This window comes from Micropterus salmoides, unplaced genomic scaffold (genome assembly GCF_014851395.1).
Source record: "Micropterus salmoides isolate LMB-PRFRI ecotype aquatic unplaced genomic scaffold, ASM1485139v1 Ms_hic_scaffold_21, whole genome shotgun sequence".
Taxonomy (NCBI): domain Eukaryota; kingdom Metazoa; phylum Chordata; class Actinopteri; order Centrarchiformes; family Centrarchidae; genus Micropterus; species Micropterus salmoides.
Genome location: NW_024041262.1, coordinates 16,287,267 through 16,863,982, shown reverse-complemented (window position 1 = coordinate 16,863,982; position 576,716 = coordinate 16,287,267). Strand labels below are relative to the sequence as shown.

At 40.2% G+C, this 576,716-nt stretch overlaps 10 protein-coding genes and 2 long non-coding RNA genes across 24 annotated transcripts in view; 6 read left to right on the top strand and 6 right to left on the bottom strand.

Annotated features, from left to right (window-relative positions):
• Positions 1-347, bottom strand: part of star2 (steroidogenic acute regulatory protein 2) — a 4,403-nt gene extending 4,056 nt beyond the window's left edge. The window contains exons 1-2 of the mRNA XM_038735718.1: positions 195-347; positions 1-67 (exon numbers count right to left, since the gene is read on the bottom strand). The exon at positions 1-67 is cut by the window's left edge and continues 41 nt beyond it. Of these exons, the coding sequence (XP_038591646.1) occupies positions 1-67; positions 195-258 (131 nt within the window). The 5' untranslated portion in view covers positions 259-347. The remainder of the gene's footprint in view (positions 68-194) is intronic.
• A 32,470-nt stretch (positions 348-32,817) lies between these two features.
• On the bottom strand, positions 32,818-42,006 carry tbata (thymus, brain and testes associated). The gene is made up of 9 exons (XM_038735025.1): positions 41,944-42,006; positions 41,433-41,661; positions 38,131-38,301; positions 37,923-38,011; positions 36,409-36,558; positions 36,044-36,125; positions 35,350-35,515; positions 35,218-35,258; positions 32,818-33,182 (listed from the first exon to the last, which is right to left on the bottom strand). The coding sequence occupies exons 2-9, from the start codon at positions 41,623-41,625 to the stop codon at positions 33,091-33,093; spliced, it is 984 nt and encodes a 327-aa protein (XP_038590953.1). The 5' UTR covers positions 41,626-41,661; positions 41,944-42,006; the 3' UTR covers positions 32,818-33,090.
• Positions 42,007-63,567: 21,561 nt separating this feature from the next.
• On the top strand, positions 63,568-89,878 carry LOC119915449 (pyroglutamylated RF-amide peptide receptor). Its single transcript, XM_038734987.1, has 6 exons — positions 63,568-64,086; positions 65,507-65,665; positions 79,980-80,041; positions 83,653-83,888; positions 85,394-85,491; positions 86,362-89,878. Exons 1-6 carry the CDS (start codon positions 63,720-63,722, stop codon positions 86,757-86,759), a joined length of 1,320 nt encoding a protein of 439 aa, XP_038590915.1. The 5' UTR covers positions 63,568-63,719; the 3' UTR covers positions 86,760-89,878.
• A 3,677-nt stretch (positions 89,879-93,555) lies between these two features.
• On the bottom strand, positions 93,556-118,971 carry polr3a (polymerase (RNA) III (DNA directed) polypeptide A). Its single transcript, XM_038735784.1, has 31 exons — positions 118,928-118,971; positions 118,251-118,386; positions 117,805-117,942; positions 117,213-117,384; positions 116,941-117,095; positions 116,215-116,454; positions 113,324-113,486; positions 112,826-112,962; positions 112,632-112,735; positions 112,402-112,543; positions 111,543-111,683; positions 111,324-111,393; positions 110,862-110,989; positions 110,646-110,784; positions 109,957-110,121; positions 109,600-109,772; positions 108,187-108,298; positions 107,970-108,088; positions 107,345-107,482; positions 105,990-106,160; positions 104,391-104,504; positions 102,823-102,909; positions 102,640-102,722; positions 101,451-101,621; positions 100,945-101,038; positions 100,732-100,824; positions 99,248-99,412; positions 97,929-98,093; positions 94,740-94,871; positions 94,520-94,652; positions 93,556-94,431 (listed from the first exon to the last, which is right to left on the bottom strand). The coding sequence occupies exons 1-31, from the start codon at positions 118,969-118,971 to the stop codon at positions 94,283-94,285; spliced, it is 4,173 nt and encodes a 1,390-aa protein (XP_038591712.1). The 3' UTR covers positions 93,556-94,282.
• Positions 118,972-170,018: 51,047 nt separating this feature from the next.
• On the top strand, positions 170,019-283,382 carry LOC119915600 (zinc finger MIZ domain-containing protein 1-like). Of its 3 annotated transcripts, XM_038735203.1 has the most exons (24): positions 170,019-170,205; positions 202,087-202,185; positions 221,910-221,965; positions 243,115-243,234; positions 248,510-248,623; positions 252,457-252,562; positions 270,899-271,034; positions 271,746-271,860; positions 272,419-272,636; positions 272,783-273,014; positions 273,420-273,695; positions 273,785-273,967; positions 274,078-274,155; positions 274,261-274,429; positions 274,515-274,656; positions 277,226-277,436; positions 277,687-277,792; positions 277,893-278,053; positions 278,164-278,231; positions 278,346-278,414; positions 278,512-278,756; positions 278,882-279,045; positions 279,472-279,750; positions 279,861-283,382. In XM_038735203.1, the coding sequence occupies exons 4-24, from the start codon at positions 243,166-243,168 to the stop codon at positions 279,966-279,968; spliced, it is 3,249 nt and encodes a 1,082-aa protein (XP_038591131.1). In that variant the 5' UTR covers positions 170,019-170,205; positions 202,087-202,185; positions 221,910-221,965; positions 243,115-243,165; the 3' UTR covers positions 279,969-283,382. The 3 variants fall into 3 exon arrangements, with proteins under 3 accessions (XP_038591131.1, XP_038591130.1, XP_038591132.1); XM_038735202.1 differs by lacking the exon at positions 221,910-221,965; XM_038735204.1 differs by lacking the exon at positions 221,910-221,965 and having other exon boundaries at positions 170,020-170,205; positions 272,783-272,984.
• A 1,336-nt stretch (positions 283,383-284,718) lies between these two features.
• Positions 284,719-288,488, top strand: LOC119916040 (peptidyl-prolyl cis-trans isomerase A-like). The gene is made up of 6 exons (XM_038735891.1): positions 284,719-284,975; positions 285,199-285,229; positions 285,539-285,627; positions 285,713-285,809; positions 287,069-287,144; positions 287,990-288,488. Exons 1-6 carry the CDS (start codon positions 284,823-284,825, stop codon positions 288,123-288,125), a joined length of 582 nt encoding a protein of 193 aa, XP_038591819.1. The 5' UTR covers positions 284,719-284,822; the 3' UTR covers positions 288,126-288,488.
• Positions 288,489-289,038: 550 nt separating this feature from the next.
• Positions 289,039-303,245, bottom strand: LOC119916039 (zinc finger CCHC domain-containing protein 24-like). Its single transcript, XM_038735890.1, has 4 exons — positions 302,818-303,245; positions 301,442-301,642; positions 291,978-292,142; positions 289,039-290,690 (listed from the first exon to the last, which is right to left on the bottom strand). Exons 1-4 carry the CDS (start codon positions 303,028-303,030, stop codon positions 290,577-290,579), a joined length of 693 nt encoding a protein of 230 aa, XP_038591818.1. The 5' UTR covers positions 303,031-303,245; the 3' UTR covers positions 289,039-290,576.
• A 2,087-nt stretch (positions 303,246-305,332) lies between these two features.
• anxa11b (annexin A11b) lies at positions 305,333-313,757 on the top strand. Its single transcript, XM_038735812.1, has 15 exons — positions 305,333-305,478; positions 307,405-307,786; positions 307,874-307,911; positions 308,088-308,231; positions 308,339-308,426; positions 308,566-308,660; positions 308,767-308,880; positions 309,113-309,203; positions 309,669-309,748; positions 310,507-310,563; positions 310,673-310,766; positions 310,930-311,025; positions 311,492-311,550; positions 312,371-312,493; positions 312,599-313,757. The coding sequence occupies exons 2-15, from the start codon at positions 307,414-307,416 to the stop codon at positions 312,656-312,658; spliced, it is 1,512 nt and encodes a 503-aa protein (XP_038591740.1). The 5' UTR covers positions 305,333-305,478; positions 307,405-307,413; the 3' UTR covers positions 312,659-313,757.
• A 4,796-nt stretch (positions 313,758-318,553) lies between these two features.
• LOC119916054 (disks large homolog 5-like) lies at positions 318,554-350,799 on the top strand. 2 transcript variants are annotated; one of them, XM_038735915.1, is made up of 33 exons: positions 318,554-319,309; positions 324,783-324,851; positions 325,484-325,637; positions 325,972-326,115; positions 328,688-328,871; positions 330,541-330,797; positions 331,136-331,448; positions 332,077-332,307; positions 333,590-333,774; positions 333,922-334,047; positions 334,292-334,424; positions 334,517-334,641; positions 334,872-335,047; positions 335,180-335,283; positions 335,696-335,788; positions 336,099-337,061; positions 337,176-337,299; positions 337,430-337,574; positions 338,294-338,415; positions 339,332-339,409; positions 339,505-339,664; positions 340,444-340,606; positions 340,691-340,824; positions 341,233-341,400; positions 341,586-341,769; positions 342,234-342,382; positions 342,813-342,983; positions 343,476-343,663; positions 344,659-344,802; positions 345,028-345,155; positions 345,641-345,750; positions 347,694-347,803; positions 349,734-350,799. In XM_038735915.1, exons 1-33 carry the CDS (start codon positions 319,012-319,014, stop codon positions 349,835-349,837), a joined length of 5,937 nt encoding a protein of 1,978 aa, XP_038591843.1. In that variant the 5' UTR covers positions 318,554-319,011; the 3' UTR covers positions 349,838-350,799. The 2 variants fall into 2 exon arrangements, with proteins under 2 accessions (XP_038591843.1, XP_038591842.1); XM_038735914.1 differs by having other exon boundaries at positions 325,469-325,637.
• An 869-nt stretch (positions 350,800-351,668) lies between these two features.
• On the top strand, positions 351,669-457,477 carry LOC119916055 (calcium-activated potassium channel subunit alpha-1). 10 transcript variants are annotated; one of them, XM_038735924.1, is made up of 32 exons: positions 351,669-352,568; positions 367,878-368,021; positions 402,320-402,381; positions 407,355-407,448; positions 407,554-407,665; positions 415,576-415,651; positions 416,683-416,758; positions 416,862-417,032; positions 418,981-419,072; positions 423,243-423,353; positions 423,497-423,602; positions 423,717-423,799; positions 424,552-424,621; positions 424,879-425,034; positions 425,326-425,435; positions 426,112-426,180; positions 426,682-426,768; positions 427,605-427,681; positions 429,713-429,886; positions 432,542-432,574; positions 435,932-436,025; positions 444,994-445,117; positions 445,488-445,712; positions 446,162-446,354; positions 447,317-447,430; positions 447,651-447,743; positions 448,670-448,800; positions 449,520-449,714; positions 450,164-450,282; positions 450,412-450,633; positions 454,225-454,253; positions 455,116-457,477. In XM_038735924.1, the coding sequence occupies exons 1-32, from the start codon at positions 352,335-352,337 to the stop codon at positions 455,265-455,267; spliced, it is 3,828 nt and encodes a 1,275-aa protein (XP_038591852.1). In that variant the 5' UTR covers positions 351,669-352,334; the 3' UTR covers positions 455,268-457,477. The 10 variants fall into 10 exon arrangements, with proteins under 10 accessions (XP_038591852.1, XP_038591844.1, XP_038591847.1 ...); XM_038735919.1 differs by lacking the exons at positions 429,713-429,886; positions 454,225-454,253 and adding an exon at positions 428,606-428,614 and having other exon boundaries at positions 351,670-352,568; XM_038735916.1 differs by lacking the exons at positions 432,542-432,574; positions 454,225-454,253.
• A 100,876-nt stretch (positions 457,478-558,353) lies between these two features.
• Positions 558,354-562,918, bottom strand: LOC119916053. Its single transcript, XR_005447064.1, has 2 exons — positions 562,576-562,918; positions 558,354-558,931 (listed from the first exon to the last, which is right to left on the bottom strand). It is a non-coding gene; the product is annotated as an uncharacterized LOC119916053 (long non-coding RNA).
• Positions 562,919-576,469: 13,551 nt separating this feature from the next.
• LOC119916052 overlaps positions 576,470-576,716 on the bottom strand; it is a 41,012-nt gene continuing 40,765 nt past the window's right edge. The window contains exon 3 of the long non-coding RNA XR_005447063.1: positions 576,470-576,716. This exon is cut by the window's right edge and continues 11 nt beyond it. This is a non-coding gene — a long non-coding RNA (uncharacterized LOC119916052).

Genomic DNA, 576,716 nt, shown 5'->3' with positions numbered 1-576,716 from the left:
ACCTGTCCCCATCTCTGCAGCTGTGTGATCTCCTGGCCTATCACTGCCACAGCTGTGCGTTGAAGTCCTGCATGATTGAACATTTAAGAGATGCAAAAGGAAAACAAAACCTCAGTACTCTTATCTAGAATGCAGCATTTGCATGAAAAGAATAAAGAAGAAACATCTTTCCTGACATTATTAGGAGTGTTTACCTGCCATACTCCTCAGATGTGGGTAGGAGATTCCACAGCAGAGCTTTACAACAGCGGGCAGCATATTGTCTGTCTTCGGCAGTGACAGCAAAGTAACAGAGTGTGTCTCAGGTCTTTATAGGGCTAGTGAAGGACACTTCACTGAGATAAGGGCCAGAGGAGAAGATAGGACCTGTTCCGAATTCTCTTCTGAAGGCCGCGCTACTTGAAAAGAGTTTCATAAATCAAAACACAGCATTGGATGCAAGACAGAGAGGGGAATTTAACAGTAAAAGCTTATTTAGTGTTTGAAAATCACACTTTTAAACCTAAACTACATGTGCTACTACTAGAATATCCTAATTTAAGAGATTCGCAGACTCTCAAAACAATTCTGCTTTCCAAATTCCATAATGATGACAGAGTAAGCATTGAGTAAGAGGTTTATACTGTATGCAATCAGCATGGCTGAAACTGTTATATCTGTAGTTTTTCTATCAATTCAGTTAGATCCGGGCCCCTATTTATCAAGCTTCTCAGAATTACTCATAAGAACACTGCTAAGAACTGACTTAAGAGTAGAAAAATTCTTGGCTGAAAGCTGTGTTTGAACGTTAGTTATCAAGCATCATAGTTCTAATTTAAGTGAAGTGTAGGACTAAATCTTAAGTATCAGTCTTAGTGCTGATTTAAGACACTTGACGATGTAGCCAAGGAACAATCACTGAATAGATTTCCTTATTTAAGAATATTCTCATTGAATGGTGAAATTCCTGAGAGGATTTATATTCAACAAACATCTAACAATAAAGCATTTTCAACATAATACATTATGATTATGTCAGTTGGTCTGGTCTGCCTAATTTAATCGGTAGCAAGGTGCGGGGTATAGGAATTAAGTGTATTAGTGTGTCGATTAGTATGTTTATCAGTATGTCTGATGGTTATCTCCGTGCTGTATGATGCAATGCCTGCTTGATTGTGCAGCAAACTAGTTTCCCTATGGGGACAAATAAAGATTGATTGGCGGGAAAAAAATTATTTCTTCACTCGACAAAAGAAGGCCATGTTCTTTTACTTTATTATGTGTCCATCTGTATCCATAACATGTTCCAGAGCCCCAAAGCTCAGTTTTTATAAACTGGATGACATCTGAGGTATCATCAACATTTTTACACCAAAATGGTCTGTTATCCTGTAAAGTACATCTACAGGAACTCAAAGATAACACATATAGCCACATATTATGCTACTTAAGGCAGTGGTGGAATGCAACTTTTAAGTACATTTAGATACTGTACTAATGTACATTTTAAGGTACGTGTGTTTTTACTGAAGTATATCCAGTGCTACAGACATATCAGAGGGAAATATTGTACTTTTTCCTTCACTACATTTATTTAAATGCTACTTGTTACTTTGATTTTACATATGTAACATATGATAAACTTGTTCAAGTTGATGCATTTCCCCACATACCCTCACAGGTGTTTTCAGTTAAGTTGCTGAGTAGACCTACTTGGTTGGAGTTGTGCAAAGCTATGCAGGGATTTATGGGAGGTCATCATGCACTTATAAGAATAAATTGCATTTTGTTGTACTGGTACTTACTGTGTGCATTGATCATTATAAAGTTGATTCTAAATTGTAATATCTCAGTTCAACTTCAAAACTAAATTGTATTAAATCCAAGAGATCCATCATGACATGATATGTGTCTGTGTATTTATTAGGGCTTGAGCATGAAACATGTGAGGCCCCTTTTGGAACTGAAGGAATTATTTTTCTGCAAAGTAATCTCATTTTTGAGGGCCTAAATATGCTCAAAAACTCACCAAACTTTTCACATAATTCAGACGGGCAAAAAATTTCGTATTTTATGGGTCTCGCACATGGGTGTGGCAAAATGGCTTGGTAGCACCCCCTACAGAGCAGCCCCCACGGCACGTTTCACCTACATATATGACATTTCTGTGGTACATATATCATATCCAGACGTACAAAAAAGCCTCTTGGAACGATGCCCCACACCCAACTGGAAGTCGGCCATTTTGGATTTAATGCTCATTTCTGGCGATTTACACACTTCGTACTTTAACAAACTCTCCTAGAGAATTAATCCAATCAAATTAAAACTTTCCCGGTCTACTCTAATCCCATTGACGATTAAAGGTTGTACAAAGTTGTTGTAACTTCAGTCTACATATTCACATCTGCACCAAACATTACGTTTGATAAGAGTCCTGCCCCGAACACATCGACAAGCCAAAATTCACCCATAGTCATAGCGCCACCTGCTGGCAACAGGAAGTCACTACTTTCATGCTGTGATGAACCACTTCTTGCAGGTTGGATATATCTACTTCAAAACTATCTCAGAAAACTCAACACATTGATGATGTCAAGTTGTAAAGCATGTGAGTTTTCCTTCAATGGCGTATCCTTGGCGGGGTGGCGAAGTACCATGCTTTACCTTGAAACAGGAAGTCGTCGTAACTTCACTGTACATGTGCTCAAACCTGTACTAAACTTTACGTGCTTGATAACATCTACATGCCGATATTTATTTACAGTGGTAGCGCCACCTACTGGTAACAGGACGTAAGCTCTGTGTGACATTTATGTGATTTAAATAAAATCTTTGACGTACTGAGAAATAACGTATATTTAACAGATGGTCTCGAGGGGACACAAAATGTATCTGGTGCTTCCTTCAGTGGAGTGAATTCACAGGATATATTATCATTATCCTTTCACCCTTGGGAATGTTAGGCCAGCATGATATGCATGAGTGGCTCAGAGATATCAGAGTAAATATTTTGGCTAGTTACCATGATCTGTGTGAATAATAATGACCCTGAAACGTTTATCATTGCAAAGGTTAGTTACACTGTCTAAGTATATTATAATTGAAAAATATGATTCAAAAGTACATCACTTCATTTAATTCAACAAATTCAGACAATTGTTCATTCACCCACCTCCAAATTAACTCTTTTCATGGTAGTGGCTTGTTGCCATGTTTGTTTTCCTTAAGCACAATCATAGTTTATCTGCTAATTTCATTTTATTCATTCATTCTACTCCACGGCCTCTTTTTCACAGTAGTTGCTAGTTAACACATCTATGTTAACTATGACCCATAGACACTATGCAGGTTTGTAACAAATTTTTATAAAATTCAGCTAATTTCATTAATTCACTCATTCCTTTGTTTATGTACTAATTTTCATGTTAGTGGTTAGTTACCATGTTTTCGGAGCTTTGATACAGACACAATTATCTTTTCATTAAATATTTTGACAGAGTAATCATTCATTCATGCATTCCTCTGCACTGTCATCTGTCTACTTACCATATATATATGTACTGATTTTCATTGTAGTGACCATACACAAGGTCTGTGTGGACTTTGATTCTAATTATTGATTCACCCTGAATTGACTCACTTGTCAGGGTAAACTGAGACTCTTCCATCCACCTGAGTTGTATCTTTGGAATGTGAACTCCACCTTCTCACTCTGGAGGGGCTATACATCTCTCTCTGCATATAATATGAGGTATACAAGTGAGGCATGTGTATGTGTAAAGGGGGGTTACTGTCATAACTGTAAAATATTTGGTAGAGGGCCAAGTGCCGCCTTCTCTTCTCAATGCTGCCTTGCAGAAGCGTTACTGATAGAGCACCAGCAAACAGCTGCCTCTTATCGGCCACAGCCAACAGGTGTCCTTGTAAGAAGGATTCATGACGTGAATGCTGAACTTGCTCTACTGACCAGGCCAGCAGACCTCAAACTGCGGTCACGCCGCCAGGGAAGAGGCATGGCAAGGACTTATTTATGGAAGGCAAGGAGGTGTCTATGGCCTCTGAAGCCAGAAAGCTCTGCATGAACATGCTAATGTGCAAAATATGCCTTCATTACAATACAATATTCTGGCTCCAAAGTGTGTTTCATCCACAAAATGCAGGTAAAAGCGTTTTATGCATTTTGTCCATGAAGTGCTGGTCAAGTGTCACATGATTTCAACTCTGTTTTATTGATTGTGTAACAAGTAATGCATTCTGTGGCACGAAGGGCAATACTTGAATTTTCTTTCAGACAAATTAATTTTGTGCTCAAGGCAAGGCAGTGTTTTTGTACTTTTGTACAAAACTTCGCTTGTCATAAAAAGGGTTGTTCAAAGTGGTTTCACACTCAACCAACAACAACAGGAAGACAGGAAATGATTAGAAACTGCCAAACTAAAAGAAAAGCAACTGAAAAGGTGGTGCAGAGGAGCTCTTGTCAATGTCATATTGTAACATACTGTGTAACTGGATTATAATTACTGTTGCATTAATGTGTAAGAATGTTTTACTATTGTAAACTGAGGTTGAGCAAATAATGTATACTGTTGGGTAACTATAGCCATACATCATATTATATGCTCATCATGCTGTAAGTTTTGCATGTAATCTACAAAGTAATACAGCTGTCAAATAAATGTAGTGGAATAAAATGTACAGCACTTTCCCTCAGAAACATTGTGGAGGAGGGGCAAGTAGTGCAAAATGAAAATAAGTACTTCAAATTTATACTATTTGTACTGTAAATTTGTTATTTGAGTAAATGTACTAGTTACATTCCACCACTGAGTTACAGTGCCTCAAAGTAATGTAAAAGAAGTGAGAATGAATGATGGGAGCCAGACTGAAGTTTGCCGGTCTGCCCTTTTCTGTTATTTTCTAGTTGTGAATTGTTCTTTCTTGTTGTGCATACCTCCATGTCAACACATAAATTCATGTTTTGTTCAGTGATTCTAGTATTGACAGCAATAACTCTACACACACAAACATTATGGAAGAACACATTACCAAAGCATGAGCAAGGAATCAACCATAAAATACTTTATTTTTATTTTTTTTACCATTATTGGTCACAGTAAAGAGAGAGACGGGAAAGGGAAGGGAGAGAGGGGGCGACATCTGTAAAGGTTCCAGGCTTGATTTGAACTAAAAGTTACTGTTGATGCTGCAGTATGTAAGTGCTAAAAGACAAATAAATGCATTTGAGTAAAAAAACAATCATCATTCCTTAAGCATGACCTTTGTTGTTTAATTGAATTTCCATTTCACAGCTAAAGCTAAAAGCTGAAAATAAGAATAATCCTCACCCAGAGGTTTACAACAATCAATATAAAAACATATCAAGTTCGAAATAATAATAAAAAATATAATAAAAATAGGCATCACACAGTAAAGGCTTTTTTTTTTTTTTAAATGTGTCTTATGAAGTGAGATAAAACAGGGAACGGACTCTTCAAACCTTCAACAAAGTTGTTATGAAGAGATCCAGGGGAATCCAATCACTCATTTCTCGTCGGCTATTTCAAAGGTTCCGAAATAGCCGCCAGTGTATGTGTGACCTTAAATGGATTCCCCTGAATGAGAAGCACAGCAGTTTCCTCTACCTGTGAATGATGGGGAAGTGAAAAGTCCATAGGTTGATGGATGTGGACCAATCACCGGGATGCACACACTGACCCCTATGTTAAACTACTGTTTTCTCTTGAGATCACAAGAAAATGATCCCGTTATCACGGGAAAACATTAGTTGTTATCTCGAGATCATGGGAAAATGGATGGCCGCTTAGGGCTTCCGTAAGAAGGTAAATTTGGGGTGATAGTTTTTGAGAATAAATATTACTACACATTTGATACATTTTACAGAGCCCCTCTGGCAAAATAGAAATAAATTTCTTGTGTTTAAATTTCCTGTGTCTAAGAGAATGTGTCTGGTGCTCACGAGATACAGTTTGTACAAATTGTATTTATATCTGTCTTTTTGCGCATGTCGCCATAGTAGCTCCGTAACATTTGGTAAATACTTAATACAATAATAGCAATAACAATAACAACAACAACAACAACAACAACAACAATAATAATAATAATAATAATAATAATAATAATAATAATAGCCCTGCGATGGATTGGCAACCTGTCCAGGGTGTACCCCACCTTTTGCCCGATGTCAGCTGGGACTGGCTCCAGCCCCCCGAGACCCTGATAATAATAATAATAATAATAATAATAATAAAGGCTGTTATGGAAGTAAAATAATAGCCCAATGAAGAATTAGTAAAGAATAACAACAATAACAGAATCACGATGCTCCAGTAAGTTTGATAAGTTTCGTTGTTTGGTAACAGTTTGTTTGGGCTAAACCGAGAGATCATTCTCACTGCTCATTATTGAATGTTGAAAATGTATGTCTCATGCATTGTTAGAGTCAGTCCTGTTTATTAAAAGAAGTGTTTTATTGTTGCCAATATAGGACTGCACATACATTTTTATTATGTTGTTTTGTAAGTATGAAAAATACTCTCCCCATAGTGAAGACGAACTGTGAGTACGATGCCATGCTAGCGGCTCCGTGAGGCTATACTTTAGACACAATGGTGCTTTGAAAACATAATGGTGTCACCACAGTAATCAACAAGTCATTAGGATAATTTTGTCTGGGCACAACAATTTCCATCTACATCTGTAGTAGATGTTGCATTGAAAACTTTGACCTGCTAGTGGCAGCAGAGCCAAGGTCAGTGGATCAACCAAAGCCTTTAGGATCCATCCTATGGGGACCTTGAATGAGCAAATTATTTTCTTCAAATTTAAGGGAAAGTTTGTTTGCTATATTGAATTATGAGAGGCTGAGACAAAAAAAAGGTATTTTCTTTCTACACTGATTTGTTTCACTAACAACCATAAACTTTTTGTTTGTTGTTGACAAGAAAGTCAAAATGACAAGAAAAAATAATAATGACGAGAATAAAGTACCATTTCAACTTTAATCTTGATATTTGGGCTTTATTCTCAAAAAATCTTAATCCTCAATTTTTTTCCCTTAATGTGGCCCTAATACTCCGTCGTAGGTCTGTGCTTGGGCAATAAACCAAATTTAAATTTAGTGTCATACATTGTTCTTTTAGGAAATGTATTATTCAAGAGACTCACTGACCTTTCCTGTGTTTTTTTATTTTTCCCATCCGAACTGAGAGTCCAAGGGGAGAGGGTGTTGTATTGTGGAGTACACAGTGTGAATGAAACTGACTTGACATGAGCTGATCAAGCTGCTGTATTTTAAGTTTTGAATTACATGCATTGAGGATCAGGTTGAGCTGTTTTTAAATGGCTTATTGACATTTCTTTGAACTGTACTACATTTTTTGCCCTAATATGCTGTGAGAACTACAAGGGCTTCAAGTTTTGCTTTTACCTCTAATTATGTGATGGAAAAATCTAGTGCATTGTGACTATATTTGGCAATTTCTACAAGCTCCTATTATTTGTGCTGGGTTCTTGGGTAGGCTATCGGTGTTGTTGTTTACAGGTGGCTCAAAGCGCTTTGAAGTGATTAATTCATATCTCTCCATCTTGAATGCCTGCCTGCTCTGCTATGTTTATCTATGAAGCTATGTTTGAGGGTATGGAGTCCTCAAGCGCTGTTTACAGATATGGAGTTGATGGTAATCTTGTCATGTTTACATGTGCAAGTGTCTGATGTTACTGTCAACTCATCTGGGTTTTCTTATTTGTGTTCAAGGTTTTTGACATTATGGACCAACTTGGAGATATATCTTTAAGGTAATGTGCAGTTCAGGGAGGCATAGTGGTCCAGTGGATAGCGCTCACAACAAGAAGGTCGTTGGTTCAAACCCCGTTTGCCCTGGCCTTTCTGTGTGGAGTTTGCATGTTTTCCCCATGTCTGCATGGGTTCTCACCGGGTCCTCTGGCTTCCTCCCACCATCCAAAGACATGCGGCCTAGGATGATTGGTGACCCTAAATTGTGACTGGTTGTTTGTCTATGTGTGGCTCTGTGATGGATTGGCAACCTGTCCAGAGTGTACCCCGCCTTTCGTCCTATGTCAGCTGGGATTGGCTCCAGACCCCCGCGACCCTGTACGCAAAATAAGCGGTTTACGATGGATGGATGGATAGTGGCATGGCTCTAGGGATGGTAATGAGGATTTTCGTGAACATTGGTTATTCATGTTTCTGTGGTAATATTTTTGTACTGTAATTATCATAACTTCAGTGATACCCTCACTTTTCATCTAGTGCCACAATCAGCTTAAAATTTAAATTTTTCCAATACTTTGATTTATTAGCAAAACTGATGACATTCCCATCAGCCTCAGCTGTACTTTGTTTTTGATGCTAATTTGCAAATGTTAGCATTCTAAAATAGTGAATATGGTAAAAATGGTGATGTTTCACATCAGCATGTTAGCATGCCAACAAGAGCATTTAGCTCAAAGTCCTGCTTTGTCTAAGTATAGCCTCACAGAGCCGCTAGTGTGTCTGTAGACTGTTAAGGACTTTGCACACCAAGTAAAATGTTAACAGTGACTTGTTTACTTTACTAACAAAAAACAAAAACTCTATTCCTAACCTTAAACTAATCACTTTTACTGCCTAAGGATGCAAACATGTGTCACAGTCCTGCACCTTGTACACTCACCATCCACCCTGACCACTCCCTATGACTTGCTTGCAGTGCAAAAATGCACTTCCTTCACTCGAATAAAAGTGGCCTGTGAGTATAATCCAGGCTGCAATTTTGTTTTCCATTACATAGTAATTGGGGGAAAATAGATGTTATATAAATGTAATAGTTTCATATTAATGTTTTGGTAAGTGACATAAATGATAAAGCAGATTTGGGGTTATGTCCTGTTGACAGACACAGTGACTATGGACTGTGAAAGCACTAAAAAAGGCAGGGTCCACGATGTAGGTCTTGGTTATTGCACAAGAAAATATATTTGTCTGATGTCCCATCTTTCCTGTTTTCACAATTTTAATCTCTAATCTTCGGGGACATTGTGTTCTCAACTGTAATTTACACTAGGAATCATCATGCTATCAGTGATTATCATTATATCTATTCTGGTGATACGCTGTCTGGGTGCTTGCTCTTCCATGTGTACACTGAGGAGATGACCATTGCGTATTAATGTCATGGTCGAGCTGGACCTCTCTTTCTCTACCTGTGCTTTCCTGCTGTTTTTCTGTTCCGTGTGTTTTCTTGTTTTATTTTCCCTGTTTGTCTCTCTCTGTCTGTGCCTGTGTCCATGTCTGTCTGAGCATGGAGCTCCTCGACTGCTTGGTGGCTACCCTGCCTCCTGCACATCTAAGACTCATCCCACTAATCATGACTCTATATATCAACCAAGGCTCTTCACCAGTTTTTGCCAGACAGTTCGGTTCACCAGTGTGGCAAATACACTGATGGTCAAGCCTCCTAGTTCCTTCCTGTTTCCCTTGACTTTTTTGATTTGTGTGTTGTTTCCCTGTGTTCATATTTGTCTACTGAGACATGAACAGCTGTCTGCCCAGCTCTCCACCATGCCAAACCAACCTACCAGCACCCAGATCAACTCCCACTGCCTGCCTTGCTCTCCACTATTCAACACCGCTCATCAAGTAACTTTATTTAACCCTGTTTCACTGTAAATAGCTGAATCTCCTCTGTTGAGTCTTGCATTTGGGTCCAGACTCTGTAAAGCAGGGGGGTCTCAAACTTTGTCACATCAAGGACCCCTAAACCTGAGACAAATTAGACCACAGACCCCCATTTGAAAAGATTTTATCCCTTTGGTTTTAGATGTTTTATTACAAAAAAGTGTATGAAACCCATGACCCCAGTAGTTATACATACTGTCATTGTGTTACTTATGGATGGAATCATAAAAAAAATAAATTATTCCCCTTTTTGCTGGGGACCACCTGGAACCTCCTCAAGGACTCCTGGGGGTCCCCTGACCCCACTTTGAGAACCACTGCTCTAAATGTCATAACAATTAAGTTGATTATTTCACAAAATGTAACTTGCATTTCTTTCAGCTCTTCAGTGCATAAAGCGTGGGTGCTGGACAGTTATTTTTCTTTCCAGTGATTAAAGACAAAATGAGGTCAAGTTGCTAAGATGGTGAGGGATTTACCATCAAGATTCTTAGTTGTTTTAAAAAAAATGAAGTAGACAAAAGCAGGCTTACTCATAGCTAGCCCTCTAGCTAGCCCTCAATTTTGCTGGCTGAAATGACAACTGTCGCTAGCAGATGTTATCAGCTATAGCTAGTAATTATTCACAGTGGCTGTGGGTTGGTGTTCTTTGCTCCATGTTTCAAGAAGAATGATTATGTCTGGAATTAATTTAAAAAATGTAGAAAGTCTGCATAGGCGGTCCATAGGCAGAACAGAACATGAATATTTCAGCTGTTTTCTGTGAACATCCAACTTTGTGCTGAGAGATGCCCAATCTCCAAACCACTGCTATTACCCACACTGCCACACCACTACTGTAAGAAATTGTTTACTTTTTTCCTGATTTTTTTGTATTTTGTTTTTTTGGGGGTGGTGATGGCGCATAGATAAGATGCTTACCTTTGGTGTGGGAGACCTGGGTTCGATTCCCACTGTGAGACATCCACCATTGTGTCCCTAAGCAAGACATTTAACCCCTAGTTGCTCCAGAGGCATGTGACCTGCATACATGCATAGCAATTGTAAGTCACTTTGGATAAAAGCGTCAGCTAAATATATTGGTATTGTATTGAAAGGGATGGGAGTCATTCTTCCAGGAATGGGACCGGACAGGATTATTTCCTTCAAAAATAAACTCCTAATGTTTACTAGTTATAGCTACTAACTTTGTGTGCTGTTTGGTGCTGGAGGGTTGGCTGCAGCGTATCATTCGCTTCAGGACCTGTACGCCTCCAGGAGTCTGAGGCGTGCAGGAAAGATTGTGGCTGACCCCTCCCATCCCGGACTGAAACTATTTCAGACACTCCCCTCTCACCACAAGAACAGTTTCTTTCCAATGGCAGTGGGCTTCCTCAATGAGGCCCGGGTCCCCACTGTCACTGATTCTCATGCCCCCCTCACCAAACACTCACACACACACACACACACACACACACACACACACACACACACACACACACACACACACACACACACACACACACACACACACACACATACACACTCCTGACCCCACACTTTACAACAACGCTCAACTGTGCTTTATGCTCATGTTGTGAACTTTTGCACATACTTGTCAGCATTGTATTATAGTATTATTGTAATTTTTGTATACTTGTACATTTTTTGATCTCCTTACTTTTTAGATATTTATATTTCTATTTATGTTCATGTGTACTCCAAGCACCAATAATTAATAATAATAACGCAAATTCCTTTTATGTGAAAAGGTACCTGGCATTAAACCCGATTCTGATTCTGATTCTGGACAGGTAGTCTACTGATGTTTTGTGAATTATTTTAGAACATTATAGCCTAAATTGTTATCATTAATTACTAGAGCGATGGTGGTCTACATTGTCATTATTTAAAGTGTTATTTTATAGTGTAAAGTTAAGATCACAGTGTTAAAACTCTATAGCTCTGAGTGTGTGTGCTCCTCTCTGTGTCAAACTGCTCAGGCTCAGAGAGTGTGTGTGTAAGCAAGCACGTGTGCTTTGGGAGCACAGTGAGCACAGCAAGGCACATCAAAAACACCAGCAAAGGAAAATGTAGAAGCAGAATTAGTGAAAATTGTGTTACAAAACATACATCAATATAGTCCATCACAGTAAGAATGTCCTGTCTCTAGCACACAACACAAAAGACACCAGCTTATTCCACAAAGTCAGGTTATGGTTAAAATAGCATGATCAGCAGAGAGCATGCCTAGGATACAGAGAGGGGGAGCATTGCAGACAAAAAACAGACATCAGTCAAGAAACAGTCATCAGTGATTATCCTTAATCAGTATTAATAATCATTCTTAATCATTTTTATTATCTTTAATCAGTATCAATAAGTAATCATTCTTAATTCATCATTTTTAATCATTTTATTATCCTTAATTAGTATTAATCACTAATCATTCTTAATCATTTTCTTTTTACCTAGATGTGCCTTGTTTTTTACTTATAAGTAGTGAACTGTAGCCATGAACACAGAAACAAGCTCACTGTGGTTAGATCCTTGAGGGAAGAGGATGCAGGTGTTTCACCTTGTCCAACTGTCATCTACTGTAGATTATGACTGTAGGAGAGGCTGCAGGTGTGCAAAATCTGCTGATACTGTGACAGTGCAAGCTTTGTTCTGCTGTTATCTACTGTTGTTTTGATTACATGAGGAACTGCTGATGTGTTAGTCTGCTGATATTAAGACTACATGCTTAATTACTGATTAAGAGGTTGATTGTCAACTTCTAACCTCTGATGCTTATAGCATATGTGAACTTTGAGTGAAGTTGCTGAAGGAATTTTTGCTTAGCTTTGCACGACAAGAGAGGGTGAACTTTTCACAACAGAGAGGATTAACTTTTCGCGACAGAGAGAGGATGAATAGATGATGATAAGCAGAAAGTAGAAAACAGCCAGCATAACAGCAAGATTACTGTAAGAAACCAAGCATTAATGAAAGACACAGCACTACATATGTTATTCTTGTAGTAATTTTTTAAGAAATATAATTGTGTGTCAGATTATACATGCATAACTTTTGAAATGTAAATGATGAATTTCTTATCCAGTAGTATAAAAATATAGAAAGTCAACAACACAGAATGATGAATGAACATCTGGAAAATGTTGTTAATTGGTAAAACAACACGTGTAAGCAGCATAAAGCAGAGAATAAGAAATTCACCATATGGAAAGGAGGGGGCAAACCAGCCCAGAAGGGATATACTGTATAAGGCTGTCTGCAGACCATAGGATTGACACCATCCTCCGGCCTGCTGGGATGTTGTACGGGTTTATCTGTCCTGTATTGGAATAAACTCTTTTGTACCGACTCTTGACCGTCTCCAGGGAAGTTTTTGTCTGCAAAGTTATTGACTATAGTAGAAAGTTAATAGAGTATTTTTTGACAAAGTTTAAAAAGCTGGTGAAGGTGGGGACCAGGCTTCAACTGGCCCAGCCTGGTCATACATCTGACCCAACAGTACCACACATAAATGTCTGTGAAGATTCTTGGTCATCCAGGTCTTACAGTACTTATCCAAGGAGGATTAAATCAAGGGTTGATTGAAGGTACTTGAAGACATTTTGCCTCTCATCCAAGAGGCATATTTAGTTCTAACTGACTGATGGGATAATCATGTATTTAACCTCTGTGGGGTCATTATCAAGGTAATGAAAGCTCTTAGCACTAGTGTGCCTGGCTGTTGTAATGACATGTCGTTATAACGTTTTGTTCTGACAGAAGTCTCAGATGTTAATGGACTCTTCAAACCACTTATCCTGTGGTTGTGTTTACTTTTGTATTTATTTCCCCTTTGATATGTGATTTGCCTCTTTACTGGCTTCTTATAAGACAATATTATGTAAATATTTTTTTCTAGCTGTACTGACAGTATTACATTCGTACAGGAGAACATTTTCAGTTATCAGCTAGTTTAGAGCAGATTCTCTGGGGCTTATTTCTGCCTTTGTATGAGGATGTCACTGAGGTTAATTGTACTGTCCTTGACTTTTTCAGATGGCAGACCTTCAAAGCTAGCAGTGAGCTGGTGAACATAGTGGAGCATTTGGTAAAAAAAAAACCCTGTGCAAATTCAGAGTGAATATTGGACTGAGATTCTCACAGTGGGCAGAAACACACCTCCAAATCAGTGATAATTGTTGTTGCTCCTCAACTGCTGGATGTGTAAATATGTAATATTTAAGTAATATAAAAACTGTTTGCTAACATCAGTTATTGCAATTTAATTAAAAAAGAGAGAACAAAAAAGGGAAGATAATTAAAAATGACAATTAGACACTGAGACAGTGACATGATCATGTGACATCAAATTCATTCAGATTGATTTTTGCAAATTTATTGCTCATTTTTTTTATTCTGTCAGCTCTTGTATTGGCTGTTTGGGGAGGAAGGCTATGTAGCAGCCTGTATTTTTCAGGTGTCCAGAATTTCACTGTTCTACTTTCACTTTGTATTTCTCTCAGCTCAGGGCTGTGTCCCTGAGGATTTCAGTGAAGACTCTCATTTCCTTCCTGTTTAATGTGTGTACGCATAATGGACAGAATTTATGATACATAAAATACATATTTCAAATACAAAATAGGATTTTGTCATTTTTGTTTGATTGGGTTGATGAAAATGGCTTAATATCAGTAATTTTGTGTTTTGTATTTTGTAGTTTATAAATACTGTAAAATACTATGAAATCATAAAATTGCTCAGTAATTTGCCCAGACTTGTTGATCAGAACAGAAAATTGATCCAGACCCAAAGAAGAAGGTCTAGGTGAGAAACGTGTACGTTGCCAGCTATCCATCCATTTTTAGCATAACTTGCTACAATTCTTGTTTTAATAGCCTAGGCTTACCAATTTACATAATGTTCTACCTAACTATTTAACCTGAGTAGCAGCCCTCACAGTTAACGTTAGCTTGCTACTTTCAGCCTATGTTAAAATTTTATCGATTGTGCAAGAAAATGTTATAATAAAGCATTGCATAGTCGTTGTACAATATTATTTTTTAAAGCTACATGATGGTATTACTTGTTAAATCCACATGTGTGCCTTATTGTGATTAATAACAATGTCATTAAACTTTAGCTTGTCAACCTACCCACCACTTGTGTTTATTGTAGCTCAGATTATACAAAGTATGGCCTTCATTACCAAACACCAAGTAACCAAACTACGAAACAGTTAGCAGTCATTAGCAAATTGTTTGGTAAACATTAAACTGTTACTTTAAAACTAACCTTCATCTGGGTGATCACAGGGATATATAAATATTTGATCTGTTAACTGGTTGCATATGTTGGATTTATTGCATGACTCATTGCAAAAGCTGTTGCTCTCAAAAATTGTCAACTTAATCACTGAGTCAGTGTACTGGTGAAGAAATAGATCAAATAGACTAATAGAATGTTGTGTGGTGTATAATATATGTGCATTTGACGCATAACAGTTTAGAATAGCACTGTAGCAGCTGGATAGAGGATTAGTGACCTTTTAAGGGGAGAGCAGAGGTTAGTGGTTATGTGGAGACTCAGACCCTTATATGGTGTCTAACAGATGCCTGCACATATCCTATAGCACTGTACCCTTATATGGGTTGGAGCTTTCTTTTGCAGACTCAAACCCTTCTATGGTATCTAACAGATACCTACACATATCCTATATAAGCTATGTTTGATGTGCAGAGAGACAGAGTGGTCATCGGGCTGGGTCACTCTCCAAGCTGCTGTAGAGCTTGTAATTGATGCTGAACTCCTTGATGTAATAAACTTTTATGACAGTGTCAAGCGGATTTCTTCTCAACACATCATCGGAGCATTATTGTTTGGACACCACAGAACACCACAGTTGCAAAGGCATTTCATGGTACCTTAGAAAAGTATTTTTGAAATAAAAAAATACAGTAGTTTAGTTAGATACATGCCGTGACTGCTGTAGGGTATTTGGTATCTTATTCTAAAATACAGAACCCCTTCTATTAATCATATTACTCCTGTCTTTCAGCAGCTTCTTTGGCTTCCAGTTAAATACCGCATTCATTTCAAGATTCTGCTCCTGACCTTCAAGGCCATTCACAACCTCGCTCCTCTACTGACCTCCTTCATATTAACACACCCATCCATACTCTTAGGTCTTCTTCTTCTATTCACCTCACTGTACCTCATGTTCGTTTGACCACCATGGGGTTCAGAGCCTTCAGTTGCTCTGCCCCTCGTCTCTGGAACTCTCTTCCACCAGACATCCGCAACATTGACTCGCTTTCCATTTTTAAATTCTGCCTGAAAACACATCTTTTTAAACTGACATATCCCATGTGATCTATCAGGTCTTCTATCTTTGTTTCCAGTTTGTTCATTTTATCGATTTATTGTACTGTTTTATTATTATTTTGTGAGGTGACCTTGAGTGTTCAGAAATGTATTATTATTATTATTATTATTATTATTACATTTATGCACTTGCACTATAAAACGGTTTTTGTCATCCAGGTAATTGAATAATGGTCATTTTGGACTCCAGAGAACACACAGTTGAGAATTAATGAATTAATGCCCGATAGACTTCCTTTTTGGTTTAAATAATAGAATTATATCTTTATTTTATTATTACTAAAGTAGCACAATATTGTACATTTACAGACACTACATGGTTTAATCGGCCTTTCTGAATGGCCAGACCCTGGAGCTCTTGTGCTTCAAATGTATGGATCAATTGACCAGCCATGACGTGGGCACGGGACATAAGCATCAAACCACCGGTCAATTTTGCCCATTGAAAAATGTGTCAAACAACAGAAAATGTGTCAAACAACAGAAAATGTGTCAAACTGACAGAGTCTACTACTCCTACTACTACTAGGAGAAAAAGAAAAATATGGAGCTGGAAGATGCAGACAATATACTGTGGTCTGTCTGTTCTACAACTAAGTTGAGTTTAAGAGCAGCATTTTATTTAAAGACTTAATTTTTATTTAAAGACTAGTTACAATGTATGAAATACTACTTAAGTAATATTTAAACAAGCTCACAACAGTACGCTCAATAACCTAATTGGTGATTGTGACCCCGCCAAAACAAACGGCTTGTCAACAAAATAAAAACTCAATTGATCCTAGTAACAGATATTGTTGGTGTAGCCAAAGTCTGATATAGCTTGATAATCTGTGCATCCATTTGTTGTTAAAACTATTCAAAACATGTAAATGTTACTTGATTACAATGTATTAAATTCTCATTAGCACACCAAATGCGTATTAATCCAAAGCAGAAATTGTCCCCAAAATTCACTATTTCCCCCTGTGGGAATCGTGTTTTATAAAAACTATATATTAGCTTTATACTTTAATCTACTGCACATCATCAACCACACAAGATAAACTTTAGTGCCATTTTAATGTGTTGATCCCACATGTGTTGCACTTAAAACTGGGGCATTTGGTTACTGAGTGGTCCCAGGATTGAGCAGATTGTGGCTGTCCCCATCTAGGTCCTTGCCAGAGACCAAAACGAGAGGACTAACAACAACAACACTGCGATAATCAGTTTTGGAGAGCACACTAACAATTATCCATCAGCCTGGTGATGTGGCCTTTTGTTGGCTTCATCAGAATACATTATTTGAGCATTGCCCATAGTGGTGTGCTGTGATTGATGTAATGGCATTTACCTGCTCTGTAATCTTCCCCATGTTGGCTTTTTATGTAGCTTTAATCACACTGCAGCAGCTGTCCAGCTACAGCAGAGTATGTATTTTTAATCCAACACAACAGAGTGATGAAGCTTCAAAATGCAGCTTTTTAATGTTTGCTACATACTGGCAAACACCCACACGGTCACTTCAAACACATACATCATTTTCCACAACATGTCGTGGTTTCAATAGAGCATTTGCCTTCCTCTAAAGTGTATCTTTGTTTTACATTTTTGACAAAATTACTGCTCTATCAAGACAAAGCTTAAAGTGGTTTATATTTTGGGAAAATATCATCTAGATATTTACCTAATTCATTTCCAGTAACTCAGATATTGCAAAGTTAACAAGACTGTCCTCCCAAGAAGAACAACAACATTGCTTTGTTTCAGCAAGAGCCCCAAAACAACATACTGTATGTTTATGTTCAAGTGACAGCACCCTCTAGCTGCCATAGCAAATATAATGGGAGCAACAGAGGAAGTCAGGTGACATTCCTATAGCATGACTGAAACATTGGACTTTAACACAGGAAACCGCGTCAGTCAACATTGTTTGTTTTAAAACATGACCACAATCATTCCCTATCCTCAATTACGTGTTTATTTTTGTACCATAATGATGAAAATCCTCCATTGTTGTTACTAAACCTGAAATTGTAAACATATAGTTTCTATGCAATAAAAAGAAACATTAAAATCTATATTCCAATTAAAATCTGGCTTAAAATTTTCCAATTTGTACTAGAACAAATAATTCTATATGGTAGCAAAATTTGAGGGCCAAAACAATCTTAGAATCTTTCCATACCGAGTTCTGTAAGAGCATCCTGCAGGTGCAGAGAAAAACACCAAATAACCTGTGCAGAGCAGAGCTCGGCCAATACCCCCTTTTACTAAAAATACAGAAAAGATCAATAAAATTTTATAGTCACTTCAAATCAATTCACCCCCAGACATACTATCACAAAGCCCTAACATACCAGAAACTGAAACCAGAGAAGAGTCCCCTCAGCCAGCTGGTCCTGAGGCTCTCTGCAGTAACAAGTCCCCAACAGCCTCAGGACAGCAACAACAACTCAAGCAGACCAAACCAAAATATCAACAAGCAGAAAGAAAAATATATTGACTACTGGAAAGAAACGACCAAAACACAAAGTAAATCACAATGTTATCTGACCCTAAAAAGAGAATTCACACTGGCAAATTATCTGAGCACAATAAAATGTCCTAAACTAAGAAAAATGTTGACAATATACAGACTGAGTGAACACAGCCTGGCCATAGAAAAGGGTTGCCACAGACAGAGACTCCCAGTGTGGACACAGGACAAGTGGAGACAGAGCTGCACTTTCTAACCTCATGCCCTAAATATAAACACTAAGACAAAAACAAGTTTACGGTATTATCTATTTATTTATTTTAATTTTGAATATATTTTAATTTTTTAACACACACACACACACACTTACAGTTTTATTTATTAATTATATTTTAATTTTTAATATTTTTTTATTTTTTTAACACACACACACTTACTGTTTTATTTATTTATTTATTTAAATTTTTAATATATTTTTATTTTTCTAACACACACACACACGCTTTAATTAATTTATGCGTATACTACTTGTTTAATAAAAAATGTATGGGGTTGATTGTTGATTTGTATGATGCTTTGGCAATATTGTTGTTATACATTCATGCCAATAAAGCTAATTTGAATTTGAATTTAGTTGTTACATGATAAAACAGATTTATTTTTCAGATTAGAAAATGTCTGTATGCGTTGACATGGACAAATGTAATGTAATGTAATAATGCCAGGAATGTCAAGAATGTTTGGACTTTTGTTTTGCATTCTACAGCATCTTATCGCTGCAATGTTGGCCTTGGTTACCATGGCTAACATGCCTGGTTGCTACAGTGTGTCTTCATTAGCATGTGTAAACATAATTGTTGCTACAAGGTTACCACATTCAGGGTTTATATTCCAAAACTATAGACTGTATATTAAAAGTGGACATAGTCATCTTGACGTTACCCGTTGGTTTGTGGACTGCCGTTTTGAAGCCTCGAGTTTGGCCAATAGGGCGCCATGTTGAGTTTTTGCAACCAGCAGCACCGGACGTGACCATATTTGGACTAGCTTGCTTAGCTAGGTGCATCTGTAATTCACGTTAAGTCATTTTAACAGGACAATTTTGTCTAGCAAAACTAAAACTAAATGTACTCACCACAGAAAGTGAACAGCCAACTCCTAATACGCTTTTTCAACGCGTGGCTTAAATTTACACAGTGCCGTGGGTACGAGTCATTGACAGGTCACCATGGTAACGACTTGTCAATCATAGATAATCCCGCCCTGAAGCATATTCTGCTCTGTGGTGTATTTTCTTCTAAATGGGTCCATAATTTACTAAATGAATCATGTTGTATTGAAGAAGACATGAAACTAGCGGTCGAGACCATAAACTCATTAGGAAAGTGTTCACAGGTAGTAGGATCATTTTGCCATTATTTCTAATGGACAGGATTCGCATCAGTTCTCTGACCAGAAGCTTCCTGCTTGTCCAAAACCCTTGTTGCCATAATGGATTATGCACTGTTGTAATCCTTTATCCTTGAACGTGAATACAGAAAGAAATGCCTTCAACTTTTATAACTTTATATAAAAATAATACTAGATTTTTTGCACCTGTTCAGTGGTAATAACTGCTGTGTAAACAAAAGCAATCTGCATTAAAGGTAGGGTAGGAAACGTTTGAGAAAGTAGAAAGTGACAACCAGACTTTGAAAGTATTCCGCCTCCTCCCTTAAGGCCTCCCTCCCAAGCCACTCCCCCCCAATTTTTTTTTTTTGTGCAATGAGTGCACAGGTAGAGTGAGCGCAGGTTGGTAGGTAGGCCAGCCAGTCATTTCATTCAGAACAAATGAAATGATTGGACGTGATTATTAGAGTCCTGCGATAGCCACAGACACTGGATCATCACTATTTTTGTGCAGAGCATTTTATTTATTGATTGTTTTTGGAATGTAAAGAGAATTTAAAATAAATAAATTACCTACCTTATCTTTAGCAGTGATCAGAGCTACAACAGTCCTGAGTTTGGTGTGAGCCGTGTTTGTCTATGATTCAAAATGTTCAAAATGTCAGACACAAGATTTGTATATAAACGGGGAATAAATGTGTCAGATAAGTGAATGTGATTAGCTGCATTATTCATAAGAGGAATTATAACGATCTGCAACTCTACTTACATATTTTGGGGGCTTCATTAAATTGATGAAATTTAAAAAAACGTTTTAATATCCCACAAGAATAAAAAGATGTGAATCTCCCAAATCAATATAAATAATTTTATGAAAACAAACAAACAAACAAAAAAGTTGACAATTTACTCTCCAATGTCCGACTGCAGTGAATGCAGAATGCGATGATGCCAGAGCGGCAAGAGACTGATTTGTTTGGAAAACTGAGTGGCACAAAGCTCTCCTTCTCTCCATCTTCTAGACATATCCAAGTCCAGGTGTGAGGTGCGCGAGAGTTTCCCTAAGACCCTCCAGGAAGGAGCCAGGAGAAGCTTCCACAGCGACTGGTCCAAATCTCATGCCTGGTTAGAATACTCGCAATCAAAAAATGCAGCTTAATGTTTTGTTTGTAGGCATTTTTCCCTCCCCGATGCTCCAAGGACTGTTTTCACCTCATTCGAGGGTTATCGTAACTGGAAAAAGGCTACATTGAAAGACAGTGGTTTCTGTTCTCATGCCAGATCTGAAGGCCATGTAAAAGCAATGGAAAGAGAACAAGAAAATTATGGATTAAAATACCTCAATGTTTGGACTAATGGATGAACAAAAAAAGAAGCAGGTGGCTGAAAATCAATACTACATTAGCTAAACTTTTAGTTCTAACAGCCACAGAAAACATAGTACAGTGGGGTCACATAAAGTCTCTCGACTCTATGTTACTCTACTTGCTGATTTACCCCCATCATTAATAAAATGCAAAATACAAGATTAAAACAATACAGAATGAAATACTTGAGTGCTTGGCTGCAATGGTCAAAGAGGAAATCATTCATGAAGTTAAAACGAGCAAGCAGTTTTCAGTTATTGTTGATGAAACTACAGAAGTTCAGAAAAAAGAGCAAATCATTTTTTCTGAAATATTTTTACAACAGTGTGTTTCATGAAAGCATTCTGGAGTTTGAAGTGGCAGAACACCTGGATGCTGCCGCCTTAAATGACAAGATTATATTCTTCCTTGAGAAGCATGGGCTGGAGTACAAGAAAAACCTTGCAGGCCAGGGCTACAATGGTGCACCAGTGATGCGCGTGGCACATGTGTTCAAGCAAAATTAAAAGAAGTAGCCAAACATGCCTTATCTGTTCACTGTAGTGCACACTGCTTGAACTCAGTTATAGTAGATGCTGTAAAAAGTGTGACAGATGCAGGAAAGTTCTCATTATTGGAACGACTGTATTGTTGTGTACCAACAGTGTGGATTTATGCATTTTATATTAAATAAATTTGGACTGCCCCAAATTCCTCTTCTCTCCCTGGGAGAAAGAAAGGAGGGGGTTGAGATATCAACTTTCAACAGACGGCTGAAGAGACCCCAAAGGAGAGGGGTTGAAATTTTCCCTCCCTAAGTGCTGTCTCTGAGCAGCCTGATCGTAAAACTGGCCACCTTTTGATGCTGCAGCCAGATAACGCGGTAGAGAGAAAATATAGATGACATTCCATCAAACTAATTTCGACAGCTACTTCTGGTCCCGCCCCCAAACCGGATATGTGTATGTAACTGATAAGAGGGGTGTATCCAGTCCTGCCCCAACCGTAAATATGTGTATGTAACTGATAAGAGGGGTGCGTACATCCTTATGTTGTGTGTTTTTGACTGATAATTGGAGGAGATTTTTCATTGATTTAAAGACTTTATTAAGTAACAAAACATGAACTTGAATGAATTAACTAGTAGGTGTTTATGGCAATAAATTTATCATTAAAAAAAAGTATAGCAGTGAGTAAAGGAGGAATCTCCGGGGCCAGCAAAGGATGGGAGGTTTCTTCATTGATTTGGAATCAAGTCAGTCTTTATTATTAAACAAGTAAAGAATAAATTGAAATAATTACAGTAAAGCAGTAAAATGGTATAACGGTGAGTAAAAATTAAACAGCATTATAAATTACCTTCAACAGCATGCAGCAAAATAAGAGAGAGTTCCAAAATTAAACTTTGTAAAATCTTTGCTAGTGCTTTGTCTTACAAACTTGCCATCATTATCACTCTTGTGAAAAGCTGTAGCCTAGTCTTAAACTTGTGAGTCTGTGTCTCTTCTTCTCTGTCCTCTCTCTTTCTGGTGTAGCGTAGGCTGTGCAGGGTGAATTGAGGAATGTGCTCCACCCCCCGCACCTCCTTCCATCCCTCCCTCTGTTTTCTCAATGAGCCGTGTTGTGTGTTTTAACTGTCATTAGCATCTTCAGGTAATCTTGTAGACCAGTTATGGAATAGAGTTATCTATAACCCTAGACTCTGGTTGTTAAAAACGGTCTGGTTTTATCAGACAGAGTTTGTTTTTGAAACAGGAACCTATTTTTATTAGCCGGAGACAAGAGTTTGGAACTACAGACTATCTAATAATCTGGTTGTACCAGAAGTAACGGTCCCCAGCCCCTCACCAGTTATCTCCCACATGCAGTCACATACAAAATAAGAGGATGGGCAGAGTTACCCGTGAGCCAATGATAAGAGACTAGGAGGGGTTACCATAGACCAATGATGGAAGTCCATGAAAATAAAAGGAGTCCATTTAGTCATTCAGAAACATAAAACAAAACTATTCCAAAACAACCTAAACATGAGCAAGAGAGCAGCCAATTCGAAGATGATCAGCCACACACCTGTAACGAGTTATCAAAACTCAACCCCGAGAGGAGCCCCCAAGAAACGAGTGTTGTATTTGAGCCGGATCCAGACGCCGCCCCCCGATACACTTCATGAGGAATGGAATTTAGATTCAGGATGTGTCTGGGGGTATGCGTTCAATTATGATGTAAACGAACTTTGTTTTTACCAGTTGGAGAAAGGTGAAACATTTGGACCCCTCACAGCAAAAGCAACGCTCACATCAACGGACTGGGATGTGCTCAGTCTGTTGATTTTAAATGAGCCCTCAAAAATTACAAACAGATGCGGGTAAAGAATTCTTTAACAAGACTTAAGGTTAAAGGTTAAAGGTTAATGACAAAACAAGGTATTAATCATTTTGCAACGGCCAGTGACTTAAAAGCATCAGTGGTTGAAAGATTTAACCGTACACTAAAAACGTGTTTTTTTACAGCTACAAACACCCGTAGATACTTGGATGTCTTACAGGAATTGCTTGAAAGCTATAATAATAGCTATCATAAAAGTATAAAAATGACGCCTATGCAGGTGATGTCAGAATATACCTCTCAAGTGTTAGAAAACCTGTACGGCACATTTCCTGTTCGGCGCAAAAATGATTTAAAGATGAAATTTAATGTGGGGGATTTGGTAAGAATATCAAAACTGAGAGGAGTGTTTGATAAAAAATATCAACAGAGTTATACAGATGAACTTTTTACAGTGACGGAATGCATTCCTTGTCAACCCCCGGTTTACAAACTGAATGATTATGACAGAGAACCTATACAGGGTACGTTTTATGAAGCAGAGTTGCAAAAAGTAAAGGTTGCTAAAGACAAAGCATTTCAAGTGGAAGAAATCCTAGAGGAACGCAATATCAGGGGGACAAAAGAAATGTTGGTGCATTGGAAAAACTGGCCTGAGAAGTTTAACAGCTGGGTCAAAGCAAGTGACCAAAAAAATATATAAAAAAACAGATACATTGTATTTGTAGTCATTAAAACATGGATCAAGCCTCTGGCGAGGGGTTTTACGTGACTTTACCTTCCAACGCCAGTCTCGATGTATTTAAAAATAATACGAGCTCTAGCTACCATGTAGATTTAGCACAGCACCTTAATTTAGAGGGTCGGTGGCAAGTGGCCTTGACAGAGATTTCATATCCACATATCTGGTTTAACATATCTAATGGGGATGCCTACTTTGATTGGAGGAAGAAACCTTCAGAAGGAGAGTCAGAGAGTGAGGGCCACCGTCAGAGGTTTAGGGGAGGATATTATAACAACATAGAACAGCTCAGGCTTGAGCTGCATGAATTTCTTAGAAAAATTGGCTCTGATATTTATTTTAAAAGAGATTTGAATTTCAGGCAGGGGGGCAATTTCATCTCCGTTTTTATCCTCCTGTTGCTTACATGTTGGGGTTTGAACCGGGGAAATGGTTACAGTTCAGTCAGAGGATGGCACCCTACCCAGCAGATATGTAGCAGCAGGTATGTCCCATCTATATGTCTACAGTGATCTGGTTCGGCATCAGCTGGTTGGCGACACATACACTCCGCTCTTCGAACGATCGATATACAAGGAACATATGGGGACGTCATCACAGAATATTTTAATCCCCCCTGCTACCTTCCAGTGATCAAGAATCACATTGAAAACATTCACATAGAGATTAAAACGGATCAAAATACACCGGTGAAGTTTACCTTTGGAAAGACTATTGTGAAACTCCATTTTAGACCTTCAAAAAACTTTGCATCTTCTGTGACAAAATGATACATCATACCCGAGATCCTCACCGTTTTGTGAGCTATTATGAAAATCAAGTAGGGGGCGCTCTCTCTGGTTTTAACGGGGCTCCCGTCATGTACGGGAGAGGCATAGGGTCTATATTCTCAAAATTATTTTGTTTTGTTGCACCGCTGATGAAAAGAGGTTTTGCCATTGCTAAGCCTCATCTTAAATCAGCAGCTAAAATCATAGCCTCAGAGGTGATAACCCAAGCCGTTGGTAAATTAGGTGATCGATCGGACCAAGGTGTTCAAGAAGGATCAGGCAGCATGATGGTGTTGGCTCGAAGAGCAAGGAAGAGACCGCCAGGGCGGCGTGTAAAGGCGGGGCAGACAAAAAGAAAAAGTAAGACCAAGAGGAAGCACACTAGCAGAAGAGCCTCTGATATATTTTAGAAAAGATGGCTCTTTTACATCACAAATCGGCCAAATGCACTATGGGGGAATTGGATTTATTTTCAGCTCCTATGAAGCAGCTCTCCATCGATGAAAAGATTTTCACAGAAGTCATGCCTCTGTCAGCCATTACTGATGGAGGTCCCGTTGAATTTTTTATCCCCGGTGATGGGGGAAAATATTTGGATTTGAACGACACCCTGTTACACCTGCGCTTGAAGGTGGTAGCATCTTCAAAACTTTCTAAGAAAAAGGCTTTTCGTCCGGGAAATATTTATTGAGCTAATATACTCATCTGTAATCTATCTCGGGGGGTTTTAAACAACACCAAATAGTTACTATTTAAGCTAATTGTCCTACTGTGCTTTCCACGGTGAAATACATTTTGAGTCAACATGATAACACAAATTTTTTTGTGATGCCTGTATTGTGTGAACATTTTCACAACTTCAGGGTGATCAGAGGCCTGGAAAATGCCATCATCCAAAATTATAAGATGATTTTGATCAGGTGTGAATAGGATTTCATCATCAAAAGAATCAGGCAATCATCCAACGAAGGTTAAAATCAAGGGCAACTGGACTTGGTTGAAGATACTGGAAGACGTTTTGTCCCTCATCCAAAGGACTTCTTCAGTTCTGACTGACTGGCAGGGAAACGCAGCTATTTAACCTCAGTGGGGTCGTTGGCCACAGGTAGTCTTAACGACTGTAACGACTGTCGTCACAGCAACAAGGAACACTAACGAACCAGCGGTATCGATGACCCGGGCCAACGACCCCACTGAGGTTAAATAGCTGAGTTTCCCTGCCAGTCAGTCAGAACTGAAGAAGTCCTTTGGATGAGGGACGAAACGTCTTCCAGTATCTTCAACCAAGTCCAGTTGCCCTTGATTTTAACCTTCTCTGGATAACTATGACCTGGATGACTGAGAATCTTCATAGACAATCAGGCAATCCCTCGACAAATTTGATCTTTTTATTCTTCTTTTGCAGTTCAGTGTACATCGGTTGATAAGAAGTAAAAATCCAAACAATATTACTAGGCATGTTGTCTATGACATGATTACAGGATTCCAACACAGACTTACAAAATAAGTTTTACCCGACCCGCTTGGCCCCACGATTTCACAGGAGAAAGGTGTTCTTAGTCTAGGGTCAAACTCAATTTCATTGGACGAAAACATTTTTATTTATTTAAAAAATTTTTTTTTTCTTCTCTTCAATTCATCTCTTGTCATACACCAAGGAAAGGAAAAAACCCCTTTTATCTCGTACAATATTGTGCTGAGGTGTTTCAATGACACCCACATCATCAGAGTTTAACACATAATTCTCCACCAACTGTTTGACACTGTTAAAGTTAACTTGTTCACAACAATCATGCGTTTGAGCGATACCCTTTACACAAAGTACTACTTTGTTGTTTTGAGTTTGGTATGCATAACTTTTTGGACCCACAGCCGCAAATTCTTTTATGCTATCACCGTCTAACTCATCAGTCAAATCTCCCATGTAATTACCCAGGTCAAGCCGTCTCTCCCCCTCTTTTGTGACATAGATAATACTGTCTGTATCATAATACAAGCAGCTATAAAGACGTTGTCTACTTTGTTTGGAGGGGCAATACATTGCTCGCCATAAGTCCACTGCAACAATGCTGTTTTGTCGTTGACAAAGGAAAAGTATTTAATTTTATATTTTCCAGAAAACATAAAGTTAAAAAACTCTTCAGGGTCAGTGATTAGTTTAGTCTGTGTCTGATTCGAGCGTTGTGCAAATTTCCCCCAGAATGTGTTGAGACATAATTTGGAGACTTGTCTTTTTGCAGGATTCGGATGAATTTTAGCCGCATCCAGCAAAATACCCTGATTGGTCTGATTTCTCGGGCTGCCTGATCTTTGGCTTCAGGGGGGTAAACTGAAGCTTCCTGTTTACCCTTCAGAAGAGTGTGCATGTACTGAACAAAAATCGAGTCGCACTGTCTATCAAATTGCCATACCTCTGTGATCTCAGCTACCCGATACCCCATCTCCAAGGCATTGTTAAATTCAGGAGTGACCCAGACCCCTGTCAACGCTCTGTCCTCATCACTGTGTTGACATGGACCCTCCTGAAAATTAACGTTCGGCAGAGTGTGAAGACAAGCTGACCAGCGGTAGTTCTATATGGCAAAACAGGAAAAAATAACCCCTGTGGCGGACAGATTTTGGTTCTGATTATTCCAAAGTAGCTTTCGGGTTCTTTGAAATCTTTGTAGATTATTTTAGGGTGCCCTAAAGGATAGGGAAAGCTACAGTTGACATAGGGATACAGCGATGTCACATCAAAGTAGTCTACCGTTTCATTAGCACCCGCAGTGTGTCTCAACTTTACTGCACAGGTTCGACCACCATACAAAGCTTCACGGGGTGAGAGAGGTTGAGGTGCTTTATACTGATTGAAAAAATCTTTTAGCCCCTGATGTGATTTTTTCATCTCTGTCCATGTGTGCTCTCTCATGACAATTGTGCATGGCCCGTAACTCACGTAATTTCTCCTCACACCTCACATGCAACTCCTCAAAAGGGCAGCCAGTCAAAGGATTGGTCTCATGAGCTTTGAATCAACTCGGACAGCCATGAAAAAAACATCCCAGAAACTCCCATACGTATTTCACACCTTGGATCTCTGCAAAACTATCTACAAAGTATTTTCCCAGTTGTTTTTCCCCCTCATTTAAAGCATGTTGAATGAAGATGTTTTCGGTGCTCGCCACCCATTGCAACCACTGAATGCCTGCGTTTGAATACGTTTTGAACTGGCGTGTGTAGTTATCGGGGTGGGGGTTGGCTAAAGATTTAGGAGGAAGGAAGTTGGTCACAAACACTTTCATGCATGCAGATGCTATAGTCGCACGGCTAAACGGGTCAACCGCTGTTTCATCAATATACTGTTTTCTGAACAGCTTGCACCCCTCTGCAAGAATCTCAACATCATTTTCACAATAGAGGCGGGCCTCTCTCATGAAATCAAATGTACCGCAGCGCGCCGTACCAGGAGTTAAAGTCTTTCAGTTGTACCGTCGTCATGCGTTCTGTACCGTACATTTTTGGCTCTGGGTAGGGGCCTATGTAGGTTAAATGGGCAGGTGAGCTAAAATTATGGGGAAAATAGCCTTTAATGTACATAACAAATAGCTGGAAGTGCAGCGGGAGATGTTTGGTGGTGCACCAAGGGAACTCAGCTAGGTGATACACTTTGGCCTGTAGGCACACAGCATGTAGCAATGTTATGGACAGGTTGCCTGCAATAGTACAGGTGTTTGAAGAGATCGCATCTGAGAACCATCCACAAAGAGCTGCATAGCAAGAGGGATATTGGCTCAAATTGTATTTTGCTGCCCTTTTGTAGTGAGATAACTGATCAAATTCAGTATATATACGTCTGCCATATGTTGCCACCCCTTAAAAATTACTGCCCCCCTTTCACCACCCCATAAATATTTTTCCTGATCCGCCCCTGCTCCCTAACTTTACTTACTTTGTAGATTACTTACAGTACGATAAGCATATAAACTATGATGTACTGCAATAGTTACCCAACAGTGTCATTTGCTCCACCTCAGCTATTAACAAACCTGCTTGCACATTAATGCATCAGTAAAATTAATCCAGTTACATTGTATTTAACAATATGACATTGACTGGCACTCCTCTGCTCCATATTGAGTACTTTTGATACATTTAGTATATTTTGAAATAATACATGTGTACTTACAAATGCAGGAGATTTTTTATGGTATTGTTTACACACATTTTCTGAAAGAATGCCTCATTCTCAGAACTCTACACACAAATCAAAAAACACACAATGGGCAAAACCCCTCAATTCTCCTGCAAAATGAAACTTCAAAACAATGTTATTTCTTCTCAAAATGTTTTTTTTTTCAAATGACACACAAACCATCATATGAATAGACATTCATAAGAACCAGTTGAACACTAATGTGCTCAATGTAAAACACTGATGAATGGAAAACACTTCTTCTCCATTCATCATAATGACTTAGGCCTTTTTTTTTGTTCAGTGTTACACTTACTACAGACAGTACATACATGTACCTCACAAAAAGAAAATGAACTGGTGCTCCACTGCAGCCACCTCTAGCTCAAGGACTCTCTGAAACACACATGACAATATCAGAAATAGACATGGAGTGGTCACTATTGTGAAGCACAATCATTATGATAACAATATTGAAATATGTATAATTTACTGTATACAGTGTTGAGAGTATGCATCAATTGTGGGACTCACTTGCACATAGTTATATCGCAATTCTTTGACTCTTTCTGAATTGCGTTCAAATGGCACCCTGTAGACCTGCTTCATCCTGAGATGATTTCTGCGCAAGACACGGTCCAGTGTTGATAAGCTTACCCCATCAATATTTTGAAATAGGTCATTGTTTTCTATTATTTTTCTTTGTATTTGCTTTAATGTTATGGCATTTTTTCTCTAGGACCATGTTTATGATTTCAGTTTCCTGTTCAGGAGACAGAAGACGTTCCCGACCACCTTGTGTTGGTAATCTTTCAGTTCTGCCAAACAAATAGGTAGGTATACATTTCCTAAATACTTGAAACATACTTTACAGTATTTTTACAGTCCTACAGAACAGTCCACAGGCAATACTGTACTACTGTACTCACTGAGTACTGTATTGATATGCAGTACTGCAATTTGCTAGTGAGAGTAGATTTCTTACACATTTTCATTTCAGAAAGTCCGGATGATGGATGCTACAGTGTACCTGCTCAGATTTGGCTGTACTCTTTGCCCAGCCTCCCTCATTGTTAGACCATGGTTGACCACATGATCAACCATGGTGGCTCGGATCTCATCAGAGATTACGGTCCTTGGCCGTCTTCTCACTCTCACTCTCACTCTCACTCTCACTCTCACTCTCACTCTCACTCTCACTCTCACTCTCACTCTCACTCTCACTCCTCTGGCTCTGCCTCTGTTTCCAATGTTGGCATCCATTGCTCCATTGAAGAGCTCACCTGTTGCCCTTTTATGCTAAAGCTCTGATTGCTAATTGGAAAACTGTGTGACGGGTGTTTGCCCTTGTGATGAGTCAGTGAGCATATTTGAATGGCAGTGTGTTCCTTGTGAAAACAAGATATTTTCTGCATGAAACTTGTGCCAAAAGCAGAGAATTGTGTGTAGTGTTTTGAAAAAAGTGTGTTTTAGAGCAATTTGAGTGTAAAGCAGGAATTGTGCTTGTAGTTGCAGTAGCAGAATTGGTTCATGGGGTTGGTGAATGAGTTACATGTTGTGGTCATTGTGTCTCAAGTACCAGAATTTGTGTGTAAACAATTGCGAAAAACTGTAAGTAAAGGATCTGAATACTTCTCCCACTGCAGAAAGCTACTGATCACATATATATACATATCATAATATACTCTATAAATCTGACTCTCCAGCTTCCTTGCTATCCTTCCTTGCTGTCACAGACTTCACTTCTCTCTGCCTGTTTGTTCCACCATGGTGATGATGCTAATATCGGGCATGCATTATTGATGAATTCAAGTTCAAATAATTTTTCAGTCCAACCCTGTCCATAAAGTCATATAAGTATACCTTTTGGCACTAGTGTCGTCAACTCTTGAAAGGAAAGAAGTTAATCTGGTCTGCTGGCGATTTATAGACAGTTAGCAATGGAGGTTTGCTACACTCATAATACCAACAGTTGGTATCAGAAGTGCTACTTTGTTGCTAAATATATAGAGGAGAGCGGGGTGATTTGAGCCTGTGTGGAAATTGAACTACCCTTTGTTTCTCGGCAACCACAGACAAAATTGGTCATGTGACAACACATTTTTGAAGAGTCATCCATTTTACTGACACTGTGACAAAGAGAGGCCCATGGAACAAGAATTGTTTTTTCAAGTTTTTTGCCTCATTCAACAATTACAGACAGGTTTGAGAAAATCTTACGCATATGTTAGTGCTTTAGGAAGTTACAATATGAGGCTATACTGTTGATGTGACCCTTAAACAGTTGGATGACACAGTTTTGTTAAAATGGCAGAAATGGGGTAATTTCAGCCAAATATTTGACTGTAATTTTACATTACATTCTTATGCATCACTGAAATTATGTGACATTATATATATATTTATATATTGGGACCTGGTATCTGAGTTTGCACTATGAAATTACATTGATGTCCCTAACACCCGTGTGGCTCAACCTATCCTCTCCCTTGGCTGAACTTACCCCTCATATGGGGCAAGATGAGCCAAGAGTCAACTTGTATTTGGAGAGACATAGTTTGAAAACAGTTTATTTTAGATCCAAATTGATAATTCCCAGGGATGCACCACATCCTCAAATACTTCACTTTAAAGACACCTCAAGTAAAAACTGGCTCAACTCACCCCACTCTATGTGAAAACAAAGTCACCATGCAGTGTGTCAAAACAAGACAGTACAGACAGCCCAGCTGTGCCAAAGTCATCATAGGCAAGTCAAGCCACTCGGCCTATGGAGGACTGATCCTGAGAGATCTTTTAATTAGCTTCTTTATTTATTCACCTTTATAATAATTACCTTATTTATTTATTGTCTGTTATCATCTTCCACTCTTTTTTTTATTAATTACTAAAATGTATTTATTTATGTGTGTGTTTTATTATTTTTGTCTGTTTTATTCTTCCTTTGCATTTCTACCCTATTTATTTCCCAAATGCAATGGTATTTATTTCTGCCTGTCCTTTTTACGTTTCTATATGCATTTCTGCCTCATTATGCAAATGAGGAGGGGCTGTATCTCAAAGGGGTCAACTTCCCCTATTGGTGGACCAGTCAAACGGACATCAACAAGCTTGCTCCTCACACAGTCAGATGGCTTCCTTCAGTGAACTGAGATATTTAGCAACTCTCTTTTTATATTAGCATTTAATAGGATGCTTGTTTATTTTTTGAGCATTTATTTATTTATGTGTTTATTTCTTAATCTGTCAGGATCAATCCTCCATACTCGGCAGCCATGTTGGCAACGCCTCCGGGCAGCTATTTCGGACTAACAAGACCAAGCTCCTATCTGAATGAATGGGCAGAGAGCCAGAACTGCACTTCTACTGGTCAACGGGACATAAAAACTACATGAATAGAATCAGCAGTAAAATCTAATAAAAATCACTGACAAAGTTTGGCAACTTTGCCCGAAAAAATTAAGGTCTGTTCTGTTCTTGACTGGTTATACTAGTACTAGTATTTTTATAGCTTTTTTTTCATCAACACTCTATTGAATAGTGTTGATGTGCAGTAAGTCACGTGCACATGTCCATCAATGATTTAAGTTTTATTTTCCTGCAAACATGTTTCAAAACATGATCCTTCAGACAAGTGATACGCAATTATGTGAAATCACCCACACTAATTTCAATAAATTCAATCTTGAGAATTCCTCTCTAAATTGGATTGTGTTTCTAAGAAACATCTACAAAGGAAATATGCTAAAGAAGACTTGTGATATATCATGGGACAATAAACAAGGGAGTCAATCAATTCTCATAATAATAATACAGTTATCGCCATGATGAAAAGCAGGGAGCTCTATACACTCTCTGTGTGCTGAGGTAGATTATCTTGAAGATCATTCTGAGCTCCTGGGTGGATTTCAAGGACCTCTGCATCTCCAATCCTCTCTGCAGAAGAATACTCAAGTCAGAGCCATTCAACTGTACTGCACATTCCCATAGTTCCATCTGTTCTATTCAGAAATAAAAAGTGTTATGCAACAAGATTACAAAAGTGTTTACTCTGAATGTTCTGGTTCCCGCTGTTTTTACCTTGTTGTGAAAATAGCTGCTTGATCAACATATAGACAATTTGAGGATAGATAAACCCTTTCCTGGTGTATGGCTTACTTCTACAACAGATGTAACATTTCATCTATTTAAAAAGGTACACTTTTACCCAAGAATAAAAAAGAAAACTACAGTAATACATTGAAAGGACCACAGGATTAAACAACTTCCCGTTTAATAACGTCCCGTTGCCCTGACCTCTGTGGTAATGAAGTTCTTTGAACGCCTTTTGTTGTCCCACCTTAAATTCATCACAGACCCACTCCTGGACCCCCTGCAGTTTGCCTACAAAGCCAACATGTCGGTAGATGATGCAGTAAACAAGGTCCTTATCTACATCCTCCAGCACCTGGACTCCCCAGGAACCTACGCCAGTATCCTGTTTGTGGATTTCAGCTCTGCCCGGCCCTGCTACAAGACAAGCTCTCCCAGCTGAATGTGCCTGACCCCACCTGCACGTGGATCACTGACTTCCTGGCGAACAGAAAGCAGCACTTGAAGCTGGGAAAACATCTCTGATTCCAGGACCATCAGCACAGGTTCCCCTCAAGGCTGCGTTCTTTCCCCTCTTCTCTTCTCCCTTTATACCAACAGCTGCACCTCCAGTTCAGCCTGCCAAAGACATGGATGGATGGTGCACTTCTACACCGCCATCATTAAGTCCATCTTCACTTCCTCCATCACCATCTGGTACGCTGCTGCCACCGCCAGGGACAATGGCAGGCTGCAGTGTATCATTCGCTCTTTAGAAGTCCCTTTAGAAGGTGATTGGCTGCAATCTTTCATCACTTCAGGACCTGTACGCCTCCAGGACTCTGAGGCGAGCAGGCAAGATTGCAGCTGATCCCTCTCAACCTGGGCACAAACTGTTTCAGACTCTCCCCTATGGCAAGAGGCTGCGGTTCATCAGGACCAAAACCTGTCTCCACAAAAACAGCTTCTTCTCGTCTGCAGCTAGCCAGCTAGACACTCCCCCCTTGCAAATAATACAAATGTCTCTGCACATGTAAGTATTATTTCATTTCATATCATGCATAAACCTGGCACATTGCACATATTTGTTGTTAATTGTTAATCTTTGTTGTTGTATATTGTCAATTTATATATTTATGTACACATACTCTCTTCCTTTGCAATACGTCTGCACAACACAAACCCAGAATAATGCACATGTAAATATTTGCAATGTTGTTCTTTCTCTGCAAATAGTTGTATTATTTTTCTGTATTTTTTTTATTATTATTATATAACTTGCATTGTCTATTCCATATTTATATATTTCTACATTTCTTTATGCCAGCTGTATGTTCCTCATGTCCCTCATCACCAAAGCAAATTCCTCGTATGTGTGAAACACTTTTTGGCAATAAAGCTTCTTCTGATTCTGATTCTGAAAGACTTCAAAATCACTGCTTTGACTGCAATTGATTACACCAAAAGAACAAGCATTTCGTGCAAAGTTGAATTTGTATGCCAATAGATTAGTAAAAAACACAATATTTTTATAATCACTTTATCTTCTCTAGAGTATTTGTTTTAATAGCATATTAGTCTACAAGCATTTATGAAAGAGAACAATTCAAAGACATCCAGTCACCCACTCACCCACTCTGGAGGAGGAGGAAAAAAGCACATTTTAAAAAAGAACATTTCTAAAGAGGAGATGGCAGATTTCAGGTTTTAATGACTTCCAGGACCTCCTCCTGTGCCATCAAAAAAAGTGTCTGCCACTGCCAAATGAAAAGAGTTTTGGTTGATGTATACTGTATCCAGTCAGTGATTTATCCACTTTTAACAGGTGGCATGGCTCAATGGGAGCACCCCACGATTACAAGTGAAATGCGAAGACTGTCGGATGACACAAATTAGTTACCTGGTTTGTCGCCGCTGAAAGCTCGGTTTACTCCGTATGAGCTGTGGAGGAAAATAAACAATGTTAGACACATTGAGCTTGAACCGTTTATGAACAAAAGAACTAGATAAAACGTAGAGAGACCTCCCCAACCTCATTCTCTGTGGTTTTCTCCATGACTGGTCAAATGATGGACCATATACCGGTGGAGATGTACCAGGATGAAAAGCTTGGAGCTCCTGGAGGTTCTGCTGATGATGGCCTGAGAGGTAGACCCCATCCAGTGCTTGTTTGATCATTCCCATCACCAGGTCTTTCTCTGAGAGTACACCACAACACATAATACCAGGAAAATAGTTAAGTGATTATTTTCAGTAGCAGTGCAGTGTGCCATCAATTCTACAATTTATAAAGTTAAATAAACCTATAAGAAAATGGAAATTGTAAACACTAAAGCAGCAGACGAATGGCTTGTGTAATTGGATATGACAGGAAGACTTAAAAACCTTTCAGAAAGTATTTAGAAAACCAATTCAAAATTAATTAATTAATTCATCATTTAAAAAGTAAAAAATTAAATCGAATTAATAAATGGAAAAGATAATGATACATTTCTGTAAATGTAAATGTTTTTTTTAAAGGCATCACTTAATAATGAGTTAATAAAGTTTAGAATCATCATATCAATCATCAAAGAACCTGCCAGTCTTCTGTTAACAACAATGCAACATCAGCAACATCAGTGTTATAAGTATATAGGATACAAATTTGAAAATCTGCTGTCATTATGCACAAAGTAACTATCAAAGTAAAGTCACTGTCGAAGTGAAATTAAGATGGATTTTACCTCTTTGACCTGCAAGCAGAAGCCACTGCTGGACGGTGGACAGGGAATCTGTCTGTAAGATCTGACAAAGTAGCTCCAACACCTGACAAGAAAGGGACATTAAAACCTATGTCTATGTTGTTAGTGAAATTCTCAAGGTGCCTGGTGACAGCTGGGCCGGGGGGTATTTTCCAACAACAAAGCAAATGCAGTGTAACCTTGGGCAAAAGCTTCTCTTGTGATTTTCTATGATGTTGGAAAGCTCATTTTGATCTGTCACTAATCCTTTTTCTCTAGAATGAATTACATGGTTGTGCCCCAAACAACGCCAAATGACACATTTTCTAACTGCGAAAGGGCTAAATATAAGTGCAGGAATATTTCACCATAAGTTCTTGATCATGGAAGGGCTGGGGATACGCCTGGCGCTGGGAATGGGATCTGCGTTGGTAAGACTTAGTGGCTGGAGGGATAATCCTCCCAGTTTCAGCTGAATATTGGGTCTTTCGGCGGACAAATTCTTCCTCAGGGTTGTCCTGGAACACATCGACAAAATCATGCTCTTCAGTACAAAAACATCACTTAATAATATGTCCCAGTATCTCCTTTTTTAATTAGTTACTAAGAGTCTTCTAAGGCCATGCTAGTAGCACTGTGAGGCAGGCTGTATTTAAGCACAGTGGTGCTTTGAGATAAATGCCAGTCAGCATTCTAACATGCTCATAGTGACAATGCCAACATGCTGATTTTTAGAAGCTACTGTTTACCATTTCAATCATTATATTTTGGCGTGTTAGCAGGCTAACATTTGCTAATTAGCGCTGAACACAAAGTACAGCCTTTGTCAATAAAGATCAAATCACTCTCACAAAATTATTCCCATAAACTCTACCTCACAGCACCCCATACACCCCATACAAAATACCACTGCTTCCTACCTCCCTCTCCCATCCTCTCTGAATCTCAGTCAATTGTCCCATCCGGCTTCCTTACAATCAAGATAGCAGCGAAAATGTATTCATCTGGTATCGTGTCTAACTTTAGCGGATCATAATATATTGGGTATTGGTAGTTTGTATTTATGAAGAATTCACAAATTGTTGAATTGTTAATATCAGAAATATACTGACATACATTTGTTACAGTACATTTGTTTCAGTAGATGGAGATAAACACTGGGGAATAATAATGAGAAATGATAATGATGTGTTGTAATTTAATTGTGAGCAGTGATGTAAAACTTTTGGTCAGACAGTTTCATCAATATCTTGGGGTAAAAACTAGCAATGAGTGCTTAGCTCGATCTATTGGCAAGTCGTTTCCCATCAAGCATTTGGCTTCTCCATCTTGTGAACATGGATGTATAATAAGACCTGGATAGGGTGCTGCCACTCAGCCTTGTATCAAATTTTTTCCAGTGGCCACTTGCGGCATTGAAACAAAGAATTCCCTCTGTGGCCTAAAAAGCATTTACACTTGACAGGGTCAGTGATGAGTCTTTGATCCATGGAGGTTATATTTGTAAAACTTTCCTTGAGCCAAATAAAGCAATGTAAATATTTGTGACATTATCACAATGAAGAGACTAAAGCATTCAAACGGTTGTGCATGTTCTGGGTTTGTACACAACCTGGGAAGACGTGCTACCTCCGAAACTCAATCAGGGGCAAAAGAGAAGTCTATTTATCCCTTGAAATAGCAAATAAGTCATAATTTACCTGAAGACGATGAATGCCTTGAAAGTGTGACGTTAGTTATTGTTTTACATTACTATTCTTTCAATTTGTCATTGTTAGGCACCAGTATGTAATATATTCTGTTTATTGATTGAAATTTGTATGCAAAAAAAGTGTTGTGAAGGATGAATTTCACAGTTCCATTAGCATATCAATACACGTACCTCTTTTTTGTCCTTTTGTTCTTGAGACGACACACTGACTTTTGTAACAAGTTCTTTGAGTTCATCTCTCCAGGCTTCCGAAAATAGTGCTGTGACATAATGAGGAAAAATTACTCCTGTTATTCTGAAGCTCGATAGTATTCTTTGAAGGCAGAGATTTAAAAAACAGTTATGAGAAAATGTATGTGCCATGTGTGAGTGAGTGTACCTGATTTATTTTTGTTGCTACTGGCTCCATAAAGATTCTGAGCAAGTGGAAAAGCAAAAGAAGGATATGTTGCTTTCCTGAGAACGTGGCTCTTGAGAAGTGGATGAGGAAATAATGATGAGGTGACAAACCAGTCATCTCTCACCATGCAAACGGGCCTCCCATTGAGTCCTGTTGTAAAGAGAAAGGCATTCACAGTAGACACATACACACACACACGAACAAACACTGTAAAGTGCTTCAGAAGGGATACCCTGAAGAAATAAAGTCAGTATAACTCCTGCTGGGACTAAAGGTGACAACTTCTTGAGAACCTCAGAGATGAAACTTACTTATCTGCATATAATGCTGTCATCTCTTTCATGTACCACATTGCTATTACTCCTGGACCTTAGCGCTGCTTTTGACAATTGATCACAACATCATGTTAGACAGACTGAGGCACTGGGTGGGGATCTCTGGTACTGCCCTAGAATGGTTTTCATCCTACCTGTCAAATAGGAAGTTTTGCGTGTCTGTAAACAACTATGTCTCCTCGTTCTGTCCAGTTAAATATGGTGTGCCTCAGGGGTCGGTCTTAGGACCCATTTTGTTTTCCTTGTATCTGCTTCCCCTTGGACATATTATCCATAAACATGGCATTTCTTTTCATATTTATGCTGATGACGCACAAATATACTTGCCCGTCAGATCCACAGACCCTGGAATGCTGAGTTCACTTAACAACTGCCTTTGTGAAGTTAAAAAATGGATGTCAAGTAATTTCCTCCAGCTGAACTCCGACAAAACTGAAATCCTGGTCATCGAGTCCCAGCAGATGGCAAATCAAATACTGCCATTTGCTGGTTCCCTAGTAAATCACATTAAGCCTGTGGCAAAGAACCTTGGTGTTTGGTTTGATAGTAATTTAAATTTCGAGCAGCACACCACAAAGCTTGTTCAATCATGTTTTTATCAACTTAGAAATATAGCAAAAATTCGATCTATGTTAACTTTTAAGGACACTGAGACTATTTTACACGCCTTCATCTCATCACGCCAGGATTATTGCAACAGCCTTTTCACCTGTTTAACCCAAAAATCTATTGATCGACTCCAGACTGTCCAGAACTCAGCTGCCAGGCTTTTAACCAGAACAAAGAAATATGACCACATTACTCCTATTTTAGCTTCATTACACTGGCTCCCAGTATGTTTTAGAATTGACTTTAAAATTCTATTGATTACTTTTAAAGCTCTTCATGGCCTCTCGCCTTGTTATATTTCTGAACTTTTAGTCCCATACACACCAGCACGTACCTTGAGATCCTCGGGCAGAGGTCTGTTGTCTGTTCCAGAGTCTCGACTGAAAACTAAAGGGGAGAGAGCGTTTGCTGTCAGGGCCCCGAGGCTCTGGAACAGCCTGCACGAGGAAATCAGGTCGGCCGAGTCAGTGAACTCCTTTAAGTCCCTTCTTAAAACATACTTTTATAGGAGAGCCTTTCCCGATCTTATTTGACTTTATTTTATCCCTTTATTTTATTGTATTTTACAAATTTTATATTTATCTTAAACGTGTATTTTAGTCTTTTCAATGTTTTCATGCTTTTATCTTGTATTGTTTTTGTATTATTGTCTCTTGGGTATTATTGTTTTTAAACTTGTTAAAGCACTTTGTAACTTGTTTTTGAAAAGTGCTCTACAAATAAAGATTATTATTATTATTATTATTATTATTATTATTATTATTATTATTATTACTACATGCACCCATAGAGCTACTCACTCTAATATTTCATATACAGTGTAGGTAACTTTTAATTATAACACAACTCAGGAAGGGATGCTTCTGTGTTACAGTTTTTCTCCATTGCTTAAACACTATAATCAGGCTAATGAACTAAAATTTCAAAACCATTTCTCCATTTTTCAAAAAGCACACCCATTTCTCTAAACTCTACACACAACTCCCTTCATTTCTCATTGCCTACACAATGTGGTCTTTGAGAAAACACTAACATTCAATATTGTCCACTCAGTCAACACAGGTTGAGCTCAATTAGCACACAGCTACCCAGGTAGAAACACAAACAGTCAGAATTGATAACACACCAATCAGAAGCTTCAATAGATAGATAGATAGATAAAAGGGCCACAGTCAGTTTATTCAGTTTTGAAGAGTGGATCCAGAGAAATCTGAAGGAAGAGATAGAGGACACCAGAGAGGAGAAGGAGGAAGAGGAGGAGGAGGAGGAAGAGCAGTAAGGAGAGGAGGAAGAGGTGAAGGAAGGGGAACAGTAGGAGTTGGAGGAGGAGATGGGATAGGAGGAAGATGAGGAGTAGGAGGAGGTGGAGGGAGGAGGAGTAGGGAGAGTAGGAGGTGAAGAACAACAATCTCTGGCCTGTCCCAGACCAAAGATGGGATGATATGTAAGAATAATTAGTTGTTTTGTGTTGTACTGTACAGTGCATTAAGGACTAAATAATGTGCAAAATTACATTTTTTATTTCTTTTGTTGTGTTCATCATGTCAAAATGTTATGGGGAGAATGGGAATAGTTTTTGTAGTACTGTTTTGAATTTATCTCACCATAAGGCTGCGTTGCAGTGTGTGTTTTTGAGGGCTTGTGTGTTATGTTTGAGGGCAAAGTTTGTTTTTTCAGCAAGATTGAATAGTTTTGAGTGGATTTGTATAGACATTCATGGACGCCAGCCGATGCATTTCAACTTTGGTGATCCCTGACTTTTCCTCTGACAATTGACAATTGTTTAATGTACTGGCATGAAATTTGGTTCCCAGGACCTTTTTGAAAGCCATTCATGGATCCCAGATGATGTATCCTGACAAATGGTGATCCCATGACTTTTCCACTAGCAGGCTGGCATTTTTGATTGGCATTGAAATATCTCCACAACTATTGAATTGTGGTGATGGCGTAATTTGATAAACACGAATTGCTCAATTAAATAGTCCAAGGAGACCAAACTGAAAGCTCTCACAGTTAAACACAGCTCCACTAAAATGTTATCAATCTTGCATATAATTATTTGAAAACAATATTGAGAACCTACATGGGAATCACTGTAATTTGCTGACTTTATTTTTCAGGGTACTCCTTATTTACCAGAGCCAAATACTCAGGGAAATCATGAAGGTTCAAAACACTTACTTCCATCTGTACTGCATAGATGAAGATGAAAAAACATTCATTTATTATAATTTAGGGAGGTATACTGTCAAATCATCTTCTTGTATACAATTTAAATTTTATAAAGCAAATTGATTTCTTCTGCTTCCCAGAAGACTACGTCTGCCTGCTCACCTTGAATATGCCGCACCCTGTGTGGATGAGGGTTGTGTCGGGAGAAGAATGAGTGATGACTCAAGGCACCAAAGCGCGGACTGCTTGTCGTCACCATCTTAGTAAATTCAGTGGTGAATGGCACCAGATTAGTTTGACTGCGGCTCTTTTCTCCCGTTGTCCCCGGGGAGTCTGGATCCTGTGCTATTGACATATCTTGGTATGACAGCTGGAGTTTTTTAAATCAGGACTAAGAGAAAAAAGTCAAGTAAAGTCTTAATGAAAAGTCATGTGATAGAAATGGCAAAACATTAACATTCTAGGTATTTGTGATTGCAAATTTCTGACCACACATGCTAAAACTAAGCATTTTAAAACTAAAACATCACAAGGAGCAAGACAGAAACTACTCACACTTGATTTACATCAAGAGTCCAAAGATAACTTTGCATTCCAAATGTGACCGATTAATTTATGTTTTGTGTTCTACCAGGAAGATTTTGAAAAAAATAACTTTGAAGAACCACTTTACCTCTGAAAACAGCCTCCAGCTGAAAACCTTTGGTACACAATGCTCTGTGTTGCTCATGTTGCTAAGCAACCTGAACTAAACAAGACACAATGGCATCTGTGCCCAATGAGTGTCTGGCATTCTCAACCAGTTCATTTAGACAGGATTTTCATATGCAAAGCAGAAAGTATTTAATGATGTTTAATTAACAAACTTTATCAGGTGAAGACTGCAGCTGTTATCTCAATGTTGAGAAGTTTGAAATTAAGTTTATGGAATTTAGAAAAAAGTCAACATTTGTTATTGAGACATCTTCTATCTCATTACAATATGTTTAAGTAGACCAGTTTGCTGCAGCATCTAGTGTGGCACATGGGTGTGAATACTGATATAAATGTGCTCTGAATTTGATGATTAATCCTTTAATGATCCTGCTGTCTATGGCTTGTGTCATTAATATTATCAGTTGAAAGTCTCATACTTGTCAGTCTAGAAGTTTTATTATTTACTTTTTGGGGGAAACACCAATATGCACACATTACATTCAATTATTTACAATTACAGTATTATATGCAGTACTGTGCAAAAGTTTTAGGTGTGGAAAAAATGCTTATGATGAAGATAGTTCTTAATGACTTTCACTGTATGTATGAGGTTGTTGTCATGTTGCGGAATATATTTTGGGCCAATCAGATGCCTCCCTGATGGTAATTGCATGATGAATAAGTTTCTGCCTGTACTTCTCAGCATTGAGGAGACCATTAATTCTGACCAAATCCCCAACTCCATTTGCAGAAATGCAAAGCCCCAAACTTGCAAGAAACCTCCACTATGCGTCACTGTGGCCTGCAGATACTCAGTCTTACACCATTCTCCAGCCCTTCTACAAACAAACTGCCTTCTGCTGCAGCCAATAATTAAAAATTTTGACACATCAATACAGAGCACCTGCTGCCATTTTCTGCTCCTATATGCTATGTGTTCATCTGCTGCAGTAAGTTTCCTTGGCCGACCACAGCATCTACTGTCCTCAATGTTGCATGTTTCTTAGTGCTTCTTCAAAAGAGCTTGGACAGTACATCTGGAAAAGCCAGTCTGCTTTGAAATGTCTGCCTGGTAGAGACCTTGCTGATGCAGTATAACTACCTTGTGTCTTGTTGTTGTATTCAGTCTTTCCATGGTGTATGACTTTTGACAGTAAACCGTCTTCAGCAACCTCAACTTGTTAGTTTGGCTATTCCTCATCCAGCTGTATCCTTGTATCACCATTTACACATGTTTGGTATAAATATTTAATCATACACCTGACAATATGCCTACAAAAATCCCTGACTTTGTGCACATGTACCTAAAAGAATGGATGCTATTTTGAATGCAAACGTTGGCTACTGATACTGTTTTGAAATGTGCTACCAGAGATAGGCAACATTGATGGCATTCACAGTATCAACACTATTGTTTTCTATGGCCAACTAAAATATCTTACCCTTTCCTTTACCTCAAGTAAACGTAGCTTAAGTTCAGCCAGTGACTTTCATTAACAACAACTTACAATTTCACTCTGTATCACTAACTATGTTGAATCAATCTTTCTTCACCATGTCTGTGTTTTTCTGTGTGTGTGTGCGCGCGCGTGTGTGTGTTTTAATGTTTCTCGGCACCTGGGCGGAGCAGCAACGAAAGGCAGCCTCCCTCAGGGTCCTAGTGCCCGACCACAGCAGGGATTTAAATTATGAAGCAGAGGAAAAAACCAGAAGGATTATTTTAAGCCAATAAAGACAAATTATATCTGTATATTTATATAGTATTTATCAATATTCTTGCTTCTCTTTGTTGAGTACAGGTCTGCACTGAAAAATTTTTTTGGGTGAGGGGGGTGGTTAGGACCATGTTAGGGTGGCTTCAGCCCCCCTGACATGACATGACATGACATGACATGACTTTTGTGGTGAATTGGCGCAATAGAAATAAAACTGAAGCTGAATACATTTGAAGCAACACAGCTTGATTTAACATTTACCTGGGCAGGTTGTACTTACTTACCTGTAATATTTACAATTACAGCAAGAAAGACTCACCTGAACTGTTGTTTTTGCCTTCTTTGGGGGTGTCCAAGTCTTAATTAGGAGAGACCCCCGTAATTCAAAACACTGACATATCACTGTCACAGTAGAATGTTTCCACTATCGTCCCTATACTTAAAGTCTACAGTGCCTAGTGTAAATGACGAAGATTAAGGTTTCCTGTAATGCTTTGTCTTTATTTCATGTTTCCTGTTTAACCGGAAGTTTATTTTGAAAGGACACTATACACATGTAAGAAATGGAAATTAACAAGAGAACGAGGACAATCTTGCAGAGCGGTGCACAGAGAAAAACCTACTGCTCAATATCAGCAAAACCAGTGGTGATTTCAGGAAAAAGGAGGTGAAGATACACACCCATGTCTACATTAGTGAAGCTGAGGTGGAATTTCTTTGCCATCTTCTTTTTAGATGTTAGAGAGCAGCTACAGAAAGCATCCTGAATGGAAACATCACAACCTGGCATGGGATGTGCACAGTCCACTACAGGAGGGCTCTGCAGTTGGTGATTAAAATCAATAAGTATAAATTTTTGGAAAATTGAAATTGAATGGAAAAACACCTTTAGTGATTTTAAACTAAAATAGCTGATTTACAGAATGTGCAAACCTTTTTTCCCCCAGACCTGGTACATAGCCAGAAGGGATTAAATCTATATTCCAGCAAAATCAATGTGGTTGCCATGAGCAATTATCCTTTGCAACAGCCCAAGCACTTATTTACATTTGGACTGAGCAGTATAGGCTCTTATAAAAATCCATTCAGTGGGGCTTAAGGGGGACGGTGCATTTTCCTAATTTTCCTTATCTTATCACTGTTTTTTGTTCCCTGTCTTGTTTGAATCTAAAACCACAAAACTTAAAGCATAACTTAAAGATTGTTTATCATCTTTCAGTCAGAGGCAGACTACTTGTTCAGACTTAATAATACATATTTTTCTTTCTTCCTTTTTTTCAAATTGAAATTGAAGGTTGCTGTAGTGTGATAAGGGGAGCTGTTAAGTCTTCTTGGCTTCTGCTGAATAATGTGTCTTGGTAGAATTTTGTCTTGCTCTAGTGTGCGTTGGTGTGTGTGTTAAGCTATAGGTCTTTGTCTGTCTGTGTGTCTCCAGATGCTACATTTACTGTTTTGGATCCATTCCAAAACCAGCAGGTTTATTTTATGTAACAAAGAACTTCATTTCCTTCAGACACATTTAAACAGATGCTCTGAAAAGTAGAATAATTTAAATATATGGAATAGTAGGGAGGTTTGTATTTCATTGTGTAATCTGTTATTGTATATGATAAAAGCTGAACTTTCAGCCTTGATGTGAGGATGTAATTGTATTATTTTATAAGACACACATAATGCCCTTGGAATTATTTGGTTCTATCTGTGATCTGAGTGGTTTTGCAATTCAAAGCTCACATCCCATATAGCAAAACTGATATTTTATTGGTCAAAATAGCAGGCACCCTCCATGTATTTTTAATATATTACAAATGTATTACATATTTAAATGTTTTAGATCAGCTGGATTCTGAGAACTTATTTTTCGTTTGGAAGTATAAAGTTCAAACTGCCATGAGCAATAATTTTAAAAGTTGACAGTTTAGTCTTACTTTGTTTAATTACACAGAAACATTAGTATGATCATAGATTTACACTGACAGATTTGAACCAGTAAAACAGTTAATACAGTTTTACACACCAGTCAGAAGCTTCAATAGATAGATGAAAGGGCCACAGTCAGTTCATCCTGTTTTGGAACAATGGATCCAGAGAAATCTGAAGGAAGAGATAGAGGACACCAGAGAGGAGGAGGAGGAGGAAGAGCAGTACGGAGAGGACGAAGAGGTAAAGGAAGAGGAACAGTAGAAGTTGGAGGAGTAGATGGGATAGGAGGAAGGTGGAAGGTGAGGAGTAGGAAGAGGCAGAGTAGGAGGAGTGTCACGCTCTGCCGGTTGGCCATCCTTTGTGTTGCACTTTTGAGTTTAGTATCTGCCTTAGTATGTTGAGTTTTGGGTTCTGTCCTGTCTAGTGTCCAGTATCTGCTATATAGTCTGTTGTGTTTTGAGTTCCTCTGAGTTATTGAGTGGTCAGTTCATTATCTGTTATTTAGTTGGTCTTTGATTCCATGTCATGTTCTTAGTCTTGTACTTTAGTTCATGTCATTAGTGTTTAATCCGGGTCTTGTGTTCTCTGTTAAGCTCTGTACTGTGTTATAGTTCTGTGTTCTGATATTTTGTAACATATGTGCGTTTCTGTGTTGTCGCATTAGTCTCATGTCTGTCACCTGTGTTGCTCCCGCCCTGCTCGTTAGTCCCTGTGTATATATACCTGGTGTTTCTGTCTTGTCTTTGTCTGGTCAATGTTCATGTTAGCCCCCAGTCTGTCGTGCGTGAACTCTCTGCCTGCCTGTAACCAGTCTTGCTTGTCTTGTCTCCCTGTACCTTTGGATTTCTGTTAGGATCACCTTGTTTTTTGGACTCTGTTAACCACCCACTCTGTCCGTAAGTGTGCTCGCCTTTAGTTTGTTTTCCCTCAGTAAACCCCTGTTGAACTATACCTGCTCCGCTCTATGTCCTGCGTTTGGGTCCTCCAACCTGCCTCCACACCACTAATCATGACAATGAGGGCGGAGGAGGAGGTGGAGAACAAGAATCTCTGGCCTGACCAAAGACAGGACGCTGGGCAGAATGATTTGTTGTTTGGTGTCTTGTACTTTACTGTACTGTACAGCACACTAAGGAATAAAAAATGTGTTTCTGTTCATGTGAAAAGGTTTTTGAGGAGGAGAACCACAAGCAACATTACTAATAACCAGTTTTTGTAGTATTGTTTTGAATTTATCTCACCAGTGTGTAAGACTGTGTTGTAGTGTGTGTTTTGGGGGGCTTATGTGTTATGTCTGAAGGCAAAGTATGGTTTTTCAGCAAGATTGAATGGTTTTGAGAGGAAAGCTTCATTTTGACCTGAAAATAGGATGTTTGGGGAATTGGGTAAGAAGTTGTGGATTTGTGTTTAGAGTTTCGAGAAATGTGTTTAAGCAATCGATAAAAACTGTAATAGGAGCTCATGCTTTGAGCTGGCCTTCTATTGCTATCCTACACTGAATGTCAGCCCTTTGTAACATTTTTTTGAAATATCCTTGCTGGTATCAGACTTGGTCACAATGTTGTTAATTGTTAAATATAATGAAATCCAGTCAGACATGGAAACTGAACTCGTTGGTGTTTTTTTAAAGGTTGTAGAAGAGTTGTTGTATATTGTCAAGCCTTCAAATGTAGCTGGTGCATAATCAAAGTGAGCTGACACCCAATCTCTCTTGCTCGTTTTGTATAATGGTCCCACAGAGCAACCAGCCCACCTGGATTTCTCCCAGGGCTCACTATGGCCAGTCTGACTATGCTTGGCACCCTGTGAGTTTAGAATTGATTTCGCTGATAATGGTAAATGGTCTGTATTTATAGCACCTTTCCAGTCTTCACTACCACTCAAAGCAACACTATCACATTCACCCACATGCATTCACCAATGGCAGAGGCGAAGGTGACAACTGCACATCAGAACGTAAATGACATTCACACACAGATGGTACAGCCACCGGGAGCAATTTGGGGTTCACTGTGTCTTGCCCAAGGCACTTGAACTTGCAGATTGGGGGAGCCAGGGATCAAACCAAAGACCTTCCGGTTAGTGGATGACTGCTCTACCCCCTGAGCCACAGCCGCCCCAATAACATTTAAGGCACTGCATGCAAGGGGGTAAGTGAGAGTTTGAAGCCAACCAAAGCCTGCATGGAGGGTTCCATGTAAGCCCACAAATGACGTCACAACCCTGCGACATCCCGTTGCACATGAGATGTAACCGTGTTGTTTAGATAAGAAGCTCTTGGGGAATCTAAAAAACCTTTTTGACCATCAGTGACCCTATGTTGGTGTTTGGCAAGTAGGCTTTGTAGGTGCGATAATTAAACAGAGTCACAATCCAACTCTTACCAGCCCCCAGCCCCTCTGCTCTCTGTTTCTTGCGTTGCAGGCCAAAAAATACATTCTTCAGACGGAGGCCGCCAAATGCATGAGTCTATGGAAAATAAACCGATTTGTTTGCTACCAGGCCTGCAGTAGCTTCAACATCAGCTTTTTATATACAGTCTATGAGCGGTAAGCATGGAGTAGCTCAAACTGTCGGGAAGGAGCAGGGAGGGAGGGTCATTTTCACAGGGGACACAGAGGACGTGTAGCCACCACTTTTTGAAAGCATTTGTTAAAAATGTCAAAAATAGCTTGCACCAAGAAATGTTTATTAACAAATAAAAATGCTATGAAAAAGGTTTCTTTGCACTTAAGAAAACCTGCAATGCAATGTAAATAGAAGAAACTTCTGCGCTGTCCAAAAAAAGTAACTTTAAGGGGCATTATGGAGTTTCCATCGGCCACTAGCGGTGCGGAGATTGCAACCAGGTGTGTGCTTGTACGTGTGCTCGCTTGAACTCATAAGCAAGCATAATCAGAAACACAACCACTTTCATACAGAAATACCACAATAAACACAGGAACACCTTTCATTCAGCGCAGCGCCAGCCACATATTGAGTGACTGCAGCTATAGACAGACAGGGAGAACAGACAGAGCTGGAAACTCAGGTAAACTCCCACTGCAACGTCAAAGTAATAGTTTTATCAACTGTAGGTTGAACTAATCCATGCTCGTTACATGATAACATTACATTTACTGCATTTAGCCGACATGATACATCGTTAGATGGCCTGCTGCTTTTCAGTAACGTTAACCATCTTTACTATCTGTGAATCTGTCTCCGGAGGCTCAGGAATGTCAGCACAGCTACATGTATTGGATGATAATGAAATGGTTAGTGAGCTGGAATGGATATTATAATGAGATTGTATCACACTTTATAACAATTAGACCGCAGTAAGTAGCGCGTACAGGGCAGAATCCGACCCGGAGACCTCACATTAAAAGCAGAATAGTGGCTGATGCAAGCAACGGAGAAAACAGGCGTGTGCTTCATTTCTAAGTGAGTTTTGAGCCCATTGACAATAAGGCAATGAAAATTTGATTTTTTAAAATCAAAAACTTACATATAGTCCCTTTAAGCAAAAAATAATAATAAGCTACTGATGACTGCTTTATATTTTATTATATTTGTTAATTGTCACTTGCCACCTGAATTTTGTGATTCCCTTTATAAAAATAAAGACTTTCACACCCTAAATTGGTGCAGAATATGTCTCCAGAATGCAGGAAATTAAGTGTTTAATGCTAGAACTCTCTTCGAGGAGAGGACCCCCAGACCCCTCTATCGAATATTTCATCAATAAATATTTTTTCTAAATAGGTCTATTAGAATATATTCTTGTCTTGTAGTTATGGACACCAATCTTGTGCAATGTCATGTCTCAGTGTTTCATCACACCCCTAAATGTAACAATGGTGTATTGGTGAGGGGTGTCTGAGGACTGATTTGGGTGGCCGCCTCGGCCAAAAATGCCAGGGCCAATTTTTTGTCCCAGTCCAGCCCTGAATAGGTTACAGCAGTTTCATTGTGGTAGGTTGTTCTCATTCATTAAATCCATGTGCTAGAAAAATGGTCTACAGTGTATCTAATCTGTTAATGCCAAGTGCCAATTTGTCAATAATTATAACCCTCCATGCAGAACAAGTTCAACATTTCGAAAGTTTGCCCTGACATCACAATAATAATAATATCATAATATCATCCCTCTCATTGGACCATGTTCTCCAATGAGAGAATGTGAGTCTGGGTCATAAGCACATACTTTTTTGCAGTCTAGGATAGAACGTGGACCAAAAACTAGACTTTGAAGGCAGAACAGGTATATAAACTATTAAATTGGCCAAAAGGGAGGTTTGTCAGCAAGGCAAAGGCCATCATACCAGAAAACAAATCTAGAGGGCGAGACAGGCACAGGTTATAACAACGTCTGGAACACATCAGGCAGAAAATAACTGCTATCTATGTAAGACTGTGTGGGAAGGTGACAAGTTCAAGTGACGTTCCAGACCAGGAAAACTCAGCAGCGACAGCTGGTGGGCAGGTGATAAATGAATGAAGTTACAGGTGAGGCTATTATGCAGATTGATCAGACAAAACAAGAGGCAGGAGGGAGCAGAGGAGTGTCACCATGACACACCAATTTTAAGGAGATGACCCACCAGTTCACTTCACTTGGGGTGAAATCAGGAGCACCATAAATACATATTTTAGATAACATTATCCATAACATCGTCATTGCATACAAAGTCTGCCTTGACCAGTGGCGATTCTAGACCAATTTTGTTAAGGGGGCCAGGCTGGGGCCAGGCTGGGGCCAGTTGTTTTGTCAGAGGGGCCCATTCAATCCGGGACAAAAGAGACAAAGGAAATGTATAAGCTTTCAGAATGTCTTGTTTAATATATAATGTAATGTTTTAGTAACTTAGTTATTTGTTTCAGTAACAGGATCTTCTCAGTAATTTAGTTATAGTTTTATTAAATTACAGTATACAAAAAAAAACATTCCTGTTATCTTTAGCTCAAGTTACTGTACATTCTTTGATGCAAACTTCTTTGTAAGGCTTAATGAACAGTATAAGCTCTGGTGTACTAGACATTCTCTGGATCCCAGTTTGTATTTTGTATCCCACTATAACTTTTGTTATGAAACAACAAACTTCTCCATATTCACCCCTGTTATTAGTCCTGATGTGAAGTATACACAAAATTAAATACTTGATAGTAGGCCATCATCTGTGCTTTATAAAGGGGATACATATTTAGGCAGACTGCACTGAAAAAAATAATTCATGGGATTTACTCAACTGAATAGTGGACAATGGTTGCACACAATTTTCTTGCTTTGGTAGCCACTTACACAATTATGTTCCATCAACACAGACTATTCACGTTCAAGCAACACAGACTATTTATGTTAAAACGACACAGATAATTTATGTTCAGTCAACACAGACCAACACAAGTTATTAACATTCAATCAACACAAGTACTTTATATTGATATAAAATTAATGGAATGTGATAATTGTAAATATTCTTTTTACATGAAATTAAATTATAATTTCTATGTTATAAATCTAGCCCGTTAAATTATGAAATTTTATTCCACAAATGAATATAATGCACAGTTGTGTGGCTAGAAAGAAATGACATTGATTTTCCAAAATTAAAAGTTCACCATACTGTGCCATGGGGATGTCATAATTTGTTAACAATGTATGATAAATATTAACAAGTGAACTAGTAAAATGTGCCTAGTACTGGACAGTAATCAAAACTGTAAAACTTTGTTGCACTAAAACCAGGCCTCAACAGTGCTTCCTGGGGTGTACTGCATACTGTAGCTAAGAGCCCAAAATAAGTATACAGTCATGGGCTTTTATCAAACTAAGTATAATAATATAATAATAATAATAATCTTTATTTGTAGAGTACTTTTCAAAAACAAGTTACAAAGTGCTTTAACAAGTGTAAAGACAATAATACCCAAGAGACAAAAATACAAAAACAATACAAGATAAAAGCATGAAAACACTGAAGAGACTAAAATACACGTTTAAGATAAATATAAAATTAGTAAAATACAATAAAATAAAAGGGATAAAATAAAGTCAAATAAGATCGGGAAAGGCTCTCCTATAAAAGTATGTTTTAAGAAGGGACTTAAAGGAGTTCACTGACTCGGCCGACCTGATTTCCTCGTGCAGGCTGTTCCAGAGCCTCGGGGCCCTGACAGCAAACGCTCTCTCCCCTTTAGTTTTCAGTCGAGACTCTGGAACAAACAACAGACCTCTGCCCGAGGATCTCAAGGTACGTGCTGGTGTGTATGGGACTAAAAGTTCAGAAATATAACAAGGCGAGAGGCCATGAAGAGCTTTAAAAGTGATCAATAGAATTTTAAAGTCAATTCTAAAACACACTGGGAGCCAGTGTAATGAAGCTAAAATAGGAGTAATGTGGTCATATTTCTTTGTTCTGGTTAAAAGCCTGGCAGCTGAGTTCTGGACAGTCTGGAGTCGATCAATAGATTTTTGGGTTAAACAGGTGAAAAGGCTGTTGCAATAATCCAGACGTGATGAGATGAAGGCGTGTAAAATGGTCTCGGTGTCCTTAAAAGTTAACATAGATCGAATTTTTGCTATATTTCTAAGTTGATAAAAACATGATTGAACAAGCTTTGTGGTGTGCTGCTCGAAATTTAAATTACTATCAAACCAAACACCAAGGTTCTTTGCCACAGGCTTAATGTGATTTACTAGGGAACCAGCAGATGGCAGTATTTGATTTGCCATCTGCTGGGACCCGATGACCAGGATTTCTGTTTTGTCTGAGTTCAGCTGGAGGAAATTATTTGACATCCATTTTTTAACTTCACAAAGGCAGTTGTTAAGTGAATTCAGCATTCCAGGGTCTGTGGATCTGACGGGCAAGTATATTTGTGTGTCATCAGCATAAATATGAAAAGAAATGCCATGTTTATGGATAATATGTCCAAGGGGAAGCAGATACAAGGAAAACAAAACTGGACAGAACGAGGAGACATAGTTGTTTACAGACACGCAAAACTTCCTATTTGACAGGTAGGATGAAAACCATTCTAGGGCAGTACCGGAGATCCCCACCCAGTGCATCAGTCTGTCTAACATGATGTTGTGATCAATGGTGTCAAAAGCAGCGCTAAGGTCCAGGAGTACCAGGACTGAGCACATGCCTTCATCAGCAGACATTAAAAGGTCATTGGTGACTTTAAGCAGGGCAGTCTCAGTGCTGTGGTACTTCCTAAAATCAGACTGAAACTTTTCAAATATTTTGTTATTTTCCAGTACAGTGAGCAGCTGTTTGGACACAGTTCTTTCTAGAATCTTTGCAATAAAAGGCAGTTTTGAAATTGGTCTAAAATTATGTGGGAGGGAGGGATCTAAACCAGGTTTCTTTAAAAGTAGGTTCACGCAAGCCGTTTTAAAATTATCAGGGACACAACCAGTAGATAGGGAGCTGTTGAAAACAGAGATCAAATGGGGCCCGACAGAATCCATTACTTTCAGTAGAAACTTTGTAGGTATTACATCAAGTGGGCTGGAGGACACTCTTATTTGTGATACTGTTTTTAAAAGCTCAGACAAGTCGATGGGATAAAACTGGTTAAAACTCTCTTGTTGCTGGTGAGGAACCTCTGAGTAAGAGGCCGTAATAGAGGCTCTGATTGACACCACCTTATTGGTAAAATAAGATAAAAACAATTCACAGTCATCATTACTTCCAGCTGAGGCACAAGGAGGGGTTGGGTTTACCATCTTATCCACAGTCTTAAACAGAAACCTGGGGTTGTGCTTATGTGTAGTAATGAGTTCAGAAAAATAGTGTGTTCTCACATCCTTAACCAAGTTATTGTATTTAATTAATAAATCCTTCAGACTGAGGTAATGGACTTGGAGACTGGATTTTTTCCATCTGCGCTCTGCTTTCCTGCATTCCCTTTTTAGGCTGCGAATGCAGTCATTTATCCAGGGTTGCTTACTAGCTTTAGACGTAGGCCTAACCTTTAGAGGAGCAGTACTATTTAGTGACGACAAGCAGATATCATTGAAGTGATCGACCAGATGTTGGTGTTGGAATCAGACAGGTGTTGGCTTTGGCTCTGAAAGAATGCGCAAAACTTTGAAACACTTTGTTCATTAAAGATGCGAGAACACACAGAGCTTGGTGAGGCGGCATGAGTAACAGGCGAATCGCAGCTAAAAACAATACATCTGTCCACTAATTCCACAGAGGAAATGCTGACACCCAGGGTAAAAACCAACTCCACTGTATGACCACGGTTATGTGTTTGCCCTTTGACATGTTGTTTGAAGTTAAAAGAAGTAGCCATATTTAAAAAGTCAGTTGCATTAACATTGGTGGGGTCATCAACATGAATATTAAAATCGCCACAAAGAACAATTCTGTCATGATTTAAAACCAGAGTAGATAAAAATTCAGGAAGTTCTGATAAAAATCCTCCAGGCGGTTTTGGGGGGCGATAAATTATAACAAATATGATAGGTTGCAGCCCTCCAAGTTTAATAGTGAGAACTTCAAAGGAGTTAAATTCACACAGTGTACTTGATGACATTTTAAATTTTTTAAATTACACTCACTAGCCCACCACCACGACCACTGACCCTCGGTTGACTAAAACAATCATATTGAGGCGGACACAGTTCAGCTAGCTGGCTATAGTCATTCATTTGCAACCAGGATTCAGTTAAAAACATAAAATCTAGATTTGCAGACAAGATAAAATCATTTCAGATAAAAGTCTTACTTGAAAGTGATCTCACATTGAAGAGAGCCATTTTAAATGAGTTTGTTCTGGGTGCTGGAGTTGGTGCAGTTGTCCTAATCCTTATAAGATTACTATTATTTCTGTGTGGGATGTGCACATTTCGGTTTACTGGTCTATGCGTGATGATGACAGGAATAGAAGTCTTTGGAACAACGCTGGGAGCAGACGGCTTTACATGCCAGCAGGTGGAGACAGTTGTTTGTGGCAGTGAGGCAGAGATCTGTTCAGTGAGCGGTGGTGTGTCCAGGTGTGCTGCATGAATGATTAGTCATTCACGTAAGTCATGTGTGGACCGCACCGCGTGCTGTATGTGCGCAGCTAACATTTCTGAGCACCGTTTGTTTGGGTGAAATCAGTCTGTCTTAAAAAGAGGCATTTTTTGCCAGAAAATATTAAAATTATCCACATAACACACACGATGAGCCCTGCAGGCGGACTGTCGTGGAGGCCAAGGAGTCTACTGAAGCGGCCAGCACTGCGACCAACTGTGGGAATGGGACCAGAGATAAAAACGGACTTTCCACACTGCTTTAAAAAGTTTAAAAGACGGTTTAAATCTGATTTTGTCAGCTCAGACTGCTGAAGAGCTGTGTCATTTGTTCCGACATGGACTATCACTCTTGTGATGGAGGACGGGAGCGATGGCATTAGGTCCTGGAGTTTTTTTAAAATGTCAGCCGTGGTGGCACCGGGGAAGCAGTGAGTGGTAGCGTTAAAGAAATGGATGTTTCTGGTTATGGAGTCACCAATTATTAGTGTGGTTGGAGATGCAAAAGTGTCGGCAGGCACTGTGCGCCGAAAGAGATCCGTATCAGGGAGACTCGAAGCCGCAGGTGCATCCGCTGGTTGGACCGGAGTGTGGTCAGACAGGGCTGCATAGCGGTTGGAGAGGCCGATGTGCGGAGGAGAGGCAGCCCCATCCGAGCCTCTCTTGCAGCCACGGACCACCACTTCAGCCCAGGTTGACTGATGCTTCGGAGTCGAGCAGGAGGAAAGCCTTGGAAGGCTAGAGGGGTCCCATAACACGGTGTCCTGGATGTTAGCGGTTGCGCTAAGAGAAACAATCTGTTTGGCTTGTACTGAAGCCACATCCATAAAGCCAGTCAGCAGGGAATCTTTCTCTTTGAGTTCCTCTGAAAGTCGTCGGATGTCTTCCATAAGGTCAGCAATCTTCTTGTTCGCTTTTTTAAGGAGTGTGCAGTCCTCATGGGGCAGAGTTATCTCGGCTAGCATAGTCACCGGAGCTTTGTTGCGATCAGTAGCGTTGATTGCGTTTTTACGGTCATCTAGCTTAAAATCCATGTCGGATGACTAAAATCCTTAACCCACGTAAAACTTAAGTTAAAAACTTAAGTTAAATAAAAAGGATATAAAAAAATGTAACGAAAAAGAGTGGATTAAAACTGGATAAGAGTCCGGTTTAAGACGCCAACGCATGAATAATGCACTCTCTTTCTAGACGTAGCTTAGTTTGGCCAAAACATGCCAGAGCTTTTCAAAAATACATCTGCATCAAAAAAACAAAAAACAAAACCAAAAATACACATTAAATGTCCTGTGGGAAGCTCAAGGTTTTTGAAAAATGCATTATATATTAGCACATTAAAATGCAATGGTTAAATTTAAATGTGCCTGGTACTGTATAGTAATCAAAACTGTACATCTTGAATAAAACTCAATTGGTGATAGCAAAATCAGGCTGCAACACCACTCAGTCCAAGAATGTAGAGGTAGAGATTATTAGTTTGCCAACAGCCATGTCCTAATCCAACCAAGAGCCAAGAACAATTAGCTCTCTTCACTGGTGGAGCTTAGTTTTCAAGCTTTCTTGACCGTTCCCCTGCATCTAGCTCCATGATGATCTTTTGAATTACCTCAAGGGTAGTGGAGCTTTGTAGGGTATTGCATGTTTAATGCATGAAAGAGTCCAAACAACATTGCAGACGCAATGGCTACATTCTCAAGATCTCAAAGTGCCCCCACACCACCTTCGATGACTATTTCGATGCAGAGGGTTCGCTGTTGACAGTGTCTTTCACAACAAAGATCCTCCCGTAGTCATGTAAGTGTTGTGTACAGCACTGAAGAAATGGGTCTCAGCCATTTCCTGGTGAAAAGAAAGGAGAAAATTATTTAAACTCAGACCTCATTAGGACATAGGACATCTTTTAAACTACAAAGTTACATCCAACATTACTTTTGTGCTTAAAAATACAGCACTGAGAAGTAGTTTAAAAATATATTCTAATGGGGTAGTCATTGATACTTTCAGCAAGGACTGTATAATTTATAAAACTGTATAATTTATGCGATGCCTCACATTCAATAGCCTAAACATCTGCGGAGAGCAGACAGGATAAGCGCTATTCCTGTATTGGAAAGTAACACGTTATTGTGCAAAATTCACTTTTATCATAGCCTACTAAATGTTCTTTCAAGTGCTCCCACACAGCTGAGGGCTTCAGCATTTTGTTTCCCCTTTAATGTGAACTGGAGCATTACTTAAACTGTTATGAGCAGAGGTCATGTGTGCGAACACCCCCCCCCCCCCCCCCCGTAATATTCGAGTCTCAAAATTGAAAATCGAAGACATACCCAACGATCGAATATTCGGATCCAGCCCAAGTATTATTACGACTTTCTTCTCAACTTCATAGAGAACACAGCAATGTGGGGAGATTTTAAATGTGCAGAAAATTGTGAATGTGAGCAGAAATGCAGCAAAGTCATGCCCGCATGTGTGTTTACTCAGAAGGAATGATATTACTTGAGCAAAGTTGCACAACAGGAGAAAACATAACTCAAAGCACTACATAATGCCTGAGAGCCTCACTGCATTATATTCTATTTTGTTTGAATTGTTCCCTGTCACCAGAATTTAGTGTTACCCTTTACATAAATAAAAACATTTTTACCATAAATTGTAGGAAATAAATTAATGTTCAAAATCTTCATATAATTCAGCATTGAAGATCTCTTAAAAGCAGTGTCAAACTCTCGTCTCGATCTTGTGAACCCAATTTCGTGTCTCGTCACACCCCTAGTTATAAAGACCCAAAGCCCTCTGGCATATGTACGTTTGCATACAGAAATAGCAGGTACACTAATGTTTTATAATGTTTGTTTGATTAACTGAAATTACAGTGTATTTGTTATTACAGAGACAAAAAACAGAGACGTGAAGTACTTTTAAAAAAAAGGTACAGTTTGGGTACTTGAACTCTAGCGAAAACCATAATCATGGAGGGGAGACTAGCCAGAGCAAGTTCTCTCTGCCCATCCATTTATTTTTAAGTAGATGTTTTTGGAGATCTGCAAGTTCACTAAATAACAAAATTATGGTTAAACTAAGGACAGCTAATTCAGTGGATGGAAAGCAACCAACCTGAGCAGGATATTGCTCTTCTTTTTTTTTTTATATAGTAGGCTTCAACAAAAAGGGCAGTACTGTCTGATCGGCACCTAACAATGTTACACTATAACACTATTACTTCTATATACACTCACCACATACTCCTGCACAACATGATAAGGATCCTCGTTGAGGTAGATGCAGAGTCCTTTGATGACACATTCCCATCCAGCATCAATGTCATCCTTAAAGAATAAAACAAAGCACATGGCTGTATTTTAACACAAAGCTATTCCAAGTTACACATGGCTGTTATATTTGAATGCAAAGGTAAAGACATTTCATCATCAATTGACTAGCAATGAACATAATACATAGGTTTGTTTGAATTGTTTGCCTATTCATAAAGTATAGGAGACAATTACAACACTTTTTGATTAATATTTACCGGCTTACTAAGGACTATAATATTAATTTAGTGTTAGTCCCTAGTGTTTGTTTGTTATTTATAACTGGATGCAGAAGTATATATTAAGCTTAACTCAAATAGTTATTTTCACTACCACATTTACTTGAGTACAGATTTTGGGTACTCTGCCTACCTCTGCCAACCTAATGCCAACATAGGCTTCTCAACACAGACTTATTAATGGTACGTATATTTGGCAGAGTGAAAGAGAAGAACACTGAATAGCCTACTGCAGATCCCTGCCCTGTCAATAGTGTGGCAAAAAATGTAAACATTACTAACCACAAAAACGTGAGCCCTCAGTGAAAGAGCTGAGTGTGAGTTTAGTGTCCATCTGCAACAACAAAGAGCAACAACATAAATTCATGTTACCATGAAATAATTAAAATCTAGACAAGAAATCATGAGCCTTTCAAGTTAAACTCTTCTTTCTTGTTTAAGATGAACTACTAAGATCCCCTTCATGATTTCATTGCTGTTACCAAAAGGGTCTTTGCAAAGCATACTTACAGAGTTGAGATGAGCGATGGTGGAATAGACCCATGGGCGAGTTGAGCTGGAAGAGTGCACGCGGTTGGAACGTGGAAAAAAGCGCGGCCTTTTCTTTCTTCTTCCCGAAATGCAGTTGCACCCATGTGTGGATATCACGAGATAAAATGAGAACTGATACATTCACTTGATTGACTTACTTAATCCCAACATGAGCTAAATATGTTCGCATATGCTTTCTGCATATAATGTGCAGTCTACACAATGCTGTCACTTTTTACTAAAGAACATAAAACCCTTTAGTAAAATATACTAAATATAATTTAATAAATCTAACAGGTGACCAGTCTCCCGTTTTTCAGTGTGTGTCCAGCCTGTTATGACCAGAAGGCTACTGTTATTGCTTTTTGTGTATGAAAAGTTCTGTTTAAATGCAATGCATTATTAAATTGCTATGATAATAATTTACCCTTTAAGGAGGGGGACTCCTTAATTTTCAATTTCCAGCAATCTCCAAAGGCTACACCCATGCAATGGAAACATGGATTAAAAGGACAAAATATTGTCTACAATTCTGCATTCAGTTTAATTTCATCGCAAGGAAGATATATTACTATGATCACTGCAGAGCAAGTTGGCCTACATACTTTGTGGTAAAAGTAAGTAGGCTACCCTACTTGCAGCACATTGCCTCCACGGAAATTATGTATCATAGCAACCACCGCGTCTCGAAAAAAAACACTGCGCCTCCAAAAAGCACCCTGGCGCTCCCAGCTAGGCGTTTACTGAACAGCAGGTGGCGTTTTCAGCTGGCAAAAACGCTTTGGTGGACACAGGCCCTAAGGCTCTACTTGGGTCAGCTTCTATGTCGTGTATGTTGTTGAATGAAAGACTGATTGGATGTATTTGTCCTCCTAAACCTTGGGAGTTACATGAAGGATGTCTTGCACATTTTCAACCTCAACTTTGAAAAGAGTGTCTGACAAATGTGTACTTTGAAATCTATTAATGTAGTCACTCTGGAGTTTGACCTTTCTTTTAACTGCACTTCTCAGTCTGTTTAAATTACTGGGATGAGTCACACAATAGTCTTTAAAGGTACATTGAAATCAAAGGCAAATAATCATGTTAGAGGAAATCCCACAAATGTATGCAATAATTTCTTTTAAGCATCCCATTTTATATGACGCAGGGAAGTGGAATGACACTCCTCTGTGGCATTTATGGATTGAAACAAATTGCAGTTTACAATGATGTTAAAGCTTTTTATATCTGACAAATTACAACCTAGCATTTATTCCTCTGCTGCACTTTCTTTAATCTTTCATTGGTTGAACTCCCATGCAGAGACATATGCAACCTGTTATGAGGGTTCGCAATTTTAAAATTGTGTGATACATACCGCAGGCCATTACACAGAATAGGTTTAAGGCACTTCTTCATTGGTTTCACTTTTCAAACCCGGAGGTTGCTGCTTGGTCTTGCCCAAGGACAGTCACGTTTTTCATTGCCCTCTCACTGTTCCCTCCCACTACCACAATTCTCCCTTATTTCTCCCAATTCATGATAATGTTCAACTTTTTGCCCTTCTCATTACCACAATCTGTTTCTGGCACTGTACAACGAGTATAAGCCCTACATCTCTCTCTCTCTCTCTCCCTCTTCTATTTCCACCCAGACAAAAATACAGCTGCAGATGTGGAGGCCTTGGAGTTCTCTAAAGGCACCTTTTAACAGAGCTGGGGCTGCATAACGAAAGTAAAATAATAAGTAACGCAGGGTCGTCCTTAAGAATCTGAGCAAATGTGAAGCCCTACCCAACCGTGTGATGAGGTTGATTGGCACAAATGCACAATATGACTTAAATTATGAATTCAATTTTAGAAAACATTTGCATACATTAAAACATATTTATTTTAACTGAGACCCTAATATTTCATTCATGGAATACTCTAACATAAATTATGTCAGAGAGTAAAAAGTGTGTCAACCAAAACCATATCCCCTGTAGGGACGGCGAGAGGTCAGTCTGTATAACAACGTCATACTAAATGGTACACAATAGTCATGTTTTTGTATTCATTTGAATGGCCAGGATAATTTATATCTAATAGTTATTATATATATTATAATTTACCAGAATTTGACAACATTTTACACCTCAGCAGACAACAGCTCCGCATCAACATACTGTAAGTCAAAGCAGCCACGGCAACTACACAGTCAACAACAGGAACTAATGTGGGACATTTTGCAAGGAGATGAAGAGGGAGAGACAGCACCTGGATGAGAGAAAGAGATTTATCATAGTTCATCATAGCTCATAATGATGCAGCGCAGTGAGGAGATGTTAGAGGAGACAAGTGTAACGTGGATCTATCTGTCTATCACTGTTAACATAGACTGCAGTCTGCAGTGTAGTTCAGACACTTCACTGATAAACCACAGAACTGCAGAGGAACATAAGCTTCATGATCGAAGAACGTTTTTAATCTCACATTTCTGTCCATAAGCCCTCTCTCACCTCTGAGTCTGCATCACACTATTTTTTGTATAAATTGATGGTTTTTATAAAGTTTCTAGGGGGTAGTGCAACCCCCTTTAGCACCCTCACCTTCAGTGTCCATGCCTGTGCACATTGAGTGAGTAGTAGTTACTTTAAGAGTGGGTGAATTATTCAATTTTTGCATGTCTGTCTGGGCCCTTTGCAGATCCAGGGTCGTTTCAATTTAAATGAATGAAACATAGCTAATGGAGTGACATAACTTAGTAATGTTACTTTTGCTGCTGAGTAGCTGCTGCTACTTACAGTTTTCAAGTACTTTACCAAATTAGCTAATTAGCCACAAAGCTACTGGTCATACCAGACCACATAAGGCTGCACCAGCAAAACCCCTGAGTGTAATAAATTGAGCAGTGGTGCATTTTATTGCTTATGAATTCGTGATTTTTTTTTTGTGAGAGGAATAACTGTTGCATTATTCTTTAATTAAGGGGTCACAACTTCCTAAAAGGTTCAACCACTCATCTAGATGATAAATTTAAAGCTCCAATTCTCATAGCCTATTACTGACCATATAGGATGAAATATTCATATTTCATCAGTCTGATGTCGCCTACATGGTCCAACCTCGTCAGCAGACTCACTGGTCTGTAAAGTGGTGGCTCCTGCCAAATGTCTCAGGGGAGGGGGCAATTGTTGCGATGATGGCTAAGGTGACCAGTTCAATGGTCTTAGTCTGCTATAAGACAAGGATTGTTCCTTAGGCTACATACTGTACAGTATTTGTGAACAGCTACATCCTTATGTTCATTGTCAATGTCTACAATGAATTAACAGTCCACAGTGAAGATCAACAGATCTTTAGACCTTTGGATGTAAAGGCAACTACTTTAGCAATATTGAAAAAAAGAATGACTGTCACAATCATCTGATTTAGCTGTGACAAACCTTTTATTTAGGAACAATAAATCCAGAATAAAGCGCAGTGGCACTTGGCTGATGATGTGCAATGAATAAAATTATTTACAATTAATCTTGTGTTGCAGCTAAGGGACCCGTCTCAAGTAATAGGCTACAGTTATGTAATAATGTCACATATGCTGTATATGAAGGTGGATCAAACATAGCTAATCTTAAATGTTTAATGGGCTACAGAGGAGCACAGTATTAACTTTCATTCTTTAAGTTACACACATTACACTAGTAACTAGAGACTAATAAGGTAAGCAGAGAGTAGTAAAAAATCCACTTGTTATCCTGTCGATACACAGTATTATTAGGACTGTGGGCTGTATTAAAGTATCCACTGTTCTCCTGTCCTCTATAATCACACAGTAACAACGAACTATGTGCTCTCTCACATTCTCACTCTGTATTTACACATAAACATCAAGGCGTGTAAGGGGAAATATGAAAGGTATATTCTATTATTATTATTGTTTTATTTTCTTTGTTGCTTTCCTACTTCTTCTTCTTTTTACCCTCCTCTGACAAGATGCCAGTGGTGGCCACATCATGCTAACGTTACCTCCTTATTCTTCTTTGGTTTCTGGCAATAAAAGAAAAAAACAACACATCAAATAATTGTTAATGGTTAAGTGCAGCTAACTTTAAATTGACTCCACCACCACACGTAAAGCAAGGCTTAATAACAATCACATTTAACATAAGCATAAAATTCGGCTTAATAATAACTATCAAGTTTATTAGCTTAGCCTCTGGCATTTTACGGAGCATAAATTAGCCTAGTGGCTAGCTTTCCTCCCCTCACAGCTTAACAAATTACATGTATTATTTATACTGTGTCTTACTCACCGCTGGTAAAGTTGCTGCATCTCCAGACACCACGGTTGAATTTTCAGCCTGAACGTACGTTTTCTACAGCAGCTGCTCGTAGTGAGAGCAACAACCTGAAGGACTGCCGAGTGGTTTTCAGGTGGCAGAAGCGTAGCTCTGCTGCTGGGCGCATGACGTAAACACGTTAGTGCGAGCCCTCCAGGAACCCATAGAGATTGCATTGCAGCGGCCGCAGCTCGAAAAAAAAACTGCCTTTACATGAAAGTCTATGAGAGAGATCTGGGCGATTTACAGCCAGACTGAATTCGCCCCAAAAGAGGCGGGACTCCACGGAACACGACTTGACGCTGATTGGACAGCGATATTCAGAGACAAACTGTCTGTCAAAAACAGTCACAGCTAAGTAACAGTGTGGTAGAAAGTGTGAGAAAAATCTCCTGCCTTTTTCCCGGCTTGGCGGTGCGTCGCCCGGTCGCCCTAATTAACAAGCTGCCCCTGGTCTGTACAGTATCTGCTACAGAGTCAGATGAGTAGCACTCTCTCTCTCTCTCTCTCACTTACACACACACACACACACACACACACACAGAGCAACAGCTGCTGCTGCAGCACGTTCTGCCGGGTGAAGGAGGCAGCGCAACATCCAGACGCACTTGTGGGTTATTAAGAGAGGTTTCGGCTCTGAACATTCACAGATTGATTCACCTTCTCCTCCCTGCAAGCAAGTCCCTCTCAGGATTGAAGACACGTCAGGATGGCAGCAGCCTCGACAGATTCGGGGCAGGGGTCCACCAAAATAACTCCTCAAGTGCTGCAGGAGATGCTTCAGTACTACAACCTGAGCCGCCAGGAGTTTATCAACACTTACAACATCCAGCCGCTCGTCTACATCCCCGAGTTACCGTCAAGCGCAAAGACCACCTTCGTGATCGTATATATGGTTATTTTCGTCATGGCTCTGGCTGGAAATAGTTTGGTCATCTACATAGTTTTGAAGAAACGGGCGATACACACGGCGACAGATATTTTTATTTGCTCTTTGGCGGTCAGCGACCTGCTCATCACTTTCTTCTGCATACCTTTTACTTTGCTGCAGAACATCTCCTCTGAATGGTTCGGGGGTGAGTTTTTAACCTCTAAACTTATAGTCTACTTCATACTTTTTAAGACCATGTCAGGCATGAGAATCAGTATCTCGAACAATTTGGAATCTTTCTCTATGTAGTGTGGAAAATAAGAAAAGCATAATATGAAATATATCTACCTAAATGTTTGCAAATTCTTGTTGAATTGGTCCTATACAGTCTTATTGTACCATGCATCAGTTTAACTGAGTGAATAAAGATATTAAAGTGAAATAAAAGTTGATGTAGTCATATACTCTAGATAAGCTATTGAGCACAATAACTATTGAGTAGGCCTGCTGAACAATGAATGAAACCAAATACAGCAGTGGGACGATGCCATGCCAAACAAATATGTAAAAGCAAGAAAACAACGCAAATTATGGCGGCCAGCAAGCAAACAAAACATTGATCCCTTCCAGAAATGACCTTTCAAAGAGAACCCAAATTATTGCAGCAATAGCTCTCAATGACACCTCTCCTGTCTCCTCAAGGGTTCAGTAGTAAACACAGGCTATTTATTTTTAGTCACAAACCTGAAGGGACTGAGACTTTGAGGTGAGGAGAGGAGGTAATGTGGAAAATACAGTATAGGCTATTCAGAGAAAAATTATAAAACATTTCTACACAGATGCAATGGGTGCATTGACGACTGCCACATGCACAATGTTAACTCATGAGCACTGGAATATTACAGGCTGTGCAAGATACACTCTAGCTTTTGCATTGGCCAACAGAAACTTCACAACAAATGATAATGAATGAGAGTTGTAATTATAACCTAATACAGTGCTTTGTAATACTGTTGTTGATTGAGCTTTTGAAGCTGTGACATATAATGAATTGTTATGTTACTGTTGTAAATTATTGCATTGCACGAAATTTAAAGGCTTGACAATATATAACAACTCTTTTACAGCCTTTAAAAAGCAGCAAAGAGCTCAAATGCCACGTCTTTGACAGGATATCATTTTATTTAAAAATTCACAACACTGTGACCGTGTCCAATACCAATGAGGACATCTCAAAGAAATGTAACCAACAGCTGACATTCAGTGTATCATAGCAATAGAAATTCAGTTAAAAGCAGATGCTCCTATTAAAATATGGTCACAATTAGTTAAGAATGAAGCAGGGTAGACTTAAAATGTGGGCCTTACAGTGCATGAGATTTAACCTAGGTTTCAGCTCTGTGCTTCATTAGCTGTGAAATATGTGTGAGTACCTATTCAAGTGTAATCAGAGATGGTCGTTTTGTCAATGAAACCCCACAGGCAGATGAAAAGGATGAGGAATAGCTCACCCCCATTTCCAGTCTGTTCAAACAAAGGGAGTGATGTTAACTTTAATAGAAATGCATGTTTTCTGCTTCTGTTTCTCAGTATCTCATTGTTTCATCCCTCTGTTTTTAATGCAGGGGTCCTGGTTTGCAAGACAGTTCCCTTTGTACAGACTACAGCCATAGTGACAGGCATCCTCACAATGACCTGCATTGCCATTGAGAGATACCAGGGCATTGTCTTCCCGTTGAAAATGAGAAGGCAGTACTCTTCCAAAAGAGCACACAAGATGCTAGGTATTATATATTTGCACAAGTGTCTTATTATGCTTTTAGGAGTGGATGTGTTTGTGCGTTCAAAGAAGCCTTTTTTCTGTGGCTATACCTCACATATTCTATGCTTTGTGAGATCCAATTAAAGCTAGAAATGTGCTATACCTACACAGAGAAGAGTGCTATGAGTAGTAGGTCAGAGGCTTGAAGAAGGGCCGATGCTCACCCCTCTCAAATCTCAACAAAGGCTGGTACTCTCCAGGCTTCATGTGGGCAAATACATATGGGGGTTGTTCATAGACGTGGCTGTTTGTTTTACACTAGTGTAGAGTTTGAGTGTAATGTTTACATACTTTTTCTTTTCCGTTTTGAACCCGCCTCCTAAACAGAGTTGGATTAACAAATCAGCTTACTTGACGAGCAGGTTTGCACAACACATTGTTGAGATTTGGTACCATAGGTGTGCACTTCAGATCAACGAGCCCAAATGTGGTTGGTTGATCTGACTTCCTGTCAGGGGGTCAGAGAAAACATCAATGTAAACGACTCTGAACAACACCTGTGTAAGTCCAATCAAATGAAGTGCATTTTTATTTATATACCCCAATATCACAAATTACAAATTTGCTTCAGGGGGCTTTACAATCTGTACAGTATACACCCCCTGTCTTTAGACCCTCGATTCGGATAAAAAAACACATTCGCATAAGTGCAAAAGGAAACGTCCCAACCTTTATCCCTTGTTTGGTGGGGAACAGTATATTGAGATGTAAAGGAAGTTCAGCAGCAGACAACAGCAATGACGGAAAGTTTTGAAGTGACAGTAATCTATGATGGCACAGCTGCAGCTCTCACTGCTGTGACTTCAACATAAAAAAGAATCAACCTCCTCGTGTCTCGACTCATTTAGTTATGTTTGTGCAGAATTGGAAAGTGTCAAGGAAGAGATTCCTTTGTTTACACAGGGATGATTTGACCCTGAATCTGCTTCCTAATTGTTTTACTTTTTAATCCTCCAGCTACACACAAAGTACACAAGCAAGGATGTGAACAGTGCCACTTGTGTCAAAGGCAGGTTGAAAAAAAGCAAATATATCACAAGCCTTGAGGGTAGAGCCAGACTGATATATCATGAAATCAATATTATTAGCTGAAATTGACTTGCACACAAAATAAAAATTATATGTGAGATTTTTTTTTTGTTCTCATATATACTGCTCAAAAAAATGTAAAAAATACCTAGGCTGAAAAAGTACAAAAACATTTTGTGAGTAGGTTCATACAGGCCGTTTCTGGACAGTTTTATACTGTATATACAAAAGAAGAAACATTAAAAAACAACAACAATAACAACACTCCTTCCTGTTTAGCAGGATTTACACCATTTAAACCAGGGTCACATTTTAAACTTTGTTTCTCACACTTTTGGTTTTATTAAAGGTGATTTCAGATTTTCTCAGTTTCCAAAACAAAGATATAATTACAGAAATTTAAAGTACAGATTCTGTTGAGGTCATCATTCTAACAGCTAATGCCTTTGTGTGTTTTGATTCAATGCTGAGTACAGCCAAACTCGAAAGTCTCTTTTCTGTCATTGACCACAAATAAGTCTTTATGAGCCTGAGAGATGAAAAACTTTGTTTACAGGATGTACTACTCACAGATAAAACAAACACTATTTTATGTAACCTGAACAACTCATAAAACACATCCTGGTATCGACTCCATTAGAGTGGTAGAACTCTAATTTTCCCCTTTTTTCTGTCTAGTACTCCTCGTCTGATGTAACTCGTGTTTGAGATCCTCAATATTTGAATCATAAGCTTCAGCCAATAACAGAACAGCCTCCTCTCTCAAAAAAGTTGTACTTGACGGATTTAGTGCCTGGACACCCTATGTTACAATTTGTGTTAGAAAATCTTCCTATTTCACCAATCATGTTATGCAGAAATGGATAGTACACAGAGACACAAAAAGTGTGTTTGCTGTCTGGAACTACATGCTGTCCCAAGGTGGAGTGGATAATAGTATCCTGAAGCATCTTTGTTGTCTGTCTTCGCCTCTTTGGTTTTCGCTGAGTTGTATCAATGTTACTTCGTTGACATAAATCAAGTGTTTCATTCCATATTTCCTCAAAAAAGGCTTGACTACGGTACTGGACCAGAGTCTCTTTAAGTGCTTCAATAAGTTCAACAGCCTTAGCATAGTCCACTGTTTTATACTGGAGCATGTCTGATAAATATTGGAGTCACTCAGGACCTTTCTGAACAGAACAAGAGATCCAGCAAAATTCAGATCAAGTTGAGCCAATATCACTCTTGCTATACTGCTCTTTGTTGATAGTTCTCAGATGCGATCTCTTCAAGCACCTGTACTATTGGAGGCAACCTGTCCATAACATTGCTACATGTTGTGTGCCCACAGGCCCAACGTGTATCACCTAGCTTTTGGAGTTTCCTTGGTGCACCACCAAACATCTCCCGCTGCACTTACAGCCATTTGTACATAAGACCCAGACATGAATACATATAGTTCCCCTTCGAGGGAACTCGAACTGCGTCGGTTACGACACTATGGGAACGCCTCTAGGCGAAGCAGGTCTGAACGTGAATGAAATCACTCCAATCCTATTGGCTTGTTGCTAGAACGGTAAGGTGTGACGGAATAACCGGAGGAGTATAAAGCACACCTGTACACACTCATCATTAGCTTTTTTCTATTCAGCAGGCGCTCTGTATGTTGTTTGAAGAAAGCTCCAATCCTACAAGCAGTATGTCTTACCTGAAGAAGAAGTCTACCAGCATGTCTGGCAATCAGATGTACAGAAGGTGTGTTTTTTTTTCTTGCCCTCGGTACATCACGGATGGAGATTCTCATGAGATGTGTGTCTCATGTTTGGGGATGGAGCACGCCCGGGCAGCTCTCGAGGGGGCTGCCTGCGCCCGTTGCGAAGCCCTTTCCGTGCGGTACAGCATGGCTCTCTTTTCCGAGGATGGCCGGATGTGTTTTCCCTGTGGTGCGGGCCCTGCGGCCGCTGAGGCAGCCCGGCGGCTTCACTCATGGGTTCACAGCGTGATCTGTCGGAGGATTTCGGGACGGCTGAGGCTTTTTCCCGACCTTCATCCGCTGGCTCCGACGCTTCCTTTCCTCGTTCGGGAGCCGGAGACGCTGCAGCAATCCGACTCCGAGGAGGCAGACGTGCTCAGCGTAGTGGACGATGACTTCCGGGTGTCGGGGCGGCGTCATCTGGCGGCGCCCGACTATGACGTGCTGCTGGAGGTGGTGACTAGAGCCGTGGCTAAGCTCAACATCAACTGGCCACAGGAGGAGCAGACACCACAGGCTAGTGGTAAGCTTGATGAAAGGTTTCTTAAGCACCACACACCACCTCCACGCCGGTCTCTGCCATTCTTTCCTGATTTACATGATGAACTGAGTAATCATGGGGCAGACCCTTTTCTACATGGCTTTCCACACCCCGATCACTGAACTACAGTAATGTGATGGGGGTTAGGGACCGTGGTTATGGGAGGATGCCTCGGGTGGAGGATGCGCTTGCGAGCTATCTCTCCCCTCGACTTGCGTCCTCCCTGGAGGAGCCGGCGTTACCCTCCAGCCATGTCGCACCACATCTACGCTCGTGGGGAAGGCGTACATGGCAGCGGGCCAGGCAGGTGCGAGCTTGCACACCATGGCGGTGCTTCAAGCCTACCAAGCCGACCTGCTACAGGAGATGGTTCAGAGGGGGGGTCCCTCTGAGGAAGATCTGGCGGAGCTTCGCAGAACCACGGAGCGTTAGACGCAGGGCGAAGCGTTCCGCCAGTACCTCCCTCGCCGGTCTGGACCCAAGGCAGCTGAAGCTGCCAGGCGTAGGTCCCTTCCCTCTACGAGCTCCTACGGAGACGAGAGGAAGCAGAGTGTCGCTTCTCGGGGCCCCCCCCGAGGAGCTGGGGCAGCGAGACGGCGCTCTCACCCTCAGCCTTCTGAGAGACGCGATCTGAGGACCGTCATCCAGTCCCGACGGAGCTGAGGGAAGACCGGGGTAGGGGAGTCTTTCTCCCCTCCCATTTCTCCGTGGGTCCTGCGCACTGCCATACATGGGTTTCGACTACAGTTCAAAACCCACCCTCCAAAATTTAACGGGGTGGTTGGGACAAGGTCCGGTGTTGGGACAGGAAGTTCGTACTCTGCTGAGGAAAGGGGCCGTGGAACGTGTCTCCCCCCCAGACAGAGACGCCGGTTCTACAGCCGGTACTTCATAGTCCCCAAGAAGGACGGAGGGCTGCGCCCTATTTTGGATCTGCGGGTTCTAACCGGTCTCTGAGGAGATTCAGGTTCAAGATGCTCATCATCCCCGCCATCGTGACGCACATCCAATCTGAGGATTGGTTCGTCACGATAGATCTAAAGGACGCCTATTTCCACGTCTCCATCCGTCCTTCTCACAGGAAGTTCCTGAGGTTCGCCTTCGGGGGTGTGGCTTACCAGTATCGGGTTCTTCCATTCGGCCTGGCACTTCCCCTCGCACATTCACCAAGTGTATGGATGCAGCACTGGCCCCGCTTAGGCTCCAGGGCATCCGGATTTCAACTACATCGACGACTGGCTCATCCTAGCCCAGTCTCGAGAGTTGGCGGTTCGGCATCGAGATGTTGTTCTGGCTCATCTGCGGCGTTTAGGGCTGAGGCTCAACGCAAAGAAGAGTGTGATGGCGCCCACCCAACGGACTACGTTCCCAGGGGTAGTAGGGAATTCGACAATGATGCGGGCACAATTGTCTCCGGCACGTGTCGACACCATATTGGCTGCCGTGAAAGGGGTGAAGTTAGGCCACGCCATCACTATAAAACGAGTGTTGGGTCTCCTGGCGGCTGCGTCCAGCGTAATACCATCTGGACTGCTGCACATGAGACCCCTGCAGTGGTGGCTAAGGACCAAGGGTTTTTCCCCCGAGGGGAAATCCTCTCCGTCTGATTTGGGTTACGCGCAAGTGTCTTCGTTCCCTATCAGTTTGGAAGAAAACTTGGTTCCTGTCCCAGGGGCCCGTGCTGGGAGGGTCTTGTCGCCGGCTGGTCATTTCGACAGACTCCTCCCTCACGGGCTGCGGCGCGGTCATGGACGGCCGCTTTGCAAGGGGATCCTGGCAGGTGCATCAATCCGAGTGGCATATCAACTGTCTCGAGATGTTGACAACACACGGTGGTGGCCTATCTGAATCACCAGGGCGGTCTGCGCTCGCGCCCTCTGTACAGACTGGCGCGTCAGATCCTCCTGTGGTCCCAGTAGAGGTTACTATTGCTCAGGGCGATGTATCTCCCAGGGACGCAGAATCAGGGAGCAGACCTGCTGTCGAGGCAGGGGCTGAGGCCCGGGGAATGGAGACTTCACCCCGAAGTGGTGGAGCTCTTGTGCAAAGAGTTCGGCCCCATAGACGTGGATCTGTTTGCGTCTGAAGAGACTACGCACTGCCCCTATGGTTTTCTCTCGTTCCTCCAGCCCCGTTGGGTCTGGACGCCATGGTACATTCGTGGCCGAGGCTACGTCTGTACGCTTTTCCCCCAGTCGCTCTGCTCCCGGGGGTTCTGGAGCGGGTCCGCCAGGACAATGTCGGCCTACTGCTCGTAGCCCCGTTCTGGCCAACCCGGGTGTGGTTCTCGGACATCATGTCGCTCCTGGACGGCCCGCCGTGGCGGGTCCCTCTGAGGAGAGACCTGCTGTCCCAGGCGCAGGGCCGGGTTCTTCACCCTTGCCCCGCCATATGGCGACTGTGGGTCTGGCCCCTGAGGGGGCACAGTACCTAGAGGCGGGTCTAACAGCCGGAGCAGTCGAGACCATCCTGAGCTCCAGGGCCCCGTCCACACGGAGGATGTATGGCCTGAAGTGGAGCGTTTTCTACACTTGGTGTAGGGAGCGGTCGGTGGACCCTGTTACCTGCCCGGTGGTTCAGGTACTTGAGTTCCTCCAGGACCGGTTCTCTGCTGGTCTTTCCCCTTCCACCCTCAAGGTGTACGTGGCAGCTATTCATCTTTCCACACCCCTCTGAGGGAGGGGTCCTTGGGGAAACTTCCCTTGGTTGTACGTTTCCTCCGTGGTGCCCGGAGGATGAGACCTACGACTCGGTCCAAGGTTCCCACTTGGGATCTGGCAGTGGTTCTTGGGGCGTTGGCTGAGGCCCCCTTCGAACCCCTGGAGTCAACTGAGGCTAAGCACTTGACCCTCAAGATGGCCTTTCTCCTTGCTATCACCTCTCTGGGGAGGGTGGGGGATCTCCAAGCGCTTTCGGTTCCCGCAAAGCCTGGAGTTTGCCCCGGGGAATATTAGGGCTATCCTGCACCCTTGTCCAAGATACATCCCTAAAGTGCCTTCTTGTGCGGCAGGGTCCACAGTGCTGCAGGCACTTCATCCTCCACCTCATGTGACGGCGGAGGACGGGAGACTTCATCTGCTCTGCCCTGTCAGAGCACTGAGTATTTACACTCTGAGGTCCTCCCGTTGGAGGAAGGCTGACCAGCTGCTAGTGTGTTTTGGATCTCCCAGGGCCGGGCTCCCTGCATCCAAAGATACTATTAGCAACTGGATTGTTCAGACTATTTCCCTGGCCTATCAGGTGCGCGGTTTGCCTTCACCTGTGGCTGTGAGGGCTCATTCTACCAGAGGCATGGCGGCCTCTCGAGCCCTCCTTTCCGGGGCCTCTTTGCAGGATGTTTGTTTAGCGGCTGGCTGGGGCACTCCGCACACATTCATTCGGTTTTACAGTCTTGACCTTCCTTCGGCACCTGGCACTCGTGCGCTCTCCTCTTGCCACTTTATTGCACACTGGGGCAGGCGGGGTTTTCGGCACGGTTTAGTGGGTATCTCGTTCCCATAGTGTCGTAACCGACGCAGTTCGAGTTCCCTCGAAGGGGAATGTCTCGGGTTACGTATGTAACCCTGGTTCCCCGAGAAGGGTAACGAGACACTGCGTCGGCCCGCCGCACCTCTCTCCCCGCCTGAAGCGCCTGCTTCATAGTTTAAGCTAATGATGAGTATGTACAGGTGTGCTTTATACTCCTCCGGTTATTCCGTCACACCTTACCGTTCTAGCAACAAGCCAATAGGATTGGAGTGATTTCATTCACGTTCAGACCTGCTTCGCCTAGAGGTGTTCCCATAGTGTCGTAACCGACGCAGTGTCTCGTTCCCCTTCTCGGGGAACCAGGGTTACATACGTAACCCGAGACGTTATTACAATAATGAGAAGAGGTTTCCTGCATCTGCCACACTTTTTACAGCGTCTACTATAACTAAGTTCAACTTACTTACAACTAACTGAAAACTGCTTGCTTGTTTTAACTTCCTGGATGATTTCCTCTTTGACCATTGCAGCCAAGCACTCAAGTATTTCATTCTGTATTGTTTTAATCTTGTATTTTGCATTTTTAGCTCAAGTCTTTGTTCAAGTCTTTTTTTAATTATTGGTTTATGGTTACCCAGCAAGTCTAAAACTGACAGAAAAACACCCTTTTTTTTCTGAGTCGAGAGACTCCCTGTGACCTCGCTGTATTATGTTTTCTGTGGCAAAATTTCAGCTACTCTTTTAATGTAGTATTGATTTTCAGCCCCCTGCTTCTTTTTTGCTCATCCATTAGTCCAAACATTGAGGTATTTTTATCCATAATTTTTCTTGTCCATGCGAACATTGCTTTTACATGGCCTTCAGATCTGGCATGAGAACAGAAACTACTTTCATTGTAGCCTTTTTACAGTTATGATAACACTCGAATGAGGTGAACAGTCCTTGGAGCATCGGGGAGGGAAAAATGCCTACAAGCAAAACATTAAGCTGCAGATTTTGATTGCGAGTATTCCAACCAGGGATGAGATTTGTACCAGTTGCTGCGGAAGCTTCTTCTGGCTCCTCCCTGGAGGGTCTTAGGGAAACTCTCGCGCACCTCACACCTGGACTTGGATACATCTAGAAGATGGAGGGGAGGAAAGATTCTTACTGAATTACATCTGAACTAGTTATACAACTAGTAAACTAGTAAACTATCAATTATGAACTGTCATTGATTAGTTTTAACCATTGAACTGTGTTAACACACACTCAACATTTTAGCCTGGGAGAGTATTTTTAGGTTCATTTGTTAAATTTTAAAATTTAATTTGAGCAATAGCTAAAATTCATTCTACACAAACTATAAAAACTCATCTCCCCATCTCATCACACTTTCACAATGACAAGTTTCCCCAATTATTCATATTTAAGCAAGCATGAATATTTATATTTATTTGAAGTCTAAGCAATGTCTCCTAAATACACCTTATAGCAAAATGTCTGTCTTTGTCATTTGTTGTTCTTATTCATATGTAACTTAGTATACTATGCAGCAACAATTTCCATACCATGTGGACCAGGCACTCTCCTTTCCCTTTCACTGGTTGAGCCCTGCACGTTATATTGGCTCTCGCTTTCTCCATCCTCATCTTGGTGATGCTCTCCCTCCATATCTTCACCCCTGTGGCGTTCTCCCACCTCCTCCTGTCCCTGGTCAGCTTGGCATTGTAGTCTATCTCTGTCACGTTTTCTTCCACATCTTTTCTCTCTCCTTCCACCTCACCCTCTCCGTCTACCTTGCTCAGTTGTTCATTTTCTATTTCTCTCACCTTTCTCTTTGGTGAGAAAAAACTACATAGGCTACCTTTCCTCTTAATTTCTGTGAGATTCAAAGTAACCTTACAATGTTTTCCTTGACAGATGTTGAATCAATATTAGCTAGCAATATTAGTAGCCTACTTTACACAGAATAAACATCACACCTAACTAACATTATATAGTTAGTGAAATAACGTTCTTCAATCTGATTTTTATCATCTCAAAATCAGCTTCGCAACTATGCTAGCACTGTGCCTTCATTATAATTTAATTTCTTGATAGATAGTTAATCTGTTTTTACCTCTTTCCTAACATGTCTCCTTTCCTTGCGACTCCTGGCTTCCTTGCTTTGCGCCACTCAGTTTGGGTATAGTGGTATGGTCAGTATGGTGATTAAAACAATCAGCTCAAGCCTTAACAACATGAAAACTAAAGTTGATTACTTGGAGAATCAGTCTTACTGTAACAACTTGATCTTCGACGGAATTACAGAGACTGTCCATGAGAAGTGGGCCGACTCGGAGGAAAAGATCAGAAAAACCATCTCAGAAAAATTTAAATTTGACGACAAGCAGAAACCACCTGGCCAGGGAGAAAAACCAAGGCCAATAGTGGTTAAGTTTCTCAGCCATAAGGACAGGTTAGCTGTTCTTGAGAAAGCTAAGTACCTCAAAGGGACAAAAAACTTTGTGAACGAAGACTTCTCGGAAGCTTTTCGGCTGAAATGCAAGGATCTGACCCCAGCAATGAAAGAGGACAGAAACAGAGGAGACATTGCTTACCTGAGAAATGATAAGCTGATTACTCACCGTCCCTCTACAAAACCTAGGGAATAAGGAAGTGATTTCCCTACAGTTTAGAGTGAGAGCGTCTATGAAACTATTTTACACACTTTGCTTGTCACAAATTTACATGAGTCAGAAATATATATGTTTAAAATACCAAAAATCTGTGGGCTCAGGCATTGACTGTTCCCTTTGTCATTTAAAATGTACACCAGTGACTAAAATGACAGCTGACATTTGGATGTCATGGATTTGTGAAAATTGTGCCCCAGTTCTCCTCCTCCTTTCTATTCACTTAATGATGATGAATTTAGTGTATGTCTGTCTGTCAGTCTTATTACAAAACAAAGGTTTACAGTTGATGATAGTATGTTATTTAATCCATTTGAACTCAACAGACATGAAATTGATTGCCATGATAAATTTTCTGACCCCGATGTTAACTTTTTTTCAGCTACTAACAATTCATACTCTTGTGAATACTACAGTGAACCCCAATTTAACTGCTTTATGGATTCATTTCCAGTTGATTGCAATTTATTTTCAGTTTTGCACTTTGCACATTCGCACTCTCCCTAAAAATTATGATCAGATGGTAAATTTTTTATCTTCATTAAATCGAATCAATATGAGTTCTATAATTGCTTAAAAAGATTCTAAAGGCCTAGGCTTTTACAAATTGCCATCATATAACTCTATTCACTTCATCAGCAGACAGTCCCGGTCTGGAGGAGGAGGAGTTTAGTTTATCAAAACTTTGTATTTGTTAATAGACAGGACCTTTCTAAATTCTGATGAAGAGGTTGAATCGGTCTTCATCGAAATTTTGTCTTACAAAAATAACAAAAATATGGTAATTGGTAGTATTTATCGATCACCAAATACCGACATTATTCGTTTTAATAATAGTCTCATTAACACTTTGGAGCCAGGGCCGGATTGGTAATCTGGCATACCAGGCAAATGCCTGGAAGGCCGACGAGCCTTTGGGGCTGGTGTAACGTAAATTATTTATTTATATACAGTAACTGTTTTTTTTTTTAAATGGGCCAACAATCGGCCCATAAAGCACGGACAGCGGCCCATTGGGTAGTTTTCTATACTGACATTGGGCTGGCCCAATCACATCTCTTAGTAGCCCCCACCCCCTCTGCTCTCTGTTTCTTGCGTCACGAGCCACAAAAAAAATCATTCATCTTCATGTTTGCTACCGGGGCTGCAGTAGCTTCATCAGCTGCGGTACCCTGCATAGAGCAGGCACAGGCACTTGAAGGAGTAAAAGAGCTGTAGCCACTGCCAGGCAGAGGAGGAGGCGTGAGACAGTGAAACAGAGTGACAAAGTGACAGGGCCGAGTGAGAAAGTGAGCAGGAAGAGGGTGGAGGTGAAGCGGTAAGCATGGAGCAGCTCAGCCTGTAGGGAGGGAGCAGGGAGGGAGGCTCATTTACATTGGGGACGCTGTGGAAATGTAGCCACCACTTTTTGAAAGTTTTTGAAAATTATAAATCAGTTACTTAAAGAAAAACTGCCTCCGCTCAATTTCCTTCAATCTTTATAGATGGATATTCTACTTTTACTGATCCATTTGATATAGCTTGTAGGCTTAATGACTTCTTTTCAAATGTTGGTGCATCTCTTGCCAAAAAGATAACTGATACAAAAGTTAACCCATTAGATTATATAAAGGATAGTTTTCTTTTAATAACTTTGATCTGCCTGACCCTAAGGAGGTGAATGATATTGTGGTGAATTCAAAAAATCATCTCCAGGTCATGATGGAATTTGTTCCTCCTTAATCAAAGAAGTCATTACTTATATTAGTGAGCCATTAACATTTATATTTGCATCATCAATGGAAAGTGGCTTAATACTGACCTGAAACTGGCTAAAGTTATTCCACTATTTAAATCAGGTGATCTAGGATCCTTTACAAACTATCGTCCAATTTCAATATTGGAAAAACTAGTGTATAATAGAATCCTGAAACAATTGAACACGTTCAATATTCTCTATAATCATCAGTATGGATTCCAGAAAAATCATTCCACTGAATAATGAATATGCATATTTTTAGACCTTTCAAAAGCATTTGACACACATGCTATTTTGCTTTCAAAAATATATAGATATGGATTTCATGGTAACATGTATAAGTGGCTTGTTAATTATGTTGTTAATAGAGAGCAATATGTTTTTATAAATGGTCAAGAGTTGAAATGTAATAAAATAATGTATGGTGTACCTCAAGGATCCATATTAGGACCTTTACTATTTCTTATTTATATAAATGATCTTGCTGCAGTATCTAAAACCACTTTCCTTTGCTGTTTGCAGGTGACACCAACCTTTTGGTCTCATATAGAGATCTGACAGCTCTTTGTAGAGAACTTAATCATGATCTGTATAATTACTGTATATGGTTTCAAACAAATAAGTTGTCATTAAATATCAAAAAATCTAACTTCATGTTATTCGCAGGAAATAAGAAATATGACAGTGAGCTAATTAAACTCTATATTCATAATGACGAATTAATCAAAGTTTCATCAACATCGTTTTTGGGTATCCATATGGATGATAAGCTCTCTTGGAGAGAACAGGTTGGTTTTGTCTGCAGTAAGATTTCTAAAGCTCTCGGGATTATGAGAAAAATAAGAGGTTTTGTACACAACGCATGTTTCTTAATGTTATATTATAGTTTAATTTATCCATATTTAACATATTGCAATATTGTATGGACAAGTACTTTTCCAACTTATCTTGACAAAATATTGCTGCTCCAGAAAAGGTTTATTAAATTAGCATCTCTTTCCAAACCTGTTGTACCACGTACACCTCTCTTTTTTAAAATGAAGGTGTTGACTATTTTTGACATCAACATTCTTCAAACTTGTACATTTGTTTTTAAAGTGAGATACATGAATACAGATTTACCTCATATGTTTAGATATTATTTTGCAAATAATTCACAGTTCCATAATTATCGAACTAGACAAGCTAAAAATCTTCATCGTCCTCTGTATAAAACATCAAGTGGAAGAGCATAGAATTGCTCTTCTATTAAACATCGTGGAGTTATCTTGTGGAATGAAAATGTGCATTTAATGGATTTTTCTGTGTCATTATCTGGGTACAAAAAGAGACTTAGAAATGCCCTGCTGTCAAAAAACATTTGAGTTCAAAGTAAAATGGTTACTTATATAAAAAAAAAAAAAAGAAAATGGCGGTTCATTCATTCTATACATTAGAAAATAACTCCTGCTTCTCTGTATTTTTTTTTATTTCTTTCTACTTTTAATTTATTATTACTTTAATGTTCACTGTTACTAATATTTAAAATGTATTTGTGATTTTGTATTGTGTCTTTACTGTATGTTATGTTTTCTGGGTATGGTTATTCGTATAAGCCATTATTGACTTCTATCACACCCTCACATGCATTTTTTTTCTTTTAAGATTTCCTTAATTTTTTTTGGTATCTATGTGTGTGAAATTTTAAATAAATAAATAAATTTTCCAAAGAAATCAGTCTCTTGCCGCTCTGGCGTCATCTCGTGCTGCATTCACTAGACATTGGAGATTAAGGCTCGTAAATTATCAAATTGGCCATAACTTTTAATTCGTTGCTGCCAACTGGGGTGGCAAGGCTTTCTTTTAGGATCTTTTGCCACCCCGGTAGATCCGCCCATGCAACGATGGATATTAGAAAGCAAGGACCACGTAAAGCAACAGTGAACACAGCTGTTGGTGACGATATCATTCATACCACGGTGGTCTCTATTGGTAATTAACAACAGGCCTCCTCTACTGTGAAATGGAATCGCGGGTGAAAAGTACGAAACGCGAGATGTCTTTTTGTAAAACTGCTAATAAATAAAGTCAGAGCAGATAGGTACAGGGTGGGAGGGAGAGAAAGAGACAGGTGTAGGTGTGTGCATATGTGTCTGAAGTGAAAAGCAAGGTGAGCAGATTATTGTTGTTTGTGATTAAATACTAAAATAAGGTGGAAAATTAATTAGAATTAAAATGCTGAGATTAGAAATAGGTTAAGGGATTCTTTCAAATATTTTTAAGTAAAATATATTTTAAAATGTCCCCTTCAAAAATTGCTCTTGAGAAATTTTATGTTTAATGTGCCCCTGCAACTGTTTTGAAATTTACGCCCATGCTTTGAAGAAGTTTCTCTTTTTCACGCGTTATGCAGCAGGATTGGCCGTTGTAATTTGGACCTTAGGAGGTGAGGTTGGCATGTTTAAGGTAATTTGCATAGTAATTTGTGGGGCTCATGCATGTGCACTCAATTTCTCAATTTCACGTTGATTGGGATGTATAAAGGAAAGGTGGACCCGGTGAATGCCTGCTTTTATACATGTGGATATTTCTGTGCGTACATACTTTTCAAATTCTGTGAGTACGGCATCTTTCAGTATGAAAGCTGTACAGTCTTTTAAACATGAGGCCCATGGACACTAGCAAAATGCAAAATCGGTCAGGAAGGATAAGGAGAGAGCAATTGCCTGTGTCCACCACATGCAAAACCAGTCTCTTTTTGGGCAGTTGTCTTGCTGCTGCCTTGTTACACCTGTTGTCACTTTTATTTGCACCAAAACAGGTGACATCAATCACAATGTCTAATCAAGTGAATACGTAGCATTCTGTGGTAAATCGGAGCATTGCATCCTCACGGTTGGAATTGAAAACAATGTTGCAGAGACTCATCATGATTGGCAGCTTGTGAATTATGTAAAAGAGAAATTAAATTGTGCAGCTGCTGTGAGTACTGTTTGGCATTAGTTGCACACAAGTTTTTCTGCTTGAATTATCTTGGCAGCTACTATACGTATCAAACTGTATGCCATGTATATTATTTGAACTAAATGTAATCAAGTTGTAAATATTTTATCTGTGTGCATCCTGCAGGGCTGGTATGGATCGTGTCAGTGATAGTGGGTTCACCAATGCTGTTTGTGCAACAATTAGAGGTAAGTAGTGCCCTTCAAAGCAATCCACCACAAAATTCCTTTCATTAGCATCCTTCAGCTGTGACAGCAAAGCAAAATCACACTCTTGTTGTACAGCGCAATAACTGATTCAGTACAGAAGAGCATAGAATTGCTGTAAATATCAAGAGTGTACCTAAAATACAAAGGAAATCAGACAGAGAAATTCAAGGATTGGGTAAAGTAGTAGATTCTTTTTAGTTCAAGTAGCGGAAGATATTTCAGAAAGAAAGTCTAAGATCATCTTGTTAACTTTCAGTCCTCCAGCACAGCCTCAAACTATGTGAACATTACATTGTTGCTTTTTAAGCTAACCTGCCACAGTTCTATTTCGTATAGGCTTCACCCTCTAAGGCTATCGCTATTGGGTTTGCGGCACTGAGAATTTTAGTCTATGCCCACCCACAGCGTGGGCCTCTCCTACGTCCGCACCTTGTATACATACAATGGTGAGGCCCTGCCATCAGCTCCCAAATGCCTTTTTTCCTCAGCACTGAGAACCGAGGTCCAGTGGGGCCTACAACTTAGAGGGCTGCGTCTATACTCATAGAATCCGGGTTACAGTACGTAAACCCCGTTCTATTTGTATAGGCTTCGCCCTCTAAGGCTATCGCTATTGGGTTAGAGGTGAAGCAGGATGAGTCAACGCCTCACTGGCCCATACGGTACCACCAAGCACAACTCACCTGCCCAGAGCCATAATGAACCACCCAGTCACCCGCTAGCCGCGGCACTGGTGTCGGCGTGCGCGCGAGCACCGATGGCGTGCCATGGGAGGCTGAGGGCCGACCCATGAGTAAGTCGGGAAACTGGGTGGGGGGCAGACATAGGAGAGGCCCACGCTGTGGGTGGGCGTAGACTAAAATTCTCAGCGACACGCAGGCGCGCGGAAGGGGTAAACCCAATAGCAATAACCTTAGAGGGCTGCACCTATACTCAGTTACTGTCTTACTTACAGTCTTACTGTGTATACACATACACAGTAAGAAGAGAGGAGTCTTGCATTAAGTGGCTGAAAACTGGTAGCTCGCTATGGCTCAACACAGAAGGGCTAACTCCTCAGGTCAAGACTCAGCAGTTTACTTTAATCTGAAGGATCAAGGACACTCGTTTGAGGACCATCAGGTGCATATTTTAGACAGAGAGAATGGATGGTTTAAAAGAAGTGTCAAGGAAGCTGAACAGAGGAGGGGCTCTACCCCACCACTTATCCCCAATCACAATGATGTCCTTTCATCACTTCCCAGGAAACTTAACAAGCGTTACCTCTTGGCCTCAGGTGAAGATGTCAACGATGGTCGTTCAGACTTGGCTGCAGATAGTCCTGCTAAATGCTGGCTCCTCTGTAATTTCAGACATGTTTTTGTATCCTGTCAGAAAACACTGGTATAATGCCATTCTTTCTGAATTGATAAGATTTGCTCAAAACATATTGTGAGGGTCAGCTTTGGGGATACCGAACAAAACAGGTCATGTCCAAGGAACACTACTGTAAGGACGGCACATGGTTACTATATTGTTTTAAAAAGTTTGATTAGCCATCAAAAAGTCTTGCCTTACAACCAGAATTAAAAAGACCAGAATATCAGGTTTTTGATATACAAGTGAAACAGTGGCTTAAACAATGATGTAGAAGTGAACACTGAATGATTTCACTATATACATTTATATTCACTTTCATACACACACACTCTTGCAAGTACAAATCAATGCATACACAGTCATGTAAATTACAAACACACATAGACACATGCATGTGAACATGGTCTCTTTTATCAGTTCTGTTGTTTTTATCCCAAAACAAACATAAAATACACAAAATTGGCTTAATGGACATCTGCAATATACACTATAGTGGGTTTTATGGGGTGGCGAGAAGGGCGGCAAACCCAGGGCCCACACTCACCAAGGGTCTCCATAAAAGGCCAGAAGACTTCCTTTTCTTTCTTTTTTTTTTTTTTACATAAATGTAATATTACTGTTTTTACTGATTTAAAACAGTTAGGCTACAACTGTATTCTGTAAGGCAGAAAATATATTCATATTTAATAACATGCAGTGGGCTATGCATAAACCATTGTCCTGGTACCCCTTGAAGGGATCCTTTGGCCTTTGCCTTGCTTTGTCTTGATGGACAAATAGAATTCAAAATGCTTAATTTTATAAGGAATGTATTTTGACCAAAATGTGTCAGTTATATAAGTTGCAGAATACATCTGGTGCAGCTGTGTTCCGTTTTAAATAAGCGCCGGCTGGATTTCTTTCCCTGGGATAGTTGGTTCCACTCTGCTGCAGTCTACAAGGACTAAGTTATTGTCAAAAACATCTGGTGCACAGATGTGGTAAGGCAGAGAAGTTTTTTTTTGGTTGTGTGTTCTTCTGACTAAAGTCATCGGGAGGTTTGCCAAACAGAAGGGTGGACAATAAAAACTGGGCATTAACTTGTAGTTTATTGTTTGTGAGTTAACTGAATAATTAATTATCTTGGAGTTGAACCAGGTATCTTTGACAAACACACAGAGCTAAGTAAGTAAGAAAAAACTGTTTGTCTGTGCTTAAGTGATGTTGGTGTTGTGTTTTAAAAATATATTTTTGGGGATTTTTAGCCTTTATTTGGATAGGTTAGAGAGAAGTAGGAAATTAAGGAGAGAGAGGGGATGACATGCTGCAATCTCACCCGGGGCCGCAGCTATAAGGACTGAGCCTTGCACATAGAGCAGGCGCTCAACCAACTAAGCCAACTGCGCTCGTGTGATGTTGGTGTTGTTGATACTTGGCAGATTACTATGTGGCTTATTGCCTTTCATGGCCTCTTTAATATAGTTTACCAAGAAGAGGCCATGAAAGGCAATAAGCCACACAGTAATCTGCCAAAAATTAACAATGTCAACATCCCAGAGTAGGCAGACAAATGGCTTCCCTGTTATCTGGAGAGACTTTGGACAGGATAGGCACTATATTTATTATACTGATATCAAATGAAAAAACGATCATACCCTAATACTAACACAATATTTGCATACGCCATGAGTCAAGAATCCTAAATTTCTTTATTTTATTTACAACAAGTTATATTAGGAATATCTTGCTGGAATTAGGTATTTTAAGTATTATATAATTTTAAGCTCATTATAAGGTACCAACAGAGATATTATAGTATTATAGTATATTACAATATCATACAGGGCTCAAGAAGCTTAACTGTGACCTAGTGTTAGGATTCAGTATCAGTAGATGTCATTTTGGCAATTTGTACACTGTGTTTATGAATAATATTACTCATATTATTCAGTGACTAGGGAAGAGAGAACTCAAGCAAAGCTTTTAGTGAAGCTCATCAAAGTGGCTGCAACATTATGTGACCATCAGCAAGAGGAGGGTTAGCAGTGACAAGGACTGCAGTCTATAGGAGACTGGGCACTCCAAAATTGTGAGAAGAGCAATCCAAGAGTTTGTGTGTCATGATGTACTCCGCAGAAGCTGTAATCACGTGTCACAGAGTCTCACATAATACCACCCTGTCAGTCAGGGCCACTTTATCTGTCTTGATTGTTCTTCCGAGAATAAAATGTGTTTCTCCCTCCCTCTCAAAGGTGAAGTACGACTTCTTGTATGATCACTATCACGTGTGCTGTCAGGAGAGTTGGCGCTCTCTGACTCACAGGCAGGCGTACACCACCTTCATCATGGTGGCTCTCTTCCTGCTCCCTCTGGCAGCCATGCTGTTCCTCTACACACGTATCAGCATTGAGTTGTGGATACGCAAGAGGGTGGGTGACTCCTCAGTACTCAACACCATGAACAACAGGGAGATCAGTAAGATCTCAAGGTAGGTTAAACAACAGAAGTGTACATTTTGACCACATAAAAAGGTTTATTCTAATCATTATGTCTATTGAGGTATTTTAGGCTTTTTTCTGAGTTCTAGTAAACAAAAATGGCAGTGGTTGAGGGTCGAAAGACAGTAAGGGATCATGCCCTTGTAGTTGCACAAGCAGTTCCTAATGGTTGGTCACTGTACCTGCAAGAAGGAGAAAGACAACCTGCACTTGCTTTGTGATTGCCTAAACATTTCAACTTTAGGCAACTTATTACATTAAACTTTTTGATGTTGTCTACCGATGGATGCTTGACAATGGAGAGTGCTGTTTGCATCTGTTGCCTACCAAAAGTTAATGTTGGTCCTTTCAACTTGTCAAGTTTAGGCCTCTAAAAGTAAGGAAAGATTGTCATGTCATATCAAATAAATTATAGTTATGTCTGGGGTAGGGAAAAATCTTTGTCTTTTTGGTCAAAGTCAAACATAGAGGCTTTGTACACCCATTCATCCAACTTCACCTTGGGTTTGCTACTTTCTGCTTTGCTACAGATAGTGTTTCGTCCGATGCAATCACCTGTAGTTTTAGACAGTATGAACAAGTTCCAATGCAGGAGATTTTGTGGAGAGGACAGGTGACAGGATGTCAAAATGTCAGATGTTACTATGTTAATGTCGGTGATTAAAGGGCAACACACCGGCAGCGTCTTTTTTTGTTGTTGTTGAACAACCATATCAGCCACACAGTCTTTTTTTATATGTCTTCAAAAATTATTATTCGGAGTCTTTAAGGCAATGCAAAGCTGTAGCTCCTTGACAATAAAAACCTTATGAAGCGCTGTTGTGTTTCCATGAACAGAATCTTAAATGCCTAACAGCTCTGAGCACAGAAATAGATATGGTACAGTACTGTTGTCTGATTACTGTGTTGTGTACTTGGTTGAGAGTTTGGCAGTAGTAGAGGAAACAAGGAGGAGAATCACAGATCTTTAATACTGCAAAACAGTATTTATGGCACACAGAATTTGTTGAAATTAAAGAAGTTTTCTGCTTATAACACATTTAGTTTCTTTGTGGGAAACAATAAACAGAGTGGGAATTATATTCAGATTTGGTAAACTCAGCAATAACCAACCCTTGTCAATTCTCAGGAAAACATAAACATGTGTCTTTTTAAGCTGTTTTTGGAAAGGACAACCTCTTATCACAAGAGACACGTGGTTGTCCTCTCTCCCCAGACCAACAGTGGGTTATAAGACTACAGGTCAGGGGTATTGGCATTTCAAGCCTGGGGAGAACAAGGGGGAAAATGACTGAAGTCAGTTCAGGTGTGTGGCTGCCAGGGTCCTGATATTTTACATGCCCACTCACTGTTGTGTCCATTTAAGTGGGTCAATGAGCTCACTGGCACACTTTAATGGAAAAGTGCCACAGGGCATCTGCTGTAACTCATGATTGTTGTATTCCGTTACCTCTGTCATCAGGTTTTCTATACTTTTTGTTTTTACCTTCTACAGGAAAAAGAAAAGAGCCGTTAAAATGATGATCACCATCGTTCTTCTATTCACCATTTGCTGGGCACCGTTCCACACAGTCCACATGCTGTTTGAGTACTGTAAATATTGCTGGAGTTTATATGAATTTTAATGTGAAATGAAAATAGGAAGTATTTCTTGATTTACACTACTGTTCAAAAGCATTATCTGGTACAGTCAGATGCCTGAGAGGACTATATATTTTTGAATGGACTTTCAGAAATCCCCTTTACAAATAGATTTTAATTTGCATGAAGTGTTTGCAGAAAAGGAATGTTTCATACATGGTTAACAAAATGCTGTGAAATGGTTCAACCAGATGAGAGAAAAAGAATAATACCTCTCAGCAACAGTTAAATATGAGTACAGGAAATCACAAGTCACTGGTAAAAGAAATTGGAATTTTATCTTTGCAGATTTTAACAGGAACAGGTACCGGTTTTATTGTCAAGTGACAATAATGCCTATAACAAGCTGTAATATGCAGTCATGTTGCTTTTAAAATAGAAATAGAAGGCTAGTCTAGGCTTAGAACTATTGGAATTGGATCTCAGAATATGAGCTTAACAGACTATGGACTTACAAATCACAGTTCAAACCTATGGACTCTAACCAATGAGAACCCAATTGATCTAGGGTCACTTATGCTTTTCTTGAATGGAAAACAACAATATTCTCCCCTGTCATGCAACACTGTGGGGACATCAACAAAATGGAAGTTTTAATAATATAATTATTCTTATTTTGGGACAAACTATTTTAAATGTAAATAATTCATTTGATGACTGAATTATACTGTTTTTATCTATGTTAAAATAACCATTATTGAAGGAAAACATCAAAAACAGGTGATTCCAAACCTTTGAACAGTAGTGTAGATTAAGTGCATATTGCCATTTATGTAAAGTCTCTGTTTGAGTTGTGACTTCTCTCTGTGTGTAATTTTCCAGATGACCTGGAGAAGAAATATGACGGAGTCACACTTAACATGATAATCGCCATTGTTCAGGCCATCGGGTTCTTCAACAGCTTCAACAATCCTATCGTGTATGCCTTCATGAATGAGAATTTCAAAAAGAGCTGCGTGTCCACCCTCTCCCATTGCATCCGCAAACCTAACCAGCAGGGTGGCGCTGCGGTGGGGCCCAGACTGAGCGTGCAGTTCATCAAACCCCAATGTAGAGAAGCCTTCCTGGAATCAGATGAAGGCAAGAGCTCCGAGCCGCACTCAGCAGTGAAAGGCCCTTCAAGTTCCTCGCATGGAGAGAGCTCACTGGAAATAATAGGAGAAAAAATCTCCTGCATCCAAACAGAGCTCCCTGCAAACAGCTCCTCTCAAGTCAAATGAGAAGCAACCGGCTCCAAGTTCAAGAGTTTAGCTGTTCATCTCAACCGTCCTGTTTGCTGTTAATCACTGGAACTTGATACTGCCAGCACCAGGTGAGTCAGATATGACTTCAAGTCTCACGGTTGCAGTTCAGAGACTCAAAAAGTCACACAGCTTGAAAACACATCTGCAGTGTTCAGTGCCAGAAGTGAGACAGTTTTTTCTGGTCAGGAGAGCAATAGGAAGGAAATTTAGCGATTTCAAAAAGAGGTAGTTTTCCTTTAAAGACTGCGCATGGGGCAATCTGGCCCAGCTGTCAGACACTGAAACACCTGTTTATGTAAACTGAGAAATAATTTCCGTTGACACTGACTTTAAAGAGCCATGCTTTTAGCAGTTAAGGATTACCTAGGATGACTCCACAGCTCTTATTGTACTGCCAAATTTGCATCAGTTCAAGTCAGCTATTCATGACACTCAGTTCACTGCAGGTTTGTTCAACAACAAACCTTTATTTCAATAAGGTAACAGAAAACCTTTTTTACCTGGAATGTAAACGGTCAAAGTTATTAAACACCATAAGGGGGCCACAAATTATTATTATTCCCATCTGAAAGCATTAGAGACAACTTTGGATGTGCAGCTTATTTTCCAGCTGAGATGCTTTGGTTGCTATGATATGGAATATCTGAAAGTACGTTCATTTATGTGTTACAAGTACGTAATTGTTTGTGTTATCAACAAATACTGAATGTAGAAATTGTCAGCACTACGAAGAGTACTTTTACTTTGTGCCACCTCATCTCCTTGCTCCTCCGTCCACCATCGATTTTAGCATGCCATCTTGAAGAAATCTCAATTCCCAACGCCTTTCTCATTTCTCAGTTTGTACCTCCGCGATTTCTCTCCTCGTCGCACGTCTTAGTGCCTCCTACCCCGAATTGCGAGCAGAGAAGTGTGAGGAGAGAGGAGCTCTTGCTTCTGAGCTGTCATTTTAAAGCAACGTAAATTAAAACTAGAACTGCAAGCAGTTGTAAGCAGGGTCAAAGCCTCCCGGCGCCAGCCGCCCCCCTCGCCCCGCGGAGGCTGCGTGAATCCACCCGGGCGCCCCGCTGCGGCTCTGGGGACCCGTGGTGAATAAACGGCCACAGTTTGAAAGCAAGTTGCGTTGACGGAGATATAAAATGAATGTATGTCTATAGGAGTGTTATTTGATATACGCTTAGTAGCGCTAACTAGAGGCCGATTGACACCAAATTTCCCACAACCACTTAGGAGGGCGTGCCAGACAAGGTCCCTGAGTTTGGTGTAGATCGGCCATTGCAAACCTAAGATATGACATCACATCCATTTTTTTGCGTTTTGGCAACAATTTGTTAGCCTGTAATTAGGTCATTTTTTGGCGAATCAAAATTCCCTCTACAAACTTTTATCAGCTCGGTCCAGAGATGTGGTGATCAGACTTGCGGTTTCGGAGGAGTTAATTAAAATAGGTTTTCCAGTTTTTGCAATTTAGCAAAATGAAAACGTCATTGCACAGAGGCGTGTCCTATACCATACGAATTGGCAGCATCCCCCAAACACGTAGACATACGGTTTATGAACGTGCGATGTAGTGGCGCATAGTTATGAGACAAAATGTCCTTTGGTTCAAAATCCCATTGAAATGAAAGGGATTTTCCGATGGTATCTGAGCTCCAATTATAGCGCCACCTATAAGCCGAATTGCACCAAATCTTTCAGGTGTGATCAGGGGCCCATAGGGAACAAATGACCCAAATTTGGCATGAAGCGGACTTGTGGTTATGGAGATATAATATGCATGTAAGTCAATGGGATTTTTTTTGGTCTTTAATCTGCAATAACAGCGCCACCTATGGGCATATTTGGGGCAACTTTGGTGCCTATAGTGAGGGGACCATGCTTAATAATTCAAAACAGGTTTCATGTCAATGTGTCTTGTTATAGAGGTTATAGAGGAACAAATTTTTCAGATTAAATAGCGCCGCCTAGGGGCTATTTGTACCAAATTTTGCACAGGCCCTCAGGGGGCATCCCACACAATTGTTCCATATTTGGTGTCGATCGGCCATTCCGAAGTGAAGATATGACATAACTTCCTGTTTATAGCGTTTTGTGCAAACATTTGTTAGCCTATAATTGCGACATTTTTAATCGGATCAAAATTTCCTCTACAAACTTTCATTAGCTTGGTCCAGAGATTATCCGTGCCAAATTTGGTGTCGATTTTGCAATTTAGCAAAAAAAAAGTTTAGGCGGAAATGGGGGTGGCCTATACCAGGAGATTCAGCTCAATCCCCTGAACGAGTGGACATAAGGTTTTTGATATATTGAAACACGTTGACCTTGCTTATAGCGCCTTTGTTTGCATTCGTAGGTTCCCAGCCCACTCGGGAAGAACATGTTTTGTTATGGCCAACCGCTATCAGATGAGCAGACCAGCATTAACATAAATGCTACAGATCGTATCTTCCCAATCAAGAAACATGTCTGTCAAAATATGATATGTAGACACATCTCAAAGTCATAGGCTGTGTCCGAAATCCCCACTCATTCACTACTCCCTACCCCCTATGTAGGGAGTTGTATGTAGAGCACTATATAGTGAGCTCACTCTCATTATAACACTATAACACTTTCGCACACTACACCGATCGTTATTTCGGCGCCGTTAATTACGTCATTGCCGTCAGACAGAAATTCGGTTTGCACGATCTAGGTCCACTACTTACTTCATGTAAAAAATTTGGTAATGATTGCGGAAAGTGGGCGTGGCTTATTGCAAGAAATGTACATTTCTAGACATTTGTCATTCCTAACTTCAAAAAATCTAAGAAAATCACCCGTATGTCCTAGAGAGCTGAATTTTTTTCAGCATATCCACTGATATATGACTAATGTTTGCCTCACTGTAACCTTTGGTCAATTCAGAAGTCAGTCACTCTATATTTTTCAGAATATATCAATTAACATCTGTATCTCCAAGTCTTTCTTCAAACGCAACCAAACTCGACAGAGTCGTTCTCCAGATGGCTGATATATACGTGTTTCAAAGCGTTTTCAGATCGGTCAAACAGTGAGTCTGTAGTGATATTCATTATCTTGCTGTAACTTGTACAGTATGCACAACATTTTCTTTTTAACTCAGTTTTGGATCAAATGCCACCAAAATAATTCCGAACACACCCAAAACCGGCAGAATGATCCGTGATTTTTTTCAGAATTTTCTCGCCACATCTCGACAGTTGTAAGCGTTTTAAGTTTAAACTGACAAAACTATCCAGGTCTGGCACATGTGACGTCACTACCTCAACTTGTTAGATGTGTCAAAATGACAAATGATGCGTTTTTCACAACTTGCTTGGATCCCGATCATTGCTGCTCGCGGCTATATTTATTTTTATTTTTAGAAAGTCTACCTGCCCTATAGCCTACTCTGCTGTGCATTACTTTATTGCTCAGCCGGTCATAGGCTGTCTTCTTTAGACTGTTTGACCGACACAGTTTGGGGCTGCATATGAAACAGAGACCAACCGAAAACACTACTGATCATGCAGAAATCTTGCCATAAATCCACACACGTGAACTTCAACAGCTCTGATAAAGTGTAGCTCACTGTCCCAAACAAACCTCAGTTTTAAGATGTTTATATTGTAAAACTCTACCAGTTACATCCGTCGTCACAACTGTCTGGGCTCAAAGTGCACTTGATTAGTGTCACGGCTTACGCCAGTGTCTCATCAGCTGGGCTGAGTTGATTAGTGCAGAGTCAAAAACTTTCTCTTGCACCACCCCCTGATATTTTACAGCCGAAGGCAAACACCAATGTCGCTTAAGCCACGGGCCGGGCCAGCTGTCCCGATGGTTGGCCCATACACAAAAAGTGAAGGGCAGAACGTTGGATCGCACATTTGATCATTTTAAATAACTAATACAACTGATGAATACATGGGAACCCCATAGAGTCATGGCTCTCTTAAACTTCACGACTGCCAAAAAGGCTTTGCAAATGATACTCCAGTGTATTCTCCAGTATTGGCGCGCTGAGATCGATTTCCGGTTCAGCAGCGGGAGGGTTAGCTTTTTTCTGATTCATTCCCATGTGAACCAAACTAGTGAAGCTTTTTACAATTACAATATTAATGTGTTTGCTTAATGGTGCTGTGGAATATTTTTGTAAATTTGATGTCTATATGTGATTTCAGTGAACATTATAATTTTGATGTATATTTAAAATTAGTTCTGTAATTTGTTTGGCAATGAAAGCTATTCACAGTAATGTGTAGATTGTTTAAAAGAAAAAAAAACAATCATTCATTTGATTGGTTTTGTCATTAAAAAAAAGATCAGGTTGCCAGTAGGCTCTACTTTCAGCATGTGTCACACAAGTTTTGACCTTGGATGATTGTTGTCAGTGGTGCTTCTTAAAGACTGTGCTCTTTCCCAAATGCAAGAACAGGCTTTTGAAGTGAATGAGGTCATTATCATGTTGGTATATTACATTTTACATTCAATAAAATGATCCATTACAACTTGTTTCTTTGTTTTGAGTATACATTGTGTTCAATTCAAATGGGGTCTTTTAATTTAGGGACTGCACAGAAAGTATTAGAAATTCATTTTCTTTGGACCCTCCTCTTGACTTATAAAAACTATAACACCCTCCCCGAACTGTAGCCTTTAACATTACCATGAACAGTAGGGCCACAACTACATACTGGCACTCTCCCACAGACACACACACACCGGAGCCTCTCAGCCTTTCCGCTAGCTCAGCTACAACACAGGTGGGTACCACACAGAAACTCTACAAAAGGGCCATGAATGTGCTTCTAGTGACATCAAAGCTCTCTGTGCTTCCAGCATGGACAGTCTGACAGCAGCTGCTCATGGCTAGTTGGCACTGACTACCAGATATGGATGCTCCTTCCCCACTGACTCATGGTCAGTCAGTCAAAGGCATGGGCCAGTAAAAAAAAATAAAGTTTTTAATTTGAATTTTTCTGTTTACCTGCCATTGGCAGATGAGCCAAACTGTTAACTTTGGACCCTGCCCTCCCCCAATTTCTAAAAAATTTTAACTGAATTGGTACAATTCATTTCATTACTAATAACTAAAAGAGACATGGTGCGCAGAAATTTTAATCTTAGTATGTTGCAGATAAAATAACTGCCCACCAATGGGCACATAAGAATTTGAATTATAAATTGCTTAATGTTTGACAAAATGTTGATTATTGCCACTCTTTGGAATGAAGAGCTTATACAGTATACAGATTGTTCTTACAGTCACTGAATGAATAAACTGATGTTATCCCTGTGGCTGCTGATGGACTTAAGCACCACAATACACCTGAAATTCAAAATGGTGAAAGTAAAATTAATGAATGAAATAATGACTGTGACTCTCCCCTGCTCTCACCCCAAAAATCAGACTACCCTCCTGTTAGCAAAAATAAATAAATGAAATGCATAACCATCCCTAAATTGGGATCCCTCTTCCCCCTAATAATTTCCTTAAAGTCCCTTAGAAATTTATATTCGTCTATGGATTTTTTTTGGTCAGGTAGGATGTGACCATTTGTCGGTTTTTACACTTCTGGAAACTCCAAAAATTTGATGTGATCGTGGTTGTCAGATTGCACAAAACTGTTCTATGTTTTATACTATATCAAGAAAATGTTTCTTGGTTACAAAAACAAATCAAAATGAACACTTGGTTCCCACATCAGCTGTAAGACAACAAGTATTTAGCAACAGATATCTAGTTTGGCAAAACTGATACTAATTCACTATTGCAATTACTGAGCTGAGAACTAACCAGAAACTGTATATGAAGTTCAAATACTGCATTGGACAAATGCTGTGTAAGCATCTGTGAGGTTAATTAATGAAAGCAGATGTTCTCAGACAAATAAATGTCTGCTATTAAACACTTAAAAATCAAATATGTATGTATTGCAGTCTTATATGAGATTTTAAAGGAATACTCCATATAAAATCTTTCATTTAAATAATACATACCGCATGTAGGCTTGAAAGTCGCCTCTGAAAAATCAATAAAGATATTTATATTCCAATCTGAAACCATATGGGAGCATCTGAAGTTCATAGCCGGTCTTCTAAATGATCAGGGAATCTGACCCACATACAATAACAGACCAAATTTCTTAAATGGTCAAATTTAGAGTGCAGTCTTTGGCTTGTAACGATATCTGAAGTCAGGTTGAAAAATGAAAAACAAGACTAACGCCTTGTGAGTGTGCCGTCAATGGACACTATTCTCCCACTTCTTACAGCCTGAAAACCTAAAATACATTGTGGCTGGTGGTGGAACTACTGCTAACATTTGCTAAGTAGCACTTTACACAAAGAACAGCTGAGGCTGATGCAAATGTCAGTAGCATTTACAGGTATTTGGTTAAGTACAAAAGGAATCAACTAAACTGTAACAGTTTCCCCTGTGGGAGACATGAATGTGCACCTAGTTAAAACATACGTGGAAATCCATCCAATAGTTGTCGAGACGTTTTACTCAAACACAAATATTGATCTCATGGTGGCACATGAGGAAATGTCCCAAGATCACCAAAATCATTAGGACTCATGTGGGAATCAAATATCTGTACAAAATATAATACATACCATAGATATTTAAGTCTAGACCAAAGTGGTGGTCCAATTGCCATCCCTAGCATGCTGCTTGCATGGCTCAACATTTGTAAATTGTATATATTCAAATTGATTGGCCAACAGGGTGCGCTAGAATAAATAATTCAGGCCTTCAAAGACTAGATTTTCTGGGTCATTTAATTTTATTACATATATACATTATTATATGAACAGGCTTCATAAGGGATTGAAGATTTCAATCTCAGGGAACCCCTGCAGATCTGAATCTTGTATCAAAACAAAAAAAAGATAAACTGAACTGGTTTTTGCAGTGTGAATGAGAAAAAGTCCTTATGTAAAAATAAGTGCCCGTACAGAAGAGATCAAGTCTGCTTTATGATTAAGAAGTATTCTCAAGTCTGCTGCACACGTTTATATAACTGAATTATGTTATACATACAAAATGCCGGCAAAAAGATTTCTCACAGTGTTCAATGTCATTACATTGAGGGAACATATTATGTAACTTCTTAATAACCGAGAAAACACAGTTTAATAAACAAGTAAAAAGCCAGAAAAGAACAAGCATCTTAAATTTTCTGTATTCTCCTCACAGATTACAAGATTGAAACTGAAATAATAAGCAACTCCACTCTCTCTGCAACTCTTGCATGCTAACAAACTTGCTTTGTAAAATTAAATGCAGCATTCTCAGAGTCTGTGGCGTCAGCAACAACATCGCAGCAAAAAAGAAGACAACCTCCTTTTCTGGTAATTCCCCAAACAGGAAATGATCCGACACTGTGGCAGGCACTTCTCTATTTGCTGAAGATAATCTTAAAATGTCTATAGACAACAGGCTCTGGGAAATTCACAAATTTCACACACCGCTGCCGTTTCTTTCCTTGATGCTATGTGAACAGAGGTATATGGAAGTCGGCACTATCAAAGAGGAGAGGCCTTTTGACAGGAGAGGGATCCTTGTCAGCCTTGTGTAGGAGTTTAAATAGTCCTGTTCCAATGTTCATTGGAATCCCCATAATGATGCACTCAGATACACCTAAACACAAACACACAGGAAATGTTAAGACCCAATTAAGTCAAAGAATAAAGTGCAATTTCATCACAGAAATGAAGCATCAGTTTACCACAGACAGAGTCCTTTTGTCCGAAGTAGGCGGCGTCAAAGAGATGATCAGCTGTTTTCTCGAAGGAGGCCAGCATGAGGACACTCTCCTTCATTTTGGCTAAACCGAACCTGGTGATTCCCAATATCTCCCCCTTTATGGACAGAAAACAGTATGAATACATGTGAAATTACTTGTAACTACGCAAACAATATGAAGACAAGATGTGTATTTATCATACCTTATAGGACATGAGATCTGCTAGAAGCATGACGTGACGCCGGTCAATGCTCATTCCGTGGTTCACCATGGTGTACTGAATCTCATTGATGATGGTGGATCTAGCAGCCTCAATACCCAAGGTCCTCTCAACCTAGAAAAATTCAACATAATTATAGTAGAGATGGGATACATTTCAAAATGCATACAGAGCCATCAGCTTCCACTCACCATTTTTAACCCTCAGAAGTGGATGTACTTGATAAAAAACACGTCTCACTTTACAAACGTGAAGATAAAAATCAACTGTCAACCTTCACAGACTAAACACAGCAGCAACAATAATTTTCTGTAAGTACAGCCTCTGACACAAAGTGCAAGTCGTGGATAAGTCTTTTTCTGTTGTCAGACGACAAGTATAAACGGTGAGTTGAGAGTCGGATGGCCTTGGTGAAGCAGCCCAGAAAATTCCTGCTATCCACCAACATATGAAATCATTACTTTTCAATTTGTTGTGGGATCTGACAGAACAAGAGGAACAAGAGAACAAAAGCAAATTCATAATAGCTGTGATCATTTACATTAATGCATCTACCCATGTGTGCATTAACACACACAATCTCACAAACACTAGACCTTCATGGCAAATTTTAACCTCATAGGTAGAAAGTTGCAATTGCTTTAGTGTGGGCACAGCTTTGTGGACCAATGAAATTCTTTCTTTACTCTATAAAGAAAGTGAAGAAAGAAAATGTTCTCTCTGCTGAGGGCAATTTTGTCTACAAAAAGTGGTTCGTGAGTTATGAAAGGCTGTGTGGTTAAAGTGGAGGGGCCGGGGAAAACCGTCACCAATGAAAGTGTCTGTGTGTATGTGTATGTCTGTGAGTTTAGGAAGAAGTGAAAGCCTTGAAACGTTTAACCAGAGGGGGCGGTAAAACACTGCTTTTCAGACTGGTGTTAAGATACTTTTCAAGGAAGAAGCTCTTAAAGGGATGGGGGGGCAGGGATGAAGACATCTGAGTTAGCATACAGCTAACTTTTGCAAACACCAGTTCAGTGAAAGGAACAACTTTGGACTGCACTGGAAAAATGTTTTCAGGACCGCCACCAACAGTCTGGATGAGTTTACTGATGCTGTGACGTCCTACATCAGTTTCTACGAGGACAGCTGGTTACCATCACGTACCAGGTTGAGTTATAACAATGACAAACCCTAGTTCACAGTTAAGCTCAGACAGCTTAGGTTGGAAAAGGAGAAGGGGGATCAGACAGATCACAAACTACAAACCCAAAGTCTCTGTCAAACCCTGTCGCTCTGACATCTGTGGTAACGAAGTCTTTTGAGCACCTTGTGGTGTCCCACCTTAAATCCATCACAGATCCACTCCTGGCCCCCTGCAGTTTGCCTACAGAGCCAACAGATTTGTAGATGATGCAGTTAACATGGCCCTTCACTATATCCTCCAGCACCTGGACTCCCCTGGAACCTACGTCATGAGCCTGTTTGTGGATTTCAGCTCTGCTTTCACATCATCATCATCATCATCATCCCGGCCCTGCTGCAGGACAAGCTCTCCCAGCTGAACGTGCCTGACTCCACCTGCAGGTGGATCACAGACTTCCTGACAGACCGGAAGCAGCCCATCAAGCTGGGAAAACATCGGTCTGACTCCAGGACCATCAGCAGTGGTTCACTTCAAGGCTGCGTTCTTTCCCCTCTGCTGTTCTCACAGAACATCTGTGGTGGGGATGAGTCCGCCTACAGGTGGGAGAGGATGTACCTAACCTTTTCATAGATTTTTATCAGCTTTTACTGGTGATTCTCTACATGTAGATTTTATATCCCAGTGACCAGTGAAAGTGCAGTTATGGCTCTCTCCCCATTCATTTGAATAAGAGCCAGGTCATGTTAGTCCAAAATAACCGCCCAGAGGAGTTACCAAGATGGCTGCCAAGTGGCGGGATGCCTATAAGGACTTTGCCGGAAGTCACGCCCATAACTCATACATCGTAGAGTAGGGCGATTGTCTTTATTTTCATATCGTCTGATCATACTTGAGATCACCGATTGCCGATCTGATTGGCAGTTATGTTGCAGAAAGTCAGTGAAATGCCAGCATGAAACAGACTTATTAGCTTCAATAGAAACCACCAGAAACATCTGTAAATGCACAGTACAGTGTTTCCCACAGAATTACTGTGTAACTGTGGCGCCGTACACTTGTAGCAGGGAGAAGGGGGGTGCAAGCGATAGCAGCCATGTGTGTCAACCTCGACAACGCAGCTGTATTCTAACGTTAACATATCTGTCTCCAACATTGACAGCGTTGTGTTAAGAAAATATATAGACTAACCTCTCAGAGTTAACTTCAATGCAATAGTTTTTCTATAAACACATGGCTCTGTTTCAATGTGTGTGTGTGTATGTGTGTGAGTGTGAGAGAGAGAGTGCAAGCGGAGGTGCTAAGTGAATCAATGAGCTGAACGTAGTTTACTTTTAAATAGTATATAGTCTGTGGCGGTGAGTATTGATATTGTGCGTGTCGTGTCGCCACAAATAAATCAATGAATGGGAAAAACTGCAGTGAGGTGCAGATTCTAGAGACTATTTATATCATCTTAGTTCTGAGGTGAGTTTGTTAAAATCGCCTTAATATCAGTGCACGAAAAACCAATCGCTGATCACCCCTGACAACCCTAATGCACGGTATCATGGAGCTTGCAATGATATAGATAGAATGTAACATCACAACCAAATACAGCCTCCAAAATTACTAATTAATAATTAAGTTGAAACTACACCTATCTAAACAGTTTCAACAAACATTATAACTGTCATGAAGTTCGAATTTATTACAGGGCTGTAGTATTAACACTGCTTTAGTTTTAGCTCGATGTACATAATAAACTGTATAATCAAACTGCATGACTAGCAAGTAACGTGTACATTTTCCTGTATTCTTTATCAAATTAGCCATTATAAAAAAATGTAAAAATAAAAACTACTACTAAGACTACTTCTTGAACTGACAACTCAAATTGTATTTATTGGTTTAGGTGCCAGTGTGATCCATGCAGAGGCACAATCTGTCATGGGTTTCTATTCAGTCTCAGAATTCATGTGACAGATGTGGAATCAAAATAAGGACTCATGCAGGGCTCTAATCCAAGCTACAGCACCACTGTCTTTTAAATCTCCCTTGACTGATACCTCATACGTATTGTTTGAAGTGGTCCTGCTTCCATTCACTCCGTGCGTTGCCATGACAGCTCTCAGGTTGTCCCCCTCCACCAGGAGTTTGTACTTGTTCTTGCCACTCTGTTCGTCGATGTGAATGACAGCTCGGGAAACCTCAGGTATGCCTTGAACCACCACCTTCCAAGTAGGAAGGAGAACAATGTCAGCAGATTAAAAAAATAAACTAACACAGGCCTCCAGATTTACTTTATAATACAGTGTACTAATTTAGGAGCATCACTTCATTCATACTCTTCCTTCTTACTAGTGTTACTAAGCAATGCTCTAAGTCAGTTTTCTAGGTTGCGATTAACAGTTACTCTAATTATGATTTTAATTTGTTGACTATTTTTTTCCCCGATTAATCTTATTTCACCTCGAAATGAAAATATAAATGCTCATCACAGGTTCCCAAAGACCAGGTAACCTCCTTAAAGCTGCACTAATTAACATTTTTATATTAACAGATAATCAAATGACAACATGTAACGTGAAGGGTGTCACTCATAGTGACAAACACACAGAGAATAATTAATTATTTACCCGACTCCGCAGTTCCCCTTATCTTTGAAGCGTTTCAGCATCTTTTTGCTATTTTGGTTTTACAGCCCACAACCTTACTGTTTAGTTCTGTCTCACCACTCTTATCTAATCCAACCAACAGAAAAAGTTAGTGACTAACTGGTGAATTTAGAAGAGCATTTAGCAATGGGAGTTGGTGGAGACGAAAACAGAAGTAAAAGGAATAATGAAGAATGAATACTGGGCTTACATTCGCCAGGTGGCTAAAAAAACCACTTCATTTGTTCCGTCTCTACTGAATATGTAAACAGACGATTATTTACGCATTCACCCCTGCTAGCAAATTTGTGGTTTCAGGAATGATGTACTGTTTATGTTTTTGAAGGCATTCAGGACAGGTGCAGAGAGACCTGTTACTCATTTATACTTATGTTTCTTATTTCCTTCATTTGTTGCCCATATTTTCTTTCCCAGTATCGTTAGAGCCCTCACCCTAAACCCTGATGCAGCATCACTTTGTAAAATTTTGTTTATCTATATTCTTGCCTTGCCATTGTTCTTTTAAAATATGAATTAGATGTAAAATAAACAATGTAAGATAGAGTGGAAACAAAAAGTTTCTAGAAGTCAGCGCACATATAATCCAATATCAGCCTGTTAAAGTGTGTGAAAAGTGTGTAAAATGTATCAAACAAAGTTAGGATGCACAAGAAAAACTCAATGTTTTCAGACAGGTTTTTTTAATAAACCAATACACATCAGGTTCTTACCTTAGGCAGTTCCTCTTTTAATGACTGCAGCACATAGTACATGGAGCTTTTACTGTTCTCTCGTGGAGACACGCACACCACCGCCTCGCCGTGCACAGCGATGTCTCCAGGTTTCACTCGTAGTTTAGACATGCAGATGGAGTAACGCACCGTTTCTGCATTTACCTGAAAGGAAAAAAAATAAATCAGAGGCAAAGCTATTATTGTTATTCTTACCACACAATGCAAGTCACTCATCTATATTGTAGCACTTCAAAAACAACAGCCAATAAACTGAGAGAACCTTCACATGTGATGCATTACAGGAACAATGTCTCCAGGGCTTCATCAATGGCAGGTTATTTAATCTTCAAAATTAAGAATGAGGGTCAAGAATGCCTATTTTACATCTGACCCAAATGCTAGGAAGATTAATTTGTAACTATGGCAACCACCCCCATGTTTCCTTCTAGCATCCACAGGATTTTTTTTCAATCCTCTAAAGCAAAACTATGGACGTTCGTTTGGACAGTTGGCAACAAGTGGTCTCACAAAACAGTTTTTATAAGGATTAAACAAACAAGATATGGAGTTTTAATTAGTGAGCTTTACATGTGCTGGTAGGCAGACTTCTTTACATCCGGACAGAACAAGCCAGCTGTTTTACCACTGTTCCAGTCTTTGTGCTAAGCTAAGCTGACCAGCTGCTGTTGGTACCTTCATATTTACCTTACAGGCATAACAGTGGTATCATTCTTCTCATTTAACTCCGGACTAGAAAACGACTGAGTCTATTTCCCTAAATGTACCAATTCACCATTAGGTGTCCAGGTGAGAGCGAGCAAAATGGTATCACACGGGGAAACGCGTCTCCTGGTGGGGTACGTGTCTTTACGTCTTGTTTTACTTTTTGATACTGCTACTAAAATGTTTATCTGTGACTTGCTAAAATGCAGTTTCACAGTAACACAAGTAGAAAATAGTCAAAAAGTCAGAAACTCAGTAATGTAAGTTCCACAGCAATATATATGGTAATTTTTTTTTTTATAACTTTTATTTAACCAGGGGTAAAGACCCATTGAGATAAAATCTCTTTTTCAAGGGTGCCCTGGCCAAGAAAGGCAGCGGGACAGAAAGTCCAACAGTACAAACAGAAAACAACACAATACAATCAAAGCATCTAACCGTTTACCTACTGTATATACATTCATTAATCAGCTAACAAGAACTACTGTCGGCTACTGGTCAAACCAGACAAAGTAAGTCCGTAGCAGCAAAGTGTATTAAATTTAGTAAGGATGTGTTTCATAGCTTATGAATTCAACTTTTAATTTTTAAGAGAAATAATTATTTCCAGTTTCAAAAGTTACATAGAGTTTTTTTTAAGGATTACTACAGTTTATTATAATTTTCTAATGAATACTTTCATAGTTTTGGCCATCATTCCTATTGATATTAATAGCAGCATTCACACACTATCAGTAACAAAAAGAAAGCAGTGGTACCTCCAGTCGCAGCAGCCTTATTCTCTCCAGTGACAATTTCACCAGAATGAAACAGTCATCTGGCAGAAACACCTCTTCAATGTACTCAGAAATCTGTGGAGGTGAGCAACATTGGCTAATTAATGTTCAGTACTTCAACTACTGATATCCTTCTATTTAATGCCATGGATTTATTGATATAAAGGAATAAAATATGCAGCGTAGTAGAAATACCTCTCCTAGAAGAGTTTTCTCTATCCTCCCCTTAACTAGCCTGGCAAAGTCAGCGTCGTCTTCCACATCCAAATGAGCAGTGATTATAGGCGTGCTGAGTGGTGAGTAGAGGACTTTCAATAGATTATTCAACACAAATTATAGATGCATTATTGCTGTGATACAAAGACAATTTCTGTGGATCAGCAGAGCTCATTCTGCTAAATGCACTATTTCACTGTCTAAGCCATGGATTGACGTTATGCTTCACTGAAAGTGGCAAAGGCCCTTTTGACCTGTGAAACTCTATAAAAATGACAACGTTGTCTGGAAGCAAAGGTCAAACAGGAGAAATCCTTCCAATTCAATGGTCATGAATGAGTTCGTGTTCTATCTGGCAGCAATAATTTCCAATGAATTCCCAGAGACATCCAGACAAAGCCTGAAGGATGAAAAGGCTTATCTTTGTCTACTCTGCTCATACGACAGAAAAAACAAAGGAACATCTCTGTTATTATATATCATACCTGATGTTCTTGGAGGCATTAATGATCTCTTTGATGCGAGGCACCCCCAGAGTGATGTTCATGGATGCTACACCAGCAAAATGGAAAGTTTTCAAGGTCATCTGAGTACCGGGCTCCCCGATGCTCTGTGCACACAGGGCCCCCACTGCTGAGCCTGGCTCCATCTGAGCTCTGTGCGAGAAAACACATGATTTCATCAAACTGACAATTAAGGGAAACATGGCAATAGGGTTCGGCAGATAGACGATGCCATCGTCCATCGGCGATTGCTGACAGACATCACCACGTTGAGCCGGCAGCATGATTGTAAAACCCCCACCCCCCCAGCAAGAAATTATCTTAATTATTATTCTTATTATTGTTTTTCAGTATGCTTTGCACCTGCCTCGGAATTCTCTTCTCCCTACACTGACCCCGGCCTCGCTCCATTTTCTCCATCAGCAGTATGTTTTATAAAGTCGCCTAAGACTGAGAACTCGTCTTTTTTCTGTATATTTCCACCCGCGATCCATTATCATGGCAGCAGGTGAGGCTCATGTCGGCTTATTAATGATGTAACCTATCAAACAACTGAACCAAACATCTGCGTGAGTAAAATATCCACCGCGACTTGTAACGTAAGTTAATAATATACCAATTTTTGTGAAGTGAATCTGTGCGAGAACACATGCAGATAATGACTGTTGCCACCCGGCGTCCATCCCGATGTTTCATTGTAGACATCGTCCAATGGAAATTTCGTAGACATCACCCAACCCTACGTGGCAGTTAATATGCAGATATATGATCATCATCTCAGGCCTCAGATGAGTGTATAGATGAGTGTGCATGTGGGAATAAAACAAGCCAATCACTAGATAAAAACTGACTACTAGCAATTTAACCCTGCAAGACCCCTTAAATTAGCCTAAGGCTAACTCTGATGTAATGCATCAAATGTTTACATTTATGTTATTAATTGCACATGGTCCCTTCTAAATAAAAATCAATCAATCAATCAATTATAATCACTGGAGAGCGTACTGCTAGTGGTGCCCAGGTCAAAATCTTAACAAGGAGAAGTGGCTTTTAGTCATGATACAGCACAGCGCTGGAACCGAATAGCTGACAGTTTTAGGAATGTCCCAACCACTACATTTAAAGCCAGACTGAAAACCTTTTTGTCCTAAAAAGGTAAAAAGTCTTATACCTCATGTACTTGTCTCTGCAGGTTTCAAGGAACTTCTCTAGCTGGGTGGGGGTTATGCGGTCCAGCTGATAGAGAACTTTTGGCTACAATACAAAGTAGAGAGACAAACAAAGTTTAGATATAGCTGAACCTATGTGTACTGCTGCATTCAGCACATTAATCCATGGTGTTTGTGGCGCCTACCTCGCTGGTGCCATTGTCATTGATGCCGTATTTGTCTCTGGTCTTCTTGATCCTTTCCGAGATGCTCTTAATAAATTTCTTTATCTCCTACAGTTTAGGGAAGAGAATTCAACAATTTTAGAGGTCAAAAGTGAGACCAAACTGTATGCTTTTTGACACATGACACACAGTCATGCAGTTGTTAGATATTACAGTAAAACTGTTAAGGTGGGGAGAATGCAGCCTCCCAGTAAATAAGATTGAGCAATTTCTTAAAAGAAAGCCTCAGCAGTGCTTCAGAGCGAGCAGTCAGATGTCAAAGAGTGATGACGAGGGTTTTTATTTTGTCAGAGCAACATTGGGGTTATTAAATAATTGATTAATCTGTTCCAACTCTCGCTGACACACCATTCTCAATTCAGTTAGACCACAATTCAGCATGCTCTGTCACTATACCTCCAGGTACTTCTCTGAGCCCGTGTCAGTTAACTCCTTCACAAAAGGGGGGAAAGGTTCACATGTATTGCTGTCTGCACACTAATTAACTGCATGTAACTGCCTTTGAGTTCATATGAGTGTTTCTCTATACTTTAATAACTACATACAAGAAAGTCTAATTGCCTTTTATATAATATGTACTTTATATGAAATAGCATTCCGTTAGATCAACAGGAGGTGTAATGATTTTCAGTCTGCACCATTAACCAACTTGTTACTGCATTAGTCCACAATGTTTGTTTTTCAGATTAACTAAATGGCCCATCAAGTTGACAGCTGCAGCGCTGTTAAGAGACACTTAACTTTCAAAAACTTAAAAGTTTTCATAGTTGTCCTTGAAACAGCTTAGATTTTTCAGGTGTTGTATTTACTCCTGTTTGCAAAATGTTTGGCCAGCTGTTGAAATTTAGGAAATTACTGACCATTTACAAAAAACAAACTATATCTCACTAAGCAGTTTACTCAGTAGCTCTCAACAGTGGGTAAGAAGCTGGAAAGTATTGGGAGACTTATTGTAGGTTTTGGAAATTCTTTATTGTTATCTTGACTAAAGAGGTAATCACCTTCTGTCTCTTTTGTGCATTTTCTGCTTGTTTACAAACAAGGAGTAGCTCTCAAAAACCTTTAATGAGATTTGGTGGAAAATTAAGCAGCGAGTTAAAGAAAGACAAATGAATGAAATTCAGGAATTTTGTTTAGATAACTTTGCAAGACACAATAGGTCTGTTTTAAAAGCATTTTCTCATGAACTACAGTGCTTACATAAAGTGTAAGTTGTTCTGCCTTGATAAAGGTTTTGTGATGTAAAGAGTGCTTTCTAGTTCTGGTAATTGTTTTCAGCTTCATTACAAAACATTAACCACTTAACCTTGGAAGTTCTATCTGATTTAAAAGTAAACAGAAATGTATTTTGCTATGTTTCTAACATACTTTTCAATTTGGCACACAGTGTCTACAACCACCTGCACTTCCACAATAAAAGGGAATAAAATTCAGAAGTTCAGAGCAGTCCTGATGAAGTGCTTTTCTTAATAAAAAGTTAAAGAAAAAATATAACCTTGATAGACACCACTGTATTGTGATGAGGTTACCTCCAAGAAGCTGTCTCTGCAGCACAAGAAGTCAGCTCTCTTCATGATAGCATCAGCAGTGAGGACCAGCTCGTTTTGACTGAGTGCAGGCTCATCTGGACATGTGTAGACCGCCTGGGGGAGGTGGGCAGAGAGGATCAAAGAAGTGATAATTGGGAGCCAACACGGCAGAGGCACTCACTCTCAGGGCAGCAGTTCCTGATAGTTCCTCTCACTCAAAAGGTTAACCGCTCCTGTTAGCTGATTTTTTCATCTTTTATGCAATTTGTAAAACACATTGAATTGCTAGTGTGTATCCTGCAGAGCACACCGTCTCTGGGATCAATCTTCTCTTGCAATCATGCTTCTGCTATTAATTACCACACCCACTGCAATAAAGAAGGTGGCATTTTACACTGATGAGAGACTGCTAATCACACTGTAATAGCAGGGAAATACACAAACGCATGGAGACAGTCAATCTAGTCTTGATTAGATATAAAAGGCCCAATTCTAACTGTTGTGAGTGACCATATAAATGTGTGCTAAATACACAAACAAAACTCAAGAGGTTGTCTTGATTAAAAAAAACAATTGTTTTCTGGGGTGTTACAGAGGTTCTTAACCTCAAGTGCCTTTAATGCAACAACAAAGTTAATAATGTCAATGATGCCCAATAGAGTGAGTAAACATGATACATGAATCTAAGCCTTTCAAATAACCTAGAAATCTGAACACCAAACCCTGTTAACTAGAAAATCTATTCTAAAATACTAATTAAATCTCTCAGCTGATAGATCACTTTCCTGCAGAGAAAATACATTTAAACTTCCTGAAATCTATCTAATTAACTGGGGTCTCAAATGCAGCTTCATCAGTGAAAACACACAATTTTCAACTATTCCGCTCTGGTGTGTTTTCACATGAGGAGCTTCTCTGCCAATGAGCACTGGTGTATAATAGTGTTATACACAGGCTTCGCTTAGGGTTACACTGAGACAATGCTAAGACATGAGAAGCTGGGATTTTTTTATAAATGTTCATTTTATTCTACAGGGCTGATGATGCATCTTTTTGGACATGCTTAAATAAAAATACAGTAAATGGCAATATAAGAATTGATTATATAAATGCATTAAGCTGCCATGGATATGTGATAAACATAAACTTGAGCCAGGACTACTCCAGCAAATGGTTCACCATTTTCTCTTTTTCCCCCCCTATTAATTCCTGCTTGTCTTCCAGACTAACCACCAGCTGAGCAGATTTACATTTCTAATTTTATTTATCCAGGTTGGCTGAGCCTGTATAAATCCTTCCTCTTAAACAAAATCACCCAGGGAAGTGAACGGATGACCTTCTAGTCACGAGAAGCCACCTCTCCATACAGTATAACAAACGCTAAGTAGTGTGTAGGGCATATTCACTGTCCAATAAATTTGAGATATAGATATGAGACTTAGTAAAACAAAAATGTAAGACAATTATGAAATTGGAATGTGACTACACTAACAAGAGGGCTTATTCAAGGGTTATATGTCTAAGGGCAGAGATGAAAACTTAAATAATAAATAAGAAGAAGAAAGAAAATATAAACTGTCCGCTCCAGATGTAACTCACCCGAATGTTGTCTAAAACTCTCTTAAACTCCAGCGGTTCATCCTTTCCCTCCATGGCAGCGGGGTCCAGACCATCTCCCCCATAAATAAACTGGATGATGTCGCCGGTAGAGCTGCGTACTGTCAGGTCGTACTGTGAGCACAAATCCTCCAGGGACTTAACCAGACGCCTCTGTCCAAACACAGGCAGGAACACAAAAAAATATTTCATACCGATAAACTCATTAAAAAGCACCTTTTCGTTATCTGGCTTCACTAACCCTAACAATCACAATCTGGCTAAGCAGTCACATGACACTGGTTATCAACTCGGTAAGTCAACCTAGGGTTACCCAATCCAGCCATGAGCACGTTCACATAAAAGAGGCATTGTTAGCAGCAGCCAATCACAAACATTGACAAGTGTACTGGCAGCAGAGAGTCATATATTACAAATGAAGAGCAACAAAACGAAATATGCCATAAAAAGTGCTCAAATAGTGGTCAAAAGACTGCATCTCAACCACAGCTTTATTTCCTCAACATGTAACTGAAAGCTCACCTGTGCCCAAATAGCAAAAGGTGGGGTGGTACATGACCAGTCTCTATAATAATAAGAAATAAATGCAACCTAAAGTTCTAATAAACAAATTCATATTAAATTTAATTAATATCAATTATATACTCATAATATTTAGTCTAACATAAAATTAAATGCAAAATGTTCTTTTAACTTCTGCTACAGAATGTATGAAGTGGACTTTAACAAACATATAAAAACATATTTCAAAGAGGTAAGTAGCTTAACTGTCATATCTTAAAAGTTCAACAAATATATATTACAGCTTTAGTGCTTCAATCAGTCTCTCTTGCTGGATGACATCGGTACACATTACTCCACATCACCCACAGCATAAAAGTCATAAAGCTCTGTAAAGCCAAGTGGAGCTGCAGATTCAGGTGATAACGCTCTATAGGTTCATCACTATGGAGGGACTCCCTTCATATTAGCATTTGATGCATTGTTACTATAAAAAGATTGACTATAGCCGCTTTAAGTTGTTGACAATGTTTCACTATTAAACAATTAATAGATTAATTAAAAACATAATTGCCATGATAAAAAAATTTCAAAAATCATTAGTCGAAGCCCTATATCTCTTTATTTGTCATTTCCCAGCATATCACATCAGATGTTAAAGTAACTGCTAAATATCTTGCTTTAAAAAACCTGCATTAATGCACACCGTAGTCTGCTGGACTAACAATTCAGACAAAGGACACGGTAGATAGGCAGCTCTATGATTTCATTCAGCTATGTGACATCAGCATGGCAACAGTAGTAACGCATTGGGGGGAGAAGTCCTCAGGCATTACCTGCATGTATCCAGTCTCTGCAGTCTTCACAGCAGTGTCCACCAGACCCTCCCGGCCAGCCATGGTGTGGAAGAAGAACTCTGTGGGCGTCAGACCAGAATAGAAGCTGTCGGCCACAAAGCCTTTAGCAGCGGGCAGCTGTTGAAAAATCGTTGTTAACCAATTAGGCAGGCACCTGAATATTGTAGAAACGTGTGAAACGTGACTACAGTTGTTATTGTTGGTATTCAGTTTCAATATTGTTATCCCATCGATTTTGATTGTTTTAGTTCTAGATACGACCCTAGGAGAAACAGAGTTATAAATACAGACATAACTAATGAAATGCAATGTTTAGATTTAGCCAATCAGAAGCTGGGGTAACACAATGAGGAACTATTGAAAATAATCAATGCCGATGCATTTCAGAGCTGATGAGTGTGAGGCCTGGATGTGACACATTATGTTTACAATCACACATTAATATATTAAATATAAACAGGAGACACTGGCTGTGTACATTATTGCAATGTGCAAGAGTTATTACTTTACATTAACTATTGCATATTCCAACACACACATTCAGAATACTATGTGTATGGTCCATTTGAGGAATATTTAGCAAAAAACATCAATTACATCTTACTTTTGAGTGCTTTTCAAAGTGAGGCAGGGAACGATTTTCAAAACCATCAGGCACTCGAGAGCCACTTATGGCCTGCTGGCCCACACAGGCAATCATCTGAGAGATATTAATGAAGGATCCTATATACAGAGGACATGTACACAAACAAAATATGAGTGCTACAGCCAAATTAATTATAATTTCATTATTAGTCAAGTTTCCTTTCCAGTTAGCTTACCTTTGGAGCCGCAAAGAGCCATGATCAGGGGGCTGTTGCTCTTGTCGAGCTCCCTGAGGCATGCACTGCCAGCTCGGTCTCTGATGACGGACAGCTCTCTCAAGATGAGAGCCTGTAGACACACAAACAAAATGAAACAACCTTGGCGGCTGACTCTTAAGTATGTTTGGAGGTGCATGTAAATATGGGACCCCTTGTGCAACATCTGACTTTTTTCTTCTTCTATGCACATAGTAAAGCATACAGTAAATGCCATGAGCAAACATTCATGTCATGCTGTGCAATGTCTACAATAATCACTTTAAATCCCATAGACAAAGACAAATCACTAGGCGATTTGTGTGTTGTACTCCTCAGCCACGGCACCATTTCTGCCATGACACATTCAAACCTGATGTACTTTCACTGACTGTAAAAGCATCAATGTTTGGATTGATAATGGTCGGTAATCGCTCTTCTGGCAGATGAAGGTAGGCTGTGAATGTAGATGTTATTCCGAGCAATCGAAAATTGGTTATGACATTGGACAATTAGGGTACCACCTTTGCCTGACCTCGAAAGTGCTGTGTAGTATTTAGGCCCTTGCCCGGAGTACTTTTCCGAACAGAAAGAAGATCAGGAAACCACATATAGCTATGCATGGTTTTCAGTTTTTCAAGGAAAAGCTTTTCAATGAAAATAATTCATGAACCAGGGGTTTGTGGATTTTGCGCTCCATTTTTTTTCCATGCTCAAGCTTTGTTGTTATCAAATTCAAATCAGCTTTACTGGCATGGATGTATAACAGTAAGTGTGGTTTTGGCAGTTTTTCAGTGAAGTGAAAGTGAGATCTCTTACATATACTGCAGGTTTCCTCACAAGATGTTACTGTAGCAGTGGTGACTTGCCTAAAATTAAGTTAGATTAATAACATCAGTCTTTACACTTTTGAGCGCAATGATTAACCGATTAGTTTTAACTATTAAATTCATCACCAACTATTAATTGGTTAGAGTCATTTTTAAGGGGGGAAAAGGTAAAACTTCTTTTTTTCTGGTTTCTTTCCTCCTCTGTGACAGTAAATTGATTATCCTTGGGTTGTGGACAAAAACAAGACATTTGAGGACGTCATCTTGAGCTTTGGGAAACACTGATCAACAATTAAATAATCATTAGTTCTGAGATGTAGCCATTGTGTAAACTACTATTGGGTCTATTCAAGATTTTAAAAAAACTGACCCCTTCCAAGGTTTTTTGAGGCTACTGCCACTGCCAATGCACACACATGGGCCGATAAGGACATTTTACAGTACTTTCAGATAAACAATGCAATAGAAGTCAGAGTCACACCACTGATGAGCTTATATGTGGTATGGTGCTGATTTAATGAGTTGTAGCAGTGACGATCTAGATGATGTATACTGTCACACCTACCTCCAGGGTCTCTTCTGCCGTGCAGCCAGGTTGCTGCTGCAACTTGCCCGTCTGTAGAGCTTCGATGTATTCGTCACACTTCTTGTAACCTTCATCTAAAAGGTCGTGTTTGGCCTGCAGCAGACCCTGGCCAGGTGTAACATCGCCAATGCCAATAGAAAAGCCCCGATTGGCTGAAAGTTGTGGGTTGAACAAAAAAAAAAAAAAACAACTGAAGTTCCAATTTAAAATTTTTAAATATATATATAAGTCCAGTTTGCAGAATTGATTACATTTGACCAATGATGAGATTGACAGATATCTCAGTGTTAAGTGCATTGTATGCTATAAGTTGTTAAAAGCCAGAAGACCACCTACAGAGGTACACCGGAGCTAGTCTAGCCAGGCGGGACATGGCGTTTGCAGCCTCCATCTGTCCCCAGTCTCTCAGCAGGATGTAGAAGATGTTGTTCTTGGAGCCAGATCCCAAGGTGCCCTTGTCCATGCTACCACACATCAGCTCACTGTTGTGGATCACCACGACTGAGAATGTGAAAAGAATTAACATCATTAGGTCCCAGAATAGAAATACGACGAAGGTGAATAAAACACGGTGTGTTGATCGCCTGGAGACACGTGGCATGGTGCTGTTTGAGAGGGACATACAGTTTGGGGAGTGGGGAGGTGGGGGCCTCTTTAGCAAGAAGAAAATTTCTACTATCCTTTCTATTTACAGTCAGCTAAGGATAGGCATTAATTCATTGTTATCATCGCCCTTCCCCTGAACCATTGTGATGACATTACATTTCACAAAATTATATTGCTCAAACTGATGATTCCAAGAAGTGTCATTTAAGTTTTCATTTTCAACATGTGAAAAGTTTTGTCTACTGCAATGCACGGCTTAGGAACACAGTTCAGTGCAATAAACTTTTGTGCATTTTATATGTGATATTGCAATACATTATAGTGCAAATTTGTAATAAGCATTATTTGTCATGACTTTGAAAATGAAATCTTTTCATTTGGTGTGTTCGGTGGACATTTTTACTCTTTAAGAAACTCACACGAGTCGTTGTGACAGAGATCCTCTCCCTTGCCACAGTACTGTTTGCCCTTGGTCCTTAGGTTTGCCTTGACTGGACATTCCTTACTCGGCTTCAGGATCATGCTGAAGATCTGTTTGCCCGTCCACAGAGCCATGGGCTGATGGACACACAGCAAAATATTAGAGGCAGCTCATGAATACAGAGTAATGTAACAAGCTCACCAGAGTGTGGTACCTTCATTATAGCTGGGCGTGGAAGAGAGATCCTGACTTTTTCATCTTTGCCCACAAGGATTGATGCCACTATTTGACAGGCTTTTGATCTATCAAAGAAGGTGTCCTTCAATGTCAAGAGGTAGGCCCCTGGAAAGTAGAAATATACTATAAAGTAAATGGAAATTAAATAGAGTCAAGTTATTTTTAAATATGGCTGAAGTGCTCCCCCATAAGGTAGAAAATAGTTATTCAATAGCTACCTAAATCAAAAAACAATATGTTATTTTAGCATGTAATGAAAATTAAATTATACCATCACTGACCTTTTTCTCCACATTGTACATCACATACTCCAGATACATGTATTTGCTGGAAATTACAGTTTTCCCCCTTTATCAACGGTACACAATTTTCCACCTGTGACTCAAAGCACCAGGAGCTTCACATCATAAAAAAACACTGCCATGCGTCAGCCACTGACCTGTCAGGAAGTCCTGAATAGCAGCAATCAGCGGTTCACCATTTCTTGGAGTGACAAGATTAGCTTTTGTCTGGTAGAAAACATAATCATTTGTGTCAAACTGCAGTCAATTTCGTGTGAACAATACATTTTCCGGAGACAGCTTTTCACTGTTCAACTTCAACACTGACGGGTATTCATGTATACTATAAAGATGACATGTATTGTGACGGTACATACCCCCATCAGGACGAGGGCCTCAGCCTTGGCCTCTTCAGTCTGAGGTAGATGAAGGTTCATTTCATCACCGTCAAAGTCTGCGTTGTACGGGGTGCACACACACTCATTGAACCGAAACGTCCTGTGAGGTTTGACTCTGGCCTGTGAGTTTGGGAACAGTAAAAATCAATGTCAAACATAAAGAAGCAACTATACTAAGATGTACTCCGTGATCACAATTAAAATAAAAAAAACTGTTAACTTGGAAGGAAAGAAAGAAAGACAGGAAGGAAGGAAGGAAGGAAGGAAGAAAGAAAAGGAAGAAGGAAGGAACGGACAGATGAAAGCAGTTTTAGGCACAGACAATTACTTATTTTATATCTCTGTCAAGCACTGTGCTTTTTTGGTGTACAACAGAAAATTATTTTTGTTCAGCAGACAATTTAAGTTATTATGGGAGCATAAAAGTGGAAGCAGATTCCACCTCTGCGTCAAATTCTCCTGTTTTCAGATAAAAGCAGTGACTTTTGAACTCTGCACTGAGCCGGAAAATTGTTTTTGCAAGCAAACTACGTGGGGTTCATTACGAGTAATAACAAGGTGTGAACCAAGAAAAGAAAACAAAAAAAGAGCAAAAGCAGAGCTATTTTAGGCAGACGAGGAGAACGTTAACAATACAGTTTAACAAAATGTAAAACTCATGCAGTTATTGTTGTCCTGTGTTGACCAGGAAAAGAAAGCTATGGTGAAGAACACATATTTTTGTGATGCTTCAGTTACAATTTTTAACATAACCTTACAAGCTTAAAATTTGTCTGTCTGGAACAAATTACAAATACATAAAACCAAGTCAAATTTTCTACTCAAAAACTAAACTTACAATGTGGGCCATGATACTGAGTTTGTGCAGCGAAGGTTGTCGATTGAAGAGGACGATGTCTCCGTCAATCATGTGCCTTTCCACCACATCACCAAACCTCAGCTCCTGGGCTATCTTCTCACGGTTTCCATATTTTAAGAACCTAAAAGAAAAAGAGGATTTGTTTTTTGGTGGGGAATCATTTTAGGCAAGAACTGGTTTTAATTTATGTCAGAAGCCGCCAGCATCACCTTTTCATCTGTGTGTGTCTATTCTGGATGAAGTTGGCTCCGGGGTGAACCTCAGGACCATTGCGGACCAGTTTCCTCATTAGCTCCAGATTGGCTTTGTTCACCTACAACATTGTATCACATTTAGATAACTTCAGTTCTGGCATGGAAGCAGTTGTTTAGTGTATGTGCTATAGCCACAGAGCAGGGCCTACCCTCTCTGGGTACGTCAGGATTTTGGCCACATGCACAGGGACGGCAACCTCATCAATCCTCAGGTTTGGGTCAGGAGAAATGACAGTTCTGCCAGAGAAGTCCACTCTTTTTCCTGAGAGGTTTCCTCTGAATCGACCTGAATTTGTACAGGAAATAAATAAGTCAGTGCAGTGTGTTGTTGTACAAGATGAGTACAAAATGAATGCCTGCCATATTACTGTAACATGTGTCTTGGGAGGATAAAGCAACTGATGTCACAACTCAACACAAGCCGGAAACATTTGAGAATCATTCTCTCTCTTTCTCTGTCGTATAGGGCATGAGCGAGCAAGTTTAAAATTAGTACCTAAAGCTGCTCCTTACTGAATGTTATGCTTACCGACTTAACAGGTCAGAATGTCAGGTAAATATTTGTGTAAATAATTATTTGTCACATAGAGTCCAAATTACAGAAAAAAAAAAAAAATTAAAATAACAGATTTTAATAAACACTATACCTTGCTTCCCCTTGAGTCTCTGCACAAAGCCTCTGGTCCATTTCTTAGGTGCCATGTTGAGGGGGATGCCAGAAAGCTCGCTGTTGATGTAAAGAGCACACTGCAGCTGGAGGAAGTCCCAGTCCTCCATGATCATCTGGGTCTTTGCCCCCGTCATACGATGCTACATGAGAAAAGAGTTTGTTAATGCCCTCCATTCAGGACATTTCCAGAGTCAGGAAACGGGCACGAAACATCACTGCAGATCCATCTCACCCTGGACACAACTTGTTCTAGCTTCTTCCCTGTGGTAGGCGCTACAGAGTACTGTACGCCAAAACCAACAGAAAAATTAACAGTTTCTTCCGACAAGCCATCACTCTGACGAACAGCTGACTTCTGACTCACATTGTCAGGAACAATTCCTGTGCAATAACCCAGTAACTCTGTCTCTAATCAGCCACCTGTTTACTGCTTACCACTTATTTAATCATCATTCTCTATTTCAGAGCTGTTGATACTGTTCATATTGTATATACTGTATACAGGGCTGGGCAATATGTCCAAAAATGTTATCACGATAAAAACATTTCATATCATTCGATGTCAATAATTATCACAATGTGTGTCAAATAATTATTTCTTTAAAGTTTAAAGGCTGATTTTTGCTCCTATGTGAAAACTGAAGAAACCAGATGGTTAATTGTGTGGTTAAACGTTAAATGTGACAAACACTTGAAGCCAAACAGTGGATCATTTAACAAATCTGACATAGAACGTTCAAAACTATTATTATAAAATCTTTTTCAACAAATATGATTAGTAAATGTTTTTTCAGTCCCTTTTCCTCAACAAAATAATTTTTTTTTAGAAAAATTAAAGGCTAATTTGTCTGTGATTCAAATGAATTAAACCAAATATTTAGTGATAATATATTGCACATTTATTATATTGAGCAAAATTATATTGATAATTATCATTATTTGTTTGCCCAGCCAAAACTGTATACCAAATCCACCTATCTCAAGTACATAATACCTGCCCATGCTTATTTTTTCCAGCATCCTTTGCACTACACTCCATCGCACTGTGTACATGTATGTGAACCTGTATATCACATCCACCTCTGACATGTACATAATTTACCCCTGCATCCTTTGCACTCTGCTCATTGCACTATATCGCACTATGCACACTCTCTCACATTATATGTGTGTGTGTTTGTGTGTTCTCTGTAGCCTGTGTCTGATTTTATTATTGTATGAGTAAGCTCATCATGAGCAATGTACGATCCTGAGTCAATTCCTCGTATGTGTACGCATACCTGGCAAATAAAGCTGATTCTGATAATTAGGATGATGTTGGAACCAGAGTTTGCCATATGGCTTTATTGTTAAGAAGCTGTATGCTCAGAAATATTATTTATTCTAGTTGGAGGCTGGTAGAATCTGAAATAAAGTAATGTTTTCCTTTCTTCCTTTCCATTGGTGGCCCACCACAGCTCATTATTATTAAATTAGATCCATATTTAAGTCCATCTTTGGTGTTGCAAACAGGAGAGCTGCAGAGTGCCCTCTGGTGGACAATCTACCTGTATGCAACGACAACATTCATACTACACTGCTCAAAAAAATAAAGGGAACACTTAAACAACACAATGTAACTCCAAGTCAATCACACTCCTGTGAAATCAAACTGTCCACATAGGAAGCAACACTGACTGACAATCGATTTCACATGCTGTTGTGCAAATGGAAAAGACAACAGGTGGAAATCATAGGCAATTAGCAAGACACCCCCAATAAAGGAGTGGTTCTGCAGGTGGTGACCACAGACCACTTCTCAGTTCCTATGCTTCCTGGCTGATGTTTTGGTCACTTTTGAATGCTGGCGGTGCTTTCACTCTAGTGGTAGCATGAGACGGAGTCTACAACCCACACAAGTCAGGTAGTGCAGCTCATCCAGGATGGCACATCAATGCGAGCTGTGGCAAGAAGGTTTGCTGTGTCAGCATAGTGTCCAGAGTATGGAGGCGCTACCAGGAGACAGGCCAGTACATCAGGAGACGTGGACTCCAGCATGATCGGTTTGGCGGTGGGTCACTAATGGTGTGGGGTGGCATTTCTTTGGGGGGCCGCACAGCCCTCCATGTGCTTGCCAGAGGTAGACTGACAGCCATTAGGTACCGAGATGAGATCCTCAGACCCCTTATGAGACCATATGCTGGTGCGGTTGGCCCTGGGTTCCTACTAATGCAAGACAATGCTAGACCTCATGTGGCTGGAGTGTGTCAGCAGTTCCTGCAAGAGGAAGGCATTGATGCTATGGACTGGCCCGCCCGTTCCCCAGACCTGAATACAATTGAGCACATCTGGGACATCATGTTTCGCTCCATCCACCAACGCCACGTTGCACCGACTGTCCAGGAGTTGGCAGATGCTTTAGTCCAGGTCTGGGAGGAGATCCCTCAGGAGACCATCCGCCCTCTCATCAGGAACATGCCCAGGCGTTGTAGGGAGGTCATACAGGCACGTGGAGGCCACACACACTACTGAGCCTCATTTTGACTTGTTTTAAGGACATTACATCAAAGTTGGATCGGCCTGTAGTGTGGTTTTCCACTTTGATTTTGAGTGTGACTCCAAATCCAGACCTTCATGGGTTGATAAATTTGATTTCCATTGATAATTTTTGTGTGATTTTGTTGTCAGCACATTCAACTATGTAAAGAAAGGAGTATTTAATGAGATTATTTCATTCATTCAGATCTAGGATGTGTTATTTTAATGTTCCCATTATTTTTTTGAGCAGTGTATTATTAAAGAATCTGTCTTCTGTCTCACTGTTTCTTTTTGAATTGTCACTTAAAATCAGCGTGCCCATTTATCGGTCGGGCTTTAATAGATACCAACCTTTTTGATGACATCGTTGAGGAAGATTATCTCGGTGAGCTTCATGGTGAGGTCGTCTTCATTGGTGCCTGACTTCAGGTCGCTGACCACAGAGGGTCGTATGCAGAGGGGAGGCACCAGGAGGCGGGTGAGAATGAGGTCTGCAGGTTTCCCTGCCTCAGGGTTCATCAGCAGCAGGGGAATGTCTTCTTGGGGAATCCTCTTGAACATGTTCAACACCACCAGAGGATTCAGGTTTTCCTTGGGAGGTAATGATAATCAAGGCAAAATTAGGCTAAACACAGGGTTGTACGGTGCTTCTATATAGGGCTAAATCTTTTAGATAAGACTTAATTCCATACCTTAATTTGAGGAATATAACTATGACCTTGTACAAAACCAATCAATTTGTTTTAAAAAATATCCATTTTCTTGAGGAAGGTGCATCTCAAAAATGTTCAACTGTGAGCGCCAGAACCAGACAAGAGATTAAAGGCTCAGGAAACGTTTGCAAGTGTTTTGAGTAAACTAGCTGATTAGAGCTCTTCTCAAGTCGACATTTCTGTATATTAAATTCTTGATCATTATATTTTTTGGAGATACTAAAGTTTTCCGTGAGCTACAAGCCATAATAATCAAATAATACCAAGGTCTAACACCAAGCCCTAATGCTGTACCTATTTATCTTAGACAGGCTCATTACTTGACACACCAGCTGCACAGTATGAAAGAGTGTACAAAGTTCACCTGTGCTCTGGTCAGCAGAGGCTCCATCACTTTGTTGTGCTCTATGGCGATGTCAAAGGACTGTATGAATTCTGACACAAAAGGATCCACCACCTTCTTGGTTGTTTTATACTTCTCATGGATGATCTTGAGCAGGCCGCACTTTTTCACCGGTCCTGAGGAGTAACAGACACATGACTCAGTTTCTCCCACTTATTACATCAATATGGTCAGCACAAAAACACAGTTTCAAACATTAAATATCAGAAATGATATATGATGCATCTTTTCACCATTGAATGCGGAACAATTAAGACAAATTGTCCTTTTGCGGCATTTATCAGAGATCTTCTTCTTCAAGCCTCGTTTCTGGAGATAGGCCAGGTTGGGCCTTTTCAAGAAATCCATGAACTGCAGTTTCTCCTCTTTTGTCAGCATAATGCTTGAGCACGTCTTGCAAATCATCTGTAGAGGAGACACGACAAAAACATAAATTAAAATGTGAAATTATGGCTGCATTATTTTATGACATAAAAATATACAATATAATCGTAATTCCAGAAATTGACATTACACAGAAGTGGGGTAAAACATTGATAAAATCTTGATTTACATTATTGTATTGGTAATGTATACACATATTTACTTGTTTAAGAGGTTGAAAACATTGAGCTAAAACACACAATTCTCAAAAGCAGTATATTCTACCTTTTTGATGCTCTAGTGACACCTAAAGGAAAATTATATTTCTGCTTGCTGCATTCCAACTGTATGCGAACCATCTGATATTGTTTTCCACAATTAGTGAGTCTCAAATTAATTAAGATATATACCATCATGTTATATGCTGTGTATTTGTAGTAACTGTTCAAGCATCCAACTTGCCTGTAAAATTCCTATGATGGCTTTGAAATAGCCAACATGAAAACACGGCAGCTCTAGATCCAAGTAGCCATAATGTCCCAAGCAATCTGCCAGATTCTTCCCACATGTCAAACAGGGTCTGTCTTTCTCACTGGTGCCCTGCAGGAAACATGAGAGCAGAGGCCCGAGACTGTAGTATGAGGATGGATTACAGCTACATGATGTTATTTCATGTGTGAAATGGGTGACAGCATGTGATTTAGTTCCACAAGACAGTTATGCCTGCATCAGTTTCATTACAGTGTATTGAAGTCTGACAGATATTGCACACAACTATTATCATAAGGACATCATCAGGACAACTCAATGAAACCACAATCCAGAGCACATCTGTATTGTGGTTTCCTCCCAAGTGTTTTCTTGCGTCACTGTAAACAAGAGTTAAAAAGTGTTTGTCCCTGTTGTACCATTCGGTGGTCCAACACTCCATAGGACAGCGGAGTGTGTTTGGTGTCTTGACTGTACAGATTCTTGCTGACCACCTGGATGTGGGCCTGCTGACGCATTTGTTCAGCAGATTTCATCCCAAAGCAGATGTGGCTTCTGCGAACAAGTACAAAGAGCAAGGCAAAGAAATTGAGAGGGTTAATACCTCAAAATCAAAACAGCATGCTAACGTTAGTGTTGGCTTATCAGCAGCACTGCTTGACCAGACTAATTGCTTATGGTGTACAAGAATTCCTCATGTGACACATTTTTCCACAGGCTTGTAAGCTGAGATGTGAACAGGAGTTAATTCTTTTTTAGAAGGTGTTTTATTGAGTCTACACCTAGCTAACGTTACTATGCCGATAATCAACAGAGTCATATTTGATACAAGTTAGTTTAACAAGAATTTCTCTTCATACTTAACGTTTGCTAACGTTAACTTGCGTGTCTGAACTACAACTAAGTTAGTTAACGTTAATACCACTGAATTGTTTTGCAGTTTGGTAGGGCCAGTAACTTATATCCTCTTTAATATTACGGACTAGACAACTAGTCAACATTAACGTTAACTTAGCCACATTGCAAACTAACTGACACTGGCTAACCGACGAGCTAACTAGCTGGCAGTGGTCCCCAGTCTACTAATGTTACTCACATTTTTTTGGCCACATCTGTCTCTCTGAACTGCTCCTTCACCATTTTGGCAGCTCTCCCTAAACAAATACCAACTGGACTAATTAAACTGTTATTCTGTCTTCATTCCAGCAGGCTAACTTTGGCTTTAACCAGCACGCTGTCACTTTACTTTCCCATGTTGTGGAGATGCTAGCAACAAGCTACATGCAGTGTTGATAGCATGTGTGTGCAGCAGCGCTGCCTTCAGGGTTAATCGGTTATGTAGCTTTTTTACTCCCATGTGGTCAAAAGGTTGACATAGGGAGCATGGAGGACCGCAGTTTGATGTCTCGCCGATGTTAAGTGTTCATCTTTTACTAATGAAATATTTAGAACATTAAGTAAATGGCATGTGCGCATTTCTCCTCTAACTACAGCTGTGACGAAACGTATGTCTGAGAAATTTATATTTAAGTATAAACGAATAGTCATCAGTAATTGTTTTTTATTTTGTTGTTGTTTTGTTTTTTTGCATTTTTAGACACTCCCCAGCGAACTGCTAAGCACACGAAAGCCCGTATTTATGACTGATCTTGTATATATTCCCGAGTTTACGAGAAGTACCTGAAAGCAGCACAAGCCTATGCCCAACAACAGCAAGGAAGAGAAGTCCCGGGAGCACGAGCACAATCAGGTTCAATTGAGTGCTGACACCTAGTGGCTAAATGTGTAATATTTCCAATGGGATTATGTAAGTAAGGTGACTAATTTTCGTCTATGATACTGTACAACAAAAATAACTGAAATAATTCGAACTAAAAACATTTATGGGAAGTTAATTATGTATGTTTATTACCCTATCTTCCCCTAAACCTCCAGTTTTATTCCTCAGCAGGTCATTCTGTACTCCGTAATATTAGAATAAGTGCCCAGTAGTTGAAGTAAGTTCTCTTTAAATTCCTCTCAAATACCATTTTTTTGCGAAGTAATTTTCATACTGTAGCTACTCCATAATTTTAGAGTAGGTACCTGTTAGTTAAACAGTATTTAAGTTCTCAGATTGTCGTCCCCTTATTCCCTAACTTCACATTGTGTTACCTTGTACAAACTGTTCTGGTAAAGAAAAGACATAGTAACATCCTGCATTCTTGTCCTGAGGTGGCCACTTGACCAGCAGAGTGCAGATGGATAAACTTTTCATTAAGAAATTTCCCAAGAAAATAACCCTAAAACCACAAAATGTTGTTTTTCATTTTTTTCTTTGTGTATGAACAAATCATACAACATGTTAGAGTTTTGAGCTTTTGACGGCGTGGAGTGTTGCCAAGATGCATAGCTGAAGAATGTATCATCCTTACTCACATTCACACAGTGAAGATGCCAGTGTAGTTATAATGATCCAGTGTTGCCAAGGGACAGGGGAGATATTCAATCTATTTGGATCACTGGTGTCAGAATAGAGCTGGGAGTTTGATTTGAAGTTGGTTGAAGTTTATTGTGAGGGTTGTGTTTATGCTTGAGGTGAGGATAAGGGAACGTATGTACTCTAGTAGAACAACATATGGATATGAATATCAGAATCAGAAATACTTTATTGATCCCCAAGGGGAAATTCCTTTGTTAAAATTGCTCAGCTTACATATAAAGATACTAAGGAAAAGAAATAACAATAGAAGTAAGAAATATAATGAAATATACAACACAAGTGTAAATAGTAGTAGTGAATTAGATACAAATAGTAATAAATATATATGGATATGTTTGAGCATGTGTGTCTGTATGTGTGTTACCATACATTTGATATGCATATGTCCCTGTGCTTACATCTGCATCCATTTTATTCAGCTGCAAAGTGACGCTAATAATATTATGAGGATTATTGCCAAACGGATATCTCCTCCTTCAAAAACACTGTAGTACTATGGATCATATATTTGTCACATCTAAACTCCTGCCCCCAGATGGCACCAAATGCATTCCCAAAAGCTGGAGCTGTAGATACAGAGGAGGTTCAGATACTGAACAAAACTGTTATACCTGTGTTGTTTGATGCATTAGCATGAAAGCGCTGATAGCAAATGATGACTTCCTGATGAGGATTTCCTCCTACAACACGCTTGTGCTGATTAATTGTTCTGTCAGCTTACCACCAACCACCAACAGTGAAAATTGCCTGGCTGAATCTGATCTTCCATTTGCTAATTCTGCTGCCACTTAAGATCTACAAAGGCCTCTAATTAAAGCTCTAATATAGCATTCAACATTGCAAGTGCTTTCTAACTCTCTCTCTGGAGGCAGCATATCCCCAAGGAGCTTGGTCTAGGGACACATACGTTAGGGATATATAGATCTATCAGTCTGTGTAAATATATGTAAACAGCATAAGGAATGATTTTCAAAAACACTTGAGGGGCTGCTGCTAACAATGTTTTTCAGCACGATGGGCTGTCCTCCCTTCAAGTGCCTCTTGAGCATATCTGTGTAGAAACTGTATCAAATACAGTGGGCTAATCGTCCAATCGTGAGCAGAGGAATTGTAGAAGAATTAAATATCAGACAGCTCAGAGTGAAGAAAACTAGGTCTCTCCTGGGGATTCAGGGATTTGGTCACTGTCCCTGCTCAATACCGTTTTAGATTTAGATTCAGAGAAATGCTCTCAGATGAATTGAAATTCCCCCTCACTCATACTGAAGCCCTGGGGGTATGTGATGGTCAGATCGTGTCGGTCATGGGGCTACCCCATGCCTTCATTTAAGCCAGCAGTAGTATTGGTCTTAGCATGCTAAGCTAACCTTAGCTGAGTATTAGCATAGGACGTTTAGCATTAGCATTACCTTTAGCATATGGGCTAGCATCAATGGACACCTGGCTTGTCATTTCATGTCATTTCATTTCAGTTAATTTAAGTACTAGTCGGAAGAGTTGAAATCATGGTTAGATAATTGCAGTGGGTGAAGAAGTATTCAGATTTTTGACTTATGTACTCATATACTCAGTTACAAGTAAAACTCCTACATTGACTACTAAGTATCTTCAAGGAAATGTACTTAAAGTATCAAAAGTATTCAATGCATAGAATTGGCCCCTGTCAGTATATGTAGTATACCTAATAATATCTTACATGTATGAATGTATACATACCATTATATAATATATTTTTAGATTATTAGACATGCACATATTTATTTTTGTGATTGAGATGAAACTCATTTAACTACCTTATAGTAGGCTGCAACTGATGATTATGTTTATTATGGATTCATCTGCAGGTTATTTTCTTGATCAATCCATTTATTTTGGATTATAGTGACAATTAAACAGAGCTGAAAGTGACACTTTCAAATGTCAGTTTACTGTAATTTAGGTGGCAAACTGTTACATTTGAGAAGCTGAAACTATGAAATGTTTCAGGCATTTTTTCTTGAGAAATGACAAACAATTAATCAAAACAGTTGCTGATTAATTATTTGATTATTGATAAATCAACTCACTGATATGTAGACTAATCATTAAGGCTCAATTTTCTATGTACGGTTCGGTAGTTACATACAGTTTAAAATGCATCTTGTTTGAAAAGCCCTTCATGTGTTTTATATGTAAAATCTTAACTTGGTTTGCACAACTAGTGACTAAAACTGACAGATAAATGCAGTGGATTAAAAAGTTGTCACGTCAGCCACCTGGCTGAACGCGGAGAACAGAGGATTGGACCCGATAGATAGATAGATAGATAGATAGATAGATAGATAGATAGATAGATAGATAGATAGATAGATAGATAGATACTTTATTTATCCCGAGGGAAATTCAAGTATCCAGTAGCATATGAAACATACATACATTAAACATACATTAAACCTATATTAAAATAGAATTAAAATAAAAATAACTTATAACACAGTAGCCACAGTAAAACAGTGCAAAAACAGTAAACAGTGCAAATGGAGTGCAGATGGAAGTAAAGAGTACAGATTGCGTCTCTCTTCTTGCCGCTTCCTCCCCAGCAAACTACAGCATAAAAGAGGACGCTGGCCACCACAGACTGGTAAAACATCTGCAGCAGATTTTTTGCAGATGTTGAAGGACCCCACTCTTCTCAGGAAGTACAGATGGCTCTGTCCTTTCCTGTGGAGAGTGTCCATATTTTCTGTCCAGTCCAGCTTGTCATCCTGCTGCAGGCCCAGATATTTGTAAGTCCTGACCACCTCCACATCGACCCCCTCGATGGACAAAGGTCGGAGATGTGGTTTCTTCCTTCTGAAGTCCATCACCATCTCCTTGGTCTTGGAGGTGTTCAGCTGCAGATGGTTGGTCCTGCACCACCTCACGAAGTCCTCTACGCTGGAGAAATCAAAAAACGCCATTCTCATAGCGCCGCTCTCCTTGTCCAGATGTGAGTAGGCCCTGTGGAGCAGATAGAGGATGGCATCCTCCATGCCCACCTTCTCCTGGTATCCAAACTGCAGTGGATCTTGTGCATGGTGAACCTGGGGTCTGAGGACATGTAGCAGTAGCCGTTCAAAGGTCTTCATGATGTGTGATGTCAGTGCTACTGGTCTGAAGTCACCCGGCTCGCTGGGGTGTTTTTTCTTGGGAACCGGGATGAGACATGAAGACTTCCAGAGCACTGGGACCCTCCCCAGCTGCAGGCTCAGGTTGAAGACATGCTGGATTGGCCCCAGTTCAGCAGAACAGGCTTGGACACACTCTGTCCGGGCCTGCTGCTTTCCTTGGACGGAGCCTCCTCAGCTCTCTGCTCACCTGGTCCTTGGTGATGGTGGTGGGGAGGGTTGTTGAACTGTCCATGTGTGTGGAGGGTGGGGTTAGTCTGCATTCTGAGGTGGTGATGGACATGGTGGTGGCATTGGGGGAGATGATGGACATGGGGGTGTGAAGTGGGCCATCGCTGGTTGTGGGAGCTGGAGTATCAAACCTGTTAAAGAACAGCTTTAGCTGGTTTGCTCTCCCAGCATCCCCCTCTCCTGCAATACTGCCCTTCTTCTTGCTGCCTGTGATGGCTTTCATGCCATCCCAGACCTCCCTCATGTTGTTGTGCTGCAGCTTCTGTTACCTTCCTTCTGTATTCCTCCTTCGCCTCTCTCAGGTGGACCTTGAGTTCCCCCTATACGCGCTTTAGCTCATCTCTGTCACCATCCTTGAATGCCCTCTTCTTCCTGTTCAGGATGTCCTTGACATTACTGGTGTAGTTTGGGATGCAGCAACGTCCATGCAGAAGTTCAGGTAGTCAGTAGTGCAGTGTGTGACCCCCTTGATGTCCTCACCATGTACTTCCCACAGGACGCTCCAGTCAGTACATTCAAAGCAGTCTCTCAGAGCCTCCGCTTCCTCAGGAGACCATTTCCTAAAGGAGCGTTTGATCGTGGACTGTCTCTGGATCTGTGGTTTGTACTGTGGCGTGAGCAGGACCAGGTTATGATCAGACTTTCCCAGTGGGGGCAGAGCAGTGGTAATGTAAGCTTCCCTCACATTGGCATACAGGAGGTCTAATGTCCTGTTCTTCCTGGTGGGGCAGCTTACAAACTGGTGAAAGTCTGACAATGTGGAGTCCAATATGAGGTGGTTGAAATCCCCAGACATGGCGATGAATGCGTCTGGATGTTGTGTTTGCAGTCTCGCGATGGTAGGGTGTATTACGTCACACGCGGTCTCTGCATGTGTACGCGGAGGGACGTAAACAACAACAGCAATGGTGTGGGAGAACTCTCTAGGCATGTAGTACAGTCTGAGACCTACCGCCAGCAACTCAATGTCTCTGTTGCACACGATCTCCTTCACCGTAACATGCCCCTGGTTGCACCATCTGTTGTTGATAAACAGCGCGAGTCCCCCTCCTTTGCTTTTGCCGCTGCGTCCACAGTCCCGGTCCGCTCTCACTGTAGTGAATCCAGGTAGATCCACATTAGCGTCCGGGGTGTTCTGGGTTAGCCAGGTTTCAGAGAGGCAAAGTAAACTGCACTCCCTGAACATCCTGTCCGTCCTCACAAGGGCAGCCAGCTCGTCCGTCTTGTTGGTCAGACAGTTCACATTCCCGACGGAACATCGACGGAACCGAGGGCTTGTACTTCCACCGCTTAGCCGCTAGCCTGGCCTTCACCTTCGCTCCGGCTCTGCAGCCTCGGTGCCTCTTCCTCAGCTCCACAGGTATGTGGTGGAAAATGCCGGCGCGTACCATTGTTTGGAGTGAAAGCAGCTTCTCCCTTGAATAAACAAGTTTTCCACTGCTATGTTGTCTGTAAAAAGTAATTGTATCCATAGGATATATAAAGTTTTACACAGCTAATGTTATATAGTTAGTAATCCACAAAAACACAGGAGGCACGAGTAACACTGGAGAACACAGAAAGAACACTGGAGAACTCTGGCATCAAAACCACTAGACTAGAACACATGAAGAAGACAACAATGAACTGGCAAGGAGTGAAAGATAGACAACCACTATACACACACAAGTGAGGGAGAAACAAATTAGACAAAGGTGAACCCACTTAAACAATAAGAGACAAGCACAGGAAGTAAAACATGACAACACACATTAGGAGCAGACTAAACTAGTAGTCCATGGGCACGGAAAAAAAGGAAACACAGTCCAGAGAAAACATGGGCAAAACAGGGGGTGGTCTGGGACAGAGAGGAAAGAGGGGACTTCAGGTGGGTGGCTCGAAGGCAGGGCATAAAGAGACCAGGGAATATCAGGCGGTTGGCCTGAAGGCAGGGCAGAGAGGAACCAGAGGATATCAGGAGGGTGAACTGAGGACTTAGCAGGTGGGTTAAACAGTTCAGGGGGACGACCCAGAGGTCGACCCAACAGGCAAGGCAGATTGGGGGGGAAACACTGTTCAGGAGGTCCTGTCAGGGATTGACAGAGGGAGCAGGGGCTCACCTGAGGCTGGGCAGGAGGGCGGGGATGAGTGCGAGACCTCTCCGGAGTCCGGGCACGTGGGTGACACCCACCAGGAAGCCATTGCCAACGGTAAAACCTCTCTGGCATTCGGCGCCGAAGGCGGGATCACTCTGGAGGCTGGGCAGAACCGTAGTCCAGCAGCGAAGCCACACCACTGGAAACCTGGGACAGAACTGCTGGGCTGAGGACCACTGACCGGACAGCACTGGGGTCTTGAGCTGGGTGGACCGACGGGGGCCGTGGAGCAGGAACCGGCGGGAGCACTGAGGGAGACTGTGTAGGAGATGGCTGGACCACCGACGGAGATGATATTTGCTGGTCCTCCGACGGGGCACAAGGAGCAGCGGTCAGCTCGACCACCTGGTACCGGTCGGACCACAGACGGGGGATCTGGTGCTGAAGTTGACTGGACCACCGGCTGGGTTCGAGGAGCTGGTGTGGGCCGGACCATGGACTGGACACGAGGAGCAGGAGTAGGCTCAACCACCGGCGAGACAGTTACCGGTCGGACCACCAACTGGGCACAAGGAGCAGGAGTTGGCTGGACCACCGGCGGAGTTGTTACCGGTTGGACCACCGTTGGGGAATCAGCCTGAACAGGAACCACCCCAGTGGTACTGGGGAAACAGTCTCTTGCGGGTTAGCCAACTGCAGTGCTGTAGGACTGGACCATATATACTCTGGGGCAAGGGTTGATTGAGGCAGCTGAGGGTGACGGGAACTATGATGCCCACGACTCCTCCTATGGCCACCAGGGAAGATGGCCAGATGAGTCCCTTTAAATGGATGCTGGTGGTCGGGATCATTTGCTGGCCAGGTAGCAGGCTGATTAACAGGTAAAGTTGCTGGCTGTGGAGCAGGCTTGGGAATGCTAGCTGTCATGACAGCAGCCTGGAGGTTAGCTGGCTGTTAGTGTTGTGCCGTTCAAAGAATGTTTTGTTCATTTGACCTAATCTTGTATGTGACTCAGGAGGAACGGTTTGTCTCAGTGAGTAATTCGTTCATTTTCACGCATGCGTGAATAGTCTTGGACTCTTACGTTCACTCGTTACACAGCAGCTGCAAGGTCTCCGTCAGCACAGGAAACAGAATTGATTAGTTCACGACTCTAAACTGTGGTTCTCTGGGTTTGAGTCGTTCATTTGTCACATGACAGCTGGCTACAGGGCTGTGGTTAGCAGGCAGCACAGGAAACAGAATTGATTAGTTCAGGACTCATAACTGTGGGTCTCTGGGTTTGAGTCGTTCATTTTTCACGTGACATCTCTGCTACTGTGGAGCAGGAATGAACTAATCGTTAAGTGCTCACATGGGTCTTCCTCTGAGTCTGTCTTCACTCAGCAGGCTGACTTACTGCCAGCACCGGGGAATGAGAGCCAAGTCTGTTGTCAGGTAACAGTCACTGGACTGACATATCTAATATCTATTTTGATAATTTTGTGAAATTTAATAAAGTATAACGTTATTACAGCGCAGTTATGTTGCGCTAAGTTATAGTTTTAACACAGCCGCACCGTAACTTTAGTCCTGCTAGTGTTTACAGCCAACAGCTGATGAGAGTTGTTCTGGGTCCGCTCCACTTCAGCGCCCTGACAGGGTTCTACCGGGAGCCGAATTACCACAGAGGTCGTCTCCACTCCAAAACAAACGGACCCGGATATTAAACCATTAAAACACAGCCACATAGCAACGTTAGCGTTAGCCCTGTGGTTTGTTTACAGCTAACAGCTGATCCGGTCCGCCAGACAACGCACCTTAACTTTGACTTTTTATTTATCGACAGAGCCGTGTTGTTGTTTCACCGCTCCTCACTGGTGAACAACCTGCAGTGTTTGAGATTATTATAAAATTTGTTAAATTTTAATAAGAGTGTTTTATTCATCTAGTGTGTCAAGCTTATTACTTCAACATTCCCTGTAAATCTGATGTTAATATATAGATTTTACTCATGGATTTGTGATGTATGAATGAGCACTTTAGAGATATAGTGATAGTAATTATAATTATATATATATGGCTGGTCTGGTAGTATACTCAGGAAAGAATATTGACAACATATTTCTGTGGTTTTTACATGGTTTGAATTTGGTTGTGGCTCCATGGGCTTTATAGAACCATGATAGAGAAAGAGGTGAATTTGTGCATCATACTTTGTCAATTAGAGCAAGCCAGGCAGCCTTCGGTGTTTGAGAACTGCGCTGTTTTGTTTTGTTTTTTTAAATCGCCCACTAGAGGGCTGCAGCCTAGTTAAAATGAACGAAATGACACAAAAAAAATAAAGATTAGTTCATTTAAATGAACAAGATTTGGTGACTCGAGTCTTTCAAAAGAGTGACTTTTCCCATCACTACTGGCTGTGGAGCCCTTGGAGAGCTCTCCATTGTAGCGGCACAGTTAGCCAGAAAGTCCAACAGGGGAATAAAAGTCTGAACAATCCCAAAACAATCAGCAGAGTCCAGAAAGTGCACCAATTCTCCTTTAAATTGACGGCTCAGCCAGGGGTGGTAAGTCCAACAGCCTGGGTTTTGAACAAAGTGTCTTTTCCAAGAGTTTGTACACAAATAGTCTGCGTTTAATGTCAATAGACTTCTGGATGGCAGAGTGTAGCCTTTTGAAAGTGTTGTCCCACTCGTCCAACTCCTCTGCCAACTGAGCAAAGTCCGCTGGGTCCATTTTTGGCTAGTTCATTCTGTTGCATTCAGCCTCCTGGCTTGAAAACAGAAGTTTAGGACCCAAATGACACTGAGACGGAAACTGGAGAATTGTCGAGGTTTATTGCAACTAAGGTGAAAACTTAAGGCCCATTTATACTCCTGCGTTGGGTCTACATGCGTACCTACGCCATAGGCTACGCACGCAGCCATGCATTTATACTTGTGTGTAGGTGTGTCCGTCGTTCTGCGATTACACCCCCAAACGCTAGTCGGCAGTAGCGCTGCAGCATCCAACGTGTTGACTTGTGTTGGCCGAGCAGGCTAAAGTAAATGGGGGTAAAATTGTATACTTGCGGTGTAGCCTTTTCAAATGTTAACGAGCGAATGGATCACATTCTGATAGCAAAACGAGTCATTTCACTCGGGTTGCGACAGTCAAATATATTGATTCACTGTGTTACAGCCGCCGTTTTGGCCGCTAGTAAAAGTTGGAGGCATTGCGAGGCTACCCAGCTGACCAATCACAGTGCTTACGGTCCGCGTCGACTCGACGTGTAGTTACATTTTTGAGGAGGTGCACGCCGGGCGACGGCATAGCCTCTGCGTAGCCCCGTAGCCTACGCCGTAAATTCAACGCAGAAGTATAAATTACCCTTTACAGCGCAGGTGAAAACAAAGTCCAAAAATCCAAAATGAGAGGAACCGAGAGACATGAAACTAAACAAAAGACTAAACTTGAGACTTCTGTAGAGACTAACTAACTAACTAACACTAGAAACACGGGAAAATACAGGAAATATCCACAGCAACATCAAAAGTAAACTGGCAACAAGTGAAAGACAGACAACCACTTAAATACACAGGTGAGGGAGAAACTAATTACACACAGATGAGACTACAAAGACAATCAAGGACACACACAGGAAGTAAAACATGACAAGAGACACTAGGGCAGACTAACTAAAAACTAAAACAGGAAGTAAAGCTAACTGAAACACTCAAGGAACAATGAAGCATAACAGACAACATAAGTGACTTATAGACAAAACCTACAGAAGTAAAGAACACAGAAACAAGACTAGAAACACAGATGAACTCATAACAAGTAAACCTAACTAATAAACAAAGTAACACATACTACAGAGAAGAGCAAACACAAGGGCAGGGAATGAAAACAGAAACAAATACAAAACACTCCCAACCAACCCAAGCCTGTAACAAAAGTACAGTGTTTCTCTGTGATATGTGATGGAGTAGAAGTATAACTGTCATGAAATGGAAATGTTCAAGTAAAGTACTGATACCTCAAATTCTACGTAAATGTAGCCTACTTCGTCACATTTCACCACTGATTAGTTGACTAATTGTTTAGTTATTAAGCCAAAAAATAGTGTCACATTTCTCAGTCCCACATAATGTCTTTACATTGTTTGCTTTGTTTGACCTACAGCCAAAACTCTAAAAGTATTCAATTTACAATGAAATTAAACAGAGAAAAGTGGCTAATCCTCACATTTGAGAAACTGGAACAAGGGAATATTTTGCATTTTTGCTTGACAAATGACTGGATTAATCAATCATCTAATACATTCTTCTGTTAATAGACTAATCGGCTGATGAACTAATTCTTTCGGCACTGCGCTGCAGAATAAATAAATCATTAGCATCCTCTCAGAGCAGAGAGAAGTGCTCCCCTCTTCTTCCCTCGTGTGCGGGCCGTACTTTTAAACACTCGAGTGCAACCCAGTGTTTACTCATCATACCATTTACATTATGCAAAACGTATTTGTAGATCAATGTGACCACCATCTTTGTGTAATTAACATGAGTAATTGCTGTGCTTAATTTACAGAGTCACCCAAGGTTCATAATGGGGCTGCAAAACATTGACCCATGACAATTGATTGATCCCTCCCTCCTTTAAAACCATGCCCCTGCTAATGACTAAGTAATGAGCAGATAGTGTGTAGCTAGGGTGGCTAATACAGCTTTCACTCTCCATATCCAGATTGGCTGATCCCCCCCCCTCTTCTTCCTCCTCCTCTTCCCATGTTTTCTGCAATGGTGTCAGCTCCTCGCTTAGAGGCCCCTCTCCCTCTTCCTGTGTGTGTTTGTCTGCATGCGTGTTGTGCGCAGTGCTCGGTAATCAGCCACACAGACTCGCCTTTGGTGGCTGGAGACTGATTCAATATTCCACTGGGTAATTTATGCAGAACTAATTCTCTGCAGGAATGGAAGGGCTTGGAGGAAGGCAGCAAGAGAGAGAGGAGAGAAATGCGGGGAGGAAGAAATCTGTGGTGAAATAATTATCCCCAGTGTCACTGTAGCAACATTCTGTGAAGTTGATGTCAATAAAATATTGAGCTACACAATCCATTTCAATTTCACCTCAAAAAAGATGCGGCAGAGGGTCGGCTGCAGGAATAAGGAGCAGTGTGCTCGTGGATGAAGCATGCACGTCAAATACACAGAGAGGCGGTGGCTGGAGACGTGTGCTGCTTACAGACTGGCTGGGAAGCACATCAGTGCCTGTAGTCATTTAACTTGTCAAAACAGCAGGGCTGCGTGTCTCCTCACATTTAGATTTAGTGGGTTTGAATTACTGGAAATAAAGTGAAAGAGGATGCGATGAAAAATTAAATGAGTGGAGCTTCCCCAGGAGAGCCATTGGGTGCTCAGTATAGATTATGGTCATTTATGATGGAGGGGTTTGCAATAAAAGCCCTGTGTCAGAGTGCATTTGTGGGTATGTATATGTATGTTCTGAGGGCAGCGATGGCGATGGGCTTCATTGTATACTTTACACAACTCATATTGATCAGCACCATGCACGTGTAGCTGCACACAGTTGGTTTCACTAGACAGTAGGGTTCCATCCCTGATTTGTCATCAATTAGCACAACCTGTTTGTGGTGTTATTCGCTGAGCTTTTTTAATGGATGCAACCCTACAGACAATAACAGAAGGCATAGATTCTGGATTATTGCTAGAATCTACCATGTGGAGGTGTTCACTTTGAAGGGCCGAGGATGGATGTTTCTTTATATTATTGGTATTTAGTATTTAGGTCAGCTCATGAGTTGATTCATACCAGTAGTCACTACGTAACTCCTCTTACCAGCATTCAGGGACTGTTGGCTAGCACGTGAAGGTCTGTGTGACCCCACAAGGATATGCCTCCCCAGACCATCACTGGCACTACCTCTGCTCTCTTCTGGGAAGAGAACCAATGGCAGACCTGCCAATTCTGGTGCACAGTGCTGGGTTGTGAGCACATATCCCACTAGAGGACAGATCGCACTGGAGGACGTCAGGCCGTCATGCCACCCTAATGGAGTCTGTGTCTGACAGTTTGGTCAGCAACGTACACGCCAGTAGCCCACTGGAGGTGTTTTTGTTGGCCTCATGGCAGTGCTCCTCCTGTTCCTCCTCACGCAAAGAAGCAGAAACCAGTCCTGCTGCTGGGTTGATGCCTTTCTACAGCCCTGTCCAGCTCTCTTTGTGTAACAGCCCGTCTTCTGGTATCTTCTCTATGCTATTGAGACTGTGCTGGGAGACAAAGCAAACCTTCTTGCGACGGCACATATGTATGTAGCTTTCTAGAGGAGCTGGACTACCTGTGCAACCCGAATAGTGACAAGGTAACTAGCAAAATGCAAACCATTTTCAAGTGGACCTGTTGTCACTTTAATTTGCACCAAAGGAGGTGACACTGATTCACAGTTGCTTATGCTTTCTAACTGGACAGATTGATATCCCTGAAGCTTAACTGACTTGATGTTGCACTCTCATGATGTAATTAAGTAGTGTATAACAATGTAATTAAACTAGTGATACTTTATCATTATATGCTCATATATAACTTAAAAAAGTTTTTGGTCATTGCAATCGTTCCTCTCCTCCACACTGGCACACCATTTTTAGTGGAAGAAATGGCCTTCACAGTCAAAAGCGCCCAAGCTAATATGAGGCTTTAGCAGTCTGCGTTAGATAAATCCAGTGGGTGTCTTTTTGGCACAACATTTCCTTTAAATGTGCACTGTCTGTGGAAACTTGTGGAAACACCACAGTAACTTTGGGAGCTCACCACTTGATTTGTGTAACTCAGGCTGCTGAAGCCTCACATTAGCTTGGACTGGGGATTTATTTTGTCCCCTGTCACTTACACATTTCGAAGGGATCTCTCATGGCCAGCATGAACTGCAACCAAAAGCTTTTTCAGTGTTGTCACCTGGGTATTGTATTAAGATAGGATTGACTAAAATGTGAACCTTTCCTTTAGACAATTCATCAGATATCAAAATTGTTTTGTATTGCTTTTCAGTTACTTGATTAGTTGACTAATTGTTTCAGCACAACACATAATGATGTAATAGATGTTGATTTAAAACCACCCAGACCACAAGTGACACGCCAGGCAAGAGGCTTACATGCTAGTGTATACATAACTGTGCAACCTTGCCTCGTTCCCCTTGACAATGAAAATAACTTCTGCTTTAGAGTCAGCATACACTGGAGAAGATGGGTCCAACCCAAATTTTGTTAACACTACAGATCTAAGGCGTCCAACTCGGGCTTATCCCTATAAGTAAGTAAGTTTGAAGGCATAGGTTTTAAGGATCAATAATGTGATTTCAACCTACTGGGACAGGTAAACATACATTGAATTTGTGACATAGGGAAAAAACTTTGCTGAGAACATAAAACCTTTTGAAAGGTTGATATGCGTCATATTAAGAAGATATAGAACTGTGGGAGTACAGATAGGTTCCCATCAAACAAATGAGAAAACTGTAACTAGTGTTGCAGTTACTGAAGTGAGTGAAATAATACTCTGGCACTTAGAGGAGTCCATAATTAAAAAATTATCATGACTTTTACTGATCCCTGAGTGCATGTTATGCTACTGAAACAGCAAAGACTGAGATATATATTAAACATAAAATATTTTCATCATGTCAGTACACTGTCCCTCCTGGCCACTCATGTTGACTTTGAACAAATAAAATAATTTACACAGTTATAGTTTAACAAATCCACACTCCATTTCAAGAGTGTGCATGTGTAGGAGCTGCAAATGTGCATTACTGGGTATTCATAACGATATAAAAATATGGCCGAATTCGCTGTAGTCCACATGCTGAATAATAATGTTATTGTTTCTCTCTGTTTCTCAGTGGACACCTCTCTCCTCCCAGACATCTCATTATTTTGCATCTTCGTCACTCTTATTAAAGCCATATATCTTAACTGGAGGCCAGAGCCCTTCGATGCAGTGGAATACACACATGTCAAAACATTAGCAACGTGTGTGAAATCGCGCTCTGTCCTGCACTCAGGAGAGCCATGTGCAAAATGAATAATTTATCCAAATGAATTATAATACCAGCATCTCCTACCAAGGCTTTTGTCTGAGTGAGATTCCTGCTCACATTTCAGCTCATACAGTTGGCCTTGCATAAACTAGATACCTCTCTGGACAGATTTGCATAGAACCACCCTGCAATGTGGTGAAAAGGGAGCAATTAGGATTCATGAAGGCAACTCCCCTCCGGATGCTATGCTGCCATATGAGACAGCAGTAGCTGATTGAAATGGAGGAGCATGGCCTTGTCCATGTGCCTTTGTCTTCCTTCTATCTCTCTGTCCTCCTGGGGGGGGGGGGGGGCTATGGTCCTCCTCTTCTCTTCCACTGTCAACCTTTTCATTGTCATCCTCCTCCACAGCACAGATTAGCAGTGGCTCAGGGCTGGTTGGAACTTTTGTAAGGAGCCTGAGGGAAGGAACCTCTCCAGCAGCGGGTTAACAACATCATCAAACGCGGTGTGATTAGTAGTTAACGGATGCAGCGGGTCACATTGTGCAGTTGTTTGAAACAGGTGATGGAGTCCTTGCTGTTGGTGTCTGGCTGCTCGGAGCATGTGGGAGGTGTTTGACACAAACGAGGCTTCCAGCTCACAGAACCAGGAACAGATGGTGCTGGAAAATGAGGCACCTCTCAGAAGCATTGAACCCCCCTCCAAAGACCCTCCCCACCCTTCTCTCTCTCCTCCACACACACTCTGTTTTTCCCTCCTGCTTTCCCTCTCTTCCATAAATGAACTTTTTTTTCTTTCTTGCCAAGATTACTTAAGTGCACTTGTAATTGCTCATACAGGTGTCATGTTTTTTTGAGAAAAAAATCTTAATCCACCTCCTAAAAGAAGGAGCAAAGCTGGGGATGTCGCACATCTTTTCGTCATAGTGGGAACACAGGGTGCTTTTGGTCATCTGCCGGTATGAGTTTTTGTTCACCTGGATGGAGCCAGCAGATGGCAGGGTTGGTTCTGGGCCTCCCCTGGGAAAGACTGCAGAGAGCCAAGTCAAAAAAGTCACATTTTATTGAAGCACTCTCTGGCTGTTATCCTTTAATCCACCACAAATATATAGCATAATGTAAAAGGAGGGATATACACGTTTTTCAGTGTATGTGATCTGTGTTAAATGGCAGAGTGCAACTGTAATGGTGATTTCGGTGATTTCCAGTTCTTTGTTATGCTGAAGGTTTATGGAGTCATGGTGAAGGAGTGAAGATATTCAGTACTGGGCTGTCTGCTATTTCCTGGACATAAACATGCACTAGTTTCAGTAATATCAGGAGATAAGAGGTGGGAGCCCTCTGTGGATTGTGGGTTATTTGATATGGATGATAATAGTGTGAGTAGCTAAATATATATATACTAAATCCCTTTACATGTATAATTTTTATGTGAATATAATATTATATTTTGGTTGTAGAGAAAATTGACAATCCCATTGCATATTGGGGCAGACTATGTGTTGCTTTCAGCTCTTTATTCCCGGTGGTCTGGGTTTGGACAAAACTGCTGCAGCACGGTGTAATCTATGATTCTACCACTAGGAGCCGCCAAATTTAGAAATGTTCAAATCCAACACATACAGTATATTAATGAGGAAGAATAAAGTAGTGGGGAAATAAATAAATGAGAGTTCTATGTTGCATAAATGTCCTTTGTTTTGGAAAATCTTTTGGAAATCTAACAACAATAATGAAAGATATAGATTATCAACAGTGACTTAAATGGTCGATTTAAATGAGATATTGAAATTGGTAGATTGTGTAGAGAGATGAGGAGCTGATGAAGAGGGTATACAATATTAATAAAGTGTGTGCGATTTCTTTGTTTGTGTATTCATCATGTATTTCTAATATTCAGTTCAGACTCCAGTGTGTGACCTGCATAGCTGGAAGCTGTTTCTTCCTCTGTACAGGGAAAATGGTGCACATAGAATATTATTAATGTTTTGTAACTCTCTTACTGTATAATCCCATGTGGGATAGCATGACAGTCACTGTAATGGCTTCATGTTTATATTTTGCAAATAATACTACAGTGGCAGATTACAGAATCAAAGATGCATATTGATTCACAGCTTATTGTGTAATTGGTTGACTTGTGAAATGTCTGCAATAAATGAAAAAGTATCGCATGTTCAGTTGTGTGGACAATCATGAAACACCTAAATGAGTCATGCTTATGAGAATAAAATGTTTCAGTTTAAAGTGGTCCTCTCATGAATCCTGGGGTAGCTTTATGTAAAGATTTAAAAAAGATTTATTGAACATGTTATTTTGGTTCGGCAAAAATGCAAGATGAGTGCAGCTTTCTTTACAGCCCGCATTGTGGTTGGCTTCACTCAGCAGACTATGGCTTGTGTTTCATTCCAGTCGTGTTTGCTCCCCTCCTGAGCTCCTGTCTCCTGCAGCAATCTGTCTGAAAAATGCATACATAACATCCTGTGAAAATAGCTTTCTGCAGGGACTCCACTAAAAAGCTGCGCTGCATCAAATGTTCCTGTCATTCTCCGCCAGGCCGAGTTGATGGTAAAACATTTGCATACTGCACAATCTGAGAGATCATAGTTGTGTGAAAGTGTGTGTGCGTTGAGTATCTGTGTATATTAATACACACCTCTCCTGTCATCCTGTTTTTTTTAAAATAAAGGGCCAGTTCAACTAAATCTTCTTAGCCCTTGTAGTATTTTAAGAGTTTTCAAGGGGAAAAAATTCTATTAAGGAAATAGCCCATATGATAATGGTTGACAGTGATGTGTGTGGAGTATCCAGTGTAACCAAGACTTTGTCTATGGAAAGACACATTGCTGTTGAGTTTTTCCAATAAAAATCTTTCAGCTCCATGGTACTGGGGTGGTGGCAGAAGCCAAGATACCAAACGTATGTATTATTTGGGTGAACTGACCCTTTAAAGAAACATATTCAGCATATTGGCACTAGCTGGTCTGGAGACCACCTGCTCATGCAATATCAAGCCTGCACTTTTTGGCTTGATTCATTAGAATCTTGATAATACACGCCCTAATTAAATAATTTTCATAATTCCACCAGTGAAAAAAACAACCCAACTCCTGAATCTGTAAGCCATTGGCCAAAAAGACAATTAAGGCAGAGAGGAGGGTTATTTCATTACTGACTCTTCTCCCTGGTGGAACAGAAGTGTGGTAGATTCGATTCTCTGGCTGTGATTACCCAGCCCTCGGCTATGAGATAGATGACTATGAATCAATTGTTTTCAAGGGGACTCTCACTGGGGTGCTGTAGTAGTTAAAGACGAGAGGGAGTCTAGTGAAAAAGCAGCCGGCCTTGGTTAAACAGACCATCAGGTAGTCTCATTGACTACGTGCAGCACCTTAAATATTCATGCATACTTAAGGGAGAAATGAAACCAGCCGCGGTGCTCAAACAAACGCCCCTTAGCCTCAGTATCTGTTACGGTTAAATGAGCAGTCGCCATGAGTGGATGGGAAATGTTTAGTCTTGCTCTGTGTCATCCAATCAGGACTTAATATGTGCCCAAGACAATACAAAACACACCAGGCTGCTCCTCATTATGGGTTTACGTAATGCCTGTGAGAGAACTCCCCGGCCGGTCTCTGCCATGTTAAAGACCAGAGAACAACATATAACATCGCTTCTACCTGTGCGAATGTGCAAAAGGTTTGCTGCAAGGTACAAGGTCTGTCTGCTGCTGTGTGGTAGCGGGAATTATTGTTTGTGGTGTATCATGAACAGTGCCATGTAAAGGAGAGTCATGCTTTGGATAAATCTTTGCAACAGAGTCTTAAGTGTTTGACATTTGAGGCTTGAAAGATGCTTTTATAAGGAGACCTAGAAGCAGCATTTTTCCCACAGTGTGAACTTCCCTTTACAGTAGGATGACTCTATAAATATGAAGCCACCACTTGACTCATCTATACAATAGACACATTCTTAGTCTCTCCTGCCAAGCTGGTCCCATCCTCGATCTTTTATTTCTCTCTGCATGGATCTGTTCAACTCACAGAGACCTGGATGCCGTCATCCCCTCCACCACCAACCCACCTCCCCGAGTAAAGTTCTTTTCTCTGATGCATTCAATACCACCCAACACTATTGACCTGACATATTGATGTGGAGGGGTCTGGCTGCTAAGAGGCATCTGGCCACAGCATATTGAGCATGCAGTTGGCAGTCTAGGAGAGAAACTGCACGGCAAAAAAAAACAAAACCAGCAAGATTCATTTCAGAATCAAACAATACATCATATAACACTTGCAGTAGGTCAGTCAGCCAGTATGTGTGCAATAACAACAGGTGGCGCTAGTTCATCATGTTCAAATCGGGGCTTAAAGCTGACACATTCACTGGCATCAGTGTGCTATGATGACACAGAGTGAATGAAAACGTGGGCTACTACACTGGGTGCAGTGACAAATGACATATTTTCTCCCTTGCTGACGTACAGAGGCTGACACTGAAATGAGCCATACCACCCCCAACAAACACACACACACACATATGCGCACATGCACACTACCACCAATCCCATCATGCTCTCTCCCTCCCCCATCCCCTTGAGGAATAAGAGGGGATTATGTCAAAGCAATTCAATTGTATGAGCGGAGGTAATGAACTCTTCCTTTTATCTATTCATTTGCATTAAAGTATTTATTTGTACCTGTAGTCTGTAGATATTTTGTAGATATTAATCAGAAATGCGAGGATGTAAGGATAAGACACTTTTGATGACAAATTGGCAGACATTTCAGATCAAGGGGCTTTTCTTACGAAGACATTTTTTTATTGATGTAACTGTTGCTTCTTTTCTCACATTCTATTAAAGATTCCGTCTTAGAGGTGGAGACACATTTACAGTGAAGTATTTTAATTGTCCGGACACATTGCACACATATTTTCCACTCCAATGATAAGACCTCGCCTTGTTTAGAGTTGGCCCTTTCCTATTTAGGTCAGTGGTCTCCAGTCCATTTCATGTTCTGTTGCCTCTACAGTGCCTAAATTGCCCAGCAGGCAGGCACCATTAGAGCAGTTTGTTTGCAAGGTAAGCAGCTATGAGAAGTGACAGCAGTAGAATTACTAATGCACTTTGGCTGTCATTTCTCTCTGAAAGCCCCTGCAGGGAGGGCCTGATTAAATTGATATTCAACCTCCCGCATGTTGTGGGCCCAGGCTTCATTAGCATAGGGTTTAGATGACACAGAGAGAGGGATGGCATTAGTGTTGTAGGAAGCAGTTAGACACTGTGCTGTAACTAATTTTCCAATTATAATGGGTGCCTACAATCTAGTGTATTAATGATTCAAATCACATTATTAACAGAGCATGTATGTTTAAAAATCAAGAGAGAATGTGTGAGAAGAGGAATCATTACGCACAGTGGTGGTTCGCAGGAAGTGTCTACACATTTAAAGGGATCAAAACAAAAGCAAGCCTTGAGTAAGCCAAGTGCTGTGTGATAAAAATAGCTTCCTGTCAATGTTCCTCCATTTTAGACCTTGTTCACTCAAATATCAGCATTGTCAAGAGGGTTTGCTACTGGTCAACAGGGCAAACTCGTGTCAGAATTCAACTAAGATGCATGAAAAATATATTTTGCCCTTGTGTGCAAATCCACTGATTGTAGAGATTAAATGATCTTGGCAATTGGCATTTTAATTCTTGTGTGTAATAATGTAATGTAATATTATCGCAATACTCAAATATGACATTGCATTGTGGAGCCGAACATTGAATACACCAAAATCTGATCAGGTCTGACTCCTGAAATTTACTTTTTTTTGTTTTATTTGCAAAAGAACAGAGGAGTGAGGGCTAAAATGGCAAGTTCAGAAATTTGCTATTTATCTTCATTAAGACGTTTTCAGACATTTTTATTCGTTTGTGTAGTTAATGTGTACTTACACAAAATGAACTTGCATGAACTGCATTTTCAGCTACAGCTTAAACCGGTAAAAATTGTAAGATTAGTGAAGCATAGAAAAAAAGTTTTTGCAAATTATAGGTAAGGATGAATAATTATCATTTTGTACATTCCAACTGTTAAAATTAACGTGAGAAAGAATATTGAACATAGTGAACTCGTGTACACTTGTGTATTGAACGTGACTATACCACTACCCCGTGTCAGTATGTAAGTATGTAAGTAATGCAGTGGGAAAACCCATTGCTCACTGACCTCTCTTTAACCTGAGTGGCTGTTTCCCCGGCCACACACTGGGACAAGCTGTCCATCAAGTGTGCACTCACTGAGGACAAATGCAGCCTGAAAAGAGCTGCTTTTATGGGTGGACAAAGTGCAGGTAAGACTGATGTTGTTTACAGAAGATTGAGTGTACTGTTTATCCAGTTTTCCGGCTGCATGGATGTACAGATTAGATGATTTATCAAGAAATAGAAGCAAAAAAGCACACGGGTGTTAATTTGCATTAGATATTTCATGTAAATGAGCTTAAATTCTGTTTGCTTTGTTGATGTATTTTATGTTGTGTGGCATGTAAATAATATTGTTGACAGCATCCTCCTGTACACATCCAGTAAACCCCTAAAAAAAATCCTGCTCCCTCCAGCATTAACTGCGTGTTAACTTCACAAAACTGTGGTGAAAGCTGTGGTTAGCACAGAGCAAATATTTAAAATCACTGCTAAAGACATCATCACCACTGCAAATAAATGAATTGAATTCTGCTTATAGCCTCCCCCCTCCTCTTACCTAAATGGATATTTGATCCCTGGGGAACACCTAGTGCTTTGCAATCTGCGCTGGCTTCCTGGTGGCGCTTCCCCATCTCTTTGAGAAGCAAGCACTGACTTTGAAGTCTGTGAAGCTGATGATAAATATGCTAATATGTCTGGAGGTGACTCGACGTAGCAGATAGCGCTGTGAGGGGAAAGTGCCACCCATCATTTAATATATGGAGAGAAGGAAGAAGAGAGAAGCAGGGAGGATGGAGGAGGAAGCATCACGCTGCTGATAAGGCGTAACAGGGATAAACAATGGGAGTAAAAGAGCACTTAAACTGTTGTTTTGTCTGATTCAGGGCAATCATCTAATGTGTGACTGTAGTGTGACGTCATAAGCAGTAGTGTATATATATAAGTATAGTGCTCCCATAATACAGTGCAGAACCAAAAGTATCAGTTTGTTACATGAGTTCATGAAATTGGCACCTTAAGGTTCCCAGCCTTTTCGACTTCTGAAATATTAACAAAGCAATGTCTAGAGAGTAATTTTCCCATTCAATTTGTTGTGGCCTAAAAAGGTGAAATAAACATATAAATTCACTCTAACAACTTTGGCCATACAATCATAGTTTTGACCATTTTTATCAGTTATGATAACACTGTACTCAACAACATAATCTGAGATCTGGTAAATGGGGCAAGAAATGAGCAGTCAGATGGTCTGACAAGTTCTAAACAAGCCAACAGTTTAGCCAGATTATCTAGAACAAGTAAAGCAGAAAGTGAGGACACCCAAAAAGTAGGTCACAGGAAAATCAACCCTGTGGCCAAACACAAACTTTCTGCGAAACCCTACATTACTTTTCGCACCAAGGTTTTCTTCACATCCAAAGCCATCCTTAAAATACTTGCAATATCTGCTACTATTGTATGGTCTAGGCTAGGGATAAATCGTGGCTATGGCAAATAAAATATGTATATATACTTCTGAATATGTGAAAAACGTTGTATAAAGATTTTTGTGGCTCCAGAGGGAGCTCTGTGAAGCCTCAGGTGACGTAACTTGAGTCAGCGTCTGTTCGTTTGAAGACTACAAGTTCAACATTTAATTATATCTGGGTGTGAAGAGTTAGAAAGAAGTGAGGATCCCAGACGTCTGTAGCCTGCTCCTCATATCTGCTCGAGCTACACTAGCTCAATAGCTGCTTGTAGCAAGACACACCTGAATCTCTAACTCTTGGTGATCGAGTTGCATTGCGGTTAATGTTGGTTTTGATAAGAAAGAAGAATGCAGTCAAAAAAAAAAAAACTCTGGTTCTGTTTGATTTTCATACTTTCTTTTAAAAAAAACATCCAACCTGAGCTGGACACTGTTACAGGAGTGCAATGCAAAATTGGTGCAGTACTCATTTAATCATCTCACAACGACCCTGATTTTTCTTGTGACCTTTGGGAGGGTCCTCGACCGTGAGGTTGAAAACCACTGTTTTAAAACAATCTTTTTAACTATTGAATGGAGGAAAAAAAGATCATCATTAAAGTCATATATGGGTGACATCCGCTCTCAGAATCCCATGAATTATTTAAGGGAGTGAGTGAACCTGAGATGCATATTTTGAAATAGAAAACTTTCACATCAACCTGAGGCTTTAAAAAAGTACATGTGCCAGTTAATGGAATTTTGCAATACATACATTTTTTGCCCCTGGGCTTTTTTATTTATTCATTCATTTTTTTATAATTCTGTGTGCTCCTATCACTGTTTACTTCTCTGAGTGATACCTACTTGGCCTTCTCTTTATGTCCTTATGTCTGTAGTGCAGAGCACACCGAGCTGCTGTCTCTCAATCTGAACACAGCGTTGATACCCTCAAGGTGACAGCAGCAGATCTGTTGCAGGTGTCAGAGACAACATCAGGGTTGTCAGAAAGCATCTCACCACATGACTCAGATCTCTGAGCAGCTCAGACATTTTTAGGATACAGAAAAACAGGTAAATACTCAAAATTCTCTGCACATTTCTGAATAAAATCTTTGGTGAACATAAAAAGCAGCGGGTTTTGGAGTAAAATCCACTTGCTGTCATCTGTTCTGCAGAGAGTTTTCATCCCTTATCAGCTTGTATATCTCAAGGCAGTCTTTGATATTAATACCTCAGGAGTGGCTTTCCACTTCAAGTGTGCGTGGACAAGCTGTAGGTGTCACTGTCGACGTGGCTTTGAGCCCCACCAGCCGTAGCTGTTGGAGACCAGAGCGCCACCCAGCCTCCTTTTGTAGGAGACGTCGTAAGTCAGATGTTCAGAATGCATGGGGCATTGTCTGCCTGGATGTTCGATGGGCTGGCAGCAAAAGGTGACATCTGGTGACTAATGTGCTCAGATGTGAATGCTGCTCCCTCAGTTCTCTGGGCAGCAGCTGCTCCGCAAAGGCATAAATGAGACAGCCAGGGAGAGATAGGGGAAGAGGGGGTGGTGGCCGGGCCGAGGAGGGGGGTAGGGCTCCGGGTTTGAGGACCGTGTTTGTATGTGAGATGGTGTGCATGTTCACCACGCCGTCTGACTCTGAAGGGGTGTGTTTTGGGGGGTTGGGTATGTCATGGGAAAATCAATGACTTTCTGTCTGATTTGCAAGGAGGTGAAACACAGCGGCCTCTCCCTCGCTCCATGCTGCCTCTCCACATACGCCCCTCCACAAAGAGACCACACAGATTAACCATGGACTGTTTTGATCTGCTTTGTGTTTCCTGCAGCCAAGTGCCTTCCAGTCACTGTGTCAGTGGCCAATTGACTCACTGCATCAATGCTGTGTATATGTTTTAGTCATAAGCTTCATCATAAAGAGGTAAAGGATGTGATGTGGCTGTTGCAAAGGTGACAGGGCTTAAATGGTCACTTCACCCAACAAAAATGTGGTACGCATCTGGCCAAGAGTTTGGTTTTATGTGTCCAGGCTTAAAGGAATATTTTGATATTTGGGGAAATACAATTATTTGCATTCTTGTTGAGAGTCAGATGAGAAGATTGATACCTCTCTCATATCTAAAGCTACAGCCAGCAGCCATTTAGCTTAACTTAACTTAGCATAAAGACAGGGGGGAAATACTAACCTGGTTCAATCCAAAGGTACCAAAATCCAATGCTCTCTAACGAACACAGTTTATATTGTTTGTTTAATCCATTCAAAGACCAAGGGTTATATTGACAGGTTGTGCCAGGTTCCCAGTCTTAAGCTAAGTAAAGCTAATAACCTCTAGCTTCATATTTATCTCACACATAAGTGGTATTGATCTTTTCACCTAACTCTCGGCAAGAAAGCTAATAAGCATATTTCCTAAATGTCAAACTATCCCTACCATTAAAGGATTTGATCAACTCAAATGAAACTTATCTTTCCAGAAGTAGGATCATGGATAATCTGAAAAATCCACAGACCTCATATTCAACACATATAGGTAATTCTTTACTTTTCTGGTCCCATTGTTTCCCAAATAATTTCCTAAAAACAAGAAGATGTAATTTCATAGAAAGGGCTATGTAAAACAACCATGCAAATACATTCTCTCAGACACATAATGTAAAATTCATCTTTCTGTCTTCACTGGAAACTTCACAGGAAATTATTAAGAAATAACGGGAAATGTAAAATAAAGTTTTCACTGTAACTATTTTCAACTCAAGAAATAGTTTATGGTGAATGGCCCCTTTAAAGGCACTCTGAAAAAGTCAAAGAAATTCTTCAAAGGATATCACATCACAGATTTAAAAAAAACAAAACATCAAGTAACAAGACATGACTGCATCCATCAAGCTGCACAGATTTCCCATGAGTCAATTGGATTTGGGGTAAAAATCTTCTGCTATAATGGCTTCATCCCTCTCCTGTCATTGAAGTATCCGCGATGGTGGGGCTGCTCAGCTACTCAAAGCATGTGAAGTGTCTGGATTACAGACAGTTGGATGAGACCCTTTTTCCTTTCTGTATCTGTGTGTTTATGTGTGTGTGCCCCGACCTCAGCCACGTTACCCCACAGTTCACTTCAGTGTAGAGGTCCCCATGACCTCTGGGCTACGTCGCCGTTCCAAACGGGAGAAAGGGCCCCTTGGCTCTGCTGGGTTAAAACATCGAGGAGAGAAGAGGATATGACAGTGAGGCAAAACAACACCATAAAAAAACATGACAAACATTACAGCTGAAGTTGAAATGTTGAGACACATACAGTTTATCACTTCTAAAGAGCTGATATCACGGCACATGTTCACATCGTTTCTGTCCCATAATCTTGCCAAAATGATTTGTATCCTTTCTTCCTAGCGAAGGGGATCACACGGAACTGGTTGTGGATCAACACCCTCAAACATGTGGTCATTTGTGGCATTCATATAGACACGCTGCTTCTTAGAAGACACTTGAGCCCCACTTAAAAGGCATCACGGGCTGCTTTCGATTAGGGAGGCAGTGGGCTGCTTTAGATTGGATGAACAAGAAGTGCATATGCATTCCACAAAGAATGTTAATGAAACACATTCCTCCTGGTTTCTCATGGAAACCAGCTTGGATGTAGGGATAAGGAGGTGGAGAGAAATGGGGACCCCCTGATACCCCTCCTCAGCAAAAAAAAGCTTGTCAGATGCAGGAGTGAATAACTCTTCTGAGGAAAAAGGAAAAGAAAATTGTGTGGGATGAGAGTGTATTCAGAGATTGTCAGTGTGTGGCATAGGGGGTCTCATAGGTCCACTTGTGTGTTGTATTTGTTGTCACAAGTAAAGAAAATACACAGAATAGTATGAGAAATCCACACGAATGTGGATTTAAATCTTTTCACTCAGATAATACAACCACCTCCTTCCAAATAGATAATTTGAATAAAAGCAGAAACAGGCGTTGCTTGTTATATGTTTTGTAGTATTGTTTTCTTCTGCAAATTAGACTTTCAACCTTAAATCCTTGATTAGTAAGAATGGATACTTAGTGCATGTTAAAGTTATTCTTTCGTAAAATTTCCATCCATCTGTTTCTAAGTGCATTTTCAGTGTGTGTATTGATGAAATCCAAATTCAACAAAATCCAAGTTCAAAAAAATGGCAGCATGTAATCGACAGAACTGTAACCTTCCTCACATTAATGTGAAATAAATGGATGCAAAATTGGAGGGAATTGAAACAGCTGAAACATTGTTTCAAATGCTTGGATTAAAAAGAGCAGCTCTGAATTCCCTGAACACATTCCTGCCACAGAACACATGGTCCTCAGTGTTTCTGTCATTGAGGTGTTTTGTTGTTATTGATGTTTTGCTAACCTTCTGTCTCTGCCACTTTGTGGCATTGGGTCAGTGTTAGCTTTTAATGGGCTTCCACATGACATGTGGAGTCCTGAGTGACATGTGCAGGGTTATGCCTTTCCTATTCCAAACTGTCTGGTCAATGAACAAAAGGAAAGGGAAGTCACCAAGAATATTTTTCCTTGCTTTTATCCCAGGAAGTGGTGAAAGGCTCTGAATTGATCATTAGATACATTTGATAGATAACCTAAAGTTAGATATAAAGACCATTTTGCAAAAGAAAAGTCTTTTAAAAACATGCCATGATCTGATCATTTCAACAAATACCCAAAAACGACATGACAAAGCCATAGTAATCATGACTGGAGCAAGTGAGGACATCAGGTGACGTTCTTCAGTGACAAAGTCCTCACAGGGAGGACTTCAACACCGCAGATTGTTGTTCATTTCTCGTTTACAAATGACAGCCAACATTATCTTTGGAGGATTTGTTGGGTGAGCCACTTGGACACATCTAAAATAAAAGAACATGGCCATTGAATCAATTCAAATCAACCCACTGGAAGCATGGGAACACTTTTAAATTCAAGTCAAAGTGCAGGCTGGGTATCTCGCTGCACAGATTATTTTGCTGTTGGAAACACTGAAATATTCTGAAGAGAGTCACAAGTAATTTAATTTCTGGACAGCACAGATACAGTATAAGAGACTTCCTTCATATATGTGAACTGCAGTACCTCTCTTAATTAGAAATAAATTAGAATTAGTTTGCATAAGAGAGAATCTTTTCAGTCATTAAATATTATTAGTCATGCAATTTAAGTTGTGCCTCTAAGCCAAAGCCTGATTTTTATGGATACTCTCTCTTTCTGTCTCTATCACACACACACACACACACACACACACACACACACACACACACAGATACACAGATACTTAAAACAACTTAATAGAGTATCTCATGTAAAATGTGTTGATTCATTTGAATGGGCAAGTTTATGAAGAGCATAATGTACACCTGTCTTTTTATTCTTCACACATGATGTGTAGCAATGCACAGAAAAGGCAAAATGTAGACCTCAGACCCACTTGAGGGTAATATGTCTCTTAAAACGTGCAAATTATCTTAGCTCAGGATAACACCATAGTCCACAGAAACAGCTATAAGTGACGGGGGGCTCCCTCGCACAAACATTCATTTTGTGTCGTAGGCCCAGATGAGCCCTCGGTGGTCATCTACTACGATACACTACACAGGATAAAATGATCAATTGTTGAGGTCGATGCCCATTATTGGGTTGAAATTGTGTAGTCTAAACCCAGCATTACAATGACACTGACATTAAATAAATCTGTCCCCTAAATTCTAGCAACACACCTAGACTTTATTCCACAAACAGATATAAATATGTAGGAAACATACATAAAACTCCCTTGACTTACATTGTATTCAGGAAATTAATTGAGTCACGCCTGCATTGTAATTCAGCTGGTCCTTTTGTAGATGTAAGCATAATGTTTGAATAATGGCAACGAAGAAGTGTGTTTTCATTACAGCTTCTATCTGATGCAAATGAGACACTTAATTAATGAATGATAGTTAAAAACAGGCTTGACATCACCATTGAGAAATACGATGTTACACCAGGATTATTGATCTAGTCTGATTATTTTCTTTCCATTTCACTGACCTTTCTTTTGAGTATCCAATCATACTATAACATGCTGCTTTAGTACTTTAACACAGCAATCACATGATCATTTATGTGTCCAGATCATAATTCTATTTACCAGGGGCACTGTAATGCTGTATTGATTGCCAAACCATTAGCATTTATACACCCATCAATAGTGAAAAGTAGTTCTCCTTCTGCTCTCTGCTTTGCTCTGCCATGTGGTAGTAGCTATAAATGGCCATGTTATTGAAAATTCTTTTTTCCTTTCAGTGCAAAAGGGGGAAGAGGCTGGCCAGATCTCTATTAGCAGACTGGGATTTTCTCCCATGTGTCACAGTGAGTGTAATTGCAATGTCACACTTCAAGGACTTCATGTGGGTGAACGGGTGGTCTACCACAAGAGAGAGGACTGTAGTCAAAATACCAATTAATGAAGGCCAGAGAAATATGACCTGAACCGCTCCGTACCTACCAATGACTGAGGCTGTCGATTGAAATTGTATCCCATCAGCCCTTGGTCGTGGGTCAGTGCTCAGTGTCAGTGTTGGCAGATTACACTTTCCTCTCGCTGGGTCCTGGCTCATGCCCTTGAGCACACACCCAGTTCATCCCATACTTAAGAATTCACAACTTTAGAGAGAAAAGCTCTTCACAAATTCTTTGTAATATTATTATGCAAACCAACAAGTCAATTTGTACCTCGGTATTTCTTGCTGTTACTGAGGTCACCCAAGAAAATGCATTCCTCTGCTATTCCATTCTGCTCTGTGCAGAGATTTAACCAAACCACGTATATTGAAGCTACTGAGTGAGCCTGTCTGTGGTCTTTCCGCCTCTTATGATGGTCAGCTGCAGCATCATGTTGCTCCTGGGCTGCAGACTGTGGCGTAGTCTCAGAGGATCTGACCACACATGTCAGCCTTGAGGTATGGCACATCCCGTTCTTGGTGAGCATGCAGCCCACCACTGCCAAAATAATTCCCACAGCAGACTCTGACCTTCCTCACCTGATCTGGCCCCAGCACCATTTGGCAATAAGTCACCATTTGAGTGTGGCGCCAAGTGAACCTCAGATATTGAGTCTGCTTCATGTGAATGCCCTGTGGGGAGCACTGACAGGGAGGCCCGCTGTATAGATTCACTGCCATGCAACAGATCCTTGTAAATAAGGCAAGGAAGCATCCAGGAGTAAACGTCTCCCAGGTGCCATGAAAGCTTCACTAATTGACATTTTTAACGGTAAATCAAATAACTATGTGCAAAAGTGAAACCCGCACAGCAACAAACAAAGAATTATCACCTGCTCTGCAGCTCTATGGACTGCTTTAATGTCTTGCAGCTTGTGGTTTTGGTTTTACAGCACATTTACTGCAGAGTCCAGTGTCACTGCTCTTATGCTCATTTCATGAAGTAATAAGCAGCTGTTTTCAATTTTAAAAAGCTCTGATAAACCCACTGTATGTTACCTGCCATTTTCCAAATGGCAGACCGGCAAAGTTAGCGGCTAGCTGGTGAAGACAGTAGAACATCCAGTTAAAAAGGCATCTATCTTTTTTTAGGAGTTGGTGGAGACCAAAGTAGAGCTAAAAGGGGTGCATTTTGCTACATGTCTACTGGGTGTAAACTGTAAATAGGTAAATGTTTGTGAAAATGCTCAGGAAGAAAATAAAAAGGGTATGCATTGATGTCACTTCCCCTTCCGGAACACGCTGGACTGAGTGGCAAAACATCTGTTACCATGGCTGCGTTTAGCAAACCGGGAGTAAAACACGTGATTATTTGGTCAAATTAAAGGCAGTCGGACTTGAAAGTGATCCTTACTGGTTACCAAAGAACCAGTGGTCCAGCTCTTTCCCATATTAGATTCAAGCTAACACTGCTGCTTATCTTTCTGCCACTCAGTGAGCGTAACTGCGTTCTGTGATGTCATGCGCAAACCATCTATTCCATACATTTTTCCAACTGATGTGACTCACAGTTGGAGCAATTTTTCAGCCTGAATCGGCTACTGCATCTTGGTCAAATTATCAGTGTAAAAAATAAACAACTGAATTAGAAAATATGTGGTTCTTTAAAAGTTAAAGCCTGTGTACATGAAAACTTAGAAGTAGAAGTTAATCATTACCCCCAAAGAGCATTTTGGCACCCAGTCCCAGAGCTTAAAATTCTTTATGCTCTGATCCATGGTTCTGACGGATTATTCTCTATTATACTGTACCAACAGCCTACTTCCTGTGAGCCAGACTGCTAATTATCTGATGTGCATAGGTTAAAGTGATAGTGATAGTTCAACTCATTGTCTCATTTATGAAAGAGATTAAAACATATGGAGGGAACAATAATAATAATATTATTTATTTAGTATGTTAAAGGCAAATAATACGAGTATAAGTAGCACAGGTTAATTTACTTCCTCTTTGGGCAGAGATATTTCACAGTGGAACATCATCCGACTTTCTGTGTAGGACTATGGACTGATATACTGTATATATATATATATATATATATTATATATTATATTATATTATATTAAAATAGCATACATTCTGAGAATGTAATATACTGGATTTTAAAACCATTTATTTAGATTATAAGCATCTGGAAATTTGAGTCTGGAAAAGTATGGAATTTTGAAATGGAAAATGTGTGAAGATGTCACTGATTGTCGCCCCTAACCTTTAGTCATTTGTAGCCTAAGTGATACATATTTGAAAGTATCCAATTTATTTATTTACCATTAGACAAATTGTACATGTAGCATCATTCAGCTCACTGGTGTGACTTGCTATGGAACCGAGGTGAAAATATATTTGTTGACACATTTGTTGAGTCTGGTTTCTGTTTCTGGCAGCTGGGTCTCATTATGACATGAAATCAGAGCCTCCTCAGGGTCCACTGTGAGGACTCTCACACTGCCCAGTTATCAAAACACAGCATGGAATCCACTTAAACCTCATCACTGGCTACGTTTCAAGTCACCACATATAAAATAAAGAGATAGAAAATACAGAAACACTAGAAGGCGGTGAGAACATTTCCACTGTAGCCTACAACAGTAATTAAAAAGGTAAGAAAGGAAGTGTAGGAAAATGTTAAGGAATAATTTTGAATCAGCGTACATTTACATTCTGAGCTAAAATGAACATTTTGATTATCATGCTTTAACATTTGCATGATCTCCGATGATTCATATCTGCATAAGTGAAAGGTGTATATAGTGTGTGTAGTTTTTCTTTCGTCAGTCACTCTTTTCCTCTACTTTTGACTCTTGAGCTGCTGTTAACAAGCAAATGTCCCTGGTGTGGGTTCAATAACATTTATCTTATCTTAAATAATCATGTGCAAATACACAAAATACATCTCCCGTGAGGTCATGAAACTTGTCATGTGTGAAGCAAACAGCACATGTCCTGAACAAACAAGGTTACAGTTTCTTTAATGCTCCAGATTTCTCTACACAAATCCACATATCCAGGTCGTGACTGCGACTCACAAGAATGCGCCATCCGATGATTATGTCTCATTAAATTAAATGTCACTTACAGGCAATGTGGAGTGTCTCCACCACAAACACACACACACTCACACACATTCTGCTGCAGTGACTGCACCAGAATGGCAGCAGCATCTGACAATACAAACTGTAAAGAGTCTGATGATGTTGTGACAAAGAGGACTTCATTTCACCACACCAAAAAATTAAAGAAGCCTGCCTCTGCTTTGTGAGGACGTTGAATATTTCATGACACCACAGGCTGACCCCGGGTCATCCTGTGTACAGGCCAAGATCCTCAGACACATAAATGATGCATTGACAACAGCAATAACTGTACACGACATAAAGGGGCCTCCGAATTGGAATTACTGCATGGAATGTTTGTGAGAAAGCAGCAGGGACTTTTCTTTGGAGGATGGAGATGAAGATTATCCATGATTGGATGATTCACAGAGGCCAGTGACAGTCTGAGTGTGTGGGATGAGACCTGGTGCTATCTTTACCCTTCCCTCCACCTCTGCCCATCTGTCACTCGCCTCTCTTTGTGGAGCACTGCGGTGTATATGGCAGTTCAGTACTGGACTGCAGCCCAAGGGGGACCCATCTAAATCTGAACAACCTGCACCTTTTTCTGCACCAAGGCGGCATGAAACAATTTAGGGGATGTGGCTCTTTCACCCTCCCAACTGGTGGCAAATGACTACAAACACACATGTACAAGATACATTCAAATGTGCACACAGAGTGTAAGATGCCGCACGACTCCCCACGTCTTTCTTTGCTTTTCGACTACCAGAAAGCTCTGCAGCCGTGAGACAAATTGCTGCGTGGCATTAGCACTACAGTGAAGGATGAAAGTGCACCGAGCAAGGCAAACAAGCATCCCATTACAACCGCCACTTAGCAACAAACACATCTATTACAGCGGCTGAGCAAGGCTGGAGGTGAGCCCGCACACACCTCCAACAAGCTGCTATCCAGGGCAATGAGATTCAGGATGCACTACGCTGGGAATTTCAACAAGAAGGAGGAAAAAAAGAAAACAAATGGCCCTCCCACTTTCTCTCCCCGCTGAGGAATCAAGGGCCATAGCCACTGTTTACATACTTGAAGAAAGAGTCTCTTCATCAGATGATGTTTTATGATTATTTTGCAGCCCTGCTGAGACTAAAAGCAGTCCCTTTTCCACCATCATTTTTTACTACATACATGAGCATGACATCACTTCCACAGAGACAGTCTGCTCAATTCATTGGTTCCACTGCATCATAGTGATTAATGGAGATCGTAATACACTGACCTGATACAGCTAGCCTTCTGCTTTTCTCTTTGTGTGCTGCTGGAGATTTTTTTTTTTTACCTCCTCGTTTCTACCCACAGGTTCATCCCCAGGGCTGCACCTTACACTCTGATGTGTGTCATATCAATTTTCAGACAAAAACGTATAATTCCCTCCCCCCTTTTTTAACCACACTAATTACTGTGGTGCAAATCCTGACTGCTGTTGTCATGGTAATTGCCTTTCGGGGGTTATGGCGCCACTAAAGCTCAAGTGACTGAGAGTGAGAGAAAATGAGAGGAAGTTAGGAGAAGATTGTAAAGGAAACACACACACACACAAATTGCTCTTTGTGTGCCAACATATTTCATGTTTCATCTTGTTTCATGGCATGTACCATTGGCAGTTTACCTTGACTTGAAATGATCTGACCACAGTGCTGCTCCGCGTCAATGCCAGAAAATGAATTTGATGTGGGTGAGTGAGGATAAGTGTTCTTTCAGCACCAAGCCAAGTGCCAAGAGGTCCCAGAGCTGAGACGCGCTCCCCGACATTTATCCACTGTGTTAAATGGATGTGTTGGGTTCAAGGAGGGGTCAGGGAAATATAGGGGACAACATATGTCAAACAATACATATAGGAAGAGAAAAGTAGGATCATAAAACGCCTTTCATCATTTGGCAAACAGGGCTGCCGGCAGAGGGAAAAAAGAGAAAAGCCTCATACATTGAAGCTTTTGATCATCATTATGGACCAACAAGAGACACCTTTGACAGTTGGCACCGACATAATGCTGAAATGAGGATGGTTTAGCCTCTCCAAACTCTTAAGGTTCAGAGCATCATTGTGTGTGTGTGTGTGTGTGTGTGTGTGTGTGTGTGTGTGTGTGCGCACGCAAGCTTTGGTTGTCGCAGTGCCCTTAGGATGTCCTTGTGTGGTGTCAAGTGTCCTGCTGGACCTCAAGCATGACCGGATCTCTGCTGTTCACTCTTGTTATTTAGACACTTCATCATAATATTTCTCGCTAATATTACTTCAATTAACTGCTGTTGTTGTGTTTTTTATGCTCAGTTGTTTTATGTGCACTGGTTTGGTTTTAAAATACTACACAAGGCAAAAAACAACCCACAGATCTCCAAATCAAAGAAGATTAAATGGAGTATGGTTATGTATATACAAAAATGCAAAAATAAATAAGATTGTACTTTTTTTTTAAGATAAAAATTGTATAAAATAAGAAAATAATAAACTATGAATAGCGTGGAACACAAACAAAATGTTATGCATACAGTTGAAGCATGACGCTGTGCTTAAATCAAAGGTTTTGAGATTTCTGTCTCCACCACAACACAGTGAATGGAATTTGGTTTAAGGCGCTCACAACATTTAAGAATTATATTTCAAAAAATCCACAGCAACATTTCTTTCCATAAGCAGTATCTCTTTGTTACTCTGGATAATACTACGATTGGTTAGGAGCACTCAACAGGCTGCAAATTAAGATGAACATATTCACCACTTTGACAACACATTTAGAACGAAATGGACCAAATAAGTCAAATGCAAACAAATGACATTCATCAAATTCACAAGCGACATTGTTCAACTCTCAGAAAAGACAAGCAATAAGCAAATTAGCAAAAGTCCAACACAGAACTTACAAAAGTTATAACACAATAGATGTTCGCTGATATAGGTGCATCGTCAACTTCTCCAGTAACATCAAGAATGATGCAATAAGAATATTAAAACTAAAATAAACACACAAAGGGATTTGAAGTGGGGCTGTACTTATAATGCAGTAGAGGGCAGTCAGCATGTCCCCAATTTGGAGAAGCAGAGAGTTGTACCGCACTCTTCAACAATGAACTGCTGTGGAAAGGGTCAGTAGCAAAACGCATTCCAGCCACATAAAAGAAGGCCCACAACAGTTAGTGTACACTATGTGTTTAATATTTTAAGCTTTTTACCTCGCAGTCAGACAGCCTTTTCCCTTGGAACTACATTTCTGTATTCCTATACATAAGCGCAACTTAGTTGTGCACTGTATAAATCAATATGTAAGAACTGAGACTACTCTTCACCTGTCGAATTCAAAAAGTAGGGTGCAGAATATCACATATAAAGTGACAACACTGGCCGGAGCTAGCTGGTTAGCATGCTAACATCAGTAAACATCTGCAATACAATATATAGAAATAACATTATGTAAGTGGCCATATCTTACATTACATTGTACCTTTGCTTATTTCCATAGTGGTTAAGTTCAGAAGTGAGGTGGAAAGACAGCTGAACAATTTTTCGTTTAGCCGTGGGTGAAAGACAAAGAAATAAAAAAGATTCCCTTCCAGCTGAATTCTAACTTCTTCATATGACAGTGACTTCATTTTGGTGTACACACACACACACACATACACACACACACACACACACACACACACACACACACACACACACACACACACACAACACAACGAAACACAGAGGCTAATTCAATGTTCCAGCTCCTGTTTATTTAGTCACAGACAAACAAAAGGCTGTGCCAGCAGATTGTTGGTCTGAATGGGATTTATTTCACTGAGTTTGAAAGGAATTTATTTACAAATCAATTCTACACACAGAAGATCTGCTCTGTGATAACATACATACACACACTAACACACACTCACACATAGCTCAAATACGGTTTAATCCTTTATGAGTGGTGCAACTTCTGTAGAAGCATTGCAATCCTTTCATGCCAGATGTAATGATGTAATGATATGTTCTTTGAAACTGTGTTCATCTTATCAATAACTTGGCTTGCGGTTTGCGACATGGCATGCTGCAGTGTTGAAATATTTGTAAGTAGTAGTGATTTAGGACACTGTATATCATTTTAAATCCTAAAGTAATCATCAGATTTGGAGAATGATCTTTGAGGTGGAAGTGCTACAGTACAGAGCACATATAATCCCTTATTAAGAGGAAATGATTAAGCGCTTAAACAGAAAATTGTATTATATACTGCAGCATTAACATATAATCTTCAACCCTGGATATGCAAATCACTGCAATACATTGTGGGACACAACATAACTGCACATTTAGTTAAATGCGATGATGAGCTACGACTTTATTCTTCAACAAATGTAGAAGATAAATGTAGACCAATATTAAATGCTGCACACACCAAGTAAATTAGCTTAATTTATTTATCCAAAAATAAATGTTATAATCAAATAGTTCTATTGCTATGACAATCTGTGACTTAAATTTTTTTTAAAACTTTTTTACTTTAATTTTAATTGTTTGTTTTGTGTATTTTATTGTTACGACGTGTTATTTTTCACTTTTTATTGTTAGAATTACATATTTTTCATCACTATATTTATTATTTTGTCAATTATTATTACTAATCTCCTGAGACTGAGATGCAGTAAAAGCACATGTGTACACTGGTGTACATGGTCACTTGTTCAACACCAATATTGTGCAGATGTGATTGTAAAAGTTGTGTAAAGGTGATATTGTTCTTATGTACTTATTCTTATATTTCTATTTTTTCTTACAAAACATCCAAACATCAATAAACATGGCCCTGTGAACTGTATCAAAATCAGAAGTGGCACAGCGTAATTTGTTCACCATCAACTACCATAAACGTCTACCTCACACATTGCAGACCATGCTGCATCCCTTTTGTGGAGCAGTACTCCAGCAATACTCAAAGCAGAGTCATATAAAACTGGATTGTGAGACACATGGTCGCTTCATCCATTTTAGATTCTGTACCGCTTCATCAACTCAAACGTCAGCACTGTCAAGATAGTTTGCAATTAGTCAGTGGCAGAGATTAGTGTGTTCAGCAAAGATTTACTTAATTTCCTCCAGTGAAATTATTAATTTTTTTTTATGTATAAAATGTTTCTGTTATAAATGCTGGTGTGATTAAAACTTAAATACTATTTCTAGATTTGATAAACTTCTTTAAGATCTTTGAAATGACATTAAAAAGTTAAAAGCTAACCACAAAATTGGCAATATTCCAGAAATGAGCAGATATTCATTATATTGTATACATACTGTGAATCCTAAATGCCTAAACAGCAATGCATCTATTATTCTCATTTTAAATGATGTTCACGACATTTAGTCAAGAGTTCATCTGTAGATAATCTCTGTCAAAACAGAATAATCACTGCTGTCACTCTTTGGAGATGTGAAATTCTATAAATCCATTTAGACCTCATGAACGTTTTGACACTGTGTTAGAAATAGAGGCCAAGAGGAGTTTCAGCACTCACTACTGCTGGAGCTATCTCTCCCTCCATGTTTTTCAGATTAATTCAAAGCATCCCACTGCCTGGGAAATGACAACACTGCAGAGACAGCCTGAAGTTACACTTTGATGGACACAGTGGTCTATCTCTGCCGTTGACTTCAATGGTGAAATTGTGACCCCCCGGTCATTCTGGCAGGGCCTTATCAGCACCGGCCAAATGCAGGGAGTCTGATGGAAGGACTAAGGAGATGATTTGTGGACAGTCTAGCACACTAATGGTGCTAACACTGCATGCTGTCCACATTGTGGCTGTAGAATACATTGTGGAAATTGGATGGGAGACTCACATCCAATTTGGTCAGGCTGAAAGACAAATCATGCTGAATATTTTTCTACTGCTATAATCACTCACTTAAGATGGAATAAATAATTAGCAAATGATTTTGTGTTGAAAAACAAGCCTCTGTGTTTACCACAAAGATAAATGTCAGCTTAAAGTTTACACAGTACAGTGCAACCTTTTAGTCTGTGATCCTCCTGAGCTGAGAAAATCCACTGGGTGCAACCCTTAAAAGCAGGGGATCCTCAGTCCTATCTAACTCTTCAAATCAGTGGCAGAAAAATCTATATCCTCTAAGAGGAGGAGTCACATCAGATAATAGATATATGAAATCCATCTTGTTTCTGAACTCTGTCCTTTGTAGGAAACAGATCAATCTGGAGACTTCTCCTTAAATTGCCCACAGTGACACAAAAATCAGTAGAAGAAAAAAAGAGTTGACTTTAGGAAACTCACAGTGAAGGTACATACCACGGCAACATCAGTGGAGCTGAGGTGGAACGGGTCAAGAGGTAAAAGTCTGTGGGAATAAATGTAACAGAGGTCCTGATGTGGACTATATAGTCAGTTTTGTGAAAAAAAAGTCTCAGTGCATGCTTCTTCAGACACAGGATTTGTACATTTATTTTGACTAGGCGACTCCTAGTGGTAAGGTGTATTCATACAGACCACAGAGCCAATTTTTTTACCAAGCTAGCAGCTAATGTAGCAACCTTACTAGCAACCTGGAAACACTGGCAAAGACAAAACAACATTCCACCTCTGCACCAGTTTTCACTGTTAATGTCTAATGTTTCCACAAAAACTTTTTTTATTTTTATTTCACAGCATCAGAATGATTTTAAAAGCTTATAATCACATAAACATTTGACACAGAGTGACTTAAAATTAAAATTAAAATTAAAAATATTCCCACTTTAGCTTCTCCTAAACTTCTGCAATCAAAAGTATCCCGACTAACCTCATGACAACCTGACTTCGCACATGTATTAGCCTGGATTGCAAGTGTCTGCAGCTGAGAACATCATCATCACGTCAATACACAGCGAGACAAGGTTTAAGGACAGCAACCAGCCTGCAGCCTGTTCTCCCTGCTGCCATCTGCAAAGTGATAAAAAAAAAAGTATCTGCTGCTGTTGAGCTTCTTCCCTCAGGCTGTGAGACTCCTTCACAACAGCACAAATAAGGACTGAAACTCAAACATCACTTCTCTCAACTGTTGTACCTCTGCTCTACATACCGCACAGCAAGTACTGAACTATCTGGATATTTATTTCTCTTGTTGCCCCTTTGAAATCATGAATAAACCCGGAGCCCCGTTATTGTTATCTGCTCATGTTTGTTCAGTGCAGAATGCCATGACACTGTATATAACATAACGATGTTTACATGAGACTGTAATATAACACAACTGCACAACGTAACGCAGCATAGTTTATATCTTGGCGATCAGCACACAGCTGCATTGTTGTAGAATGCTCACTTATATTTCCAGAGCAGCTCGTTAGATTCTGTATTCAATTGTCTTTATTGTATTTTTTAGAAACTGCATATTTTGCTCTACATTTCTGATCCTTTCTCAATTTTCTTCTCCACAGCTGGGTTTTTGCTGCTCCATACCGCACCGTTGATGATAATAAAGCTGCCCTTGACATTACTATCATTCTTTGTGACATACGCTGTAATATTCTAGTCATAACTAAGTATTTTTTTGCTGCGGCTGAAGAGTTTCTTGTGTTTATTTTTGACTTGCCTCGCAAATGTAATCACATTAGGATGAATCAGATGCTCTCCTGATAAAGCCCCTGTATTCAAACATCCATTTATTGTGCAACGTTGTTCTTTTATCCACTCCATCCTGACTTTAAAAAATATGGTAACTCAGGAGTACGCTTATATTGCTGAGATTGAACAACAATTCCATGTACACATGCCGGAGTGTGCTTTTATTTTTTGCATGATAAGTGCATGTGTGTGAATGGAGTCGACAGAGCTATGCAGACAAGTGCCTGAGCGCCTGGTTGCTCTCTCTTTCGACATGTCAGGTGCCGTGTTTACGCAGCCTGTTGCCTGGCAACCCCTTCCAAACAGACTGTTGGATGAGTGAAGCTGTAAAGCAGCAGAAGTAGATGTTGTCGTGAGGGTGTCTGTACAAGTGTGTGTGTGTGAGTGTGTCTGTATGTGTGGATCTGCGAGTCCTCAAGCAGTTACTACTGCTGCCCTCCATGGGGCTTAACAAGTTGTTGCACCTTTCCCATTATTAACCTCCCATTGTCTAATATGGCAATGACTGATTGTAGGAATAGTATAATAAGAAGCATTATACAGGTCTTGTTTGCTTGTGTTAAACAATACAACACAAGGTCAGATTCTTGGGATCTTTGTTGTGTGGGGTCTTGAGGATTTACAAACTAAGACACATTGTGCACTTTATAAAATAACACATGGAATCTCGTGTTCTTTGATTCTCATTCCTCAGATTATTGTGCAAATTCCTTACAGCTTATTTATTTTATAGCAATGAATATTATGTGTGCCATTACTCATTAGCACACAGGGAAGTACACTTGGTACATTAAAATGAAGGAATGCGAGTGATGATGATACAATGCATTTGGTGGTCTTCAAGAAACACCCTCCATTCTTCATTGTTGATTTCTATCATCTACAGTAGATAGTTAATAAATCAATTATGCCTTACATATTACTTAATGGAAAAGTCATTACATTACTTTACAAGTTACTCATTAACAACTCTGCAACCTCCATACTCACACATCACATCTTCTGTATTAATGCTTGTTGAAGAGACACAGTGTGGTTTAAGAGTACTCCACTGATTTAACATTGTTGGACTCAATGGACAGTTAAGAAAAATCTAAATCAATGCAGCAGAGCCAGAGAAACCCTGGGCTCTGCATTACTCACAATGCAAATGACCACAGACATTTTAGTCAGTGATTCGGGTGTGTTATGCTTGTAGTGGCTAATGTAGCCTTGAGCTGCTAGTCTCAAATAGAGATGAGATGCAGGGTACAGAGGTCTGGTAAGCTCACTTCAACCCACCAAACTCATAAATTTTTTAAGCTTATCGTGTCACATAACGGGAAAAGAACATAATTTGGGTTAAAAAACATTTGTTAAGTTATGGTTGTAAGTTAAGTAATGTTACATAAACATGTGAAACCTAAATTTGTTACGCAAGTTAAAATAAGCCAACTAAGTTCACATTTGGTTTCACACGGGACACAAACAACAGTATACTGGGTGAAAGTCCTGTGTTTGTTTCACCTGTCCATCCACCCCGACCACCTACCTCTGCAGAGTTTGTCCCTCTTTATAGCCTACTAAGTCACCGGACTTTTTATTTATTCTCTATGCATATTTGTCCTCTGCAGAATATTTTCAGTAAATGACAGGAAATTACATTTGAAAAGCTGCTGTGATAACACATGAAATGACTTAAGACGAGTGTTATTCATGTGCCATTTTAGTGACATCACTTGAGTCAACAATCAGACTTCACATAGCTTAATCTGGATACACATGGCAAAGCTTTGTACTACTTATACATTTTTTATTTTTTGCATATGCAATAGTACTCCCCACACACAAACAGACTTAAAACTGACCATCACCTCATATTGAACTTGAATGTAGGCTAACTTTAGGAAGCCAGCTACAAAGACACAACAAGTAAATAAGACAACTGTTTACAGGGAGTCGTATTTTTCCTCTTTTGGTAGAGGCTAACCCTTTCCCCACACCTAACACAAACCAACACATCCTGCAACAGTTTATCTACTAAAAGCGTGAGGACAAAATTAATATCAACCTTCCAGTAAAACAGCAAACAAGATTACCCTCAACAGTGCATTACTGGGATACACTGGTAACAGTGAGGTGTTCAGACTTTCACAGTCTGAGCAGAACACCTTGCCACCAGGTGAAGAACCTTTGTTCTGTACATTATCACATCCTTGTAATAGTGTCATAAGAGAAGCATCTGTGAAAAGTGTTATTGATAAGTTTGTAAACATGAGATCATTAGTGTACAGAGTAAGAAGCAGGGGGAAAACAGACATCTTGGGGCGTCACTGCTTTCAGTCCAACATTTTCCGATGAGAGCTCAGTAGCAAAAATTATATTTCTCCCTTATTTAAAGCACAGCCCCTGCATCTTCCATTTCTAGTCCAATTATGTTGTTTGCCAGAATATGTTTCCTGTGGGTAGCTGGCTAAACTGTGACGTCCAGCAGCTACAGTATAGAGTTTGATTGCAGAAAATGTTTCAGTGTTCTAAAACATCAGAGGAAAACAGTAGCTTTTCACTTCTTTAAAAAAAGAGCAAGAGCTTCTTTCTGCACTCACCAATTTGCACCAACAAGAGTAAGTTCACAAGTTCACGCCTGTTCTATTGGGGATTTTGTAAGAGTTATTCTATGAAAGAAATCACTGGCGGTGGATGTAGACCGATTGAGAACACAGAGAAAGTGGAAGTCTGATGATATGTAACAGGAAATGTGCACCCAATAGTCATATGTTTACTTTTGAATTACACTGTAGATCTGCGCTATCTTAGATCATGTATGTCTTTATGTTGATACCTGTCGTAGGAGTAAATTATCATATGAGGGAGTCACTCAGCTAAGCTCCTTTGATGAAAAATAACTGAAGAGATTCAACTTGACCTTAAAAAACAGGTGACATTTGCCAGTTGAGGAGCTGGAACCCATCCACTACGATAAGGAGAGCATCTTACTTAAATGTCACTGCGCTGGATGGACTTGCTCTGATATTGTTGAGGAACTGCCATCTTAGTGAGATTTTTTTTTATTATTAGTGCATATGAAACTGCAATGCAATTTATTGTGGTATCTCATTAACCCCTATAATATCTTGATGATAATTAAACACACATTTAGCAGAAAATTATTTGGCAGAGGAGATCACAAGCCTGGGATTCTGACAAACACAGTATGCTTTGAGTATAATTGACTTTTCACTCTGCCCTGGAGTTACAGGAGAATAATGGGGCTGGAAATAGCTAGTTAACCTCCTGTCAGGTAATGCATAAAACGAAAACAAAAAAGTCTTCACAGCACTGCAATATACCTAAACCTTTTCCTCTGAGAGGGAACAGAGGGATTTCAAGGTGGGAGTTGTTACACACAAGTGATTTTATTAAGTGGAACACCCACTGTGAGCTCAATCTGTCACGCAGGGATTGTTTGACGCAAATTATACATAATTCCCAGTGCATGACAACACACATACAGTATGGTTCAACAGTGCAGCACTGTGCCACAAAGACAACAAATTACTGAACTGCACCTATAAATCTTAAAAAAACATTACTTTGTGATCACTATTGTTGAGCAAAAAAGTGAATCCTGTAATTAATCAGTCATGAAAAGAAAAATAAAGAGATCTAGTGTGTTGAAAAATGGATATTAAACCTTTTTATGGGTTTATATTTATCCTGTAATGTTTTGTATCCACTATGTGTAAATATGATATTTTTCTAAATAGTATTTCTTAAAGGGACGATGATAATTGTTTATATTCATGGTATCTACAGGTCTCTGAAGGGAGGAAAAACCCTGACCCTGATGATGTCATCTGGGTCATCATCAAAAACAACATATCAGCTGTTTGTTTCCTGTTTACGACAGACAGTCAGTGTTGTTCTTTTTTACCATGATCATGATCGTTCCCTTACCGTAACCACGGTTTGTTATTGTAACCATGACAACAGTGTTCAGTGAGCCCTCGTGCTTACTGGATGTGGGCATTGTCATCCTGGAAGAGTCCACTCCTATCAGGATAGAAATGTTTCATCACAGTGTAAAGGTGATCACTCAGAATTACTTTGTATTGATTTGCAGCGACCCTTCCCTCTAAACGGATAAGTGGACCCAAACCGTGGCCCCTCACTGTAGGGGTACCATTCTCTTGGTGTACACCACCCATGTACTCGTCCACTTGTCGAGAATATGGTGAAGGATGACTTATCTGACCATATCTCCAAATGTGCTCTGTCGACCACAATATCCGACCCTATTTACTGGTGTCTTTCCAGGGTCATTCCTACACTCTAAAAACTAATTCAGAGGACCTTTAGTCATTACTTAAATATATATTGTTGTGAAATAAAAAATCAAGTTCTTAGACACTGTTAGACTTTTTACTTGTAAATGTTATTTTAATTCAATTCAGTTCAATTAATTTGCTTTATTGGCATGAGTGTGGAACAACAATGTTGCCAAAGCATCATACAGACAACATAAGAACAATCAACCCCATACATTTCATTAAACAAGTAATTAAAGCGTAAAGTAATCAAAGCGTATGTGTGTTTGTGTTAAAAAAATAAATAATAAAATAAATAAATAAGACAGTAAGTGTGTGTGTGTGTGTGTGTGTGTGTTTGTTTGTATGTTAAAAAAGAAAAATATATTAAAAATAAAATAAATAAATAAAACAGTAAGTGTGTGTGTTTGTGTGTGTATGTGTTAAATCTTTTAAATCACAAGTAGAATTTCAAAATAAGGTTTGAAAGAGGAGACTCACGTGATCACAGTAGGTTGAACCTCGTGAAATTATGTTTCACCACTTCAGACCTATGTGTTTTTAGATTTGTTCTTCTGTTCTGAGTTAGTCTAGCCTTGTGTTGAGTTTTGAGCATGTGTGTGTTCTGATATAAACTAACAATGTAAGAGATCGATAAGGGCGATCTTCGCAATTGCAAAAGTACAAAGGGAGATGGACATTTAAAAATCTGTTCTGCCACTGCGGAGATATCAATGTCTAAAGTCAAGAAAATAATCCTGCCCGCAAGTATGAGGCTGTAGGTTTCAAGGAGTTTGCATTAGTAAGCTATAAGCTGTAAGTAGATATTTTTTACATATTGACCCAGGGAAACGTACATTAATAATTTGAACTACTGGAAACACAAACAACCAATCTTTTCCTCTTGCCATCGTAATGCAAAGTTAGAATCAACTGGGCATATTCAGCATTTTTATACATGCCACAGAGCATGATTGGATGTTAATTGCTTAATTGTACCATGCAGTGCACCTGTGTGGAAGCAGCTGCATTCAGTATGTTTCTCCACTCATTTATTCAGATTTTACCTTTAATTTGTCACCAGTCAAATCTAGGTATTGAATTTATATAATGGCAAAAAATATATATAGTTTAACTCATTTATCAAAAGCCTCTGTAATGTGAGGATTTGTTACTTTTCTCAGTTTGACATTGTCATTAATTTAGTCTTTTGGTGGCAATTTGCCAATGTCATCTTCAAAATTGGTGATAGGCATTTTTCACTGGTTTTTTTATTCTATAAACAAAACAACTAACCAATAAATCAACAAACTGATTAATTCTTAATGAAATAACTCATTAGCAGCAGTTCTATTGTGATGTTCTTTAAACAAGCATTGTATTTTGTACATTTCAGTGAACTACAGTCAGTATTGTATGTGCTGGATGTCAGTGTGTTGCAGCGGTTGTGTTATTCCTCTCAGTATATAGTAGCAAAGGAAACATGTTGTCAAAACCCTCGACTCTTTCTCTCTCTGTGCTGTCTCCCTCTGTCTTTCCCACTTCTTCATTGCCCATGGCCTGAGGGAACAGTTGGCTTTCTGAAAGCTCTTCCCCCTTTGTGAGCACACATTGATTGGCTCTCCTCTCCCCCAAAAGCAGAGCAGCATGGGGTGCCGGCAGCCAGCTTTCTGCTGGTGCTGCTCAAAAAAAGTCTGAAGGAAAAAACAAGGGGAGGAAATCATCAAGAGGCTTCACCACAACCTGTCTAGGTATGTCTCTTCTCTTTCTGTCTGCCTCTCCAGCTGTAATGAGAATCAATGGGGTTTATCACAGTTCCCTCATGTCTTTTTGTCAAATGGAGTGCAATAGTTGTCTTCTCTATTTGCAGAACCCTTTCCTCCTCCTCCCCCTCCCCCTCCTCATTGCCCTGCTTATTCCCTCCATCAGACTCCACTGCTTTGTCTGCAGTGCTGTCACCAGGTCACACACAATCCCATAACACAACAGACCCCCAATAACATACTTGTTAGGGTAAAAACGCACACGAACCTAATGGACTTGGTCAAATGAGAGCACAAAAGCTGTCGTCTATAGCTATTATTTACCTCACATTTTCAGCGAAAGAAAGTGCAGCAAAAGATGCCAACACAGCTCTTGAACAACGTAGTAAGTAGGCCCTTGGGAATGTATGATTCTAACGCTATCTCTCCATATTTTCGGCCATACCACCAAGCAGCATGAGCCCTCTGTCCACAGCAGAGTAAAGTGTGTGCTGTGAACACATTTGGACTGGAAGACAGCCAGTGGTTGGTTGGTTGCGGAGGATGTGGGCTGGTCTCTGGAGCCTGGCGGTTGTTCATTCATAAACCAGGTGGGAACTGTAAATGAAAACACAGACATCTCCCTGCCTACACTTTCAAAGATCACATTGTGCTGTTTTTATGTTAAGGAGTAGCAGGACGTGCAAAGTGCGAGTTCAACATGGACGCTGTGTTTTGTAATTCTCTGAGAGGGTTTGTCTAGTTAAGATGTATGTAACTTATGTAATTGAAACAAAAAGGAGATTGCCATGAAATTCGGTACACACACGACCCCCTCAAGTTGAAACTAAACAACTTTGGTGATGGCTTGACTTTTCCTGTAGCTCCATCAGCAGATCAAGATTTCTATTTGTACAATACTTTTGACACGTTTGTGACCAAGTCAACTTTAAAATTAATGACATTCCCATGTGCACTTTGTGTTTAGTGCGAATTAGCAAATTTTAGAATGCTAAAACGCTACACTAAGATGGTGAACATTATTAACATTATACCTGTTTAACATCAGGATGTTAGCATTAACATAGTGATGCTAATATCATTGTATTGCAATTGCAATTTGTTATCCATGTTGAATTAACTGCTGGTCGTCAGGGCTGATGTTTTTTGTTATCTTCCGGAAAAGGGTCACATCAGAGGGGTGTGATGAATCAGGCACCCAATACGGAAGCGAACATGGGTGTCTGAGTCATCGTTATCAAAAGTCTCTATTTCCACCCATCCAGACTATGTCCCCATATACACTACTTCAGAAATGGAGAATAAAAACAAATACGATCTCCGTGCACACCAGCGTTTTAGCTGCGAATGAGAGTTGATCTCCATCTATACTAAAGCGACTAAAAACACACATCTAGTGGCTGTTCACGTATACTGGGCATGCGCGTACCGCTGTAAACATGAAGCAGATGGACTATTCAGTAGTTACAGAAGATTTGGCGAAAGAATAAAGTACTACAGACAAAGAATGACACCAGATTTTATTTTGCATGGACCTATAACGAGCTGTTACTGAATGTAACACAGGAGTTAAAAGTGGCGGTGGCGGCGGAAAACAGACTGGGAGTCGTTGCAAAGTAATTACACCAACATACACGGTACAAGTGTAGGCTATAAGTGTTATTTGCACAGTACAAAATATTTTAATAAAAATACCCTGTCAAAAACTCTCAGTAGCATTGTGTTTCTACTTTGCATGACTTATGAGACCCAATCAGAGAGCCAAACGTGAGCATCTGCGTCCTTCTAAAGTCCTCTGTTTTTGCCCGTCTTCACTAAAACGCTCTTCGGAGTTTCAAAATGAAAAACGGGGACGGCAGTGTTTTCAAACTTCTCCGTTTTAGGTCTTTATCTTTTGGACCTCCCGTCCGAGGTCTGGACGGTAGGTGCAAACATAGCACAAGGTCTCCCTTTTAAAACGAAAATGCAGTAGTGTGGATGCAGCCTAAAAAGCAATCCTGGAGTTTTCTATATATTAGCGTGAATGTAGTATTAGTCTTGTCAGAGCTTGTTTGCTGAAAACAGCTGCCTTCAAGCCTATGGAAATTAAACTGATGAGAACCGGGTGACTGAATCAAAACAGGAAATTTTTGGGCTATAAAATCAAATCAAAGACATTAAAAACTGCTGAGCAAAACTGCAGAGTTGGGTGATGAATTCCTTTAGATTCCCCTTAGGAGCGACCCCTTTCACATTACACATAGCTGATATTTTTCATTAATATAAAAATATTAATTAGCGTACCTTTAAATCAGCAATGCAACCTCTACAATCTATAGCGCCTCCTTGAGGGTTAAAACTTTCTGTCTGCAATCTACCTCTGTTGTCAGGAGAAGGAAACCAGAATGAACTTAAGTCAACATGGGTAGAATAAAGAAACTCCATTCAGGAAAGGCTGACAATCTAACCAGCGTGCGTAGTGCGTGTGGCTGCAGTGTTAACTGGTGGTCCAATACAGCACTGGTAATAAAGCATGTCTGGTAAATCTGATGTCACACTGTCAGACACTCAAGCCTGCTGATGCTGCAGTGTTGAACATCACTTTGCATATCATTTTTTAAAGCATTTCTCTAACAGACTGTTTTTGACTCAGTCTCCTTGACCCAGTTGTGATAAGGAAAACTCCCATCTATATTTGGATCAGTGTGTCACACCAGTCACGTCATGAGAGAGAAGGTGTCTCAACACTGTGAAAACATCCCAGTTGAACACAACAGGGAAGATTTTATATCATGATGACCACTGCTTCGACAAATTGGTAAATGAGAGCTCTTTTAAGCTATTAAATAGGCAACAATTTAGGGACTCTTACACGTGAGAGCACCAAACGGCTGCCTAACTGCATTTAAAATTAGCTGTATGGTGCGAATACAGATTTAAACAATTTCATCTTCTACATCATGCTTTCATTTGGAGTGTATGACTACAATGCTACCATTTTGCTTCATATGCCTACTCACATTGTGGCTATAAACAGAACATTTTTATGTATTAGAAGACTAATCTATGATAATATTTCTAACAGATTTTTGGTTCCTAGTTTTTTACCTCCTGTGCACTTCAGCTGCTGCACACTCTAAAGTAACTTAAATGCATTTAGCTGGTTAGACTGCCTTTAATTCGACCAAATCATTATTGATTTAGTTATAATTTTAGTTTTTGTTCTTGTTTGCTACTGTCTTGGACCCTTTTAGGGCTGTCCCCGACTAAGGATTTACATAGCTGAATCAGAATCGTCAAGTTCTGCCTATAGTCGACTGATAGTCAAATCGTGTGTTTCTGTGTGCGGCAATTGCGGGCCGAAGCTAAACTGAGGCTTGTTGTTGACCATTTTCTCTCTCTCTCACCTGCTGTTCACCAGTCTTGTGTTTGCCGTGCTGCCGACAACTGCACGTCGCGGTTCCTCGCTTGTGTATTTCAAGTAGCCGGCTATTTAAAAACAATAAAATATTCTTTGTGTGGTTCACAGAACTCGGCACAACACCAGTGAAGCTGTGGCTCTTCAGCAAGTGTTCCTCCTGCCACTACACACATACACACTACGCCTACACATGCGCACTGACGACCCAGGGTTAGGGTTACAATTTTGGATTTAATCACACGCAGAACATTTATTGGAAGTTTTTATTCTTTTTACATGTTTATTTACAGCATTAACCGTTGAAATGTTTATTGTAATAGGCTGTATATTAACTTATTGGGAGAAAACTGGTAGTTCTATGTAAAATCAGACATTGAGCACCCCCATATCGCTAAAATGGCATTATCCTCATTTCCCTGCAAAGCTTTGACTGTGAGATTGACAGTCGAATCAGGCTCTGCCCATCGAAGCATCGAATCTTCGACTATTCAGGATCAGCCCTAGACCCTTTATTGCAATTAACAGCTCAATAAAATTGATGGGGCTTTGGTATCCTGGAATCTAAAGTTTGTCCCTGCATCTTGATGCAACTACTGTGAATGTCAATTACCTAAAATTTTCCAATCTCCGTTAGAGGGAAATGTTCACATTAGCCAATTTGGGGATGGCTTACAAGCCTGGAACAGGCTGAAATCAATGCTTCCTGTCACCTTTGAGCAGGACAAATGGCGCCTATTGTTCCAGTGTATCCCTCCCCCCTAACTTAGACAGCTGGGGTAGATACACAGGCCAGAAAGCAGGGGCTCACAGGTCTCTATACACACCAGCAGAGTGTATCACTTGTGTGGTGACTTCTACTACGCTTCTGAGAGAGAAAACACCACCCTGACCCTAATCACATCCCAACTTTTAAGAGTCAATCACAGCACACAGGGTGGTGTGTTTCTAACTTTTGACATGGGGAGCTTCCAAACAGGCCACAGTGGCAGCAGTGGGTCAGTGTGTTGGTGTATGTGTGTATGTGTATTTATATGTGTGTGTGTGTGTGTGTGTGTGTGTGTGTGTGTGGTGGACTGGAGTCTGGATGCTGCTTGGCACAGTCATGGCTCCTTGACGTCAGCGCTCAGCCCAGACTGCTGCTGCTGCTGCTGCTGCCGCCGCTGCTGCTCTCAAACATGTCTTTGTTATTCAGAGCTTTCCATCAGAGAGCGGTGACCTGCAAAACACGGAGGGTGGCGTCCGCTCCGAGGATGATCACACGGGACGACGGTGCGCGCGGGAGGCGTGTGTGCGCTGCAGTGGCGTGAGGGCGTGCGCGTGTTTGTTGTTGTTGTTTATTAGACTATTACTATTGCATTACTATATGTTTTATAGGTGTATGTTTATTTCCATATTAATATATTCAGATTGTATAAACATATTATAATAACAGATTTAATTAGATTCATTATGATGGTTATTTTTATTAGGCTATTTGCTCTTACTATTATGTCACATTTGGCAGCATTTTACTTTTTTAATATTTCATTATTATCTATTATTATTAATAAGTACTAATATTAAGTAGTAAATCGCCGTGTATTCATATAAATAACGTAAAAATATTACTGTTAGGTGCCATTTAATTAAAAAAAAATCATTTAAATTGCAATGAATAACCATTTGAGTTAATTTAATCAATAAAGAGACACGAAATAAATTACCCAGCGTACTCAATTTCCATTTTAATGTTTGAAAGATTTTTTAAAACCTTTTAAAATCCGCTCCAAAATTTAGACTATGTGTACACAATACGATTGAGCTGGACGGTACCACACTCGGAGCGGGTCGCTCCAGCAGATCCGGTGTAACCCGGCCGCAGAGCTGAGCCGCAGTCCGGCTCCGCTCCCGGCTCCCTCCTGATGGCGCCCCCGCGCAAAATCCGCGACACATTTTGTCAGCAGCCACCGAGCATGGGTCCCTTTGGTAATAGAATAGCCAATGTAATTTGACACTTCAACTTACTGCGCTCTCTCAGAGTCTATTCAGTTACTCACCCACTGACGTTGAGCCCGTTCTCAGTGGCCGTGAGGGGGGAAGATATTTAAAAACAAGAGCCGAAAATTACCGAGGACTTTCTCCGCTTAATAACCCGGTGAGTAACTGCAAACTTAACGTTGCCTATTCACGGTGTCGCGCAGCGAGGCTCTTGTCTCGGGAAGGTTTTGTTTCCACTTTGGCACAGATTGTTTCCCAACAATAGAGTGACCACTTGAACTGGCACGTCGGAGCCTGTAATAATCAACCGCAGCTTTTTATTTACAATTCCACTGCTCGGTGCCGTCGGGATTTAACCGGCGAGCTGTTAACCAGGTTGTGCATTTCGTTGGTATAAGATGCCGCGTTGATCTCCAAAGCGTCGGGGCTTGGAGGCTACATTTTAGCAGCCTGTATGCATTTTGCTTGCAGAATGAATCATGCCGCGCTGCGTGTGTGCGCAAGCTTAAGATGAAGCTCTTACCTTTTTGGCTTCTGATGTGCACAAAGCACATGGTTTGTCAAATGTGGATTCAGTGTTGCTTGTGGAACTGATTCATGTGAGCTGCAGAATTACTGTGGCCACGGCAAGGCAGCGGTCACTGCATTTCCGCGGATTATGCAGTAAATGTCACGTTAAGTGTTTATTTCTGAACTTTGTTAATAGCGGCATGTGTGTGTGTGTGTGTGTGTGTGTGTGTGTGTGTGTGTGTATGTGTGTCTGTGTACCCTTAAATATCAATGTATTTATGTCACATCCCGGTCTTCTCTTGCTTTGCTGCTGTAGGTCGTTGCTGCTTCATAAGGGTTTAACAAGTTGACTCCCCAAATTCCTGCTGTCTGAATATGGAACCAGTTGGGGTTGAGGGGGGCCTCTCATATTGAAGTGGGCTCATATTCACTTGCTGTACATCTGTCCAGGAAGCAAAAAGCACGGCAAAGTGGAAAAAGTAGCCTAGCCTCTGCTCCTTCATCAGCTTCTTAACCATTGTGAATGAGAGAGAGAGAGAGAGAGAGAGAGAGAGAAAGAAATACACATGCACTGTATTTCTACTTCTGAAAATCCCGGTTTGGGAGCATCACCACCATAAGTACAGATGTTTCTCATCTTTTTCTGGTGATATGTCCAGGAGAGAGCTCTTCCTGTTTTTGTTGTGTTGCTGAAAAGTTCATTCTCCCCTGTCTTTGCTTGTTGCTGCTGCAGCATCTGACTGTTTGGACCCTGCTGCTGAGGGACATGTAAAACTTCTGTGGCCATACCAGTAATTGAGCAGTAGCTTGTTTACATTCCTGTCATGTAAGCTGAGGGTCTTGTTGGGTTTAATAGCTGCTGAACTGACAAGCATCTGAACTCAGCTGGTTTTAAAACTTTCCGATACAGTCTTGATGCAGGACGGGAGAGGGAATGTCAAACTAGAAAGTTGCCATCTTTGTGCACCTGGTCCTTTGATTGCTCTCTGCTCCAGTCCCTGCATGGGCCACCTTTCAATCTGCACTCATCACAAGCACTCGATGGCACGTGTGATTAAAACGCTGATTGAGCTCTGCTTGTGCAGGGGGGAAACTTCAAACTTCCAGTGGCTTCATGGATTAGGGTGGTGTCAGACAGAGAAGGAGGTTTTCTGTCCCGTCCTCTCTCTTCCAGTCACCCCACCTCTGTGGGGCCCCAGGTTGGGCTCCTGAATAACCATGGGGCAGACCCCACCAGGCTGACCTTCTTCTATTCAAGTTGAGGATGTTGAAACACCAGCCGTCAAACAAAAGACACATTGAAACAGAGATCTGCAACCCAGCACGTGTGTCTGGGTGCTGAAGTAGACCATTTATTAACTCCTACTGACCAGTGAGAAGCATGAGCACAAACCAAAAACTATAAAAAAGGATATTGAGCTGCTTCTGACACAGATTAGTGAATAAAACCTTAAAATAAACAGAAAATAAAACTTTACTTAGATTTTTAAATCAAATCACATATATCTTTTAGACATGTAACGCTGAAGCAAATCTCTTTTTGTCTGGACCGCAGCCAGCCCGAGGTCTGTGTGTGGCTCTGAGGGTTGACAATGGCAACACGTTCTCAGTGCAGGGTGGGAGTTTTCGCTCTCGTCTTTACTCTCACCTCGTCGGGTGGGTGGAAGCTGGATATGGATGTGCCACATGGGAAATGATTCTCTCAGATCAGAGAGGACCCACAAGAGGCCTCATTACCTCCAGCAGTACTGCTGGCCGGCCTGTGAGGAGACCGAGAGCTGGTGTGTCTTCTTAACTGGCCACACTCACCTACTGAAATGTTGTCTGTACGCTGCGTCTGATGTTAATCTGAAAATATTCCTGGAACACAACATGGTGTACAGTGTCATTAAGAGATAAACACTGCTTTGCAAAAATTTTTTATTCCAGTTTGATCTGCATCACAGCCTCAAAATGAAACCCTCTTCCACTGCAGCCTGAGCCTCCTTTTTACCAACAATGTGTGCTTAAGTAGCTGGTAAACACGGCTGTTAGATGGTGTATAATGTCATCATGTTATTGATTTGGCTTGGGAATTTCACTTGCGGTGAGCAGCTCCCGCATACGGAGAGCCCCCTTTTAGGCACTCTTAACAGGAAAAAGGCAAGCCAGCGACTGCTCTTCCTCCGCGGTCAGAGCCTGTGGGAGGTTTGTGTAGGTTTCGCTCAAGGTCCCTTTTTTGTTGTCTTTGCTGGAGAGAATAAACTCCTGGGTGAATCACCCTGCTGGTATGGCTATTTTCAGTGACTGAGGAGAGTGCAGGGCAAGCGTGGCGCTCTCTGTACAGAAAGTGTGTCACTGGACAGCTGTAGTAGCTTAATCATGAGGTTTAGTTTGGTGTCAAACAGCACTCACTTATAACATCGTAAAGAGTTATTTTGATGCTGCAGTATATCTGGAAGGGAGATTGTTTAGCACAACTAGTGGTGCAAAGTAACAAAGTACATTCACTCAAGCACTTTGAGCAAATATTTTGCTACTGTGTTTTTTTTAATCTGCTACATTTCTTTTACAGCTGCCATCATGCAGGAGCTGATAATAATTATAGGATATGTTGCATAGTTCGAAATTAAACCAGTGTCTCCCAACCTTTCTGGCCGGTGATCCCTTGTGACAGAACCAAACAAATCCAGAAATCCTCACTTGATGACGTTTCCCTTATACCTTCATCAAGTCAAATCTTAGCCCTTGATCAAGTCAAACCTGAAAGAGGTAAAACCTTCACCAAAAACATTGTTAATAAAGCGCGGAACAAGTGATTGACAGTGTGATGTTGGATCTTTCACAGTCAGTCCATAAAGCTTTCTGCAGTGCGAGAACTTTGTGGTAAGTGTTATTGGCTTGTGACCCTTTTATATGATGCAAGATGTACTTGCAACCCATTGTCTGTCACACACACACACACACACACACACACACACACACAGTTTTATTACATTGTGGTACTACAAATTTCCCAGTGAGGGATCTGAATATGTCTTCCACCACTCTGAAATAACAAAATAAGCACTTGCTCTACATACATCATACCGCCGTATTCTTTCCACATGAGTTATTCTGCATTCCTCATGTGTGTGTGTCTGTGATGATTTGTGACGCTCCACCTCTGTGACTCGGAGCTGCAGGAACATGTGTACTGTGCAGATATCCGCAGAGGGGTTTATATGACGGAGAGAATGGTCAGACTGTACCTGTCAGCCTGACTGTTGACTGTTAATATGAAGCTTCTATTTTCAAAACACAGCTCAGGGAAAGGGAATCTGTGTGTGTTTGTGCAGGAGGGAGATACAGAGCGAAGCGAGGGGATGGGAGAGGTGCTGGGAGTGACGCCAGACCACACATCATTTAATCACGTTAAGAGTGTGCAACCACTTTGTGCATATTTTCGGTTGCATTGGTGATAGGAGTTGTTATTGTACAAACTGTGCACACAGAGAGGGCTTGACGGGAGGGGTGATGGGGATGACAGTTTGATGGAGAGAAGAAAAATAACTCTTATTTTGAGTTTTGCGATTTGTCAAACTGTGGATTCTTTTCAGCTTAGTGGCCAAAATGTGGTAATAAAGTAAGATTTTTGTTGCTGCTGCTGCAGCTTGGAGAATGTGTTGAGAAATTTGAAGCAACAACATTTAAGACCACTTGAAAGTTGAGCCTGTGGAAGGATGACCATTGTGCATATTAGCATTGGATTTGAACGTGTCCTTTTGGCTTAATCCCACTGTTGACTCGCCTGCTAAGTACTGAGTGTGTTATTTTTGCTCTTTTTAGGGAGCCCCTCTCTGCATAATCTCACTTAATCTAATCTATCCCCCTTTATAATAGACTGGGAATGATGTGACTTTATAGAAAAAGCTTTAGTGTAGATCCATACCAAACAGACTTGTGTGCCGGTTTCTTCCCCAACCCCTCTGGCAAAGCTCTTGTAAAAATGCAAGTGACCTCTGCGCCCCTTGTTAGTCTGAACAATAGGCCTGCCTCCTCTTACAGCTGCAGCCGTGCTGGAGGGGAAGTTAGCTGGAACAGAAAACACACATCTCGTGATTAATAGGCCTAAATACTGTATGTTTGGCTTGATCCCATGCCTGCTTTGGTACTCCAGTAAAATATTAAATTCAAGCGGGATTTAGGGCTGCAGCTAACTTTTGTGGTCAGTTAATCTTGTCATTATTTTCTCAATTAGTCGTTTTGTCTATAAAATGTTAAAACATACTGTAAATAAAATGCCCGTTATAATGGAGGAGTGTTTTTTTCATTTTTTAACATTTTATAGATTAAAAAATTTGATTCATCAAGGGGGGAAAATGTGCAGAGTAATTGATTATAGGAAGAAGCATTAGTTGCAGCACTAGTCTCAACTGTGTGCAGAATTTTTGTGACTGAAATTATTTATGCTCATGCTCGCTGTCGGGTTTTTCTGAAGTTCTGGATGACATGGAAGCTGAATATAAAATTAAAATATAGGCCTACTAATACATTATTTGCATGTTTGTTGCCATCAGCAGGGTTAAATAGGTGAATCAGTGTGCAAAAAGAGAGGTTGGGGGGGGGGGTCTGCGAGTCTTAACCCACGATGGATATAATTGGAGCTTTTGAGGCCCCCTAGCAGTAGCAGGCTCATGCATGTTGAATGTGACATGCTGTGAAAAACACACGCAGATGATCTCACAGAGCAGCCGCTCAGTGTTAAGCGTAAATGAAAGGCTCTGAATCATGAATAACATCCGGCTTCCCCAAAGTCTCAGCTTCTATAAATTAAACAAGGTTCAACCCATGAACCTAGAAGGGTTGTCAAGTCTTGCAGCATTGGATAGTGTTGCATGGCGGACGTTTCCCTCTTAAATTTCAGCAGAGACTGAGAAACTAGCAGCTGCTCGTAAGAGGTGTAATCTCGCTATCAGAGAAATGGGCGCTGGGAAGACTCCTGAGGGGATTGGTTGAAGCATCACAGCGTATAGTAGCACTCCAGAGGATTTTTTTTAGGAGAGAGAGAGATCCACACCTCTGATGAGTAATGAAGGTGATTCAAGTGGTGGAATTACATTCAACAGTGCCTGCGGGGGTCCATATCTCATTGTTCTCTGACAGGGAAAATTAACTGGGATTTACTAATACACAGGGAATGTCCTTCCCCCATTCTCTCTTGCTCTCCAAGAAAAGGTCTGAGGGTAATCTTGTTCCCCAGCAACCCCCCCCCCTTACCATCAGAGTCCTCTTTTACCCCTCCACTTTACCCCAAACACAAATGTCAGATGCTTTCAAGTTTGCTATCAAGATGTAAAACAAGTAGATCAAATCCCCGGCATGTTGCACAGTTTCTCATTCGTCTGTTGCTGCATGTCGACACACAAGAGGCTTCTATTTAAATATTGTTTTGCATTTCTCCTGTTTTCCTTTGCATAGCCACGGTGACAAAGCCTGATATGACCCAGAGCAAAGAGGTCTTTTATTCTACTAGGCTTTGATGCTAAGTGAGGAGTCCTTAAGTTTGGACATGGGCTTTGTTTAATAAGTTCTTCTGCTCTTTTTTTTAAATTTTTAAATTTTTTTTTACAGCACTTGCAAACATGGGCTGGTATGTTACTAGTTATAATTTAATAACAGTTTAAACACTCATAAGTCTGCTTCATCAACACTCTGCGTGAGATTTAATCACATTTGATTGACATGGCAAAAAAAACAACTCAACAACCATGATGATTTGCTGCTTTTCACTGTTTTATATCATTGTATATCGATCATCTTTAGATTTAGGGGCTGTTGGTTAAGTTTAAAAAAAAAAGACTCGATGACATGGAAGCTGCTATATTGTTAAGTTCTGATTGGTGGGAAATACCTCTTTTTAACGCCCCCTTCAAAGCGGTAAAAAGAGCACAGAAAAAAAAACAAATATAAAAAAATAAAAATCTTTAGTTTCAAATAACCAGTAGTTTGAACCCTAAGAGGGAGAAAGCGGATAAGAAAATTGTAATACAAACTTCTCTGCACAACAGCAATGATTCATGAGGCAAAGCAGCATGAACTTTTTATTTGTACAGTAGCATCTCAGACAACTATTTTTTGATTATTGGAGTCATTTTGTTTATAAAATGTCTAAAAATAGTGCAATGGCCTTCCCAGCCCAAGGTGACGTCTTCACATTACTTGTTTAGTCTGACCAACAGTTCAAAACCCCAAAATATTTATAAGAATATAAAACGGAGAAAAGCAGCAAATCATGTTGATCAACTAATTATTTAATGGATTAATCCCCTCAGCATCAGATGTCTCTGATATCAGGGGAGCTTTAAAAGTATGGTTTAATTTAACCCGATTTTGTCTCTTGATTGTGATCTTACTTTTTTCACCCTGCTCAAAGAAAACTGCTTAACCGATGATGAAGCGCAGACAGCAGTGACGCCACACCCACAGCCCATGTGTCAGCTTACACTGCACCCTCACTCTAACACGGTGTCTGTGTGCGGTCGGTTACCCAGGTGCAATGCATGCATCACAGACCAGAGCTGATACACTTAACGTGACAGCTGTGGGCACTGAAAGAAGACCATGACTGAAGTCTTAGCACTGGACAGGAAGGAACACATTAACCCCATAGCATCTGACTGATGCATTTTGGGTCAAAAATTGCACCCTTTCTGTTCTGCGTCTTTCTATTTGCAGTATTTCTATTATTTAACCTGGATAAAAGGACATTAGATTTTGCCTCATTTGTATGTGATGTGGTGTGTGTATATTGATTAGGATGGGAGCGCTGTAACTTCCATGTTTTCATGGATGTATTAATTGAAGGTCGAACCCTGATCTTGCATCATAATCCTCAAGTTGAGACCCTTTCTTGTCACTTGAATTAGGTGAGTGCGATATTACGATATTAGATCGTGAACGATTAAAAAGTCTCCACGATCTGCCCTTTCAAAGAGATAGTATCGTGCTACAGTGCACATTCTATCAGTTTTAGTTCTGGGGCTCTTACACGTGATTGACAGCTTTGTCAACATCGCAAATCAGCTGCCTCGCTGCCTGCATCCACCACTGTCTACAAAGGAAACACTGTAACTGTTAGGCGTCATAAAATTAACATTAAAGTTCCCCATGTTCCCCGGCTGCTCTGCCTCAACTCTCTGTGATTTACGGAGTTTGCTGATGAACAGAAAGTATTACTTGTTGCTAAGGTAACCACGGCTAACTAGCTGCCTAGTGGTCATAGCTGACTAAGCCCGGAATGGGCTTAGTCAGCAAGTGGCGCCGTATTGGGCACCAGAACCCGGAGCCGAGCAAGTGGTCAACAAAACCGCACTCAGAAGTCTCCCAGTGAACACGGCATGGATGGACCGTACACAGAGACCAAAAGGGAATGCAGTACCAAGGTGGTTTACAGAGTTTCTTGGTGGATAGCATTTACTTTTTGCTAAACTGCTAACTGTATCTGTGGTTTGTTAGCTCGGTTGGCCGTGCTGCTAGCTGTTCTAGCTGAGTCAGCCCCGGAGTACCAAGAGCCAAAACCGCCAAGAAAACCACCTCGGTCCTGTATTCCCAGTTGTCAAACTGGCGTCTGTCGGTCTCAGAGGCTGAATGCATGTAATGGTTATCTGTTGTGGAAACAGGAACTGATAGTAGCTAAAGCAGCCATTGCATTTCATGATTCATAATGTAAACAAATAAAGCTAGTTAACTGTGAACTACACTTGTCTCCATGGTAATTTATTTTTTAAATCACCCAAAGCATGATGGGAACTGTAGTGCCAAAGAATATACGTCAACAGAAATAAGAAACAGAAAAATCAATAGGAATGACAGAATCCAAAGAAAATTATAGCTTTTTATATTTCAATTTACATTATTGATACTTTTGTCAACAGGCAGTAAGGCATAGAACATCCCATCAGCATTGTTCTTATATTCCAGGAACACTGACACTCTATTATCCGGTATCCATTTGTGTACAAGCTTGTGATGTGTTGAATACCTGTGGCCGTAAAGGCAAAAAATAGAGACTGTTTCAAAGTGCTTACAATGTTTTTTTTCGTGACAGATGTCCTTGAACATGTGACAGTATAGTATACAAGTAGGTGAACAGAAATATGGCTTGTAGCCACGTGCGATGCGGTTCCAGCGGTGACCTTAAATAACTATTCTGTAAACACGTCCTCTCTGTTTCCCTATGCCCCCTTCTCCGGTGGCCGGCAGGCTGTCCTGTTCTCAGCGGAAGCTTCGGGAAATTAACAGAGACTGATTGTTCCACACACTAATAGTAATCGCAGATATCATAACAACCACTGCTGCTGATGAATGCTAATTAATTGGGAAGTGTCGGCCTGGATGTAAACTCACAGTGTGACACATATGCAGACACACTTCACACTGCTATTTATAGGTGCAGATTGCATAAGCTCTTTTCTGACAACAGGGTGTTCTCACTTTGTCAGTATCAAACAGAGAAAAGCTGTAAGTGACCAGATTATTTTTACACACACACACATTGCACCCCTACTCCGTCTTGGCAAACGGTGTGTGGCCCAACGGGTCCCACAGCTTACAAAAATGTTGACGGCGGACGCTATTCCTGACCATCTGCTCTAAAAGGAGGGCATGTTTGAGTCACAGACGCTGTGGCGTGAGGCTGCGCCCGTGATGTGCCTGGCATGTGGAGAGAGACAGAGAGAGAGATGGCTCACCCGAGGGCCCAGCATCCTTCGTGTCACCATGGCGGCTGGTTTCACTAATGTGTGCTACATTAGCATGAAGGGTGATGGAGTTGGGGGGTAGTGTATTTGTGTGTGTGTGTGAGTGGGGGGGTTGAGGGGATGGAGGGGTTGATACTCTTTGGAGGAAAGAACAAGAGAGAAGATATCCTTGTGCTTGACTTATGTTGTAAACATCGTCCATGAGATGAAATAGTCTGAGGCAGAAATGTCTCAACAAAAGTGTCCCTGTCTTGTTCCACCTCTCTCTCTCTCGTGTGTGTGTGTTTTATTTGTGTGGTAGGAATGTGAAACCTAATCTGGGCGGGCTGGGTGGTTTTTCACAGTAGGTTTCTTTTGGAGAATTAGATTATGACTCTTTTTGGGTATAGAAATCTGCTACTGTCATATTTACATTTTTATTTTTGCATCCTTATGATTCTGACCACGTGATTTTTTTTGTCTGTTCCCAAAAATCATTCCAAAAGTTAAATTTTTCTTGATTCAAGTGCAGTAACCAACTGGATTCTTGGGTGCACATTTTTTTGAATCAAGTTCATTTCTCGAAGAAAAACTTACTTCACTTGCAGATTTGTTCACCTGAAAATAATCAATTACTAGTGAAAAGTTTTTAGGACTCAGTTACAGACAAATAATAAGATGATGTTGCTCTATCAACTTGCCTTGTGTTTTACAATATTCAAAAGTAATGCTGCAACTAATGATTATCTTTGTTATCCATTAATATGTGAATTATTTTCTTGATTAACACGATTAATCTTTCAGTCACAACATGTCAGAAAATAGTGAAAAATATCCATCTTTCCTGTTTCCTGGAGTCCAAGGTGACGTCTTTAAATGTTGTTTTGTCTAACTAACAGTCCAAAACCAAATGGAATTTAATTTTTTATCATAGAGCATCATAGAGACTAAGACCAGAACTGAAGAAGCCTCATGGATGAGAGGAGAAACATCTTCGAGTATCTTCAACCAAGTCCAGTTGCCCTTGTTTTTAACATTCCTTGGATAGAGGACTAAGACAACCAGTCAAGTTAGAACCAGTAAATTGTTTTTTAACTAAACTTTCTGTATTTGCAGATTAATTTTCTGATGATAACGTTTTTAGCCCTATTTAAAAATTTAATACCCTCCAATTATTATTAGCTGAAGTTGCTGTCCTCCAGAAGCACCGTACTCTCTGTGGTTTTGCTTGACCTTCGACGTTTGAGGTCAAACGGCACGTCTTGGTTTTGGTGCCACAGTTATCCACCTTCATTCAGAAAAATATACGTGATATCAAGACTTACTTTAAGCGCTGATAAATCCATGATGCTTTGTGGCTTTGTTGTTGTTTTAAAAAAATGTTTTGGCACCGGCTTATCTTGAGGAGCAAATTGAAAAAGCAAATCACTCAAGGCTGCGTAAAACCTGCATCCTCTCTGTGTGGCACTTCCTTTGGAGGAGGGAGGTGGAGAAGGATCATGTGAGCTGTAATTATATTTATGTTTGGTCCCATTCAAGCTGTCACAGTAAATTTTGCCTGACTTGTCATATTGTAAATCATTACGGCGGATTAGATGCTGGTTATGAACTCAAAAGGCCGAGGAAGGATTCCTTTGTTGTCCTCGTGATCACTGTATTTGTTTGTTTTTGACAAGCTAGTTGTGATGATATTAGCCGTACAGTGCTTCCTGGATGTTTTAATAAATTTTAATTGGGAGGAGAATGGGTAATGTCACCAGCGTTTGCTTTGAAGAAAACCCCTTTCAGAAAAGCGGGCAGCCTTCCAAGAGTGGAAGAATGCCTCTGAAAGCGGCCGTGATTCACAAGCCGTCCTCTGCTTTTTGTTTTCTTATTTGTCTGGGATCAAAGACGCCGACGACCAGCGTTGGAAAGTTTGACTCTGTTTCTGGCAAGTGGCTCCTTTCAAACTAGTGCAGTAGAAAAAAAACAACCATTTTCATTCATCTCAATCAGATGCTCAATTCTGAAGCAGGACAGACTCCTGGTGACATGAAAGACTGATCAGCTCCTCATGCAATTGCCGTCTACAGTCGCATAGTGATCGACTTGCTTGTGGCAGCTGACAAAATATTATTCATAAATATCCTAATGATTAGTTCAGTCCCTCATTCATTAGTGAGTGGCAGGAATCATTATTCCCGAAAGATTAGTTCAGAGTGAATGAACTTTTCATGCCGTTCGCACCTCCACTGCTCTCACACAACAACACTTGTTAGGCTTTGTTTTTTTATTCTCCACCGCAGTTAAATGAACTTACAGCGTTGAGTTGTCCTACATGTTTTCTGCCACCTTGAGCACAAAGACTGGGGTGCGAGCCTCACATGTCTGAGCAGTTGCTTCATTTGTCTACAGAATCGCTTGTTTGTAGAAGCCCTGAATGTTGCATCCCGTGATTTGTATGCTAGTCACATCTACCCAAATAAAAGGCTAAAGAATTTCCCTAATGTTTACTGCAGCAAAATCACATTTCCACCTTATTTATGCTACTGTCTGTACCTGAAGACATCATTTCATCTATAATCTATTATAGACACTCCAACTTGCTATATATTACAAATTTTAGCATGCCAGGAGTTTTAAGAGGTAAAGTATGAATTACTTGTGTCATTACTTTTGGTGCTGATAGGAAATGGTTTGCGTAATAAACAGCTAAGACAACAAGTGAAAAATTAATGAGCAATATATAGTTTATGATGCATGTGGTGTGATGTTTGCAGATGACTTAACCCCCCCCCCCCAGACACAATTCTCTTTGGAATGATTGTCAACCATTAATTTTCATAACGTCATTGTTCAGCAAGTGAGTATTTGTTTTATTAATATCCACCATTTGCATTGTCATGTTAATTTACTCTACAAGAGTCTCACTACAGTCTGAAATTTTAAGAACAATGAGGATGAAAGCCAAGAAAGCAAGGCTTATATCAGCCAAGTGGGATATTGGAGAGGAGTAGTCTACACTTTGCTGAACTCCCCTCTTTTTTTAATATTTAGCTCCTGTCAGTTAAAATCAAAAACTTTCTCACTTTCTCTAAAGCTGGAAGAGAAAGAGTGGGGGGGGGGGCGCTTCACGGGTGAAAGCCCTTGCACATGAATATTTAATGGTTGTATTTTAACCAGAGTCATAAAATCCAAGAGGATGTGGCTGAAAAGAGAGCAGCGAGGAGTGTGCAAAGTAGGCTACTTTGTTTCTTTAGAGTGTGAGCTGAATGCCTGAAAGTCATGTTACTCTTTTTCTGGCTGCACGGTGAATCAAATATGTGGATTGTGTCAGGCTCATTTAAAGCCCCGGTGCCACGTTTTCGCAATGTGTTGCGGCCTGTTTTTGCACGGTAAGCAGCTTGTTCTACAGCTGGATGAAGAAATCTTGTACCTTAAGGGGCTAAACTGAAAATGTTTCATTTTGACACTTCCTCAAATCACTCAGGAAAATGGATTTCATACACTTAATCCATTTGGCAAGTTGACCAGATTCAGAGGCAACATCTAGTCAATACACATCAATTTTAGCTTACTGAAGTTTGAACCCCCCCCCCCTTAAAAAATGACAGTATCTGTGGATATTTAATATGCAACCTTTCCTTCTTCTTATTCGTCTTGTTCTAATCTTGTCATGCGTTTTTTAAATTCTGTTCAGCCCTCCGCTGAGCTAGACCCGCAGCAGACAGACACTGAACTGATTGTTAAGTTTGATAAAGCTCTGCATTTGTGCGTCGCAGGGTTATTTTCGTGTATGTAAGCATAACTTCACAGAGGTAATCATTTGTCATCCTATATTGAATCTAGTTAAATGGACTCATAAATTGCAATCACTTAACTCAGCCCAACTATTACGTTTAATATTGCTTTATGGAAAAGGTCAGCCAGCAGTAGATCAGTTTCCAGCAACCCAGATAATTCAGCTGCCTTTTTATGAGTCTTTTTAAGCTCCAGGAAAAAACAGCAGCCAGGCAAACTGACTGTACAGTACTTAACAACAGCAGAAAAGGATACGCAGCCGCTACTGTTTATGTTTGCTATCCTTAGATATCCTTAATGCAGTGTTTAAAGTGTGTGTGGTTGACAGCTTGCAGCTAAACCACAGTGGATGCCCTTAAGGGAAACAAAATAGAAGGCTTTCCCCACTGAAAGGTCCAAAGTGCAGTTGTCCACTCTGCACAGCAACAATGGAGCGGTTGTGCAAACTGAGCCATCAGTGGCGCTGGCAAGCCTGGCAAACCAGCTTATCAGGAGGCAGGGTGCACTGAGCAGTAAGGGGCGGAGGGTGGGAGGTTAAGAGTGCATGTGTGTGTGACTTTGTGTGGTGTTGAGTGGCACACAACCTCTCAGTTCATTTGGAAGCCGTGTGCTTGCTAAGGCTACAGAGACGCAGCTGGGTAGTGCTCTACGCATGGCCCCTTTGTGTTCACAGCTCAGATTGTGAATATGTGGGTTGGCGTGTGTGTGTTTATGTTTGTGATCATGTATGAGCTGCTTACCAACTCCATTAAAGGAATACAGAAAAAAAACTCTGTCCATTGTGAGGATTAAAAATTCATGTCTATTTGAGCCGGGCTGAAATCAATATCACAATAATAACAAATCAGAATTTTTGTGGTATTGTTTACTTAAATCTTAAGCAAACAATACCACAACTTGGCATGTAGTAATATGTAGTATGAGTATGTAGCAGAGTAATAGTGAGAATTTAACAATTAGTTGATTAACAGAAAAATAACTGCCGATCGTCCATTCCAGTAGAATCCATTGTAACTGCTGTGGATCTAGGCTGACTACAGCTACAGACAAAGGAAGAAAGTACAAACTTTATCAGAGCTGCCTTTCTTTGAGTATTTGATACTTTGTATTTGATAGATCTATTCCTTTAAACTGCCCACCCTGAAAAGTAGTGAGCAGATGTTAACTAACTGGACAGGTCCAGTGCTAAAGTGTGGGGAGGACAACTATCAAAGTGTCATTGTTGATGTTACTTTTCTTGTCACCCTAATACTTTTCCTGCTGTTCATCTCTCACACGGGAGCGGCTGATTTTAAGCAGCGCAGTTTGTTGGTGGCAGATATTTTTTTCTTTCTCAGAGCTGTTTGAGGAATGTGTTGTGTGCTCAGAGAGTTTACTCACTTGCAAGATAGTCTGTAGTGCTTTCACTGCATTTCCTCTGGGACACAAGACTTGAAAAAAAAAAGGGGGAAGTCTCAAGGTGCCTGTGTTAGGCTTTAGATGTGACTCTGGGTTGGTAAATATTTAGAGAGCAAACATTTTGATACCAGCAGGGATTATAGTTGAGGGAAACATGTTTTTCTAAGAATGTAAATGTCAGCATATTGCAAGGCATAACGCCACATATTCATTCATTTTAATGCCGGTCTCCAAAAAAACAGCAGTTTAACAACTCAAATCCCACAGAAGAAATCAGATTGTTTTTACAAGTCCAGCTTATTTTGATGTAGCTCGCCCACTGAAACTCATTGTCTTTGTTCAAAAACCATCCAATTCATCAGCAGGAATTGTTGCCGCCCACAAACAACCAACATATTTGTTCTGCTGCTTCACCTTGTTGGTTTTGTAGAGAGAGGGTGCCAAAGGTGGATGTTAAACATGTCAAGTGCTATCTGCCTTATTTACTTGGTCACTGAATATTCATGAGCCTTGATACTGGTGTCAGCCTTCAGCCAGCCATGCAGAGAACCAGCAGCAGCCTCAACAGTCCCCAAACAAGCTTGATCCCTCCACACGCAGCTCCTTCCATCCTTGTGTCTTCACAGAGACCCTCTTTTATGTCACATTTACGTTTGTTTTCTAATAAGGTGGTGATTTTGCCTGAAGCTGACAATTGTTTCCTGTTCCAATTGGCGCGCAAGGGGCACCGTGCCGCTTCTCGCTCTGGGACGATTCATTGAAGGCACCCCGTGAAGAAGAAGAGGAGGGAGGAGAGTGGCTATAACCCCGTGTTCTGCAGTCATGCCCATTTAGTCCCCCTGACACCCCCGGGGACACGCTCTGACCTCTGCAGGGATCTCGCTCCCTCTTCACTCTCACTCATGCGTTTCCTCTCTGCTCCGTGGAAACCGCACCAAATTCCTTGTGCATTACAACAGCATTCAGGAGGCCCGATCGCCGCTTGGCCTCGTCTAGACTGCCGTGACTGTTTGGCAGCATTACCGAGCTGCGGTGTAGGGTTAGACACACTTAGCATGGCAGTGGAAATGCAGTGGTTGTCTCATTAAATATACGTTTCCTGTGTTAACATGAAAAGCTCATGCTCTTTGTTGTTCCTTGCCTCAGATGAAAGACGCCCTCTGCAGGCTGTACTCTTTCAGAGCTTGACACTGTCAATGTTGTTAATGCTGTAGATGAATCATTTGCAGGGTTGTGCAATGAGATTTGAGCAGTGGTGGAAGACAAATTAAGGTTTTCTTGAATAAAAGACACAATATAACTTAAATACTCCAGAACAGGGCCTTTAAATCTGAGTGGTGGAATGTAACTTTGTACATTTAATCATGTACTGTACTTAAGTACAAATGTTAGGTACTTAAGTTCACTTGAGTTATCTTTTCGTGCCACTTTATTCTGATGGCTATAGCTACTAGTTACTTTACAAATGAATATTTTACGTACAAAACTTAAAAAGAGCTTTAAAAAGATCATGCTTTGTTAAGGATTAAATCCAACAGTTACAAGTGATTAGTATTACTTATGTAACATTTTCAATGCAGGACTTTTACTTGCAATGGAGTATTTTTACAATGTGGTATTTGTACCTATCACTACTGCTTAAGCCTGCATTAATTCAGTTTTTGGCCACTTGGGGGGCAGCGCAGCGAGCTGTAAACACACATTCATTAGTAAGTTGTTGTAAACAGTTGCCTGTTTACACCAAAGTGCCAAAGTCGCGGCTTCAAAATGGTCCACAAACCAATGGTTGACTTCACGGTGACATCCAATTCTTTTATACAGCCTTATGGTTTACACAGACAAGTAGCAGCATTACTATTAATAAATTAGCATTTATTTGGAGCCATGCTTCTGTCCACCAGTTGAATGATCCAATATTCACTCTCCCTTTAACTCTGTTTTCCTCAGCTCCTGAGGGAACTATCTGTCCTATTAGCTGCTAAATGCTTCACCATTTTCATCAGCAACCTAGTCGCTAACATTGCAGTTCGGTGTGAGACGGGCATCGCACAGTCCGTGCAAAAGCACATGTACTTTTATTTTGTTCATGGGTTACTTGTTTTATAATAAACCATCAACTCTGCTGTTAAAAATTATGTTGTTAATAAGTGAATTTTGGTCAAGTAAATGGCCAAGCTATCCATTTGAGGGGTTTTCCTGATGGAATGAAGTGCTAGCTAAAAAAGAAAGTTGTGCTTGACAAGTTGTCCTTATTTATCGCTTATTCGCAAGTGGTACCTGTTTGGCCGAGGTGGAGCTAATTTTATTGGCTATCATTACTGTGTTGTTCACCTTGTGCTTTTTTTAAAGCAGATCATATGACTGTATATCAACTACTGATCTGAAAAGTGACTAAAACCTGAAGCTTTGATTTGAGTAAAAAGTACAAATATTTCCTTTTGACATGTAGTGGATTAAATGAAACCAGTCCACCACTGGATTTGTGAGAGGAGGAGCAGAGAGAGCCTGAGTAGAGGCTCTTAGTCCTGATAGATCAACCGAGGGAATTTCATCTCCTATCATCTCCCCGTTGATTAGTATTGATTGGTTGGGCTGAATTGGCCTTTGAATGGAAGTTTCATCAAATAATCCCTCATTCTTGTTTCCTAAATCCATTGTGAGGGCTGGAGAACGATTGTATCAGTGGCTTTCCAAGCGCAGGCTGAAACATTTCCTGCGGTGGTCAGAAAAAGACCGGTTTTCTAGCCTCAGTGTTTTACTTCTTAATGGGACTGGGGGAAAGTTGACCTACCGAGTAATTGTGACAAACATAGCCGAGGGGGAGCTGAGTGTCGCCCTGCCCCCTTTTCACTGTGGTGGGTTTTTAAAAAAAATCACTGCACCTGCAGTTTGTATAGACATGGATCTTTTCCCAGACGAAACGAAGAATTCACTGCAGCTTGGAAGGATCCCCCCATGGTGCACGGATGTCATGGTCTGCTGTGCTGCTGCAGCCACCGCTGCAGCTGGTTGGCCTTTGGTGGGGGCAGCTTGGGTGTAATGATGAAATGAAAATGTTCCAGCGCAGTGAGCTCTCGCACGCAGAAGGTAGTTGGAGATTGCCACCAAAGAACTCCGCACAATACAATATGCTTTCTTTTCCGCACCGCATAGAGATAGACCGAAAAGTTTTATTATGTTTGCTGTCTTCCAAACGCCTTCTACAGTCGAACAAAATGGGAACCTGTTTCGACAGGGTGCAAGGTGGGAAGGTAAGAAGGCAGTGGCTTGGGCTGAAGGTTTTTATTTTAATCTGTTTTACTATAAAAGTAGCATCAGCATTATTTTTTTCAGTCTGATTCAATCTCATGCTTTCACTGTTGTTTTCAAAACACAAAGACATGCGCAGGAGCCAGCACAAATGGGTTCTGGCATCCTATTCTTAATTTATGAGACCTGAGTGTCACGTAATATGTGATTGACAGGTTACGGATTGCTTGGGGAGTCCGCATTAGTGTAGCATTGTTGAGCGTTTTGAGAGCAGGTGTTTCAGGCTCATGTTAGCCTTGTTATAATTAAAAAAAGTCTTCAGACTGGTGGTTCTTTAGCCACTTCAAGTCTGATTTGGCACTGGAGGATCGGAGTGTGTTCAATGGAAAGCAGATGAATGATTGATAAGAGAAGCAAAGCTGCTTCAACTCTTGCTCTGAGGACATTAATAATAAAGGACTTTGAGCGCCTCAGTGGCGTGTGGAAGATGAGATTTCATCACTTTGTGGGTTTACCACTCCCATTGTTTTTAGTATTTTAATATTTTGGAGTATAATTTATTTTGTATTTTTACGTTAAAATTATTACATTTTATTTTCAAATCATTTTAATAGTGATATCGTTAATATTTAAATTCTGTTTAATTTTGTTCTTTATTATTTCTATTTTATTGTATTTGCAAATACATCCACTGAATGGTTGGACACCATACAGTAAAATTATATATAACTTTCAGTTTTGGAAATTCGTAAATGCAGTTCTAAATATACACAATCAGCTCTAGAGGCCTCAGACTACTGGCTCAGAGGACAGAGTTGGCCTGCGAAAACTGTTTTTGTTAAATATCGCCCGCAAATTATGTTTTTATTTTTTCCCATTTTGATTTTGCCCAGACTTTTATTAGTTAGTTGTTGAAATGTATTGTAGGGAAAAAACGTTTTAAGTTTACATTAATAACTGTGTTTCCATCCATGTTTTTATACACATTTTTTATTTGTCCGTAAAAAGTGGAAATGCCAGCTTCTTCTTCTGCACTGGAGAACTGTTTATCTCAACATGCCCAACTCCGAATATTTGCATATCAGTAGTGGATTGGAAACACGCATTTATTCACATTTTCATTTGCCAATTTTCTGGAAAGTCGGTTAAAATTTGTACTAGATTTGGACAGAAACTGTTAATACCTTCCAATGAAGATATGTTTAGCTCGTGCCCAATTGTTCAGCAGTGATTGGCTCATTTCACTCAGTTCACTTTTAAGTGCCAGAGGTGCCAAAACACATAAAAGATGTTGGAAAAGGAAAAAGGAAGATGAGGAGATGTTTTTTGGCAGTGTTGTCACTCTGTGAAGCTGCCTCTCCTGTCTGTGATGTAGATCCTGCTGCTCTGTGTGTCTGTCAGGCTCCATGTCATCCTGCCATTGTTCAGGCCAGAAATCAGCACAGACTTCCATTGTTCTACACACAGATCTGCAGCTACAGGCTGCACTGCCCAATATCGCTGCACTTTTTCATGTTTGTAAAATACAGTGTCATCTGTCCGCTATGATAAGAGGTCGCCACAGGTTTAGCTACCTCTGCTGTCTCTTTGTGCTTTTAAAAGATATAACAACATCAAATTCTTCACATTTGCCATATTTAGTTTTGTCTTATTTGAACTCTAACCACCATTGTGGCAAAAAGATTTGCCTGAGCATTGCCACAGAATAGATGCACAAGCATCTCCTCTTCTGCCATAGACCCTAACTGGCTCTATCAAAGTAGTTCCTCCCTCCCCCTCTCAAAACCCAGAAACATGTTGACATGGTCCCAGTCACAAGCTTGGTCGTTTGTGGAGGAGGAGAGTGGCTGAGGATTGCTCTGGCTCGTGGGAAAGCATTCTGCCTGAAAAGATGTCATGACATTTGTTTTCCGAACAGTGTTTGTCTGGCTTCATGTTAGAGGGCGGTGAGGATCTTTGGGTGTTCAGTGGGTTTTTTGTTGTGCGGTGGCTGACTTCTCTTATGTGAGCTGATTGTACGTTTTTCTTTCATGTGGATTTACTTTGTGAGGTACCTAAGTTAACACCTTCACTTCGCCGCTCTGTCTCTTCAGCCTTCCAGGCTGTGTGTCCCATTCAATGGCAACGCAGCACGGCCTCTCGACAGGCTACAGCAAGTAACCTTTAGTTCAGAGAAAAAAATTGTTTCTCTCAGTAAGCCATTCACTCTTGTGCCACATACACTTCTTGGCCCTGGCAGTATCTTACACTGTAATCATGAAGCGCTCTGGCATTGAGCAAAATAAATGATTGTGTATGCATTAAATCTTGCCGAGCTGTGCTTGATCCTACTAACTCCACAAGAAGCAAAATGCAATAAATAATGTAATGCTGTTTGGATACCCACTGGACTTGCAATAGTGAAAAAGGAGTTATTTTTGCTGTCCAAGGTTGATTATTGTCTCTATAGATAATGGTATGTGACTGGCAGTTGGAGCACTTCCAAGGCTTGGATGGGCAAGAAACGTTCTAAGTTGAGTACAAAAGATTAGCTAGACTTGCTTGACAAACAGTCAAAGGTACACGCCTATGTTCATGAAAGCTTAGGAAGAGACGTCAACTATGACTCCCAAGAAACATCTTATCACAGAGCTTGAAATTCTGTTGCGTGTGCCGCTAAATGTCAAGCGGAAGCTAGAAGAGATACCCAGCAATAAATGTTGCAGTTTACTTTTTGTTACATTTTGGATGGATTCAGCAAATGTGACACAGTGTTTGGTTAATTAGTGCCTCTAACTGGCTTAATCTCCACAGTAAAAACAGCTGAGGATAAGGGTTATAGTAAGAATTACCAAAGTGCCTGAAAAAATACAATTTCTAAGAAACATATTGAAATCATTTAAACTGACACTCATATCAAAGACGTATTAAATCTTTTGAACAACATTTTGCTTTGGGAACTTAAACCTGCATTAATTAATTTGTTGGGCCACTCGGGGGGGACAGTACAACAAGCTGTAAACTCAAAATAAAGTTGTTATGGCTAATGTGTTAGCAAACATTTGCTTATTTACACATCCAGCAGATACAGAGCAAAGTTAGCATTAATTTGGAGTCGTCTTTCTAGCATTCAACGAATGTAAGTCCAAAATCTACTCTCATTATAGCTCTGTTTTTGTCTCCACCAACTCCTGAGGGATATGTCTGCGCGCTTCTTTCAGTGACTAGCTGCACAACAGTATATACAAGGAATTCTTATTACATACTGTACTTATTATGTACTGTTAGCATGTTGTATATTAGTATGGAATTCGGCTCGTGTTTTATTTGGCATCTTTAAATCCTCATAATTCAAAAAAAACCCCACTAAGGAACAGCTTGAATGTGATCAACATTTGATTGAATTCTTAATTTGCCCTTGATTGATGTAGTAGAGTGTGTAAGAACATATGGCTCTGGTGTCTGTAATGGCTTGCCGGGTTCTGATGTTTTGCTCCAATAAGCCGGCAGACATTTCTCAGCCAGTGTTGCCTTCGCTATGACACTTGAAGAGAGATGAGACCGCAGATGAGAATCACCTGTCTGTGGTGAGCCCCGGGAAGCAGAGCCCATCTCCTCTCAAGGCGGATTGTCACAGTAGCTATTAAGACTAATAGCGGCGGCCTGTGATAAGCACAGTTAGCTGAATTCATGACCCGAGTGGTTGGAGCGGCGAGATCATTTCCACTTGTGTGTTTTTCTGCTGATGCATTTAATTTTTATCCTGTCCGGTGCTGTGACACAAGAGGGAAAGCAGAGAGTTCCAGAAAGAGAGAGAAAATAGAAAGGGAGTGATGAAGCCTTCGGTGAAATATTGATTGGTACAATCCAGAGTGAAACACTGCAACAACAGAGGTATTATATTCTCTCATATGACACAAAAATACCCTCTGTTGTGTCAATTGCATAAGACTCATATCCATCCCTTTTGTCACTGACAGCCAAGTTGAGTGGTAAAAGTGACCTTAAAGGGTTAGTTCACTCAAATAACAAAATGGCTGCAGTCTTGCCATGCGGAGTTTTGGTTTTACTTGCCCAGGTCTTTGAAATTTCTGCCGCTACTCCTAATTGAGGTGAATTAAATTACATTTGTGATGCTCAAATGATTGGACAATTCAAATATTCAAAAGCAATGCGTCTATCAATGAACAATGTCCTGGTTACTATTCACTAGGGGTGTGGAAAATAATTGATTTTTATATGCATCGCGATGCGGACTTGGACGATTATGAATCGATTAACAAATGTCAATAATCGATTATCTAGAGGTTAATTGTTAATGTAATGTTGACGGAACGAAAAAGGTGGAACTCGGAAATGCCGAAGTGCAGCTCCGGACCGTCTGTGCAGTGCACACAACGGAGACGTGTGGTTCTCCCTGTTTAGCACAGACAGGCAGCAATTGAGAGAGTGACTGCTGCTACTAAAATTTCACATGATCAATAAAGTCAATGCGTAACTCACGTTAATGATTTTCTGCAAATGTACAGTGTAGGTCACAGCGTGTCTGTTTATTAAAGTCTGTCTGTTGTTTTCCAACTACTAGAAAGGTAGTTAGCACTAGCAAACATCTCCTCTTCAGACTGCGGTCTGGAAGCTAAGCAGGATGTTATTTGGCTGCTGTAAAGTTGGTTTGTTGTCATTCACCCACATATCAAGTACACAAATGAACGAAATGCTGTTTCTCAAGGCCCATGGTGCTCAATACAAGATACAACAATCTACTTACAAGACAAGACACAAACATATTACTACACTATACGCGACAAAAAAAGGAACAGATATATTAAGGTGGATCTGACTCTATACTAATAACAGCAGCCTCAGAAATAAAAACCAGTAGCAGAGGTCAGTAATAATGCTGTAATAATGCTATGCAATGTTAGCTACATTTATACGAAGTAACATTAAATAGCTGCATTTCATTAATACCTACTACTTTGGATTGTTACAAATACTTTGCTTTATAAGTAACAAATAGTCAAACAGTGTGAATCTGTATCCTATTCGTTTTACAATCGCATCGTAGCCTCATAATTGTAATGTGGTACCTAGAAATTCCCACCCTTGAAGTGATGCATCGTGATACATCGAGGAATCGAATCGAATCGAATGGTTGACCTGATAATCGTAATCGAATCGTGAGATCAGTGGAGATGCACACCCCTATTATTCACACACCTTGCTGTGAAGAGTTTTCACTAGAACTATTGAGGAAGTAGTCACTATCTGCTCTTTTTAACCAAACCCTAAACCCTTTTGTGCATTCCAGTTAGCATCTCCAGAACTATGAAGATGATGAAGGCATTTTCACACATGACATGAAAATAGCAATGCACAACTGTAATGTTTGAACAGATGTTGTTAAGGAGACTTGTAGCAGTGGGGAGACAAAGTACAAATACATTTTTCCCAAAGATGGTTTTTGTGATTTAAGTTAGTTCTTATCACGCTGAGGAAGGGCTGGGCAATATAACAATAATTATCGCAGTATCATTTTTCTCAATAACAATATAATAAATGTTCAATAAATGTTTGATTTAATTCATTTGAATCATGAACGAATTATCACTTAATTTTAATTTAAGATAATTTAAGATGCCTTTAATTTTAAGATGTTCATTTTGTTGAGGAAAAGGGATTGAAAAAAGTTTTGAATGTTGTACCGCAGATTTGTTAAGTTAGCCACTGTTTCGTAAGTGTCATGGTGTTTGTCATGTTCCGACCATTAAGAATAGTTTAAAACCACAATTAACCATCTGGTTTCTTCAACTTTCACTCAGGAGCAAAATTCTGCCTTTAGACTTGAAAGAAATAATGATTTGACGTTTATCATAACAAATAAAAGATTTTTTTAATTGTGATAATATTTTTGTCCAGCCCTACGGAGAGGTATGTTCAAGTGTTTGTTTTTCTGATAAGTTCAATTTGTTATTTGATGCTGTAAAAAGGTGTTTCACATCATGATTGACAGCTGAGCCCTGCTCGTAATTGAGTTGGCCGTGTGCATGGGTGGGACCTCAATACCACAGCTCCGGCCCCGACCATTTCTGTGCAGACTCTGGCTCAAAATGACGTCATCAGCGCAAGATGGCAACACTTGTGTCTGGGATAGTTGGCTTCATTGTTGTGTGGACGTGGAAATGCGTCGTACATCTTATATAGACAGTCTGTGTTTGGGACGTCTTGAAATATTTAGCTAATCAAGCTGTTTTGCTTCTTTCTGTCATTGGCAAAAGGTTCCTGGGTTCCTATTAAGGTACCTGTGAGGTGTTTTTTGGTAATTGAGTGAACTGGACCTTTGAGTCAACATGATTGACTATGAGGTGTTGATAACATAAGGCACTCCTTTACCCTTTCTTCTCCTCACACATTTACTCTCCAGCCATACCTCTTGTCTCCCCTCCCTGCCACCACATGGCCGGTATTAGGCGATTTCCTAGAGATCACTGGAGAATGCTGTTGGAGCACTTGTGCTCCTCTTTCTCCCTCTCATTTGCTCTGCATAGAGTGGCTCGCTTAATGCATTGTAATGGTTGACCATTATTTACGCAGGGGATAAACAAAGAGAAGCGAGGAATTGATGGAGTAATCCACTCTTGCAGTCATTAGGCATTGAGATGGAGGAGCCGGTGGGAGAAGCCTCCTTCTTATGCCTCTCGAGTCGAGCAGCTAATGGAAATGGGACTCATTAAGACACCTTATACTCCGACGCACCCAAGATCATGAGCAATTGCTAATTGATTGTCGTTAGTGCTCTCGCAATGAGACGCTCTGCCTGTTTCTCATTTGTTATGAAAGGCTTTGTTTTCTTCCCCCCGTCTCCTTCACTTCATTATTGATGTTGCTGTTTTTCTTTCTCTTTCTCTTCTCCCTTTTGCCTTGAGAGTCCTCTGCACTGAGTCATCGTAACACTGTTTTACCTTGTTATCTGCAACAATGACAATTCTGAGGAATCCCACGTGTAAAATCTGTAGCTTTTCCTATAATTAGGAGGTAGCAATGTTTTAAAAATCAATATCCTGGACCCACTAATGACGGTATGTGCATGAAACACATGGGCCATAGGCACGGTCATGGTTGAATAGCAGGGAGAGGCAGGTCTCCCTGTGATGCTTTGATTATTGGCTCTGCAAATTCCTCCCTCTTTCCTTTAGAACCAGCAGATTGTGTTCATCTCAACCTTTAATAATTTTTTCCCTCCCAATAGCAATGTGTACTCCTTCCCCTCCCTGGATTCCTCTGTGTATATGTCCTCTCCCCACCTTTCTTCCCTCTCATTGCTTTTTCTTTTTCCTTATTATGAGAAGGAAGGGAAAAGATAAGGGAGGGAGATGAAGAAAGGGGCTGAAAATGCAAATACAGGTCCGTGGTTCGTTCTTGTGACAGATCAGGCCTCATTACACCCACCTCTCCTTTGCAATTGGCTCAGGACCCTCTATTTCTCTGTCTCGCTTGTCTCCATTACATTATGAAGTTTTTCGCCTCAAGGAACCCCTCCTCTGCTCGCGGGCCGGTGAAATGGTGAGAACAGCCAGGTGACCAAAGAGGAATCTATGGCCGCAGGGCACAAGATTTCCTTTGCAGATGATGCAGGACAGAGTAGGGGAGGTAGGGGGCATCAGTTTTATGTCTGTGGTCAGACGGTATAGCATTTCTTTGCTTTAGCGCTCTGCCAGCAGCCTACACCTCTATTTGTCTCCCTCGTGGGAGTTGCTACCACCTTCTCACTCTGATAGGGAAAGACTGGAAACAAAGAAAGAAATATACAGGCGCCCTCTTGGGCTGCTCTCGCTTTTGGAACAAGATATGCTGTAGAGAGAGGAGTTGGAAGAGGAGATATAATATTGAAGCCATCAATTCATGTAAGACTCACATAAGCATCTGCTCACTCTTTTGAAATAATAAAATAGGTGTTTTTAAAGTGAAATTCTGGTTCCATACATTATACTTATTATACTTATCCCCGGTTTTGGTGGCCTGTCCCCGTCTGGAGAAGAAAGCCCATTTTTAACTGTGTGTTAATCATACTACATAGACTGTATAAGGTGTTAACAGACCTGAAATCAGATTTTATGTGGCCAGAAAGACTGGACAGCAGAGCATACAGGTGTCGTGCCAAAAACTGATCGTCCGCCGAAAAGCGATTGCCGTCTGCAGGAACGCACACAGCATTTAAATGCAGTTAAAGCTGTATTGCCCAGTCTCTTTACGACTACAGCTGCCTTCATCTGGATCAAACTGACATAACGTGCAAATAAACATCACTTTATGTCTGTGGTATTGTGATACTTTAAGGTTTCTTTTAACGGAATAATCACAATTGTGGCCAAATAAGTGTTTGCAGTTTATTGCATAATCAGGCATGACATTTACGTGATTATAGGCAATAATAAAAGCCTGTTGTTGCCGATGGAATATGTGTTTGGTAGGCCTATGTCTAATATCCTTGTTTATATTTGGAAAACGTAATGTAGCCTATAATCAGCATGACTTGCTGCTGAGTTATATATAAAATAAACATGATCTCTTTTGCAATTATCCTTATGACTCTACATTATTTAACTTGCTGTGTACCAACAAATCCAGTCTATTTTTACCTGTTGAAATACCTTTAAATGGCCAAAACAACACAAAAAATGCAGTATTCTACTTGCCAGAAAGTGATTGCAGCCTCTACATATTGACTGAAAGGTTATTTCTGCCCTGAAATTACTTGGTTACATTCATGAGGGTTATATTTGACATATTATAACTAGTACTTTTTACCTCTTAAAATACCTTTAAATTGCCAAAACAACACAAAAAGCACAGTATTCTACTTGCCAGAAAGTGATTACAGCCTCTACTTATTGACTGAAAGGTAGTTTCTGCCTCAAAATGACTTCATTTCATTCAGAAGAGTTACATTTGACAGATCATAAAACTGAAATATTCCCCCCTTTTTAATTTCATATATAATACATAATATATTTTTTAATGACATACTAACCACCAAACCAAAAATGTCCCTGGTTGATCATTTCAGAAATCTGGTCACCTTAATGCAATGACAAGCCCTTTTTAACTTAATTGCATGAGTCTGCCCCTGACTGGCTAGCATGTTAGACTCAATGCCTGTTACGCTAGGATGTGCCAGTAAACTTCAGTGTGCCTCTTTCTGGTGTGACCAGGCTCTTAACAGAACATTATTACCTGAACTGTCTGTTGTAAACATCCATCACAGTTTACAGACTGACTTCCTGGTTTCACTTTGACCTACCCATACCTACTGTAGTTGTGTGCTCACGGCACAAAATGATCCTCAATTGAAAGAGGAGCCTTTTTGGGATCACTTCATTCAATTGTTCAACCTGTTCAGGCGATGCACAAACGATTGATGCTAGAGGGCAAACACATTGGGAAGTTGTGCACAGCAGGAAGTAAATTACCTGCATTTGCATGGATAAGACACACAATAGGCAGTTGATGTTATGTTGATCTTCTAGCACACTCCATGTATACAACAGCACTGTTTTTAAGTGTGTGTGTGTGTGTGTGGGTTTGCCGCTGTTTGTTGTGTAGGTTATGTGTGTGTGTGTGTGTGTGTGTGTGTGTGTGTGTGTGTGTGTGTGTGGCTCCACATAATTACAGCAGCGGTGGTTAACTAGGCGCCGGCATTTGTGTTAATCAGTAGAGAGTGAAGACTGGGGAGCTAACTGAGCTGGTGTCTCATGCCGCTCTAAATGTATCACGCTAAAAACCATTATCTCTAAACCTGTAATCATCACTGCAGCACTCATTCAGTACAGTGATACGCATGATGTTGATGCCTTTGTCCCACAACATGTGACTGGGTCTAATGTAATAATTCCATATGGATGTACTCAGAGACCAGCAGCATGTGTTGGGAAAATGTTCAGTCCCTCATCTGTTAACCTGGATTTGGGTGTCAATCAGTACAGTATACAGTATATACAGGCATTATAACCGTACTACTGTAAATCACAAGCTTAGGATAATACTTGATAAAAGGCTTTATGTTTTGTGTTCAATAACCCGATGTCCCCACTAACCCAAGTTTACATGGTTTGTTTAATAACTGGGTTACTAATGTTAAATGGGAAATGTTGTATTAGTAGTCCCACAAAATACATTAATTCATCTGTTCAATTATTAGTCACATGAAAGTAAATTTGCTGTTGCCCCAAAAAATACATTTTTCTTCCACCACTACTGCTAATTTTGAGGTTGAAAGACATCTAGACTTTTAGGTTACATTTAACTGCTATTTCAACAGTATTGCAATAACAATATTAACATGAGTGGTTATGGACTGCTTTACATTGAAATTTACAGTAAAACTATTTTACAGAAATAGTAACAGATTCATGTATAGTGAAATGAATCATTAGTTGCAGCCATAAGGTCTATACAAAACATGTAATTTAAAAGATTGATGATTTGTCAACCTTTAACCTTAATTACTGTACAATAACACAAATGAAGTGTTACATGACAGTCGTAAAAGTAAGAGTGTCCCCTTAATTAATTTGTCTATAATCACTTCATTAGCGTATATGTAAACACACAGACTGCGAGGCGAGATGATTACCAGCGTGTTTCCACACAATCCTGTTTGTCTTCTGAAAATGAAAGCCTGCCTCTGCTGAAAATCATTACAAACAACTGGATTGTCATTCCGGCATACGCTGTTCCAGCGTTCCTTCCTTTTGACTCCAAGTGAGCAGAGATGCGTATCTTGGTTGATCTTCCATGTCTTGAGCACATCAACAACAGGAAGCACCCTAAAGGAGGCTCGGGATTTCTGTGGCAAGGTAACAGAAAGTGGAAGTGGAGCGCTGTTGAGAGAGGTGAATGGGAGGTCAAAAGTTTCAGAGCTGGTATTTGCTGAGAACACATTGGTGTGATTAAAACCCTTCGCTTTCACACATTTCTCTGTTTTTGTCTGCTTTTTTTAAAACTTTGAATCATTGCTACATAGCTGTTAAAAGATGTGTGTTTAAAAAAAAGGGAAATGTTGCTACACTTGTTGGAGGTCACTTGAATTTTTTCAGGAAGTATCACCCTGCCATTATTAATTTCTCTCTGCATTAGTTGTGTTGAATATGCTGTTTATGTTTCTGAGCTATTTTATCACCTTAGCTCAATGTGTCCCTTTTTTCATTGAGGCCAGAAAAACCTCTTTAATCCTTTCCTATTCCATTTGTTCACATGCGTCATGTCCATGCCCATTCAGAACCTACTGTATTTACTAGTTAAAATGCAAATGTGGCCCACTGGGTATAATAGCCCCAAAGGGCTGGCTGGGTGGACAGAAAGCCTATGGCTCTCAAGAGCTTTTCCCACAGTGTTGAGAGCAGAGCCAGGTGAGTTTCCCTCTCCTGGCATTGTCCAGGCTTAGCGGGTGCCGTCCAGCTCCAACCACCCGTCTGACTCACCAGCGGGTGTCATGGCCACTTCGCACAGATTGACTGCTCTTCATGCAGCAGTAAAACCCAGTGCTGACTGCTGGGGGGGGGATGAGTCTGTCCAGCTCTGGTGCCTGCAGGGACAACAGAGATTTTGACTCCATGAGGACCCAATTAAACCTGGGAGGGCTTCTCTGGAGGAATAATAACAATGATAAATGTACCTCTGTGGCCGGCTTAAAAGAGGCAGGGAGAAATGTTTTATTGTGCTGGCCTGTCTTGACACAATTTACTTCCAGCTTCTATTTTTTGCCGTATCAGGAGGTTTAAAATCTCACCTTGTGAAAGCTTTTTTCTTCTTGTGGGAGAAGCCTGGTGTCATCTTTTAAACATTCTGATGACTTTGCTTTATGCAACATCAAACCCTCTCTGCATGTGCTTTGAATTGGCTAGGGGTGACTCCCTGCCAAAAGTACGAATAATGTGTGTTTGTCTGTTTATGTGCTAGTTGCATGCATGCACTCAGAAATGTACTTTCTCTGTGTGTGTGTGTGTGTGTGTGTGTGTGTGTGTGTGTGTGTGTGTTGTAACAATTGTGGTCAATAATCAATCATTTAAGTGATTTATCAAGCAAAATCGCCAAATATTTGTTGGTTCCAGCTTCTCACATGTTAAAATTTCTTGCTTTTTTATTTCATATCTTTGTAAATCAGATATTTAAACAGTTCGGGGTGTTGGTTAGACAAAAAAAGCACTTTGAAGATGTTAAGTACACTTGGAAAAAAAACCCACTGTAGATTCTATTTTAGATATTTTTACATTTGTTTATTTAGAAATTTAATAAGATGGGAAAATATCTTGTTTTATGGTTTTTAAACTCTTTATATGTGGTTTGCTTTGCCTTGGAGAAGATATACAGTCACTACTCAAAGTGTATATTCAGGTGGTAATTCAGAGAAAAAATCTTCTTTAATTAGATAACAGGCTTCTGTATTTCAGATTTGCACTTTGCCAGCAGTTTGTCAATTACTGCTTGTGGTTTCATACTGCCAGTCAGTCTGTGTCTGGGCGCTCGAGCCTCCTCCTCATTGCGCTGCAGAGCCGTGTTATTGTACTTAAACAAATCAATTCTGTTGCAGTTGAGCTTTTTTTCCTCCATCCCCCGTCATTATGAACTGTTTGCAGTGCAGAGCACATTGATTTTTCACAGCCCTGGAAAAGCTGTTGATGAATAGCACAGAGGTATCTGGGGAGAATCTGGCTTTAAAAAGGAGGCACCCAGCATCAACCCCTCCTCTCCCTCCTCTCTCCCGACCCATTGAGCCCCCAGCACTCCTCCACTTTCTCTTTTCAGAGAGCGGCACTTCCAACAGGGGAGAAATGCTGCCTGAAAAATCTTCCAATGATTAAAAAAAGAGGATTAAAAAAAGTGCAAGGCACAAGGGACCCACCTTCTCCTGCTGAATGTGAAAATACACCTTGTGGTTAGACAGTTTTTTATATTTGGAGCATTAGCCTTGCCCTGTCAACCAAAGCATGAGCTCAGGGAAAGAATGTGGAGTTCTGGTTGGGGATAGAAATGGCTATCACGCTGTGTGTCACTAAGCAGGTGACAGATGAAAATGATACATGAACCGGATACAGCTGTAGACTGTAGGGAGGAGGTGGGGTGGGGGAAAAAAATTGTCACATACACAGTTTACAAGACATACATACAAGACATTTCTATCCTTTCTTTTCATCTACCATCCCAGTCAGCTCAACTTTGTCTTTGACTCCATGAAAATTTGTGTCATGCAAGGAGAGAGTTTAAGGAAAAAATTGAGTGCTGGCCAGGAACAAAGAAAAAGGCCAGTAGTTTGTGTATACTCTTTCACCTCCTAACAGCCCTGCCACCTCAAAATCTGACTATCTTTCAGATAGTCCCACCTTAACCTAGACCTTTCATTCAAAGAAGGGTCTGGTACCTGATCTAACGTTGGACTCGCCCTCTCATGAAAACCTGAATAATATATAATTCAACTTCCAAATTTGACTTTCTTTTTCCCTTTACATTTAAGGTCTTGAAAACTACAAAATAAAGATACACTCAGATGTTCTCAGTTTCCACACATTCATAGCCACTCATTTAAGTATTGAAATTATTGCAAATGTAAATAATCAAAATGGTTTTTTTTCTCTCAGATGCCAGCAAAGGCACACATCGTTTACGGATAGATAACACATGCTCAATCCAGCCTGTGCTTATTATGCTAGTAATTACAACTTCACAACTACACCTCACAATGATTAATTCACTAAAGAAAATTAAGTCTGTACTTACTTGCTTGGACAAACATAGATAAGACACGATTATTAACTGTGTGAGATAATTCAACGTTTCTCTTTATTTTAAATCTTGATTTAAAATTTGGTTACATTCTAGTGCTCTTTTATATTCTGGGTTATTGTATTAAGTCTTAAACTGGCTTGCAATGGTTTCTCACACATCGGCTATCACCTTTTGAATTTCACCGATAACTAATGTTGTTTTCAAGGATGTGAATGTCAATGTGCATACACACAAGCCCTGCCAGCCCAGTCTAAGTGCAAAGCTGTAGTGAAGGCCTCTTTTAATAGGCTTTTCTGTCAATCGGGAGTGAATTGTGAATGTGCCATGGCAGTGAACCTACTGTGTGGTGGATGTTTATGATACCATACTGATCATGCAAAGTATATCAGTTGCTCTTTTGATTCGTCCTTCATGGGCACAGGAGCGTGAAGGAGCTTATCCACACAGGGAAGAAGTGTATCACGTTAAGCAAGGCGCAGATGGAAGCCACTCAGAGCCCAAAGGAATCTGTGAGAAGCAAAATCATTGAGTGGGCTTTAGGAAAAAAGAAAAATGCAAATGTAATAATTCAGTGTTTGGAGATTGGTGGATAATGCAGCGGTGATTGATGTATTTTCCTTTTCTCCTCTGATTTCTCTCAGGGGCTGAAAACGTGAGGCGCTGAAGTGTTTCTCCTCCTGGTGTGTGAATGGGTGGGGGGGCCCTTCGTGGTGAAGAATCAAGGATTGAAGTCAACACTGGTGAGTCATTTTTTGTTTTATACGTATAGGGTGGTACCTACACAGCCCAGCAGGTTAAATTGTGTTTTAAGTCGTGTGCACAAATATAAATGTGCTCAAATTACTGTTACTGTAGCAATAAAAACTGAAGGTAGAGGTTGTTGTGACTACTCAGTAACTGAGGAACCTACAGTGAATTCATTTCTAATTTATGCTAATGTCATTAGGTAGTTGCATTCATTTAATTTATCCTCTACACTTAATACAGTTGTGGTGCTACATTTGGCTACTGTCACTTGTTTGCGGATAGCTTACCACTATGTGTCCTTGGCATGCTACAGCATTTCAAAGTTGATTGAGTCCCAGGGGCAAATCTTTCCCATCAGGTTCAACTTTGGTGAACCTTGACATGTTGACCAATAGCAGAGGATGCCATAGTAAATTATTAGCTGTCGGCATACAAAACTGCGCCACAAAAGAATAATGTTTGCAAACAGTTATAAGAGAGGAGGCAATGGCACAAACCCATCATTTTAAAAAGTGGGTTGTGAATGAGCTTGCTTGCTGATCGTTAGCAAGCTAGCTAGCCCCAGAGAGCATCAACAGTTAACTCTTTCTTGATGTAGAATAAAATGCTCTGGGGGAGTACGTGGTGCAGTGGTGAGAAAATAAAAAGAAACTTGGAGAACTATTGTGGGTGACTGGTGCTGTCATGTTCCCAGCTTGCTAACGCATTAGCCAGAGCTTGCCAGCTACAGTAGATCACCAAATAATCACCTCTGGCACAGCCTGTTTCATGAAAAAGTGTGGATGACAACAGTTTTGTTTTAAACTCTTTCTTCTGTAAATTTTAGAGCAGTTTAGAGCAATTTAATTTGAGATTAGAAATAAATTTTTTCCTGAATCCCTTAGACTTACCAGACTCTGTAAGGATCGTCTCAATTACTTAAGATGTTGCTTTGCCTGAAATATTTCTGGAAAAGATGTTGTGTCACAGCTGGAATTAAACAAAGCATGTTACTGGAAACACACATCTGACTCCCCTGTCACTACAGTGATTTAAAAACTACAACCTTGTTTGCTTGGACATGTTCTGTCCTCCACTGTGCTCGAGTGCCTTTGGTAAACATTTAATGGCTGCAATTTGTGTGTGGCCAGCATCGGCTCACCTCACAGAGCATGTTGATTTCATTAGTAGCTCGTGGGGGGGGGGCTCAGAAACCAAGTAACTACAAAGTAACAAAGTGCTTAGATGTTGGGTCTGTCCATCTCTCACATTCACAAACTCACATGGTCCTGTTTATCCTCTTCTCTAGTTCATCCTTATGCAATATGTCGCTCAGTGTACATCCCACTAAAAGGGAGAATTATGTCGTGGAAAGGGAATGTAATTAGTTAGTCCACTGTATTATACAATGCAGCCATGGCTTTATGGATTAGGAATTGGGACATCCAGCACACACATACACGCACACTGAATAGATAAGAGTGGTTAATCTTGATTAGAGCAGTGTGAATGCTGAGAAATACAGTGCCATGACAAACATCTGCCCGCCACACAGCTGAGTGGGATAAACCAAAGTGATTTTTGTCGAAATGTCAGGCGAGGTAGACAGTGAGAGCAAGTGAAACGAGGTAGAATATGACATGAACAAGGGCATGACATGAGTGCTACACTGTCAGCTCACTCTGTCTCACTCTCATTGGCAGATTTTTCCCTCTTACTGCCGATGCAAGGTTGCCTTTGTGAAGGGAAAATCTAGCTGGGTTTGATGGAAAGGCTGCTGTTGAAAGAAATAGTAACAGTCTTAAGTGTAATCTGATGTTGAGAAATAAAAAGTGTGTAGGGTTGCAACTAATGATTGTTTTTCTTTCTTCATTAATGGCTTAGTATATTTATTTGACTATTTATTTAGTCTAAAAATGTCAGAAAAGAAGGTGACATCTTCAAGTTGCGGACCAACATTTTAAAACCAAACATATTCAGTTTATAATTATATACAAAGAAAAAGCAAATGTTCACATCCGAGAAGCTGGAACCAATGAAAGCCTGGTAAATTTTGTTAGATAAATAACTTACACCTTTATAAAAATTGTTGGTGAGGCATTTTCTCTGAATTAACTAATTAATTGATTGATTAACTAGTTCTTTCTCACTGAGCAATTTTGGCAACCAGTTTCATTTCAGTCTGTTAATGTCTGAAGGTTGCCAGGTTGGTCTCTGTTGCGCTAGTGTAAGCCCTAATGAATAATTGCTTTCCTCTGTGAAATGTGAGGGGTGCAGACATTCTGTTAACCTCGCTAAAGGAAAAAAGGGGAGGAAAAAAATCCCCTTCCTGTCAGTGGTCTCTCTTTCTCTCTGTTCTTGTGAGATCTGGAACTGATAAGTTTGAGGCCTCTGGTAACTGAACAGGAAGGATAGAGGGCCTGGCCTCTGGAGCCCCCCTTGCCTCTGCACACATGTCCACCTCCCCTGCACGGGCAAACAAAGAGAACAGAGACGACCACTTAACTTCAAGTTAAAAAAGATTAAAGCCTATTGGAAGGATTATTATCACTTGTTGGAGTGAACTTTTGTACTTTCGATGAAATAGACCTCGGCCAAATGAATGCTTTGCAGCAGCATCACACCCAGGCACAGTCACAGCTCCCTTGTTCCACTGACCAGTGTTGAGTCAAGTGGAAGTACTTTATTAAACAAGCACACAGCAAAGCAGTGAGAGTTTAATATTCAACCCGAACACCCACATGTCTGAATGACAAGCTGTTAAACTGATAACCATGATGGGGCTGTAGTAATGTCTGTAAATAGATGTTTCTTGAAGCAGGTGCTTTGAGAAGAAAGAAACCACAAACAGAATGCAGCACTCAAAATGTGACATTGGTCGGAATAAGCTTGATAATGGAAAAAACAGAGGTTGAAAGATCACTTGGGTGAGCTCCAATGTATGTGAGAGCACTGAGTACACTATACCCATTACACTGTATACACTGTCCAAGTTATTAGGAACTACAGCTTTTGTATTTACTGCACGAAAACCAAAATTACAGACAAGGTACCCTGTAACTTCAGGGTTATAAATAACATATTCCCCAAAGTTTGTGGAATCTTGATCTTTGTAATAATAATTGTCCCGTGCAAGACTATCACGATGTTCAAAATATTTCCAAATCTAAAAATTGCATTATGATTAAAAAGAAGAACATTTTTTGTCAGATGATGTAGTTGTTTGTACTCCATTTATTAACATGGTCTTGTCTTAATAAATCTGAAACTAGAAAATCAACCACTGGGAAGGCACTTGCGGTTACTTTGTATTTCCGGGCCATTTTATTCCTGTAGATAACAGAACAATCATACTTGTTGACACAATATCAGGATATTTCCCGTGCAGCTACCATGGAGAGTGATGTTGTTGTTGTTACCTAACCCATCACTTCCAACAGTATTATACAAACTATTTTACTCAACTCCTAGAATCTATGACAGGTCATCTTACTAGCGTCAATATTCTTTTCATACACAAACAGTAGTTTCATTAATTAAACTGCAGCACAGCCACAAGACACGTAGCGGTTTCAGTGTGGGTTCTTCAAATATTCTCATTCTGTGAAATGCACAAACTGACTTAAATTGATAATAATCACACAAGTTGTGTATAAGTGGCTGCTACAAAAAGTAAATATGAAGCACTTCATCACACTAAAAACCCTGTTGAATGAAATGAACAACTTATATTGATGGCGTCTTGCCTTGAAGCTTTTGTGTCACCATGAAAGAGATGGTGCAGACTATTAACTCAAAGGTTCAGCATTGACGTGTATCTGATGAGTGGAAAGATGATTTTGTTGTACACTACTGGGTGAGTAACAAAACAGGCGTGACAAAATAGCACTCAAGCCAGTTTGCCTTCTCACAACGTCTTTGAGATGCATCTGATATCTTATTCTTCTGTATTTAACATACGTGGAATTTCCATCTGATCAGACCCACGTTTTCTTCATAGTACCTTTAGTTGAATAGCAACTTTTGGGAGAGCATATCTTTTCCAGGGCTGAGCCTGTGGCGGAGATGTTCCGTGGTGGTATCCCTCCCATGGAAAAGTGCCAGATAACGTTCCACGGTGACAGCTGAATTAATTGCCCATTAGTCAACGGAAAGAGAAAGAGGTGGATGTACATGGCATCCGTCAAGAAAGCCCCCTTTATTTCCCGCAGATAGCCTCACCTAACTGCTAACCAGGAATCTTGTAAGTCTCTCCCACTGATGTAGGAGCTGGAGGGCCGGGGGTCACGGAGTAGAGCTGGAGCTATCCTGGTGCTCTGCTGCCACTGATGGCCCGGCTGCCTGCCCTAGGAACAGAGCAGCATAACACAGAAGCAGAACTCAGTGTACTTGACTAAAAATAGACGCGGCGTCAACCCCACTTTCCCATAGACACATACAAACATTGACGCATGCGTTCATGCTTGTACGTGCACCCCAAACCAGTGTGGCCGCATGTCTTCAAAGGCAATCGCAACCACTGGTGATAGTCAGTGACATGCCAAAACATGTTTGATTGACAGGGTGACTGTGGCGGTACAAAGCGCCTGTGTATTCGGGACAGATGTTCTCCTCAGCTTGCTCTGATGGTCTGAGTTGAGGAGCAGGAGGAAGCCATTAAGCAACACTTGGCTCCGAGATGAACTTCCCCACTCCTCTGTGACCCTGTTGAATCCCCAAGCCTACTTTACATCTCATGTGTCTTTGTATAAGCTACCTGTCTGGCTCTACTCAAACAAAGACACTGCAAAGGAAAACAAAGATTATTGAACAAATGGAGTGTCGTTTGCTTTCTGTGATGCAAAATTAAACCTGATATCCCTTTGACATGCCTTCCACGGATAACTTGTCAATTTCCTGCTCATGATGAATAGCCTGGATAAGCTATGCTTCTCAAGCCAACAAATTAATTAATGGCATAGCGTAATATGTTTTAAGAACACTTGGCATTGAGATGCTGTTGGCTTGTGAATGGTCTTCCTCAATGCTGCTTCTTGAAATATACGCATTAACGAGCCTTTCTTCTGCCTAATGCCGCCATATTATTCCATTTCTCTTTTGTCAGTGGGAGCAGTTACTGTGGTCTCATTAGGCTGGTACATTCTTGTTGTAGAATATAACCCAACAAGCTTGACTTGCCTCCACACAGCTTGGGCTCAGTGTTCTATTTGTAATATGTCTGTTTAGAGCTAATGAAATGATGATAGTGGCAGCGCTGCAGGGCCTTGAATTAGCCCATCAGCTGATCTGACTGCCATACAAGTGGCCCAGTTTGAAGATGTATTTACAGCAGGAGGACAAATATAAGCCCATATCCTAGTTGCTGTAGTTGAAGTTCAAGATCAAGGTTTTTGTACTACTATTTTATGTTACTTTATACTTCTTCTCCACAACATTTCAGAGGGAGATCTTCACTACATTTATCTGACAGGTATAGTTGCTTGTTAGTTTTCAGATTTCAGCATTTATACATAACTATGCAGCAGTATATAAAGTAGTTACAGTGGCTAAATTCAATATTTTTACAATAACAATGTATTAAATAACAATATGAAAAGGGGGCGCTTGTAGTGATGAAGCTACAAAGAATAATCTCCTGAATCTGCAGCGCCCCTTGGCTTTACAGAGCTAGACAGATTTGCATGTCAAACATTTACTTATAATTGATGACTTTTACTTAGTAAAAATATCTGAAACTGATCAACACATATTTAGCCATGCAGAATCAAGAAAAACTGATTTTTGGTTTACAGCACTTTGTCACCTTTAAAGCTGTGAAATTAAGAATTTGTTTCTTTGGTTCTTTCAAAGGCTTTGACATAAAATACGTTAGATATTACCAATTTATCTCTTCATGCTCTGTGGCATGATTGAGTGTTATACAATGAAGTCAGATTTTGAAAGCTCAGGAATTCGTGGCTGACAGGCTGATAGTCGTACATATCAGAGTTGTTTGGTAATTTTCGAGATCAAAGGCGATGATCAGGATGATGATACTGATGCTAATCCCGCTGAAGGGGATGATAGAGTCATCAAGGCAAAACAGCTGTCTTATGTGCCCCCCCCCCCCCACTAATGGCTGATGATGACGGTAGTAGAGTGTAAGTGAGTGCAATTGACAGTGGAGTTTGAGCTTCCTCTGGGAGGAGGGAGAAAGGCTGAATCTGAGCAGAGGGAAGCAGGCAGCAGGGTGGCCATGAAACATTCATGCACCTGGGGACTCTTTGCATAAGGAGAACAAGCTGAGCCAGTAATGAAGTAAAGAGCCAAGGACTTTTAATGGCTCTGTTTGTCCTTTTATGAGATTAGCCTTAGTCTGGCTTCTTATATGAATTGCATTAAAAGCCTAATTGCGTACAGTGATTTAGTGATGACTTGTACTCGCAAAAAAAGGTACTGCCTGCTGCAGTGCCTTGTAGAGAATATAATTTACATTTGGAATAATCAAATTTTTTTTTAGCCACAAGATAATTGGTACCACAGGTGTGCGTCTGGTTATAGCGCAAAGCTGGACAGCAGGAGGTGAGTTATTCCCAGCCCTCTGCCTCGGACTGTTGACATGACAACAGCACACCAAATGTGTACATCCCCAGTTGTGCCGGTGGAACAGTTGTCCCTCCTAAAGTCGCGGAGGGACAGAAAAGGCGAGAGAGGAGCAGAGGAATGGCGAGATGAAGAGCAGAAGACCGGAGAAGTAATATTTAGACAGCTGCACGTGTAGTGTATCGCTGTTAGTGTGTGTGTGTGTGGGGGGGGTTAAAGTAGATGGATATTTTGGTGTCCTCAGATAGGCCTCAGACAAACTCCCGCTGCAGTATTGATGTCACTGCGCCCTCCTGACAGCAGACTGTAAATTAAAAGTAGCAGTCATCTATAGATTTACAAACACCTGCTGCCTCTGTTCATAGCAGAATATTCTCTGTATGAACTCTGTAAACTTAACGTGTTTAAACACGTTTTAAAGTTCCAGATCCAAAGCTATCTGAAAGCTCACTGTCGATGGCTCTGTCCTCAGCCCTGACTGGCGAGACGCGGTAAAGTAACGGTGGTTGTGTGAGACAGCTGGTCACATGTCTGCAGTCCTGTGCTAGACTGGCCCTGTGCCTTGAGGTGGTGGATGGCAGCTGACTGCTCTGATTCACTGGGCGCTCGACTTGTGTGTTGTGTGCCTCACAATGGACTGACTCATAGGGAGTCGACAGCGAGCTTCAGTGTCCATCTCTCTGCCGTTTTACTGGAACATTCTGTTTGACTCCTTTGTTGCCTCTGTGTTTTGATGGAGACAGTGGTCTTTTCTTATGACTGTGTATTTTTCTTGCATTGTTCTTTCTTCATTCCGATGGGAATGGCCAGTTTTCCCTCCCCTCCTTGCACTGTGTGTCTTGCTGCTGCTAACACTCACACTGTCCTCCTGGGGAGGATTTCATCTTTTCCCCTGACGTGGAGGCGCTTCTCTGGAAGTGTGAAATGTACACATTACCTTGGCTACACTTTAAGTCACATTTTCAAGCGCATCAAAACATAAATTTCAGTTATGCCAAAGCTAATGGCATGACAGCTCGCAATTGCCGGTTGTCACAGTAACACAACACGCTTTTTGGGCTCTTGAGTTTTCTGACTGGGAACGACTGCTGTGTTAATAGTGTATAGTACTTTGAGGCAGGATTTTAAAGCCCACACCAGCCATCCTTTTCTCCTCGGTCTTGACGATTGCACAGTAAACTGTAGAATTTAGCTGTTCATGTCACAGTGTAATCTACCAGGAATTTGCGAGTCCATGTATTTGATTGGCCACTGCAGTGTGTTACCAGATGACATCGCATTGCAGAAAAGACCCTGCTTTTTTATTTTCTCATCTGTTTATTTTTTTTGCAGAAGTCTGTGCCACTGTAGTGATCTCATTGAAATGAAAGAGGAGGCTTTTCTTTGACCCTGTATCTATGTGAACCCTGCCTTAGATGGAGAAAATGTAAAATTGCATAATTGGATAAGGATAATGATAGGATTGTATGCTCTTTCAGTGTTTTTTTTGTGCTTCCCTGCTGCTGATGTTTTCCATTTTAGCAACGTGACCACCACTGTGTAACCAGGTGTCTTTGTGCTCTTCAATAAACCGCTTTGCCTGGCGCAGCATTCAGGAACACCACATTACATCTGGTCACTCTCACGCTCCCTTATCACATAATAACATGTGCAACATCCACGCAGCAGCCACTAATTGCTGCTGTATATTAGAGAGAGGTCTCTTAAGACAATGACCTTGCTTTAGCCAATCACAGCAGAGTGGGTTGAGCAGGTTGAGCTCTGATCAGAAGAGTCCTGGAAGCACAAACGGGAGGAACTGATTATTCAGACTGGCCGCTTGCACGTTATGCTGGACTACCACATTTAATGACATCTATAATGTCATCTTTTGTGAGTGATTAATAAAGCAGAAATTGCACATCCAAATGCAAGTCCAGCCAGATAGCTCTCTGCGTGCCACAAACAACCACGAAGGGAATGATGGGTTAGAGCATTTTTATGGCAGCATCCAAATTCATCAAGATCTTGCACATCTTTATGCCTACCATGTCTCTCATTCTGTGCGATCTGGGACATTGTGTTTCAAACTGACATGCATGAACGTATGGTAATGAGATTTGCTTAAATATTTGTTATACGAGGAAATGAAGAGGTAATTCTTTCCTCAAAATATTTACATCTCCGCCACCGCTGTTTAGCTTCTACAGCTCGAGCAAAAGGCTGAGTTCCATAATGATCAGTAGTCCGGTTTCTGCTGACCTTTTACAAGGCAGGACTGCACTTCAATGGATTGGAAATGTTTTTGTGTCAGTTAGGAAAAGGAGAAACAGTGCATTTTTTTTTAGCCACAGAGTCCTCTTGATCATGGATGACAACTTTAATAGCCATTGAGCTTTAGTTTTAGAATTTAAATTAGTTCAAGTAAATTAGTCTGTTGATCAAATACAGAAAACAAACTCTTATTGAAGAGCAGAGAGCTTCTTGTTGTAGTGCTCATTCAGGAATGCTGCTTTTCAGTCAGTGGAGAAGATTAATTGAAGGCCAAATAGTTTGTTGTTAAGGTTGGAGTCAGTATTAATGGTCTAGACAGTGTATTATTAAATGTGTAACTTCAAGAAGAAAAAGTTGGTGTCAAATATGCAGAGACAATTTCAGTTCAAAGTCTAGTCTAGTAAATCAAAATCAAGCTTCACTGTATATAAATAGGTGCATTGATGTAATGCTATAAGAGGCATGTAGCAAGAAAGTAGGTTAGTAAAGAAAATCTGTCAAGCACTGCAGCTCCCACAGCTTTTCGTATGTATTTGCTGCAAATAGTGCTTAGCAACAGCAGGGTTACTAACTCTGGTTGCATCTGCATTATGCTAATGTAATGAGAGCAGGAAGTCAATGGAGGCTAGTTGCACTGGATCGCTACGGGGACACAATTGCAAGAGTCATCGTGCAAATCAGCAGGGTGGCTGATCACTCGAAAACAAGAGTTTAATAGGAGATAAGCGGACAAACTGGACCACACCTCCAGCGCCAGGCCAGATTCAGATGTCCTGAGTTCTGCTTTGATATTTCTCTCCAAATGTTCTTATCGCGACCCTCAAAGCAAACATGCAAACAATCTGGCCTGTGTGTTTCCAGTCACATGGGCCTGAAGTGCTGGAGAGTCAGCGTGTCTGTCCTGGTATTTCCTGAGGCTTCGTAAACATACGTACACACTCTCTGTCTCGCTATCTCCCTCTCTCTGTCACACAAATGCATATTTACACAGTCAATAACACTAATAAAATTATCATTTTTATTTATATATATTATATATTATATTATTATATATATATATTTAATTTTTTTTATTATATATTTTATTATATTTATATAAGTGTTTTACAGGGCAGACGCAAAGTAAAACTTGTTACTATGAAACATAAAATGAGTTGACAAACAGGACATGACAATGCAGCTTCTGTTACTCTGTAACAGGAATCCTGAAAAAGATAGTTTTAATCTCATTTAGGCTTTCCTGATTAAGGGTTTCATATAAAAAAAACAGTAAAGGTGTAATGTCTGGAGTAATAAATTGAAGCTTATAAGATCAAACCTGCAGTGATCCTCGTCAGAAATGCCCTGCAGTCATAAAAAACAAACATTCATAAATGATTAGCTACATTTTTGAGCTTGCCTATATGCCTTTTTTTTTCAAAATAAGACTCATTAAATCATGCATTAAATATGTCACTGTTGTAAGTGGAATAACTGTGTTAATCACCTTCCGACTTGTGGTTACTTTCGACTTTCAAATAGAAAAAAAAAAAAGGAAAGGAAGTGTGAGTTTATTTTGCACTTCTCCTTTCTCCCGCCTCATACTCGTCAAGAAATATATTTACAATAAATAAACTAAAGGCGGATTAAAGCTCTAAACTGTACACCCAGCAGAGAAAGCTTCAACTACAACCACAGAATGCAGTTTAATCCGCTTCTTATGCATTTAGCTCACTATAAAGCATATTTTTAGCAATTACACCACCATCACTAAAGCCATTAATGGATGTTGTTTGTGTGTGAGTATGAATATTGCACTGGACTTTACCAGTGGATGGCCGTGCATTAAATCATTATTCGATTTAACCAGTTGAAGTGTCTGTGTGTGTGTGTGTGTGTGTGTGTGTGTGTGTGTGTGTGTTTTTGTGCATGCGCACGCTGGTTCATCTAATTGATTTGGAGTGTTAAAGTGCAGGGTTCAATGAATACTCTAATCAAAACCTTGGAGGCTGCTGCTAAATGGTAAAGAATGATTTAATGTGTCTTTTTTTAAGTTCACAGCCTTAAGTGGATTCTTCTACGTGTTCTAACTTTGTGTTGTAGTCTACAGAGGGTTGATATACAGTCCTTAAACGCAAATGCTTGGATCTAAAGCTGTCAGTGTGGAATGAAATGAAATAAACTCACATCACGAGCAATAAGGGCACATTTTAAGTGCTGTCAGTATCTGTTGCCACTAATCTCCTTTTTTACCCATTTAGTTGCCATCTAACGCAATTTCATGGTGTTGATACTGAATCTAAAAATTCAATAGCCGAGCATGTATGCTGGGATTATAATTTGGAGTCTCTGTGGGGGATGTAGGTCAACTGAAAGGCTCTATTTCCTCAAATATTGTAATCCCCATTTGTTCTGCTTTTTCACCAGAACCACAGCTTTGAGGTCTTTGTCAGACTACAATGGCAAAGACCTCAAAGTGGCTCTTGTTTCCAGATGATTTCTCTACTTGTGTGTCCGTTTGGTTTTTGTTGAATCATTTTTAAATTGCTTGCTTTACATTAGCTCCACTGTTTCTAACAATATTGAACCCAATGCTGGAAAACATAATGTCAGTATCACTTTCAGCTTGAACTCCCGTAGTTGTCCACTCTGCTCTGCTGCAGTGCAACAACCAAAGCAAGTCACGTTTATGGTTGAACTGGGGAACAGTGTCAGCGAGATACACCCATTTATCCTTGCTGGAGACCTGCACAGCACAGAAAAAGGAAGTCATAATTTAGTCTGAAGTGATAAAGCGCAGTTGAATAGTTAACTCTGTCTGCCTTTTCTTTGATAAAAAACTGATTTCGCCATCACTTTCCCAAACTGTCCCACTAATTCGGTGTATTAACGGCCGCACTCAGCCAAACTAATTTCGTGCCTGTTCTCCGGGCAGGAGGAATAGTTTTGTGAAACCATGCATGAACATAAAAAATTGATTTGTTTATATATCATTTCAGTATAATGGGGTTTTGCCCTGATTCAGTGACAAAACCTGATATACCTTGCAGGAAAAAAAAAGAAGGAAGGATTACTCTACTCACTGGCACGTTCATATTCCGCTCCTGTGTTGTCTAAACCTGATAACAAGTATGGCACAAGACAAGGCTGTCCATTGTGGAAAGAGCTTTTTCAACAAAAGTCATTATGCTGGATCAATGCTCCCCAGAGATACAGCAGGCTCAAACACCACACACAGCGATGGAGGAGTGTGTCAAAATATGTAACAGCCTTAGGCTTCTTTTTGATGGTTCAGCAGGCCAAGGTACATACCACATAACTGCAATTATGTGGATTCTTTTACTCAGCTCACAGAATTCATCTAATGTTTGTCATACCTTTCGGAAAAAAAGTGACATTAAACATTACATGAAATTGTTTTTTAAGGGCTGGGCAACCACTGAAACATATTTTCACAGTAACCTCTAATAGCCACGCCGATAGGTTTGGTTTATTTTGTCCTGGTTTTGAGATATCTGCCTAAAAATTATAGAATGGAGGTAAATGGAATTAAATTGTTGGTGTTCATAACACTGAACAATTCCAATAAAAAAGAAAAAGAAAAAAGGTATCCACAGACCACATTGTCGCTATTTCTTCACTAGAAAGTAGTTTCAATGAAAACAGTTTACAGTGAGATTTTTGGCAGCAGAAGTTTCCTCGGCAGTTGTATAAAAACCTGAGTAAATAAAACCACAAGTGTATGCATAGCTATTGAAGGATGATTTCTCATCTCAGCTTGAGCCTAGCGGCTCGAGGCTATGTTAGCCGCTAATAGCATAACACAACTGAATCCACCAAAGACCAAAGTGTCGACGGTCATGTTGCATTGTGGGTAATGTATAACATGAAATAAAAATGACAAATTTATCTGGTTGTGCTCCATCAACTTTGATCCTTTTTATTTCAATCTGTCCATCATGAGTCAGACAGTGTTATAGCAGTGCAATGCTAAATTGCAAGAGTTCTCTTTTTAAGTTCAGCTGAAGTTAATATGAGGCTTCAGCAGTCTGAGTTAGACAAATCAAGTGGATAGCTTCCAAAGCCTCTTTTTAGCACAAAAATCCCTCTTTGTTTTACTGTCCCTCTGCAGCAGCTCACTAAGGAAACACTGTCTGGGGAAACACAAAAGGGGAAAATTGAACTGAAAAAGACTGCAACTGTGGGAAATACCCAACTGATTTGTCTAAGATTCATATTAGGTTCAGCTAAACTTTTGAACTTTTTTGAATGTTTTTTTTTTGCAGGAAAAGAGAACTGTACATTTTTGTTCTCACTTCCATTGGAGATGCTTTAAGAAGTGCTTCTTCCACAGACAGTATGAACAGATGATTACTTAAAATCAATAAACCTATCCTTTAGGTGAGGAAATCTGTTTTTGTGGAAATAAAATAGGCAAGCTTCACATCATGAAATGACTGTGCACGTACTGTGTCTTCCATTCATTAAATCATGTCTGCCGGCTGTCTTTGTCATCAGCCCGTAGCCTGTCTAGGGCGGTTCCACATGACAGCAGCATGTGTATATATGGACATCACATTTAGCCTCTCTGTCTTCTCTGGCTGAATCTTGAATGTTTACACTCACGGGTCAAATAACATATCATTTATAAAATGAAGTCAGAAGGTTTGTGTCGGGTGAAGTAAGTATTTCCAGGTTATAGGACAGAGCCGGATGCTCTGAAAAGTCTCGTTCCATCTGTCTGCTTGACTGTATGGTACATGGAGCTGGGGTGGTGGTGGATCTGCTCGAGGGGGAGTTGGAGTTGGGGGGAGTGGGGGCTTAAGAGGTGGGGGCGTCTGTAAATAGCCCACCCTGCGTTAAGAACCGGCATGTGCAGTCCTGACCTCACCAGCCAAGCCACCGCTCACATTTCCTCACAGCACGGGAGCCTGTGGAAGCCAGCGCTGACTGTTTCTCCACTTTATCCAGGTCAGATCTGATCTACTCTCACTAGTAAAGCACTGACGCTTGTGACCCCGGTGGCCCCCTCACTGCCAGCCAGTGTCAAAATAACACAAGCAGCACTGCGGAGGGCCTCCGCTGCTCTGCCTGCTGTATGAAATCATGCTGCCCTCATTTGTGTTTCTAAGTATCATACATTTTCAGATCAAAACAAGTCTGCTCGATTTCATTTCCGTATTTCATCACATTAAGTTGTTAAAAAGAGAGTTTGCCTTGCAGCTTATGTGCAGTGGATATATGTGTGTGCTTGGAAGTAGGTCATTGATTTGGAACTTGGGCACTGATTATGTGCTGGCCTAGAAATGGGCTATAATCGGTGTCTCTCATACCAAAACAGCTTTTCATAAGTGGCAGTTATTTCAAGGTCAGGACAACATTTGTGTCTCATTGCTACACATACATACAGACTTTATTTATCTCTTTCTCAGTTTCAACAGATTGCTGTTCCTAGAATCTGTTCAATCTTGTGAGATTGCTCATTTTAGGGTACATTACCACTGAAGGAAAGACTTTGAATATGTTTATCTCTATTTATACAGACTAGAATGTGCCAAATCTACAGGCATTCCCCGTTCTGTCCTTGATGGGAGCTTGATGTACTTTTTCGGATGCCATTTGAGCCAATAATGTTAATATTTGTGGTCTTTGAACAAGCCAAGATGTGATCTAATGTGTCTCTGACATAGAGTCTCTCCTGGAACATGTGGAAAAGAAGAAATTGAGTTTTCTACATGACCATGTTGGAGTAAATCTTGCGCTCAAAGCTGGGAATTAACTGTCAGCTAGCATCATCACAACTCCCTCTCTCTGTCTCTCTTCATAGCTTTAAGCGAGCGTTGTATTAGCAGTGGATTTTCCTGAAACGCCCTCAGGATGAAGCCTTGATATTGTTTTGAAAATGTAGCTCAGTATAGATTCAGCTCTGCTTACTGTACAAGCTGATATTTAGCTTTAGGAACTAGTTGTACTCCTCGTGAATGGTGGATGTACGAGGTTAAAAGGGCATGTTTGTGTACTTCCTGTTCTCTTCCTTAGTCTTGGCTACTGTGGTTGAAGAATAAACACTGGGAGCGTGCTAGCATGAATGGAGGTCTCTTATTTTTCAAGTGGCAGTATTCCCTGGTGTGTTCTTGTGTTGTTGCATAGTTAAGGGCGCCTCTTTTCATAATGATACCAGGAAGAACTTGAAAGAACAAATCAGAGTTTGCATATCATACCGGGTTTGCATGAGAGCACCATTGCAATTGCTCCTCCTCCCCTCCGCGTCTCCCACATGAAAGATCCTCAGCGTGCGCCTGTTTAAATGAGCCCTTGCCATGTTTACATTTGTTTAGGCAGAGAGGCAGAAACCAACAAGCAGGAACAGACAAAATCCTATCAAAAAATGACATCAGCCGCAACAGCTGCAGGCTGTGGCACTGGGAGGAGAGAAGGGAGAGAAAAAGAAAAGAGAGAGAGAGGGAGGAGAACAATTGACCAGAAGCGACACGGGAAAGAGAGGTGACCTGATTGCTCAGCTGGCCAAGAGCACGGGAAGGAAGCAGCAGGAAAGGCTGGTCCCCTCAGTCTGGCCTGGCTCTCTGCTGCTTCTGGTGGGTCCTTCTGTGCCCCCCCCCCCCCCCCTTCTCCTCCTCCTCCCGCCCTCCTCCTCCTTCCCACACTGCTGCCTGTCACGGCTCACTACATCGGAACAAAATGATCAGCTCTCACCTCCTCATGAACACGGGTCATCATGGTAGCCATGCAAAGGCTGGGCCCTTTGCATTAGATAGGGATCACTGATATCTGGGAGGAGGAGGAGGAGGAGCTGCTGCAGAAAGCTTGAGAAGTCAGTATTGTTTTGTTTTTTACAGCACATACATACACATGTAAGGGTGTTTAATTTTTATTATTTTATTTATTAGTGATGACCTGGAGGTTACCAATTTTGTGGCACTATTAATTTCATCTTGTCGCTCTCAAAAATTGATTGTATGTGTGTGCGTTTTACGATTCCTCTCTCCACAAGGAAGCCCATCAAGTGCCTCTTTCACAGTTCCTGTACCTCATAATGTAATTAATTGTAATCGCAATCATCATAATAGCTTTTCAGATCAAATACCCAAGAGCGGTCTTAACAAAATAATCCATTCCTCTGAAAAACAAACAACCAAACTCTCTCTCTCTCTCTCTCACTCACCCTCTCTCTCTCCCTCCCTCTGTGTTTGGCTTTGGTTTGGAGAGAAGAGCAGTCAGTTGGACGGGAGTGGGGGGGGGCATCAGAAAACAGAAGGACCTGCACATTTGCATACCTTTTTAGCATGTGGCTGAGGGAGCCTTTATTAAATTCAACCCCCCCGGTGGGGTGGGCCCAACCATGGGGTATTTGGGGGGGTGGGGGGGTGTAAGGGCTGAGAGGGAGGGAAAGGAGGGGTGGTCTCCTCTTGGAGACAGGAGGCACCATCTGAGTGAGCCAGCAGACAAACAATGTTTCCAGACACGGGAACAAGGTGGCAGCAACGGCAAAGTGTTTTTCAGCAGACCAGCGCTACCCCTGTCTGATGATGGAGGAGGGGGCTGTCGGGCTAATAGTTTGTCCAGAAAAAAACATTAGCCAGAAGAAAAGAGTCTCTTTCAATTGTCTACAGCAATTCTGATAACCTGTTAATAGTTTAAGTCATTTATCAAGCAAAAATGTGAGAAATTTGTTGGTTACAGCTTCTCAAAAGTAAGGATTCACTACTTTTTTCATTTTTAAATCATTGTAAATTTACTATATTTTGGTGTTTCCCACAAATGTCATAAATGTTTATGATAAATATAATTTTATTTCTAGAATACCAGGAAATGTAGTGTAGTGTGTTGATGTGAAAAATACCTGTCATGAACAACAAACTGCCACATTCTAGAGGTATAAAGCTGTTTTCACTTTCACATTTATTTCAATTGAGAAATTGGCCACATCATTTTAGTGTTTCAAAGGTCACACAAATCTTGAGTGCGTCTTGATGAAAATTGCAGGCACCCTGCTAGCTGCCTATTAGCAAAGCCCGCACTTCTGTTTCCCCCACTATAAGAACACATATACAACCAAATGATTTGATAAGAGCCTGTGCTGTGTGTGTGTGTGTGTGTGTGTGTGTGTGTGTTATTTATCTGAGGGGATGTGGGGCAAGCTCAACAAGCTTTAAGTATCTGTTCAAGCAAGCTGAGACAGCTTGGGGTTGTGCTGTACCTGGGAAGAGGCTGAGATAATGAACCAATGCGGTGAAGTGAGGCTTTTCCCCGCCAGAGAGGGATGAGCTGTTAGCATGCTACGCTTGTTAGCCTGTTAGCTCCCCTAATGAGCCATTTTATAAACAACTCAACAGCAGCCTGACTGCAAAATTACAGGTTATCCATAAGCAATTATCAGTGGTAGCATTCTCCCTCTTGCCTTTCGACAACAGTTGTGTTCTTAGGGATTTTAAAAATTATCACGTTCTTCTGGTTTCTATTAAGATAGCCAGGCGTATGCACAGAAAAGTGACATATTTACCCCAAGCAGGTTTTCTCATTCAAATTTCAAAAGGAAACTGTTTTAAGATATTTTATTGCAACCTACAGTAGGTATGACAAAATACTGTTCTATAGACTGCAAATTTCTATTTTATGGTTGTAATATATATAGACATGAGACATAAATTCCGAGTATGTAAAATACTTTTAGCATTTAAAATATGGAGAGGATTCAAGGTCAAGATAGTACACATAAAAGCCTCAAAATATAAGTTGTTATTTATATCACTTTTCAGCATGTTCTCTCAGTTCAGTAAATATTTGGTTTCTTTGGTTTTAGTATACTTGTTGCTAGGCCTACATCTTAGATTTATTATATTTACTTTACTGAAACAATTAAGTCTAACCTTTAAAAGAAGAATCTCTTCTCCACATTATGACCTGGAAATAAAAAGTGTATTTAAATGTTATGTAATGATACAGGTAGCTTGCTAGCTTTGCCAAGATCCAAGTATCTAGTTTTTACAGCTTGCTGGCCATGAAACAAGACAAGGTGTATATATACGTCTTTTATAAATGAGTGGGAAGTTGTGCGCTAGAGTCAATGTAAGCTCCTACTGACTTTTAAAAATTGTTCAGCAGTGAGCTTTACCAACTTTCTCGTTTCAGTTTCTCATTTTAATGAAACTGTAGTTTACTGTTATACAGCTTGTGACTGGGGATCATGAATGAATACATTTTTAGGACCTCTTTGTCTAATACACAATTTCTGTCAGACTTTGCAACAGCAATATAGTTATTGTTTAAGTTTTAGTTATCCAACGAAGGTTAAAGTCAAGGGCAACTGGACTTGGCCCTTGACTTTAACCTTCGTTGGATAACTATGACCTGGATGACTGAGAATCTTCATAGACATCTTAAGTTGTAGTTGAAAACTTTGAGGGGACACATGGCCATCAGTTGGAGCAGCATGCACAACACTTGCGCTAACCAAAATATACACTCGCTCCTTGCTGTTTTTTTAAGCCCCACCTTAGCATTTGGCACACCCAAGGCAAGGGGGATGGGGGAACGAGCATGAAGTGAAGAAATATCACAGATGTTAGTCTGCATGAACTCCTTCCCCTTTACAGCCTTCCTGCTCAATCTGGCCTCTTTAGCCTCTGTTTTTTTTCCTCACTCTCCCTCCACAAAAGACAAATGACTTCTCCTAACCTAATTTCAGTTGCAGCATGCAAGGGTCTGCCTCAACGCCTGCCAGTCAATAAAGTTTGAGTAGACACTGTGCAGATTCAAGTGCAGATTCAAGTCACTCTGGAGCCCAGTTGGCTAGTTTTCTACCCATGGCCTCCTGACTTACTTAGAAAGGATTTTCAGTGGAAAATTCTGTTAACAACTTAAATTTTCTCGCATTAAGTTGTTATTGTGTCTATGTGCACTTGCTTATCCATGCATGAGATAGCTTTTCGCACCACACTCTGCAGGGCCAGTTGTCTGTTTGAAGAGCCCAATGGAAACAGCAGGGTTAGGGTTTCAACCTATGCTACAACCACACTGTGTGTGGCTGGTTTGTGACTGCGACAGGGGTCACAGTTGTGTGACATGCCAAGCTCAGTGGTGGTGGCGGCAGTGGTGCTGTCACTCATCTGACCGCTCAGTGGGTCAACTGGTACTGTCATCCGCAGTGTAATCTAATTCGGTTAAAGCGAGGAAAGCCATCTTAACCTCATCACAGTCCAGAACGAGGCCTGTTGAGAAGCTTTGGACCGATAAAGGGCAGGAAGTGGCACAGTGTCTTTGATTATTTGGCCTTTCTCTGTTTCCCTGGGGAAATGTTGCTGCTTCAAGCCAGGCAAAATCTTTGCCATGACCAGGAGGGAGATTTGATTGGTTCCTGATGGGTCTCAAGAGTCCACAGCAATTTATCCAGAGGATATTAAATGACCTAATGGCCAAATTATTTGCACAGAGCTAGCCTGAAGGAATCTCACGGTTTGTAAGGTGTTGAGATATCTAGCCATTAGTCTTGGTGTTCACATGTCTGAGATTCAATTCACTGTGCTGCGAAAGAGTATATATTCTGTATTCAAGCAGACAATTGGGTAATTCAATGAGCTGGATACTTTCCTTATTTACTAGGATTTTAATTAAATAGGTTCTCAGTGTAACATACAAGCGTAGACCAGCTGGTGTGATTTTTGTCTTCAGGATGTAATAGAGGTCTGAAATGTGTTGTAGTAAAAACTGTGTTGCATCGACGCTGGCCTCTCTCAGCTCTCTTTTCTCTTCCTCCAACAGGAACTGGCTAATTTCCTGAACTTGATATACCATTTGGTCGACTCAGAGGGAAACATCTGAGAGAGGGGATCTCAGAGAATTCTCCACTTTAAAAAGCTTAATGAGTGTTCAAATGTCTGGGTCAATGCTTTTTAATGTTTTACAGGTGACGGAGCGCTGGAGGTTTTTCTCGCTGACTTTGGAGGCACCTTAAAAGGAAAGGTGAGCAGTCAGGAAATGAAAGTTTTTCAGGGCAAAAGATTCCCCTCATGCTCAGTCATTGCCTCATTATCAGAGTCATTTGCAGATTTCCTCTGTCTGCTGTCACTCTGTCAGAAGACATTGGATAACCTGCATAGCCTTCAGTGTGTAGTTTTTCAATGACTACTTCAAAGAAGCTTGTGCTTATCTTGACTCAGTCTCCGTTTATGGAGAGTGACTGTGTGCCTGTTTCTTCTGCCTCGGTAGTGCCCTGTGTCAAAGGTCACAACCTTAGCTAGAGGTCATCTCTCTGATCGGCTGCTGGTTGGCAATGTGACCCTTTCTCTTGACGGACTGACCTCCTCTTCCCCCCACCCCCCAGCCTCCTCTTGCGCTGTCCTTTCCTGAAGATCCTACAAAGTGGCTAACACGTGTAATTTCCTCCATTGATTTAGATGAACTCTTGACCATGGGGTTGGCATTGACCACCCTCCAACAATCCTAGAGCTTTGGTCGTCCTCTTCTGACAGCGGCACTGTTTCTTTAGACAGATCTAGTTGCTTTTGTTTTGCCTTCAAACAGTGGTGCTGGTGCAATAAAACAGGAATAATTTCCAGACAAAGCACTTGTCTGCGTCTGTACAGCTCAAGCATTAAACTTGTGCAGAGTATTACTTGAGCCTATTGATCGGAGTTCTCTGCAGTAGAGAGGGCAGTGTGCAAAATCAATGCTTTATTTTCTCCTAGGCTAGCCTTGTTCATGCTTGATTTTTTGTCAGTGAAAATGAGAGGAAAACAAGGGAGAAACCGTTTACCTCCACTGTATTTCATCCTTTCCATTGACTTTAGTGAATCATTTTGGCAAATTCAGCCTTGTTTTTTGTCATCTCTTTGGCCCACATATTTCTTTACTCCTTATCTCAATGGCATTCGCCAGCATGAATCCACCTCTTTATAGTGGTGGGTGGGTGATGTCATGCATGCTTTTGCAGTGGTTGTACTGTGAGATTTTATGTGTCACTTTACCACTCTGATAAATGCACAGTGAGTGTGTGTTTGTCATAGCTTGTTTAAGGTTGCGTTTGGCTGTTATCACGTCTTTGTGGTGATGATGATGACGATGATGATGATGATGAAAATAGGCCAGAAAATAAAATACACATTTCCCCAGAGTCCTTGTTGATGTCATCGGTCTTATTTAGTCCAACCAACAGTCCAAACCAGAGGATAATCACTTTACAATTTTATAAAACACAGAAAACCAGCAAGTTCTCACATTAGAAAAGTTGCAACTAGAGAATTGTTGGCATTTTTGCTTGAAAATGGCTTAAACGATTAACTAATTATCAACTTATTGGTTAATCAACTCATTGCTATAGCTCTAGCTCTAGATAGAAATATTCCCTGCCTACATGGACTAACACGACATCACAAATTAATATAAATATAAAGTTAATAGGAATGTAAGTAAGTGTAAGAGTGTAGCTATACATTTTCAAATGATACTAGTCCAAAATTAAAGACAATACTTAAATAATCATACAATCAATACAGCAAAATCCATAAATTACTTATTATAATTTTCCAACTACCATATGTAATTGTAACCTACATGTCCATTTTGACTTTTTTCCCAAGTTTCTGAGATAAAGTTAGCTCACTATAGACAACACAAAATCAAACTAACACTCCAAATTGGATTATTTGTAGACCAGAATATTTAATGAATTTGTCTATGTTCATAAATAATTGACCGTGTTTACCAATCAGTTTGTAAAATACAGATTATAATGGGGCTCACAAACCACTTCTCCCAGGTCTATTTTCCTCATAAATATTTTTGAATCTGCCAACCTCAGTAGCCGTGTGCAACTAAAGATCTTTAGCTTCTGGAAATAAATATGTAAATATGGAGAAAATTCTTTCTTTTAAAACCCCAAAAGTTATTTCTGTACAACGTATTAACCTCCTCCATTGTGTGGATCTGAGGGGCAGCTTTGGTTGTACATGAAGTCCGAGAGAGGACAGAGTAACACAAAAAGGGGTCAGTGGACAGGAACATGGCTGGTGACAGGCTGCCTGCATGTGGGGTGGTTTCGCTAACCATAAGCCATTGTGCCCTCGGTGAAGGTTAACTCTCTGATTCAGGGAGGCAGGAAGTGTTAGCTGCCTCCCCTGCACTTTTCCCATCCGCAGCCTCTGCCAAGCCTCAGCAGAACAATCCAGCCCGTGTGACTAAGAGGGAGGGAGGGAAGCATAGAGAGAGAGAGTCAAAGACAGAAAGAGGAAGGACCAGGGAGGGGGGTAATAAAAAATAAAAAGAGTCCAATTCTGCAGGGTAACATCAGGCTCCTACGTTATGCAAGTGTTCTCTTTTTGTTTGCCTCACCCGGGGTTTTGATACAAATTGCATGAAGCATGATGGTAATGCAGAACATTCGGTCTGTCCCCTCTTCACCAAAACAGCCTCCATTTAAGGTAACTCAAACATATTTTCCTCTGCAATTGGAGCTGCAAAGTGGCCAGCTGTAGCCAGGTTCCGGCAGGTTTAAGCTCTTCACACACACACACACAGACACCACAAAATGGATATCACAAAATGCACTCAGAGACAAACACCCACACAGAAAATAGATATCTCAAAATGTGCACACACAGACAAACACACAGAGGAAATAGATATCTCAAAATATGCACACACACACACTCATAAGTCACAACACCTCATACCGAATCAACAATCGCATCTTTGTTAAATTATCCAGGAAATTGTTTGCGGTGCTTTGATAACACAGGTGTTTATATGGTAATACCTTCTGGAGGCTGGATAAGAATGAAACAATAAAGTCATTAGGGTGTTACAAGCAGAAATGAAACCAGGCTCCTGCACACACTGCAATTCTTTACACACACACACACACACACACACACAAACACACACACTGTCTCAGCCAGAAGAGTCTGAACTCTTATACACAAATTCATTAAAAAGAAATGCTTTTGTCAGCTGCCTTAATGACCCCTGATGTCTGTGAACCTGTGCCAAGTTGTCCATGGAAGGGCAATTTATCTCCACTAGTGTTGTGGTTATGTGGAAGATAAAAGAAAATAGAGCAGAATAGAGTATACACAAGATAGAATAGATAATTCATAGGAACGTGGCCTGTTTGTCTCACCTAAGCCATTAAAATAGCTCCAGTTAAGGGTTTTTATTTGAAGTGTCATGGTACAGAGTTTATGTAAGTAATCACAGATATGAGGTGATGCTCCCTGTGCGGTTTTCTTATGGACACCAGGTTTATTTCCCACGTGTCATTTGGGACTTTGACCTTTTTCAGCTTATTGTTTTGGTTGTACGACCTGCAACTTTACTGTTTTGGTTGACTCGCATCACTGTCATCAAACTTGTTTCCGCCATGTCAGGGGGATGTTTTCAGTGGAAAACCTCTAATAAACCCACTGTATGCTACCTGCCCAGCAACAAACAGCAGACAGAGAATGTTAGCCACTAGCTGGTGAAAAAAAAGATTTAGCCTCTAAAGATCTCTGGAGTTTTTGTGTAAATGTACAAACTATAACTAAAATAGAGTGAACATTGGGCTCACACACAGAAACACAACTCCAAACGAATGCTAATGTTGCTCCACATCTGCTATGTGTAATGAAGCAACTGCTTGCTAACACGTTAGCTAGAACAACTTCATAAGGTGCTTATATGGCAGTGTTGTGTTCCCAGCTTATCGAGCTGCTCCCAAGTGCCAAAAAGTTGATTCATGCAGGTACCTTTCCAACCTGGACCCATGTTAGGCAGGTTACCTTGAAAATACAATCTATTACCCTTTACTTATTGAGTCATTGCATTACGAATTACTCCACAGTAACAGTAATTGGTTACATTAGTTTATATTACTCAGTCCAGCTCAAAGGTCAAATCAAGGAGTCAAGAAGTCCTATTCTTCTTCTTTTGGCGAATGCTAGTTACCTCCCCACACCAAGCTAGCACTCGACACAAACAAGCTCTTCTTCCAAAATGTTGGAGTGACATAGAGTTAACCTGGGGTCAGACTATACAGTATCAACCCAACTATGGTCTAACCAGAGAGACGTCAGGTATCGTAAACTAAAATAATGTTGGGCCCAGACAGAAAGACTAGCATGTTTTTTTGCATTCTTCCATTTAGTTTGACCACTTATTCGATGTTGCTGTGTTGCCGTGTTTGTTGACAGTTATAGCCCTAGAGGGTTTTTTTGTGGCCTTTGCACGTCATGCAGGTTGGGAACGACAGCAAGCTCCGATTGGTTGGGTTTCGTCGGAGTCTGTCACCTCTCTTGGTCAAGTCATAACAGGTCAAGTCTCCTAATATGGCATAGTGACCGTCTGGGATGACATAATTGTTGTGTGTTCTGATCCCAGTTTACTGTGAATAGTAATTACTGAATTTGAAATTTGAAATCACTGCGCTGCTTGTTATTGAAAAAAAGCAATCACATTATTGTAACATGTTACTGTCCAACACTGCTCTGGACAAGTGGAATCACCTTTTCTAGAATGAAAAAAAACATAGATGCATTTTGTCTGTTTGTCCGGGTGAGGAGCAGTAAAGGGCGACAGACAGGCAGGGTGCGAACAAAGATGTCTATCCACAAAGGTGCCCTCTCTCATCTGATCCCGACACATCTCTCCTACAAAGGAAGGGGTTGTGCACAGCATCCAGACGCTGCTAGCCTGCCTCTGTTGGTAAATAATGAATAGGTCACACCTGGTGGTCTCTCGCTGGAGCCTCCATCCCTCTCTGGTGGTGGTCTGGGAATAGGTGTGTGTCTGTGTGGCGGAGGTCTAACATTAATCAAAATTCTCCTGCAGTCTTCATTTTTGTTGGGTTTTCTTTAACCTTTTGCTACACGGTGTCCTCTGTCACACTCTAAAGTGCTTTAACAGTGTTTGTGCTTTTATTGTGTTAAAGTGTTTGTATGTGTGTGCGTCGCAGTGACATTGAGACCCAATAAAATGCATTAGCCGAGCCCCTGTGTTGGAAATGACCACGTAAAGATGCGGTCAGTGCCACCACAAAGTGGCAAATGACTGACTTACATCTCTACAGGGAGCTAAAATAGAGACTGTGCTTAAATGTGTCCAGCCATTCAGTGTCCATCATGAGAGCAGAATTATTTCTTAGAAATGTCCTTAATGCCTTGGGAACACAAATGGCTAAAGGCTAATTCAATGTCATTATTTGTGATCACTTCAAAAGATAAAAGGACCTGCATAAAAGATTTCTCAAATAGCCAGTTGAGATGTAATGCATCATCAGCCTTGCCATCAATTTATGTCACTATCAAGAAGGCTTGTCTCATTAAAAATACATGTGGTGTATTGAGTGTACCAATCATAGCTTTCCAAAGAAAAACTCTTGCAGCTACTATCAGCATGTAACAAATGGCTACAGGCTGAAGTGGATTTTCTTCATTTTGCAGCATTCCAGGAAAGGACTAGATACACTGAGAGTTATTTTCCTAATGATGAGTCTATTTGGATTTATTAATTAATATTCAGTCTAAAATGTTAATAGGTAAGGACAAATGCCAATCACAAGTTTCAAGAGCCCAAGGTGATGTGTTCAAATTGCTTTTTTTTATCTGGCCGAGAGTCCAAAGATTTTCAGTTGTAAATGAAATAAAACAGAGAAAAGCAGCAAATTCTCACATTTGAGATGCTATAGACTATTTTCCTGTCATCTAATTGGTGAATTGACTAATCGTTTCAGGATTCTGTCAGAATCTGTATTGCTGTCAGTCTCCTCCTCGCTGTCACTTGTGCCACTTAGGCTACAGAAATCCACAAAGCACCTCAACATTGTAAACAGATTTTTTCGAAGTAGTTTATTTATTCAAGAAGAAACTCTTCCAGAAGTGGTAGATATGACTGCTTCAGCCCCGCTTATCAGCAGCGCGGGCCGTGTGTGGCAGAGATAGCGTGTGGCGAGTGCGTCACAGCAAGTGTGTGATTGGAGCCGGATTCAGGAGTCAAACAGTGTTTTATCTCTTTTATATCAATCAAGGCGCACTGTGGCCCCTGCGCACACAAGCCCAAGAGCTCACCGCATTGTTTGTTGTAGCAACAAACCTACTCTGAAGTGGTGGTGCCCTTGTTATTTTACACTTTTTTTATAAAGGTTACTGTTCTGTTGTCAGGGAAGCAGCAGAACAGAGTCCTCAGACTGTAGGTTCACAAAGCTCCGCAACAGCAAGAATAGAAATAATATGAATTCTATTGACAGCAGCTCCTCCAGTCAATAGTCTTTACAGGGTTTTGTGTTAACACAGACACCACACGAGGCAACAAGCTGCACTCTCTGAAATGCGCCCCACACAGCAAGATAAACTCTTGTCATCAAGGAATTAGAGTAACTATCTGCTTTGTGTGTGTTTTCCTTGTGAGCGAGCAACACAGCAAATCAAAAGAATGTTTACTGGGCTGCAAAAGTGGAAGTGGAGAACAGCACCGTGTTTCCTGTCTAGTGATTTGTAAAACTCTTGAATAAATTTTGGCCCGGAAAGCTGGCTTTGCTTACAGGGAGTTTTCCCTATAAACAGTGGAAAGGAGACTCCTGCCCCGCAAGGAGTTGTTTCCATTCTTTCCACTGCGTGTGTGTGTGTGTGTTTGCGTGTGTTTGCACATGATCACACGCATGCACAGATTCTTGAAAAATGCACTTTATTCTTTGTTAGGATTAGCAGGACTTGTTCTTTCGGTTATGATAACGTTGTACTCACATGTAATTGCGGCAACATCGCTACAATTAAGTCTGACAGGACATATCAGGTGATAATACAAATTGCATGTAAATCACTGTATTTGCAAGTAAATGTAAAAATGAACACATCTGAAATGTACTGTATGTACAGCAGATCTCAGATATAATTATTGATTGATAAGAGTCATGTAAAAAGGTCCAAAACAGCTAAAAAATAAAATATAGTCAGGTTGTTAAAGAGCCCACACTTCTACTTTTCAGTTGCCTGCCTTCCTTGTACTTTTTGTTTTGCATAGTGTGATCAGGATACTAAATTCTTTGCCTGAGGCACTTCTCCAGTTTTTGATGTTCCTCCCTACAACACCCAAGTCCACTGAGGGCAGGAAGAAAAACAACTTTTCCAAGTTTAGTTGTTGAACATAATATTGAATCTTGAACATTGTTATTGACTCGTGTCCCACCAGACCAATTTAATCTGTGATTCAGCTCGTACAGTGCACCCAGCAAAGGGAATCATGTTATTAAGCCCCCTTAATGAAACAGTCAGGATGGACTCTCCATATCTTCTAGCGCTAAAAAAAAAAGATAATCTAAATGGAAAACACATTGTCTTCATTATTTGCAAGTGTTGAATGAAGGCAGTTACCATGGTTACAGCCATCGGAGGCTGAAGCCTGGTTTGAGGCCAGAGGGGCTACAGGAACAAAGTGGCTCCTAATGGTGAGATTGTACAAATGGCTCTCTGAGAGGGTTATATATCGCTGGTATTTCCATGTTGGCCAACACAGTCACAGCTCAACAAATGATCAGTTTCTCATCATAGCCTCGTGTCAGCGCTGGCTCTGGTTAATGAAACAAGATAAATCTCTTCAAGTGATTTGCTATTCCACAGCACAGTCGACTAAATGTTCTTAGAAATAGATTTCTAAATGGCTATTCTGTGTTGTTTTCCAATGCATCTGCTTTTAAAGAGCCGTGCGGAAACTTCCAGTGTACACCAATCAAAATGCAGATTGTCTACACAGCATGGTGTCCACCCAGGAGAATTACAGCTGAATACTAAGCAGGGGAAATCTCTCCGTTTTGACTGCTGTTTATGCTTCTGAGACAGGAAAAGGGAGGCAAAATGAGAGAAAGGCACAGCAGCGCTTAATTCATTTTCTTGTCTGAATGTAGGTTAAATTACGTTTAAATCCCACACAGAGTTGCACATTGCAGGTAAATTAGTCACTTGGCAGCTGATAAGCAGCGCCGGGAATCAGGGACAAGGAGCCTTTTTGCGGAGAGAAAGAGACACATTGCTAATAATAGAGGAAGTGGTCATGTGGGACCTCTCTGCTCTCTGATTCATGTCAGATAATAATTGGTTTACCTGATACGACGCCCTGTGTTTGGATGGGGATGGGGCAGCGGTAAAACAAATTACCAGGGGGTTGACCTTTGGTAGCGCTATGCTGACCCCAGCCAGGGAGGCTTCCTGACAGGAACACCAACACGCTTCAGTGGCACACAGGCCAATCTGGATGTTACTGGGTGGAATAGGTTCTAATATAGACACTTAAAGACAAGGGTGTGGGTTTGGTTAATACTCAATATTGTTTCCTGCATTTATTTGCATTTATATCAACAGAAGTGATTACACATTGTAATGAAATTGGTTCTCATTTTCCCCTAACACTGATAGTCTATCAAAAGAAATTAAAAAGATATGCAAATTGCTGTAATATTACCGCATTACTGTAATGCAGTAGTCTTACCTACTCTTACTACTTACTGTATTTAGTTTCATTATTAGTGACCCTTAATGATAGTGTTGACTATAAATAGTACTGCCACTGTCTTATCTTATTGTATGTAAGAATATTATAATTACACATCTAGATTAATTTTATTTTGTTTTCAATTTTTGAGCCCTGAGTAGTGTCTGCAGGTCTTCAGCTCGGGCGTGCAGCCCCAACAAGCTCTTCCAATCAGAAAGCAGCCTTTATGTAGCCTGACGGACGGAATCCTGGGAAAGAAAATGTTCCAAAAGAGCACTTTCTGCTGTTTGTGAAGCTTATTGTCTGAGCTAATGGTAACAAATGATAGGTGACTCAGCATTTTTGTCAACTCTGTCATCTGGACTATGACACCGCCTGACAGTAAAATGACGTTTTAGTGATTTTAGTGAGTATATCAAACTGTGCCTCTAGAGGCAAAAATATGCCCTGCCCCCCTTATCCACAGGAGAAATTATGCCCGTTCTTATAGGCTGTAAGGTGTCATTCAGAGCCAGTTTGAATAGATGTAACAGCAGATTTCTCATCATCAAAATAAATACAAGCAAGCAGTTGAGTCTGGCATTTGCTGGCGCTTTAAAGCAAATTTTTACTAGGTTTATTTTACCCTCGCAAACAGGTTGTTCACACATTTCAAAAGAGCTCAGGTTGTGCTGTAGCTGGCCTTAAAGCCCATTTCATGCCTTTGTTTATCCAAAAAGAGAAGACTTCTTAACTCTCAAGACTTGTTTGTCCTTTCTGGACTCAGGCACTCTGCAGCACTCTTTTTCTCTCATACATTCATGTGATGAAAGAGATCTATAGGGTTTTCGAGGGCCCGGCATGACGTCTACAATATCCATTTTTCTGTAGATCAAGACTAGATGTACTCCCAATTTGAATTTAAGTCCCAGGGAATTGTCTGTGGGCTGCAAGGCATATAGCACTGTCTCAAAACAGGCGGCGCTCGATATTATAACACAATTTGTATGTTAAAAAGGTGGCCCCTGTTGTTTGGATGTGTTTCTGTGTGAGTGGGAGTGTGTTTGTGTGTGTGTGCATATCGATCGGTGGAGGATGTGTCGCTGACAGGGCAGCCTCTCTGGCCATTGTGTCGGGGAGGGGAGGCTACTTGCTTTCAATCCATTATTTACTAATCTCATTAGCCGAGGATCCTAACGCTGAATGTGCCGCAGAAAATGACTTCTCTCCCTCCCTCTCGTCAGGATACAGCAATCACACGCATGCACACAAACACATTCACATGCAAACGTACTCCGCACAAAGATTGAAGCCCTCAGAGAAGAGAATCAGAATCAGAATCAGTTTTATTGCCAGGTATGTGTACACATACGAGGAATTTGACTCAGGATTGTACATTGCTCACGATGTGCTTACTTATACAATAATAAAATAATAATAAAATAAAATCAGACACAAACTACAGAATAGACAACACTAATATATACACTATGAACAAAACAATATAGACATATTGGCAAATAGTGCAGAGGGAGTCACTTGTAACTATAGACAGCAGTTTTGAAAGAAGACTTTTTTTTATTGCCCTTAATTAATCATGTGAATTAAGTGACCACCTATCTGTGCTTCCTACTGGATTAGCTAATTATATGTTCAGCACTTTCTGCTTGTCTGCTGAAGTACGTTTGTGTGTGTGTGTGTGTGTGTGTGTGTGTGTGTGTGTGTGTGTGTGTGTGTTTGTGTTTGTGTTTGTATGTGTGTGTGTGTGTGTGTGCATGCGTGCGCGTGCGTGTGTGCTCCCCTCTCCTTTGTCCCATGGCTGCTTGCGAGTACTGTATCACCGTGACAGCCTGTTTGGTCTGCTGCTCATGGATCACGCTCACCTGTGCGTCTGTAAAAACAACCACTTTGCATATGAGCTCGCCCCTGACAGCGTAATCTTTGCAGTCATGGAAAAGGAGATGCAAAGTGTCAATTTGATTTGCACAGAGGCTTAATAATAAGTTGGCGATCACGCAGCAGCTTCACATTGGTTTTTGTTGTTTTTTTGTGCGCGTGTGTGTTGTTGTTACCGGCCAGGTGACTATAAGGCTGCACACCTCTGCAGTATCACCCAGCAGAGAGAGAGCAGACCACTGCAGACAGAGATTCATGACCCAGCCAGCCTGTAATTGCTGATGCTTCAGCAGTTTTCGGGGGGCTGGAACAGGGAGGATACGGAATTTCTCAGCTTTTTCCGCTTCTTGCAGCATTCATTTCCTCCTCCTTTCTGACCCAGTGCGTCTTTCGTTCTCTCCCTCACTGTCTCGCTGCCTCTCACACCTTCCATCTGTGTGTGTGTGTGTGTGTGTGTGTGTGTGTGTGTGTGTGTACACATCTAGAAATGCTACTGTAGGTGGCATTGTTTATGTTCACCTGTCAAGCTACCTCAACTTCCCTGATGGATGATATGGAGCTCTGTTGTATGCCAACAGTGCGGTAGCTAAATTACACCCATGAACATGCAAGATAGGAATATTATTCAAGGCATCGATCCACAGGTAAATAAGCCCTCTCTTCAATAGTAAAGTGAACTAGTGACTGAACAGTCGACCTGAAATTTATTCATCTTTCATTCATCATCATTTGTCAAGCAAAAATGCCATTTGTTGGTTTTAGCTTTCACAAGACTGCGCAAAGAAATTAAAGTTTTTGATCCCTTCACGCTACATACACAGAACATATATAAGTATTGAAAATCAGAAGGAAATAAAAATAAAAACAATACTGTTACATATATATTATACAGAAGTAGTGGTATGGTAATGTGCAAAACAAGCATAACAGAAAGTTCCATGTCATTTATTCATGGTGCAGAGGATGAGGTGGAGTTGAGGAGTCTCACAGCCTTTTCCTGCTTTATACTATTACATATTAAATATCTTATCAGACTTCTGGTCAAAAACATGCAACTTCAAGATGTGTGCATGGCCTCTCAGGACTTCTGGCGGATATCTTTAACTGTCTTTTACTTCATTTTGTAGACTGATTCAGTCAAACAAACATGAAAATAATCAGCAGCTCTAATGTGAACCTAATGATTTGATATACTGGTATACAAATGACATGGCCAAGCAAGCCTCTCTAGCTTACCATTGCTTTATACATGCAGTGATATGTCAGTTTGGGTGTTAGAATAAGCTTAAAGCACCCTTTGATGACACAGAATGGTATAAATAAACAACCCCTTCACATTATAAAGAATTTGTGCTATCTGTTTTTTTTTCTTTCGCATGTATGAAAGAGATTATGTGATGTTTGTGTGTGTATATGTGTGTGAACGAACGGGGCTGTCATTGCTTCATTTGACAGCATAAGTCGTGAATTGCGTAACGCCTCTGTCCTAGCATCCAATATTCATTTGATGCTATTTTTAGCCTGCTGTAAGATTATATAAAATGAGACATACTGTTCTACAAACATGTGATCCGCGTCACTGAGACTACTTGCATGCTCTTTAGCATGCTTTTAGTTTTTCTGTGCTGTTCACAAAGAGCACCAAACAGTGGGATGGATGAAATAACATACATTTAATGAAATAATTCAGGATGCCTGCACTAAGAGGGTAAGCTATGCTCAAAAAGAATATTGAATAAATGTCTTTGCTGTTTGATTGAGGACTCTGCTAAGTCTACTCCCCTAGAGAATCTCCTTTTTCTCCCCAGACACATTGGCATTCTTCACAGCCACAGAGATGAGAGGCTTCCCGCTTCATTTACACAAAGGCAATCAAAATGTGGCAGCCCACAATCTCTGGCAAATTAGAGCAGTGCAAGCGGTGTGGTGTGGACTCGATCAGAGGCCAAGGAGGGGAGGTGGAGGTCTATCTGTTGCATGGGATTCATCACATGCCTGTGTGTGTGTTTGTGTGTCTCCCTCCACAGCTCCACAAGGACCCTGTGTTACCTAACCTCTAAATCAGCCCCCCTCCCACGCAGCAGACCCCTGCCCCTCCATTACTTACAAACACACTCAGACACAGACACACTCTGCCTGGTCATGGACCGGGTGGGGGAAGAAGCCGAACTGCTGCCTGTCTGGTAATGTGTTGTCATTGACCAATTAGGAAATCCAGATCAAACAGGCGCAGGGAATGGCCCCTCGCTGCCCCTTTCTAAGCACTCTGCTCTTTTTTTAATTGAGCACATTTGTGGAACGAGAGGCTTCTCCCTGGAGGGTCCGATGGCTGCAGATACGAGCAAGCTGTTAACACAGGATCAGTCCGCTCAGTAAGGTTATCAAACAATCTGCAGATAGATATAGATAGATAGATAGATAGATATGTGTGTATATATATAGATATAGAATCCCAATGCAGGTCTGCGGAGTGCAGGAGAGGATTGTTTTTTTAGAGGATGTAGGTCCTTGAAAGTTTGGACAGAAAAGCATGAGAAAGTTAATGAAAAGAGCAAAATTTCTGTATACTTGCTCTGCAATTAATTAGACTGATTTATAATCAATAATTTATTTAAAGTGAGACTTTTGCTGAACATTGGCCACAATCTGAAAAGCACATGATAATGTTAGATGTTAAAACACAGTGTAGCATTAGCACTTAGAAGGGGTCATAAAGTAAACCAACTGACTCTTGCAGTGTCAATTGCACAGCTAATTTGAGCTAACATTAGCCACCATAAGCTACTGGTAAGGCTGTCGCAGCAAATCCCCTTGAGTGCTTGGGAATTCAACTTTTTATTCGCAAGAGGAAGACTGTTATTTTTTCTTTAAAAAGTTATAAAAAATCTTGTTGTAATGTATTTGATGGTGCTCCACAGAATAGAAACTATCTTTAACAGGAACATCCTGACCAGGAGAGCTGCGAAACACAGGGCATATAAGAAAATACAGGCTGTGTGCTGACTTGTGATAAAATGTTTAAAAAATGAATTATCAACATTAAAAATGAGCTCAGAGGGGTAATGTGAATTCTATTCATAAAAATTAAAACAAAAATGCAATGTTAAAATCCTAATAGATAAATAAAATGGATAAATTACATAAAAATATATCCTAGAAGTATAGAATATTGTGTAGAATAAAATCTAGTCTGCTGGATTAAAGATATGACGACAGTCATTACTTGCAGCCAAGATATAGAAACCCTGCTTATGAATGTTTTAAAATAGAGATGTTAGTGAGGTCATTGTGATTGCTGGCAGTTTGATGGTATGTCTTCCCAGGCGTCTTCGGTGAAACAGAGAAAGCTCATGTTGCTGCTGTCCATCAGTGTCTGGGCAGGTTGAGCTCATGCACTATTTAAAAGCGCTCCCTCTCACTCTCTGCTCTCTCCTCCCATTCACTCAAAGTCACAAAAGGCCAAAGGTCACTGGCACAATGGAGACAAGGAGGTCCTCCTTCCCCCTGCCCACACCAATAACCCCATTAAACACACACACACAAGCCAACAAACACACACAACTGCCCCTAACTTATCACTGCTGCCCGCACACCTTACACGCTTGCAAGGCGGCAAACACACAAACATGCACACCCTCTTGTTGTGCTCTAAGCCTTATTTGAATTCCTTTCCATGTATCTTGCAGCTTGCCTGTCACTCAACCCCCCCCCCCCCCCACACACACACACACCAAGTACTATCAGTCTCTCTCTCCCAGACCTCATAATGGCTGGTGCTGGGTAGCGGCTGCGTCTGTGGCTCCCGCTATTTCAAAGTTTTAGCTGGCTGGATTAAGCATGGTATGTGAAAAATGAACAGCCACTCACAGGAGGGACACATGAGCTGAATGCATAATAAACCAGGAGCTGCCAGTGGGGGGGGAAAGAAAGCAGAGAAAGGAAACGGGTGAAAAGGAAAAAACACTCAGAAGTTGTCTGAAGAAGTGTTAGCACCTACACGGCAACAGTATCACTCCTCGAAATGGAAATAAATTACCTTTTTGACTTTTCCTCTGTACTCACAATCAAAGGCAATTTTTAAGACAAAGCATTTCAAGGGACTGAGGGTAGGTAGTGATGGCTTTCTTTGTGAGATATTGAGTGCAAATTCACCTCATATCATAACAGTTACTGCAGGTTTGCACTCTGACTCACTGGTTTCATCATCATCACATGCCTACAAAATTCCTGGAGGACTGTGGAGCAGAGAGGGGAGCTTGAGACTGATAGAGCACCGCAGGCAGGCAGAGCGTGAGGCTAGCTGGCTAGTTGTTAGCTCTGCATTTGGTGGAGGCGACACAGTCATGTGGCTCATCTGTGCTGCCTCCCAACGCCCCGAAGGGAATTGAACCCCCCCTACTCTCCTCCCCTGCTATTAGCGTACGGGTGGAAGGAAATGAAAGAGAAGCTGTTTGGATGAGGCGGTAGAGGGCAAACAGGAGAAGGAGAAACCACTATGATGCTCCTCATGTTTACATGTGGCTAAGGCCATATCCTCTCCCTTTGCTTGCTCCGGCAGCCAGGCAAGTTGGAGGTTGGGTGGGGGCCTGTTGGTGAAGAGAGACTAGCCCCCATCTGCCTTTGTCCTTCTGTTTTTTTATCACAGGCGGCAATAGGCTTCTGAGACTTGGTGAAACGTTACACTTGGTTAGAGAGGAGATATTGCTTAGGCCCCTCTATGATCCCCAGTCCTCTGTTTTCTTCTTCTTTTTCTGCTGCTTCGGGGGTGGGGGGTTCTAGCAGCAGCAGCAGCAGCAGCAGCAGTGGTGGGGGTTTCAACCACACCACCCTCCTGCCCCCAACACCATGCTCCCTTTGCTTTTCTAATCACGCTGCAGATGTGCCTGATGGCTGAACAATCTCTGTGTACTGAACGTGGGGCTCCCGCAGGAATCCAGGAGGCTTGCTTATGTGAGCTGTCATGAAAAAAAAGTGAGAGGGCAGGGAGGGAGGGAGAGGGAGTGAATGTGGGACTGCGTGAGAGGGGGGGGGGGGAACGGAGTGAGTTAGAGGGAGATTGGGAGATGGAGAAAGACAGAGGGGAAGAGGGAGAGATCAGTGAACAGCGACCAACAGGGCTCCTTGGATTGTGTGTGTGTGTGTGTGTGTGTGTGAGTGAGAGCGTGAGTGAGTGGCACAACTGCGGGCCCACCCTCGCTCACGGTTGCTGCTGGAGCTGCAGACCAAACCACATTAAATAAAAGAAATCCATTCCCAAGCCTGTTAAGGAGCCATGTGGGGAGGTGTGAGTGTGTGTATGTGTGTGCACTCGAGTGGCTGTGTGTCCATATGTGTGCAGCAGAGAAATGGGGGAAGGGAGGAGGGAGGTGATGGAGATAGGCTGAGAGGAGGGGAGGTAGAGCAGGGAGGTGGGACAGGCAGGAGGCAGCTCATATTATCCTCCATGCCAGCTCTGGATGGAGTCTGCCGAGGATTATGGCACATTCTGTAAAGCAACAATGGAAGCTGCGCCGATTCGTGCACATTTCCATCCTCTCTGCTTTTTCCTCCGTTGAACAAACACAGCTTTGTCCTCCCTGCCTGCCTGGCCACTTACCAGGCAGAGAACCAGGCAGACACCTGGAGTCCTAGAGCTGCCCTCTCCAAACTAAACACCCCTCCCTCAGTGCAAAAAAACGGCGTCTCTACAATGTTGAGATAATTAAAGGGGAGCTTTCATGCCGGGCTCGGCCGACAGTTGGAAGAAAACAAGACATATCTCGGAATCAGAGCACATTAAAATCATGAGGGTGAAGAGATTCTTCCTCCCCCTTCTCTTCCTCCTTCCCTCCTCCTCCTCCCTCATCTTTATCGCCCTTAAGCAAGTGCTGCAAAAACCGAGCCCTAGTCAATGATGGCACAGATTAGTCCTTTATTGCCTAATTCACCTACAATAGACGACACGCGGGGACACAATCACCTTGAGCAGCGCGTCTCAACGTGTCCCCATGAGGTGTGAGAGTGATGCTGATTTCTCCGCTCAGGCCACCTCGTTCCATTTTAATAGTGTCAGCAGTACTTTGAGCTTTCGATTAGTGAGCTGTGTGCATTTCTGTGTGTGTGTGTGTGTGTGTGTGTGTGTGTGTGTGTGTGTGTGTTGGTTGAGGGGGGTGTTTCACACAGCTCTGCGGAGGTGTAACACCCTGCCTGTAGTGTTGTTGTAAAACACATTAGGAGTGACTGAGGGTGTTGTTATGGTATCATGATGCTGGTCCAGCACTCAAGGGAAGGTGAGAAGATCTATTTGTGTGTGTGTGTGTGTGTGTGTGTGTGTGTGTGTGTGTGTGTGTGTGTGTTTGGTCGGGATGGTGGCCAGCGTGGCTTGCTGTCTTTCCACTCCTGCAGCCACCCTCCAACTCTCGTCTTGTGTACGATACTTTTGCCGCGTCCCTCTACAGGCAAGAAATGTATCTTTATTTAAAAGCTGCATCTTTGTCTCTCTTCCAGCATAAGTTCAGATGTATGTGCAGAGTTTGGCGGTACAAGGCTGTTTCTGTGTGCTAAATTCTAAATCTGAGTTTAAGAGGTGCAAATTACAAGATATTTTGTGACATCACAACTATTTTGAAAGCCAATCACGGTCCAATAATGCAACTTACACAAGTGCAATGTAGAAACTTGAAACCTCCAGCACACAAACACTGAGAATGGACTTCTCACTGAAGCAGAAGACATCTTATGTCTAGCAGTTAAACTTTTTAAAGGAACATATTTGCATATTCATTGATTCTTGATATTTTCGGGGTCAAAGGAATAGATGTCAAATTCACAAATGATTATACCAAGCAGAGTATTATTATACTCTGTGTCTTAAAACATCTCAGGACAGGATCTTTAAACCTGTCATCATTCCTATCCATAATAATAACACTGTATTCATCAAGTTAATTGTTGAGATATAGGGATGCAGTGATATCAGAAGTGCAAGAGGGCAAGATAGAAGAGCAGTCATAAAGTGATTATGAAGATTTTAAAAGAATCCACTGGTTAGCCAAACTAACTAACAACAAAAAAGAGCCCACGTTGTAATATACTGGAACTATCCTTTTAGCAGACATGTGCCCAGCCCCAGAGTAGCCTGACTGTTTTGGTTCACAAGCCATTTATATGAATAAATTAAATCTGTTTACCACTTCCCTGTGCCTCGACAGCTCAGCTGAGAGACTGTAAAGCGGCGAGGGTTCGTGATCCATTTGTTCTGCTGTGATGGCGGGATAAAGCTAATCATTTGTCTACTCTTCTCCACCCTCAGACTGTTTTCATCCTGCAGAGCAGAGGCGCACAACTCGTCAATGTTACATTAGCAGGCTAGAAACCCTCTTTGAAGATGCGGGGTTGGATTTTTAGGTGTCTGAAATAATGTTTAGATCCCAAACTGTGAGATTGTGACAGTTCAAAAAACAATCCCTCTTACTTACTGGAGATAATGTTCAGCTTTAGTGTCTTCGTTCAACTTTATTTAGCGTCACCATCTTCCAGTCCCCGCCGTGGCACAGTTTTGTCATCAAATTAAATCCATAGCTCTTTTCAAGGTACACTTATGTAACATGATCACGTAATGAGACAAACATGGACCTTGCCCGACGGGAAACAATCCTGTCCTCGGCGGGGTGCCGTGTGGAAACAAAGCTTTTAAAGTGGTGGTACAGGGGGGAAGAAAAACATTGTTTTACCCTAGAGGTGGGCTGATAGCACTGTGAAAAGCCCATTTGAAGAGGTAGGCCTCATCTGTCACTGGGCAATGGAGGAGGCAGCCATGCAGAAGCCCCCTGATTATAAAGAGATAATTTCATCCAATCCTCCGGTGGTGCTCCATCACCTTGCCGCCATCCTCCACTGCCTTTCATATTTGTTCCCAGCCTGCATCTCCTCACCCGTTTCGTTTTATTATAGCTCCCACTCAATACATATATTTTAGCTCCCCATTGAATAGGGAAGGAAAGCTAGTCTCCCTCCTCCCCTCCCACTCTCCATCCCACCTCCACTCCCCCCTATGTGTCTTTTATTGTGCAGGAATCCACTGCCCTCAACTTGTTGTGTAATGGCCTGCCATGCAATTTAGTAAATTAAGGTCAAGTAACGGTTGTATCTGTACCAGTTTCCCCCTCGCACCCTCGAAAGTGTGCTGCAGGATTCCTGGTGGAACTTGCTGAATCAAGGCAAATTAGTTCACGTTAGGTAATGTCACAGGAAAAAAAAAAAAGATAACATCTGTGCGACAGAAAAGAGCGTGTAAATAGGGTGAATGCTCATAATTGCATCTGTTGTCATATCTCCACTGCATCGGGGGTTTAATCTTTAATTTGGCTCTTGTTAGTCATTAAAGATATAACAAAGGACTAATGTTTAATTAGAACAAGTGCATATCTGAAAATGAAATTGCTCCCCAACACTGCCATCTCATACTTTTAAATATGATCTTGGGAAAGACATAAATGTAAATATGTGGACACAGGCTTTATAGTGCGGGGAAGTCAGAAGTATCATTACAGTGTGTGTTTAGCAGAAAAAAGCAGTGGTGGTGAATAGCAGCCCAGCCTCTTTCTTTCCCCTCATTTTAACTCACTGTTGGAGGTAAGAGAAATTACATCGAGAGAGAAAGGGGGAGAGGGAGTGAAGGGAAGGGCAGGAGGGAAGAGAGACGGAGGGTGCAGGTCGACTCGCTCATCAATAACCACAAGGTCAGACAGCCAGTGCCGGGCTGAGTGGGCCCTGTTAGGAAGCAGCAGCTGAGGATTTGTAGAGCTTGTAAAGGCTTAAAGCAACACTGCTCCGCCTTCTTTGTGCCACAAGCCAGGCCTTTAAAGGGTCAGGGAGACACCTGCTGGTGGCTGAGGGGCACGGCGGTCCAGGGGCCACCCTCACCAAGGATCAGCTCAGTATCAGCTGGCAACCAAGAGGGGACTGAGGGGAGTGTTATAGCAGCAAAGACCAGAGGGATGTAAAGGAAGTCGGTGCATGAACATTTTGAATGTCACACGCCTTTTCTCTTGTGACATTGAAAATACTGAAAAACAGAACTGTTTCTTTTTCTATGCTAGTAGTAGACGTGCTGATAGATTTTTAAATGGTATATTTAATGTGTTTTATTTATTATTTTTCTTTTATTTAAAATTAACCCTTTTACTCAGAAATCAGGACATTTCTTATTTGAGAAAGAAAATACTGAATCAGGTTTGTTGACTCTCTCTGCCTTCAAATTACTGTATTTATAAAATTTGTTAAAACAAATATATACACTTTACATACATGCTTCCAGCCCTCCCAAAATCCCGCCAAGTCACAAAGGTGTTCGACTAGTGCGCCCTCAAATCCAAACAGTCCATCTATGTGAAACTTCAGAAATGTCAACAAACAAATACTTTACATCTGCAAAGAGAGTCAGAGTGGGAATAACTCCTCCAATTCCGATGTCTCTTTTCTTTATGAGCTTTCTAATTTATGGAGAGGAATGCACTAGTGTGCCCTTCTCTCCTCTCAAGTACAGGCATGAGCAGCTCCAATAGGTAGCATAAAAGCTCTTTAGCTGTCTAGTGGAGTAGATTACTGGCCTACCGTTAAATCCAGCTAGAGACCCCTAAGTGAGCATTATCAGTATAGTGCAGCATGCTGCCTCTCTCTCTCTCTCTCTCTTCTCCTCTTGCTCCCTCATCTCAATGGTACTTTGTGCAGGGAAATTTCTCTCTGTGTGATGGTAATGGAGAAAGATGGCGTGGGGGTGGGAGGGGTCTGAGTGATGGGGGGGCGAGTGTTAGAGTGAGAGATGATGCACTGCAGGAAGAGATGCCCCTGCAGTAGCAAGAGGGGAATATTGAGATGGGGGGGGGTTTCCACCACCACCCATATATGTGCTTATTACCTCACTTACCTATCCACATGAAGCTGCAGGTCTCTATAAGTTATAGCCAACACCCAGAGTGTGATATGTATTTGATGTTTAATGCAACATTAAATCAGACCCCCACGGGCAAAATTGATAACCTTTAATGTAGCATGTAATACTTTTTAACTTGTGATAATGTTATGTAGCGTGTCAGATCACAGCCTTATTGTTTTCGTTCTGTGAAAAATTATTCCTCTGGACAAAAAAAGAGAAAAAAAGAGAAGAGGTTTTCCATAAGCTGCTGCTCCAAAATCAATAGTGCGCTGTAAGGGGTTTTGTTAGAGGAACTCTTATGTAGCTGGAGAGACGGTGGGAGGAGGAGGGAGAAATGAAATGTAGAGCATGTCTGGGCCCAGGGTACAGATAATTGTTAACCAAAGATTACATAATGGCCAAGTAATGTAAACAGAGCACCACATGCCAAGTTAATGTTCTCACAGGCCAGGATGGAAGGATTTCATGCAGTTTTCTGAGATAATGCTGCCAGACTGGCGGGCTCTACACAGTGTGTGCGTGTGTGTGTGTGTGTGTGTGTCCACCTCTGTTCATTTTCACCCCGAGGTGCTTTAAACATGGTCAAACATCCTCTCTAAGTCATCCAGTGTGTCCTCTCCAAAGGTGTGTGGCAGCATTCAGGGCAACCGCCAGGGCTTGTTAAGGGTGTCACAAGGAGCTGAGAGGAATGTCATCCTTTGGGCTCTCCGAGGTGCTTGTCACCTGCCAAATCAATATCTCCCTGCTCAGCTCACAGTGCCACACACACATTTACACACTAAACTGCAATATCCTAGTGGTGATGGGATTGGCAGCTTCCCTGGGACGAGGCGAGCTTTGACACGTGTCTGTGTTTCTGTTGCAGTGCGCTCCAGTTTAATGGCTGGCAGGTAGAGGCCGAAGAGGGACAATCAACATGAACTCGATTCCGTCGATGGACAGACACATACAGCAGACCAATGATCGTCTGCAGTGTATCAAACAGGTGAGTGTTGTGTCAGTTGTCTGATTTACATAATGTTACATTAAGTGAGGGCTTGACACATAAGTCACAAAAGGCAAATGTATGCTACTTAGTACATGTGAAACAGGTGGACAGTAACGAAGTATATTTACATAGGTTTTGTAGTACTTCTTGTCAACTTTTCAGCTGTTTAGTCACAATAATGATGTGTTTCTTTTTTGTGTTTTTAAAGAGTGTAAGCAAGACAAAATTGTTAAAGAATCTTCTGAAACTGTGGAGGGAAATTTCATCTTCCAACATTAACATTAACATCTAGTTTGGGGAATTTCCCTGAGAGCATGGAAAATTCCCCAAATTAGATATACAAAGTTTCCCTTGGCCATGTAATAAACCTCCCCGTAAGTATAATGCAATAGTCAGTACTTGTACTTTGATATGTAATTGCAACACTTTGCTTTTGCACGGTGGTAAACTGTGTAAAGATACACAATGGTACTACAATTTCCACTTAATTTTAGTCAGCCGTAGGCCGTGTTGTTATGTAAACATAGACATGTACAGCGTTGATATTTGGCATCTAGACTCTGACCTCATCATTCCCCACAAGGAAGCTCAGGACAGCACCTCCCCACCCCCCCTGGATCATGTAGAATCAGAGCCTACAGGTGGATGCTTGATGGAAGTTTTGTCAGTGTAGTGTTATGCTGAACGGTGTGGAGGCAGGCATGGCAGCAAAAGAGTGAGGCGGGCACCGGCCCCCGTAAGTTCAGTTTCATGATGATGGTGACCTGTGATGTTAATAAGCACCCACAAATCTAACCCATATGAATCCAGTTTTGGTGAGTTTGCCTTCAAAATTGATTTTAAAGTGTTAAATGATCTTCAGTGGGTTAGTTTAGACTTTGGCCATTTGTGCTTGGACACACACACACTCACAATCATGGATAGAATGCACCTGGGTCGTCCTGTTTGGACACACTAAAGTGACTAATGGGTTCAATCTTATTATCAGGACTGTGGTGGGACTCGGGTTACTGACCAGGGTCAAAGAGCGGAGGCTCCCCTCCCTCCCTCCCTCATCATCACCTTTCTTTCTCCCTCCACCACTGCTGACTCCCGACAAGTCCTTTTGTTCTCCTTCCACCACCGTTTGCTGTGGGACAAATCTCTGGCAGAATTAAACAGACATACTCGAGTAACCCCAGGCTACATGGCTCTGTCTTTGATCTCTTTTCTTAACTGACAGGCCGTTTTGTTTGTGGGCTGTGGGCTTAAGGTCCACCTCCTGAAAAGTACATCAGAAGGCCTTTGGGACAATGTATGGCTTGTGCTTAAACACAAGTGTGGACATGGCAAATTGTTTTACCCTCGGCAGGGAGTTCCCAGTTATTACTGAGAAAGAGACTAGGTGAGGCAGATAGCAAGACAGGGCGAGTGTTGAGGGCGCAAACAGAGGGAAGCCCCTATGTGTAGGCTTTGATGTTCTTAAGTAATAAGGTAGAGTGAGGTAAACGCTCCCTGCCTTCAGTCTGGTTACCTTCTTCACGGCAGGACATTACATATGCAATTTCCACTCCTTCTTTAGTTGTATGGGAGGTGAAACTGGATTCTCTTAACGCACTGTGCTGCTGTACAGCTAATTAATTATTCTGTATTGAAGTTCACAGATCAGGAAAAGGGATTTGCATCCGTCTAACACAAAAGTGTAAACTATCTAAATGTTGCGGGGTTAAATGTATTTACCCCGCAAGGCAAAAATTTAAACTAATACGTCCCAATGTTAGCAACTGGGGGAAGCAGCACATGGGTAAACATGCCAATTAGAGAGATCCATGGCATACAAGGAGGCCTCCAGTCCATCTAATAAATGGTTAAGCACCGGGTCATTTCAAACCAACCAGTAAGAGCCAGCACCCTGCTAATAGAGGCAGCTTTGTGCCGCAGACAATCAGGGTTTGGAAGGCCCGCATAATAAATACCATTTATGTCCTGCCAATTAGACTAGCAGTGAGCCCATTCAGCCAGTCGTCTATTCTCCTCCCCGCACACAAAGATGATCATCAGGGGAGATCAGAACAATTAACTCACTATCTTCTTCCCCTGCTCCCCATTGTCCAATATCCAAGCCATTAAAATAATTAAGGAAATATTGTAAACCAATCCAGCTGTTTGCTTTAATTGAAAGTGTGCACATGCTGAAATTTGGCATCTCGAAGGCAACACGGACGTGGAGCAGGAATATAAATGAAGCCTGCTCCATTGTGTTGTTTTTTTCTGGAAGATGTGACATGTCTGTCTGAATGCTCTCAGCCAGTGCAGCGGACAGGGAAACAAATTGATTTTGTTGCTCATATGATAAATTACTGCTGCGCGTGATGATAAAGTAGAGGAAATTGGAATCTGTCAGGCTGATTGAATCATGGGTTGAAAGTTAAATCAGAAATCATTGCGGTGGTAATTTTTAAATTACCGTCTTGTTGTGAAATGGCAATAATGTTATTTATTAACAATATCTTAACCCAACTCTTCGTAAACCATGGAAACATGGTTATTTTTCACCCCAGTACACTAATTTTGATACTTGCAATTTATAAACAATCCATCATATTTCTCGTTTAAAATATAGGTATATTGGCAGAAGTCAGTGACAAGACTGACTTAGTATCTGAAAAAGGTAAACAATACTGACAGTATTTGTTTCCTTATGATGTGTTCAGGTGGTGCCAACTACCTCGAGGGAACATATGACTTGTAAAGAGTAATACAGCAAAATAAATATGTTCACTTGTTCAACCTCCTGACAGACTAGCATGCTTAAACAATGATACATAAAAGCAGATATTTGATTTCACCCCCAACACACAGTTTCTCTGTGGCAGTTTGTTTTCCTCTCGCGTCCTGGAATTGCACCTTCGTGAACACTTAGGGGAAGCTCTGAAATAGATACTGCTAGTATCTATTTCAGAGACAGTAGTTTTCCTCTCACTGTGGGGAAGCCAGTTTGCTGCCAGACTCTCCACTCCGTGATGCGTACAGAGGTTTGACGGAAACTATGAACTCTCCTCTCACTGCAGGAGCACTTCCTCAGACTGCGTCAATATTTCAAGATAAACTGGAAAACAACCTCCTCCGTACGGCTATGCAGCTGTTTTTGTTTGCCACTATGTTCTTTTTCCGGGGTTAATTGTCTCCATTAATATGTTTTCAGTGCTCTGGGGCGTCAACAACAGCAGTAAAACCAAAAGCTGTGATTTGAAAAGGAAGGGAGTCCTTGCCAGATCGCGTGTGCTGTCACATTCGGTTTAGCTGCAGATGTGCAGATCAAGTTATTTCCCGACTTGACTACAGAGGATGACTGTATCTGAAGAAAGCTGTATTCTCAGGATGCTGTGCGTCCTGTCCGTCTTTGTTTCCCTCGAACTGGGCCAAGCTTTGACTGGAGTGTAAATGCTGGAGGATCATTCTCACCCAGGGGACGAAGATAGGGGGAGTGAAGGGGTCTCTTGGCCACTAGTTTAGGTTTGATTGGTGGGTTTTGGCCGGAGAAGGTTGAACATCTGTGGTGTGGCAGTGCCAAGCTCTCCATGTGACAGCCACACTGGTGGGACCAATTGTTCTGAGTGCAAAGAACAGTAATCACTTCAAGTCCAAGTGTTGGTGGTGTGCCCCCCCCCCTCTTTTACGTATTCTCCCCCTTTGCCTCTCCCTTTCCATCTTTGGTGCACTGATTGCATGTGTTGTCTAGCTTCCAGACTCATCTAAATTTAGCATCTGGGGATGTGTGTGTTTCTTTATCCACCAGTAGAATTTACATGCTCAGCAACCCCACCACGTCTTGCCATGGTGTCCCCCAACAAAGACATGTTGGGCGAGTCGGTAACAGTCTCGGACAGAACATAAGATAAACAAGACTGGTTTCATCCGGCCCTTGTCAAACGCCAGCTTTGTAAATTGAAATGAAAGCTGCCTTATCAAATCCTGAACTCTGCTGCCCTCTAAAGAGCAAACAAGAAAAAAGCACTGTGAGGTAGTGACTGCACCGCTGTCACTTCCTCTACTCCTTTTCTCCCTGATGGTGAAATCAAAGCACACAGACGTGGTAAAAAGTCAGCCATTCACTTTAAGCTGACAAACCTCTCTGTTTACCTTTGATGCCATGGAGTGTGGGTCCATTTGTTCCTGGTTTGTACAAGTGCACTGCAAAGGCTTGTGTGCATTATCTCTTCAAAGGCAATAGATTACTGCAGAGTTGAGGTGGTGTGTCTGCTCTTCTATATAGAAAGTGATTCATATTAAGGTTTGAAAGCTTTTAGAGAAGAAATGACCAACAGTGAATCAGTGGCGACCCACGGAGGTCCATTTTTCAGTTTCCTTTGCAGCTCTACAACAAGACAGACAACAGGGTTATTGAGTGGGCTGCTGGCTCCAGTTGGGGAATGAATGCCATAAAGGGGTGCCTGTAGGTCAAGGAGCCTGTTGTCAGATAAAGTCACAGCGCAGCTCAGGGCCGGCTGGTGAAATAAGGGCTTCCTTGGCTATTCATGCAGCCATACAGGGAGATTTATTGCACACAGTGTTGAGGCGGTGCTACAAAAACCTGGGAAGAGTGAAGTGGAAGCATGAGTCTAATGGGTATATACGCCTTCAGCCCTGTGCATTAATACTTAAAACCTCCAACATAAGTCATCTAAAATGTAATAAAGATGCATTTTGGAAAATGTGGTTGTACAAATGCTGCTTTCTTTTAAGCCACTCTGAGTGCTTTTAATTATATATCATATTATTGCCATGACCCTTGTTTTGGTGACAAGTGATTTTCTCTCTCACGATCCATCTGTCCATTTTCCATCTCTTATCCAGGTTCACAGAGGCAGCAAACTAAGCCGTTAGCCAAACCACATCCTCCATATCTGTTTCAGAAGTATATAATATTTAAATTGTAGTATATACCGTATTAGTGTATAACACCTATAAAGACTAAATAACCATGTCACAACGTTAGTTTAAGCCGACCAGGTCCAAACTTTAAAGAAGTTATATTAATTTGTAGATTTGTTTTTATCATTTTAATGCCTCAGTTTTATGCGTAACATCTATTTTCTTTTAGTTTTAGTTAACTGTGTTTATTTTTTTAATTTAATAAAAATATTTTAATTGCTTCCCATACACATTCCATATGTAATCAAATGTTTTGGGTTACTTAATATAGATATAATCTCTTTGCAGTATTGCAGTGATCTTTGAATGATGTTACTGGACTAAACATATTCCCAAACTTTCCCTTTTTCCCCCCCAGCACTTACAAAATCCAGCAAATTTCCAAACAGCAGCGACTGAGTTGCTGGACTGGTGTGGTGACCCAAGAGCCTTCCAGCGCCCCTTTGAGCAAAGCCTGATGGGATGCCTAACGGTAAGTAGCTAGTCATGACCCCCCTCTGCAGCCACACACTCAAAGGTACAAGGACAATAAAAGGACCACTAAAACAACTGCTGCATTGGCTCTTTCCATAACTCCCTCAGGGATATGAGGGAACTAATATTTAGCTGCCAGATCCCTCACTGAAGTCAATGGAAAATAAAAAGCATTTCACCCTGTAGAAACTACTGAGATTCAGTCACCTTTCAGTGACAGTTTGTGCTGTGGTTCATGCAATCGTAGCACGAAAAGGAGTGCAATAATGTCTACAATCCACAAAGCAATCAGTGCTTATAGGGAAGTATTTCCAAGAAACCATGGCAAAATATATCATTTCAGTTTGTTGCTAGCAGTAACCATTGTTAGGAAACGTAGCTAGTTTTGCACAACAAAGATGAACAGCTAACTGTTGTAGTGACAAATGGAAGCTGTCCATTTAGCCATTTTTGGCAAAATAGTATTTGAAACATATGTCAGAGGGACAGATTGATGTTTAATCAACCTAACTATGCCTGTGCATACTATATAATACACAGCTTAGCCCATATAGCATATATTGCTAGAGCGGTTAGCTGTTTACCTTTGTGCAGCTGTTTAGCTTAAATTGGTCACGATTGACCGAAGTAAACAGCTAACTGTGCTATAGTTTGCCATATTTTATTGAGTTTTGGGAACATACCAGGTATCTATTGACAGATAAGTGTTTTGAGAAGTTTGTTTTTGCCACGAGTCTTGGCCACTATTGGAAAGCCAATGTATGTAACTGTTTGGAATCCAAGCTAACTACAGCTGTCGCCCGCCACAAAGTAGCAACTACAAACTGTTCAGATTCTAAGCTACAGGAGGTGAATACTTGGAGTTTTTCTTAATTAGTTAGTTAATAAAAAAATACTCTTTATCATTCCGTGTCACTACAGGGTAGTTACTAAATGATAGAATTACTGTCCGTCCTATGGAAATGTTAGACCAAGACAGTCAGGTAGAACAATGGATGGACTGCAGATAGAGTCACCTGTCACCTTGGGCCATACACTGCTTTAACATGCACATATCCATACTGCCTCCAGCAGTAGATAAGAGATACGTATAGGTCCTGTTGGGTGCAATTTGTAACCCCGTTGAGCAAGCGTGGCTACAGCAAGCGAAGGAGCCCGAGAGATTTGTACTTGAGCACCACAGTGAAACCGCTGTGACACATCCTCCTATTCAAGGGATTGTTTGTGTTACTGCTTTAATGTGCAGCAGCAGGTGCCTTTTCCTCCATTTCGCCAATTCAATTTGTTTCCTGCCGTGAAAATCTCAAGGCTTTTCCTTTTAGTTTATGGGTTGTATAGACCTTAGTGTGAGCCACTCTGGGAGGGAACACAGAGAATCTGATGTGATTGTGAAATTACCCGGTCTCAGACTGTAATGGTAAACACTTTACCCTGTTGCCTGCGTGTTTGTATCTCACTGCTGTCTCAACATTGGCATTTGGTGATGTCAGACAGGTGGCTACACTGCAAAAAAAATCATCTTCTACAAACAGCTCATCAAGAGACATTTGCCAACAGCAAATGGAGGAAGCATTTATTTCTTGAAATTAGACAAAGATCTGGCAACTACAAAACATATCTGACCTTAAAAACTAAAAACTTTGGGGTACTTAAAGCAAGATTATTTGTCTTTTAAATTATCTTAATGTAGGGGTTTTCTTTACACCTGGAGTTTTACCAGGAGGTCGAATTGCCCTTTTGCTATGTAGAATGCACACTGCAAGCGACAAAATTTAGATTTTGACTAATCCATATAAGAATGACTACTCTGCCCTTGACAGTGCATCTGCCTTAATCATCTGTCAGTATTGCACATGCAGAGTGTTTTTATTAATGTGTCATGGCTCAGGGACTGCTTTGTTTTGTACTCCTATGTGTAATTATCGTGTGTGAATTTTTTTTGTCAGATTTGCGACTTGTCCATGCAGTGTCGGCTACTGGGGCACACCTCCTGCCTGCTCATTCAGTTCAGCAACCTCTCTCTCGTCATCTCTTTCAGTTGGTTTTCCGTTTCTTCATTAAAAACATTGCATACAAGAAAGCAGGATGAAACACGTAATGCCTTTATTCGCCATTATCAGCCATCTCTCTCTCTCTCTCGTCAATATGGTGGTTAGGCAACTAAAACCATTATGGTTAGAGAAAGCACGTGGTCATGGTATGTAATTACTGTATATGCTAATTCTCAGTCTGAGATAATATGGCCATATTATAAATCAGCCCGTTGCTACTATGCTAACGCTCTGCTGCCCTTTATTGTCCTCCCCTTCTCACATACACTTTGCGGTATTCATGCTGCAAGTCGCCAGTTGCCTTGCGACGTCAAAGTAGCAGAAAGAAATGAGTCACTACTGTATGGCTGACAATCCACCACCACAACTACACTGTGTACAATTTAAGTCCTGAAATTAGAACTACTTGTTGTAACTTCTTACACTGAAATTACCATTTAGCAAAATGTCCCTCACAACTTTCTAATTAGACAGCCCATACTCATATATCTTCTTCTTAATGGGGGATTCCTATAAATAAAGGCCAGAAATACATACTCTGTTTTGGTGTCACGTCAAGACTATACTTATAGGAGATAATGATATGGTGGAGGGAGCAGTGTTCAGCTGTACTACCTCAGCGCTTGTCTTGAACTCCAGAGTGTGACAGCAGGATCGCAGCACTGGCCTCATGTCCTAAAGGTCTAAATGTCTCGAGCGGGTCTCTTTGAGCTGATAATGGCGATGTTAAATCAAAGAAGCGTGTGGCCACATAAGGGTAATTTACATCACCTCCTGTAGCATGTGGATGTTTCTGTTAATGTTTCCTCTCAGTGGGCATGGCTGCACTCGAGGCCACATTTTCTCCTTGCCTTGCCCTCCACCGACTCATATGGAACTGATAAACCTGTAGTGGCTTTATCTTTTAAGTTAAAATGGGCCTTTGATGCTGTCAAACTTCACTCTTATGTTACCGTGGGTCTTGGATAATGTCAAGGCAAAATGTTGAATCCTTTGATGGTTTTAACTTCCAGGATGGGCCTGTAGTCACTGTATTTTTCTGAAGTAATCTATGATGCCAATAATGCTTTCAAAATTAGAATTTAATACCCATTTCAGAGCAATATTATAACTTTGGCCCAGGAATATATGTGTATATATATATTTTGAACTTTTACAGCATTGAATTGGATATAACCAGGGACATACAGGATATCTCATAATGTTCTGTCACTATGTATATTTAAATGGATATTAATATTAATATTTTGTGTTAAAATAACACCTTTAAATGATTTTATGGCTTTTTGAAGAGTTATGCTCTTTATTTTTTTTATTTTTTAGAGGTATGCATTTTCTAAGGACTTTCTAGTTGTCTGTTGTTTAGCTGACAACTTGTGACCTTCTTCCTAAGAAAAAAGATATAATAAATATAATAAAATGGGAGAATAAAAACAGTTAAGTCAATAAACCTTCCAAAAACCTTGTCTGGAATTTCTTTTTGTCAGTTTGAAATAAAAAACTTTCAGTTTCTTACAGTAATGTCAGTATTCTAAATGCATTCATTGACCTCCTGTCTTCATTTTTGACCTATATGTAAACTTAAAGTGTCATAATATTGATGTGATGTCTGACGTGCTATGTGACATGCTAATGTTTTCCAAGAAATAATAGCCATAGCCTTATCATACAAAGACCTTGTGTGACTGAATTATTTCCTCAGTAGGAATGAACCTTAGACCACATTAGAATAGAATGTCTGACGTTGTCCTGACTGAGTGCTGCTTGCTGTCGTGTTCAGGTGGTCAGCCGCGTAGCAGCACAGCAGGGCTACGACTTGGACCTGGGCTACCGCCTCCTGGCTGTGTGCGCTGCCAACAGGGACAAGTTCACTCCAAAATCAGCAGGTAAGACCAGAGTTTTCTCAACCACCGTCTCAGGCCATCTGGCCATGCTGGCCTGTCCGGGCTCAAAGTTCCTGTCTGCATTCTTGGCAGCATTTCATAGTACCCACCCATTGCTACTAGACTGTATAAGATCCTGAAAAGTACTGTACACCTTAATGAAACAGCATTTCAAGTATACCAAATGGTCACTGGCAAATGATGATTCATTTAGGGCTTTCTGCATGATCAACAGTCCAACCATATTTCTTTGCTTTTTGGGGGGTTTTCAACAAAAATAGTTATGCAAAATTTTCCTTTTTAAATCTCACTGTGAACTAAGTATTACTCCCTAGTATCAGCATAATGTTTGACTTCTTCATGTCGCATCTCACTTCCAAAATTGTTCACAACATGGAGAACAACAGCCTGATTTGGTTTCTTCTCAGGAGTTTTAGACAAAGTGTGCGCAGCAGTATAATCCATTTGTCACACGTGACAAAACTACTGTCTCAGTGATGATGAGTTCCTGTTTTCATACGGTACCATCATCTTGGTACAGTGATGGATTATTGGGACAGATGTATACTGCTAAATGTTGTTATCAAGCTGGCAAAAAAGCATGCTGAAGCATGATGGGAATGAAGATGTATAGGCTGTCAGAAGCACAGAAGATAACAGGAATATTTTGTGCTCCTTTTACAGTTTTTGATTTGTGGTTTCCACCTGTCTTGGGTTATAAAGAAAGTAGGGTTGTGCAATTGCTTCTGTGTGCTCGGCCTCTCTGCTGAGCTGTCAGACCCACATATTGTTTGAATTTTCACTTGTGTTTGCCTTTTCTGATTTATGGCGTCCATGGGTTTTATATGTGATAATATAAGGCTTCAAATCATGCAATGTCACTCTTATGTCACCAATGGGAGGGGAATCGTTCTGTGCCTGCAATTAACTTTCTCTGCCAAATGTTCTAATTCTACTTAATGCTAAAACAAATCTCAGGCCCTACTTTATAGGCTAAGATAAGATTGCCAATTGATTCTCTGTCTGAATAATTTGCTGCAACAGTAGTCATTTGGAAACCGGCAAGTACTCGAGTCTAGGCAGCATCCCAAAGTGCATTTCATGGACAATTATGTACCTGTATATGCATGAATATTTTGAGAGGAGAGGCCTGTAGAAAGAGAGAGCAAGTCAATGGAAACCACTGAGGAGGCTTTCTCCTGCAAAGCTCCCAGAAGCTCTTTAGAGTGGAGGCCCCAGTCGAGGAGGCGGATGTTAAGGCGGATAGAAAGCCCTCTCTGGCAGCCAAGGGAGATGGCTCTTAAACGACACTCCCACAGGGCCCCACGGGCACGACCCACTCCCCGGCATGCAGCAGGGCCGTTACCGAGTGACAGGGGAAGGGAGTGAGTCACATGATAGGGCCGGGATGGCAGCAGCAGGTCAGCCATTCACCATCAGAGACAGACGAGTCTGTGTCTGCCGTTCACTGACAGGACGTTTGGAAGCCTGAAAGAAGCGAGAATAAATCTGAGACGCTAAATTGAGTCTGTGTAGCGAGAACATGAGATGAGGTGAAATTTATGTTTAATTGAATACAGCACACTGTGTGTGTAATGATGTTTTAATGATAATTCATTTAGCCAAATCTGACTTTTTTAATAAATGCGTCTTCCATTTGTTGTATAACAAGTTTTTTTAATGGTTTTGGATATAGTCAGCTTGAATCTGTTCCACCTTATGTTTGTTCCTTATCTCTGCTAACAAAGTGACTTGTGTACCCCAAAGCCTGGGAGTTTGCTTGAAAGAAAAAGTGTCCAGGGAGAATTTGAAGCCAAATCTATCTCTCAAAACCGCTGGCCTGCTCAGACGTCATGCATCTTGTAATCTGCTCTGAAAATCTGTGTTAAAAGATCTCCGGGGGGTCATGAGTGGGGCTGTCTCCTGCAGAAGACTTCAGGTCAATGGATGAGCACTAATAACTAAATTAGATTTAGTGTACCGTTTTAACCAGCCCTGACTTGTCTTGGCTCTGACGCATGGCGTGGTCGAGCTATTACATTTCTTTTATGTCATCTAAATTCCCTTCCCGAACATAGGAGAAAATCGAGGAAGAAAATTGTGCTGAGGTGAGGGCAAAGCTGATTTCAGCAGTTGGAAATCAATGTTCACAGTCAACTTAGAGCTGAAACAGGTTGTAGCGTTGACAAATCGATTCATCATGAAATGCCTCCAACAGTTTAAGACGTGAGTTTGTTAATTTTTTGTGAAGAAAATCGCCTAGAAGAGCAAAACTCAAAGAAATAGACCTTGAACCTAAAGACACCAGCAATATGTATCTTCTAGCCTGAGGAAAACTTGATTATCACCTCCTATTGTTTTTATCAGTGAACATATGTACAGTTTCTGGATTTCAGCAAAGTGAGTAGTTTAGTGGTTTAGTGTCTCTTGTTGTTTGTTGCATATTATGTGCCTCTGCTGTCTGGAAATGGAAAACTCTGCACCCAGTGTGATTTTGTGAATTATACGACTGATATCTTCAATAGATGTAACCAGGGGGACCGGCCAGTTGTAGTTCTTTTGCCTTTTTGCAAGCAGCCCACAATGCTTGGATAGAGGTGGGGGAGGGGCGGCTGTGTGCTAGTAGTGACCTCTTTGTGAATGAGATTAGCCTGCTCTATTAATCTGTGATTACTTGGACTGTCTTACCACAGGGCGAAGCCACGCACTTGGAGCCGTGGCAACATCAAAGCAGGGAGATCACTCGCTTGGTGTGGATAAACTCATCAGGGCCTCCTCTCTCTCTCTCTCTCTCTCTCTCTCTTTCTCCATCACAGGGTACATGACAAACGCTGTTAGGCCTATTTCATCAGTGCCTCACACCTCCTGCACAACTGCGGCGGTTCAGTCTGGTTCAAGAGCATCGACAAAACGCTTAATCACGATTTTTCCTCCTAGAGGGTCAGAATGGCACATTCCCAGTCGTTTGCGCCTCAGCAAGCTCTTGGAATTCCTCAGCTCGAAAGAGTGAAAGGAGGCACCAACTTAGCTGGGGGGGGGGACTCAAAGTTTTTCAGCTCCTCGAGCCATTCATTCTCTCATGTAACAAATGCCTGGTGAACCAGCTATTCAGCAGATAATTAGTTGGGCTTCAGCTCTCACTTTGTCAGGCTGGTTTGTCTCCACGCTCCTTTTACACATGCAGGGCTGTTTTCAGGTTTGATCAGTAGATTTCGTGGGTTGTAGCTAACAGTGTCTGCACAATAAAAACATCCTGGCAGCCGAGTTTTTATCCTTTGTTTCATCTTGTTTATCTGGTTTTAATGGGAGTTTCCACAGTGGGATTTCTGGTGGGGTTCAGGAGTAGAATTACAATATGGAGAACCAGAATTGCAATATTAAGTGTAATAAGTTAAAGAGTAAAGAGAGAGGAAGCTATAAAAGTGTTTGAATAAGTGACTGTGAATCAGATGGATGATAACAGTTCTATTTAAAACTAAATCTACTATCCAGGTGAGAGAATTAAGTTTGTGTCGAATGCTATTGAATTGCTTTAATACTTTTTATTCAGTTAAATGGAAAGAAGAACAATATTTGGGTGCTATCAGAAAAATTGCCTATATTCTCAAAGAAAAAAAGTAGGTTGAGGTTAAAATGAGCATCTTTCAAGAGTCCCGTGAAGGTTTATACTGAAGTGGTTGACAGTAGTTCGCTAGAGCGCAAATCTAATGTATTGTAAAGTTCCTGTAAACTATAGTTTGAAGTGCTGATCATGCGTCGCTATTCCAGTGCCTTCCAGTGAACTGGTGCTTAAGAAGCTGAGGTCAGACATGTTGTCACTGAGCTGCAGAAAGGTCTCCGATTCTACACACAATACCGAGGTCAGATAAACACTCAAGAGGCCTGCAGGGCTGTAATTTATCTTCCCAGAGCTTTCCACACCAAAATGTTTTTTTTTTTAAATCTTCTGTCTCTCCACCCGGTGTGTTTCAACATATAGTTTAGCTGCGGCTTTTCCTAAATAGAGAATAACACAGATCTCTGAAAACATTGTTGGTGGCCAAGACCTTGTTTGATTGTCAGCAGCAGTTGAAAAATGAGAAATAAACAACCATTTGTTAATCAGATTTAAATGCAGATTTAAGACTTTAGGCAGCCATGGTTCCTCAAGTGGTGTCTACTATTACATTAGTCCAAGAACTGAGACCCAGTTTAAGGATGAGTGTTCACTCACCCAACCTACTATATAAACGTATTAGTCTGTATTTAGTCTTGTCAAGTCAAAATCTTCTATTCTTCTCTGGCACACCACCCACATCTCTATAATTACTGTTATTTACAAGAGAAAGTCAGAAAACAGATTTTCATTTCATAACTTTATTCATACCGGAGATGCAATAAAGTTACGCCTGAACCGTAACAACAAATGGAAATATTGTACGTATACATTATTTTATTCACATTTCTCCAAACTCTCATTTGACATCTTTGGAAACGGAGTCTCCACTAGAATTTCTAGTTACATGAACTTGAAAAAAGCTTTGCTGCACAGCATGAGTTTGCAAAGTCTCAAGGGTTTTTACAAGGTTAAAGGCTTATTATGTGCAAGTGCATGCACCAGATTCTTAGAAAGATATGAGTGTCACAGAAGTTATAAATCTACACTGTGTCCACTTTTGACAATCTGTGCGTTTCACACTAGATGATGGCTGCATGTGAAGTTGTCCAGTGGGCCATGATTGATGTGTTAACTTGTGTTTAGAGGTGCAGGGCTGTACGTCACCTGCTGCTCACTTAGCAGATAGTAAATACCAGGAGAGCAAATACAGACAGGAAGGACTAGAGATAAGAGCTGCTGAGCTTGTCTGTCCTTCCTCCCTTCTATATAGTTGTCGCAGTTATTATGTCTGTGGCAGTGGGAGGTGATTTGTAGCATCTCCAGCCGCTCACATACAGCTCTGTAATTTGCAGTGCAACAAAATTGGATGATTGCATATTAAAATGCATTTGCATCGTGCCTTATGTCTAATGAAGTGCTTATTATTGTATTTTAGCCACAGATCAGTTTCACTAATGTGACACCTAAATTGACTTGCTGCTGGTGAGTGTGAGTATTTTTTTATTTGTGGATGACAATAGACGCCTCAGGTGGTGTGTCTGCCCACAGTTTACATGTTTTATATTTATGTAATTATTTATCCAAAAGCTTCCTCAGCCTCATGTACGCTGAAAGACAAATGTGGTCTAATTGGCCCCTCCCTCTCTGATTCCAACCCTCTGCGCATTAGGAAGCCACAATACCCAGCCTGCTCCTCCTCGTCCTCCTGGTCTTCTATGCCCCTTAATTACAATGACTAGTTTGAAGGATTAAGTCAACTGTGTAGAAGGTTTGGGGGCTAAAATCACTGCTTAATGTACCTACCTGAGCCGTTTCTGCCACTTTTTCGGCATCTCACTCGTTACAAATGTTGCTTTAAATGAATTGATTGAGGCTTCTTTTACTCGTTGCTCTGGACCCGGGCCAAGACACAGGCTGTCTAGCACATTAGGCACCACCCCCCTTTGCAGGTTTGAAATGTGAGCTGCCTGCATTTTTTTTCTCCCTCTCCTCTCCTCCCTCCCTCCTCCCCTCCCATTCCTCCCCTCCCCTCCCCACCCTCTCTCCCTTCTGGCAAAGTGGCTGTGGCTGCTTCTATGTGATGTGTGTATTGGGAGAGCAAGCAATGGATCACTAGACAGAAAAAGAAGATACATCAATAACTGCTGCATACATCCGAGGTGAGGAGATAAGCATTTGGTTCTCTCTCTCTCCCTCTCTGCCTGTTCTCCATCCCCCCCCCCCCCCCCCCCCCTCCCTTCTCTCTGTGTCTCCCCCCTCTCCCCCGCCTCTCCACCCCCTCTGTCTTTAACCCTTTGCTGCTGCAGAAGCCAGCTCCTAATTTTGCTGAATTATTTGTGCCGATACGTACCTTTCCTCTTCTCTGACAACAAACGTGTGTCCTCCTCCTCGTGGCTGTTAGTGCTGTATGAAGTCCCCCCTCTTCCCCCGTTTTCCCTCTTATTGTCTCTGGGGTATTTGTTGCTTGAGTGCAAAGAAGCCGGTGGCAAGTACAGCAGGAGCCCATTAGCAATGACTCCATCTGTGATTGGTTTTGCCTGCGAAACGGAGAGAGCAGCCATGAATAATTGATGTGTATTGTGCAGTCAGTCACTGGACACGCAGAGCGAGAGGAGAGGAAAACAGAGAAGCTTCTGCCCCGAAACACAGAGGGAAAGGGTGGGGGGGGATGTTAGAAAGAAGAGAGGAAGGTGGGAGGGATAGAGAGACACAGAGAAAGAGCTTTAAAATAGCTGCTGGCTTCAGTAGTGCAGAGATTAAGGTTGCCCTGTATCGCCTTTGTTCTGCTGTTGCAGATTTGCGCTCAGAACTGTTTCTAGACACATGAGTCCCCCTTTTTTCTGTGCAGCGAAGAGTGAGAAATAAGCAGGGACATTGCTGGAGTTAGTCTGATTGAAATGCGGGTGGCATTTTAGTCATGGTGGAGGGAGTCTTCGTTGCTGTGACTGGGACAGAGCTGCAAAGCTGTGAGCTGTCAAAAGGAGGAGACAACAGTTAAAGAGGGTTGTGTTTGCAGGGGGTGTATTCAGTGACAAGAGGGAAGGTGGGTCTGCGGTTGCTGCTGCTGCTGAGAGGAACTTCACATTATTTCACCCCTTGGGGCAGGCAGATAGAGGGTTGATTCCTGCATTGCTGGGTACAGGCGTGCACCCTGCCACGTCTTAAACTAATGGAATGGGGTTTGACAGTATGACGAGTGCCTTGCAGCGCCCCTCATGATAGAGTTGCAACAGCTGACTGCTGCATTTGACCCACTTACAGCTCACACAGAAGGGGTCAAAATGGCCTTGATTATCTCTCTGAGTCGCGCTGACCTACTTGAGGCGGCGTTTTCTGCGAGACTCTTGGCAGTTTGTCACACCCACTCCCCTCTGTGCCACACAGCACAACTACCCACTCTCACTGCAAAGACACACAGATTTTCCTCCTATGTAGTAATCCATGGGTTTCAGATGATTCAGTGATTCAGTGTTCCTCATGGTCTAGTCATTTCTGGTGCACAGGGCTTTTTTAAATAGGAGCAACAGGTTTAAAAAGAATGGGGATATTGCACTGCATTGAGAGGTTAATGCACCTGTCTTAAAGGCACACTTCATCTTTGAGTATCAAATACTCTCTTTCTGTAGGTTTGAAAGATGGCTCTGAAAGATTTGTAGCTTGCTCCTTCATTCAAAGCAGTTACAATGGAACACAGTGGTGATCCAGAGTCACAGCAAAAAACAGTATCAAAACATCCATAGAAACATGTCAAACTTCTCCTGCTGCACAATCCATCTCTCCACCGTTGATCTAAATGCTCAGTAGCTTTTGCACTTCAAAGCTAATGAAACGTCTTCCCTGTCTGAAGTATTATTTTTAGCTATTTTATTGGTGAAGTGCCCATTGTTTAGATCAACGACGGAGAAGTGGATTATGCTGCAGGAGTTTCCTAAGGTCATATTGATAAAAACAATAAAAATCTTATTAGATTTTAGGTGGAGTTTTCCTTTAATGAATGCATTTTTGTAGAGATGGATAGTCAGCTGGTGTCATCAGCCCCCCACCCACCCACCAAAAACATAAAATATGTCTGTGGGACAACATGCAACATGCTAAGACAAGAGAGGTTTTTCAACAGGCAAGATGTCTTTACAGTACTCCACATTTCCAGCTATTCATTACTGGAGATGGTTTTTCCCCAACCAAGTTGTGAAATTGCGCTGACCTTTTTCTTTGAAGTTTCTTCAACAAATTCCCAAATCAAAATAACAGCAACAGCATGCAGCAGCAATGAATGCCATTTGTGTATTAGCAGAACACGCAGCCTCATTTTATGTTGCTTTTTAATGAAAGCCATAAGTAATTACATGGTACAGTTTGTTTACACCTCTTGTTGTTTTCATTCAGTCAGAATCAAAATAGGATTTTGATTGCATTTGATACTCAATCCTCCAAAGATCAGATTTTAAAATTGTGATTGTAATTACAGACAGTCTCTGACAGGGACACAATTTTATTTCATTTTTTAAGGTAGTCTAGTTTCAGTCTGTGTGTTGTTGAAGCATTTCCCCGACAACCAAAAGCAGACTTTAGTGGGTGCGCTTTTATTTCATCTTAATTTATGACCAATCCCTCAGGTGAAAAGTAATAACACACACGGCCTTTTTTGTCAGCTGTAGGTCAGGTATCAGAGTGCAGATTGGTGGAAAGCGCTGATTGATCTGTATCTATAGCAGCGTGAGTTACCTACTGCAGAAAGGGAGCAAAGGCATTTACACAATCTTTTACAGTAAATGTGAAGCATAGTTGAACAGTGAAAAGATGTTTCAGAGATGTGGGAGATCTGCACCGTCAACTAGTGAAGAGGCACAAACCAGAAAAAGGACGCTGAGACAGTTATGAGAGGTTACCTATGACGGTTGTGGACGATGCTACACATTAAAGAGGCATTAAGTATGACCTTTATCGACCTCTATAGGGCGAACAGCAGAAATTTAAATGGCATCATTAGAACTTAATTCCTCTTTGACATGTCTGTGGCACAATCCACAACCCCCTGCACAAATAAACATGCCCTTTTTCACCATTGATCAATTCTGGTAAAACCTTGGTAATTGCTCGGATAAAGAGCTACACGTGAATTCAAGTTATATTTGAGCAATAGTAATAGAGAAGAGTAGGCTCATTAATTGGCATATCATATGGTGATTAGACGTATTGCCATAGAAAACAGTAACTAAAAATAAGCATTCTGTTTAGTTGGGTTTTTTTGTGTTCGTAGCAGGAATGTATTGATGTGACAACCAGAAATGTCTGCATTTTGTTAGTATTGATCAGCAATCTTTAAACTGCCTGCACTGAATATTACCGTCACTTTGTACCATGACACAGTGAAATATAATCTATTTAACTTGAGATTTTTGCAATTCCATTATATCCATATTTTGCTTATTTTCAGGTATAGTATGTTCAATCATCCTCTCCTCTTCTTGGTAGGTTTTTAGACAGTCTGTGAATTATAACCTGATATTTTTCTCAACTCTGCAGTCATCTCATAGGTTTGTGTTTAAATAAGGGGAGCAACTCATACTCAAATGTCTGTCATTTACTGAAAATCTTAGAAGTGTTTATAAAGTACAGTAAAATGTAAATTTGAACCCTACAGAAACCAACTGCTGCAGGAGGTGTCAGTCTGACTCAGGTACTTGCTGTGTGTCGAAGTGCTGCACAGGAAACTCATACATATTGGCTGAATCCAACCAACCATCCTCTCATCACAGTCCTTACGTTATCCTCACACTGGACTGTGTCGACATACTGTACATGGAATGACATCATATGTGCTTCTTTTTGGTTGGTCATTTAGACAAGCTACATGGCTGCTGTTGTGTTGTCTGTCAGAGTTTTACAGTATGAAGCATGTCACACACATTGTTTTATCATTTTGCCTGCGTCACAGTTGTCACTTTTTGTTCTCGGCTGTTCACTGAAGTCATTAACAAACTAAGTATATGCCTTGTTCCTCTTGGTGATTTGTATGTTAATTATACCTCAGCCCCCTTACTTTTGTGAAAAGGCACGTAGTAAAAGTTATGAACAGAGTTTATGTCAGAGTAATGTAATAAAACTTAAATGATAATCATAAATCATAAATTGGAATAAAGCCAACTGGATCTTAGACACAGTTGGCATGGGCAACAGAGTTTCAGTACTGGGCGATATAGAATGACAAAATGAAAAATATATGGAATATGAAATGATATTATGTGTATATAGATTTTAATGTCATTTGTGTATAAACAAAATACCAGGCACAGACAATAAGAATATATAAAATAGAATAAAAAATAAAGACACCCAGAGTGTGAAATGCTTTATATGCATTATAAAATAATAATAATAATCATGAATAATCATGAAAACATTAATAGTAATGCAGGAATCTAGTTTATAGGAAGGAGATGAACACGTGAAAATGGAAAAAGAATGTACATATTCAAAATTTATTGTTGTAATGTAAATCCTGCCTATGGCCAGAAATGTATGTACAGAAAAGCTCAAAATTATCTCAAGGTTTAAGTTTCAGTGTTTCCTGTTTGACCTGAGTGTCTATCATGAGGAAGCTTTTTATTCAAATCCTGCACTGTTGCACATATGGATGACTCTAATGAGCCTAGAGGGGTGCCAGGACCGGGCCCAGGCTCCTCCAGAGTCTGTTCCTACTGTACTTCTGAAGGGAGGCTTTGACCCCAGGCCCACTGTGAAAAGGTTGCAGGTGAATCAGCCACTAGCGTATGTCGCCATGACATTACTGGCCCTGCCCAGCACCCTGAGGTGGGCACTAGTCTGGGCACATCTGCTCCGTGCCTAATTAGTATCATTGTAGACGAGGGCTTAAGGCTGGGCCTTCGTTAATAGCAGCCTGTTGCTCAGGGAAGCAGCCTGGCTCCTGTAAGCTGCTTCCTTGCAGGTCTACTCATCTGATAATCTGGGTGCAGAAGTGCACGGTTAAAAACAGACTCTGTGCTGGTGCAGTCGAGTTTCAGTTTCAGTTCCCTTTTTAGAGGACCGTGTCAGTATTTTTGCAAGTTTAAGCTCCTTAATTACAAATCATGTCTCCGTTATATTTTTGCTTTTCAAATGTGTGCCGTAGTGTCATAGATTCCTTTTTTAATCAGTAAGCAATCTCTTAAATTGTCAGTTGAGTAATCAACAGTGAATCATATGAATCACATAAAGTTTATTTATATATATCTCTTGTAAAACCTTTAGAAAACAAGAAGATTAGTAAACAGATCAAATTAATGGTACAACAAGATAACCGTAAAAATTTGAGAAAAAGACAAAAGTTACAGGATCACTATGTGGAAATTTCAAGCTGCAGTTAAACAGAATTTCCACACAATAATAAAGTGACATTGACAAAAATATCACACTTACAGGATTCAAGCAAGTTTATAGAGGTGCTGGTTTATTTTTATACAATATGAATAAAAGTAATTGAAAATATTGTTGCCTGACAGAAGGAAAAATACTTAAAAAAGTGTAAAACACAATGGCATGGTTTGCTGTGGTGTAAAGTGTACATGATTTTGAACGGGCTGAAACATGCAGCACCACTGCTATGGTCCTTAAAAAAAGCTCCAAAACTTGACCTCAGAGTTACTGTTGCCAGATTTTAGCTCCTGAATTAAGACATAAAGAAGTAGGTTTGGAGGGAGTTTTGCTCCCAATCAGCTTACTGTAGCAGGGTTAGGGTTAGGGCGACATACAGTAACAGACTGAAGACTGAATGTTGGTCAGGGGAGATGTTTGGCTTTGATGACAGAATTAATTCTCACCAGGGGGGTGAAACACTATAGATTTCCAACTTGGTGCTTTACAGTAAACCTAAATGGTGTGCCCTGTTTTTAATGAAGAGATTTGTTGCATGTGCCTAGAGAGATTATCTTTTAAAACATACTGGCCTGCAAAGGCGAATGTTTGGTTCCTGTGTAACCACGACCAAGAAATGTCAGTCAGAGCGATGAAATCTGCATAAATCCTCTTGAGGTTGTGGCGTATATTGTATCTTGTTCCAGTTGGTATTCATTTAGTGCCATGTGGATTTATTTAAAGATATACAGTATAATCTTTATCTCTAATCTGTGAACAGACATGCTATTTGAGGATACATTTCTTTTTCTTTGACATTTTTGATTTTGATTTAGATTTACTACATTTGCGTGCATGTACATAGACAGAAGTTTGCATAACAAAGTGGTTAGCTGGGCATTGTAAAGCTGAAGTTATTAAGACAGCAGAAGTAATGCAGTATTTAGTGCTTTTTAATTTTGCAACAAAAGACGGCAGGATGTCAAAACAGGAACCCAGAAACACCAAATCCGTAGCATTTTCTTTTTCTCCTTGTGCCGCTTGCCTCCAAATGGCCACATATGCTTGTGGCCTCTGTAAACCTTTTTGGCGCAAGTCCAAGGTGCCCCTTTCCCCCGCCCCTTTCCCCCGTTCTTCTCGCCGGATGGACATGGCACGACATTGTGGCCATGTGGCCAGCAGGAGGCTGTATTTAAGCTGGGGCAGCTCTGAAATGGGCCATAAAACCTAGCCAGCAAGTCTGGCTCCCCGTGAGGCAACGGGCCTAAGTACTCATTGACAAGACTCCAACATCACTGACTTTCCAGAGAGAGAGAGAGAGAGAGAGCGGCAGAGGAAATAATGCAAGAAAAAAAAGCAGCAGACAAAGATGAGGTGCAGACAGGAGGCAGTTGTCTGGCCTAGATAGACGGGCTGTTTTATAACTGTTGGCGCTGATACTTTCAATCCACAATATGTAGCTGTTTCCCCATACTTGTCCACTGCTAAACACTCACTTTCATTGTAATTTTATTTTTATTTGTCTTTCAGCTCATTTTCACCTAATGAAATAGCTGCTTAACTGCATATGTTTAAGGGATCTCAGGGGAAAAATGTCACATTTTGATGCCACATGGCATCCATGACATTCACATGTTCCCACTTCACACATCCTTCCCACTCCATCAGCTTCCCGAAAACACCATTCACCATGAAATATTTCACGAAATGACCCGCCCAACTTTAAAACCTTAGTGACTGAGCTAATGAAGTCAGTTTACAGACTTAGTTTTACACCAGTTTGCATTTGCTTCCGTGCCGAAGTGCTGGAGTTGAGAGGGTGACCGGAGAGGTAAAATGTGTACCAAGTGTTGAAGGCAGCACACCTGTGAGCTTCGATCTAATTATCCCCACACATGGATGAACAAGTAGGCACAGTTCTGGTCTGTCATGGATTGACAGGTCCGTAACCTGTTATACCTGTTATACCTGCTTCTTAAAAGTCTGCATGATTGACAAGTCGCTTCCATTTCATTGTCAAATTGGCATCAATGAATAATTTGTGGCGTCTGTGACGAGACAAAGAGAGGGTTGATTGCTGCCAGGCGGGCATCCATGGCTCTGTGGTGTCGGAGAGCCACATAGCAGAGTGGGACATGATTTACGATCCAGACAGTAGTTTACGCTGGATAGTTTGGCCCCAAATGGGCCTTCGTAAGCAATGTCATAGCAACCTGTTATTCATAAAGTTTTCCATATATTATGAGGTAAATGCCAGAATTTTACAGCTCTGGGAAGCCTACATGAGGCACATAAGCGAGGAATTCTTTGGCTAAATCTAAACATGGCAATTGCATTGCCTCTTAGGTGCTTTCAGTAACCAGGGATACTAAGGCTCCCTAGACTCTCTCTTATTTTAATTGACTTTGGCCTGCAGGAGGCTTGTGTCCATTCAAACCTTTCTGGGCAGAGAGAGGGGGAGAGAGGAGGGAGGAAGAGAATGTGAATAGAGCTCCCTCAGAAACTAAAGAGTGCAGCCCACTAGAGCCGTTCTTGTTAGTTTGCTCATGGTCTTTGTTCTCCTTTCAGCCCTTCTGGCTAAATGTCTTCAAACAAGCCATTTGGGGGGTTGTGAATCTTTCCGACAGGTTTACAGCAAAACACTGGACTTCATTTTTACAGTTAGTGTGGGAATAAGCGAGGATGTGCCGCCAATAATGTGTGAGTGTGATGTGATGACTGCATGTGTACTGTATGTTTGTACTGGACGTTAGTGAGAAAGCCATGTGGGACGATGCCAGGTGGGAGTCCACGGTTGACAAGGGAGCAGGTGTCTATTAGATGCAGATCAGGGAGGAGGGAGGGAGAGAAGGACAAGGATCATAGGAGCTCTTGGCATCTGCCTTACCTGCTGCCTCCCCTACCTCCCTGTCATGTTTTTAGGGTTATCCTCTCCCAAGGGTGGTTGTCACTATTCATCATGGTTTGGTTGCATTTGATTCTTGTTCAACCTAAGATACAAAAACACATTTATTGCTGCCTCCACCCTAATACCCTAATACAGCGGAGGTGAATGGAACTTGAATTACCTTTTAGAGTATTGAAAAATGGACATGTCTTTCTTGAAACAGTGTCCCCCTTACTTTGGAGAATCTACAGAACATGCTGCCAACAGTAGTTATAGACACTGTTTCTTTGGTAAAATGGATTTATAGTTGATGCAAGGGGATAACGGGAATCTCACCGTTGATACCTAAAGCACACATTTCATAGCTCAACGTCCATTGCAACAGTAGACAGTAGCCTCAGGAAGTGTGTTAACATTATTTCAGTTACTTTTGTGATACGAGTGATATTGTGGAGTGTGGCAGAGGAATGAATATTAAATGACGTGTTACTGAAATGGAGAAGAATCCTGAGCGTGTTTTCAATTTGGATCTCGTTGTATTCACTCTTAACTATCTCTACATGCATTATAAACTAGAAAACACAAGTAGCCCAAACTGACCAGTCACAGTTCTTGCAGTCCCCATGTGGTATATCCGTGGCTACCATAGCCCTTGACGCGTAGTTATATTTTTGAGGAGGTGCACGTAAGCTATGTTGTACAGTAGCTATGCGTATAACTCCATTGGAAACTGTTATGTAACAGCAACATGAATTAGAAGAGTTTCTGAAATGTCTCCTCTTTAAAATGTAAATAAATTTGAGCAGCACAAATAAAGTTCTTTTCACTTCAATTGTATTGGGGTATAGACAAAAATCCTTATATATATATACCTGTAGTGATTTATCCCTCACTACAGGTAAGTGATCAGCACATTTTAACTCTCTGCCTCCTGTCTGTATGAGTGTGGTGAACGGTGGGGTGGGGGGAGCATTATCATTGGAAAGAGCATTGAACAACTGTCAGGGATGCAGTCCACGTCATTTGTCATGCCTCCCTGGGGCTTTATGACAGAGTGTGAAGCTGGGAGCTGCAGGCCCAGCTACTGAACCACCCATCTAGCCCCAGCAGATGCGTTTACCGCCCTTTGCCGTGGCTGACCATCAGGCTGCACAGCTGAGCACCAGAATATCAATACGACTCAGACTCAGCCAGGCCCCTGGGACTATCTACAAGGCAAACAGGATAGGCTCCTCTCCTTATGGAAGACAGAGACCCATTACCACCAGGGAGACCAATGTAAACAGAGCAAAAGGATTCTCTGTAGCACCAAACGGTGGTTTGATTCACTCCAGAACAGTGATTTTGAAGAGCTACCCATAAGACGGTTATCTCCAGTTCTGGCTCTTCTCAGTGAGGGAAACAGATGAGCCTATTGAAGGGCCGTCTGTGGGAGGAGATGAGAAGAAAAACAGTAATCCTTTTGTGTTCATCATCCGCACTGTCCTGAGAGATGCTTGGGTGAGGGAGGAGGAGGAGGAGAGAGAGGCTGTGAGGAGAACTGGTTGGCTGTTCCTCTTCCTGTCATGTGAAACCTGAAGTTTATCCTCAGAGTCAATGACAGAGTGCCTCTCCTTTTAAACAGGTTGGTGCTCAATGGAGGTGGTAATTTTGTGTGGTGATAAGCCCTTTATTTAATGCCGGGGTAGAATAATTCCTATTTAAGTGGCCGCACTGGAGCTTCCCTCCCTCTTCTCTTTTTCTCTCTTTCTCTTAGATATGCATTGTCATTTTTTTTCTGCTTGGCTCAATGCTGCTGTTTTTGTCCTGCGGCTGTTGATGCCGGTCTCGGTGTGAAACGAAGAGACCGTCCCCTTAGCCAGACAGCCTCATGGTGGCACAGTTAGGGGATAAATTGTGGAGACATGTTTATCAACATAGAAGAAGTGCAAGTTACCCCTTGTTGGAAGCGAATAATGGGACCTAATTGAGCTGTAACATGCTGGCTGGTCGCCAGGCCCTTGAATTGAAAACTCTCTCCATCAGAAGGGGGTCTGGGGAGAAGAACGGCGCTGTTGAAACACAGGAGGACGTTCTAACATAGATGTGAAACTCCTAGCTGTGCTTGGACCCGGTTGTAATTAATTAAAACTAACCTACAAATCTGTGCATCTACCTGCCAGTGTGATGTTTTTAGGAGGAGAGCACCTGAGAGACTTATTCTGTCAACCAAAGCACAGCCGTGGATCAATCCTCTGGAGGAACAGCACAGCCCGTCTCCTGGCACCTGCCTTGCCAAGAACCGGAGGAGGGGGGAGAGAGGGGGGAAAAAAGAGAGGGAGCATGAGCTGGTGGGAAGGAGGAAAAACCCAGCTGCCTCTGCGCCTGAGCCCCGTGCTGCTTTTAAAGAAGTGGGAGGGAGGGGAGGGAGACTGCTGGCACCATCTGTACATGTCTTTTGTATTCCAGCCCTCATCTTTACACAGTGCGAGGCTGGTGTGCTCAGTGTTCAAATGAAAGGAGAGGAGGTGCCTTTTGGGGTGGGATGCTTTGAGAGAAGAAGGTGTGTGTATGTGTGTCGACGCTGAAATTCTGTTCTGTCCTCGGAAATCCGGCGCACTCAGAGGACATCTCGTGTCCTATTTATTTTACCTAAGTGTGTGTGTGTGTTAATGTAAGCCAGTGTGGTGTCTTTCCTTTACGTGTTTGTGAGTATGTGAGTATGTGCGTGTGTGTCAGTAGGCTCTGTTTGCAAGCACTCATGTGTGGTCAAATCTCTAGGTTGCCATGTTTGTGATGGGAGTCAGAAGCTTTTGTTTGTTTCACTATTCCATCAGCCCCATTAGCCTGATGTTTCCTCTCTCACTGACTCACTCATCTCTTTCTGTCTGTCTCTCTCTTTCTGTCCCTTTCTCTCCCCCTCTCTGTGTAATATGTGCTTGGTGGCCCGTCCTTGCATGTGGCAGCAGGGTGGATCTGCCTGCAAGGACAGCCTGCACTGTCTGCTGTCATATTGACGTGGCTTTTTTCGCGAACTGCAGCTGAAATCACCAAGCACTCTGTTTCACCCGCCCGCCCGCCTGCCCCTCCCTCGCTCCTCAGTCAGCCCAGAAGTGCGGTGAATCATAAGAGGAGGTGGCTGCCCTGCTCTTTGATTGAATCCACATTCCCTTTCTCCTCTGACGGCTCACAGAGAGGCTAGAAGGAGGCAAGGGGAAGGGAGAGAGAGAGAAAAGGGAAAAGTGAGTCTTTTGTAGTTGGCACAGTACAAAAACATGCACTGCAGATGAAAAGCATATGACTCGATCAAATGCGCTCTGTGGTAGCCACCTAACCAAGCGGTAGGTAGGAAGGTGGAGAGGGAAGGGCTGGAGTCCATGTGCAGGCTCAGAGTGAACCCTAGTGGCTGAGAGCTGCAGTGACATGCTGGATTGAAGCGGATCTTTTATATCGCAGCATGAAGGTGCCTCCTTTTGTTTCCTACTGTAAGAGAGGTTTTCTACAGTGTGCAAAATACTTCTCAAAATTAGTCTATTTTTTTATTTATCTGTGCAGTAAAGCCTTTTTGCAGGTTTTTGGCATTTATTTTTCATGTTAAAATATGGGTAAAGCCATGCTTTGTGTAGGATATAATTTGGGTTTTTGTTGATTTAGTCAAATCTATTGCTAACAAATTCCCCTGTATGCACTGAAAATGGACAGACAGAACAGACAGACATGGCTTTACATAGTAGAGACTTAACTAATGGTGAATACTAGCCTAAAGAGAGTGACAGTGCATATGAGTGGATCCCACAATCAGGTTTGAAAGACATCAAAAAATGATGGAAAAAGAATCATTAATGTAGCAAATAACAATATAAAAGAAGGATGATATGGAGCAAGAATCAGTCACTCAATCTGCAAAAGTGTACAAACAAATACATTTGTGTTCTTTTATTCTTTATGATTCAGTGGGAGAAGGTCTCCTACTCCCATCACTTACTACTTACTGCGACTGACATGGGCAGCTAATGTGTATCTTGCTGCTTGCATAAATATAAGTGATACATGTAACCTCTGCAATCCTGTTCCTCATCTGAATATGTTAAATACTTAATTTTACATTCTTAAATCCCATTAAACATAAATCAGTCCACAAGCAAAATAAAAGTTCTTATATGTCCAAAAAAATTTAATTAAATGTCTTAAACAATTACCTAACTAACAAACTACTATTAAAAAAGTAGAAGTTTCAGTTTTCACGTTTTTTAATTTGTTTTCAGTTACATTTCTTATTTTTTCCTATAATATGTTTCATGTTGCATAGTTGCATTGGATCATTTTGTCAGTCAGGCCATCACTTTTCAATTTTATGTCCAGGTTTGCTCAGAAGGTTCTCTTCTGTTGTTGAAGAGAAGTTGTTGTTTCGTCTGCCCACCTCTTCTCACATAAATAGTTTTTGCAGGGTTTTGCAGTGCTGCAGTTATTTCTCACAGAAGTGCAACAGCCCTGATAGACTCTTCCTCTTCTCTCTTTCCAGCTCTCCTGTCCTCATGGTGTGAGGAGCTGGGACGCCTCCTCCTCCTCCGTCACCAGAAGAACAGGCAGAACGAGCCTCCAGGAAAAGTGCCCATGCAGCCCCCCTTGAGCAACATGAAGCCCAGCCTCTCACACGGGTCAGTGTTCATACTGCTGTGTGTGTGTGTGTGTGTCTTGGGTATGTAAACAGACAGACCAGGCCCTTGGGGAAAGCCCTTCCTCTCCACATGAAGCGCGGTGTTCCTTATGGATCAGTGGCCAGACAAACTGCCCGACAAACTGCTTGTAGCACAGTCAGTAGGGACAAACAGTACCTCAAAACCCCTGGTACACAAAAGTTAATAATTACATGTGCTAATAATAAATGAATAATCTTTTGCTTTTGAAGAGGAAGAACATGCTTTTATTTTATAATCCTTGTAATAAAACCTTTGCCTTTCCCTATCATTCAGAAAATACTAAAATATTGTAAAACTTCAATTAATAGCCTGGGCTTTTATTTGCTTAAATCACTGAACTCACCCTGCCTATATTGGATAGGCTAATTGGGGCAGCTTTAATTCCTTTACCATGCAGGTAAATCTGAATGAACATTACTTAGGTGCTCATTGTTTCGTCTATAAACTTCTAGAAAAAACAGACGAGGCTTCTAATTGAGACCTGTGTTTATTTGTCAGAATATGTAGCCACACCCAGACAGTTAAAGGGACATGCTTTTATTTGAGACCATGCTTTAGATTGAATTTTTACGATATTTACTACGACTGTACTAATGTACACAGCAAATATTTGTGCAATGGGCACATTTTGTTTTGCCTACATGATGTGTTTTTGTCTGACACCTGCAGAGATGGGTCTTTTCCCTACGACTCAGTTCCCTGGCAACAGAACACCAATCAGCCTCCAGGTTCGTTGTCTGTGGTGACTACCGTCTGGGGCGTGACCAACACGTCGCAGAGCCAGGTGAGATCCCATACCTGTGCAACAGAGTAAAAGTGTGGCTGAGTGGACTGCATCTGATAGGACCAATGTCAAATATGTAAACAAGCTTTTTTGAGTTTGGTAATTACTTTCTTTAAAGGGAAAAAAATTACTAGTTTGACTAGTTTCAAGGTTGTTGTGTGTAAGTGTCATCATTTTTTTAAATAAATCCAGTTATTCCACTATAATTTCAAGGTAATGATGAAAATTACAGTTGCATTGCTAAATGCGGTCACACTTTTCTCTGTTCACTAGGGAGAAATCAGCAGTCCCATAGACCTGTATTCTGATTTTGAGGTTGTTGTTGTTGACTTAATGTTAAAGCATCAAACATTTACACGTGTACTCTGTATGTAACATAACAGCAAAGCAGATACAGTATACTATGTTCTGATAATGGTGACACAGCGGTAATTTTTTTTTGGTAAAAATACTAGTGCCGATATGATACCTGGATTTTGGTACAAATACCAAAAACAAATTCTTTTTAATACCTTATTTGAATAGCAGATTAATTTTTGTTTTTTATATGTCCAACAGGTGTTGGGGAATCACATGGCCAACAACAACAATCCCATGAACCCTGGGGGCAACCCTATGGGCTCGGGTATGTCTGGTAACAATCCAGGGATGAACTCTCCTCAGTTCCCAGGCCCTCAGCAGCAATTCCCCAACAAAGGCAACTCCAACCAGGGCTACATGCAGCAGGGCATGTATGGACGGCCCAACTACCCCGGAGGAGGAGGCTTTGGTGGCAAGTAAGTGGACAGTGGATGAGAACTGGTCATTGCAATGATTAAAAATGCTTCCAAAGAAGTAGTTTTGACAGTCAGTTAAAATTATCACACTCCTTCAAAATGATGTTCTGAGGTTATTCCTAATACTGTGTTGTTCTTTGTCATAGTTACCCTGGAGGGCCTAATGCTGGACCTGGAGGAATGGGCATCCCTCCACACTCCCGTCCTCCTTCAGACTTTACCCAGCCTGCCGCTGCTGCCGCTGCCGCCGCTGTTGCTGCTGCTGCAGCCACAGCAACCGCCACTGCCACAGCAACCGTAGCTGCCCTGCAGGAAACCCAGAACAAGGACATGAACCAATACGGACCGGTAGGACAGGGCAAACGACTGACAGCACCTGTGTGTTAACATCTGTGTTCATAAAATAAATAATTGCATTTTTGTGCACATCACATACTACTTGGGAGTTTTATGCTGACTGACATTGCCTTTCAATACTATCCTTTCAATATTAGCAATAGTTATTGAACAGGGAGCTGAGAGACGTGGATTGAGGCTTATTGTTTATCAAGGCTAAATCAATACTAAGGATGAATAATTAGCTGAAATTGTAACAAAGCCAAATAGCACATTTAGCTATAACAAAAGCTAACAGGCACACCTATTTTTTTCAAGGTTAGAACATTTTTTAACTGTTTGTTAAAAGATTTTTATGTGATTTTTAATAGACTCTTTTTATAAGCAAAATTTGCCACATCGACAGTCAACTCAGAGATGGTTCATTGAACCCATTTTGTCTTCCAGATGAGTTCCTCTTTCCAGATGGGACCAAACCAGGCGTACAACAGCCAGTTCATGAACCAGTCAGGACCCCGCGGCCCTCCGTCTCTCCCTGGTAACATGGGCAGCGGCATGAATGCATCAAACATGAGCGGGCCCCCCATGGGAATGAACCAGCCCAGGGGCCAAGGCATGGGGCCTTTCGGGGGCCATGGCCAAAGGATGCCACAGCAAGGATATGCAGGACCCCGGCCTCAGGGCATGGGTATGCAGGGCATGAAAAGACCGTACCCAGGGGAGGTTAGTAGTGTAACTTCAACACGTTTAGCTTCATGTTTTAGCTTGTTTGCTGTATGTTGAATATATATTTGTCTTCACTACATCCACAGCCAAACTATGGTGGGCAGCAGTATGGACCAAACAACCAGTTCCCCAACCAGCAGGGGCAGTACCCCACACCCAACACCTCTAGGCCACTGCCGTCCCCCAACTACCCCAGCCAGAGGATGCCAGGACAGCAGCTGCAGGGTCAATACCCGCCTCCAAGCGGTGCCATGGGCCAGTACTATAAGGTGCAGTTATAGTGCTTTCACTACAAATTTGAAGATTGTTTGCTTTTGGGTACAAATAGAGGTTTATTTTGAGAAACAAATCATTTTGAATCTGTTTTATCAAATTACAGCAAGAGCCACCTTTTAATGGCCAAACAAATAACTTCTCCGGGAGTGGATATCAGTACAGCCAGGGTAATATGAATGGGGTGAGTCCATTTTTGTACCTATTTTGTTTCATCACTTGTTCACACACTTGTTGTGTTTATAGTCCCATAAACATTTGATTTCCTAATCGATTGTCTTCAATATAGCCGCCCAGACCAGTGGGTAATTACCCTCACTCCCCAGTGCCGGGCAACCCCACCCCTCCAATGACCCCAGGAAGTAACATCCCTCCATACCTGTCACCAAACCAGGATGTGAAGCCACCCTTCCCTCCTGACATCAAACCAAATATCACCGCACTCCCTCCCCCTCCAGGTCAGTAACTAAAAAAATGTCCAATGAGGAAATGTAAAACAAAAGTTTGTAATAGTCTGACCATTGCTCTTCTTCAACCATGTAGCAAACCACAACGAGGAGCTGCGTCTGACTTTCCCTGTGCGAGACGGGGTAGTCCTAGAGCCCTTTAGGCTAGAGCATAACCTGGCAGTCAGCAACCACGTCTTCCACTTACGGCCCTCTGTACATCAGACGCTCATGTGGAGGTAAGACATCATGCACTGAATCAACGTACAGTATATTTCTAGATATTCTTCCAAGATATTATATTTCCTGTTAGAGCTTCATGATACAGTCCTTTCTTCTTCCAAAACACTAGAATCAACATTAGATTTGACGATTTCTCAACTGCTCTAAAAAGCAGGATTAAGAGAGAAAGTGGAGATAAAAGGAGGGAGAGGGAGGAAAACAACTTAAACTGTGGTTAAAGTGGTTACAGTTCTTGAGATTTGGTGGAAAATTTGAATATAACTTTTAATGCCTGATTTAGTTCCTGGATGTTAGCTATTGACTTATCTAGGCTCAGTATTATTTTTCCATTGACATGACCAGCTTTGTTAAAACAATCCATATACACTCACCTAAAGGATTATTAGGAACACCATACTAATACTGTGTTTGACCCCCTTTCGCCTTCAGAACTGCCTTAATTCTACGTGGCATTGATTCAACAAGGTGCTGAAAGCATTCTTTAGAAATGTTGGCCCATATTGATAGGATAGCATCTTGCAGTTGATGGAGATTTGTGGGATGCACATCCAGGGCACGAAGCTCCCGTTCCACCACATCCCAAAGATGCTCTATTGGGTTGAGATCTGGTGACTGTGGGGGCCATTTTAGTACAGTGAACTCATTGTCATGTTCAAGAAACCAATTTGAAATGATTCGAGCTTTGTGACATAGTGCATTATCCTGCTGGAAGTAGCCATCAGAGGATGGGTACATGGTGGCCATAAAGGGATGGACATGGTCAGAAACAATGCTCAGGTAGTCCGTGGCATTTAAACGATGCCCAATTGGCACTAAGGGGCCTAAAGTGTGCCAAGAAAACATCCCCTACACCATTACACCACCACCACCAGCCTGCACAGTGGTAACAAGGCATGATGGATCCATGTTCTCATTCTGTTTACGCTAAATTTTGACTCTACCATCTGAATGTCTCAACAGAAAGAGACTCATCAGACCAGGCAACATTTTTCCAGTCTTCAACTGTCCAATTTTGTTGAGCTCTTGCAAATTGTAGCCTCTTTTTCCTATTTGTAGTGGAGATGAGTGGTACCCGGTGGGGTCTTCTGCTGTTGTAGCCCATCCGCCTCAAGGTTGTGCGTGTTGTGGCTTCACAAATGCTTTGCTGCATACCTCGGTTGTAACGAGTGGTTATTTCAGTCAAAGTTGCTCTTCTATCAGCTTGAATCAGTCGGCCCATTCTCCTCTGACCTCTAGCATCAACAAGGCATTTCGCCCACAGGACTGCCGCATACTGGATGTTTTTCCCTTTTCACACCATTCTTTGTAAACCCTAGAAATGGTTGTGTGTGAAAATCCCAGTAACTGAGCAGATTGTGAAATACTCAGACCGGCCCGTCTGGCACCAACAACCGTGCCACGCTCAAAATTGCTTAAATCACCTTTCTTTCCCATTCTGACATTCAGTTTGGAGTTCAGGAGATTGTCTTGACCAGGACCTCACCCCTAAATGCATTGAAGCAACTGCCATGTGATTGGTTGATTAGATAATTGCATTAATGAGAAATTGAACAGGTGTTCCTAATAATCCTTTAGGTGAGTGTACAGTACACACTGTATAAGCCCCATTAAATACAACTGGCTGAGATTATGGGTGGGAAGTGAGGGATCATATTCTTGTTGCGGCACAAGCAACTTGCACTGAGAAGAACAACAGATAATCGTCCATTCAAAATTGTGAGAGAAAAAGAAAAACATAATGTGTCTATCCATAGTTATGTGGATGACAACCAACTATATATCAGTGTAAAGCCAAGGTATCCCTGCCTTTTAACAGTCTGCATGAATTGAGACCTGGTTTCCCAGATTCTTCCAGTTCCAGGTCTTTTTGGTCTCTCTGATCATTTAATTTTCAGTCAGGAGGGAAATTTAGTTTCTCAAAAGAGTCCAGTAATCAAGAATAAATGGGTATTCTTCAATTCCTCCTAACCTTTGGCAAGCAGTTTGAAAAGGTTGTGCAGTCATACTGTCAGCTGAGAATTATATATATATTTTTTTAAATTAAATCACCAAAATTCCCAACTCACTTGGAGAAGGTCATTCATGCATTCATTTTCTGTGATTTAGATTATTATTAGTAAGTCCGTTTACTCCCCTCTCAAGCAAAAATCACTCTCACGTCTGGAGCTTATTAAAATCATGAAATGAGGAAACTTTCTGTTGCCAAACCATGATATCATGTCATCCTAAATGTATCCTCCCATCACTAGTGGTCATAGATTAGAAGGCTGGAAAGGATGAAACATCCTAGATTAGATCCCAAATGCTGTAGAATGAACAGCTTAATGAACTCTTGCTCTTATTATTACATATATTATAACAGCATCTGCATTCATAATGTTTGTCTGCATAGATGTAGGATCATCTACCACCAAGCACCATGAACCCAGGCAGATACAACTTTTTCCAAGACCTATTTTACATCAGAAACAATTGACATGATTAGTGAAAACAGACTGCTGTCGTCTTTTATGTCCCAAAGAACACTCTGTAACACTCATCAATTTACGTTTTTTCTCCGTGCAGATCGGACCTGGAGCTGCAGTTCAAGTGCTACCACCACGAAGACCGTCAGATGAACACCAACTGGCCGGCGTCGGTCCAAGTCAGCGTAAACGCCACACCGCTGACCATCGAGCGGGGTGACAATAAGACCTCCCACAAACCCCTGCACTTGAAACACGTGTGCCAACCAGGAAGGAACACAATCCAGATCACAGTCACTGCCTGCTGCTGTGTAAGTACCCAAATCTCCTGAACTAATAAAAAGATGTTTACACAAATCCAGATACAAAAAGTAGTTGCCAGATGAATAATTGTCAGCCATAAAAAAAAGATCTACCTGCGGATGATATTTAATGCTAAACTTTAAAACAAAATTAAAAAAAGATCTGTCAGGGCTTTTTTTTGTTGAAAGAGTAAAGAAACCATTAAACTAATCCACATGAGGATGTTTTTGATAGTGACAGTGATGTTTTTTCCCGCAGTCGCACTTATTTGTGCTGCAGCTGGTCCACAGGCCCTCGGTTCGCTCTGTCCTCCAGGGCTTACTGAAGAAGAGGCTTCTTCCTGCAGAGCATTGCATCACCAAAGGTATATGCAAAAGAACACAGAACACATTTTGCACCCTAACGTCCTGATTGTTCTCAGAGTCCTTGCTTACACACTGCATTTCAATCCTTCTGCATCAAAGTTAAGAGGAACTTTAGCAGCGTAGCAGCATCATCGGGCAATGCAACGCTCAATGGAGAGGATGGCGTGGAGCAGACGGCCATTAAGGTTTCCCTCAAATGTCCAATCACCTTCCGGCGAATACAGCTTCCAGCAAGAGGCCACGACTGTAAACACGTTCAGGTCAGCACTGTAGCAATAAACAAACCGAGAGTCAAATTTCTGATGCTTTAACAAAGAAGAATTTTAAAACACTTTACTGGATAACAAATGTGTTGTTTTTGTTCTCGCAGTGTTTTGATTTAGAATCATATTTACAACTGAACTGTGAGAGGGGGACATGGCGATGTCCTGTATGCAAGTAAGTTTATCCAGCTTAAATACATAACAGTATTTGCCCTGTCTATAGTTTTGAGTGTAATCCACATAGTTGTCTCTCTCAGCTTTTTAAGCTCCGTCTCTCTTCTGTCCTCAGTAAAACAGCGTTGTTAGAGGGACTCGAAGTGGACCAGTACATGTGGGGAATCTTGAACGCCATTCAGAAGTAAGCCGAGACAAGAACCAAATATATAATGCATATAATGTATTTCTCTTAATGTTCCCTTTATGTTAACCAATTGATTTCATCTGTATTTCACCAGCTCGGAGTTTGAGGAGGTGACCATTGACCCGACATGTAGTTGGCGGCCAGTGGCTATTAAATCTGATATCCACATCAAGGAGGATCCAGATGGACCACTAGCCAAGAGGTTTAAGACGATGAGTCCCAGCCAGATGATCATGCCTAATGTGATGGAAATGATAGCTCAGCTCGGCCCCGGACCATCACCATACCCATTGCTATCTTCTCAGCAAGGGGGCAACAACAGTGAATACGGCAGCCAAGGTAAGATACAAATATATAGACAAGTATACATCAACAACATGACTAAAGTAGCTTAAAATAATAAGAAATGTACATTGTACAATGTACATCCACATGCATTTACTGTTTTTTATTTTGTGTGCTAGGCAACAGTTTCCAGGGGCACGGGAACTTTGACTTCCCTCACGTCACTCCAGGTGGTACGTCGATGAATGATTTCATGCACGGTCCCCAGTTGTCTCATCCACCTGACATGCCCAACAGCCTGATGACCCAAGACAAGCCACTCTCCCACAACATGCCTGACTCTGTAAGTTGGTCCACCATTTAGTTTACCGATCTCAGCCTCTTTGTTTCTGTTAGAAACATGTACCATAGAAAACAACCCTAAAAGATAAGATTTTATGGATATAAGGAGACATACACATTCTGCTCCAATATGACCACCAGAAAAATAAATTCAATATATGGCGAGAGTATGGCGAGAGTATGGCGAGAAGACTGGTACCGCTCTCATATCTGAATGAAAAAAATATAGCTGCAGCTGGTTTGCATAACACAAAGACTAGGAGCTAGCCTGACTCTGTTCAAACAAAGGTAACAAAATCTACCTACCTGCAACTGTAACACAACCAAATTAACATTTTTGTCTCACAGGTTTTAGATTAAATTATTAAGCCATTAATCAAAAATAACGATTAGTTATAACCCTAACCTGATTATTTTTTCCCTACAGATACCTCACTCTGCCAGCAATGACCAGTCGCATGGTCCATTGCAGCAGAGCTTACATGCGTCTCCACACCCTGGGAGCCAATCAGGGCAACAGCTACACCACAGCGGGCCTCCTCAGCCGTCACGACAAGCGCTGCCTCCTCAGCAACAGCAGCAGCAGCAACAACAGCAGCAACAGCAGCCCGGCCCCAACAACCATCCCCACGGTGACCTGGCCTTCAACCCCTCCAGCAGTTTGGACAGCCAAACAGGGTCGGACATGCCTGAGCCATCTTTAGACGTGAGTCGTGATATACAGCGGAAATATTCAGTCCAGTCCAGTCGTAAATTACCTGCGTTCATTTGAATGCCCAACCACATTTTTTTCTTATCATTCCTTCTCCCTCACAGCTTCTTCCAGAGCTCGCTAACCCAGATGAGCTGTTGTCGTACTTGGATCCACCAGACCTCCCCAGCAATAGCAATGACGACCTTCTATCGCTCTTCGAAAACAACTGAGGCGATTCAGATACACACATAAACTTTTCTGAAAGTTCTGCCTACAGTTTGCCTGAGAACACAGGGCAGTCACTCAGTACTTGATAAACACAAAGATGCACTCCCTTTCTCTTCTTCCTCTTGTACAGTTTTCATTGGCCAGCGCAGATTGACTGAAAGAGCTTAAAACTCAAAGACATGGCGGGATGCAGTGGGGTCGCCCCGCCCTCTCACCCGGTGGCGATACTTTTGAACTGTGCAGCTATACTCAGTTGATTTTTTTACGCCACACACAGGTGTATGTGTGCACATTAGGAACGTGTTGTAGCATTTTTTTAATTTGTGTTTTGTTTCCTTCAGAGAAGAAAAAAGGAACTCACTGTATAAAAGAGAAAAAATAACTGCGCTATCTGGCCAGTCTGCATTATGTCCATATTGTTATTCCAATCTGAGAAGCCACAGCTTCCTGGTGTCACAGCTCCATTCCCTGACTGGTCTGGTTAATCGCACTGTTTTTGTCCATCACACATCATTTAAAAGCACAAAGAGATTTTGGCAATGCATAAAAAACAAAAACTGTCTTTACGGAAGAAAAACAATGATCAATTAGATCAGCGTATGTCTGTCCTTGTCTAAATGTTTTTTAAAAGATTTTTTGCTCTTCTGCCAACATTTTAAAACAATTTTTGGGAATGATCAGCTTCCACTTTTTCCACAATTTGATACATACATATTTTTGTCAAAAAGAGATACCCCTGCTTTTCAGTCCTATGACGGCTGATAGCTGGAACGGAGAAGATTTTGGCCCCACTAAAAGAAAAATGATCCTCCCATATAGAGGAGTGATTTTAATGGAAACGAAAGGTACAATGTGAGAGATTGGAGTTCCTGTAACGACCCCGTTGCGTTTATTGCTTCCTGCTGTAGCTCCTTCCATGCCGTCTGCTCCGCATGAGCCCCCGGTGTCACTCGTGTCAGAATCTGTGCAACGTTGCATCTCTCTACCTGTTAAATGATGTGCTGTTTAAGTAGTCTACAAAGTGCATGTGTGCCAAGCCCTTGTCTAGTGCTGTTCCAAGTGATAAAAAGAAAAAAAAGATAGTGTGGTTTTTATCAGTTGCTGTTTTCAACAGCTCTTTTCTTTGTATGTTTGTTTTTGATTTCTGTCAGATTTAGTATGATTTATTTAACACTAACTTTGAAGGGATAATGCTGATGTCAGCGATACATTTGTCATGTATTTGCTGGATATACTGTGTTATGTTTGTTTCTTTCCTTGTTTATATTGCTGCATAATTAAACTATCCATACATTTGAGAAACTGCTCAGCATCACCAAAGTTAGAGGGATGAGAACGGAGACATTTGTGTTTGCTTGGTCCTGTGTGACTGTGAGTGTGTGTGTGTGTGTAGGGGTGTGTGTGCGTTTCTATTAGTGTGATAGGAGGTAATATTGATTTCAAAGATATAGGGGAGGACAAATACAGTTTATCCATCACTGCTGTCCAAGAAGTGGTTTCTTAAAGCAGTATTGGTGCAGACCTTTTGCCACATTTGTTTTCCATTTCACTTTTTGAGAAGAGTGCTGTTCAGTATGCAAATGTATTATTTTTTAAGAAATGCTATTTTACTGTAAATATCATTGTGAATATTTTTGTATCATCTTGATAATGTTTGTCCGTTGATCATTAGTCGTCCAACCTAACCACATATGCTCCCAAACTCCCATCTAACCACTGACTTTGTTTGTAACCAGCATACGACACCTGTCTCGCCTTCCCAATGTGGGGAAGTCAGTCCAAATGTCTCATAAGCTATTTCCTGCAGGTCATTGTGCTTTCTAGTCACTTTCCTCCCAGTGCACTCTGTCTCACACCTGTCATTTGTAGACAGGTGTCCCATTTTTATGTGCGCCCTCCCCCCTTCCATGTATCAGCTCAAGGTGATTGCATAATTTCAGTTTCCAGATGTCAAGCTCAGTTTTCTTTCACGCTCAGATGTATTTGACTGAAAATGATCAATGTTGTCTATTAATGAATTTGCGTTAACATTTTATCAGTGATACTGAACAGTAACGGTTTTAAAAGATGTGGTATCCGCTGGCTTTGAGTGTAATTAGTGGGCTATGTGAATATCATAATTGTTGCTAATTGTCAATACACAGTGGTATTTTAAAGATATATCACAACCATATTTTAAAGAAATCCATAATATTGTTTATATTTTTGTTATAGAAAATGTGGCTTTTTTAAAAGCACGAGACCATATACATTTTTATCCCGTTTTGTTTTGGTAAATTATTTTGTACTGGTTTTCTTATTAATCTGTAAGGCTAGAAATCCAATTTCTTTCAACCGTAGCATTGTGCTGATTTAACCGCCCTGGTTTTATGTAAACATTATTTTCAAGAAATATTATTTGTTCCAGTTCGGCACACTGACATGTTGTTTCATATTTATGTCACAAAGAGACATCTAATCAAATAATTCCTTTTTTTTAAAGACACACTGCCACATTTTTTATTTATACTATCTGAATTGAAACTTTTGATCAATCCCATGGAAGTCGTTATTATTTCATATTTTGTTCTCACTTTCAAGTGAGCAACTGTGGTGTATAAGGTAGCACCTCAAATCTGTAGTTGCACAATCACAATAAATGGCCATTTCTCTGGGGGAGGTTGTTTATTTAAAATTTTAAAAATTCAAAAAACATACAGAGAGGAAGGGCACGTTCATCATTCTGGCCTGGAAAGGATGTTGAGGGCAAGGCTAGATCAAACGTCCCAAGGATGCCTGTATATATGTAAATGAATATAGAGACGTGAACAGAAATGTATTCATTTTCCCTGGGAATGTGCATTGTTTCTTCAGAATAATAAAAAGCTTGCAACCCCTCTACTGGAAGTGGCTGAATATGGAAAATGAAACTTGTTAGTTAGTGTCTGTGGGTATCTCTCAGCATTTTGTTCCCCTTCTGTAATATAATTTCACCTCTTTTTGTTCGGGGAACTGGGACAGCTATGTTTTACATGTAATATTTAGCTTAAGTGTTCTAGTCTGTCACCTGCACACTTGGAGGTGCTAAAGCTAAAAAAGGAAGAAGAGGAAAAAAAAACAAGGTTACAAAGAAAATCGTTTGGAGGGGTGGGAGAAAGTTGATTGGCGGGACGGGTCCAGAAGATTGTAACCGAATCCGTAGTTTGTACAATTTTTGATATCATGAGCAGTTGGAAAAATGATACAATCTAAGGTGATTCATGCAATGTGGCCATTGTCTCTATTGTGTACATTGTATGTACAATCATTTCATATTCTAAACTGGTCAGAAAATAAAGGAACTAATTGTGATTTTTAGTCTTGCAGAACTGTATGTAGTTAGACGATGTGACAACCTAATATTTATCTAATAAATATGTATTCAGATGATACCTGTATGTCACTGTGGTCTTGTCTTTTGTGTGTTTGCATCGTAGTCTGACAATTAGGCCTGCTAATCCAAGCTGTTTATCCAAGCAGACGGTGTAAATTATGGGTATCAGATTTGACTCACATTTTGATTAATATGTGGAAATGATGTGAGCCCATATTAACACAACAAAATAATGGAGACAAGATTCGTACATCTGCTCATAGGAACGACACTGAGCAATTATTATGCAATCTATCAAGAAGGAAATGAGAAAATAAAAGTAGAAATGAAAAAGCAAAGCGGTGAGAAAAATTCCTCTTCTGCAGAAATGGATGGAGCAGAAATTAGTATAATCACTATATTCAGAATATAATAGGACTCAGTGGAGCCACGCTAGCATGGGTAGTGACACCAGCATCACCAACGCAAAAAATAATAATAAAAGTGCTTTTCATAGTATCACAATATTTTAGTTGAACTGAGACACTTACACTTATTTTTATATTTATGTCAGAATGTTCACCCAAGCCCACAGTGTACAAATCCATCCAACCATTAGTTTAAAGACTAGATTAGAATGTTAGGCAAGCACCTACAGTTTTATTATATATATATATATATATATATATATATATATATATATATATATATTTCTACATTTATTTATGTCGACTGTATGTTTGTCTACGTGTAGCACCTTATCACTACAGCAAATTCCTCGTATGTGTAAAACACTACTTGGCAATAAAGCTCCTTCTGATTCTGATTCTGATTGTGCTCCTAAGTTTGCATACCCTGGCAGAAATTTTGGCATTGATTTTGAAAATATGACTCATCATGCTAAATCTTTGATTTAACAATAGTGATCATATGAAGACATTTGTTTGGCTCCTTTTTAAATAATAATGATAACAGAAATCACCCAAATGGCAAATGTACATAAGTACAATTAATTTCATACATTTCATTAGATAAGAAAATAAAACAGCAAAAGTTGTGATTGCGTGTGTTAACACAAAATAAAATAATAATAATAATAAAAAAATATATAAAATAAAAATTCCGTAAAAATAAATATTTAAAAAAGTAAATAAAAACAACAGTAAGTAAATTTAAATAAAATGAATAGATAAAACTATATGCGTGTGTGTATATTAATAGGGAAAGAAATATACGTCTTTAGGTATGTGATACTTATATTTTGATGACATATATTTTTGAAATAGGTTCAACCTTTATACAGAAGTATGTACTAGTGACAAATTATGTGTAACCCTCATAGACATATAAAAGGTAATAATGGATTATTGCTTGAAATCACGTTTAGGCTCGCGAGATTTTAATCCTTACCGCTCGGACTGTACTTCCGGTTAGGCAAGAAAAACTTCCTCGTCTCTCACATGTACGCCTGACATTTGCCGACAGCTGGTCCGAGGGAATAAACTGAGCCGCATTACTTTGGAAAATGTTGCTTTTTTCAAACAGGATAAAAGTGTGTTCTCTGGCGTTTACCGCCGCGCGTTTGTGCAGCAGCGGCCCCGCAGCTGCTAACAACAACCCCACGGTTTACTTTGACATTGCTGCAGACAACCAGCCTCTCGGCAGGGTAACCTTTGAGGTGAGGAGATATAAAACATAATCTACCGGTATATGGCTTGTACTTTCTGTTTGTCACTGTTTTCTTTTGAATGAGTAATAAAACAACAGATGCGACGTTAACACACTTCGTCCCGGGTCCTTTCCGTAAGTTTTAACGTTAACTGACAGTCGTTGAGTCTCGGTTTTCCGGAAAACATCTTGTTCACTAAGTCACCCTGAGGCTTTTCATTCTTCTGTTGCAGCTCAACGCCGACATTGTACCAAAAACTGCAGGTAACTTATGATTGTTTCATATAATGTCATTTCATATCCAGCAGAGGAATTTAAGTACTGTACAAACCCGAGATAACTTTACTTCGTGTGCTGGAGTAACGTTATTTCCATTTTATATAACTCCATACTTCAACTGCACTACGTTTGTTGTACAAATTTTACATTTCACGTCATAATTTTCTCCACACCCTTCCAGTTCAGTGAAAACCAACTATATCCAAATAACAAACAATGCCCTGGTGCTCCAGCATCATATTTAAGGACATCCCCTGACCTCTAGTGGAATCTGACACTAAATCTTTCTCGTAGAGAACTTCAGAGCGCTGTGCACAGGGGAACATGGCTTTGGTTACAAGGGATCAGTTTTCCACAGGGTGATCCCTCAGTTCATGTGCCAGGTAAGCTTTCCTCTTTTTCCTTTTTTGTGTCCTTTTGTTGTCAGGCATGCTGTTGCATTGTAATTACAGTGTTAAGTGTTTTCAGGGTGGGGATTTCACTAACCACAATGGGACTGGAGGGAAGTCTATCTATGGATTGAAGTTTGCTGATGAGAACTTCAAGCTGAAGCACACTGGACCTGGTAATCATCCCATTCTGTTTGTACACTCCTGCGAATGAAGGAGAAAGCTGTCTGGTTTGTTAATTAAATGGCTTCCACGGCTTCATTTTGAGGAATGGCAGTTTTCAGAGGTGTATTCCAGACGGGTCAGCTAATTTGATTCATTTTCTTTGGATATCAGGGAATTTCAAGAAATATTACAAGCAGATCATGATTAGAGCGAGTCAGTTTGTATTCCAGCCATCCATCAGCGGAGTTACATACAATACATCACTACTAAGAGTAATATGAGATTTAACAGCACAGTAGGATACACAGGGCAGTGTTTCACAAATACAATAATGCATCTGTTCTTTTATATTTCTTGTGCTGCTATGTTGACCTAAATTTCCTCTACGGGGGTTTAATAAAGTAATATCTTATCTTACACAGGACAATGCAAACGCATTATAAAGCAGTTGAGAAACTGCAGTAGGCGTGGCAGACAGATAAGCTGGTGTTTTTTAGCAAGTCCTCTCTACAGCAAAGAAATTAGGCTAAGCTCACACCCTCATTTCAAGCCACTCTCCCAAAATACATCTAGGGCAAAGAGCACACAGGTAGGCCTGCCTGTCTATTTGCTTATTACAGTCCTGCAACAGCCACAGATACTGGAGCTTTTTCATTTTGGTGTCAGGGCATTATTGGTTGGTCTCAGGATGTAGAGAGAATTTCAACAAATATAACGAAAAATGCTTCTGAAACAAATTGCCTACCCCAGCTTTAAATACTGAGAATAATAAAAGTCATGGATGCTGTGGGTGCTCTGTTATAACTTTGCAAGATGGTAACGCAAATTTTAATTTAATGGAAATAAACACAATGCATACTGTTCTTTATTGTACCATAGATCGCCTTATTCATTTCCACCACTGGGTGGCAGCATCATGCAATGTTTGAACTAGCTGTTGTAAAGGAACTCTGAAGTTTTAGATGATGGATACAATATGTTTCTTTCAATTGGCCTTTTTCACAGCAGACATTTGACTTGTTTTAATGGGAAAAGCACATGTGTTACTAATAGCAATGACTTAGTAATATATAAGTGTCTCAGTAAGGTGTCAGTGAACTAGCATACACAATACCAGTAACCTAAAACTGAAGCAGCTAAATTCAGCCATCATTAATTGTGATATTTACGCCAGCGCCACGTCAAAAGTTCCTTTGTAGCTCTGCAGGCATATTTTGTTACTTTAAGTTAAATATTAAAAATAATAGAAACCTTTTTTCCTGCATTGTAGGTATCTTGTCCATGGCCAATGCTGGACCCAACACCAACGGCTCCCAGTTCTTCATTTGCACCACTAAAACAGAATGGTATGTGTTGACAAGCACAACATTATAAGGGTGGATGTCACTGTAGTCATTCTGTTACATTTCACCATTATTGGCCTTATTTAAAGTGTATTACTTGCTGGCTTGTGAAGACATGTGCACAGAGCTCAGATTGTATGCTGTCTGGAAAAGTGAAGAGACAAATGTGCAGTGAGCAAGACTGAACAAGAACAGACACATTAATACTTAACCTAAAGCTTTCTGAATTGTAATGAGATAATTACTCCCACACAACATAGAAAAGGAAAGGAGCTACTCTGGGACCATTTTAGATATTTTAGGTTGAGTATCGTTGCCTTTTTGCATATTGCAATCCTAGTGCAGGATGCAGCAATTTACACAGGATCCAAACATAAAACACTCAGAATTCGGCAGCTGAATCTTTATAGTCCAGGCATCAGCAAGTAGTTACCCAAAAACTGTATTTTACACACAGATAAACACACTTTAAAATAGTAATCTGTCCCAGAGATTCCATCCAGTTGAATAGCTTTTGTAAACCGTCCAAACTTAAACCTCTGCTACATTTGGAAGGCGTTTGTTATTGTAGCCTTTTTAATACTTTTTTTTTTTTTTTTAGTAGTGTTCAGTTATTGTTAAAATTTTCTACCCTGCTGGGAATAAAATTCTTGGTGGAAGCAATGAATTCTTTTAATGTTTTGGCATGATAGCAAAAAAAAATGTGAATGATTGCCTAAGATAGCACAATCGTGGCAGAACTAGTGGCATCACCCAACATAAAGCCTCACATCAAACCCAGTTGGGTGCATCATGGATTGTCTCACTTTCAGGGACAGCGATAATAAACCCCTTCTTTGTTCGTGTAGGCTGGATGGCAGGCATGTTGTCTTTGGCAGCGTGAAGGAGGGACTAGACGTGGTCAAGAAAGTGGAGTCTTTCGGTTCACGGTCTGGGCGAACCTCCAAGAGGATCACTATCACAGACTGTGGAGAGCTCAAGTAGACTCCATGTGAGCAGTGGTCACGGTCGTAGTCTCATCTCCTGCTGTAATTTCAAAGTGAGAATCTGACTGAAAGAGGCTCATTCTTCATTCATGGCGCAGATTGCTATGTGTTGTTCTGACAATTGATTATTGCAGAGTCAAACTCTTTTCTATTGGTACTTGAAATCTTTGTTAGTCTTTAGTCTGGTAGCAACTAATGCACTCAACTGTGCCATGCCATAAAATGTGAACTTGTATCATAGGGTGGATGGGTAACGATTTCTTATGTATTTGAAGCTGAGCTATTCATTCATTAAGATGCATTGAAATTAGTTTGGAAAAGATGCATTTATTTGTAAAAAAATAAACTAAAATAAAGTTTGTTTTTGCTGTCTGTTTTTATGCACACATTTAGATATTAAAGGAAAAGTATTACAAAAGTACTTTAAACCTGTAATATGTGAATTTTGTTTTGGACCAGTTTTTGCTTTGGGCAGCGGAAACAAATTGTGAACTTTGACATATCAGCTTTAAAGTTGAGATGGCAAATTTGCTTAATTACACATCTAGCAGCTATGAAGCACCATTATCACTATCATATGCCCCATGAAATGAAAGTACTCCTTTTAGCTCTGGTTTTAGTCTCTTAACATCTCCTGCAGCTCTTAACCTGCTAAATTGTGAAGTGTGTCCGTCTGGTGTTTGGTGCTGACTAGGTAGTGAACAGTGGATCTTTTTCACTGAAAGCAGCTGCCTGTTGCAGCTGAAAATGACATGAGAGAGGTGAGAGCAAACCAAAACAGTGAGCAGCTAAGGGGGGCTGCAGCTTCAGGTGAAATTCTCCCTAAGAGCAACCCCGTGTTAGATTTGTTAGTATTAAAATATGATTATAGGCACTTTAAGAAAAAAATTTGCACTTCAACAGCTGAAAAAGGTGTTTTTAGAGTGGTTTATTGGGAGAAAGGGAATTTTTTATCACCAGCTGTGGAATGAGATCAGTGTCGCGTCTTTCTTCCTTCCGCCTCCTGTTGTCAGCCTCAGTTGACTAATGATCTTATTCCATTAAGTATGTATAATATCTATAATAAGCAGGGAAATGTTTCTTTCTTGGGGTCAGCTTGGATTTTGCTGCATGTATTGTTTTGTCTCACAGCATATTATAGGTTCTGCCAGCAGTGAGAGGGGTGATGAAGCCAAATCTGATTTTCCTGTGCCATAAGTACATTTTACCAGATGCTTAAAAAAATATTAAGAGAGGCTGGAATTCTGTTATATTTTGTGGGGAGATACAAATGTGTAACATCTGGATCTGTTAATGTTGAAGAGAGATTCTATCACCATACAGCCCTGTGGGGACTTTCCCAGCCCCGTGATCTTATGTGCTCATATTGTTACTAGGGACAAAAAGAAATTCTGCAGAACAGCGGCAAAACCCTCAATAACATGTTCAAATACATTTGAATACAAAACCATTTTAAGAGATCAAGGGATCAGTCTCACAGGTCTTTTAAACTAAGGCACATTAAATGGCATTTCACACATCTTAAACAGTTTTAAGTCAGGGTTTTCCTGTTTCATATTAATTTATCACAATTTCATTGAAATACAAAAAGCCTATAAGGAACATGCACATGCAACCCTCCACTTAATCCTTCATGATCTTTGGTATATTCAGAGTTTTATTCCTTTTTGTCTCGTGTTACATGTGAGACATTACGACCTATGACCCATAAAAAAGCACTTTGGTGAGTCTTTCATAGAACTGTGTGCCAAAATATAACTGCTGTCATTTAGTCTTTTTTTTCAGGTAGTGAAAATGTTTCTGCCATATTGCATTGGTTTACAGTTTTGTAAAACTTTTGAATGACAAACTAAAATGTGTCTTCAGAAATACAGGCACACATCATATAAAGAATAAATGTTAGTTGGCTAATATATTCCTTCACAAAGTGTAATAATCAAATTAAAAATATATTCAAAAATTATGTACCCTCCAGTACAGATAATACAGATAAAATGCAGATATACATTAATACTGCATATCCTTCTTAGTAAAGACTTGTTGCATATTTTATACAGAAAAAATAATTTCATTTAAGTTATTTCTGGAATATACAAACATGTAAAAGAGAATCTTCATCTGGAAACTTCACTCGTGAATTTTGTCGGACCCGAGTGAAGACAGACACAGAGCTAAAGTTTCTTAATTCACAGTTGGTAAGATTCTTAAGGTTCATAGTTAAGACTTCAAATGAATATTCACATAACTGAGTAAATGCAAAGTACTTGTCTCCACTGAGAGAGAAAAATGAGCCTCTTATAGTGAGAGTCACAGTGTCAGAGGGAATATTTCATGAGAATACACCATTAGATGCATTGCAGTACAATAAAGTTAATTATGGTGTATTGTTTAGTAATTAAAATATAACCGTCCCTTTTTGATAAAACTTTGGAGAGGCGAGTAGAGTGTGTTATTGCACGCGGCGGCAGTAGTAGCCGAGGACTTTGCACTTTTCACACAAGTGTTGCGGATGTTCTTTGCTCTGGTCCGACACATCTAACCCATCCGGTTTCTCAAGGGGTCTCTGGAACAAAGAAACAGAGTATAACTTTACTGTGTCTCAGATACCATGGTGGAGGAGTTTACATTATACAACTATACACACATTATACATGATGTTTTATTTTAAGACAGACTCTTCTATTTGTTGTACTCTATTTTCAAAATGGGTCTACACACAAAGTAAATAGAACTCAATATATTTCTACTGGAGGGGTTTGGGCTTGTTCTTAATATCATGGTCACAGATGTGCAACACACTAGAAAAAATTCCGAGTGCGTATCAACACTGCACAATCCTCTAAATTTTCATTTAATTTTAATTCACATTTGGCAAATACTGTCAGTTTTGATGTATCTCATTAATTATCAGGACCCAGAGCTGCACCAACATAAACATAGAGTTTTAGTTTGGTTTATGGTGGCCATGATTTTTGGATCACCTTTAGATGAAATGCTATAAAATGCTTGATAGATCACTCACAGCTGATATTTGCATGTGTCATCTAAGTTTGACTGTGATTGCAGAATGTGTTCCAGGAGTTAGGGAGTTTATGTCAAATAGGCCCCGCCTACAAGAATTTGGCAACCAATAATAGGAAAATGGTACGTGATATCAAAAAATGTAGTTGTATACAATTTGGTGAAGATTGGTTGGAATTTACATGAAAATGCCTTTACATGGTCCTTTCTAAGTGGACACATGGTGGCACTATTTGCTCCAAAAACTAACCGCTTTTGGCTCCACTGACATCAGGTCACATGTTTTTGAGATAACTAGCGATCTAAATAACAAATAACAAATAAACACAATTGGACAGAGTGTCAAACTTGGCAGATGTAACTGATAAACGGCAAGACATTTCAGAATTAACCTTTTGGTTGAATGTTTCAATCTAGAGATAAAATCAAATTATAAGTATATATATATCAAAGTATATTTAAATGCATGTTTAGGTATTTTTGCAGATAAAAATATTTTACCTGCAACAGTATTCCTGTTCTAGAGTTACACATAATTTAATTTCCACACTTAAACTGGTTAGTTCTGGGCCATGGGAGAAAACAAAAAGCAGCTCTTGGCCTCTAGGGTCAAACTACAAGGATATGTACTGTAACAATGTGCGGCCACAAAGCAGTTTACTTTAGTTTACTGCTATGTTGTGTGCATGGAAGCAGTGTTTTCCTGTGAGTATTGTGTAGGTTAACTCAAAACAGTGAGGAGGGCCAGTTCAAAATGTTTTGAGTCTGTATGTAAGACTTCATCTGGGGGCCCCCTGGTAGCTCAACTGTAGTTCAGATGTGCCATTACCTGCTTATGAGGGTAAACGTTTATGTGGCACTTGATACATTCTTGTCCCATGTTGGCCCAGGAGTTCCCACTCATCCATTTCCTCTTGCATTTAGGGCATTTATATTCACCAAAGCACCTCTTCTTTCCCTGATACGGGGTCAAGCCTTCACCTTTGGGTCGAGCCTGAACAGAAATATACAGTACACAACATTTTTTACGTTATTGGCGCTTTTAGCTTACTACATTACATACATGCATAAAAATGAGACAGTTCTCATTGTGTAAGCCTCGACAGCTTTGCAAACATTTTGGCTTTTGCCTCTCACCACCTTTAACTGGAGGAGACTGACTGACCTAGTTGGTTTCTTTGGACAGCAGCCAATTCAAAGCTCTGCATGATTAGAACAGGAAGTGATAGCAGCCCTGTTGGTGGTCAAGAAAGTCGAGTTTGTGGAATAGTTTTGTCTCAGGAATGAGATGATTATTTATGGTTTCTGTCAATATAAGTTAAAAAGCTAATTTGCTTTGATGCGTTATTAATACTTATGGTCCTGGAAGAGTGAGCTTTACATTTCAAAGGAACCTTTCCTATTTTATCTAAACTATAAGTGTAGAAATTTAGAAGAGTCCTTATATTGTGGAAGAAAAACATTGTAATGGATTATTTCAAGGAAGCTGGGATATACTGTAATGGTTAAGTGTAATTTATTTCTTGGACAGATAAAAGAAGTCTCAGCTTTCTCATTAGAAATGAACTCCCTCCCTCCAGCTGTGTTCCAGAGGGACCATAAAGGAGGCCACAGCCCGTGGGGGGACCAATGGGAGAGGCCTCTCTGCTATAGGACAAATACCTCAGGCTCTCAGTCATCCCTCCAAGCTGGCCCCGACCCACCAATCAGGACACAAAGATCTTAGCGGGGAGGAAATAAAACCCAGATGAACTCTGCACTTGTATAACATGACAAAATCCTAAATCCATCACAAAGAAATCATCTTGACAAGACTGGTTTAAATTAGAAGCACCTCTGCCTCTAAAAAAGTAGGGCAAGTCAAAATTAAGAATCTGCAGCACCAGAGGAGTGCATGTCAAGCCTTGTTTTGATTTCACAGTGGGAACATATGTCAGTTTCAGAACTTGCCTAGCTCATTTTATTCATTTCCAGGACTACGTCTGTTTAAGAAAACACATTTAAGGTTCCAACAGCCAAGTCTCAAACTGTTAAGGCCATTATGGAGCATTTTGAGGCCTGTGTTTGCATCATTGAGCCACCCTGAGGCACTGTGGGAGGTCACTTTTGATGGCAGACCTCTTTCTCAAGCGCCTACATAGAGAGCAGGGAGAGCATCATCTTCCTGAGGGAGGAAACAGCTTTCACTCTGCAAAGCAAGCAAAACAAACTCTACCTAAAGTCTGGAGCCCACAGGGAAGCAAAGGGCACTGCACACTCCGGAGTTTCCACCGGTCCCATCAAAGATGTGACACTGACAAATGAAAATCACACTTCTGACCCAACAGTGAACAGACACTCTTATGGAAACCCGGAAGGTTTGAGAGAATGCAGAAAAAAATGCACAAATCAATCAACAAGCCCTTTACACACACGACACAACCAGTTTATTTAAAACACCTGAGCATATTTTTCAATCTTTCTTGAAGATGCAATTGGACAGTTAATACTGAATCTTTTAAAAATAAATATTATTTGAACTAACATACTGTGTTTAGAACTGCAACGGGTACTCCACAACAAATGTTCTAATATGATAAGGGATGAGCAATATGGCTGAGATTAATATCTCAATATTAATATCAATATCACAACATAGCTAATGCATGCAAAATGGTATGTAAAGCAATAAAAATGAACCATGTTCCACTATTCATATATAGGCTACAACATATACTATTACATGATAAGATCATATCGTCGCAACACTAGCCAACTAAAAAAGGTACAACACTCCTGCAGCCAAATATATTCAGACTAGACTAAGAGTCAACAGCAATGCTAGAACCTGTCAGAGGCTACTTAGGCACACTAGTACTTTCAGCTAAATGCAAACATGCTGATGTGTAGTAATTATAATGATGATGGTAACCATGGTCACCATCGCTAATTAGCACTAAACACAAAGAACAGCTGAGACTGAAGGGAATGTCATTAGTTTTGCAGGTATTTGGTAATGTATTACCTAAAGAAATAACGTTTTTGACCTGATGATGGTGCTACATGAAAAGTTAAGGGATAACAAAAAGTTATTATAATTCATCAGGGGGGGAATGTGAATGTCTGTACCAAATTTAAAGCCAATACATCTGATAGTCCAAATATCAGCCTCACAATGTGTGTTGTTTTTTTACTAAAATTTTCCATTTCTGTCCCCCCTTTCTGTCACGGTAAAAAAGCTGTTGCAAAAACTGTTATGTGCATTAGAACACATCCCACCCTAAAAGCCATAACTTCAGATGTGTAACTTAAATCCGCCCCAGAGTGCACAGAGCGATGTAAAGCCAGATTTTGAAGGCTGCAGCAGATAAGCTTGGCCCAGATCCTTACAGCCTGGTGAGAGAGGCCCAGGAGGTTGGCTGCCTCCCTCTGCCATCATCTGGAAACCATCAGGATAAACAATGGACTACTCCAAATCCCCCCCCCCCCCCCCCTCACACACACACACTCTCCCCCACTTGCATACCCCCGTGAGACATTCATCCCGGGGAACACAGCAACACCAAGCCTATCAGATACCATGTGGTCAATTACTCCACACTAACAAACCCACAGCGCTCTCTCTCCCTCACTGCTGGATTTAATTTGTATGAGACCTCCACAGCATCAGGGATAAGCCCAGCTGTTACCAAAGCAAAACAGCACATGAACGCCTGGACTGAAAGCCACAGCAATGGGTTCCTATATTTGAAAGACTCCTGTGATACTTTTCATTATCTCATGAAATCAATTATCTCCAGGAGGGTTTAAAGCAACAAACTGATGACTTCCCATTTTCATTAAAGAGAGAGTATTAGAATAGCTTTTTTTTTTTTTTTTTATCAGAGACACATTATTATTGCATTTAAAGAGAGGTCAAAAACAATTAGTTGAGTAATGCTAGTTATTTTTGAGGCAGAAATGCCAAACATTCCCTGGTTCCTGCTTTTACAATGTGAGGAGGACCTACTGCTTTTTTGTTGCCATATTTCCAAATATGACCTTAAAAGTGGCCGAGGAAGACTACGGTGTGGATATGTTTTGAATTAAGAGACTCAGAAGGCTGTCTTTATCATAATGTGATGCTATTTGTATGTATGTTTGAATCAAATGATTGTATACATGCAGAAATTAATCGGAATACATTAGTAAATTTGGATCTGTTCACAGTTGTCATGAAGCAAATACCAACCCTAAATAAGCATATTTAGCAAATCCAACCCTTTGGAAGAAAACTGTCCATGTAATAAATAAGTAAATGTGTAATTTCCTTTCATTGACACCTTGAATCTTGAATTCATATCTTCAGAAATCAGACTTCCTGACTTCTGCATCTTTATCTGAAGTATTATTTGAAGTATAACTTTGACACGCTGTTGTAAAAATCATGTCACTGTATATGATGCTATGCCTTCCACACAGCCTTTCTGTAAATCTTACCCATCTGAAATACTGAATGGATTAACCTTCCCCCTCTCCAAAACAAATATGATTAGAAAAAACGATAAGAGGCCAAAAAACAAATGATTGGTTTTCCATTTTCCTACATGGCTCTCCAGATTTTCAGTCTTCTATTAAAAGCCCATTGCTCAGAGCATGCAGAGCCTTTAAACTAGCAGAATAACTTCTTCACACACACTCATTCATAGACATACTTTTCAGCATCTATTTGACACACAGCACTGCTTTCACAGATGGATGATTATCTACCCCCATCCAGAGTCTGACTGAGCTCTAGTCCTGGCTGTGGCCAGGTTGACCACATACACAGCTGTAAACTGGTGTTATGTTTCACAATGGGTGAATGACAGGTGCAGGTGGGCTGGCAGACAAACAATACATGCAACAGCAAAATACTTCAAAAGTTCATAACATAGCTGAGAGTGAGAGTCAAGAAGACTGCTTTGTGGGTAGTAAACTTTGGTGGGTTGTTCTGTCAAAGTGATTCTCAGGTTCCCGGGAGGTTGCTAACTAGCCAACAATGACTTTGTTTTCATTTTCATTGTCATCTAGCCCGTGTTGCACTGTAAGAATGATTCTCTCACTGCTGTCAATGGGGGAAACACAAGAAAAAAGTCACACTTTGAAGTGTCAGCCAAACATCTCTTATTGAAGTTTAGTAGGAATAACATAATTTCACAGCATCTGTTAATGAGTGAATTGCCGTCTACCTTCATACCCTTTATACCACCCTTTTCTCAACCACATGTACACTACTCGCTAGCAATTAATGTGAAATCCCATTATGGATGTAAGTCCTTCAAAAACATTTTCTGTGATTGGTCCTCCCTCACAATAATTGTGCAATGTTAACAGTAGGGCTGATCCTGTAGGCAAACAAGTTAAAATTTGTTATAGTATCCCCAAATGTACTTGTCCCCACATTATGTAATTTCATGTAAGTTAAAATAAAAACATTTTATAATAGTATAGTCTTTTATAACCAACAACTATAAAAGGAGACAACACAGTAGATACATACTATAAACACAAAACAAGCATAAGTGCAATTACAACTCCATGTCAGCTGAATAGACTCTAACTTGAAGATCATGTCATATAATTTAATGTTCCAGAACAGCTACTAAATGGTGATACTGTTTTGTCAGTTGCTGTTTCCAAAGTCAAGAATGAACTTTGAACATTGGGAACGTAACAAGGTAAAAATAACGTATGACTAAAAATGTGATATTTAGAGCCACAGACAAGGAAACTTATCATTTCACCTTCATTTCCCTTTCCTTTCCCTCACATGTCACTGAAACTGGGGAAAACTGTAATCTACAATGACCAAATCCTCCAGCAAGACAAACGTGATTTTATTTTAATCTTACAACATGCAACCACACAAAAAACGGACCTCCACCGCATTCTTCTATATATTCATGAGCTTTGAGCGGATGACAGCCACTATCTACCCCACATTCCACGGTTTCCTCTATCTTGCTCATCCTCCTCAACAGATGATCCGGCCAAAAGCAACAGACAGCATACTGAGGACAGATAAGACAGTTATCAGCAGTGAAAACAAATGGACCAAAGCAACAGTAAATCCGACAGTGTTGCTTGAAATTCACCAGTTACACCTTCAGCAATGAACTGTGCCCCTCCACCTGAAGTACAGTGTCCAGCCAAAAAACACTGATATCATGCCATCTCAAGATAACAAAATTCCAATGCAGTCCAAAATAGGATACACTGATGTATTTGTTTGTGGATATGGTATGTCAGGAGGACATAGACATTTTATTAAATGTTGATTTCTGGTCAGTCAGCAAATTATTCTTCATGCTAATACATTTCAGATCTTTCCTCACTTAATCCTATACCTGCAATTACTGATTTTTTTGGCAAGTTTGGCAAACTGTTGCTTATTTACACATCCAACAGTTATGGGGAAATATGATTTATTTGGTAATTATTCAATATTCACTCTCTTTTAGCTCTGTTTTTTGGTCTCTACTGAGGGGAATGTCTCTCACTTTAGCTGCTAAACGTTCCACTATAAGTTCACCAGCTAGTTCCTTTCTGTGTCTGTCTGCCTTTTGGTGTTGAGCAGGTAGTGTACAGTGGATTTTGAGTGTTTACACTGAACAAAAGCTTCCTACTGCTACCACAAACATCATTATCACAGCGGCAAACAGTAAAGTTGCGGGTTGGACAGCTCAACAAGTTCAGAACGATTCACGCTCAGGTCTTTCCCCTGTAAATATGAAGCTAGTGCCAGCAGCCAGCTAGTGTAGCTTAGCACAAAGACTGGAAACAGGGGGAAACGCCTAGCCAGATTCACTCCAATGGTAACAAAATCTGCTGACTAGCTCCTCTAAAGCTCACTAATATACTATGAAAGATGTGTAAAAATGACTAATCACCATTTTAGGGGGGTTAGGTGTCAGACTATGAAACTTTTCCTGTAATTATAAGCAATAAAATAGAGGATAATGTATCATGGGATTAAATGCTGGTTACATTTAAAAATATCAGCCTTCAAAGACCAAAATATAAATCAAGGAATTTCTAAGCCTTGCAAGTATCAAAAGTTCCTCTGTCCTAAGTAATTATCAGCAGGCTTCCCCTCCATTCAAACATGATTAAACTGTAACTGTACAGACATACACCCACTTCCTGCACTACCCACTGTTTCCAAAAACACACTCTGGATGCAGACATCTCTGGGCAGCTGCTTGCTGGCCCTTTAAACGAGTGTCCGGCAGCCGCTCCTCTGCATCAACAGAGACAGAGAGAGACGGAGATGATTGCAGACAAGCAGAGCTGAGTGAACAATACAGCCTGACTTCCTGACCTTTGGTTCCACAGCCCCTCTGCAGAAACAATGCCCTCCTTATTTAGCCAAGGCTCTTCCCACCATACACCCATTTACTGTCAGCACACTGTCACTTGTGTATTCCCTTTACAGTAACCTTGTTCAGCTACTTAACTGGCATGGGGTCATTAAAATGTTGTGACCCTGGGTTGAGGCGTAAAAGGTGTTAAAATTGTAACACATTTGGTCATATGGTTGAAAAGAGGACAGATGGTTTTACAACTGAAAATACTCATTTAGTGGCAAGTTGGAAATTAGGTAATTTTTCTGCAATCCAACATACAGTTAGACATAGTGTACAGTGTTTATTTCAGTTGTCTAAAGCTGCAAATGCCTCAGATTCCAGCCAACAAGCACCAAAAACAGTTTGTTCATTAGTTACAGCTTCAGAGGAACCTTCAGCTCAGCTTCAGCTGAAGAGGCCTTTTGTCATGTCAACGGCTCCATGATCATTGCTTTGGATCTGAAATATTAGCAACACATGATAAAATCTGACATCATCTTTGTAAAGCAGAGTGGGAGTGGCAGAGAGCCAGCCAGCTGAAATGGTTTCCAGATTTTGCACATTTTAAGAGGTGTGGCTGCGAAGAATAATCGTAAATATCTCTCTGAGTAATCCTTTCGACATCTTAACCTTCTAGTGAAGCAAGTAACCAAACTCTCCACTATGCTGTCATGTTTGCAGCTTACATCCCGAGCACAGCATGGGTAGCATATCAAATGCCTTTCTGTACAGCTGCAACCCAAATGCAAGGGCCCCACCTTAGCTGGCGTTTTTAATAATTTTTCATCACCTGAGGCTTCCACTGAGGTACAACGTGTTCTTTTATCACAGAAGTAGACTTTTAGAGTTGACTTGGGCCCCATTCCACCAAGAGAAAGGCTGTTAAAGGCCCCACACCTTCCTGTGTGCTTCTTCTCTCATCTTACTGAGCCATGACACTCTTTGATTCCTGTCCACTGCAGCTCCAGTGCAAACCAGTGAGCTATGAAAGCCTGCAACAGACAGTCCAAAGAAACTCACTACTGCTAAAAGGAGTTTTGTATCACTATACTTCATTAAAGAGAAACATGCTGGTATTTTAAGGATATATAAAGCTTCTCTCCCTGTAAGGTTATACATGAAAGACGCTCAACTTAAAGACTACTCAAAAATAAGTGGCATTGTGTTGCTTTTACAGTTTGCAAGTGGTTGAGAGTTTCTTTCAAACGTTCGAACATCGGGGGGAAATTTCTGAAACAGATGAACTGACCAGGTGTGCACAGATGTGAAGTAAAAGTTAAGAGCTTTAAGCTCACTGCAAATGATTTTCTCTAAATTCCTGACATTCCCCCATGGTCTGTGTTCAAGGCTTAAGTGCACCACTCTCCTCTGTGTTGGCAGTGATGGAGGCGACAAGCTTTCAGAGACGAGACTAGAATAGAGATTGGAATATTTTGTAAATATGCTTATTGGACAATTAGACGAAAAGATTGATACCACGCTTACGTCTGTGCGGTAAATATGGAAGCTAGCTAGCTTGTTTTTGCATTTAATTTGTATAAAAATATTGATTACAGCCGCAATAAAATAATTGGGAAATACACGTTTTCACTTTCTTGCCAAGAGTTAAATGAGAAGATCAATAACACTCTTGTGTTATTGATCTTCAGACACAAGCTTCAGCCAGGGGGCAGTTAGCTTAGCGTAGCATAAAGACTGGAAACGGAGGGCAACAAATAGCCTGGCTCTGTACAAAGGTAACATAGTGAGCCTACTATCACCTCTAAAGCTCACTAATTGCCACTCTTTATCTCGTTTCTTTAATCCATACAAAAGTCAAAACTGACAAGTTACTATTTTGGAGGGGTTATGTGTTTCCCACGGTTTCCAGACTTTATGCAGAAGCTAAGCTATGTGGCTCCAGCAACATATTTACCGTACAGATGTAAGAGTGGTATCAGTCTTTTCAGTTAACTCTCAGGAAGATGTCCAAGCTTACACTGTGGGAATTCAACATACACCACAGAGAAATGTGGCTACCTGTGTTCTAGATTAAATATTTTATATGTTGTAGCCAATTGATTGAGCTGTTGCACCTACAACTACTCAGGTTTTAGAAGTTAGCCCCCTATAATGACATTTGGCAGTCTAAAACATTATGCACATCTTTACTGACATATTCATCGGGATTGTTATCTTAAGAAAGTTAGGGCACAAATAAAAAAGTGGAATTTACAGAAAAGAGCTAAATTGCTAGAAGATCACTCAGTATCATTATCTGTGGAATTATCTGAGAATGTTGCAGCATTCACACTGGGAATCCTAGAAGAGGAAGTGACTCCTTTATATGATTGACCAGTAAATGTTATCCAGCTATTTGAATTTCTACTTTTTACTACCTTGCTTCTTGGACATCATCCTGTCCATCAGTCATTTGATTATTTCTATTAAACCTAACAAATGTCAGGCATTTCCCTCCGAACATGATCAATGGGGAACCGCAGTTGCGCATAAAGTAGTGGTAATATTTCTCTCGTGTTTGGAGTAGAGGTCGTGCCTAGTTCCACAGAGAAACCTATCATCTTTCATTAAGGCCAGCTCCGAGATCCAATCTGGCATCTGCTGCTCATTACTAAGCTGCGGTGGTACATCTAACTCAAATATGTGCTGAGGAATCTATTTCACACTGAAAAAGAATACAAATATTTTATTCTAACTTTTAATACCATGACATTTTAGTCTGCCTACAACTAGAAGGAACCATGCAGATTTAAACTGAGAATCAGATCAAGTATGTCACCATATTCACTTAATGATTTTCTTCTTTTCAGACAGAACTCCATATGTTATTTGAAACCCATTGATGCTTTCGATAGACAGCTCAAATGGCCCACACACTGTTTCAGTTTAGGCTGCTACCTGTGTGGATCTGCACCTGACTGATGTGCAGCATCACTGACGGGCTCACCTGAGGGCAGTCTTTGATGTAGTGTCCTTTGTTGAAGCAAAGGTGACACAGGTAGTTGGGCGGCGGCCTTTTGCTGGGTTTGCGTGTGTCGGGGGACAGGGAGAGGTCTGAGAAATGGTCCGCCAGAGAGCTCAGGCCATCCACAATATTGTTGAGGGACCCGTAGGGCGAGGAGCTCTTGTAGAAATTGTTGTTCAAGGCCTGTCAGAGACACCCAAAGACCAAGAGGATACACCACGTCAATGTAAACATTGAAATATACAGTAGATATCTCCACACAATAAAGTAGGGCAGCAGCTAACACTTAGTTCATGACTGATTTCCATTCTTTAATGTTGAATGTATTAAACGATGAGTCAGTTGTTGATTGATTGATGTTCTGTTTTTCAATAGCATCTCTCATTTCACAAAAACACTGAAGATTATTGTTGTGACTGTACGATGAAATAGCATTTGAGCCTGGATGTCTGTCCATCACCCTGATTGATTCTCCTGTTTGATTCTCAGACAGTAGCCGACATTATTTCATTTCTGCAGATGTGCTGCCTTTACTGCATTTATGGGCCGATAGTGTCCGTTTCCTCGTCAGAACAAAATGCCTTTGTCATGCATTCTTCTAACTTGTTCTGTTGGCTCGGCACAATCAGCATCATTGTGCCAGTGGAGAAGACGGGTGCTATGGCACCGCAGGGCAAGCATGAAGAACAGCCTGCAGCCACTGGCTGTTTACTCTGAGGGCACCACAAAAAGAGAATTGTGACCTGAATGCGTGTGTACAATGCAGTGGGTAATGTTCTGCATGAGACATCAAACCACTGCATGTCTGTGGCATGTGTGCAATTACAGTATGTTATTTGAATTGTTGTAAAATGTGATTATCCTAGTTAAAGTACAGCACATTTTTAATTTTTAATGCCAATATTTTAACCAAAACTCGCTTTTTAATTATTGACGCGACAGTATTAAATTAAGTCACACCAAACCCCATGGAGGTAACACTGCATACTCCTCTGACCAAGCAGAGGCTGGCCAGGGTGAACTCTAACATTTTTAAAACCTTGTGAGAGCTCTTTCTCAATCTGCCATTCCTCCAACTGCACACTAACACCAGAACAGTCTGAACACACTCAGGCACTATACCAGGGTACAAAACACATATTCATATGCTACCCACTCACCACAGTGCGACCCAATGAAGGCATGCAGGTGAGGTTTACTGTATGGGCAACAAAAACAACTGGGGTGAAATATGTGAGTGCAATATTCATGGACATTTTAAGAGAGAGGTTTCTGACATGCAACAAAAAAGAAATATTAAAAAGTGTTAATCATTACTATGAGAGCGGTATGACAGCATAACATTACATGGATTCTACCTCACTCCTCAGCTGGAAGAAGTTGTTGAGATAGTTGGAGCTCAGATCAGCTGCGCAACGCTTGGACATGTTCATGTCCTGAGAAGAAGCGTCCGACTCGGCTTTGAACGCATCATAGGAGCCGCTCTGCGTATCTTGCAAAGACATGTAGACCCAGTTGAGCAGCTGTGCAGGTTGGTACACAGGGGTACCAGTCTCTATAGCAGACATCATATTGTTTTAAGGGAATGAGCCTCTTGGAACAGCACCGTCAGAACCACCGGATTTTCTGGACCAACCAACTTCTTTCAGTCATCCCCCTGCTTCGGCTGGATGGGCGTGATCCTTGTGTTCACCCGAGGAGCCCTGGAGGACCCCAGTAACCGGACAACAGTCAAGGGGGAGAGCGCAGTGGAAGCATGAAGCGCAACAGCCTGAATGCCAGTGGGAAGCTAGAAGCAGCGCTCTGGCCAGGACTCTGGGTTGCGTCACAGCGAATAGGAGGTCCAACATGAGTTTGCGTCCTTCTGCTTAACTTTTCTTTACATATAGCCTATAGCAACAGAAGATATCTGAGGGGGACCCTCATTGTACAGTACTCTACTAGGATCTAAAACTATGAGTTATAGCCTAATGGAGGGGAAAAGTGAAAATAATATAGGCCTGTGTTTTTTATGTTAGACATATGATTTAGTTTTAATGAGTTATTTGTTTTAGGAAAGCACTGAATTACGTTAAATATTTACCAAATATTTTCCGATAAGAACCGAATAGTAGGCTACTTTATAGACCATTTTTAATTTTTTTTGTTATGTAGCCTGTAAGCTATTGCCAAAAACGGATGTAGGCCTACAATGTTATGTTTTAACCCCTTAACGCCGATTGTCGCAAATTCGCATCACCTCTTCCTTTCAGAGCTGAGATAGCATATTCCCCCAGTGCCTGTTTGCGCATATTTAATAGCCTACGTACCTGGGAACCTTTGGCAAGCACTGGTTTCTCGTTTATGCCTGTTGTCGCTAATTTGCATCATCATTTTTATTTTATTTTATTGTAAATAAATTCAGGCATCAAAGGCATGAACGGTTTGTTTATTTTGGTTTTGATTGCAGTGATACAGTAAAGGGATAGGCCTACATAGCCTACAATGGTGTTTCCTTCATTAGATTTAGTATGCCTCACAAACAACAGTAAAGTGAAAACAACAACAAAAAAAACAAGATTTAAAAAATGATTTTAAAGTTTTTGAAATCCCACATTTCATCGTGCTCAGTTAGACAGACAGCTGGGTTACTGAGCCTGACCATATACTGTATGAGTCCGCCATGCACGTCTTGACCACAAGTAGACTGCTGCCATCTAGTGTTTCTTTGTTGATATTGAAACATAATTCTCAAATTTCAGGAACAACTTATGAGCACTTCTGATATGCCATTGGCTAAATTGGAGCCGAGGTTTTTAACCCACCGAGCTCTTCTGTGGGTTTACCATCCAGTGTCTAATAGCTTACTGAAGCTCATCTCCCTGCCCCAGCCCTATCTTTGGGCCCACACACAAATGACAAATATTTTAATGCCGTCAAGTCAGGGACTATAACATTAAAACAAATGGTTTATTATAATTTAATGATTTGTGTTGTTTAAATAAATATTTTAGTCACGTGAGCCAGTGCTTTAGTATTAAAATCAATAAATGTGGATCACTATCACCATGTAGCCTACAAGCCGACTCTGCTGCTTTGTTTCTACCACTACTGCATAGTTAAAGTGAAATAAATGTCACCAGTTGGTCTGTGCCAACAGAAAAAGTGAAATTTAATTCAGATCATTTGAACGTATTGGCAAATACTATACTAAATACTATATCTCAATAAAATGCTTACTATGAGTGATGGGGTTCTTTATTATGAACATAGCCTGCAATTTTTGGGGGTCAATGATGGAACAGTTTTGGTTTACAGAGATTTATTGTTTAATTTGTGCTCCACTTAATGGTTTGAAGTGGATGGGTCTCTGAATTTTGAAATATTTGAATGGAAATATGATGACAGTTGGGGTTTGCTTAGGCCTATGTTGCCAGGTTACTGTCAATCAATTAAACCCGTTTTGACTGCTAAACTTTTAATGAATAATAACAGTTAAGCTACAGAAAAAAAGGTTAAAGCCCCCGTTCCATTTATCATGATTTGCTTATTGTTCACATGAACGTTTGACCCTATGTAGCCTATTATATATAGGCTATTATATAAAATATTAACATATTCATAGATTCTGGATTGTTCAATAAGGGAGAAGCATATGTGAACATTTTAGTGGAAACCCCATCATACAAATTTAAGTTTTACAAAAAAAATTATTTAAGCAACATTTTCCACCAGTATCCACATTGTTGTTCCTGTCATAGCACCATGGAAATATTGCGTTAAATGACATAACAAACTAATCTAATTAGCTAATCGCTTTGGACAACTATTCCAGGCGCCATGCGGTGAAAATGACACGCCACATACCGATGAGTCAACATCAGCCCCTCTGACTGTCGACAACAACCGAGCAAAGGTTGTTAGAGCTCGGAAACATATATGCAAATAGAATTCAAGGCGGAAACAAAGCTGAGGACCAACCCACTCACTCACTCCTGACCACTCTCTCTCTTCCTGGATTTGAAGTCCGTATCTTTTAAGTAAGTAAACTCAATCTTTCGTTTTGAAATATTAGTCCCGCGTTACAGACGACAACGAATTTCACCAGAGTACTTTAATAATTTTAGCGTTATCTGTTAAGTTAACTTAGATTGTTTCTCTGCTTGAAGAATGCAGGAAAACAGCCTCGCCCAATTAAACAGACACAGTCTGCATTGAGCTGTTTAGCTATTACGTTGCTCAACAGCAACAAAAAGGGGACTTCCTTCATTTAAAAAGTACTAAAATGGTTTACTGATACTTTTAACATGTTAATCGTCTCTACCAGTATGTGCTCAGATTGGATGCTAAATGCTAAACAGAAACTTCGTCCGAGTGTTATGTAACCGGACCGCACCGTAGGGACAAGCTCTTGGGACATCACAGAAGATGTTAGGAGTAAAATAAAACATTGGGTTGATGGCAGATGGGCTTTTCTTATTGCGCCATGTTACTGTAGACGGATTATAGCAGTACTGTAAATTGTTAGCGTTATTGCTAGTTGCGAGTTGGGAAATCACAGGCCTGTGATGCTTAGACAGATTAGGGGCTTTGCTGCTTTCCAGCAACTTAATCTTCGTTAAAAATAAGCAGGGTGTGTAAATATGCACATACTGGCGCTTGTGTTCCACCCATAAGCTGTGTAAAACAGGTTCCACCGGCACATGCCGTTTCTTAATGGCAAGTGCCGCTTGAAAGTGGTAGGCCACTGTCAGACTTCCACACCTGAACTGCCCTCTGATGAAGAAGCGGAAGAAAGAACTGAACTCTGTCAAAAACTGTTAGCACACTTATCATCTGGTGTTGCAAATACAGGCAGATGGAAGTGGTGAGTTTCTGTTGTCAAACTGCCTGTGATAGTTAACGTTTGGCTTACTACTCCAAGAACAATGTCAAGGACTTAAATTCCCTTTTACAAGTTCCTGTATGTTGTAATGGAAACACAGTAAAATATCAAATTTCCATCCCTTGTGATCATTCTTTGTTCACTCAAGTATATACAGCATTACAAAAAGATCATCAGGTGACATAGAAAGTCATTTTGATTTAATCTACACCAGTTTAAGAGAGAAAACAAATCTGGGTCCTTCCTGTCATCACAGTTCTGCTGTTGCAACAGTGGTTTGTTCTCCTGTTCATGGAGTGTGATCATTTGAATAGATACACATTTATCAATAGCTCCTACAATCAAACCTCCGGCACATGGAATAATGCAACATCCACAAAGAGCTAACAGTGCTACAGCAATCATTAGACCTGCTAGAATGGGCATCACCAACGCCTTTTATTTAGCAAATACAGAATCAGACCAGTCAAACATGTTAGTGTCCACCTCAGAGTTCTTCTGGTAGGGAACGCAGTCCTTCCAGCACTCAGGTCACCGAACCATATGGAGCTGTATGGTTTGGTACAAACGTACAAGTTATTAAACATTAGCCAAGCAGCCCAGCCTCTTTGGGTGCTTCTCTTGCCTCTAACACTGCTGTCAGTGCCTGTGTGTAGTTCACTGTGTTCTGTTGTGCTGGCTTTTGTGCATCATGCCTGTGATCTAAGAACTGCAACAATGTGTTACCACATCTGAAGCATGGTGCTTTAATAAATTAGACAAATGAAGAAACACCAGTTATTTCTTGTTTGCAGTTTGGATGCATGTCACACACATGCTGTGGTATTTATAATCCTTATATTGACAATTGACTCTCCATCATAAACTTCACACCCGATAGTTCCTGGGCAGCTTAAAGGCATTACTGCGGGAGCAGGGACATTTTAGGGTGCAGGATGGCCCAGGAACTACATTTAAACCTAAATTGACATCAAACAAATTTATTTTTCCTGTGTGCCTTTTTAAAAGGTTCCTGAAAAAAGGTTCCGCAGTCAAAAATGAGCCATCATAGTAACAAGCCATAACTTCATGTCACCTCCAGTTTCTAAAGATGAGCTACCCAGGATACCCTCCTCAGTCTGGCGGCTACCCACCCCAGGCAGGCGGCTACCCACCCCAAGCAGGCGGCTACCCACCCCAAGCAGGCGGCTACCCACCCCAAGCAGGCGGCTACCCACCCCAAGCAGGTGGCTACCCACCCCAAGCAGGCGGCTACCCACCAGCAGCAGGCGGTTACCCACCAGCAGCAGGCGGCTACCCTCCTGCAGCAGGTGGCTACCCCCCACAGGCAGGCGGATTCCCACCCCAGGCTGGCGGCTATCCTCCTGCAGCGGGCGGCTACCCTCCAGCAGCAGGGGGCTACCCTCCTCAGGCTGGTGGCTACCCTCCCCCAGCAGGAGGCTATCCCTCCATGCCACCAGCAGGTGAGGCTCCACACACATATATTTAAATCAGATTTGTTCTTCTAAATGAATTTCCTTTTGAGTGTTATATCAATATTTTCTTTGCAGGTGGAGGCTGGGGTGCAGCACCAGGCGGCTACGGAGCGGTAATAAATTCTTATCTGCATTGCCACGTCATTAACATTAACATATGGACTGACTTAAGCTAAATCTCTTGTTTGCTTAAATCACCTTATCTCCACCAGTCCTACTTGAATCTTATTTGCTCTATATGACATTTGTCACGATGGACTTAGCACTTACAGCTGTCCTGTGTTTGCAGCCAGGAGGGGCTCAGCAGGGATACCCAGGGGGCCCCACCCCAGGCCAGCCCATGCCAAGTTACCCTGGAGCCCCTGCGACTAACCCCTCGATGCCTGGGTATGGAGGTGGAGTTCCGTCCAACCCTCAGGCACCTGCCATTTCTGTAGGAAAAAAAGGACTTCTCTGAAACTATGTTCCAATGCACATACAGCTAAAACACTTTTGTAGTTGGGTCGTCTAATGTTTTTATTGCTAATGTTTTATTTACAGAAAGGTTTCAGGGGCACTATTAAAGACTTTCCAGGGGCTGATCCACTGAGGGATGTTGAAGTTCTTCGAAAAGCTATGAAGGGTTTTGGTCAGTAAATGGTGTTCATTTGAATATGCTAAACCCATCTACATTGATGCATATGTATTTGCTCACCCTCCCCTCTTTTTTTTTATAAAAAAATTTACAAATCATCAACATTAATATATTCTAAAAATATTTTGAACAGGTACCGATGAAAAAGCCATTATTGAACTTCTGGGAAATCGTAGCAACAAGCAGAGGGTTCCAATGGTAGCAGCCTATAAAACAACTTATGGGAAGGTATGTTTTCCAAAATTATGTTACAGATTTTTGAAATTCTTTCTGTAATTTGTCATCTCTCATTGACCCTGTATTGTATTTTGTTTTGTGTTTTTTTCCTCTTAAGGATTTGAACCATGATCTGAAGTCTGAGCTCACAGGAAACTTTGAGAAACTGGTTCTTGCCATGATGAAGAGCCCTGCACACTTTGATGCATGTGAACTCAGAGAGGCTATAAAGGTCGGAACCTCCATTTATTGTATCAGTAGATGCTTCAGTTTTATTTAATTTTATTTAATAGTATGATAAGCTCAAAAAAGCAGTCTTCTAAACACAAGTGAAGGCCTGACAAGTTGAGACTTGAGACCACTGAATGTTCACCACTCTATGAAGCAGGTGTGTTTTTCAATGTCTTGGTAAGGCTTTTCTATATATATATATATTTTTATTTTTTTATTATTTTATTTTTTAGGGCGCAGGAACTGATGAAGCTTGTCTTATTGAGATTCTTTCATCACGCTCCAATGCAGAAATTAATGAAATCACCAGAATCTACAAAGCTGGTGAGTTCTGATCCGGACATTTATATTTTTAATCCAAATGTTTGTTTGAAAAAAGATTGGGCCCTGTCTCATCTCTTTCAATTACTTTGTTTTTTGCCCAGTTTAGGGTTAGGGTTAGTTATTAAGTTAAGTTTTTTTAGCATCATAAAAATAAACAACTGGATTGCTTTTGTGGCATTAAAACATTGATTAGATCTAAGTCAAAAAATGTATATATCGTAGACATACAGCTTGTATTTGAATTTATGTATTTCTTATGTTATCATTATTCAGAATACAATTTTGGCCCTTGTTTTGTGTTTTAGTATTTAAAAAACCTGCAAATCAATTAAAAAGATACAAAACATAAAGGCTACCCTTTTATTTGTACTTGTATAATAGATGGTGGAAAAAGTGACGTCTAAACACAATTCAAATGTTATGCAAATACATGTATTTTTCTAAAAAGCCGCACCTTCCTTCCAGAGTACGGGAAGAGCCTGGAGGACTCCATCAGCAGCGACACCTCCGGTCACTTCCGCAGACTCCTGGTCTCCCTCTGTCAGGTAGCTGCTGCACCTTGTATACCCGATTTTATAAGGAGTGCTCTCAAAGCAGATTTCAGCTCATATGGGGCTGGGGCTGGGGCTGGGGCTGGGACTGGGGGGAGGGGGAGGGGGGGGGGTACTAAGAGCAGTATTCAGTAGTTTTACAAAACCTTAGGCCTACGTTAACGCCATTCTCTCCCGACAAGTCCAAGCATCAGTGACAGTAGCTGCCGGAGTTTCTTTCTGTAAGTTTCACGTTGCTGTGCTGCTTCAGCTGATGCTTCAATAAATTAAATGTAGAACTGTTCGCGGTTGAAAGCTTTGTTTACAATATACGACAATGTTCTTTGCATCTTAAGACTGTGACACAATAATGGCAGTAGCTACTTACAGCTGTGGAATGAACGCCTCATTCTCCATTCTTCTTTTAGTTTTTGGTGGACACAATAAAGTCATGTGCCACTTTCACGTCAAGGATGGTGCTTTCAGTAACGCAGCATTACTTGGATTAGTAATCCAACGAAGGTTAAAATGAAGGGCAACTGGACTTGGTTGAAGCTAGTAGCTTCAACCAAGTCCAGTTGCCCTGGATAACTATGACCTGGATGACTGAGAATCTTCATAGACATCTTGGATTAGTAACTGTAATAATATTACTGTTTTAGAAAAGTAATTAGTTACACTACTAGTTACTGGGGAAAGTAATATTATTATAGTAACGCGTTACTGCCCAACACTGGTTTTCAAACAAACACAACATGTCTTACTCTATCTAGGGAAACCGTGACGAAAGAGAGACTGTTGATATCGCCCTGGCCAAACAGGATGCTCAGGTACAGCTTATGAGTTTGTTTTGGTGTTGTAACATTCTTGGAAAATAATTAGCTAGCCTAATCATGTTCTTTAAAAAAATGTATTTGTGTGTGTCTGCATGGGCAATAGAAACTGTATGCTGCTGGGGAAAATAAAGTAGGAACTGATGAGTCTCAGTTCAATGCCATCCTGTGTGCTCGGAGCAAGCCTCACCTTCGAGCAGGTGTGTAATTTCAACATTGTTCTTACATCTCTTGAGATTCACCATATGGCTTCTGCATTTCCAGTGTCCTAGCTGCACGTGTTGACCTTATCACTACACATTTCACACATTTTTTCAAATATTATGTCTGTAACGATTCCCCCTGTGATTTTGTCTTTATTAGTCTTCCACGAGTACCAGCAGATGAGTGGGAGAGACATTGAGAAGAGTATCTGCAGGGAAATGTCTGGCAATCTGGAGTCTGGCATGGTGGCTGTGGGTACGTTTTCCGGGTCTCTCTTTTTTATTTTATTTTATTTAGTTTTTTTTCCCAAACCTCAACCAAACCAAAGTGGCTTTCCAAAAAACATGCTGAAGCTTTAAGTATATATTGAAGTCATTCATGAAGATGACTTTCCTGGAAGGATTAAACATATCTTCCAGATGCAAACAGGCTGCTGTTTGACTGGAATACCTTTTTAGGATCACGCTTGACTGATAACTGATCAAACGCAAATGATGCACCTCTCTCAAGATTTGTCATTTTTAAAAATAGAACATTTACAGCAGTTTACAGCTGCATCAAAATACACTGATTGATACACAATAATCTTGGGTGGGCAGTCATTTTAGTGTATCATGTTGCTGTGTAGCACCATCACATTTTGTACACATGTGCAACCATATGGTCTGGTTTTGCAGATTCATACAAGACTCACCTATTTACATTTGCTCCTTCCTTCTAGTGAAATGCATCAAGAACACCCCTGCCTACTTTGCAGAGAGGCTCAACAAGGCCATGAAGGTACACCTCACATTTTCACTGTAAAGGGTTGTGCAGACTACAGCGTCAGCCGTTGGCCATGCTGTTCACACAACACAACTTGCCGTCTTATGACGGGAGTCTTGAAGTCATTGTGATGTTCACACTACGTGACTGATGGGTGACAGGTGGTCACACACTACACGAGCTGACAACGGCTGTCACCCAACGCTGGTCTCCAAACCACACTTTGTCAAGAAAACATGTGAATTGTGAAACGGGAAATGACGCAAACCTACACACGAAACAGCTGTTGTTTGTTATTATAAAGACAAAGATGAGGTGAGAGAATGGATTAGCACACGCAGGTAGCAGGGATTGTCTGGGCTGCAGAGAGCTGGAGGTGAGTAAAAAGTGTTTTGCGGTGAAAATTTAGCTGCCTGCTCTGCTAGCTGTCTGCTCTCATTGGCTGGACGTGGATGTCGAGTCGGCCAACTCCTCCAAATGTTTGCCATGCTAGATATCTGGTTGGCATGAGAAATAGTGAAATGAGAAAGGTGTAGAGAAGTGAGGCTCAGTAAAGTAATTTGTCTCCCCATCAGAAAGTTGTCAGGGAGCCGTTTTGATGCGTCGTTGAGTAGTTCACACTGACTGGCGACCGCAGATCAACCACTGATTTATCCCCGATCACAGCCTGATGGTCGCCAAGCTTGCAGACCGGCAAATCGGGCTTAAAATCATGTAGTGTGAACTAGGCTTACCGATCACAAACTAACTGTTCCCTGCACTGGTGTCGTCGTGGGGGGGGTGGGAGATTTCACTGCTGCAGTCACTGAAGTGCCACATTGTGATGTGTTAACAGGGAGCAGGGACCAAGGACACAACCCTCATCCGCATCATGGTGTCCCGCTCTGAGGTGGATATGTTGGACATCAGACAGGAGTATGTGAGGGCGTATGGAAAGTCACTGTACACTGACATCTCAGTAAGTCCCACTAATCACGTTATTATGGCATTCACAGTTTCCTTTTCATGTGATACATTTGTGAGATCATTTGAAATTCATATAGATTTTTGCTTTGTTTCTCAGGGTGATACCTCAGGTGATTACCAGAAGCTGCTGTTGAAGTTGTGTGGAGGTAACGACTAAAAGGAAAAGAAGACGACCCTTCATAAGGACAACATGTCCACACTGAAACAATGTTATAGGACCTTATATCACGACTGATGCATGCGGTTATAGTTGTCCTATGACAAGCCAATCATTATTACTTTTGTATTCTTTTCAGTGACATGATTAGTTTTGCTACTGTTGCAGTATATGATTGCCAAATAGTAAATATATATTGAGTATTTTTTAAACATGCAGTGGATAGCTTAGTCATTATTGGGTAAACAGTGAGGTAAAGTAAGTAAGTATGTGCCTGAAAATTTATACCACACTATATAACTATATTATAGAATAGTATTTAAAATGTCCAACAAACTGCAAAACTTCAAGTCTGCTTCAGTTTGTAATCATCTTAAAGAAAACGGTCACAATTAAATTCAGGTAATTTTTGAATGAAAGAAATGAATATCTGCAAAAATCTCCTATCTTTAAAGTGTCCATGTTAGCTAACTATGTTAGCTCTTACTTTTCACTATCTTTATATCAGCATTACTCTGTTTTTTTTTTTGTTTTTTTTGTTGTTCTTAAAACATTCAACTTTCCAATCATTGTTCTGAACAATGATTGGAAAGGTTAATGATGAACAATCAGGCAACATTGTCTGTAAATGATTTTCATCAGCCTTTTTTCCTGTATGCTGAGAAGCCAAAGCCTAAAGACAGATTTTTGTGCCTTTTCTCAGGGCTGCTGTGTAAACTGTTCAGAGTGAGTCGATGTTCCACTGTGGTTTATGTTACCATCAATCAATAATCAGCAGAAATGTAATCCTTCAATATTTTATAACATTTCTTTCAACATCCTTTACTGGTTTATATGTTTTACTGCCAGTAGGGGGCTCTTCGTTCACATCAAGTGTCATTTCTGATGTCAGTGTGATCGTTTCACCTGCCGACTTAGTCTTGATTTGAATATCTATTGCATTAACTCTACTTTGCAACCATACTTGTAACATGTTGAACTTCAATGCATGTCTTTTTAACTCTCTAACATTTTGCCATTTGATAGTCACAGTCTCCTGAGATTCGAGACTTGAACTTATACTTATATCAATAAAAAAAAAACTCAACATTTTGGCATATCTGGATTGTCTTTGTGAAATGGCATGAAACATTGACTGTGGATTTTCTGCTTTGAGCCAGCACACAATGAGCAATTTGCATTTCAAAGTGACTTTCATTTTCCCTACCTTGGTATGGATTATGACGAGCAAGTCAACCTGCCACACACACACAAACTGCAAGTTCTGTTCAAAGGCGCGAGTAATGCGGTTTACATAAGTTCTGTGCGTGAGCCTTACTGTATAATCTGAGGGGAGAAAATGTCCAGGTTTGCTTTGCAGCTCGAGTGATATGGCACAGAGAGAGAGAGCTTTTCTCAAGGCTATAAATAGTGTCCATATTGGAGACACGGATGCCCTAAAGTCTTCTTTCTGTTGTGCTCAATAGCCTCAAAGTGCAGCCTGAAGTGGGGCTGTAATGGGGAGACAAATTACTTTACTGAGCCTCACTTCTCTACACCTTTCTCATTTCACTATTTCTCATACACACTCAAAATGAAAAGCTCCCGCCAGCCGCAGGACAAAAAAGGATGAATATTTGATGTTGGTATTTGTGTGTTTTCTCTCTAACCAAGACTGTTATACCTCCTGAAATATGGGTCAAAAGGAAATCAGGGGGCCTCCCATTCGGCCCGCTTTTACTTTCAGAGACAAAACAGAACACTTCCCCGATCCTGATTTCTAGAAAAAGTGCTTTAATTATTAACATGTGGACGTGATAGCAGGATGCTGCACCCCTTTCTGGGATGTGGTCACACACATGCAGGGATACTCTTATTGGAGATGTCAGACACGTGTGCACATGGGAGCTGTGTCAATCAACAGTATCTGTCCTCGTCATCAGTACTGGTGGAAGGTGAGAGCTGTGAAGGTCAGCTTTTGATTAGCTGTTAGCCCTCACACTTTCCATCACACACCCAGAGCGCTCTACGACTCTTAAATGACAATTTAAAGGATTAACTTTTGAATTTTGAATCATTCTTTGCAAGAAAATGTTACTAAAATCTCACAAAATTAAAACAAATTATGTTTTAAAATACTTATTTCTTTTATATGGTAATTTTGACTGATCATTTGAACTAACACATTAAAGAAGAAAAATATTACATTGTAGGTAGATATAATCTAAAATGAAAAATATAATTCTGTGAATCGATTGAGATTAGTCCACGTTTTACCTTAAATCACATCCCCATCACTGGTCTCTAATGTTAATACTGTCTTTTGGACAATCAGTAAAAGTAAGTATTGACCAAATTGTTGATTTGCAGTGGATTTTCTCCAGCTGTCCAAAGAGGAATATGCGGTTAAGTGACATTTGGTTGCCAGGGACATAATCCCGCTTTAAACTTCATGAGTGCATATAAACAAATTACAAAACCAAGGATTAGATGAACAACACATAATGAGATGTAGCAGCAGATATCACTATCCAGCCTGCAGAGCTGCAGCCTGCACAGCTCGAGGTTCATCCTCGGATATTTGACAAAAAAAGGAGAATAAAACCCGTCCAACCTGTTCGTTTTATTTGTGTATGCATTCTGCGTACTTTTGGCTGAAGAGTCTTTGAAGAGCAGCACACTATCTGCCAAAAGTCAACATGCTACTCTTAAAATGGCTTCCACTTAATGTTTTTGCTGCAAAATAACAGCATAAGTTTGAAGTTTTAAGAATGCAAAAGCCTTTGTTTCCATCTTGTGTGATGGTTTTAGGAATTTACATAATTCCTAAACATTCCAACTAGTTTTCTTCGTGAGCGCCAAATGGATTTTCCCTGCAGGAAAAAGAAATTAGCTGAGTTGTTACATAACCACCTACATTGTTAAAGCTGTTCTAAACTTAAGTGGGAAAATGCATAGGCACACTGTGTACGTATTAGGCTTTAAAGCCAGGCCCTGTGCTCTCTATCCAGCTCCAAATGAGAGTCACAATCCTCATAAATGCAAAACACTGAAGCCACTTAATTAAGGCAAAGTATTGTCAGCAATTATGGTAAATGAGCTCAATGTAGAATATCCACATTCGGTACCTCTACAGTCTGTACTGGCAGATATAGATAATCTTATATATGATTTCATTGTTTGCTTTTAGTTCAATTGTTTTTTAAGGATATTTGTCTGTCTCCTTTGAGATTTGATGGATTATGTGGAGCAGAAGAAAGCTCACAGAGCAGCAGTGGCAGATCTGTCAGGGAAACAGATGAGGAACAGGCAACTATAAGATCTGGAAGTATACAATCGGCTCTGAAAGGAGATTAAATCATAAAATGAAAGCAATTAAATTTCCCTTTTAAATAGACTATCAAGAGGGCATAAAGTATGTGGTGTATCAATAACTGGATTCATGTAACAGATGAGGTTTTGGGAAGCAAAGACCAAATCAATAAATGCATGATTTGCAATGCTGTAATATTTACGCAATTTCTTAACATTTTTCACCCATAAAATCACCAACTGAAAGGAAACACTGTATTTTTTAACCCTGGTAACCCTTTTTACCATCTACTTACTACCCCTCGGTCACATCATCCATAAACACAAAGTTTCATTCCATTGTTACGCAGATGATACACAATTATACATAAAAATGGACTCCACACTCCCCTCAGCTCTGCCATCTGCACTTCAGGTTTGCCTGGAGGAGATAAGGGCATGGATGGCTGACAACTTTCTTCAACTAAATAGCAGCAAAACCGAAGCCATCCTGACCTTACCCACCAGTGCATACATGGAACTGCCCCTGCCTACCTCAGTGAACTCCTCACCCCACTCACCACCTTAAGAAACCTCCGCTCCTCCACCTCTACCCACTGCCTGCACCAACCAAGGACTAAACTCTCCACCATGGGAGATAGGGCCTTCCAGGCAGTCGCCCCACGGCTCTGGAATGCCCTCCCAGAGCCCCTAAGGGCCCCACAAACTCTGGAGGTTTTTAAGAAGGGCCTAAAGACTTTTTTATTTCAAAAGGCCTTTTAACAGTCATGGTTTTAAATTTTCTGTTACGGTGTTTTATTGCGATTGTTATTTTCTGTAACTGTTTTTAACCCCTTGTTGTTGTAGCACTTTGAGATTTCCCTGAAATGTAAAGTGCATTATAAATAAAATTTATTATTATTATTATTATTATTTTGAGAATTTACTGTGGTAAATTATTTAGGATTATACTTTGATACCATGGGACTTCAACATGCAAGATGGTATGATAACGACCATGCACATTTAGTACCTGTAAGATATAAGAGATAAAGGGGATATAATATAGTACAACAAAGTCACTCTAAGCCATAATCAATATACAGACTTTAAGTCCCTGTAAGTAACTTCTCTATATTACAAATGTCCATCAAAAAGTGCCATACATTCAGTCAACCAGTCTATCAGAGTATCATTAATCATTAGAAGAACATACTGTAAGGAGAATATAGGATCATTAGGCTATATGAGAGCAGTGATTCACAACCTGTTTGGCTCGTGGCCCCCTAAAATGAAGCAAAGTCTACTTGTGACCCCGCATTAAAGATTATGGTTTTAGTAGGGACATGAATTGTGATCAGTTTAACCAAAGAGAGATTGCTTTCTTATAAAGTATTTTTAAGGGCTCGAAGAGGTAAAAGACTCCAGTAAATAGAGAAAAGTCACTAAAAAAATAGTCCACATTGGCTTAAGGATTGAGTTTGACATTAGTTGAATGTTGATATTTAAATGTAACTAATCTTAGGCCAAAGAAATAAAATAAAAATAAAATTATTCACTATTACCCCACCACAATTTTATCCCTGGCATTGTAAACGAAGATTAACAGCATTAGACCATATTTTAGGGAAGTAGCATTTAAATACATATAATTGTATCCACATGACATAGAAAAATATATACATAAAGTAGGAAATAAGTCTTTAAACACACTTCTGAACACAGTGCATTAACTCAAGTACTATAAGGACAAATTTGATGTAGTTTCATGCTATTTTATAATTTTACTACACAACAGTTAAGAGGGAAATAGTGTACTTTTTACTCGACTTTATTTATTAACAGCTTTGGTTACTAGTTACTTAATAATATGAGCGAGCTTATTAAATAGCCTATGATGCGAAAAAATTGTTAAAAATTTTTTTTGTTAAAATTAGCTCACCTCACCTCAACCAAGTAAAATGTAATTTACAAATTAATGTCTCAATAACAATATCAAAAAAAGTTTAATGTACATTTAGCACATGATACTCTTTTTTTTATTTTTAAACTTAATGCAGGACATTTACTTGTTATGGAGTTTTTCCACCACTGACTGAACAACACAAACCCTATACTCCTTTAGTTAAGTAAAAGTAGCAATGCCACATTGTAAAAACACTCCATTACAAGTCAAAGTCAGGCATTCAACTTTTTACTTAAGTAGAAGTATTAACATCAACATATACTTTCATTTCAGAATAATGTAGACGACACTATATTATTGATTTACAATTGTTGATGCATTAATAGGATGCACATTAGGCTACTTTAATGTTGCAGCTGGTAAAGGTAGAGCTTGTAGCTTGTGAATTTTATCAGATCAACAAAGTCTTAAACTCATCCATAAAAGTATCATAATTTGTTTGTGTGAAGCAGCATTAAATGGAAATACTGAAAAGTAAAAGTAGGCTACCTCAAATTGCACTTAGTTACTTTGCACCACTGTTGGTAAGTATATTAGCCTAAATCTTGTAATATGTTTCTTAATGGGGATTATAGCGACTAGGAGCCAGGTGCGTAGACCTACAAACAAAGCCCCGCCCACGTTTACCTTAAACGTCCATTGCACGGAAATATGATTGGCACAGCGCTACAGCTGCTTGAACGGTGAGACATGGCGGAGTTTGCAGTCTGACAGAGAGGGCTCTTGAAGAGTTATTTCTTCTTCTTCGCACTTTTCAACATGTCGAAAGAACTTGATTTCTGGACAACAATGTCTTCGTAACGTCTGCTGAGCGGAGCTTAAAGAGGCAGAGACGTCTTATTTTCGGGAAGAACGGAGCGGCGGTTGGGAAAATGTGTTGTCATCTTCGTGTAGTCAACAGCCTTGGGCAACAAATATGGCTACTTCTTGTGTATCCTTCGATTCGGGTTGAAAACCGTCCCAACTGGGCCGAGCCGGGTAGTTTTGGGGAGTCGCCACAGTAGTTGTAAGTTAAGCCAGTAGTCACACGACGTGAAGTTGACTACCAGAAAAAAGATCAAGGAGCTGAATTTGTCCCGAATCTGATTTGGTTTAAACTGAAAAGGAAGGAGGAGAGATGGAGCCCAAACATAGAGAGTTGTTGGAGAAATGTTACCAGAACTTGGTGGAGTCGATAACAGATGCGGACCGAGTTGTGGATGTTTTGGCTCACTGCGGGACCCTGAGCCAGTCTGAACGCTACGAGCTGGGGCACAACTGCTCCTCAAACTCGGAAAAAGTGGACCTTCTCCTGAAGATACTGATAAGTAAGGACAGGGACCATTTCGCAGAGTTTTGCACGGCCCTGGAGAAGACTCACCCTCACCTACACTCTGTGCTGCTGAATGGCATCGAGCCAGCGGATCATACAACTGGTAAGAGGCAATCCCAGAGTTAATTATTTTATAACATGGGCATAAACAATGAAATAGGAAAAGGCAGATGTAACAAAGTAGATTGACATGGAAACACCTATAGCTTTATTACTGTGCGTGAGAGGACACGTGTTCTTTATTTTGGTTACGATCCAGTCTGTTTTCGATCCATGATCTAACTAACATTAGGGGTATTGACCATATGACAACCTGATGAAGGGCATGCCTTTTCCTTTGGGCAAGAATGACTGAGCGCGAGAGAGTGCTACACAATCATGTGACTTGATGTTTATTCGCACTCGCAATATTGTGCTTGTGTCCTTTTCCATGCCATTAAAAGCAAAGCCTGCCAGCCTTTTGTGAAAGATTAAATGGACCTAAAACGACATAAACAATCAATGTAGCAGGGCTGTGTGTGTGTGTGTGTGTGTGTGTGTGTGTGTGTGAGTGTGAGAGAGTGAATGGACCCACTGTCAAAGTCAAATGAATGAGTGAACAAGTAAATGTGTGTTAATGCACTCAGTGCAGTGACTTACTTTAGAGTGTCATGTAGGAGAACATATAGTGGAGAAATAAACATGTCAGTTTCACCTAACAAATTTTTTCATTATCAATGAACCTGTTTGTGATTATTAATTTAATAACTGTTTTGGGCTGTATAATGTCAGAAAATATCAAAGTGTCCATCAGAAATTCCAGAGCAGAAGTTGAAGTCTTCAGATTGCTTGTAAGGTCTGTAACTAACAGTAGTTTTCATTATTGGTTAGTCTGCTGATTGTTTCCTTCTTCTATATTCTCTGTTCACATAAGACACTTACAAGAATTTTACAGCTGGACTAGGGGATGTTTGACATGTTTGCTTAAAAAAATAAATACAATATCATAGTAGTTGCTGAATAATTAAATGTAGATCAACTAATTAATTTCAATTTCAGCCCTATGCAGTACACAGCTTTTGTAGTAAAATTTAGCCTGTTTAGAATAACCTTTTTTACATGATCAGAAGGTTTTATGGGAAAATCCATAGAGACAAACATGGCATGCGTTAAATTCTACTGTAACATAAAAATGATCCCGGTGAGTTTACACTGTATTGTGTATCACTTTGTTTTAGTGGTAAAACTGAGAAATGGAGAGATTACACATTGACATTACATTTAATGTTTTACAAATTCCACCTTCATCATTTCACCCTCATAGAATCTACTGGATTTTGTTTCTTAACATAAAACCAAACATCTTGCAGATGATTCAGTGATAATATGGGACATATCAGCCTACTGTCTTTATTCCTTTGGCATGTATTTATTCTTCTCTGCAGTTCATTCAGTGTAATAATTTTGGCGTGTTTGCTCACAGACATATGTAGCTTCTCTACACCTGGTGATCAATCTATGTTTTTCGTCCTCGTAGCTAAATCCTAAAGCTACAGAAATAATGATGCTGATAAATGTGTCATCAAATTGAGGCTAAGCCAAACCGGTCATGGTTTATGGCCCGAAACTTGTCAATATCACTGGGCAATAAATCCTTCATTCATATGTAGTCCATAATACATGTAATATTCAGCACGCTGGTTCACTGTCCTTGCTCAGCACCTCTACTCTACCTTTGCAAAAAAAAAAAAAAAACATTTGCATTGCCTATTACTTTTTATCACTCTGGGCTATCGTGTCATACTCGGTGAGCTGAATAGTGAGGTGTTAATTATGCATTTATTCTATCTTCATTATTTATAAGAGAGCTGAAGCTGCAGAGTGAGTGACTCCAATTTTTATAAGCTTTCATTTTTGCGCTGCATTTCACAATCGTGCACCGAGTCTAAAAGTGAGTACTGATAGGCTCCCTGCTGCTGAAGAGGTTTGTACATGTACTGGGCTGATCTAAGTAGCCTGGTGTAGTCTGCAGCTCCCTGTTGGTAATCACACATGAAATAAAAAAGATCTGAGCTGCTTTTTCCTACTAGGCAGACAGGTTCCTCCACTGCACAGTCCAGAGAAATGCCTAGTAGCTTGTTGCAGCCTATGTTTTAAACTAATGTGCACCATCAGCAGCCGGATCTCCCCAGTCACCCAGAATCCCAGAGGGTCAGAGAGCTAGATCATCTTTGATTTCCAAACAGGGTTAATGAGTGGCATCTTTGTTTGTTAACCCCAGCAGGCGCTCAAATGTAAACAACAGAGATACTAAAAGTAGCCTAATGAAATGATCACTGAGCTGCAAGAATTGTGTGATGTGAACATGATGCGTGCCTATACAGTACTTTTAAAAGGTGTGTATCCCAGAGTGCTTGTTTGTTTTTTAGTAAACAAAGATACAGTAGCAAGCTTTTGTTTAAAGATGGTTCTAACCTTTACTTGAAGAACAGTAACATGACGGCAGCATATCATGCGGGTGCATATGGTGGCTAGCGTGTTCACTTGTTTGTGCCATGCCACCGGGAAATAAGGCTGTATGTTAGGTAGGTAGCAGAAGAGTAAAATCCTAGATTTTGTTGGTTTCCTTTTATAATTCCTTCATTCCTAATAAGGGGAAAATAAATTTCCAGTATCCACCATTTTTTCCTCCAATGGATCTTAGCTATTACCACAGACAATGACTATTACCATGGATGGAACAGGCATTTTATTGCTCAAACCATTTACTTTTTGCTGTTTCATACCCATGGTTTAGCCTCATTAGGCTATAGATAGTTGTAGATTTCAAAGTGCATATCTTATAAGGACTCATGTAAGAAAACAAGTCTACAACCATGCTAGCAACTCTGAGATTATTTTAATGCTCATGACATGTTAAAGAATCCAAACAGTATATTAGATAAAGAAATTGAAATTTGGTGGCACTAGTTTCATTCTGTGGGCGCTGTGTAGGGGTGGGAAATCTGGCAAAAAACGTCCACAATCTATTTAGCCGCAATCAAAATCCACTAATAACATTTAGGCTACCCCCCTATAGGCCTTTCGCCTATAGCCATACTTAAATAGCCTATGAATTTCTCCATTTGCACCATTAAAACACAATATTGAAATCAAGATGCTACACAGGTTTCAAAATGGTACTTAAAACCTTTTAATAGTTCAACTTGAAGTTGTTTACAGAAGCCAAAAGATTACATGATCATAAAATTACACTTTTCAAGTAAAGCCTGACCAATATGGGATTTTTAAGACCAATACCGATTTTGAAATTTGAACACTTTTAAATTCCAATATATCGGCCAGCATTCTTTTTATTTTATTTTCATAAACACATAACATAAACAAATATATCTGTCATTTGTGATGTGTATATGATGACATAATGCAGTTTAAAAACATACTTTATTTTTTTTGTTATAAATAGTAGAAAATGAACAAAAGTTACTCATATCGGCCATTAATATTGACATGCTGATTTATCGGTCTGCTTCTATTTTCAAGTTCTCACATCTCAATTACATTGCTTACAAAACGTCACCCAAGGTAGAGCCACTTGATTTCGCTGTCAGACCTGAGTAAGAACATGAGCCCATCTTCATGTAAAAGGCACAGTGTTCAGAGTGTTTCTCATTCATTATAAGTGCAGCAGACTGCCAGATGTGATTTTTAGATAACAGCACTCCGTGTTGGTGCTCCTGTTTTTGTTTTGTTTTTTTGTATCTTTTTGAGAGAAAAGTTTTAACGTAGTGCACCACGTTGCTGTGACTTTAGAAAAGTGATCTACCTAAATGAGATACTTGAGAGGTGAGGGTCAGACCCGCAGCGAGGTCCAGGTCACATGACTTCCATGGAGCAGAAAAGTGAGTGAGCTATGGCACAGTGAACCTTGCCCATTGAGACACTCTCTGCTCAAACAGAATCATGGGAAACTTAAGCTAGAGCGAGGACAAAGAGAGCTTGATCCATGGGATGCCACGGTTCCTGAGGCACATCAGTCTTTCTTTTTCTTCTTTTTTTTTTTTTTGTCCTTTTGCTGGGAAAAAAAGAGGGGTGAGCCATGTTAGCTGGGCTCCTTCCAGTCTTAATCAAACTTATAGTCTTCTTTTTAGCTAGTGGGAACAGAGCCAGCCAGGGATTGATTTAGAGTACTGAGACGTTGGTAAATAGAATCGTTTTTCATGCTCCCGCTCCGAGACGGGCGCTAGACTTTACATCAGCGGTGGAAGTTGCTGATTTAGCTGAACTATAAGCTGCTCATCCCACGTTAGATCTCAGTAAATGTGCACTGCTGGCTGTCTGATCAAGACTCGTGCAGTCTGTTTAACATTTTAGCGTCATTTTGAAAGATCCCTCTTTTTATGACATATTTAAAGCAGGGAATGTGTGGGGGGTTGCTTATTAGATTCACATTTGAAAACAGGATTAAACAGTTGTGTGTCAAAGCAATTCAACCAACAAAACATTAATAGACAACAATTTAAACAATCTGTTAATTGTTTAAGTCAATTGGACATCACTTGTTTTCACCTGCTAAAATGTGAGCATTTGCTGTTCCTACTGGGGATAGGACAGAACTTTGAAGACTTGACCTTGGGCTCTGGGAAATTGTGTGAATATTTCAAACCATAGCCCAATCAATACTGGATATCTGAGGCCAATGCCTGAGACTTCTGTTACATAAACATATTGATAGTGGTCCTTTTTAATTGTGATTAACAGTGAATAAAACTATGTGATGTTTTGAAATGCTGAAATAATGAATCGATTAATACATGGGCAACTATTTTGAAAAGCAAAATACCAAACGCACACTTGTTTCAACTTCTCCAGTGTGAGGGCTTGCTGTGTTTCTTTGTCTCTGGTCATAGAAAACTTTGGTTTTAGTGCTGTTGGTCTGACAAAACAACACATTTGATGTTATCATCCTTGAGGTTAGGTAATTATGATGGACTATTTTCTCAAAAACACTTGCCATCACATTATGAAAGACGCTATAAACACATAATCTGATTAATTAAAACATATTCAAAAGTTTTACCATTGATGAAAACAATTTAGTTTCAGGCTTTCAGATTCTTTCCAGGAGTTACTTTTTTTTTATTTTGCTGGTTTTCCAAATAAAACAATCTTTGTCCATAATAGTTACAGTGTTGTACTGAGGCTTCCTTTCTGTACAGTTAATTATGAATCACTGTAGGCTATAAAAGAAGGGGCTTTCACGGGGGGGGGTGCTGTGTGATGTTGTCAGAGGAGATAAAAGGAGAAGCTCTGAGGCTGCAGCCTCTTTGGGGCCCTGGCTAGTCAGTATTCAGGCTCCCTGCTCAACTGATAATTAGCCACACTCTGCTGTCAGCCCACAGGCCCGTCATCCCAAGTTGGGGAAAGTCCCACCTTATTATGCCTCCAGCTGGCCCTTTTTCAGTAAAGGCCCCTGAATGTAACCTAAGCCACAGTGCCTTGATGTACCGTACAATGCTGGAGATTATCATCTTACCATAATGCAGACACGGTCGAGTACACTCACAGCTGACTTTAATGTTTTGTTTGCGTCGCAGGGTCCACTTACAGCATCTTGTCCACCATGCCGTCGGACTCGGAAAGCAGCAGCTCTCTCAGCAGCTTAGGTGAGTGTGGTGCTTATGGAGGTGTCCTTACTCTGCAGATAATATTGGCTAAAATAAGTCAGTCATTGGTTTCTGCCTGTTTTGACTCTGAGCACATGCAAGTGATTACACAGATGTGAGAAGGATTTAGAAACCCTCTACCCCCCCCCCCCCCCCCCCCCCCCCCCGCTGCCACAGACACACACACACAGACCTGGTTCATTTAGTCATTCTCTGTGAGAGAGAGGATTTGACTGGTCAATGCCACAGAAAGGGAAACTTTGATTTGTATCAGAGAGGGGATTTTTGTGTGGTATATTCACAAGTATTGAGGTTAATGAGTACAATAATGTGAGCAATGATACAGTAAGATAATGGTTAAGGGGTGTCTCCTAACCAACTGTAAATGAATGTGTAGGTTTTTGGTCCAGTAGCTGTAACAAAGAGCTCTTGTCATTGGTTAATATTTATACCAAGTAAGTTCAATCTTGGATTGTTGAGCCTTTAAAAAGTTTTTTAAAAAAGCACACCTCACTAATACACTTCAATATATATAAATCAACGGAGTTGCAGTAATATCCCCATCATTTGAGCTTTGTGAATGGCACATGCCACCAGTGACATGCTGACTCACACAGGTACGCCCGGTCAAGCCTCCTCCCCTCCGCCAGGCCACATGGACAGCCAGCAGGTGAACGAGAAGATGGAGACGGTTCTGTTCCAGCTCAGACATGTGACCCGCGAGAGGGACGAACTACGTAAACGGCTAGCTCTCTCTTCACCCGGAACCACCTTCGATGACTGCAGGTACTGCTCGGATCTCATGCACTGAAGTGCCTGTTGACCAGCACTCTGTAAATAGAGGCATTTTGCCTTGTTCAGCTTTTAAAGGCAACAAAAAAAACATACAAGTGAGCTAAGGTGTTAACGTGATGCAAAATTGTTTTCAAATCTTCTCAACTCTGTAAAACAAGGGTTAAGCATACAATTTTAATGATTCCTCTCTTCTCCCGTGTTCCCATAAGCACAAAGTTTGTATGATTGTCTTGCTCTTGCTTCTCTCATCCTCCCATGTCGTGTCTTAACACTTGATTTTGATGCATCACAATTTTGTCTCCCTTCTCCTCCCTCTGTGAAATAGACCAAACTCGAAAGCAGGTCATGACTACGAGCGTCTGAAGCTGCAGTGCATTAAGGCGATGGCAGACCTGCAATCCCTGCAGAACCAGCACAGCACCACTCTGAAGAGGTGTGAGGAGGCTGTGAAGAAAGCAGACTTCTACCAGTGAGTGGAAAACCTACTACAAGGGCCATTTTTGTAAATTTTTTAACAGCTGGCGCATTTGTGCTCTATGCATTCACGCTCAGCCCGCAGGGTTTTAGCTGGTATTCAGTTCTTCCTCTGCCATATTCACAGCAGATTGCATAGAACAGATTTTACTTCTGCGAGAGTAATAGGGATGAAGCCTTTATACCAGTCCAAAAGCTGATGAGTTAAGCCTTGAAAAAATCCTCGCAGCCTTCATCAATTTAATTTCATCTTTTAAAAAAAGACTGTTTTTATTCTTCTTAGCAGCATAAATCCAGAGTAGTCTTTTCAGACCCAAGGTTGGAGCAGAGACTGAATTACTTCTCTATAAGTAATGCCATTGAAGAGTTTATGCCAGAGCATGCTCTGTAATAATCATCATCATCATCATCATTTGAACCCTGTGTGCATGGCACGGCATCTGTGCCATGAGGATAATGCTAAGAACAGAGCATTTGTTGTCCTGTGAAATAAGCTGTGCTGAGTTGACGAGGAGGGGAGTCTGGTCCATTTGTGTGATTCAGTGCTGCCATACTGTCTCCAAAGTGTAGGGAACCAACATCTGGCCCCAATGCAAATGGACAGATGAAGGATTATTGCCATGTTTAAGCCTCTCCTTCTGAACCCTGTTTGCACATCAGAGAAAGCATTTATTTATTACTATTCCATCTGCCTCTGCGCTTATCCATTCACGTTAAACACCCTCCTCTGTGATTGAGAAATAATTTTGTGCTAAGATCAATAAGTCACTTAACACGTTGACTAGCATTAGCACTCAGTAATCATGTAAGGTTTTATTAGTCCTTATAGTAATTCATGTTTGTACTGCTACCAGTTAAGCAGTATTACATAAGAGGCTTTTTACTCTTAATATCAGCATGGAACTAATTAGCATCTCCGAAGTGTCAAAATACCTATTGAGACAATACTCACTCAAAATACTACCATGTAATTATTTTATTCCATAGTACCTAAGTTCTATGTATGTGGGTGCATGAGATAGTACTTTTATACTATAAAGAGTTCCCTTGGCATCCAGAGTGAGGTTGAACTTGTGTACAGTTTTTATGTTTGTTTTTTTATATTTGGTTTGATTTTTTATTTAAGGTAGGAAATAAAACGGTGAATTAAAGCGTTGTACTAGAAGGACACATAAGACATGTAACTTAGCATGAAGTCAGTATCTTAAAAAGTTGTTGTCATGGCCTTGAGCAGAACACATCTAAAAATAAGCACCATGCAGAGAACAAGGGAGTGCAAAATATTGGCTCAGAAAATTCTGAAGGACCCTTCCCATATTCTGCACTCTAAATACGATGTTTTAACTTAGAGCTAGCAGATGTAAAGTAACCGCTATAAGCTGTCCTTCATCCCAACTTCCATAGCGCTCCTAAATAAACTTATCTGCTCGGAACAAGATGGCTTGGAGCACTTCTGGCACTTTATTTATTTATTTTATTTTTAAATATAGTTTAATATTGCTTGATCGCTTGCAGAAATGTTTTTTATCAACCAGATCTTATATGAGTTTCTCTTTTTTGATATAGAATTGTGGCGGTTGTACTTTTAGTGTCTGTTATACTGTTTTCTGCTTTACGTGCTCAAGTGCAATTGAATATTATAATTCTGAGGTTTCATATCACTCAGGTTCTACTTACCTTGTAATCAGTGATTGACAGGGGCAGGGTCATAGATGTGTGTGCAGTGTAATGTAAATGTATGGTGGATTGTATGATGTATGTGATTGTAAGTCCATATGTGTTACTGGTGTTTACTGCAGCCTCATGTGGCACTGATGCCCAAGACAAATTTCCCTCAGGGGACAATAAAGTAGATCTTAATCTTAATATTGTCCTTTTAATTTGTAGAAATTATGGAGGGTTATTTCTGAGTAGTGCTGAAATGAGTAGTTGATTTAAAAGAAATTACAGTCATCAACAACAATTTTCTCAATCAGTCAATCACTTAAGTAGTTTATCAATCATTGTGAATTAAATATCTCAGGGTTTTGAACTTTTTAATATGATTTTTTTTTTTTGTGATAACATATCAGTCAGTATCGATAATTATCATGATAAATGTCATTATTTCTTTCATATTTTAAAGGCTGTTTTTGCTCCTAAGTGGAAGCTAAAGAAACCAGGTAGTTATTTGTGTTTTAAACTCTTCTTTATGGTGAGAACTTGACAAGCACTTGGCAAACAGTGGATGATTTCACTAATCTGAGGTAGAACATTCAAAACAATTATATTAATCTTGTATCAACAAATATGCATGAATAAAATTAGGAAAAATATTTTTTTCAGTTCTTTTTCCTCAACAAAGTAAATGCCTTACTAGAAAAAATAAGTGCTGATTCATTTGTGATTCAAATGAATTAAATCAAACATTTATTGAACATTTTTTACATTGTTACTGAGGAAAATTATATGACCATAAGTCTCATTATCGCCCAGCCCAGCCCAGTGCCCAGTGCTGTAATGCTGATTTTTAAACATGGCTGGCAATGCCCACGGTCTGATGGTACTCTGCTGTGGTATCTCTTCAGCACGCTGCATAGCCGGCTGTCGAGCGAGCATGCCCAGCTGAAAGAGGAGCTGGAGGCGGTGAGACAAGACAACATCCAGCTGGTCAGGGAGCACAACCACCTGAAGCAGGCCTGCGAGGACCTGAGGAGGCTGCATGACAATGACCAGAGAGAGGTGGCTGACATGAGGATGCTGCACCAGCAGGTATCTGTGGCCTGTCGCATCATGCCTATACTGATGAGAATACATACATTCACAAAATTAAACAGTCACATACTGTCTTTACACACTGTAGTACTCGCACACTCATTCCCATCTCCGACAGCCCGTGAGATTCAATCATTTGTTTGTTGACATTTGAGACAGAAATCAATGTATTTCTCTCTCTGTGACCATTACTTCCAATACGAAGACATCATTCAGAGAAATGGGGTCAGACAAGCTCGTCCTCCCATGTCTCCATGGATCAAAACATTTGTTCATATTAGACAAATGACTTAGCTTGCGTCTTTTACTATTTCTCTGTCTGACATGTTTTCCGACAGCAGTCAGAAGGTCAGATCATTAAATGATTGCAAAACCTGACATGACCGTGGGCAGCGTCTTACATGGCTCTTTGATAGCAAGGATACATGCCTCATTGTCCTCAGAGCTCATGTTATTATCAGGTAAACTCATTTTTAGCTTCAGTCAAATTAGGAATCAAATTAGCTCAGCGATGTCGGTCCTGTTTATTGTGTAGTTGTTACATACTTTAGTTTCTCTTGTGTGAAATGTGTCCTAGTTTTTCCTTTGTCCTGTTATTTGCGCTCTGTCCATAATATTGTGTGCTACAGGAATTTACTATAAAAAAAGAATATATCTGGAAGGATATGTGATGTAGGTCTGCTTACCTGGTGTACACCAAATGTTACACTGTTGCTCATTCACTGGGCAGTTTCGGTGGCTCACAAGATTGCTATTTGTGTCTCTTTCTGTATATATAATAGGAGGATAGCTGATTTATTTATTTAATGGGGAACTGCCAAAATCTATGCGAGTGGGACAAAATCTGAGCATTTTGTGAGTATTAGGCAAAGTACTGCGCTTGTGTGACCATGGCTATGTAATTATATTGCATAATTGTGTACATTGTTTCCTGATTGTTTTTGTTTTTAGATTTATCGTGTTGGAATTTGTACTTTTTTTTTAAAATAATTTTTTATTTTTTTTAGGTAGTTGACAGTATAGAGGCAGGAAGGAAACATTAGCAAAGTGGGGGGGTATGACACACAACGAAGGTCCCTAACAGAACTCAAACTCGGGACATTGTGGTGATATTAACCACTTACCACCAGAATGCCCAGGATCGCTTCCTTGACAGTTCCTGTGATAAGCACATGGATTGAGTAAATGTAACTGTAGTTTAGCTTATGAATTAACACTAATCACATGTGTACTCCTGTGTTTGGTCCAGTTTACTTTCACTCCACAAACTAACTGCGCCAGAGTCTGACTGGAAGCAGAACAAAGTTGCAGTTGTTTGGTCCACACGACAGTTCAAATGACAGCTACCAGACTAAACAAACCCTGTTTGTGTTACAACAAGGAAACTTTTCTCATATACTTTCATCCAGAGCACCAAGAGGCCGTTTTAACTTTTCTGAAAGCACAAGTGAAGCACTGCCATTTCTGTATGTGTTACAGGTCAAGCTTTAAGCTATTCAGAATCCAGCTTGCTACCTCAGCACACAGTTGAGGGCCTAAAGCTGTAGTTGATTTCTTAAGAGATGACGTTACTTTTCTGACACTGTTAACTTATTTAATACCACAAGTAGATGAAAGGATTGTACCCTTCTAATTGAGTGAGGCACCTGAATGCTGTCGTTTCCAGGTGATGAGAGAGGGATCATCTGATGTCCTCAACAAGCTGTATGACACAGCTGTGGACAAGTTGGAGGCCATAAAAAGTGACTACGAGGCTCTGAGGAAGCGCTACAATGAGAAGACGGCTGGTCACAACGCAGACCTGAGTCGTCTGGACCAGGCTGAGGAGGAGAACCACCGGCTGCAGAAACAGCTGGACATGCTGCTGAAGCAGAGGGATGCTGCCATCCACTATCAGCAGCAGTGCTCCTCATCTATAAGAAGGTAAAGCCGGAAATGTCACAGACACATAAATTTGGCAGTACTAGAAGCCGCACACACAGACTCAGCAGCTGTAAAATGATTAACAGCAGGTGCTGCAAACTTCTACAAATCTACAAAGTGCTTAAAACATTCTTAATCCAAGGCAGATGAAGTTTTGCAGATGGGCAGATGCTTTCCCATTTTAACTTTTCCTTCGTGATGCTGAAATTGCGAGTCAGGGCACTTGCTGTTTTTGCCTGCCTGTTTTTTTTTTAATTGGTTATGTCTTCAGAAAATATTAATCTGCAAAGGGTGACTGTTTAGAAAGCACAACCGAATACATTCCCTATGTGGTACAGGTTTGACAACACGCAGCAAGAACTGTCCAAGGCCACAGCCCAGAACAAGGAGCTGCAGCGAGAGATGGAGCGACTGCAGTCAGAGGCCACGCGGCTGAAGACCCAGCAGCTCAAGGCGGCGAAAGACTGTGAGAAATGCAAGGAGGAGCGCGACTCTGTGATCAACGAGTACCGTCTGATCATGAGCGAGCGGGACCAGGTGATCAAAGAGGTGGACAGGCTTCAGACTGGGCTGGAGATGGCAGAGGCGAAGCTGAAGAACACTTCCTCAGAGAAACGGGTGGCCAGCGAGGAGCTGGAGGCTCTCCGACAGGTAACAGCTCTCTCAGTCCCATACTAAGAATTAAATCAGGTTGAACATTTAAGAATGAGGAGAACAGTAAGTAACTGTCAGTTTGGATCATGGACTCATGGACTATAAAACATTAATTTCATGACCATTGCTTCAAATGTACAATCCTACTTTTTGTGCTCTTTGTGTATGTTGATGATGAGTGACTTTTTGAATAATGTGTTTCAAATGTATCGGCTGTAGTTAAGCTGCTTATAGCTACGGTCATCATTTATTTTGTCAACACCCAGAACTTATTTAGCATGCACAAAAAGTAATCATGGTATTGGTAAGTCTACAATTTAGTTTAAATCGCCAACCTTTTAAAAGATTCAAAATGGACAACACAAATCGGTAAAAACAAAAAAAAAAAGTGAGAATCATCAGTTCTTCACCTAAAAGTGTTAGTGGTAAGATTTGATTGATCCCAAGGGGGCCCTGCAAGCAGGCCAAACACAATGATACAGATATGGTACAGAAACAATACAAAATGAAACTGTATTTTTTTAAAAAACCTGCTTTGGACTTTTTTGGGGATTGGAACAGAAGAGTATGGACTCACTCTTGATCTCTATCATCCACTTGTGACATGTGTTTGTGTGATGTGAAGGAGCTGGCCTCAGCACTGGTGGACAGGGACCGGGCCATCTGTGAAAAGAATGAGCTGTTGGAGAAATACTGCCACGAGGTGAAGGACAAGGCAGAGGCCCAGAAAGAGTTAAGCCAGGCCTGCAAGGACATTGAGACGGTGCGCGAGGAGAGGGACGTGGCCCGCAAGGAGAGGACAGAGGCCATCATCCAGAGGGACCAGCTGCTGCGAGAGTATTACCAGGCCAGACAGGTAGACAGACAGAATGGAGATTTATCGTTGCAAGTGGAGGGATTGATTTATTTCTCTGACAATAATCTCTTCATCCCATCTCATATAGTAGTAGTAATAGTAAGTGGTTTTTTTGGGGGGGGTTTTTTCAGCAGCTGGCAGATTTCCACACATTGATTGTGTTGAGAAATGTGTGTATCACCCATCACTATGTTTCTATGTTTCACTATGATTAATTGCTATGAAAGTGCTGAGATTCCTTCATTAGGGAATTACTTTGAAAAGTCTCTTTGACTTTGAGGTGCGCAAGAAAACTGTACTGCATCAGAAATGGATAATAAAGCCAAACGAGTACAGTTAAATGGAATTAATTTAACAATGGACTTCATTAATGCTGTCACTACTTGACAGTCTCCCTGCTGTGCGGTTATATAGAGTGAGAGAGACAGAGAGAGCGTGTGTCACAGATACACCAGTAGGCCCTCAGAGGATATACATTTAATATACTATATCTGACCCACTTTAAAACACACTACCTATTTCAATCTATGACTGTTACACCTCAAACTACCTTTACAAGACATCACAGGTGGAAATATTATTTTAGCTGTTTATGGTTAACCATGATGAAAAATTTCATCTTTGAGTCAGTTTCTCTAAACTCACCGTGTTCTAATACGTTAGCATTAAGCCTTCATACTGCAATAAAAATGAGCTTCATTGGTGTGGATGTGTTGCTACACACAAATTAAAAATGATCCTGGAAGTCCAGTTTAATGCAAGAAAATACAGCAAGGGGTCTAAAGAAGAATTATACCCTTCATCTTATAAAGTAAATGCACCAGGATTGTGTGTCTGCGTGGATTTGATTGGCAAATTAAATGAGTTACCGGATGTTACAATGTGTTGCAGCAAAAGTTTAGCTAGGTTTAACTTCTTGGCAGACAACTGCTTATTTTATTGAATTATCTTTTGTAATTGTGCTGGAGCCTCTGCATCACAACCACTGCCGAGCCAGTGATGTGGTCTCATTGAAATTTATTAAGACGCTGCCTTTTTGATACACTGCTAATTTCGGGGTGAACACAGCCTCAAGCCTCCAGCAAAAATATTTGTTTCATGGGAAAAGGTATCTGTATGTATCTCACTAACTGCTTGATTTGATCCTTTTACAAAGTCCTTTTTAAAGTGTGTCTACCAGAGCATCAGGCTTAATCTTAGATTAAAAGTGCCTTTCTGCTCGCCTCCTTTTTACAGTCCTACATTGACCTTCATCACCTTACATTTCCTTCAACTCCTCCAGAAACAAGACTCCGCTACTCTGGACATTGAACGAGCCAACAAGGAGATCGAGATGCTGAGGAAGCACTACGAGGCTATCTCTCAGGAGCTGAAGGAGGCCCTGCAAGAGGCCGAGGTAGCCAAGTGTCGACGAGACTGGGCCTTTCAGGAGAGGGACAAGATAGTGGCAGAGAGGGAGAGCATACGGTAAGGAGCGGGTTCAAAAGACATCAGAGTTTGTCATATGGAAATATGTTAACATTTACGTTGCATGTTAGTGAAAAAAAAACTTAGACGAAAATAGATTTGTTTACATTTTGTGTGACGCCTTATTAAAATGTGTGCATCTGTCAGCACGTTATGTGACAACCTGAGGCGAGAGAGGGACAGAGCTGTGAGTGATCTGGCAGATGCTCTGAGGAATCTGGATGACACGAGGAAACAAAAGAATGACACTGCACGGGAACTCAAAGAGCTAAAGTGAGTAATTTCTTGCCAGGTTTATGCCATCTTCTATTCTATTTTTAGGTTTAAAACTTGAATGTTATTCACCAAGTTTCTACTTGTGTCAGATGCTGTGCTCCTCTGCCCAAATGTAGATTTTATACCAGATCTTTTGTGCCACCCAGTGGAGAAATTATGTCACTGACTAAGCAAAGTTGAGATCACTTCTGAAGTTGACTGTACTTATTTAAGAGCTACACCTTTTTAATGTTTCCTGCAGAGAAAAGATGGAGGACCAGTTAGAAAAGGAAGCAAGGTTTCGTCAGCTAATGGCTCACAGTTCACACGATTCAGCCATTGACACAGACTCGATGGAGTGGGAAACGGAAGTTATAGAATTTGAAAAGCACAGAGTAAGAACCACCTCAAATATTATTTTCTTGACCGAGCCAAATTTGATTTACTATGAATTGTAACTAAATTGATTTTGTTTTGTCTTAATCAGGACATGGATTTGAAAGCACTTGGGTTTGATATTGCTGAAGGGGTAAATGATCCTTATTTACCAGGAGACTGTGGCATATTTGTCAGTAAGGTGGATAAAGGAAGTATTGCTGAAGGAAGATTGAGGTAAATGTCTCCTTGCATGGCCAGCTCGGTAAATAAAACACATTTTATTAATGCTGGGTGTCATTTAAAAATGTACTAGGTCAGTGGCACCCAAGTTCCGAAAGTAAAAAATTTTAGTTCCCAAGAAGCATTGACATTTGAAATCCAGTCCTACATTATACATATTTTTGTCGTTATTTTCTCTTGTAGAATTTGATTCATTGAAGCATCACTCTCCTTTCTCTGTGCAGGGTGAATGATTGGTTGTTGAAAATTAATGATGTGGACCTCACCAATAAGGACAGGAAGCAGGTGATCAAAGTGGTGCTGAGCGGTGAGGGAGTGATCAATATGGTGGTTCGGAGAAGGAAGTCGCTAGGAGGACGGATGATTACTCCGATCCAGATGAACCTGGCTGGACACAAAGGCCAGCTTTAAGAAATACACTTTCAACATGCAACTACTGACATTCCAGTACACAAAATACAGTAGTTACTAATGTTATATAGTGCTGCAAATGTAATAAAGTGTTTTTAACTTTTTCTGTCTTACCTCTCAGATAGTGGCATAGGTCTGGAAAGTGGAGTGTTTGTTGCAACTTTGGCTCCAGGTAGTCCAGCTGCCAGAGACTGCACGCTTACTGTTGGGGATAGACTGTTAGCTGTGAGTATGCTGGCCAAAAATGTGTCGAAGTTACGTGAGAGATGATGCCCATTTAATACTGTGAGACCGAAAATGGGCATAGAGGTTGGCCTCTAGTGCCCTCTACCGGCACAGGCATGTTGTGTTTAATCTAGAACACACTGGAACTTTTGTCTCAAATATTCATAGTATACACTTTTGATAGTTAGTGTACAGGAAACTTATATATGTTTTATACTGTATGTTTTACTATTTTATACTACCAGGAAATTATACAAGGTGTCAACAAATGCCAATCAAACTGTAACACTGAATAGCTTCTGCTACTGTTTAAATTTGGAAAAAGCTAAATGTTTGTCCATGATTTTAGTCTTCTCCTCCAAAAAGTATGACCGCTGGAATGTTTCTAGCCTTGTTTTTTTGTCCATTAAAGATCAATGGAATTGCGCTCGATAACAAGTCGCTCTCTGAATGCGAGTCTCTGCTGAGGAACTGCCGTGATTCTCTCAGCATCTCCCTCATGAAGGTGAAGTCCTCAGATCTACAACACACCACAAAAACTGCCACTGATCTAGTCCTAGACACAATGATGTAAACTCAACCAAAAAACAAATTACAAATGTGTTGTAAAAAACAAAGGAAAAAATTGTTTTAAGACAAGACCATAGTTGCATAATCTATATAATGACCTATTCCTAGATAAAACATCGCTTTCACGTCCTTCTGCAGGCCATTGAGTCTTTGTTTGCAAAGATGATCATTATATGCTTCAATTTTTTGTTAATTAAAAATAAATATAGTAAAATAACTATTTATTTACCTCCCTTCCTCGACAGTTCCTCCCACAGAGCTGTTCTGGCCAGAGTTTATTTGAAAGTTTGAGAGACTCAGAAAAGAGTTCTCGGCTCCAGTCCTGTGAGATCCATGCCAGGAACTGCAGGAACTCCAAGCACAACTGCTCTACACAAACTGACATTTGCAGCTGTGACCTGAGCGAGGGAGGGGATAAAGTGTGTAAGGATACAGGTGACTCTCTGGACAGCAGCGGCAGTGACACTCACTGCCACCACAAGCCTTTTTCCAACAGCTCTCTACACTCCCGCTCCCTTTCCACAACCCATAGTTCCTCAGAGCCCCACCCAGACTTCTGCTACAGGAGGCAGGAGCTCCCCCATCACCCCTTCACCTTCACCCCCGTGCTTTCGAACTGCAGCTCGCCTAAGACCGCTGTGGATCGAGTGCAGAGCTCACCAGCGAAGCCTGGCGGAGGCACGTGGCCGAAAGTCATAGCGGGCGCTTCTATTCTGGAGTGTGCCCAGCTCTCAATCTACAAAAAAGCCAAACAGAGGAAGTCCATCTTTGACGTGAACGCTTTCAGGCGACCTGAGGCGCCCTCGAAACTGGACTACATGTCTCTTTCTCAGTTGCCCAAGAACTCGCCACAGAGCTCGATATCTGAATCCGCCCAGACCCCTCCCACCCCGCCAGCAAGGAGCGACTCATTCAGATTTAAACATCGCCAGCAGAACAGCTCGGCGTCGGACACCACGATCACCACCACCACTCCGCCAGCCTCCCCGGCCCAAGCTACAAGCCCACAGGACGAGGGAGAGGCGGGGAACCACCTCTATTTCGCCATTGCTCCTCCAAGAGAGACTGAAAGCGGCACCAAGAAATCTGCTGAGGAGGAGGGGAGCCGAAACAAGGCAGAGGAGCGGGGAAAGAGGAGGTATCGGCCAAAATCCGCACCGGCACTGCGGCGAAATGTTACTCCATTACACATCCCGGTTCCCATGCAGGTCACTGAGATGCTGTCTTTATCTGATCTGGAATTCTCATTGATGTGTATGTGTGTTTCTGCCTTTTGTCAGTTGCAGCCCTTGTGTTATTAGCTGTTTGATTGCTTATTGTAGGTACAGAGTTTCTCTAACGACGAGCATTCACCAGAGCCCATGGACTTGTTACGCTTCTCTCCTATGCGAACCAATCGGTACAGCATGCCCTTTGCACCCCCCAGCTATAGCAGCATTAAAGCTCGTAAGTACCTTTGACTGTTCTGCAAATATTCACAGGACGGAAATGTGACTTGACCATAACTTTACTTCTCATCACTTCGTCTACGCTGAGTCTGATATCATCTCTGATCTGGTTCTGTGTGCTTCCCCAGACCCAGCACAACGAGGGTTAGCCCCGTGTCCAGCTGTGACGGCTGTCATGAGGAACCCGGTCTACACTGCCTGGAGCCACGAGATCCAGACCAACAACTGCCCTCCAGCTCCCAGCTCAGGCATCAACCCACATTTACACACAAGGTGCCATTGTAGTCATTTTCCAGACTCTTTTCTTTTTTTCTTTGTTCACACTAATGGGCCTTTTTCACAGCAGACATTTTGACTTGTCATAGTGGGAAAAGCACAGGTGTTACGGTACATTAACAAAGTGTCCTACTCAGATGTGACAGTTAGCCAGCATGCACAATAAGAGGACTCTGAAACCGAAGCAGCTAAATGGGATTCAGCCATTATTAGTTTTGTTGTTAGAGCTGTTCTTTTCCTACTGTGACATGTCAAAATATCTTCTGTGAAAAAGGCCTAGATATCCAGTGATGAGTTAGTCCAGCTCCTCCTGTTTTGTTTTAACACTAAGTAATACAGCCTAAAGGTGAGGTTTTGCTGCTGTTTAATATCATTGTAAACTGAGGGGTTTGGGTTTTGGACTGGTTGGTAACAAAACAAGACATTTTAAAATGGTATCTTGGGTTCTGAGAACTTGGGATGGGCATTTTTATTTTAGATATTATACATTTAACTAATTGATACTGAAAGTAGCCACTAGTTTCATCCCTAGTATTGTTTTTTTTCTCCTTCAATATTGATTTAATAACTCCTGTGATGGGGCATTTATGATACAACAGTGTTTACCCTGCCCTAGATCTCATGAACAGATGGCATGTAGCAAATTATATCTTACTCTTACTATTGAATAATTGACCGCCAGGGGACTTAACTGATGCCCTTTTCTCCACTTTTAGCCCCCAGCATCAAGGTCACCTCAGTCTGGACCTTGGCCACAAGCGCCCTGGAGACTTGACTGAGACGAGCTGCAGCCAACCACCACACAGCACAAACTCCCTGCCCTCCAGCACCACACTGGGTACGTATGGAGTCCTAGTTTTAGGCAAATCACAACTTGTATATAATACGTCCTGTAAATGATCAGTTGAATATTCTCATTTCCAAATTCTTTTACTTCTAGTGGTATTTAGCCATGAAGACAATTTTGGTTTGATTTTTGAGATATCAGGTCCTGGTTTCTCTGGATGATCCACAGACCTTAATGTTTTATTGGGATTTAAAAAAAAAGTAAAATCCAGATCATTGTGTCTGTAAAGGTGGGATTTTGTAGAAATAGGTAAAATAATTTTACACTGATCAATTGTATCAGGATAGCAGCAGAGATGTCAAAGATGGATATTTCCAAACAAATATCCCTAAAAACTATCACGGTTTCCTACGATCTATAGTAGAGGCAAGCTTAAAATGGAATTTCACAGATTTTACACCAAAGTCTGTTTACAGGTATTGGAGTACAACTGCATAATCTCCGATTGAATTGTCGGCAGTCGAGTTGCGTTGTGGGTAATTTAGGTATCCTTTTTTCATAAGGAAGTTGGATGCATCGAATAAAAACGACAGTATCTTGTCCTGATGCATCATAATGAAAGTGTTGGAGACTAACTTCACTAACAGTTTTACAGTTTGAAGAAATATAACATCAACCATCAGTGAAAAAGGGCAGCAGTATTACTGCATATCGCACAGCACAGGCCACACATATAATGAGCATTTAGACCATCATGACCATGAGATGTATCGCACTCCTCGTGACAGTGACTGATGGGCCACAACACACATTTGCAATGTAGTAATTCATCACAGATCCCTATTGCAATGTCTGGAAGAACAGCTGATATACGGCTACATAATCAAGCGAGAAATGCATGTTTATTTTCTGTAACTTTCACTTAACTGACCCTTTTTAACAAATGTTCTCTGGTTGTGGTCTTCAGACTCCACTTCACAGTTTAGGGCAGAACGTATTAAGATCCCTCCATCTCGTTATCCCCGCTCCACTGGTTCCGACAGAGGTACGTTTGAGTTTAGCATTTATGTCGTCTGATAATGAGCGTTAGAGCAGCAACAGCAGGTTGGAATTCATACCATTTCTCCTCTACCGCTCCAGGCTCCCTCTCACATTCGGAGTGTAGCAGCCCGACACCTCCAATGTCCCCTTTCAACCTGGAGACATCGTCTTTCGCCAGCAGCCAATCGCAGAGCTCCATTTTCACCCAGCCCAGGATATCAGTCAGCCCTGCTCCAGTTGGTGACAGGCGGAAGGATGGGTAGGCCAGTCCCTCGTCCGGGTCGTTATGCTGCCATCATTCAGCAGAACACGACGTGTTTTCCACCATTTGTCTGTACTTCTGTCTGCTTCAGTGTGATTAAGTGCCTGTAAAGCAGTAAACAAAGCTGTGAGCTTCCATCTCATATCATTAGTATGCTGACTCCCCATCTATCTCTTTATTCTCATCTCTTTCCTCTCACCTGCTGTTCATTATAACCTGAAAAAACCTGAAACCTTTCTCTCCTGCTTTGGGTGATCACTGTCTTTCTTCCCTCTCTCCATCTCCTTCTCAGATGTGTCTCTTATAACACTTACTCTGTCAGACTTCCACTGGCAGTTAAGCCCAAGTTCCTATCTTTAAGAAGCTTGAGGTTTGTCCTGTGCTGCTTGTAGCACATACATACCTTTTTAAGTCATCACCTTTTTCTTTGTTTCGTTGTCAATTCAGCAGCATTATGAATAAATGATTGCATGACTTTGAGATTTCTGAAATGCACTTTGCATGTCCAGCACTTTGCACGTCCCACACAGCTCCCAAATCTTATTGTTGAGACTTAAACCCTGAAGGCTAGCGATGCATCTTTAAAGAAATTGTCAGAAGCAAATCACAGCGCAGAGAGATGCATCCAATTTCAGGCAACAGCTTCTCCTTTGAATTCTATTTGGAATTATGTTTAAGTATCCTTCAGAGTTGCATGTTGCATCCTGTCAGCAGTCTTCTCGGACAAATGTCAGAACATTACAGTTGTACAGCATGTTCCTCTTTTTCCCCTGAAGGCCATACTTGGAGGAGCCACGCAATGTGACCGTACAGAAAGGAGCAGAACCACTGGGGATCTCCATTGTGAGTGGAGAGAACGGGGGAGTGTTTGTGTCCAAAGTGACAGCAGGCAGCATTGCACACCAAGCTCGTTTAGAGTATGGAGACCAACTCCTCGAGGTACAGCAGCCGCCAAACAAAACAAAATATCTATCTGTGCTTTATTGTTTCTTCCTGTTTCTAATGAACCACTGCTGTTTACAGTTTAATGGAATCAACCTTCGCAACGCCAACGAGCAGCAGGCACGTCTGGTGATCGGGCAGCAATGTGACACAGTAACCATTTTGGCTCAGTATAATCCTCACATGTTTCAGCTGGGCAACCACTCTCGGTCCGGGTAAGAAGGAGAGGAGGAAAGAAAACCACAGTAACTCACACAGATTGGTTTCATGAATTTTGGGTCATCAAATTGGACCATTCTAGCAAGAAAAGCGGCACAGTGCCAGTGGAAGTTGTTTTCAGTATAATGTGAGAAAATGAATGGAATGGTTATGCTATTCTACATACAGTTAAAACACTGATATATCGCAGCGAACAACACAATCAAACAGACACCTTTCTGCGGCGCCAATAGAACAAATGGTTTAGGTAACACCAGACGTAGAGTAAATTTTCAAAACGACACCGTTTTGTCTTTTTTTTTTTTCTTTTTTTTTTTTTAAGACTGACATTATTTCTGAAACTCAATGACTACGTTTTTTTATTTTAATTAATCTAGCAAAGAGTTTTTGACTCCTGTCCTTAGTTCTCGTATGGAGTCCATCAACAGCCAGCCGACTCCCCAAGACAGCGGAGCCACCACCCCAGACAATCACTCCGCTGTCGATACGCTGAGTGAGCAGGACGAGGGCACCATGACGCCGCCATCCAAACAGACTACTCCTGCCACCAGCCCTCACAACTCCTTCAGGAAGTACTGGAACACATTTCTGTTATCACTAATGCAGCTAATTTCATGTTTAGTGTGTGTTTAATATTTCATATGTGACATTTTTTTCACATTTTGTTTTACTAAAGCTGAACTTTAAAGCTATTGGTAGGCATTGTAGTGGCATTAAGGACAGACAAATTCAAAGCTTGACTGAAGTTTTTCTTCAGGCTTCCCGGTTTGAGTATGTGCCGAGCCACAGAGCTCCGGCTGGTGAGGCTGAAGAGGATTCAAGCGGAGCTGGGAGTTCAGGTCTGTGGAGGAAACCTGTACGGCATCTTTGTGGAGAGTCTGGATGACGACAGTCCTGCTAAGAGTCCAGATGGCCTGCTGCCAGGAGACTTGATACTGGAGGTACCTGAACAATAAAAATTTCTTGGGCGGTTGGTGTTAACACAACCTCTGACCTCTGCATTCCTTTTGTACTGGCCTAGGAGTTCCATGTAGCTACCATTTTAACCTACCACATTACATTGCACCTCTCAAAATTTGAAACGCCATGGCCTGTCGAAGGAGCATAACCCCTTGTTGATGAATTGTTTTTGGCTGTGCTACCACCAAGCCAATCACTTCTCCTCTTTCTAAAATATACCGTTAACAAAGGAAGCTGGCATAATTTGATGGTGAGACTGAATGAAAGCACTCTGCAGTTATACATTTCCAAAGTTCAAGAACTGCTCCATTTTTAGATTTTGTTCCATTATCTAACTGCTGTTTTTTGTGCATTGTTTAGCTCGCTTTTACTGATGAGTCATTCTGTGTTGGCAGCCGAGCCCGGTGTCCTTTTTGTCAACTATATAATTGATGTTTTCAAACAGTACAATGGCATCAGCTTGAAGAACAAAACTAAAGAAGAGGCTTACCTGGAAATGTTGAAACCAGCTGAGACAATCACATTCAAGGTCCAGAACTGCGTGGACAACCTCTCTGCAATCAAAGAGTCCCATGGAGATGGATTTTACATAAGGTACCTTAACTGTTTTTCAAACAATCCAAACTGGGGACAAAGCATGTTTAAACTTTAGTTGTTGTATTGCACATTAGCGTTTGTAGCTAGTTGTAGCATGCACTGAAGTCATCAGAACATAAAAACAAGACTAGCAAGTGTACAAATGAAAAATCTGTTCCAGTATCCAACAAATCATCATAACCACAACTTCTGTATAATGGAGGCCCAACAAAACCTCCATAAAGGAATTCTCATACCATATTTTGGTAATTTTCTGTTTTTGAAGAGTGAATCTATGAAAGGGTTGAATCTTAAACATCAAATCTATCTTATAGGCTCTTTAATCTTCATATTGTACTGTGAAATTTTCTCTGTCAGTCCTCAGTCCTTGTTTGAAGGTCAGCAGAATGTATTTACCATAACTGCTTTATTGTTCATCTCTTTTCAGAGCACTTTATGAGAGGGTGGCAGAGGTCGAGCAGGAACTGAGCTTTAACAAAGATGACATTCTTTATGTTGAAGATACGCTACCAAACGGCAATTTTGGCTACTGGATGGCCTGGCAACTTGATGAGAACGCACAGAAGCTGGGAAAGGGGCAGATTCCAAGTAAATATATGTAAGTCCAGCCTATAGTTTTTTTTTAGAGCCTAACTGAAAAATTGCCATGCCAGTATCATCCACCGATATGAGCTAATTGCAGGAAACAGAGAGACGGAAGACGGATTCTCAAATCACGTTTATGAGTGGTGTTGTTGCAAAGTTTGTCCACCAGAGGCCACTCTGCAACTCCCCTGTTGGCAACACACCTGTTTAACCCACAAATCCACCACAAAAGTTTATTTTTAAACTGCGTCATGTTATCTTGGAGAGGTCTCATAACTACACATAACAAATGTTAGGGATAGTCTTTGTTTATGTTATGCATTTCTAAAAAGAAAAAAAGAATATCGGCCGATCTATCTGATTTTTATAATCCTCAAATATCAAAATTGGTATCAGTCTTAAAAACCCAATATTGGTTGGGCTCTAGTTTCCTTTGTGGTTATATTCATAAATCTAAAAGAGCACATCCAGATTCATGAAGTGAATGTGGTCTTATATCTATAAGGATGGACCAGGAGCTCTACAGGAGACACGATATGAAAGATGATAACGGCACCAGCAAGACTCTGTCTGCTGCTGCACGGAGATCCTTCTTCCGCCGGAGGATGAAGCACAAACGCAGCGGATCCAAAGATGGGAAGGATCTGATGGCTCTGGACGCCATAAGCACAGACTCTCTACCCATCACAGAAGGTGAGATATCATCTACTGAGGCTGATTTGTCATAAATGCACAAGGCAAGCAACATAATGAGTGAACGATAATGATGGATTCTTGAGTGAATTTTGATACAGTAATCAGATTGTTAACTTTATGACCTCAGTGTCCTTTCCTTAGCAGAAGTATCTGCAGGAAGGTATACTCAAGTTTCCAAAATAAAGGTGGTCATTGTAAAGAAGAGTTCAATTTGGTTTCGGTGTTGGTTGAGAATCTTGTTATCTTCAGATTCATGGAGTACACGTCAGCTTATGAGGAAAAGGAAAAAAAATAAAAGCGGGAGAGAGAATTTAAGGAAAAAGAGTTTGAAAAACAGCCATAATTTCAGGCACTGAAATCTTGACACTAAAGAGTTTTAGAGAATAATTTCAGAGTTACTAAAAAGTTGATATTTTGAAGATTTTTATCCGCAGCAGTAAAATGTATCTAATGTGAAACAGAGAAAAAATAATAATAATATGCAATAAGGATGAGACATAGGCTACTATCGAATTGTTCATTTCAACCTGTATGACACCGCAAAATGAAGTGTGGAGACTCTATCCAATCTAACGATATGTAGCATGTCCATATTAACTAAAGTTTAAACATTTACATTTGTATGTGAGATCTAAACCGCTTAGAACTAGCTCGAGCTGGGGACGGTGGACTTTAAGAGGTTTAATACATCCAAATAACTTTTTAAAACCACACCAGGCTTCTAATTGAGACCCGCATTTATTATTTTAAATGTGTAGCCACGCCAGGCCAGCAAAGGGGACAGGTGTCCCTTTTGGGACTAGGCTTTTAACTGAAGTTGTATGGTACCTAAATCAAAAAAAAGCATGATGCTGCTATACAGAACACATTGGCTCAAGAGAACCTTTCCCAGGATGCATAAATTCATAACTGTGCTTATTAAATAGCAGCTGTATCTCTATTGCAGGCGTGTGTGTTTTGGAATGAATTGTATTTCTATATTTCCTGCATAGACGGAGTGAGCCTGATGTACCAGCGAGTTCAGAGGGTTGGGTGCTCTTCCCCCAGACCAGTGCTGATCTTGGGACCACTAGTGGAGGCCAGTAAAGACCTGTTGGTGAAGGAGTTTCCTGCCATGTTCTGTCGCTGTCTGCCTGGTAAGCTCATACACACAGAGCCAATCTGTTGTTAGTTTTATTTATTTATGAAGCACTACATATGTCCATCAGGTTTGTATCATTGGTTTCATACTGTAGAGATTGGTTTCACTGCAAGCTACTTAGTTTAGAGATTAGATTGTGAAATTAATGTAACAAATACAGTGAACTAAATCAGGGTGAATTATTCCAATTACATTTTTTTTACATTGATTTTACTTACAGAGATTATGAAGGCATCTCAGCAGGCGATAGAGCGCGGAGTAAAGGACTGTGTGTTCATTGACTACAAACGGAGGAGTGGCCATTTTGATGTGACAACTGTCGCATCAATAAAAGAGATCACAGAGAAGGTAAATTCATCTCACAGTGGATTATACTCCATACCAGGGCTATCAGTGTGACATCTCTGGACCGGAGATTGATAGCAATTGAGTTTTGTTGACTTTTATAACTGCCAACTGTAGGTGCAAAGTCCATATAGATTGATGGTATTTAAGAGCACATCTGTATACATAATATTGTCTAAAATACAAAATGGCTGAACTGCCAATTGGATAAGAATATAACTTCAAATTACTTTTTAATGTTGTTTTACTATGAATTGACCAAATGAATTTGGAGTCAAGCACCTGTGCCTACATATCTTACAACCAACTGGATGGATTTTGCACTGAGTTCAATAACTCCAAAATGCAGCTTTAATGTCAATTTATGCATCCAAAACCATTGTGAAGATAAATATAAGTCATTTGGGCATATTTCTTTGCAATGTTCTGTTTTGAACCATCCCCCATTTCTCATGCAGTCTTTTGTTGCTGTCATTTTTCTCTCATAGGACTGTCACTGTTTACTTGACATTGCCCCTCACGCCATCGAACGTCTTCACAGCGTTCACATCTACCCAATCATCATATTCATTCGCTACAAAAATGCCAAGCAGATAAAGTGAGTAATCCCACGCCTTTTTAAAAAAAAGATGTTTGTTTCAGGGTTTTGTTTTTTTGTTTTTTTTCTTGCCTGAAAACATGTCAAGTGAATGTCAAACGTGCGTTGTATTTTTTGTGCCACTGCTGTTTACTCAACTTCACTTCAAGTTCAGATCCTTCTGCGGCATACTGAGAAAATCATTCATCCAAGGCTTTTGGTTCTGGAGGCTGTTTTTATGAGAATTAAATATTTTTTAAAGAATTTAGGCCCAATGTGATATCAAGATACAAAATATTAATCCACACAAATCATCAACATACATAGTAGTGTCTGTAGCATCTAATTTAATTACCTTTTGTTATTTTGCGGCAAACAAATTGGACATTAGATCCATATATAATGGATCCATATATAACAGTTGTACACAAGTTTATTTAGCATACATTTTAATTTTTTTGTGCTTTTTAGTGTTTTGGTCAAGAAGATGGATGTTAGAGTGACTCAGCTACACATTCCTCCAAAAAAAGCTCCCATCTATGTTGTTTCCAGTTCTCCTTCCAAAAAATATAATTTTTGTATTACTCTTCTTTTTTTTTTTTTCTTCCTGTTGAGACAAGACAGAATTGACATCTGCTGCATTCATAATCATATTCATCCTGCAGACACAACAAAAGCTAACTGATCGACCTGATTTGATCAGTGTCATTAGTTCAGAAGCCACAGCCTGCTCTCTTCCACCACCTGCCAGGGTTTTGATAGGATGAATGTGGATATTTCAAAGATCCCCACTGCTTTTTCATTTGTAATGGCAGGGGAAGATTAAATCTGCTCAGACCTCAGCATGGTCTTTTATGCACGCATACACAAATAAAGACACATTCACGTCCGGCAGAAACGTGCTTTCTCGGCCACACGCGGACATACGACCACACCCACAAATCTGTGAAGTGGTGCAGCAGGCAAACATGGTGGAGATTGATTCCTGCTAAGCCTCTGCTGTCATCAGCTGAGTGCCAGCTGTCTAGGGAGAGCTTGCAGGGCCTGTGGCTCCGCTTTGTGGCGTGGGTGGCTAAAACACTTGCTGACCCCTCCCCACCCGCCGCAGCCACCACATACACACAAACACACCTCCCACTGCCTGCCTGCCAGCTGCAGCTCAAGCTCCTCCATGGGTTTTTAATGCTCTGGGAGGTATCAGCAGACGTGTGTATGTATATGTTAACTGCATACGGAGTACTAGGGAAAGATGGGAGTGTGATTCTAGGTTAGGTCAGAGACTAAAGGCCGAGTAGTCACATGACTTTGTTAGACTGCAGATATGGAGAGAAACAGTGGGCTGAAAGGATTTGTAGTAGAGAGAGCTTATAAATGCTCTGTGTCTGTCAAGGCTAACAGACAAACCAATACAATATCTCAATTCTATCATACCGTATGTATTCAAAAATCCCTCTTTAATTCCGCACCTGGGTTTTTTAGTCCATTGTGGGCAATGTTCTAACTTGATGAGTATGATATTGTTTATGGATTTACAGGGTTTCTGCTTAAATATGATGAAGTTCAAGTATTTAATACACCGGATAAGCCAAAAACTAACATTCCCATATTGTTACACTCAATAGAATTTCCAGAAAATGTATTTATTTACATTCTTAAGATGTGGTTATTGAGATTCATATACACTTTTGTTATAGTGCAAATGCTATCATCCAGTCAGGTCAAAATAAATCACACGTTTAGACAAATCAGATCTTGCTTACAAGCACAATGTTAAGAATTATTTCAATAATGTGTGGACATTCGGTGTAATCTTAAAATCTCATCTGAAGAAGTTATTTTAAAAAAATGATTTATTGGTATAGACACCTGACTCCTTCCACATAGTGGTATTGTGCCTTTTTATGAATCTCTGTGTGAAGTGAGATTTTCAAGGATGCTGACAGGCGTTGATGTTGTCTTTTCAGAGAGCAGAAAGATCCTTTGTACCTGCGGGATAGACTCTCACAGAAACATTCCAAGGAGCAGTATGAGGCGGCACAGAAAGTAGAGCAGGAATACAGCCGCTTCTTCACAGGTTGGTGGAAATTACTTGTTTTCTCTCTGAGGTGCTAAAGATAGCTGGATGGAGATGGATATTACTGTAAGAATGTATTGTTTTCAGCTGATAGAGACATCTGCAGTGTCCTGTTAATGTACTGACTGGAGAACTAAATGTGTATATGATGAATCATTTGAGAGTCATCGGAGGGCTGGACATCAGTATGTAAATAAAGGTTTATCCATGCAGGTTGTTTTAGTTTAATCTACAGAATTTTTATATCTACTGCTGAGGCTTCTTGCTCTACCTCACTGCAATGGAGGTGAATGTAGTTTGTGCTTGTCCAAGCGTTGAAAAAAATGTCCTACTTAAAATAATCAACAGAAGTCACTGAGGACAGCCCACAGTAAGGTCCCTGGATTAGTCTACAACTTGACAACATTTATTGTATATCTTTGGGGATGAGCGCTACATCAGATTAGAGGGACCTGTCAGACTACACATTGAGCAGTGCAATCTTTCATGACTGGAATGACACGAAAGACACTCTGACATGCCAACACCTCTGCACACAGCATTGATAGTCTTTGACTGTGACAAAGTACAGAGAATAAAACAGCAAATCGTTGTCCCTGATGCTTATTTTCTTCCAGATGCTTCACATCCCCACAGTTTTTTTTTGGGCTGATGTAGACATCACCTGGCATAAATTCAAGATTCTAGTTGAGTTTTTCAAATGTAATTTTTAAGAATTCGTTAAGCACAACAGAATAATAAATATATAGTATTGGGGTGGAAGCAGAAACCTCAGCAGTTGACTGCACTAATAGAGTCAGGGTTAAGTGGTATTTAGGTGAACTGGCCCATTTTAAGGCAGAACCTGTTACATAGTAAGGGTCCCTTCGGATAAAAATGAACAGAATACACAAATGAAATGAGAGACCCATCTAGCAAACCCAGTTATAATAAGTCATGGTAGCAAAATGTAATATTATAATGTGGTCTAGTTTAACCAAGCACCAGCACTAGAGGGTATCTGAGGTTTCTGGAGCACAGTATCTCTGTGTTTTTTCACAGATAAGTTTTAAAAAGTTTTGGTATCTGGAGCAGCAGCCAGTCTGAGACACACAACTGTCCAGCTGATTAATGCCTCTATAAAAGGAGGCGATTTATGGGGAGGGACTTTTGAAATAGACACATTACACCGCTGATCCCTTCTAACAGGGAGAGGTGGCCAAATTCTGCACACAATAAGAACTGTAATTCTGAGCAGTTTAATAAGTCTGAGTATCTGCTAGTAGATGGCATGAAGTGGAGCTGATCACATCCCTGTTGTACTTTAAATCTCCAAAGTCCTGAATGTATATAATTTGCAAGCATAATGAAGATGTCTCATTGGGTTCTGGGAACTTGTGATATGTGTTTTTGTTTTTCTAGAGCTGAACCAATAAGTCAGTTAAGTTGATCAACAGAATATGTATTTGCTACTTTTCTGATAATCAGTATTTTTCATTTCCAATTTTTAAGCAAAAATACCAAATATTTGAGTTTCAGCTTCTTAGTTAGGATTTGCTGCTTTTTTTGTAAAGTGGAACTCTGATGATTTTATACATCACTTGTGGCTAAAGACTACAATTTTGAAAATGGAAAAAAATGCTAGCATAACACGCCCAAATCTCTGCCCGAAACTGTTGGTGGTGGTTGAGTTGCACTGTGGGAAATGTAGGCATCAGGTTTTGACAAGGAAGAAGAATGCATGGAATAAATAGATTTTTGATCTTTTTTTAACCTCCCATCATGAATCTGACAGTGCTGTAGGAGTGCAATGCTAAATTGGTGAAGTACTTTTAATCAAGAAAATAATCATTAGTTGTACCATTTTTTTTTTTCAACCTTTTGGAATGTTAGAAAATTACCTGATTTGATTTTTTTTTTTTTTTAATTCCCCACCCCCACTGTGTTGCAGGCGTAGTCCAAGGAGGCAGCGTCTCCTACATTTGCACTCAGATCATGACCATCGTGGAGCAGGAACAGAGTAAAGTATTATGGATTCCAGATGGAGCACCGTAGAAATGTCACCTCACACCACACCCCACTCTGAAAACACTCGAGATGATGTGATTTTTATTATGGGACACAAAGAATCGGTACATTAACAGACATCATGGTTAACTCCAATGCTTTCTCACAAATAGCAATATCAGCAGTGATGATGACGATCATGTACTATTCCCACTACAATGGTGATTTACTGTACTACAGATAGATTTGTTTACACTAGCATTTAATACTTGAATGTTTTATTTTCCTTCACATCTAGTAGCACTCCTTTAATGTCTTTGTCCCATGAACATGTGGTACCACAGGAAGTCTGCATCGATGCAAACTGAAGACTTTATTCTTGAAGTGAAGATGGAGAGTGGATAACTGTGTTCCCTACTCTATATTTATACATATTTTCCTGCCATTTAATTTATCTAATCAAATCAAAGATGTTGGTTATGAACATTTTGTTATATAAATGTAGTTAGTAGGAAGGATAATGTTTTCCAATTAATGTCATTATTTATAGAGGCTTTGGGGCAAGTTTGCTTCCTATCTTCACATTATTGTTCCGTTTTGTTCCGTTTTTTCTCTGTTGACATCATTTCAATCCTCAAAATACTATTGTGCCAAGCTTAAAAAATATGTGCTAATTACACTCCATTCTTGGATTTATTAACACTACAACTTCCATCATAAATCACACTGCAGGTATGTTTGTTGCGCCACAGATTGTCCCAGTTTGTGTGTTCTACTGGTATTGCCAATACTTGTTCCTCTTTGTCAAGTGGATTTTTAAAGAAGGGATATTTGCATTTCTAGTTCATGGTTGGCTGTCAGCTAAACACATTCACATGCACCTCCTTGGATTTTCATCCGATCACGTTAACATTTCATGTACAAGTTGGATGAAACACTTTTAGGTCAGGTCCTGCTAATGAAGGTTAATATTACCCTGGTTAATATTAAAAACAGTACTGTTAATTGTATGCAATTTGTCTGTATTTTCCTTGAAATATACACTGAACAAAGTGTTCAGTTTCTTCTAAGATGATTCACAAAGCATCCTTATATTTGGTAAGCGAAAATACTGGACAAGTTCGACCTCAAAGATCAATGCACCTTTTATCCACTAGGGGGAGCACACCACTATTGCAGGTGAGAAAGGTTGAGATGATTTTTTTAAAAATCACTTTTCACACTACATTATAATATAGCTGCCTGTTCTAGAAAGAATACTCGTATTCCTTGACTTATTGAACAACTTTTCAGTCGATATAGTTTCACATTGTTTATATTGCAAACGCTTGAACACGCATGATTCTCTTTATAAGTGCTGAAATATGTTGGAGATGCTGCTGTTATGCAGTTTTAGGTTTATGCAATCAGGAGGGTTTGTTTTTATCAAACCTAAATACACACGTTATGTAAACATGAAATTTTATAATAGAAATAGAAAGTTTATACTTTGCTAGGACATCTAAAGAAATTCTATCTCTGTAGATAATGTCTACATAATGTCTGAATCAGTGTCGACTATACGTGAACCCTGTTATTTAAAACAAAAAGGCTACAGTATGGGAGTTCTATATGTTTAAAAACAGATGAGTACAGAGTTAGTTAGTAAAAAGTAGTTAAGTCGTTATTTTAATTTCAGAACATTTCATTCCTTATATTAAAAAAGTAGCCTATGTTTGAAATGTCGCCACATAACTGATAGTTTAAAAGTAAGATGACTGTAACCACAAAGTTACAATCGTCAAAAATTGATGAAGCGGTCACTATAAATAACCAGACCTCCAGATCACCATCGACGTCTGCTATTGATGGCTCCTCCCCCTCTCTACCTGTAAATCTGCTGTGCCATCTCCCAACAAATGGACGTGACAGGCTACCGCCAGAGAGCGAGAAAAGCTATAGCCGCTCCCGTACTCGAGAAATTGTCTTCTTTCTTTTTAAACGACCTCTCATTATAAAAATACAGCGATAAACTGCGACCTTAAACGTGAGGCGCGCATTCAACAGTGCGCGCTGCGGAGCCGAAGTAGCGGACCTGCTGGAAGCTACGCTGTTTAAACAAGGTGGAGCAGCGAGTGAATCCATCGACTGGTGAGGACAACACGCCTCTTCAACACAACAGAAATAATACTTATATAGTTTAATCCGCCAGGACTGTCGAGGAAATCGTGACTTGTTGCGGAGTTTGCAAGAAAATGAGATTTTTACGCACAGATAAAAGGATGACGCGCAATTCCAGCCATGAACGCGCACCGTGAGGCGCACGACTGACGCCTTCATTTCAAAAGAAGTTTTTATTATTGTGCTTGCGTCTGCTGTCGACTAAACTTTTACGTCCTTGCCTTGGTAAAGCCAGATGAGAAGGCTGAGAGCAGCGGAAGGTGGTTGACTTAATATGGCTGTGCCGCTGGGGCATCAGGGGGCGCTGGCCGGAGCTCCCCAAAGCGCCTGAATCCCTGTTGAGTTGATTGTTTTGGGGGGTTTGGCAGGTGACCAGAAGCCGATAATGCCGAAGAACAGGGATAAATTCAACCCGGACCCGTCCATCCACATATCCAAGATGAATGTGATCATCCCGTTTTCATCAGATGTGCCCTGTGACAGCAACGGCCAGCGGATGTGGTGGGCTTTCCTCGCCTCTTCCATGGTCACTTTCTTTGGGGGTCTCTTCATAATCCTCCTGTGGAGAACTCTCAAATACCTGTGGACTGTGTGCTGCCACTGTAACACCAAGAAGAAGGTAAGTCCGGTTATTTCATCAGCAACCAAATCTAAAAAATGACGGGGTTTTGTATGACAGCCAGCGCGTGACAATGTGTCCAGCCAGTTTGACTTATGAAACGGGCTCATAATTAAATCTCTGTTAAGGCCCCTTTGACAGAGACCACAGTGAATAATTAACTCTTGGTTTAATGTCACAAAAAGTAAGAAAGGGATACCGTTAGTCCGTACTAAAATGATTTCACTCTTGCTGTAGATACTGCAGGCTTTCAGTTATAGCCTAAGTGCAGCTGACACTTGTTGGTGGCCCACCTGCTATATTCCAGTAGCTTGATTTGAAAATGATCCAACACATAAGCAGGTTACAAGCATTATCTGTTTTTCTTGCATAACTATTTATTTGAATATATTCATTGTCTTTTGATTGAATAAAAGCAACCCTATTAGCATAAAATGCATCATAGTAGATTAGAATGAATACAAGCAGGATGTTATTCATTCTAATCTTAAATGTTTTATCTCCCTTGTACTCCCTTGAATTGTTATATTGTCAATAATGGAATATTTAAAGGGTGGGTTCACCCACATTTTCCCATCTTATACTAAGTGGTATCTAGTCATGCAGATAATTTTGGTTTTATTTGCCCAGACTTTTTGCATTCTAGAAACAACATCCTGTTATTGCAGATAATCCACAGACATCCCTGTTAACATTTTGCATTGGAACTACTTCCTATTGGAGAATTTGTCCCAATGGAATGTGTTTATAGCTTGTTCTATGAATTCATCAGAGTAACAGGGACACTATCTGGAAAAAGGTGTTGCTGTTGAATCTTTTTAAATGTAATTATTCAGTGGTGGGACCATCAAAAACACAATTCAATTCACCACCCATTTTAATGGGCTGGAGACACATTTCTTTTGTAATTTGCTGACCCTCCCTTAATATTTTAAGACTGAAGCAGAAATTATTAAGGACTTAAGATTGGAAGGTTGATCAAGTCAGATTCTTGCATTAAGACAAATGTTAAATGTAATTTTATAACAAGCTTTATTTGTATAGCACATTTCAGTACAAAGTACCAAAGTGCTTTGTAGCAAACAATGTAAAATATAAACAAGTTGAAGAAAAAGGTGTGGGCAATGAAGAAAACATATAAAACAAGTCAATGTATAACAAAAGGATTGGCAAAATGTCATCCCTATCATTTCCCATAATTTATGTTGTTATCAACATAGTCTGAGTTCATTATTATTATTTGCAGCTTGAAACCCTCCAGTGAACCGTGCAGCACCATTTGTTTGACACGTTTCCAAAAGTCAGGAATAGTTTGGGCCGTTCAGGACACACAGCGCGTCAGCTGCTGCTACACTGGTCATACATTGTTGCATGTCCAACAGACATTCTCATGCCGGTGGTGTGTGTCTGTAGCGTCTGTGTGGAGTTTAACACTCATGCCACAGTGTAATCCCCAGAAATAATTTCATAACATTTAAGGCATATTGCCACTAGATTTTCTGCTTCACCATTGTTACGACATCATCTGCTTAGGACCGGCCTCAGTCTTGCATTAGGAGAAAAAACTGTCATGCCGTTTTTCTGTTGTATCGGGCTCCGTTTCAGATTTGTATCTTAAACTTTGTAGCCTTCCCCTCATGCTCAAGGATAAATATGGTCTAGCTGATACAGGTGCTAGAGATGGAGCAGTTTATTTTTTTTAGCTAATGCTTGTGCATTCATCTCACAGACAGGCAGGGAGTTGGAGGAGGAAATGCAAAGGCTGCATGTAGGGTGGTGCTGACCTTTTGAAGGGAGACGTCTGTATCATTTCCGTGCTTTGGTTACAATTAGGGCTGCAACTAACGATGAAGTTCATCAGAGTTTAATCCGCTGATATATTTTTGGTTGTTTTGTTCATCTTTTAGTCTTTAAAATGCCCGAAAATGCTGATAAATGTCATAAACCAACGACCCGTCAGTTGGCTTTTAGCATTTCAGTTCTAGTTGAAATATTTAGTATAATCCACCAGCATACATTCAAATTTTTATTTATAGATGTGCAGAAATGGAACAGAACATACATCTGTGAAGATCAGGGTGAGGTTCTTGCTTTCCGCAGTCGAACACTGTGTGAATACAAGAGAGCAGTCAGATTTTGTGTTTTTGTTCACATTTTGCCAAGTGAAGCTGGTGAGCTCCACCAACCTGTTGTGCTACTCTGTGGGAGTCAGCCAGAGACGGGGTCATCCTTTCACTTTCAATCATCCCCTCTCTGACTCTTTGCTCTCCTGGCATTCATTTTGTAACTCTTGCCCTGTCTCTTCTCACCCTTCTCTTTCTCATCCAAGAATCAACCTTCTTCCAAAGTGTCAGAAATGCAGCGTCAGGCGCATACGGTATGTGCCATATGAATCAGTGTTTTTGTTGCTAAGCAACTAGCAAGCAAAGGATTTCATTATAAGAGTAAATCTCTCTCTGTTATGCAGTTGTCTAGGCTGTGAGATGTGGCAGGTTGTGTTGGAGGAACACCTCCCCACCCCCTCCCAGTCTGTGCATGTCATTAGCAGCCCAAACATGGAGCTTTCAGTGCATTGTTCATAGATGGGTGTGAAATCGTTTCCTCTTTTTCTGGTTTTCAGCTCATTTTCCCGTCTGCGGGGCATCCGCTGCCCCGTTCTCTTCTGTTCTGACAGTGCTCGTGTCTCAGAGACTGAGCCTCCATCTCTGTGGCTCTGCCTTCCCAGTCTGAGCATAATTGATGAAACTTGTCGTTTTGTGGGGTTCTGATGAATGACTGCTATTAGCTATCTGGGTGGAAGAGAGAAATTGTGTTCATTGTAAATGACACTGTACTCACAATGGGAGGATGACGAGCGGTGGCAGCTTCCGAGTCCTTTTTCAGACTCACAGTGAGCATGTTTCTTTGAGGCAATGTGTTTTAGAGTTTGTTCACTTTGTGTTCAGGCGATCTTTTGGAACTTTGAGACACCACATAATCCAACATGCTGTTCACAATGTAGATGTGGTATCGGCCAAAGTGTTGTGTATCGGAGGTATTGAAAGAGGCCCCTCTCCACGCCATATTATTAGCCACTCTAGCAGCGTGGTTCAGTGTCATCCACTTTGTTCTAAACTATTGGGTGGATTACCGTGATATTTGCTAGATATTAAAGGTCTGTTGCGTTGGAGACTTTGGTGATTCTCTCACTTTTTCATAAAGGGCCATTATCAGTTCAACATTTGTGTCCAATACATTGGTTTATGGCTAAATATCTGCAAAACTGACATTCCTATCAGCCCCAGCTGTACTGTACCTGTACTGTGTTTAGTGATCATTAGCAAATGTTAGCTTGTTAAACTAAGATGGTGAACACAGTAAACATTATTTTCATCTATAATCTAAATTGATTTATTTGTATTTATTCATTATTCAGTTTATCCACGTTATGTATTTGGTTGTATGTTTGTAGGTTAGAGGTAGAACGAGTCAGATGGAAAGTCACTCTCATGGTGCTTTTAAGTGCCGTCTGAAATATTGTAATTATGAGACGAGTGCTCACGATCGAATGGTGGTAATTACGAGTCAGAAAGTTGGAATAGCTGCGTGGCACTTTGTTGTTGTCTCTCTGTTGCACACAGACACATCTGAGCACACACATATACCCAATGCCAACAAGTAAAACTTTTATACAATGTTTCTGAAACACAAACTGAAAAAATACAATTGAAATTCAGTGTCCATTTCATTTTCTCTAGTTGGGAGCACGTGAACGCATGACATGTTGTACATCAATATGAACTTAGAGGAAGCACCATCATTTATTTAACGCTTAGACCCTCAGTCCTTTTACAATAGTGTAGTCAATTTTCATTTGCTAGTCTTCTTTTGTAAAGGAAGGACATAAATTCATTGTAATGTATTTTAATTGGCAGTGTAATTGGTTAGGCAAGTATTAGCTACTCACATTACATAATATAAACAGCGTGCTGCAGCTTGGCTGTCATTGTACCATCTGGAATCCCATAGGTCTCAGATTTACACAAATGTTAAACATCTCGATGGTGCCAGAGTCGCTGCTTTTTGTCAGTCAAGAAGACAAAAGATGTACTTAATAATGATGCAAGACAGTTTATGTATGTATGTAGTTGTTTTAATATTTTTGTAATGAAATCCCACATAATTACTGGTCGTAAAAAGAAGTTACTCTACTGGCTTGTGCAGATAGTTCATTTTCACAGATCTCTCTAGCTGATTTTCACTGTTTCTCTGTTGTATAAACATCTCAACTAATTCAAATATCCAATTTTAAATTCCACATTACATTCCTCACACCTGAGCTGAATGTAGCAGCTAACTGGAAGCTTAGTTGCTCCTGGATGTTTATATTCATGTAGATACGAACCAAATTATTGTGTTCATTCATTCAGTGATTCGTTGATTTATTTGGACATGGGGCCAAGTTCTGTATGTGATACAGTCTTTCTTCACACAGCTCATGGAGTTATAGATCAGCTATGAGACTTGGATATTTCAGGAACTTTTCCCTCCTCTGAGAATGTCTTGATTTATTATTAATGTGATTTATATGAATATATTTTTAAATAATGTATCCAATTTTGCAGGAATTGTGTCACAAGCCACATGTTCTATTCTAGTTTAATGTACTCGCCCTTTGAGAAATGATCATGGTGGATCCTGAGAATAGGCTAACAGTGCTGATCAATGACCTCTGGTGTCAGGAGGACTAGATTTAGTCGAGATAGTGAAACCTAAATTTGGAGGCACAGACCATTGATCAAAGTGACAAAAAGGAGATGTGCTGCTTGAATGTGTATAATGACTACATGTACTTTTCTAGTGTCTGCTGCTGTTAAAAATGTATCCCGTCTAATTTAACTTCATTAAAATAAAGCCCATTGGAAGATCGTTTAACCCTCTTGATGTGTAGCTAAAACTACTGAAGTAAGTACGTATAATACACTTTATTATTATAGTTTAATCAGTGTTTTCATGCAAGAAGGAACTGGAAATTTTAATTTCAAAAATACAGCTCTCCATCTTCACAATGCTGCATGTGACCTTAAGATGAAATCTGCCACATGACCCTTTTAAAGAATTAATTGGACAGAGGCATGTCATGAATCTTGAATCAGTAATCTCCCTTTATGGCATTAAAAAAATCTCATGGCCGATGTGTTTTCAGTGTACACTTCTAGATTTAGTCATTAAAGTGCTGGGGTATAACGGCGTGATGCCAATTAAGCCTACTTAATGGCCATCACTTCCGTCAACACAGCCTGTGTCACTTAATTCATTAAAACAGGGACCATTTCATAGAGTGATAGTCAAAAAGACGAACACTTCATAAAAATATTGCTTTGGAAAGAAAACAAAGAATCCTGCACACTGTCCACTACTTGTACTTACTTTAATTATAACATTTTGGTCCTCAGATCTTCATTGGACATGTAGAAAAAGAGCACCATACATATATAAGATCAAGGCTTTCACCTGGGGATGCCAGGAACACTACATATTTCAAAGCTAGGGTAGGTAACGTTGGAGAAAGAGACAGCTATATTTTGAAAGTATCCAACTGAAAAAAAACCCACCCCTGCCTTCAGGCCTCTCTCCAAAGCCATCCCTCTAAAACACATCAATGAGCACAGAGTGGTAGTGGGTTATAAAACCCTCCAATGCTGAGTGAGCATTGATGCTGGCTTGTTGAAGGGGTGTAACAACCTTTGCTGTACGATGAAGAAACCTCCTTTCAAATGTGAGTTCCGTGTGACTACGCCTATACACATGTAGGATTTTTAAATTCCGAAGTGACACTAACATTTCTATATCACCATACACAGGTTAATAATGTAGCCTAATGGTTATATTGTCTCTTGTCTGATAGACAATGCAATTTTTTTTTTTTTATTGAATCTGTATTTAATTGCTTTACTATTCTTTAGACCATATAATGCTTCAATATAATATTTGATTTCTATTTTTAAATGTTGTATTTGTGGGGGTTTTTAGGCAATTTGTGAATGTAATATTTTCCATATGAGAAAAATTGGTTCACAATATATAGTCCAATCTTTTCCAAAATATCTAAATCTTATCATAAAAGAAATGAGGCCTAATGTCTCTTTCATAAATTAATAGCTGAACCAAAATAATTTGGTACATTTACACTCATACATAAGATAAATGACAAATGGTTTCAGTTTTGTAATTGCAAAATACACTTTTCCTCAACATCAATCCTGAATCTTAATACAACTGTTGTTTGTTTGATAAATGTGTGATAGCAGTGAGTGCAGCGGTAACGCTAGAGAGGGAAGTTCATCTGAAACTTTCCCTCTGTATTTTTACCCCATGCTGGTTAGGGAGCTCGTTTTGGCTGTGAGGGTGACTTCGACCAGAGTACACGCTGTGATGGAGTGGAAGTGGGGAGGGTCTAGATTCGGAAAGGCCCAATGAGGGCACGAGCAGAGTGTGCGCAGGTGGACAGGGGCCAGCCAATCATTTAATTCTCAACAAATGGAATGATTGGCCATGCTTATAACAGTCCTGTTACAGCCACAGATACCTTTTTTTTTTTTTTTTTTTTTTTTTAAGTTTTATTTCAGAACATTTGATTTATTGATTGCTCTCAGGATGTAAAAGAATTTCAACAAATATAACAGAAATGCTTCTGAAATAAATTGCCTACTCCAGCTTCAAGATCAGATATAAAAACAAACATGATACCGGCATCTTATATTTATCAAGTAGATAATTATATTTATCAACAAGAGAAATGGATCTGAACAAGAACACCTTAAATGTACAGAGCCCTCATCCACATCTGGACTAAATTAATTATATGAAGAGTATCAATCATGCCAGACCTGGGTTTGACTAGACTTTGGATTTAATATTGAACATACTTGTTGCAAGAATTATGCAGATTGAAAAACAAACGCTCAAAGTCAAAGCAGCAGAGACTGGTATAACTTCACTCTTTGTCCTTAGTATGAGTCAATCTTCAAAAACACAATTCCCATAATGCAACTAGATAGCATCTCTCATTAGAACCCTGCCTGTTAAGTGTTCATCTTTTGAACTCTGTGCCCCCAGTTTATGATGCAGGTTTTAGCCAAATATTTGTCTCATTCCTAAATCAAGAGAACCCTGATGACATCACTATGACATCAGGGTAATTTTCTCTGACTTTAGAGCTCTGCTCCGGAGCTACAGAAGAAACTATAAAACTGTTTTTAAAGGATGAGTAGCACTCTCCATGACCAGTAAACTGGCCTTTATGTGTAAAATCAGTGGAATGTCCCTTTTAAATTAAGACAATCATGACAAGGTTCATCCTCTGTTATTTTTACACTATGTCAGTAATTGCCAGATTAGACAACAGATTTTTTTTTTTTTTGCCAAATCATCAATAAAAATGTGAACCTAGTCTTGGATTTTATCTAGAGATGCAGCAATCCTCGTTTTTCTATAGAACCATTGTTTTCTTCTGTCATTTTAGATGCTTAAGAACATGTGGCCCTGTTACCTGGACTTGTTTGTAGGACCATGTTTGAACACAGACAAATGTTTATTACAGACTCAACCACACATCCGAAAAGAACTCTGAGATCCATCAGCCTTTAGACAAACAAATAGCACCTGCCAGAAATCTAAGGAAAAGCACTCGCTCCATCATCTGGGAATAACAAAATGTGTCCACTAAGCCGTTTTTAGTTTCTCATTTCATTAAGTGGCTTATTTAACCAATTTGAATTCTGTGGCCATAAATATAACAAGCCTAAACATTCAATTTGTTATTGATTTTGCCTGCTATATTTCATGAAGCCAGCAGAGAATGCATTATATTATTCAGCAGGACTGCATATCAGCAAGCACTGAAACATTAATAAATAAATAAAAAATCCTTAGCACTAGTTTACTTCCTTCCTTCCTTATTATAATAGATCCATTCTGCAAATTAGATGTGGTAGGTTCAGTGATTTATTTATTTATTTTTTTACAGCGAGCTTATAACTACTTGGATTCTTGTATGTAATTTCTAAAGTCAATATAATATTCCTAAAGTAATATATTTCGCATCCATGTGAATCTTGTATTTTTTCCAACTTTTCCTTAGTTTTTATTTATGATATCATATAGTGAAATAGGTTCATCTATATCCGTTCTATGATATTTTCATCATATGGTGTCAGTGTATTGTAGGGACTGCCAAGGGGTCATAATGCGGATGGTTGAACAGCTTTGCATGCAGTGACTGACTGGGTTTGTGGAGGTGAGGAAGTAGGCATGGTTAGATCTTCTCTCTCAAACTCTCTTTTTTCATTCTTCACACAACGTCTTCTGACTCTACAAACAAAACCACATGAATGCTTTGAGGAAAGACTGTCCAAAGGTATGTGGATACTTACAGAGTGTGAACGTTTGGAACATCTGTAAAAACTTTTGTTTGTGTTGTCAGATGACTCATAGTTCGAACTAGTTTCTTTTTTGCACTGTACCTTGGCCTTTTACCTTTCAGTCTGCGCATCTTGTCATGGGGAAGACACAGCACCGTTGGTTGTTACTGCCAGTTCACCTCAGTAAACAAAAGGCCTATAGCTTTATGCTCCATAACAGTTTAACTGCTGACCGACAAGGCACACAGCATGTTCTTTTCCATTTTAGTCTCTAACCCACAATCTGAGCCACCCACCCTGATCTCCTTAAGGGGATTCAAAAGTGAGATTTAACTTAAATTCCCACAGAGGCTCTGTTTGAAGACCAGTCTGATAAGATTTCCTTTTTCAAAATGAATGATGTAACCTTGGGAAGTTTCACTTGTTTGGTTTGCAGTGTAAAATAACTGCTGCAGAAGTGGCTGCTTACACACTTTAGTATAGCAAAACACGCTACACTCAACCAAAATTAAAACTACACTGAGTGCAAATAAATAAGGGAAAACACTGCCTGGAAACAGCTGATACCTGTTGCCTCTGATTTCTGAATTTCAGTTTGAAAGATTTTTCCGTTCCTGTATCTTGTTGGCTGCATTAGCTTCTAAGTGAACTGGACATGTTATTATACTGTGGTGTTATCAGGTTAGTGCTGCTGGGCTCTGGTCAGCCTGTACGAAGTGTAACATGGCCTGCTGGTGATCTGCTTGTCTCTGACTAATGGCTCCGAACATGATTGAATTTCTTTGTGTAGCCATCTCTTTAGTAATAATAATGGAGATGGTTTAAATGTGTGGCGTGTAGGTGGGCACTATTATGGAATACCATGCTGAAACCATTTTTACATTAAAAGGTGTCAAATAGAAACTAATTTTACACAAGCTGCTGTAGAAATGTTGATTGTATAAGAAGGTTTGCACCTTTCTCCCAACAAGGCTAATGACGTCTTCTAAATACTTTCTAAAACAGCTCAGTAGTTTCCTAAAACAGCTGACCATTGTAGTTTTAAACAAACGTCACTCAATGTAAGTAGTGCATTTTTTGGGGACTATTTTCAGATGAATACACAGGGTCCTGCTTGTAGCAGCAAATATGTGGGATTGACTCATTGTAATGAAGGAGCATATCACCTAAAGCAGTAGTTCTCAACCTTTTTTGGGCCAGCGCCCCCTATAATAATAATAATAATAATAATATTTATTTGTAGAGCACTTTTCAAAAACAATTCATTATCCAGGTCCCTAACTGCCCCCATCCAAAAAGATGTTGGCTATTTTCCCTAAATATTGTTGATTTTTTGTTGTTGTTATTACTATTGTTATAAACATGGAAAAACACATTATTGAATGACAAACATATGATTTATTTTCCCCGGTAACAAAAAAGCCATGTGAAAAGTAATTATATTTAACTAGTAAGTGAATGTTTCTCCCAGAAACTGTGTGTGAAGCCAGAGACTGTTTTCTTGGGTGGTCACTTAATAAGTGGGGGGTATGGGGGTCCTCCCCCAGAAGATTTTGAACATTAAACACTTAATTTCCTGCATTGTGGTGAAGATTTCTGCTCGAATTTCTGCCTTTTCTGCACCAATTTATGGTGGAAATTCAGGTGGTAGGTGACAATTCAAAATATATAATAGAATATAATGTCTCTCAGGCATTCTTTGACAGGGTTGTGTTGGACTGATTTGTGCAGCGGTGTTCATGAGGGAGAGAGAGAGAGACAGGGACGAGCGAGAGTATGTGTTGCGCGAATACGCTTCCGTGCTCTGCAATCAACTACGATTTCAATCAATAAAATCAATATGTGGTGTCAGCGTTGATATTGCGGCGTGCCGCCACAAATAAATTAACACTTGGGAAACGCTGTAACTTATCTGCTCATGTTCAAAACTTTCTGCACATTCAGAATCTCTCCCTCATAGCCTATCTGTGTTCTCTGACAAGTAAAGAAAAAAAAAAGTTGTAATTTTACGAGACTAACGTCATTAGCCTATTTAAAGAGAATTCATAATATTGTACTACATGCCCTATACTGCATTACATTAGTGATTCGCTGGAAGTATCCCCTCGACCATCTGACAGACACAGAACTGGATGAGACGAGGAGGTGCTCATGCCGGGGGAAAACGAAACTAACCGGGGTTACGTACTGTAACCCGGATTCTATGAGTATAGGCGCAGCCCTCGAAGGCTTTTGCTATTGGTTTACCCCTTTTGCGCGCCTGCGCGGCACTGAGAATTTTAGTCTACGCCCACCCACAGCGTGGGCCTCTCCTACGTCCGTACCTTGTATATATCCAACGGTGAGACCCAGCCATCAGCTCCCAAATGCCTTTTCTTCAGCACTGAGAACCAAGGTCCAGTGAGGCCTTCAACTTAGGGCTGCGCCTATACTCATAGAATCCGGGTTACAGTACGTAACTCTTGTTCTATTTCGTATAGGCTTCGCCCTCTAAGGCTATCACTATTGGGTTAGAGGCGAAGCAGGATGAGTCAACGCCTCAACGCGAGCCACCTGCCCAGAGCCATAATGAGCCACCCAGTCGCCTTCTGACTGCAACATTGGTGTCGGCATGCGCGCGAGCACCGATGGCGCTGCATGGGAGGCCGAGGACCGACCCATGCGTAAGTCGGGAAACTGGTTGGGGGGGCCCCCGTGCGCCAGGCGGCGTGCGCGCCACATAACAGGACAGTGCTCGCACCGGGCAGAGGAGGTGGGACGTGGCGTCCTCCACCGACCCATGGGGGGGAGGAAAAGAACCCGAGAGGGTGATGACCTGCGACCGAAAGGAGTTCGTAATGCTTTTAGGCATGAACGCCGGGTTAGGGCGCAGAACAGCCAAGCTGCCGTCGCCCTAAATCTTGACACATGACGGAGCCACAGCGAGGGCAGCCAGATCGCTGACCCTCTTGGCCAATGTCAGAGCCAGGAGCAAGGCAACCTTATCCGAAAGGAATTAGGCTTGGGTTAAGGCGCGTAAACAGCAGCAAATCCCACTGTGGGGCAACAGGCCACGTCACTGGCCTGTGCCTCCGCACCCCCCTAAGGAAACGCTTCACAAGGGGGTGGGAGAACACAGTCCTGTCCCCGAAGCCCTCGTGACAGGACGAAATGGCGGCAGTGTAGGTTTTAACTGTACTGAACGCCAGCCCCCCGGTCCATGAGCAACTGGAGGAACGAAAGCACCGCCGGCAGCGGACAGGCGACCGGGTCCGTCCCCTGGTCCAGACACCAGCGATGGAAAGCCGACCAGAGGAGTAAGAGGATTGAGTGGAGGCGGCCCTCGACCCCTGGATGGTGCAAACCACCTCCCGGGAGACAGCTTAGCCCTCCAGGCGTCGCCTCTCAGCAGAGCGGGTAACTCCTGATCGCACCCCCTCGCTTGAGAGATAGCGTCCCCCCGCCAAGGGAGTTTCCATGGTTGCCCCGCCAGCAACCGCTGGAGACAGGGGACGTTGTCCTTGTTGGCAAACAGATCTGCCTCTGTCCTGCCGAACCTTGAACCAGATCTGGTCACCAGATCAGGATGGAGGTGCCACTCGTCTGGCCAAGGGCCCCCCCTCGACATGTCCACCCCTCTGTACAGCACGCTAGGGATGTATTCTACTCTGATGGAGAGCAGGTGAGTGTGCGCCCACAGGAGCAGCCGCCTGGCCAGACCAACCAGCTGCGCCGAGCGCACCCCTCCCTGGCAGTTTATGTAGGCCACCGCAGCCCTGTAGTCGGTGCGGAGCACGTGCTGGTCTCGCAGCAGAGGGGAGAATGTAAGATCACCTTCCACATTGTGAGGAGCTCCAGTGCGTTTATGTGGAGAGGCCTGCGGCTCTACCACAGACCGCACATGACCACAGACCGAGATATGGGACGTGATCCTGCCCAGGGGAACCCCGATCGAAGAGAAAGGGGGACCCGCCAGTAGCCCAGATCAGGGGCCTCTGTCTCACCGGGTCGACACGCAGGAGGATGAACCAGAGCGGCAGCCTCCTCATATGGAGAAGGCCCAGGGGGACCACCACGTGAGCTGCCAACATGAGGCCCAGAAGCCTTATGACCGACAGAGCTGCCACCGTTGCTTGAGGGACAACACGGCGGAGCAGCTCCACCAGAGCATCCATCCTCTCCTGAGAGAGCCGCGCTCTCCGGAAAGAGGAGTCCAGTACCACGCCCAGGTAGGTGAGTCTCTGGGAGGGGAGAGGAGCATTCTTCTTCCAGTTCACCGTAAAGCCCAGGTAAGACAGGTGTGCGACTAGCTGGGCTGTCTGCACCACCGCTTTGTCCCAGGGCGGCGCCAGCAGCAGCAGGTCGTCCAGATAAAACAGGACTAAATGAATAAATGTAATGTAAATGGACAACAGTGGGGCTCTAAGAAGAATAAGTTATCCAAACTAAACCAAACCAAACTGAACCAAAATATCAGTAGACTAATTCTCTATAAACACCGTTGCACTAAACGACATGTTCCCTTCATCATGATTCACTGTAGTTTTATTTTAAGTTGATCCCATATACACCGTCCTGCTTCCATAAATACTCACTAGCACACCAAATCCGTGGCTCAAAGTTGTCTCCAACAAATACACCATTTGCTCCTTCTTGATGTAACATTTGCAAAACACTACAATGCCCAGCAGTTTTAGGAAATTATTCACTTTTTTTTTTAAGTGAAGCTATATGTGAGCCGTTTGTGCATATTTACGTCTTCATTAGGAACCAATGGGCTTGACACTGAAAGCTGGGGAAGTCGAAAAGTATTGATATCCGCATTAATGCGCTGCTGATCTTTGTCTTTTCAAGGGATCTGTTGCCATTGACAAAAATATAGCATATCGCCTGTCTTGTTCTTTAACTTAAGTAAAGGATTTCAGTTAATTTACCATCCTTCTTTCTGAACTAGACTGTTGGCAAGCAGATGCCCTTGTTATCTAATCACAAATGTACACCCAATTGTATGTATGTTACAGACACTCATTTGTTTATTCCCTTACTTAAGTGGTGCTGCCCCCCCCCCCCCCCGGCTTTACAAAGATTTATGGTGGAGTGGAAGCACAACACATGTTGCATGGTTGCATGCCAGGAGTTCTTTGAAGCTGGTTGGCCTATCCTGGTGACATAGCCCATTTTGCATCTGGAGAATGTGGCATGCTGAGATCTTTGGCGTTGACACCACAACAAAAAAGACTGACATAATAGTGTGCATGTTATCACACAAGTTAATGTAAATCATATTAACTGTACAGCGTAGATTCCCCCCTTCTAACTATGTAAACTGCATCAACTAATCCCACATGATGAGAAGAGCTGTTGGAGAAAGGCCTCAGAGAGAGTGTTGTGTGACACCATTAAGGTAGAGGAGGAGTTGGATGTCACAGGGTAAAGAGTCCGAGTCGTGTTAGCCTTGAGGCTGTGGGGTGTTTCATCAGGGAGCATGGCTAACCTATGCATCCTGTCTTGATTTCCTGCTCTGTGAATCATGCCTGTCCCCGCAGACAGTCAGGCAGGCAGGCAGCCCACTCAGTGGAGCAGAAACACCAGGAGCTCAGTGGCTGCCATGGATACACTCCTGGAGTCTCTTTGCTCCTCTCACTCTCTATGTTTACTGTATGCAAGTGTGCATGCATGTGTGTGGGTTTATTTTGGAGGCCTTGTGCGTGGTCCCTAAATAAACAATTATGCATTTATGTTTTTGGAGTGGTGATTTTTGGTAGCTGTTGTTCATAATGTGTTGCATAGCTGTCAATCAAAAAACGTAGGTGGTACTTTCTAAATGTCTGGTATAGACAATTTTCTCGAGAGTTATTGGAAACCAAAACAGAAGTAAAAGGAGATCGCATACATTTTACATTTGTCGAGTGGTCACATAATGACTTCCAATAAATGCTAATCTTGGTCCACGTCCGCTAACATGTTTGCCATAAAGTAATATCATTGTTGTTTGTTTACAGTTTGTTGCTCAGCGCCTAAGTAGTCCTACTTGTCATGTTGTGGCCACTCGACAAATGTACAATGTATGCGATCTCCTTTTACTTCTTTTTTGGTCTCCACAAAATAAATAAATTATGGTAATGCAGGTTAAAGGGAAATTGCCATCAATATTGTATATGTAATGTTAAATATGAGTATATTTATAGATCTAAAGATTATTTAAAACAACCAGTAGTGGCCATTCTAATTTATGCTATCTCCACCAAGTCGATGCAGCAGGTACTTGCTACTGCTAAACAAGGAACTGTGGTAGTGATTCTAAAGTTAGCGCTGAATCTTGGCATTGCCTTTCTGATGTGCACAACAGTATTACACATGTGTTATAATACTGAGTGAAAAAGCTGTTTTTTGTGCATTTGGGAAGGATGATTCAAAACAATGGGAATCCCACAAATGTTAGCGTTACTGTTAGCAGCTACTTTTTACTTTGCTAATTTATGTTTCTGTTCTGTTAGTCACAGCTAATGATAGACACACACACACCCACCCCACATCACACCACATCACACCACAGAAACACTAACTTCATAGTCAATTTGTGATAATTGTATATATAAAAATTTACTTGACTTGACTCCCTCTTTATTGGTCTATGTGCTGCAGCCTAGACACTAGTTGGATAGCAGCTAGCTGGATACAAATAGAAAAAGTAGGAGTAGTAAAATGTAAACTTTTCTCTTCAGTGGAACTGCTGTCTTTTCCTGTACTATCCGCCAGAACAGTAAAATAGCTGTTGTGTGATGTCTGTGAGTAGGCTGTATTGTGTCGTGGCTATCAATGACAATGTTAAAATTCTGAATGTGAGTTTCTAAATGAATCATTTACTGTTAAACCCTGATCAATTGAGTTTCTACCTTACTACCTTCTGCATACATGTTTCTTTCAGACAGTCCATCGGCTCACCACAGGTGATGGCATCAAGCGCACTGACAAGGATGACCCGGCGGCCAGCGAGGTGGGCTGGATGACCTCGGTCAAAGACTGGGCTGGAGTCATGATATCCGCTCAGACACTGACAGGAAGAGTCCTGGTGAGTTCACACTCAGTCATCATCCTTCGTTTAATCTGTGATCGTCGTCTCATGCTACTTTAACCTACATGTAGCAGCCTGTCGGCTAAGACATCAAGAGATGAAGCGTGACATCCGATCATGATCACTCCCAGACTTCCTTGTGACAGCTAGGCACTGCCGTTGTATATCATAGTATATCTTTCTGTGAGGGGGGCCTCGCAAAAAATCTTTGTTATTACAGGGACAGGCCAGAAACCTTGCTGAGGTGGAGCTTACGTCTGACAAGCCACAAATCGTTCATGCTTGGATGTTCCTTGAATTTATTTCTGCTTGTCTGATGCATAAATATACTGTTTTGAAGTCCATATCTTGGTAGCAAATCTCTCAGACAGGAAGGCAGATACATCAAAACAAAGCCAGGGCAACAAAGAGGATATATTTAAAGAGTGTATTAAGGTCATACACCCCATAATGCCCTCAGACAGCAGAGGGAAACAGATCCAGAAGGATGGAGGGAGGGAGGGACATGTACAGTTTATCAATTGCATATGGTCAGCTGAAGTGGTTGCCATGGCGCCTGGTGTGTCTGACAGAGGAGCGTATCTATGTTCCCAGGGTCCTATGTTCCCTAACCCCCTAACCCTAACCATAGAACTGAGGAAAATAGCACCCTTTGTAATGTTCACATTAAGTGCCATATAAATCTCTGGAACATAGGAATGAACCAGAAACACATGCCTTTTTACCACCATGTTATCATCTTGTGCAGCAAGATTAATTGAAGGATGAGTACCCTGCCGCACCTGGTGGGAGGGTGTCAACAAAGACAGGTTCTGTATTCTGCTATACTTTTTTGTATAGAGCTTTTTTATAAGAGCTTTTGATGATTTTGGTCATATGTGCTTGGCAATGCAAGAGTAAGACTGAGGGAGTGATCAAATGAAATGGCGTGAGTGGGAGCACCATGCCAAGGCTTGCCGCAGTGCTCGGGGCTTATCCCACTTTCACCCACCCCCCTAAATGTGGTGCAGCATTTCCAGTTGGCTCAGTGTGTGGAGGTTGTTAATCAAGAATGCTGGGTGGGCAGCCACACTCAGGCATTATGGTTTGATGTGAAATATTAACAAACCACTTAGTTCATGTTTGTGGGACAAAAACTATAAGGAAAAAAAAAAAGCTACTGACCATGTTGTGAGGATAACAAGAAAGGAAATTATTGTAAATCTGACAAAAATGATTTCCTTAAAACACTTCATGTCAAGTGCATTAGTCATAAAATGTGCAAAATGTTTCTGATTTTGATGGATGTTGTCATTTAAACCCAGTAAAGTGACACATTTGTTGTTGTTTTGAGAAGATGTGCGTAGCCGTAAGCTTCTGCAAGGAGGTGATTAATACCAGGGACTGCATGAAACCCTGTTTTGGGGGGCTAAATACAGCGCATTTTCTTCATCTTCCTCCAAATGTCATACGAAGCTCTGATGACTCAAGCTGAACTCAGGTTGTCCCCACGGCATCTTCTATTAGTTCATCCTAAGCACAGACGCTGGCGACGGTTAATGGTGACAGCAACATATTGCTAACATAAGTGTGACATCAGCTCGACTGCCATCCTGTGTTTTCATGTGTTTCACTCTGAACCACCATTGCTCCCCTCAACAATGTGTGTGTGTGTGTGTGTGTGTGTGTGTGTGTGTGTGCGCGCAGCTCAAGTGCCCTGTCTCAATGATGGCTTGACACACAACTGTTTAGCGAGTGCTCGTCTGTAACCATGGCAACTGCAGCTTACCTAAACACGGCAGATGTGTGTTTTCTATGTCAGCCTGTTTAGGGGGCACTTTAAAGCCTATTTCCAGGCCATCTGAGAGGGAATTTTACAAGGGAGTAAGTGCATGGGATGGCTTAAATGAAAGGTATCATGTTTGTTTTTTATTTTATGCATCTATCAGTGAGTGTTTGTTGAGTAGGGGTGAGCTGCTGTTCCCACATCTTCACCCACGTTGTTCTCTTTAAAAATGTAGCTCTTGCAGGCAGCCTATTTGCTCTTGAAATATTCTGCAACTGTATTATTACTTTTGTAATGCAGCCTTCATTAATAACCAGCCAGCAGCGGGTGAATCGATCAGCTGTTAACTTTCTCCGCAACCCAGGGAGTAGAAATTACACTTATTATGTATACTTTGTGCACGTGAATTTAAGTGAAATGCATGTCCTCTAATTAATTTTACCAATTAAACCTGCTTAAATTATGAAGTGTAGATGTGAAAGGAGTCAAGAAGAGAATAAATCTTAAACCCTTAAAGACAACTGAGACATGGATTATGCAAAAAGGAGGCCAAGCTGCAGGATGCCTGCAGTATTTTGCATTTTGATGTAGGTTTATGGGTGAGTCAGACAGACATTGATTGAAGTCTCTACAGACTTTTATTTAATTTTTAATTTTAATTACTAGCTTTTTTTTCTGTTCAAAATAGTAGTTTTGAAAAGGGAAAAAAGAAAAAAAGATGCAAACATACAACATATAAGCAAGGACACAAAGTGTACAAACCACAAAATAAAATAAAATAGCTCTATAAACACAGGGTAAGATATGCGGCAAAGGTTAAGAAGTACACAGTACAAGCCTTTAATCTGACCATCAGATAGCTTCTTACTGTAGTTGGAGGGTTATATTTTTTCATGTTACAATTTCTCCCACTACCTATAATCTGGTATTTCAAACAAAAATGTGCAAAATTAACATCTACAATGGCAGCATGACACATTTAAACCAAATGTGACATGTTACACAGAGATTCTTGCTCCACACTGACCTTTTTATTCAAACTGTGAATGTTGAGTGACAAACGGGTGCAGGCTGCCCTGTGGAAGGCCCAGAGGCTCAATGTTCATTTGCCCGGCTGATCTCGCATCTCGGCAGATTGTAAAAGATCAAACCTCGCCTTCGGGGCTATTTGATTAGCAAGGAGGACACTTCCTGATGACCTTTCAGTCTGCAAAGGTTTATCGGCTAGAGATTGGTGCTCAACTCTTCATGCATTCAAATAGAACAGAAAAGACGAGAACCTTGTGTTTATTCTCTCATTTCAGATCAGCAGCATGCTGTATGTAAATACATGGTGTCCCCCAGAGTGGGGACACAGAAGGATCCCATCTGTCAGTTTATGCATTATTGCATTTCCCCTCCCCCCAGTCACTTTTGCATCATACGGGACCACCCTCCCTATTCATCAAGAATGTCATCACGTTACTGTTTGCCCGCGTCAAAACAAACAAAACTCGCAATTTGGGGGTTGAACCATGTGGCTGCAGCTTGTACCTGTGCCAAGAACCCAGCGGGTCTTCTAATGTCATGCATCTATTTCCTGTTCAGTCGCACTCCCCTCGAGAATGTAATTGTCAAGAAATTGTAAGATGGGGTGTATGTGATGGAGCAGGTCTGAGGTTAGTGTATTCTCTGGGAAAATGTGATTTCGCTTATATGATGGAACCCTGCTGAGTGACATTTAGCCCACGTGCACTCAGTTCTAGAGGTCCACGGGGGGGGGCTGTCACAAAGCTATTATTCTGGCCAGAGAAAGGTTTTCTATTAATGGAAGCACTGAGCTGCCCTCTGGCACTATTCACTTTGTAGTCTTTGCCCCCTAACCCCAATTGCAGTAACAGGTTGAACAGAGGCAGTGATGTTAAAGTCAGACTTTGTTGGTTATCTCTAGGCTGTTGCTCAGTTTTAACTCTTTTATTTAAAGGATTCTGACATAGTCACTACATGTCTTAGCTGGGCATGCCATGTGCTGTCATTGTCAGGATAAGTTAGGCTACTTAGAAATGGTGTCATTTCATCATTTGGCCTTTGAGTGGTGACATGTTCAGGGACTGTTTTCATGAAAAAAAGATGTATGTAATTTCAAATGACTTGTTTGTTTATTTGCCTATACATTGACAGACAAATATTTGTATCTGAATGGATGTAGGTGAGTGTCAGTGTTCCAGAAATATAAGAACCATATTGATGGGCATTCCTCTGTCAAAAAATGTATTGGTAATGTAAATCGAACAAAACAACAATTTTGTGGGATTTGTTTTTTCATATTTTCATTTGGGATTAATATGTATTTGAGTTTTTGGCACTACGTCTCCCATCAAGCCTTTGGTGATGTAAACATGAAATATAATGTTGCCAGTTAGATGTGGGCTTCACCTTTTAATTCAGTATTGGTTTCAACAATTATATATGACAATTTATGTCATGGCAAAGCTGCACAGTTGAAAGTCATGCAGCTGCTAGCAGTTCCTGTTTGCATTTTAATCATGGATGTACAAAGAACAAAAAACAGAAAATGTCTAAATATGATGATCATAAGGCAAGATCTGAAGTTATAAAATGGCTTTTGTAGTGTGATTTCCAAGCAGATTTGTAGATGTTTACCCTGTATGGACATCTGAGAAACTGCGATAACTTGCAGTGTAAGGTCTACTGATTTCAAATTTAAGTGTGACATCTGTGCCTGTTGCTATGACTGGGTTATGATGCTGAGAAGAAGGGATGCAATTTGTGGTGCAGAATGTCTACAGTATTGTTGGATAATCAAACAGCATCTGTAACAGTTGCAACCAACACATTTTTTTACTTTCTAGAACATCAAGTAATCAAATTTTACACAGTGAGTGGCCAGGTAAAAGGAGAAAGTAGGCTGGGTTTGAACTTGCCTCTCAAAAGTTTCTATTTTCATTCTTCACACTACTACTTCTTTCACTTTTTGCGCGAACCGCTGAATACACCATTAATGCCTTCGGGGAATGTGTGCATCCCAATTTGCACAATTCATTGTGTCGAGACTGCATAAACACACACTTGGAGAAAGATTAGGGATACAGCAAGGAGGAGGCTATGACAGCAAGTTTTTGAACCCTTATCCCGAAACTTTACAGGTTAAACAGTCTGCAAAAGATGACTCCTTCACCCTGTCTGCAAAGTCACATCTAGCTGATCATCTCTAGCTGTCAAACAAAAAGTGCTGCAGATTCAGAGTTGTCTAGGATTACCAGGATCAATGTGTGGAGGAAGTCCTATCTTCTGTCTTGACTGCTGTCGTCTAGATTCGATGTTGTCCGGGAGCAGCCACAGGGGCAGAAAAGGAGCTCTGAACGAAATTATAGGTGGCCCAGAAGGGCATTTTCATCAGGCGGTCAAATTCACCTCCTCCTCCTCATAGAGGCTCGGTGAGCAATTGTACCACTACATGGAAAAGCTTTTTGTCTGATGAGGGTGAAAACAGGGGAAGAGAGAGAAAGAGTAAACGCTTTTGTGGGGACTTGCTCTCTTCGACAATGGCACTGCAGCAGCAGAAATGTCCATTTGGAAGTGATGGAGGCACTTATCCTTTACATGACTGAGAATTCAGCTTAGCGCTGCTTTATTATCACACATTTTCCGCAGTGTTCGGCTCTGCGTAAAAGGACTCGGACAGCTTTTATTGTGTGTGCCCTTTTCTTGACATTCCCAGTTGACTCTTGGCTTCACATTAGGATCTCAGTGTTATATGTAACAGATATTCTAAGAACATGCCTGTGGCCTTGTGGCAGTGATAGGAGGCTGTTTGCCACCTGTGGACTCTGGTGCCAAGGGGATAGTATGTGACTTTCACCGCGCCCAGTGCAACAGAGTGAACAATGTGGCAGCATCATTCGGCTCTTTGCCCGCCTCTAAGTCTGCCGCTATTTTCGGGTGACAGCAGCTGCCAGGCCTGTTTTGTCAGCGCCTTCCAGGAGGAAACAATGCAATGTGAGACTGAAGGTACTTTGTGGTCCCTTCATCAAAATAAAGAACATCTTATTAAGTAATTTCTGTCCACAGTTTAGCCTTTATAAACTTTATTTTCTGAAGCAGAGTGAAAATCTGCAAGTGCAGTAAGAATATTTCATTAGAATTAAACTCTGTATCTTGAAACAAGAAGGGAAAAAAGCAGGTCAGTGCACTAAAATCAAGAACAATTAAGTAAAAGAGGAAAAGGAAAATGTTTTCTAATTTTTTTTCCCAGGGCTTTTGAGAAAAAAAACTCCAGCAACTTATCAGTGTTTGTTTTGAAGAACATAAAAATTTTAAAATACCATTTACTGTGCAAAGATTCTTTAGTTTAACCAGTTCTTGTTTTAACCACTCTAACCGCATGACTCTAAAAGGATGGCAATGTTGGCCTGGATGCATCCTAATGACTTTTATGATTCCTTCACTTTTCATCTTGTGCCTTTAATAAGTCGAAACCTTACATTTTTTAATACTTTGGACCATAAACCTGCAAAACTAGTTACATTGGTGCCAAGTGGAAAATGTTAGCATGCTAACACACTAAACTAAGATGCTAAACATTTTACCTCCTAAACAGCAGCATGTTAGCATTGTCATTGTGAGCAAATGTTAATTTGCTGACATTAGCATGTAGCTCAAAGTTCAGCCTCACAAAGCTACCAGCATGGTTGTAGACTCTTGTTTTAACTTATTTAGAGATAGACCCTACATAATCAGAAGCTAATTTGCATTTTTCTAACCATTTTTTTCTTCACTTATTCTGAACATTTTCTGAGCTGTAAATGGGGGAGGGTGGGTCAGTGTTTTCTTGCAGCAGGAAACATACCTTTTGCCTTCTGCTAATTGGTTTAAATCAATCTGTTCCTTTCAAAAAATCCTAGTTTTTTTTGTTAGAAACTGGTGGTAAACAAAAATGATGAGCCTGCTGTATATAGTATGCATGTAGTATTTTTGCTAAATGCATATAGATTTCTTCATTTTAATGCAAAGGACAAGGCTGTCTCCTTTACTGGCTTGCTTTGGATGCTGTCTGGAGTCCGTCTAGATTTATAACATCATTAACATTTGCCCTCAGTGCAGCACACAGACAAATCTGAGTGTTGCTTTGACACATTTATTTGCGGTTGTCTTGACCTGTGGCCATCTGTGCCTGCAGAGTCTACAGATTGAGAGTTGCTTGATCGTTAACTCTCTGCACTAGTCGTGCGGCCAAATTCTTGCAGCAATCACACCATTAGCTTTGGACACCAGCAAGTATCAGGTGTGATAATTACCATCCCCCCAGGGGGAGAGAAGGCATTTCTAATTTGGAACTTTCCTATGTTTGGTGGGCCGCATTTTCAGCAGCATCTCATTTGGCACAAACAATCGGTGGAGTATAATTAGTTTTGTGGAGTAGCATCATGTTCAGAGTGCAGGCGAAAATGTGGAGAAGAGGTTTACAATAGCATTCATGAGCAGTATTATGATAAGAAATTCTCAACCATCACGAATTGGGCTCTCCAGATTTCATTAACAATCATCAGCCACACAATGACCTGGCAGCTGCTGCTGTATTAGAACTCACATAGTCTTTAAAACTCATCACAGTCTTCCCTTTGCTCTCACAGGAAAGGCAGACATAAAGGAGGTGTTAATGAGGTTACTCTTGATTTTTCTAGCTTCCAACGCTTTACATCAAACAGACTTTCCTTTGGCAAGTTCAGTTTAATTAATTAACATGGCCACTTAGACAGGATTTGGAGGTTAATAGATGTTGTTTCCAACTGGTCACACGAAAGGTCATAACTTTGAAAGTTCACATTGTGGCCGCTGAATTGCAACCAAATTGCAAAATATGAATCAGATCCTATGCATTGATATATCAGAACTATTCTCCAACATGGCCTGTAGTGTAGATGTTCCTGCTGCTGAGTTCACACCTCATGCATCCTGCATCCCCTGACCCTCAAAAATATGTGCAGCTGTTACAGTTACAGTATGTCCAGCTTCCCAGATGCTGAACATGATTTTAGATTTTAACACATGATAGGAATTTCAATTTCCATTGTTAGTGCAGGGCAGAGTTTCTCTCTCTCTCTCTCAGTGAGAACCCCTCCTCTCTGAAGAGCTGCCAGAGAGGTGAGTCATCGCTTGTACTCCAATCAAACTCCTCTTTTGCACACCGATAGACATCAGAAGTTTTTCTTTTTAGACAAAGCACTTCTTTAATTTTTTTTGTCAGCTTTGTTCTGCTGTTGTTTTGCAAGAAGCAAGCAAATTACAACTTCATATTTCAACTGAGACAGACAGTGAGAGGCTGGGGGCGAGACACATCCCCTTCTGTCCTAAGCTCTTTACGCCTCACTGTGAGAGTGGTTGGGCTGCTTCCAGGATGGCTTAAATAATGGCTTAGCCACTGTGGGATTTAGGGTTCTACGCTGCATGTTTTGATTGTGGGTATTTTAATAGCTGAATAATGGCGCAAACTGTAGTAGAATCAGGTTAAATCTCTTATTTATAAAGGAGCAGGACATCTCTAATGAGGTCTAATGAGAGTAGATTTATGGATCAACCCTGTTACATGAAAGAGATATAAAAAGCAAAGAGAATCCCAAATAGATTTTTCAAGTTGCGCAAACAGCACGACAGAGTGTGACATTCCGACATTCTTGACCCAAAATGTTCAAGTATAGCAGCGTTGTTTTCATGGCTGAGAGAGGACATCGTCAGCGCTCATAGATCACTCACTATAGAGAGCATGATGTCAAACAAACAGAGGATCAGGTTTCAGGCCACGGGTAGTTACAGTGCATCCTATACAACGTGACACACAAACTTGAGCACTCGTGTGTAGCTGCCAAGGGTTTAGGGGAGGATCCTGTTTCTGGAAGTGCTTTAACCTTCATTATTTTTTTAAATATCTGTGCAATATGGCTAAGGGTTAGAAGCCAAATATCAAGCAACTGCCTTACATTAATGATTTATTGTTACTCAGTTAGTGGCTTTGCCTGTAAAAGTCAGATGGACCTAGGCTATATCCACACTAAGTTACATTTTTGTTTTAAAATGCAGACCTTTTGCTATGTTTGCACCTGAGACTAATGCTGGTTTCACACACAATGCGATTTTTTTATTTATATCGTATTGATCATGTGAGTTTGACTTTATTCTTCTGTAGTAATGCTTTCTTCTTTTGTCGAATCTTCTGCAACTACAGGTTAAACAATCCTTTCCTGTTTACACTGGCATGTGCATGAACTGTTTATATGAATGGCCACTAGATGGGTGTTTTCAGTCATTTTAATATAGACGGAGATCTGTTTTGATACTCAACTAAAACACTGGTGTGGATGTAGATCCTTTTTTAAATCAAAAAAATAGAAGTGTGGATGTAGCCTTAGAGTACATGCTGGGTTAGCTTTTTTGTCAGTGGAAAGAGGAAGAAATATTTTAACAAGAGACTCCAAACATACTTGGGTCGGTGTCTTGAATTTTTCATCCAATCATACAAATGCACCACCAATTTCACAATGTTGTGTAAACAGTTTGAAGGTGGTCTGAGTGTCTCCCTGAAATGGTTCCCTTTAGCCCCCCGTTATACCTACACCATTAGTCAGGCCTCCTCAGCAGAACTCTGTGACTCACTACTTTCATGGCTTTACTTTACTTTTCTACCTTTCCCCTGCTGCCGTTGTCATGTGCATGGAAATGTTGTTTTTAGGAAATAACTAGCAGTTTTATCAGCACAGCAGGCGTGTTCTGTACTCATTACACCTGGCTGATGAGCATGGCTTTGCAAATGGTACATTTAAAAAAAAAAAATCTAATCATGCTCTCACAAACCTCTATTCGTCAGTCTGTTGTTTTCTTCTTACATGTTCAAAATGGATTTTCTTTATTTTTCCCTTCATTTTTGGATTCCCAATAGAAACCTGCAGGAGCCCTTTACTCCACACTGTGTGCTCTGAAGTTCACTGAGCAGCACAGATTAGAGCTTGGTGTGTTGATGTTGGCTTACTGAGTGAATCAGGAACTGTGAGTGGCTATAGAGACCCTGCAGGTTCGTCCCCAGGCAAACCTCAAGTCTCAGGAGTACACTTCGTATTGCTGACAACAACAGCCAGTTTCATCTCTGGCTTTCACAGCACTAAAAAAGGAATGTGGCTGATGTTCCTTTTGATTCTATGTTGGTTTTTTGTGTTTTTTTTTTTACATGCACAAAGAAAAATATGTGATTTTATTTTTCAGATATCTCACAATTGCAGCCATGTTGGACTTGTGTCACATTCAGAGAAGGTATTATTTATATTAAGTCATAAATCAATGTGCATCAAGTTGCCACATACTGTAATTTGGACAGCAGCTGTTGGGAAAGTTCACCGGTTATTTTTGACCCGCTGTTTTCAACACCGTACAATGTTTGCTACAATGGTGCTAATAATCGTAACGTCATCTGTGTGTGTGTGTGTGTACACAAACTGCAAGTGTTGGGCATATCCAATCCATACAACATTACAGCATCCGGTGCCGCATTTCTGCCGTTAAAAAACGCCAGGTCCCTACCGCCGCTCAACTGCGGTAATGTTTATTTTTACCTTCTGGGGAATCCCTCACCTAACACAGCCCGGGCGTGTCTCCTCCTCAATTAGTAAATCCGAAAGCACAACAACTATCCAGCATTTTGGCAACACAAAAAGTAACAAACTCAAAGTGTATTTCTTGCTTAGGTTGGCAAGCAGCGGAAAATAACGTCCTTTTTGCCCTCCCAAAGGAGCGTTTTCTTTGGAATGTGACATCACGTGAAAACTATGAATACCAGCAACTGCTGCACCAGGAACTTTCCTGTGCCTTAGAAAATCTGTTATTGTGTATTACATGTTCTTTATGTATACAGCTCATCTCACCAGGTGCAGTTGCTGCTGCAGCCCGGACTCCTATCCTGTGCTGTAGTTTTATATTTGTTTTTAACGTTTCTTGGTTTAAAACCACACATTTTTTATAGATAAACTATGGCTGTGTATGTTGGCACAATGATAACCCTTGCAAAACTTTAACTGGCACTTTTTATCCTGGCCCCGAGGAGACTCCTTCGAGGAAGGGGAAGGAGAGGAATCCGACAGTCTCCAACGGACAGGCAACAGGCAATGTGAGGTCACTAAATAAGAAAAAGGATGATCTTTGGATCAATGCTAGCGCCTGTTATGAATAACATTACTCATCTAATATGGTGCTTCCTGAGATGTGGCTCCCCCAGGATATTCCCGCTCTTTGTGAGATCTCAAGGCTTTTTCTCTCATTCGTTCGGACAGGATTGAAACGGCAAAGACAGGAAAGGCAACATTGGGGGCATCTGTGTGTTTATCAATGATAAATGGCGCAGACAATGCAAGACTGTTTGCATTCCCGACATTTAAGATCCCTGTAACTACTCTTTGGGCAATGCTGAAAGTGCAGCTTCTCAAATCACGGAATGTGTTCACCAACAATTATTACACAACATCGAGGCCCCGATTTTCATTCTAGGGGACTCCAATCATTGCAAACTTGAACTGTCAATTCCCCGTTTTCAACAATACGCTAAATGCGAGACACAGGAGGAGGAAATTATAGACTAATCTTACAGCAATTTGAACAACGCTTATGTGAGTAGAGCCAAATCCCCACAACTGAAAATTGTTCAGAAGGAGCCTAACCACATGCTTCGGGAAGCTAGGAGAAGGGATGTATTGAAATACAATGCAGAATGCAATGAAATACAAAAACTGTCGATCCCTAATATGACCCCAGTTAAAAATGTCTTTGCACTTCTGATGACTTACAAAAAGTAAATTAATTAAAGGAGTTTTACTTGAGCTTTTAAATCCATGACTTAGAGATGATCTCTGCTACTGACCAGGATGCAAGGTTGATGATTGTCCCTTCTAAGGTCCAGTCACTATTTAGACACTTGTACTAATAAGGCCACAGGGCCAGATGGCATCTGTGCATTTCTCCTACAAACATGTGCAGAGGAGCAGACATCAGCATGGGGCCCCATCTTCAAAAAATCTGATTTGCACAGCATTCCCACCCTCTAGAAAAAATATTACACCTGTCCCTAAAAAAAGTCTTGATGACTTTAGGCCTGTTGCCCTGACATCATGGAATGTTTTGAGAGGATAACAGTGTTGTTGCTTAGGAAAAAGTTATGTATTATTAGACCCCTTTCAGTTTGCTTACAAGCAGGAGCGCGGCACAGATGATGCTATTAATAGCATCAAACACCTGGAAGACCCCAAGGCTTATGTACACTATTAGCTGTTAATACGATGCAGTCGCACATGTTGATACAGAAATTGGAATAGATGGGTGTTAATCCTTTTATTTTAAGATGGTATTTTTCTTTTCTAAGCAATCATACCCAGCAAAGTTGCAAACGTGTGACACTAACCACTTTTTGTTGAATGTGAAGAAGACTGAGGAGATGGTGTTTGACCCTGGGGGAGTGGGCGATCTTAGGCTCGTGGTTATCAACAATAAATCTATCACTCAGGTCTGCTCTTATAAGCACCTTCATACTGATAATACACTTCGCTAGAGAGTCCATGTTCATGGTCTCTGCTCTAGACTGCAACAATGGATGTATTTTTTTACATAGACTTGGGGTCTATGTAGCAGAAGATCATGTTACTGTTTTACCACACAGTCTTAGTGTATTATAAGGTTCTGTATGTGATGACAGCCTGGTATGGCTATGAAAATGATGGGACTTAAAAAAAATCCTTCAAACAATCTATGATCAGACAGGCACAGAAAATAGTGTCTGATCCAACTTACATACTCCACCCACAGTTCCACCTCTTACCCTCTGAGAGAAGACTAGGGTTCCTCAGAAGACTGAACCGTTACAAACATTCATTCCTGCCTATGTCCCTAAAGATTCTCAACACAAACAGGTGATGTAGTGTGTTGGCCATGGAGGTTGTGCAATATGTTGCCATTGTCAGTTATGGATGTGCAAACTTTTACATGGAAACCATGTGGTGTTGAATGATCTATGCATTATGTGTGATTTTATCTTCTGTGGAACTGCAGGATGAAGTTCAGAACAAATTCCCCTACCTGTAATCATAGACTGTATAAAACAAGTGGACGTAGTCACTGTGATGTCACCCATTGGTTTGTGCACTGCCGTTTTAAACAATCCAGTCTGACAGTTTGGCCGCCACCATTTTGATTTTTTGCAACCAGGCACCTGACGTGACCATATTTGGATGAGAAATTGGCGCTAGCAAGCTTGGTTAGCTAGGTGTAATTCATGTTAACTAAAGACAGGCTTAAAACATGACATACTTACCGGAAAAATTAACATCTGACTCCTAATAAGGTTGTACAATTGCGCTGGTTAAATTTACACAGTGCAGTGGATTTGACTCACTCTGGCCTGATTGACAGGTCACCATGGTAACGACTGGTCAGTCACAAGGTAGTCCCGCTCTAAAGCACAGCTTTATTGTCTATTTTCCTCTAAACTGGAACATAATTTAATTTGAAGAAGACTTAAAACTATCACATGAGACCATAAACTCATTATGAAAGTGTTTACTGAGGGTAATAAATCAGGCAAGAAGTAGGGCCATTATTTCTAATAGAACCGGACTTCTTTTTGCAACCAGAGGAGTTGCCCCCCTGTGGTGGGGGCAAGAAGGTTGTGGGTTCAAACCCCGGTTGCCCCGGCATTTCTGTGTGGAGTTTGCATGTTCTCCCCATGTCCGCGTGGGTTCTCTAAATTGTCCTTAGGTGTGAGTGGCTATGTGTGGCCCTGCGATGGACTGGCGACCTGTCCAGGGTGTACCCCGCCTTTCGCCCAATGTCAGCCATGACCCTGTACACAGTTGCAGTTGACGATGGATGGATGGAGTTGCCCCCTGCTGGCCGTTAGAAAGAATGCAGGTTTAAGTTACTTTTACATTGACTTTAGTTGTGAGAACACACAGCTCATTCAGGCAAAATGGCTGCCCTTTAGCCACAGTTTGCATCACTATTTGTGCTCCTGTGAGTCATATCTCAGTCAAATCTGAACATACATATTTTAAATGTTTTCAAACATATTTTTATTACTGCTTTTGCAAAGCAGGAGAAAACCGAGATAAAACTACATACAAGTGAAAGTCCGGGGAACCCGTAGTGCACAGCCATCCTTACGTCTGGAAAGCCTGATACACATTGCCCTTCAATATCATATCATGCTATTATTCCACATTCTTTTTTCCAGGCTAGTTCTATCAGTCCTGACTTCATCCTTTGAAATTTAGTGGCTCCCAGGTTTTCAAGGAAGGGGTCCCAGAGCTGGTAAAAAATGGTTTAGCCTTTAAGGCTGTAGAGGAAAGCTTCAAAGGATCAAAGCATGTAGCAAATGATTTAGTGGAAGCTTTATCAGTGATCCACATGACTAGGATACATTTCCGAGCAGAGTGCAACAGAATATGCAAAAGGACTCATGATTTAGTCCCAGCAGGCAAGTCCTTGCACCAAGATTTAAAGAGCGCTTAAAAATGTTACAAGCTGTTGAGCAATCGTAGTCCAATACCGCCAGACATGAGGGCAGCTTCACAAAAAATGAACCAACAGGAGACTGACATTTAGTAGAAAGATCTGATAGATCTGGCTTCATTCTGTGTCTGGCTTCAGGAGTAATATAAAGCCAGTGTACAATCTTAAATTGCCTCTCCCATGCTGAATTAAATGCTAGGATACTAGAAGGCTGGCTGCACAAGGCATTCTATTCAGTGCCCAGATCCGATTCCCACTTGCCTTTAGATACACATATATTTAAATTCAGTGTGACTTAGACTTTACGAGGATATCATTATTGCTGCTATTCATCATAATTAAATGACCATAAAGCCATGTAGAAATCATAGAAAAAGAATTTAGTATCAAAGTAATCGACTAATAGTTGTACATCCATTGCAAACAGGATCTGCTAATGGCTAATTCAGCATATTTTTGTTGGTGCCAATTTGCACAAATGTAAACAAATGCATGCTTAAAAAATAGGGTCCACAGCTAACTGACTGACTTGATTGCAACATTATACCTTCTGTTTACATCACCAAAGATCCCATATTATAAGAACTGAAATTCCAAAGCTTTATCAGACTAGATACTTTGCTAGCAACCATTTATTGCACCACAATGGAGTCAAGTGATCAATGTATGACAAGACGAGATACGTTACAATCTTCGCCAGAAAATTGCTAGTATTGGAAACATTGCTATAATGCCACGGAGAATGTGCGTAAATAATGTAGCCAGAAGCTCTTTATTATACTAGATTCAACACATGTCTAGAGTGAAAGATGAGAGGTTCCTTGAGCCAGTAGATGTGGATATTTATTTTGGGATTAGTTATATAGATATATAATTTTTGGGAAATAGGTGGTGCTGGAAGCTTGGTGACTACTTGCAGGTAGTGCAGTGGCTACTGTCGGTTGTGCCTAGTTTTGTTAATAGAAAAAATGGATATGAAGAAGAGAAAGCTCTGCTAGCATTGTTTCTCATTTGCCACAGCAAGGTTACATAAAATTGCATGGTGAGACAAAACAAATATGATCCTGTCTCCATTTTGGACTTTCTGGTCTCTTACCCTCAAACATAAGCATTGTTAAGAGGATTTGCATGTGGCCAGAGTTCACCAAAGATGAACTTGAAAGCTTGCATGCAAACTTACTTTACTTCCACTAGTGAATCCACTGAAAATTGATTTTGGTCTAAACTTTTGCTGTTGTAAATGTATTATCAATCCTGCTTTAATGTGGTAACCGTATGGATTCAGTGTTCTTCAATTACATTTTCTTCAGTTGATCTGTAAATAAATCAAAACATAGGATTGTTGTAGTATCGATGTAGGTCAGAGGCTTTTATTAGTAAAGGTCTCTTAAATTTCAAACAAGACATTCTTTCCAAGCGACACCTCATCATCATGTGAAATGAACAGGGTCTACCAGACATGTTTATGTTATGTACTCATACATTTAAATTGCTTCAGCAGCCTAGCTGTGTTAAATTGTCTGTATATTTTGCTGTTGGTTCTCTGTTGGGGCGAATGCATCTGGATTTGGAGATGATGATGTTATTACTGAATAGCAGGTCTCTCTATCCCTTTGGAGCTGCCATAATGCTGGTAGGGATCCCTAATGATGTGGAAGCAGCTGCACTGGAAGCCTGGAAGACAAAGGAATAATCTGCTTTTATTGACAAGATGAGAGAGAAATCCCTTAAACCCACCGGTTTTACTCTTACTCTTCTTTGAGTGTGAAAGTCACAGGCACAAAAGAAAAGCCACTTATGAAGCCGTGCTTAGGATACTGTACTGTCTGCACGGTGTACTCATCCCAGGGAATATTTCTGAATGATACAGTACAAGCCTGAACATTACATTCAGTATGTTTATATAGGTTTTCAGGGATTCCGAAAAGAATTGTTCAGTTTAAGTTGAAATAAATCAAGTTTGATTTTTTAAAGTTATTTAGTATGTACTCCCTGTTTACAATGTAACCAATGTAAAATTCGATGCTGAATAAATTAAATTATCACCTGTTTATGTTCCTGTTGCTTCAGGTACCAGTGAGCTGAAATAACTGAAATATGATCTAGCAGGTGCAGCTGGTGTAAGCAGTGGTAGACGTGAGACAAAGACAATGGGTGAAGTGAAAAGGACAGGTGCGTGCTAGTGCTCTAAAACAATGGCAAGTTAGTCATTGTAGTTTAGCTGGTGGAGCTGCAGTAGTTGCTGTGACACACAGCTCATGGAGGCAAATATGGTACTTTGAAACCATTAGCAACCAATTGCTGCAATTTGTGTCAAAAATATGACTCCTCCTTGGAGTCATTAACTCAGTCAAATCTGAGCACACAGACATGATACATATATTTCTCCTTTTTACATCCTGAAAGCATTGTAGGAACTGTACTTCCAAAACTCAGAGCATGATTATCCATCAAATTGAAGTAAGTACTGACTCTCTAATTTTACATCAAAATGAGTGTCTCAATTTTGTCAGGCGGGGACCACAGTCAAGGACCCATTTGTCATTACAGCTTAGGGAGGGGACTACAAGCATGGCATTTTCTCAAGAAGTTTTACAGTTATGATCGAATGTAAGATTATCTAGCTAAACTAGCTAGATAGCTACCCCTAAATATGGATCTTGCTCTGGAAAAGTTAATTCACTTGAGGCGATAAACAGTTTGGCTATGTTATAAACCTTTTATTCTCATGATGGGTAGACTTTATCTTTGTTTGAACAAAATTACTTGTAAGGCATCTGTCACAGGACTAGCCTATGGTCTTAACAGTCACCAGCCACTAGACTCGCTCTCTGACTATGCAACTGACTTGCCCAACCAGTGACAGGAGTTGAAAATTAGCATTAGCTACAAACTTTATATGCAGCACTTCAGTGACATGCTTTGTTTTGACACTATGTTTGTTTGCATTGTCCCTGTCAAATAAATAAATAAAACTCACAAGCTAAAGAGATGTAATCTGGGAAATGTAGTTCAATAGCAAGCAAAGGCATCAGGATGAAGCTAATTGTTCATTTCCCAAATCCCCACTTAGTTTAGTCTATGCAACAGTTCAGACCACTGAGCATGGTACATAGGGGGGGACATATTCAAAACTTTAAAAAAGGTTTGTGTTTATGTGTGAATTATTTAAAAAGTAGGGTCAGCTGTAGTATACATTTTCAATTACATAATATTTTTAGAAACAATTTATTGCGACTTTAGCCCAAGATCTGCATCCAGGCCCAGTGTCAGTCTTTGATAACCCATTCAGTAACAGATCCATGTGTTTGAAGGTTTATACGATAAAACCATGAGGGAGGAAAGTTATCACACTGAGAAGTGATTTTATTGTTCCTCGTAACAGTTGCCAGGTAAATGTTAGAAACACAAGCCTTCACAAAGCCAGCTGCCAGGAATATGTGATTGCATATATTTTATTGGGTAACACAATCAGACGATGTGATATTTTCTCTGGCAAATGGCCCTAACTTTTTCTTTTGTTTTTTTATAGACAGTAAAATAACACCAGGCTGAAAGGCAGTTTCACTGTCTTTAGTTAGAAGACTTAAGCCTGTTTTACCTCTGTTTCATAGGTGAAACGGGCTCAAGTACACTTCACATCACTGCAGAAAAGTGAGAAGTAGATTTCCAGAGAGTGTTAAGCTGCTGTTTAAAGGATGTTAGACTAGTGGGGCTTAATATAAGAGAGAATCATCCACTGGGGTTTGTGGTTTGTTCTTTGTTCTTGGAAGGAAAGCAGACCTACGTTATAATCTCCAGTGTGATTTGTTTAATTTTGGTAGCATATGTTTTTTTTTTCTGTGTTTTTTATTTTATTGCCAGAATAAGTAGAACAGCACATAAGCCAATATAGGCAAAAACCTGGGGGGGAGACATGAAGCAGCTTTGGCAGTAAAAATGGTTGAGAAAATAAAACATTAGCTTAATTATTTTAATGCCATACCTGGAGGTTTTATGTGCTAGCTTACCGCTTTTCCTCTTATGAGCCAACAACCCTACATTTCAAGCTGTTCTTTCAGTCACTCTATTCATACTGATCAGTCTAATGTCCTTGATAAACCAGTCCAGAGGGTGAAAAAAAATAAAACCTCTGGCAGGGTCACTGATCCTGCAGCTTGCAGACTGACACATTGAACCCGTCCAGCTCTGTGTCCTTTAGCTTCCCCTCAGTCATGAATTACTAGATTGACAAAACAGCGGGCATGATCAGAATGACACATGATGAGCTAATTTCTTACCACACACACGTCTGAGGATTGTGTAATATTTATCATCGTGCTGCTGCTGTCGCTGCTGTCGTCAGTGACTGCAGCCCGTTATGCAATCTGATTGTTATCAGATTGTATATTAAACCTGAGGAATAGAAATCTACCAAGGCTGGACAAACCACACACAAAAATTGTTTCCACCAACAGATTTTCTACTCAGGGAGGTGCATAAACCTTAAAACTGAGTAAATACACTAGACAGAGACTGGATCGGAAGCCTTACAATGAGTCTTTACATATCACACATTATATGATTTTGTTTGCTGATGTTCACTCCAACTGACCCAGACTGAAACAGACCTGGTTCAACTTTGTGCGGTCAGTCGTCATGCCTAAATCATATTCATAATCACCTCAACAGTCGTAATGTGTGTTTCTGCCTTTAGCAAACAGTTGCCTACTTACAAATCCAACAGACACGGAGCAACATTAGCATTCATTTGTAGTCGTGTCTGGCCACCTGATGAATGTCCAATAATATTGACTTTTCTCTGCTTTGCTCTGTTTTGGTATCTGCCAACTCCTGAGGGAAAGATATGTGGTCCATAAGTTGCTAAATGCACCACTATGTTTACAAGCTAGTTTCTACATTTGACCATCCGCTGTTTGGTGCTGGGCAGGTAGCGTACAGGCAGCGTTTACTGTAAACAGCTGCCTGTTGCTGCTGGAATCATCTGATGCAGATGAGAGGGCAGAGAGTGAACCAAAAGTTGCGGGATGTAAAACCACAACTATGAACACCTGAAAGGTGCTATAATGCTTTGCAAAGCTGAAGGGAACTGCAGAGTATGGGGGACAGATTTTCTGTGGGTTTGTCACTATGAGTGACACCTTCACTCATAGTGCACCACATTATACATGAAAATACTTTTTTCTGAGGAAAAAAAAACTAGCAAAACTTTACTTTCAGTGCTTCAGATTATAAGGTCGCCCACCAATTGTCAAAGACTTATTAACAATTTATGAAATGTTGGATACAATGGATGCTATGAGAAACTGCTTCACAGGGACGTCTCTTCTCTGAAGGCAAGTGCTAAAGTCAGCTTGAAAACCATGCATGCATAATCAAATTGACACTGAATGACAGCCCCTGCCAATGTCTCTAGCGATATTCTATCCAAAAAATTGAGATTCTAGCCAGAAATCTGATTCTTTGATTAACTTTTGTGAGCAACATCTGAGCAATGCACTCTTCTGATAAATGGTTGTCTAAGACACAGCCTAAGTAATTGACTGATTCCTTGGCTGTGACCTCAGTGTCTCCCACCACTATGATAAGCTGTGTGGCCTTTTGTAGCTTTAACTTTGGTCCAAAGAGTATGGCCTCTGTTTTAACAAGATGGAGTGGCTGCTTATTGTCAGATAACCATCTACTAATATGAAATAATTCAGAGCTCAGGACTTTATCGACCTCAGATTTATCCTTGTGTAATACCAGTAATGCAGAATCATCTGCATAGGTCACATGAGGAAGCAGTTCTCATATCATGAACATATAACAGAAAAAATGGTGGAACTAAAACACTTCTATGGGGGACCCCACATTCCTGGAACTTGGGGGTGATGGGTGAAATTGTCGGGCCATCCGCCGCTTTGACGCACAGGAAAAACGCACAACAGAAAGACACGTGTAGTAAGGTAAGCATACTGTGGCGATTGGTGCACACACAACCACCAGTCAGCTCAGGAAATATCTGTGAATTGGCGTTTCAAACCGAACGCACAAGTCTGAAAGAGGCCCAGTCTGTCTCGAGTTACAGCCAGTGCCGTGGCCGTAAATTTCATCTCACAGTAGGGGGGGACAATAAACATAAAAATTCTCAAGAGCAATTTTTGAGGGGGACACAAATAATACAGCCAAAATTGTACTTGTAAGCCTATAGGATACGTGTACACAGAGAGAAGTCTTACTACTATTTTTCTGGCCAGCAACACAAAGCAATAGTTGTTTAAATATGACTTAAGTTCATAGTTGCACCATGCAGCCATATTATCCTAAATAACTTGTGTCCTCTAGGGTACATAGTAATTTAGGTTTCTTCTGGGATAGAGGATGTCTTTTACATACATATATATTAGATATTTAACATCAGCAAGCCAACTACTCTGCCACTTAACATCATAATTTTATTAGGATCCCCATCAGCACCAGTATAAATGTTGGCTGTTCTCACTGGTCTCAATTGTATGGTCATAATGAAACACTGATTATAAAATAACATTAGCATTTTCACTGGAAGGAGCTGAAAATAAATTGCACACCATTTATTTTTGTGTTTAATCACAAACCACAGTAATCTGTTCACCTTTCTTTTCCCATCACACACAAGCACACACCTACACCTGTCTGTCTCTCTCTGTCTGCTCTGACTTTATTTGTCAGCAGTTTTATCTAAAAGAACTCGCGTTTGGTTTTACACCCGCGATTCCGTTTTCACAGCAGCAGATGAGCCGTGTGTGGAGGAGGCTTGTTGTTAATTACCGATAGAGACCACCGTGGTCTGAATGACATCGTCACCAACAGCTGTTCACTGTTGCTTTACCTTCTCCCTGCTTTACAATATCCGCAGCGTCTCTTTCTGTGTGTTTCTCTGCAGATGTAGTGAGCGATGCGTCTTCTTCACTCTCGTGAATAACTGGCTGTGACATGAGGTTAGTGTCCGTGCACACATGTGGAACACACCGGCAGAAATTGGATATTTGACACTGCTCAGTCCCGGTCACTGTGCAGAGCCCAGTGAGCGAAAATAAACGGCCTATTTTCAGTCCCCAGTTGATTAATCTGCGCATCTCTAGCTGTAGAAGATGACTTCCAGTCCAATAAGCTACCAAATAAGCTAGGTAATGTTATAATAACAGAGTGGGCTCATAGAAAAATAATCGGTTATCATAACTTTTTGTGATGGTTAATTTATTAATGACTCAGCATCATCTGTATTACAGACAAAAGAATCAGTTCATCCAATGTTTAAAGTGCAGAAAACAGCCCTGCGAGCCTGCTTAATATATCTCGAGCTCATGCATGACCCCCCCCCCCCCCCCCCCTATGGCCAGTGCGCTGCTTACTACCATCGGAGACTGCGGGGTGGGGAACTCCGGTGCTGTAGGAGAATTACTAAGCTTGTCACAAGAGGCGTCATTTGGTTATTTTTCGTTGGTCAACTTTTGAATTCAACCTCAAACTGAGTATTTTTATTTGCTTACTGGGATATAGAAAGATGGACTCCTAGGAGATCTGAACTGAGATAAGGACTCATTAATTGGTGGTTTTGTTTTTCTTGTGACTACACTGATTTATTACTTGTCCGTTTTGAATAATACAGTAGATAAAGATCTTAAAAATGAATCGCAAATTAAATCGCAATAAAATCCCAATTAGATTATTTTTCAAAATTGTTCAGCCCTACTCCCTACAATTTAATACCAATGTACTTTAGATAAAATATGGATAAAACATAGTTAACATTATAATTTTTTAGAGACCTAACTTTAATGGAATTGTGGGAAATTGAACACTTTTTTCTGAACTTTCCTGGGACAAAAAATTATTTATTGATCACTAAATCCCTAGTTTAAAACTCTATTAAAACTCGCTATTTGATATCTTTGACTTATCTGATTCTAAAATTAGGTCACTAGTGGTTTAGGTGGAAGAACAGACTCGGGTATGTTCCTTATCACCTGATATGAGACAAAAAGATTACAGAAGTCTTTTAAAAGATTTAAAAATAGGTGAGTTCTTCTTTTGGATATCTGTATTAAGATCACCAATCACAACTACCTCTGATTTAATAAAATCTGTGCATTTAGAACATATTTCCTCTAAAAGACCATAAAAGTTGTTCTAATACAGTGGCCTATAACATGTTCCAAATAAAATAAAGAAGTATTTGCTTTTCTCAACGTCTGGGATGATGGCGTTAATCCCAGGTTTCCAGCCAGCAGGGCACACTTCTCCATATTTGTCAGTGTGCTGGAAGGCCTGGAATAGGCATAGAGTATCATCCACAGAGCTCCCCACAGGCAAGTCATTGATGGTGATCTGCCTCAAGATGCCCTTGGCGTAGTCACTTGTTCAAATAAAAGTATCAAGTAGTGCGGCTTTAATATTGTGCCTCCTGCTATTTAAAATAGCCACAATATTGATACACAAAAGGGCCACTGATAAATTGTTTACCCTAATCAGCAAAGACTAATAATTCTGATTAACACAAATCTTGCGATATAATCATGATTTTGAGATAAAGAAAAGTGAATAGTGCAGCTTTAAACTCTGTGTTCCCCATTAGTATTTTGCACAAAGCTTGTCGTATTTGTTTATGTCATGGTCCTTTCTGTCTGTGAGAAGTTGAGAATATATTTCTTGTTCAAATTCAGTTATTTTTCTTGTCTTTTTTTTAAATGATGACTCATATGTGAATATTGCACAACAGTGCACATGATGACTGTGATTATTAAAACAACTGGCCATTTTGGTGGTTATCAAAATGAATTGCTCTGCCGTTAATGGTTAATGTTCCTATTTTGACCCTGACACTGTAAATGTCTTTGTCTTCCCTGCCTGTGACCTTGTCAAATTCACCCGAGTGAAACAGAACACATAACAACTGTGATTTGGACCGATAATAATAATTTCTGGTTCAGGCAGATGAGGCTATAGACTTATGAAACACATGCTGGGTAGGTTATATTAAGATCATGCTTGAGGAGGGTGCCAGGCTTCAGGAGCACCATCCAAGACCCCATTAGTATGCGTGTTGTGTTTTTGCCTGTCGCCACAAGCATGGGGCACATGCAGACACATCCAGTGAATAACTCTGGGCTGAACAGGGGCACTTGTAATTTTTAAAAACCGTATAAGCTTAAGTTAGAGCCTATAGATTGCATGTGGAATTGAACAGTTTGATTTATTGATGCTAAATAAGCATTTTGTTTTTGTTAGCAGATCATAATTGAAGTTTTAGGCTTGTTTGGTGCTGTGTGTACAAAAAAGACTGAGGCTGACTAACAGCTTTGGAAATCACTTATAACATGGATTTAACTGCTGCGTCAGTCTGTCACATATTAAAAGACCTGTCAATCAGTTTGTAAGTCATAACATTTTCTCACAAGCTTACTTACAATCAGACAGTGTTGGGCAAGTTACTCAGATATAATATATTACTAGTTACTTATTACTCCTTAAAAAAGTAATATTAGTACTTTACTTATTACTTGGTGATAAAAGTAAAAAGTTACATTACTAGTTACGTTACTATATTACTTTCCAGTGTTTCCCACAGAATGAAAGCGCACAGTCGCACAGTTGTGGATTTACGTCAAGGATGGTGCGTTCAGTAACGCAGCGTTACTTGCCTTAGTTAACTAGTAATAATATTACTGTTTTAGAAAAGTAATTAGTTACACTACTTAGTTACTGGGAAAAGTAACTAAATAGTGTTAAGTTACGCGTTACTTGTAACACATTACTGCCCAGCACTGCAGTCAGACTTGTTTTCGCATTGGCTTCACTTTTCAGACCCGGAGGGCTGTGTATAGACTGTAATTAATATATTGTACGTATATTAAATATACAAAATACCATATATAAATGGAAATAATAAATACAAACACAAATATATAACATCTAGGTTGATTAAAAAGTTCTAGTTGCAACTTGTTAGATGATGCTATACGTACAGTATATGTCTATGTCTGACCGAAATACACTTATTTGCTTTCTTGCCAGAGTTAGATGGGAAGATTTATATCACACACATGTCTGAACACTAAATATGTTACTGGAGCCAGCAGCTTGTTAGCTACATTTAGCATAAATACTGGAAATGGGGGAATTTCAAAGGGGGTTATAAGCTTAGATATAAGGACTATTTCTTGCCTAGTCAATTCCAGCATTAAACCCCTATTGGTGTTTTAACACTTTGGATTTTGCAGATAGTACCCAGAGATAGTACGTAGCTTGTCGTCATAGTGACGCCACACACAACTGCCGCGACATACAGTAATGTTCAATGCGACACACACACCAGCGATCCACACAGCTTTCTCTTTTTTAAGTTAAAACGTTTCAACATTCCTCAGAATGTAAAGACAGATAAGCGATATGAAAAGCTTCCAGCTGTGTTTTCCTCTGCCGTTGTTGCTGCAGCGGTGTGTGTGACGGCGGGAGCAGAGGGCTCTGTGAGCGGGTCGCTGGCCAGCCTCACACGCTCCTCCCGCGGGTTGGCACAGGCATCCTCCGCAGCCACTTGCGGAGCTCCTCAACTCTGAAAATATTCAAGCACATTTTTGTTCTTTACTTCTCGTAAAACTGTCAATATTCGAAATCTATGCAGCTGCTCACCTCAGAACTTCTCAGAAGTGGATTTAGTGATGAAATTGCATACGAAAACTGTAAAATATAAAACTTTCTGTTGCTGGCCTCTGTCTGGTGCACGCAATGATGATGCAGTGAATAGTGAATATTGTCTCTGACCAATCAGCAGTCTGTCCTGTTTTCAAATTACATTTTAGTATCCCTCAGCATTTTAGTATCCCTCAGCTTGCTTGGAACTTCGAAGGAGGTGAGGTGATAGTGAAAGTACCTGGAAGCAGGTACAGGTACAACATAACACAATAGAAAACCAAACAAAGGCAAGTCGAACTGGTACTGTGCAGTGGAAAAGGGGCTTAACTAAAATCAAAGGGCCTACGCTCAGACTAGCTTGGTTTGAGGGCGTGCCTGACCCCGCTAGCCGCTTGGCAAACTTTATGACGCTGGACTATAAACGAGCTGTAAAATATTGATAAGTGAAGCTTTAAGATTGTGCTGTCGTAGTTCAAAATAGCCACATTATCCTAATCGGCAAAGATTAATAATTTTAATTCTGACAATCATCAACTGAAATCCAGCAATATTATCAATTATTATTTTAGCCATAATTCTGTAGCTCTGTTTCAGGCCTGACAAAAGCCCTGTGTGTATTCTAAAGTGCTCCAAATAGACAGTGGAGGACCTCAAAGTAGCAAAAGGTCATAATGTGGTCATCATCCATCATGGTGCTTACGCAAAATAATACTCTTTTCCAAGCCGTCAGTATGGTAACAATAACAACAACAGCTTGAGATTGTAGAACTGAAGTTGCATCACATGTCACAGATTGTCCTGTCAGCTGCAAAGAAGCAAGAGTTCAACAGTAATGGCACTGGGAATGCCTCAAATGTTCATTCAGTGTCTGTGTTTGTCAGGGCTGCAGTCGATCACGTTTATGGCTGTTGTAAACATGGGTGGAGGATAAACTGTGCAGGAGCACTGTAAAAAAACAAACAAACAAAAAAAAAAGTTAGTGGTGAGTCATGAAGACCAAGGTGTCTCTCACAATTCAAGGATACATGTAATTAAATGATTTAGTGGTAAAGTTAATGTGTGTGATGGTGGGTACCTTTGCAGGGTGATTCATAGCCAATCAAAAAAATAGCGAAATAATGTAGAGATTTGGTAGTATTCAGTCCTGCGATTTACAGATTGTACAAGGCTGCACTGTGGGTTTTCATGGCAGGAAACATGCTTTCTGACTATAGTATTTGTCAGAAAAACTTCTGCCACTACCACTCTGACACTCTTCTTTTTAAAAATGTGTTTCAAGTTCTGAAAAAGAAATCTGATGAACATAAATGTCCACTTGTATTGCAATTTATATTACAGCCTATAATCGCCCTATTCATCTTATGAATGGCGCATTGATTTTTTTCTCCTCTATTGTGCAGTTCTGTATTTCTGTTTGCCATTATGTTTTAGGCCCCTTATTAGTCAATGTGGATTTTGAGGACAGACAGATGGAATGGCTGGAATTCACCAGGATAGTCCATAGGTCATTTTATTTTGGAAAACAACACTTAAGCTCCTATTAACGTGTAAGCAGTGTTGGAAGAAGTACTCAGATATACGTATTTTACGTAAGTAGAAGTACACTGTCTAACTTGCAAAAATAAATTTATAAGCTGGCAAAGTTTCGGTACTAGACCTTCATCAGGCAAAATGCCATAAATTAAATTAAATAAATTTATTTTTGCAAGTTTGACAGTGTGCGGGAGTTTCTTTGCAACTTTTGACCTGCTCGTCCCCCTCCAACACACCTGTCTCATGTTATAGATGTGCGAGGTAATTTTCTGTTCTGAACTTACTAAAAAGTAACAATCCCATAGTGTATAAACACTCTCTCTGTTACAAGTAAGTAAGTCCTGCATTAACAATTTTACATAAGTAAAAGTATTGGCACGAAAATATACCTAAAGTACAAAAAGTACCATAGTACATATTATTTATCACACATGCTTGTGAATTTCATCAAGGGATGAATATAAATATATATATACAGGGGTTGGACAATGAAACTGAGACGCCTCTCATTTTAGTGTGGGAGGTTTCATGGCTAAATTGGACCAGCCTGGTGGCCAATCTTCATTAATTGCACATTGAACCAATAAGAGCAGACTGTGAAGGTCCAATTAGCAGGGTAAGAGCACAGTTTTGCTCAAAATATTGCAATGCACACAACATTATGGGTGACATACCAGAGTTCAAAAGAGGACAAATTGTTGGTGCACGTGTTGCTGGCGTATCTGTGACCAAGACAGCAAGTCTTTGTGATGTATCAAGAGCCATGGTATCCAGGGTAATGTCAGCATACCACCAAGAAGGACGAACCACATCCAACAGGATTAACTATGGACGCAAGAGGAAGCTGTCTGAAAGGGTTGTTCGGGTGCTAACCCGGATTGTATCCAAAAAACATAAAACCACGGCTGCCCAAATCACGGCAGAATTAAATGTGCACCTCAACTCTCCTGTTTCCACCAAAACTGTCCGTCGGGAGCTCCACAGGGTCAATATACACGGCCGGGCTGCTATAGCCAAACCTTTGGTCACTCGTGCCAATGCCAAACGTCGGTTTCAATGGTGCAAGGAGCGCAAATCTTGGGATGTGGACAATGTGAAACATGTATTGTTTTCTGATGAGTCCGCCTTTACTGTTTTCCCCACATCCGGGAGAGTTACGGTGTGGAGAAGCCCCAAAGAAGCGTACCACCCAGACTGTTGCATGCCCAGAGTGAAGCATGGGGGTGGATCAGTGATGGTTTGGGCTGCCATATCATGGCATTCCCTTGGCCCCATACTTGTGCTAGATGGGCGCGTCACTGCCAAGGACTACCGACCATGTGCATCCAATGGTTCAAACATTGTATCCTGAAGGAGGTGCCGTGTATCAGGATGACAATGCACCAATACACACAGCAAGACTGGTGAAAGATTGGTTTGATGAACATGAAAGTGAAGTTGAACATCTCCCATGGCCTGCACAGTCACCAGATCTAAATATTATTGAGCCACTTTGGGGTGTTTTGGAGGAGCGAGTCAGGAAACATTTTCCTCCACCAGCATCATGTCGTGACCTGGCCACTATCCTGCAAGAAGAATGGCTTAAAATCCCTCTGACCACTGTGCAGGACTTGTATATGTCATTCCCAAGACGAATTGACGCTGTATTGGCCGCAAAAGGAGGCCCTACACCATACTAATAAATTATTGTGGTCTAAAACCAGGTGTTTCAGTTTCATTGTCCAATCCCTGTATATATATATATATATATATATATAATACTTTTTTGATTTGTTTGTTAGATGTTGTATTATTAATCTAAATCAGCAAAGTAACTAAAGTTATCAAAATATATGTTGTGAAGTAAAATATTTCCTTCTGAAATGTTGTGGAGTAGAAGTATAAATTAGCATTAAACAGAAATACTGTGAAGTACAAGTACCTCAAAAAGTGCAGTACTTGAGTAACACTGCATTTAAGTTGAACTGCTGCGCGCAGATAAAGTGAAAGATGCATGAACTGGATGAGATGTAGGAAAAAGGAGCACAGACTGAACCGTTTTAGTTAAACTAAAACAGTCTGTTGACTGCACACACAAATCTCTGGCATCCCACCAATGAGAGCTTTGATCCCACAGTGACCGCATGCTTTAAAGGAATATGTAACAAACTGACCCCTGGTTCTTCTGAATCCTGTTTTTAGATACTGTAGCAGCTCACAGAGCAACACAACTTCCCTCTGCAGAATTTGTGAAACATGTTTCTACCTTACCTGAATGTCAATGAGCTCTCCTCAGACACAATTCTTCTAATTGGACCACTGCTGGACAGTTATATTAACTTAATGCGCCTGACACACTATTGATGATGTTTATTGCTTTCCTATACAACAAGAAAGCAATAATATAATAATATGCATTGATTGATCATTGTTGCTTTGTAAAAATACAGATTTTGTTTCTTTGTCAACGTCTGTCTCTTTGCCCAACTACAAAAGAAGGGGAAAATATAAGTGAGGGTGACGCTGCTTTGAGCTCGCTTTTTGCTTCTCTAAAAGTGATTTTCTATCCAAGTAAAATAAACTATTTCTTTAGCAGGTTATTCACTCTGCTTGATGGTGAGTCACGCTCCAGGAAGAGTGGAGGAGCACGAGTGGGTTCTCTGATGTTTGCAGGTTGACTTCGGAATGTTTGAGACATGCTGGTGCTCTCTGCAGGGCTGTGACATACTGTGTGTCATAGACAGGATCATTGGTGGTGATATAATCTGTTGTGAAAGTGGACCTAGAAGGATTCTAGTTGTCCTTTCTTAACATATATCATAACATATTTTTACATCTATGGTTGAAGATTTCTGAGAAAAAGTATTATATTTTTTTTTTCAGTCTGATTTCCCAGTTTTTGTGATCGTGACAATTGTGTTCCTGGCAAGTTGTTTACTCTTCAGTGTGTGACTTGTCTTGATTCTTGCTTTGACAGACTTGAGAATTGACCTGAAAATGTCTTAAATGGCTCTGGACCTGCTCTGACAAACTTATTATTTACATTATTTAGACTTGTTTTAAATGAACAAATAATAAATTGCTTTAGACTTGCTCTGAAAGACTAGATGACTTGAACTTGTCTAAAATTTTTTGTGACTTGACTTGAGACTTGCTTTTGACAGACCTGAGAATTGACCTGACATTGTCTTAAATGACCAGAGACTTGCTCTAACAAACTCAAGATGTTATTTGGACTTGTTTCCAGACATGGGCACAAATACATCAAAAAGCATCTTGTTACAAATTACAAATACTTGCTCATCAAATGTATCAAAATGAATGTGGATAGGAAATGTGCATAGTTGAAATAGTAATTTATCTTTTGAAAATAATAAAATAATAATAATAATAAAAACACATTCTATAAAACTGATATCACATTTTATTGATTTAGTTGCCTCAGAATGGGTCTGCCTTCAAAAACCCTACATTGAAAAGATGAGCTTTGTTAATTTCCCACATCATAGATTTGAAGTGGCCAATCAGAATATCTTGGAGGTGAGAGAGAAGGGTGCATGCTGGGTGGTTTCTAGCTAGTAAGTACATTTGCCAGTTTCAAGAGCACGTGTGTTGCCTGATTGCTCTTTTCCTCTGTAATATTTTAGTATCATTCAATAAGCTTGCCTTAGCATGCAGCATCTGATCATATTTTGATTACATACCTTTATCTTATGGGAAATATGCGCCAAACAGCAAAGCAGTTTCTTTCCTCAAGCTAGTGTTCACAAAGGAGACTAGCTTATATATAAACAGTATTTGCCCCTTCCTGATTTCTTATTTGTTTGTCACACTGAAAATGCAGTTTTTAAATTAAGGTTTGTATTATCAAGGGGGGAAAAAATCCAAACCTACAGCCTGTGTAAAAAAGTGAATGCCCCCTAAACCTAATAACTGGTTGGGCCACCCTTAGCACTAACAACAAGCGTCTACGATAACTGGTAATGAGTCTCTTACAGCGCTGTGGAGGAAATTGTGGCCCACTCATCTTTGTAGAATTGTTGTAATTCAGCCACATTGGAGGGTTTGAGCCTTAACCGCTTTTTTAAGGTCATGCCACAACATCTCAATCGGATTCAGGTCAGGACTTTGACTAGGCCACTCCAAAGTCTTAGTTTTGTTTTTCTTAAGCCATTCAGAGGTGGACTTGCTGGTGTGTTTTGGATCATTGTCCTGCTGCAGAACCCAAGTGCGCTTCAGCTTGAGGTCACAAACAGATGGCCGGACATTTTGTTAGACAGCAGAATTCATGGTTCCATTTACCACAGCAAGTCTTCCATATCCTGAAGCAGCAAAACCGCCCCAGACTATCACAATGCCACCACCATATTTTACTGTTGGCATGATGTTCCTTTTCTTAAATGCTGTTACTTTTACACCAGATGTAATGGAGGACACACCTTCTAAAAAGTTCAGCTTTTGTCTCGTCAGTCCACAGAGTATTTTCCCTTTTTTTTTCTGGAAAAACTGAAAACTTTTTGCTCAGCAGTGGTGTTCGTCTTGGAATTCTGCCATGCAGGCCATTTTTGCCCAATCTCTTTCTTATGGTGGAGTCATGAACACTGACCTTAATTGAGGCAGGTGAAGCCTACAGTTCTTTGGATGTTGTTGTGGGGTATTTTGTGACCTCTTGGATGAGTCGTCGCTACACTCTTGGGGTAATTTCGGTCTGCCGGCCACTCCATGTTTTCGCCATTTGCGGATAATGGCTCTCACTGTGGTTCGCTGGAGTCCCAAAGCTTTAGAAATGGCTTTATAACCTTTTCCAGACTGATAAATCTCAATTACTGTTTCTCATTTGGTCCTGAATTTCTTTGGATCGCAGCATGATGTCTAGCTTTTGAGGATCTTTTGGTCTACTTCACTTTGTCAGGCAGGTCATATGTAAGTGATTTCTTGATTGAGAACAGATGTGGCAGCCTGGTTGTTTACTACAGAAATTGAGGAATAAGGAAAATGGAATATGTGCAGTGTATGCCAGTTAATAATAATAAAAACATAATAAAAAACATAGTAAATAACATAATAATATTATTAAAACTACAAGCTCTTAAAGTATTTTGTTACAAACTACATCTTATTTTCTTTGCCCAGCAAAATACATATTTCATAATATTCAAAGGTAATTAAATACACATTTTTAATGCATTTAATTGCCCATGTGTGCTTGTCTCAAATTACTGGGAATTGTTTAAAATAGCCTGTTTCATGAAAAAAAATGTTTTTATTAAACACTACCAGTGATGTCTTAATAGTGGTTTCCTTCCTGGCGGTACATCATTTTTGTTACAACATTTCAAATAAAGTATTTGTCATTTTCTTTTATTGTAATGTGATCTCCCTCTTATCTTGTCATTAGCAACAGCATCAAGTGAAGAAGCGCGCAAGAGTATGTTGGCAAAAATAAACGCAAGTTGTACAAAGTCTTGGCAGCTCTCTGGGTCATCATGCAGAGGGACTAGGGTAGTGGTCGGTCCTCCCTGCAAGTCCATGCTCACTGTGCCCCCTTGTGGGCGGAGCTATCTGCCAACAAATGGCTGAAGCTGGCTGAAGATACAGATGTGACACATCATTATCCGGTCACGATAGCCCCCTCTTTGTGTGTTTTTTCTGCCATCACTGATCTTCCTCTGCTAGTTGCATTAGCATTTCTAGGGTTGCACCAACATTGTTTTCCGTTTCTAAACTGGGATAGTCAGAGGCATAAAGAGATTTGCTGGCTTTCAAAGAAGACAGAGTGATTAAAAATGTATGCGGGTGCTTTTTGTCATTACAGAGCAATCAGTGGTTGCGGTTTGACAATACAATTTCTCATCATGGAAATGAATTAGGCTGCTGAGCTCATTCATTATAGATGCCCATTGGCTTCTTGTTCAGGGTAACCATTGTGTCATTTCTAAATAGAAGAAAGCCAGGTAGGGTCTCAGATAACCTAGTCGTGTATTTCAGGATGTAAAACATTAGTTCTGCTGTCTGGCTGAAACCTTTCTGTCCATATCTGTGTCTCTCTGGGTCGAGCCCTCGTCTACATTAGCTCTGACTTTTAAAAAGGAAATTAGGACATTAATTTTGCAACCGCGTAAATGAGCTGCTGTGCTTTTAGACTCTTAAATATCAATTCATGATAGTGTAACATGAAAAGTATTTTTTAAAGAATTAAAAATATAGGTCTTTTCTAATCCAAATGGCAGAAAACATGCTATGTTGTAACAGCTGCATCTCATAATGTTACAAAACTCATGAACTATGTTGTAGTTTAGGTGCTTTTAGGCCTGCTTTGTTATAAGTATTCGCTAGTTAGATAACACAGATTTTGTCCTCTGCCCTCCATTTCTGATAATCTTCTATCTTCGTCTCTGGTTAGACAAACACAACATGACAGCAGTCACTTACTGTGTGATTCTCTGTGACCATAGTGTTGTATCATGTGACAACACAGGGTTTCTTTTTCCCTACAGGTAACATTGATCAAAATGATAGTGGTCACCTTGAGCTCTGTTGAACCTCTAAATATCTAGATATGCTATTTATGCTATGCAACTATTTGTGTTTATAGTTTAGTCTGATTTCCTGTGGTATTCGCATCAGGTTTTACCTAAGCTTGATCAGTGTCAGAGCTGACACCTGACAACTCTTGCTTTGTTCGCTAACACACCTGAATCTCATGTTGATTAAACTGAAAACTGCCTTCTAGACTGCTCCGAACTGCTCCAGGCTTCGGTTTATTCACCATAGGCTCCCCCCTTGCAGAAAGGCAGAGTGACAGAGTAAAAACAGTACCCTGGTTTTTATTGTCATGCTGCTCCGCTGTGGCCGCCGAAGCTTCGGGGCCCTGCTGCTGCATCCTTACTTGTTTGTGTCTGTGAAAGCTGAAGCCACATTCTGTCACCTCGCCCACTCTTCCACTGCCAATTTGATAAGCCGGGCTCTTGATTATTTATTTACACTGTCATATGTACAGTAACTGATGAGTTTGTTTGTGACACTGCTGCTCTAAATTGTGACTCTTTCTTTCTGGTTTATATAACACAATTATAGCAGGCTTACAAGATGTATCAAGGTTTGTCAGGGCTCACTAATGGGGATAAAACATTTTACCACACACCTTGAAACACATTCATGTAATTTCATTGCATTTGCTCCTCTGATCACATTAAGTTTGAGGTTGCCTAATAGTTTATATGTCTGAGAAAATAAGTTGAATAAAAGATGTAGAGCTAAAACTAACAATTTTTTTCAGTATTGATATATCTGCTAAATATTTTGTCAAGTAATTGATTCATTGATTAGTCCATAAAATGTCAGAAAATAGTGAAACATTTTCCAGAGCCCAAGTTGACTTCTTCAAATGATTGAAGATAATGAATTTACAATTGTACAAATCATAGAAAAGTAGCACAAAATTCTCACACTGGAGAAGCTTTTATTTGCTGAATTTTTTTGTATGTCACGCTGATCTGTTTGTTTTTTTATTGCACTCTGTAACTTGGTTTTGAAAAGTGCACTTCAAACTGATATCATCATCAAAAGTTAAATGCTTTTTTAGAAATTTGTTCTTTGGTAACTCCACATCCCACAAATCATTTTAAATATTAGAACAAATGGAGTGTTTCCAGCCAAATGGGTCAGATGCATAAAGCTGGTGTCCTACTTTTCCCATTTCCTATAAACATCTACTGTCTAGCTCTAAACTAGTTTTTGTGTAAAAGTATATTTAGGATGATTTAGAAGTAGAAAGTGACATGTGTAAAATTGTAACTTTTTTATTTTTTATTTTTTTCCCCAGGTGGTGCTCGTATTTGCTCTCAGCATTGGAGCCCTTGTTATATACTTCATAGATTCCTCTGAGTAAGTATTTGTTTTAACGTCACCGTTGATTCCGCTTTGACATATAGGTCACAGTTAACCCTGTTTTAACCTGTTCCACTGCAGAATATTTGTAATGATAGGTAGACTACTTTCAAAGGCTAGTTTTATAATTTGACCATAAGATCAGATAAATGTTGACGCTGCCATCATGGGAATGTATCCTCATAGTGACTGAACCAACCAGAACAGGTCTGAAGAAGGATGGATCAGTGAAACTGAGAAATCAAGAAACTGAGAAGTGGCCTTAAGTTCATCCCAAGGTGTTCATCCTGCCCTCCCTAGTCTCTGAGTTCTTTAGCTTGTCAGTTTGTATGTATTTTGGTCTAAATTAATGTAATCCTGCTGGTAAAATTATGTTGATTCAGTTGTAAACATTATAATGGTTAATTGCAAAATTGGATGTATTTCAGACATGTATGATTTAGATTTGCCTCAGAGACCTCAGCCATTAGCTGGTTCCTATACGTCATAAATAAAATATAGTGCATACTGTAGTTCTAGCCTTAATAACCTTGAGTGCTTTGTGCTCTGTATATGGTATTTGAGAACGTTTACTTGCTGGCTGTTTTCATCCAATCCCCTTCCAGGTAAACTGCTCTGAGCCTACTGGCGATATCTGCTGACAAAGAGCCAGTGGTCACAGTTAAAATTTGCTTAATCTTTGTAATGAAAGGATCAGACCTCAAACAGGCCGGAAAGCACCAAAGTTCCTGTTCAAAACAATCAACATCACTCATCAAACTAGAGGAAGCGGAAGACCCTTTTAGCTCCATATGCAACAATATACTGTTACTGCAGCCTGGCGGCGTTTGGACAGGATATGCCATTAAGAAGCAGAGCAAAATACACCAGGATAAAAGCTTTTATCAAGCCCAAAGGGAGTCTCCGCTGGGAGTAATGTTAAAGCAGAGAAGACAGAATGGGCTGTAAACTCATCTAATCTGCCTCAAGATCCTGGAGGCAGGCATTCAGGTTATTTGTTATTTCATAAGACTGTTTACAGCTGAGGGCTTGGCTTGCTCTGATGTGGTTTGTGAGCATGATCTCATTTCATTAACTGGACAAGCTCAGGTTGGGTTACATCTTCACCAAAGCCATCTGTGGCCTGCTGTTCTAAGAACTTGTTTGCACTCACGCCTGATCCCTTTTCACTTGATAAAGGATGACCTGCGATCTCTGTCTTCAACTTTTTCAGGCAAATAAAAGGGAATAGTTAAATACACAATGAGGACATGTGCTGCAGCACATGTTCAATTATTTGGTATTCATATTCATTCTTCGAGGCTCTTTGTCTGGGTCTTTCTATTATTCAGTCAGTATTTTCCCCCACCTGTCAACCCAACAAACCCGGTACTTAAAGCCAAGGAGCAGTCAGTTAGCTGCTCCTTTGCTTGCTTCTATGTGGCAGCAGACTGTAACAGATACAGCCCTTCCTGTAATTAGTCCTGTGGGGCTGCCGAAGCTATTATATGATGGACAGGCTGACCTGGCTGGAAGTGACACAGAGAGAAGCGTCAACACAGCAGACGCACTTAGGTTCATAGAGAAAATCTCAAGCTATCAGCTGCACAGAGAAGAAGAAGCCGATTAAGTTCCAAAGGAGGTTTTTACTTCATAAAGCTGTAGTCATGTCTTCCTTTGCACCCTATGCTTCAATAGTCCCACGTCATGTGTAAGTCAAGATGAACATGGAGAGTGCCACGCTGTTCTTTGTTGTCATCAATGTTAAAGTAGAGCTTGGTGTCAAACATCAATACTGGATGCCAAACAAGTTTCATTCATTGATTTATTTGGCCTCTGGGGGGCAGAAAAACTCCACAACAAGCAGTTAAACCTGCAGCCTGGCATATGTATAATTGTCTTAAAGTTATGTCTTAAAGTTACCTTATGACAGACCTACAGGTGCATTTAAAAAGATTTGGGGGGAAGAATAAAAATGTTTGAGCTGCACACCACACATTTTCTGTAACTAGTAGGATATACGTGATAATTCATACTTTTACAAGAATTTAATTTGGCAAAGTTTGATGGATGACCAGACTTACATGTGCAGCTGGTTTCCCCTAATTTTATTTAGATGCGCCTGTGGTTTGTTCTAGCAAGTTTGTTATTCAACTGTGAAATTCCCTGCTCAGCGCACATCTTGGTCAAAATTCTTTAATAACCTAATTTAAACTTGTATTATCTGATTTTCTGGCCACTTAAGAGCAGCACAGCGAGCTGTAAACACAAAGCTGTTATGGCTAAATGTTATCAAAGAGTTTCCTTGACAGTGAGCAACATTAGCATTCTTTGGAAGTTTTGTTTCTGTCCACCTGGTAAATGTAAGTCCATTAGTAACTCACCTTTTAGCTCTGTTTTAGTCTCCACTAACTTCTGACAAACTCTCTTTTAGCTGCTGACCCCGTTTTTCGTTTTGAAACTCTGGCGAGCATTTTAGTGTGGACGAGCAAAAACGGAGGACTTTAGAAACGATGACGCAGACACTCACGTTTGGCTCTCTGATTGGGTCTAAGTCATGCAAAGCAGAAACACAATGCTACTGACAGAGTTTTTGATCAGGTATTTTTATTAAAATATTTTGTACTGTGCAAATAACACTTATAGCCTACACTTGTACTGTGTATGTCGCCGTATTTACTTTGTGACAACTCCGAGTCTGTTTTACACAGCTGCTTTTAACAAGTTACATTCAGTAACAGTGCCAGCTCAGGTTTGGTCCATGCAAAATAAAATCTGGTGTGGTTCTTTGCCTGTATTTCTTTATTCTTTCGCCAAATCATATTCATGTTTACACTGGCATGCGCATGCCCAGTGTATGTGAACGGCCACTCGATGTGCGTTTTCAGTCGTTTTAAAGACGATCAAGTCTCGTACATCGCTAAAATGCTGGTGTGGATGGAGATCGTATTTGTTTTGAAACACTGTTTTTAAGATAGATGTAGTGTAGATGGGGCCTGAGTCTGAATTGAATAATGGGAGGGAGGGAGAATAGAACTGCTGTGGACAGGGAGGGTTTGTGATCCATAACAGGCTAAGTCCTCTTCCAAACCAGGTGTACTGGAACTCAATTATTTAGCACAGCAGGTCTGCCTCTACTATATGGTCTGTCACCCTGTTATGACAGGGATTTGCCGGAATGATGTGTCGTTATAGCAAACAAGGGCAGAATTATCCCGCGCGTTAGGACTATTCTTATAGGTGCCTTGTTAGAAATATGAGGATAGTTCGAGTCTTCCTCATCACTGTTGTTACTACTGTGCATCAGATTGGTTTAAAATAATCCCCGGGGTATTTCAGTGTCACCTCATGAACTCTATGGGGACAGTGTTTTATCAAACAGAGTTTATTAGATTTCTTTTACATAACAAAAGCAATTTGCTTTAAGCCGAGTGGTATTAAACTGCACAGGGGAGATTGTTGCTATTGAGGTGTGCATTGGTGAAGCTTTTGAATGTGAGCGTAGGGATCCTGCAGGTAGAAGACTAACAAAGAGGCATGAAAATAAACTAACTTAATGTATGAGAGGGACCTGCTTGGCACTAACATGCTGCAGAGAAGAAAGGAATAAAAATCAGCATGATTCACAATAACATGTGCTTTTCATCCGGTTGTCCTTTAAAACTAAGCAATATCTATTTGCAGCCGCTCATGCAAAAGTCACATATGTACACGAATCTTGAAGGCTTAGTCAAAGTCATTTTTCTTTCTCAGATTCATTTATCTGTGTAATTTTTAGAGGACTGATGGTAAAATGATCCTGTAATTCACACGAAAAAGTCAAAATTAGAGCAAAGTCTAACTTTTTTAAATGATGTTTTTTTTTTTACAGAAAAAAATAAAACAAAGTAAAATTACAGTTTTGTGTTTGTATTTATGCAGAAATATGCTGTATATATGTTTAGTTAATCATCTCACTTTCCTTGTGACCCCTTTATGGGATACTGACCCTCAGGTTGAGAACCACTGCTATAACTGCAACTAATGATTATTTTCATTATCAATTAATCTATAGATTATTTTTTCTGTTTTATCATTTAAAAAAAATAAGTGAAAAACAAGTTCCCAGAGCCTCAAAGGTGACATCTTCAAATAGCTTGAAGACCAACAGTCCAAAACCCAAAGATATTTAGTTTAATAAATCCTCACATTTGAGAAGCTGAAAACAGCAAATGTTGTGGTTTAATAATTGACATAAAACAGTTAATCAAATATCAAAATTGTTGTACATTACTTTTATGTCAAACAACTACTTTTTTCAGCACTAACACATTGAACCTGTGTTTTTATTTTAGGTGTGCTTAATATTTTGAAAGGATATATTTTTTCTTCCAGGTCATCATTTTTATTACCTAATCCTACTAACCTATTACAGTCACATTCACTTGGTTATTTATTTCTCTTTATTTGAATTCTTTGTGCCAGATACAAGCTTTTTGAGGGTGAGACTTCACTACATTGCTAGCATTTGCTATGGCTGCCTGATTTCATAAAAGAAGACATGAACCCTGCATGCTTTTAACCCTTAAACGACTGCCTTGGCTCTGCATTTTCATCATGTTTGACTTAATATTTACCTGAAATGTTGTCTATGAGATCAGAAATGCAGGCACGAAAGGAAAGACAGCATCATTTTCATTGTGTAATACTGCACCTGGAACATTGCAGTTATTTAAGGGTTAATCAGGTATCTCAAGTTATTGCTTGTGTGACAATAAATGCATGTTCTTTCTCAACAGAAAAAAACATTGGAAAATACCAACTATTGCACTTTTTTTCAACACTTAAGTTCCTCTTCTTTTGGAAATCTTAAAAAATGCATTTTCAGGAAAAGAAGAATGCAACTTTTATTTAAATATTTTTTTTCATGAAATACTGTAGATATCTTTCTTCACTCGACTGTCAATATTTGTAAGACATTAACATACATAATTTCTCCCTCTGTCTGATAGTCCTATCGAGTCCTGTCAGAACTTCTACAAAGACTTAACGTTGCAGATCGACATGGCGTTCAACGTGTTCTTCTTGCTGTACTTCGGCCTCCGTGTAAGGACAATTGAAGTTGCCTACATTAAAAACATTTACGGAAATAATTTGCACTCTTGTGTACCCTATAACTGTGATCTCATCTTTAACTCTTTATTTCCACAGTTTATTGCTGCCAATGACAAGCTGTGGTTCTGGTTGGAGGTGAACTCAGTGGTGGACTTCTTCACGGTCCCTCCGGTGTTTGTTTCGGTGTACCTGAACAGGAGCTGGCTCGGTAAGGATGCTCACACAGGCTGATTTAACAGAGCACAGGCAGTGTGCAGTTGCTCTTTGGGCTTGTGTTGAGGAGCCTGTGGTGCCACCCAGTGGATTTCACAGGTCTAGCAGTGGCCAGTGAACATACCAGATAATGTCAGCACGTCACTAAAGCTGCAATGTGGGAATGTCTTGGTATTTTGTGGTTATTTACGTGGGCACACCTTCAATATTAGCCATATAAGTTTGGTAGTTTTGTCATGTAATTAACTTCATTTTGGGACCTTGCATGATATGCATGACAAGTTCAAATCCTCACTATTACTGTGGAAATGAAAAACTCTACTTCACCAGAGCATGAAAACTGAAAAGCACGCTGACCCAAGCTTTACTTGTCTAATGCTTGTTTGCATGACAACTCTATCAAATATTGTATGGCTGTCATCTGGTGTGCCATTCAAACTTGCCTTAATGCAAGTTTATTTGAATAGAAATGTAATTTTCTATTGGTTCCATGTGTTTGGCCATGTGTTGTGGGAAGTCGGCATTGTGCTGCAGGTGTCATTCACTTGCCTTTCACTTGTCCAGCAGAGCTTTCCAGCATCACCTCCAATAACACTCGAATTAAATCATGCGGTGATTGAAAAGTACACAAATGGATAAAAAAAGTAATAAGCTTTGCTTGGTGCTCGAGCGATAGAATAGAAGTCAATCTGCTAAATGTGTGAAGCTCATCACTCGGAGAGGTCTGTGAGGAATTAGAGGATTAAGGGGGATCTTTGTTTTTTGTTTTTTCTGCATTAGAGGTTTTTATAGCTGCTTTTTCGTCAGCTGAGAAACAAACCTGCAGTGCAGTCAACACTAGCACCTCTCTCAGCAATGAACACGCTCTACATTAGAGTCAGTATGACAGCTTGAATAGGTGCAGTTGCATAATGTGCCTGTGTGTTTTCCCTGGACTAATGCACTGTGACTTCTGGTGTGAAAACGATAAAAGTAGAACAAGCTAGTGCTGGCTGCTAAGGCCATCTAGTGGACATGTGAGAGTATGGCTGGGATTTGAGGTGATGAACCTTTCTTTCACAGAATTCTCATGATTTCATCATGCATGTTGTAGTTTTGGACAGTATAGTATAGTGTCCTTCATCATTGTTAGTTGCATTATACTGATTATACTATAGTGCTTATATTCAATCTTAAATTAATTGTTTTTTTTATTATTTTATCTCCAACTCACTGCCCTCAGATTTGTAATTAGGTCATCTGTGATACGTTTTCTTGTGGCTACTTTATGTGCCAAATTTCAAAATGTGTGCTTTTTTGTTTTTTTAATCACTTGCATGCATTGCTTTTATTCACTCCAAAATGACCTGTAGGAGCATTTTCTCCAAAACAACATATATGACCGTTCTGTTCCCCATTGCAACACAAGGATGTTAACCCTCAGCTGCAGGGTTAACCGGTCGACTTGCATACAATAATGGTTTAGACGTGATGTTTAAGGTTAGGGTAAGGGGCTTCGGGGGACTGTCAATGCCTTTAACAGTGACATATTTGGTGGTGGCTAGGGCTGAAACGATTCAACAATTAAATTGATTACTAAAAAGCATTGACGCAATGCTACATCGATGGTTCTTTGCATCAATGGTTCGTTTAATCCATAAAACTATATAGCACACTATCCAACGAAGGTTAAAATCAAGGGCAACTGGACTTGGTTGAAGATACTGGAAGACGTTTCGTCCCTCATCCAAAGGACTTCTTCAGTTCTGACTGACTGGCAGGGAAACTCAGCTATTTAACCTCAGTGGGGTCGATACCGCTGGTTCGTTAGTGTTCCTTGTTGCTGTGACGACAGTCGTTACAGTCGTTAAGACTACCTGTGGCCAAGACTGAACGACCATCGTTGGTATCTTCACCTGAGGCCAATAGGTTACGTTTGTTGAGTTTCCTGGGAAGTGATGAAACAAGGAACACTAACGAACCAGCGGTATCGATGACCCGGGCCAACGACCCCACTGAGGTTAAATAGCTGAGTTTCCCTGCCAGTCAGTCAGAACTGAAGAAGTCCTTTGGATGAGGGACGAAACGTCTTCCAGTATCTCCAACCGAGTCCAGTTGCCCTTGATTTTAACCTTTGTTGGATAACTATGACCTGGATGACTGAGAATCTTCATAGGCATATATAGCACACTGATTCGCACGGTGGCAATGGCGCATTAAGACACATGCCTCTGGTGTGGGAGACCCGGGTTTAATTCCCATTAAGCAAAACACACATCTAGTTACTCCAGAGGCGTGCGACCTCTGACATATAGCAGTTGTAAGTTGCTTTGGATAAAAGCGTCAGCTGAAATGAGTAATTATAGTTAGCTAAAGGTACCTAATGCTACAAAAAACTGCGAGGCTACATGAAACGCTACCTAAAACACTAAAAAAAACTACAAATCCCCAAAAAACACACATTGCTAACACTGGCTAGCTAACGCTAATAATACTACAAAAAAACAAAAACTGATGTTGGCTTTTGGTTTCACGCGGGAACTGATCTCCGGTCTCCTCGGTGAAGGCTGTCCACCCTACCTACTGCCTTTCACTTTCACATGCACTTTGTCACACGGCTGCAAGAGGCCACTCATAATGTAAAATTTGGACGTATTAACCCCTTTAACTATCGATGTATGTTTTCTTTTTCTGGGTGAGGACGGGCTGCTTTTATTTCTTTTCTGCTAAAGCCCATCCTTCACTTCAGATACCATGCTGTAGTTTGAAAGCAAAATCACAAAGTATTCCCCCAGACCCCTCCTCTCCTGCAGTCACATACTGAACAAATGATAACAGCAATATAAATTGACCATGACACCAATGTGTATAGGTGCTGGTCATATAATTAGAATATCATCAAAAAGTTGATGATTTATTTCAGTAATTCCATTCAAAAAGTGAAACTTGGATATTATATTCATTCATTACACACAGACTGATATATTTCAAATGTTTATTTCATTTAATTGTGATGATTAAAACTGACAACTAATGAAAATCCCAAATTCAGTATCTCCAAAAATTTGAATATTACTTAAGACCAATTTTTTGAAATGTTGGCCAACTGAAAAGTATGAACATGAAAAGTATGAGCATGTACAGCACTCAATACTTAGTTGGGGCTCCTTTTGCCTGAATTACTGCAGCAATGCGGCGTGGCATGGAGTCGATCAGTCTGTGGCACTGCTCAGGTGTTATGAGAGCCCAGGTTGCTCTGATAGTGGCCTTCAGCTCTTCTGCACTGTTGGGTCTGGCGTATCGCATCTTCCTCTTCACAATACCCCATAGATTTTCTATAGGGTTAAGGTCAGGCGAGTTTGCTGGCCAATTAAGAACAGGGATACCATGGTCCTTAAACCAGGTACTGGTAGCTTTGGCACTGTGTGCAGGTGCCAAGTCCTGTTGGAAAATGAAATCTGCATCTCCATAAAGTTGGTCAGCAGCAGGAAGCATGAAGTGCTCTAAAATTTCCTGGTAGACAGCTGCGTTGACCTTGTACCTCAGAAAACACAGTGGACCAACACCAGCAGCAGTCCAGTCCTTTTTGTCTTTAGCCCAGGCGAGACGCTTCTGACGCTGTGTCTTGTTCAAGAGTGGCTTGACACAAGGAATGCGACAGCTGAAACCCATGTCTTGCATACGTCTGTGCGTGGTGGTTCTTGAAGCACTGACTCCAGCTGCAGTCCACTCTTTGTGAATCTCCTCCACATTTTTGAATGGGTTTTGTTTCACAATCCTCTCCAGGGTGCGGTTATCCCTATTGCTTGTACACTTTTTTCTGCCACATCTTTTCTTTCCCTTCGCCTCTCTATTAATGTGCTTGGACACAGAGCTCTGTGAACAGCCAGCCTCTTTAGCAATGACATTTTGTGTCTTGCCCTCCTTGTGCAAGGTGTCAATGGTCGTCTTATGGACAGCTGACAAGTCAGCAGTCTTCCCCATGATTGTGTAGCCTACAGAACTAGACTGAGAGACCATTTAAAGGCCTTTGCAGGTGTTTTGAGTTAATTAGCTGATTAGAGTGTAGCACCAGGTGTCTTCAATATTGAACCTTTTCACAATATTCTAATTTTCTGAGATACTGATTTTGGGGTTTTCATTAGTTGTCAGTTATAATCATCTAAATTAACAGGAATAAACTCTTGAAATATATCAGTCTGTGTGGAATGAATGTATACATTATACAAGTTTCACTTTTTGAATGGAATTACTGAAAGAAATCAACTTTTTGATGATATTCTAATTATATGACCAGCACCTGTATGTGTTGTTTGCTGAAAAAGTTGTCACAGATATGATATGATGGAGGATGGAGTTCACTCAAAATAATCTACCCACCCATCAGTTATTTTAGTATCAGTAACAGTATGATTTTTAGAAACCTACCTCTAAAATCTAAATCTTGCTCTTAAAGTGGTAGCCTGTGAGATTTGTTTTTAAATCTTGTTGTTAAGTTAAGTGCTAATTATTGTTTTGGCTGCATTTTCCAACATTACTTAGTCAAACAGTGTGTGCATCACTGCAACCCTGCTGTTACTGTACCATCCTGTTGTTCTGTTGTTACCGTTTGGGTAGGTGTTGCTCTTTTTGTTGTCTGCTGTGCCACGCATTGCCTCTCACTGCTCATGTAAACTGTTTACTGAATTTCACACAAACCGAAATGCAACAGTTCCTGTCAGACTCCGAACAGCAAATATACAAGCATGCATGCACATAGCTGACCAAATACAGGCTGACTTTTGTATTGTATAAACATCTGTACCCAACTTACTGATTAAAAAAGATTTTTGTGATTCAAATTAATGTGAAGCATGAAAAACATACTGACAATTCCTGTCGTTTGTAGAGCTGATTCCATGGAAAAAGACATAATCTCCATCAATATGGTCAGTGAGCAATTGGTTATATAGGATTAGTGACTGATTTACTATTTTTTTGTTAAACTGAGGTTAAACAGGTGGGGAGGTCATAACCAGCTCAGCATCATCCGGTCGCAGCTGTCACACTCTCTCTTCTGATCAAAACTCCGTATTCCAACTGGGCGCTCCGCCAATCTGCCAATCCTCCAGTCTGAACATTTTGACACAAATATGCACATTGCATGCCCTAATAGTCTCTCACACTAACGTGCTCATTGACGCATGGCAAGCAGTACATTTGTTGCTGTAAGTGAAAACAATCCAGTGCAACTCTACCAAATATTATAAGGTACACATAACATTACTCTTCAATTTAAGATATCCATGTCTTGGTGGCAGTCACATTTTGCAGCTGGATGAATAATGGAAAAGGAAACAGTTTTTTTGTCAGCTCTAGGTTGTGCCAGCAATTCACTGAAACCATTACCTAAATGGAAATGTTCCAGTTAGGTACTGGTTCAAACAATTTTCCCTGTAATTAATTAACATTTCATAGGCATCTCCATAAGCCTTCAGATGAATTTACAGTCACATATCAGTTAATATGTCCTACTTATCCTGTGAAGTAAAGCACTAAAATTCTGAGACACGAGATTATGTTTATTTTTTCATACTTTCAATCAATCTAAGGAGGAAAAAAAATACTTTTGGTTGAATTACTTTCAGTTTATAGACTTTTGAGAAGAAGTTTGCAAGCATAATTTAAAATGGCGAGGTTTTGGAGCCACTACTCTAAAGAACATGTAAACTCCTCATTGTTGGTACTGAAATGATTTAGGGCATACATGGTATTTTGCTGACAACAACAGTGACACATATTTCAAAATTTATTTCACATTTCAGATTAAATGGACTTTGCAGACTTAGATTTCTGTCAGCTGCTGTACTTCCTCGCCACGCAGTGACATTTTTATGCTGCGCATTTAGTTTTAACAACAACAATAGCAGTTATTACATCAGTTGTGATTAATTTAGGGATTATTGTAGAATCACTAAATCCATAAAAAAGCACAATTATTGCCAAAGCTTCTTTTTTTTCCATGCACAGCTTTACATGACTTGTTTTCTGCTTTTAACAAGACAAACACTGGTTATGCCCAAGATTAGAGAATGGAATACGGTTTGTCAAGAGCAGTTGCAGGGTTATAGGGATGAGATGTAGGTTACATTGTGAAGCCCAACAGCTGAATGACAGACTCGCTGTCTGGCCTCTTCCTTTTCCTGGATGAATCCTAAAGGAGCTTACAGTCTAATATCCTGATGGGAAAAGGGTTTGCTTTAAGCTTGCGGAACACGCCTCATCACAACGAGGATACTAGGAAGGTCTGAGGTTAAAAAACAAGAGTCCTTTTTGACGCTAACCTGTTGGCTGCTACTATCATGAATGCACCTGATCACTTTTTCTGTCTCTTTTTGGAGAAGGATTAAATTTTTTCTACATGATGTCTTTCATGGGGAACGCAGAATAGCTTAGACGTGGACGTGAAGCAGATTTTGGACTTGACATTTTTTGCCTACCAACAGTAATTTCAAGACATGATTCCCACTAAGATGTTAGTGTACAGGGGGCCCGATGGAGGCACACACACTCAGACGGTTTCTAACACTAGAAGGCGCAAGAAATCGACTGGGGAGCTCTTCCAGAATGGCTACAGGGTCAGGATGGGCCACGGGCAAGTCAGCGAGAAAGAAGACCAGGACAGTATCTGGTACAGCCTCGGTGCATGCTTCCATGTAATCTCATACTGGGGTAAGAACTGTAGGACGTGGGAACGAGGGGAATCTCCATTAAAGCTGAAGGCTGGCGCGCCCAGTAGTTTTTGGACTCTGTGTGTCAGCTGGAGCAGGTTCAGGTTTAGGATTTGCTCTGTATTATGCTCCCCATCTGGCAAACACTCATTTGAAATGAGAAATGAGCTTTGGCAAGGCACACCGCGGTCCACGTCATTTTATAAAAGATTATTTATATTCTTCTAGCTGAATGATTGCCTGTAACATCTTTGATTTGTGTCGTTTGGCATTCAAACAAATCTGTGTCAGCCCGGTTAATGCATGCAGAGATGGATTTTACTTGATTGCTCACTCTTGGCTGGGGTGGCTTTTAATTGTTTATGCAGCACCGACACTGCAGTGGATTCTGCTTTTTCTCAAACTGAGTTGGATCGATGAATCATTTGGCTTTTAAACTCAGGTGGGAGGTTCCTTTAGCTGGTAGTTTACTGCAATGCACTTAAATCACGAAATTCAAACAGTAAAATATGTGTTACTTTGTTTTATCGGATGTGCTTTTGTAGGAGACTGGTTTCTGTGTTGATCATCTGTCTTTGGACAGAAAGAGCAGTAAACTGGTTCCAATGACTCTGTGATAATGTATGGATGTGGCTTACATGATTATATGAAACAGTCAGTCAGTAATCACGTGCAGCAGCTCAGGCTGGTTTCACTGCTGATTCTGTTGGTGTTATGCCATCCTTGAACTCTTGGCAAAAGGCACAGGCAAAATTTTTTTCTTCCCATAAATACCTTCAAATTTAGGATTTGACGTCACGTCTGTTTACTCAATCAATGTGGCGTGACAGTGTCCACCTGTCTTTACTCTAATCCAGTTTTTTTTTATCCAGCAGGATGGAAACATGTATCGTGTAGATGTCGGTGCTTTGCGAGGCTGCTGAGTTTAAAACAGAGTTATGTGAGTTGGTGAAGAGATAGATATCTGGGATGATGAGCTTGATTTAATTTTTTCCTCACATATTTCAAAAAGTTTCTTCTCTGATACAGTAAGGCTTAGTATCGCTTCAGCCGGAGTTTATTTTTTTATGAATATGAGTCCAACTAAGTTGATAAACATGGATGAAAGTATGAAAGGTACCATGTTCTTGTTAAACTACAGTCAATTGTTATTGATGTTTTTTCATTTGTTATTAATCATCTCTGGTAATTTGCTTATGGTCTTTTTTTCTCACAGGCTTGAGATTTTTAAGGGCCTTAAGGTTGATACAGTTCTCAGAAATTTTACAGTTTTTGAATATACTAAAGACAAGGTAAGTGTATTCGTATTTTGTCTCACTTTTTGTCAATGTAGTAGGCTGTGATGTTTTTTCACCTGTTTATGTGTGAACATTGCATGTAGAGTGATTTATTTTGTAGCTATAAGCATGAATATGGTTTTATTTTGAAGGGGAGCTTTTTTTAAATGTTTTGTTTGAAGCAAAACTAGCACGAGCACATGCTTTCATTTAATTTGATAAACATTAATATCAAGTTAATATTAAGTTAACTCCACAGGGCTGCAGTTAGTAATGTGCTGTATTATGCACAGTGGGTACACTACTACAAAACAGGTTTCTGTTAGTCTATGTGCTGCTTAGAATTAAAGCTTTTTGCACAGATGTCATGTCAGTAGGAGCTTATAGTTGCAACAAAATGCTTTAGAATAATCTCCACACTCATTCACTCAGATGAAGGTCAAGACAGAACACACAATGTAGAAGAAGAACAGAGGTCATGCAGGGACTTTTACACAACAAGACACATAATGTATTATTTAAAGATCGCCGCACCTGTAAGCCCTACATCCATAGTGAGGAAGGCCTTTGCTAAAAAAAATGCATGTGTTGATATTTACATTATTTATTTGTTTTAATTGCATGTAATGAAAATATATTTGTTTGTGTTAACTGAATGGAAATTTAGTGCGAACCTGTGGTCATGCATGTTTAAATAATTAATAAAGCCATTTGTTACTATATCTTTTTTTATTATTCAATGTAAGCTCTTTAATTCCATTCATATTTCAACTGAATTAAATGCAGTGGCTTTAAGGACTACAGAATTTGTGCATGTTATTATGCTTTTGTCGAATCGCACTCAGAGTTAATAGATCAGTAATTCAGTATATAATTTTTATTAGTTCGTCTGTGTCGCTCCTTTGCACAATAGTACCACTCTCTTACATTATGACGCAATATGAGAGCTGAATAATGCATTTCAGAGCATGTATCTTCCAATCCAGCCAGTGTAATAACTAATCCTTAATAACTCAAACTTTGTTGTCTGGCTTTTTTTTAAATAGCAACTCAATAAAGCTGGTGAACCTTTGTTCAATCTTCATAAGCACATGGCTAACTGCAGCAGGCTTCATTCATTTGGTAAGTTAGTGGGAGGCGTTTAAGTTGAGGTGAAAGCATGTTGGTATAGCAACATTATTAGTACATACTGTGATTGTTGTAAAAATTTCCACCTCTGTTCCAGGTGGAAAACTCAGGGGATCCTTGGGAAAACTTCCAAAATTCCCAGGCACTTTCTTACTGGGAATGTGTCTACTTACTCATGGTTACTATGTCCACTGTTGGCTATGGAGACGTTTATGCAAAAACCACCCTGGGCCGCCTGTTTATGGTCTTCTTCATCCTTGGTGGTTTGGTAAAAATCCCTATTACTTATTCCTGCTTAAAATCCTCCATGCAACCAATCATCACACCCCGCCAGGTATTAACAAACGCCAGGACGCGCTCAACTCAGGACGCCCTTCACCTGTTGTTTACACTGAGGTGTAATGCATGTCATGTATTGTACGTGTGATCTACAGTATTGCAGCATTTCTTCAGGTAAAATGCTGAAGTCCTGTTATTTATAAATTCCTATATAATGTAGAATATTTGAGAACTTTTGTGACTGTTATTAACTGTAAAAGTACCAGGGTTTCAGGTGGTTCCACCCTCCCACCTCCCCTCCCTCTTTCCAACAAACACAATGAGACCGGGATCATTTATTATAGCCCAGCTCGATGGATGTAGCGACATTATCTCAGTTTCTGCACAAATATTCTGAGAATGAAAAGGGAATGAAAATGAAAATCATAATAATATTAAATCCTATATCCCACAGAAAGCTACTTTTTTTGCTACAGACCTGAGTTACCTGTTAAAGAAAGTAGCCAAAGATCATTTAGAGGACGCTGTTATTCAGGATTGGATTAAACAGTACAGTGACATACTGTAATATAGTAAAAGAGTTAAGTATAAAAGAGGTTTAGGTGACATGTATATGTCCTTGAAAAGCTTAAATGAAATCAAAATACATTTGCAATCCAAAACATTCTTGAATTATCAGACTCAAATTAATCTTACATTATCTTTGGGGCAAGGACAGATTGAACTCTTTAAATCTGACAGTCAGTACAATGTCATGGTGTGTAATCAAACATTGCTCAAACCCACAGTGTTACATTTAAAATCTGAGTGGAGAGATACTAAATATGTCAGCCTAAATTTAGGGGGAACTGTGTTTAAAAGGAAGATAAAGACATGACTATTTCCATCTGATGGAACAATGCATCTCTAAATCATCTGGAGTCTTGGGTTTGATTATGTCACTCACTGTAAACATACATCTTAAATGAAGAGCTGAATGATACAAAATATAGGTGATGCTGTCAGAACTCTTGGAATAAGATGATGTTTCCAAACTTAGAGGCTTAAAGGGGAAATTAATGGAAAATGGATGTTCAAGGGTTAAATGTACTTTTTTGTTAATGTTTTATTAGTACAGATTATTTTATTTTCATGATGGGTTTTGCAAATCTTCTATAATACCTTCTAAATGAACTAAAACAGGATAATCCTTTGCTCAGAAACTCGTACGCAACAAGCAAACACTTACACATGTGTCAGTTGGTAAAATTTTACATTATCTATGAAAACATGCTAATTATAACTATAATGAAAAGATGCAAGTGTTTATATTGCTCTCTTGTAAGATCTGTGAAACAACAATTCTTAGTTTATAAAATAGCAATAACAAACCAATATATTGTGGCATTTTGAATTAAAGTCCTCAAACTGTCACATAAATAGGGGTCAGCTGAGTTATTCACGTCTCTGTGCAGTAGAATCTCCAAGTTAAGTTAATGTCTGCCATCCATTTGGCTGCGCTACCCAAATAAACCCGTCATGTGTGTTTGTTGGACGAAACATGGCACATAAGGCTTTTTCTTAAGTTTTCTAATTTTTTATTTTTCTATCACAGATTGACATACCACTCATCAGCTGTCATTTTTCTCCTTTACTCTTCCAATATCCGTAAATATTGGCCTTATAATTTCCTATTTCATTTTCATACTACTTCTTGATGGAATGTAACTGAGATATAACTTCAGGCTGCATTCAGTCAATATTGACTAATATGAATAAAGTGCAACTTTTTTATTTTCTTTCTCCTTTTTTCCTGTTAACAAATTAATATTAATACAACTCCTGCACTTACAGTAGTGTTAGTCTTTATTTATTACTTTAAAGTAAAAATAGAGGACCTGCTCTTCTTTGCCTTTCTTTTTTTTAGTCTCTTCTTCTGTCTCCTATCTTCTCCTTAGGCCATGTTTGCGAGCTACGTCCCTGAAATCATAGAGTTAATAGGAAACCGCAAGAAATATGGTGGTTCCTATAGTGCTGTTAATGGGAGAAAGTAAGTATTCAAGGAGGCTCTACTGCCTCCAACGCAGTAGAACCTTCTTTGCATGCCCTTTTCTTTTTCTTTTTCATGCATGTAGGCCATGTTTGCTCGCTACGTGCCAGAAATTGCTGCTCTCATCCTTAATCGGAAGAAATATGGAGGGAGTTATAACTCGACCAGAGGCAGAAAGTAAGTCAAACAAATTAAAAAATCAGCAAACATTTAATGGTGTGGTTGTGTGTGACTCAAGTGGCCCTCTCATAAAGAGGTGACATACCCTGATTTTTGCTTAAATATACATCATGAAACTGTAATTTGAGATGTAATGATCTCAATTAGCACTAAAGTCACACTGTGACTGAAGAACTTGGCCATGATAATTTTGTGTAGAGTTTATTGTACTGTATGCTGCTTTTAAGCTGTCATCGCTGCTTGTCATGAATGAACGTCTGCTTTTACACTGCAAAAAAATCCCTGTCTCAACAAGTGATTTTTGTTTGTTATTGAGTCCTAAAAGTCTTATTTTCTTAAAAAATATGTTGAAGAAAAATGATACAGACATAGGGAAATTCTTTCTAAAAACTCAACTCTTATTGAAAGTATCTTGAAGTGACCTTACTGCCAGACAGATTAAAAAAATAAATAAATAAATAGGACTCTGAGAGCTCAACAATAGACAGAAATTACTAGTGTTGTAGAACTCGAGACTGGCATTGGTCTCAAGACCGGTCTTAAGGCCACTTTTTGATGGTCTTGGTCTTGTCTCGGACTCGACCGCATTTGTACTCGGTCTTGTCTTGTTTTTGGACATTGAAGACTCTGGATTTTATTTCAAGAACAGTCAAGACCATACTTTTGGGAATATCAGTAAATTGCTTTTGCATTGTCTGATTTATTTGTTAACATCCTAACTTTGATTGGATGTAAAATGTACTGCTTCAAATGCAACCAATAACCCTAATTAAAATGTGTTGTTACCGTTAACGACTGACACCCATCCCTGCGATTGCAATGCTTATGTTGATTTCAGCTCTTAGTGTTTGTATATGGGTGTTTTAATGGGAATGTGGATCTTTCAGATCAATTTAAGAAGTAGCTATGATCTTGTTACACATTTTGTTGTTTATAATGTAATGTGGGGAACCGGTCTTAGTCTTGATTCAGTCTTTCCCTCCTTCGGTCTCGGTCTGGACTTGGTCTCAGCCCCTAAAAGTCTTGGTCTTGTCTCGGTCTTGATAAACTCTGGTCTCGGTCTTGACTACAACACTAGGAATTACCTAATCAGATAGATATTTTTGCAGTGTGGTCAGGTACGTGTACTGTTGTCATGTTTGAAGATGGTACATGTAGGATTTTCATGTAGGATAGAAACTGTGATCATCCATGCTACTACTAAAATATAATTGATGTGCATGTAAAAGGATTAAACCATGGTCACTTAGCATGTTTTGACCTCTGACTTAACAGGGGACGTAGCTTAAAGTCAACCTACCGGTATTTAACTTTTTCTGAACAGCGGCTGATGTGGCCACAAGTGACAATTACATGATTATAGTTAATGTGTAAAACACTGTGTAACAGTAGCACTAGTAGAAAAAAGTCAGCAAACTGACACAGTAACGTCAATTAAACAGCAATATCTATCTAAAGTTGGCCATTGTTAGCTAACATCAGCCTCTATAAGCTGCTGGTCATACCAGACCAATTAAGGTTGTAGCTATAAAACCCCTGAGTGTATTAAGTTGAACTATAAGGTACATACATATCCTGGTTAAATAAATACATTAAAAAACTTTATTTCAGAAATAGACACCCCCACCCCCAGTTCACAGGTATATCACAGTTTATTCTACCTTTACCATGATACATGGAGCGAAAATCCTACATGTTTTGTGATCTTATCTGTAATTAGGCTGCTTATTGTCAATGTACATTTGTGCCAAATGTGTGTTTGTAAATCTAGTGGTTTCAGTCATTCACACAGTTTATTTTTGTTAACCCATCTCCCTGCGTACCCAGCCAAACTCACATTTGTATACCAGACAAATTGCAACAACATAAAATAAAATATAGCAAATATCTGTTCAAAGGAAAATAATGATTGATATACAGCCCTGCTAGTACTTCTCACTCATCAACTCTGTACAGAATGGAGTTCCTATAGAGTTGAATCAGTTCATGTATATATGTTCATGCTCAAAGTGTTTTTTCATACTGGAGTATCCAATAATTATATTTAAACAGAGCAATAATGCCATGACAATAGTATAAACTCAAGCTTACAGTACAAAGTTCACTATTGAAGAAATGATCAAACTCATCCAATCTCGTATACCACTGCTTGCTTCATGCTGGTTTTTGGAATTTTGTTTTTACATTCTGGAAAAACTTGTCTTGCAATGCTTGTCTTTTTTTCACGCTTTGCTTTTAAATATTCTTGGCCTTTATCTTCAGTCTGACCTACACCCTCAGGACTAAATAAAATTTTGAATTTACAGGAATAATTTGACATTTTAGGAAATACGCTTATTTAATTACTTGCTGAAAGTTAGATCATAAGATTGATACCTCTCCCATGTCTGTACGATAAATATGAAGCTACATTAGGAGGCGCTTAGCTTTGTCAGCTTAGCTGTAGCTTAACACACACCTTGTTTGTACATTTCTGTTTATGTATGGATAAAAAAAAACAGAAACCTGTTAATTAGTGAGCTTTGAGGTGCTAGTATGCATGTTTTTTGTCTTTGAACAGAACCAGACTAGCTGTTTCCTTCTGCTAAGCTAAGCTAATCACCTCCTGGCTCCAGCTCCATATATAACACACAGACATGAGAGAGGGATCTTCTCTCTACACAAAAGTGTATTTCCCAAAATGTCAAACTGTTCCTTTAACATATACACTTTTGTGTCCCAAGCTCTGTTTCTACAGATAGTGAGATTCTACCGGATGCCTCTTAACAAAATATGGCTTCTTGTAGCATGCTTTTGGTACTTGTGTTCATTAACTTTGTTTTGGAGAAGTAAAGTTGGTTTGAAATGTTCTTAAACCAAATCTTTGCTTCTTTTGTTGGTTAGTTTTGTAGAAAACCTACAATTAGAGCTTTTGAAGTAATTTGTGTGTATGTTGTACAATTATTTTAAATGTATTATTATGTGTAATTTTTGTTTATTATAGGTGAATTGAACATTTATCAACATCGTATTTATTTATATGAGATGGACTAGGAGCTGAAACTAACGGTCAGCTTGTTTGTGTTTTTGTATTGGTTAGACTCATTCACACAAACATCTGATCAACAGTGGCTTTACAATTTTATCAGGTTCAGAAGCAGCTACATTACAACAGTAGCCAAAACAGAATTTTTTAAAATCTGTGTCTGCAGTTTTTATCCCTGTATAAATACAGTACTTGGTTTCGGCTCCCCACTTTTAAATATGAATGCACTTTTTATTTTTAATGTTAATATTGTTGCAGCTGAATAGAATTATAAGCATCATTATTTTTCTCTTACCCTCTGTCTTCTTCTTTGTCTTCTTGTTTTCTTTAGTATAATTGCTGTCATCGATAAAACATCCTCTTAACTGTTTTCCTTCACAAATTAACAGAACAAGTGTTGCAAACAAAAATACTGGTGCATTTATTGTACATTAAAGCCACAAATAATTATGGCATTTCCAGCTGTGGTTCCTCTTGAGCAGCAGCATTTCCAGACAAAATGTAAAAAGAGTAAACATTTGAAATTATTTTCTAAATAATTTCTAAATAAATTTGAATATAGACATATATGAATAAATCTAAACTGTTTTATAAAGGATCTGTGATATGTGTTAACCGAGATAGATTGTGCTCTGATTTCATAATCTCCATCTAAGTAAACTCTGATCCTTTATAATCTGATACTGAAATCCACAGCGCTCTCTGACCTACTCATTCAGTCCTCACTCGTCACGACAGGAACATCAAACATCCTTCCCTAACATAGTTTTCATTTCCACATTTCAAATCAATCACCTAAATACAGTACTGATTACTTTTCAAGTCCATTACATCTCTCTTATCTCAGATTTACCTTTAGATCCCAGGACAAAGGTGAAGATGAAACAACAACAATTTGTATGTGTGTGCTTTGTTTAGTCCGAATATATTTCAGTTTCATTGTTATTCTGCACCTCGTTTTCTAGGCACATCGTGGTCTGTGGTCATATAACACTTGAGAGTGTGTCCAACTTTCTAAAAGACTTCCTACACAAGGACAGGGACGATGTCAATGTAGAAATTGTTTTTCTCCATAAGTAAGTACAAAACATTATTTTTTTCACTTGTGTCCCTGAAGATACGTCAAATTTCTTTGCTCAAGAAAAAAACTCTTCATCTCTTCAGTAGATTAGAAATAGTGTTCCCCCACATATTTAAAGGTTTCTCTTCCTTCTCTCAGTATTTCCCCTAATCTTGAGCTGGAAGCCTTGTTCAAACGACACTTCACCCAGGTGGAGTTTTACCAAGGGTCTGTCCTAAACCCACACGACCTGGCCAGAGTCAAGGTAACTGACAGATAATACTTCCTCTGTGGCTCAGAACTGTGCTGTTTTTGTGTCTATAAATTCTGTTACTGTCAGTTATATAATGTTATCTGCTGTGTGTGATTTTATTTCCAGATTGAATCAGCTGATGCTTGTTTGATCTTAGCCAACAAATACTGTGCGGACCCTGATGCTGAGGATGCATCAAACATCATGAGGTAAACCAATGCAGCTTCTTTCTTTTTTTCTTTTTTCTAATGTTCCGTTGTTGTGTAGCTTCTGAGAAACATACATATTTTTGGAGTGGAAGAACTGAAATTAGTAAACGTTTCAGGCATTGTCAAGTGGTTAATGCGTGAGAGTACAAAGGCTTTCAGAATTGATGTGGGAACTGTCTGTTTTGAGGAAGCAAATAATCACAAGAACAACAACCTGAGAGAAAATTTTATTTCAATGTTGCAAACACAAAAGCTAAATGGACAACTGCATTTAAAAGTGCTTAAAAGAAGTTTAAATGTGCTACAGAAATATCATTAATCAGTATACTCTATAAATTATTGAACATGTAATAATGTGTTCGAAATCAGTTCCCACTTCTTCCTGGACTTAAATTGAGTGGAAGCCAGCTTGTCGGAGGTGGCTCTCACTGAAAGCAGACAGACTCTCAGCATGAACAAACTGCTAGTGCTCACTTTCCCTTTTGGAGAATAATAAAGAACTCAAGAAGAGAGGAAACATGAATATGTTACACCCATCTGTTTTGTTTTTAGCTTTAAATTTCTGGCCACAAATGTAAACTGCCACCCAGCTGTAAACTGTGTTAAAAATATACAATGTGAAAATTTTTCCTTAGAGCTGTACAGAGTTTTTATGTTTATGAATGATATAGACATTCCTGGAAAAAGTAGAACAGACAGAGGAAAAGTTTTCAGTGGTCTGATTTTGCTTTGTCCTTTTTATCATACATCAGGGTAATATCTATCAAAAACTACCATCCAAAGATCAGAATAATCACTCAAATGTTGCAGTACCACAATAAGGTTGGTATAAGTACTTTTACTTGCATCATTAACTACAAAGTTTCTTGGAGTCATTAATTAGATGTTTTGTATGTATGCGTTTTGTCATTTTGATGTGGATGCTTGTGTTTGGATTAGTTTGAACTGATATTATGCATTAATATATATTGTATAAGCTTTGACTGTCTAGGTTTTTAACATCTTCGAAACATGTTGTAAATAAATGTTTACTGATAGTTTGTAGTTCTGTAAAGTTACCATGCAGCTTTTCCCTTTAGGCCCACCTTTTGAACATCCCAAGCTGGACCTGGAAGGAGGGAGATGACGCCATTTGTCTTGCGGAGCTGAAGCTCGGTTTCATCGCCCAGAGCTGCCTGGCTCAGGGCCTCTCCACCATGTTGGCCAACCTTTTTTCCATGAGATCCTTCATCAAGGTAGCCACATCTTAGATTCATCCATCTGTGCTCACTGGATTAAGTACAAAAGTAAAGTTGGCCTTAAACATAGTTGGAATAAATAATAATGATTATCCCAGATGAGGCCCATGTGCAGCATCTGGCGAGGGGGCGGGGATGAACTTTTGTTTTTTGTGTTCAGTTCTTTTTGTAATGGAACAAGCTTTCTGTATTTTGTGATTGTGAACTGTAAGCACTATGAGATAACTGTTGTTGTGAATTGATGCTATATAAATAAACTTGAATTGAATTGATAAATCTTTGTTGTAGATTGAGGAAGACACGTGGCAGAAGTATTACCTTGAAGGAGTAGCCAATGAGATGTACACGGAGTACCTGTCAAGTGCCTTTGTGGGCTTGTCCTTCCCTGTTATTTGCGAGTAAGTACACTGAAATATTGGCTTTTTATCTTTTCTTTTCTTCTTTGCTATTTTTGGGTTTGTGTCTCCTAGGTGCAAGAATTCAGTCTGTAGTCAGTAGTAAGAAACTGAACATATGCAAACAGCATTGTGGAAATATAATAATGTTTTAACCTCAAAACTACAGGTTACTACGGAAGCTGTAAGCGGTCATAATTTTATTCATCTCAATTATCTTACAATCTTGAAATTTTCTCTATTATGTCAGAAAAAATAAGTAATTTTGTTGAGGTAGCAGGTTATCTTAAGCAAAAAAAATCACATGATAATCACCATAATAACTGTTATAATTGATAATTGTGACCTCGAGATAATGGGATTTAAAAAGAAATACACAATCTTCTCCACACCATACATTCATGAGCCATTTCTCTACAAAATCCTTGAATATCCATGTTTGAATATTATAACAGCAATACATTTTTTAACTACTGGAACTGTTAATTGAAGGCTCAAAGAAGCTAAGATGATACCAAAAAATAAGTTTACATTACCTCGGAGAAACAGGGTCTCAGCCACAAAAATATGAATCTGACCTCAGTAGAAAAAGGTGGTACTTAAATCTAAGATGATTTTCAGGAAACTACAAATATTTAGCGTGCAAGAGGTCTAATTATATTGTTATTCTCTTTTGCAGACTCTGCTATGTGAAGCTAAAGCTACTACTGATAGCTATAGAGTACAAGTCTGATATAAGGGAAAGCAGGTAAGTGGATGTGTTCACACTGGATTTTTGAAGTCATTAAAATTCATTTCTGCAAAATCTTAAATATGCAGGTGTGTTTGCTGTCGGTATTTGCTTTCAGTGATGAAGCTACTTTGAATCAGCTTCTCTGTTTGACTGCAAACACAAGGCACTTACAAAATGTGCTAAATTGGTGTCTAAATTGGTTTGTTCACCGACATCATAGACGTTTCTGATAACATCCTGACAAATTAATGGGGAAGTTGGCAGTTGGTCTCTTTAAGTACAGCTAAAGCTTTATTTTAGTGGTTTGTCCAATGCACTAATGCATTTTATACCATCTTAAGTGTCACTGCTATCTGCTTTCAACAACTTAATTTAATAAACAGAGGGCTTCCTGCCAAATTAGTTGCGAAAAGTAATTTTGCCATCATGTGCCACTGCCAGTTATTAGTGCAAAGCCTTGCAAATTCTGTGATATAACTTTCCGCTGTGACATCTTTGGTCTCTAAATCATCACAGCACGCTGATAAACCCTGGAAACCACGTGAAAATGCAGGAGGGGACCTTGGGCTTCTTCATTGCCAGCGATGCCAAAGAAGTAAAGAGGTAATGAATGGCACCTTAGGTTAAATGATGTCTAAAAGTAAAGTCTCTACCCTGATGGAGGCTCTGTCATGCTGTTTTCCTGTTCTTTTGTATTAACCATAATGTCATACTTTATTCTTTCTAATGTCTTCATCCATATTCTTTCAATTGAATTATGAAATGCAGGGGAAAGGGCAAAAGTAACGTGTCCACATTTCATCAGAATGTAAGGAATTCATAGGAGGCCTGTATAACTGTTTTTTCCTTTATTGGGGATAGGCTGCATGCTACCAGTGTATGCAACATGTTAGATAGCTTAACATACTATTAGCTGGTTTTTGTTAGCTAACAAGTTGTGAGATAATGATGTTAGGTGTTAGCTAGTATCTGCTGTTTGCTTGGACAAGGGTAAAATTCAAAGACAGATTTTAGGTATGTTAGGGCACCAGTCAGAGGGCTCAGTAGATTAATGACAGCACAGCCTGAAACCGACTGCAGGGCTTAATGATTGGTCAAAACATTATTTAACGTTAATACTAGGCTTCCAAAGAAATGCTCAGCCAAGTTTTGACACACTTTGATAATGCCTAAAATGCTTGCCTGACTTGTTTTTGAAAACCAGGGATAATATTTGTTTAATCAACCTGATTCTTTGTGATGAAATGCATTCCTGTGCCTACATTTCAACAGTTTTTCTGCAAACATCAAATACGTTTATTAAAAGTTTCTTTTCCAGAGTGATTGCATGCACACTGAAACTACTTGTTGCAGACATTGAGAAGATAAAATGCCTGTAAAACACTTTATTTCAGCATGTTGGAGTCTGCTTACATGGGATTTATCTTTTTTGTCCATAGGGCACTGTTTTACTGTAAAGCCTGCCATGATGACATTACTGATCCCAAAAGGATAAAGAAATGTGGATGCAAGAAATGTAAGTTACTTCATAAAAAGCATTGGTTAACTTTATTTGACTTCATTAACATTTCTTCACAGACTAGAGTAAAACAGCACTGAGTTAACATCAGTCTATCGGTGTGAGGGTTTATTTACATGACCTACATAGCCAAGTGTCCAAACCACTTAGTTCCTGCATTAATTATTCATTTCATGAAACCTTGTAACTTGTGCTTTAAGAAGGGTCGTTGGATTTCTCTCCTTGACCAAAACAAACAGGTGCACTCCAAATTTCCCTTGTAATGCTACATGTTAGAGCCTCTGTGTGATATAAATACCCGCCCTCATTATGGGTCACTTCACCCAAATTTACAAAAGCTTTCCACTGCTATCTATTCATGCATATAATTTTATTTTTATGGGTATCATTTTAAGATATTCTCCTCTGAGATTGTTTTTTTCTTTTTTGTAATTTGAGTGAAATACTCTTTATTTTTTCTTTGTGGGTTGCTCAGGTAAAGACCACTTATGGACAAGATCAGAGAATAGAGAGATTTATTCAGCATTTATACCATGTTCTCTTTTAAGTGTGATTCCCTCCTATTATAGACACTCAGAGAAGTGAAAAATCTGACTAAAAGTGCATTTTGTCTGTTTGCCTGTGTGGATGTGTGCTATGTTTTCTTTTGTATAATAGCTGTCTTGGCTGTTACAGCTCACTGATAATTTTGTGAAGTAAACAGGCATTCAGAGAGACTGTTAACACCTCAGGTACCTGGATGATTTGTGTGTTTCTAGGCTTTAAAAAAAAACATGTGCCTCTTTGTTGCTCTTTCACATGGATTAAATATAGTTTGTTTTGTTTTAACCATCACAGCAAACAGCTAATCTTAACATCTGATGTATTCTCTTCCTGCTGCTTGGGAACTTGACACACTTTCCTTAAAAATTCACTTTATAGTGATATATTGTGAGTAATGTGGATTCATTTCCCTCCGAAAACACAGCCTGCTACATCCGATTGAAGCAACCTGTTTGAATGTACTGTAAATGTTGCATGAACAATGGTTGATGCTGCCTGGATCCCCCACGTTGTCATGTGCATGTTCAAATCAAGGAAAACATTTAACAAAAATGAGCAACAAACTTATAAATTATGCTGTTACTATTTCCATCAAGACCTAGAGAGGCAAGGATAAAAAGTTGAGCATGCAATACCTAATCTCATTTATTCTTTCATTTGAAAATTTAATACTAAAAAAAGTTATTGCAGTGTCGTCAAAGTATTATTAGGACAGTGTCAGTATTTTATTCATGCCTGCTTAAGTCAATAATACTCCAGATGACCACCAGATGTCCCCGCAGTCCTTTGACAAACACTACATCCCTGCGAGAAGAGCACAGCTAGAAAGCCACCACAATGAGAAATGAGGAACATTTCTCGTTTTAACTGTTTTGATAAAAGAAATAAATCATTTAACAAATACCCCCAAATGATGTAATTTACTAAGGTCATACTATTTTGCACTTGTGGTTGTTGTTTTTTATCCTTTTTTTGTTGAGACTTTTCTGTCATATTGACCTAGAATTGTCTGCTAGAATAAAAAAGCCAGTAAAAATATTTAAGAAATAAGAACTTTTCGTGTCTAATCACTTAGTGGATATACAGTTAGCTTGTAGGGGCCATGTTGAGGTGATGGGTAGGGATGAAGTCAGGAAGTCAAGCGGGAACTTATGGGAATTATTGTCACATCTGCTGCTGAAAAAGTTCATGTCGTGCCCCCACTCTTCCCTCCTATGTCATGTTTTTACCCCCAAACCATGTAACTTAAGGACCTCATAATATATCCCCCATTAGTCCCAATTATCCACACTGAATAAACCACAAAAAGTGGGGAAACAAAATCGCAATTCCTAATCTGACATTTGTACTCTGTCAAGTTTATCTTGTGCATCCCAGCAGCAGCCTTCCTCTGTGCCCTGTCTTGCTTTTGTCCACTCTTCCTCCAGAACGACCCTCAACATTAACCTGCTCTTCCTCTCCTCTCGTCTGAACCTGTGACTGTAGCCAAGACGGCCGCCTACAAGAAAATCAGACTGGCATGTTGTTTTGATTGCGGCCGCTCAGAGCGGGACTGCTCTTGCATGCCAGTTAATGTGCGTTGTAACATGGACTCCCCTCAACGCGACATCCCACTCTCTGCTGTCTCTGTTAATGATTGCTCAGCCACTTTACGTGCCTGTAAGTTGTCGCCATGACATGTGCTCTTCAGTGTTTGTAACATGCACTGTGTTAACTGTGCAGTGTGTCTTTAGCTTGTGTGCTGTCTAGCTTTAGCAGCTGTGTCGTTACTGTCGTGGATATAGATGTTGCTGTGCCTATGTTGCTACTTATGGAGGTGACTTTTAAGTGTTGTGACGCATGCCAGTATACTGTTTTGCTGGTGTTTTGTCAGAGAATGTGACTTCAAATTGACCTGTAGTTTAAATGAGATGAAACGGTCACTAATGCAAAATTTTTGCAGAATGTGAAAACTAATTCTCCGCTGAAAAAATAGTATGCTGACCCCCTCCAGTGACCTTGCCAACATATTTACAAGAAATTAAAGCTGAAGCCATGAAAAATGTACAGCTGCGCATCCCCGCCACAAATCTCCTGATGCACACTCAAACTTGGGAATCCTGGAGGATAATTTGCATGCATTTCTTCAAATTATTTGTGTTGATAGGAGAGTACAAGTGCTATAATGATGTCACTGGAGAGGGCAATTTCATAATTTCAAGAATAACCTAAATAACATTAGCTGAATCCAAATATTTCACAACTGTACCCTCCAGAAATGGGTGAACAGGATAGGATTTTAAATGTTTATACGTATAAACATCACTTTTTGTCACTGACAATTAATTTAAAAAAGGCAGTTTTGAGTGCACCTCAGGGGATTTTATGAGGGTAGCAGTACATATTGAGGTTAATGTAGTGGTTTTATTAAATTAAGATCAAAAGCTTGAACAACCACTGGGGGCAAAATATCCAAAACATATTCAGTACATACACAGTGCCTCATTTATTGCAAACGGAGAAGCTCTGGGTCTGAATGATTGAGTCTCATGATATTGATTGAATTCTACAATAAAATGAACCAGAGAACTGAACTGGATTGCAAGAGGAATAAAAGACAATAGAATAGTGCTGGATCGTATTGGATTTCAGTGAATAGACCTGAACTGAATTGAGCTGCATATGAATTCTTAATTCAAGTGTGATTCCCCTTTAAAACCAGAGGGCATGTTAAATTGTACTCATGTATCGCAGAAGGCATGAAGAATGTGTTTGAGTGTGCCGAGCGTTGATACAATTTGCTGGAAAACATTGTGGACTGCCATATAGTTTTAGTGAATGTTTCTTGATCAAAGACCATTCTGCGTGTAGTTGAATGTCTCTGGGCATTTTCTACCCCTCAACATGTCTTCCAGGGTTGTGTGCTGTGAGCATTGCCTGGCTAGCTAAGCTCAAGCAGAGCTCCGGAGTTGCTGTCGACACGGTGCGGGAGACGCACAGAGCGAGGCCTTATACGGCCTGACATGGAAATTATGTTTGCATTTTCATTTTTGGAGTGCTACCGGTTGTCATGAAACTCAGCCTGACAGTTCCTAACCACCAGGCAGCTGAGTGCCCCCGCCCCTCTCCTCCTCTCTCGTTGTGGGACAGATGCTAGCCTGTTAGTCCTGTGACTCTGCTTGCGCCCTCCGATTGCAGGCGACAGATGCCAGGACCAGCAAGGTCCCTGTTTGAACATTGCTGTCACTGTCCTGCCTTAAGCTCAATGCATGACCTTTATTATAAGCAAGGGGTTGAAATAAGGTACTAATGAGCATGTGTGGGACTCAACGGTTTCCAAAAAGTGACTCACAGAAAGTTCCATGAATCTGGGCAGGTTGTGTCAGGCAGTGCAGAGGAATGGGAAACAGCTTTTGGGAAAAAGGAGAGAAAAATAAACATAATACTATAGGGTTTAGAACAAGAACCCAGTATTGTCGCTTATTGTAAGCCTTGTTATATGCATACATCCTGACTAAATGTTAATGCAGGTCTACATAGTAAGCATAGATGGTTTTCATGTTAACAAAAACATAAAGACAAGTTAAAACCAGGCTAAATTTGGTTTCCCTCTGTAGACGTCAAGGTTAAAAAGCCTTTTCAATGTGTGCTGTAGTAATTTAATGCTGCGTAAACAACAGTTTACAGATGTAACCTTGATAGAGCTCAAACAATTAGCTGAATAATCAATTAGTTAATCAACAGAATCTTCAACTATTTTGATAATCCATTAATTTTTTCAATCAAAAATACAAAACATTTCCAGTTTCAGCTTCTCAATTCTGATGATTTGCTGTTTGTTTTTTTGTTTTTTGTCCAATATGAAAATAAATCATTTGGGGGTTTGAATTGTTTATCAGATAAAACAAGCTATTTAAAGACATCAGCTTGGGCTTTAGAAAATGTATCAAAATTAATTTATTTATCAAATCAATTTGGTTAAAAATCTATTACTTTTAATAATTTTTAACCAAACATCTAGACGTCTTTTGACTTGCAAGTCCCCAAATAAGGGCCAACTGTAACACCCCAAACATGACTGTTTATGTTCAGCAGGTGATTGCCTACAAACACTGCCAATGATCCACTGTTAAGCTTACTGAAATCATGTTCCTAACTGACCCGTGTTTTATTTCTCATTGCTTAATCCATGTTGTCTTCAAGGCATTGCTCTTTTATTAAAGTGCCTTAAAGAGAAATCTCTCAGCTTTCAATTCCCAGTTGTCATTTATAATTTGCTTTCATTACAACCTGTTCTTCCCTGTAACCTCTCATCTGTCTCTGCATTTTTCTCAGCTAAAAATAGCTATAATGGATATATCAAATCAAGTAAGTTTTGATTTCCATTCTCTCTCCTTTGTCTTTTTTTTCTCCTAACCCTTGCTCTTGTGCATTCTCAGTTATCACCACATGTACTGTCTCTAACCTACTGTATTTCACTGTTCGCTGCTCATCGCTCTGTCCAGTCTATCATCATCCATCATTATATTTTATATGCAAAGCATTAGTAAATAGTTTCTGAGTGGTTTGTGTTGGGGATCAGTTACAGCTCAGCAGTAGATGGTGCTACCGCTTCACTGTGTGTGGGGATAACTAAACCCAGTGTACTGCTGAAAATACATATAAAAATTTAAAGTAAATGTATGCAAGAATTTATTATGGAGATAAACTTTAAGAACAGACAGGAGGCATAAAAAATTCTAATACTTAAGAGTTAGTCTAAGATTTTCTCAGTTTTCATCTAGCCATTAAAAGGAGTGTGAACCATGTGGACCATCGACTTAAACAGGATCTGTGATAGGCAGCAAATCTGCCATAACATGTTGTCCTGGAGAAGTGCACTGCATGTTTGACATGGGGCAGATGAATAGTGGAGGTCTGGAGCAGGGAGGCTAATCTGCTAGACAGCTGACTGTTGAAATAATCATCTCTATACTTTAGCTCCTAGCTATTTTTTTTTTAAAGGGAACGCTTTTCCTCTGCTTCCTTTTGTCTATTTTATCATGTTATCTTCTTACCAGTTTTACCTATATTATAACACCAGTGGAGCTGTAACCTTTCACATTTCAAATAGTCAAGTGGATACTGATTCATTCCTCCCTCATCAGGGATAAACTGCATAAAGCAGCTACTAGTTGTTAATTCACATTGTCACCTCCATGGCATAACAATTGCTGGAACACCTGAAAGCATATTTATTAATTTATGTTTATTATAAATATCAAAGTGAATGTCATATCCAACATTTCAGTGGTGACTATACCAAGTGGTTAAGTGGTGTTTAATAAAAATGAGTTTTTTAATTATTCAGCTATTAGCATTCTTGTGCCAGAAGGAATTACCCCCCAAAACCAGTGATTATGGTTTAATTATGATAAGAGTCACAATATGTTTTATTAACATACACACTGCAGGTCTTATTGAAGTCAGTTTAAATCAAATCCTATCTTGTGGTTCATCTTAAGAATTAAAGGGTTAGTTCACCGAAACCCCAAACAAAGTGTTTCGTAACTTACGCACCCATGTTTTGAAATGTCTGCCATCACCCAACACACTGGAGGTGAACTGAATTGTGTTCTTGGTGCTCACAGCATCAAAAAAGTATTTTCACAGTTACTCTGATCTACAGAACATACTATGAACAGTCTTCATAGTGGCTATTTCTTCAATAGAAAGTAGTTTGGTAGACTATAAGGCCTAAGGATTATCCTGAGTAATTGTTTCTTCTAAGACACACTGTTGAGTGTTTCAAATGTAATTCTTCAGTGTTGTGAGAACCACAAATTCAATTTTATTCACCTCCATTGTATTGCGATGGAAGCAGAAATCTCAGACAACTACCTCAAAACCACAAATAAAAAAATCAAAGCTATCAATCTGGCTAGATACCACTAGAGGTAAGGTTTCATAATTTGGGTGAACTGGCACTTTAAGCAAAGCAAAGAATGCATTAACCTGCATTGTACAATCCTGATTTTGACTCCTCTTCATTTAGCAGTAGATGATGGGCCCCTAATCCAGTCGTCAACTTATCAATACACATCAGCTAAACTGAACCACAACTCAGCCAGCGAGGCCTGTAGAGGGCCCCTTAGCAGAGTTGCTGCTGTGTCTGTCCCGCTGGTAAACAACCGCAAGGGAAGCCTGCTGCCTTCCGCTGAGCCCTCTGCTCTGAGACTGAGCCTCTTGGGCTCTGGGGTCCTAGGCCAGGTGGGGCGGCTACCAGGGGTGGCAGAAGAGGTCACCCGGCTCCAGCGGGCACGTAGCCTTCCGGTGAAATACAGATACCACCCCAGTCACTCCAATAACTCCACACTCAGTCACAGGCACTGTAAGCCCCCCCCCCCTTTGGCGTGTTTGCCAGGCCTGTACTCAACAACAGCACAACCAAAGCATGTGCTTGCCAGGCTAGAGCGGTTGCATGTGTAGCATTCCTTACTAATGACCCAGTGTGTGCAGCTGTCAGCTGTGAAACATTAAATATTGAACAGGCCAAGCAAGATGTGAAGGGCCAGTGTGTTGGAGCATCCCTCTCCAATGGAAGCCCCCCTGTACCATAGCATTTTCCATTATGGTGTCACTCTTAGACATGTTAGCAGTGTTTGTGTTCATCTGCAGAGGAGCATGATCTTTGAGATTTATTGGTTTTGATGAAAGCTCTTTTAGTTTCTTTGCTAAATAAAATCTCCTGTTGAGAGCTTGAAGCATCATTAAAAGATACTCAAGCGTATTTTCCTTGACCTGTAACAAGCTATTCCCACTGTTAACAATGGCTGTTAAAATGCGATTAGCAAAAACACATTTCTTGTTGCTTGTGTTTATTTTACCAGCGACTGCCATGGTGTTATTCAACACCGATATTAGCTTGTGAAAATATTTGCCTGATTACTTTACCCCAGGGTAAAACTTGTAATTCGTTCCCTATGAAAAGCTCTGTGCATTTTTGTGTAGCGATAAAGACAATGTCCAAGGGGCATCTCAGCTGTACATAAATCACTCTGGCATGAGGACCAAGCTAATTATATGAGCCAAGGGCGTCACTCCCAAGATGAAGAAAGACCAGCAATCCAGACTGGATTCACTATTGGCACAAAAGGAGCCTTATTTATAATGTTGGATGCTTTATGTTTACAAGTTATTACCTTAATTAAAAGAGAATGTGAGTGATTAACATAGCCAAAAGAGAAGCTTTCCCAATCTAGGTCTGATGGGAAAAAACAAATAAGGGATTCAAAATAAGTATCCTAATACCCCTTGATGTGTTTGTGGTACTACATTATTTGAATTATGAACTTGTTGACATGTGGATTACAGCAATTCTTCAAGTTAGAGAGTGGTGAATAAAACCTCACAGATGAGATTGCAGCAATTGGCATGATGGTTGATGATGGCACTATTGCATGTTTGCATCTTCATACACAATCATGTAAATCGTGTGCTAATGTACCCTGTCGTCATCATGCAAACATTGGACTGTTTTCCGTTGTACACTAGTTAAAGTGTCGTCTCCACTCCATCTTGTTCACCCAACCGCTCTTTCCACTTTATGTCTCTGTAACTGTATTATCTCTTTGAATTCACTGACCTCAAATTGTGCTGTGTTGTTCTTTTGCTGTCACTGATTTATGGATTTTTGGGAGATGATCTTGATAATTCGCTCGCTGATGCCATTGCCTTTTGTTGCAGTTGAAGAGGACCAACAGCTGGCATTATCGCCTAAAAAAAAGCAACGAAATGGAAACATGAGGAATTCTCCAAACTCCTCACCCAAGATAATGAGGTAGGACAACAAAGATGACACTTCTGCTTCATTTTATTTTGTGTTGAGTTAACATACAATTCATTTTTGTCATCTTGCCACTCAGTACATTCTTAAAATTCTTAATACCCAAATTTTTACCTGCATCAACTGATTTTTTGGCTACTTGGGGGCAGCACAACAAGCTGTAAACAACACTGTTATATATCTTATAAAGCTGGTATGACAAATCTCTTAACAACCACTTGTTTATATCTACATCCACCACACATGGAGCAACATTAGCATTCATTTAGAGTCCTGTTTCTGTACCCCGAACAAATGTAAGTCCAATATTCACTCTCATTTTAGCTCTGTTTTAGGTCTACACCATCTCCTGAGGGAAATATATATCTTTAGTTGTTAAATACTCCACTATGTTCACCAGCTAGTCATCTTTGTCTGTTTGCCGTTTGGTGCTGTGCAGGTAACATACAGTTGGTTTATAATCAAATTAACTTATTTGGCATTTATCAGACAATTTTTGCTGATAATAGGTGCTATGGCAGGAAAAAGGTTGATCGTGAACCAAAACAATGAGGTTATGGGCTGTAAAATCAAAACAATGAGCTCAAAGTTGCTAAAATGCTGCATAGACCTGAGGGGATCTGCAGAGTGAAGTAATAAGTCTCTGTGGGTTCACGACTACAGGAGCCCTTTGAGGTTATACATTTGATCTATTGTTAAATCAAAATGGTGTTTATATAAAAAACATACCTGCTGGCATATTGTTTCCGGATTTTTTACTCTCAAATATCAATATTGGTATCAACCTCAAAAATACAGTATTGGTCAGGCTCAGCAGTATATATTATGGAAACATCTTAAAGAAAATGTTTATGTGTTTTTATTGCAAACATATCAGACTTGCAGAGGGCTCTCTACCACGTGGTCCAAAGTGACACTCGCATACAGCTCTTAAACAGGCCTGGCACTAATGTCAGCACCAGCCAGTCAGAGAGGCTCTAAAGGATAGATTGCCCAAGGCTATTCATCTATTGTCGGATCCCTCTGAGCTCTATAAGGCCACAGATGATATGTATCATCACAATAAAAGGAAAATTCAAATGCTACCTTGCTTTTATCTTGTCCTATAAAATTAAACTGGTGCTTATTGATTTTGACTGGAGATAACGCTGTTATTTAACAAGAAGCCATTACAAGGATCGCAATAGTAATAGTCATTGTCATTAAATGCCATGTTATAAGGAAGCAGGCAAGAGGTTTGCAACCTGACGTATACAAAGTGGAACTGTACAGTTGAAATATAATTAAAACTGACAGATGTTCCCATTGCTAATATGGCTGCTAATAATTTGACATTTAGCCATGAAATCCACAAATGTCTGAATTGTTTAACACAATTATTCAATACAGATCAGCAAATATAGTAAAGTAGTCATAAAATGACTTTTATTATATCTAAGAGGAGTGTTTATATGCATAATTTAGCATTTTCCTTTGATCTATGGCCTCTGTTTTTTCAGGTGGGCGTTTGCCCATGTTTGATTGTTTGATTTGGTTCAAAGCGGTGTCAGAGTTGAAACGCTCCAGGTGATTTTCAGACTCCTGGGTAACAAAACCCGCCTTTTCTAATGCCATAGCCATCAGCTAAATATCAGCCCACCAAACCAATCAATCTACTTGCCATGCTAATACTATACAGGTGGATGCGTTATTTCATTCAGTGTGCCTGCTGCCTACATGCTGGAGAGGGATCCGCTGCGGTAGCCTAAGGGATACTTCATTGCAACAAGCAGACAAAAAAACATCTTGGTGTATACTATATCAAATGTGTTTTTACAGGACCTGCGGCCTCAAGGCCTTTGTAAATAAGTAATGATCAACAGATTGGCTGTGGGTTTTCAAGAGCAAGCCTTTGTCAGTTTGCATGATGGGGAAGATTTTCAAAGACTTTGCCTGCCATTGCTGCTTGTGCGGTGTTAGAGTAAGCTAGTGCAGTGATGCTGAAATAGAAAATTTACATAATATGCATGTTTAGCTTCTACTTTCTGTCTCTCTCAGCTGTCATTACACTCCTCTAGAAGACACCTGGCTTTATGTTTTGCGGTCATGACGTGTGAAGTCTTGTCAAACGTGTCATCTTATTACTAAAGTAGTGAATTATGCTGCTGATCATTTTGAATGTTTAGAAGTGTGCTTACAGAAGTGACACTCACAGACGCCTCCGCTCTGTGTAATGAAACGAATCGCACAAAAGAAGAAAGCGATCAGCTGTGGAAGCATAACTGTCTCCTGTTTCCAGATGTATCAGCAAACTAACACGTCCTGTCGGAACTTAGTGATGACGACCTCCCTGAAATTAACACCATTTCCACAGGCTCCTTGATGGGTCATAAGACACATCTAATTGTGGGATGTCACAACGTGTTCGGTCACATTGGGCCGCGCCGTGACATACACGTCGTGTCTGCTACAGGACTGCTGAGGCAATTGGCAGTGCGGGATAGTGACAGGCCGTCATGGTTGACAGTGAGCGATAGCTATCCTGGCAGAGCTCTGCCTCACCAGTCATCTCCACAAGGACAAACTGAAGTGACAGCGGCTCCACTGAGTGAGTGGTGAAACATTCGACTTCTGATGAAATATTTAGCCAAGGTGTAAAACCACTAAATGCTTTCACTCTTATTAGAACTTGCATTTCAGACTCAAGCAGAAGCCGATGATATAGAGTACAACAAGAGTTATGGAAGATGCTTGTCATAGATACATAGAGCTGAATTTATTGATTTACAACATCATTTGTCAAGCACAAATGTGAAACATTCGCTGGTTGGACTGTTGTTTGGACAAAATAAGCAAATTGAAGACGCCACCTTGAGCTCTGAGAAATTTTAATGGGTTATTTTCACAACTTCCTTATATTTTACAGACTATTAATCACAATATAAACTGAGTTTTTCAGAAATACTGCTAGAAAGAAACTAAAATAATATTTTACATATTTTTACTCAGAATTGAATGTGCACACACTGTGTCCTTTCAAATTAGAATTGCTTTGACAGATGAGATTCTGAGAGGTAGAACATGTCAGAAAAGACATTTCCTTCTCCAGCTGCTCCCATTCTTGAATCAATCCAGGTCTTGCCTTGAGGGTAAATAAGCCCAAGGCAGGCTTTTTTGGCTCCAGTCTCTCGGAACCCGAGGGATGGTAGTTTCAGCTGACACTTTCATGCATACTTAACATGTTACTTAAAGTAGCATTCTTTTAAAGTACTCATATGTTTTAAAGAGATGCTCTTCTTAAGGGGAGAAGACTTTTAAGTATTTAAAAGGTTTTGGACTGAGACAGAAGGCTTCTGTCTGAGTCTCAGAAGATAACATCTTCAACTCTGATCTGAATCTGACAAAGTCCATTTAGGGCAAAGAGAATTGTGTTGGGCAGCACATGGCCCCCATAGATAGCATAGTTGCCACTGTAGCAGATGGTGTTCGACCGAATCGGCTGGTTAGGAATTTCTATGTTCTCCTTTTCTCAGTGTGAGTTTCCTCCAAAAGTCATAAGACATACAGAGCAGGTGAATTGGAAACTTACAATTTGGTATCCAGTTTAATGATTCTGAGCAAACCTTACATAATGAACCATTATGTTTTTATTACCTTAGAATGAGACATTTATTTCTACATAACCACAGGCACCACCTGCTGTGGAGGTCGCTGTATTGTGTTGTCATGTTTCTACAGTAGCCAACAACGGACAAACAGCGCTACAGAGCCCGTTTCGTCATCACGGCGTTCTTCTTCTGCTTGTATAATAGTGTAGTGTAGAGGCCCGTCACTACATTGAAAACGTACAAAGAAGAAGAGGGAATAAAAATAATTATAATAAACAGTCTCTGAGTCACTGGTTTATTAGAAGTAAGAAGAGAAGTGACATTTGGACAAATGAACGAGCATACCGACAGCCTGTGGATCTTTATACCATGAGGCCAGAGGAGTCAGGACAGATACAAACAGCTGACGGCAGAAATCACGGATGTGGAAATTCCCAGATGGAAGGCTATAATGTGGGACAGATGTTTTCAAAGAGCAGCTGAAGTTTTCTGTTTTCTGCTGGACAGGTAATTAACTTAAGTTTGTCAGACTTTAGCGATGCAAATGAAAACGAATGAAGCTGGCCATAATCACAGAGAGAAGAAGAGAGGTGTTTGCCCTGTCAGTGGTGTTGGATTAATTTCATGTCGCCTACTTATTCTCCAGCCTGTAGGTTGGCTTTGCCGGTTACGTTAGCGAGACAATCAGCTGATCAGTAATTGGCAATAAAACAGTAACATTAGCATAGAGCATGGAAGCATCAGCCAGCTAAACTTTTACTGCGCTGGTAGAAAAATATGTTGGATAGTAGTTGGATTGTAATTTCATGTAGTTCTTCTCCAGCGCTCTGTTATGGCTTTGTTACGTGGACAGAAATGTGTCCTTCCTGCGACAAAACAGCTGATGAATTATTGGCAATAAAACTGCCTTTTATTGCAAAGATTCTAGAAAGAATTGTGTCCAAACAGCTGCTCACTGTACTGGAAAATAACAAAATATTTGAAAAGTTTCAATCTGGTTTCAGGAAGTACCACAGCACTGAGACCGCCCTGCTTAAAGTCACCAATGACCTTTTAATGTCTGCTGATGAAGGTATGTGCTCAGTCCTGGTACTCCTGGACCTTAGCGCTGCTTTTGACACCATTGATCACAACATCATGTTAGACAGACTGAGGCACTGGGTGGGGATCTCTGGTACTGCCCTAGAATGGTTTTCATCCTACCTGTCAAATAGGAAGTTTTACGTGTCTGTAAACAACTATGTCTCTTCATTCTGTCCAGTTAAATACGGTGTGCCTCAGGGGTCGGTCTTAGGACCCATTTTGTTTTCCTTGTATCTGCTTCCACTTGGAAATATTATCCATAAACATGGTATTTCTTTTCATATTTATGCTGATGACACACAAATATACTTGCCCGTCAGATCCACAGACCCTGGAATGCTGAGTTCACTTAACAACTGCCTTTGTGAAGTTAAAAAAATGGATGTCAAGTAATTTCCTCCAGCTGAACTCAGACAAAACAGAAATCCTGGTCATCGAGTCCCAGCAGATGGCAATAGTAAATCACATTAAGCCTGTGGCAAAGAACCTTGGTGTTTAGTTTGATAGTAATTTAAATTTCGAGCAGCACACCACAAAACTTGTTCAATCATGTTTTTATCAACTTAGAAATATAGCAAAATTTGATCTATGTTAACTTTTAAGGACACCAAGACCATTTTACACGCCTTCATCTCATCACGCCTGGATTATTGCAACAGCCTTTTCACCTGTTTAACCCAAAAATCTATTGATCGACTCCAGACTGTCCAGAACTCAGCTGCCAGGCTTTTAACCAGAACAAAGAAATATGACCACATTACTCCTATTTTAGCTTCATTACACTGGCTCCCAGTATGTTTTAGAATTGACTTTAAAATTCTATTACTTTTATTATATCACTTTTAAAGCTCTTCATGGCCTCTCGCCTTGTTATATTTCTGAACTGTCCCATACACACCAGCACATACCCTGACATCCTCGGGCAGAGGTCTGTTGTCTGTTCCAGAGTCTCGACTGAAAACTAAAGGGGACAGAGTGTTTGCTGTCAGGGCCCCGAGGCTCTGGAACAGCCTGCCCGAGGAAATCAGGTCGGCTGAGTCAGTGAACTCTTTTAAGTCCCTTCTTAAAACATACTTTTATAGGAGAGCCTTTCCCGATCTTATTTGACTTTATTTTATCCCTTGTATTTTATTCTATTTTACTAATTTTATATTTATCCTAAACGTGTATTTTAGTCTTTTTAATGTTATCTTGCTTTTATCTTGTATTGTTTTTGTATTATTGTCTTTACACTTAAAGCACTTTGTAACTTGTTTTTGAAAAGTGCTCTACAAATAAAGATTATTATTATTATTATTAAATGCCCATTAAAAACAATGCACCGTTTTACCACAAGCTGAAATTATGGCTGTCAGTACTACTTTGTGTTTCTGTTGTATTTTAAAAAAAGAAAAAAGACATTTTGGTAAGATTTGCAGATTGCTCATCTAATTAAGCAAAGCAAGAGCAGCCTTGATCCTCACCTGACAATGCCATTGTAAACTTCATGTATTATGTGGTTTATAATGGACTGTGGTGCAGAAACAGTGAGGCTTCTATTTTCCTGTTATCTGTCAGTGGTCATACTTGATGCACTAGATCAGAGGTCACTAATAGGCGCACCACGGTCCGGATCCGGACCCAACCGCCGTCCTCTCCGGACCGCCGACCTACAGCCCATTTATAATTGAGACTTACTACCTTGTGACGGAGCGTTTCTATTTTAACCCGCGCAGCTTTTCTAGCATTTACTGTACTGGTTTAGAGGACCAGGAAACTCACAGACCAATCGCATGTGCTCCAATCGTCTCATGTAACGTTGCTCAGCCAATCAAATCTGTGCATACCGATGCTTGCGAGTCGAGTCTGCGAGATTCACCAGAGACGTTTTGGAAACACACCCGAATTGAGGAGACGAAAGATAAAAGAGATTTCACATGACTTTTAATCAAGAATGTACAGATTTTTACATGTACATTCCTCCCACGGGCAGTTCAAAACCAGAATATCTCATAGATCTCCAATATACTAGCTGGAGCTCACGTTTCTCACTGAACAGAAAGTAGGAAAGTGGTAGCTCTGTAAGAGGAAATGAAAGAGAAGAGGAGGCATTACAGCTGTTCATTTGTTATGATGTGTTGAGTGTTTATTATAAAATTGGTTAAAACTACACTTCATCACTTCAAGCTACACTTTTTATTACATTTTTTCTAAAAATTAGGCACTTTAATTTGTTAAATAAATAAATTTAGAATTTATTATTTGAATAGTTATTATTTATTATCCTTCCAGTTTGATGTGAAAACTGACTGAAATATTATTTGATTTGACAGTCCATTGTTGACTAAAAACATGTATTGATACAACTATAGGTTATAGTACTGAATGATAACGCAAGTTCGTCGTTTTGATGTTCCGGACCTTTGCTTCAGGAAATTTTCTCTAACTAGACCTCTTTGAAATCTAATTGAATACCCCTGCACTAGATGATACTTTGGTATGTTAGTCCAGATGAGCCAACCCGCCCAAGATGTAAAATACTGTATTACAGGAGTATGAGACATCATGTAGCACTTCAGTTCTTGATGTCGCTGTTGTTTATTAATGAGCAATAATGTTCAAAAAACATGGTTTTACTGAATAATGAAGTTAATATAATTTCTTAATAAATCTATCTAAAGAAACCTCATTTCTTGACTGGCAACTCTCTGCTAACTCACAGAGGACATCTTTTGTCCTGTCTCAGGCACCGTAGCTATACTACTTGCTTGGATAGGGGAGGGGGGGTGCAATTCGTAACCCTCACCACTGGATGTCACTAAAACTTACACACTGAACCTTTAAAAACTATAACTGTATGAGTTATTGTTTTGCATGTGTGAAGAGTTTGCACTGCATTGACTATCACTTTATTTTATGTGTGAGGTTACATACATACACAATATATCGATATCAGAAAAATATTCGTATTAATCATGAAACTGATTTCGCCTGTATCCAATGGCCTTAACTACCCTAAGGTGTAAATGTGTGAATTAATGTGTTTGTCGTTCGACTGTATGCGTGTGTGTGTGTGTGTGTGTGTGTGTGTGTGTGTGTGTGTTAACCCTGTGATAGACATGCTCTACCTCTTTCATCATGCATGCTGGGATAGGTCCAGCGCTCCTGAACAGTGATAGAAAGATTATAAAATGAATAGCTGGGAAATGCCTTAAATTGGTTACAACAGAACTGCAGGAACCCTACTTGAAAACAGCAAGGAACTCCATTTTTGAGCTAAAAGCTTGGTAAATTTAAATGCTTCAAATAACAATGTGATGTGTGGTTCAAAAAAGGGCCTCATGTATAGCACGTTAAAGTTAAATCTAATCTACTTAATTGTATGTTTGAACTGTTTTCTGTTTTTTGGGGTGGGTGAAAGTGTAAAGGTTTATAGGTCGGATGATTGTTTTTGATATATTGTTTTCTTGGAACAAATATCATATCACTCTGACCAGAACAAGCGTGGTACAACCGCAGGTACTCATGTCGGGAAAGCACTTTAGTGGTCAGTGTTTGGGAGAATGAAGCTCACCACTGCGCTCAGTGAAAGTCCTTTATGTAGTTTCGATGCTCTGTTTAAACATTAATACCCTTCACTTTGAAAAGCAAATATGATTGGGCAAATTGCTAAAATATTTAAAGTCTGGTCTGTTAAAGCTTTTACCACGCAGCACACTACGTCAAAAGCTGTATGCAGTAAGGGGGCGTAATTGCATCTCCGTGCTCATGCCAGTCAACACAGTGTGTTGCTGCCATCTCCTTCCGCCTGGCTGCCGCTGCTGATGTCTCTCTGCTTGATGACATGGTAGTTTTGTTGGCATTTCTGCAGATGGCCTCTGACAAGGATGACAAAAGAGAGAAAAAAAGAAAGAAAGCTACTTTTTTGAGTACAACTGATTTTTTTGAAGACCCCTAAATACCCTGATGGCCTATTGAATGTTTACTATTAAATGTTTAATCTGTTATTTTGTTTTTTATTAATTATTATATACTTCAATTTATTGTATTGTATTTCATTTTACTCATCTTCTTGATGTTTTAATCTTGATTTACCCATGTTAAGCACCTTGATTTTGTTCTGAAAGGAGCTATATAAAAAATCCTTTCCTTAGTATTATCATATATCTGTGTCTGTGAATTATATTCTCAGTTTTATTATGTCATAATTCTGCTTTATTAGTCAAATGCCAAGAACTACTTCATTTAATCCACATTTACAGTGCGTGATAGTATTCTTTCATTCCCTCCCTCCCGTCTTTTTGTTTGATTAGACATGACCCGCTCTTCATCCCTGGGAACGAGCAGATTGAGAGCATGGACGAGAACGTAAAGAAATACGACTCCACGGGGATGTTTCACTGGTGCCCGTCCAAAGACATCGAGAAGGTCATCTTGGTGGGTTCTGCTCTTTTACTCTGCACACGTCATTTGTCCCTGACACTCTTCTCCCCGGTGACAGATGTGTCATGTCACAAAGCACCATCAGAGGTTGACAGGGTACTTAAACACTCTGTAATGAGGTGTTTGACATGCCATTTGCTATATGGGGGCCCTGTACATAGAACATTTCTTGTACTAATACATATGCCATTTTTCAAATTACTTTCATAGTCTATTGCAGTCATGAACTGCATGATGTATTTTAGCGGGTGAGTAGGCATCAGACAGAAGAGAAAGCACTAACATTTGCTAGAAAAGGCAGTTTATGCCACATTTCTGTCATAAACATATTTTTTTTCTTGCTTGTTCTTTCTTTCTCTCTCAGACCCGGAGCGAGGCAGCCATGACTGTTCTGAGCGGTCACGTGGTCGTGTGCATATTTGGAGATGTGAAATCGGCGTTGATCGGCCTCCGAAACTTTGTCATGCCGCTGAGAGCGAGCAACTTTCACTACCATGAGCTGAAACACATCGTGTTTGTCGGCTCCCTTGAGTATCTGAAGCGGGAGTGGGAGACTCTTCACAATTTTCCAAAAGTCTCCATTCTACCTGTGAGTCCAACAAAATCACCCATTTCAAATATTCATCTACTGTAACAGGTTAGACAAAATAAACAACCCTGTCTCCTAAAAATGACTATCATATGCAACTAATTTGCATTGGCAAATATTTTTTGTAGCAAACGTAATGCTGTTTTTAGCCATAATAGCAGTATGGCTCAGTCTGTCTGTTGGTCGGCCCACCACTTTGGTACGGACTAAAATATCTTAACAACTATTGGATTGATTGCCACACTTCGGGATTGTAGAACACTTCCAATAAAGAGACCAGGTAGCAATTTAGCAAAGTAATTTAGTTGTGTATAAAAGTATTTTGTAGGATACAAGGTTGACATTAGGCTTGAGGCTGATAACTGCAAAGGAAAAGTTGCTACATTTTCATTTACCTGTTGTATCCTATAGGTGAGATAACAAATTCCCTCCTTCACTTCCTCTCAAAGGGCACACCGTTGAGTCGTGCAGATCTGAGGGCTGTCAACATTAACCTCTGCGACATGTGTGTCATTCTGTCAGCGAATCAGAACAATATTGACGATGCATCACTGCAGGACAAAGAATGCATCTTGGCGTCACTCAACATCAAATCCATGCTGTTTGACGACAGCATCGGGGTCTTGCAGGCTAATTCCCAAGGTAAGGAGCGCCCTATCATAGTTCACTGCACCGCCTGGAAGGGACAGGGCCCTGGCACAGAAAATATCCCTCACTGGGTGCTGCCTGGCTGACCTGGTGTCACTGCGTTTGACAGTAAACCCTACTGACTATTCCTCAGGTTACTGTAACAACTGGTTTCTCCACACACCTAATTGGTGGCAACAAGCACAGCATTGGCACAAAAGCCTTAACTGGCTTACACACTTTTCTTAAAATTTTTCAGTATATAGGAAAAATATATATAATGTGTATATAATGTGTAATTTATGAATATTGCATGTTACAGCTTTCAAAACAGCAACTGAAGCACTCAGTTATCTTGAGATGGCTTTCAATAATGGTCAAGAAATGCTTTTAGAAACCTTTTGACCTGAGGAGACAGAAAAAAAATCGCTGCCAATTTCATTATTTCTCTAACACATGTATGACCTCGCATTTGCCTTATTCAGCAGTAAGTGATGGATGTCAAAACACTGCGTATGTATAATACATACAGCATCACTGATTTAATATGCTTACTTGTCAGTCTGAGGAAAGCAACGAATGTCAAGTCAATTTGAATTCAATCTTGCGTCACTTATTTTCTATTTCATGGCTCCATACTGTACATGCTTTTGTGTGCGTGTGTGTGTGTGTGTGTGTGTGTGTGTGTGTGTGTGTAAAAGGTTTCCGTCTCCATGCACACACAATCTAAGGAAAACAAAATGAGCAGTATGTCACATCTATTATATATGGACTAATATTAGACCTTGTCAAGAATACGGCACCATCGCACTCAGCAACTTTATGCTTTAGCACTGGCTGGGAATGGATGAAATAGCCCCAGCGTATTTGTTCTGCTGATATGCCTGTTTGCAGCCTCTGATGAAGTATTGAATACTGCATTAATAGATGTACTTTATGTTATATGTGTGCGTGTGTGTGTGTGTGTGTCAATTTAGGCTTCACACCACCAGGGATGGATAGATCCTCTCCTGAAAACAGCCCAGTCCATGGATTAGTAAGGCAGACTTCTGTCACAACTGGAGCAAATATTCCCATCATAACAGAACTAGGTATGCTTGCTGCTGTATATTTGTGTCAGTTGATTGATATGCTAGCTCTACTGTTGCATGTTTTTTCAGTTATGTAGCTGTTAACAGATCTGAAAACACAATTTCTGCAATTAGAGGCTGTCAACACTTGATTAACCGTACTAAAAGTGGAGTTTTTATGTTTTTTCTTTGTCCCTTGTTGACATGCTCCAGTAACTTTTTTTCCTCAACACTTGTCTAGCACCATTAGCAAAGCCAGGCAAAAAACTGCCTGTGATTTCATTCAGTCAGGATAAAAGCAGTGGGACCAGCATACAAATAATAACTGAGCTGGGTAAGAAGTGCCTGTGTCCTGTACTGCAGTGTTGTAACTGCTGCTGCCTCCATATCAGCTTTCTTTTTATTTCTCTCGCTGCACAAGCGGCTCAGTCCATTCCCATGGCATCACTTTGAGCACATTTTACCCTTGGTTCTGGTTGAAATTGCCTGACTTGTTTTGGCCCCTTATCTCAAAAATGTTCCTTTTATTTTTCTTAGAATTACAGGGCCTTTGATCCCTCAGAAGTCCTTGTGGCTGTTTTCATAGCATCTTCTGTCGGATCACATTCTCTGGCCCGTGCACTTCTTTCATCTCAGCCCTGTCGATATGACTGACATTTATTTCTGTCCTCACAGAAGTAGCAGTTCTCCAACTAAATTTTACATCATTACTTTCTTCCAGCTGCTGCATGTGTGTTTGTGCTCAGACATCTTCAAAGAAGGTTCTGGGGCAATGAGATACTTTCATTTGTTTTGACATGCAAGTACAAGTAATTGGAAGTTCTGTCTTGGATTTACAAGACAAACAATGGCATATTGGTGTTACTGATATTGACTTCAGGAGGACTTTGAATCAAGGCCTGGAGCTTTGACAATATGCATGGCGTCATGAGTGTGCATGAATGGCCTGGATATGGAATGTGGCAGAGGCAAGTTGGTTTCATTTCAGTCGCTTAAAAAAAACAACAATTTTGTCCAAATTTGGATCCAAGAAAAGGAGAATTTGTCAAACCATATACAGATTTCTAATACATTCCATATCTGCAGGTACTCACTGTTGTGCACAAACCACTGTACTTTTGTGTCCTCCTTTTCATGTCAATCGAGTATTTGCCTAAAGTATGCTTAAGCCCACAATCCATGCTTTCCATAAGATCTGGTTTGTAGTGCAGAAAATGAAGAATTTAAAAATAAGAAAGAAATTTACATGTTTCCCCACAGTGAATGACTCGAATGTTCAGTTCCTGGACCAAGATGATGATGACGACCCAGACACAGAGTTATACCTCACTCAGCCTTTTGCATGTGGGACAGCCTTCGCAGTCAGTGTGCTGGATTCCTTAATGAGTGCTGTAAGTCAGAATTGATTTAACTTAACATATTAGCTTATGATTGAGGTTTTTGTGTAGTGACATATAATATCTGTCAGTGATCTGAAATATGCAAATAAATCTTGTGTTTTGATATCAGAACAGTGAGCAGAATGCCTCTGCCCCTCCCAAACAATGTAGGCACTCTCTACTCACGTTAAAACAATAGATGACAAGGCTGGAACTTGTACTAGGTATGATGGCTTCACTTGTCTGCCTTTCAGTTTGAGTGAGGTTAGAACAAAGCTGCCTTCAAGTGTGCTCCAGTCAAGACAAAGGTAATGCTACCTAATAGACAGCCCTCATCCATCATTTTAGTAGATAGTCCTGTCAGCAGCCAAGGGACATGTCACTGTGCTGTACAAGCAGGGGGAGACAATAGACTGCGGTGCAAAGAAAAGGGCAGATATTTGCCCTTTTTAAAATTAAAAACGATAACTTTAAGTTGTATTTTTTAAAATAATTGTCTGATGTTTAGCCCTAAGACAATGCCTGGACAGCATGAATGTATACATGGACTTCCCGTGTTTCTCTTTGATGAGTGTGAGAGTAACCTGCAGTAACTGAATTATTTCAATGTGACAGCAACAGAGCAGGTTTACATAGCCCCATTCGGCCTGGCTGGCACTTGAGAAGGTTCAGTTGTGACTTTGGTGGCGACTGCTTAAGGATTTACCCCCTCTCAACCTTCATTCCCTCAGACATACTTCAATGATAATATCCTCACCTTGATCCGGACGCTGGTAACAGGCGGGGCGACGCCAGAGCTGGAGGGGCTGCTGGCAGAGGAGAATGCATTACGAGGCGGCTACAGCACGCCACAGACCCTGGCGAACAGGGACAGGTGTCGTGTGGCACAGCTGGCCTTGTACGACGGGCCCTTTGCAGACCTTGGGGTAAGTGACTGATCTTGTCACCCATAGGCTAAGCACATCTTTGTCTGCTTGTGTTGTGGGAGCTGTGGAAGGATTCAGAGTAACAGGGATTGTATGTCTAAAAATAGGTGAGCTCTGTGAAAATGAATTTTAGAGTTTTAATCCAATCCTGTCATCCTAAGATAAGTCTATTGGCACTTAGAGAAAAACATCCCAGCAATATTACATTTCATATTCATACATTTGCTCAGTTGCTAACAGGAAAATAAGTTAACACAGTTCAATAAAGACTCCAATAAAGACACTGTCTGAAAACCACTTTCTTGGAACAGTTTATACTCAGACAGAGAATAATTAAGTAAAATTGATAAGTCAAGATAGCTTCCTGCATTTTGGACTTTCCAGCTCTCCATTATTCCCTCAAAGGTCAGCACTGTCAAGAGTTTTTTGTTTTTGTCACTGTCTTGCAGGATGGCGGTTGTTATGGTGACCTGTTTTGTAAAGCCCTGAAAACATACAACATGCTGTGCTTTGGTATCTATCGGTTAAGAGACGCACATCTAAACAATCAGAACCAATGTACCAAACGGTGAGTATGGACCTGATGTGTAATTATATGCTCAAAAGAGCCACACACAAAAAAAGGCATAAAAACTTTTTCACTTCTACATACACTAAATTTACAACTGGCTTCCCATCTGTTCCCTTTCTCCTCTAGGTATGTCATAACCAATCCACCATATGCGTTTGAGCTGGTGCCCTCAGACCTGATATTCTGCCTGATGCAGTTTGACCACAACGCTGGCCAGTCTCGAACCAGCCTCTCCCACTCTTCACATTCATCCCATTCCTCCAGCAAAAAGAGCTCCTCCGTCCACTCTATCCAAACCACCAACCGCACCAACCGCACTAAAAGCAGGGACTCGAGAGACAAACAAAAGTATGTGCCCCTCTAAAGCTCTCTGACTGTCTTTGTCCGTAAACAGTGCCTGCCAACAGTTACTGTCCTGTGTGTCCTTTTGCAGGGTCCAGACAGACTGTAAAATGTCTGGGTGTCTATGTGTGTATGTTTGTCTGATGGTGTATGTATGTGTTGTATGTCTTAGTTTGCACTCAACAACCCCATACAGTACAAAATAGTGTGGTTTGCCCCGTGAGCAGGGCCACATCATGGAGTAGGGCAACCACAAAGGGCTTCTGTTTTTCCTGGGAGCCGCATGGTTTGTTTCAATCCACTGGTTGTTACCATACTTCTGAATTTTTTTATGCTAAAAGCTACAGTACACTTTTACCAGGGTTGTGAGAAATTCTGTCATTATTGGGGTAATGATTTTCAAATGACATTTTTATTATGACGTAGAATTTATTTCTTCGCTGTCGACCAAAGGGCACAATTTTAGAACCCCATCCAAAAGCCCTCTGCAGTTATAAGGTATAATATATATGTCTGAATCAACAGATAACATTTTGTTAATAGTAAACTTTGAGACACGTACACAGATCTTCAAATTTTTCATCATTTAAAATGATTTGTTCTTACTGCACACACAGGTGACACATGATTAAAACACTTCCAGTTTGGGATGATGACATCTTGATTAAAATGTTTTTTTTTTGTGCGATATTGGCCAACACAATATACAGTAAAACCAGAGTACAGAGTAGGAGTAAGCAAATATTTTTAGACTTTTAGTTGTACTTTGCTTTCTTGTGTTAAGAACTCTCACCTCTGTGATACAGGTCACTGGGTCTCTCCATCTTCATTCCAAGTTTGCTCTGTTGGAACTTGTATTTGTTTTGTTTAAATTAAGCTGAACCTTATTGTACTTGAACCGCACTTTAAATTCCATGTCTTAAAAGTTCATATTATGTCATGAAGTACTCAAATCCTCTTAATGCCTTTCGATTTCCATTAACATTCAAATGCTATACTTTCATGTTATTTGCCATCATGGAGTATTAATTATGTCAAGATATTTACAAGTAGAAGATGCTACCATTATTAATAAAGGTACACCACCATTATAATTACATTGTCTTCACATGTGAACATCATTATTCGTACTTAGTGGATTACCAGTAATAACATTTTTACCAGAGACTGGACAATGTTTTCACATTCTGTACAAACTATCCCAGTGTGTGCTGAAGGCCATGGTTTACAAACAGTCAAAGAGAGCTGCATCATTGGCAAAAAGGCAGAGATCTAGTTCTGAAGTCAAACAAAAACAATCTCCACTCCTCAGCGGCACCTATAGATTCTTTCCATGAAAACCACAAACAAAATCTATAGCATGTCAAATCTTTGGCTGGGCCTCAGTTTTCACTCCAGTTATGCAAGAACCGAGTGCCTCATAGCAAGAGCCCCAGCACTTCATAGTCAGTGTATCTCCAAGACACCAAGAGGGAAACAGTCTCCATGTCCCTGCAATACATGCAGACTGGATGGGCAAGCTCCCATGACCCTTTTAGTATTCCTGAGTTAAGAGCTTGTGTATTATTCCACGAGCAGGAGGGAATCCAGCCTGGCAGAATCCACACTAACATAAGTTTTCCTTGGGAGGATGAGCAGTGCAATACCCCAATAATTGGAGCACACTTTCAGGTCACCTTATTCAAAAGGGGGGCCCACACACCATCTGCCATATGACATTGAAGAGGTGCATTGAAAAAATAAATAAACTCAATAAACAATTATTAAGGCTTTCAGTGTTGCCTCTTCACCTGAGGGTTGTTCATTTGGGTTTCAGTTCCTCAAAGTTTGTTTCAACAGTTTAACAAAAGTTGAAAACAAAAGTTGAAGTAAGCTGTCCTCCTCCCCTGCTGAGAACAGTTTTGTCTGATGGTTTATTTTAAGGCTAAATAAAAGTCCTCCACCATGGCCTCCCAAACCTGCAACCACATAAGCTGCAGTCATCCTGGCCTTTCTGTCAATTAAGGAATCCGCTAGGCAAACCAATCCTGAAAAGCCTCCTGGAGACTTCCTTTACCACTGGTGTTTAACGGTGGGCTCTTGAGTTGACACCAATGACATTCGGGCCATAACTCTATGTAAAGCTCCCTTTATTGCTGTTTCTGCAAAGCTTTGGACATGACCTCCAACTGCCCCCTTAATGCAGGAAATTTCTCTCCAGTCAGACTTTGTGTATAGGAACTTAAGTCAGATGTTCCCAGTTCACCAAAGCTTTGCATTTGGGTTTATAAGGTCTGTCTGGCAGGCACAGTGGGGAATTGAACCCGGTTCTCTCACACCAAATGCAGGTGTCTTATCCATTGCGCATCACCACCCCCAATACTCAAATATATGTTGTCATGGACAGCACAGAAGTAAAAAAGCACTACCCGGGTTTAGATTGGGCAGGCGGATCCTCCACCTCAGCCTTAAAGGCCTCCAGCAAAAATATGGTGTCTTCATCAGGTGACACCCTATATGGGACCCGAACTGGAGACTCCAAGAAGGCTGGGAATTCTAAAATACTGTTTGCTGGACAGACTCAGACACACACAGAACAGTTTGAGCCTTCATCTTTGCAGTCATATGTAGACACTCATTTTGGGGGAAAAAATCAAAAACACAGAAGTGCTCAAGCGGAGGTCCATGAGTATCACCAAATCCACCTGGTGCCTCCGACCCTGGGCAACTCCAGAAAATTAAACAATTCAAACACTATCCAGGAGCATGGCATTTTGACGTTGGTAATAAAGCATCGTGACTAATTTAAATGGCCATAACTTATTACATTACTGTACAACAGTATTTCCAGATGTTGGTTTTTCCTAAATATTCTGGCTGCTATGAGTTAATAAGCATTATTGTTGTTTTGTGTATTTTAGCTACAATATCTACAACATATTTTAGTAAACACATTTAGAGGATACTGCAGAACTGGCAGAGGTATGCATTCTCTAAGTACTTTCCAATATAATATTGTTGTTATTGGAAAATATAAACATTCAAATATTGTTTGATTGTTCATTGAAAAAATGAATGAGCACGTGTTACATTTTCACAGCTGCTGAATGAATACTACAAGCATTCTATGGTTAGTAATATATGCCCATTTGAAATAAAAACATGTAAAGCTGCACAAATTCTTTAATTTGCACATTTTACAGAATCAGATTTACCTCTACATGAAGTTGCTGCAACCTCTTGTTTTGTGCTGGTCTAAGTCCATTATATGAAACATTTGGTATGTTAGCTGCATGCTGCTCACTGGGATTCTGAATTACATCTAAAACATGGACGACATCATTCTGATTCCTTTGGCAACAAGCATGGACACAATATGGCTGCTTCACACATGCTACAGTGGCTAGATGCACAGTAGGCACGTCAAGATTTTCTGACATGATACATGTTCTGTTTTTCTTTATTTTTTGTTGAGTTGTTGGTCGCACCATACTGTTTAACCTAATCTACATCCATATGTAATGAGAGCATCTGTTGTTTTTATACCACTTATATTAACGGTCATATTAGTATTTTCCATTTAGCTTACATTTAGTGTACTACTTTCTTTTTCCAAAGTGCATCAAGGATGAATAGAGTGGGCCAAGGTATGGAAGTGAATGATTATGCATGATGTATAATGCATTGAACACGGTCATGTCCTTGCTGACATTTTGCCCTTTGAATGAAAGCCAAGTAGTTTAGTGTGTCCAAATGACTGCATCAGGACCGCATGGTTATGAACTATAAAGTAGAACCTGTGATTGTAACTGACCGGTTTGATGCTACTTCACCTTATTCTGTGTCAAGTGTTTGATGTTTTATTATTGGCAACATGTATCTACTGGCACATATGTTAATGTACTGTAGCACCACAGCCTTAAGTCATGTTAATGAAAATGCATGACCATGGACTTTGCCAAGTGGATGAACGGCCAGCGGTATATTATGCCAGACTATCAATTTCTTTTGTATAAGAAAAAAAAAGTTGCATCAAGCCAAAAGCCTGAAGCCCTTCAAACTGATTAAAAAACTTCTGACAATATGAATTGTGAAGTTAAAAGTATTAACTTCTAATTTGCTACAGTGACACATTAAAACAGATTTTGTTTAACTGGTGATCTGCATGTCTGTTGACCCAACAAAACAGTATGCTTCAATAGCAGTATGGCATATATGAAAAAACTAAATTGGCCATGAAATGACTGACATTACAGAGGTGAAAACAATTGATACTAACCTGCCATTAAAAAAAACCCACTATCTTCAAGCATATTATTATCATGTCAGAATTTCTTCCTACAAACTCAATATCAAACGATTATTTCTTTTAAAATCTACAATTCCCTCCCAATGTTCTGTGTGCACCTGAAACATAAACAAACACTGAAACAGTAATTGATGCCCATGTAGCATTAACTGTCTGATGTCCCTCCTGTTTGTCTCTATATGATTTTCGCTCTTTCTCAGAAAAGACATGGTTTACAGATGAGCCAGAGGATACCCACCTGAGGACCATACAGATCAAGCCTGTGAATACACTCGCCGTCAACCAAGTCAGTCAGTATAAATCCACAAGCAGCTTGACTCCACCCATCAGAGAAGCAGAAGACGAGTGCTGAGCTCCAGAACTGCACTGACACCTGAATGCTTCCCAGAAGACTTAGTGTGTAGGTGTCGGACTGGGACTCAGGATATCTTCTCATCTTCAAACACAAATCATCCATTAACATTAGAAGGGACAAACCATACTGCTTTCTTCATTCACATATGCAGCAAGCCTATTGTACAAGCAGATTTAGAAACGTACATGAAATATACATGAAGACAATCATGGCCAAACGTCGCAACCACTCATCTATTAGCTTGTGCAGCTAATCTTTAGTGGTGACCAGACTCCATGACTTTTTTGTTCCATTTTGGGGAATGAGGGTCACTTGAAGGAGAACAGCAATGTAAAAATTCAAAGTACTACTACAAGAGGGGATTATTATGATAACTTGATCAAGTTTTGCAATTGTAAAAGTTGCCTTTTTAGCTGTTGATGAAGAACTACTACTACTGCATTTATTATACCCAGTGTTGCAGTATTCTGTACAGTATGTTAAAATGTGTATTTTACATCCAGCTGCAGTCCCACCACAATGGCGTTAAGTGACTGACTCTCAGTGATTCCTTTGCCATTTGGAGCTAATTCACAACATTTGTGACAGTTAAGATGGCCAGTGTCCATGTGTAAATGGCATTTGGCTCCAGCCTTATCTCTATCCATTTATATTTGTCTTATCTTTGCCTTTTTGAGTCGTTTGTTGTTAATGTTTTCATGTCACTGTCTGGTTGCAATGTCCAAAACCCCAGAAATCTTAATAAGTAAAGCTTTTGAGTATCTGCAACATTTCTCCAGGGGTAAAAACTTTAGGAATATTCTTTTCTTCTTTTTTTTTATCAATAGCCAAATATGATGGAGCTGTTTTGTATATTAGAAAATAACCAAAAATCTCACACAGTTTCTAAAAGTGACAGATCTAATAATTTACTTAAGACACAATAGACAGTAAAGCCAAATACTATGATATTGCATGGCACCCTATTAAAAGTCTGTAGCTTAGTTGAATGTGAAAGCCACATATCGCATGAAGTGGGCATCTTTAAGTCCTCCTTTGGCTATAAGCACTGCTTGACACAGGATTGTCTTGGAGGCCATTAAGTGCTTATATGTACTCCATGACCAATCTTAATGCCATAATCAGACATGTTCATGCCTGACATGACATATTTTTTAGATACTTGAAAAACAGCTCTATCATAAAAAGTGATTTTGGCTATTTTTGTGTTCTGATAGATTCTATTTTGTTCGTAAACCATCTTGGTGATCAATATCATATCCGATATAATGTCCACACGTCTAATGAAACACGGGTCATTTGTTTCAGTTTGTAAGAGCATGAGACCAGAATGCAGAGCTAATAGTGGTTATTAATCTTGTCTTATTTAAATAATACAACATAGCTATATTGGCACTGTAGTCATTTTACATCAGAATCAATGAAGGGGAAAGAAAAGTTAATAAAAATTAAAAAAAACAACCCAAGCAATCCTTAAAATCCTTAATCCACAGAGGATGTGTCACAGTCCAGCCAAGGATACATGTTGGATGTGAAAAGAGAGAGGTTGTGACATTTTTACTGGCACAGAGAGCATCAAAACTGCCCATTCCTCAGTGCCAGTAATGTGCCAGGCAGTGCCGAAGCCAAGGGAGGACTCCAGAAGACCCACTGCTGCGAAAAGAGGCTTCTAGTTTAGCTGGATTGAGCACAAATTCACTTTTGCTGTGAGACTGAGAAATGTACTCTTTGCTTTCCATCTTGCCAGCTTAGAGACCATTCTTTTAAAAATGCATCGTTGAATTTGTTATTATGAGGCTGTAATTCCCTGAAGATAACTAGAACTCTAATAAATAATTTGAAGTCTTAAAACAATTTTTAAATGACCCATGGTCAATAGCAGATCCTTCTGCAATTAATTTTTATGTACTCTTCAAAGAAATCTTTAAAGCTTAATGTAAAATATTTCTTTCTAGTGTGTTCTTGTTAGACAGTACCTGTGGGGTATAGAGACATTCAGCATTGCAGTCTAGTTTGTATTATTTTGTGATATTTTTTTTAGCACATGACTTGTGGATACAATGACAGTGCTAAGTTGATTTTCTGACTATGTCATAATACCCAATAATAAATACAGTTTATTGTCTTGTACAAATAGGCTTGTACATAAATTGTACATGATTTCATTTTGTATTTTCACAAATTAAAAGCTGATGTATTGTGTTCTACAGTATGTCCTGTCGTTTATTTTCCCCAGGCATTTCTAGGAAGTTACAGTACCTGAATGGCTACTGTTTGGGCATGATGCTCAGCACTGAAAATGTTACTATATAGCAACTGTAGGATACATTTTACACATTTGTCCATCAAAGATAAACTGTTTATATAAAGAATGATATAAATGTGTGATGACATAAGGCACTTTCTGATTGCCATTCTGATCATGTGATGTGACACAGGACACCTCAGTGCACCCTCTGGATAATGGCTGATAAAAACACTCTTCACATTCTCACCTTGAGGATGGAGAGAGCCCATCATGTTGCTTGTTAATGATTTTACACACCATGGCACTGTGGGAGACTGTCAGCATGCCAATAATATTTACAGACTTAACACCTCGCAGAGAAGCCGCTGATTTCCCTGATCTCCCTGCCAGCAGCAGTGTCACCTTCTTAGGAAACAAACACATGTAGCCATCACAACAAAAAAATACTGTTATTACTGTATCAAGTATAAGGAAATCTGTATTTAATGGATTAAATAAAGGTTCTATACAGTGATGTACTGAGCATAATTAGAAATGGGCTCTGGCTTCTAAAATCCCTCTCAGTCTACTGGTGCTTCAGACATCATGTTCCACAGAACTGCAACAGTGCTCATGAAGCTAAAAGAATTAACATTAGTTGAGCTCTCATTGAAACTGAAATAATGAAGAACTACATTCTTTACAATTAAGTATGTAAGTTTAAATTTAACTTAATTTAAAACATATGTAATATATTTTTAAGATATCATAGTCCAGTAATGAATTAAAATGTGTCTGTTAACATCTGTTCTGAAAAAAAATAATTTTCTGCTTCTAGGAAATCTCTCCACCTTTTGAGTTACAAGTTACACCATGCAGTGCCCCAGTCACACTGGTATGTGCATGTATATACACACATAAACACAAATCCATGGTCCCTTCTGAACACAACTCTTGTCCAGCTACACAGGCTTGGCTGGTGATAATAGTTTCCATGACAATGCAGCACTCCAAGTGCATCAATGCCAGCCTGGATAAACAGTGATCCTTTACCAAAACAAGGGGGTCATTACGGCAGCTTGTCAAATCAATGTTGAGAGTGTCCTCGCTGATTAAGGCGTCCCCTCTCAGTCCTGACACAGTGTCAATACTGGCTGGCCTGTGGCAGCACACTCCCATGATTGGACTGAAATGCCTATCAGTCAGGCAGCTGAGCTGGACTAATGATTCCCTGTGCTGCCTATTAGAGTGACATGACAATTTAATCCTGTGGGCCAGGCAAGGAAAAAGTGACCTTGGTGCTTTATATTGAGGCTGAGGTAAATTGACAAGAGCAGATAAATCTTTACCTCGGGCTATTAACAGAATTAAAGAGCAACAACAAAGGCAGAAAGTCCTCTCTTTTTTGTTCTGTTTGTCTCTTCCTTTCCAAACACTGTTATATTAAAAAATCCCTTAAATGTGAAAATTTTCTGGCAAAAAAAAAAAAACACCCTTATCAGATATCACTGCATCATTAAAACTTCTGTATTTTTATCATTTCCAAAACATTTCCACTCTGCACTGGTATGATTGATCCAATTCTCAGAACAACAAAGAGTCAAATAAAAGCCATGGGTTGAATTCTTCTATGCTTAGCTATAAAGCTGGGATATTGAAAGTGGACATTGCTTGAAGCTCAAGGTTTTTCAGATGTTCAAAGCCATTCCAGTATGGCCCCAGGGCAAGGTATACTGCCTTGGACATCTATCTTAAGGCTATGAGAACATTGTCTATATGGTTGGAAAAAGGCCATGTGTTTACACAGATGTTTCAAGCTTTTAGCACACAGATCTGCGTGTACCGAGCCACACCACCATCTTTTGTGCCAAAGGCCATATACATTTTGCATTAGGTTACCCTTTGATACAGAAATGAAAGACGGCAGGAAAGCTTGTACACTTGCACGCAGTGTCACCACTTGAATATTTCTCAGAATCTTATTTAAATTTAAGAAAACTTTACTGCTAACATTTCTGTCACTTCATTTGTTGCAGGTTGCCTGCTGCGAAATGTATTGTACACAAAAAGAGATATTGTGCCTCTCCACATTTCTACCGGAGAAGCAGAAAACAAATAGCAAAAGATAAGAATTTCATCTGTGTTGTAAGGACAGATTGCCAGCACTGGTAGGCAATTTGCCCGTAAGGCACAGTTGCCGCACTGACCCTTTATGTTCCCTGTAAAGGTCAACATTTCCTTTTCTTTTGTTTCACTTCATGCATGCATAAATCAAAGCTCTTGGCTATTTTCATCTTTGAAGTGGGAAATACCACTCATCAAAAACAAAATATAACCTGTATAATAATAGAATATTGACACTTTAATATGGCACAAGATAAAATACCATCTGTGTTTAGATACATTATTGTGGGTTGGTGTAAGAAATAAATGCTTGCAGTAAATAGAATTTGGTTCAGCATCAGCAATCAGTGTTTTCCCAAATTTGTCATGCTAAATTGTAATTTTACACAATTAAAACACCCTCTCTTTTGCTTTTGTGCAAAGAAATTTGCAGTAACAAATAGCAAACAGATGGCAGTATCCCATAACATCACTTCTCAGCCCAAGTTGTAAACATGATTTACAATTTGCAAGATATTATTTACCATGATTCATGTTTCTGTCAGTTCCACACTGGAGGTTAATAGAAATGCCAGCATGCTTGCTGATTTACTTAGTAAAATTTTCATCCCAAGGTTCAGGTTCAGAAGATTGGAGTCAGAGAGATTCATGCATTATGCAGAAGAAGCTGACACGACCTTCAGCCATCACGGTCTTCTCTCTATATCACTCTGGGCTTGACCCTCCCAAGGCCAGGAGGAGCATTTGATATATTTAACCACTACTGCCATTAAATTACTCACATTCTTTAAGAGCTGAAGACATTTTATACAGCTTGCAACATGGAGGCAATATCATTTTGATTAAAAGTGGTTTTACACTTTGTATTTGCCTTTTACCACAGGTGATGCTTCAGCAATAACGAAGACAGTTGTAAGTCAAAAGCAAACTAAATCAAGAAATAAATCTCCTGCATGGCCCTTCTGATTTTTATGCCACACATTATGTCTTTGCCATATGTCAGCCATATGTAGAAATAAAGAAGAAAATCTGCCCCTGCTGTTCGATACCTGAACACATCATAAAATGATAGGAAATAAAGTGCTGTTTTAGAGGCTGAAGTCCATTTTAATATAATTGGCTTCAGAATTATTTATGACATTAATTGCCACATTATCGACTGGCTGTCAGCTCCTTGGGCTTGCAGTCCATTCTTCTTCACAAAGAGCGCCAGCTCAGCCTAAAGTAGACTGACAAGCTAATTATACCATCTTCCCTCTCAGTGATAAATGTCACTAATGAAAATCTGAAATAAGAAATAAGACTCCTTGGTCACCTCAACTGCAAAAGTCTCCCACTCCAGGCAGGATATTTAGATAGGAATGCTTCAGTTGAGTTATCTTAAAGAATTCAAGCCCCACACTGTGGAATTGCTCGTTAGGTCATTTATTGAGCATTCAGACACACTTAAATCTACACTTATTTATATTTAAGATACCAGTATGCTTCATAAGAAGTTCCTGTGGGATAATGCAACGGCTTCAGAAAGCCCCCTGACCACACCTTTCCAACATGGACTGGGGGGAGGGATTGGGTCAGACGAATTCTGTAATTTTCCAAAACCAACAATCCGACATCTACAACCACTTCACGCAGTGATTGGCCAGCTATGCGGAGGGGAGAAAGGCTGGGTTAGCTATCTTTTTTCGTTCATTACACAACTATTTCTGACATTTTTTATATGTACAACTAAGTGAAGCACTGTGAATGCCTTGCAGGAGTCACTGTCTGAAAATATGTGCCATCAGTTATCCCCATATTTAAACGATATCATGTCTCCCCCCTCTCTATGCTTTTCACTCCGCCTGCGTGTGGCCATTAGGAGGAACTATAAACACTTTTGATTTCTGGCATGGTTGGAAGTAGTGGTACTTCTTTTCTGCCTTATCCAATCATTCAAATACATGAAGAGTACATACACTCAAAATTACTAATGCATGTAATATATTCTATTCATGAAATGGTTTATAGTATCTGGATAATTTCACCCACCTAATGTCATCTAGTGTTGTAAGGAGAGGGAGGGCAAAAATCAAAAACATTTTCACGTCACTCCACCCCAACATTTTTTCAAATGAATTCCCTTTTTAATGATGCTGTTTACATATTCCTTCACTTAGCATGAATCCTGACAACAATGAGAGCTGACACATACCAAACTTGGTATGTCCCAGAGCCATCTTCAATGTCTGGGACGCTGTCAGCTCCACCTACATCAGTGGCAGTGTCTCAATGGTAGCGCAACACATGTCAGAAACTTTTAAGTGTCTGTGCTTTTCAGCAGAGAGCTTCTGCAGCGCAAAGATGTTATTTTGTGTGTATTAATGATGTGTATGAATACCGGTCAAAGAGTAAGCAGTATTTGTTGCAATATTGGCATAGTGTCAAGTATGATGCTTGTACTTTATTATGATTTTGAGGCTCAGCTGAACCCTCTGGATCAATAAACTCAAACATTCTTATTCTTCATTCTTATTATTTGATAAATTCCCAATTATTAATGACATAATGATTATGCAGCTCAATCAGGCAGCTATCAGCGAAGTAAAAATTCAGCCTTACACTCAGATGTTTGAGGAAAAGCAATCTCTGGTGATTGTACATCCCCAGCGCAGCCAGACACACATCTGAACTTTGGCCTTCTTTGATCAGCAGTTTTGGCAAGGCAATCCATCATGGTGCTCTTACTGTCAGAAGAGGTGCCTGGCTGCAGCTGTGTGTCACTGGCTAAGAGGGGCTGCTTAAAGGCAATCATGTCAACCTCCACGCGACTGCTCAGACTCCCAGATTGAAGGAGGACTTGACAGGGCCAGAAGAGTCAGCTGAAGACACTGGAGGGCTGCGTCTGATTGCTCTGTGGCCATAAAGTGATGGCTGATTTTATCCTCTGTGAACAACTGACTGAATTAACTCAAAAATACTGGAAATTCAACAAATGAATACCCAACCACAGCTTTTGTCCTGTATTGCCTTTGATGTGGTAGATACACATTGTATGAGACAAAAGCAAGCATCCTTGTTCTCTCTGTGTATTTATTTATTTTTTAATCCCTATTTACGATATATATATATATATATATATATATATATATATATATATATATATATCGATATATATATAAATCAGAATTCTATGCATGGAAGAAATCCATTACTAGTGATTTAAAGCCACTCTGTTTAACATTATAAAAAGACAGGATATGAACAATTGTTCGAGTCTGACCTTCAAAATATGTTTCTGCCTCAGGACAATGACAGACAGATTAAGTACTCTTTAAAGGGATCACTGGCTAAGCCATGACTTTACATTAACTTTGCAATTAGAAGAAATGTAAACTGCAATAACGTTTTAGGCTTCTTTCCAGCAAGGTTTCAGGGTGAGCTGACCTTACACATACACCAAAAACAACAAAGCCAGGGGGAATAAAATATATTTACATGCTCAGAAAAAATTTGGAAGATGAGTGCATTTTTGCCCAGGGCAGTAAAATTCTATGGGTGTATTGCACTGATGTATACATTATAGATATCTAGAAAAAAGCCTGCATTTTTATGCGTAACGAGACCTCCAGGGCAGCAGGTTAGGTCGTTGTTTTGCACTGTGCGCACAAAATGCCACTTGTCAGATCCTGTGGAATGTAGATACATCTTGGTGTAAATAAGGCGAGCGGTGAGTGATCTTCCAGTTTCACTGCCAATGATTTCCTGATGGGAAAGCAGATAGCGCTTTCCCCGTCACTTTTATACAGGCTCCGAGTGCATTAACGGTAAAAATGGGCCTGACTTTCAGACAAAGAAGCTGAGTGACGGCTTGCTGACTGCAGCTCCGAGTGTGCAATAACATGATGTGAAAGGACATTGTCAGGAGCTGAGGAGACGAGCCCAGATTGTACATAGTGACAGAAAACAGAGATGAGGACAGAGATACTGGTGCCATATTAGTGGCCAGCATATTCAAACACCACCCTTGAGTCTAAGCAAACTTGACATCACCTCCAATGGCTTCAAAGTGTTCACTCCCCTCTACCACCACCACCGCCACCCGCCCCCCCTCTCTTCTGTCTGCAGCCAGCTTTCCCCTCTGATGTGTCTCCAGATTCCGCTCTCTCTTATGTAGAGAGTTACCAGCAGGCCTGTTCTGTCAGGAGAGGAGTATAGGGGCACTGCGGCCTGCGGATACCCTCAGTCAATCTACATTTGGTCACCGTGGTGGGAAGTGTGCTCATTTTTTCCGATATCTGAGCTACTTGAGGTGATCTGAACACTGAAGTGTGAGGAGCTGTCACCTTGCATAAAGCTCTGCACCAGCGAAAGATGTACTGCTCCTGATATGCTAAGGGGGAGGGGGGTCTCTCCGTCCTGATAGGCTGTGAGGACACTGGGGACCCTATAAGAGAGAGGGGGGAATGTATTTCACTGTGTCCGCCTGGGGACATGAGGTCGGCGGGCCCCCTGCAGTCTCAGGACAGATTCATGTTGTTGTGGGGGCAAACATGGGGGAGATATTTAAATGTTGCATAAAAATATCAACAAGAGGCCAGCAGAGAGAAGCACCAACAACTGATACCTCATTGCTTTTGCTTCTAAGTGGAAAGACAAAAAGAGCGCTGCATGACAAGAATTATTTACTTTGTAAAACTCTGAATGGTGCTGTTTGTTTTAGTTTCATGTTTTTACTGGAAGCTGTGCTGTAAGCCTGCCCAGTGGCAGTCAGTGGCAGGCACCGCTGTTTGTACCATACAGGCCATTAACAGTTCACCCCACCATCTCCAGCAGGGCAGCAGCTGGGGGGAAAGAAGCATGCAGCAGCAGTGCAGGATCTCACTAGCGAAAAAAAAAAAATCATGTCCAGAGGCAGGGAGGCTGGAGTACGCTCCGAGTAAAGTTGGCAGCTGTGCGGCTGTGTGTGATAAAGTGCAGCTCACCGTAAATACACTCTGGGGCTCCCTGCACAGCTGGCGACCGTAGGTTACAGTTCTGAAAGATGGAGTGCAGGAAAGGGATAGTGGGAGGAAGAGACAGATGAGAGAAACACAGAGCTTGCATCTACACATCATCTGTCTGAGGTGGAGACGAGGATCATGGCCACATTTATGAGAACAAGGAAGATGAGGAGGGGGGTAAGAAAATGTTACCGTCAGGGTAAGCGGGGGAAAAAGCACACGTATCTGACATTCATGGGCATCTGCAGGCAATTAAAGAGGCGTTAACATGAAAGTATGGAAGCAATTTAGGCACTATATACATCTACACACACACACATATATATATATATATATACACACATACATACATATATATACACATACATACATACATACACACATATATATACACACACACACACACACACACACACACACATATCATGCTGTAATAATTTTAATAAAACCCTGTTTATGTAATATGAGGTATACAACCTCATACTCGGGTCCGTAGATCAGATGTATTATCCATTACCTCATAGAAGAGAAACATACTCAATGACCCTTGCCCATGTGACAGGGAGACGAAATCACAGTGAATTTAATGAAAGTTTTTATACTGCAATAAGCTTTTAGCCTTTCAGGGTCATTATTGCGTCATGGGGTGAAACAGCCAAAGGACGTGACATTTAGCGTTGACGCTAGCTGTCCGCTGTCTCTGTGGTTTCTTCTCCTTCACTGAGTTAAACAGGACAAGCAACAAGGGTTTTTAATAGTGTGCAGAAATCTATTAATAACGCAATTAAGTAAAATGATGACGAAGATGTAAAATATTTTATCCTCTGCAATGATGAATATCAGAATTCAGCCATAGTTTTAAAATTATATTTAGAGTAAGATAATGTTACACTAAATATCATATAAACTGTTGAATTCATCCATAAATAATTTTTGAATAATGACAAAAGTCCATAATTTGACATAACTGAAATATAATTGAAATGTTATACAATGGTGGTGAATTTATTGCGGCTGAAAAAACTGTTTACATTCAATAAATTATGTCAAGGCGAATTACTGTAAAATGCAAAGTTAAAGTGACTGACATTTAAATGTACTAGGGCGTGCAATACTTGATGAAATGTTACTTTGGCTTGCTCAATATTTATATACAGTACATATTTCATCATAGATTACCCAAAGCAGCCAATATGAGTGGACTGAAGTATTAATTTAGATCATAAATTATTCATTTCCACTGTTGTTTTTGCTGATAACCTCTTGCTCCCGAAGGAAACATGGAGGCACAGCTGATAAAGTTATGCAGACATTTATTTTTCACTTCCAGTGATTTAGCGTGACTGTGCTTGTCACCATGAGTTAGAGGAGGCTGCAGTCTGCATTCTGTTTATTGTGACCAAACAAGTGCGGAGCCTGCACGCTTTCAACTTCAGTGTTATTGATTAAAGTTTTAAATGGTTGCAATATTACCCAGGGACTTCTGGGAGATTAATTTGCGTCAGTGTTCATGTGTAATTCATTAGCCATTTAGACAGCCCAACCACAAGGACTCTGTCTTGAGAGAAAAGGACATTTTTCACAGTGGGAGGCAAACTTGATGCTACTAGCAGTAACATACAATATATTTCATGTTGTAAAGAGGATTCGGTGCAAGAATGAGAAGAATGAAGTTTGAAGTTTCTCAAGCATGAAGAATATGGGAATGATCCACTTTTCCTACATTAAAGTATAGAAAAACTACTAAATATGCACACATATAAAGCCACTAATGTTTTTTTGGATATTAACATATGATGCAAAATGTGTAATGTGAAAGGGGCCGCTCATAGTGACAAACCTAAAAAGAATTATTACCCAACTTTGTTTTGGTTTTATAGCACATTAACTGTATGGTACAGACCCGCTGCTCTCATTATCCTTGTTTCCAGCAGGCAGACAGCTGTTTTCAGCCAACAAACTCTGATAAACCCACTGTACGCTCCCTTCCCAGCAAATATCTCCTCACGGTCCGCTGGCTGTCCGTGGAGTGTGTGTGCAGAGAAAAAAAAATCTAGTGTTTGTTCACAGCCCTGGCTCTGTAAATGGGAAGCAAATAAAGTGTTTCGGACCGAGCCACACAACACTATTCCAGCCATGATTTGTGTCAGGTAACGTTTAATGACTTGCCTGTGGACGTTCAGCTTACTTTCTCGTTTGCCAAGATATGCTTTTGTTATGATGTTAGCTATAGTAGCAGGAGAGTTCTGAGTATCGATGTCTGGAGCTAGTGTGCTGGCTCTAGGATTGTCTTGTCCTCTCTGCATGTTAACTATGCAGCAGCAGCTGTAGCGACAGTTTGCTAACCCACAACCTAGCTAACGTTAGTTACATTACTTGCTGTGTTGTTGTTTGCTTTCCATCATGGTATTTGTCATGTTCAGGTTCTCCAAAAGCGCACACCCCACCTTTAAAAGCCAGGTATAGGTGCTTATTTATGAAATACAGACAATAAATTAGGGAGACGGTTTCTTTTTTTCAGAAAGACAGATGAAAGAAATGCTGAATGAGAGATTCCATTAAACTACAGAGGCTAGTGGAACAAAGACTAGCCCAGACATGACAGTTCTCTATTAGCTGATAATACGTAAGAGCTGTGTGTCTTTGGCCCTAATGGCCAAATAAATCCATGCAGCTTCAAACCAAACATGCAACTTACATAATTCATTCAACTTGTGCATAACTCATGAATATTTTTTCTCCATAACATAAGACGTGGTGGATGTGCTATACAATGCAAAGTAAAAGCCTAGAGAGATATTGCATGACTTGATTTCTTGAAAAATAAAAAATAAATTGCCATCTAGAGACAAGAAATATGACTGTGAACATGATAAGCTGGCTGTGTATGAAGGCAAGTTGTGTCCTGAGGCTTTGGGTCAGCAGTCAATTAAATTATCACACTAAACTGAAAGACTTTTAAAATCCCCTTACTGAATAATGGTTGTCAGACTCTCTGTATCCTCCATGATGTTCCGCAAAAAAGGTTGCAGCAATGGGATTAGGGCTTGATCCTCAGCTACTGCTGTGCCCAGTCTAAAATGACTATCCTCTTATCTCAAGGCAACAGAGCTACATTATGTTATGTACCGACTTCGTCAAGATAGAATGGGTGTCATTGAAATTAATTTAATCTTCCTTAAATTAGCTTCTGACTACGAGCTCTCACAGTCAAAATTTATGTCCTCCAGAATTCAATTTCCTCCGTGGTGTGATATGCTTTTATCAGTTGGTAACTATTCGGTGGCCTCCAATAATGAGAGCTGTCACAGAGACCAGAAGCGGATAGTGTTTGATGGCGACCATCTTGTGACCACTGGAACTGTTGCCCACATCTACCAAGGGGGAAAAGACTTACTACACAGCAGCTCTCACTCAGGCAACAGTAATTGCAGAATCAGATGCTGATCAATCTGGAATCACTTTAATCCAATTATTAGTCATTACACCATTAGAGTGTATCAGTACTTGATTTATGGTTGCTGAAATGAAAGAAAGGGCATCTGACGTCGGAAATGTTTTGAGTCACGACAGCAAGATAACAGCCTGAAGTGACGGCTTTAAACTCATTTCCACACTAGTTCTTGCATAGAAATATAAAATAAATCAATTAACTGATAAAGCACTATTGGATGTTAATGTTCATTTGATGTTTAACTTGTTGAAGTAATAGAGACCATTATAAAGATTATTATTAAAGTGTGACTAGTTGATTAAGTCCATGTAAAATTTATCCCAACTGTCAGTTTACCAAAGTACTGAAATTATTAGTCAATTCCTCAATGAATCGACAACCATTTCCTTTTACATTTTTCTTTTCAAGTAATTGATCAAGTCACATGACTAATACTACTCTACTTGGCCTTTACTTCACCCATCTTTAACCAGGTAAGACCCGGTGAGATCAGCGATCTCTTTTACAAAGGTGATCCGGCCAAGACAGAACCAATACCACAAGAAAAATATAAGATAAACATTAACGCACTGACTAAGTTAACAAACTTAAAATAACTAACCACAATGACAAGAAACCAATTCACTTAGTTTCAAGTGAACCCAGAATGGCTAATGCTAATGTATGCATGCTAACATGCTCATAATGACAATGCTAACATGCTGATGTTTAGCAGGTTTAATGTTTACCATTTGCCACCGTCTTGGATTAGCTTGTTAGCATATTAACATTTGCTACTTGGTACTGAACAGAAAGTACAGCTGACGCTGAGGGAATGTTATTAGTTTTGTAGGTATCTGGTCATAAACAAACAAAAAAATTTTTTCTGTTGTTTAGGTTAAATACTCAAGCTGAAGATGTCACCTTGGTCTTTGGATCTTGATGGGCATTTGTCTTTGTTTTTATTTGATCATATTTTACAGAAAAACAATAAATTGATGATGAAAATAATCATTTGCTACTCTGTAGTTTTTAGCACAATATAGAAAACCTGGAAAAGGTAGTTTTCCAATACATTATAAAAGCTAAAATGTTCTGAGAGAAAAATGCAAATATACCAAAACCCATTGCTTAATAAAAATTAGAGACTGACCTCTATCTGACAACAGAGACAGTTATGTATTTGGAGCCATATAAGCTCTGCCACGAGTTCCTTTCACCAGAAAAATCCCAAATGTCACTTCCTACCTGAGATGTTAGGTGCCCACCCGGCTGTCTGGTCGCCATTATTACTTTCATCTCGTCTCAGCTCCTGATGTTTAATAAGCAAGTACCTGAGGGTCCTGCCTACATCTCTAAACTTTGATTTGATGTGGCAAGGAGACAGAAAACAGGGAACAGGGGGGACAGAAATAAAAGAACAAGGGATCAAAATAACTGCGCCTAGCTGGCTGAGTGTAGTGGGGCCCATCAACACCAATAACCGTTAGCTGCGAACGCGTGTGTCACAGCGAGACAAGTGTCATATCACTCAGCCCACTGCTTCATTTGACTGGAACACATCAATCACTCAGGGAAATCTACACAGACGTGCTGAGATAGGGCTCACCTCTGGCTCCCTCATTACGTTGCGTCAGTGTTAGTGAAACCTCGGCCTGTCAGGAATTCACTGCTGTCTTTCTCTAAAAGAGCCTCTCTTGTCCAGTTGTTTCTATCAAACACAGGGTGAGAACAGCAGTTGTGAGCATGGGAATCTTACAGCTATTACATATATTTCAATGTGTTAGGTGTTTTAGCTGACCTCTGCTACTAACCGAATCACAAAGTGTCTGCATGGCTGCACACGTCTATGCCCATAAGCTGGAGGCAAATCCTCAGTGCAAATTACTCATGACAAAGATCAGACCAGTATGACATTTTAAAGCTTTATAGCCACAACAAAAGGTTTTTTTTCATTATTGATTACACTTATCGACCTTTTCTTTTTTGATAAATTGTTTGATTTAATGTATAAAATTATGAAAATGGTGGGAAAAAATGCCCACCACAAATTCTCAGAGCTCAAGGTGATGTCTTCAAATTGCTTCTCAACCAAAAGTCCACAATATTTACTATACAACACATAAAAGCAAAGCTAAAAAATCAGTGAATGTTTGACATTTTTAATTATAAATGACTTAAACAATTCATTGATAATCAAAGTTGTTAATTTATTCTTAATGAACAATGTTCAACAGTAAAAAAAACTATCTGGTGGTCCTGGCCAGATGTTAAAAAGCATCTTAAAAATCAGATAAATTGCCCAATTTCCAATAGTTTTCAGTCAACTGACTAATTAATTGACTAACAAGCTCACTTTCTGCACCGGCTGTCACATGTCCAAGCCTATCGACATCCAAAATAATCAATGGTACTAGTATCAATAATATCGCATCTATGACACTGTAGCCCTTTCATAATAAAACTTGTTATTCCAACTCAAAATCTCTATGTACAGAGTGAAAATGAGAAAGTGTCCCTCGGCGGCGAGCTTTAACGAAGGATTAAAGGCTTATTAACAAAGGCCTCCCTTGAAAGCCAGACTCTCTCCCCGGCCACTGCCATGCTGCGCCCAGCTGTGTATACAACTCCGACAGGTAGAATAATAACGGTTATACATCACTGCACCTGAGAGCCCAATCATCTAAATCTTCCCCTGCCACTGCCTCCCAGACTCCATTACTTTATTGACACGCAATCTTAAGAAGGAGAGAAATATTGCACATGTAAGGTCACTTGGTTATGAAGACATATTATCATATTATCTGCATGAGGGTTGTAGGGCTCAGGCCTGACAAAGCTAATTATAATTGGACATGATACAGAGCTCAGAGCATATTACGTGCTTGGCTGCATGACAAAGTCGCAGCCGAGATATGAGGGGAGAGAGGGGAAGAACATGAGCTGAAATTCAATGCGAAGTGGGTGAGGCTGTACAATAACAGCAGCAAGCCCTCTGATGATAATTTATGGATACATCCACTATAAGCACCAGGCCAAACCTGTTCCTGCTTGTTCACGAGGCACAAGATGGAAAGAGCCAGTTGTTCAAATACAAATTTCTTATGAACGCAGACTTGAAACAGCTCTAATGCCCAAATGTCACACTTCGTTAGTGACAACAAAAGTGGCCCAGTGGCTTCTTATCTCCACTCCCAAGGTTATTTCAGTATTGCCAGACACAAACAACTGTTTCTGTTTTTCTCCTTAAATGACTAAACCCTTGTGCTGCCTCCTTGAAAGCAGCCATTTACCTCTAAACAGTGATGCATCTTTTTTTTTTAAAGCTGCTCGCTTAAACTCAAATCAGTCTTTGAAAAATCAAATCAACCTCGTGGAAAAAATGGACAAAAACTGAGTCAAGCGATACTGTACATCTGTTCTCATCTAGTTCCCGTCCTGCAGTTTTATAATCCCATCACAGGGGTCGTGATCAGTGCTACATCGGGTAGCTGCAATTTGGGAGCAGACCCATAGGTCAGATGTTAACTTTAGTTTAATAGTGTCAGGCACAAGGATGGTTTTTCCCCCCAACTCATTTGTAGAGATTCATCGCTTCAGAAGTCTATTAATATAATATGCATTCACTTATTCCCATGAATATGACTATTTCTACAACTGAACTCTGTTACTGTATAGCACTATTTAACTTCCCTCTTCTTAAATAGCTGTCAGCTGTGCACTAATGGAAATGTAGTGAAATGGAAAAAGAATTATGATAATTTCAAAGAGCTGACTTTAAGGTTAATTTGAGGAGTTAAATCTGCATAATGTATGATGTGGCAGTCTGTAGGCTATAACCCCCGTGGCTCAGTTGAGTATCCTCTCTCAGTGAAATGTCAAAGAACACACACCTTGAAAACCCGGACTGGTTTCTAGACATATGAAGTCTTACACGACTAATGTCTGAGAATGGGATTTCATTTTCAGTGCTCAAAGCTTCAGAAGATTTAATTTGATCATCTTTCTCTTTAGTTTCTGTTGACAGTTTCCACAGTTTTTTTGTATGTATTGGTAGAAAATAATTCCTAATGATAACTGTTGACAGGGAGGTTTGTGGATTATCCAGAATAACTGTGACATTATTTCTGGGGAAAAGACGGAGTTGTTGAATTTTTGTAATGCTTTGAGCGCCACAAAAAATGTCTGACCCTTTAAATGAAGAAAACTTTCCATTTAGTCTCTGTTGTAAAGAAAGCAGCTCCGTTATGTTGACGGAAAGCAAGGGGACCATAATCTCTTACACAGAGTTCAAGTGAAGACACTGTGAAACATCAACTGAGGTTTTTGGATTTAGCTTAACTAGTACAAAGTATCTGGATAACATGCAGTGACCTCAAATGTAGTCCAGTACGTATGTTTCTTCTTAAAAAAAATACAAATGTCCACAGCACTGTTAACACACTCTCTCGCTCACTGCAAAAGATTCTCAAAACATCTGGAAGCCCATCTGCCAATAAATCTCCCTGATAAACGATGGTGCTTCAGAACTCCGAGGAAAATAATGAGTGGTGCAACATCTTGGCACAACTAAAAACATACTTGAAATACAAGACTACATCTCAGACGCCGAGCTCTGAGACCACAAATCACAAAAGCTCGGTGTATTAGGAATTTATTTCAAAGCACATCATGTCACACACACATTTGCAACTGTATGTCTTTCCAGGTGCTGGCGAGTGATGCTGGAAGTCTGGTAATGCTCATAAGTGGACTAGAGTACTCTTCAACATCACATCTTGAATTTGCATGCTCCTTTGCCCAGTATATTGTTATCAAATGGCACATTTGTTTCTGTGTAAGTTGTTTTTTTTCCCCTGACTGAGCGCACTTGGCATGTGAGCAAATGAAGCTGTAGATCATTTTCCTGACTGGAGAGTGCTCAATATGTCTGAAATTAATCAAGAATAAGCAGGTAATAGCAATCTGTCTTTAAATTACTGAACATTTCGGGCCTAAGCATCACAGTTTTGCTTTGAACAATTAGATTTAATTAACAACTATTAAGCTTGGTGTTTGTTTGGGAACTCCCCTGCCAGCCATCCAGCTTTGTCATCTGGTTTCAGAAACTCGCCATGACAGGCCATTTTTCATGATTTCTCTTACACTGGAAAAACACCAGTATTTTAATTAGCAGGCTTGAATGTCCAGATGCTTTCTCTTTTTTTTTAAATGATTACTGATGGGAAAGCCATGAGCAAAGCAGCCAAACATCGATGAAGGCAAGGATGGTTGCAAAGCGAGAATTCTCTTGTGTGTGGTGAAAATTGACGTTTAAAGCTCTTTGAAGCTGTTTGTGTCATTACGGGCTCCGTGCACCTCTAACTGCACACAGTTATCTTGATACTGCTAAAATACTTGAGTCCCTTAAAACATATTAAATAAGAAGCTCTCTTTAGGCTGTCTATTATGGGAAAGTAGTGCATGCTTAGCACCAGATTAGCATAAAATAATTTGTGTTTTGAACAAAATGTGGCGAGAACGGGGTCATATGAGGGTCAGGAAGCAATTTAGTACCTGTCTTAGTTTGTACTGCTATGTGAGGGCAATCCAACAGGTGGCATGAGACTCCTGCCTTGCTCCTTCATGTCTTTCTTCAATAGAAAAGGAGAAACAGCTGCAGGGGACTGAAGCCACCTTTGTTGTGTTATTTTTCATAATTGGCTACTAGACAGGAAATGAGCCTAATTTCCGCATTTTGGTGGTGATAACAGGAGAGGAGCCACATTATGTTTTCTAATCTATGAAAATAAATGTAGCATATTTGACTCAGTGTCTTCTTTAGTAAGTAGTAAGTTAATTTAAGAAAATATTTTTTCCTTTACAATGTTTTTTCACAGTCTTTGTTCATTCACATTAGCAAAATGAATATTACCAATATTAGTTTCTCAAGAATGTCAACAATTTTCTGCTACTTATTTCAATATCCTCTTTGCACAAGGCTTTCATTTCCTTAGGTACGCTGTTAAAAGGCAGCTCCAGTTTGCCCTGACTAATTTCCTCTCAGCCTCACAGATCACAGGCCTTTCCCTCCCAGTGCTCCCTTTGCTCCCACAAAGACCCTCGTAATCCTGCTGCTTGTCCACAATTAATCTTCCCAGTTGCCATATTATTAACACAACCACCCACGGGCAGAGGATGCAAATGTAAAGCCAGGAACAGGCCTCTCTGTGTGTACACCCCCCACTCAGCCCACAGCGGAGTGGCAGAAGTGTCAATCACTCCAGGGGTTTAAACCACTGCCCACTATCAGCATCAAGGGCTTTTCAACTCCCTCCACCCCCGTCTGCTGATCAAACAACATGACCCCTCCCACCACAAACCCCACACATGAGTTTCCTCTCAACTTTTTTCTCTATCTACCATTGCCTGTTTGTCTTGCTGTCTGTTTCTTTCTCTCTTATTAGGAAAATGCACTATTCCAGTTGGAAAATACTGAGAAAAAAACTAGGCCTTTATCTTTGTTACATCCTTAGTGGGCTAAACACAAAACTGAAATTAAACATCTTTGAGTTTTGGACTGTTGATTGAACACCATTTCTTTTTTCTTTTTTTTCACTATTTTCTGCCATTCTATAGACTAAATCATTAATGGATCAATTGAAAAAGTAATAAACACATTAATGAATACTAGTCAGTTGCAGTATTAGTATTTTCTTTTTATGTGTGGTGAATGGCTTAGCTCTTTTCATGGGGTATCTTATATCAGAAATTGACTATAGCTGGAAACTGGTAAAAGATCAAATTAATGAGAAAGATGAGCAATCCAAGTCAGAGCGTTATGTCGAAGCCAACATGTTTCAGCTGATGGGTCAAAAAAAAACACTTTCCATGAGGCTGTGATGCTATGAATGCATCTTATGTGATAAAAAGCCAGTAGTTGCTTTGGTCATGAAGTGGAATTATATAAACATCGAATAAACAGAAAAGATATTGCACTTTTGTTTGTCTTGTTGTGTTAAACACATGATTACTGTAGCTATCGACTGGGGTGAGCGCTACCAGTTAAGTCTTAGCCGTTGGCACATACTCTACAAATCATAGTCAAAGCTGTTGCTGTGAGAATAGCTTGGCAGCACTTTAAAAGAATATGAAATAATGTCCCAATCCAGCAATTCTGAAAGACCAGAGGAGAGAAAGGGAGCCCGTAAGAGTTGAATGTGTGGAGGCTCTTTGAGAAGTTGGTCACTCTATTGCCTTCACTGTCACTTGACATGAAAGTAATGCCAGTTCTATGGAGATCCAAGCTGTTCCCCAGTGGTTGAAATGCTATTGTGTGTCAGACAAAGGACATGGTTTCATAGCACCCCCTTGTTTGCATGCATGACCAGCACTTTCAAATAAGGCCTTTAGATCTAAATCTCAGGCTCCACTCAGCACAGAAGGCAGCAGGCAGCTTTGTTAGTGGTGAGAAATTACTGGGGATGTCCAAACTGAAAACTAGGCGTTCACATCTCCAAACAAGAGCTTTTATTATGCTGAGGTCTACAACAAAGCCCCGCTGTGAAGACAGTCCCGCTGAGCTGAGGCATGTTGTTTACCCAAGTATCATACTGAAAGATACAAGATTGTCTTCTGCTGCTGTCGTCCCTTTGGAGATTAAGCAGTGAATCATCACAGATTGAAGTTTTAGTTAAGCAAACATTTCTCAGTGGCAGAGCAGCACTCTCTGCTGAGTTAAACCTGTTTCCTTTGGCTCCACTGAGAAGCCAAAAGAAACAGGTTTTTAGAATGAAGATATACTAACTGGCAAACCTGAGAGAAGGAAAAACATGAGTAAATTAAAAGAACATCTCCATGTCAAAAATTAGTTTTTTAGCAGGATATTACAAGGCAGTTAGCTCCCCTAAAAAACCTGCAACATGCTCAAATCTGTTCATCTATTCATTTATACTTAGTAAGCATTATCACCTGACTCTGCAGTTCCCCTCAGCTATGGAGCTTTATATCAAATATTCAGCTCATTGTTTTGGCTTTGCAGCCTGCAGGTTCACTGTTTTGGTTCACTTTCACTGCTCTCATATCGTTGTTTTCGGTTGCTGTTTTTCATAAAAAAAAGCTCTAAGAACTGCTTGTATACTACCTGCTGGGCACCAAACAGCAGACAGACAAAGTTGGCACCTAGATGGTCAACATAGTGGAGAATTTAGCAGCAAAAGAGCCAGATATTTGTCTCGGGAGTTGGTAGAGGCCAAAAATAGAGCTAAATAAGAGTGAATATTACATTCATCAGGTGGCCAAAAACATGACTCCAAACTAGGGCTATAGGATATCACCAAAAGCTCATTTCATATCCAGATAACAGTACATATTATCATTTAGCACATTTTCTGTTAATTGATGATTGAATTCTATAAAATTAGTCTGTTGTGACGACTGGTCTGCGGTTTAATTTGCAGTGTACAGTTTTCTGTACATTGCAAATTAACAAACAGACTTTTGCAAACGGACTTTTTATACTCAAACCACTTCCTTGCAAGTAGCCCCTCTTTTAGATACGAGCTCCTCGTTTTGTTGACCAACGGACACTTTATGGCGTGACAGAAATGTAACAATGCACTAGAAAAAGGCAGAAATTGCTCGCTAGCAACATGGATGTAAACAACGTGTTTCTTTCTTCAAGAGCGATGCATTCAACACATTTCTTAGGACTTAAGGATACTCATGTGTTTTAGAAAAAAACTTGATGTAAACATAAGTTGTGTTTGTTCACAAGAAAACTCCACACGGTACCTTGAAGTAAGACACAATGAAAATGTCACTCCTTTGTTGCCAGTTGTCAGAGTTGTAAATGCACACTCCCCAACCACTGTAACGACACCTTCACTTTTAACTGTTACTTCAGTGTCATCTTACTGTCTCGTCTTTATCTCGCTTCCTTCATGTCATAATAAAAAGATGTATTTTTCTCACTTCTCATGCACAAAGCACACCCTGGCATTTCAGAAAATTCAGGAGGCCAGGCTCGAGTCGCTGTCAGCAATCAAAGTTATTATCAGAGAGAATGAAGAAACCACTTTTCTGCAGAAAGAGAAATTCTCACAGTGATATATCAAGGCCTTGGATTTGGGAAAATATTGTCTGTCAGTAAAATATGTGATAGTGTTTCAAACTTAGAGGGGCTCCTGGGAGCAGGAGGAGACGATGTGAATAACAAACTGTGTCTGGTGACCTGAACCACAAACTGTGATTCTGAGGTACAAACAGTAACGATGAGTGAATGACACTATACACATGCTTTGTTTAAACATACTGTACTGTAGATATTGTTTCATTAGCCATCTGTATAGATGCTGAGATTACAACCAAACCTGTTAACACTGGTAAACAAGCTGGTAGTAGGGGTACTGCTGAACAGTGCAATAACAGCTCTGACTCAGGGCCCCTACCAACGGTAGGCCTTCTGAATTATCCCTCCCAACAGTCCCCCTAATTGTTAGGTGTTCGGTTAGCATTAAATAATAGTGTAAAGGTTTTTGCTTCAATTTATGGAGGGTACTGGCTCATCATTGTCTTCAGGTGGGTAATAACACCCTGAAACATGTATTGTTACGCAATTGGATTATGTGGAACAATGTAAAACAATTTGAAACAGCCCTTACAGACAAATTATCCACATTGGTCTTTAAAGTGTCTTTAAATCAACATTTAATCAAATGATAAAATTTAATGTTAAAACTGGCAAGGATAAAATCCCATTTTTTTTAGTTAATTGTTTTTAGCTGTTAAGAACTGTTCTTAACTGTCCCACTAGCTGTTGGTTGGTTCAGTCTCACCTCATTTCCCACAACAGCAGACAGATGTGTTGTTGTTTTTTTTCAGCAATAAAGCTCTGTACGCTACCAAACAACAGACAGACAAAGTTAGTAGCTAGCGGCATGGAGAAGAGAGTCAAATATCTAGCAGCTGAAAATATAATTCGTATGGGTTTGCCCAAACCAGAGCTGAACAGGAGAGTGAATATTGAACAAACATTCACCAGGAGGACAGAAACATGACAACAAATGACTGATAGTGCTGCTCAGGTGGATCCATAAATAAACAATTGTTTGCTAACACACTGTAGCTAACTTATTTACTTTATAAGGGTTGTGTGTTAGCTTAATGTTATAGAGACAAAAAACTGCAGTTGAAAATCGACCCATAGTGCATGGTTACTGGCCCAGACGGGGGTGGGGCGGGGCCGGTTTAATATGATTGACTATGTCAATCAATCAATATGTGTGGCCCTGCGATGGACTGGCGATCTGTCCAGGGTGTACCCTGACTTTCGCCCGATGTCAGCTGGAATTGGCTCCATTCCCCCCACGACACTGTACACAGGATAAGCAGTTGGCGATGGATGGATGGATGGATAGATGTCAATCCATCACAAACTCCACATCAGAACATAATGAAATGGTTGAAACGCGGACCTAATCCCTCGCCCGGTAATTTGTACTTCAAACATCATGCATGAAAAAACATGCAACGAAACGCAAAGGCGGTACTGTTTTTTGTTTGATTAGCTCAGAGACTAACCACAAATCAGATCTTTTTCTGGGTTTATGAAACAAAAACTAGTAAAATGACAAATGTTGGCCGTGTAATTCCCGACCTGCTGTAGATACTGTCTAAGTGAAATGATTCTGTTAACGACTGCTGCCTACCTTGCTTAATGGTAAAGGCAGTCCCTGACTAGTACAACTAGGATTAGCATACTAATATTAACATCCAAACATTATGTGCTAAAATTAAATGCACAGGATGCAACTGAATTCAAATGTGGCCAAGGATTTCACATGGGCAAAAGCAGAGGCCTTAGATAACTACTTCCTTTTAATTTATTTATTGTACTCAAGGGCTCAGCTGAGGCGATTACTTAAGGATAGGTGGACTATTTTTGAAAATGTATTTTAATGGCTCATTTTGTAATGTACTTTACTTACTTACTGTCATGAATGCAGGTATAAAGGACCCAGAGCCCCTGACAAATGCTTTGTCTGGAGAGTGGGCTGCCCAGGGACAAATTCTGGGGCAATTTTTTTGTTCCAGTCCACCCAAGTCATTGGTGTTAAATACATATCTTTAACATGTTTACAGCTGATACTTAGACTAAACTGGCACTGGCAAGGCTGAGCAACTTTATTCTTGACTCACGTTTAGCCCACGATTAAACAAGAGGACACTGCCTTGACGTGGTCCCTTCAGGGATACTCATGGTGCCTTGCCATGCTCGGACATCCCTTCCGCAGACATGTGGCGGGCTGTCTGACATAACACAAAGAACAAGCACTTCTCCAGCTGCCCGATTCCCATGTGAGAGCAATGAGAACACACGGACGGTTAGTCAGAGCTCGCTGGAGATGAGCAGCATGGAGGTAGGCCAAGCAGACGTCAAGTGCGGCTTTACAAGAAGCCTTACACACAGCGGGGGCTCTTAGTAGCATTGTATTAAGATTCCTGTAAATACATATGTCAGCTAGCAGGTAGCAAGTGAGCAGTCTGAAAGGTAGAGAAAATACAGAACTCAGGACAATGGCGAACAAAGCCTGAGGTGAGGTGATGTGCACAGCTATTATTTACTTTACAGGATTACTGTGGGGATTTCAGTGTCAGGTCTGATGAAAGCAAAACCTCTGTACAATGCTGAACCAGCAACGGCTGAAAGGGAATTTAATATTTTCTTTACTGTAGAGGACAATTTTTTGACAATTTTTATGCTTGCTCCCGAAACAGAAAACAAAAAAATAGTACGGGGGGTAAACATTCCCTGTAACTCCATTTTCCATCGTCACAACGAACAATATATTGTTAAGTTGGCCTTAAAGGAGCATGACATCACTTTTCAAATGTCAGCTGGTAAAATCAAATTAAGCTGCTTTGTCAGACCTCCTCCCTATGATCTGCCAACGTGCATGTCTCACATCACCTGAAAAATCATGAGCAACACAATTTAATTACAACAAAAAAAAGTGTAAACATCACTCTCTTTTATCCCTTTATGTATGTGGACAAGAAGACAATGTGTTAAGAGGAAATAAATCTGCCTTGACAGCCACATCAAAGGGTGCAGTGAGGGGCTTACTGCTACTTAAGGCACAGGAATGCTGTTGCTAAGCATCAGTCGAAAACCTATCAACCCTTTAAGGACTTTACTATTTTTGAGAGGGGGGCTGAGCAGGTTACTAGAGGCCAGACATTTCACTGTGACAACACTCTGAGAATTCATAAATCCTTAACAATACAACAAATTTAGATATATATTGGGCACAAGATTGATTTTAATACAATGTGGACTCAAATCATTCAGGTCTTTTTTGGGGCTAGTTTGCTGCCACCAAAAAGGGGTTTCAGATCTCTCATTACTCATAAATAACTAACTATTTGCTGACTATGAACTTCCTCTGCCCTTTTAGGGAGGACATGCTTGTTGATGAATTAGGACACGCTCCACTGCATAAAGGCTATGAGTCAGTGCTAGCCTCCGCCTCCCTGTGAATAAATTCAATTCCCTCATCTTGCCCGGGTGAGGTGCTAAATCACTGGCAGCATTTGGGAGCAGCGGGGTGTCATTGGACGGCTGGGTAGCCAGCCTGTTATAATTCTGTCCATCATCCTAATTCATTATTTCAGCAGCTTCAGATTTCTACTGTGAATTAGAGAAAGTGACAAGTTTGAGTTTAGTTCAAAGGAGAAAGCTTTCAAGTCAGACTTTGGCAAATGATCTAGAGGAGCATGTCGACGACACCCTGTCATTCACCACTCTGACTGGTAGTAAATTTTCGGGTCGGGGCAAAGGGAACAAACTCAAGCACCACGAGTGTCGCTTGTAGGAAATTGAAGCGATAGGTGACCTCTCACTAACTTGTAATCCACAGAGTATTAGTCATAACAACAGTAGATAAATCCCTTTGAGAGAGTTGAGCCGTCTAAGCATGGCATGGGGCTGCCTGGCTAAAAAATCTTTTTTTAAATCTCATTGCTTAGATGAAAGAGAAATGGTGCTGTGGATTACAGAGAACAATTGTGCATTATACGTAAGAAAAAAGGCAGAATGGGCATTGTGAGAGGCCGCTCATTACCAATTAACTACCATTTCTGACAGCCAGGAAAAATGACCCACCATCGCCCCAGACAGATTGCATCAGTGTTCACAAACACTGTTTAACTATTCTAGTTAAACATTCTTGGCCACAAAATACAATACATTTAGAGTAATAAAGTAAGTCTTGTTGGTATTTTGATGCTGCAACCTGTCAACAACATAGCAACTTAAGTTTGTTTGTGCTGAATTATATCTTATTTTTCATTTTTGCCATTAGTTTTGCAGATATTAGGTCATAAAGCAATGTATTCCACAAATCAAAATTTTGACTGTCAAGTGGCCTTAGATGAAATCCGAGGATCATAGTTATCACAATTCATTATTATCATCATATGTAGCCATTTTGCTACAGTTAGGCTTCACACAACAGCTGCAGCTGAGTTTGCGACCTGACCTTTCTTTATATTTATGAGAGGGAAGAATTTAGAAAGTTGCGTGGCGCTGTGCAGACCCCCCCGCTGCAGTAGCAATATTCATCCAGCCAGAGGGAACAATCAAGAACCGTTCACAGTGCGTCGGCTGTACTAGTGACACAACCCATACCGGAGAGGGCAGGGGGCGGTGGAGCATACAGGGACAGGAGATCGCTCACCATGACTGTTTGTACAAAATTTCAAGGTGATCCATTCAATAGTTGGAGATTTTTCCGCTTGGACTACAGGGTTGAATCAACTGACAGGCCGACATTGCCGTCCATAGAGGACTGCACTGCTATTGCAGCTAACAAACATTCCCTGATTCCCGCTTCTCAAATGTCTGGATTTGATGCCTTAAGTTAAATCACTATTCATTGGTCAGACAAAGCAAATACTTTGAAGATGTCACCTTGGGCTCTGGAACAGATGAAAGCATTTAAATAAAGAAGCTTTTGCTTTTTCAGTACTTCTGTTCTTTGCTTATTTATGGACTCCACTGACTCACTCACATCGTGGCATTCAGTGGGTGAAGCTTCTCCCTTTATTGTAATCAGCTTTCATTCCAGCCCTTTTGATCCCTTGCTTTCTTTTGTGCGACACACCTCATCACCTTTATTTTCTGCCATAATTGCATGGGAAAGATCTCCCCTTTGATACTGCCTGCATGCCAAATCACTATCGGGGAAAGAGTGTCGAAAAGTGCCATGCGCGCTGTCTGCCGGAGAATAAAAGAGCTCATACACCTGTGGAAGACAAACAGGGTTTTCAGAGATATGACATATCTATCATCCCAACACAGGATATGAACTGTTCTGTCATCTTAATGGTGAAGGGGGCTTTGCATAGTAGAACAGTAGGTGCTGAGAGACATGTGTTGCACACGGTGAACTGTCTGGCAGCTGGCATTCCCAAGTCTGCAACCCACCCACCCCCCCTTCAACCCCTTCCAGAGCCCCTGTCTCATCTCCTGGCTCTAATCTGCAGACACAGTCCTCTCCTGCAGGCTCATCACCGGGCTGCTGAGTGGAGCTGAACAGGATCCTCTGCTCCCCCTCAGGCCTCGTCCTCGTCCTCGTCCTCGTCCCCTTTACCACCACTACAACGTCAACACCCACCCTCCACCCCATCACAAGTGTCAAGTGAGGTTGTCTACTGTCTCCTGCTAACACATCTGCAAACTATTTTCCAGGGGAATTAGGAAATATTAGGCTTTAAACAGCCTCCAAGGAAATATATAAACGAAAAAAAGCTTAACAGGGATATAAACAGATATCCAACTGAACTATGTATAACCAACTAGGAAAAATATAATATGTATATAAATTGTCCTTGTCAGCAGTTTTATGCTCTAGAGCACAGGTCTTGCTTGACACTGATTGTTTCCTAATAGCAGATAAGTATATTAGGTTTGAGCTAGCAGGTAATCTCAGTATCTCTCAAGTAATTACGGAATAATTGGTATAGATCAATAACCTGCAGGTGTATTAGAGTGTTTGTTTTTTTGATTTGGGGCATTATAATTGTGTGTTTAGCACATCTAATATCTTGTCCATCTCGCTTTTAGATCAGTGTTTGTAATTTTATACATCAATCTTGTACTTGCTGAATTATGCCAAAAGGCCTAAATAATTCTACTTAGACTTTTTTTTTCAAAATTCTGGAAACATTTCTCTTGAATTTTGAACTGAATCAACTCCAAAAAAATAATAATTAATAAAAAAAAAAAATAAAGCCTGCATTGCATATCTTCACACAGAAAGGCAGCCGCTGCTTAACAACATAGCAGCAAGATAAGCAGGGCGGATTCTACTGAGAGAATCTGTTATCAGGGATGGTACTATGCACTGACATTAAGGATAATCATATCTATCAGCACACTGCCAAACATCCCCAAGTGAGCCTAGCAGAGAACAAAGCCTGCATCGTCTCTCGAAGCTAAGGTTACAGGCGGATGATGATGTACTTGTCACTGGGGTGCAAATGATCCACTGCCCGGCCAGCTCTGAATGCAACGAAGAGAATCCACACGAAGATATGGATATCAGCTGAACAGTTTAGATATCTGCTCATTCCTCTGCTTCATTGCTACAGCTGGCTTGCCTGTTTCAGTTCTGAACCAGGAAGGAAACTGTATGAACACTCCAGTAGCATATAATGAGCTGTCTTACATAAAATGGAAAAAGAAGTTTTGGAGGGCAAAAAAGGAAGCTGGATAATGCAGTCCTTGCTCTCTTATTACAAAAGTGATGTCTTTGTTATTCACACTCACTTTAGAATGAGGGAGGACAGAACATTCTGTTACACAAATCAAAATGTGTTTTGCAAAAGTTCTATGAAAGTAGAAACAATTAGTGTCGCGAAGGAAATTGTAAGGAGTGTCTATTGAAACTACATACAATGCTATGGATTATCTGCATTTATACCAATAAGGCCATAGGCCAGCTATTATAGCTGCACTCTGAGTATCTCATTACTGACAAGGCACAGAAACCAAAGCAAAACAAAAGGATTGGATGAGGATGAGTAGCGTGTTTTGGCAGCCATGTCAATTGCTGCAAGTAAGTGCATATCCCACTTTTGTTCAAGGCCATGAGAAAACCAAAGAAAAACAGTTGGCAGGACAATTTGAATCTGACAAAGTAGTTGAGGATGAGTCAGTGAATGAATCACTCTCAATATCACAGACCAAAGCACAGCATTTGGAGAGAAATCCACCCTTAGCAGGGAAGTGCTCCATTGGCAGTAATAAATTGCCTTTCTCTGCAGCGCATCCCACATGATTCACATCAATATCCCATCCATTATGATGTATTGACTCCTATAACAGCTATTGCCAATGTATATTTTAGGACATTTCCAGCTGATTTAAACAGTTTAGAAAGAATGTACAGTATATACATTCTATAAATATCTGCATCTATCTTGTGCTTGAAAATATAGATTTTAACTGTAAAAATAAACTGAACAACAATTTAGCTTTTTGGGTTTGGAATGTTATTAAAGCTGCATTAGTGATTTTGACCATCGAGAGACAGTAATGCGCCAAAACAGACAAGATATAGCCCTGAGATACCATCTGGTTATAATGCTTTTAAGGTTAACGTGTTAGCAAAGTAATTTCTATTCACATTTTCAACAGACATGAGAGCAAAATTCTCATCTGTATGATGATTTCCGCAGTTCACTGTCCTTTTAGCTTCAGTTTGGTCTCCACCAGCCCTAAAGAAAAATATCTACTTTCTTTGTGTGTGTACTTTGTTTTTTGTTTTGTACATAGCATAGATTCTGTCTTCAGTTGCTGCCTGTTATATTGTGGGTTGAAGCGGGCCTTTTTAATGTTTGTTATGTACATATTTTCTATCTTATTGATTATGTTTCAGGTGCTTCATCTATCAGTGTCATTATCAGTGGACTAGTTAATACCAATAAGTAGAGAGCTGGAGTGGGGACATAGCTAGCTAAGTTTAGCATAAAAACCAGAGACAGGGGGAAACTAGGCTAGCTGTTTTCCCTAACTCCTGTCTTTAATCATGCATTCAATTTGTGCAGCCAGAAAGCAAAAAAAAAAAAAGACTAAAAGTGGCTAAAAGCTACATAGAGCTACACAGTTGGGTGTTCTCAGTGGGTTAGGTACAAAAAGAGAAATTTCATTAAATGTCAGCGTCAAAAATACTTCTTAGTGGCGCTGTGATTTAAAGTAGTGCATGAAAACTTACCAGTTAAACAACGGATATAAACAAACCTGTGTTTCATGTCCTTGTCACCTGCCACCAGACACACAACTAGAACAACCTCACAGGGTCACCACACACACACACACAGTCAAGGTGTGGGCAGACAGAATGGGTGTGGGGAGCTCAAAGCCAGACAAGGCAGCTCGTCTTGCTCGCAGAGAGAAACAACTATCAGTAGGATCACTTCACATGCTAGAGTCTAAACAAGTCTCTGTTTTCATTTCCATAAAGCCGCGCTCTGTCTTTTGTTCTGACGGAGATAAGATGTATAAATTATGAGCAGCTGACAAAGTATACTGGGACGCCTCGGGCAGCTCATCAGTCATGCTCGGCCTGTCAGCAGGTAACTGATGGGGGCCCTACAGGCACAAAGCCCCCTTTTAAGCAAAGGAGGGGGAGGCAGAGGAATTAAAGCTGTTGTTGGAGTCCCGAGCACAACAGCTGACTCATATTTAACAGTCTCTTTAAAGGAGTGAGGCAGACGCCAAAAGCTTTAAGCTTCGGAGTGTGTTTTGTGGCTCTCTCCTCAGGAGTGTATGTCTTGCTGTTGTGCTCCGTCTGCATTATACAATGGCCATCAAGCAGGAGGTAGGCAGAGAAAGTCATCTTGAGAGACCACCCAAGAGGAGCCAGAGAGGGGTCTCTGCTAAGAAAGCTGTATGACTGATAATCTTCAGCTTAATCAAAACTTCCAGAAATATATAATCCTCTCTATGTATCTGGAGAGAACTCCCTGACATTGTACCCAGTTTTGATAATGGATCATTGAGTTTCATTACAGTGCTAAAGCCTAACCTGTAAAAGAAGAGGATCTGATTTACTAGAGCTTTTATGCACTGTGTATTTGGGAGATAATCATAATGAGACAGTGACTGGGGTAAAGATGACAGGTAAGAATTGATGTCTCTTCCTGCAGCCATGTGGGTGGGAATGAGTTGGTTTTATTTCAGTCGGCACCGCAGCTCTTATCTCACTGTCGCTTTCTGTCTTGTGGACTAATCTAACAAGGTGGAAGTGCAAAGCATAACGTGAGGGAAAAAGTCAACTTTCCATCCACTGCCCGTGGTATAACAATAAAGGTGCTGGTCTGTGCCCAGTGTGAGGCTGTTCAGAGCTGCTCTGCTGCACCATTTTCCTTCTGCATTTCCGTGTGTGTAGGTATCAAGTGCTAAAAGACTGAATATTAAAAAGGGTGGTTTGGCATTGAGATTTTATTCAAGACTAAATAATGTATGTAAAAGTGGATTGATGTTCCACTTCAAAAAACAACTATGGAACACAAAGTTCTTTTACAAAAATAAGGGCGATGAGTTGACTGGTTTATGTCCCCTCATCATATTTCTGCAAACCAATCTCCACGGCCGTCTGACGTCTGGAAGGACATAAAGTATCACACCTTCATTTGGGTCAGACAGGTACTTTACTGTATCAAATGATTGGGAGTATAACATTCTCTGAATAGAGTCTTGACACCACAAAAGGAAAGACACCACCGCTGCTCAAGAGATGTAAAATAATACAGCTTATCTCTGGTGCCCAGGAGGAAGAGATGTGTCCACCGTTGCCAAATAATGGTGTATTTCCATATGAGTCATTCAGCACGACTGTTTAAGCTAGAAAACGTCTTTGGTTCTGCTCAGGGCTAAAATAAAAATACAAAAATATTTATGAGAAATCCTTGTTTCAAAAATAACAAAATATTTATGAGAAATCCTTGTTTCAATGAAAAACCAGTCCAGGAATTTGCCTGAAATCAAAGTGGAGCCTGCTGATCTCTTCAGTTGTCTGCAACACTAATCCAATTCAGAATCACAAGTGCAAACAAATTCCCTTGTAAATACAGTGTGGAGGACTTTGTTTCCCTAGAGCTTGTCTTCTCAGGTAGCGCTTGACCCCAGGCTCTGTACAGAATTACAGTATCACAAGTTAACAAAATGGTTTATTGAGTTTGCTGTCAGTGCTACACAGCATTGTAGGAAGCATTAAGGTTAGGGTATAGACTAAAATCAGGGAAGGTTAGAGAAATGCACCAAAACCTGATGACCAGTATCTGGTCAGGCTTAAGGATACCAACAGAAACGTTCTTCAGATACTGAACTTTTACTCTCACAATGTAAGTTATGTTTTTACAAGTGACAGGCAAATTTTAATTATTACAGCAATTTCTTTTTTATTTTTGGGAAAAAAATACTTAAACCTGACCAATATCTATGCTAAATGTGAATTATTAAATTCACAGAGCCAATACTTTAGGAAGATCTTCTCAGCTAAAGTGTAACTACAGCGACACCTGGTCTCCCCATTGACCAGAATATGATCTCAGAACGAGTATCATCTGGGGGCCATGCTGCATCTGTGTGTACACGTGAGAATATTAGGTCATCCAGGTAGGTGCCAGGCCACATTAGTGATAAAAGTCAGAGACAGATGGTGGATGGGAAACCTCCAATAACAAAGAACTTCAATACAAATAGTCAATACATCAATCTGGAAGGGCTAATTATAACTCAGGGGCTGATCCTGATCGATCACCGCAGAGCACAATTACCAACCTGTCCACATTAAACTGATATATGAGTGTTTTAGGTGTTACAACTCCTGAAAGTTTAATACATTTCTCATTAAAACAGTGTTAGTGCTGTATGGTGAATGTCCCCTGTAAGGCTCATTTAGAGGTGACGCTGAGGAGGAGGAAAACACATGAAAGTGAAAGAACACTTAGACTATGACAGGAACATGCCCACTTCAGTAATCGCCCTTGCTGTGAACGCTGCAGAGAAAGACTAAAAGGTCATCTGCTTTCAAAAACAGTTGACATTGTGTCTGACAAGTACAGTAGCATCTTCAAGACACAACAGCATCATTAGAACAACCTTGCGGAAGGATATGTAACCCTCAGTTGCTTAACTCTGCATCACAATGTGCCAAAATGACTTTTAATCAACACTGAGGACAGTTCATAGTAATTGTTCTTTATATCATACTGAGACATTCTTGCATTGAATTCTCTTGAGGTGACTGTGAGGTTATTGATTGGTTGGTTGTGAAGTTCTGCAGGTAAGTTTATGTTTCTAAACTGGGTTTTCTTTAAAAAAGCCACAATGTGAAGCCAAGTGCATTGTTTTTGTATGTATGTTATTGCATGGCCACTTACCAAACGAAAACAAAGTAATGAAGAATCCAGCAGAAGTATTGTTTTTATGGTTACCAACAGTTAAATACAACTTGTGCATTTAGTTGTTTGATTTTTGGCAATTTTAATGGACACCTGTTTGCCAATCAGAAATTTATATTTTCATTGACAATGGCGTATGTCGATTTTTTGATACAGTTTCTATTGATGTAGCTCTTCACTCAGTATCCCCAGTTGTATTCAACTACATCTACTGTGCAATGTTGCAAATCAGTTAGAATAATTGCTTCATGGCAATATTGGACTTTCTGATTTTTTCCATCAATGTGATGATTAAATACCTTGATTTGTACTGTATAAGCCAAAAACTGACATTTCTATCTATAGAGAGACTGTTCTCCCAAGAAGAAAAGACAGCATCAGTTATTTCTGAAATGAAATACGTTTAACTGACAAAGACCTCTCACTTACGACTTGCCTGTCAGGAGCATTGTTATCGAGCCACAAAGTCCTCATAGTGAAGTGTTGGGGTCAGTAAGGGATCGGATTTTGATATGCTGTTCATTTCCCAATACCTATCAACAGTCAACAGTAAACCACGATGACAAAGGGTCCATAATCATCACCAAGTATTTTAACCCAAACTATGATCCTTCACCTTCCCTGACCAAGTCATTTTAGTGCCTAAACCTAATCAAGCTGTAACCAAAACAGTGTTAAATAAATAAAGAGTAATATAAATAATTTTGATTAACTGTTTTGTTGACGTACAGTTTAGAAAGCCTTTTTTGAAGGCATTATATTTTATCTGTTAGTTTGGTGAACTTTTTGCTCTTTGCCCATATCTCTGTGTTTGTTCAGAGAAAGAGAGAGTGAGAAAAGGACAGAGAGGAACTGCTATGGAAACAGAAAAAGAGAGAAAACGAGTGTGTGTTCTTGTGTAAGTTGGTACCAAAGCACCCTCTCTATTCAAATCCAGCCCAAAAGAGTTGTCTCAGTAACAACAATAGTGGGTAACATGATCTTTCATTACACATTGTGTAAACAGTGTAACCTATCAGTGCTGTCAATCAAGATGATTGATTGTGGCCTGTCACAAGAGAAGAGTGACACGTCAGGGGGAAAAAAAGTTTTTTTCTAACAAAGCGCTGCGCATTCAGGCTGCCACAGAAAGTGGTGATTAATGTGTTCTCACTGGGTAATCCCACACCCCTGGCTAATGAAGGAGGAATCTATCATCCGCACTGCGGTGGCAGATGTCGCGAGGACAGCAATCCAAGTGCCTGGGAACAATTTACTTTCTTTTCTCTAATTGTTCCTGAAAAGTGTGACAGTTTTGGAGAAAAGCACTTGAGTCGACAGCTCCTCGGGGCAGACACAACAACGTACAATGACCGCCACTTCAACATACAAACCATTCTCCACCTGAAAGTATCACTTACAGTGTACTGGAAACACTCAAAGATAAGAAAAGCCATCAGGCAATTTCCTAGAGCAGCAGTATGCATTATTATTCCTGTTCTATGCTGCCTGAAAGGTTGTAAAAGAAGAAAGTGACTAAAATAAACAATGCATGTACTGCATTTCACTTTATAAACTTATGCTCCTCATGGTACCAAGAGAAAGTGCACAGAGTTCATAAACAACTCATCTGTGCTTCATTAAGCCGACTGCACATTATAATCATGAGCAAAGCAAGAAATTAAACAGTAATTAGAGAAAAAGGGTTTAAGCTAAGGGATCATCTTTCACATCCCTAAAGAACACCATGTCTTACAAAACAGCCAGTTGTGCAACATCAGCCAGAGGAAAAACAGCTTTGGATTTACTGTTGTTAGTAAAGCTGTTTCTGTTATTTCCATTGGTTATTTTACTTTTATGATAAATTTCAGGCAACAGAGAAAAGCAGACAAACATTTCAACAGCTTCTCTCTGCATGTCGCTTTAGAGTCTTTTATGTTTGGGAACATAAGCTGCTATTAGCACAAAAGGGGGGAAAGCAGCAAAGTCCAAATGTGTCACAGCTGTCTGTCCGCACATCATTTAATTTAATCTGGTTTCATGCCTGTTCACATTACGGGCCTGATAAAACAGCAACACTTTCAAACATCTGCTTGCTCGGAGAGCCTGTTGATTATTCATTCAGCTGGAGGTCAGATGGCACTCGGCTCACACAGCCTCACACCCGAGATAATAAATCAGTTTCTGGAGCAATTATGAGTAATCGCATGTGCTTTAAAGTTTAACAGTCTGCTTTACGAGGTGCAGTTTTGTGTGAATGATGCGAACAAGTTGAGTCATTGCACTAATTGCGCTTGTTTTTGTGCATGGTGACCCAATCCTGACCTCCACACATACAGTCCACCCGTCCCTCTAGCACTTTAGGTTACAACATGTGGAGCTCGAGAGATTAAAGGCTCAAGCTGCACACATCCACTAAAGATGAAAACACTCCATCAGGTATTCTGCTGACTTGATAAAAAAGGTTTAATATGTGCTGATGTTCTGTTCTACATGTGTTTGGGGTGTTATAATCAGATCAGAATAAACTGTAACGGCCTGAAATCTGTTCCCTGATCCAGCCCCAAATAATTTCAAGGACTACGAACACTTTTAATATGTTTTTTCTCTATCCTAAATGTACGTCCAGCTGACTGCAAACCATCCCAGAGGACATTTTATAAAATTTTTATTTTACCAGAGCAGATCTATAAGAAATAGCATTATAGCTAAATAGTAGCTTCCTCATTTTAGATTCTACTTTGTGACGGTTGATTTCATTGACACAGTTTGCTGGTAGTCAGCGGCACAAGTTCATGTGGAAATGTTCAGCATTTTCTATACCCCCTCATCCCGTTGCAGAGCCTATCCCAGCATTCATTGGGTGAGATGCAGGGGTACACAATTACTTGACCTGCATGTCCTTGGGCTGTAGAAAAGTACATACAGTTGAATAATGATACAAAAACATTACAAAAAACATAATTAAAACTGCCATCAAAATGCTGAGACGCTAGTATGGTTTCAGAAATACCAATGCATGCCATTAGCAACTGTATCATCTGATAGCAATGAATTTAACATAAAGTCAAAATTTATCCCCTCATAATTTTATTTCAGAAGCCCAAATTTTCACTGTTTTTTACTGCACGGTTCCCTGTACAGTAAAAAACACACATTTTATAAATGATAAAAAAAAAATACAACAACTGAGACCATACAACTCTATTTAAACTTGTGTAAATTGTTATGTAAGTGAAATTTTGTTGTTATAGTTGTTAAGCAGGAAAAATTACTGTAATCAGGTTAATTGCAGTGAGGACAAAAGAAGGAAAATCCTTCAGTGCCATGTGACGACCAAATTAAATCTTACTGTAAGAGTAAGATACACTACATGCTGCTGAAACAGTAAAGAGAGAATAAAGATGATGACAGGTGTTTGGCTGTGAACATGGCTAACACCCAGCTGTTATCATAACCAAAACAACTGGACGCACTGTCCTGATGATCTCATTGAGGTCCAGTCAGATAAACAGCAGTGTTGAGATTAAGCATCAAAGACCTGCCACAAAGACAGAGTACCTGGCAGAGGTGTTGAACTGTGGGCTTGTTGTTTGAACAGAGAGAGCAGAGTGAGGTCAATAACTAACTTCAAATAGCTGAAAAATGAGCCTGCAGAGCTGGCAGGTGGTGCTCACAGCATTATAGGTCAGATAGAGCTGAAATGCTGCCAATCCAAGACATGTGTTGTGATGTGAAGTTGGTGTTATTATTTCTGCTGGATAACCTTTCGGTTTAGTGTAACAAGAGATAAACAAAATGTAATTTCACATGGATGAGTTACTGTAGCTACAACTGTTAAAAATCACAGATTCTTGTATGTGTATCCACAGCAGATGCCTGTTACTACTACTGCACATTATATGCTCCTTATGCAGGGCTTTTAGGGATGTTTGCAGCCAAAAGAGTGCATTCATAGTTAGGGTTGGGTTGTAGTAGTCAGTTCCAGTTTAGATCCAGTTTCGTAGAAGTTCGTAAAACAACTGGATTCATCAGTATAACAAGTCAATTATAGCCCCTCTTTTTTTTGTAACGCTAGCAGCTTTTCCTCTAGCACCACCATCAGATTGACATTTGCTGCTTTGAGTGAAATGTATTTTGGCTATTGACTATTATCTATTGACTATACATTTATATTCTCCACAAGTTGTAATAACTTTTGTACCCCTTAACCTTTCATCTTTCTTCTCACTAAACTAAGGTAAACATGGCAAACATTATACCCTGCAAACATCAGCATGTTAGCATCTTCATTGTAAGAATGTTATCACGTAGATGTAGCTCAAAGCACTATGAGTTGAATGTGCAACCTCACAGAGTCACTAGCATGGATGTATACTAAGAGGTGCTTTTAGAGCAATGCTAATGCCAATATAGCAAAATAGCAAATTACATATACATAATACTATTTTCCTTCATCTCCATCAACTTTTGTCTCCAAATTATGATGAAATACAAACAAATGCTAACTAACGTGACTGACTGAACATGGCGGAGCACATAAATTACTCCAACATACACCTCACTAAAATCAATGAAAAAAGTGTGAAACAGTTATGTAGAGTGCATGTCATCAAAAATGGAGCAGCCTGATGTTACATAGCTAAAGCAGTGAGGATCCAATTGCATTTTTCCTCTCACAACAATATGGAACATTAGTTAGGACAAGGTCAAAGAATGTTTCCCATGCAGAAAAACAGATATAATTTAGATGGAAATAATTTAGATTTGAGAAGATTTGACAATGGATTCAGATTTGATGAACTGTTGTAAGTAGGGCTGAACCCGAATAGTCGAAGATTCGATGCTTCGATGGGCGGAGTCTGATTCGACTGTCAATCTCACAGTTGAAGCTTCGCAGCGAAACGAGGATCATGCCATTTAGGCTATATTGGGGTGCTCAACATCTGATTTTACATAGAACTACCAGTTTTCTCCCAATAAGTTAATATACAGCCTATTATAATACACATTTCAATGTTTAATGCTGTAAATAAACATGTAAAAAGAATAAAACTTTCAATAAATGTCTTTAAAGTGCGTGAATAAATCCAAAATTGTAATCCTAACCCTGGGTCGTCAGTGCGCAAGTGTAGGCATAGCGTGTGTGTGGTGGCGGAAGAGGAACACGCCGAAGAGACGGAGCTCCAGCTTCACTGGTGTTGTGCCGAGTTGTCCGCACCTCACGGGACTTTCGGATGATTTATCACCGTTGATGAACCACACAAATAATATTATATAGTTAAATAGCCGGCTACTTGAAATAGGCCCGCGAGGAACCGCGACGTGCATGTAATTGTCGGCAGCATGGCATACTCGCAAAACTCTGCTCAAGGCCGGTGAATGGCAGGCGAGAGAGAGAGAGAGAGACAGAGAGAAAGAGAGAGAGAGATAGAGAGAGAGAAAAGGGTCTTCAAAAAGCCTCCGTTTAGCTGGAAATTTACAGTGTAAGTTGAATAAAAAGAAACTGCAGCTCTGCAGCTTCTCAAGATTAAAGCGGAGCTACCATGTGTAACCCCCCCCCCCCCCGCAATCGCCGCACATAAAACACACATGATTCGACTATAGGCAGGACATGACGATTCTGATTCGACTATGTAAATCCTTAGTCGGGGACAGCCCTAGTTGTAAGTATAACAATATAAATTTTAATATCAGTGCAGATTTCAAAAAGCCCTTGCGATTGACAATCCAATAAACAAACAAAGACACAGATCTCATTTCTCTCAGAGGTGCCCTTTAGCATCTAATAATGACTGATGAAAGAGAAAACGGTAATGTAAAATCAATCAAATCATACGTTTCTTTGATGGGAGCAGTGGTCCTCCTCATACAAGGTCAACCCAAGGTAAAACTGTATGGCTTGAAACTAATTAAGCAATTACAAGCTCATGTATGTGCTTTGTCGCTCCAATGTGAAAGACTGTCAAGTGGAAGAACACTGCGCAGACTGGACGGATGCTGTCTACTTTGATGTAGGCTTATGCATATGAAATGAGGTCAGATCCTGGTCATTAAAAAGAACTCCCTAACACTGGATATCACGCTACGAGAGGCAATTTCTTCAAAGGACTTTTACTTTGGAGATTTATAAGGGATTATGACAGGAAGGCATGTATAAACAAAGCAATGTGAGAAGAAAAGGAAAATGGGTCAGATAATGCCCTCTGTCACAGTTATTACACATCTCAATTACTCAGGCCAGTGAGAACGCAAGAAGTTACAAGGATCATTTGCCTGAGCAAGAACGCAGGACCAGTCCGCAGCCGGTCTGCTCTCATGACATTTTGCATTTCTTAGACAATATTTGAAATTAGATGATATTGTTTCACATTGAGAGAAACCAGCTAAGTAAGTGAGATTATGCAAATTAACTGTCCAGCCAGCTAAACTCAACCACAAAACCAGGAAGATAAACTAAGAAATATGAAATATACTATTAATACAAATCCAAAGTGCCTCTTATGTCCTTGCTTTAAGCATCAACCAAAAAGTAAGACCACATGAATCACAGGAATACATGTTCAACTCTGTTCCACCGTACCAAGCCTAATCTTTGGTACAGACAGTGGTGGGAAATAACAGAAGATTTATACAAGTACTGTACTTAAATAGAGGTTTAAGGTACTTGTACTTTAGTATTTCAATCTTACTAACTAACTTTACTTTACTTTTTTCTGACAGCTACAGTTACTTTGTGGGTTTTACAGATTATAAAACTATTGTCACAGATAAGACTACTCAACAGTGTATATATAACATAGCTGAAATGACCTTAAATGGTACAGTTTGCATAATGAATACTTTTACTGTTTACCTTTTTAATTAATTGAGTAATGATTATAAAATGTCAGAAAACAGTCAGAAACCCAAAGATATTCAGATTATAATAATGTAAAACTGAGAAAGTATCAAGCGCTCATATTAAAAAAGTGGGTTTGATAAATTACCAAAACTATTATTAGTAATAGATTATGAAAAATGTTGTGGATTTTTTTTTTTTGTTATTTGTTAACTTGACAATGAATCAACACATTTCAGCACTATAGTATTTGTACATCTGGGTTCTGCTACTTTTATGTATGACTATTTCTCCCACCAGTGAGTGCAAATCATGAATATTTTTATTTACTTTTGTATGAACTTATGTGTTTAAAAAAAATATGTAACCACACCTTTTTGCAAGCATTGCAGTGACTATAGGCTTATATTTGCTTTGCCCTAACTAACTCTGACCTGCCTCTGTTCAACCATTGTTAGCCCCTTGTCCATAACATAGAAACAATGGTCCATTCTTGGCCTAATGCGCTGCTATGTGACATGTAATAAATATTGCATCAGAGGAGCCCACAAAGCTGTCAGTCAGGAGATAATGCCTTTCGTCAGCATCAAACCAACCACAAACCTTTCCAAAGCAAATGATTCCTTTAAGGTATTCCTGTATGGTAAATGATTCATAGTGCCTGCATTGTTTAAAACAGCACTTAAGGGGGAACTGGTTAAAGTAAATATAAGTCATGGTGAAAAAGCTTGTAGCATTATCCAGGGCTGTCTGAAAGCATATTAATGCCCAGGGTTGTTAATGGATACAAAGGGCTCAGAAGTGTTTTAGTTTGAATAGATCTGTCCTGGCATCCTTCAAAAACGTTGAACAGTCAATTAACATGACACAGTGAGACATTCTATATTTTTTTAATGACATTATTCCCTTTTCATGTATTTGCTGGTAATGTTTTTGAAGAAAGAAAATCTCCATTCAGCATCACAGCCAAGTATAAATTAATTCTAGTAACTGCTTGAAGGGTAACAGGTTTTATGTCTTGTTTGAATTACAATGCTTCAATGTAACAGTTAATTTAACTTTTACATCACTATTTCCGACAGGAAATCAATACTCTTCTTTGAAGAAACAGGAAATACATTTTAGAAGTACAATATGCCTTAACTGCTGATCACGCAGTTTCTTAAAGTCAACAGCATCAGCTTTCATTAATGTAGTATGTGTATCAAACTATATGACATAATGTCAATTTAATATAACTGTCAAGTTGCATGTAGTCACCTGTCATCGGAACAAAATAGGTATGAGTAAATATCTCTCGGAACAGCATTTGGTGTGGTGTTAGCTATTGAATGGTGACTTGAATAACAAATGTGAACTCCAGACAAATACATTGTTCAGCCCATAACCCATTTCCTGCCATTCAAAATTCACAAATCCTCACAAAATGGTGGTCACGGAAAAAAGGAGGGAGGTACAAGATCAGTTGAAAATTTGGCATGTTGTGAAAGCAACCAACTGCTTTGTCTGTGTTACTTTCCTCTCTGGGCCAAGGTTGTATAGGTCCAAAACGTTGGGGTGTTGACAAAATGATGGATGAAGCATGGTAAAGTGGTTAGCAATTGTAAAGGCTCTGAAAACTTCTTCCAAAGCACAAACAAATGACTGCTTCACATTGTATTCATCAAATACATTGCCCTAATTGGAAAATGAGACCCTTGGTATCAAAACACAAAACCACAGACACAATGTGCAGGAATACAACCGGTGCTAGATTGAAATGTACACAATGAAACCTTTACCCATGGAGCCCCAAAGTGTTCAGTATTCAATAAATGAGTATGTTATGAAATAAACATCAATTGTATATAAATAAGAATATATAAATGAATCAATAAAATATGGAATAATAATAATTCATCAAAACTCATTCTAATTCTTATTTTCTTGGAGTTAATTTTTCATTTTCACGTTTTTATTTCGTTTTGTCACTTTTCATGACAGTGGGCTCTCTAACCTTTCAGACAATCGCATGCCCCTAGCCTCTCTTAAGTTACCAAGCTCAACAACTTTATGCAATTAGCTCCTGTTAGCTAGAGCAACAACAATACAAAAGTAATTTTGAATCAACAAAGTAAAGGCTGCTGCTCTAAGTAAACACAGTACACAGACAACCTCTCCTTTTTTTAGATTACCAAGGCTTTGTATGCTAACTTACCTAGCCAACAAAGTAGCTAGGCTAGGTTGCATCAAAGCGAAGAGAAAAGATATTTTTGCTCATTACAGAACAGTGTAGAATCAAATCAGCTGCCCAGTCAACTATGAATTAGCCAGGTAACATTAGCTGCTACAGTTAACACTTGTTCTTCACTTTAATGCTGAATAAAAAGCCAAGCTCACAACCCCACCGAGCTAGTTTTCCAGCTAGATAGGTATAGGGAGCCTTGCTAAACTAAATAAAATGATTAGTTACTGTGTAACAGCTAATAGTTAGTTTATTCAGAATTACTTGTTTCATATTGTTGTTGCTCTAGCTAACAGGAGCTAACTGGCTAAATATGTAGCAGTTGTGGAGCATAAGAGAGGCTTGATTTTGAATTCAAAATGTTTACAAGAAATAAAAATGGAGCTTCAATAAATGTGTTATAATAAAAGTGAGTTGGGTTTTAACCATTTATTATATTATTTAACAAATTTACACTTTTATTTCATGACTATTTATTTTATGATCTTTTTTTATTCAATTAACATCACTTTCGGACTCCATATTTAATATGTACATGTGGCACATTAACCCTGAGCTTCAGTCAATCACAGGTGCGCTTTGCAATATCTGTTCAAATCTGCAAAGTTGTGAAAACACCAACAAGAATGTACTTACAGTCACACTGTAATTAATTTGATTATTAAGCAAAAACATTTCAAAACTGACTTGATGACTGACCCACATGAGAGCTGCATTTACTTTCCATTATTGAACCAATTCATCATACTTCACATTATAATAGAAAGCTCTATGCCCTTGTAGACAAATGAATACACTGATTGGCTATGCATTGTGCACAGTTTTATAGTAAGATGACTTTTACAACATTCAAATGAATATGTACAAATCATTGAAATACATATTTGTTTTCAGTTCAGCAGCTACACATTTGTCATTAATGAAAGTTTAAGGAATGGTTTCTCACAAATAGTGTAACATTATAAGATGTACAGAAATGTAATAAGATTCCTTGTCAACCTCCGTAAGGCATCTTCAAGCTCCACTAGAGGTCTCTGTCGCTCACCACCTTCTCTCTATAGTATTTCTCCATACAGGCACATGTAAACACAGTCCTCTGCCTCACTAAAGACTACTGGGGGTGATGGCAGGAAAACAGTCAACATGATTAGATTTTTTTTTTTTAAGAGACAAACACATGTAGGGTGGAACTAAAATGGCACTAGATCAGCTCAGACAAAGCTAAGAAGCTGAACTTAAAAACACTGACATTTAAAATATTTCCAAAGCTCTCTGTGACTGTGAGAAATCAAATTAACCCAGTGACCCAGAACCTAACAGTCCCTGAATACCCCAAACAAACATGGTTCAAAATGAGTCAAATATTTAGGCCTCACAGAAGAATAAACTACAAGCATCAGCAGAGGTGGGATGCCTGGCATGGCAGGGTATTCTTCACACATTGGCAGCATGAGCGATGTGAGTCACTTAGCGAGTGGCAAGGATTCAAAACAAAGAAAAGGCCCAAGCAATGGGGTCCACTGGATAAATTTGTCAATGTCCTGTGCCTTAAGGCACCCAGCCTCGCCTGACCCCAACCTCCATTCTCAAGATAAATACCTCTGTCACCATTCACCTTCAGTCCCTGGACACAAATTTAAGTTGTCATCCATCATCCTTGTGCAGAGGTATAATTCCCCCCCCCCCCAGTAATGAGTTTAAGACCTCTGAACAAGCCAGGGATGAGACCTAGTCAACGAACATGACAAAGCATTTTGAAATCCAGATTTTGTTTTTGTCGTTATTATTTGTATAAAATGACTTGATCTCATACTCCCCACCGGAAAGCTTGCCAACTGGATAAATGATTGACTGTGACATTCATTGCAACTGTGGGTCCATACAAAGTTCAAGCCGTGGAAGGTGTAAAGCTCTGGGTATTTGTTTCCCTCAAATGGCCGTGGCTGACAACCTTGTATGATAATGTGCCCACTGTACATCAACTTAATTGACACTTAAATCTGTCAGTAGCCTTACAAATGCCGACCTTCTTTGGGGAACAAATCCTTTTTAATGTGCATTCTTTGTAAGTGGTCGTGCATGTGTGTGTGTGTGTGTGTGTGTGTGTGTGTGTGTGTGTGTGTGTGCGTTTGAGGGATGGTTTTCAGGGGGAAGGGAATGTGGGAGTGAGGATACACATGAGATAAAGAGAGGCAGCTGTCAAGATAAACAGCAAACAGTAAAACAGAACTCCTATCTCCACTGTATGTAAAGCAAGCGGCCTCTTTAGCACAAGTTATAATACAATATCCAACAAAATATATGAATATTAATGTAAAGAAAGTTCTTAAATATAGCAGCAAGCTTAACACACTAAGGAAGAAAATCAAATTGCTTCCAAGTCCCTTTTCACCTGTCTGATTAGGATATTTTTGCCATGTAATGTTATTAGCAGCCTGGTTAAAATTGAGCCGCTGTGCACTGGGGGTTGGCTTATTAATTGTTGTTTTCATGTCACCACTGCTGTGTGCACCCAGTGATTTAATCAACTAAATTCACTGCTGTGGGAGCTGCAGCCCAAGCCAGGTATAACGCTATAGGTGTAATAATAATATATTGGCAATGAACCTGTCATTTCAATTCATTTTTAAAAATGATTTACATATTTGTGCGCTGAATAACACTGATTAGCCAAATGGGATGAAGTTATTATCTGGCTCCTTCATTGCATTGATGCTGCCATTTCATTAATTCAATTTTCACTTACTCCTTGTAGCCTCTGAATGTCTGCTCATCATGAAAGATTGCTTTGACTGGCTGACAGTTTAGGGCAAAATAGTAACCCTATTATCCCCTGCACATTGATAAGCACTGAATTGTGTATGTGCGTATGTCTTCTGCTTCCTGCTCTAAGGGCAATAATAACCTGGGGGCAGCAGCTTCTATCTCCCTCACAGGAACAATCTTGTTTACCACAGTGCCCCGTAGACTCACACCTTTCTCTCCCCAGAGACCTGATCTAGCTTCTTTATCCTCACCTCAGTCACCTACCTAGTCCCATTCTCTAATCACAAATCATCTCGCTGCTCTCAAGCTCCGCATTATCTGGAGGGGTAAGGCCTCTGGTACTCGCCACAATTAACCTGGGGCCTTGTTACCAAAACACTCAGTACAGCAAGTCAGTCTCCTTGGGAAAATACTGCAAACGAGCCCTGGCTACTTCGCATCCATTAATGATGTTAACAGTGATGACAAAGACTCGAGATAACACAAATCCCCTTGGCAGTGTCTGCTTGCATGTTTCCTACAACATGCTAAAAATGTGAGGCTGACTGCTAAATAAACAATCTGACTTTCTGAGTCCAAAACAGCAAGGTCAGGTGAGATTTCAACATGATGTCACAAAATGACGGCACCATTATTCTAAATCCCTCTCCCAAAGTGGAAGGATTGCAAATTGAGGCTCCTGCAGTCATCTCTGCTCACAGCCAATCCACTGAATGACAACAGACAGCTACAGTGATGCAGAGACGGGCCGACAGAGATGGATAGATCGATAGACGACTGCATATGCAGACGTGCCTATTGATAAACTCCTGCTGACAACGGGCGAACACTTTGGGCTCATTGGTGGAAATGTCAGTCATGTTGGCCATTAGTTTACATGCATTTCAGGTCGGATGTCCTCAACCTGTGACCATGGGGTACTAAGGCCAGCCTACAAGGCCCGTAACATGCCAAAACACTTTTTTATCACTTGTCAGAATTGATTCCACTTGGTGTCAGTCCAGGCTTCTCTACTACTGTATGTGACAAGGAATAAGGCAGTCTTGATTTTTGACAGTGATGAACAGATAGTGTATGTGAGCAGCTGAAATGGGCCTGATGTGGCTATCTCTTCCATGAATTGAGCAAACTTCACAATAGGGCAGCAACAACAACAACTTAATTGATTAATCATTTAGAAAATAGTATTAAATTGACCATCACAACTTCCCAGGTCTCAAGGTGACATCTTCAAGTTGCTTGTTTTGTCAGACCAACAGACCAAAACCAATAGATATTCAATTTGCAATTATACAATGAGCAAAGCAGAAAATTTTGGTTTTTTGATGAATTGATTATTTAGTTAATAATGTCAGAAAATAGTGAAAAATAACCATTATAAATTCCTGGATCCCAAGGGGGTGTGTTCAAATTGATTGTTTTGTCCAGAAAATAGTGAGAACCCAATGACAATCACCTTAAAAGGATATAAAACAGAGGTTCTTTACTGACTTAAAGTGACTATAATCATTATTTTTTAGAATAATAATGGATTGAATGACGTGACGAATGTATGTTAAAGGGGTTTGTTGTAGTAAAGAATCCACAGACAATTATCAGCAGACTCCTCATCTGCAGTTCTCCTCATCTCTACGAAGTTTTATAGTTTCTTTCAGCACACCGTTTTTGCTGTTCGCCTTTACAAGCAAAAATGCTCTAAAACCCAACTCTACATTACCTGCCGATAGCACCAAATGACAGACAAAGTTAGCAAATAGCTAGTAGTTCCTTGCTCTGTATCCGCTAGGTGTGAAAACAGCCATCTGTTTGCTAACAATTTAGCTATATCAATGTAAATGATGATAATATGTCAGTGTTGTGTTCACAGCTTTTTTTCTCTGCCACCAAGTGGCCAAAAAATTGCAAGGTTGAAACAATAAATCAACTATCATATTTGGACTATTTTGAATTGCACCACCTCTTATAAATTGGCAGCACATATCGTACTTTAAGATTTCATTGTCATCGTACAAATTTAGCAATATTGTCTTTTTACGCCTCAAATATTCCTGGATGCATTTCTGCTCGACAATGTGTTTTACTTGACAAATCAGTGTAAACTCTAACCCATGTTCTAACTACTGACAGGTAATGGCTCATCACTGTAAGAGCTCCCAACTAGCTCCAGAGTGGAGAAGTCATGTTTGTATTCTAACAAGGCCGCACCGGGTTGGGAATGGCAGTCAAATCTAAATTCTGCTCAGGGAGCAGAGAGAAAAATGCCTGATGAATTTGTCAATACTGCAGGAGTGATGGGCCTCATATGTGTGTAATGGACTGGATGCTTCTCAGTACAGATTGCCTGTCGAGATAGGAAACTATAATGAATGACATAGAGGAACATGGTGGTAAAAATATAAGGCTTTTTACATTCATTTAAAAGACATGACATTGTTGGTTAAAGTCCCAATAGGCTATATATGCCTTTTACGAGATACGTGTGAGCTAAAAATCCGACACATAATTCAAGATTACTGTTTGATGGCATTGCAATGATTTGTGTGTTTGACAACTGATCATAATTAAAAATCTAGGCTTGTTTTACAAAAATGTGCAAATTACAAATGTAAACAAATCTTCAATGACCCTACAAAACATTACATATAAACATACATACATAGATTTGGTTGCTGTTTAGTTGGGATTTTACAGACCTGTCAACAAATCTTTGGAGCACAAGGGGTTCCACTGTATCTTGAATTTAAGTTTTGTGGTCACTCTTTTGTATATACACGTGGATCACAGACTGTACCTTCAAACTATGCTATGCGATGTGTTTGTCAACTGATCATTATCAAAAATATGACTTGTTTCACTCATGTTTTTGTAACATTTATGATGTAAACAACCATAAAACAGGCCCATTGGTGTCTAATTGTTTGGTTTTGAGGTGACCCTGTTATTCACATTTGAATCACAGATTGTACCTCTAAAGACAGTGTTGTATATGTGTTGTATATAAGTCTGTAATGTATTACTATATTGTGTATTAATATATAGCATTAAAGTCTAATATCCTATAATTCCTATAAGAAGTGGTATAACTGTTGATTGTATTTTTTTAACCCTTGCCGCATGCGTGTTTTGTGTAAGTTGTTTTTAACTTTAACTGTCATTTTATTTTAATTTTATGTAAACCTACTGCTGCTACTACAGCACTGTAATTTTCCTTTGAGAATGAACAAAGTGTCTATCTCTTTATCTCTCTAGCCCTACATCTAGCTAGCTAGCTTCAGAATTAAACACTGGGTGCCTGCATGGTTGCAGTTTTTGTAGGAGGGTTCAAGACAGCCCTGTGAAAAGGGGTTTGAGTAAAACCTTGGATGAATAATAGACTGCTTCCCAAGCAGCCGCACTCTTGGTGGTAGGAGGTTAATATTCTCACATGTCATTAGGTCTGCTGGCTCGACTGATGGCTCATTGAATCAGGCAGCAAATGATTTCCTCCTGCTGCAGAGGACAGAGCACTTCAAAGGGAAGGGGCTGAGGTCAGGACAGCACTCCGCTTTGATTAATGACCGGGGCTCAGCATAGGTTGCCTGTAGGTAAGAATGTGACGGTGAATTGGATGTGAAGGGGACCGACTTAAGCTAGATTTGACCCACCTCCAGAAAAACTTGCAGATACCATCACACAGGTTGGGTTGATGGGTTGTGACTGAAAAGCCTGCTGACCCTCTGGCTTATACAATCATAAAAATGAAACTTGCTGGCTGACAGTCCTACCTGACATCATAGTAGTGTTTAATCAGTTTATACTTGAATAATGAATACAGAGGTAGCTGCTATCACTGTTAAATGTAAATCTTAATGTGATTTTTTCTGCAATTAGAGCATCTAGTTTTTAGCTGAATGATTTGTGCATTTTTCAACATGCGTATAACCTTTATAATGTCTTACTAAAGACATGCCTTTAATGTAGAAGTTCATTCTTAAAAAAGTAACTTAAATTGAACCATCTGATTGTTTAACTGGAACTAGGCTTGAATGGGGATTTAGCACACCACCACCTGGGTTGTCATTCTCCTGGGCCCCATTATCACCCTCCTTATTAGTTTTTGACTCAGCAGAACAAAACCTGACCGCCTCAATCTTTGATCTCTCACGCGCTGACATAAATCCTTTTAAGCCTCCCGACGTTCCACTGCTAAGGTAATTAGCACTAATTAAAAGGTTTCCAGCTGCCTTGTGTGCATTTTTTGTTCCTCCACAACACATTGTCCTCACAGGTGCATTTCCTATGTTTACTGTGGGCCTGTCCCTCACATTCCTCCCAAGTTGTTCACAGAGCATGATCAAGGAGATTAGGACTTTTGTTTGGGGATGACAAAGGAGTGAAATGCCCAACTTATTGCTAATGGAATGCCATTATAGGAAACTTTTGGACAAAAGGTTGTGTTTTTCTATGACTTGGCCACAATCAACAGAAACTTCTACATTTTAACAATATAATTGAGAGCATTTTCCATCATTACCTATTTTATAAAACATTGTAGATGTTCTTGTTTGGATTATACATGTTTTTATTTCTTCAGAACCTAAGTGCATGAGATGTTGGCTACATTTTCTAGAATGTTAATATCTTTCCTCAAAATAGGAAGCTCTCGGTTTGACTGCCTTTCAGTGGTAGCTGTTGCATGGATTATGGCTTTGTGGGTTAATATGAGAACATTAAACTTCCTGAGTGACTGAGATGTTTCCTGTTGCCTCACCTCTCCATTACTCAAAAAGAACCAGCTAGCCACATGACGGCCAATCTTGTAAATTCACTTGCAAGCCAAGGAGCCCATAAACATCATTAACCATCATTTCCCAGCCCACTTCAGTTACATGTGAAGCGTTCTTTATTGTGTAATGAGCCAACAATCTGAAAAGATTGCCACTTCAAAGCCTCTCTTGAAAGAAGTCGCCCATGCAGCCTGCTGACATGTCAAGCTGGGATTAAACGTACCCCCATAATCATTTCTTTGTTTTCAAATGAGCCCATTGTTTTTCTGCACCTTTGGTGACAGCCATCAAGGGCGTACAGCGCTGTGGAGGCTTGAGAAGTGGCGATACAGATACTTCATGTGCTTGTAGGAGATTCACTTCCCATGTTTAAAGTTGTTTTTTTCTTTAGTTTAGACATGCTCGTAGCACTTGGAAACTCTGATTTAGATTTGTACGGCTGCCAGGATTTCCTGCCAAATAAAAGGCAATTTAGAAGATTTAGGAGAAGGAAATTTTAATATGCATATGATTTTGGACTGGATATGGTACTTTTTGTATTTCTGAACAAACCCTTCAATTTATCCTTCTGTTATATCAATTTTTTCATTACCTGGGTGCAGAAAGAAAGAGAGAAAAAAATACTCATATACAGCATACAAAATTGAATAGTTTTTCCTTCTTTTTTTTTTTTTACAAACCATTTGAAGTTTGATTTAGAGCACACAAGAATGACTGTAAGAGTCATTCAAGTCTGGCCCCAATTGTTATGCAGGGAGATGCTCCCTCCATCTTGTCTTAGAAAAACAGGCTTTTGTCCAAGACCAGCAGTGTGTCATCAGCTCTGGGCCTCCAGTGAGGCAGGGACATTGAGCCAGGGCAGCAGGGGAACACTTCCCAGGGCCTTTAAGAACTACAGTAAATCTTCAAACAATTTATCCAAACAAAGGCTGCTGCATAAGGAGGGAGAAAAGACACAGGAAACAGATGAATAAGCAACATCAATTACCAGGCCCTGACCTTGAGAGCCCTGGACCAAGACGCACAATTCACACCAAATGACTGCAGATTGGGACTGACAAGCCCGGAGTGGAGAGTCGAGCCCTCACAAGGTTACCCACCATGCATTTCTTGGGGGCCAGTGCAAGTTGGGGAAGAGAGAGGAGAGGATACAGAGGGAAGTGGAGGTGAGAGGCAAAGGAGCTATGAATGAAAGATCACCATAAAAGATGTTGGTTTATTTTAAAGTGAGACAAAATGGCTTAATTTGAGCACGTAAAAAGCCACAAGCAGTGGTGGAAATGTGGGGGGAAAGCACGGGAACGCAATGGAACACTGTTCTGGGAGTAAAAGTTGTGAGCGAATGACGTTTCTGTGTTAGCATTGTCATTACTACCAGCTACAGGTATGCTGGAAGCTGCAGTGATGTTGATGTTGGGGGTGGCAATGGCGCCAGGTTCATTTCCCACTGTGACACATCCACCAATGTGTCCCTGAGCAAGACACTTAATTCCTAGTTGCTCCAGAGGTGTGACACTTCAATTGTAAGTCGCTTTGGATGAAAGCATCAGCTAAATGAGAAAAAGGAAATGTTATGATAGGTACACGTCCTGCATCTGTGATGCATTAAAAACTGAAAAGACGCAGTATAGTTACATTGTAGAAATCCTACTCTCTGTGTCGGGACTGAGCTCCTACACAAAAACACACATGTGAAGTCAGCGAACAGCAGAGCAGAGAGCCAGCAGTAGGAACAGTGAAAGTAACCAGATGAAGTGAAGATAACTTACTCGAGTTGATTACAACTATGCTCATTACTATGAGAAAAATCACATTACTTTTACTCATTTGGCAGATGCTTTTTTTCAAAGCAACTTACATTTAAGGAACAACATTCAAGCATCAATAATGCATCAATAAAGCACGGGATCCACAAGCGACAATAGATACTAGTAAGAACAGCAATAAATACTAGTAAGGGCTAATAGCACATATGGCATCAATTGGGTAAATACCTAGGGAAAGAAGTAAGAGTTAACAAAATAGTGCAAGATAATTGTAAGGAGACAGAAGAAGAAGAGCACAGGAAGTGCATATAAGAGGTTAGGGGTTAGAGGTGTAATAAGAGAAAGTGTTCTCTGAAGAGATGAGTTTTCATGAGCTTCTTGAAGGTAACAGCTGGGACTGAGATTGCTTTGTGTGTAGGGACGACAGAGCCGAGTGGCTGAGAAAGAACGTAAACTTGTATTATGGGGTTTAGGTAGATGGGTGCAGACCCAGTAGTCACTCTGTATGCAAGCATTACTGACTTGATTTTGATTCAGGAGGCCACAGGTAGCCTATAGAGGTCGTTGAGTTATGGAGTGACATAAGTCCTTTTGGACTGAACAAAAACCAGATGCGTCTAGGCGAGAGATAACCATGGCCTGTACCAGAAGCTGGGTGGCGTACTGAGTAAGCTAGGATCTGATTTTTCTTATGTTGTATAGAGCAAAGCAGCATGACTGAGAGATAGTAGAAACACGGACTGAAAAGGACAGCTATATTTACAATATTCTAATCCTTTATCAATGTATTCTTTTTTACAAATAATATATTTTAATAAAAACACTTGAATGAATCAGAACCAATAAGAGTATTGATAAAGAACCAAAACCAATAAAAGTAGCACTATCAATAAAATCCTAACAATGCACCCCTAACACTACAATTTATCAAAAAACAAATTTTATTAGGGATCCACTTAATTTCCCAGGGATCAACTTAAATGACCACCAGGAGGAGAGAGGAAACAATGCTGTGAAGAGGAGAGCAGAACAGGAGAGGAGGGATGACAGCATCAGAGCAGCAGAGCAGAGAATGGTATGAGAATATGTTTTTGAAAGCAGAATAAGCAGTGTCATGTCAAGTCTGTCATCAAGAGGAAGTAATCCATAGATGTCGTAAATCTTTGTAATTTTAAGTAAATTTAGCAAAAGATTTTGTATGTAGCTCTCACGACAATGAGTAAAATTCAATGAGTCAAATTCAAAGAATTTGTTTATTAAAAAACCTGTGAATGTAATATTCTGGTACCCCCACACCCTAATCACTAGAATCTATTTCACTTTTAGATCCATGGCACATAATCATCAGACTCTTGGAAAATGGCCACTACATCACTACCTGAATTGAAACAACAAGCTGAACTGAACCACTGAAAGAGGAATGGTCTCCTGACCTCATGGCGCTCTCTGTACACTGTACTAATTAATTGCCCAACAACAAACCCTGCACGATGACATGCAAACGTTCTGAACGAAACAATAGATTCTTGCTTTTTTTGCACACCAAACATAGCACACAAAATGAATTCAATCTGAGTCGCCTCCAATTAGCCAGCAAAGCACAAGGTGTAAAGTCCAGTCTGACTACTAGTGACAGTAAAAGAAACTGACAGAAGGAAGGTGCAGTGACAGAATAAGTCTGGTTCATACATTTACACAATTTTGCAATGTCAATATTACCATTTCCTGACTACTTGCACTGAAACAATTGTGATCTTTCTCTCTTGCCCAGAGCTTGGTCCTGGTTCTGGGGGTTAGGTAGTTTGTTTTTGCTAAATGCTTGCTCATGATGGGAATTGTTGGGACTGTGTTAATACTATCTATACGCTATATATGAAAAGTGCCCTGAGATAACATGTGTTATAATTTTGTGCAAAAAATTTATCAAGCAAAAGTGTCAAACATTCACTGGTTGCAGATTCTCACATGTGGGGGTTTGCAGCTTCTCTTTTTAAAATCATTGTCAATACTATACTTTTGGGGTTTGGACTGTTTCTCAAACAAACAAAACATGTAAAACAATTTGAAGACCCTCAGGCGGTCTTTTTAAAAAAAAAATTCTATAGATTAAATGAAGAAATTAGTGACTGTTTAATCGAAAATGTAAATCATCATTACCTGCAGCTCTACTGACTACTTAGCAGCCTTATGAGCATTTTAATTAAATAAGATTAATCAATATATTTATTATCTCTCTTGTGGTATGCAAAGCTGACCAGTCTCTGTATTGATTGTTTTTGAGCCGTAGTAGTAAGGCTCAATGAACAATGGATCTGCTCATAAATACCTGAGAACTGCAGCTAAACCCGAAGCTATTAAAGTCTTTGCTCTCCAGGAGCATAACTGAAGCCCCGACTGAAGTAGTGCACCCTTTAATCACCAGTCCTGAATAGGACTTTTTTATGCTCAGCATGCCCTCGCTCAACAATTTGTGGTGAAACAATGAATTAAACAACCTACCTGTTTATGCATTAATCGTCACAACATTAAGTCCCCAGACTTTCCACTGCTGGAGGGGACCAAATTGTAAGGGATTACTCACAATAATGCATATGCTATAATCACAGAGAACTTACTTAAAATTCAATCCACTTTGGCATCATTATCATGTATCAACATAATGAATGACTCCTTCAGAGTATGGTAATTATAATTTGATAAATCATCAGCAGAAAATTAACTAGATGTCAAAACATTCATTGGGAAGGGTGATGAATCGAGGATGATTGTGGTGATGAATTGTGTTAATCTGCACAGTATGTATCCAGTGAAATGGCTAAACAGCCCAAGATGGATGGGGCACAGACGCTGCAAGGTCAGACCACAAACTGCAGGACGAGGAAGAATAAAGGAAAAACTGTATGTATTACTTCTGTCATTTCTTTTTTCCTCTGTTTGCTTCATGAATACAAATCCATTTAGGGTACTGCTGAATCAATTAATTAATTGGTTGATTGACAAAACAATAAAAAACAACAATTTTGATAATCAATATGTCATTAAAACTTATTTATTAAGCAAAAATAAGCATTCTCCAGTTCCAGCTTCTCAAACATGAGGATTTTCTGCTTTTTTAAATTTAATATGTTTGGATTTTGGACAGTCGGTTTGACAAAACCCATGGAACTTGTCATTTTTAACAATTTTCTGACATTTTATGGACTAATAAATTAATTCATTAATCTGTAAATTATATTATGGCTGTAGATGGGCATGGCATTTTGTTGTGCACTTGTTTTTGCTGCACTAATACCTAAAAAAACACTGGTCCTATATGGCCCCTCTTCCACACACCCATGATTCCCTCTTGGATGTTTCCGATGTGTCTGCTAAGTGAGAGAGGTCAAACATGAGTCCAGATATTTATTACATGTGCTGAAACCAGACGGAGGCAAGACATTCATCACAGCACTGTGTCACACCCGTTCCCCATAAAAAGCAGCTCCCTCTTCCCAGCATGGGCTCTGGCCTCGACTGGTGTTTACAGCAACCAACCCTGGGTTAGTCCGGCAGCCGGTTGCCTTAATCATCCCCACCTCACTCCGCCTGGCTCTCACCGACCATGGTTATTTTTAAAACTTTTGCTTTTATCAATACTCCCTGCTGTGTAGCTGGGGGAGATATTAAAACAGCAGCAGGGCAAAGAAGGGCGTTTCTGACACTTGCTCCCTCATTTATCAGTCCCCTTCATAGGCCCCGTCAGTGACAATGAAAAGATTTCACAATACCGCTAGGCAGAAACTCATTCCACCAGTCATCCATCATGCTCAGCCCAGCGGCCGTTCCACTGACCTAATCGGTAATGCCTGGCTGCATGCTGGAGACTTCGTAAAGCCCCCCCTTCATTAGGCCTAGTTAGAATGAGGCAAGTCATAAGCCTGAACCCTGTTACTGGGTGGGACTTACATGTCTTGCAACCCCTTCCCATTTGGAACATATCAACCACATCATCGTTTTAAAAACCCTGATGTCCATGGCCCTTAAGCCCAGGAGAGAATAAAGTATATCCATTCCATGAAGTATTGCCTTGGAAAGGCAATAAGAATTTCATATTTTGCATGGTAAAAAGATTTATCCTTTCATGTATCCTTGGAAAAGAAAAGGAGTGCAACAAACGGGCGGAAAATACACACCATTAACTATCCAATACACAAATGGCACATAAAACCACACCAACTGAAACAACAGCAGTAAATATTTCACGGCGCTCCCAACAGAGATAATTTGTGTTTCATTTCAAAGTTGTATTTTTGCTGGAAGGGGGGTAAATCTGCCTGAACCAGCCGCTCGCTGGCTCAGAGGACATCTTCAGCAGTCTTCCCACTCCCACTGAGGGTCAGTAGGTAGAGGGTGAGCTAGGTCGCAGAGCTGCAGAGAGTTTGGATCCCACTCGCTGGCTCTGCCAGCCCAGAGTTCAGGCAGCACTCTGGTGAGCGTTAGTTAACACACTGGAAGACAGTGGGGGGGGGGTTCTCTGACCCAACACTGGCTTTAATAATAGAGATTATTCCCTAACCCCCACAGCTGAGTTTTATGGCACATTTCCCTTATCTGCACCACTCCTTTTGCTGCTCCATCTATTACGGCTGTCTAATGCGACCTGTCACTTTTGTAAGTCACTCAAGGAAAACTGTGTGTTCATTTTGCCAACATTTGGGTCAAATTAAGTTTCAACAAAGATCTTCATTGTCTTACATTTGAAAAGAATGTTAAACACACAACACTTATCCTCCCAACATGGTGCCAATACTATTGGAAAGGGAAATCAAGAAGCACTTCGGGCAATAGCACCACTTCACATAAATACTCAACTTTGGCTTTTTTATTTAAAGTAATTGGGCTGGATGGTTTTAAACATGACCCTAGGTGAACTCTCGGACCACCTGCAATCTGGGAATGTGAGGATTTTAGAAATCCTGTCAAGAAGAAACCTAGAACAACCAAAACTCCCAAAAGAAAACAGCGTATAATGTGTTCACTGCTGCACTTTGGAGGTTACAGTTGGCACTAGTCGAGGATCAACTAATCATGAAAGAAAAATAACCTCTTACTTAACTTCAGCCATTGATGGGGGGCGCTGCAAGTTGTAACTCATGGTGAGTTTAAAATGGTTATGTATTGTGCTCTGATGTGCCTTAGTTTGGTTGTGGATGCTGCTCGGCAGAGGTGCTGAGGCCGTGTGACACCTGCTGATGTGCCAGAGGGTTCTTTCCTGACCTTGTGGATTATTCACAATGACACACAGGCAGATACACATGGCATGGCACTGTCAATACCTGTCATACACGTATTTTTACTTCACACTGCATATATGAACAACATTGTGATCTGCTATCAACCATGACAACACTGGTCATTCATTAATCTCCCCACCTTTTTTTGTTTTGGAAAAATAAGCATAAACACTTATAGCACATTTTTCATCTCCACATTTCATCACCATTGAAGCAAACAGCTCAAAGCAAAACCCAGACTGTTGGGACACATGTATAAATAATGGCATGCTAAATCTGCTTAGTGTTAGCATAATAACTAACACATCAGTTTTGTAATGAAAAAATCTTGCATGTAAATCTTTTTTTAAATACGTAGCTGATGTGACCCTGATTAGGTTAAATTATCTTAATGTAAACAAAGTCAGTACTGAAATGATGAGAGGAAAAAGTGTGAGCAACAATTATTCCCTAAACTCTGTGTGGCTAGTAATGCTCATATCCTATTATTCTGTTAACTATCAGCAATTATCTCCCTGTCAAAGCTCCAGGTGACAAATTCTCCCCATATCCCGCCTGGCAGTATCATCAACCGGACATGAGCTTCATATGATGGAAACTAAATCACTGGCTCTGCTCACAGCCCTGACAGACAAATGGGGTGCCTTGGAAAAGCTAGGCCCATCACTCTGGGCTGGGGAAGAAAAAAAGTCTCTCCCTCCCAGCTGACCTTTTTTTTATTCGCTGAGAGAGGAGATTAAATACCACAGATTCTGTATGTATGGTCTGTTTCCAAAATATGAGAATTATTAATGGCTTTTGCAGAGGGCCCGTTTAATCTTCTGCCAAGTTGCAGTCATCGTTTTTACCTTGGGCTGGTTTTTTCTTACAGATGGTCCCAGAAAAACAGGAACTGTGCTTTATACTTACAGCAAAAGCAAAGGAAGTGTGTGGGCAGCATCTGGGCGGCAAAAATATGACAGAATAATCATCCCTCTTGGGGAGACGTATAACGTTATGATGCTAACAGTATTTAAAAAATGTACAACTCTGTGTGAATGGATGTGAACATTCTATAGACCTGGTAAAGAAGCCAAATACACTCCACCAAATGACCTGCTGAGGACGCTTAATTGTTTCACACCTCCACCACGGTTTTTATCTTTGCTGCAGGATCATTTTCACCAGCCGAGGATTAATCTGTTGTGTTGTTATTAGCAGTGTGTTAGTTTGGACCAGAGATGCGAGAAAGCGCACCTCCCCAGAAGTGTGCATACCTACAGCCACATGCCACTTTTCACACAGAGGCCACAAATCAAGTCCCAAAGCCAGAATGGCGACTCAATCACAGGAGCATGACGCAGCTAGTAAATTATTCTCTTGTCTTTTTGAACCTGTGGCCCATTGAACCTTGGCTGAACAAGTGACCTGCTTTGTTTGATTCAAAAAGATTTTTAAAAAAGTGCATTTGCATCTGCATTACAGTATTTGCATCTCACTGAAATGAGCTCTGTTGGCTGTGTCAGCAACTCCTTCTACTGCTTTACAGTTTACTCCTCTTTCACTCTACTTTAGCAGCAAATAACCGAGGACATTAGTGTTATGCAACTTGCTAAGCCTAAATGAAAAGAGAGCTAAGTCTAATGATGCAACTAATAATTGCCCCAACTCCGAAATAAGCCACTGACTTCATTACAGATAATGACTATACAACATAGTCAGCAGGGTCATATTGTGCATAACCTAATTTAGTGGTTTTTGTGTGCAACTCACAGTAGAGAGTTTTTTAAAAATTATTAAAATTGATGCAACAGAACCAGAGATATGTTTTAATTGGATGTGTTCTCGTTCTTTGTCAAAACCTGGTGCATAGATGATGCAACTCGACTGGCGACAGTTCAGTCAGATGTGTTATGGTCGTGGCGGCTAATGTAACCCCAACCTGCTAGTCTCAAGCTGACATGAGGAGCAAGCTACAGAGTCCAGGTAAACCTATTTCATTCTCCACAACTCCACACCCCAAGATTTGTTTCATTTTCAAACTTCAGCCCCAACCGACCACACTTGAGGCAATTTATCAGAGTTCATGCAGCTCCCTCTGGACACACAAAAGGCTTTATATGACTTTTTTCACATATGCAGTAGGTTTCCACATTACCTGTAAATAGACTTTGATGTGTAAAATCGACTTTAATAAGTGTCAGCATGAGCGTTGGCTCCGCCAAGGTCTGGAGAGTGTATGGTTTGTCAACAATTATACACTGACCTGCATCTGACCTGTGATCTGTAGCGGTCAACATGGTCTGAGTGAAGACCAACACTACTGAGAGCTGAAGCTACGACTGTCTCCTGAAAATGGGCTATTTGTCACAAGTGACGGTGAAAACGATTAAGAGATTGACCACTGGTTAGGGGAATTTGGTTGAATAATCTTTGTTTCAGACAGTGGTGGAGCTACAAAGCAATGCTCTATCAATTAATTGACCAGAAAAACTTCTACAGCAAGCTTTGTCTAGTGCCTGAAAGACACAACAGACACAAACTACCTTTAAGATTTGCTGAGGTTAAGAATGAGGTTTGGGTCTCTTCTTGTTGGAAGTATTCCCAGCATCACCAACTGGGAAGAACCCAGAATAAACTGGAAGTGCTACATCTCCCAGCTGGCATTTAGTGGGCTTAAGGATCCTGTGCTCCTGTAGCAGTTGCTAGAGAAAGTTGTTTGGTAAAATTCTTGTGCTACTTTGCCTGCCACGATGACCCTGACCAGGCCAGACTCAAAAATGTTCAGATGAATGAATAGGTAAATCCCACCTGCTTGAGCCCCCATCAACAGTGACCTGTCATGAAATGTGATGCTACTAATGCCTCAGTCCTCTTCAGGTTTCCTTTGAAAAGGGATTGAGTTATTGATACAGCAAATCCATCCAGCAGCTCCCCTGTGAGGGATCAAAGCCACCAGAAACTGCCTGTTACATAATGGTCTCTTTGCCCTTGGCATTCAGTGGACTCCGGCAAAGAATCCATACTGAGGGACATTCATGTCCCAGTGGGATCCAAAACTTAATTAATAACTTCTGTCTCGCTTTAGAGGCTGCTCCTCCTATCTTTACCAATATATCACCTGGCAGCTTCCACGCACGCAGAGAACTTCAGTAGCCTTTTCTCTCTGACCTTGGCATTTATTCTCAGCCGCTGATTATTGATAATTTTCTGCCTGTGGTGCCTCTCCTCATTTGTCATGATTATTGCTGAATTTTTAAGCTGTCATCCGTGAGCATGGATCAATGGTTGTCGACTTCCCCTTTGTCATATTGGCAGCACAAACAGCCCTTCCTCTCTAAATGAGGCTCCTCTTGCTTCTCTATCTATTAGCTGTCTGTCTTACTGGGCACTTGATCCTTTGTTAGGCCAGTCTATACATCATTCCTCCAATCAAAGTCTTGACACTTTTATATCACGCATGGACAAGGACTAAGCAGACGAATGAGGTGTGTATTGCATATGTTTTTTTTCTGGAGGCTTTTATATGTGTATTCACTAATGCTGAGCATACATTTAAGCATAGTGCTTCCCAAGGTCAGTACAGGACTTCTTAAAGATAACCAGCATCTTTGAATTACAACAAGAGAGTCAGAATTCACTTTGAATTTATAATGGGATGCAGTTGACAATCCAATTGCTCAAATGTCAAATATTCCATGTAATAAGCCCAGATCTGTCAAACTGATTAATGAATTGTCACAGCAAAAGGAACCAGTTGTAAATGGTAGCAGCCACTAGCGGCTGACGTTCCATCCCGTTCAACTGCATGATTTGTACCTGTAGCCAGGCCAGTGGCACGCCGGCTTCACCGAGCTCTACCACGTCTACACCTATCCCACCATATTCCTTCTTCCTCCCTCGAGTGGCTGAACAGGTCTGACAGGCGGATTCCTTTTCATTTCAATGTATTAAAGGCACTTTCCTGCTCTGACAGCCTGCTCTGTTCTGCCACCTTCTAGCTGGGGCTTCACACTACTCTGGGCAGCCACTGCGTCTTGACAGACCACTGTCACTTCCCATCATCCTCTCTGTAGATCCTGCTCTCCCCCCTTTAAGCACGCACACCCACTTTCCCACCAGTGCAATTATTTTTTTTGACAAGCCATCCATCAGCTTTAACTTTAAAGCACTTTTCACTGATACCCATTGTTACAGTTCTGTGCCTTTTTATGGAGGCGGCAGGAGAGAATATGATACCAGACATTCAGACTACCCGACCATGTAGATCTACTTTGTTCTGTTCTTTATTTCCAATTTTCCGTTCCATTTTTGCCAAATTATGCATATTTGTTGTGCATAATATGCCCTTGTCAAATCCAATTAACATGTCCTAGCTTGCACTGCGAGAAAAGGTTATAATTTGCCATTAGCTTGAGGAGCGGGGGCTAAAGTCAGACTTAAATGAGCAGCTAAACTCTTACTATGAGTCATGACACTGTAACGTCACTTTGCACTATGGTCTTTGAGCCATGAGATAGAGCTAATAACAGTTAACTGACACTTGAACAGCCAGACAGTCGGAATAATAATGTTGTAGCATCATCAACTCTACCACCAACTTGTTTTCGTACCTTCAGACAAACACAGCAGAGAGCCTTGTGACTTGGGGCCGAGTCCCAGTGATTAACTGACATCAACACCAACACACGGCCAAGCTGCTCCATCTTGCCCTGGCCTATATAATTAGAATGACAGCTTAGAAAATTTGGTCTGATGCAGAATCTGTCTTATGCCGCAAGGAGCCCTAATTACTATCTCACTGTGAGAGTTAATGATGAGAGGTGGGAGCAGCATCTGGGGGACTCGAGGGGACGCTCTCTTCCTCTCCTCGTGACATTTGCTGTGTCCTAACAACTGGGCCATCTATGGCCCTCAGTTGTCCATCCTGCTGACACGCACTGTGAGCGGAGAGACATTGATGTTTGGTGCCAAACCAGGTTGTAGTCCCCTGCTTATATCTTGATTGTCGGCTACTTACAGGAGTCTTTTTTTGCTGAAGGTTTCATATAAATAGCAGGCATGGAATTTCCATGACAGATATAATTTTGAACATGTCTGTTTATTAAGATCCAATGTGATCCCAATAGGTTTGGTTATAATCCTACATACGTGGGGTTTGAGGCAGGGCTGCAACTGGTTATATTATTTTTTAATATTTTCCTTGTATTTAGTCTATCAATTAATAAAAATTATTTAAACCTATATCACAAGGATCAATATCACAAGTAGGTGACATTAACACAGTGCCAATGTTTTGTCCGACAGAAAGGGTTGAAATTTCCACTTATGTATAAAAAAAAAGAAAGGCAGCAAATCCTCACATTTGAAGAGAGCTATTACCAGCCAGTGTTTGACATGACTTAAACAACTGATTGGTCATCAAAAAAAAAGAAAACAAAGGTTGGTTACATTTTCTTCTGATCATCCAGTCGCTCCAGCACTAACACAAATTCCTCCACCCACCAACCACTTGGGTCCTTTAAGATGTTAAACTAAAGAGCTTTTGCTCTAGCAAACAACAAAACAACTTTTACAATAACAACACAGTGTGAACATATGGCTCTGACTGACCCAGATGGTCCGATCGCTCCTGAAGACTGTTAACTTATCTCCTCTATCATGAGATTCCTAAGATGTTCAACAATTAAGCAGGTGTTGATAAGATTCAATGAGAAAAACCCTCATTTAGCCTTGAGTCTATGATTTGCTGTTTATTGGCTATTATAAGCATTAAGTACTGTGTGTAATCTCGCCCTACAGCAGCTGACATGTTAGGTCTGTACGTCTGCATAATCAGCCAGGGAGCTAATAACACGCAGGTTGTCACAGCTGTTAAAGACAGAGAGACACAATGCCCTAAGTGACAATATGTCAGTGATTGTCTAGCAGATGAAACGGTGGATATTAATAAATCAAAGTGACCCCTACCTGAAGCCAAACAGATGCAACACCTGGACATGTAAATTCTTGAGTAATGGATGCCATAAATTTAAATCGGAAGACCTCCAATTTAATAACCGTGTAGACAGCTGCAAGTAGGAGCAACGATTTCGTTTAATGTAAAAGACAGTTTTGGAATGCCAAGTATTATCTTCTCCCATCAATCAAATGTAAAGTGTACAGTGCTGGGCAAGCAACTGAAATTATTTCTCTTCTTTGCTTATACACAGTATATATTAAAGAATCAAAGTGCAGTATGGTGTAGTCAGGTATGTAAGGTGAGTACTGTGTGTTTGTCAGTAACAGTAGCTGGCTGGCAGCAGGGGGTTAACCTCCTGGCTGCTGTCAGTGTATTAATCACCACTGATGTGTGTTGTAAAAGGACTGCTGCAGGAAATAAAGACACCATGGTGTCAGCTGCAGTGCCCTGATGTGACTCCATCAGACAAGAGGATGCTTATTGACAGGGTGAGAAGGCGGGGACGGACAGAGAGAGAGAGAGAGAGAGAGTGAGAGAGGGAGCAATCAGTCCTGGAGTCAGTCACCTTGGCAGTGACGCAATGTCATGAAAGTCCACACCATTATTCCTCCGACCGCACAGGAGCATTATTTAAAGTCAAATATCTAGCAGGGGCTGAATGTCAGAATAAGGACACACATGTGTTGGTGGGTGTCCAACATAAAATTAATCAACAATATTAGGAATCAGTCTATCCTTTCTGGTCATTTATTAAATTGCCAAACACTCACTGGTTCCAGCTTCTCAAATGTGATGATTTGCTGGTTATCTGTAATATTTAGTTGGAAACTGAACATATTTGGGTTTTGGACTGATCACCTTGACTACATTGCCTTGAGCTGTGGGAAGCTACAATGGGCATTTTTCAGTATTTTCTGACATTTCATAGACAAAACGATGAATTGATTCATTGGCAAAATGACTGCAGATTAATCAATAATGAAAATAATTGCTAGTTTCCTTAATTTGTTAGTCTTATTTTGCGATCACAAATTCAACCAATCTCCTGCAACATTTGTGAGGGCTTATAGTTTAAAAAATTGTCAATATGTAAAGCGTTGCATCACTTCGGTTTTCCACATAAAGATGATCTGATGCAGTCTTATGCAGACAAAGCTACACAACATGGTAGAAAGTTATATTAAAGACTTAAGTTAGAGGGAAAATGTTACAGCTAACAACAGAAACCTCCTCTAACAGGGTATTCCTGAGATCCTAAGAGACTCATATAGTCATTTCTACTGTCACTGGAGTTTTATATATCATGATTATGAAAATCATTTATATTATCAGAAAAACCGTGAGATTCTGGGACTGATATGTCACCTTAGTCTTTGGGAACTTGTAACGAGCATTCATTATTATTCCTGACATTTTATGGGTTAAATGGTTAATCGGAAAAAAGAGTCGATAGTGACAACATTCACTAGTTTCCCTACTACATATGCACACACATCTTCCTCTGCAGAACTGTCAGTAAATCAAAGCACTTAAAGCACTGAAGCCCTTCATCACACACACTGACAGCACACAAAGCCATCCACTGACATTGCATCAACGCTAGCATTTCAGGCAGCGCACACACAATTTAACTTAACTGCATATTCCTGCTAAATGCTCTGGAAACTCTACATTTCATGCTAGACTTTTCCCACTGCTCAACAAATACAAATTAAGTTCCTGGATAAAATTCACAGAGTTTTATAGTTGGTTATACTTCAGTGAGCAATAGTTTATGATTGCCTCAGCATTCACATTAATTACATGCTCCTCAGAGGCCTGATTGTTATTACATGCCTCAAAAGTTGAAGTAATTTAATTTAATCCATTTGATATTATTTGGACACCAAAAAAAGCTGTTGCAGCCAAACATTACCCAAGATGGATGCAAATAAAGGATATGTCTCTGGAGAGGTAGAATCAAATAAAAGCAGTTATAAATCTGTGCTGGCATGTGTTTGTAAAGCTCAGAAGAATGGGAAAAGTGAATGTATAACTTACCAAATTAAGAATGCTTCTGTTCACATTTTATACTTTGAATATATTTATACTTTGTATAAAATGTTGTTGTAATTCTAAATTATTCAATAACTAAGCAAACATTCATATGAAAGACTGAATTCTTGACTAATAAAGCAAATATTTTAAAAATGGATCAATGTATTGGTTCAAGTTCAATGAACACAGAGAGTGAAAGTGAGGCATTAGAGAGAAAAAATAAGACAGCTGTGCAGTAATGTGGCACCTGTTAGTCTAATGTTCTGTATATTTATACGTTTGTTTATGTATTCATAGTATAATTAAAATAATAAATATATATTAAGTAAGACAGATTTTCCATTTCACCCACTATTATTGGTTATTTGGACTAATCAACTATTGGTTTATGTATAGTATGTTCAAGGTTTTAATTGTAACTTTTTTATGTTTTACTGTGTTATGTTAACTTGTTAACTTGTTATGTTAAATGTCACATATATAGTGTGTAGCGGCTAACACACATGGAGAGAGAGAGGGAGAGAGATGATTTTCTATAATGTTATCTTAGAGAGGCAGCGGCTCTAACATCCTTGACCCTTCTTGGTAGACTACCTTTCCAACCTGCCTCAAAAAGGAGGGTTATTTAAGAAACAATTAGGAGCATACACAAAGCAATTTGCAGGCAGTCTAACTCCTCAGGCTCAGCCAGTGAAGGGCCTTTCAGCGCTGATTTATCACGCTGTCGCCTTCACAAGGCAACATAATTAATAGGAGCATGGACTTCTAATTCCACCCGCTTCCACGGCCAGTGGATTCCATTTGATTTATGATGGCCAAGGACTTTGCATTTTATCAGTTCATTCACTCGTTATTTATGCTGATGACCAATTTCAATGGGTCGCCATCATCTAACTCACTACTAATCAAAGAGAATTAGGGTTCACTGCATTATTTAGAAGCCGCTAATTTATCTTCAGAACAAGAGGAAGAAACGTTGGGGGGCGAGGTTCAACTTGAACCACACAGCTTTTTGCTGCAGCCTCAACGTCTTCACAATTTCTTTAAATCAGAGTGTGAAAATGATCTTGCTGAAATTATACAATTATAAGAGATTGTTTGACTTCTTACACCTACAAGCATTTAGGATTTAAAACTGCAATTATGTCTCCTGTGTAAGATCACACAGCATTGATTACTTTGACTGCCGATGGCGAATGAGAATATTATAAAAATAAGATAACGTCTCAGTGTTTTCCAAAAAGCCACCAGAAGAGCCACGAACATAAATCACTGACATCAGTCAAGCCAGGGAATTAATATTTTCAAGAGGCTGAACCACAAGAGCCCATTTCACTCTCCGTAACATATAATGGTTCATGGATTCTTGATACCACACAACACACAACAGCTGCACGGTGGAACAATAAAGCACAACTGGAGTAGAAAGATTTTCTTCAGTAGCGAGGTTGAACAATAAGAGTGAATTATTGTCTAGCTAAAATAATAGGTCATGAATGGCCCGCAGATTAATACAATGCATTATAAGAAACAGAGATAAATAGGGTCACATTGCAGCTCTGTTTGTTAGAAAAATTACACCTGTTCCAAGTGTTATGAACCTGCAAATGCTACTCTGAAGGTTAAATTGTGTATTACTATAAAACAAATTGAGATGGAGAAAACGTTTGGCAGTGGGACATTATTTAACGTCCTTGCAGGCAGTGCTACAAAAGGGTAAGATTAAGATGCAATAAACCTTACAGAGTCAAAGAAAAATAGCCCTTGTAAACAATCCAGTAAAGAAACGAGTTGCTTCACAGCACATGAGGTAGGTTTAAGGCTTTACATAAGTCATTTTAATGCTACAGCAAACTTTCCAGACTGGGATGTTAGATTCAAAAAACTCCTTTAGATTAAGATTTGACCTTCCTACAGTAGCTGCAGCACAGAGCTGAATAAAATGTTCTGTAGACATTCTTTTCTTTTCTTAGCCCGCATGCTTTGCAAAGGGACGTTATCTCCTGTCAGTCTTACTATGTTTAATTATTCAGCACACTGATAAGGTGTTTTCCGACCAAAGGAATCACGCTGTTCAGAAGTGACAGCCACCACTGTACGAGATGCTCAGACATCGCCATCGACTGAGCTACATCCTCCCTGTTCAAAAGGTGTATCATTTATCCAGAGGGGTTATAAGATGCAGAATTTACACAGGCCTGTCAATAGGCATGTCAATAGAGGGACACTTAGCATCTATCATCCGGCGAATCAATGCCATTTTTCAGCGATGAATCCCAGGAAATGATAGCTTTCAAATAAAGGGTGGAAAGAGAAACACAACACTCCTTGGGGAGAGATAGATGTAAAGCGGCTCAATTTCCCTTGTTCCTGCTCTCCTCACAGCTCTCTGCCCGGTTTTCTAGTTCAATGCAAAAAGGTCAGAAGACATTACAAGGGGCGATCTCCAAAACAAGACATTAAGAATCTCTGGAGGATCCGAAAAACAGACTAGGCTGCAAGTAAATGCACAGACATGGATGAGGATTAAGATAATGGAGTGTTTCGTTATTTGTGGTATGCTAATGTTAGCTAGCTAGTCAAAATAGCTTCAGCTGTCACAGTTTTTCTTGGCATGCCTGCTTTTTACAACAGTATTCTAGTAGATTTAGCTTAAAAATTCTGGCCTGACTATGGGCTCATCCCTATATTTCCAGGGTCCTGTGTCAAAGGGCTTTAAGTAAGGGCTATTTTTGCAATTTAAACTGCAAAACAACGAAGGGAAAGGGAGGGGGAAAGTAGAACATCAGTAGGCTATAAGCTGCTAGTGGGTGATTTCAACATATTGACCCAGGGAAAAAACATTGCTGAGAACATAAAACCCTTTGAAAGATCTCCTTAATGTATCATATTAAGAGGATATTGAGCTGGGGAACAGGCCACTGGGACCATAGATGCGGCTCACTGATTGTGTGAATGTTAAAACTAAGAATAAGAATAGCATAGGGAGGCAGGGTCAGAAGTGATGTGGAACATCTGGAGCAGAAGAAAGGGAGACACAAGCAACTCAAAAGACAATACTATTGCTATTTTGCTACTCTAAATAATGTAAAAGGTAATGCTAAAGTATTAATACTCATCTAATATAGTGCTACAACAAAATGCTTTAACTGCATAGGTGCTAACCCAAACACTAAAACTAATATAAATTCATTATTCTGTGTGAGGGTCACAATACCCTGAGGACGATTGGCAACTTGCTAAATCAACATCAGAACTACAGGACATTAATGACATGATGACACAACTGATTTTTATCCATTGTATCATCAGTCTAGACATGATTTGAACTTGTGCTCCTCTTAGTGACAGTTGGGAAGGCTGTGGCAGCTCATTAATCACCAGGACAGACCGGAGAAGCTATACTTAATCCCATGATGGTATCCTCACCATCCACCACCGCTACTGATGCTCGTAAAAGAGAGGGAGGGAGCAAAAAAAGAAAATGATTTACACAAATCAATCATTCAGTGCTAGCACTCATCGGCTGTAACACTGGCAGCCTGTCTTTACAGCTCCATTTTAAAGGGCGCCTGCTGACAGCCACACTTGATTAAGGGCTGTGGCTCCCTAACCTTTCATGTTAAGAAAGATTGTCACTGACTGACACAAACTTTGTTTTCCTGCTTTTCCAGGTCAGTTCAAGGCGAGGATATTGGCATTCAAATTTGTGGCTGCTACTGTGAGCAGATGTTACCTCCGGCAAGTAAGGGTAATGGCACCAGCAGGCCCACTCTGACTCCTGGGGCTAAACAACATACCACCACAGGGCTTCAGAGGGGGCAGGAGGCAGGAGGGACAGCCTCAACAAGTGAGTGCTTTACGAGCCGACCCTCCACACTCCTTTTCCCTTCTCTGCAATTATCATCAAAGAACATCTGTTTGTTGCTCCTCAGGCACCCTCCCCTCACAAGTGTCCTAGCCTCACCTTGACCCATACTTTCAATTGTAGTGGATGTTATGACTAATAATAAACATTGCAAAGGAGTAAGGCTACCCTTTGTGTGAGCAGGGCGTTCTCCCTGCTGCTGCAAACAGGAAGGATATCACAGACGAACCACTTCCTTCTTCTGCTCATGGCTCCTGACAGGTACGTGAACTCCAACCGGTGCATCTGTGGTAGATCAGATGAGAAGTAAAGTCGAAAGTCTCACTTTGTTTCCCGGCTTTTAAGTTGATCCCACTGTCCTTTCACTTCTGTCACAGTCTGAATGACCTGTCGAAGAAAAGTTCAATAGTTCCTGGCAAGCAACCTGATACACACGGAGGTTGTGGTTTGCCCTGTTTCTGTTCCTTGGCTGCAATCTATATCACAAGGCCATAGATGTAACCCAAGTAAAGACTGAACTTGTTAGCTCACAATCGACGCAACAATTAAATGCAATACCACAACTAAATGAGTTGTGGAAAAAGGACGTATTTCTAAATTTCTTCATAGACTTTCACAAGATTCCTGACACTGCTATGTAACATGTGAGCACTCGCTGTGGATGTTATAATTCAGCCAGTTCTCATCGGTCACTCAGGTCAATTAGCAGAGTTACGTGAAAGATGGCGTCTCTTTGCTACAGGGAACATCCAAAGTGCAGCACTGATTGACTGAATGTTATGTACAGTGTGTGCAGATGCATACAAGAGCAAAAGAAGCCTAATTTTTATATCACAGTATATTAAGTGTTTGGCTACTTTGTATGATTTTTGTCTTTTTATTAAAAAGAGCAGAGTTATATGTATAAACTGTGCTGAAGGGCTCGGGCCTTTACTGTAATTCCTAGCTGAAATTATTGGGTAGTCTGCAGAATGTCTGCAATGGTTTCTTCTTGCTCCCTGAGGATATATGTGCTGATTTGTGCATTCTGTCTGCCAAATAGCCCTACCTGGCAGGGTACAGCAATAAAGACGTATTAGTAAAGACATAGAAGTATTATAGCTCAAAACAACAAAGTTTCATTCTTGCAGTTACACCAAAAACAGCACATCTTAATTCCTAATTTGAAAGCACTCCAAGATATTTCTGCTGGGAACAGTGCAGTTGATACACCCAAAGGGACTTAAACGTTGAACATCTGAACGTTTAATTTATAAAGACTTTTTGTAATGACTGATGATAACACATGAATTTGTCCCGAGGGAGGGCACCAGCTGTGATCCTCAGAAATCATCTACGACCTGTTAGGCAGATGTGACTTCACTTCTCTTCCAGGAATTCATGAAATGACACCGTGGACCTCTGTGATTATCTGTCCTCACAGTTATAATCACTGTGGATCAGATTACATCCCTTCAGACAGGCCATAAAAGAGCTACTTCAGGGATCTCACTCAATTAAAATGTATACGTATTACTGCCCATAATTCTTCTCACACAGCTTTTTTTAAGGCAAGACTTTGTTTAGCGTTTCAGTCGAGCCACGCAACAAAGGTGGAGTCAAAGTGACAGCATTACAGATGACTGTAATTAAATAATGCGTAAGACTATTGTGCTTTGTGCCGTACTTTTGGAAACTGGATGGACTCCAAACCATCTGTGTTTATCGAACCTCAATGGGTTGCTAATGTGTAAAAACAAATACAGATATCCTGAACATTAGATATACTTGTGTTATAGCTCTTTGTTTGGAAATCCCTGGAGAAATTTGATCGTAGATTATTTCAATCGCACGGCGTGGGACAGATATATGTGTCAGGCAGTCCAAAAACAGAGTTAGTCATGCGGTTTTATCAGTGTCAGTCATTGAGCTGGAACCCAGTGAGCTCCAATCAGTCATCAGTGGGCGGTATCAGCGGCATTGCTCTCAAAAAGTTGGATTTGAGGTTGGAAAAAAACCCACAAAGGATCCAGTGTGACACAGGTCAGATAACTGTGGGTGCCATTACCAGTAAAAACAACATGGAGCAAAAAACCCAAAAAACAATTACGTCTCTAAATATCTGATATGTGAGTTAACTGCTTACTAGGGTGTTGCATTTAAAAGAAACAAGATGAAGGAAGGCAGTGGGAGGGATGGTTTTCCCATATAAGATGGTCAGGCTGCTAGTATGTGGTCCGTGATGCCCCATAAATCTTCCTCTATCTTCTCTGTGGTGATGGCAGAAAGGGAGGAGTTGCTCACCAACCCCCCCCCTCTCCATCTCATTCACATGTCTATCTGCCTGTTATCCATGCCCTTGAGCAAAGATTACTGATGCCCTGCCTTTGATATATGACACATCATGTGCCACAATGTTTCATCCAATGAATTAACCCAGAGAAGAAGGAAAAAATCCTGGCTCACAATTCCTTTTTTGTGTGTTCGTCCTCGCTGATATTGTGGCTGTGAGTATTATGAGTTTACCGGTGAAGTGTTATCTGACCTCTGCAGGATTCAGCATTGTGTTATCTGTGTTTGTGTGTCACCTCACATGTCAACCACACAAGAAATTTTGATTATGACTCCGTGTGGGTGGGCTCATAATCCAGCAAATTTTATTACTTTAAAATGCATGGCCATAACGGTGTCACCTATTATTTCTCAAGCTGTAGCTCAGAAGTGAAGAAGAAATTTTAAAATAATAATTAGTTTGTTCATTCTTTTACATGTAAATCAACCGTGAAGCAGTGACTGATTGACAGTGATCATCATTATAGTCTCCTATACACAATGAATGAACAACTCTGAATACATACGTACATTAATTGATATTACCTATACTTGTAAACAACTGACTCTACAACCTTGAGGGAAGCAAAATAAAATTTATAGCTCAATATTTTGACAGCGATGATATAGGAAGTTGAGTAAAAGCACACTTCGTTATGAACAAGAACTGAGTAATTGCATCTCCATTCATTCATAAAAGCAGTCCATTAACAAGAATTGAAGGCGATAAACCAATCATATGCTGCTGTGTAACTGTCGGTAATGTGGCACATTTATTATGAGCTGATCCATCTGACGGCAGACATTTGCCTTTTAAATCTGTCTGCCATTCAATCTCACAAACAAGAAGAACAACCTGGAAGTATATGTAGATACCTCAGCAGAAGGTTTTTTTTAATGGCAGACGCAAATGTGGTGATGTGCTTCAATAATACTTCATAAACCAGCATCACCAGCAACATCTGTACATGATGAGAAATTTATGAGAATGTATGGCTTCTGCAAAAATATGTTTAATCATCTTTTAGAGAGTGGATTGCAAAAGCAGATATTACAGGGAAAACATTTAACATTTAGCAGTTATCAGGGCGGCACTACATTTCTCACAGAGCATATTTTGATGTATTGTTAGCAGTGATTTAAATAAATTGTTTGATATTTTTTTACATCAATCTTAGAAATGATGGATATGAATTTAGTGGTTAAAGTGGATGCTAATTGTCATCAAGGCTAGCATAGCTTTTTTTTTATGAGAGAAAATACATTTATGGATAAATACAGTATATGAGCATTTTTTGTGTTACTGTTCTACAAATCTAAAGGCAGCCAGATTTCTGGACTATAATGCATACTGGGATAATAATCTAACCATGTTTCTGAAACACAATTTGATGGCTTTAGTGAGCAGAAGAACAGTATTCTATACATTGAATACTGATAATAAACATCAGGAGGACATACATTCACAGCTAATCACACTCAAGTTCCTACACTTCAACTCATCAATAGACTATAAATTCTGAAATGCTAAATTAAATTTATTTTAGATCAAACTGTCAAACGTTTCTTTTTATATTGGGTAAATGGATTTCATTTTACATTTTACATTTTACAATGTAATGACTTAAAGATTGGCCTAAACAATCTTTTAATCCCATGTTAAATTTGACTAAAATCATACTGACAAGTAAAAGAATATCCTAAAGCTTGACATGGACAACAGTTTGCTGGATACTTGTAAAAACAAGTTTGAAATAAGCTCTAAGCACAAGAAGCTGCATGACAACAACTCCTGGCACACACACAGAAAATGACATGAGCTACCGAAAGCTTCATCATAAATAGTGACAGAAAGCCGTTGTTGGAAAAAATATGGGGAAACCTATAGTACATGCGGCGCAGCAGTAAAGTGCCTCTTCACCACCACAAATCTTATACCAGTCTCTAAAAACAGTTTGTATCCCACAGTGTTATTCTTTTTACAGTCGAGTCACCTGCCTGATACCCTTCAGCCATTTTCTTCAGAAGCTGTCACACACGCCAGCTATAATATATGGCTGCACCAATGAGAACAGCTGTAGCCAATCTCCATCCTCCCTCTCCTGGAGCCTACTGCCTGTCCAGCATAAAATAATACATCAGGATTAATTGATTTCCTGTCAGTCTTATGAAAAAGAAAATACTTTTTCATGTAGTCTGTTTCCTGCAGCATTATAATTTTGTACATGGCAAGTAATTTAAGTTTTTTAATTATGCATGAAAATGAAAAACCATGACAAAGTATGCTGTCGTCTGGCCCAAGGCCACAGCTCTGGCCTTTGTATGTGCTGAGACAACAACAGTGGTAACTTAACCACACATAAATAATATATTTATGCATTTAGAGGCTACACATCTCTGTACAAAAGCTAGTACAAGAGTCCGAGTGTCAAGGTCAAGGGCTGGCCGTTTGTCTTAAAGTAATGACGTTCACATGGAGCACATGAATCATCAAAGACGCACTTTGCTGCCAAAAAGTCAAGAGCAGGAAAGTCGGGATCTCTGTGATTCCCAGCCTGTGAAAGGAAAACAGACAATGTCCTAACAAAACTCTGAAACACTGGAAGCAGTAATCTGCTCCCACAGAGTATAGCTGCATTAGCCACAAAATATATTTCAAAATCTGTTTATAACAAAAGCCCAGGCCTCGTAAAACAAAAGACAGACAAGTAAAAGCTCCACATTAAAGATTTACACACAACAGTGTTTGCGCTCAGCTCCTTTCATTGTTCACTGGATTAATGAGCGGCGGAGAGAATGAGCAAGCATTTCCCTAAGTCAAGCTAAACTACAGCCAGAGATAGAGCAGGGGAGGAAGAGAGCAGCAAACAGGGTCATCAGTAGGCCAGGGTCTTAAATCACACCAAAGGCCGGCCCTGGTGTCAGCTCAAGACCAGAGGGGGAGGAAACTCTTGACAACAATGAGGAGGGGCTGAAGGGAGGCCTATTTGTTGTGGATTTTTTTGGCATTACCAGCTGGGTCTGAAAAAGCAGCTGGACAGAAAGAGGCTACAGTATGAAAGGCCCGAGCACATGCCTCTGGCTCACAGGGAACTATGAGTTATTCACTTACTCATAGGAATGTCATGAGTTTAATAAGATAACGCGTTGAAAATGATTACAGGCTTTGTTCATTCAAGAAAGCTTGGAAAAAGCTGTTTGAATGATTTATTTGATAACTGTTGTTTTCTTACCACCACGACTGCTTCACATCTGCAAACTGTCTGACTCCGAATCTGTCCTGTGGCTAAAATTACGACGTGATAGATTGCATCATGAAAGATTTAACTGTTCCGCCATTAAACAGAATTCGTAGTATAACGCAGTGATATTTCACCACAGATAAATACAGCATATCTCCAGCTCTGTGTGACATCTGAAAGCGTTTTGGGACCATTCGGCGTAACCCCTCTCCATCCTTTTTGTGCTTGTAGACGCATACATCTTTCTCCTCTCCATGTGCCGCTCTTGTTTTGGTTTTATCTGTTTGTTCACCTCTACAATCTGCATGTGATGAAAAATGCACGCTTGTATGAAGAGTGCACCTTCCAGAGGATCAGAAGGGATATGGTTGGACAAACAATCCGATATCCAAGGTTAAGAACACAAAGATAATAAACCGCTTGAGTGTCATGTTCAATTTTCAGGACAGCATTACCCGGCATTATCCATAACAGGATTTAAATTGTTGTCAGGGCACCGAACAATCCACTTTGCGTCCGGCAAGCATCCTGCCTCTAGTGATTCATAGGGAGGAAACAACCATCACATTTTCCAGCGTCCCACAGCAGCCGCTGAACACCGGCGCACTTCATGTACTTGGATGATTGGTTGAATAAATTGCTTCCATCCGGGCTGCTGTTGATACTCATGTGGAAGAGTGCTATCAGTTTTAATTGTCTTTCTTCCTTCACCCAGCCCCGCACATGCAACTCCTTCCACACTCTCTGGACCACAAGGCCAAAATAAATTAAGTCCAGTCTGAGATTTGGCCGTGCGAGCTATATAACACGACTGTGGACAAGAACTCTAATGTTTCATAAATATTTCACATCTGCTGGGAGTTCATGGGGTCTGCAATTACACAATTTCTCTGACCAAATAAATTACTTGTTAAATGTCATTAATGATTGCACATAACTAGCATCTTTAATATATAATGTTTTTATTACAGCCCTGCACTTTACACACATACACAAACTATTAAGCCTACAAAATATCTTTTTATAGAAGCAATTTGTCGTTTTGAAGGAATTGTTGTAAATGTTGTAATTGCTGCCTGGATTACATTTGCTAGCCATCTCCATTTGCGTTGAGTTAGATGAGAAGTTTTATACCACCCACTTGCATGTCCGCAGCCAGTTAGCTTAGCTTAGCATAAATATTGGTCACACTGGGTTTTTTACGGGGGTTATGTGATGGAACTATTTCTTGGCTGAGCCCAGTGTCTTCCTGGAGTACCTGCTGGTTGGTGACAAAAAGACTCAATGAAATCACTGCACCCAGCACGTAACCCCTGGTAAAACCGCAATGTGTCAATTTTTACTTGACGACACATTTTTACACCTGTTAGTAAGGCGACCTTTAGGGGAGCTGCTGCTTTTTTACAGTTGGACAAAGCCAGGATAACTGTTTCCAGTCTTTATGATGGACTAAGCTTTATATTTAATCATCCACTTCTCATCTAATTCTTGGCAAGAGTTTATTTCCCAAAATGTAAAACTTTGCAGATAAGTTCAATATAAACGTTCCTTGTTATATTGATAAAAAACCTCTGCTTTATTAATGTAACAAGACATTATTAGCTAATACAAATTTGTTGTGTATAAATGTAGTTTTTATGGGGCAGGCTTGATATAGCTGATGTTGTGGTTCACATCATATACTAGAATATTTACTGTAACAGCAACAACATCTTTTACTAACATCTGTCTTTACTATTTTAACCACACAAATTAAATGTACTGATAAATGAAGCGTTTTGTGTTTGTCAGGTAATCATAATTCGGAAACTTTTTTCCCCTGCCGTGTTAACAAAATGTAAACAAACCTTTAACAGTGGAAGATAACATTTGTAACTTTAATGCTGTGTACTATGTCTCAGTATTAAAAGAACTTTTTAGTCAATGAGAGAGTGACAGCAGGTAATGTTGCAACCTTTTAGTTTACACTTGGATTACAGATTGTTCCTCCAACACATATCTGGCGTGAATGCATATAAATGCACCATTAGCAAAGCATAATAGGAGCATTGATTGAAGTGAGAGTGATATACCTGCAGCCTACCTTTCCGTTAGAGCCCCCTGACTTATTGAAAAACAATCCGTCCAGCTTTTTCAAAAAATCTGAAAACAATCTGAGTGCAGAGCAGCACAATGCTGAGGCATTGATCAGGAAAGGCAGAACTTTACTCCACACAACCATGGGATTGTTGCAACAGCTGCTAAGCATTCTGGTAAAGCGAATGATTTATGGCTTTGTAGCAATAACGATGAGACAGAGTCATTACCATATCGACAGGCTCCGAGATGGATTATCCTCATTGATTACTTCATGGCCTGTTGATAAGTATTTGTTTGAAACACAAATGGGGGAAGAGCAATTTGTTTGATGCTCCTGCTCTGCAGCCTGCATGGAGAAAGCAATCTACCAAACATATTTATAACCATCACTGACCTTCTCTTACCACAAACTGGTATCATGTCTGTGGTTATTTTCAGCTTTTTGTACTCTGTGACGTCAAAGTTGCCAGATTAAAAAAAAGGTAAATAGTACGGGTGATGAGCAACAGCGAAGAGAGAGTTCACATGTGTAAGATTTCACAGCTAATCACCAGCCACTGATTCATGGCACACCTCCCTCCACTTGCCCGTATATCACAGGATGCTTTTTTTCATCTCGCCACCCAGGCTTCCCATCCTGCAACCTCGCCAAGGTCAGCTGAAGGAAACGATACCACTACGCCACAAGATTTATGAGAGATTCACTCCCGTTTGGCTTCGTGTTTACAGAATACACTGACTCCTACCAAGGAGCTGCTTCCATCCCTGGTGGTTTACAATGCAAGAGCCCATCTACTGGGTGTAACAGAAAGCATGAGCGGGGCAGCTTGTCTCCTGTGACAGGTGCTAATTGAGAACCAAACCCGGGTTGCATCCAGTTTAAACCTCAAATCACACTTGCACAGATAACCTTGGACGCTGACACAAAGACACAAATCACAACATGACATGTCACAATAAAAAAATGTGACTATGCATTGCAGAACTAAATCTGACCAGGTATGACTAGGAAAATGTGTTAATTTTTTAACTGTCAGAAGCCTTAATTGGTGACAAGCTTTGACTCAATATCTTTGACAAAAATCTAAAATCAATCTGTGTGAAGATGTGGAATGTAAATGATGTTTGATACTGCGATGCTATCGCCAGACAGACCATTGAAGATTCTGAAATTATGTCCAATGACATTTTGAACCTTTACTAGCAACATTTTCCTAAATTATTACTTCTACAATATTCAAGCATGGAAACTACAGTAAGGTAACATGGAAATATTTAGGCAACTAAAAACTTTTTAAAAGCAACATTAAAAGGTACTGTGTGGAGTTCCAACACATTCTCATATCAATGCATCATAACTGACAGAGAGCGTGACAAAGCGTAAGGATTTTACGCTAAAGGTACCCTTCAGTGTCCGTATGCTACGTTGCAGCAACACAAGAGAGGTCGACATGCATAAAGTCAGTGACTTAGGTTTAGGTACATTTCTGATGGTTGTGGTAAGGGTAGGGGCTTCGTGGGGCTGTCAACACCTTTATCACGAACATAGCTAGCTAGCTATCTACCACCAGCTAACTAGCACTTCCACGCCCCAGAGCGCCTTATAGAGACGCTTCCGGAAGCGTCTCATAGAGACGCACCCAGTGTTCACTCATTCTGACAAATAACTACGCTTTGTCACTCTTTCTCAAATCGTCTGTATATGACGCCCTGGGATGACAATGGGCAAGTTCTTGGCCACTAGTAGCGCTATTCTATAAGCAGGTTCTCCATTTTCTTTGTATGCACATGCATTCAAATCCTGCTCACACTAATCAGCAATGAACCTACAAAGGCAACGAAGAAGTAGACTACAAACTTCTAAACATTGATTTTTAAAATCGTCTTTGCGAGTGCATTGTGTCAAGGATACACACAATGAATGTAAATAATTTTTCTTTGTTTTGAAAGAAATCACGCAGCACTTTTAATTTTTGAACTGTGATAGGAGGCAATCTCTGGTCTACACACCCATCCACTATCTCCACCTTCACACGCACACTGTAGCCTAATTATATATTCTAAAGGGCACACTTCATCCTACATAGGCAATGAATATTGGCATTGGACATAAATTGTGTGCTGCAAAATCGCCAAATATGAATGTAATTCAGGTTACTGGATACAGTACGTGTCCATCTAAGAAGATTAAACTTCATGAACCAATAAGGATATTGAAGGTGTACATTTCTCCCACCCAAACACATGCAATAAAAATGAATAAGGGAGGTCAGTAAGATGTCAATCAAGCTTAATCCGTACACACCCATACAATCATAACAAGAGGTCTAATTAGACAAAACAAGTGAAAACACCTGTGTGGGTGGACCAAAGGTGTGTAGGGTATTTTAAAATATTTTGTAGAGGTTTTAAGTGACTGTAACTTTGTTAAAAATATCTTGTGTGTATTGTACTGTGATTATTGTATCGTATAGTATATTAGGCCAAGCCATGAGCAGATTGCAGTGTGAAACCCAAACTCATCATGCAGGTACAAAGACAAAAATTAAAAACCAATTGTATTCATCCCAATCTGACAGTGTATCCGTGAGTGGTAGGAGATCTTCAGTGGTTGGATTAATTGGAAGTGAAGATCAAGGTGTCACTGGCCTCCACATGTCCTTGGCGGGCGTAATGAAGGGATAGTGAATGGGTGCGAGGGCGTCACTCCTTGTTGGTGACAGGGTGCTGCCCTGCCCCTTGCTCAGAGAGGACCCAGGCTTTAAATTGCTTCCATCTCTGAGACTCTGATTAATGAGAATAGTTCTAATCGGAGTTCCTGAGGCCAACAACATTAGTCTTAATCTTCCAGGCCCCATCCAGCAGCAACACTGACATTTAATGTAGTGCTAGTGCAATGGTAATGAGAATTCATTCTCCAACAAGGGAGCAAACTCTTCTACCCCCCACAGGTCCTGGATTTGGGAAGGTTATTGCCCTGAGTTTCAGGGGTTATTAGTTCTCTTCAGGCCATGAGGTACCTAAAATATCTTGTGTTTTACAGTCCACTTTGAGGCAGGACAAATTAAACTGTGCTTGAGCACACAGACGATTTAAAGCTCCTTTACACAGCCTAGCTGCAGTAGCACTTAAATGAATAATCAATTGACAGAAAATAAATTGAGAACAATTGTGATAATCTATAAAATTCTCTAGGTCAATTAAATGCCAAACATTTGCTGAGTCTGGCTTCTCAAACGTGAGTCATTGGTGTTTTGTTTTTTTTCAGTTTTACATCATTATAAATGGAATTTCTTTTGGTTTTGGGTGGTTTTGTCGAAGAAAACACACAACCTGAATAGCCATGTTCCTAATCTAATCTGAAAAAAACAAAAACAAACAAAACTGATAAACAATTGATCGATTAATCAAAAAAGTTGCAGTCCTATGTGTGTGTGTGTGTGTGTGTGTGTGCGTGTGTGCGTGCGTGCGTGCGTGCGTGCGTGCGCAAGCAGGCTTATGTGAGAGTTTGTGCTTGCACTTAATATGTATGAATTTGACTATATTGAAAAACAGGCAATCATAAAACAATTGTGTAAAATCAGGCAACCTCTATCAACTGAATGAAAGCCATTCCCGCAGTCTGGCTTTCTTGTACTGATGCAAACAGCCCTCCCTGTGCTCACTTAGCAGTAAGTAAATTGCTCTGGGATTTGTATTGCCGGAATGCTTTAGCAGGTAATTCCTCTCTGTCTTTCATTTTGTTTGTCTGTGTTAAGTTCCCACTCTAGCCCCATCCATTCTCACATCCAGTTCCCGGCTTTGTCCATCCATCAATGGGCGCACTTTGTCAGTGCTGACTTCATCCTGGCGGCTGCAATCACATCCGAGCAGGGACTGACTGCCACCAGGGAGCTTTTTCACCTCCCATCTGCATCTCCCCGATCTGCTGACGGGGCCCCTGACGTGCAGTGTTTTCTATTGCACAGGCAAGCAAAAAAACACTAATGCTGCACCTCATTTCTTCAGACCATTCCTGGCCTGGCATGGCAAAGAGAGAGAGAGAGAGAGAGAGAGAGAGAGAGAGAGAGAGAGAGAGAGAGAGAGAGAGAGAGAGAGGGAATGAGGTGAGATTGAGAGAGGCAGGGAGGTAAAGAGGGGAACATTTTCAAGAGGGATTGGCTCTCGGGTCAGGCTACAACTCAATTTGCCTTTTCTCCTCAAATACATCAGTGGACATCAAGGGTAGAAAATGTATCACTAATTAAGGCTTGATAAGCAGCAAGTCAACTGCACTTTGAAGAGAGAGGAAGAGGAGGAGAGGGAGGGAGTCAGGTATTCCACATGGAGGTCTGAGTGGACTAAAGCTATATGGAGCAGGTTTGCATTCAATAGCATATTATCAAATCTAAATCTAGAAATTGTGATTTGAAAGAACGTGATAAGCTAATCGTGAAGATGGAAATTAAAATGTAGGTTAATTACACAGCGCATCTGACCCGTTTTAAACAGTCATGCAGTTACAAATTCATTCCGTTGTCATCCTTATGTGATAGACCTGCTCGTCAATCACAAGCAACATGCTTCTCCTGTTACGGTCCTACTCACCAATCAGAGTGGGCACAGGGCGTGCACATTTTACAACAACAAACGAAACTGGAGGAAAACGTGGGATAATGTCGTCAGCCGAACCAACACAGGCAGGCAGCTCACACTGAAGTGTTTCAGCAGCGTGTTTAGCGTGTCAGCAGAGTGTTTAGCCTGCCCAACATTGTTGATGTGTTCTCTGTGACGCCGTTCCATTACGCTTTGTGCAGGCTATATTTCCCACATGGAACATTTCAGAATAAGAGCATTTTGCCTGCCTGATTTTGCTGACTTGTTCAGATTTTGTTAAACTGTTCAGCTGTCCTTGATTTTTGTGCTTCTATCATGATTAGGTAGGCTACATAGTTAGATGTTTATTGTTGATATACGATCAGGAATCTGCACAGGGTGATTTATTTTGAAAATCGACCGGATTCTCTATGCCGTTCTGTGTCTGACTTCCTGCCTGGTTCATCTGGGGCGAGTTCAATCTCAAAACATTTTGCGCCACCTTGCAACGTTTTGGGATTGAACGATTGGGATTGTTTCCTTGCAACGTTGTGCAACGTTCCGCAGCGGGCTTCGAGGTATGTTTTCTTCTGTTTGGTGGGCGTGTCAGAGATGTTATCCAATCAGCTGCAACAAGTTTGTAAACACAATGGTGTTAAAAAGGCAGGGAAATGTAGTGCGATTGCGTACACAATAGGGTGTTAAGGGAACCACCGTTTCTGTTGAAAAAAATGTTTTGCTACGTTTGGTTGGCGCTGAACTCGCCCCTGCTCTGTGCTGCTTGACGTGGCCTCCGTCAGAAATAGACTGGCAGTAAATATTGAACTGAAAAAAATAATAATGTGCTGTACTTGAAATGCAATCTCTTGTGCAAAGCTAGACAGCCAGTTAACATTCAGAAGTTCTCCAGTAAACACACAAGGCTTGACTTTTCTTGTATTTTACTTAAGTTGTTTTCCCTTTTGGTTTTTTGTTTGTATTGGTTTGTTTTGTTTTGTAAAACTGACACATTACAGAATAAGAATATAAATCAGTACCCAAAACATCAATATATGCATACAGAGTTTACATATGATACACATAACTATGTTACGACGCAATTCCTATCAAAGTGTAAAACAAGCACTGTAGCCTACTACAACATCTACAAGTCACAAAACAATTAAAGAGCAGAGCTAGCTAACAGAGCACATGTTTTACAAAAACATAAAACGTGTCTAACATGACATTCCATACAAATGCAAGTGACTGAAAATGATTTACACATTACTTACAGGCACATAGTCTCCAAGGCAGAAGCGTATCAGAAATACATTCAGCAAAATGAATCCAGCACTGTCTTTCTTGCTTGTCTGTGTTCAACTGAAGAGTGTGCTTCACTGAATTATTAACTCTGACCAGTAGAGGGCAGCACCCAACATGAACCTATTCAACTGATAACTTATTTAAACCATTAACTTAACTTTAAAGACAGCACAAATAATAATAATTGCAAATCGAATCGTAATCGCAATATCATGTCAATATAATATAATTGTGAAAAATCACAATTAGATTTTTTCCCAAAATCGTTCAGTCCTAAAATCTCGTATTGACTCAACTTACCGTAAAACTTCAATTAATAGCCGAGTCCCAAATAGCCCCAAATAAAGGCAGAGCCAATTCAGTGATTTTAGCAAATGAAAGCCCGGGCTGTTATTCAAAGTTTTACGGTGGTATATCTGAATGCCTTATGAACACTTACAGTAGCTTTCAACAATTTGAAGGAGGGCTGTAACTATTATTTTCATTATAAATTATTGTGATGGTTGCTTTAAGTTTTTTCTTGGTGTTTCTGCCTTTATTTGATAGCATGAGTGAAAATAGAGGTATGACATGAAAAAAGGTCCCCTGCTCGAATCAAACCAGAGATGTTGTGATTCTAAAGTGCGTGTCTCAATTATTAGCGACCCTACAGAATAAAAAAACAACCACGCATAAAAACAATGCAGGGAGTTGTGTTGGTGGGGGATTTTACAATTCTGTTCATCACAATACCAGGACACCCATGCTGATTATTGTTTTGATTAATCCATTAATTGGTTGGTCTAAAAAGTGTCAGATAATACAAAAAATGGTTTCCAGAACCCAAAGTCACAAATAGTCATATTTGGCAAGCTGGAACCAGTGAATATTTATGTTTTTTTGTTAAATAAATTACTTGAATTGATTGTGCTAATCACGTTTTTGACAATTGTCTGACTATCAACTACTCATTTGCACTAATTTTAAGCTGAAAAAACTTTTTTTCTAAGACTCAAAACTAATTTCAAAAACCAGTTTGCAGAGCTGAAGACTATTGGAAAATGTTTATTTTACTTTAAAATACTTTAAAAACAATACCATATTGTCTAGAATGAAATTGATGTTGAGTCTTAGGTAAACAGATGGTATTTAGTAGATAAATGGTATTGGGTATATAGGAGAACATATGAATGATAGAAACATATATTATGACATAATTAGCTAGCTAGACGGACAAAGACAAATTCAGTACAACAGAATAGGGGTGATCTAATGTATAATCTGGGCCTCTACAGTTCAGCTATTTCAAAGTAACACATATGACACCAACAATGATCTTTAGATGAGAAATTCATAGAACTCCTTGATTCAGACTAGTTTACATTAAGGAACACTAATTAGACTGCGATGGAGGGTTATTAATAGGCTGGACTTTCCAGAATGATCTTGTTATAAATGGGCCCTGTCAAGACTTTCCTCAACCTCCAAATGAGTATTCTCACTTCACTGCCCACATCCCAAGAATCAGCACCAGCGCCGAATAACAAATGATTGCTATTAACTGTATTGTTAGTAATGATGCCCGAGAACAAACAAAAGTCCATAAATAACAATTTGCTGAGGAAAAACGAGCCTCTAAACAAGACAGATACCAAGCTGAGTTGTGGTAAATGACATCTGAGGTCCTGGAGAGAAAGGGAAGTGGCTGCTGTTTGGGTAAAGAAAAAAAGAGGAATGATTGATACAAAATCTGATCTACAGAATGAAATTTTTGGCTGCCTGGAGCTTCCCATGCAGGGGTGTAATGTTATTCCCAGATTACAGCTTTCTCCACACAGACACACACAAAAAAAATCTCCCACCAAACACTCAGCTGAGTGGGCTTAAACAACAAAGCGGCTCCTGCTCAAGTCGTTTACCCGGACACAAAGGCAATTCCTCATATTAATTAAGCGCTGTCACCGACGTGCTCGCTCCCTCTCGCCAAGCACATGTCCGCAGCGCTGATATGTGGGCTAAGTGTTTTCCCTGATGCCTCACTCTCAGCCTGCTTTTCACATAAAGCCTCTAGTGGGAGCCGCTGTTTACAGAGTCAGTTCCACTTACGCAAATCCCCCTGCCGTGTAAACAATATCCACGGCAACTAAATAGAACCCGGCGCTGTGTGTTTACGGCATGAAAAATGTTTATCCAATTAAGTGACATTTCAATAACATAATCCTAAAACCATGAAGGCTTTTAACAAGATTACATGACCTACAGAGAGGCAAGAGAGTCACCCGCTCTGTAAGATGCGGCTCAATAACATTAAAAGCAGCAGCAAAATACGGCCGTAATTACTTGGAGTACAACCCTCCCAGTGGCTTGTGCTAGTGGACAATAGCGAGGAACACTGCATGTCTGTATGAAATATGATATACAAAGTCTATCTTTGAAGGAAAATAAGCAAATTTTTGAGTCAAGAGGATTTTTGTGTGAAGAACATTAATTCAGTTGCTAAAAATAAGAGTCTGGTAAACTCCAAAACATGAACGGAAACAGATTTGATTCTCTTCATGTACCTAGAAGTCGATGGAAACATCGTCCGTTCAACAATAACTCCAAGGTGTACAACCCAAGCTAGTGAATCAAAATAATGGGACACATAAAGCAGAGGCCCATGCGTTGCGTGCAGAAAACAAATATGGAGAAGAAGGTATCAAAATAATGAAAGATTGTTTATGTTTTGTGGCATGAAATGGGAGGGTGTGTGAGAGAGGCAGCGGCGGGGAGAGGTGATGGTGACGGATGGACAGAACTGACAGTGCGGTATTCATCCTGCACGCTAGAGCGCACGTCCTGCTAGTGGCGGTCGACAGAGCAATAAATCACAGGCCCTCCATCCTGTATCTACAGCTTATTACATCCAGCATGACAAATAAATAATAATCCCTGTCAGCACAGCCCTTTGCTCAAGAATTGAGTCTGAAAGCGTTTGCTCATCACTCCTATTCCTGAGTGAAAACAACTGAGCAGGGGAATTGAAAACCATGGTTTGCTGGCCCTCAACTCCAAAAGCGGCGAGGGGGGAAAAAGGCATGCAGCAGCCAAAGATTTGAAAAATATGAGAGGTGTACAATGGAAACACAAAATGTTATGCTACTCAGCAATCACCATGGTTAAAAACATTATGATATTAGGGTTTGTAATAGCTCCAGCATTTATTTGGAACATTACTTACATTACATATCAAGTTAAAGATGCAGTACAACAATGTACAAGTACTCCATAACAAGCATTTAAAATGCTTGGTAAGCAAATGTATAGAAGTATTATCAGCTAAATACACAAATCATTATGCAGAATGACGCCTTCCAGAGCATTATATTATTATGATTATTGCAACTGATGCAGCCAAGTGGTTTAATTTATATTACTGTACTACATTATATAAGATTTTTTTGTGTGTTTGCAAAATCTACAAAGTAACACCAAGTTCCTGTCCTTTTGTCTTTTACAGGAAGTTCGTGTTCTAACAATCTAAGGAAGCGTTTACATTCTACAGGACTTTTAAAAAGCTGTTTTGGATATTTATATAAAGATCCTAGCACAGATCCGAAGGGCCCCTCGACAAATTGCTGAAAACACATTGAAAGATTTTGCCTGGTTGGAAATCAACCCTTTCCAACAAGTAATTAGTAATTATAGTTGCCAGATAATGCAATTGAGAAAAGTGGCATAAAATGCCTATGACCTTCCTTTTGAAAGGTATAAATAAATAGTGGATGGATACAAGTACTCAAAAGTGTATCTTAGTAAGTTACTTTCCTTGACTGTGATTTTCACAAATGATAAATTAGTGTATATCTTTAATAGGTCTAAGGGGAAGAGGACATCAAAGTATGAACACATATGACAGTGAGCTAAATCAAATATAATTTTCTATTTGGAGAGATCCAGCAGTTATCTAATTGATTAATCAATGAATGTGCAGAGCTGCTGGCTGAATTGTTTGGATCAATACAAATTGATTTACATGTGTCTGCAGAGAAGCACATCCTCCTCGCCGCTCGTCTCCCTCTGCGCCTCCGCCTCCCTATTTAGAGGACATGTGGTGTAAAGCTCATTTCAGGCCTTTGTCCCTCATGCCCTCATGTTTCTGTAAATTGTATAAGACCATTTAATCTTCCTTAGATGAGAAACCATTTACTTTGCGCCGTCCTTCAATAAAAATTAAAAGCTCTCGTAAAACAGGAATGAGAGTGGAACGCCCTCGCCTAAATCAAAGAGCGTTGTTCTTTCAAAAGCCAAGCCTGAACACTTCATGGGCCTGTTTTATTTTGACATTTGTAGATGACTTGGAGTGGTAAAAAGAAAATAAAATGCAGATGAGAACCCACCATCATAAAGGTTAGTGAACTGTAATGGAGCTCTCCATCTTCCCTCATAATAGGTGTAAAATTGTAAACGTGCTGAAGGATATGAGAGTGTGTCCTGTAGCTTCTTTCGGGATTGTATAAACATTAATCATATAATCACTCGGCCACGAATAATCAGGAGTACTTGAGCACACTGATCTCTGAGAGGGAATAAGGAGCTCATCATAGCTGCCTCATAACACCGACTGTCACCGTAAAATGCAGTTTATATACACACAAGGCTCATTTTAATCCAAGAAAGTAATAATAATAATAATAATAATAAATTATTTGTAATGCACTTTACATTTAAAACAAATCTCAAAGTGAAAGACACCAGATCATTTATAATACTGATTATGCTGTCTATCGGACAGGTAAACGATGGGACATCAGTTTAATGTGTTTCAAATAAACTCAATTTGTGCAATACCTCCTCTATAGTTCTCCGATTAGTGCTGAAATGATTAGCCAAATATTCAATTAGTCATTTAACAGAAAATGAATCATGTCATTTACTGAGCAACCAGACAATGAGTCTTCAGCCATGCTAGCTGCTCACTTTACTTATGTACAGTGGGGGTCTGAGCTAAATGCTAACTTTAGCATGCCAACATGCTCACAGTAACAAAGCTAACATGCTAATGTTTAGCAGGTGTTATATTCACAATTTCATCACAATCTAAGTTTTGCGTGTTTGCACGCTAAAATTTGCTAATTAGCACTAAACAAAAAGCCGAGGCTGATGGGAATAAATCAATCAGTTTTTCAGGTATCCCAGTAAGTATTGGATACATTAGAAAGGTTAATGGATTGCTTAAGTTACAATTCATCCTGAGGGATACATGAATGTTTGTATCAAATTTCACGTTAATCCATACAGTTGTTGACACATTTCACTCAAATGTCAAACTCCTGGTTGCGCAAGAGGAAAAGTCAGAGGATCACCAAAGACCTGTTCACAGACCTGGATGTCTGTACAAAATTTCATGACAATCGATCCAGTAGTTGTTGAGACTGTTCAGTCAGGACCAAAATGGTGGACCAACCGACTGACTTTTCAAAACATTAGCCTTTTCCAGCTACTGTGAGGATTTTGTGTTTTACATCACTGCAACCTTAATATGTTTAAGCATGGACAGCATCATTCTTGATCTCGGAAACTCATATCTGTGATTAAGTTTTTAGGATAAATTACTTGCTCTCTCCAAAGCATTTGATCGAATCCCAAAGCGTTCTTCAGCGAATGGAATCTCTTCGGGTTTTGGACTGTTGGTCAGACAAAACAAGCAATTTGAAGATGTCACCTTCAGTTCTGGTAACTTGCGATGACCACTTTTCTTTTACCGGCCTATCTACATCTAATGTAATCTAATATAAAGATGTGACAATGTGGTGACAAAATCCACCTGTCAGGTTTTTTTTATTGTAAAAATGTATTGAGACCCGAAGGCAAGCACACGTTAAGGACCTCCTGAACTCTGACTGCGTCTGTTAAAACAGTACATCACCTTGAAAAAGACAGAGCCCAATTAACATGTTTTTGGCAAACTCTGTCCCAAGAAAACACTGTGATTGAACTCATGCGAAAGGCCAAAATTCCACACAAGAAGGTTGGTGCAGCACATGTCTTGTGCTTGACAGATATGAGTCAACTGCTTTCAATCAGTTTTAATTCAGTTTTTCTTGTTGGATTTAATGAATTGTTAAAATCTTAATCTACTGAATCATATCTGATTCTGATTTAGCCATGTGAGAAATCCTAAAATTGTTTAGCACGCAATATCAGGAATTACATTTACTTCCATGTTACATGTCATAGGAAGGACCGAGCAGGTACCTGGGTGGGAGAAGCCTGATAAGAACTGGTTTTCCACTGCTCGCCCTGTTACATTAAGGGGGTCGGGAGTTCACGCCCCACTCTTCAACTCTTCAGGCTGGGCTTTGAACTCCTGACCCAAGTAAGGGGGGAGGCCCTTCATGCACAGTAGCTGCATTTACAAATGCATGCTGACTCCATGCCAGCAAAGCGGAATCAGAGGAGTCTGATAACATCTCGCTTTAGAAGGAGCTGCTCAGCCGGCCCTTTGTATTTATGGGCAAGTCTCATGGTTACCCCTGACCATAAATCATGTTAATTGGTTTACTGATAAAATGTCTGTCAGGCCCCATTCACATAGTGCTGTGGCACCCCCAGTTACTGTTTAATCTCTGTCCTGCAATAGTTCATCTGTTTAACTGACTGAAGGTGAGGAGGAGTGGAAAAGGGAGTTCTTCTCCATATCACAGCACTGCACAGTGTGATGCAAATTACAGCCGCTGCTTGGTTGACTTGAATGATAAATGACATGACTTTCACTGAAAAACAATCGACAAAAGAGGTTAACAAATCAGCAGATCACCTTTCCAGGTCATCAGATGTGATTTTTCCAATCAAAATGCATTTCTTGAAACAAAAACAAGCACCTAATTGCTATTCGTCATGCATGTCTCATCGGTATACTGAGTGGTTGCTCTGTGATTTGTTTAGAGATGGCAGTATCTCACTCTTCAGGCTGGTGGTGACAAATAAAAATCGTCTGAAAAGATGCCTGAGTTAAGAGTTCTCAGTAAATTGTATTGCCTTTCTGGCAAGGACATTGAAGCCCACAGGACTAAACTGTCCCTCGTCAACAGACAGACCACACACAGACGCTCATTTACCTGTCAGATTAAGATTAGGAGTGACTCTGCTCCAGGCCATATGGCAAGAAACCAGGAACAGTGCTTGGAGAAAGAACTATTTGTCTCTGAAAATGTCAACGCTCGTTAATTCACGAAAGATCAAGACACATTAGCAAGCAAGGCATATAAAGCCAACTCTCTTTATCTTACAGAACAAGAAGACTTTCCTGTTACAGTAGACAACAACTTAGTTTCTACTGTGAAAGTTGTCTTTCCTTTTTTAAATACAAGTGGCAAATAAGAAATCCAGCTGTATGGATAGTTCAAAGTTGTAGATTATTATACATAAGTTACTTTCCAAGTAGACTGTTTGCCTCCACGAGGAGCTGAGGCAACGCAATGCAATCTACTCTTATTTGGCTGGCGTTGATCTTTGCATGATTAATGGTTTGAAAAGATCCAGAAAAAAAGGTCAAACACGGAGTTGGGGATGGAGCAGCTATGCGGGGTAATTAAGACAAACATGATTAATAACCCCAAGCTGCCACTGTGTTCTGTAAACAAGATGCAGCCAGATGGGATGCATATTTTGGATTTTGTACATTCGTTTCCCAAAACATAAGAGCACACAGCTATTCAACACACTTTTAAATAAATCTAATATTAATGGTGTTAAAACACTGTAATAGCTTGTGATGTATGATGAGAGTGCATTAATGTAGCAAACTTTATACCTCATTGACACTGCGCAATCCATCTAAAAATAGCATTACATCAATGACGACAGTAATGGAATAGAAAAGTCATTGGACTTAATTGCTCCCAAGCTTTAGTGTCTCCAGAATATGAGCTGTAGATAACAGGAGTACAGTATAATAGCACCATCATGGTGACTTTCAAGACAAGCTGTGATTACGGTCCTGACTGAGAGGGGAAAAGTCCCCCACTCTTATTCAATCCATTATCTCGCCTACTCTCCTCTCACTCTGCCCACCAGTGTGACTGACAGTATAGAGGGATCAGGTCCAGCTTCCAGGGAAGGCGGGGAGACAGGTGTCAAAATGGTCCAGCAAGCAAATCTAACCCTCGCTAATCAGCCCTGTTGTTCCTCTACAATCCATGTCTAGTCCGCGGCTCTCATTCCGTATGAAAAACAATTACGCCGGTTTGAAGTTGAGCGCACACTAACTCACCTGTCTCTTCTGATAAGTGTAAAGATGGAGCAGTGGGAGGGGAGAGAGCGAGATGAAGAGGGCAGTGGAAGAGAAGGAGGGAAGGGATGTAGTGCAGGGTGTATCACTTCTCGGTCCCAAAACAGCGGCGCTACAAAGACTGTTGAATGTTGGATCCTTGATTGACAGCTCAAGTGAAGAAAGTCAAACTGGAAGACACAACTCCCAGAAACATTAAACCATGAGGTGTTAGACAACATGATGCCAAGAGAATGAAAACCATGTTTTCAATAAAAAGAAGGTCTGAGCTCATTAGCTCCACCAAGGAGGTTATGTTCCAGTTCTATTTGTTTGTCTGTTACCTAGCTAGTTAGCAGATTTCAACGAAATGTGTTGCAAAGTTGTGCCATGGGGCGGGAATGAAGTGATTCGTTTTTGGTGCAGATCCAGGAGCGATTTCTTAACATCAAAAAGTAAGGGTTTTAATTAAGTTTCACTACTTACTCATTAACAACTGAGCTTTCTTGAATACAAACTAAATCTGGTGCATGTATCATTTTCCAGTGGGAATTGATTATTTTGCAAGTCAAAAGATGTGTAAACATTTACGTTAAAATCCGGTAAATTTGCGTTGACAAGTAGGCTAAAATGACTATATTTGAACTTGTATTTAGGACCTACTTCACATTGACAAAATAGTGCTTTGAAATCTGTTGAAACAACAGTGATCTGTAACCTAACATTTAAAAAACACTATTTTCAACCAAATTTAGCCAAGTTTCTCTGCATGTCTTTTCAATGACTGTCTATCACTATGTGTATTTGGATGCAGATCGAGCAGATTAAAATGATCTGTTATCTGTATTATAATCTATTATTAAACTAATATAAACATACAAGACTATAACCTTGGTGGGCATTGCGCTCTCTCAGATCCCACACAGTAACACCTAAAGATCAAAAATGAAAATATGAGGTTAATTAGCTATCAATATCCAAGTTGTTCCTTTACTTCAAAGGGAATTGTTCCAGGCAGGAGGAGGAGGATATGTGAGCTTCAAAGCAACTGGGACGGACAAGGCACCACACACTCATGTATCGAAATAATAGCTGACAAAGATCCTCAGCATTTGTGTCAGTGTAATGCTCAGTGGCACCAAAAGCAGCGCCACTACCAGAGCCTCTGCTTTAATTTGTGGTGATGGGCCTGGGACTCTCTGCGGGCCGAGGAGGCCCACTGATGCGGTCGCCAGTCGGCCTTAATGCACCGGCTTGATGGGAGATGAGCGAGGGGGAGTGATTGCAGCCAATGGGCACTTGCTGAAGTAAGACCACAGTGACAGTTAGCAGCTGTGAGAACTTTCATTCTCGCTCAGCGGGAGTCAGCGCTAAGTAAAAACGTTTGAGAGGTTTGACAGAGGGGTGTCGCAGCGTCGTGATTAAATGGCAACTATGTGCAGACCTCTGCAAGTGGCTGTGGGTGGACAACAGAGATTGTCCAGTCAGGAGGATGGTGATGTAATTTATGGGACTCTTTGATCAACCATGCATGTGTTTGGTTTGGATCCAGCAAAGTCCATCACTGCTGTGAAACTTCTGACTGTTTTGAGGCATCAAAGAGGGGAGTGGGGAAATGTGCTGATAAAACAAAAGCAATTTCTGTTGTGTTGCTCATTTATCAATGTTTTATTGATTTTGCTAAACTCAGAATTAGGGCAGCAACTTTCTTACAACAATAATTTAACAAGAAACATGAAACATGCCTATCATGATTTCCCAGAGCTAAAGTGACATCTTCAGATTGCTTGTTTTGTCCAACCAACAGTTTAAAACTCAAACATATTTCACTAACAATGATATAAAACAGAGAAAAGCAGGCTCACGTTTAAGAAGTGACCAGAAGAAGAAGAACCAACAACTACCCAACTGTCTGAAAATGTGTGTTATCCCTATATTTAAACAATACTGCATCGATATCACATCCCTTTCTGTGACGGTTGGCTTTTCACTCTGACTTCAAGTGTGAGTGTTGAAGCTATTAACACTAATTTCCATTGTGGTCGGACAACGTGTCTTTCAACTAGTTCTGTTGGAGTATAACTCAACCCAAAGACTTTCTGGTTTGCATGACCTTTTTCAAACTGATTGACTGACTGACTGGTTCAAAGAAATGACTTATGATCCAGAAACAAAGATTTTAATTATGATGACTCTGATTTTATACGTTTTAATTGTAACTGCCTCTGAATCATTCATTTTCACAGACATTTATGCAATCGCAATATATTAAGATATCGCCACCATATAATCCCAATGAAAGTCAATAATATTGAATTATCGGCCAGCCCCATTCAGCACTACTTGCAGTATACTGTTATAAAATTGTAACAAATTGCAGTTGACTGAACTTCAGTGTGTACAATCCAACCCCCTAGGAAAAAGCACAATAAAAAAAGCCACAACTCCCTGCGTGGGATGGCTTCACTTTCAGGGTCAGTAGACTTTCCAAAGTAACAAGCTGAGCATATGCCGCAGCGGTTCCCCTTATGTCCCAAGAAAGACCCAATTAATTCATCAATCTGTACACCTCTGTCACTGCCTAGTGCATTTTAGCCCCTTGCCAGCAGAGCTCCATCCATTACTGGCCAGGTTGTTCAGCTCTCCCCCCAGCCCGCCTGCCAAACAGCCAGCCAGGGTGGATGCTGGGTAATTACACATTGCCTTGACAATGCACATGATTGTTTTCCTAGCAGTATATTACTTCATTAGTACTTCCCAATATTCCGTATTTTTTAAATGTCACTTTTTTTTCCACCCAACTCAGTCCAATCTCGACTCTTCTGTATATCATAACAATCATTAATAACTGTCAGTCGGCAGCATCAGTTCAGCACTCGGGCTGCTTCATTAGCATGGCCCAGCATTTGTTCTGCAGAGAGGCTGATTATTTTCTACAACAGGCCAGGCCAATTACTTTAGTGAAATGGTATCACATAAATCAAAACTTAACAAGGTGGCAAATTTGAAGTTATCAGATTCCAAGAGACACCGTAACTAATATGTCACTGTCACAAGTGCTCTCTGCAGGTATGCCTGCGCCATACCAAATATATCATCCCACAGGATCTTGGCGAGGCTTTCTCGAGGAAATTACCATATTCAGAAAAGTGGGAGCACAAGTGGTATGAAAATGTAAAAAGGTAAAGTTCAAGCAGGCTGGCTTTGGGCTGTGGAGAGGGTGAAGTGGATAGAAAGAGACCGATCCTGCTGTAATGTGTTTTCAGGCCATCCTGGGCAATATAACATGTCGGCTTTCTCTTGCAACTCAGACCTCTCCTTGTACTCTTTACATGATGATGTTCATCCATCACATCATGACAGCTACATCAAACCAACAACAAACATGCAAACCCAGCAATATAAAATATGCTGACGCCACATGCAGACACATAAATACAGACCACTTTAGCTCTGTTCTGAGTGTCTTTTTTTCTTCTCTGTTTAAACTAGATTTTCCATCTATTGGGAATTCCCATAACCCAGAATGTGGGATAAAGTACACTTCTGTCTGTTAGCCACTGACACGAGAGTGATTGCAGAAGCTGTCTAAATGAGTTTGTTTGTTTGCTCTTGTTTCTTCTACCTCCGCTCACAGAAGCTACAGTATGCACTGCACAAAGAACGGTTTTACTCGCTGGTAGTTAGAGAGGGATTACCTCTCACTAAAACATTCACCTCATCTCGGTGTTATTTGCGCCATTTGTTTTCCACTGTCTACAACACCGCCTCTGCTCATTTCTCATTTTTAAGTGAGGATTGAGGACAGATGGATGCGAACTCAAAGTTTCTGATCTTTAGCAGAAGTTATGGAGGGTTATCTTTGGCTGTATATCTCTGCTCTGGCAGCGCTCCCCTGGTGATGAAGGATTAACCACCGCAGCTGTCTCTTCCCCAGGATGATGCAGTGCACTGCTCCCCGACACGACAGCATCACTTAATCTTAATGTCCGCTTCTCCAGAGCGGCCGCACAGGACAAAGCCAATCAGCATCACATGCCATGGGGATGGACCTACAGCTTGGCCCTGGAGTTTCTCACCCTCGCAGGCCTATTCATCAACTTCAGCCACACCAATCCCAGAGTTCTCCTCTTGCAAACCACAGCTGAGCTGGCCAGTGATGTATAGGACGATGAAGGAGGGGGGGGCCTGGCGCGCGCAACAGAACACTTATCAGATTGCACATTATGCACTGCTTTGTGTTCTTGAGGAGAAAAAAAAGAGGGAAGAGGAGTAATGAATGCACTCAGCCTTCCCTTAGCCCAGACCACCTATTTGCTGTGTTTAAAGAGATATCTGCTCAATAGTGCTCTAGCATTAAGGATGGGCTAGATCTAGAATAATGATCACTGTTCATTTAGACAAATTGCACTCAGGGAATCCATTTGTAAAGATCTGAATTCAGCTAGAAGCAGAGGAGTGGATACTTCATTGGTTCAGCATCCTCCCAGTAACCATTACTGGGCATATAGGATGTGCATGCATGGCTATACAGGGAAACGTATCTCATAATCCCAAACAGATTGCAGTCTTTCTGACATGAAGACACACACAAAGGCCATCCGCAAGACACATGTTACTCATCAACTTGAAAGCAAGAACGTGCTCCACTTCTGGTCATATGATGTTAAACACGTAATGCTGTTAAAACTGGAATATAAATCAAGAAGCCAGCACACATCGGGGGGTGCATGCAAAGTGAAGCACAGATCATTCAGAAGATGTATTCATGCAATATCAAAGAACAAAGTAAGAATAGTTACAGATAATCCTTTAAAGTCAAAGAAGTTTGATTGAGGGATAGTAATTTATAAAAGCTATATCTCTGGCATATCGTGACCCAGCCTCATAATGTAAAATTATGCTAAACAAAATCATGATGATATCCGTCCCGTAGCAGTGCAAGTACTTCGCCAACACCAGCCATCAAACCCCATTCTGAACCCGATAATAAAGAGATGACACTTTTATGATACCATAATTAACAGCGCTCTAGGATGAAATTAAATCAATATGCCCATCTAATATCATTTTCTCTAGTTATGCAAATCAAACATTCAAAGCCCTTGGAAAGTGATATGAATTGCTTTCACATTTCAGTTCACACATATTATCATATCAGACCTCTTGGGTTTGATGACACGGAGGATGGGGGGAGACTTAACGATGTGAAGACTGAGCTGAAGAGAGGAGAGCAACTCTGACTGCTGATTAGCTCGCGGAGACAACAGGATAATGTGAGTGCTTAGATTAAAACAATTTGACCTATTTCTGAGATAAAATAGTAAATCACCCATAGCTGTGGATCAGTATGGAAAGAGAAGCTTGCAGAACGATAAACTTTAGAATCAAACACCTCTGCTGCAGTGTAACAAAAATCCTTCCACGCCATAATGAGATAAATTATAACTTTTAATTCCCCAGAATACACGCTATCGCCCCTTTTTAGCATCCCTGTATCTTTGCAGTGGGAGGCGAGGTGAAAGTATATGGCCTTTTCCTTTATGGATATGAGACAAAAGGGAGGCTGTGATGGCTGGGCGCAGACATGGCGAGCGGTGGTGGAGGGGGAGCCTAATGGCCGTGATTAATGACAATGGGCCAGAGGAGAGCTGGGACACAGGCGCTACATATATCATCCCTTCTCATCAGTCTATGCACCTCTGTGGCCTCTTCTCTGCAAACCAGCACACTACAGTAAGACAAAAAAAAAAAACCCACCTCATCTGCTCTCAGTCAGCATACCACCAAGAAGCTTCTCGTATGATTCTTTATGGGCCTCGTAGAGGATAGCCGAGCAGGGAAACGATATGTAGAATAAGATATAATGAGTAAAGGGGAGATGGCTGTGTGTGTGATTACTCATGTTTTTCATGAACTGAATACTTCCTGTGCTTAAGTCACATTTCCAAGGTCTAATTTTCCATATGGAGAGAGATGAGTTATTGGCTATTTATGAATGGAAGTGATGATGAATGGCGCTGCACTTATCTGCATAAGTAACTCCAAGGGCTGGCACGGAGGTTCAGGAGGCTATAATAAACATAGTTTGCACTCAGGGGCAGTTCCTTATTTATGAGGCTCTGTGAATAGACATTATGTGGCCATCATCAGTTCCTCCCATTCCCTTGAGAAGAGGACAGGAAATAGCTCCTATATGCAATCGTATTAGAGTTTAAACTACTCTGACCAGGCTCACCACCACAGCTGTAATCAACTCTACACAGGGTTTAGTTATGACCAATTAATGGACTATTCTTATGGGAATTATAACGCTCTCAGGGACTTGCAGCTTTAATTAGGAGACACCTTGATGGATCCTTGTTAATGCCTTCAACTTACTGAAAACATGGCAAATTAATCCCCAATTAACACAATAGGCAGATTTACTCATTATGAAACTGCTTTCTGCATAAAGGAATGAAAATCTCATATGTCAAAATGTTTAATCTGTTCTCTGTGATGGGAACACAGTGTTCATATCCTATACATCCCCCTGTGCGGCCAAAACAATTTCAGCTTCCTCCTGACCTCTACGTCCCCTCCTTTATAACATCACAGAACAAGCTGAGGGCTGCTTTAAGGCTGATTTATGACCCAATGAATCATCTTTTACCCAAAGTCTGTATGTCAACTCCGCAACGTGCACACCTGAGCAGTGCTTTTTTATTAGTTATACCTAACAAGCATGTGGCTGTGAATGGGTGTTGTTTTCCCTGGAGTCTGTTGAATTCATTAACAGAGCGGTTCTAGTTTTTTAATTGACCTGCAAATTCAAACCCCCAAATCAAGTCGTTACTATACCTTGCAGTGAAAGTCCTGAAATGGCAATTTTCTTACACAGAGCAGCAATGATTCTAGTGGATAAAGCATTGCTCAAGTTAGTATACAAATAGTGCATTTTCCTGCAATTTATTCTGGGCATTTTTTGAATTTCTGCACTCCCAGGAGAAATTCATTTTGCATCTGCTTTTTTTCCCTGGCTGTTTTTAAAGCTGTTCACCTTAGGAATCATTTCTAATTCTCACACTGAATTCTTAATATATTTTGTAAAATAAGTTGATATAATAAGTCATCACTCCGGCCATCGGTGTTTCAAGACTGTTGGCTATTGGCAATAGTAGGACTTGATTTTTTCCTTCACTTTCCTTCTTCTGTTTATTGCTTATTAAATGCTTGATGCACAAACAAGGCATCTTTTGTCTTACCAACTGTTTTCACTTATTTTCCATGGGTGCAGCGTATAATTAATATCTCAGCAGTGCCAGGGGTTGTCATTTTTCAAATGGTTTCCCTGGAAATGTTCTACACCTCTTAATGGCCCTGCTAATGCTGTAGCTGTCATGTCTTGGACAGCTGCACTTTTACAAGACAAACTCAGCTGTGCCACGGGCCTCTCTGTGGACTTACTCACTCAAAGGCTTAGAGGCTGGTGCTGCCAGCTGGTGATAGTACACATTGCATTTGATTAATCTTTACCTTGTGCCCATGACTGGCGAGTCACCTTCCAGTGTTTCCCTGGTGTACCGAATATTTTTGCTATTTTCTGATGGATGACAGATCAGCCAAATGGCCCCAAATACAAATGAAACCAGATGACCAGTTACAGGTGGACTTGCAGTGTGTCCAGGCATTGAGCTGAGAAGATTTAGGGTGTTGGGAAGCTTACACATTTTTAAAATAATAAAATCCAACATATCATTCAAAATTTGATTAACAATCCAAATAGAAGTATTTTATTAGAAATGTGTGAACATACCAATTTACACAAATATTTCAGTTTAGCTGTTTAGCTGGGCCATCAAAAGCTCTTTCAAATGTCTGTTAACACAGCGATTCCCAACCTGGGGGTCGGGACCCCGTGAAGGGATCACAAGTCTTAGGGGTCGCAAAATGATAAACAACTTAGGAAAGAGGAAGAAGACATTACTACTACTTTATTTTTTATGATATTTTCACAAATCTTTGCTTTTTCTTGTGAAAAAACAAGCTTCATAGACTTATGCAGATTTATCGAAAGTAAAGAAGAAAATTAAAGGAATAGTTTGATTCTTCAGAAAAAACGCTTATTTGCTTTCTTGCTGAGAGTTAGATGAGAAGATTAATACTACTATCACAGCTGTACGTCAAATATGAAGCTAGAGCCATCAGGTGATTAGCTTAGCTTAGAATAAAGACATGAAACAGGGGGAAATAGCTAGCCTGGTTCTGTCCAAAGGTGAAGTACTTCACCTTCCAACACCTCTTTAAAGGTACAGTGTGTAATATTTCTGAGGATCTATCGACAGAAATCAATATAAGATCCATAACTATATTTTCAGTGGTGTGTAAAGACCTTACATAATAAACCATTATGTTTTTATTACCTTAGAATGAGCCATTTATATCTCCATAACCGCGGGTCCCCCTTCCATGGACGTCGCGACGTTGCATCATCATGTTTCTACAGTAGCTGAAAACGGACAAATAGCGCAACAGAGCGCGTTTCGTCACTACGTTCTTCTTGTTCTACTTCTGTTAGAATTTAGGCAGTGCAGACACTGATCACTATGTTGAATATGTACGTTAGAAGAAGAAGAAGTAGTAATAATATACTGCAGGTGTCTGCATTTAAGTTTTGCATCTGAACAATATTTTCGATCAGTACATGGTGGATGAGAATAAGTCATAATATTGACGTGCATCAAGATGTTATTTGGTTAGCTCAGTCAGTTAAGCACAGGACTTGAAACCCAAGGGTGGAGGATTCAATCCCACTTTAAGAAAATTTTCTCTCTCTCTTTTCAACAAATGGATTCTCCAGCATTTCTCAGATCACGGCATGTTTTTGTTTCAGTGTTTGATGAGCATCCATCAACCTAAGGACGCTTTTTCAATTCCCCAGTATCTCCACGCAGAGGACATTTAGGGGAATCACGTTCTTTGGCAGCTCTTTCGGAGGAGTGTCAAGCAGGCTATAGACTTTTCTAATGTCGTTTAGAATTTTCAGCTCAGTTCAACTCCAAATACTGCATTACAGTAAACAAGATTCTGCACTTTTATTTTGTAGGTAAAACCACTAAAGAGGAAGTGATTATGTGAGTAACTGTTGCTATCAAAGCATTTATTTAAATATATTTTTTGCCGCTATCAAAGCACCGTAATCAGTTATTATTGTTGGTGGGCAGTTTTGGCAAGAGTCCATAATCACAGAGAGAATTAATATGTTTCCCTTGTCAATGTTTGTATGAACTTTATCTAATGTGTGGTTTATAATGGACTGTGGTGCAGAAACAGTGACAGTGTTTCACACTCTTTGCTTACACTTTCCATGTTATCTGTCAATGGCCAAGTCACAATAACATATGGTTTTACTGAATAATTAAGTAAATATAATTTCTTAATAAATATACCTAAAGAACCCTCATTTCTTGACTGGCCACTCTCTGCTTTCTCAGAAGAGACACCTTTTGTGCTGTTGTCAACCACTGTAGCTGTCCTACACTCTTTGAAAGGTTAGGGGGCAGTGGTAGACTGGACAGATGGTTGCAATCCACAACCCTCGCCACTAGATGCCACTAAATCTTACACACTGAACCTTTAACTCACCCACTATCATGTTACATCTTGTTTGTTTAATCTGTACAAAATTCGTGTGTAAGTGTAAAAAAAATAACGAGTTGTTGTGTCAGTAAAGTACTTCAGGAACGGATATCAGAGTCCTCTCAGAAAGAAAGCCAGTAAGTGTCCCAAAATATCAAACTATTCTTTTAAATTTTTGATCTGTAATGATATGTTTGAATTCAAAATTCACAACCAGCCCATATCAGACTGAAGTGTGAACTGTCCACAGCCTCTCTCCCTCTCTCTCCCTACTGTTTCCACTTGGAGAAGTATAGCATGCACGTAACACAGAAGATAAATCGCGATCTGGTGGATTTCAGTTGGAAGAAAGAGAATTTGTGGGCAGATGATAGCAAGGAAGAGGAGAACATGTTTAATCATGGCTTTTGTGGAACTTTTTTATTCACTGTGGCTCCATCTAGCGCAGAGTTGGCCGCTCTAGAGTAATATTAGAGTCACATGAAATACGATCTGACTGTCCGGACAATTTTAAAAATCCAACCTGTATCGGATTTGGTCCCACATATGAAAGTGGCTCAAATCTGAAATGGAAAAGATCAGATTCCATGTGACCTGGGCTGTTCACAAAATAAAAAAACAAAACAGATGTGAGTCACTTTGGCCTGCCATCTGAGTGCAGCCTTAGTAAAGATGGTAGATAAAAGTGAGGCTGTCCTATTAGAAAGTAACAGCATGAATCTCACCTGTTAGCTTGCAGCGGAGGCTGTGTGTGTATATATATATATATATATATATCCTCAATGGCTTAAAATAAAATGTACTATGAAAGAACTGAGGAAATCAGTGTTGAATTAAAAGCCACAGTCATTGCTTTCTTACTTTGCTAAGGCCCAAACAACACATTCACAGCCAACAACAAACATCCGATAAATGTCAGTGCTCTCCAAAATACTAAAAACAACAAACCTTAAAGGCAGTAAAAGTGGATAGAAGTGGAAGAAAACAATGTTTCTTACAGTGATATATGACCATAATATCCTTTCTGAACCCATTTGCTTTCTAACTGTCCTCTTTGAATTAGCATTAACTTATATTTGGCCTCTTCACATGCAACCCTGGAGAAAGCTCAGCTAACATTCCTCCATCATAAAACACAAAAACAAAAGATCCACTGAAGTCAAGATATACCAGTCATGATAAGTAAATCACCATGATGTGTGATATAATCACTAGGGAAGCACAATTACTTCTATTTTCTTCATTTCAAACACACTCTCTCTATTCCCCTCCTGAAAGCAGATATTATTGACTGTAAGATGGTTATCGTAATTCCTGAGAGTTCAACTCGAGTTCAGGACAAACACTTCATACACTTGTTACCTCCTAATAAGATGACACGACACAGATAAAGCCACTGTTTGGACATGTGGATCATGCATGCAGTGAGTGCATGAACAGAGGGATGAAGGACATAAAGAATTCACTAACACTCGGGAGTTGCTCGTGTTTACAGAACCATAAAGTGTTTTTCATAAAGCAAGAAGTGCGGTCACAGGACAGAAGGTACAGAAACAACAACAAGTTTACGTAAATGGCAAAGACCTGGAAAATATTGTAAATATACCACTTTAGGTTTGATCTTACGGTTACAAACTCCAAGCCATAGTTGGTTTACATTTCTATCTTTGTTTGAAGCACAGCATGATAGTGGCCCTTCAACCCCCATTTTCTAGAAGCTTAGACCTGGTTGTTTGATGAGGGCTTATCCCTCAGCTGACATATTATCGCTGGACAGGCCTCTGACTGTGCCAAAAGAACAAACTACGCAAAGGATTAGCCTGCACACTCGTGCTAATGCAGTCAAACTGTCAGAGAGATCAAAGCCACTCACTCCAGATTAAGACCAATTAAAGTAGGTGGCCCTACACGAATTAATAGCTGGAGCACTCACCTGTTAAAAGGAGGAAAAACAGCAAGGGGCTTTGTTCTCTCAGTTGAAGTGAGAAAATGTCTAGCTTTTCCATTGTCAGTCAGTTATGTGTTATGGCAAGCAGTTAGCAAACAAAATCATTTGTTTCATGAGGTTATGTAAATCTACATGTGTTTATTACACTTTAGTTACACCTACATGAACCACCAGAAGTGAGTGGTATGTCCAAATGCTAACATGACAGTTGTGATTGCTGCCTTTAATGGAGCAATTTAAAATAATTGGCACTTTGCTTGAAGGCCACCTTCCCATTATTACACTTTGATTTGGCTTTTACAGGGCTGTACATTCTGCTACATAGTGCGCACACCCTGTAGAGTTTGGAGCACCTGCCAAATCCATTAAAATCTAGGCTACAATGAGGACATTTAATTTCCTCTTTAAAGGGTCAGAACACCCAAATAACAAAAAACATAGCCTAGTAGCATCTAGCCACGTGAATCGTTTTTTTTATGCACCAACTTTTTGAGATATCAGCCTCTAAGTTTTTCCACCAACACACAAATACAATAGAAGAGAACTAAATTTTGTTTTTTTATGACTCAAAGAGTTTATAAATGAAATTTGGACAGCACCATTCCTTTCCAGAAAAAAAGTTCGGATAATCCACAGACCGACTCTGATTTCACTTTTCCTGAAAAATAGTCTCTTTGAAAACTGTCCAGAGTAAGACCACTGAAGACTTCAGTCTTCACGAACTTCTTCATGAACATTGTATTGGGGCTAAAGGAGAGAATATATTAGGGTTTTTGGTCTGATTTAAGTGAATTGACCATTTAATATTTACCCCAGAGATCTAAATGTATTTCCTGCCAGCACTGAAATAAGACAAAGACAAAGACCTGATTTCTTGTTGAGGCTGTTGTGGTGCACAAGGGGTTAATAGTCTCAGTTATTACAGTAATGTGAACATCTCAGACTGAGGCATCTGAACCACAGCTGGTCAGATAGCCTGGGGGTCATCTGAGGGCCAACGGAGGCTCTGCTGATCAAGGCTTCTGCTCTCGACAGGGGGATGAATGATGACTGCAGAGTAAATGCCAAAACTATAAATTTCATCCCACACTGACCCAAAGCTCCTCTAACGTTTATTTACATTTTCACATAGCATCTACCCTTGAAAGTCAATGTCAAAGGATCTCAAGGCAGGATGAATTACTGATTGCAGTGCGTGCGCTCTAAAACACACACCACCAGGAAAGTTAATTTTGTTCCGACATGTCCGTTGTGAGTGTCACTGAGGAGCAGACTGAAAGGATCTTTCATTGACTTGTCTTTTCTTGTTACTTGCTCTGAATCTTGGTTTTGACTTGGTCCAGAAGAGCTGAGCAGAATCAGGTGCGGTGTCAAAACTGCTTTTTAAATACAGCTATGTCCCGTCAAGTAAATTTTGCTTTAAAACATTTGAAAAAAAATTGAGGCCAGGTACATTTTTTGTGTGGAAAATAAATAAATAAGCTCAGCACCCCATGGTTAACTTTCCAATAGGCTTTGCAGAGAGCTCTGTTTGATGTGGATGCCTTGAGTCAACTGTGTTTGGACAGTCATGGGGTGGAGCTGCCAGGCTTTTAACTGCTCCAGAGAACACAACCCACCACAGAGCAGCACATAGGAGTCCCTCTGTCCCGGGGCTGGACACAAACTATAAACTGAGAGAATGAGAGAGAGAACCACAGTGGGATTTACTCCTGCACAAGCCTGGAGAACTGCAAAGCTGTTAGACAGAGACGTCACTAGGATTGACAGACAGGGGGGGCTTAGCCCCCAGGGTATGCGTAACTTGCGCCTGCAAAAACTTTGCACTTGCATCTTTTGTTACAGTATTAGAACTACACTTGTATCAACAACCAGTGAAGAAGCCAAGATGTTAACAAATAAAAAGCAACAGACATACTCTGTTCTTCCAATGTTACATGGGCGTCAAAGATAGATAGATAGATAGATAGATAGATAGATATGAGAGAGAGAGAGAGAAACGATAATATTTTGAGCAATTCAATTCAAATTAGCTTTATTGGCATAAATGTGTAACAACAATATTGCCAAAGCATCATACAAACTACATAAGAACAATCGGTAACACTTTCTATGAAGGTCATCGCTATAATGACTTATGCATATATTTATAACACGATATAATGCGTCCATAAGACATTATAACAATTGTTATAATCACTTACAAACATGCATTAGGCGCTATAGCAAAGTTCGTAACATATTATGACCTTTTGATTTAATGTTTTATAACTAATAGTAATACCAGTTTATGTCAATGTGCGGCAAGAATCTCCGACCATGTTCCATAACACATTATAACCACCGACTCCGCCTCGTTATGGATACACTTTAGTCACCATTTACAATTAGTGATATAAAATGGAATAATAGCTTATAGTAATGTTTAAAGTTATATAGAATGTCTTTGTTTGCTTTAAGTAAAGTGTTAAAATATCTATCCCTGTATATTACAGGTGGACGTAATACCATATGAACTAATTATAATACCTTATAACACGTAATTGTTTGCTTTAAGTAAAGTGACACACATTTTGCGAAAACAACTTTTATTTATGTTTCTTCACTTTATGAACAATCTGTATGAATTTTGAACATTTTACAGTTTAGCACAAAAACACAACATAATTACATCAAGGACATAGGGGAGTTTATGTGTGTCTGATATAAATTTGAATTCGGGGTATCTTTGGGAAATGTTTGCAAAGTGTTTTTGTCTTAGTGTTTTATATTTAGGGCACGAGGTTAGAAAGTGCAGCTCTGTCTCTACCTGTCCTGTGTCACACTGGGAGCAGAGTCTCTGTCTGTGGCGACCCTTTTCTATGGCCAGGCTGTGTTCACTCAGTCTGTATGTTGTCAACATTTTTCTTAGTTTATTATGCTCAGGCAATTTGGCAGTGTGAATTCTCTTTTAAGGGTCAGATAACATTGTAATTTACTTTGTGTTTTGGTCGTTTCTTTCCAGTATTCAATATATTTTTCTTTCTGCTTGTTGATAATTTGGTTTGGTCTGCTTGAGTTGGTGTTGCTGTCCTGAGGTTGCTGGGGACTTGTTACTGCAGAGAGCCTCAGTACCAGCTGGCTGAGGGAACTCTTCTCTGGTTTCAGCTGCTGGTATGTTAGGGCTTTGTGATGGTATGTCTTGGGGTTAACTGGGAGTTTCTGGGGGATTTTAAGTGATTGTAAAATTTAATTGATCTTTTCTGTATTTTTAGTAAGAGGGGGTATTGGCCGAGCTCTGCTCTGCACAGGTTATTTGGTGTTTATCTCTGCACCTGCAGGATGCTTTTACAGAACTCGGTATGGAAAGATTCTATGATTGTTTTGTCCCATTTGTCAAATTCATTATTTAGTTTTGGCCCCCAAATTTCGCTGCAATATAGAATTATTTGTTCTAGTACAAACTGGAACATTTTAAGCCAGATTTCAATTGGAATATAGATTTTAATGTGTACTTTTTTTGGTTGTTGTATGTGTAATGTAGTGGTGTCTAAATAGAAATTGTGTGTAACCTGATTTCTGTATTGTTTCTGAAAGATCATTATCTTAGTCTTTGCTGTGTTTACTGTCAGGGCCTTGGTCTGACAGAATCTCTGTAGAAGATTAAGGCGCTGCTGCAAACCTTCTTTAGTAGGTGAAAGCAACACTAAGTCATCTGCATACAGAAGACCTCTGATCGCTGTTTGTTTGTTTCCAATCTTTATGGCACATTCACTTTTTGTATATGTTATGTTCTCAATCAAATCATATGTTTTTCCTCCAATGCCACTTTCAAGTAGTCTATAGAAAAGGCCCTTGTGCCAGATGGAATCAAAGGCTTTTTGGAAGTCAACAAAACAGGCATATACCTTTCTTTTCTTAATGTTTAAATCTTGATCAATAAAAGTCTGGACGGTAAATATATGGTCCAATGTGCGGCAATTTGGTAAAAAAAACAATTTGGCATTTATGCAGAATATTGTGATCATCAAGAAAGTTGACAAGTCATTTATTAAATATGTAAATATTAAAAAAATAATAAAAAATATATTATATTAAAATAAGATTCTTCTTTTTTAATAACTGTGATGGACTGGCCACAGCTAGCTTCTCTCATTGACCAGGATTCAAAGAGTTGCTAACACTGGTTGATTAATGTTAACATTACTGTAGCTAGCTAGCCTAGTAAAAATATCAGATAACTCTGTTTAACTGTTATAACAAGATAGGGTAAGTGTAACTGTATTTCAATGCAGCAACAAAGACTACATGATGCCCTTAAAAGTATCAGGTAAACAAATGATGAACATTCACTTAAAAAGCGTTTTTTTTAATGACGACACAAAGACACACCTGAGCAGCATGTGTTTACCTCGCTGTGTCACAGCAGAGCAGCAGGCGCAAGCAGTTAAAACAAGGAATGGAGTTTAATTTATATAGACTATAAGTGTATGAGCCAAGTGGAATGGATTTGAAGAAGCAGCAGTGTGAAAGTGACAGCTGTACAATGGAGTTTAATTTATTAGTGCATTCCTCAAGTGTGGAATGGATTTGATTGAAAACGCTCTGAAAGGTAAACAAACAGATTTGCTGAATCTCAGACAGTAAAAGTGAGTGGGTCCAATAACACTGGTCTTAAAAAGCGGGAGTGTCTTGTCCCACCCACATACAATGGTTCCGACGCCCATGTAATGTTAGCTTAGACACATCAACGCTACATGGGGGAATTCACTTAGGCCAGACTGAGTTCTTCTGTAGGCTGTGACTTAAATGCTACCCAGCTGCACGTGTAAATGTGTGATAAAGTAATACCATGTCTAATTCCTCTCTCTATTAAATAAGTTGCAGGTCTAAAGAATGCTATTTAATTACACCAATTACTGTTCAATCACAGTGTGATTTTGCTCTGTAGTTTGGCTAAGCATTCATACGTAAGCTGTTGATAATGATCCTCTTTAAAGTGGCTACTGTCTGAATTTAATAACCTGGTGGTGGAAGGAATAAAAATTTGGAGTAATTATTACTATATTTATATACATGTATGTATGTATGATTGCTTTTATTTCATTACATGCCCATGTATAGCCTAGCCATTTAGGCAACATCTACATATTTATTTAATTTATTACAGTCAATGAATGCAGAAAGTTAAATTTGCCAGAATATAGCAAATATAATAAATATCATGAAATAATTTAGTTTAGAATTTTCTTTGGTGCCTACACCTGCCAAAAATTGTCTGTTGTTAGAAGAAAACAAAACAGCCCACATTTACTTAGACCTGTAGACCACAACTGACCTCAGAATCAGCTGCCCTGCCAATCTCCCGCTTCTCTCTGTCTCTCCTAAAATATAATATCCATCTGGTCAGTGAATGGAAGGATATACAACAGCATTAACAGGGACACTATAACATATAGTTTTCACTGACACTAACATTCTATAGGGACTGATTGAAATAGGCTACTAGACATAGGCAGTATTAATGGCGTTCACATTATCAACACTAGTGTTTTCTATAGCCAACTAAAATATCCCCTTTCCTTTACCTCAAGTAAACATAGCTTAAGTTCAGCAAATAACAGTCACAAAAACAACTTACAGTTTCACTCTGTATCACTCACTATGCTGAATCAGTCTTCCTTCACCATGTCTGTGTGTGTCTCTCTCTGTGTTACTTGGCAGCTGGCAGAGCAGCAATGAAACACGACCTCCCTCAGGGTCCTAGTGCCTGACCACAGCAGGGATTTAAATTATGAAGCAGAGTTTACAACCAGATTATATTTGTATTATTATACCAAATTATATTTGTATTATTCTATAGTATTTATCAATATTCTTGCTTCTCTTTGTTGAGGACATGTCTGCACTGTAAAAAAAAATAAATAAATAAAAAATCTAAATCTAATAATTATTTTTCTTATTGTTATTTGGGGGGCTTAGGACCATGTTAGGGTGGCTTCAGTCCCCCTAAAATAGGCCTAACAACGTCCATGCTGTAAGAGATGAATATTACATCTTTTATTCAAAACATTTCATTTCCCAACACTTGTCAACTGAAGATAAAGTGATACGACCAACTAAGCAGATTTCAGATCTGTCAAAGCAGGGAAATATATACGGAGACATATATTCAGAGGAGGTGAAAAGAAGTCATTGCTCCTGTTTTGTGGTGTGGGAGGCATGCGGTGCCTAATTTGAGAGAATGAACGTGCTTAAGTTATTGCTGCAGGAAGGCAATCTGTCAAAAGCAGGCTGTTTTGGCATGTTGCATACCGCTGCTGAGATCATAGAGTCGGATTCTGCTTGCAATTACTGCTGAAGGACCTTGGATGCAGGCAGGCGGCCATTAATCCTGCTTCTGGCCCTGGACGCTTTGACATGTCAAAATTCCCAGTGTCCTCCGTGCAACAGCTCTGGAAAAAATGCACCCCAGTGGCCAAACCACACCAGTTGAGTAACTGATGCCATCATTAATGTAATTAGCTTCACTAAAGTCAGCAGTACATTATAACTTACTTTGTACTGTAATGTACAGGAATTTACTAGGGAAAGGCCACTGAAATTTACTTTATTAAAGTTACTATAAGTTACTGGAGTTAAGGATGAAAAATGAGTTGTGATTTTAAACAGCCGACCAGTGTTTTTGTGAGTAGTGAAAGCATTTTCTTAAGTAAATGTAGCAATACCACAATGTAAAAATACTAAATTACATGTAAGTGCATTCAGAATTGTCCTTAAAGTGAGACTATGGAACTTTTTAAAGACAAATAACACAATCTTCTGCTTTCAAATGAACATGAACATTGAACATTGAATTCATAAGCAATACATCTCACCATTGCTAAATTCATTACAATCAGGGGTTTTGCTGCTACAGCCTAACTTGGTCTGGTATGACCAGTAGCTTATGGTGGCTAATGGTAGCCAATATTAATTAGACTTTGCTGTGTAACTGACTAACCAAGTCTGTTTGCTGACTTTATGACTCTTGTCTACCTGTGCTACTGTAACAGAAGCCAGCGAGGCTGTGCAGTTGAGTAACACCTCAATAGATGCAATGGCGACCAACACCAGAGGCCATGGGTTTTAGCCTCCTCATCAGTGTGTCCGCCTCCCTCTGGACTGTGTAGTACGTACTTGGGGGCAACCGGTTACGCTACTGTTATGATAAGTTTTAGCATTTACCATTATCCCGTAATTGCTACTTGTTGGCACAGTGGCCGCTGTTCAGCAAGTGTTACATTGGCTTGCTTGTAAAAGTACAAAAGCATTTTCAGCAAAATGTACTTAGCAGAAGTAGTAGTAGTGTTGGTGCCTGAATGTGTATGCAGCATTTAAATTGTGTTAACTGACTGCAGTAGAGCTCATTTTAAACACTTTTTACGTTTACTTCTACTACTTATAAAAGTAGTAAAAGGATTAGGTAGTCTGACATGGAAATGCTCAAGTACTATACTTCAACATTATACTGAAGCACAAGACTTGAGCAAATATCCACTTTTCCGCCACTGCAGCAGACTACATGTAGCACTTACATAGTTGTATAATGCATTATACAACTATGTAAGTAAAAAGGACTGCTTAGAGTATTTAGTGTCCTTGCATTTGACATACATATGCGCAGTAACAATAGACTCCTTAAAAACCTCTATTCACTCTTTGTTCCTGTCACAAAACCGTCTTGTTTACCACACAAAGAGTGTGGTTCCATCTGAGTGAAAGCAACAAAGACACGTTGAAAAGAAAAAGGCTTCAAGGGAAGAGATTCATCATCGTGTGTCGCCCCTCCCACCCACACTACACCTACACATTGCTGTGATCAGGTCATTTAGCTGTTTAATGTGGTATGACATCTTATCCCCACCTTAAGTATCTTAAAGCAGTGTGTTATGCACAGAGTAATTTCAGTGTCAGCAAATGCCTCAGTTTCTTTAACCCCCTGATAGTTTTAGCTGAAGAAAAAAAGGAGTAAACGACCTCCTGACGGCTTAAAATTAGAGGCTCTGAAGAGGCTGAAGTTAATTTCACAAAAACAGAAATAATGTGAGGTCACACTGACAAATCTGAAGTTCTACAGGGGATGACGTTAAGTTCATCAAAAGACAAACACAGACATAAGACAGCAGCTATTTGGCAAAAGAAATACACAAATTAACCTGTAGAAAATGCTGGCATGTCAGAATCCACTTGACACTCCATGAACTGTGGCACTAAACATTTTGTCACGCATCCAAATATCTGCATAGAGGCTTGTGTTATGCCCGAGCATCTGTGTCTGATCTGAATAACTAGCATGACTCCCGTGCAGATGGTCACAGGATGTGACCACCTCGTAGCGCCTGTTCCCATCCATCTACCAGTAAATAGCTCCTTTGACACCCTGTGCCCGCTTTTTGTCCGAGGCGCCTCACATGATTGCCACCATTTTGAAAATAACAAGAAAAAATGCGCGGAAGTCTTTTTTTAATTTATTTTTTTTTTTCCCAAAGTTGCAAAACATCACACCACACACATGGTACATCCCACAAGAACTTTTGACCCATTTGTGGCAGGCCATGTGTCACGAGTTAGTCCTCTTGATATCACTCCTTTGAAATCTTAATGTCCAACTGCCCTTCTTCATGGCCCCTGCTCAACAGCTAAATCAGATTTATACCCACTGTCAAAGGCAGAGATGACAGATAAATTAATCTTCCCTTCACGAGTTTACATCTTGGGCATCTGGACTGCTGATCTTGCCCTAACAAGCGCAGAGGTCTCTGTGAGCTGTCTTTTAATGTTGATGTGTTCATGGCTGGAGATGAATGGCTCTGTCATAGGAATCTATTTATACAGCAGTTATATGGCAGTGCCACTAGATCCAGGACATTGCACTTCCCTGAGACGAGCACCAGCATCTGTTAGAGGAAGTCAAATGACACTTCTTTGGATTTGGAGCACTGTTCAATGTAATGTGTGCCAGTTACTGTAAGGTTGGAAAATAAAAAACACTCAGGAAGCGCATTTCTCAATTGTTAGTTATAGAAAATGTTTAATTTGCATTTGTGAAAACTTTCATATGATTTGGACCCATTACCACATTTAAATTTGGACTTTTAAATGTACCATCTTGCTCCAGTATCACCTATACCTTGGTTGAAAAACCATCACAATGTTTTATATGTACTTCATGTGTATTTATATATGTGTGTGCATTGTCTACATTTGTTTGTAATTGCACAATGAGTTAATGCACTTCACTGATTCACTATGATTCACTAAATGGTTCATGCATACAAGATATCAGCAACCAACTAACATGACAATAGTGTCAATAAATAGTGTCAATAAATCCCTTAAAATACAACAAAAACAATAATACAATAGTCCATCTCTTTATACTTTGCAACTTTTCTACCCAAGACCACTGGTTCCTACTGAAGAAATAACATATAGTTTAGTTTAGATATGATATAATAGAATAGAATAGAAAAGAATATGGAGACTGAATTTTTTAGCAAACTTTAACCAAACAGGAGTATATATTGTGCATTTGTTGGGGACTATTTTCAGCTGGAAAAGGATCAATACACATTTTGGTGCCTTAGTGAGTATTTACAGGATGGTGTATGTGGACTCAATATAACAAACAAACAGTACTGAAAACATTTACTCCTTGGATACATGTCGAACACTCGCAGTCCTATAGATGAACATGTTACTATCAAACGTTTTTAAAAGAATAGCAGAGTAGAGTTATTACAAGAAAGACAGGACCACCGGGACAGTAGAACTCAAGCTTGTATTTGTCGGCCCACCCTCCTCAGTACCTACCACACCTCCTCACCCCATCACATGAATCACAGCCACCACCCTCCACTGCCTCAGCAACAAAAGATGCTTTGAGGTCATGCTCCTCTTCTTTGTGCCCGCCACAGCACATGAACAGAGAGAGAACAGAACCACTCAAGACAAAGACGACTTAAGAGCAGCTTATAAAGAAAGGACGTCCATCATTAAGGAAAACACATGCCATTATTGAAGAACCATTATTGTGACATTTAAATAAATTAGCTTTTGAAGGGTGTAATATTGTTAGTAATTCTTCCAGGTCTTAAAATTACTCGCTGAGATGCATCAAAATCTAATCATTTGACTTTCTTCATCAAACTGAGTAACGGTCTTCATTGATGATAATATGCCTGAGCTTTAAGCTGCACCCCTTTTATATTCATCGCCCCAAGAATCCTCTGTGGGGTTTAAAACTTCAAACACTACCTCATGAAAAAGTCAGGAGGTGTCAGACATGTGTTCCCCCCTCGCCCCAAACCCTGCTGGCTTGCCAACACCAAAGACCAGAATTGATTTTATGTGAAGCAGGACCAGCTCCACCCCCATCAGGGATCACCTGCCTAACCCCCGCCTGTGGCTCTGATGTACCACGAACAATTAGGGAAAGACAGCGAAATATTGATAAGGTATCTGTGGTTTTGAGTAAATTCCACTAATTATGTATCATGTACAGCAACTGCAAAGCATGTTTTGTACAATGTGATTTACTCCTATTTTCCTACATCTGAAGGAAGTTAAATTGTCATGATATATATTTTTTTGTTGCTCTAATTCCACGTGGATGATCCTTGTGTATGAGCTAATAAAGTAAGGTTTATGGAAGACTCAGGACAGATTATCTGAGGTAAGAGCAATTCTGCGACTCAGCAGGCTTTAAAGTTAGTCCAGCTGTACATAAAAAGAAATGCAGTATGAAAGGTCATGCAAGAGCCAACAGAGATAAAAGTCTAATGTGGCTTTCTTGTATAGTGATCCAGTTACGATCCACTTTAAATTAAACATTCCTTCCTGTTTGTCTGCATGTGCTCATCCTGGCAGGCAACAGTAACACAGTACAGGTAAATTTCAGATTTTCATCTCTGATCTTTGTGTTTTTGATTTTGAAATGCTCCTGATTTGTCTAAACTTATCATCATCCAAGTCTAATATGGTAAGAAGTCAGTATTGATTAGAAATACACTAGTCGTGTTTCCAACGTTTTTTTATTACGCATTTTGAAGTATCGCATTAGAAAAGGATGATTAAAAGGGCAAAATTCAAAAAAACTTTTACCCTCTCTTGAAGTGGTTTTTGTCTTTTTCGAATAAAAGTGTTAATGCACTAAATGGGATATGGAAACACATTTGCCAAGTAAGTTCTGACGTAGCAGACATTTACCTCACATGCCTGCATATTCCCACACGCACGGAAGCATGGCTGATAGCAAGTTGCCCACTTGAAACACATTTCTGAAGACCTCTCTCCATTTTCCTCAGATCCATGGTCTTGAGGTCAATGCAAATGGTTTTGTTTCATGTTTGCAACCTTGTTTATAACAGCCATGCATAACGTCAAATTCTGACGTAACTGGTTTAGTAGCCTGGTTTATTCACTCCAAACCAGCTGATGAAAACGCACCTAATTTGCATTTTCTCTTTTTTTCACTTTTCAAAAGTTTGCTTGAAATTCGCTGGACAATTAGATGGAAACATGGCTATTTTGGTCAATGTGTAACTAATGACATTATGTAATTAAAGCTGCAAGCAGCGTTGGGCGGGCCCTCGCACTAGTAGCGCGTCCGCGCGTGAGCCGGCCGAGTTGCATATTCTGGAGCTCTGCCGGTGCGGCTGTGAATTTCCTACGCGGTTATGACGCCGCATGAATGTGCTATATGTCACTTCCTGTGTCCCCTATGTGGAGCTACATAGCACTTGCCGCTATGAATATAAATCGGTATTGACGTGTAGATGTCTGCGGGGTGGGAGAGTTATCAAGCACGTAAAGTTTGTTTCAGATGTGAGCATGTACACTGAACAATAATGTACCCAAACAATAAAATAAATTCCTTTTATATTTCCCTGCCTTGTTGTTTATGTGTACATACAGAGGAAGAATGTGAGAACAGCACACATTTCATCGTTACTGTGTGTTAGAGCATGGGAGAACAGTAGATACTTTTAATACAGCCCACACCCCTAATACTGTGTAACTATAACAAGTAGAGAACAGAAGAAAAAGATGTTCTTTCTTTACAACTGTCTGCATAGCTTATTCATATTGTGTAATGAATGAAAATAAATAGGCCTACTAGGCTCCTCTCTACTTTGACATTTAAGATTAGCTTGTTTGATCCACCTTCATACACATGTGACATTACTGTACAACTTGAGAAAGGTGAGTTGTTTTCTGCTCTAGCCTGCCTAAAAGAAAAGCGTTTTGGGGATTAAATGGACTTTATTAGCTGCTGCAGTGCAGGATGAACTCAGAATAGACCCATTTCTCACCTTATTATTCTAAATCATGCAACGAAGAAGAAGAAATGCATAAGAAATCCTGGGACAAAATCTGTCCACAAATACTGTACAGCATGTAGTCTGATGATCAAGACTTGTGTTATAGCTGACTTGGGCAGTGAAATGTTTTTTTAATTCATGTGGTCATAGTTGTCCACAACTCAAATCAGAATATAAGAAGAAATGTTTTATACCACCTCAAGAAGGCTTCCTATCAGAAAGGTAGGAAGGTATTTCAAATGTACAACTGCAGTACTTAAATCTAAGTAAAGTAATTTCCCTGACATTTTTGTGTTACTTTACTTTTAATAGACCCATGTAAGAGGTTTTATACTTCCTGTGAGTATAATCCAATCAATCTTATTTTCATACTGTATATCCGTTGTGTAATTTGATAAATTGTGTTGTATGTCGTGCTCGCATCTCAGAGAAGACTCTGACTGCAACATGCGTCTTTGTAAAGAGAGAAACGGACAGAAAAAGTCTCTAACTCTGCCTGTCAGCTCGCTCTGCTCCGTTAAAACTGAATTTACCATACAGAATTGAATACGAGTGCACTCCAGATTTAGCTGCAGCCAGCTGACCGTGTGCTTCTCCCTATACCGCAGTTCTGTGTCCATGCATGCAGCAAACTGAAAGCACTGTCTGTCGGTGCTTCTACGTGAAAAGAGAAGGAAGACATTGCTGGTAGTATTGTCTTCAGAGTTGTTAAACACCTCAGCGCACTGAAGGAAGCCATCTGACTGTGTGAGGGGCAAGATCGTTGATGTCTGCAGGCAGAGTAGGAGCTCTCCTGTCTGACTGGTCCACCAATAGCAGAGAAGATGACCCCTTGAGACACAGCCCCTCCTCATTTGCATAATGAGGCAGAAATGCATACAAAAATTTAAGACAGGCAGAAATAAATACCATGGGTGAAAATAAATAAGGTAAATAAATACAAAGGAAGAATAAAACAGACAAAAATATTAAACACACACATAAATAAATACATTAAAAAAATTAGTAATAAATAAAGTTGAATAAACAAATAAGGTAATTATAACAAAGGTGAATAAGTAAAGGCACTAATTAAAATATATACATTTATGTCTCCTTGTATAATTTAATTACTACCTACATTTATTTATTTACTTAATTTTTTTGTGTATTTAATTGGATGCTTATTTATTTATTGAGCATTTATTTATTTCTGTATTTATTTCTGACTGTGTCAGGATCGGTCCTCCATAGCGGGGTGGGAGAGTTATCAAGCACGTAAAGTTTGGTTCAGATGTGAGCATGTACACTGAAGTTACAACAACTTCCTGTGTCATGGCGAAGACTTGATCTCTGACGCCACGCCACGGACACACCCATTGACGAAAACTCGCAAATAGCACAACTTTTCATCTTCAATGCCTTTAGAAGGCACAGCACAAATTTGAAGTCGGTCGGACTAAATCCCTAGGAGGAGTTCGTTAAAGTACGAAGTGTGTAAATCATCCAAAATTTGACGTAAAATTCAAAATGGCCGACTTCCTGTTGATTTTAGGGCATCGCTCCAAGAGGCTTTTTTGTGCGTCTGGACAAGATACACGTACCACAGAAAATTCGTGCACGTAGGTAAAACGTGCGGCGGGGGCTGCTTCATTAAAAGTCACTTCCTGTTGCCAGCAGGTGGCGCTATGACTGTCTGTGAATGTCAGCATGTACATGTGTTCAGGGCGGGACTCTCATCCTACATGTACAGTTTGGTCCAGATGTGAGCATGTACACTGAAGTTACGACAACTTCCGTGTCATGGCAAAGAGCTGATCTTTGACGCCACGCCACGGACACGCCCATTGACGAAAACTTGCAAATAGCACAACTTTTCATCTTCAATGCCTTTAGAAGGCACAGCACAAATTTGAAGTCGGTCGGACTAAATCCCTAGGAGGAGTTCGTTAAAGTACGAAGTGTGTAAATCATCCAAAATTTGACGTAAAATTCAAAATGGCCGACTTCCTGTTGATTTTAGGGCATCGCTCCAAGAGGCTTTTTTGTGCGTCTGGACAAGATACACGTACCACAGAAAATTCGTGCACGTAGGTAAAACGTGCGGCGGGGGCTGCTTCGTTAAAAGTCACTTCCTGTTGCCAGCAGGTGGCGCTATGACTGTGGGTGAATGTCAGCATGTACATGTGTTCAGGGCGGGACTCTCATCCTACATGTACAGTTTGGTGCAGATGTGAGCATGTACACTGAAGTTACGACAACTTCCGTGTCATGGCGAAGAGCTGATCTTTGACGCCACGCCACGGACACGCCCATTGACGAAAACTTGCAAATAGCACAACTTTTCATCTTCAATGCCTTTAGAAGGCACAGCACAAATTTGAGGTCGGTCGGACTAAATCCCTAGGAGGAGTTCGTTAAAGTACGAAGTGTGTAAATCATCCAAAATTTGACGTAAAATTCAAAATGGCCGACTTCCTGTTGATTTTAGGCTATGGCTCCAAGAGGCTTTTTTGTGCGTCTGGACAAGATACACGTACCACAGAAAATTCGTGCACATAGGTGAAACGTGCGGCGGGGGCTGCTTCGTTAAAGGTCACTTTCTGTTGCCAGCAGGTGGCGCTATGACTGTGGGTGAATGTCGGCATGTACATGTGTTCAGGGCGGGACTCTCATCCTACATGTACAGTTTGGTCCAGATGTGAGCATGTACACTGAAGTTACAACAACTTCCTGTTTCATTGCGAATCATCGACGCCACGGACACGCCCATTGACGAAAACTCGCAAATAGCACAACTTTTCATCGTCAATGCCTTTAGAAGGCACAGCAGAAATTTGACGTCGATCCGACTAAATCCCTAGGAGGAGTTCGTTAAAGTACGAAGTATGTAAATCATCCAAAAATGGCCATAAAATTCAAAATGGCCGACTTCCTGTTGACTTTAGGCTATGGGTTCTTGAGGCTTTTTTGTGCGTCTTGATACGATACATGTCCCCAGAAAATTTCGTACATGTAGGTTGAACGTGAACGAGGGGCTAATCATTTCCAATTTTCTAGGTGGCGCTAGCGAGTCATTTTGCCACGCCCATGTGCGAAACTTGTAGAATACGAAATTTTTCACCGGTTCTGACATGTTTGCAAATTTTGGTGAGTTTTCGAGTATGTTTAGGCCATGTCATTTGGGCCTACTTTGCAGAAAAAAAAAAAAAAAAAAAAAAAAAAAAAAAAAATATAATCCGAGCAATTTCAATAGGGACCTCGCACGGTCGTGCTCGGGCCCTAATTACTAACATTAATAACGGCTCTATTCCATTAAGCGTCCCAGTTACCCAGCATGTATATTAGAAGAACCCTCAAAACACATAAATGGAATGCAGCCATCATTGAGTTACACCTATACTTGTCCTGCTAAGAACAAATGTCTGCTGTGAAAAAGATCTATTCTCTACTTTCAGCATTCATATTTGCTCTGAGAGAGAACATAAGCATTAACACCAGTGGATATTTACAATATTTTAACTTTGGTCTCTTTAAAGTGTTATTTTGGGTGTTTCACCTGTGTCAGTTTGTAATAGCTCACCAAAGTAATCGCAAATATTTGGGAACACGGCTACATCGCTAAAAAGAAGTTATAAAAAACCACTTTATTTAAAGGAAAACCCCAAAGTGAATACACCCAAAATGTTGGTAATAAATTGTGCGGTAAGTATGGTAGGTCAAAGCTGAAAAAGGAAGTCGGTAGATGTTAGCAACGTACAGTTTTGGTCATACTTTACTGTTCACCCTTGTCTTCTCTTATAAATACTGTAAGTTTGGCTAACTGGGGGGTTTGTTTAAAATCATGAGCCATCCTGCTGGCTTCAGATGGGTTTCAGATGCTGACTCACAATGTCCACAGTTTAAGGCTTGCTGACGAACTTTGTTCCATATGATCTCGCTCTTTCTTGCCACCTCTATAATGAGTACAATATTATTATTATTATTACTGATAGAAAAGATGTCCAAACTATGAAATAAGGTGAAATAAACCAGAATTAATTTTAAATAATGGTGTTTGCCAGGTATAACTGATGTCAGCACCAGTGATCATCATCTAGTGTTAGTGACTCATACAGCACTTTACTAAAAGGACACCACCCAACCCATAAAACATTACAAAATCAAAGCTGAAAATAAAATCCTAATGACAAACTAATATTTAATGATGTGTTTAAGTGCTAGGGCCACAGAGCATGCACTATAATAAAAGCACCCATAAAAACACATTTTAATGCAGACGATTCCAAACATTATGTGTTAATGCATGATAATGGATTTCACAGACATTTACTTTTCCTTCTACCTACATGTGTCATTTATGTCACTCAGGAACAGTACAACATTTGTCTGCAGTAAATGACTTAATATAACTCATGAAGTAGAGGGGCAGCATATGAAAAGACAAAAACAGTCTGGAAAACAAGCAGTCATGAATGTGTTTTGCAACAGAGGTTTTAGGAGCCTGGCGTCTATGTGTGAGACATGACTTCCTCATTTTTAACAGTGGGCACTTCAAGCACTGGCTTCATGTCAACCTTCTGTTCTAATGGACAGCCACAAAGCTGACAGGCTGTAAATCAGAGGGGCTATAGAAAACCATTAGTCCAGGGATACACAATAAAAAGCGGTAATGGTCTCATAAAGCCTGCAACACCACAGCAGACATTCTGATTCTGTCTATTAAGGGCTGCACGGAGCCTCAGATGAGCGAAAATAAGGAAGCCATTTTTCTTTTTTGTATTGTTGCCTTGGGTCTCGTGCTATGATCAATGTACAGTAAGATGCACTGCGCTGAGAGCTATTTATTTACACTGTGCTCTCCAACTGAGTGAATATTAGAGGAGAACAATTGTGATTAAGAAGTGCTTCTATTGAGCTACATGTTACAGACGCCTCATTGATTTACTGTGAGCTGGTTATAAATGCCAAATGTGCTCAGAGAGCAGGCTACAGTGTCAAGAACAACAGTTTACATTAGTTGTTATGGTGAGTGCCATTTGGTCCTTAAATCATATTAAAAGAGGGACAGTTCACCCAAATTAAACACAAATTTATTTTCTCACTTTAACCACAGCTCTGCTGGTATCTAGCCATGCAGAGGTTCAGTTTTATTTGGCCATGCTTTGAGATAGCTGTCTCTGCCTCCACCCCAGTCCAATGGAGGTAGATAGAATTTAATTTGCATTGTTCACAGCATTAAAACAAGACTAATGTTGGGTCTGAATTTGCATTCCTCCGTACTTACACTTGCTATTTTGAGTGCATAAATGCATTTACAATGACAATTACGGCAAAATGCAGTGCACTATGAGTACCCGGATGGTGTTCTCATAATGGTCAAAAAGTTGAGAGTGGAACGCTGGACACAGTCACCCTCAATGGTCAACATCTTGACTAGGTAGCGGAAGGAGAGGGAAGCTGCAGCGGTTGCGGTTGCTCCGGTGAACACCGCATTGTACAAATTTAAGTTAGACTTTATTTAGGTATCACTATACTGTTCTCGGATAGAAGCCATTAAATTGTTTATTGGGTTAATTTGGTGGTAATGCTCTGTCCAGCAATTCACCATTAAAAAGAAGAAGAACAAGACTTCGTCAAATGTTGTGACTGTCATTTCCAGCCATATTCTATTTGAGACAACACTACCCTGTCGAAATTCATGCACTATGCAAACGTAGTGTACACAGTGTACTACATGGAAGTGCAGTAAAAGAAGTATCCGAATTGAGACACAGCTTAAGAGTCTACAGCCAAGCTGGTAGCTATGGGACACTACACTGCCCATCTGAGCAGCGTGAGTGTCCGTCGCAGAACCTTTTACTTTTCATTTTGCCGCTTTAGAGATGGATACTCCAAAGCATAGAATAAAGCTATATGTATGACTAGGTACCACTAAAGGTAAGAAAATATTTACTTTTACCAAATGCTATGAAAGAGACTTCCAGCTAATTTTGACAATGTTGATTAACACTGCAGCAAATTTGGGGCAACATATCTTAAATGTGCTGCATATGAAGGCTGGAGGCTCACGATAACTTGCTATGTTCCACATAATAAAATCAAATTTACCACGAAAAAAATCTTTGAAACCATGCCAACGTGTTTTAGCTATTCAGAATCCAGATGACAAATGTCTACATAATTTCAACTAAAATTTCACCAAATCAACCCAAATTTCTCTTCTCAAAAGATAAGAAAGTCCGCTGAGTGACATTTCAACAGGCTGTTCCTAACTTACAGCGAGACTGAACTCGCCTGAAGACAATGACAAGCTCCTCTCTGTCTGATGTCACTTCCCATTTCCAGGCCGACTGCTATCTGCTACTGGCTTCTGCCAATAATAGCTCATCAAAACAACACAACCCTTCTTGGCACAAAAATAAAGGCAGCGGTCCACATCTGTGCCACTCAGTTGTCAATTAAGACTCCTCTTCACACTGACACTTGTGACTTAAAAGAAACAGTCAAGAATGTGATGAATTTGAGCCGACAGATGAGAAGGCAGTACGCTGCGTTGCAGTACCATAATGCGCTTGAGATATGGATAACAACTGACACCACTGGCAGGTCTTATGAAGTTTGATTTCATTTGTCAGGCGTCTTCTACTTTGTCTTTTAGCTCGCGCCTTGCCTCACTCTTCAGTCATCGTAGTAATAGCTCATTCTAATAGCCTGAAGACATTCACACATACTTCCATTCAAAATGCAAAGCCACAAATATAGTAGGTGCTGCTATGGGCTACACGTCAAGATGGCCTCATGTGTTATAGCTAATGCTATATTGTAAATTTGTACGTACAATTGCATGTGGTTTATGTATAAAAAGAAGCGAAATGAACCCAGTTCTGGATGTCCAAAGGGTGTTTTGATCTCTGAAATTCACACAGTTTCACAACACGGAAATGCTCACAGATGAACACATATCACATAAACCACAAATGACAGAGAAATAACCATCAACCTCAGTATTTGATCACTAAGTAGACAAATGGAGCAGTAAGTGTCCAAGCCTGTCTCAGAAGATACCTTGCATGCTCGTCTCCAGCCGACCACATGACGCTAATTCCTGACTGAAGCGCTCCTCCTGCGTATC

Bases quoted from the DNA above. Each gene is read 5' to 3' on its own strand.
- tbata (XM_038735025.1), bottom strand. From the start codon at position 41,625: ATGTCAATAGCACAGGATCCAGACTCCCCGGGGACAACGGGAGAAAAG. The intron at 36,559-37,922 runs GTACGTGTATTG...GATGTGTTCCAG, and splicing joins AACAAAAGGACAAAAAAGAG to GACAACCCTGAGGAAGAATT. The intron at 35,259-35,349 runs GTTGGGGAGGTC...TTTCCTCCACAG, and splicing joins AGAAAACCACAGAGAATGAG to CTCATACGGAGTAAACCGAG.
- LOC119915449 (XM_038734987.1), top strand. From the start codon at position 63,720: ATGGCAGCAGCCTCGACAGATTCGGGGCAGGGGTCCACCAAAATAACT. The intron at 65,666-79,979 runs GTATTATATATT...TGCATCCTGCAG, and splicing joins AAGAGCACACAAGATGCTAG to GGCTGGTATGGATCGTGTCA. The intron at 83,889-85,393 runs GTAGGTTAAACA...TACCTTCTACAG, and splicing joins GAGATCAGTAAGATCTCAAG to GAAAAAGAAAAGAGCCGTTA.
- LOC119916040 (XM_038735891.1), top strand. From the start codon at position 284,823: ATGTTGCTTTTTTCAAACAGGATAAAAGTGTGTTCTCTGGCGTTTACC. The intron at 285,230-285,538 runs GTAACTTATGAT...TCTTTCTCGTAG, and splicing joins CATTGTACCAAAAACTGCAG to AGAACTTCAGAGCGCTGTGC. The intron at 287,145-287,989 runs GTATGTGTTGAC...TTGTTCGTGTAG, and splicing joins TGCACCACTAAAACAGAATG to GCTGGATGGCAGGCATGTTG.
- polr3a (XM_038735784.1), bottom strand. From the start codon at position 118,971: ATGGTGAAGGAGCAGTTCAGAGAGACAGATGTGGCCAAAAAAAT. The intron at 111,394-111,542 runs GTATGTACCGTC...GTTTTCTACCAG, and splicing joins AGGCCCTCGTCCTGATGGGG to ACAAAAGCTAATCTTGTCAC. The intron at 100,825-100,944 runs GTATTTCTACTA...TCACCTCCACAG, and splicing joins AGAAAACTCTTCTAGGAGAG to ATTTCTGAGTACATTGAAGA.
- LOC119915600 (XM_038735202.1), top strand. From the start codon at position 243,166: ATGAACTCGATTCCGTCGATGGACAGACACATACAGCAGACCAATGAT. The intron at 273,696-273,784 runs GTTAGTAGTGTA...CTACATCCACAG, and splicing joins AAAGACCGTACCCAGGGGAG to CCAAACTATGGTGGGCAGCA. The intron at 277,793-277,892 runs GTATATGCAAAA...TCTGCATCAAAG, and splicing joins AGAGCATTGCATCACCAAAG to TTAAGAGGAACTTTAGCAGC.
- LOC119916039 (XM_038735890.1), bottom strand. From the start codon at position 303,030: ATGATGTCTGCTATAGAGACTGGTACCCCTGTGTACCAACCTGCACAG. The intron at 301,643-302,817 runs GTAGAATCCATG...TGTCTCTGACAG, and splicing joins TCTTCCAGCTGAGGAGTGAG to GCCTTGAACAACAATTTCTA. The intron at 290,691-291,977 runs GTAATGGCACAT...TCTTTGTTCCAG, and splicing joins ACGTTTACCCTCATAAGCAG to AGACCCCTTGAGAAACCGGA.
- anxa11b (XM_038735812.1), top strand. From the start codon at position 307,414: ATGAGCTACCCAGGATACCCTCCTCAGTCTGGCGGCTACCCACCCCAG. The intron at 309,204-309,668 runs GTGAGTTCTGAT...CCTTCCTTCCAG, and splicing joins CACCAGAATCTACAAAGCTG to AGTACGGGAAGAGCCTGGAG. The intron at 310,564-310,672 runs GTACAGCTTATG...CATGGGCAATAG, and splicing joins TGGCCAAACAGGATGCTCAG to AAACTGTATGCTGCTGGGGA.
- LOC119916054 (XM_038735914.1), top strand. From the start codon at position 319,012: ATGGAGCCCAAACATAGAGAGTTGTTGGAGAAATGTTACCAGAACTTG. The intron at 339,410-339,504 runs GTACGTTTGAGT...CTACCGCTCCAG, and splicing joins CTCCACTGGTTCCGACAGAG to GCTCCCTCTCACATTCGGAG. The intron at 344,803-345,027 runs GTAAGCTCATAC...TTTTACTTACAG, and splicing joins GTTCTGTCGCTGTCTGCCTG to AGATTATGAAGGCATCTCAG.
- LOC119916055 (XM_038735924.1), top strand. From the start codon at position 352,335: ATGCCGAAGAACAGGGATAAATTCAACCCGGACCCGTCCATCCACATA. The intron at 426,181-426,681 runs GTAAGTGGATGT...AAATCATCACAG, and splicing joins TCTGATATAAGGGAAAGCAG to CACGCTGATAAACCCTGGAA. The intron at 454,254-455,115 runs GTATGGAAGTGA...GCTCTTTCTCAG, and splicing joins GATGAATAGAGTGGGCCAAG to AAAAGACATGGTTTACAGAT.